This window comes from Podarcis erhardii, assembly GCF_964252035.2.
Source record: "Podarcis erhardii genome assembly, chromosome: 3".
Classification (NCBI taxonomy): domain Eukaryota; kingdom Metazoa; phylum Chordata; class Lepidosauria; order Squamata; family Lacertidae; genus Podarcis; species Podarcis erhardii.
In genome coordinates, this window is record NC_138507.1 from 38,266,762 (window position 1) to 38,843,477 (window position 576,716).

General features: G+C 41.7%; 8 protein-coding genes and 5 long non-coding RNA genes across 33 annotated transcripts; 5 read left to right on the forward strand and 8 right to left on the reverse strand.

Annotated features, from left to right (window-relative positions):
* The first annotated feature begins 45,775 nt into the window (after window positions 1-45,775).
* On the forward strand, window positions 45,776-66,370 carry LOC309339502. Its single transcript, XR_014155420.1, has 3 exons — window positions 45,776-45,846; window positions 47,521-47,612; window positions 66,256-66,370. It is a non-coding gene; the product is annotated as an uncharacterized lncRNA (long non-coding RNA).
* Window positions 66,371-68,516: 2,146 nt separating this feature from the next.
* On the reverse strand, window positions 68,517-70,194 carry LOC309339416. The gene is made up of 2 exons (XR_014155321.1): window positions 69,009-70,194; window positions 68,517-68,921 (listed from the first exon to the last, which is right to left on the reverse strand). It is a non-coding gene; the product is annotated as an uncharacterized lncRNA (long non-coding RNA).
* Window positions 70,195-70,428: 234 nt separating this feature from the next.
* KCNQ5 (potassium voltage-gated channel subfamily Q member 5) lies at window positions 70,429-326,013 on the forward strand. 4 transcript variants are annotated; one of them, XM_081857006.1, is made up of 15 exons: window positions 70,666-71,113; window positions 238,226-238,316; window positions 264,401-264,527; window positions 285,959-286,134; window positions 291,231-291,356; window positions 297,627-297,737; window positions 300,275-300,370; window positions 304,012-304,106; window positions 306,655-306,681; window positions 311,602-311,658; window positions 316,837-317,057; window positions 320,991-321,099; window positions 323,382-323,513; window positions 324,280-324,406; window positions 324,945-326,013. In XM_081857006.1, exons 1-15 carry the CDS (start codon window positions 70,731-70,733, stop codon window positions 325,893-325,895), a joined length of 2,829 nt encoding a protein of 942 aa, XP_081713132.1. In that variant the 5' UTR covers window positions 70,666-70,730; the 3' UTR covers window positions 325,896-326,013. The 4 variants fall into 4 exon arrangements, with proteins under 4 accessions (XP_081713129.1, XP_081713132.1, XP_081713130.1 ...); XM_081857003.1 differs by lacking the exon at window positions 311,602-311,658 and having other exon boundaries at window positions 70,429-71,113; XM_081857004.1 differs by lacking the exons at window positions 70,666-71,113; window positions 311,602-311,658 and adding an exon at window positions 203,080-203,165.
* Window positions 275,305-276,186, reverse strand: MPV17L2 (MPV17 mitochondrial inner membrane protein like 2). Its single transcript, XM_081857508.1, has one exon. The coding sequence runs from the start codon at window positions 275,969-275,971 to the stop codon at window positions 275,405-275,407; it is 567 nt and encodes a 188-aa protein (XP_081713634.1). The 5' UTR covers window positions 275,972-276,186; the 3' UTR covers window positions 275,305-275,404.
* Window positions 295,531-297,620, reverse strand: LOC309339433. Its single transcript, XR_014155344.1, has 2 exons — window positions 296,377-297,620; window positions 295,531-296,075 (listed from the first exon to the last, which is right to left on the reverse strand). It is a non-coding gene; the product is annotated as an uncharacterized lncRNA (long non-coding RNA).
* On the reverse strand, window positions 300,687-338,863 carry LOC309339359. Of its 8 annotated transcripts, none has more exons than XR_014155229.1 (5): window positions 338,674-338,863; window positions 326,451-329,573; window positions 324,235-324,314; window positions 310,382-310,612; window positions 300,687-300,949 (listed from the first exon to the last, which is right to left on the reverse strand). It is a non-coding gene; the product is annotated as an uncharacterized lncRNA (long non-coding RNA). The 8 variants fall into 8 exon arrangements; XR_014155233.1 differs by lacking the exon at window positions 338,674-338,863 and adding an exon at window positions 305,474-305,596 and having other exon boundaries at window positions 326,451-331,011; XR_014155234.1 differs by lacking the exon at window positions 338,674-338,863 and adding an exon at window positions 321,153-321,246 and having other exon boundaries at window positions 326,451-331,011.
* A 100-nt stretch (window positions 338,864-338,963) lies between these two features.
* On the forward strand, window positions 338,964-362,166 carry DDX43 (DEAD-box helicase 43). The gene is made up of 17 exons (XM_081857053.1): window positions 338,964-339,406; window positions 341,272-341,327; window positions 343,286-343,418; window positions 343,774-343,923; window positions 345,322-345,403; window positions 346,142-346,298; window positions 346,387-346,505; window positions 347,856-347,966; window positions 349,145-349,286; window positions 350,674-350,774; window positions 351,688-351,775; window positions 353,377-353,504; window positions 355,792-355,901; window positions 356,536-356,674; window positions 357,436-357,523; window positions 360,809-360,938; window positions 361,372-362,166. Exons 1-16 carry the CDS (start codon window positions 339,094-339,096, stop codon window positions 360,920-360,922), a joined length of 2,031 nt encoding a protein of 676 aa, XP_081713179.1. The 5' UTR covers window positions 338,964-339,093; the 3' UTR covers window positions 360,923-360,938; window positions 361,372-362,166.
* Window positions 362,167-364,614: 2,448 nt separating this feature from the next.
* CGAS (cyclic GMP-AMP synthase) lies at window positions 364,615-381,167 on the reverse strand. Its single transcript, XM_081857058.1, has 5 exons — window positions 380,018-381,167; window positions 379,150-379,381; window positions 377,912-378,166; window positions 377,192-377,294; window positions 364,615-364,986 (listed from the first exon to the last, which is right to left on the reverse strand). The coding sequence occupies exons 1-5, from the start codon at window positions 381,062-381,064 to the stop codon at window positions 364,644-364,646; spliced, it is 1,980 nt and encodes a 659-aa protein (XP_081713184.1). The 5' UTR covers window positions 381,065-381,167; the 3' UTR covers window positions 364,615-364,643.
* A 4,962-nt stretch (window positions 381,168-386,129) lies between these two features.
* MTO1 (mitochondrial tRNA translation optimization 1) lies at window positions 386,130-402,488 on the forward strand. Its single transcript, XM_081855990.1, has 12 exons — window positions 386,130-386,473; window positions 389,245-389,444; window positions 391,048-391,165; window positions 392,519-392,808; window positions 395,469-395,581; window positions 396,353-396,543; window positions 396,865-396,995; window positions 397,529-397,733; window positions 397,822-397,993; window positions 400,013-400,131; window positions 400,734-400,891; window positions 402,203-402,488. The coding sequence occupies exons 1-12, from the start codon at window positions 386,245-386,247 to the stop codon at window positions 402,377-402,379; spliced, it is 2,103 nt and encodes a 700-aa protein (XP_081712116.1). The 5' UTR covers window positions 386,130-386,244; the 3' UTR covers window positions 402,380-402,488.
* A 3,352-nt stretch (window positions 402,489-405,840) lies between these two features.
* EEF1A1 (eukaryotic translation elongation factor 1 alpha 1) lies at window positions 405,841-410,538 on the reverse strand. The gene is made up of 8 exons (XM_081856032.1): window positions 410,388-410,538; window positions 408,974-409,162; window positions 408,288-408,467; window positions 407,894-408,190; window positions 407,406-407,556; window positions 406,887-407,143; window positions 406,541-406,775; window positions 405,841-406,244 (listed from the first exon to the last, which is right to left on the reverse strand). Exons 2-8 carry the CDS (start codon window positions 409,115-409,117, stop codon window positions 406,120-406,122), a joined length of 1,389 nt encoding a protein of 462 aa, XP_081712158.1. The 5' UTR covers window positions 409,118-409,162; window positions 410,388-410,538; the 3' UTR covers window positions 405,841-406,119.
* Window positions 410,539-423,889: 13,351 nt separating this feature from the next.
* Window positions 423,890-461,075, reverse strand: SLC17A5 (solute carrier family 17 member 5). Of its 5 annotated transcripts, none has more exons than XM_081857145.1 (11): window positions 461,000-461,075; window positions 449,256-449,452; window positions 447,220-447,453; window positions 445,527-445,614; window positions 445,097-445,183; window positions 443,393-443,511; window positions 442,586-442,744; window positions 439,185-439,317; window positions 435,739-435,886; window positions 427,398-427,488; window positions 423,890-426,031 (listed from the first exon to the last, which is right to left on the reverse strand). In XM_081857145.1, exons 1-11 carry the CDS (start codon window positions 461,061-461,063, stop codon window positions 425,894-425,896), a joined length of 1,458 nt encoding a protein of 485 aa, XP_081713271.1. In that variant the 5' UTR covers window positions 461,064-461,075; the 3' UTR covers window positions 423,890-425,893. The 5 variants fall into 5 exon arrangements, with proteins under 5 accessions (XP_081713271.1, XP_081713269.1, XP_081713268.1 ...); XM_081857143.1 differs by lacking the exon at window positions 461,000-461,075 and adding an exon at window positions 456,765-457,023; XM_081857142.1 differs by lacking the exon at window positions 461,000-461,075 and adding an exon at window positions 456,714-457,023.
* A 3,612-nt stretch (window positions 461,076-464,687) lies between these two features.
* CD109 (CD109 molecule) lies at window positions 464,688-529,393 on the forward strand. 4 transcript variants are annotated; one of them, XM_081856783.1, is made up of 33 exons: window positions 464,688-464,721; window positions 466,383-466,543; window positions 480,470-480,498; window positions 482,355-482,585; window positions 482,988-483,113; window positions 484,744-484,783; window positions 485,730-485,814; window positions 486,536-486,626; window positions 487,354-487,483; window positions 487,795-487,904; window positions 488,208-488,435; window positions 489,994-490,095; window positions 490,205-490,267; window positions 491,224-491,400; window positions 492,372-492,524; window positions 494,108-494,182; window positions 494,505-494,565; window positions 494,784-494,913; window positions 495,646-495,760; window positions 499,432-499,545; window positions 500,497-500,715; window positions 502,048-502,189; window positions 503,277-503,453; window positions 506,907-506,988; window positions 508,643-508,871; window positions 509,755-509,920; window positions 510,796-510,986; window positions 512,378-512,533; window positions 512,626-512,691; window positions 520,236-520,378; window positions 523,941-524,097; window positions 525,358-525,460; window positions 526,318-529,393. In XM_081856783.1, the coding sequence occupies exons 2-33, from the start codon at window positions 466,450-466,452 to the stop codon at window positions 526,488-526,490; spliced, it is 4,158 nt and encodes a 1,385-aa protein (XP_081712909.1). In that variant the 5' UTR covers window positions 464,688-464,721; window positions 466,383-466,449; the 3' UTR covers window positions 526,491-529,393. The 4 variants fall into 4 exon arrangements, with proteins under 4 accessions (XP_081712909.1, XP_081712910.1, XP_081712908.1 ...); XM_081856782.1 differs by lacking the exon at window positions 464,688-464,721 and adding an exon at window positions 465,141-465,471 and having other exon boundaries at window positions 510,799-510,986; XM_081856781.1 differs by lacking the exon at window positions 464,688-464,721 and adding an exon at window positions 465,142-465,471.
* On the reverse strand, window positions 469,354-477,322 carry LOC309339386. 4 transcript variants are annotated; one of them, XR_014155278.1, is made up of 3 exons: window positions 477,195-477,322; window positions 474,932-475,024; window positions 469,354-469,545 (listed from the first exon to the last, which is right to left on the reverse strand). It is a non-coding gene; the product is annotated as an uncharacterized lncRNA (long non-coding RNA). The 4 variants fall into 4 exon arrangements; XR_014155279.1 differs by lacking the exon at window positions 477,195-477,322 and adding an exon at window positions 476,717-477,178; XR_014155280.1 differs by lacking the exon at window positions 477,195-477,322 and adding an exon at window positions 476,455-476,705.
* Window positions 529,394-576,716: the final 47,323 nt, after the last annotated feature.

Below are 576,716 nucleotides of genomic sequence, written 5' to 3' on the forward strand. Positions count from 1 at the left end.
TGGTATATAATTTCAATAAATAAATAAAATAAAAGAAGGTAGGGTGGTGTTGCACACCCGGCTTCCTGATGGTGAGCACCAGTGCTGCTTACAAAGAGGGAGAGGGGTGAGGAAGAAGGAGCACAGTGCAGTGGGAGTGCAACTGCAGAGCCAGTCCAGTGCTCCTGCTGCTGTGCCAGCACTGCACTGAGTTCCCAGCGCATTGCACCTCCCCTTCTCAGTAAGCAGAAACAATTAGGGAAGTCAAGTGCATGGCATTGCCCTGCCTTCACTGCCCCACGGACTCCTGCTGGTAGTGGGTGTATTTCAGGTTCGTTGTCGGCATCCATCTGTCTTGAGAGACAATGGAGTGCACCTCCAGGGGTGAAGTCAAAGTGCTGTGTTAGCAGCAGCACTGAAGTGACCTCTGCAGGACGCAAGCCTGGGCAATGTGCATGGAGGTCCTGGGCTGGCCAGACGACAGAACCACCCTACACATGACTTCGCTGGTGTGGTCCAAAGGAAAGCAGAGCAATGCATTTTGCACTACCTTGGACTCCATTCTAGATTTGTGTGGGGTTTACTCTTTAGATTTTTCTTCTCCCAAAGATATCCCACAAGGCAGTGGAGGTTTAGGATCAGAGTTTTCCTTCACCTAGATGGGGTCTACCTTCCCAGGTAGATTAGCCCCATCTGCTCCTCGCTTCCCTCTGCAGCAGACACTACCTTCTTGACAGTTGGGTCCACAACTGGTCTCATCTGCTCAATCCACCAGAGCCTGTCTTCACATGCAAGGGGAAGTCCCTAACTCACTGAGGGTTTGAGACCCAACAGCTACCCACACCTGGTTTAGCCAGGCATTTGAAGCCATTTCCTGGGGTGTGGCCACTGTCGCAGGTTGACACAGGCACACACATACACACTGCAAGCAAATGGAGATTAATGTTCACTGCCATATGCCCACCCTGTAAACAAATCAGAACAAATGTTCAGTGAAGTACAAACATAGTCTAACCACAGTGTAAGGTAATCAGGATAAATCCTGAATAAACATGTTGTCTGGAAGAGCTTTAACATTCTTCTTTCTGCCTGCTGTATCATACTGAGACTGGGAGACAGAAGTTCATCTCTTGGATTGGGACATGGTCCTTTTATACTCACTCAAGCATCTTGTGCAGTTTTGCTGTAGCTTCTTAGCTGTAAGCACTCTGCTGAGTGCTACAGGGGTTGGGGTAATGCTCATGGATGAAGCTGAGGGCAGAACTGTCTAGTGATTGGTCGCTGTAAGAGTTAAAAAGGTAAAGGGACCCCTGACCATTAGGTCCAGTCGTGATCAACTCTGGGGTTGTGGCGCTCATCTCGCTTTATTGGCCAAGGGAGCCGGTGTACAGCTTCCGGGTCATGTGGGCGGCATGACTAAGCCTCTTCTGGAGAAACCAGAACAGTGCACAGAAACGCCGTTTATCTTCCCACCGGAGTGGTACCTATGTATCTACTTGCACTTTGACGTGCTTTCGAACTGCTAGGTTGGCAGGAGCAGGGACCGAGCAATGGGAGCTCACCCCGTCACGGGGATTCGAATCGCCGACCTTCTGATCGGCAAGTCCTAGGCTCTGTGGTTTAACCCATAGCACCACCCGTGTCCCCTGTAAGAGTTAAGAGCCATCATTTCCTGTTCTGACAGTGGTGGGAGGTCTTGAAATGGCAGCACAATCCAAAAACCATTTTATCACACATGAAATGATTAAATCATAAGAAAAACCAAAGCAATTAGAACATGCCACCGGCTTCTCTTTTTTAAAAGAAGACAAAGAACAAACTTAGAGGATGATGTGGTTAGATGCCAGGGGGAAAATACTTCTGGATAAAATGGGAGGGAGAAATTGGTGGATAAATCACACCCACTCTCATTTGGAGTACACCCTTTGTGTATGCATGTTTGTAGTTAAAAATATAGCTAACATTTCCAGGCTTCAAGTGCTCAGTTTGGCTGAAAAACTGCAACAAACAGTTTAATGATATGAGGGGAAAATTTCTGTGTAAGCAATTTAAAAGAAGAGGGGGGAAAGCTTAAGTGTAGGTGGAACCTTCTGCAGTCTAGGAGGGAGGGAAGAAACTGCATTTCTGTTAGTCATTCCTAATGAAATTGAACTATTTATAGTGTGGTGGCAATGGATTGTCGCTAGTAGTTAAAGAAGCACCTTTAAACATAATTAATACAGTTAATAAAAAGATTTAAAGACAGGGGTGAAAGGCCTGGTTTGCAGAGGCAAAAGGAAAAGGTTTATTAATTTACACAGGAAACACTCATATGGTTGGTATAAAATTGATTTTACAGTGTATTAGGTTTAGCGGGTCAAAGGCTTCGATATAAATCAGAGCTATAGCAAAAGTAAGGGTGTTATGGACATGGGCAAGTATGTGGTCATGATTGTGTGCCAAAGGAGCAGAGGGGGGAAATGCTTCCAACGTCAAAACAAGAGGTCTTTTCAGTACAGATTGTTGAGTTCTGTCCCCACCCCACCCCACCCCACCCCACCCGGACCCTGTTTCTGGGTACATCTCCAACATCTGATTAATTAATTAATTAATTGTGTCTAGCTGTAGCCATTACAAAAGCTAAAATGCATAAAACAGAACAAAATGCATTACACAGTTAAAATAATTACGGAAATTAGACATTCTGTCAGACAAGAGTTCGCTCCCCTGAAGAATTTAACTTATCGTCCCCAGAAACTTTTCGCCACTCAAAGCAGACCACATTTTCAGACCAGCCTCAGATGGGATGACATCCCTCATGCCGTCATATGTTAGCCCCCAGAACCCGCTTGCTCCCGATGCTTACTTGCTGAGCACATAACTTCATCCTCTCATCCAGGGCCGGCCAGAGACATTTTGCTGCTATAGGCCCCTGCCCTAACGCTGCTGCCCCTGCAGATCTGGGTCCCCTCTGCCTCCCTGCACGGTACTGCCAGTTCCATCACCACAACTGTATCCTCACCTGTGGCAGCACCTATAGTGCTGCCACGACACAATGGCAGCGGTGAGGGCACAGTGGGCACAGAAATGAGGGCAACAGTGCTGTGTTAGCAGTGCAGGAAGCCCCAGGCAGCAGCACAGTGGCAGGGCCGGGGAGGGGACAGGAGTCAAATCTGCCACCTGAGGCAAATGGCTTCACCTTGCCTCATGTACAGGCTGTTCCTGTTTCCAGCATGAAATCCATCCACCCAGCCCAAGGCAAGTTGATATGTGTGTCAGAGCATCCAAACTGCATGTCTCTGAAATCTCAGGTGGTTAGATAGATTAACCTGGCAGTTCACTTCCCTTTTATAATGCTAAGAGAATAATATTTGTGTTAACTCAACTAGTCACCCACAACATCTGGTGTTGGCAGAGGTTTCTTTTTCTCTGTGTAATCTTCATTATTTCAGCCTTTTTCTATCTGAATATGAGAGGGGGAATTCGAAGTACATCTAATAAGCATGGGGAGGGGGAGATTGGGCAACATAGCTTGAGGACAGAGTGGGAGAAAAATTCAGAGGGACCTGGAAGAAAAACAAGTGTGGTAAAATCTTGAAAGTGAACTGGAAAGAAGATCTGGAGAGATGGGGAAGAACAACACTATAATGTAACACTGCTCATGACTTCTCAAGTGACTTCATTCACTCTCCTGTCATGTCAAATTTCCTCTCTACAGCCCTTTCATAAATTCCATTTATATTTCACAGCCAGCCATTATCACATAGAACACTCAGCACCCCAACTACATTGAAGTTTCCGAAAGTCCATGGAAGTGATAAACCAGAGGCTGCTTTGCTAAGAGATTTGAGACCCATGTATAAAAGGGTTGCTGGCATGCCGATCAGATTGGAGTCCTTTGAGACACAAGTCCCTGGAAAGTTGTCCTTTAAAGTCTCCACATCCTGTTGAGCTGTAAAATCCTAGCATTTGATTTTGTTCTCATGAAATATATCAAGTCAGAATGGAGAGATCAGAGAACCTCAGCAAAAGCAGGCATCATCCTGGACTTTTTCCAAAGCAGTTTATTCTCAGGAAGTACTCGACTAACCAATTGGGCATATATAATAAACAGACTGATTCAAGAGATCTCTGATTCAATTCGATTAAGTTGTTTGATTGGGCAAGTTGTATGATAGGTCTTATGAAAACTTTCCCGGCCAAGAATCCAAGAACATAAGAATATTAAAAGAGGGATCAGGCCACAGACCCATTTATTTCAGCATCCTTTTCCTACAGGGAAACCCATGCGCATCTGTAAGCCTGTCTTTCTCAGGGCATATATTGTGACTGCATTAAGCCACCCAGTGCACTGAGTCACACCATTTGTAAAGATTTTATTGTTATTATTAATGGCCCGCACACTAAATGGAAGAGAAAATACACACCTGATAGGAGCAAGCCAGCAGTAAATCACACCAAGCAAGCTGGAGTTAACTCTGGGGAAACCCAGCCAGATGGGTGGGGTATAAATAATAAATTATTATTATTATTATTATTATTATTATTATTATTATTATTAAAAACAGGATCTGCACAAGAGTGTCAGGCCTAATGAGCACAATGTTCATCTCCAGTAGGTCTTGGCCCCATGAAGCTGTTGCTGAGACTGAAGGTCCCTGCCTCCCCATAGCTGCCTGAGTAAGTCTCCTCTTCTCTAGGTTTCTTCCCCAAGCCTGTGAAAAGCTAACTTCCCCTCCTCCCTCTTCATACCTCTTCTGGTTCTGTGAGACCAAGGGGAGGGGAGCTTGTTGCAGTAGGAGAGGGAGACACCTGTGTCTCTTCACCAGCTATACTCATCTCTCCTCTCCTGCTTCAGCTTCTGCCACAGACTCCCCACACCCACTAAGCCCTGTTACCCTTTCAGTTTCCAACACCTTGTTCCAGTCTTCCCCCTCTGACCACTCATCATCATCCTGCCACCCAATCCTCTGGCTCTGAGCCTTCCTGTCTCAGGGGTTCCCCAGCTGGTTCCTCCCACCATTCCTCTGCATCCAACCAGCCTGTGACAGCATCAGTATTTTGTTGGTTAGACTGGGTTTTGTTTTTAACTAACTAAATTTGCTGGTCTCAACCCTACAGCCTGTGAAGTCTTTTAAAATTTCAGACTTGATGTACTTATGGTGGTGACCTGCCCGGTAATCACTTGGTGATAAACTGGGGGATTTAAGTTTTATGGGTGTGTAAGTGGAAAGAATGTGCTTGTGCTCATGTGCTTGCATGCACTGCATAGCACATCTGGCTGGCCACTGTGAGAACAAAATGCTGGACTAGAAGGGCATTTGGTCAGATTCTGCAGGGCTTTTCTCATGTTCTTAAATAAAAGGATTTTTAATGTTACTATTCCCCAGCCTCTTGCCATAATCTTCTGTTCTCTAGACTAACATTTTACATCTTCTTCAAAATTTATTTATATATGCTTTTTAGCCCAGACATACTCTTTTCCTTTGTCTTTACCTCCCTTTGAACACTCTCCAATTGTCAGCATTGTTCTTTAAGATCTTTAAAACCAGATGTGGTTGTTTGAATGAAGCACCTCCAGTGCAGAATGGATTTGCAACCAATCTTAGACACTTCCACTAATGTTACTGCTTTTGCAGAAGCATTTTACTCCTATTCAGAAGATGTTCCTCCAGCAACATCCAATTTATGTTACTAGTGTTAGGTCTACTCACTTATCCCTGCCCACCCCCTGCTTTCTCATTTGTGTATGGTATTGGTAGGCTGGGAATATATATGCAGAGTGATTTTTTTAAAAAAATCCATATGTCCTTGCAATATTTGAAGGATTGCCTTTGTATGCTCTGTGTGAAACACTTCTATAAGGAATATGTGAAGAATTATTTGTATATAAAAAACATTTGTTGGGATGTTTAATAGGGAGGGAAACACATCCACCCTTCAAAATTTGCACTTGTCCAAATTTTGCAATGTAGTTCTCCAGCCAGGTAATGCACATAAAAAATGCATACCATAGGGTAAAAGTGTGCATATATTCATGAAAATAACGAAAATGAGCTGTTTTCAGGGAAATTGATTTGCAAAAATGTGTATAGTTACACAAAATTGCATACAAAATGTGTACTAGGAGAAATTTGCATTAAATGCTGGTGACATTTCATTTACAACAACAACAACAATAAACTGGCATAGACGTACGGAGAACTGAATTTAGGGTTGGGAAAAACATGAAACTCAGAGATACCAGAATTGACATGTTTTCCCATCCCTACTTCTAGGTAAGGCCATCCTGCAAAGGGCCCGTGTGGTAGGAGGACACATTCTCCCCATCTGTTCTTCCTTCTCCTCATCTTCCACCCCACAATGGTCCATGCCACAACTGCTGCTGTTCAGTCCTGAGTATCATGTGTTAAGTGGCAGTGATGTTAGTGGATCCTTCTTCATAACACTGCAGCACCCAGCAAGTGCCATTGCTGCCATAACTGTGCAAACAGGCTGAGCTCCACGTCCTTCAGATACCTCCCATCTTTGTAATTCTCTTACTCTGGTTTTCATTTTAGTGATGTTCAGCTGGGTGCATTTGTCCTAGGTAGAAGGCCTAATGTAAGCAAGCCCAGTGAAAGTTTCCATTCTTAGCAGTCCAGGAAATGATTAACTTGGCAAGGAGAATAATGGAGAGCCAGAAGATAATGGAATTGACCAAGCTTCAGGGTCAGACTATAGAATGCTTCACTGGTTGCTCTGTGTAATGAACTCTTTGAACCTTGTAGGCTCTTTTTCAGGTTAAATCCATTCTGGGAGGGGTGAGATGGATTGATCACAACATTCTGCAGCCTCCAATTACACTGCTTACAAATGCCAAGCAAGCTATGGAAAGGTTTGAGTAGATTGATTTGCAGCAACTTTCCTGGTTTAATGGTGAAGAGGGGGAAAGAAAGGATTTTGAAAATGCAAGGGATGGGATACAGTGGTGAGCTAAATAAGCCTGAAGCACAGTAAACTTGAGGCATTAACTGCAAAGTGTTGTTAGTCACTTAGATTTACTTGCAATATGTTTCTGATCACTGCATATATGTACGCATTCAAAAGTTCTAGCAAGATGTTATATAAAACGCCATGGTAAAAACCTACACAGTAACATAGATAACAAATACTGATATCTCGCCTGTCCACTAGATGGAAGGGACACTTCTCCTAAACCATAGATTTACAGAGAGAGGGGGAAACAGGATCTTGTGAGAAGAAAAGGTGGGGATCAAAAGGCATGATTTGCAGGAAAATAAGTATGGTGGCATGTCAGCTGAAGAGAAAACAGATCCAGAAAACAGATCCCACCACCAATAACCTAGCTGTCCGGTTGCAGTGGTGCTGCAAAAGTGAGGCACTCAAAACAAGCACCAATAGAAAAGTGGTCAGCAGTGACCCTAAATTAGATGCAAGAGAAGAAGGAAGCCAGAAAGGGAGATAGATTGGCCATGAGCTTGTCACTTGAGGTGAGATTAAGTCAGAAATCTGACCCATTATGCAGCTCTGCAAAAAAAAAAGCATAGTTGTAACATTAAAATAACAGTAGCTATCTGAATGATGAAAGCAAGGAAAGGATAGTGAAAGCTCTCTAATAATGGTGTAGCAATCTGAATGTAGGTAAGATTCCACAGAGCATTAGTGCAGCTTTTTCAATGAAAAGGGATTGAATCTGTTGCCTCTTCAGTTGTTGCTGAGGGTATAATTTTGACACACACAATAAAGGGGGTGTATGGGTGTTTTACAGTAGAAGCCTTCAGCAGAGATGAGATTATAATCTGGGGTTTTCTTCCACCATGGACATGGAGGGGACTACAAAGTTAGTTGCAGAACACATGCTTTGAATACAGAAGGTCTCATCGTCTCCAGTTTAAAAATAGTCAGGTAGTGGGAGACTGAAATACATCTGCCTGAAATGCCGAAGAGCAACTACCAGACCCAGTAGATGTCCCTGGGACAGATGGACAAATTGCTTGACCAAATTGCCTGACGAAGGCAGTGGAACATTTAGTATTCCCACAAGTCAGTCTAATATGAGGAACTGGATCTTCCCGTCCGTATGTGAAAGGCACAGCAAATAAAGCCAAGCAGAGCTAAATCTATGGGTTACTTTGCTTCGAATGTCAGCCTGCTTCTTTGGGGTAGAGTGAGATGGCATGTAGTTGCAGTAATGCTATTGGCACAATTTAGAGTTCTGCCTTGATGCAGAAGTAGGAAAGCTCATCAACTGAGCAGAGTTTACAGTTAGTCTTTTTGCAGAACAGATGAACACTAGGCTAAGCGTATATCAACCACAACTGGTGCATCAGGAAAGATTCGATATTAAGATCTTAAAATATCTCTCTCTCCTGGCAACTTCCTTCTGGCAAGAGAAGCGGCTTAAACTGCCTTCTGAGATAATATGGATGCCTCTCCATGGGTTGCAGTTATGGTGTGCCATCTCAGCAGCTGGCTCCTTTCCCATATCCCAGGATCTATCAAGCATTAGAAAAATCACATAACTGCCTGTCCCCAAATTCAATTCTCACTGATCACAGCCACAACCTTCTGAGCCAGTACTAATGTAAGTTAGCTCTAGCTCTTAGAAGTGTGAGGTTTTCTTATTGCTTGATGAGGATATGCATATATTTGAAGATACATGGATTTGACTGGTTAGGCCTTTTAGCAGAGAAGCATTTGATGCAGCTGTTCCCATTGTGTATTGGCACTTTTTCTCATTGTGAGGGGCTAACCTACGAGCTTACATACAAATGCATATACTGCAACCTGAACAGCATTTATTGCACAGAGTGATGACTTCAGAAATGATGGTGTGCTTAACCTCTTTCTAATCAATCATGTCTCTACCCAGAAGCAACACCGCTTCCCTTCCTGCTTCCAGCCTACATTTGTAATCCAGGGAAAGCTGCTGGTGGGGGAGCAATTTGGGCTGGAGAAATGACAGCCAGGAAAAGATATTAGAAGTCCTCTTCCCCATCACTGTTCAGCTCAAAATCCCACCCCACTGCTTTTCTGTTCAGCTTTAAGCCAGCGAATGGCCTCTGCTACCGGTATTTGCATGCACTATGCAATTCACCTGAGTGCCAATTGCTTGACTGCACCATATTTATACCCCACTTACTCCTAATAATGCAGTATATCCTCCAGGTGTATCTTTCCTAGTTGCTAAAATATTTCCTGCTCTGGTGTAATTTTGAGAAGTATTGCTTATATATACAAGGTTACGAAATGCCTATGGCACATGCAGGGCTGCTGCCAGACTTCTTTTTTGGGGGGAAGACCGCTTGGCACATTCCCCAACTAGGTTAGAACACGGCCCTGTTTGTAGTGACCACTGCAACAAATGCCATACTCTGTTTTCTTTGCCAGTCTTCACCAAGCCCTCAGACACACTTCAGCAGATGGCAATGCTTTGGAACAGAAACTAGCCTTGCCTCTCCTTTGTGAATGCCACCCACCCACCTTCTTACCTGCTATCAATGGATTTCATAGATCTTTGGGATTGGTGGGGGGTTGACATTTTTGGTGAATTCATATGGAGGCAGCCAGCATCAATGAAAACTTAACTTAGCACCTGCTCAAAAGTAGCACTACTGCTTGAAAAAATCTGGGGGCCCAACAAGGAGGAGCATGGCTGGGTCAGGGCAGTAAAGGACCCTTCCAAATCCTTGGGACCATTGACTAGTGCCTGGCATGGCCAACAGCTGATGCCATGTCTGGGCACATAGAATATACGGACATTTGTCCCATCTAAGTGAAAGCAGGTGTTCTATTAATGGAAGGGCAAGCTATATTTCCAAAATTCTTCAGCACCATATGCCAATCTTTGGACCCCATGGGATCAGCCTGCTTATGAATCTCATTACTTTGCTAACATAATTGTTTTCATCTGACAAATTTTGGAAAGAACGTATTAGCAGGAAATGACAGCAGCTGTTGGCCAGGAAATGACAGCAGCTAAACTGTGGGTGTGGTTTTACCTGCCAAAATCTACCTCGTGATCCTGCCAGTTCAACTCCAGAGATCCTGTTTTAATTTTTAAAGAGTCTCTTCATTATGGGCCAGCAATTTTATTTATTAAAGTAGTTGTATACTGCCCATCATATAAATATATCTCAGAGTGGTTCACAATAAGAAATTGCAATACAAGACAATAACAGAATTAAAATACTACAACAAGCTCACACATTATTATTTTTTAAAGCACTCTCCAAATTCACTGCAACTTCAAAACCAGTTCAGAAAGAATGGGTGACTCATAGCTTCCTTTTTCATCTTGTCTAAAACATTCATTTTATTTAAAATGTCTGAGAGAATAAATATGTTTTAGTATGGTACCTAAAGTCACAGGCACCAGCCAAAGGCCCTTCAGAAGGGTATTCCGTAACACTGATATGGCCCCCACCTCTCAAAACTGAACATGGCAATTACTCCGTGTTTACTTTGGACTGGATTGGAGAATGATGACTAGGGAGTGAGTGGGATACGAGCCTGAAATATACTCAGAGTCGCAAAGTGATTTCATGCTCTTTATTCATATGCACTGGAAGGATGGGCAGAAATGAAAGCCAACATGGTTGTAGTGGTTGGAGTGTTGGACTAGGATCTGGAAGACCAAGGTTCAAAAATCCACTCAGCCATGAATCTCACTGGGAGACCTGAGGCCTGTCACTGTCCCTCAGCCTAACCTGCCTCAAAGAGTTGTTCTGAGGAGCAAGAGGAGAACTAGTGCTGGATTTATCAGTACGCAGAGAATTAGGGCCTCCTGCAGTTATTTGTACACACTGTAAACTGAGATGATACCTTTGGAACATGACTACAAACAATGAATTGCCATTTTTTGAATTCTAGTATTTTAGTGTGCTGTGTTTCCACTCTTCTTTTCTCATAACTCCCTGGTTAGAGTCAGTGGAGGATGGTCCATTAGCCTGTGAAGACTTCCAGTGGTGAAGATTTCCATGGAATGGCATTTTTAAAGGTGGGAACTAAAAAATCCTGTGCTCATTTGCCTCCTCTTTGCTTTGCTGCCTGTTGACTTCATAAAGCAAACAGCGGATAGGTGCCTTGGCCATGGAGGCCATGGAGTTTGGGAAAGTTTGTGTGTGGAGGAGGAAGTGCAGGATCCACCCATTTGCTGCTCTGTTTGTTGTTGTTGTTTTGCTGCCAGCCAGGCATGTGGAACAGCAGACAGGCAGTTACTAAAAAAAGAAAAGAAAAGTGTGTGTTTGCATGGGAGGGAGTACAGGAAGTGCCTATCACTTATTTTGCTGCCCACCAGCCCATGTGGCAAGGAGCTGCTTGAGGGACTTTTTGAACATGGGGGGAGAGTTGTTGGAAGATGAAATGTGGGAATTGTCCTGTTGCTGCTGTGCTTGTTTTGCTATCTGCTGGCACCAAAAAGGGCTTCCCCAAAGAGATACGCACAGGCCTCCACAGGCCAGAAATCTGTCACTGAAGAGAACCATTTGTGTCACCTTGAGCTACTTGGAAGAAATGCAGGCTAGAAACGTAATAATAAATGAAGTATTGAGGTTTACATTCACATGTAAATAAAAAAAAAGTCACAGCTAGCATCCCATAAAAACAATTTTGGAGTTTTCTGCTTCTGTAGTTACCATTATATGCATTACCTTCTATGCTCACCAGATGGATGACCCCCCCCCCCGGTTCCTTTTCATTCAGTTTCATTCAGGGCACCTCCAGATGGGCCTTTCACTGCAGGTGTATACAGCAACAACCCACTCAGACAATTAAAGTGTGTTCATAGTAACTGCCATAGTAATTGGATTTGAAGTAATTGTCTGCACCACTAACCCCTTCCTAAATTGATCTGTGATGCTCCTGCATTACTGCCTGTGCAGTAGCATTGCACCTTATAAGTCATGCCTGGAGGTGCCCTGGGTTCCTTTTCAGATCATTTGTACCCCACTTTCCCATCCAAAAACAACTCCAATAATTTCAGAGGACAGTAAGACAAATGATCTGACAATTAAAAATAGCTCAATAAATCTTCAGTTCAGTTATTTTTTTTATTGGTTTTCCGATTCATTAGTAAAAAATAAAATAAAATAAATCAATTCCGTACACAGGAAAACATCAATTCAATTAATAAACAATACATACAAAATTCATAAACAACACATTGGTAAACAACACAGATGTTATATATGCAGGTTTTTAAATGTTATCATCAAGCTTGTCAAATTACCTGCCCATTTGAAAACTGTAAATATTCATAACTGAAAAGGAAGGGTTTCTTTAAATGCTAAGGAAACAAATGGATGTCTTGCCACAGTTCTTGAAGATTTTAAAGGGGTGCTTTTGTTAGGCTGAAAAATACAAATCGGAATGTAGGATGCAAAATGTTAGTGAGATAAAATGGATGCAGCTAACAGGCTCCTTTGCATTTTTAAAGAGTAATTTCATACGCTGAAGGCAATTTAATCCGGAAACATGGCAATAGCAGGACAAATGGGGATTTACATGAAAATGACCTGCTAGGTTGTACAAGTAGTCCCCCCCACTTCCAAAATTAACTACAGTTTTTTGGACAAATTGCAATTTTTTTACTGCCTGGTAAACCAGAGTGGCAAGTCGAAATTTTATTCAGTCTCTAAAACCCAAATAGAAAAGGGAGCCTTGCTGAGATGCCAGATGTTCTTAAAAATAGATTTCTAAAGATGTATTCAGTTAGGGAATGAGATCGTTCCGTTGGCTCTATGAATTTACTTGTGTACTTCGAACCTTAGGGTTGTACTCCTAAGCAGGCAAGCAGTGATCAGTGGGACACAGAAGCATAGTCAAAAGCCAGGCGAGGGCCAAGATCCAAGGCAGCAATCCTGGGTTGGATGCGTCAGAAGCAGCTGAAAGGTCAAAGTCTGGAAGAGATCACAGCTTGTCAGGCAAAGGGAACAGGAGCCACACACAATTCTCCCACTTGAGACAACTTACTCAGACCCAGGAACAAGGTCTGAGACCCATCAGGGTTAGCTGACCTTGCCTGATCCAGCAGGCTGTTCTTATGCTCTTACTTTGGAATCAGTTGTGCAATCCTGCAGCAAATGACAACTCGATGCGTGAAGAGGGAACCACTCCATTTTTCACCTTTGTTGACAGTTTGTTGTTATGAAACTCACTGTAGCCCTAACATAGTCCTGGAATGGAGGGTGTTGTTTGGTTACACTTTTTCCTGTGTCCAGACACTGAGCAACTTGGAAATTGACTGGAAAGATCAGTCCGTAAGCTAGACAAGTATTGAGACAAGTGGAAGCCTCATTGCAGATAAGATTCATATCCTAAAATCGGTAAGACTTCTTACTAGAGATGAAATCTTCAGAGAACTCATTAAAACTAGCTTAGTGCAGGTAGCTCGGCTAATAAAAGCACCTCCTTGACACAACAAAGCGAACTGGACTCCTTGGTTGGTTTTGAATAAACATTCACAAACTTTTTATTGATAATTATTACTGAAATAGTTTGAGGATCTATACAATTGTGTAACATGCAGAAAACAGCATTTTTAGAGAAATCAAAGACTGGAACGGAGGGAAGTCGGGGGTGGGGGTGGGTGGGTTCTGTGGGGGGGAGGGGGAGGAAAAAAGGGGGAAAATAAGGATGATATGTTTCTGGATAATATGTTTTGTTTTAATTTTGAATTAAAAAATAATTTTAAAAAAGCACCTCCTTAAGCCACTTAAGCTGCTCTCTGACCATCTGAATGTGATATATCCAACCATTACTGTTTGTAGGAATAGTTCATATGCACACTCCTGCATTGTAGTATGTTTTGCTTATTTGTACTGGTAGGTGTGTAAATTACCAGTCTGGAATGAAAATGAATATACTGATGTGCTAGGAATGAAAGCAAACTAAAATAATGTATGGCTGGAATTCCATAGCTTTATTTGGGGGGGGGGATTAGAAATTCAATCTACAGATAACGCATCCTGGTTCGTTGTTCTTTTAAATGGCACTGGTGGAACAAGCAAATATAGTTCAATAGTAAGGAAGCTGAAAGGTGGAAATAAGTGAGGTTTTATAATAATGAAAACAAGCTAGTTTTAAAAATTAAAACAGAAGTGTTCATTGCAATGGCAACAGTTCAGAGAGAGAGGGAGAGATGGATGAAGGAGTCTCTGCTTTCCCAGCTATCATATGAGCAACTGGTAAGAAGAATTTCAGTCTCATCAAGGAGACGTAATTTGGTCAGAGTCACATATTATAGCATTCTTGGTTGATCCAGGCTGAAAAAAAATCCCACTCTTTACTGCTCACAAAGTTACAGCTACTGCTAACATGCATGTTTTGCATGCCCTCCCATGGATGAAATTCCAACACTGAATTTCTTATAACGCAATAATATGTTTTCTTTAGAACTTTGTGTTCATAGCTTTGATGTGTTAAATCTGGAGCTTCTCCATACTTCACTTGTCCTAGATTCCTGCCTATGTCATTCTGGGAAACACGTGTACTCCAGAAACGCACCTAGACTGATGCGAAGTCTTCTGTGATATCATCACATCTGCTCCCATGATTCATTCTTTGCTTCATCGTTTTGTTCTTCCGCTGCAAGAATTTGCATACTGCACAATGTTAAGCTTCAGTGTTGCTTTAGCTTTCATGTTTCATTTTCCTGACTGGGTCTGTCTTCTTCTTTGATGGTTGCAGTTCTGATATATAAGGCCAAACAGATTTTGCTGAGCCTGGAATTTTACAGACGCTTGGCAATTGTCGGAGAATTTCTGGAGTGCATGCTGGCAGCTGCAGAAAACCAAGTACTCCTGATAGCTAGAAGGAGGAGGGGATGCAAAATGACTCAGTGCCCACAGAGTGACCAGATGTAAAGAAGGACACGGCCCCTGAATCTTTAACAGTCTATGTAACTATTAAAGGAACAGAAGTCCTACCACCCTTTGCATCCGGTTCCCCTAAGTCAGCAGTGGGCAGCCTCCATCCCATGGGCCCCATTAAGCCCACCAGCCTTCCCATTTGGTCCACTAGGCTGTTTCGATAAAGCCCTGCCCACCATCACTCTAACTGTCATGTCATATGACAATTAGAGTGCACTCTTCGTTCTTTCTTTGATGCCATGAGTTGAAGTTTGAAACCTCTGACATCCTACAATGTCAGAAAATTGACAAATGGGGGTCTCCTGTCAAAGTGGCCCACAGCACATTGGGTACTTCTGGATCCGGCCCTCTGACCATATCCGGTTCCCCATTCCTGCCCTAAGTTGCTAGCTTTAACCCAAACTTTAGAGATGTTAAGACCTGAATGTGTGTCTAGGAACAAGAGAACAGTCATTTGCAAACAACGCTTTCTTCCTACTTTCCCCAGTGTCATTCCCTTCCCATTAGTGGTTCCTTGTTGGTTGCAATCTGATTTATACTTACTTTACTCTCTAGTTTGTGGCCTCAATGTTGAAGCTCTTTCCCATGTTTTGCATTATCATTATGACTATTCAAACTCCTGGGCTATAATTATAGTTAGGGATGGGTAACAAAATGAGACAAGGACAAAACCAAGACTTCAGGCTCCCAACCCGCTCTCCTTGTTTCATCAGGAGCAGCAATGTAACAATAGCTCCAGTTAAAGATCTATCTGTAGAGAGCTGAGGATCATGTTGGGGGGAGGGAGGGGGGGAGTCCAACCTTTGGGACCTACTTTCAAAGAGGCAGTACCAATATCCAACAGCCTTCCTTGGTGCCCTCCAGATGTTTTGTTTCACTAGCCCCTGACAACATGGTGAAGTCTGTACTACAGTAACGTGGGAATCTTGCAGTATTATATATCTGTGCTTTAATGCTGTGACTGGGCTACATGACTTTCAGATTCCTTTCAATTAGAGCTGGCCACTCAGATAATATTACGCCTATTTCGCTATTCATTTCCAGACCCAATTTAAGGTGCTGGTTTGGGTCCTTGAAGCCCTAAATGGTTTGAGACCATATTATCTGAAGGCAGAATGACCATGCATCCTGCTTAACAGAGGACAGTCCTCTATTATGAAGGGCTGTCAGAGGACAGTCCTTTGTGTGATGGGCAGATTTGCAAATCTGTCCCCGGGAAACGTGGCAGCAGCAGCCTCAGCAACCTGGAGCCAGCCAGGTAGCGCAGTTGGCTCTGGCTGGCTTCAGGAGCTGCTTTCTGCCATGGCGCCCACTATTTTTCCTCACCGAAAGTCCCCATATGATGTGTCTTGTGCGCAACACATCATATGGGGACTTCCGGTGAGGGAAAATGGCAGGCCCCACAGCAGCGAGCAGCTCCTGAAGCCATCCAGAGCCAACTGTGCTTACCAGGCTGGCTATGGGCTGCTGACTGCCGCCGGCGCTGCCACTGCCGCAGGGGAACCAGGGGAAGTCCAGTGGTACAGATCTTCTTCCCCCATTCCCCTTTGTTTTGACTGATTGGGGGAGGCTCGGGAGTTGTGGCTGGCTGGCCGTTGCCCATTTTTTTAAAAAAACTCTGCACATTTATGTTTCACAGGGTGTGAAAGAACGGCTTTGACCTTGCCTGGCAGAGAAACTGTGTGCCTTGTGCCGCTCCTGGGCAATGGTCACCCACCCGCAACCCCCAAGCCTCCCCCGATCTGTCAAAACAAAGCGGAAGGGGGCGGATCATCGGGGAAGGCTCAGGATATGCATGTGTGCTTGGGCCCAGGGTTTTTGCCTCTCCATCCCCACTACTGACTCCCTGTTGCTACTCAGCTTCCAAAAAAAAAAAAAAGGGTCCCTGGATTCATTGAAAAAATCTGGTAATCATAGTATATAGTCACACTATCTAAAGGACCATAGATATTTATGTGAGCCTGACTAGGCATTAAGATCAGGGTCAGAGACTCTGCTTTTTTGGCCCACCAACAAAAGCTATTAGAATGGAGGAAACTAGGAAAAGGGCTTTTTAGTAGTGAATTCACACCATTAGAACTCCCTTGCCAGAGAGACATAAAAAGGCTCATGACTACTAGTTGGGTTTTTTGCTTTTTGTTTTTAAGAAACTGTGAAGACTCTCAATTCAAGTCTGTGTTTGGCTGAATTGAACTATAATTTTCAACTAGTGTTAAAGCTTCCTTCCCCCCCCCCCCCAAAGCCTTATTTATAAAACAGCAAACTTAAATAATGCAAGAAAAACAACAGTGTGTAAATATGAACAGAACATCATTCATATTCTTTCATACATTGATAAATAAGAAATGCCACAGTCAGCCACAGGCCAGTATAATATAGTAAGCTTCTGGCCTCCCTGCTTCTCTCCAGATCAAGTCTCCTGGGATCAAGTAAGAAAAATCCCTCCAGCAAGTCCCCAAACAGCAGTCCCAAGGTATCTGTCAACCAGACTAGTCTTTGTATTTCTCAAGAAGCACAGTTCCATTGCAGGTGATGAAAGGACTCAATAAACCTAGGCCATGCATGTCTGTAGACAACAGCTGTTTTGTAGGATTCTATAGACTCATTTGTTGTTCTTTAGTCGTTTAGTCGTGTCCGACTCTTCGTGACCCCATGGACCAGAGCACGCCAGGCACTTCTGTCTTCCACTGCCTCCCGCAGTTTAGTCAAACTCATGCTGGTACCCTCGAGAAAACTGTCCAACCATCTCATCCTCTGTCATCCCCTTCTCCTTGTGCCCTCCATCTTTCCCAACATCAGGGTCTTTTCCAGGGAGTCTTCTCTTCTCATGAGGTGGCCAAAGTATTGGAGCCTCAGCTTCAGGATCTGTCCTTCCAGTGAGCACTCAGGGCTGATTTCCTCCAAAATGGAGAGGTTTGATCTTCTTGCAGTCCATGGGACTCTCAAGAGTCTCCTCCAGCACCATAATTAAAAAGCATCAATTCTTCAGCGATCAGCCTTCTTTATGGTCCAGCTCTCACTTCCATACATTACTACTGGGGAAACCATAGCTTTAACTATACGGACCTTTGTTGGCAAGGTGATGTCTCTACTTTTTAAGATGCTGTCTAGGTTTGTCTAGGTTTGTCTAGACTCGTAGATTTCTATAAATTGAATAGGCTATTGTCTCTTGAAACTATGTGAGGAAAAACTGGGTCTGGTTTGCCCTCCTTGGTTGTGTTTGACACAATTCAATTCTGTGCTTTCAGAACAGGCTTGCCACTAGGAAACTACAAAAGCTTGCCACTAGGAAACTGTGCCATTTGAAAAGGTGGTATTGGACTGTTCTTGGGTTATGAGGGGCTTAACCTACATTATTTTTAAAGAGATTCTGAACTCAGCAATAGGCAATGGGCTCCAGGGACTTTTTACAAGCCATGCGGGACAAGGAATTAGATATTGTAGGGTGGAGATGGAATACACATCCCAATATAACTTTATCTGTTGGTGCTAGAGAGCTAACTTAAAAACTATTGCACAAATGGTACCTCACCCTATGAAAGTTGCCCCTTATGTGTCCTAATACATCTCCTACATGTTGGAGAGGATGCCAACTTGTTGGTACATATTGTATGTACCCATGTGGTCGGAACACTCTTGTGCGCAAACATTTTGGGTGAGAGTGTTTCAAGATCTTAGCTGCCTCGCCAGGCAATGGGTTCAAGCCTCCTTGCATTTAGCACTGCTGAACTTTTACATCATAGGTTTAGATTTAGAACTGAAACACAAATAATTGCTGGATCACCTACTGGCAGCAGCAAGAACTATTATACAGTAACTTGCAAATGGGAGGAGTTTAATTTGGTGATATTAGACCTATGGTATCAGAGAATATGAAAGATTGCTGTTTTGGAAAAATTAGTACAAAAATTGAGGGTGACCTACGAGCAGCGGGGGGTGGGGGGACCACAATCAAATCAGTTTGGTTTTCCATTTATTAACTTTCCAAATGTCATAAAACAGTTGCTCACCTCCGTCAGCATATGCTCACCTTTGAGCATAGTAAATGTTTTTTGTTCCTCCTTGATATCTTTATGCACCTAAGAGGAAGAATAAGAGAAGTTGACTGCTTGTTTGTTTGTTTGTTTGTTTACTGAGCAGTACTACTGTGCTGAGCTCTGAGACAATGTATTTCCACTTCTCTAGGCAACTACTTTCTGTATACAGTACTGACAGCTCACCTTATCTGCACAGCTATGCAAAACTGTGGTGGCAGGGATGGGTGGAAGTGGTGTGGGGTTTCACCCGTACTTCCATTTGGTTCATGAATTCTAGGCACGGATGCGAGAGGGTTTTTTCCTTTTGTCCCACAGCTTTCCCCAGAAAAACCTGCTGTTTACTGCCGAATCACAGCAAACATCAATCAGGTTTTCTGCAGATTGGTGTTTGCTCTTATTCAGTAGAAAGCGGTGGGTTTTCCCTGGGAAAGCAGAGGGATAAAAGAAAAACCTCTTCAATCCGTGCCTAGGTGATATGTCACCCTTTCAGCCTCCACTATATTTCGCACATGGCAATAGCAGAATTCGCAATCCAAACCCTAAAGCATCTTCCACTTCTGTGCACTGCAGTTAACGAAACGGTTAGCAAAATTAATAATAATAATGTGTGTGAATATGAGAATTCTCATATGCAGATTCTCTCTCAATGACAGCAGAAAAACTACACCAGCTAAAATCCTATTTTCTACCCTTAATAGAATTTATTTAATTGCTATGAAATTACAAAGCATTTCACAATATACGTATTATTACAGTAACCTGTACAACTGATCTGGAAAGCGATTCAGAATAATTTTCTCTGTGTTCAAGATGGAGGTTGAAGCTGGAGAATGGAGGCTTGCCAAACACAACATAATGAATTCATGGCTGAGGTGAGATTTGTCCCAGGGACATCCTGGGGCACATAGCTATAGTGAGGGTTAGCCCTAAGGTCCCTTGGTCAAATTTCCTCTCAGGCATAAATTCATTATGTAGTCCTAGACACACTACAGTAGCTCCATTTATTAAAACACATGCTGTGACCTGAGCTATGACCCCCCTTTACATATCTATTAAAGTCGCAGAGATTCTGTTCCACACTGATTTTCAAAGACGTACATTCACCCCTACAGTTCTGTGTTTTGACCGAAAGTATCTCCACATCTCAAGTCAACAGTAAAACATTTGCTAGGTTCCATGCATGACCATCTTGATGAAGAAAAATAGACTGAGGTACTTTAAGCTCTTGCCTAATTTAGATTTTTGTCAAACTCCTTTTTGGCAGGTCTTTATCACTTGTTGTGTTTCCCCCCAGATACTTGCATGTAATGGAAACGTCGTGGGTTTCTGTCTTTGCAATATCTGTTCTGAACTTCAATAAAAGATGTTTATGCTGCATTTGCTGTTATGGCAACAGCATCCGAGTCTTAAAAATGACACTACGGAAATAATGGGCCCTTATGTGTCAAGGTTGCTATGGAAACCCTTTTTCTAAAAGCAACCTGTTCAGGACAGCCAGTTAATAGTGTCACACATGCTTTAGGAAGTATCCATAGTATGGCCTAGTCCTGAATGACTGTGAACTGGTCTCAGGAGTGTAGAAGCCGGAGGCCCTTTCAGAGACATAGAAGATTACTGTGTTGACTGAGGAACAAGAGCTGCCTTCCCATTGGCGAACAGTTGACCATTAGCACAAGCAACCTGCAACAAGGCAAGACGGTCAAATGACTAACATTTTATTATTTCTTTAACTTATTAATTTTATCTCCCTCCCTTTCTTCCACAGTAGCAAACAGCTAATAGTTTCAAGGCTGCCTAGAACAGTTATCATTGAGCCATCAAACGCCTGGGTGGAGACACAAATGTTTTAAAATTCCTCCTGAATGTTAATCAAGAGGAAGAAATGTGCTACAGAGGGCATTCCACTAATAAGGAACCATGACCCAACAGGTCCTGTCACAGGGCAGTGCTAGCTGGGCAGCTCCTAGCAGATAATACAGCTAGTGTGTGTGCCACTTCAGGTTTCAGTATAGGGGAACAAAGGGGTTTCAGTGGTGGTGGTGGTGGTAGGCAAACTTCATGACAAGGTTCAAACTCTTGTCCTTTGATATATTCGGGATGCAACTGCCAAAAAGTAGTTGTTCCAGTCCAATGGAACTGCTGCTGGTGGGGTGTGTGTGTGTGTGAGAGAGAGAGAGAGAGAGAGAGACTGTGGCAGCAATTGCAACCTATAGATTAGTAGAGATATTTCTACTAATTTCTAGTGGATAGATAATACTGGTTGAATGAGCAAACAGCAACAGATTTCAGCATAAATATGGCCTCTACAGCGGAAACGCCATATCTCAACTATCAAGAGACTTTCACATCAAATATTAGAGGGTAGTGCTTTGAGTAGGCAGCATAGAATATTTCTCACACAGGCTTTCTGTGGTGATTAGACATGGTGCTTCAGTGCACCTGAACTGTGCTAACTGCATAAGCCTTGGACTGAGTCTATGTTGTCTCTGCCGCCGCCACCAATCTGTCCTCATGGCAGAAGGGACAGCATAAGTGAAGCCATCTCTAGCTGGGCTGTCTACACAACACAAGCTGCCACGTTGGCACAAGGGTCTTCTGAACCACATTGCATACTTAACAACTTCTTCTTCTTCTTCTTCTTCTTCCTCTTCTTCTTCTTCTTCTTCAGGAAAACCTCCTGAACTTTTGGTGCGGTGCTGAAAGCTCAAACCACAAGGAGCAGATTCTTCCATTCATACTGATCATTTGTGTATGTAAACAAACAGACCTCTCCTTTTAAACTGAGTTCAATAAATCAGCAAATCTCATCCAACTTAACTTTAAAATAATCATCAAAACCCACTAACTACTACCTATGAAGCTATCTCAAGGAGAAACTGTGGGAAAGGACAGCTTTCTGTTATGACCACTTCGTGGGGCTGTGTGTGTGTGTGTTTGGCACAGTCTTAATTTAAAACAATGGGATTCTTCTTGCATGTACAGTACCCAAAGTTTATTCTCACTGCTTTTGTTTAGAATAAAGCTATCTCATCCCTTCTGTTATGTTACATACTGTTTTTAATTGTGAGAATGGCTGGTGGTTGTTGCCAATGTTCCCATTCAGATGGTTGGAGCCTAAAACCCTTTAACGATTAAAGGTACAGAAGCTCTACTATCTTATAAACCAGGAGTGAGGACTCCCTTCTCACCCCAAGGTCCACATTGCTTTATGGTCAACCTTCTGGGTACTGCCTGTCAGTGGAGACTAGGGCCAAAAAGGGTGTGGCCTGGGGTGGAGGAAGAGACTTAAGGACCAGAAAAAGAGGTCCAGAGAGCCACATCAGTGACCAGGCCTGAGGGTTGCAATCCTATGTCAGTTCCATGTGAATATATCTATTGATTCCAGTGGGAGATGAACATGCATAGGGTCATGTTGCAGAAAGTTCTTTTTCAATTTGAGTCATGACTTGGATCACCTCGTGCATGCATGACATCATGTAGCAGATGACAGCATGCAAGGGCTCTATTTTCCACACACCACCATCAAATGGGATCAGATCCTGAAAGGTGATGCCCACACATCGAAATTCTGGCTCCATACATGAATCTCCCGTACGGGCCTTAGATTAATGTGTTTAAAACCAGGACATAATTTTTTGTACTTTTAGCAATTTGCAAATAACACATGAAAACAGAAGTGCTAATGAGCATGTGAAGGTTTTGGCCACTTAGAATAGTTACTGTTACACAGTATAAATTCATTTTGTCAAATCATCAAGCGGAGAAACAGACTCCTTTCTATGGTCTAGCTCTTGCAAAGAGGAAACCTGTGAGTGGACTGGACTACTTCAGATTGCATTTTTCTATTTCCAGGAAAACCACCTCAGCAAGGACTGTGGAAGAAAAATGCACATGAGGATTCATCAAACATTTGCCTCACTCAAAATAAGTCATTGCTTATCCTTTCTACCCCAAATTCAGCATGGACCTTTCTCAAACTTACCTCTCCTACTCTGCCAAGTTTCAAAGCAGTCAGCGGAAACATTTTTGAACTTTGAGCTGCAGAGTCTTTTCACTCCCCACCTGATTTCTCATTATAATGGTGGGGTGAGATTCAGTAGACTTACCTGCAATTATTAACACAGAGCCATGTCTGTGGCCTTATAATTCAATGACTTTACTAAACGGTATGATCTCATGCCACTCTGAATCAGTCAATCTCCAGGATGCTGCAGCACCTTTTCTCTGCGCTAACGAGGCAAAAAGAGAACAAATGGTTTGCAGATGTACATGGTGAGGCTGTCAAATAAGGCTAGCAAGTGAAAAACTCGTCATCTGTGTACTGACAAGGTTTCCAATTTGCTCTTTTCTATATATATATAAACAAATGGGAAGAGAATGTAAGTGCATGGAACATAATGGTGAAAAATTAAATGGTAAGTTCTACGGCAGCCGCAGAGAAAGAGAAGCTCTGAACCATTTCAAATTTGCTCAGGTCAGAGGTTTATATCAAATCATTTTGGCACAGTGCTGCAAAATTCCTCCAGTAGGAGCAGACACGAACCCTCCAAAGTGGAGATGGGGAGTAGTGGTCAGCATGGACATTCTGGCATTGCTCAGCTGGCTCTGGAATGCCTCACATCACTGCTACTTATGGAGGCAGGGAGAAGCAAGGCAGTGAGGAATGCATTGCAGCATGGGCACAATGTCATGAGCATCAGATTGCCTCCATGCCCAAACCATGCTGAGCTCCCCGCTGCCTTGCCCTTCTCCCTCTTGGTAACTGGCAGCAACCTGCAGCATTGGGATATCAAGTGAGCAACCCTGCCCTACTGGATGCTACTGCCTCGAGATGTTAAATGGACTACAACTCCCATCATCCAGGAGCATTGACCATGGTGGCTGGGGCTGATGGGAGTTGGAGTCCGGCAACATCTGATGGGCCTTAGATTCCCCAGCCAGATTCTAAGCTGACTACTTTAGAGTATCAGGTGCACAAACAGGATACTGCAACCTATATTTTAAAAGACAGCAGCCTTCAAGTTGATGCTTAGGTGTTCATACTTCGCCATCTGGGTCAAGCTGCAAGGAGATTTATTTCAGAATTTTTCAGCCTGAGGAATCTTTCAAGTGGAAACCTGTTAAGTATTAGTGCTACTGGAAACATCATGCAGTGATATAGAGGCTTAAAAGTAAACCAAAATAAGATACAGCTTATGGTCAGTAGTGTTCCTTATTTTGACCACATTATTTTGACCACCATTGTAAAGGTAAAGGGACCCCTGACCATTAGGTCCAGTCGTGACCGACTCTGGGGTTGCAGCGCTCCTCTCGCTTTATTGGCCGAGGGAGCTGGCGCACAGCTTCCGGGTCATGTGGCCAGCATGACTAAGCCGCTTCTGGCGAACCAGAGCTGTTAAGTTGTGGGTTGACATAGCAGACGACACAGCGATTTCTCCAAGTAGCTCTTTATTTCGTAAGCTGGAATAGAACTGACTGCAAACAGCTCAGCCGGCCTGCTTTTATAGGCAGCCGGCTGTCAACATTGTAACAACAACAGCCCAGAGTTCCCGCCTAAAATAACTGACGCGGACCTGAGGGAAAACTATCTACAGACCTGATTGAAAACTATATACAGTATCCCCCTGCTGGCCCAGGGTGAAACTTCACTACATAACACCCCTCCCCACCGAGATAAGGCGTTAGTTACAATCGTAATGGTTTCCTTATATACAGCACTACGCGTAATGGTTCAATTAGGCACAAAAGCATATTGGTTACATTTCCCATACTTAGACCAACAGTGATACATGTCCAACAACATAGTCCTTTAAATAAGTTGGGCGCTTGGGAACTCTGCCAGACCGCCGGGGACTGGTAGCCAAGTCCGGAGGGCCACACAGTTCTTGCTGAGGCTGTGGTGCGACCCTAGGTGGCGTTGGAACCAAATCCCCTGGATCCGCTGCTGTGGGTGGAGCCTCCGCAAGTGGAGTGGTCTGAGTCTGTGGTAAGTCTGGCAGACCCTCTGAAGCGGCTTGGTTCGGCTCCACGCTGGCAGTTTGCGAGGGAGGTGTAGGTGGGGCCTCGCCATCTGTACGTGTCTCTTCTGGAGCCGCAAGCGCAGTTGGGGGCACCTCGGTAGTGTCCAAGTCCCCAACCCTGCGCCTAAGCTGGTCTATGTGCCGTCGCCACAAGCGTCCGTCTTCGAGTGCCACCTGGTACGAGCGAGGTCCCGTGACTCCCACTACTGTGGCTGGCACCCAAGGAATGTCCCCCACATAGTTCCGGGCAAAGACCTGGTTTCCTGGGACAAATGACCGTGGCGCGTTGGCACAGCCTGGGGGTTCAGCCACGGCAAAGTCCGGGTGTAGCCGGTCGAGTGGTGACCTGAGGCGGCGGCCCATAAGCAGTTCAGCAGGACTCCTCCCTGTGGCCGCATGAGGGGTGATGTGTTGCACGAACAAGTATTCGGCGACCCGCTCATGCCAGTCTCCCCGGTCCAGGCGCGCCAGTGCCTCTTTTGTCGAGCGCACCATTCTTTCCGCTTGCCCGTTGCTGGATGGATGAAAGGGTACCGTTAGGGCATGGCGGATGCCCAGTCCCAAAAGATACCGCTCAAACGTGCCTGACGTGAACTGTGGTCCGTTGTCAGAGACAAGGACATCAGGACACCCATGCGATGCAAACAGGCCTCGCAGCACCCGGATGACAGCTTCGGTAGTGGTGGAGGGCATCAGGGCGACCTCCAGCCATTTGGAATAGGCGTCCACCACTACCATAAAGGTCCGGCCGTGAAAGGGGCCAGCCAGATCGATGTGCACCCTCGACCAGGGTGTCTTTGGCGTCTCCCAGGTGTGTCCCTTAGCTGCCGGTGGTGCAGGCCTCGACTCTTGGCACGCTTGACAGGCGGACACCCAGGCAGTGATGGCATCGTCCATATTAGGCCACCAGACATAACACCGAGCCAACGCCTTCATTTTGACAATTCCCGGGTGGCCAACGTGCAGAGCCTCCAGGACGCGCTGACGGAGTCCCTGGGGAATCACGACGCGGTCTCCCCACAGCAGACAGCCGCGATGAGCTGAGAGTTCATGTTGTCTGGTTGCGAAGGGCTGGAACTCTGATGCAAAAGGCCCTTGTGGCCACCCCCTCCACACCCAGTTGAGCACCCGGCTGATGGTGCGATCCTGGGCAGACGCGGAGGCCACAGTGGCAGCTGATACAGGCGCTGCCGGAAGATCCTCAATCAGAAGGAGCGATGAAGCTGGAGCCGGGTCTTCCACAAATGCTGGAAGAGGGCAACGGCTGAGGGCGTCGGCATGGCCCATCGATTTCCCCGGGCGATGGATGAGCCGGTAGTGGTAGGCAGCCAGGAAAACAGTCCATCGCAGCATGCGTGGCGAGAGGACCGGTGGAGTTGGACGATCACCGGCGAGGAGGCCCAGGAGTGGCTTGTGGTCAGTGATGAGGTCAAAAGTCCTGCCATAGAGGTATTCATGGAACCTCTTCACTCCAGCCACAAGTGCCAATGCCTCCTTGTCAAGCTGGCTGTAATTCCGTTCCGTCAGAGATAGTGTCCTGGAAAAGTAGGCGAGTGGTGCTTCTCTTCCATCTGGAAAACGGTGACTAAGGACAGCACCGATGCCAAAAGGTGAGGCGTCGCAGGCAAGGACCAGCGGCCTGGATTCACTGTACTGTACCAGCACACTGTCTGATGAAAGGAGAGCCTTAACCGCGTTGAAGGCCGCCGTCTCCCGATGACCCCAGGCCCAAGGCGTCTTTGTACTAAGGAGTCGGTGAAGAGGCTCAGCCACTGTGGCTTTGTGGGGCAGGAACATGTTATAAAAGTTCAGCAGCCCCAGGAATGCCTGCAACTCCATCTTGTTCTTTGGGGTGGGGGCCTGCTGGATAGCGCGGATCTTGGATGTGGTCGGGTGAAGGCCGGAGGCATCGATAAGATAGCCCAGGAACTCTACCTGTGGAACGGCGATCTGGCACTTCTCCCTCTTTACCTTGAGCCCGGCCTCTTGGAACCTGGTCAGCACGGCACGGAGGCGCTCGAACAGCTGCTGGTGTGAGTCTGCAGACACCAAGACGTCATCAAAATATGGTACCACGCCCGGAAGCCCTTGCAGGAGACGCTCCATAAGGCTTTGGAAGATGCCAGGAGCCACACTCACCCCGAACTGCAACCGGCGGCAACGGAATGCCCCCCGGTGGGTGACGATCGTCTGGGCTTCAGCAGTGGCATCATCGACTGGCAGTTGTTGATAGGCTTGGGCAAGGTCCAGCTTAGCGAAGACCTTACCCTCACCCAGGGAATGCAGCAGGTGTTGGACAACAGGAACCGGATAAGCGTGCTGCTGAAGTGCCTTGTTGATCGTGCACTTGTAGTCAGCGCAGATTCTCACCGACCCATCTGGCTTGACAGGCGTGACGATGGGGGTTTCCCACTTGGCGTGGTCAACCGGCTCCAAAACTCCTTGGGCGATCAGTTTGTCCAGTTGTTCGTCCACCTTAGCCTTGAGAGCAAAGGGAACCCGGCGTGGCTTTAGCTTGATGGGGGCGACTTGTGGATCAAGGCTAAAGGAGATGGGCGTACCTGTATATTGCCCCAAGGTGCCGTCAAAAACCTCGGCAAAGTCTTTGACCAGACCCTCAGTCTCTGTGTTAGAGATGCAGTTGATGCCGGTGACTTCCAGGCCGAGGGCATCAAACCAGTCTAGCCCTAGGAGGCTTGGCCGCTGACCTTCGACCACCACCAACCGGAGCAGGCCCGAAAAATCCTTGAAGGCAATCCGGAACCGGCCAACGCCTACCACGGGAATGTCGTTTCCCTGGTAGTCTCTCAGGTGTACGCGGTGAGAGTCGAGTTGCCTTTTGGACACTCTGGGTACCAGTCTTTTGATGGTGCTCCACGACACGATGGACAGGGCAGACCCGGTGTCGATCTCCATGTCACATGGAGCTCCTTCAATGAGCACCGTGACGTTCAGCTTGCGTCGCGTAGGCGAGTCGGTTTGGCCAATCGTGGTTCCAGACGGGCAGCGGCAGTTGGTGAGAGCGAAACAACTTTCCTTCGCAGACTGGAGGGAAGGCTTGGACTTGCGAGTCGATGAAGGGGGGGTGTCAGACGGAGCCGATCGGCAGACCTTAGCGATGTGGCCCCTTCTGGAACACTTCCTACAGATGGCGTCTCTGAATCGACACTTGGCACGGGAATGGTTGCCTCCGCAGCCGGCACATTCCGGTTGGCCCTTGGACTTCTGTTGGAACTTCCTGTGCTCCCGCTTTGTCTGGTGCACGTCATCGCCTTCACTGGAGGATGCCTCATCACTGCTGGCCTCTTCATGATGCACCGGAACTGGCTCCCTAGCAAGACGCGGGCTGCTGCACTTGCGGATCTCCTGGGCGGAGCGTTCAGCAGCTTCTGAGGCCACAGCCTCCTCAATGGCTTTCTGCAGCGTGAGGTCTGGCTTGGCGAGGAGACGCCGTTGCAGATGGATGTCCCGGACCCCGCAGACGATTCGATCCATCAGGGCATCGTCTAAGTCTCGGAACTCACAGTGCATTGCAGCCTGTCGCAGGGCGGTGGTGTAGTTGTTGATTGACTCCCCCTCTGCCTGGTTCCGGTGGTAGAACGCATGGCGGGCAGCAATCTTGGACGGCTTTGGTGCGTAGTGGTTGCGGAGCTTCTCTTGGATCGTGTCCCATGGTGTTGCCTGGACTGCTTCGGGCGCAACCAATGCTCGGGCCGTCTCAAACACCTCAGGCCCACAGAGGCTGAGGAATAGGCCCCGCTTCCGATCCTTTGATACTGCTGTCAGCTCGTTGGCTTGGAGGTAGCAGTCGAACCGAGCGAGGTAGGAATCCCATGATTCAGAGGCTGGCGCAAACGGCGGTAGAGGCACAAGTGAAGCCATGATTCCGATGCCGGCGTGAAGGGCGATGGATGGAACACAGTGCTCTAGCCAGAACAGTCAGCTCTGAATTGGTTCTGTCCAGTGATTTCGCTCAGTGATTTCGCTCTGTGATTCAGCTCAGTGATTCAGCTCAGTTCAGAGGCTGGCCGCATCTGGCTGTGCTCTGATGTCCATCAATCCCATCCTCGTCGCCAGTGTTAAGTTGTGGGTTGACATAGCAGACGACACAGCGATTTCTCCAAGTAGCTCTTTATTTCGTAAGCTGGAATAGAACTGACTGCAAACAGCTCAGCCGGCCTGCTTTTATAGGCAGCCGGCTGTCAACATTGTAACAACAACAGCCCAGAGTTCCCGCCTAAAATAACTGACGCGGACCTGAGGGAAAACTATCTACAGACCTGATTGAAAACTATATACAGTATCCCCCTGCTGGCCCAGGGTGAAACTTCACTACATAACAAGAGCAGTGCACGGAAACGCCGTTTACCTTCCCACCGGAGTGTTACCTAGTTATCTACTTGCACTTTGACGTGCTTTCGAACTGCTAGGTTGGCAGGAGCAGGGACCAAGCAATGGGAGCTCACCCCGTCGTAGGGATTCAAACCGCCGACCTTCTGATTGGCAAGCCCTAGGCTCTGTGGTTTAACCCACAGCGCCACCCGCGTCCCTCTGACTCTATTGAGAAGGTATCAAATGAGATGCAGACAGAACTGTAGTGATAAATCAGTTGCAGAGCTAGAAAAGATCAGAGCTGGAAACAGTAAGTAGAACGTTTAACCACCTAACCAGATTTTTTTCCTCAGGGTTAGCACAAGGTACCAACCACTGATGGTATTGCTCTGTGGCTCTAGAATTAGACCTATGACAAGGTTGCTACATGCGGACACAAATATCTAGCCATCCAGCCATCCAAGCAAGCATGTGGTGTTATTACAGTTCAATAACACAAGTGATCCAGCCAAAAGTGTTCAAAGAAGATGTGGAGAAGGACTGGTGTTGGGTATGTGGTTTGTGGGGCATATGAAAACAGCCTGGAGAGCTGCATTTGTCTCCTGCCCTTGAGGTTCCCATTCCTGCCACAAGCTGTTTGAGAACATAATGAAGGCTCCAAATAAGGCATCATCCAGACTTCAAAAAAATTATTTTCTCATCTTGGAAAAAAAAAAAGGACCTGAAAACCATGTACAAACCAAGGAAAGAGCCTACACTATCCAGAACTTTTCCACCTGGAAAGCAAGTTAAAGAGGTAGATCTGAAATAGCAGCCAGGATTTGTTGCTAGTCAGTGAAGAAAAACTGGAGGAATTTTTAAAATTAAAAAACAGCTGGCGTAAATGAGACAGAAAAGAGATCAAGATGAAACATATGCAAGAGTTGCTTTAAGATGGTAAAAGGCGGCTGTCTCAAAGCCATATCTCAGTACCATGGAAATATAAAGGCTTCTAGAACAGCAAAGAAGAATTAAGAGCAGGAAAAGCCTGGTGCTCTTAGGATGAAAGACTTGCACTCTAAAACCCCTGAGTCCAGGGGGGCATGTTTTGCAAAAACCCACACAGCACATTTGGGCACAATATTATACCAAAGGACATTTGGCATAGTATAGTGACCTGACAGAAGTGTTCAGATAAAAAAATATAATGTCCACCAAAAGTCAATGACATTTTGAGACATCCTTAATATGCCGTGGGATCAAAATAACAACCTACTTGTTCACATGAGAAAAACCACCACTTACTCACTGCAGACTTCCAGCTGGTATCCAGAGATACAGCAATCAGGTACCAGGAGGCAACTTTACCAAGTCAGTTCTGGAAACAAGGCATGATACATGAGATGAATTTATGTCTAACTATGCTCCTTTGCATTTGCCAGAAAGTGAGGCTTTCTAACAGACACGTTCACAGGCCCACACTTTCCATTCAAATAGACGTGCTGAGAATTATGCACTGATGATAAAACATTATTAAAAGCAGTGCTGTTGAGATATGTACCTAAGCTTGTACAGCTACAGAAAGATGCCAGCTGCATCCCAGAAGGCAGCGCAGTCCACACGCACATTGCTCTTGCTACATCAAAGCACTATTTTTAGAGTTTATTATTATGCTTTGGGTAATTTGTATGCTTTTCCATAGAAATAATATGTTTAGAGCCTTCAGAACTGAGCAGGACAATAAGCCAAAATTACTTAAATAAATTCAATATTGCCAAGTACTGTGCTGGAACTTGCCGAGGACGAAGCCTTACAATCTGATTTAACCCCCAAATGCAAAACAGAGCTGAAAGGAAAAGGTAAAACAAGATATAGATGCCAAGGACAATACCTAGATTAATCTGTACAAAATCAGAACAAAACTACCCTGATATTCAGGAGGAAATTATTTTCAGAAGCTGCTGACCTAAATGTATAGGAAGGCCAAACAGGATTATTTTTTGAGGAAAACATTAAAAATATGTCTGTTTTTCTATATATTTTAAAGGTCAAAAGTGCATGCACAAAACAAGATTAGGAGCGTGTTTCACTTTTTCCTAAACCTAATCAGTGAAGTAAAGCAAACAGGGACCAAACTGAAAACGACATCCATTGTGAGTCCACTATGAATTGTGATCCTATGTGTGTTATCTACAGAGCTAGGTGCACTGTGTTCAGTAGGGCTCACTTCCAAAAAAATTGTGCATAGGATTGCAGCCTGAGCTTCTAATTTGGAATACATGCTATATAGTGTCAGTAAAGATAAAGTCCATCATAGGGTTGCTAGGAAATTTCTTCATCGGATCTGGGAAAGCATTCACATTGCACACAACCAGGAAAAAGATAAAAGTTTCTAGAACTGTCCTTTGATAGGAATTATTTGCATTTTCCCTTACAAATGCATTTTATTAAAAGGATGCTGTTTACCTCTCATTTAGAGCACCACTTTGATTGAACTTGTTCTTAATCAGTAAATTAATAGATCCAATCTCATGGAGCTTTCTGTTTTCTTGTTTTATGGCCAGTGCCTTTCCAGAGGGAAGAGCAATGACAGTTGCCAAGCAACAGAAAGATCCAGACTGACAAACAATCATTCTGACGTACAGGTCAGTTGTGTTTGTAAGCGCACCAAAAATATGCTGGAATTTTACATCTCATGAATTATGTATGGGCAAACATTAAGGATGATGTCCTTTTATGAGGACAGCTTCATAAAATATGAATCAGCCTTTCAAAAATTTTCCTCTTAATTTAAAGAAGAGTGAAGTGCTTAAACATGAATCTGGGAGGTGACATGAGCAAAATTAAGATCACTCTGTTTTGACCACTGACTGCCTTTTAATGGCACTCTAAAATCTACCACCTGAGGTGAGCCACCTCCCACTGCTAAAGATAGGGCTGGCCCTGGATTCCCATAGAAGCAACAATCTTCCAAAGGTTTTCTTAAGCCAGGATGCTGAAGGCTGCAAGACATGATGCTATGGATGCACAGCAACAATGACCGTCAAAGCTAAAACAGCTGAGAGGCTACTCATGGCTAACTAACTAATGGAGACACCTGGGACTTCCTGAAGCATCACCCTGTGGCAGGGCCATGCGGGCCTGTCTTGTTCTACTCCTCCACAGTTGCCACTGGCGGCTTCAGCAAGAGAGACCACCTATTTTATATATATGAGGTATTATAGCCCACCTTTCACTTATGCACATAGCAGTGTGGGGTACAGAATGTATGTCAAATAATAAAATACACAAAAATAAATTAAACATCCCATGCAAAAAAATAAAAACTAGAGGTAGATAAAATAAATCAAGCAAGCAGAGCAAGCAAGGCACCTTTCATGATATCATAATGTGAGGTGAGGTGCTTAATAGCTTACAGCATCTCATACCGTGACACTGAGGTGCTGCAAACTATTAAGGCACCTTGGCTGAGCAGAAATTTCTTCACAGCAAATTGTTATGTGCTGAAACGTGTTGAAACTAGTACAAAGTCAAAATAAACTGGATATCTCTTGGTGGACAGACATACACCACAGACTGGCTTATATGAGTAACCTCATGCTTCCCTGAATAAACCCAGTGAAACTTACATGACTGTCTAAAATTCATGCCCCCTCTCTCAAATTGCTGAACCTTTTCCACAATTATCCTTATTCTGCTTTTTCTAGGCATGGTCCACGATTTAAAACTCTGTGTCCGAGAGCTGCTATTATTATTATTAACATCCAGAACTTTCTTTACAAAAACTTGCTCTTTGAAGCTCAATTGGAGCAAGCATCAATCCGCAGAAAACCCAAATTGATGTTTTCTCTGATTCAGCTTTAAAGAGCAGGTTTTCACGGGGAAAGCTTGGGGCAAAAAAACGCCACACACACTTGGACATGGAGTGCTAAAGCACAGACCTGTGCTTGGAAAGGGTGGGACAAAAGGTAAATGTGGATTTCTTTCTTTCTTTCTTTCTTTCTTTCTTTCTTTCTAAGTCCACAATCAATTTCTATTCAGCTGTTGTCCCTCACTTGGAATATGAGAAATGAAAATATTTCCCACTTGCAACTTGTATTGAATTTTACCTGAAAGAGTTGTTAAATTTAAGGCATGGTCAATAATACATATGACACAGATGAGAAATCAAGCATATTTTGATAGGTGTCATTGATTGTACGACCTGCAGAGCTCATGTATGTCATTGAGTGGTAGTTTTTATATTGCTCATGCTGAAATAACAGATGCACAACAGTCAAAGGATAGCATGAGCTCCCAGGGAAGACTAGCTCCTGAAACAGCAAAGACTCTGCAGTTGATTGAGGGTGCAGAAGGGTGAAGAGTGTAAAGCTACAATGGAGTAATCAAACTCATTCCAGATTGCTTGTGTGATGGAGAAATCAATTCAGGGCAAACACTGCATTATTAGCAGAATCTAACCATGGGTGAAAGTGCAGAGTTAACATTGCAGGCCCAAGCACAGTATGCATGCAGGCAGTGCTGGTGCAGAGCCAGGAAATGATGAACATTGGTATTGGGTGAAAATAGGCCCCAACTTCATTGATTACTGGTGTAATCAATGTAAGCTCCTATACAGAAACACCCCCTCCTGGACTCCTTTAACTGGGTACCTAATAGGCTAAGGATCCAACTGAATGCCTAACCTGCTACCCAAGCCGGCCTCCCCAACAGCCGACTTAAATTACCTATAGGCAGACCTGACTGAGAACTGCATCTGTCAGGCCTGCCACTGTGGCTACACCTCCCCACCCAATCCCAACTGGCCACTTTAATTGTAGCCTCCACCAGGCAACAGCCGTGCCAGACCGCAAGCCGCCTCTCCCCAGCACCAGACTGGTAAGCAGCTATGCCCAGCAGTTGTGCAATAGACAACCTGAATGAAGTTTCACAGATTGAGTTTAGGCACCACCAGGATGAGTAAGGAAGACTTATTACAGTGGTACCTTGGGTTACAGACGCTTCAGGTTACAGACATTTCAGGTTACAGACTCCACTAACCCAGAAATAGTACTTCAGGTTAAGAACTTTACTTCAGGATGAAAACAGAAATAGGGCTCCGGCGGCACGGCAGCAGCAGGAGGCCCCATTAGCTAAAGTGGTGCTTCAGGTTAAGAACAGTTTCAGGTTAAGAACAGACCTCCAGAACGAATTAAGTTCTTAACCCGAGGTACCACTGTACAGAAATTCTCCTTCCTGGTCAGGTTATATACATATGAGGTGCTTTGCAGAAACAGGGACCCAAGCTCTTTCCTTAGCACCTAGTCATACCCCTTACCTGTCAGGGTGGGGAACATCTGGCCTGTGGGCCAAAGGTGGCCCTCCAGTTTCCTCTCCCTAGGTCACATTCCTCTTTAGTGCTTTTCCCTGCTTATCAGGTTGAAAAGAAGGTGGTCTACAAGGGGATGGAGCCATTGGGTTCATAAGGGTTCTCTCCACACTTCATGTCTTCTTGTGTCATTTTCCTTTTGCTAGGAACTTGTGAGCAAGAACTCTAGGTGTATGCACACTCAAGCATGCACACGCGCACACACTGCCCTACCACGCATATTAAAGTCTCCCCCCCCCCTGTTCTAAGCAACACTTTATTGCAAAGCTTTGAGGGATCAGAAAAGAAGAACTTGGTGTGAAATGTGAATGGCTGAAGAACAAGGCTCTTCTTGATAGAGGCTATCCATTTTATTAAATGTCTGGCATCTTGGAAATCTAGCACTGTAATAACTGCTTGGTAACAAGAGCGGAGACTCAAAACCAATTACTTTCTTGAAAATTGTGTGCCACCCAACTATCACTACTCAAAATTGAGTATGTCACATTGTGAGTTGAGGAAGGCTGAATGAAAAGTATGAAAATACCCTAACATCACCACACATCCAGTTATAATCTGATCCATCTTGTGGAAGAAAGATAATATTTATACCTGTCAGGGAACTGCCATCAGAGCCAAGAGTGGAGGTAAGGCTCCCCAATGACGCCGGAGAGGGAACCAGCAAGGAGAGAGGGAGAGCTTCCGCTGGGGAAGGAAATCAGCGTGACGCCAGGAAGAAAGGGGAGGCTGAGAGGGCTTCGGAGGGAGGGCTCCGAGACTCTTCCAGCGAGACCAGCGGGGAGAGCACAGGACCTCCGCTTGGCACGCCCACTCTGCGCAGAAAGCTTCCACGCAGGGAGGCTAGGCGGAGACTTGGTGTCAAAGAACTTTTATGTTGGAAGAAGTTCAGGAAACGCCCACTGACGGATTCTGCCAGTGATTGAGACAGCCACGGTGTAAGGGCTGTCCAGCCAGGGAAAGGTTTTAGCCAGACAACCCAGCCTGGAGCAGTTTGCGGCTTACGCACAAGCAACCCCAATTCCCTTTACAATACCCATAGCCATTTTCTCCATCGCTTAAGACATTTAAGCTGCCTTTCTTTGAGATCTACCATGTCCTCTTAATCAGTCTAAAAATGCCCCTAAGCAACATTCTATTGTCTCTTTATATCTAAGCAACCTACAGCCATCTCTTTATATTTATACTGTAAGCTATTTAACTCAAGAACCTTCCTTTGTTATGTTTTCCTGCGGTGGTAGCCACAAGATAATTACAATAAACATAGGTTTGGGTTTAACACTATTCTTCTGTTTTTGCTCAAACCTTTATCTGACAATAAAGATATTGTAGTATAGTGAGATATCTTTTCTACGGAGCTCAGGCTAGTTACAGCATTCTCTCAGCCCCCTGTTGATAACAGGCTTAGAGTACAATCCTATACATATCTAGTGCTTTTTTCCTTGGGGGGATGCAGGGGGACACATACCCCTAAACATTTTGTGAATCTAAGTCTGGCCTCATTGAGGGGCAGTATTTCAATATGAGTAGGAAAATGAGAATACCCCTAAACATTTTTTTGGAGAAGAAAAAAAGCACTGTACATATCCACTCATAAGAAGGTCCTATTGCGTCCAGTGGAATTTACTGCCAGGTAAGTGAGCATAACAAGGGATGCGGGTGGCGCTGTGGGTTAAACCACAGAGCCTAGGACCTGCCGATCAGAAGGTCGGCGGTTCGAATCCTTGCGACGGGGTGAGCTCCCATTACTCGGTCCCTGCTCCTGCCAATCTAGCTGTTTGAAAGCATGTCGAAGTGCAAGTAGATAGATAGGTACTGCTCCATCGGGAAGGTAAACGGTGTTTCCATGCGCTGCTCTGGTTCACCAGAAATGGCTTAGTCATGCTGGCCACATGACCCAGAAGCTGTACGCCGGCTCCCTTGGCCAATAAAGCGAGATGAGCGCCGCAACCCCAGAGTCGGCCACGACTGGACCTAATGGTCAGGAGTCCCTTTACCTTTACCTTTAAGTGAGCATAGGATTGCAGTCTTAGTAACTTAATGCTAATCAGTAATAAATAAGTAAATTGATGCAATCAGCAGACTATGTGTTGCATTCAACAAACATTTGTTTCAATAGATTCATTGAAATAAATGGTCCTGACTAAGTTATGTCCATTAATTTCATTGGGTCTACTCTGAGTAAAACATTGAACAGAATCTGGACTCCGGGGACATCCATACCGTTACATTCAAAGGACTCTTATACCCCTTTAACAGTCATGGCTTCCCCTCCCCCTCCCCAAAGAATCCTGGGAGCTGCAATTTGTGAAGGATCCTGACCTCATGGACCTATACCTAGAGACCTATTCTCAGCACCCTTAACAAAATCCCCAGGATTCTCCATAACTGTTAAAAGTGGTATAAGAGCATTTTAAACATACAGTGTGGATGAAGTTGGGGCACACAAACAAGAGAGAGCCAGGCAACGCTATTTTTTGGTAAGATGCAGCATTGGGTAGTAAAAGAAGAAAAGGAAAAGAAAACTGAACTCATCAGGGGGCATGCAACGTTTGTGCACTAAACTTGAAGGCAGTAATATGTGAGGTATAAAATGGCAAGCGGTGGTGAATATTACTATGGAAATGCATTCTCCTGTAAATTAAATGAAAGAGCTCTTTACGCTAGTTCAAATGGCTGTTTAAGTGCCCAGTTTAATTGAAAATGAGACCATTTGCACAGAAGATATATAGTCAATCAGTAGAGCACGAGACTCTTCATCTCAGGATCATAGGTTTCAGCCCCATATTGGGCAAAAGATTCCTGCATTGCAGGGGGTTGGACTAGATGACCTTTGTTGTCCCTTCCAACTTTACAATTCTAGGATTCCAAGACCATTGGGTCCATCTAGATCAGTAACATTGAAAATAACCAGCAGTAGCTCTCCAGAGTGTCCGAGAAGAGCCTTTCCTAGCTCTACCTGGAGATAAAGGTAAAGGTAAAGGGACCCCTGACCATTAGGTCCAGTCGTGACCAACTCCGGGGTTGCGGCGCTCATCTCGCTTTATTGGCCGAGGGAGCCGGTGTACAGCTTCCGGGTCATGTGGCCAGCATGACTAAGCCGCTTCTGGCGAACCAGAGCAGCGCACGGAAACACCGTTTACCTTCCCGCCGGAGCGGTACCTATTTATCTACTTGCACTTTGACGTGCTTTCAAACTGCTAGGTTGGCAGGAGCAGGGACCGAGCAATGGGAGCTCACCCCGTTGTGGGGATTCGAACCGCCGACCTTTTGATCGGCAAGTCCTAGGCTCTGTGGTTTAACCCACTGCACCACCTGCGTCCCCTACCTGGAGATACCAAATAGCAAACCTGGAACCTTTCTCATGTAAAGCATCTGCTCTACTGCTAAGCTACAACCTGACATAACCACTGATAGGGCATTCTTTAGCTAATAATCAAGAAACGCCTTACACAAAAATTAACTCTTTATTTACCTCCAGTTTGATCAGAGAACATCACATCAGTTAAGCTGTCAAAGCCCATGCTGATGTAGGCATTCGACGAACCAAAATTACTGCACATGTTCCTTCAAGGGGAAGGTTGCGGCAAAACCATTCCTTCCAAGTCACTAATCTTCGTAAAGTTCCGAAACACTTTCCCCAGAGCTAAGCACAGTCACTTGATAAGATGCCAGAGGACACTTTATCACACAGGCAGCGAAGCAAGATGAAAAATACAGGATGAAAAAGTTGATATTGATGACCAATGTGAACATATAGAGCAAGAGTCGTATCTGGCTTTACTACTAAGGGTGTTTGGCTGAGTCAGAAATTTACAGCTTGTTTGGGGGTTTTTTAAAGCTGCTTAAATAATAGTTGTATAGTTTAAATGAATTTGTTTCAGTGGGTCTGATAAATGTACAACAGGGTGCAGGGCAAACCAATCGAAAATGCTGCCAAACTCTTTAGTTTTAAATTGGGGCGCTTCATATTTTTGCAGTGTTGAATTGAGCCCATTTGGAGTGGCCATCCTGAGAGAAGCTCCAGGTTTAATTTAATGTTGGCATTCAAGGTAGTCAGAGTAGTAGTAGTAGTAAACAACTTTACTCGCTGTGGTGTTGGTGGCGTTGGATGAGGCGCACAGATGTCCCTCTTCCCAGCTCTCCTGGTTCAGCTGGCCTCCCATTGGCCACCACTGGAGTGACGCAAGCATCGCTTTGAGAGCTCAGACCTTTCCCTTCTGCCTCTTGAATTTTTAAGCGGAAATTTTCAAGAGTTTGTTTGTTTTTAAAAACAAGGAGTGATGAGCCCATGCTTATCTCTCTAGGAAGGAAGTTTCAAAAGTGTGGGGCCACCACTGAGAAAGCCCTGTCTTTAGTATTTGCAGCCTAACAGCTCTTGCTGGTAGGCCAGATGAGTTGGGCTTCTGGCCCTGGTTTTAATACTTTGTCATGTTCATACAGGTGCAGGCAGTCCACCAGATAAATGGGTCCAATGCACTCATTCACAGATAAGAGTATTCTTAGTTGAAACTAACAATAACAATAAATCCTGAAAAAGCCATCTTTTTTCCTGGCTCAGAAAATATCGTCCATTTTAGCTTACCAAGTGTCAGCATAGTAATACATGCCCCAAACTGCCCTGATATGGTTCCTCATCTGAAATAGTAACTCCACTACTCTTAGACTTTTAAAATGTTGTTGTTTTCATCATCCCCCTGGTCAATGATATTTCAGTGTTATTTTTAACTAAATGGAGACGGGCATTTACTGACTAACGATAAGTAACTGGAGGTATACTTTCTCTCATTGAGTTGCAGCACTGCATAATTATATGTAGTCTCCTTCTGCCAGCCTGCTTTTTTCTTTTCCTTCTTTTTCTTCCTTTTCTCCTGTGAAAAACTCCGTAGTTGTGAAGAGAAGTGCTGCAAACCCAAAAGGGGGAAAGTCAGGCAAGCAAAGCACTATTGCCAAGGCCAGTAGAAAGTGTCTAGTTACAAGAAGAGTTGAGAGGCAGACAAATAACAGGATATGACCGGCAGAATAAATAGAAAGAGGCTAGTCTTAAGGAGTTTCCATGACTCACTGCTGGGCCACACTCACTAAAGCGGCACACAGGAATGATTCAAAAGGATGCAAGGAAAATGGATGTGGAAGAAATAAAATAAAATTTTTAGAAAAGGGAGGAGGATAAAAGCTTTGTAGGGCTGAGGAGACAGGGAAATGGATGAGATGGAATGATGTCATGGAGAGATACCTTTCTTGGCTAGACATGTGGAAAATTGAGGCACACAGATTATAGCTCTGTTTATGATCCTCTGCCAGCAAGTACTTGTTTACAGCATAGAGGGTTAAGAAAAGATGACAGCTGATCCTTAATGTGACAGGAAACGTTATTTCACAGCGAGTCTGGATTGGCCTGGCAATGGGATCAGGTTTGATAGAAACAGAGGCATGAAAAGATTTTGTTTCGATGCAATAGGCAAGTAAAAAGAGCAGATTTATTTTCAGAGCAAGGAAACAATGGGGGAAGAAACTCTTCTCCGGTCTGAATCGTAAGGACTGGTGAGCACAAAACACCCTCCATATGGAGGCCGCTTTAAAATTGCTGCCTGAGGCATTGTCTCAGCTGGCTTGCTACACAGAATGAGGATCAGAGTGCAGTTGCTTGCTGCACAGATAAGATTTCCTTAGTATGGCCACGAACTTCCCACCACACCCTGACACAGACACACACACACACACACACACACACACACAGAGAGAGAGAGAGAGAGAGAGAGAGAGAGACACTCAACAGGAGTGTGGGGAAGACTCCAACCCAAATGGAAAGCCATTGCATGCAAATAGCTCCTATGCAGAGACGGCTGCTGAAGGAACCAGTTTAAAATAGCCTCCAGGTGGCGTCTCTTTCCTTAGCACTTCACTGAGGAGAACAGAGTGACTGCCAATACCATACAGAAATAATGTAGAGTTTTGTTTTGGTTTTTTTAATAAAAAAAAGAGAGAGAAATTAGTTTTCACTCTCCCCAGGAGCCGGTGTCAGAACAATTCTTAGCCTTCAATAGCTGCATAAGTGTTTGAAATTAAACAAGCAGATAGTTTTGATAGAACAGATGTCCCCATGGCAATACAAGGATATCTTACTCACTAAGGAGTGAAGGGAATGAACAGATGAGAAAGATTCACAGTATTCCCTGACAGTACTCAAGGTACACTGTGTATCTTTAGAAGCAAGCTGTAAAGGGTACACATGGGTGGAGGAACAGTGTCACCATCGCAGGATTCGTAAGTAACGTGAGACAAGTTTGTTTTGAGAGTCAAATGAGGACAGCAATGGAAGGCAGGGTGAGGTGGGGAAAATCCCTCCTTGTTATTTTTAGTAGCAATGCTGTTTGGTATGGTTGATGCAGACAAAAAACACCATTTCAGAAATGGTCAGTTTTTAAAATCCAAAACCATCAATTTTCATTGCCTAGATTTCCATTAAATAGAATAAATCTCAATCCAGCAAGAGAGACCCACAGTGGACTTCTGTGTACATTGTTGATGTAGGCACACATTTAGGTGCAAAGCATCAGGAGCATCACAAGGCACATCTGTGTCACACTGAGATGGATGCTTTTTTTAAAATAAAGATTTTCCAAGTATTGTCACTGGAAAGTACGGTATGCTGAGACATAGTGGCACTCCCATTGAGGCATTCTATTCAAAGTGAAGAAGGAAAACTGCAAGGTGGCTCTTCTGTTGCCTGAAGCAGCAGCCGTGTTTTTGCTATGGAAGAAATAGAGGAACCACCTGTCACCTCATCAGGATGGTAAACCCATCCTCCATGGAAAGTATATGATTCTGGCAATTTTTGTCCAGCCACAAAACTGATGAAAATGTCTCAGCCAAATATTTCAGTCCTGCTTTAATGATGACATTGCTCCTGCTGTGTTGTTGTTGTTTTTAATGGGTAGCATCACAGATTCACAGGACTTGCATGTACCAAGAATTTATTCATTCCAGTATCTTGAACAAAGGCAAAATCATCCACACACCAGTGCCACACAAATGCAAAATCTATCCAGATTAACAGTTGTTCATATTTGCCTGCAACACATAGTAATACAGTGCTGCAGTGGGGAGGGAAGTCCATACTAGTGTCATGAACTAGCTGGATGTGGAGGAATGGTGGGAGGCACCAGCTGGGGAACCTCCCCTCCAAGGGAAACCCCAAGGGAGGACGGCTCAGAGCCAGGGGATTGGTGGTGGGACAAGGATGAGTGGTCAGAAGGAGAAGAGGGAGCAGACTGGGAGGCGGAGTTGTTGGAATCTGAAGAGGTAACAGGGTCTAATAAGCAGGAAGAGTCTGTGACAGAGATCAGAACCAGAGGCTGGAGAGGAGGGGCTCAAGAGGCAGAGATGAAGCAGCCTGCTGAAGAAGCACTTCCCCTGCTGTGACCAGCTCCTCCCCACCCCATCTTCCAGAACCAGAAGAGGTATGAACAGGGCAGAGCAAAGACAGACAAGGTGTTGGAGTCTCAGATTGCTTAGGAAGGACCCAGGGGAGGAGGAGGAGACTTAGGGAGCTGTGGGAAGGTCCTCAGTCCTCACAACTGCCTCATTGGGGGAATATCTACTAGGAAGAGTTGTCGTGCTCACTAGGCCTGGCCTCCTGAGCTGTTTTGTTTCTTTGAATAAAGAGAGTTAACTTCACTGACACCGTGTGAGTGATTGCTGACCTGTACCTAACACCCGCCCTGACATCTGGTTGATTTTCACTCTTCTTCCTATGATAGTTTTTTACCCCACCATGAGAGTCTCACCATCCTCTTTATTATAAGAACAGCAAGAACAACACCTGGTGTCAATATCTGAATACTTATAAGGATGGACAAATCAGTCTATTTCCAGCTTGTGCCCCTTTTACGTCTGTTCATTCCTAAATTCATCCCATGCTGTTTCTGGAGTCATCTGCACACGTAAAAAAAAAAAAAACCACACCAAAACAATCACTTAAATCTTTATTTAAATATATTTCTAGACATATTTTACCTCAGATGGCATCTTTCTAAATATATTTCATATCCATTTCAAGACCTTAAAAAGAAAAAGAAGCTAAGAACTGCATTGCAACGTTCAGAAAAGTGTGGAATCCAACTGTTTATCCACATTCCTTTTTAAAAAAAATAATATTTATTACTTTTAAACCTTACAAAAAAGAAGCAAAAGAAAAGAAAAAAAAGAAGCAAAAGAAAGAAAAACAATACAATACAATATATAAACAGTACACAACGCAACATTAACACATTAGACTAAACAAAACAGAGCAAAAACAATTTAAAAACATACATCATACCATTTCAATGCCTTATCTTTCATTCCCTTGTTTCATCGACCTCCTCTCACCTCCCTTTTTGTATTCCACTTCTATTAATTGTTTCAGCAATTCCTTTCTTAACTTATTTTAACCTTATTTTCCATTAATACTATAATACTTATTTATGCTTAACTCCTTATAACATTTCTACTAAAGCCATATAATTTCATTCCAACATTTTTCTAACGCTCATTAATTTTACAGTATTTCTATAAATAAACTTTAAACTTTTTCCAATCTTCTTCCACCGTCTCTTCTCCCTGGTCTCGGATTCTGCCAGTCATTTCCATCAATTCCATATAGTCCATCAACCTGGTGATCTTCTGTCCGAGGCTCTTAACTATTTTCCAAGTCCCTTCTGCAGGTCTTCTTCATATTTATACATGCACTTTACTTTGTCTTCTGCTGATCTTGTTCTTAATTTCCTTCCTTTGATGCTGAAGAGTAGATCTCGGGAAAGCTCCGACCTAGCAATGTTTTTATTCCTTCTCGACAGGTCAGCCAAATTTCTGTAGTTAAAACTAAAATCCAAAAGATATTTCAGGACGTGTTTCAAAATCCCTCCAAATCTGAAAGTCCCCACAACTCCAATCTCCTCCTGACCCAGGTCCAGGTCCCAAAGGTCAGTAAATCCCTGCATGAGGTGATCTATCCAACTTTCCTTCTCCAGTCCAAGCAGGGCTCCAATCCTCAAAATCTGACTTTCTCTGAATTCAATCATAGAAGGCAACAACTTATAGTCATCAAATTGCCTCTGTAAGGCTGGGGCTCTCTCCCTCTCCACTTGTATTACTTTAGGTTCAACAACAACAACTTTCTCCCTCGCCTTCTCCACAGTTTGCCATGTCAAAGTAGATTCCTGTATCGATTACTGAATAGTTTCTGTATAGATGTTCACTTTTTGTCCCAAATTAGTCACTTTTTGTCCCAAGTTATCAATTTTGATAGTCATCAGATCCGTCTTCTTGTGGAGCTGTTCTAATGAATCACTTATCTTACATAATGCAATCACTAAGGCTTCTTCTGTCGACATTCTTAACCTATCCAAGGTCAATCCCTGGTTCTCGCGGTTTTTTATCTTGCAGCTGGAGATTCCACCAGCTCAACTCTTGTAACAGTTTCAAAGGCTCCCTCTAGAGGGAAACAATTTCTATTTGTATCAGTCCTTTTAAGCACAGTTCAAGCAATAAAATTAGTTTCAATTTTCAGTTACTGTTACTCCTTTTTAAACGCAGAAGGAGACAATGGAAACAATGTAGTTCTTTTATTTAACTAGCTGTCAAGATACGTTTTATTCAGTCAATGAACTTTCCCAAAACGTCAGTCTTACTAGCAGCCCGTTTCCAGGTTCAGAGCGGTGGTAATTTAACTTTCTTCACTCTCTCCTGCAGGCTTACGCAATCCCAAATTCCCCCCCCCTTCTCCTGCTTCCAAGGGGGGTTTAATGATTTTAGCTGATGGAAGTTTAATCCTTTACAGAGGACTTTCCAAGACTTTAGCTTGCAAGCTCTTTGCTTCAATCTATTTACAAAAGGGGAAGGCGGACTTCCTGTTTGAAACCTCCCCGTTTCGGTGCCAAATTAAGACGTTTAAAAAATCCAATTTTCCGTTCTACTCACGGGTAGTTGTTTAGAATCAAATTGTCCACAGGAAAAAGTCAGCGCTCCCTGGCAACAGCAGTGCGGCTTCACTCCGTGAAAGAAGCAGTCAATTCGAAGCACCGCGCCGCTCACCCCACGTCACTCCGGATCCCCGAAACCGGGTCTCCCCGCGAGTAGGGGAGGCGCAAAAGGTGCCAGCCGAATCCCACGTTCACAGGCTTCTCCCGCCTGTGATTTTTAGTGGGTCTCCACCTTCGCCGTGGCAGCCAGACCCTAGTTTCCATGGAGCAAATTCCTCCCGATCAGAGGAATTCCGCCATTGTCGGAGGCGCCAACCCGGAAGTCCTCTATCCACATTCCAATCTGCTCATTAGTATGGGAAGCGCAGATCAGGTCAATTTGCATTAGAATTCATGGCAGTCAAATGCCTCAAGCACCCCTAGGTGCCCACACCACAGCAGAGGATTCATCTTCCCTTCACATCCAGGGGGAGAGGGCAAGCATGTGAAAGGCTGGCAACTGCCTCTTTTCTTCTAGAGGATGGTTGCAGGTGGAAGCAACAGGGAGCAGCCTGTATTGTACTGACAGGCAATCAACAAGAAGGAATGGCTGGGTCTGGGCTGCCAGGATGAAAATGGCAGCATTGCTATAATGCAGGGGTGGGGAGCAGCATTCAGCATTGCTTCACTAAAGGATGAAGGTTCCCTCAAGGTTGTAGGGCCAGGTTAGACAGTGACTCATTATAAAACCTGGGTGGACTGGAGGCCATCAATGGTGGGCTTTAACTTTCAAATTTCAGTGGCACCCTGTGTGATGCTAAAATTCAGTGGTGTCTGTCCCCACTGCCCTGCCTCTTGCACTTCATTCTACAACATTGCTGTGGCACTCCCTCTGCAGCGCAGTGCCCAGTGCAAATCTACATTTTCTTTTAGATCTATGATTCCACCTAGTTCCTAGATGCTCTTGATTGGTCAAGCTACAGGGTGGGGCCAATTCGTATTTCCTTTTCTTCAATCTGTCTCCCATGTAGTGATGGCAGCCTTTAAGCTTTTCAGACACGCCTCTACTGTTGCACATGCATGTATTTGCATAAGGGCCCTTCTGTCATACCCTAGTCATCCGCCTGAATCTAAGAAAACGAGGAAGGTAGGGGTGCATTTATATGACCTGCACCAGAACCAGGGGCAGCCACCAAATAGAGCTAGGGAGACAGCTTGCAGTAGTTTTTAGAACAATCAATCAATCTTTATTGCAGGTGGTGAATGAGGCTGTTGTCAAACTGGCATCTGTTCAGGGCTGCCCTGAGTCACCTGGCGACTTACTGTAACAAATTCATGGTGAGTTCTGGCACCTATTTTTCTTGAAAAACAACACTATGTGGAGCACATAGTGGAACAGAAAGAATATAGTAGACTCAGTGTTTTAAAAGGACCTTATGAATGTGGAAGAATATTAAATATGTACCGTAATAGAAGATAAGCTTAGAGTTTGCTGCATGTTTATATATTATGTAAGAAGTAAAATTATGATACACAATAATTCCTCCCAAGAAAGGAATTTGATTTGTTATGGTTCAAACAAAACATTCACTGATAAATATTCCTGTGAACAAATTTATATTAAAATCATAATTTTTTAAAAAAGTGTTAGCTACTAATGGTGACAGAAAACAAGAAAGCGTTTACTGGGAATGTTTTGTAAGCATTGTCAAATGGACCATGTATCTTAGTAAGGTGCACAAAAGACAAACAACACTTTGACTGGGTAATAAATAGGTTTTCAACGTAGATAACAGGGTGCTTTTTAATTTAAAAAAATCCTTATACACAAAATATACATAGGCCCAAGATGTTTTGCTGCCTGAGCTAGAGCAGCAAATGGCACCCAAGTCAAGGTGCATAGTTTCCTCAAGGCTCAAGCTATTTTGGCATGTAAGGCAGAAAACCCCACAAGCACCTGTCCAGTAAAATTGCATAGTAATATGTGTAATAAGCTTCGGGTGCCACAGTTTGTGGATGCAAGTCACCCATAATTCTTGAATTTAGAAAAAGTTAGAATTAATTAAAGTTTGACTAAACTGTGCCAAACATGGAACCCCCTGGATTCATCTTATGGTAAAGAACCAAGCCAACTTGGCAGAGATTGCTGAGGATGGGTCATTGGAGGAACAAAGGCTGATGGTGGCCAGTCATTAATCCATCAAGGAAACAATTAAGAGCATGAAGATGTACCAGGCAAGGAGGAGGTGGGGCTCCTTCTTCAGCTGTGCGTTAGTGGGCAGAGACCAAAAGGGTTTAGGATTTCAGTCTGGATTCTATAGACTGGTGTATCACTGGGTTGGCAGTGAGAGTGGGGGGAAGGCTGGCAGAATACCATGTGAACGGACTGTGACAGGAGCATGGCTGATTTCTCTGTTTTTAGACCCAATCCTGCTGTGCCCATGGAAAGGAGGGGTAGGACCCTTTGTATGGGTGTAATGCTGAGATTCCCCTCCATTTAGGCTTTTTGTTGCATTATGTGTGTAAGTAAACGATATATTATAAAACACCACAGTCTCCACTGTGCCTCATTTTTCCAACATACACCCTGGGTTTAGCAGACATGGGACCCCTGAAATCCCACACTGCTCATGGAGATTGGGGTGGTGTGTAACAGTATATACAGAGTGGGACCCTCTTTGAGTGAGGTGGGGGAGTGAATAGGCTACCCCAAGGGAGAGGTGTTGGTAGGAAGCGTTGCTATAAGGCAATATGGGGTGTTTCAGTCAGTTGGATGTCTATTTTCTTTACCCAAGTACTTTGTTAAATAAGAAGTGCTTATTGTCGCCCTCGCTGCAATTTGTTTTGTTTGTTTTATGACACAGTTGTCAATTTGTTTCTTATTTACTGAGCAGGCAGGTAGAAAAACAGGTTTACTTAATGAGATGCTGGTGAGATGCCATAAAAACGTAAACAAGGCCTTGCAGGATTAGACCAAGGCTGATCCATTTCTGCATCTTTTCCTCCCAACAGAGGCCAGCCAGATGCTTTTTAGGAGCCCATAAGAAGGTGATGAGTGTGATGACATTCTCCCGCTCATGTTGCCCAGCGACTGGAATTCTGAGGTATGTAGGCTGCATCTGATCCGGGAGGTGGAATACAGCTGGCGTGGTTTGTAGCTATACTTTGCTAATGTTCTGCTTACTCCTTGCTGGGTCACAAGCTGTGCAGACCTGTGTCAACGTGAAGCACATGGAACTGCATGTGTTGCATGGTACCCTTGCAAAGCTTTATATCAAAGCCTTTCAACTGTATAAAGACAGAACAGAGAGTCAGGAAAGTCAGGAAGGTCTGCAGCTGAATCATAATTTCTGTTGACTGTATCAAATGAGACTTCATGAATATTTGGATTCTATAGCACATGATGTTTATTAGCTGCAACTAAACATAGAGCTTTGCAGTTAAGAATACTGATTTCTTCTGGATAAGATTTCTGTTTTATGGTAAGAGACAAAATTACAGTTAAGGTAATTAATGTAATCTGCATCATAGACGTTTACCAAAAGTGTATGCAGGCTGTGTTGAACAGACACAGATGTAGCCTTACCTTATGGCACATGACTCCCAAGTTTCAGAACTGACTAAAATCTTGGGAAAGTTCTGTGCACGCTTGTGTTGTAAGATTGGGGGTAGAACAGGCAAAGGTTAATGGTGAGGCTGGAGGTTGCCTTAAAGAGTCCTAGCATAATTGTCGCATACTTTCCTTTCCTGGACAAATTGGCTGATTACTGTCAACAGCTGGCCGCCTCAGCTGGAAATACCTGACAGGGAAATTCCACTCCTCTGCCCCTGCTGCAGATACATACCCACACACCATCAACGTGATTCAAGATTGGGCAGATATCAGGCTTGTGGGATCTACTCCCCCTCTCCACAAAAAAACCTTGAAATCTATCAGCCATAGCTAGGTGTAAAATGGTTATTCCACTTGATATAATCTAGCCAAGCATTAAGGAATAGGGTGCTTCTGAGCACTTGATCAGCCAAGGAATTTGTGTGTAATGCCAGAACCAAGCTCACAAAAAAGCATACCTCCTACAACTTCCAGTCACCCAACTCCTGAAGCACCCCCCCCCCCCCAGCAATCGAGTTTCAGAATGGAAGCTTTTTAGTTGTTGCTATTAGACACACAGGGACGCGGGTGGCGCTGTGGGTTAAACCACAGAGCCTGGGACTTGCCAATCGCAAGGTCGGCGGTTCGGATCCCCGTGACGGGGTGAGCGCCTGTTGCTCGGTCCCTGCTCCTGCCAACCTAGCAGTTCGAAAGCACATCAAAGTGCAACTAGATAAATAGGTACCGCTCCAGCGGGAAGGTAAACGGCGTTTCCGTGAGCTGCTCTGGTTCACCAGAAGCGGCTTAGTCATGCTGGCCACATGACCCAGAAGCTGCATGCCGGCTCCCTTGGCCAATAAAGCGAGATGAGCGCCGCAACCCCAGAGTCAACCACGACTGGACCTAATGGTCAGGGGTCCCTTTACCTTTACATTAGACACACAGAGATTTAGCAGTAGATCCTGATCTACCGCATCTGCATGTGAAGGAAAATGGCACTTCAAGAACCGGAGAGCAGAGTTTGGGTTCTGTAAGTGTTTGAGATATTTGTATCATTATCATTATTTATTAAATTTATTAAATTTGTACACCGAGTGTTTAGGCTGTGCTTCCGCCTATGTTCAACCTATATGCAGTGGCGTAGCGTGGGTTGTCAGCACCCGGGGCAAGGCAAGTAATTTGCGCCCCCTAACCCGTGGATTTGCGCCCCCTAACCCGTGGATTTGCCCTAACCCCAGATGTTGCGCCCGGTGCGGCCGGCCCCCCCTGCACCCCCCACGCTACGCCACTGCCTATATGTTTGTCAAGAAGTGCACCCAATGGCAAACTAACTCCTACACCTGGAATATCTCATTGCTTGGAGAAGTGGGGTAAATATAACACTAGTATTTCCAAGCAGTTGGGTAAAACAGAAATTCCTTATCTCAAGTTCAGTAAAAACATAATTAGATGATGAGTATTGTGACTGCACTTCTGTACAGCAGTTAGCAGAAGCACTGCTTCCACTGTTTCTACTTCAGCGTACAAACAAACATGTACATGGATTCTCTTGAAAGGACAAGAATACTTTCTTCCAAGTGTTCCACTCAAATGCCATCACTGGGAAGCCAGGATTGCAAATTGCACAGCCTGTGTTGACCATCATTATCTCTGCTGGTGGTGTTGATTTTGATGATTGCATATGCTGTCCTCCAATTCAATTTCCAGATCCTGCAGTTATGACCTCTCGGTCTGTGCCTCCTATTGTCTTTTACTCTCCACTGCATAAAATAGCCTGAATTCTGCATAAACATGACTGATTCAATAATAAATATTGCATCCAATAATAAATGTGCACAAATGTACACAATCTACATAATTTATTATATAAGCACACTTTATGTTTCCATGGTGCAGTTTGTATGGATTCTCTAATTTGAATAATGAATATTGCATAATACTCTTCCAAAACAGGCTGTGATTACTCCTTGCCTCCCCCCCACCCCCAATACAAACTGTTCCATTATTATTAGCTTAGTTTGGAACCCTTTAAGCTAAAAATGCTGAAGAGGGTGTTATTCTCATTTTCTTTCCTTCTTCCTGCACTGTCCAGAGTTCTTGTTGGCATGGCTAATGTTGCATTATCTTCCAGTCACTGGAGTTTAATAGTTTGCCAAAAAGTTGCTTAACCCACAAAGCAAATTTGTAGAACTCTGTTTAACTCTATAATGAATGTCAGCACTATAAAAATCATAACGTATTAACAATAGATTGATGGAAAGCAGGCTTTCAGACAAAAGCATACATTATAAATTCCATTACTGCTTTGCCCTGAAGTAAATGGTTGATCCTGAGGTAGTAACCTAAATTCCTAAACACAATAAAATGAAAAATGATTTTTTTTTTACCCCTGACAGTACTTTTATTGCTTTGTTGATTTACTGGGGGGGGGATCATAGTGGAAAATGAAAATATTTGTAGGAATTCTAAGGGCACATAATAATCCTGTCACTACTGGTGCTGGCATGGACCATCAGACTAGTGGCTGCACACGCTGAATAAAGTTTGATGTAATTAAACAGCTCCAAAATGAGCTCTCCAAAGTGGGTGAATGGGCAGTAAAATGGCAAATGCAATTCCTTCTAAGCAAGGATGCAGCCATGCACATGGGGCAAAGAAATCCTAATTTCATATATAAGTGAATAGGGTCTGAACTGGCAGTGACTGACCAGGAAGGAGACCTTGTGATCATAGGAGATAGCTTGGTGAAGATGTCAAACCAGTGTGTGGCAGCTGTGAGAAAGGCAAGTCTATGTTAGGGATAATTAGGAGCAGAATCCAAAATTAAAATGCCAGTATCATAATGTCATTATACAAATCTATGGTGGCATTGTCCTTGGAATACTATGTACAGTTAGGTGTACATACATCTCAAAATGAGGATACTGTGGAGCTGGAAAAGATTCAGAAAAAGGCAACCAAAGTGATCTAGAGGCTGCAACAACTCCTTTATGAGGAAGATTTCAACATTTGGGGCTTTTTAGTTTAGGGAAAAGATGAGGAAGTGAGGACATGAGAGAGGTGCCATGGAGGGGACATGGTGCAGAAAAATTGGATAGTGGAATGTTTTCTATAATTCTCCCTGTCATAATACGAGAACTCGGGACCATCCAATGAAGTTCAGTGTTCTTGACAAAATGTCCCTTCCTGTTCTTGACATTCCCAACATTTTTATACACTCTGAGTCGTTTCTCAGGAGTTAGGTACCTAGGATACCTTTCTATGCTGAGCACAGGCGAGGGACACAGTGTTGCATTCCTTGTCTACCAGCTCACACCTTCACCTGCATGCAATTTATTCTAGCCTATTACTACCAGGCTAGTCCTTAAATGCAAGGCTGCTCTGTTGCACTACTAGTATTTACCTGAGTGTTTGGTTACTGTTAATGTGAAAGAGAAATAATAATAATAATAATAATAATAATAATTTATTTATACCTCACCCATCTGGCTGGGTTTCCCCAGAAAGCAGAGGATCAGCACTTAAAGTGGGATCCATCTGAGCCGGGTCAGTGGAAGCCCTGTGCAAGAACTTCCACTTACCCAATGAGGCTTTCTCCCTCTCTCCTCCCCTCATGCCCAATACACTGGTTCAGTGTGTGTGTGTGTGTGTGTGTGTGTGTGTGTGTGTGTGTGTGTAGAACCTTCAGAACAGCTCTCGCAGAGAGGAAATTGTTCCGTCTGGTGAGATGAAACCCAAACAGAACATTTGTCATAGCACAACACTGCATTTCTCCCTAACAGTCCAAATTCATGCTGGACCAAGCATTGGCAAACACCTCATTTGCTTGTCCAAGATGGCCTGCAGTCAGAATCCTCATCCCTAGATGTGAGTAGGCAGAGAGGCTGTTTATGGTTCTGGATGCTGTTGTAAAGGAAACAGCTTTTTCAGACGTTTATATGGGTGCCAGCCCGTAGAACAGATAACAGAATGTGATCTTAAACCTGCAGAATGGAGCAAGTGATCCATAAAATGAATTTGTGCAACCATGTAATTTCTCAGCGTGAATACTGCAATGTGCTGCCTTTTGGGCTAGCCTTGAAGATGGTTCAGAGACTGTAGCCAGTGCATCATTTTGCAGCCCATGTGTTGATGGATGCCACCTTGAGAGCATATAACACCCATCTTGGGGCAGTTGCACTGCCTACATGTTTGTCACCAAACACAATTCAAGGAGTTAACTTGTCATAAAGGTAAAGGTAAAGGGACCCCTGACCGTTAGGTCAAGTCGTGGCTGACTCTGGGGTTGCGGCGCTCATCTTGCTTTATTGGAAGAGGGAGCCAGTGTACAGCTTCCGGGTCTTGTGGCCAGCATGACGAAGCCGCTTCTGGTGAACCAGAGCAGCACACAGAAACGCCGTTTACCTTCCCGCCGGAGCGGTACCTATTTATCTACTTGCACTTTGACGTGCTTTTGAACTGCTAGGTTGGCAGGAGCAGGGACCGAGCAATGGGAGCTCACCCCGTCGTGGGGATTCGAACCGCTCACCTTCTGACTGGCAAGTCCTAGGCTCTGTGGTTTAACCCACAGCGCCACCCGCGCCCCTCTTAACTTGTCATAGAAAGCCCTAAATTGCTTGGGGGCCCAACTACGTGGGGGGGGGACTGCTCTCCCAGTACTATCCTGCGTGTGACCTGAGGTCAGCCAGGTAAGCTTTATTAGTTATTCCATCAGCAAAGGAAAATTTGGTTATCTGGGACTCAGAATAGGGCTTTCTCAGCCTTGGCTCTGGAATGAGCTCTTCCGGGAGATCAGGCAGGCTGCTCTTGCAAAATGAGTTCTGGCTATAGTTTAAAAAAACCAACATTCTGATTTTGCTAGGCCTTTGGCAGCAGATGTAAATTATATTATTCATCAGACTGAGAAATGTTGTATGCTGGTTTTAGATTATTCGTAATTTAAATTGTGCATATGGATGGTATCTCATTTGTATTGCTTATTGCAACCTGCACTGTGACCTCTGGGTGAAGGGTGGATACGGATCTTATTAATAAAATAATAAATAAATGAAGCATGATGCTACGTGATCAGACTAACTAACAAATGCTGGTCACAGATCCTGCTGTAATGATCAGTCTGGGTTATTTATTTGTTTATAAATATCAATGGTATGCCCAGTAATGAAAAGAGTTGTGATAAATTCTGCTTCGGTCTAGTAAAACATCAGTTGAGAAAAGTGGGGATGGTTGGGGGGGGGGGACACACGGTGAAGAGAATACATAAAGCAAAAAAATTAATGCTACTTGTAGAACAGCATGCCTTCTCTTTCGACACAGGAGACCTCCATTTAAAGCTCATGCCACTGTAGAGGCATTAATACACCATATACAAAGCTGTATTGTAACTTTTGAATAATTGTGGGGTTTTTTAGAAATGAGTACACTGTGATACAAAGGCTGTTCCTATACAACTTTATTTACTTGTTTTCCAGCAGTGACTCATTCCGCACAAACTTTTTAAAGAAACAGTGCTCCCTGCCCGTACGTCTGCCCAGGCTTTCTTTTAAAGATCCCGACTGCATGCTGTGGCAATGGGTTTTGATTTGCTGTAAGCATGATAAATCCCGGATCTGGAAAACACATTGCTAATTCTAACACCCAGAACTACGGTATTTCAATGTCTCTCAGCTTGTGATCACCTATTGCAAAAGGAAGGTGATTCTATTGTCTCCCTGCTTATCTACATCCCACCCCCGTTACTTTTTCTGCTTGTAGACTTTATTTTGCATTCTTGAAACCAATAGGTTCCCTTATACCTCCTGCCTACCCCTGCACTAAACCTTTTGTAAGGCCTACCTTTCAGGATTGTTGTAGCATGGTTTGAAGGAGTGTGTGCAAGAATAAAACTACGACAGGTCAGACTCTTCAAAACATTGCACAATTTCATTTGTATGCCCCCTTTCAGTGGTTCAAACCATGCCCAAAGTAGCTTGCAACGTGAAAAGATTTACGTAATTACAAACATAACAAAAGTAGTCATAAGCAATAAATAACATATAAAATGTACACAACCACAATTGAACAATTTCCACTTAAATTACAATAAAATCTAAAAATAAAGATAGAAAAAAGAAACAATACCAGTAACAGCAACAACAAAAACCTTCACAATTTCCCAGCCCAAGAGTCTATTCAGCAGCCTCAGCTTTTGGAGTTGGAGTCAGTCAGGACTGGTGGAAAAGGCCAAGAAGCCAAGTCTTCCAGGACTCACAGCCAAGATGCTCGCAAACCCCCATTCCCCTCAAATATTTTCATATATAAACATTTAATACATTTAGAGCTACAAATATACAGATATATATCTGAGTCCCAATGAACCTTCTGGGAGTACCTTTGAGTAGCCATACATAGGATTGTGCTGGCACTCCCCACTCAAATTGCCCCAGAAGCCACCAGTCACACAAGCAATTAATTGCCATGAAACAACACATCTCTAATGAATTTGGTCCTTGTAATTTTGGCACACAGGAATAAAATGGTCTCCAACAGGCGCTGTTTACAAAAACAACGAAGGGTAATACTATCCATATTTGTGTTCTGAGGCTTGTGGAAGGCTGCTTTCCATCCACTCAAAGTCATGAACATCCACATTTAGCTAGATCAGATATGAAGACAAATATAAAATATACATATAGGTGACTCCTTATTTACGCGGGGGTTACGTTCCGGTCTCCTGCACATATGCAAAATCACGTAAATTTGGGAGCACTGTGGAGAGTCCTCCTGGGTCAGGAGGAGAGACACCCCAGAACCCAGAACCTCTTTGGGGTCCAGGGAGGTTCTCCTTGTGAGTTGGAGGGACAGCGGGGCTGTTGACCAGGTGCTCCCCATTTCTGGGTGCCACTTCCAGGCACCCTGCACCACACGTGTGTCCTGTTACGTGCAAATAGAACGCAGGTAAATGGGGAATTGCCTGCACTCTATAGTACCCATGTAAACAGAAACATTTGTCCTGAAAAGAACACTTCCTTCCGTTGAACATCAAGTACATTTATTTGTAACAGTATATGCAAATACCCAAGCACAGTATATGTGCAAATATTCTAACGTGTGAATGTGCAAGCAGCCTGTAATAGCATTTAATTTCCAAAATACTGTTCTGAGCAAGATTTTTTTTTTCTGTGTGAAATGTCCTGGCATTTTTTATTTTTGTATCTAATTTGCATAATGTTGAGAATCAGACTAGAAGAGAAGGGTTGAATGCTTCGGTGGTTTGCATTCAGTTTTCCATTATGCAGAGATTTAAAATCAGGCCAGCCTTTTCAAACCTGACTAGTGGTTTTGAATGCTTTTTTACGCAGAGAACCTGAGATCCGAAAAAGGCTAATATTTTCAGTATCGGCAGAACACTCAACTATTTTTGAAAAACGTGGGCTTTTAAGAATTGCTAACTCTTGACTGAACAGCTTTCCGATGATAGAACAAATGAAAAAATGATACAAACAAACTTGCAAAACAAAAGGAAGAGAGGTAAGGAGGGAAACTGATTGGGGTTGGGGAATAATAAGGGATTGTGAATGCTGACCAATGGGATAGCAGGGGAAAGAAACTTGAGTAGTGGACAGAACCGGTGTCATACAGATGGGCATGGCTTGGCCAAAACAGCTTTTCACCCCAAATGGGGAGGCCTGGAAAGCCTAATTAGGTGCATAGTCTAGGGATCCCCCACCCCTGATTTATCCATCTGTTGCTGGGGGCAGGGCGGGTAGTGATAGCTTTGTTAAAGGCAAAATCAGTCTGATGCCAACCACCATAAAGCTACAGTAAATCTAGTACAGTGGTACCTCGGGTTACATACGCTTCAGGTTAATACGTTTCAGGTTACAGACTCCGCTAACCCAGAAATAGTGCTTTAGGTTAAGAACTTTGCTTCAGGATGAGAACAGAAATCGTGCTCTGGCGGCACGGCAGCAGCAGGAGGCCCCATTAACTAAAGTGGTGCTTCAGGTTAAGAATGGACCTCCGGAACGAATTAAGTACTTAACCCAAGGTACCACTGTACCAAGAAGGAATCAGTAACTCTCTAAATAGGATAGGTTCCAGATTTGAGGGGGTCCTCCCAGCAAAACACCATATGGTGTCTCTGTCCTAGTTTAGTGGGATTCCATACCCTCCAAGTGTCCCTATTTTTCAGGGACAGTCCCAGAATTATAAAATCCATCCCAGCATCTTATTTGATCCAGGAATGCCCCTGTTTCCCCCATCAGTGCCTCTACTGCCATTCTGGCCATATGATACCTTTCTAAGCTATCTGCATTTACGGTATTTCAAACACATTTCTAAGCTCAGTTCACGATGCTCATCTTACTCCCCGAAGCACTAAATGACCTGAAACTAAGGGTGTTAAAGGACCATCTTCTACATTATGAACTGTCCGAAACCCCAAAGTAAAGATCCAAATCAGAGGCACTTCTCCAGCTGTAGTTACATAGGGGGAAGGCATAGAGAGGTGTTTCTTTTTCTTTCTGCTATATCCCTCCTGTTCTCCAAATAGCACCCATAGCTGTCACCACCTTTTTAATATTGTTGTTGTTGTTGTTACTATTATGCCACCCATCTGTCTGGGTTGCCCCAGCCACTCTGGATGGCTCCCAACAAATATAGTAAAAACACAATACAACATCAAACACTAAAAACTTCCCTGAACAGATTTTATCTTCACAACAACTTTTTGAGGTAGGTTAGGCTGCTGAGGGAGAGAGTGACTGGCTAAACATCACCACTGAGCTTCATGGCCAAGTGATTTGAACCCTGATCTCTCAGGCCCTTGGTCTGACACTCGCAGTTCTGACACTAACCATACCACCACACTCACTCTCAGTCAGTTATGCCACCCTACCAGTCAAGAACCCCCTCAAACCTAGACAACATCTATCACCATGGTTTTTAGTGGTTTTTCTAGATTTTACTGTTTTAATTACTGTTATAGCTTCTACTGTTTTGGTTTTATCTGGAATTTACTGATTCTCCTGTGCTTAGATTTCACATTTTTAAAGTTTTCAGATATTTATTGCCCTTGTTGCTGCTTGTTTTATAGATTGTGATGTATGTATGTATGTATGTATGGGATTGGACTAAATGACCCTCATAGTCCCTTCCAATGCCACAATTCTATTTGTTTTCCAATCTCCAATATATAAATATTTTAGACAGAGATCTACATACATGTTGAGGGGCATGATTGCTGTTCTTACAGTTATTTTCCATTCTGCAGACAGAACAGTCACTTCCAAATCAGAATTCTACCTTTTCTTATAAGACACCTTTAGATCAGGTTCAACAAATTCTATTAACTACCTGTGTGGAAATACGTACATGCTCTCTGTTACATACCCTATGGTTTCAGCTTTGTGACTTGCCTTTTCGTATAAGTTGAAATGTTTGTTATATAAAATTGTCAGTGAGTTAAAAGTTAATTTCCCCAGTCCAATGAGCTGAAGCAAAGCTAAAAACCATTTCCTGTCCACTCCTTATAAAATGGCACTAACATGCAGTGATAGGTTCCCCTATCAGCCAGAGGGTTCAGGTTTTCAGGTGTAAGGATATTCCACTATGTTCTACTCTTTTTTTTTCTTTTCTTTTTTTGCTGAAAAAGAAATATAAACAACTATATCATGTCAAAAGTGCTGTCAAGTAGCTTTTATTTTCATTATATTAAAAACAGAAACCAAGAGATACTACATGCTTGTAGTTTTTTTTAACCAATTGAGATATCATTTGTTGAAAGAAGAATTCAACCACTATGATGCAGTTAAAAACGTCTCTCAGTCTAGTAATTATATTGAAAATTAACATAAATCATAATGGCGTTAATGCACAGCATATTTGGTAGCCACGATTTCAGGGATAACAAATTAGTCCTTACCTCAGAATCATGGCATTGCATGGAAAAGGATAAAAGCTTTTATATATGGCTTCATCAAGTAATTTGCAATTAGACAGGCATCCATTATCCCCTTCTTGTAAAGTAATATGTCAGCCTTCACTTCAAAAATGACTGAATTCTCCACTCTCTCATAATATATGTATCGTTCAATAGAACTATAATAACCATAGGGCTAAATTGGAATTTCCTGTCTGGGGAATTCTTTTTCTGGGTGTGTGGGCTTTTTCTAGGAACATGTTGCCCATGTTTTCTGGGGAAAGCACATTTTAAATCAGTGGTAGAGAGCCTCTGTCCTGCAGGTCTAATTGGGCCGAGCAGGATTTGACTAGGGCAATGGTTCTGAAAAAAAATTCTCTGGGCCACGCTTTCAGAATAAAAATTTGCTCGCACCAATTTTTTATTGATCAGAAATACATTGGAAAACAAGAAGAAACATCTCATAGCAGTGCTTGATTTATAACACAGATCACAGCTACTTGATAAATGATTATGGAACATCCAGAAAGTATAAAACATGAATCATTCCCAAAATACAATTATAAATGAGCATCTTACATATGTACCTTAGGTATGTATACAAACTCAGTGAGAGGTGTGAGCTTGCAGTATCACTTGATGCTCTTGCTCTTATTTTGAAAAGATATTGATCCACATTCTTAGTGCTATTTTTTGGGGGGGGGGGAAGGTGCTGGAACTCACCATGAACACTTCTCTTGTTCTCTTAGAATGGCAATGGCACCCACTTGAGAGGTGCCGAAACTGTACTCCAGGGAGTTCCAGTTGAAAAAAGGCCCTGCATATTCTGTAAATTAAATTCTGCTAATTATTTTGATACTATACTGTAGTATACTGAATTGTTTAAATGAATCTTCCTGCCACACTTGCCATCCACTCCTGCCACACCCTTTGAGAGGCACTGGACTAGGGAGACCATTTTCACACCAACCTGCCCTACACCTCAGGTGTGGGACAGGTAAAGATGCAGGTCCCTGGCCAAACCACATTTTGCTGATCAGATGTACGCCAGTGCTTGCAAACCCCTGTGCCTTTGCTCATTGTGGTTGGATTTAAATTTTTTAGTGCAGTAGATATATTTTATGCTTCATTCCCCCTCCCCACCCCTGCCCAAAACAATTGTTATTACGTATTTGGGAGGGTGACAGTCCATGGACTCTACAGTGTCCCAGCCCAGCCTCCTTTTAATAGATATCTGGAATGGGATGTAAATAAACCCCACGTTCTGCATCTGCCATCCAAACTGTGACCTAAAGTCAGTTTGAAGGCCAGCACATATATTATTGCAAAGAGAGGATAAGGTATGACTGTTAGAGCAAACAAGCTGTATCTGTCACTGAGGAGCCATCAGATGAGTCAGGGTTGGGTTTGCAGAGTTCATCACTAGCTGATTTTTCCAGGGTTTGTCTTCTTGCCAGAGCTTTGTGAATGTGGACTTGTCTGAAATAATTAGGTGCTTCATATAGCTAAGAATCTAGGCATGGAGACTGAAGGTATCCTCTACTCAGTCAAAGCACACAAAGGGAAACGAGGAGGAAGGTTGTGTACCTTCTCCTTAGAAAAAGATTATTTTAATAATCCTGGTCTGTCTTCCTGTTCCAAGTTCTTTTTATGTATAATAATGAGACACATTCAGACATCATAATTAAGTTTTGCAAAGCATGCAAGCAAACAACTGTAGCACATTGACAAATAAATCTCACCTATGTGCCTTACTTATATATCTAAAATCTAGTGCTGATAAGAGTACGGGCAATGGATTGTAAAAAGTTATTAGCAATAGTAATAAAGATAAAAGGCTTATAATTAGTTTCCCCCCTCTTTGTATGTAATACCTACAAGAGGATTTTTCACAGGAAAATTTGCGAGAAAATATAATGCAAACCTCACCTGCAAAAAAGCAGAGATATGCACAAAAGGTTGCCCAAAGTAACCTCTTTGAAAACACTGTTGTTGTTTTTGGTTTTAAATTTTGCATCTGGCTGTCTGGTCCGTCTTGCATCAGCATTTTTTCCTGACAGTGTATTCAATAATGCAACTATAGATTAACTTTTTTTGGTGCCAACTGCGTGCTAAGTAATATAATCCCACCTTTTCCAGTTCTGTGTGCACGAAGGTGAAAAAGGTCACTGCTGAGAGAATTTATAATATGCATTAAGTGGACCGATGGGGGATGGTCTGGCCAATAAGGGAAGGTGAGACTAGAGTGTTTCAGTGCAGTTGTGGCTTATAGCTGGAAAATGCTCTCACAAACTGACATGAAACATGGCACTGCAGGAGAAGTTTGAGGATGGAAGAGTTGACCAATTATGAGAGGCATCTCAGAACAATGCAGAATCTATGCACTGGCATGGTTGTGTGCCAAGAAGAACATGATGGAATTTTGTGCTCCATATTTAAACTTTTTTTTAATTTTGTATCAAATGGTTACATTGCCCTAGCTTCTTCGTGCTCTGGGAAAGTCAAATGCTCACCAAACTGTCCTGCATATCATGCTATGAATGTCCTTATGATGAGTGAAACATTTTGTGCCTGGTCCTTCTTGCATCTTCAATGTGTAGTTGATATTATATGCACACAGCATCTATATTGCTTAGCTTTCTTTTCTGTGAATTGATGTACCACTAGAGGGCACAGAATTCTTATGGTATTCTCTAGCTCACGAAAAGAACATGTCCTCTGGAGCTAGATGTAATTGTTTTGCTTTTTCGAAACATTTTTGCCCCAACTCTTGCAAATGTAAACCCATTTGTATCTATATATAGAATTAGGAGAACAATGAGATTAGCAAAAAAAAAAAAGTTTATTGCCAATGTTTCAGTCCTGTTACACGATGTATACAAGTGGACTCTTTCTGCAGTGTCAGTCCACAATTATTTCATTAAGCTTACAATTAGGTGGCAACGATGTTGCATTTTATAAGCACACAGAACACTATGTCATCATCATCAAATCTTTATTATGGTGTGGTACAATCATTTAGAATCTGTAAAACGTTTTGGAAAGCTAAAAAGTATTAAAACAGAAGGAATATATAAAAGACTATAAGAATCTAAAATAAACTAAAAGAATCTTTAAAAAGGGTCAGGAGCATTAAATGGATGTAGAAGAGCATAAAAAATTAGTATATAAAAGACTAACTATCAATTTAGAGAGCACTTGGATGTGAGTGTTCATTAACTCTAATTTATGACACAGGTCATCAAAGAACACTATGTTCTGTACCATTCAATGCTGTGGTGTATGGAATGTGACCATTTAAGTGTCAGGGGCACCTGTTAGATAACTATTATTATTAACAGTGATAATACAGTATACAGCATGTGTTTCATGTTTTTAATCTGTCTCAGGTATTATCTTTTGTAATGGCTTCGGCTTGGAGGTGGGGGAGAAATATATATATAATGCTTTCAAGTGTTCAAAGTACTTCACATGCATTACCTAGTTGTTAATGCCTACAACCGCTATGTAAGAAAATTCAGTACAGTGGTACAGTACCTCTGGTTACGAACTTAATTCGTTCTGGAGGTCCGTTCTTAATCTGAAACCGTTCTTGACCTGAGGTACCACTTTAGCTAATGGGGCCTCTTGCTGCCGCTGTGCCGGCGGCGCACAATTTCTGTTCTCATCCTGAGGTAAAGTTCTTAACCTGCGGTACTACTTCCGGGTTAGCGGAGCCTGTAACCTGAAGAGTTTGTAACCTGAAGCATTTGTAACCTGAGGTACCACTGTATTATTATTCCCTCATACTGCTGAGGGAGAGAGGAACCGAGGCTGCAGCAGAGAGGCTCATCTAATGCCACACAGTGAGTTCCAGTTCATGGCAGAAGCTAGTTTCAAGGCAGGAACTTCCTGATTAGCCACTACACCACCTTTTGTGACAGGACTCCCACCCCCACTATTTCTACATGCCCACTATTAAAAGCTTCCCCCCCCCCTTTAACTATTAAAAGATTTCTTTGGTGCACACTTTCCCTCCACATAATTCCAGCTAAAAATATATATTCATTCAGCTGTATTTTTTTAAAAAAAACAAAACAAACCACAGCAACACAACAGGAACACTAAAGCCTGCAGCAATGCATTTCTGTTTGCAAAATCTGCTGGTATGCATTCTTAATAGTTAAACAATAGCATCGTGATATACCCAGAGCAGATCTTTCCCCCCACTAGCATTGCAATCTGGTGCATTTTTGTTTAGAAATAAACACCATTGAACCCAATGAGATTCACTTCTCAGTTAATATTTAGAATTGTGCTGTTAATGAGGAAAATTTAGGCACATATTAAGCTGTCGTATACTGAATTGGGTCACTGATCAATATTCTTCTCTGTGTTGACTGGAACCAGCTCACCAGGGTTCCAGACAGGGTTTTTTCTTAGCCCTACCTGTAGATGTTGGGGATTAAACCTATGTCCCCACCTTTTTTGAAGCTTACTAAGTCATTAAAACAATGTATCTCAGACTAAGTTGTTTCCAACATTAGTACTACTCAGAGTAAATCTGTTGAAATTGATGGACTTTATTAACCATTAAGTCCATTAAGTCCCCTTGTTTGCATCAGAGTTTCCACTTGCTAAAGGAAACTTCCTCTTCCCTTAGCACCCCAATCTTTTCTGGGACTCTGTTCTCTCCTCCACCACCCCCGAGTACATGGGGGGGCAGGATGAAGAGAGGGGAGAGGGAAAATTCCACCGAGCAAGTGGATGTCCTTGTGCAATGCAGTGGGTCTACTCTAAGTAGAATTTAGTTGGTTACAACACAATATTTATTTCTTTAACAGTTTGATATGCCACTCTTTGCCAACAGGGCCCCTGTTTTCCTGACGGGACATCTGTGCTGATAATCAATAATAAAACTGTGTGAGGATGATAATGAAAAAGTCAACATACACACAGCTTTTCCTGGCATGCACAAGTAGTGATGACTGGAAACACTTCACTTCTTGAGATTCTGTTCATTGTGCAGCTGTTAAAGGTACAGGAATCCTCTGAGAAAGGAGAAAACAGAAAACCCTAATTCTGTTACTGTTGAAATTAAGGTTTCAGATATAGCTGCAGAATCACTGGGTGATCTTCAGCTAAGTTTCTCTCAGAGTAAACCCATTGAAATGAATGAAAAGGGTGAAGTCAGGGCTTTTTTAAAGCCGGAACCTGGTTCTGGCACCTCTCAGGTGGGCGCCATTGCCATTATGAGAGAACAAGAGATGGGTTCATAGTGAGTTCTGGCACCACTCTTTCTAGAAAAATAGCACTGGGCGAAGTTAAGTCCATTCATTTCAATGGATCCACTCTGAGTAAACCTTAGTTAAGCGGCAACCTATGCCCGTGATGTCAGCAGACAATGGGCAATGTAAATGGTTAGAAAATGGAGAACAAATGGAATCCAGTTTCTAATTCCAATTATGTGTAAGCCCATCTCTGTAAATAACACTAAATGGCAACTAAAGACCCTTCCTTTCCCACCTCCACTTCTCCCATGTAACTAATGCTCTGTTGAAAATTTATTTGGAGTCCTTTTTCTTTTCTTTTTGTTGCTTTTTATTTGATTTTCTTTCATTATAGAATTACAAATTCACATCCATATTTTCACTTGTAATTAAAGTATAACAAGGGAGTCCTTTTTGTACCATTCTCCATCAAGGTTTCCTTCACCCACAGGCCAATGTTGATAACTGGGTGTAACTGCCCACCTGCCAATGACCTGATGTCCATACAATTCTGCTTGAATGTCCTTTGAAGTCTGCTTGAATAGCGTGTTGTTTTGTTAAAACAATCCACTTGCAAATGGACTTCAAATTGATAGCAGTCATGCCTTCACCTGCTTCACATCATCAGATGCCCACATATCAAGCCAGGGGTGCGGCAGAGATTTGTGGTTTGGGGAACTGTATAAAGCCTTTTCTAATATAATACAAAGCCTTTTCTACCATTTGCTTTCAAATGGTTGTTTTTACAAAGAAAAATCCAGGAAGCGTTAAATGAAGAGCAAAAGCTTGTTACAAAAACCCCGAAAGGAAACTAACTTGTTACAAGTTGATGAACATAGTAAGGAAACCATTCAAGGCTTGCATGTTAAACAAATTAACGTATCTCCGCCCAAAACAAAATTAAACAAAATGCTACTGGCCACAATCACTTGAAAAAGATGTTCAACAAACATTTGTGAGGCTTGCTGTCATGGGAATGTATCCAGGATCCTGGCGTTGGTATAATAGTACTTTAAATACAATATTCTTAAGGCTGTGATCCTGTGCACACAATCCTGAAAGCAGTTCCCCCTGAACTCAGTTACTTACTTTCTGAATAGATACAGATAAGGGACTGCCATGTTAAGGGACAACGGGATTCTTTTTCTTCTCAGATTTAACCGTCAGGAGCCATTCATAACCATCTGGATTCAATGTCTCTGGAGGCTCAGGAGGCTTTGGTAGTTAGGAGTGCCTTTTTCAGTTCTGGCTGGTTTGTTAGCTAAGACCACTTTTGGACAGAGTTGACTTGGCCACTGTACTCTACGCTCTGGTAACTTCCAGACTGGATTATTGTAATGCGCTGCCCTTCAATTCATCCAAAATGCAGCAGGCAGATCACTGTCAAGGATTCACTTCAGATCTCATAATAACCCATTTTAAAACAGCTGCACAGCTTGCCAGCTTGCTTTCTGCCCCAATTCAATGTGCTCACATTACTGTTTAAAGCCCTAAATGACTGAGGTCCCAAATACCCAAAGACCGCCTCCTTCCCTACAGTCCCTCTCGGGTGCTAAGACTGTTGGAGGGGGGCCTCATCATTGTTCCACTGCCCACAGAAGGTTGTGTGGCCTGGGAGAGGGCCTTCTCTGTGGCAGCCCCTAAGTGCCCCATAGTGGTAGACCTGGCACCTTCATTGGTCAGCTTTTGGCAAATGCCAAAGACAAACCTCTCTACCTTGGCTTTTGTGACTTGAAATGCATGGTTTCTTTTAGGACCCACCTTATTCCTGTAATTTAAAGTTTCTAAAAACTGTTTAAAATATTGTGTTTTGATCTTTGCAACCTGCCCTGGGTCCTCAGGGTAAATGGCAGGATAATAAATGATAGTAATAATACTAACTAAAGCAGTTCAGTTGCAGTGTAAACAAAAACTTTAAAGGGGTGTTTGGGGAAGTTGGTGGAAGCGGGACATCTCTAATGTGGAAGGCTGTGCAGCCCTGTTACAATTGCAGGAACCATCACAGCCTCCCATGGAGATACATAACATTTCCCAGTAAATATCAGATCTCTCCTCTGTAACTCTTTGAGGACTCCCAGCGTGTCTCAGGGAAGGGTCTGGTGGATTCCAGCAATCAGCCTTTAGGGAGGTCTATTTCACTATTTCTATGGAAGTGAGAGCTGGACCATAAGCAAGGCTGATCGCCGAAGAATTGATGCTTTTGAATTATGGTGCTGGAGGAGACTCTTGAGAGTCCCCTGGACTGCAAGAAGATCAAACCTATCCATTCTGAAGGAGATCAGCCCGGAGTGCTCACTGGAAGGACAGATCCTGAAGCTGAGACTCCAATACTTTGGCCACCGCATGAGAAGAGAAGACTCCCTGGGAAAGACCCTGATGTTGGGAAAGACGAAGGGCACAAGGAGAAGGGGACGACAGAGGACGAGATGGTTGGATAGTGTTCTTAAAGCTACCAGCATGAGTCTGACCAAACTGCAGGAGGCAGTGGAAGACAGAAGTGCCTGGCGTGCTCTGGTCATGGGGTCACGAAGAGTCGGACACGACTAAACAACAACAACATTTCACCCCTTTAAAGCCACTGAATCCTGGAATGTTCCATATTTTTTCAGACCTACGTGATTTTTATCCCTGGAAAGCTAGCACTTGACTGTGTGCTGTGCATAGCTTCTGACTATTAACCACTTCCTTGTCTTGCTTGAGTCTGTGCTTCCTGCTCTTTTAAATCACCCCTTAAAATGACCTTTTATCTCCCTGCCTCTTCAGGATTTCTTTCTCACTAGATGCTGGCTAAGATAATGCTAGTAGCATTATCAGATGATGAAAAAGAGAGAGAGAAGTTTTTCCCCCTTAGAATGACACTTGCAAGAACTCTGATCTAGTAACAACAGCCTAATATCCCATCTCTAGCTAGCAAATATGGGGTGGTAGTCTTGCTGCAGGCAAATATTCTGCAGTGACACATAGCAGTACAGGTGCTTGACTCTTTTTTTTTCTTTCTTAATGAGGCTTGTTTACAGTTCTGCTGGAGAGGAGGATGAAGACTTAACGTTCAGAAACTAAATAATGAAAAATGTGGCAGGGGGGACAACCTCCAGAATGAAATGGCAGTGTATTGCTGTAGGAGATCCTGCTGTAGGAGACTACTGATCCTGTTAGCTAGGGATGATCTGGAGGGCCAAGTTTGCCTATGTCTGCTTTAAACAAAAGGTTTCATTTAATTTCATTTTGTTTATAAAACAGCAGCATACAAAATACAAGGTAGTACAAACAAAAGCAGATTGATACTGTATATGTTACAATGAACCCAATGATGTATAAGGAGATGCATTTTCCTCAGTTTTATCACTCCACTACATAACAAACCCCTCTTTTTTAAAAAGGTTGTTTCATTGGCTATCCTCCCTATCCTTTATTAGGTTTGTTAATTTAATCATGTACACCATATCCCAAATCTAAACAGTGGGAGTCCTTATTTTCTTCCTGTTTGCAAAAATCAACATTCTGGCAGCTGTTAGAAAGATGCACCGAATCGTTTACAAATCCAAACAATATGAACAATTTATCTAATGGTAGCTTGTAACCTGTTATTATTTCAATTTCATTTATTATCTCTTACCACAATTTTCTTTAGGGCAACCCCAGAAGATGTGGGCCATGTCTGTATTTATTACTTTGCATCCCCAACACATGCTGTTAGCATAAAACAACAACAAAATGTTTTAAGGACTACATGAAAGCTCCTGGAATGCAACAGAAGGCAGCACACTCAGCCTCTGCAAAATTTTATATGCGTATGTTCAACACATTTCACAAAGTTATGATGGAAAGGGCTGAGTTGTGTCGCTTGTCACCGAAGATGTCATAGGTCACTATCTACTGTCATTTCAAAAACTTGCACAATGACATTGCATTATTTGCCCCACCTGTTACGTAAGTGTAAACTGGCAGGGAGGAATATTGCATTTTCCCAGTCAAAATATTGTTTTTTGACAGCTGAGAAAGAAGTGATTTGCCTGCAATAGAAGCAGTACTACCTTGAGGAAAGATGTCTCCATCTCTTGTGACAGCTGAGAGCTATGTAATACTGGACAGAAATAATTGTCTGGAAAGACTCTGTCTGCATTCTAATTCACTCTTTGGTACAGCTTCACTTCAAATGGACATGCTTTAGAACTCTCACTCCCTCATTAGAATGGGGAAGTGAGAGCTCTGAAAAATACTTGCTCTTAAAAGGAAATTTTGGGGGGATTTTGGGATCGAGTTTTCCACCAACTGTATATTCCCACCCCCTCACTTAATTACAGATTGTGCTGTTCCATTTGAACCATAGCCCAAATCTGAACCAGAGCTCTAGGAAGTGATCTAACATAAACAAGTGTTTCTCAAACTTTTGAAGGTTGGGACCCCTTCTAAACTTCCTGTGCCCTTTGTCTCCCTTGACCTCTCCCCACCCTGCAAACTCAGATCTGGTTCAGTGGATATTATGAGGTCATATTATGCACTCATGTGCATGCAGTGTGTAGGTGTTCATGTAAAGAATGAATGATTACTTGGCAAGAGCTTTCACCTGCCCCTCCATCAGCATCCAATGGAGGCTGGCTGGTCTGTTAGGGTGAATGGGACACTCCACACTGATCTCAGTCTACTTTTCGCCAGACATCACCCGCCTGCTTTCTTACTCCCAAACAGTCCAGTGGGTGGCATTGCTTGTCAATTGCCCCACCAACCTCAGTCTGACCTCAGCCAGCCTCTCACCTAATGATTCATCCACACGTCAGCTTGTGCCATGCCTAGAAATCATGGGTCCGAGCAGTTTCCCCCTTGCTCCACTCCTTTCCAAAGGAAAACCTGCTTTTAGCGATAGATATGAACAAATGGCAATCTGAGGAAATTTTGGATCCCCCTCCGCACAACTCCTATTAATGAAGCTGCCATTCACACATGCACAGCTGTCTCAAATGTCCATCACCATTCTGAAGTGAAAAATGAATGTAGCTTCAGTTTTCTAGTCAGTTTGAAGAAAAACACATCAAACAGCAGTATTTGTCAATAGACTTCAAAACAAGCAGCTGGAGAACACTGGATGCAGAGTAAGCAGTAATGTGAACATACCCTAAGTGCATTAAAAATATGACACTTTTCCTTCCACACAGGAATGGAACTGAACAGTACAAACCAATGCATTACAGATACAGATGAGGCAGCTAATATGGCTTAATGCATTCTTTGCAAAAGCCAACAAAACAAAACAAAGCACTCCAACAAGTTAAATTTAAAAATGGACATCAAGAGCTTTCTCAATGGGTCCCAGCCCTTTTCCAGTTTACTTTTTATGATCTTGACAAGAAAGCAAACAGTGCTCAAAGGTGAACACTGAAGAGCGAAGGATCTTACTCTGAAAGAGTGGCAGCGATGACGGAGGTTAGACGTTCAGAGAGGCTCATCATTCTTCCTCCATGCTACACTTGTTGTCACAGCATCATTTCCTGACCTGTTTTCTTTTCAAAGCAAGCTTGCCTGCGTGTAGATGGCAAGGCTGGGTGCAGTTGACATTGGAAATGAATGTCACGCTGAGCTTCAGAAGCAGTATGCAAAAAAGAACAGAGAAAAAAAGAAAAAGAAGCTCTAAGCTACAGGAAGAATTCCCATTTTTGCTCGAGAATGGCAAGTGCTGGAAAAGAAGGGGCAGAAACACGATGTAAACGTCGAGAACCTTGAATTGCAACTGGGGTTTCATGATATTTTACTTGTGCCACACCTGTACTTCTCTGGATTTAAACGACCCACGCAGTTTCCTCCCAGGCCACCTTCCCTTCCTCACGGCTCTGAGGAACTGAGGCGAGGGAGCGACCCAACTTGGCCACAGCCGCCTCGCGCCTAAGTTCCTGGGCGTCACGTGGGAGCGCGTCTCCCGCCAACCGCGCGTCGCGTCGCCTGAGAGCGCGAGAGAGGGGGCGGCCCTGGGGACGTGGTGCTTCTTCTGGCATTGGAGGGGATCTCGGGGAAGGGGCGGGATGCCTCCTCCAGCCCCGAGGAGTCGCCACCTGCTCCTTAAATGCGCGCCACAATGAGCGAGGGAAGAAGCGGCGGCGCTTCTCGCGGGCGCTGCTCCGCGAAGGGAGGCAAAGAAAGGCAGCTGCTACCTTCTTAGCAGCGGGAGCTTTCCCGCCCCCCTCCCTCCCTCCCTCCCGCTCACGTCGGGCGGCCCCGCGGCCCTCTTCCACCCGCAACTTCGCTTTACATGTCAGGCCGGGCAAACTTCCTGCAACTTGGCGCGAGTTCGTAAGCGCCGAAGGAGGGCGTCCCTTTCCCGCCTTCCCCGCCTTCCCCGCCCGGGTGGATTTATTTTGCCCTCAGGTCGACGCCGGCTCCGCTCCCTTCCCAAGACGGCGCTGCTTCGTCGTCTCGAGGGAGCTAAGCGAAGCATGCCAAGCTGAAGGGGCGCTTATTGTGCGGCGCTCTTAACAAGGGCGAGCAGCAAGGAAAACCCGCCAGAGAGTGAGGCGTTAAAACTTAACAGATGCATGTACAGAGTATGGTGCCTTTCGACGGAGCCGCCGCCGCCGCCAGGAGCTGCTGCTACTGGGCTTGACTCTTGAGGCCGCTTTATGACTTTCCGGCGGAGATTTCCTTCTGGCGTAATTGCCGTGAGCTGCGCCTCTCTCTCACACAGACACTGCTGCTCATTTGGCCCAGGAAGCCGAGGGCGCGTCTGCGTGCCTCCTCCGACTTTCTGCTCTCGTCCGTTTTATGGACGGAGAGCAACAGCTTGCTTGCCCGCCCGCCCGCCGGAGAAGCGCTCGCCCTGCAAAGTGCGCTGACGAGCCAAGGTGGCAGCAGGAGCCTTGGGCATGAGTTTGCCTCTCTCCGAGGCTGCCCGGCTCCTGGCCGCCCTTTTCCAGTTTCTATAAATCAAGACAGCAGCAGACTTCTCTCTTTCTCTGGGCTCGCCACCCCCCCCCGTCGTTCTTCTCCCTCCCTCCTTCCCTCCTCCTCCAAAGCAGCAACCCGCTATCCTCGTGTTATTTGTGGATGCGCCCCTTCTCGCTCGGAAAGGCGCTCGCTTTTAACTCCAAAGTTTCATACGGTGTTTTTTTGTTTTTGTTTTAAAGGCGGCATCTGAGGAGGCGAAGCGGTTCGCGGGGGGAAACGAGGCGAGCGAGCCGGAGCTTGAAGAGAGCGGACGCGCCTGAGAGGAGCCGTCGCTTTTTCTCTTCTCCCGCCTCAGAAGCCTCGGCGCTGCCTGCTGCGTGCTGCGTGTGGCAAGGTGGCCCCCACGGCTCTGCCTGCCCCCTTCCTGCTCGGCGGGAGCTGTGGGGAGAGCGCGAGGCTCCGGCAGCCGCCCGCGTCTCTTTTCTCCCGCCTTCTCCTCGTCGCCTCCTCAGCGCCCGGAGGAAGCTGCTCGCCTCCGCCCTCCAGCCAAGCGGGGACCCGCTGCCGCTGCCGCTGCCGCCGCCGCTTTTGCCCCCGCCGTGATGCCATGCCCCGCAGCCACAGCCGAGGAGACGACGAGGGCGGCTCCGCCGGCGGGCTCTGGCTGAAGAGCAGCGCGGCGGGGTGTCGCGGCGGCGGGGGCAGCGGCATGAAGGATGTGGAGTCTGGCCGGAGCAGGGTGCTCCTGAACTCGGCGCCCTCGCGAGGGGACGGCTTGCTCCTCTTGGGCACCGGCGGCGGGCTCGGCGGCTTGCGGGAGAGCCGGCGAGGCAAGAAACGAGGAGCCCGGATGAGCCTGCTGGGGAAGCCGCTCTCCTACAGCAGCAACCCGAGCTACCGGCGGAACGCCAAGTACAGGAGGCTGCAAAACTATCTCTACAACGTGCTCGAGAGACCCCGCGGCTGGGCGTTCATCTACCACGCCTTCGTGTGAGTAGTAGCGCCGCGGGACGCGCGCTCAGGGGGCTGCGGATAGGGCCACCTGGGAGGGAGGGGCGCCCACCTGGCCCGTGGGGGGGGGGGAGGAGTGCGGTGGGTTCTAACGCGGCGGGATGTTGCTGGACTGACTACCTTGGCGACGGTTCTCTGCAATGAGCAGCCTTTGCGTGCTGCCCAGATGTGGTGCTGTCTCAAAGTGAGGCATTATCTACTCAGAATGACTTCACTTGGGTTTTTAAATGTCTATTTAAAGCGTTTTGTTTTGTTAGCCCACTCTTTATTGCAAGAAAAAAACAAAAGCTGGTTGCACCTAAAACATTCTCCATATACATTTTGTCACTCTTTGGGTTCTTTTCACACATCGTGCCATTAAAAGCTCCCTGTCCACACTTGTAGATGCCTTTCATTTGAGGTAGAAAACTGGACTGAGAAACGTGAAAGCCAAATGCACACCCTATCCAGCTTCCAAATTACAGCACAAAAACTGCAATAAATAACCAATAAATCCAAAACAATGTAAGACTTTACACACTTACCTGGAAGCAAGTCTGTTGAATGCAGAGTGGCTTACTTCCAAGGAAGACATACATGTGACCAGGCTGTATGCGTCATGTGTGAAAGTGCCCTTAGAAAGCCTGCTTTAATCCCTTCAAATTGTGTTTATAGTAGAAGGATGGACAGCCTCACTTAAATGACTGTACTTGTGAAAACCTGAAGGTGAAAGTTAAGGTGGGGACCAGTTCTTTCAGCTTAATTGATATGTGATGATACCAGATGTTGCGTAGTTGAAAATATGGGACATATGGCAATATTTTCTGGCACTGCCAGGTTCACTGGCAGGGGGCAAATGAGGGTCTGAATTGATATGTTCTGAGGTGCACAGGCTCTTCCCTTTTGAGAAGTGCTGAAAGGTGCAATAGGCGACAAGATCCTAAATATGGTGTGTAATGCCTTAAGTTTTTCCCAAGGGCAGAACAAACAGAACTTTTTTGGAATGTAGGGGTGGAAAGGTAGGACATACTGGTTCTCTATAATGCAGAGGGAGAAACCAATAATAATGCACACATGCTGCAAATGAGTCCAAAGGGGAGAAATCTGAAGTGATTTAAGAATGATCCATACTGTAATGGGTTTGTGGAATGGCTCTAGGAAAGCAGTTTTCCATTGGAAATTGCAGAGTTATAGAATGGCTGTAAAATCCAGAACTATGACAAAAGCAACCATATAAGCTATTAAGGGAGGTTCTGAGGAAAAAGAAAGACTGTGTTTAAAAACTATGTTCTTACTGTCATTATGCAGCACTCTAATTGCGCACACTTCTTTTCATTTACAATAATAGCACTTACATAGAACATCCAAGTGTTCGAAGTACTTCAAGGTTTCAATAGCCCTGTAAAGTAGGCCACTATTACTTTCCCCATTTTGCAGACAGGGGTCTGAGGCCGAAAGAATAGTGCTGAATACTTCTATATTGCACTTGGACTTTCAAGTGTTCAAAGCACTTCACATTCATTATCTGGTTGTAATCCTTACACAATCCTTAGCAGTGAGGTGAATATTATTGTATTGCAGGTGAGGGTGGTGTGACTGAGGTTTGCCTGAGGCCATCTTGCAAGTTCATGGACCACACACTTGTAGATTAGCTGTGCAGTCTCCTAGCCACTATGCCCCATCAGTTCCCATAACAGTGCTTGCATAAAGCTACCTAGCTGGTTAATGGCCAAGATGTGATTTGAATTATGGATTTCCTAGGTCATAACAGTTCACTTTCTTATTATACATTGCATTACATGATTTCTGCATCTCCATTGAAGTCAGTTTTCCATTCTGTGGAACAGGGTTAGGGGTGAGCAGTGAGATAGCCGGATTTGCATATGATATCTACAGGATCCTTCTGAACCGAGCAGTGAAATGGCAAATGTGATTCAGTAGAAACAAGTGTAAAGTGATTTGTGTCGAGGCAAAACATGCCCCCCTCCATAAACATGTACACTCATGGGGACTGAACTGCGGGTAATTGACCAGGAATGAAACCTTGGGATTGTAGTGGATAGCTTGATAAAGATATTGACCCAGTATGTGGCAGCCATGGAGAAAGGCAAATTGTGTGCTACGGATCATTATGAAAGGAATTGGAAATAAAACTGCCAATATTATAATGTCTTTATACAAATCTGTTGTGTGGTTGCACATGCAATACTGCGATATAGTTCTGGTCACCTCATTTTGAAAAGGATATTGTGGAACTGGGATGGAGTCAGAAAAGGACAAGGAGGCAAGTTACAACATTAAGGACTTTTTCGTTTAGAGAAAAGGCAAGTAAAGAGGGAACACGATCGAGGTGTGCAATTATGTGTGGTTTGGATAAAGTGAATAGAGAAAAGCTTTTCTCCCTTGCTCATGACATTATACCTCGGGGACATCCAGTTGAGCTGAAAGTTGGAAGATTCAGGACAATCAAAATAAAATACTTCTTCACGCTGTCACACAACACATAGTTGAGCGATGGAATTTGCTCCTGCAGGAACTAGCGATCGCCACCAACTTGGGTGGCTTTAAAAGAGGATTAGGCAAATTAATGGAGGGTAAGGCTATCAATGGCTGCTAGCTATGATGTTTATGTTCTGCTTCCACTGTCTGAGACAGTATTGCTCTGAAAGCCAATTGTTTTACGGTTGCCTCAGAAAGTGGCAGAAAGCAGTTAGGCGGAATAGCTGCTTTTTGCTTTTGAAATGTGTTGGGCCTGGACTGTGAACTTGCAGGCTTTTGTAGAGCAACTGAGAAACAAAAGAATTGCACCAGCCAACAATATCAGCAGGTGTTATAAACATTATTTCTGATCTTTGAATTCACCTAAAGTATTTTCATCTACAGCTGTTTCTTAAACTCTTGTCAGGATGAACAGCTATGAGTGTGCTAGATAGCGTACAACCCTTTGGAAGAACAGACTTAGTCCTATATCCCCTGATAACAGGACATAACAGTTCTTAGGTCTTTTTAATCTCAATTTGCATATGTGTGTGCAAAGAAAGGCATCCCCTAACCACCTTATAACTAGATGCATGCACTGATTACAAGACTCAGTTTGGACCCCAATTTGGTGGTTATGAAACAGCCTCATCTAGCTCTGACCCAATTGGAGGCTGTTTATAACTTAATTTATCTGTTGTCAGAATTAGGTGAAGTTTACAAGAACGTTTGCCCCTTCTGAGGGCATGAATCCTTCCAAAATTCAGAAGGGTAGTTGTTGAGTTTTGGAATCTTCTCCATTTTTCCTTTTGACAGAAGTGAGGGCCTTTCCACACTTACTTTTCATAGTAGTGTAGTTGCTGTTTGATTTGTGTGTGTTTTTAAAAGTGAATTTGGAGCAGAGCATCTGCACCTGCAGTCAGTTGTAACTGTATATGGGAGACTAAGTGCAGTTTTTCCTGTCCACACCAATGGCTGGCTGTGCCTGCTTACTTTTTGGCTCTAGTACACTTCCATTGCTGGTTTTTGTTTTTTAAAATTTTTTTAAAAATTTCAACACAATAATTTTAACAAAAATACATCACCCATATTGTTCCCCCTCCATTTCCCCCTCCCCCTCCCCCCAAAACAGAAAACCCAACCTCCCACCCCACCCCCGGACTTCCCTCAGCTCCTTTCTCTGGTTTCTCAACACATCTTTCTGTCTGAATGTTGTAAGATTTGTAAAGATCCTCAAATTATCTATCTATATATTACAATAAAGAGTTTGTGAATGTTTATTCAAAACCTGCCAAAGAGTCCAGTTCATTCTGTTGCTTCTTCAAGTATTTCGTAAAAGGTTCCCATTCATCTTTAAAATCACAGTTATCCTTGTCACATAGTTTGTGTGTCAGTTTTGCCAATTCCGCATAGTCCATCAGTTTTTCTTGCCACAGTTCTTTCGTCGGGATTTCCTCATTCTTCCATCCATGTGCTATTAAGACTCTTGCTACTGTTGTCCATTGCTAGTTTTTGAATCCATGTGCACATGACTTTAGCCACAATCCAAAGGTACTCTGTAGTTTCTTATGAAGTACTGCTATTTGTTGTGTCTTCCTCCAAGCCATCATTGATCTGACTATTGCCTAGTTGAATTCATAGTAAAGTCCAGGTGTGTACATTTGAGATGCTGACCAGATGACAGTCCGCACAAGCAGCACCCTCCCCTCCCCCTCCCCACATGCCTTTTGCCACACACCCATGCCTCTCTGTACAAGATGGCATCAGTTGCACCCAGCACTACCACTCTCCAGAAAAAAAATGTTTGTGGCTTAAAGCAAAATGTTGCGAGTGGGGAAGGGACATAGATTTTGTCTTTGTCCTTTGGGGAGGCAGGTATTCAAACTGCTGTGAGGCACAAAAGTTGTGAGCATTTGTGACACAGCGCCATAGGATTAAAGGTGGGGGGGGGCAGCCGGGTTTGTTTTTGCAGAACTCAGGAACATCATCCCCCCCCAATAAGTTGTTTATTATTATTTTCAGCCAGAATTGGATGAAATTTGCAGACAGAGTTGCCCCCCTGAGATAATGATACCTGCTAAATTTCAGAAGGATCACTGTTTTTCAAGGTGTGTACACAAGGAATCAGTCTACCTTTGTATTTTGTGGCCAAGTGGCCTGAAAATTGCAGACATGAGGAATTAGCTTCTGGGTAAGAATTTGCCACATTGCAGAGAAATAGGTCCAGGGAGTTTTGTGCCAGGAACCTTTAATTTTGGAGTGGAAAGAACTAAAAAGGGTTCACTTTCCATGTAAAATCGCTTGCTCTGGTTGCATGGTAGGCCTTTCAATTACCAAAGAGAGATCCCTCTCCCTCTCTCTCTGTCCTGGCATCTTCCTTTAGCTTAGAGGCAGAAGTGCCTGGTGGGCTGCTGCACTACTGCTCTCCTGTCTTCCAGGTACAATCAGTGGCTGTCACTTTCCAAGAGGGGAGCTTGGTGTGGCACCTAGCAGTGTTGGATTGGCTCCACCACTACTCACCATTGCAAGCCTCTCACGCCTCCCCTCTCGGTAAGCGGCAATGACCCACTGTGTTGGGAGGCTGGGAGAGCAGTGGTTCCCTCCCTGCTCTCCTCCCTCTATTGCTTAGAGATATACCTTGGAAAGCTAATATCCCTCCACAGGTACTGGAATTGGAGAGCACCAGTAAAATAATTCCTTTCTTTTACAAGCTAGACCTGTCAATCACAGTGGAGCTCTTCCTCCACACCCTCTCTTCACTCTAGGTTTTGCTCACCCTTCCCCTATCATCCCACTACAGTGGTACCTCGGGTTACATACGCTTCAGGTTACAGACTCCGCTAACCCAGAAATAGTACCTCGGGTTAAGAACTTTGTTTCAGGATGAGAACAGAAACTGTGCTCCGGCGGCGCGGCAGCAGCAGGATGCCCCATTAGCTAAAGTGGTGCTTCAGGTTAAGAACAGTTTCAGGTTAAGAACAGACCTCCGGAACGAGTTAAGTACTTAACCCGAGGTACCACTGTATAGCATAATGGTAAGTTTGGAGATTTGCTTTAGATTTCAGCAGATACATTTTTTGTTGTTGCCTGGATCATTGAGTCCCTATTTCACTCGTACCTGGCTTGTAGGATCCTGCTTTGTTTACTTAAGGCGTTTAGCTTTAGCTAAAAAGTATCTCAGATGTACTTGGAAAAATCATTAATAGCATGCTCCCTGCCCTCAGGCTTACAATCTAAACAGAGACAATATATAAGGAAAAAGGAAGGAGAAGGGGGAAGGCTTTGCCTCTGACAAGCCCCAAACACCTCAGAGACATCCTGCATTACCTCGGGATTTGTGATATTCCTGAATTATATGCAAACCTCAATTTATAACACTTTCTCCAAAGGAACTTTTTATGTGAGAGAGCCGTAGGTTGGGAGTGTTGCAGATTTCCTTCCTTCAATTCTGTTGAAGGTTTATTGTGATTATTCTATCTGACAATTTCTAACATTAGCCATAGGTTAAAGGGACCCCTGACCATTAGGTCCAGTCGTGGCTGACTCTGGGGTTGTGGCGCTCATCTCGCTTTATTGGCCGAGGGAGCCAGCACACAACTTTCGGGGCATGTGGCCAGCATGACTAAGCCACTACTGGCGAACCAGAGCAGCACATGGAAACACCATTTACCTTCCCACCGGAGCAGTACCTATTTATCTACTTGCACTTTGGCGTGCTTTCAAACTGCTAGGTGGGCAGGAGCTGGGACCAAACAACGGGAGCTCACCCCATTGCGGGGATTCGAACCACCGACCACCTGACCCACAGCGCCACCCGCGTGCCAACATTAGCCATAGGTTATAGTTATTCCATTATCCTAGTGTTAGTATTTGGCTTCTGGGTTGGATGCATGGCTCGTTATTCTTCTATGTCCCTTCTGCCTGGAATGGTATAACATGTTCTATGAAATCCCTACCGAAAGGGATGATAGCTGGCACAGGGAAAGTATAAGTTACCTTGGGGTGCATATGCAAAATCTTCACTGATTTTAAACCCTTTAACTACGCTTAACCACCATGTAACACTTGAAATGAAATTAAGAGGAATTAAGTTGTGCTTTCCCCCACCCCACCCAACACTTACTGAATGTTTTAAGAGTCAAGTACAGCTTTTACATGTGCTAGTGACTGGTAGCCTGAAATTTTAAAAATGGTAGTTCTATCTTTTTTGTGCTTAATGTCGACTGTCGAATGTGTGATCTGTGTGATCCGTCTATATATATTTGGCTTAACTGTCAGACAGAGCACTGACAATCTGAAGTATTCTGAAGTTAGGAACTTGATTATGTATAGGGTATCAATATAGTTGTTAGCCCTTCGGAATAAAGCTCAGGAACATGTGAAAGAGGAGTTTTGCAAGGTATTTTGAAAGCTAATTCACAGCTTCATTTAGGGATCAATTTTATGGAGTCTGGCTTGGTATCATCCGTAGGGCAAAAAGGAAAAAACAGGAAGAGCAAAAAAGATCTAATTGAGAGAATGATCGGAAGCAAATGTTTTCCCCTCCCTTGGGCTTTGAATATCTCTGAATGAGTATATTGCATCTCTGGCGCATCCATTCATTCACTTAGATTCATGTTTGCTTGTTCACTCAGTCTCCTGTAACAGTTTTGTCTCCTTGGTTATTTTTAGATACTTTATTCGTGGTTTCTGAATGAATGCACATTAAAAACAGTATAAACATTTCCTTCCAGTAGCACCTTAAAGACCAACTGAGTTAGTTCTAGGTATGAGCTTTCGTGTGCATGCACACTTCTTCAGATACCTTGGTATCTGAAGAAGTGTGCATGCACACGAAAGCTCATACCTAGAACTAACTCAGTTGGTCTTTAAGGTGCTACTGGAAGGAATTTTTTTATTTTGTTTTGACCATGGCAGACCAACACGGCTACCTATCTGTAAGTATAAACATTTGTTGGGGCAGTCAGCAGATTGCATGGGTTTTCAAGGTGCGCCCCCCCCCCCCAATTCTCAATTTCAGTAGCTTTTGTTTATTGTATAAATCTTACTTGCTTAGATTTTGCTTGGAAAGTAGCTTTTTAAATTTTTGAATTGATTGAAAGGTACTTAGGGAAAAATAAATATATATAGAGAGAGACGCTAGGCTCTAAAACTCTCATTAAAGATTGAGAGCACTGTTTAAATGTCTTTAAAAGATAAGGGAAAGCCTTAGCAAATATCCAAATTTTGGATATTTGCAAACTGAAGAATTAATTTTTGCTGTCTGTTCCTCATATGTTTCCTTCACTGGACTTTCAACAAAATACTTTATTCCCCTGATGATGAATACATCACCTGTTGTGACAAATTGTTTTTGATCATTAAGAGCTTGAATAGCACCCGCCTGGATTACACTGTTGTAATTCAACATATGAGTTCCTCAATAATGGTAGTAATTACTAAACACAGTTTTACTGTAATATACTAATCAAACTTTTATTACTCAACAAATCAGTCTTAAGATACCTAAGGAGATTTGCATTATTCTGTACACTCAGTTGCAAGCCTGTGGATGTTTATTTGGGAGTAGGTTCCACTGAGCAGCCTCAGAGCACAATTTAATAGATGCTTAAGTAGGAACTTACCTACCTATTGCAGGTATCTAGAGCACCTAAAGGTCCCAGAGTGGATTATATATTCACTAAAAGTCATAATGAATAGTGTGTTTAAATCTGAAACAATGAAACATCAACCAACTGAACATCGGAATTGTCAACAGAATTGAGATGGTGGCAGGAACAAAAGTAAAACAGTCTTAAAATCAACACTGCACTCCATCGCTTGACAAAGAGGTGCACCTTTCAGTAAAATGAAAGTTATGCTGAAGTAGCACAGGACTTAAAGGGGAGGGCCCTTCAGGGTTGGAGTTTATTCTTCAGTTCCTAACCTTACAGTGAAGCCCATGATACTACCCCTGAAGTTCAATTTGTTCTGTGAGTAGTTGTGATTGAATTTTGCAGATGTATGTGTATTCCCTTTGTGGAATATTGAGTTACTACTGCAAAGATACAACTGCTTTGGATGGTTGTTTTAAAAATAGCCTTTTTAGTGAATACATGCGAAGGATGGATTTATATCAAGTTTCAGGGATGTACATGCTATACTGTAGTGACCAGTAACATCTTCTAGGGATGCTGTATTTACTGGGAATGTAGAATAAGATGCGACTTATGGAAGTTGGTATCTATATATTAATTAGTGTTTCTAGCAGTTTCTAGCAGATTTTGTTCTGTTGGACTATAACGCTCCAAAAATGAGATGGTGAGGTAGCTTGGAGGAATGCCAAGAAAGCAGGGTTTTTGCTACTGTTATTTGTGAGTGTGATTCAAATATGAGCCTAGCTGAAAATAAATCTGACAATGTTAAATCTATTAAAATATAAATTCCCAGATTAATGAAGTCATGACACAGCAGCGGCACCGTAAACAATGACGACTGCCAGCTACCTTTAGATAATTGCCTGCATGGGATGAGTGCTGCAGCTTTAATTTTTAATTGCAAATGGCAGTTTTGGCAACTGAAAATATTCTATGGTTTTTCCCCCTGGAGCAAACTTATATGGAAATTCTTGAAAAATGATTGTAATTCAGAAGCACCAATTGTTCCAATGCATATCAGCTTCTCTCAGTCTTTGAAAATAGTTGCCATTCAATGTTGTTGTCTTTTCTAACTGGTTAACTTTAATTTGAAGCTTTGTTCCATGAAAATTTTGCAGGCTGTGTTCTCCTGCATGAAGTTACTGACATAGACTCAGATAGTTTGATTTCTCTAGAATCAAAGAGTTGAATATAGAGGAAGCAGCATGATGAAAGGAGACAATTTATGTCTCTTCTTTAGCCCTAAAAAAGAGTCCACAAAATCAGACCAGATGGTACATTGGATGCCTCATCCAGACCTTTCAGAACAACTTGTTTGATTTGGTTGGATACTAGTCATAATGAATATGCTAGCTACTTGTAGTTCATCATGATTGGGATACTTCTGAATAGTTTGGGTATCAAAGTATAAAGCAGTTGGCTATATGGTGGTAGGCAGAGGGAATCAATATTTTACATGAGAAATGAAAGTATAGTTGCCAAAAAATATTTTAAGTGTTTTTTCCATGTGTACTGCATACTTTGTCCCTTCACATTATAAGAGAGATCTGAGAAGCAACAGCTAATTACAGCCTAACGAATCATCAGTGCTATTTTTCTAGAAAAAACGGTGCTGGAACTCACCACAAACACCTTCTTCATTCTCTTAGAATAGCAATGGGCCCCACCTGAGAGGTTCCAGTGAGTTCTGACTGAAAAAAAGCCCTGCAAATCATTAAAACATAAGCTCCAAGTTTAACATCATCACAAGAGGTCTTTTTCTCACAAATGCATTGCTTTAGTACTTCATTGCTCTTGTTTTGAAGCTAAATTAAGGACCATCATGAGCTGGAACAATGACTCACGTTTTTCTCAGTGTAATTTATTATGAATTTTCTCCAAAATTCACCTTAATAAACATTAGCACATAAAAAGGCAAGAGGAATTTTTTATCATTTTAAGACAAAATTTGCTATCTTCATGTATTTTTATAATATTCAAGTCGTGTGAGACAGAAATGAACACTTCTTACTTGATTGTTTTTCAACTGCGTATTACAGTAGTTTATTTTTCCCTACCACATTATCCTTTGGGGCTAATTATCTCTTTCCACCTCAGTTAATGAGAGTTTTGCCATTTTGTGTAATAGCAACAGGACCCTTCCTGTTCTGTCCATCTGAAACAGCTAAACTGCAGAGGAAATGGTTGAGTAAGGGGAAATGCATTGCTAAATCTAAGTTTTAAACATTGGCATTTAAATGTAGAGCTATTAAAATAACATGTGGTTTGTAAAAAAGAAAGAATCCCTCCCCCTTTGCTTTACCTTCCTTTTGAATCTAAGCTGGAGCCAGCTCAGAAGAAAGTCACTGTTGTCTGAGAAGTGCCTAAGTCTTGCAGAGGGGCTCAGGCTAGTCTCCTGTGGGTGGGAAAAATTGGGTTCTTTCTTTATTTGCTCAGCACTGCCACTGCTTATCTTCTTCCTTTATCCCCTCTTCACCTCTTCTCTTTTCACTCTCACTCAACCCTCTCTCATCCATTTTGTTTCCACTCCTCACTCCCAAAGCAGCTGGCCAAGTCAGGAACTCACCTGTGTCTTTTCAGGGGAGGAAGTTTTACTAGGGAGTCAGGTCCACATGTCCTCCCTGTGTTTCACCTTCCACTGGACATCCTCCTTTAAAACTTCCAACGGAGCAAGGAAATTTGTGCGTGAAAGTTCCACTACTACTGCCATTTCAAAGTCAGTTCTCCATGGTAAGACTCAGGCTGAATGGAAGAGTGATGGATTGCTAGCTTCCTCTTAGCATAACAGCAAGCTCTGACAACCAAGAGTTTGTATCTTCACATGGTGCTCAGTTTTACCATGGCTCAATAGCAGTTAAGGACAATGCATATGATGTATGCAGAGTTTGGGGGTCTTATCCAGTGCTCTGAATGCATAGATCTACTGGCACAATGGGACTTCTATCTCCTCTCCTTCCTCTGCACTCTCCAAATATGCTCCAGAGCATTCTCCCACCCTCCTGATTTGATTTTGAGGGGGTGCAGGGAGCGGAAGGGAACAGGAGAAGAAGAGGAAGTTCTGTTACCTACGCATAGATGCCTGTTAGGCCAGTAAACTAACTGTCTCTAGTGGTTTGGAAGGAGCTTGTTGGATGCGTGATGGGCTGTTGTGTGTGTTTTTAAACATATTACAAGAAATACTACTGCTTGCCCTCTTCTTGCTTGGTTTGGGTTCCCAGTGCACCCATGAAACCCTGTTTCAAAATAAGGGAGTGATTTGAAAATGTTGACCATTTATTAGGCCTGTGAGCAATTGTGGAGAAATGATAGATTTTGCTATATTTTTTGTCATATCCTGCAACTTTTCATAGCCTTAGATACATGGCAACCTTGAGATATTAGTATGAATTTATGCCTCGGGCGAAACACTACTGGAATATTATCACCTTCTTGAAGTGTCTGAAAAACAATGAAATACGAATAAAGAGTGGACACAATCCAGCATGCAGTAAAGGTCTGTAGCTATGCATTTGTTTAACAGTGTATTCCTGTGTTTACTGAGAAGTACGTCCCACCGTGTTCCTGAGTAGGCATCGTAAGCATGCATAGGATTGATTGCACGGGAATCTCCCATTGATACCAATCAGAATTTAAAATGTTTAATGCTGGCTGGCTGAATTGTGCAAATGGGCTTATAGGTTCATGTGGGATGCTATAGATAAAATATGATGTCTCAAAATAACATAGTTTGTCAAAGGCACCATATTTAGGTTTGCATACAAATACAGCATACTTAGATGTGCATTGAGTCCCATTGATTCTCCCATCCATATACTGACCAGAGCCAGATAATATGCTGAGCTTCAGCAAGCCAGCACCATTGTTTGGCACCTTGACCATGCTCTGTGTCAGCCCACATGGATCATTTGCAAATGAATATTTTTCTAATGTAAGGATCGTGCAACTGCTATCAAAAAAATAATATTAGCTATCTTTTAGTACAGTTTTGATGCCACGAGTTAAGTACTAGATCCTGGAAACAGAAACAATTAATATGTGCATAGCATTAACCATGATTTTCCTAACACTCAAGTTGTAGGATCCTGGTGTTTCACGACATCTGCAGTTTCCTTTGTAGCCGCTAACTTGTTTTGTTATTAAACAAGAAAGCAAAATCCTGGTGCTTTGCAAAGTACAATTAACAAACAGATGGCACTTATTAAAGTCATGATTCATGTATTAATTCCATTAGGAATAAAAAGACCAGCCTATACCTGTCTTTTTTTCCTTTTTTTAAAAATTCATGCAGGGCACCTTTTCACCTTGGCTTCCATCCTTTGCCTGATACAGCATGTCTTTCATTTCTGAGTTGTTTAAAATATAAATAAACCCAATGAATTTGGGAATAGAGAATGGGCTGATTGTCTCCTAGTTGGAAAAAAGAAGGTTGGGGAATGTACATTTCACATTCTTGACCTGAAGCTCCTATCCGTAGAGTCCAAACATATGCACTACACCCATTTCTAACTCTCTGGATGTCTGCATGACTCCATTCTTGAATGGACATCATTTATATTAACTGCGACTGAGAGCAGCCAGAGCAATTGCCAGAGTTCAAATGCTACTTTGATCAATAGGCAACTGTATATTCTTAATGCAAACAGTGTACCAAATCTGCCATGATGAAAGAGGGTTGAACAATAATTAAGAATCAATGCACATGTACACGACTGGATCAATTATGAAATATCTTAACTTTTTTTTAAGCAGCTTTGTCAGTGCACTAAATGGGTGCCCAGTTTCCCCAATCCTAAAGATGGTTGTTGAGCTACAAACGGGTGCCTATGCAGTATGGAACAGGGTTCAGTGATACAGGCAGCCTGGCTAATCTGGGCAATGAGGTATGGCTTTGTCTGCTAATTGCACAGCAGCTACTTGGGCCTCCCCTTTACTTTAAATGGTATTTCTTTCTTCTAGAAACTGAAGAAGGCAAGGAAATAGAGACATTTTGGATCACACTGCAAAGACAGGGTTTTTGCCTCCGTGAGAAAACTGGGAATCTTGTCTCTTTAAGAGGGGTCAGAGAGGGGAAAATGCAAATGTGTTTTTTGGGAAGGAAGCATGAAATTAATACAACTGAGCCAGGTTCAAGGTTCTTGTTTACAAAGAACCTTACAAAGCCCTGGTTACAAACTTAGCTCCAGAGTACTTAAGGTGTACCTGATCCCTACCATCACAGCTCGATGAATGATATCATGAATGATATCATCTGTAGCAGCATAGCTGGTTGATAAGGCTCGTTTGACGTCAACACGACACCAGGCTCTCAGTTTTATTGCTCCAGTCTTGTGGAATGCAGTCTTCCAATAGAGATTTGGCAGGTGTCTTCAGTATTAATTTTTTAACCTTTGTTGAAAACATTTCTATGCTGCCAGGCTTACGCAGACATTTAAAGGAAAAGCAGTAATATTGCAGTTAGCCAGTGATTTGTCCTTTTGGTTATTATGTGTGTGCAAATATTGTGAATGTATATATTGTATGCAGTGATGATATTTCTTTATGAAATTGTGGTGCATGCAAATTGTGGTGCATGCAAATAACATTTTGACAGATTAATACTTTTGTTGGGTATCAATTTTTGGAAGGGGAAATGGTTTGGAGTGGAACTGTGAAACAACTTAATGACGTGGGGATATTCGTTTAAGGGGGAATGAATAGCGGAGATAATCTAGGTGTAAAAAAGTGGGGGGGGGGTGAGGAGGGTACATTAACTGAAGGAGAAAATTTCCAGAGGGATCTGAGATGGAAATTGATTTCAGTAGAATTTAATTGATGGGGATTTGATTTCGAGGGTTTGTTGTTCGAACAACTCTTACCTAGTTCTTACTGCTACAGGCAAGTCACTTCTCTCTACAGGCAAGACTGACTTGTTTACTTCCTGTAAAATTGTTCTGGCAAAAGCAGATGTGGGGTCATTAGCCAAATGTATCAGGGTAATCGTCTGCCTGGTATTCAGAGGTATAGTGCATCTTATGCAGCCACTGGACTGATAAAATGGTCTTACATGGATAAAGCTGCCCTAGAGCAGGGAGGAACAGCTTTTGGTGAACAGACATAGGGAAAGTATCCTTGGAGATGCTTGGCAAGGTGGGTGACTTTTTGGGGGCAGCGCTGCCCCTAGGCACATTATAAAACATCAAACATTATACACATCACCCAGGGACACTTTGCTGGCACATATAGTGTGTGGTCCTTTGAAGAATATAATGTATGCAAGGAGGCCTGTTGGAGTCGGTGACCAGAAAATGGCCGTTGCTCAGTGGTATTGTATTGTATTTGTTTTGGGAGGGTTGTGGATGTTTTGCCTGTTTAAGGGTGAAGTTCTGAGCACTGCCCATTTTTCTTCTGTGAAATGGCAGCTTACCTGATACTGGAGTGGGCAGTGGTTGCAGCCCATCAATGCAGAAGAAGGGCCTTTCCATTTGTGACCAGCTTCTGGGGATTTCCCATGGCTGGTCGCAAAGGAGGACAAGATAGCCCACCAAAGTCATTGTTAACCAATTGGGAGGCTGCTAAGCTGCCTTATTTAAGCAGGCGGTCATTGGGTACAGGATTACAGTTGGCTGCAGTTGGCTAAAGGATTACAGTTGGCTACAGCGTGCACCATTGGAGGGGTCTAGAGTGATGTCTCTGTCCAGAAGCCAAGAATGGGGCAGATGGGCCACAGAACTTCCAATGGCAGCTTCAGAGGGCCACGTAAGTAGACCCTTGTCTTGAGGTGGTCCTTCTACTCCAGGTTTGACCCTGCTCAGGCATTCCCCCCACCCCAACAGGGGCCTGAGAATGGATATACACCCAATGCCTGAGCCAAAGCCTACCTACACCTGAAATCAATACAGTTGTGACCAATTTTACAATCTCAGAATGTTGCCCTGCACAGTTTTTACACCCATAAAAGACTAGGCCTTTTTTCCCTGGGGGTGAGTTACCGTTATTGGGTCCTCAATTGATGTTTTGTGGTGTCCACAACAATTCATTAGATTTCTAAATATGCCCTGGGCCCAAAAAAAGGTTGGGGACCCTTCAACACAGTGAACAGATTTCATTTATTTGATTTTTTTAAAAAAATCATACCAGATGAAAATAAATTCTGTCTTTGACACAGGTATCTTTCTGTATAAAAAGGTAAAGGTAACCCTGACCATTAGGTCCAGTCGCAGATGACTCTGGGGTTGTGTGCTCATCTCACTCTATAGGCCGAGGGAGCCGGCGTTTGTCTGCAGACAGTTTTTCCGGGTCATGTGGCCAGCATGACTAAGCTGCTTCTGGTGAACCAGAGCAGCGCACGGAAATGCTGCTTACTTTCCCGCTGGAGTGGTACCTATTTATCTACTTGCACTTTGATGAGCTTTCGAACTGCTAGATGGGCAGGAGCTGGGACCGAACAATGGGAGCTCACCCCGTTGCGGAGATTCAAACCGCCGACCTTCTGATCAGCAAGCCCTAGTCTCTGTGGTTTAGACCACAGCACCACCGGCGTCCAATCTTTCTGTATACAGTGTGTAAAATTATAGCAAGCCTGAATTCCATGTGCAGATTGCCAAGGCATATTATTGCCTCTCCAGTTAGTGATTGTATTTGTTTAATTGGAGCAAGCTCACCTTTTGTGAATCTGTTCTTTGCTCTATCTATTAAAAAGTGTATATGAGTGCTAAATCAAACGAGTGTAATCCATGGAATAGAGTGTGTGTATCAAACAGTTTGCAAGTCTTAGTACACAGAGATTTCAGAAAAACAGTAAATTTGTGGTATTTGGAGAAACTGTTTGCTTCTATGTGAAATCCATGGTGGTGGTGGGATTTATTTTATATGTAACATTATTCGTGAATTATTTGCTGCTGAATGTAATCAGCAAATAGTTCACTGGCATGGACAGAACTGTTCATGGAAGCAAATATCTGTCCAACCATTAAAGGATTCCATATGTATTTTTTCCCCAGAGAAAAATATAGCAAAACTAAAGAAATAGGATTTTCAGAGTTCTCAAGCATAGGCATTAGAAGGATCTGACAGATATCTCTAATTGAAATAAAATAAATAAAAGTAATTGGGTGTCCAGTGTGCTTGATTAATTTTGATAGTGCAGTAACTTTTAATAAAAAAAGATATGAGTCTGAACTTCTACAGCTGTCTTGTATGTAGCATTCAGGTTTTAATTGGGAGCATATCACCAAACTGACTGTTCTGTTAGGTTACTTGAGAAACTAACTGTACATTCATTATATTTAATTGTTATTTTAACTTTACAAAAAAAAAATAAGAGAGTCTTGCTTGGTTTCCTGTTTCCAACTAATTTTTAAAAACTGTATTTTAAAAAATTCTGCTGAATTATTGTCTTAGCTGATAGCATTCCTACTGTTATTATTTTTAGATTGTGCATCCCTTCTTGGCAAACATTATGAAACATGTCTAAGCGTTTCTTGTCAATCATTCATTCAATCACTTAAGACAGCGGGAATTTGCCAATTGCAGATTGAGCTCAAGATTAGCTAGATTTCCTCCCTGAGTCTTTTTTTTTCTGAAAGAACTTGTCATTTTGCAACAAGTTCTGTTTCTTGCAGTTTTACAATAAAAGCACATGACCTTACCAAATATTGCTGCAGATTCTACTGCTTGTCACTTTTAGAACTGTTTTTGACACCCAGAGTGAAGTTAGCTGCACAAACCAAGACGTGTTTGGTTCAACTGGATTTCAGCATGGGTTGCAATCCTAGTCGTACTTCTCTTGGACTCTGTGAGTTAGCTCTCAATTAATATGTCTAGGATAGGGCTGGATGTGTGTTTAGCACTGCAGCCTGAGTCAGATTGCTACCTCTCCACCTTGCACCCAGGTGAGTAGGGGTTCCTCATCATCCCTTGACGGTAAGGTGGAAGTTGATGTGATTCTTTGCAAACTTCCCTTGGAGCTTCTAGATGGTTTTCTAATCCATGATATATCCCCTATTTTATGTTAAACTTTGGCTCTCAGCAATCAGACAAGGCTTGCGGTTTTGCCAAGAACTTTAAATGACCCAGATAAAGAACTAGTAAATGAAACAAACATTTATTTAGGAAAAGATAATGTAATTTCAAACATAGATCCCCTCTTCCAAAAACCGTGTCGTTGGCAAAGAACAGGATTCCATAGTTTTGAGCTGCAAAGAAATGGTTTCCTAAAGTGGTTTGCAGTACCAAAAGCCTCATCGTTTGAGCTTGTCCTGATCTGGGCGTATCCATGGAGCTGAATGAACACAAGAGTTAGACAAGCCTGTTCTGTTATAAAGTGGAGAATGATTTGTAGGCAGAGTTCCCTTGTGTTGGAAACTATCTCCTGAATCTTTTGAAATCCCTGTGGACAATGGGCATGTTTACATATGGCTCCAAGAAAGGATGGTTACATATTAGTAAACTTGTTAACATAATTAAAACAATGTTACTATGTGATATTTCCAAAAAGGAAACTTGGTGCTTTGAAAAGGGTAGAGAAAAGTACCTTTGCAACAGATTCAGAAATAAAGACTAATGAAACAAGGAAACTTGTGTGCTATGTTTATAATTTGTTGAAAAATCAATTTAACAATTCTCTCTCTCTCCACATATATGTACCATTTGGAAAACTGCAACCTTTTCCACATGTGGTTTTACAATAAAGATAAATACACAATTATATAGAATATATGGATGGCCCCATGAATATGTCAGGTAGTTTATTTCCATATCACTATTTATCTGCATCTATTCTAGGGGCATTTGACAACAGGTTCTGTGCAGTTACAAATGTGAAATTGTTTGGAAGAAACCTGTTTCAATAAATACTTGATCAGTTATGCTAGGAAAGTCAAGAAGAGTACTTAAAGTGTAATATTTTCATTTGATTTTGTGTGTTTTTTTTCAAGAAACTTAAAGCTCAAAACAGGATATTGTGGCTATATCTTCCAACCACAGCAACGTTTTCCTTGTGAGATAGAAATGATATGATTACACAGTGAACTGCTGACAGCAAAAAGTATAACCAATATTAGAGGTAAGCAGTTTTCTGAATTATCTCAGGGAAATTTCACTAACAATTAAGTCTGTTGATTATTTCCCAGAACACTATTTAAAAGGAAAGGAAAATTTAAAAGAGTTACATCTGTGCTGTGCAAGATCTGACTGTACGGTGCTGCTAAGACTTTCCTGGCTTAACCAATCGGGATGGAATATATCAAGCTTTGCCATTTTATATACATATAAATAGGTAGAGGTTTATTTGGAAGTTATATTAGGAAGAGAAGACTCCTATTATAGCATTGTTCAGTTATGTCTCCAGAAGAGCTTTTGTAGCTCTGACAAACCTTAGTGTAATGTGTGAACTAGCACTCAATGGTTTCTCTCTCCCCAGACAAACCACAACAGTACTCAAGGTTTGTCCTTGGCTTTCCGCTTTGTTTGGGTAGAATCAAACCACAAGCACTGGTTTGCAAGTTTCCGCTTGGGAAGTTTCCATAGGGAAGAAAACAGCTGGTGCATTTAGCAGCCTGCACTAGCAATACTGCTTATTTGCTTTAGACCATGGCTTACTGAGCCGATGTATAAGAACAATGACTTAAAAGTGTATTCAGAAAAGATTAGAAAACATAATGTTTTCATTATGAAAACATAATGATTAGAAAACTAAATGTTACATTAAATATGCTCAGCTCCTTACACCAGATTGTCACAATGTCCATAGGTGCTAAATCACTTGGTCTATATCTATTCCAAAATAGTGAGAGGATAGTCAAGTTCTTCTGAAGAATCTCTGAATTATTTATTGCTTCTCATTTACAAGCAGTTATCTTATTCACTAGCACAATATTCCAAATATTATTTTTCTGTTGACCAGAAGTTGGCACTGGATGTTCCTTCTTGACTTCCTTTATTGCTCCAAAAAAACATGCTTGCAGATTCACTTGAATCCAATATCCTGCTGTACCTCTGATGTCCTGTATAATATCAAACCAATTTTTAAATATGATCTTGGGTAGTGCAAGGTTTCTTAGGACTGACTCAGACATGCATGTGTTCCACTTGATGTCTTGACACTAAATGTTTTGTGGCTTAATCTCAAAGAGACTCCAATGGAAGCTGTTATGTTTGAAGTGATACCAGATTATTTGAAAGCTCTGTCTGTGGTGTTTGATACTGATAGCTGTTTCATACATGTAAATAATCTCTTAATGGCGGTGTCTTTGAGTGATGAGCAGATGCATGTGATTTTGCCCTTAAGTGCTGCCATGATGAGTACATGTGGCCAGTCAGGACTTTGATGTTGGCCACCAAGGCACCCACTTTTTCCATCACCTGTCCATATGATTGTTGTTGGGTACAGCTGCTTGCTTTGTGACTACAGGTAAAGTTCACTTTGAGAAGTGGAGAGTGCTGTTGCACCCATTTCCTGATTTTGGGCTTCTCATAGGCATCTGGTTGGCCACTGTGAAACAGGATGATGGTTCAAATGAGCCTTTGACCTGATCCTGTTGAGGATTCTACTTATCTTGCATCCTGCTGAGTGTCTAGTTATGCCCAGTGCTTATGCCTAGTGCAGGTTGCTCCCTATGTGGCCTCAATGTACCTTAATTATAAATGTTATTGGTAACAATACTTTGATGTGGGTTTGTGAACTTTGGTTTGGAACAAAAATGCTAACAATAGTTTGTCCATTTGAACTTTACTGCCAAATGGAAGTGTACAACAACTTCCGATTGCAGATGCTTCCAATTGCCACACGACAGGGTGACACCTCCACAGTGAACGGAACGGAACTGATTTGCTGGATATTCTGTGTATTCTGTGTATAGTCACACTTACCAGAAATCTTAGCTATACTGCAGAATATTAGCTCATTGCTCCATTTTGGCCTAGATTGGAAAGGATTCTTTGCTTATAGCCAGCACTACCCTTTCCAGTACTTAGAAATATGAAAAAACGTGTTACATAAGAAATACAGACATACTATTTTGAACCCTATTTGTTTTGAAGAGGACAGAAATTAAACATGAGGCTGCTCTAAAGGTATAATGATTAGAGTGGCTGGAAAGGAATAGCATTGGCAGTTCTTATGGTTTTTATCTTGTACCTTGTTACCAGAATCTTGAGGACCGGAAATATATATAATCTAGGGCATATAACTAGGAAACAAATATTGAAGAAAATGTAGAACGTAAGATGCGAAAATGATAAACACACACATACAATGAATAAGAACACACTTAAGAAACCATTAAATTTTTCTAGTACATGATTACTTAAAGATAATAAACATTGTAGATGCAGTGTAGTGCCTAGTTAGGGAGGCAAACTTCATTCCTGTTGAAATCAAAATCTGTTGTGTACCGGTCATGCACAGAAGCTGTGGTATACTTTAAATCCATTGTGAAATTAATCGTTGGTTGATTAACGTTGGCATTAAGGCAGCAGTATAGTCAGAACCAGAGTGGTACTGTGTAATACACAGAATATTGGGCTGGGACCAGGGAAGCCCAAATTAAAAGCCCTGCATGGCCATGAAGTTCACTTCATGGTGGGTTACTTTCTCAGCCAAACCTGACTTATGAGAATAAAATGAGGGAAGCCCTTGTATGTTGCCCAGGGGGAAAGGATGGATAAAGATGTTGAAAAATAAATAAAATGTTTCAAGGTCATGTATGGTGGGACAGATATCAAACTAAGCGTAAGATTCCTTTTACTTAGACACACTAGGTGTTGTATGTGTCTACAAAAGGAGCTCTTAATAACTAAAAATTGGTCTACCCTCACCCACCCACCCTTGGCTCCATATGCCTGGTGCTTCTGGGGGGGGGGGAATTCTCCTTGTATAATAACTTTAGGTGCTTCCCTTTTATTACCCTGTATTTCGTTTGGGATATTAATGAATTTAATTGTTCCTCAGGGTCAAATTATACTAAAGGAAATTTGTCTTTAAAAGTATAGTTAACTGCTTCTAAATTACTGTTGCATGAGAAGTCTTCCTAGTGATTTGCAATCCTTTTTTTGATCTATAAATGGAACCAATTATTCCTCCTAAGGAGTGGAAACCTGGATATGTTTCTGTTCCAAAACCAGAGCTTTTAAGAACATGTTTTAATGTTTTCCACTTTGAAACATGACAGTGTATTGTGTTTATTACCACACTAACACGGGAAACACAGCAACTAGTTTTATTGACAAAAGGGAGCAAGTGGCAGCCTGTGTCATGGATTGAGAATGCTACTGTCTTATTTATATACATTCTAAAGTGTAGAGGGACACGGGTGGCACTGTGGGTTAAACAACAGAGCCTAGGACTTGCCGATCAGAAGGTTGGTGGTTTGAATCCCCGTGATGGGGTAAGCTCCCATTGCTCGGTCCCTGTTCCTGCCAACCTAGCAGTTCAAAAGCACGTCAAAGTGCAAGTAGATACAGTGGTACCTCGGGTTAAATACTTAATTCGTTCCGGAGGCCTGTTCTTAACCTGAAACTGTTCTTAACCTGAAGCACCACTTTAGCTAATGGGGCCTCCCGCTGCTGCCGCGCAGCCGGAGCACGATTTCTGTTCTCATCCTGAAGCAAAGTTCTTAACCTGACATACTATTTCTGGGTTAGCAGAGTCTGTAACCTGAAGCGTATGTAACCTGAAGCATATGTAACACAAGGTACCACTGTAAATAGGTACCGTTACGGCGGGAAGGTAAATGGCGTTTCCGTGCGCTTCTCTGGTTCGCCAGAAGCGGTTTAGTCATGCTGGCCACATGACCGGAAGCTGTATGTCGGCTTCCTTGGCCAATAAAGCAAGATGAGCGCCGCAATGGTCAGGGGTCCCTTTACCTTTTAAATTGTAATGAAGTAAGGCTTTAGGGAGTTAAAAACCAGGACCCAGGTTATTGTTGAACATAATGAAGAGCAGCACAACCTTGCAGTGTGGGTAGGTTTTCCCCGATAGGTGGTGACTTGAGAAAGCACTTCCTGTGTATACATGTATTCAGGAAGTTATGGTTATAACCATTCCTGCAGAGTGCACTTTGGGTTGACAAATAGTGTGGGGCAGGAAAGATTAAGGCCTACTGGGAAATGATCTATAATGAAATTAAGAAAATCCTTAAGTGGACATTTGTAAAGAAACCGGAGGCTTTTCTCCTGGGCATGGTCGGCCAATTGGTACCAAAGAAAGATAGGACCTTTTTTATGTACGCAACAACAGCAGCAAGAATCCTTTTGGCGAAGTATTGGAAGACTAAAGAATTACCTACTCTGGAAGAATGGCAGACCAAGGTGACTGAATTTATGGGACTGGCAGAGATGACCGGCAGAATCCGTGACCAGAGGAAAGAGACAGTGGAGGAGGACTGGAAAAAATTTAAAATCTATCTTAAAAATTGTTGTAAAATTTCGGAATGTTAAGATGTCAGGGGATTGGACACTAAGAATTACAGCTATAAATTGAAATTTATAAAGCAGAAACTCTTTTTAAAGAGAATTAAATATAAAAATGGGATGAAGAATTGCTAAAAATTTTGAAATTTGGATGCAGTGAAGGGGAGGTTTGGGGAAGTCGCATTATGTTTGTTTGTTTTTTGTTTATGTTGTAAAATCAATAAAAATTATTATAAAAAAAAAAAAAGACAAATAGTGTGGGGCAGGGATGACGCCATGTGCACAAAGGCACTTGCTTCTAGCCAAAGGCACCTGCATCTAGCACCGAATGCACATTATCACACATTGCGTACACACCCTGTGATAAGATGCTGGACTTACATGTGCCTTTGAAGCCATCCAGCATTATAGCCATCCTTCTTACAGCCAGAAAATGTAGGCAGTAGATGTGCGCTTTGTTATGGTGACTATAAGGTAAAACAAGGAATGAAAGTGTGTATCTTTGTTTTGAGTTTTGTTCTAAGTTGTCCAACTTGTATTGATACTCATTCAGATCACATTCAGCATCGAGCTGCTATTGTGAGTCTAGGATTTCTCTCTATATTGCAGCTCTTTTGTACCTCGAGGTGTGCTGATATATGTCAGAAGCTGCAGCCTGTTGTATCTTACTGCTTAATTTAACCGGAGCTGGTGTATTTCTTGTAGTCTGATAGGCTGGCTGAGGACACAGAAATTCTGAGTCATGTATACCTATTTATGGATACCCAGTATAATTAGGCACAGCCTTGTAGCATTACACTCTAAAGAGTGTTTTAAAGTCCAAGGAACATGGTTAGGAGTGGGAATAAGAGAAACACTAATATGTTTCACAGCACAACTCAATACATATCTACTCACATTGTAAGCCCAACAGTGTTCAATGGGACTTGCCCCCAGTAAAGTGTGTATACTGAGGATTGCAGCCCTTGTATAAAACAAATTTAGAATAATATAAAAAAACCTTTAAACTACCAAATTCATGTTCCTTTTTTTTTTTTTTTTTTGTAAAGATAGGCCTGCTTTATTCAATTTACAAAATATTTCTATACAACCCAAAACCAACAATAAAACCACCTCTGTGAAAAAGCACAAAATGCATTGTGATTAAGTGGAAACTTGGTTACATGAAATTGTGTTGGCATATTTAGACCCGGCTCACTCATTGCACAAATGGAACATTTGTCCCACTGCTACCAGTGTCCCTGTTCTCCTAGCTGCTTTGCTCCCAACCTTCTTGCTTAATTTTTAAACATAATTTTATGTTTTATGTTCTAGATTTTCAAGATAGCCTGCAAAAGAGAACCATAAAGCAAATATAAAACAGATCCAAAATATCTGAAACAAAAGCAATTATCATAAAACATATACTATTTTAAGTTCTGTGATGAAGTGATCTTTTTAAAAGCTGTCAACAAAAACAGTGCTAATTTCTTAACATTTGGGGGAAATGTGTGCTTCGTTTGATAGTCAGGCCTCCCTTTCATCATGGCCATATTTTTGCTATTTGTTTGGCATCTCACTAGTCATTTGGAATTACTGGAATTTCTAGTGAGATGCCCAAGAAATAGTGCAAACATGGGTATAAAAATAGGTTGTAATTTAGTGGGTTGACGAATGCCAATTCCAGCTTCCTTTCCCAGCTGGCTCTGCTATCTTTCAGGATGGACAGACCTTTCAGATTTGGAATGGGACTGGTTAAAATATATTAACATGTGCAAGAATATATGCAACAATATTAATAGTGTGTGTGTGTGTGTGTGTGTGTGCGCGCGCACGCACACACACACACACACACAAATTTCCTATTATTGTCTTGGACCCTGACACTAGGAGAGCGATAGAGGTGTTTGAATAGCTTCTTAGCAGTTCTTCTGAATACACCTAAATTATGTTTGGGTGAGTGAGTCAGTTGAATCACATTTCATTATGGTAATAAGAAATCATGGGCAGTAGGTTTTATAGCGTATAGTTAGAAAATGGTTAAATGGACTGATTTGAAGTTTGGTACTGTAGAGGGCAATAGGAGGATAGTCCATGCTTATTTTGAACAAGTTAAACGTTGGGTGAGTGACTTTGTGAATCCCACCATGATAACAAGAAGTTGGTGGGGGGCAGCGCAGTATCGTGTCATGCAGCTACACTGCTGGGAGGCTCAGTTTTGCACTGTCTCTTCAGGAAGCAACATCTCAGCTGGGTACATTCTGTGTGGATGGTATTGGTTGCAAGCTGGGTGACTTTTGCTGTGGAATGGTAGCTTCAGTTCCACGATAGCTTCCATTGCATAGAGTCCATGTGTCCATCACAGTCAAATCGGGGAGCTACATCCACCCCCCTTGTCAATCGGTCATTCAGCTCTGAGGTAGTGGTGAAGGTTGTACTGACCGCAACTTAAGATACCATACCATATCCATATTGCACCCCAAAATAACCCATATATTAAGGGCGTGACTTCATGCGTGTAATTTCCCTGCCATTTGGAGCGTGTGTGAATATGGAAAACCTTTAAAGCAACGTGTTAAGTCAAAAGCATTTTTGTTAACTGAATATACCTATTATGCACCACAGTTGATTTCAGATGGTAACAATTACCCATACACAGAGTTATCTTAAAAGTTGGCCACAATTTAGTGATAGAAAAGTTCCTTTGAGCATGCATGCATGCAATGGGAACATGAACTGTTTTTCTTTGAACAGGCAAATATTGTGATCTCTTCTTGTTTTCAGATTTGTTTCTCTTGCATCTCAAGGAGAACAACCAAAGTCAAATGACTGTTCTTATGCAAAGTTATTTGAGTTGTAACCTATAGTTATTACATATAACACCATCCAGCTCCTGCAATGTACAGTATACCACCCAAAAGGAAATTGGAGTTCTCAGCAGTAAACTCAATAGTTGTAACAGCGACAGCAATTGCACATGAATCCTACTAATAGCTGATAATACACAGTGATTGTCATGTAAATACTGCCTGTTGAATAGATCTTGCTGTCTTGCTTTTTGTGTTGGACCTTTGAAATGCCATTGTGGCAGTGTAATTCCGTGATAAAATGAAGACGGTCCTTTAAAATAGTTTATGTATGCCCAAGGGGTTCTGCTTGCCAAATAGGGTGGTCCTTTGACTTTTTCCCTTGGAGCAGCAAGACATGCACCCTTCCTCTTTCTATCTGTATTTTACACACAAACACACACACACACACACACACTCTACCTGCCATATCTCAAAGTACTTTTAGCTCTCCACCAGTTTTCAAAAGTGGTTGGATCTGTGGCAGAAGGGACTGATACCTAAGAAGAATAAGTCCAAAGATCAGCTGAGTGCACAAAACTAATTGTACAGCTGTCTGGATTGTGGCCAATGTTATTGTGTATGGTCTTCCAGTAACATTTTCAGCTAAGCAGTCACCCATGCTTTGAATCTGAAGCCTTTATAATGCGTACAAATCAGAAAAGGCTTGTTTTTGTTGTTGTTGTTACCAAGGGAAGCTTTGTGTTACTAAGGGCTTCATTCCTATCTCATTTGTTTGGAAATGTAAAATCAAGAAGTAGAACAGCATGGATTTTACAAACCTTTTACGTTCTTGGTGCAACTAACTTCTAATTCATGCTGCACCAACTCGTCGTTTCCTTATTAAAGAAACTTTTGGAATAGGCCCAAGGGGGTGGGGGGAGTTGGTTATGCTAAACACGAGGCTTTTATGCCTTGCACATTAATTGTTTGTATACTCCTACCTGGAAATTAACAGGTGTCAGGTGCATTTTTGGTGGCAAAATTGATGTTATGCGTAAGCCTCTATTTAGAATGCTTAAAATCATTTTCTTTTGAAATTAAATGGAATCAGTTTCTTTGGGAAATGGGAAATATTAATTTTTGTATGCAAATTGTGCAGCTGGGTGATGCCCTCTGGATATGCTACATGCTGAGTGAAATTTGGACTCCCAAATAATAATTCATAAATTATGTATAGTTTTGATTACCTATAACACCTCCCATCAGTGTTAAACCCTCTCATTCATAGTATAATTAGAATCAAATTACCATATAAAGATGCAGCCTTACATATGCACACTAGGTCTGGGTGATAACTGGTTTTCAATATCATGATATATCACCAGCTAAATATATTGATTTATCAATATATCACGATATCTGAAATAAGAAAGGAACTACATAGAGGTGAACAGGACAGTGTCCTGGCAACTGCTACTACCTAGGGGTTTAAAACGGATAAATGGTGATACCATCAATCACCTCATGGTCACTTTCACCAGCAGGCAAGCCAAAATGCATCCCAAGAGGACTTTTGGTTTTGGGCTTGGTTAACAAATGGTGGTATTCAGGACAATCCAAAGTCCGGTGATGAGTCAAGTCGTGATTCCCTTATTGTCAGGTGAGAAATGCCACTCCATTTTGGATCTTGTATGTTTGCATGGTTTCACACAACTAATGGTACCATCTTGAGAGCACCTATGGACACTTCTGTCGTGAGAACGGTTCAGTGTACATTCAGACTCTGCGTCAGTGTATAACATTCTGGAGACTTGCTGAATCTAAAAGTATGTTTTTGTTTGCAGTCATACCATTTTATAGTTACTAAATGTTGGAGGGGGAGGGGGGTATCCTTGGCTTTAAAGGTGAATTGTTTAGTGGGATTGTGGATGCCACCAGCTGGCGTAACTGTTAACAACAGCAAAAGCAGACAGCACTAAATAAAGTCATTTTCGCACCAGAAAATTAGAAATGAGGATCTGTCTCTCACAACTGTGTAACTGATATGATGATGATCCTCTATGGCAACGTTCCAGGTCCCATGACTCTGCATTTCTGGAAATTATTCTGACTTCATGAACTGCCTACAAATGATTTTATTCTCAGGAATGAATCTTAGCTGTATGGCTTTGTTGTAATGACAGTCATCCTAATTTTCTCTCTGCATTCCCCACCCCCACCCCAATCTAACACATGGACAAAAATGAAGAAAATATTAAGATATCCTTACCATTTACTTGGATCTATTGTTGTTTCTTCTTAATTATGCAGATGACAAAATTCCAAAATTAAATCACTATCTTCTAAGGAAGCAGTAGTGTATGCCAGTTTTTAGAAGTAACGTAATATTCCTCAAATGAGGGACTGACTAGAAAAAATTATGGGAATATTTTAAAATTGCATTGATATTATGTTATTTTCTCCCTGAAAAATCGCAGAGTGAAGTGGTTTCAGGGAGAAAAGCACAGGCAGATATGGATTTGGCTGTCCTCCCACCTTACTATACTGTTGTTGTGAGTGGCCTCATACCATGCACTGCTTCAAATTAGTTTGGTTGAAAGCCAAGTCTTACACACAGGTCTGCCATTGTAATGCCTGGTATTTCCAGAATGGTACCATTAAGATGGATCTATCACTCAATCGTAGCTACTCTAGTCAGTTCAAATCCATTTTGTATCTCTTTCTTGCTCTCTAGATATGTTTGTAAGTCCCACCCTCCACCCCCCCCCCCCGGAAATGCCTTTGCACTTTAAACAGTGGAAGGTGATTTTAGGACTGCTGCTTATGATTACCAGAAAATAGGTCTGAGCCTGTTTTACCTTGGTTATAAAATAGAATGGAAGGAAGGAAATATACTGAATATAACAAAAGGAATTTGGAAAAGGCAAGGTGGTTTTAGCTGTCATAGAAGACTGTGCAAGAGTCCCGTTCACATTGTATTGCACTGAACCGTTACATCCTAATCTATTACTGGTATATAGGTCCTCTTGGTCCAGCTAGCTCAGTGTTTTATAAACTAATGGGCAGCAGTTTTCCAGATATCAGGCAGGAGTCTTTCCCAGGCCTACATGGTGATGTGATTGGGATAGAAACTCATAACTTTATCATGCAAAGGGCTGAGCTATGACTCTTCCACTTAGCTATGATTAAAGTATAGCATTGGTTCTAGAAGGACCAAGGGGGTTGTGTTGGAGTGGGGTGAAACATAGAGACAAGGGTTGTGTGGTTTGGGAAGAGAGTGCCAAAGGTTTGTGTTTGTGTCGGGGGGGGGGGGGGAGAACACCATGGAATATTTCCAGGATAGGAAGAGAACACTGGTGAGGGGGAGAATGGAAGGATGGACAAAATTCTGTAGCCTTACAGAATTACCCAGATGCAACCTCTCCTTCAACACAAACTTTTCTGGGCTTTTTGCTAGTGAATAATAAGAACCCATTATTGGAAGATTCAGGATAGACAACAGAAAGCACTTATTCAGCACAAGAATGGAATCAGCAGATTCCACAAAAATGTAGTGATGGCCACCATACTGGGTGGCTTTGAAAGAGAATTAGGCAAATTCATGGGCTGCCAGTGACTACTAGCCTTGATGGCTGTGTTCTTCTGCCTCTACTGTCAGAGGCAGGAAGATTTGTGCATTAAAGTGGGAATAATGCTGATGCATTTAGTTCCATTTAGATCCTGCTTGCACACTTCCCAGAGACATTTGGTTGGCTACTCTACTGTGAGAATATGATGCTGGACTAGATGGGCCTTTGGTCTCATCCAACTGGGCTCTTCTTATGTTTGCCCCATTTTTTGTAGATGTATCTCGTGTGTGTTTTAAAATACGTATTTGGGGACACTAAGCATCGCATTTGAGCATGCATATGTATATAGGCACATCCTTAAACAAATACCTGATGTTCATGTGGGTCTAGCAGTGTGTTTTGTTGAGTCCTGTATATAATTTATGGGTTCCTTACACTAACAGATAAAGTTGAGGCTTTTTGTCTATGGTTTTCTTCAAGTGACTTATATGACAGAATGAATGAGAAAGAGATTGTGCATGGTGGTACAGTTGGTATGGTAAACAAAGAATAGAAGTGATGTTTGTGCACTATACCACACTATTCCTCCTTTTTTCGTTCTCTGATGCCACACAGTATCTGGAAATTTATTAAGCAAAGGAGACTGGTAGTTCCAAAAAGATGCTTCCTTTTACCTTTGAGACGTTCGTTATGGTGCAAATCTGAGACGTTCGTTATGGTGCAAATCTGAGTATAAGGAGAATATCCCAAGTGGAATGAGAAAAGAAGAAGAAGAAGAAGAAGAAGAAGAAGAAGAAGAAGAAGAAGAAGGAGAACAACAACAACAACAACAACAACAACAACAACAACACACATCTTATATTCTTTCAGGGGCTACACCTTTAAACTAAACAAAACAGAGCAACATGAGTATTTTTTAGCAGTGCTTTGGGGGTTTGAAATATGAAATAATGGGGAAAACATCAATTTTTAATTAAGTAGAAGTCAATTAAATATTTATGGTTGCTTGAAGGATGGAAACAAATCTGAAAAACCAAACAAATACCTAATTTGTATCAACTGTAATTGGGAAAAGCAGTTTACCACTGCAGGCTTTTTCATTTCTAAAATTATTTTTGAAGTTGTCAACATAGCCCTGCCACAGCATGCAAGTACATATAATATTAACGAAATTGCTGTAGAGTTCCTATTAAACCTTTCTGTCCTGTAATTTCTGCTTTGGCTAGCATTCGGTTGGATGTTAATTTCACCTGAAATTCAAAGTGGAAATGGAACAATTTCTCTACATGTTATGGAGCAGTCTAGGTGCAAACAAAAGTCCAAGCAATAATCATTTTAAAAGGCATATTAAATTTAGCACAAATCACCAGGTTCCCAAAACTTAAACTGTGTGTCAGGAGGAGTCCAAATAGTTGCAAAATTCTTCCTGAAGCCACAATTCTTGACTCATAAATTTCACTTTTCCTTGTTCTTGAAAAAACAAATGAAATACTGACTAAAAATTAACAGTCAATTAAAAACACAAATGCATATTCTAATCCCATTCATTTTGTAGCACACATTTCAGGAGGTTGGGATGCTCATTGTTTACAAAAAAACTGCTTTGCAAATGAGATATTTTAAGGAGAAACTATAAGGGGAGTACCGTATTTTTTGCTCTATAAGACTCACTTTTTCCCTCCTAAAAAGTAAGGGGAAATGTGTGTGTGTCTTATGGAGCGAATGCAGGCTGCGCAGCTATCACAGGAGCCAGAACAGCAAGAGGGATTGCTACTTTCACTGCGCAACGATCCCTCTTGCTGTTCTGGCTTCTGAGATTCAGAATATTTTTTTTCTTGTTTTCCTCCTCCAAAAACTAGGTGCGTCTTGTGGTCTGGTACGTCTTATAGAGCGAAAAATACGGTAGTTGTTGAATGTGTGGATTTGTAGTTGTTTTGCAGCATGAAACGTGCCTCATAATTGAGTATTTTTAAGAGTCTTGCTTGTGGTTTAAGAGAGTAGCACACAGTCATGGAAAAAAATCTGACATTTTCCTGCTTTCAGAATGAACATCTAAATTAGGATTGCAGTTAACTAATACAGGCAATCCAGATTCTCTCCATAGCCGACTCTGTGTCCTGGTACTTCCATACCTAGTTTTTCTATTCATCCAAGGAGGTACTTTGGGGGGGGGGGATCCAATTCTCACTGACTCTGCTGAAAATGAAAGTGCCTAAATTGCATAATAAAGGAAGGCAATTAAGTAAATATACATGCAGATTTTCCCGATAGGTTTAAGTTGTCCTAGTGACAGAAGTTGGGCTTCCTTTAATATTTATGTTGTTGAAATCCTCTGTATTTATGAATTTACAACCTGGTTTTCAGAGCCACAGGAGAACTATTTTCTTCAAAAGGACTATTAATGCACTATTTTAAAGTTCAGGCAGTGAATCCTTAAATAAACTGTTACCATACTTGCAGGGTATGATTATATTACTTACCATCTTTTTGATGTGTACATAAACAAATTGACCAGATGTTAAATGTCTTACTTCACTGTAGACTCCATAGTGAAAGTAAACATTTAACATCTGGTCGATATGATCAATATGTAGGGAATCATGATTTCCTTGTCATCTTTGTTCGAAAAATTCTAAAATAACCAAGTTCAGAAAGCCTCCAGTGACCTATTCCAAAGGAAGCAGCCGAGTGTGAACATTGTACCAAAATGTTTCACTGCATGGACGTAATAGTGCTCTTAATTTTTCCAGTGCTGTGGGATAGAAAGCAGCTTCAGCTCTTCCCATCCATCTCCTACATGGGTCTTTTACACATGTTCGTGAGGATACATCCACATTGGACAATTCCCCCCACCAAAGGATGCTGGGAACTATTGTTCATTAAGGGTGCTGTGAATTGTAGCTCTGGTAACTACAGTTCCCATGGTTCTTTGTGGGATGCCCCATTAACTAAAGTGGTGCTTCAGGTTAAGAACAGTTTCAGGTTAAGAATGGACCTCCAGAACGAATTAAGTTCTTAACCCGAGGTACCACTGTAGGTTTTTGATAGGTCGCACCAAAGCAGGAAGCGGCAGAGGAAGCTGAAGCAGGGGGAAAAGGTGTGAGGCGGGAGGGAAAGTGTGGGTGGGTGGGTGGGCAAGTGGTGGCGACAGGATGGTGGCGGGGGGGAGGTGGGGGTACGGCGTACCGGCACGTACCACCTTTTTGAAAAGTACTTGTTCTGCGGCTCTTGTGTATCATGGCCATTTAAGTAGGGCATGTGGAAACGATGTCAATCTGCTTTAGGGCTCATGAGCAGGATCAAGGTGAGTAGAGTCTTTGCTTTCCTTAATCCTCTGAGTGTCACTGCCACCAGTCTCCTGTCCCCAAAGCTCAATAGCTTGCCTTGAAGAGCAGCAAGGAGGGGAGCAATCAGTGCTCTCAAGGCTACAACAGAGAGTCTTTTCTTGACATGGATGGAACGGGAGCTAGAGTCTGTTACCATGCATGCCATTTCTACCAGGGAGAAGGCCCTTAAGCAGGTGGTAGTGAAGGGTGCTTTCCTGTCAAACCCACTCACTCACAAAAAGCTCCAAGATTTTGCCAGACTTCCATGTGAAAAGGCTGCAAAGGCTCAGCTACTTTCAGGGCTAGCATAGGAATGCCCTTGCGCATAGCAAGTGGCGTGCTTGTAAGTTCCCTTGATTTTTGGAATTTGACTTTAACAAGATTGCGTGTTTAAAAGAGAGGTTCATATTTTATTTTATTTTTTAAAAAACTTGTTTAGCAGCAGCAACTGACTTTACTGCTATCTGGATACAATTATATATGCATACTTGGTTGAAGTTACAGGAAGAGGCCCACAAGAGCAAAAGAAGTTCAGAGATAGAGAGGTTGATGAAATTATTCTTACCACTTTCATTTATCAAGTTTTTAAATTAAAAAGCTGTCTCTCTATTTTGAGACACGAGGAAACGAATTCCAAAAGTATTTACTTTTCCCAGTTGACATCTTGGGCAGCAACTCTCATAACTGGGGGAGATTTTTAACAGCCTTTGGACTGGCATTACCTTCATTTGGCACATGGGAATCATGCTTAGAGTCAGACCTGTGATCTTAAGTTGAAATCACTTGCTGTTTTTAGAGATTATTGACTTAAGGCTTTAAATCCATTCCAGTATCTGGGATTCTGTGGATGTTTCCAAAATAACTTCTTTAACATTGTTAGCCAAAAGGTTCAATTCAGGCAAGAAATATAAATATGAAACTTTCTTAGCTATCCAGTATGGATGAATTTTGCCAATCATAAAAGAGGTACACGGTCCCATTTTGTTTTAATCCTCAAATAAAAATTAATGTTGCTCTTTAAAAACCTGGGTATTGTTATACATATACTGGATTACCCAGTATTTATATTTGTATTTCATTATGTAGGCACTGCAAATGAATGAGAGCGAGAGAGAGAGGGAAAGAAGCAACTCTCTGAGGAAACTAATGGCTTTGACCCTTATTCTAATCCAGGCATAGGCAAACTCAGCCCTCCAGATGTTTTGGGACTACAGCTCCCATCATCCCTAACCACTGGCCCTGTTAGCTAGGAATGTATGCGTGTATACTTCAAGTCAGTGCTGCTCAGTTCAATAAGACTTACAGATATTGGATTGCAGTCTGATCCGGAAGGGCTTTTATGTTCTTATGAACCACAGCCTGAGAATCTTCTATTAGGAATTAGAATGTCATAAGGACCATAAAATAGCTGAACACGAATGCTAAAAAGCATGTTGAGTCAGATGTCGCTATTTGCAGACCTATGAGGTTGTGGTGATGAAAGCAATGACGTCTTTCTTTTTGGCCACATTTTTATCAGCTGAATCTCATTCAGAGCTTTCTCTGAATGTTGGAGATGGGTTTAGTAGCTCATTTGGAGATGAACAAGGGTATGCCTCTCTCTCTCTGTTGCCTCTCCTTGACATATCAGTGGTGTTTTACACTGTGGATCATGACATAGTTAGGTGTTTTGCATTGTTATTTGGTTTAGTTCATTTTAATAATAATTTACTTCGAAGTCCATTCATTTCAGTAGAGTGGATTTACATGTGCTTCGGATTGAGGAATAAAACAAGTTTTCACAAAAATGGCATGCCTAATGATCAGCAATGATTAATAGGGGCAGGATCACTGCCAAAGAGCATGCTGCTGCATATCAAAATCAGATGCTAAATTAAAGTTATCAGACAGGAAATTGTTCTGTGGACTAGATGGGGAAATCTACCATCTACCATTTTTATCTGGATTTAAGGAGTCTACCATAAGCCAATCAATTTCAGATCAGGTCTGGTCTGTGTCCAAATGCAGTCTGACATCTAGCGTATTTACTTGAGTCTAATGTGCACCCCAATTTACAGAACCTTGAAACAAAAACAAAATATAGTATTTTCTGGCGAGTGTAAATGTGTCATTGAATCTAATGTGCACCTTAATTTTCGCAACGTAATTTGGCCAAAAAAGGTGAGAATTAGAATCGAGTAAATAGAGTAGGTTGGACCTTTTGAGGCCTCTGAACTTTGGCATGAGAATGACATAATTTGCTGAGCCTGGAGGCCTCAGATCTTCTCATCACTATATGTCTGGTTTTGAGCCAAGAGCCTAATACATCACAAAGACACATTCCAGCCAGGTAGAAGCACTCAGGCATGATGTGGAACAGCACTGTCGAGGCATATAACCCGAGGAAAGTCCCAAGGGCCAAACAGAGTCCTGTGGAGCCACATTTGACCCCTGGGCCTAAAGTTCCCTACCCCTGAGGTAAACTGTCACTTAGGTCATCTTGATGTTCTCACAAACTCATTTTAAAACTATATTCAGATTTTATTGATAATTATTTCCCATGAGTGATCATGGATAAACTTAATTGTTTTATTAAAAGTGGGATTGGTTGCCTTCATTTTTGGCATATGGTAGTGAATTTATGTGTTATCATGAGGTTCTCGAGTAAAGGCCAGTTCATAAAACTAAATTTGCATACTGAGTTTGTCTTTGAATTTTCACAATCTAGTTGGGTGGGATGATTAGACTTATTGGCCCATAGAACTGACATGCCTGACTGTGACCACCCATGTGGTCTGAACTGTACATAGAGATGATCCAAAAGAAAAGTTAGGGATATTCCCACACTTCCAGCTGTGTCTCTAGCCCCGCCATCTTATGAAGAGCTTGCATTACAATTTGAAAACAGAATTTTATAAATACAGAGGAACAATAAAGAAGAGACTATAAAATACATTTCAGCTCATAATGTGCTAAATTGTATGTTTACACAAAAGTATAGTATTCTATCCCTCTGAGGTTGCGAGAACATAGAATTTTAAAACTTTCGTGGTGATTACGGGGTAAATAAGAAAATTCAACTGTTTAAATTGTTGTTATTGCAAACTAGCATTATAACCTAGGAATCTATATTGGAAAATCACATGTGAAGGGGCATTTAGCAGATTCATGAGATGCTGCTGCTGCTGAGCCTGGGAAAATTAAGATCTGCAAAATGAGCAATATTATAATAGTGAAGGACGTTGTTGATCCTATCCCATCATGTGGCTCAGGGACTGAAAGCTGTAGCCTTGCAAGTGATATTGAATTACAATGCACATCATCCATGACCTTTTGCCATGCTGACTGGAGCCGATGAAAGTTGGAGTCCACCAATGCCATGTCTACATCTGGAGAGGTAGTGTAGCCGCTGCAGAAAAAGCAGAAACATATACATTAGGTAACCAATTAATGAAAAAGAAGTAATTCTCTTGGTGTGATATTGGGGAGGGGGGGTTGTTTTCACTTTGTCAGTATGCTTTGCATATGAGAAGCAGATGCAGTGGGAGCAAACTTGGTAAATGCTTATTAAGCAGAACTTGGAAACTTGTTCTCACATTGCTGAGGGTATTATTAAAGGATAGTTTATAGTGGCATTTCTGTCACAAGTAAAAGCCAAGGAAATTTTGCTCCAGAAAGGATTTATAGCAAATGACTTCCTGTGCGAAACAAGCCATGAAGAAGGGGGGTGGGGAGAGTTTCACCCAAGTTGCAAGGGGAAATCTTCATACTGCAGAATCTAAAGAAAATAAAACTGGAGAAGTTTGCAGTATGAGGTTTAGGATAGGGTGCAAGATTCCAGTGGTGACCATCATCATCATCATTTTTTATTTGTATGTCGCCTTTCCACAGTTAAAAAAACAATGCTCAAGGCGGTTTGCAGCATAACAAGATTTACATAATTACAAAAGTCATAAACAATAAATAAACCACATCAAAAAAATACACAACCAAATGGGAAACAATTTCCACATAAATCAAAATCTAAAACTAAGAATACAGCATTAATATCACAGTTTAAAATGACATAGGTAAAAAATAACAGCAATTTAAACAAAAACGAATTAGAATGAAGCCCTCTGTGCCCAGCAGCAGCCCTTTATAGAGCCCATCAGGCCCCGCCCTGGGCCAAGTGTTGAGTGGCAGGACTGGGGCTCTCAGGCGCTGAGTAGGGGAGTCCTCTGCTACCCTGTCTATCTAATTCTTCCCCTTGAATTCCACAGAATTCCACAACACTGTTTTTCCTGCAACAGCCACATGGTGGGATAGGATCAGGCCATTCACCTGTAAAGCTGTTCTGTATGCCAGGGGTGGCTAACCTGTAGCATTCTAGATGGTGGTGGAGTTTGTCAGCCCTAGCCAGTAATTGGGGATTATGGGAGTTGAAGACTAACAACATATGGAAGGTCAAAGGTTAGCAATATCTGCTTTTTTCACTTTAGGACAGTCCACACATACAAAAATGTGTACAATCAGCGTGCATGGAGACTCACATTTGCTGACCCCACTCCTAATTCTGCACTTTGATTCATTCTCAGGAAAAGGGTGCACATGGGTACAAAATGTATGTGCACAGACTTTGACCACACAATATGTACCCTGCATTTTTGTCATTGTTGTTGAAATTATATACAGTTTCTTACAGTATATTTCCTTTTCACAGTTCTGTCCATTTCTTTCTGCTTTCTGTATTTTATAAAGAAATTGTGTAGCTCTTCATAACACAGCAGATATGCAAGTTCTGAACTGTGTATAAGCCCGCAGTGTTGACACATGTATTCTGCCTGTATCCAATCGATCATGATCACAAGATTGATAGCTATGTAAGGTTTGAAGTAACCTATTTCAGGCTATGCAAATTCAACAGTACATTTCTCAGGTCATTGTGGCTCCTTCATATTGAACAGGTTTTATTTGCTGGCATCTATCTGAGATCCATTTTTAGCAGTGGATCCATTAATCTTTATGAAACCGCTGTTTTGTAGTTTGCTCCCTGAAGAGTATCCTACTGTTAGTATCATGTAAAGTACCTCATGTTCTGTACAGAAGTGAACAAAGGGCAAAAAATTAATCTAATGAATCATTACTTCCAGATATAAACAAAATAGATATTGTTATGACAGGTAGCTTTCCTGAGGAGACACTGTATGAGGACACCTGGGGATCAGGTAGGTTGCCTTAGCAACCAGCAACCAGCCTGGCTGCTGGATTAAGCTAGAAGATCTGGATGAGGCCTATCACTGGCAGAAACAGATGCCCCAAACCAAAACGAAAGGCACCTGTTACAAGACCCACTACTAATGGGAAATTCATGCAGCTATGTTGTTTACCTATGAATTTCAGCTACGTTGGGTGTTTGAAACTTTGTTTATGTGTGAGCTCCCTGCTGCCCTCAGACTTTTCAACGTGCAGTTCCCTCAGTGAAGAAAAAACACCACAGACATTTCTCTTGCCATGTAGCAAATACTGCTCATAATCATTTTGAATGTTCAAAGTGTTTCATGTCCATTATTACAGCAGTCCTTTCAGTCATTGTGCAAAAGGTAAGCAAGTACTATTGTCATGTTGTAGATGAGGGGGGGGGAGGCTACCTCGTGGATGAGGCTTGAATAGAGGATTCCTTAGTATACCTCTGCTGCACTATACCACTTTGCAACCCATGAAGTACACTGGATGATAATAAAACAAGTTAGTAAGGTAAGAGCAGACTGTAGGAATATCACTTGCTGAAGCACTGTACCTATCAAAGCCAGAGCATGAAAACCTTCCCTCCTTTTTCCTTCCACCAAATTAGCTTTACCTCTCTGGTGAAAAAGATAAGACATACCATAGGTTTTCTCTGAAGCGTCACAGCACTTTTGGTCATCCTGTTGCTACAATCTGCTCTTTGAGGAAGTAGCATGCATAGAACAAAACAACTTCCTGTTTACTTGATCCAGGACATTACAATGACAGCCTAGGTCATGCTGGATCTCAGGAGTTGGCAGTGGTCAGCTGCAAGTACAGTAACTTCTTTACCAGTTAGTAATGTGTGCCACGGCATATTCAAAGGTATATTTGCATTTTATCTGCAGTAGAAATTAACTTGTTAAAAAGTGCCTGGGATTATCAGGGTTTTTGTAATAAGAGTAGGTAAGCTTTGCATAACAAGGCAGAATCTAGAACTGCAAATTACTTCAGCAAGTCGGCGTAATTATCCATATTGCAGATGATGGTACTGAGGCTACGACTGAGTGGTGTGCCTAAGGCGATGCAGTGATTTTGTGTTTTTACCTTGTGGCAGATGCAAAATTTGAACCAAGGACTTACTGATTCGTAGCTTAGTAACTGAGGAACAAATGAGACTGCAATGCCATTTTATATCAGATAATGCACACCTTGACATTTAAGAAGTGCCATGATATGAATTACCTTAATAATACTGAAAGTAGGTGAAAATGGATAGGGTTTTTTTGTTGTTGTTGCATGGGTAGGGGTGGGGTTTTTTGTGTATGGCATTTCTGATACTTCAAAATTAAAACGTTTAATTTTTATGCCAGGCGTACCACACTATCTGCTCCTCAAGGATTTTTGAAATGACAAATGAACAATCACAGTATTTATTTATAGTTATGCTGCACTTAGTTTTGTATTTGACCACAGCAAAGCCTTTCGTTTCTTAAAATAATATTATTAAAACTGCTTTCTTAAAATAAATTGTGCACAACTGAATTTGGTATAACAACATATGGGTGAATAATTTAGAGTGAATTTTGTTTGTAGCCGTGGGAAATAAGAAACAATGTTTCTTCATTGTGGCCTCTCTGCTGTCCTACATTTTTTTATTAAAAAAGTGTATTCTCAGAGTGGATCTTCACTGTCTAACAAGAAAGACATCTCTTCCTGCCTCCTCTCCTCAGCTGACATCTTTCCACTCTAGGCACATGTGCCAAACTCATTGTCTTTTCACTACCATGGAGAGCAGCAGCAGGAGAAACCGTTTATATTTGACAGAAATGTGCTTTTTTATCCTTCAGATTTTATCCTTGTTTATTGCATTGCAGCAATGGGTGCTGACGTATTTTTTTCAAAATAGAACCACAGTACTGTTTTAAGCTTAAGAGTACTGTGTTAATTAATTCTTAACAGAGACACTCTCGTCTAAGGATACTAAAAATGTGTTTTCTGCAGGTTCAGGCTGAAGCCCACCTTGCATTCTTGGCAAGAATTTGAGCCACCAGCAGGCACTGGTTCATCTCCAAAACATCTGGAGGGTTGGTGAAGGCTGTTGTAAGAGGTTTCGGTCCTTAGAGCACACCTAGGCTAGTTAAAAGTCTACAATCCAACTCAATCTGTGCTACTCATTTAAAAAAGTGGATCAAGTTGGTTTGTAAGATTTCAGATTAAAATTGCCGCTGCTGGAGCCGAGGGTGTGGCAGGAGAAATTCCTCCCCGCTCAACTTCCAAGAGTGTCAGGAAAAGCTGATAGGTTCCACCTCTCAACTGGCCTTACAGAAAGGCAGCGTTTTTCTCTCAGCGGCCTCAAAAAATGAGCATAAGACTTTAGCTGCAGTTCACTCATTTTCAGCTTTGTATGCTTGTTATAAAAAAGTGCGTCTAGACAGTCTGTTGTTGCGCCCGTAACCTAGGTTTAAGGTGCCATTTAGCTCCTACTTTCATATCTTGGTTTCTAACACTGCACACAACATACGATATGATTAAATCTGCAGTGCAGAGATTCTGTGGGAAAGGCCTAATGGGCAGCATAAATAAGCAAAGCAATATTTTTTTGTTTGTAGTTGGCACTTTCACAGGCAGTCTATAAACATGGGCTTGCAGATCTGTCTTTGTTCTTCTCTCTTTCTCCAACTGTGCATGTGCTCATGTGTTAAGGCAAGGCAGCAAAATGAAATGAAAACTAGTACAGCTTTCACGAGCATGTGAAATAAAATGTCAACTTGCAAACACTGGCCTAATGCATGTAATGATCACCTGTTTGTGAGTGTGGGGTGAGAATCCTGTATGCAGTTGTTCAAAAAGCAGGGATACGTGAGACTCTCTGCATATTTTCCATAAATATTTGTGACTATGGTGCAACAGAGTGGAAATGTCTCTGGAAATAAGGGGATATGTTCCAGATACTCCTACTTTCTAGGGAGGTAGGTGTGAAAGTAGGTCTGCCACTCACCTGTCCAGACATCAAAAGAAGGTTTGTTGACACTCAGCAAAATAATGGCACAAACTTTGCTGCAGCCCACAGTATCGTGGAATTTAGCTAAGGCATTGATAATTCCTTCAAGGGATTCTGTTATTCAATGTCTCTACTCTTAACTCAGAGCTGTGCTTTACGAGCACAGTCTAATTCACATAAATGGCTGCAAAATCTTGAGTTCATTCTGATGAGATTTCTAACCAATTCACTAAATGTAGGCTGGCATAAAATGCATATCTGTAAGCACAAAATAAAGACAGAGTTTGATGGTTTGATAAACCAAACTAACTTGGGACATGTTGGTAGCTTCCCAGCACATTTCATTTTCCTGCAGTGCTGAAGCCAGTTTCCGTCATTTATTTGGTTCTCCAAGGTACTTTATTTCACTCTTAGAGCTGAAGGCTTGTCAGCAGTTTTATTTTAAAAGGCCTATTTTGGGGACTTTATCCCTTGGCAGTGACATTTTAACACAGACTTGAAACATGTCATAAGAGTTTTGGGTAAAATTTAGTTTGGTTTTAAATATATCTTTTAAAAGAATGTAGTCCTGTTTAACCATTTGGAGGCTGGTAATGCATTTGTACATTTAATAATTCTGCGGTAGAGGCAAACTACTACCAGTGTATAACACACGACCTGTGGGATTTGCACTGACTGTCAATCCACCATGGTGCCAGATTCATTGTGTTGGTGCGAACATATAAGGTCCCATACCTGCTTACTTAAGAGACCACCTTATCCTTTATACCCAGTATATGTTGTTGTGGGGGCGGGGGCTTCTCCTGCAAGTCCCAAACATCTCAGAAGCCCACTCCACAGTATTTCAGAGGAGGGCTTTTAGTGTGATTGCTGCTGTTCTCTGCAATAGCACTGCTGTTCAAATCCGACAGTTGCCCATGATCTGCACTTTCCAGAAAGAACTGAAGATCTTGTTCTCCCCCAACAGGCTTTTCCAGATAAATAAATGGCTTTTTTCCCACGAGTGTTTATTTTATATGATTTTTGTTTTGTTTTAATGCAACTGCTGTTTTGTGCTTTAACTGTTGTTGTTTTGGTTTTTTATTGTATATCACATTGAGACAACTGTATGGAAGGTGATTAAATTGATGGAGATGTTGATGATCCAGAGATCTCTGTATATAAGAGGTGCTACATGCACAAGAATTGGGTGTAACTATCTCCCTTGCTCCTCAAAATGTAATGTGGGCAAGGTCTGAGCAGGGCACATTCTTGGAGCCTCTTTTGAAGCTCAGCTGAGTGTGGTTAGAGCCAGGGTGAGGGACTACCTGGGAATCTCATGTTATACCGCTGTAAGTTTCATGATGGAAGAAAAGTGGAGCATAAATGTACTGAATAGAATAATAATAAAATTATTGGCCCTCCCTGCTCTGGCAGGCATTGACTTGGAGGGCCAGGAGTTCATCAGTTTTCTCTCCCCCCCAAAAAATCTTCAAAGGACTTAACTTCATGGCAGTGCACTGTGCATGGCACAGGGACAGAAAAGTGCATCCTCTCTGGTGCTAGATGTCAGAGCTACTTTTCTGTATGCACAGAGAGGAATCCAGAAGGATAATACATGCCCAGAAACAGGTTATATGCGTGGGATGTGCATTCTTTACGAAGGCAAAAATATCTGGAGGTGTGGAGCCCTAGTAACCAAATGTGTTTTCAGTTGCTAGCACTTTAACCTGGCATACTGTAGGATGCAGAGGGTTCAGGGACCTTGCAGAGCAGATTTAGCATTGTGGGGGAGAGGAAATGGAAGTTTTGTTGTGTGAGTGGAACTCTGCTGACGCAAAATTGGATGCAACCATGTACGTATAAATAATCCTCTTGCAAATCACTTTTTGTTTGACAATGCATTTCCACTTTTCTGTTAGTGACTGAGTAACCACTCTAAGGAATGCAGGTGGTGCTGTGGGTTAAATCATAGAGCCTAGGACTTGCCGATCAGAAGGTCGGCAGTTCGAATCCCCGTGACAGGGTGAGCTCCCGTTGTTCGGTCCCTTCTCCTGCCAACCTAGCAGTTCAGAAGCACGTCAAAGTGCAAGTAGATAAATAGGTACCGCTCCAGCAGGAAGGTAAACAGCGTTTCCGTGTGCTGCTCTGGTTCGCCAGAAGTCATGCTGGCCACATGACCCGGAAGCTGTACGCGGGCTCCCTCGGCCAGTAAAGCGAGATGAGCGCCGCAACCCCAGAGTCAGTCATGACTGGACCTAATGGTCAGGGGTCCCTTTACCTTTTAACCACTCTAAAGTGGTAATATTGACATCTCTCCTCCCTCTAAACTACGATGGTCCAACACGCAGCCCAAGGGCACATGCGGCCCTCAAGGCTTTTTTTGGTGGCCCTTAGCATCATTTGACACACACCCATCAGACCTTGTGCTGGACTTTGGGAAGGAGGCATGAGAGCTCTGACAGTCCTAGAGTCCTCCCTCCTTCCCAAAGCCTAATTAGTGCTTGCCCAGCTTTGGGAAGGAGATGGAATGCCCTAGGACCCTGCCAGAGCCTCTCTTAACCGGCTTTGAGAAGGCAGCTGGGGGGGGGGGAGGCATGAAATTTGGGCCTTGCTTCTCCCCTCTTGTGTGACAAGGCAGTGTGCTGCCTGTGGGTTCCATGTCAAAGTACTTTTGCAGCTCACTTAGTATGAAAAGTTGGGCCACCCTGCTCCAAGCAATACACAATTTCTGTGCTTTCAGAGAAACAAAAGTGTTATTGACTGCAATTGTTCATGAAGTGTAATAATTCAGTCAGAAGCAGGTCTTGCTGTCCTCAATGGACCATATTCCCCATAAGTGCTCCTTCAGCAGTCTAAGCAGCCTAACTACACCTAATCACCATCTTTATCAAGAAATACCTTGAGAACATTTACTATATTGAGAAACAGGAACTTTTCTATACAGTATTGCATTACTTAATTAGTTAAAAAGAGAGCTGTGACCTGATCCTGCTTTTCTCTCTCCCATTCTCTCTCTCTCTCTCCTTCTCTCTTTCTCGGAGATGCACATAGAGAATAACAACTTTTTAGGTTGTTTGTTGTATTTCGACAAAACAAGACAAAAAACCTTTTTAAAAAATAGGTTTAAAAATTTAAAAGAACTGCTGGCACATTTAATTATAGTTACAAATGGAAAGTAAATAAAGAGGATTTGGTTTCAGTTTGAATAAAAATATACTCAATTATTGCATATTTCAAAATTATCATGGTGAAACATAATTTCACTAAGTACTTTATATTTTGAATTATGTTGGTAGAATTGTTTCCATTACACTGTTTCCGGAGGAGTTAGCTTACCAATGCCAGGATGTCTGTAGATATGAGGAGTCTCCTTTTTCTTGCCTTTCTACTGCACAAGTTAGTGATATAATGGACCAATCTAGAGTACTTCATTAAGAAAATTCTGGTTATTTTACTAAATATTAAATCAGGTGCAGCCAACATGTTCAGAACAAGGCACACCGTCAACAACATTAGCTAAACACATGGACTTATTTTGCAAATCTCATAACTTCACATGAACTTTCTAGAGTTCAGCCCAAAAATCCTTCTAATTAAAAAAAAAGTGATGCACTTAAAAATGAGTTTTTTCATAATTGTATCTTTGAACTCATTAGTGAATGGGTTTTTTTCTGAATGGAAACTGTGAGTCGTGAGAGCCCATCAAGACCACTGTGGGTGTAAAGTACAAACAACAATATGTTAGCATCCTAGCAGATAAATGCCAGGAAGCTGTCATAATGCTACACAGAGGAAGCATTAACAGTGCTTCTCTTTTAAAATACGCTGTAACAACCCTACAGCGAGATAATGTTTTGGAATAGCTTTATGTTAGCAGGCAGATTATCAAAACAGTGCCTTTCAATTGTTAAAAAAGTATTTCTTTTTTTTTTTTTACTGCAATGTAAAGTTTTTCCATTACTATCAACCTGAGTATTAAGATCTAAGCAATATGAATGATGAACTGATAATCTGATTTACCAAACAAGGTAAACTAATTTATCCCTTGAATAAAATAATATGGACAAATACTAGGAGCTCTTTAGAATCTAAATGCAGTAATTCTAGTCAATCATCTCTGCTTCCCTCTCAGAAAGGGGGGAGGAGGAGTATCCTATTAAGATTCTAGGTATAAAATGCAGAATAATAATTTGTGAATCGGAAACATGAACTTCCTTAAGAGTCTCTCTAGCTCAGAGGTTGGCAGCCTAAGGCCCATGGGCCAGTTCCAGCCCATGAGCTTCCTGGAACCGGCCCACGGCTGTTACGTGGATCGACGTGGAGATTCTGTGTTTTTTTCGCGGCAACATTTTTTTCCTCACCGCAGGGACCGACTTCTGGGTTGGAAGAGCGCCGGAAATAGCCTGTGTGCACAGGCGCTCACCTGGCCCACTGAGAGGTCTGCCAGGGAGTGGACTGGCCTGGCCTCAAAAAACATTGCCGACCCCTGCTATAGCTCTTAAACTTCACAGACTGATCAGAATTACGTACTGTGGATTAGTGCCTGGCCCCTTACCATATCACATTTGTTTATACTGGAAGAGAAAGTGGCAGCGTTTTTAACTTTTCTTTGAATCTTACTACTACTAACACTCAGCAGCGTACTATAATAATAAAATGAGTGGTTCCAAAACTGTTTTTAAACAGACCTATTTAGACCGTTCACTGTTTTTGCAGCAGCAGAGGAGGAGGAGCAAGTTGATCAGACGCCTGGGGTGGCGCACGTGCCCTGCACCCAGGAGCAAGGCCAGCCCCCTGTGGGGAGAGCCGGGGCTGGACCACAGCCACAGCCGGTTGTGGGAGCTGTTGAGATGCTTCAGCAACTCAAATTCAAATGGGCCAGTCACCTCCAACTTACTTAAACTAGCTTCACTGTCGCGCCTGGTGGGTTGGGTGATTCGCAATCGTGTTCAGCAGTGTGACTGTTTACAGGCCTGATGGTGTGCATCTTTCATCAAGGGGCAATGAGGTTTGGCTGCTTGACAACTACTGGGGCCTACGTAATTGGTTGCAGATGTGAGTGGTTTGGTGGCGAGCTAGCAGGGTGGGACTGACTTGAGTGGTGGAATAAGGCATTGGGTTGGATCCTTAGTTTAAGCAGGAGTCTGTGCTTCCTGATCTAATTATCTAATTATCAGGATACCCCAGTAAATGGGTCCAAGGGACTAGCAGGCTATTGAACCCCCCAAACGGCATCCTGGGATGATTGCCCTATTTGATGTGTGTCATGGTGAATCCTTAACCCATGATCGACCCTGATGGAGTAATCAGCCAGCATACCCGGTGACTGTGCCAAAGTCTACTGACATCTGTATTCAATAAAGTTGTCGCCATTTCAACCTCAATATGTTGTCAGGTAATTTTTTATTGCTTCCCGTGCCCTAGCCCCAGTGGCCTTGGGCTCACTGCGCCTGGGCCCGCAACTTAAGTTTTCTCTTCAAATAGTAAAGTTAAAAGTAAGTGACTGTTGACAACACAGTGAGGACTTGAAGACAAAGATGAAGGTATGGGCAGTGGAAATTGTAGTCTAGTTTATAGATCTCCTCACATAGGCCTTTTCATCTTGGAGATTGCAGGGTTGGGTTGTATCCAGTGCTGTGTAAGCAGCATTCTGCTTGGGCAGTGAGACTTCATTTTGTCTCCCAAAATCTGTGTGTTTCCCAAACCTTTGGAGCAGGTTTTTAGGGAGCATAGGGAGTGTCAGAGACTCGGGGGAAGTTCTTTTGTGCAAGAGGAAGTATGTTGCACAAGCTGAACAGCAGTGTTGGATATAAACCTTTGTGATTACTGTAACCAGAACTGTTCAGTATAACCATTTCTAAAAACAAAACAAAACTGTATTGGTTCAGGAAAAGTTGCTTTTATTTTGGGGGGTTGAAGGAGAAACAAAGTGTGCTGAGTATGAAACACTCAATAAGATTCCCGTAGAAATGTGGATAGGACATGCAAGCCTGCTGAATCATAGCTTTTTGCATACCTATGGGCTACATTTGCAAACACTTCAAAGGCTATAATCCTAACTTCACTTACTAGATAGAGAGTAAACTCTTATCGGTATGCAGTGGTACCGCGGGTTACATACGCTTCAGGTTACATACGCTTCAGGTTACAGAATCTGCTAACCCAGAAATAGTACCTCGGGTTAAGAACTTTGCTTCAGGATGAGAACAGAAATCGTGCTCCGGCGGCGCGGCAGCAGGAGGCCCCATTAGCTGAAGTGGTGCTTCAGGTTAAGAACAGTTTCAGGTTAAGAACGGACCTCCGGAACGAATTAAGTACTTAACCCGAGGTACCACTGTATGTGTAGTTTCATGGGAATCCTTTGTACCCAGTGCATACTTACACAGTGTATCCCGCATGGGAGAGATCGGGTGAACTGTGGCAGCTCACTTCTGCAAGAGCCATTTGGCTGGTGGGAGCCTTATGCACAACAGAGTGCTGCAGCCGAATCAAGTGAATATATTGTGCTTGCAAAAGTCCAGAGCTGTATAGCCCATGCTGTGCACCCTATTGTCTGAAGTATGGTCTGTGACAGATGTTTATATGCTGCTTTCTGGGTATGGTGACTGCACAGTTGGAGAATAGGACTGTTGCAGTGGTATGGGCAGAGTGGGACAATATGTTTTGACTTTCTGCTGAAATCAAAAGGAATGTTTAATTTGCACCATCTCGTCTGCTTACAGGTTGTAGGCATGAAGTCTGGGCTATGTTGAATTCAAATTTAGGCCACATCTCTGCTGCCTATCACATGCTTTATCCAACTCATTAAGGACCCTAGCCTATGTAAATTTAGACTAGGATTGCATAGTAGTATCCCAAACAGTGCATTTTGCAAAACTAGGTAAACGCTATGTTTCTTTGCTTCCTTAGACTATAGTCAACTTTTCTTCAGCTCCTTTCATGCAAAAGCCATAATGTATTGAATTGCTGGGGTGTGCGGGTTTTCCCCCCTAAGTGGGTGTTCAGCAAATAGCAACAGTCAAAAAATAGTCTTAGACCACAATTACTTATTGCAAATCACAAGTTGCTAGAAATACAGCTCATTAATTGGCTTCTTAAAGAGATGAAAAGGGGAAAGAGCAGGCACTTAAAATAAAGCTTCATGTGTCCTTGGTTACGTCTTTGTATATATAAAAAAATAGCTTTTCAGATATGCTCCTGTTCTTAACCCAAGATAAAATACCTGTTGACATTAATGAATGTGAAAGCCTGGGGTAGGGACTGGAAAAGAGGACAGGAGATTGTTTCCTCCCAAACCCAGAAATAGAAGAAATGGAAATGTTGGGAGAAATGCTTTCTCTTTTGGAACGATGAGATAAATAGTTTTTAAAGCAATATTTTAAAATAATATTTATAATCCATTCTTGCTTCTATAAATCTTCTGGATTAAAGATTCTAAGGTAGCGATGTTAGTGATGATAGCATTGCTACAGCATTTCATTGGATTACTAAACACACTGGAGAAGTACTTTAAAGTGCTGCCAGTGTAGATTCATTTAAATCAAGGCAATTAAAATAATTGATCTAAATAGCCAAGGAAAAGGCTGATTTGAATCATTGATTTGGATTAAGTTTCCAGCTTTCTAACTCATATATTTTATAAATAGGTATGTATACTAATTGGTTGCTATAGCAATTGTAACCTATACTTGAGACTGAATAAAACTTTTATTATATCCACAGGGATCCATCATCATAATGCAGAATCTCTAGTCATGTGGTACCTATGCCTTTTGTGCAACAGAATTAACATTTGTTTAGAGGAACAATTCTGAAATTAAGGATATCTGTTTGGCCATATGTATATGTGTGATAAATATATTAAATAATTTAGGTAAAGGTAAAGGGACCCCTGACCATTAGGTCCAGTCGTGGCCGACTCTGGGGTTGCGGCGCACATCTCGCTATACTGGCCGAGGGAGCCGGCGTACAGCTTCTGGGTCATGTGGCCAGCATGACTAAGCCGCTTCTGGCGAACCAGAGCAGCGCACAGAAACACCATTTACCTTCCCGCCGGAGCGTTACCTATTTATCTACTTGTACTTTGATTTGCTTTCCAACTGCAAGGACTAATACCACCTTCAGACATTCAACTTGCATAGAATTAAATATGTGGGGGACAGATCTGGTATGTTAGCTTTGGCCCCTGACTGATGCATAACCAACCATTGGAGGGGCTTATTCTGAAACATCCTATATACATCCGTTGTGCACACTCAGGATGTCTGAAAAGAGCTGAAGTGTCCAAAATGTGTCAAGGCTTGTAATTACTGAACAGTAAATTGCTTTTTATTCACTTTGTTGCAAAATACTAAACATCTTCAGGTGCTATTTGGGAATCTGTCATTTCTCCCCAAAAGCAACAAGGCCTAGGTACTCCATCCTCTTATTTCTGTTGCTTTCACCTTCTCTATCAAGTGAAACAAACTGATGAATGTTTGAAAAGACACGAACATAATCAAGGAACAAACTAGCACATGGGAGACCTGAGAAGCTGCAATTCATGCAAGCCTTTATTTTCTGAAGTCTATAAAGCTCAAGGTTTAAAATTCAGAGTCTGTCTGAGGATTGTTTCCTGTTGTGTTCCTCCATAGAGGTTTCTATCTGCAAACTGGAAGACAATTTTTGCTCGCCGCCCCTCCTGCTGTAGCCTCCCCCCCCCCCCCGCCCGGCATCCCTGCAATCTGCTCCAGAAGATTTAGTGGGGATGGGGGCTTGGAACAGTGTAGGAGGGAGAGGGGATTAGCAAAAAGCATGTTCCTTCCCCACCTGCTGATAGAAGTACAGTGGTACCTCTGGTTACATACGCTTCAGGTTACAGACTCCGCTAACCCAGAAATAGTACCTTGGGTTAAGAACTTTGCTTCAGGATGATAACAGAAATTGTGCTCTGGCGGCGCGGCAGCAGCAGGAGGCCCCATTAGCTAAAGTGGTGCTTCAGGTTAAGAACAGTTTCAGGTTAAGTACGGACCTCCGGAATGAATTAAGTACATAACCAGAGGTACCACTGTACCAGACAATTTTCCATCAGCACTAGGACACCATCGGATACAAGATTCTGATATTTAAGATAGTGTTTCTCTAATGAGAATTATGCAGCTATTTTCAAGGATTTACCCTTTATTGGAACAGAGCAGGATATAAATCAATCAAATAGATAGAGTCTTGGAATAGCTAAGTTTGCATACAGTAACTATGACACTTTGTGTTTCTCATGATGATATACTATTGAAGGGTTTGGTATTATTATAAAGCTTAACCAAACATTCAGATTTATTACCACTTCTTTACATTATGGGAATGTTTATTTTATAAGCATTTTCTCTAAAATATGAATTACTTCTGTTTTATGCATGGCAATCTTGAGGCCTGTATACTGTTTATAAACTCAGATAATAAAACCTTCATTTTTTGTGACAATTTATAATGACAATGTTTTAGTTTTTCAACTTTTCTTTTTGTTACTTGTTTTTCCAACTGGCAAAAACTATCTTAGAGTGCAACAGCTTGCATCTATGTATCTATTAGTAATGATTGCTTCAATAAAACTAAGGCATTTATATGTTTACATTTCATAAATACAGCAAACAGTACAATTTTATGTGCTAAATTATACATAATGCATTTCATTTCATGCTGACAAAATTGCAAAGCAGTATTAAGTTTGCATATATTTCGTTTTCTCCAGAAAATGTCCATTGCTGTTGCCTCACCACAAAAACAAGAAAGTTATCCCAGTTTCCAAGACTGTGAAATTTCTTTAAAATAAATAAATAATACAGCTCTGGACTTTAGGCATATAGTGTTCCATATGGAAACTTTGGAGGTTTTTATGGTGAAGAAGGCTATGAAAGTCCTGTCTTTGCAAAATGGATTACTGCATGCCCTTGATGTTCAATTAATTTTATGAAATAGCTGTTTAATTATTTTATTGGTGCATTCAGAGCTACACATGACAAGCGATAATTACAGTGCTTCTCATCCGAGAAGATTGATTCCTTAGGTCAAGCCATTTTCTTTCTCTTGTTTTGACAAACTTGTACACATTGCAGTTTGTGTAATAGATTTTGAAAAACAAAACAACTCATTCATGCTGCCGAAGGGCTGTAAGAGTCAGAACAGAATCAGAATGCTCTGCACAACACTTGACAGAGCTGTGACTTGGCTATATACCAAGCTGGAATTCACCTCCATGTTTTTTTAGGCTGAGATGCATATAATGTGTTTGGGAAATGATCTGTAACCTTTGGCCAGCAATGTCACAAGACATGGAACGTATTTTTAAAAAGAAGCAGTGGTTTTTAATTCAAATGAAAGCAGGACTTGTCTTGTACCTTTTCAAGCTGAAGACCCACCTCCTGCAATAGCCATGAAATTGACCCTTTGGATCTGCTCAGAACTGCCAAATGAAAATAAGGTTTTCCTTCAAGCATTGGTTGCTAAGGGCAACTGGAACTGACTCCAAAAGATAAATACTCTACCTACTTAGAGCATAATGCTTACTTTGTGAGCTAAATAAAGAGCTAAATTACAGAGAAGGAAGTTGCTTAAATGTGAAATATCAAGGGAGCAAAAACCTAAAATCATTAAGGGCACAGAACTCAGAAAGGGCTTGTAATGCAGTGATTGTGGTGCAGTGATTGTAACTGGCTGAAATTGTTTTTGCCATGCTATTCAAGGTCCATCCCTCATTATAATGGGTAGGATTAGAGAACTGTCAGGTCCCTATTGGCACTAAATTTGATTGCAATTGCAAATTGTCACTGGGTGTATTTCTGTAAAGCACCCTAATTGTTCCTAAAATAATTTTAAAGTATTACAAGATGACCCAGATCTATATGGTGGCCCTTGAATTAGTTCTCCTAACTGAAGGCAGGGCAGAGTCAGATGTCCACACCATAAGGATCAGCACAGTCACACAGAACAGGAATTCATAGTTCAGTTTATGGAATATATATTTTACATCTAAGATCTCCTGCTTTAGCAAGGGAATTGTTTTCCAGTGTTCACTGCAGATAAGAAAGAAAAGCAGGATTAATTATTTCTGTCGGGAAATGTAGTAGGAGGGAAACAACACATGTTTTGTGCTTACTATGTGATGAATTAAAGAGGCAGTTGGTTGCAAATACATGTTCGAAGCATTCCAGGCAGTCACAGCTGTTTCATGTTCCTTATTCCTAATTTTATATAGTCTGTGTCTGAGACTTTTGTGAGTGGTTTCCTGGTTATGTACCTGGATGGAGAAGCACTCTTGTGCTGCCTTTCGGACAGTGGCTACATTCAGACATAAGGCCAAACAATGGATTGACACTATGTTGAAACTTAGAGCAGCTTACAAACCAGAGTATCAACCCATGGTTGGAAGCTGGTTTGCAAACCCAAAGTTCTGCTCCTGCTTGTTATTCTGAATTGATAAACTAATCTTTGAGTGATTACTTCAACTAGGGTGAAGTGTAGGTGGATTCAGGCATGACCCAAGACTGAGATTCAGCTCAAGAAGGATTTATTGGAACATCAGGAACAAGAAGAACAAGAATGACAAACAGGGGCACTTGGCCTAGTACAGTCATACCTCGGGTTAAAGTTGCTTCAGGTTGAACATTTTCGGGTTAGAATCATAGAATCATAGAGTTGGAAGAGACCACAAGGGCCATCGAGTCCAACCCCCTGCCAAGCAGGAAACACCATCAGAGCACTCCTGACATATGGTTGTCAAGCCTCTGCTTAAAGACCTCCAAAGAAGGAGACTCCACCACACTCCTTGGCAGCAAATTCCACTGTCGAACAGCTCTTACTGTCAGGAAGTTCTTCCTAATGTTTAGGTGGAATCTTTTTTCTTGTAGTTTGGAAACATTGCTCCGTGTCCGCTTCTCTGGAGAAGCAGAAAACAACCTTTCTCCCTCCTCTATGTGACATCCTTTTATATATTTGAACATAGCTATCATATCACCCCTTAACCTCCTCTTCTCCAGGCTAAACATGCCCAGCTCCCTTAGCTGTTCTTCATAAGGCATCGTTTCCAGGCCTTTGACCATTTTCGTTGCCCTCCTCTGGACACGTTCCAGCTTGTCAGTGTCCTTCTTGAACTGTGGTGCCCAGAACTGGACACAGTACTCCAGGTGAGGTCTGACCAGAGCAGAATACAGTGGCACTATTACTTCCCTTGATCTAGATGCTATACTCCTATTGATGCAGCCCAGAATTGCATTGGCTTTTTTAGCTGCCGCGTCACACTGTTGTCTCATGTCAAGTTTGTGGTCAACCAAGACTCCTAGATCCTTTTCACATGTACTGCTCTCAAGCCAGGTGTCCCCCATCTTGTATTTGTGCCTCTCATTTTTTTTGCCCAAGTTCAATACTTTACATTTCTCCCTGTTAAAATTCATCTTGTTTGTTTTGGCCCAGTTCTCTAATCTGTCAAGGTCGTTTTGAAGTGTGATCCTGTTCTCTGGGGTGTTAGCTCCACGGCGACCCGGAAGTAACAGAACGCATTACTTCCGGGTTTTGCCGCTCATGCATGCGCAGACGCTCAAAATGACGCCACATACATGCGCAGAAGCGGCGAATCGCGACCCTTGCACATGCAGACGCGGGTTGCGTTCTCTTCAGGATGTGAACGGGGCTCCAGAGCAGATCCCATTCACATCCAGAGGTACCACTGTATATATACCTTAAGTCAGCCCAGGCAAAATACACATACTGCCCGTGATAGGTCGCCTTAATACTGCAGTTAGTGAATCACAACACTGGCCCTATCTCAGCAGGGCTTGGCTGCCTGCCAGCTACTAAAAATGTCACTGAAGGGTTTTAGAATCCTCTCTGTCTTTTGTTATGCAGATGAAGCTCCTGACCTCCAGGAGGCCTGAAGGCCTAGGCCTGCATTGCATGCATAGAGTCTGGCTTTGGCCTACAGTGCTTGCATACATAACATGGGGGTTCGGCAGATAGCAAACAAAAGCAGAATAAACCATGGTAAGTAATTGTTTCTCTTCTGTGTCCAGAAATTCAAGCCATGGTATGAGATTTTTTAGTAAAAGCATGTAAGGTGGGGCACAACCACTGAACTACTCAGTGGGACAGCAGTTGGGTAGAACATCATGGCTGTGAGGGCATGGGAGCACCTGGTTGGTTGTGGCAGGCATAGATACACATGTACTTGTGCCTGCCACTACCAACCCTGTGTTTCCTCTGCCCTCAATGCCACACTGCTCCATTGTTTGTCGCTTGAGAAAATGAAATAGCAAGAGGATGTTAGATCCCCAGGAAGAGGGGAAACGGTACCAGTTACTCAAAGTTGTGTTTGGGTCCCTGGGTAAAGAATAATTGTAAAGCAAACCAACCACTGTAAATAGAGTTGTTTTCCTCAGGACTGGCAAATCAACACGGCAACCCACTGATTGAAGCAGAGGAGACTGATCTTGGTCCAGACTATTTCAGGGAATGTCTTATTCCAAATGAGCACCCTGCACAGTTCTTTGAGATTTCCTAGTGACACCCTGCTAGGGATGTCATCGTTTGTGGTTGGAAGGTTAGGGTCTTCTAGGAGCAGGGCCTCCTCTGAGGTTGCTTGGATAATGTAGACTTCCCTTCCACAGAAGGTGTGTTTGACCTCGTTATTTCTTTACTTTCAGAAGTGGGCAAAGTCTTGCGTCAGGCCTTGAATCCACGGTAGTCCTGCTATTTACTGTTCGGTTGTTCTGCTTTTTATGTGTTTTTAAGTTATTATGTTTTTTGCATTGGATCATGCTTTTATATTGTAAACCATTTTATAAATGAATATGGAAAAATGGCATACAAACCTTGCAGGTAAATAGATCAGATCAACCTCCGGAATGACTTAAGTATGGAACCAGAGGTACCACTGTACTTTAATGGTCGCTATGAGGTACGCATAGAAATGGGTATGGTTCAATCAGTAGTTGGATCTAAAGATGGCACGTCAGTTATTAAATCCGTTGACTATTTAGGTATTGTATTTTTGTTTAGTGATGGTTTTAAAAGAAATCTCCATGACTGCAGTGCCGCTTCTGAAGATGAGACAACTAAGCTGGGATACAGAAAGACTTGAGCCAAAATCAATTGGAGCTTTCCACTAACCGTATAATAGGCTTAGTTCCAGATCTACAGCTGAGAAGATGTAACCCTCAGTTGAAACAGAAAGGCAGAATGTAAGCCCCACTCTGCACTGTAAAAGCAGGGAGCCTGCTGCAGTAACATTTACAGTAATTGGCTTATTACAACTACTCTTGCAGGGTTTGGTTTTTCTTTAATATTTATTAAGCTTTTGGATTTCGCAGTAATAAGGTGCTTACCTGTGAGGATGTCATTTGAGCTAATTCTGCAAACTACATTGATGGACTTGTGGGTTACTTGCCATAAATATTCGCTTTCCCCGTCCCCATTTAATAGGGAGGTCCATTTTTGTAAATCTTGGTGAGTAAGCTGGTATAATAGTTGTACATATTTTCTCTCTGTTCAGTGCTGGGCATGTTTGCAGTATGAGGCTTGTTCCTGTTATATAAAATAACGTTGTTGAAACAGCGTTCCAGATCATTTACTGATGGTTTGTAATAGAGGAAGAGAACGGGTGTAATCATATAAGCATCTAGAAACACAAACATAAAAATATCAAAATGCTAGCATGTCTGTCATTGCCATTAACAAGGTGACAATTTTTTCAGGGAGCCATCTGCTATTTGTCAATAAGCCAATGAAATAACAAGTGACAGTCAGAGGATAACAAAGAGGCTAGCATTTGCTACTGTGCAGACTCCCATCTATAGAGTAATATGGAACCACAGTGTTAGAATAAAGTTGAAATACACAAAAGGGCATGCAGACAGTTTTGATGGGTATGGGTGGAAGGGACTCATACTGATCCCTGTTAACTGGGAAAGATTTCTATAAAAAAAATTAAAACCTATTGCTGGACATATTTTGGGTTCTAAAGGAATCTCCCATCTGTGGGCTGTATCCAACACTTCTGTTGTTCAAGTGGGACAGACTTCTGCTTGTGCAGTAGGACTTTCTCTCCTTGTCAGCTCCCCTGCACACAATCAAAATCCATCCTAGAGGGTTGAGGGACAATTTGGAGCACATTATAGGGAGCATGGGAAGGGCTGCCATAGGGAGGAGAGGAAGGGCAATCGTGTTGCACATTTATAACTCTGCTCATGCAGCACTGAATACAACTCTGTGTTCCTTCAAAGCCCTCTGAGCAGGCTGGGCAGGTTTTAAAGGGAGAGATGTTTGAGAATAAGTTTGTTCAAAGGAAGACAGACCTGCCATGATAAGAGTCTAGCGTGAGCCCTATAACTGGACTTGCTTCCTAGCTGCATCACAACTTCCTGTCCTTTTCAGTTAGCTGTGTCTTGACATTGGGCCCTAAGTAGATGCTTACAGAAATTAATTAGCTGCAAGGATGCATATCAAATGCCTGTTCCAAAGGGCGACTGAGAATCAGTTAATTTACTGTTGATTTGAAATATACGTTTTCAATTTTTTTCCATAGGTCCAGCCCTCTTCAGTCCTACTAGGAACATCCACATATGTGGTCTGAAGTAAACGGCCTAAGCATCATGATCTATGCTGGTAATATCACATCAACTCTGGAAATCCACTGAAACCTGGAGCCAGAGGACAAAGGTCCAGGTGAGTACTGTTTTTAGTATATTGTGCTGTTTCACAAAGTGGTCAACATGACTTTTAACCCAAAGAAATATAGAACTTTGCAAAACGACACAATATACTAAAAAGTTCTGAAAGTAAACAACCCTCCCCTTACTCCCAATCCAACATTTCTTGAATTCTCCTGACTCTGCATAGGCTTGACTGCATGCTCCAGTGGACTTCCATAGTTGTTGTGAAATCACCAGTATGGCGTAAGTAACATTTCTGAGATGCAATTACTATGGTGCATGCACTCATCATAAACGGCAAGTTAAAATGCAGTCCCTAGTTGCAACATCTGTGGCTTATAAATCTAAGAATACCAATTCCACACCCAAAACAATTCTGCAGATACAGTCACATATTAGCCTGGTTTGGAAAATTGTATCTTGACTTAATAAGCTGATATATGAATGCATCATTTTGTCTGTGTAGACTGCCCTGCCACAACTCTTGGCAGTACAAGCAATCAAACCAAGAAATTTGTATTGTATTGTATTGTATTGTATTGTATTGTATTGTATTAATTCCACTTAGCTTTTTTAGAGAGAAAAAGTCTACGCCATTTATAATTATCCATTGTTTCCTATTTCATCCAAACAAGTTAGGATATTAAGCCAGTTTTATTTAATACACTGGCTTCTTCCAAAACAGGCAACCATAGTTTCCCAGTTTGGACAAATTAGGAAACTATTGTTAGAGGCTTCCTGGTTTGATTGCACACACTGCAGAAGGGACTGTAAGTGTTGGCAAAAGTCTTGTTCATATTTTTGCTTATTAAGCTAATACGATTGTTTGAGCATAGTCACTAATAACTATGTTACAAGTTCTTCCTTGTCCATGAAATGTGATTTAGACTATTCTTGTTCTGATCTAAATAGACCATATATCAAAGACAACACAGGCTTTCTATTTAAATGCATACAGTATTTTTAAAAATAAACCAGAGAATAACTTTGTCTGTTCAGTGTTGCCAAACAACACACTTTTCTACACTTTCTAGAGGAAGAGTAGAGGCCACAATTTATTCTAATCTTAGGTCTGAAGACAATAAGTCTTTGTAATTAATCAAATAGATAGTTTTAACACATACTATTAGGTGTCTGGTTTGCTTTCACTCTTCCTCTTTTCATGAGCAAATTTCACTTAAAACAAAAACGGAAACCTGTATGGACCATTCAAGAAGCTATAAACTTGTTAAAGTGGCTAGATTTCTTGCAAGTTACGACATATTGGTTGCCTTAAGATACTTATCCATAGAGCTGAAATTAGTACGTCTTCATTAATGTGTAGTTTTGACTTACACATAGAGAGATTGGGAAATATACTATTCACTACCTTATCTATGGTATGTTTGTGTAAACACACACACACACACGGCTGAACCCAATGGTTTAAACTGGGTATAAACTACCTAAATACTTGCATGCCTGAAGTTGCAAGGGGGGGGGGGATGGAGAGATGATGGGTCTACGTTTCTTTCAGAGCTGCGAAACCTTCTGCCTCTTCTGTTACTTACCCTCTTTGATCTAGCTGTCAGTACCCTGCGCACAAACCAGTAATCAGCAGAAGTGCCAAAGACTGGCTAAAGATCTGGATGGTTGCCTCCAGCCACTGCAGACTTCTGGGGGAGCAGGGATTCTCCCTTCTGCGCACCTAGCAGTACATAGAAATGCTCATATTCCAGCTCCATTGTGAAACACAGCTAGTATATATTGGAGATACATCATATTTGTATTGTAAATTGAACTGTGATCTTCGGATGAGGGGCAGTATTGAAATTTTATTAATGATGATGAAGGTGATGACTTGTCAGTGCACATTCACTGGCATAAGAAGCAAACATGAGACCAAAAGCAAATGTGTCTGCGAGGTTACACTCAGAAGTGTGTGTTACAGTCTCCCATGAAAATGTTTGTCTTACCTTTACTGATGAGCTTGTCCAGCAATCTATTAACACCTAATTTATAAGTAGGAAATCACCTTCCTTGCAGAATACTCGCCTGGGGCTTTTTTGGGGGGGGGAGGGGGGAGGAATCCATCAGTGTTTTGATTTTCCACCTGAGTTGCTTAATTTGGAGGGGAGAATCATGCTGCAGCATCAGAAATGCTTTTTCTGTATTTCTTACAGTACAGGCAATGGCCGTTTTGCACTGGGGTTGCATTCCTGACCCGCCCCCCCCCCGCCCCCGGGTGCACGTTGGTAATGTGTTCGTAAGCCCATTCTGCTCCCTTTTCTGGCCGCTTCCAGAATGCTCATGGCTGCAGTCGTGTGTCAATTGATTGTTGCCTGTACTTACTCTCTCTTAATAATCATTCATAAATGAAGATACTACTAACATTCAGGGTCATTATAGCTACATATCTATACAGTGGTACCTCGGGTTACAGACGCTTCAGGTTACAGAGTCCGCTAACCCGGAAATAGTGCTTCAGGTTAAGAACTTTGCTTCAGGATGAGAACAGAAATTGTGCTACGGCGGCGCGGCAGCAGCAGGAGGCCCCATTAGCTAAAGTGGTGCTTCAGGTTAAGAACAGTTTCAGGTTAAGTACGGACCTCCAGAACGAATTAAGTACTTAACCCGAGGTACCACTGTATATCCTACTGTGTATCACTGTTTCTCCAGAAAAAGGTACGGTATACAGTTTTAAACAAATTGTATCTGTTTTAAACAAATTGTATCTTCCGTGACACTGGCCGGATCTGACCTCCCTTCCGTTGTCCGACTCTCCGAGGGAGGCGTGGTAGGCTCTGCCTCGTCTCCTCTCCCTGGTGGGGAAAGCACTGGCCCCGATGCCTGGGACTCTTCCCCCCCACTCTGCTCTGGTGGGGAAGCTGGTCCTGATTTCCAACTACTGCTCTGGGAGTCCCTGCTGCCCCCTTGCTCCTGGGGCGTTCCCCTTGGGACCCCCCTGCCCCTGGCCACTGGCGCTCCCCTCTGTGAATCTTCCGATTCGCTGGAGAGGCTCATGGAATCCCTCGGACCACTGTCCCCTCCTACGCTCCCTTTGGATTCCTCCCCCTCACTCTCCATCTCCCATCTTCCCTGTGCCTCAGCGCCTGAGCCCCTGACAGTATCTAATCTGCAGAAATTCCTTATATGTTTCACTACTCCCAAAAGGTAAAGGGTATTTTAACTACTGATCTCCAAAGTTGAAAAAAAAAAAAAAATGTTTATGTAACCTCTAGGCAATCAGGGCTTTGTTTTGTTTTTGTTTTATTTGCCTTTTTATCATATAGGTTTTTTTTTTTAATCACGCTCATTGAGCATTCTGTTTATATATCATAAGATTATTTGCAACACAAATTGGCATTCATTATAACTCCAGATTATTCTTTTTTTAAAGAGGCATTTTAATTTGTATAGAACAGTTTGCATTATTAGCAGTACAATTAATGATGACAAATGCACTCAGAGCTAATGGAAAAAAATTATTGTGAAATTTCAGGTTTTCCTTTGCACCAAATAGGAATAGTATCATCGCAAGTCCTAAAAATGTATCTTGTCATGCTTAATCAGTATATAAAAATGTTCCAGGGCACTTTTTCATTGCAGTAGAACAACTGCTATGAGACTGAACTCGGTGGTGTTTGCAGCATACTTAATATATGAAACAATAAGAGAACAGTTAGGGTTGCTTCCCCCCTCTTCTTAACCCCCAAAACATTTGTGCATAATCTTAGTAAACATAACTCACAATTGCTTTGTCAATTGATACTACCCTCATGAAGTGTTAAAATGAGCAGGTAGAACTTCCATCGTCTTCTATGAAATGCTGGCAGAATTGGAGCACAAAGTTTAATCACAGCTTGAAATTGAGCCCTTTGTTAAAGTTACTAACACTGCATTGAACCTATCCAAGGACAGTGGCATTAAGAAACTTTCTATTCACTCAGTAGATTTAGGTCAAAGCCTTCAATAGTGGTTCCATGTATTTAGGAGTGAAAGTGAGATTTTCTGTGTTTGAGGAACTAAATTACATTTCTGTTATGAGGAAGCCAGAGTTGAGAGTTATTTGTAGATGAATTTCCTGTAGCTTTAATATAAATTGGGTAGGGAAGTTTGCCTGTCTTATCATTTGTTTCTAAGAAAGTTGCTGGCCTGTACATCTGCCCTCTCAAAAACAAAAGGCATAATAAAATCACAGAATATTCCAATCACAGAACACGGTGTGGGGCTGCATTGTTGGCCCCACCTCTGACATGCACAGTCATGCTAGATCAACCCCACAATGTCTGGATGTCTGAATAACTGCTAATACATAAGGACTACTATTCAGACATCCATGTTCAGTCTGTAGATGTGGGAGGGAAGGCAACACTTTAAGGCTGCAAACTCACTGGTACCTCTGGGTAGACATTGGATATTCTTCAGACAAATACAGACGATGCAGCCCTTGACCGTAAGCTTGCAATCTAAAAAGACACAACGCAAAAGGAAAACAGGTCGGGAGGGAGGAGAAAACAAGCACAACAGATACAAGTTCTTCTGGTGTCTAATTGGGGTGCGGGAAACTCAAGGAGAGGAGAAGCCAGCCATTGCTTGTCTCCTAAGATGTGCCCCTGCTTCTTTTCACTTCCCCTCTGCTACAGCCTGACATAATGGATTCTGCCAGTGAAATTGGGAGGGAACAGCCTAGCTTCTCAGAGGAACTTACCATTTGCCCCCTCTAAGGTCTGATCCAGGACCCCATTTCTGCAATTTCCATAGGGGGGAGGAAGCTACCATTGAAGGAAATGGAAGCTATTTTCCTAAGTAAATTGCACAGGGAGCAGGGGGGAGTTAAAGCTCCCCCTCCCATACCAGTGTAGAGTTTGGGCACACTATACTGAAAAAAACCCAACAACCAGGGCTGTGGGATGCTTGCCCTCAAGGGCTAACTACGAAGTCAGATGACCTGAAAAGTGAGATGCTAACTAACTAACTAAAGCTCTGTAAGAGGAAAAGCACGCTGCTGGAAAAAGTCGATCGACTTTATTCCATTTGTTAACATATTACTAGCATTATGTCAGTGACAGACTGTGTATGTTAAATGACAGACAAATTACATCTTGTCAGGTAATTTAATAAGACTTGAATGCTTACTAATGTAGGTTCTGCTTCTGCACATAAGGCAGGTTTCATATTATACAGCAGAATTTCACGCAGATGGAAGAAACAATGTTGCAGATTTTGGGAAATCCTTGGCAAGGGTTCTTATCCCCCCCAATCATCTGTCAGTTTAGAAAACGTATATATCACATTTACTGTGTGTGTTGCATCATTCAAAAATATCATAAACAGTCATAAATATGATATTAAAACCACTGAATTCTTAATATTCTTAAAAATAGGCTCCTAATTGAAGCATCCCATTTAATATTCATACTTAGATTAAGAGGTATGGACGAACATATCCTCTGCAACATGGTGCTTTTGCAAAACCAACAACAATCGCTGCACAGTAGTATCCACTTCGAACTGCGAGTCATAATACAGCCAAAATTAACTATTTAATATACAGAAGTCTATTAAGAACTGATTCATAGTGATGTTCCACTTGGAGATTAGTGGGAAACATGCACTCTTGCTCCAATCTCCTGCAATTATAGTCAGAGAAAAATTATATTCAAATATTAAAGAGACTACCAGTCATCCATAGAATTGCCATAATTAAGAAAGAACAGTCCTTGAATAGTCATTAAGTAGTCTTAGCCATTCAGATTAAGCTTAGTAAAGTGAAAGGAAGCTCTTTCCACTGTACAGTAGCCCTTTCAGTGTCTCTTCATCATAATGAAAATGTGAATAGTTCTGTCCCACTAGAATTACTCTAGCGTCTATTCTTAGGTCATTACTTTTTAAGAATATGAAGCTGACAATGATTGAAAATGCCGACATTTATAGAGATGCCTGCCTGTTAACTGTGATTTGCCCTGGTTTATAGAATATCCTTAAGGTGTATCACATCTGTGAAATCAGTTGACAAAGCAGAAAGACTGGCATTGCAGATTATTCAGTGCAATGAGTACATGACCAAAAATGCATGCTCATTGTATAGATTTCTGAGTATTTCTCCTAGTCTCTTAAAGACTTTTATCAGTAAGTATTCACATTGTACGTAAACATTTCTTCAGCATTATACCTCCTCTCTCTCTGACTTCCCCTGCCCTAAGGAGAAATTGCAATACCTTAAAAATTCCCAGTTCCTAGCTATGTCTGAAACATACACACATGCTGAATACTCTCAATTTTACACTCAGGCTATGAAATTTTAATTTCTAACTTTCTTAAAAATTGAGAAAGTTATATTTCCACTGCATCTCGCGATTATGGGGCATTTTTGTGTTTAATGTCTAAAAGACTACTGTATTTACAAATACTGAAAAAGGAAATACTATAATTTTAATAAAAGACTCAGACATTTTTGCCCAGCTATGTGCTTTCCCAGAAAGTCTTTTCAAACATCAGCATCAGATCACTTTTTAATGTTGCGCTTCAGGCTTTCTGGTAGAATTATTGTCGTGAGTCATATTTAACCTTTGTACAGTTTCGGGTTGCAGGCAGAGGTAGAGATGAAATACTTCTTCATCCTGAAGTACGCCAATGATTCTTTACAGTCATTGGAGACTGACATGCAGTTAAGAGCTTAGACAGGGAGCTACATCAGAAATGAAATCTTTGTTTTGTCTGCTTCCTATTATCACCTGGCGATTTGCTAATCAGCTGACCAGTTAAGGAAGAGCTTTTCTATGTAAGGAAGAGCTTTTCTATTGGTAAAGAGAAACCATTTTCAGACACAAACATGAGGAATGTATAGCAGCCATGATATCAGAGTGGCTATATGTTTTCTGTTTTGAGTGGCGCTGTGACGAGGTTTTTATGAATCCTTGTGTGCAGCATCTGCAGATAATAAAGAAGCACTTATTTTTGTAATTTCTTTGTGCTACTTCTGATATTGAAATGCCCCTCCCCGAATGCTATGGCAGTAAGTAATGTGATAGAAACTCATGTGTCAGAGTTGGCATATCCTGAATAGGGATGTCTGAGAATTTAGCCAGAAAGAGAAGTGCAAATTCCTGGTGTTTGCTTATTTGTCCCATGTCCAGAACAAAAAGCCATCTTGCCAATAACTATTGATATTTACTGTTGCTATTGTTTTCAGCCTCCAAATGATACATAACTGCTTATGTTCGCTCCCATCACCACCACGTTTCCATTTCCTTTCCTTTCCATTGAAATGAATGGTTTGGGGAAATATAATATATTACATAATTAATTATGTAAAATTCCGTCCCAACAGATAGCGAGATGGAAAGCGTATTTTTTTTATCAGAAACCAAATGGAGACAGCGCTGCATGCAAAATGAAAACAGTTCAGAACAGAAATCAGTTATTTTTTACGTTTCTAATCCTGAATTATTTAGCAAAAGAGGCTAGGTCTGAATTGAATGTTCAAGAGTGCCCCTTTGAAAGAAGTCAGTTCAAAATGCATAGGGATCAATAAAAATATGTGTATCCTGTGCATCTAGAGATCTCCTTCCTTAATTTTTATTTCAGTTGGTCCCTCCTCACCTATTTTTCTTGTTCATGCTTCTATTTGGTCATAATTCCTCAGCTGGATATGGTAGATGGCCACATCATGGTGAATGTGCTGAGAATCCCAGAGAATATTTGGCATACCGGTTTTATTTTTTTATTTATAAAAATACTTATAGGTCATTCATATAAAATATCAGGGCAGTATCCAACCAAATGTGCAAGTATAATCAAACATAACATACTGTAAAAACAATAGAATACAATATTTGGCTTGGATGTGCAAATAAGGAGTCCTGCACCAAAAAGCTTTTAAAAATAAATAAATAAATGAACACCTGTCATCATGCTGTGGCTACCAGGGAATTCCTATTTCGAATGATTTGAAGTCTGCCCTGGACTATACAGAGGAAGCAACAGCGGTAACGAATTGACTTCTGAGGAATCCACTGCACAATGGGCAATCCCAGTGGAGAGTCCTTAGAAGTCTCTTCCTATAGGATTAAGAGGGACATGGATGCATATGCCAGATTCCAATGAACCACCTGACAAGTTTCACGTATCCAAAGGGGACCTTGGGCTTGTCTGTATTGGATAGCACCTGTGTTGAAACTGAGTTTCAATAGTATTTTGTAATATTGCATGAGGGCCTGCAGTCTAAAGTGGGGGAATGGGCAGTAGTACGCATATCAAGCATTGTGACTCTTGGCCAAAGCTCGTCAACTAGAAGTTGTAGGTGATCATTCTTAGGTGAGGTCATTCTCATTGGCAATGCTTTTTTTCCCCTCAAAAATTTTTTTTAGGGTTACTCTCATTTTGACTCAAGAAAATCAACATTTTATAGTTCAAATTGGGGAAAATAAAATAAATAAATAAATGGACGAAAGTACAAAGATTCACAAAATGTTTAGGGGTTTGCGTACTCCTGTGTCTCCCCAGAAAAAAGCACTGCTTATGGGAGATCAATACGTTGTCTCTAGGATGTGGTAAAAGGGGTTCCCCTAACTAGCAGAGACTGCTCAAGAGTCACCACAAGGCCAGTATCTAAAGATAAGGAAATCTTTAAAATAAATAAAAAATCCAAACAAATTATTTAAAGCTGCTATGATTTTTATTTTATTTTTGCCCCTGGTTTGTAGAATAGAATTTTCATTTTTCTTTCTTAGTGGTTCCATGTTCTCAAATGGGAAGACTGGTTTGGGTGCCGGAGAAATGTAACCTCCTTTCACTGTACAGTGTAAAAGTAAAATGAAATGAAATCTGTATTTGGCTTCGAGGCCTGGATTAAATAGTGTATTAGTCACTCGCTATTGGATTTGTGTCTGCTACACATAATCAAATCTATTGCTAATTGAACAAAAAGGGATTACATTGACTGGCTATAAAAAGGCTTAAGTATAAAGATTCCAAATGGATAAACCGGCAGCCCTGGCTCGGTGTGTTATGTTGACTGAGGTGAAAGGAAAAAGGTGCCCAAGACCAGTACTCCTACTGAAGAAAATAAACAGCAGAATAAAGCCATATGTAGATACATTGCCCTATGGATAACTGTTCAGCAGATTCAAAATTATAGTTGTGAATCTGATAATTTGTATTGCATACTTACAATAAAAATAAAAGTTGCAAGGCAGAAAGGGAGGCCAAAGATTCTATTAGCTGTGGGGCAGCAGATCATGAGATCTTGTGGGTGGAGACCGATCAACACTGAAGTTAGAATATATGAATCTGTTCTGACATTCATTCATACTTTCACTTGGTATTTTCTGTTGGGTTGCAAGAGGTTCATTTTCCACAAGTCTGTCTTCTGTTATCCTGTCAGCTGATGCAACTTAGTGGGGTGACACCTCTGGAAATATGGCTGGAAAGTTAACCGAATGTGGCTGCATTCCGCTTTTGTTTTAGATTAACCATAGTTTAGCATATTGGCCTTAAACTGTGGCTTATTCTTAACAGTGGTTAATTGGAACAAGCCAGATCATGAGATTTAAATTTTTGATTATTTGAATTAAGAGCAGTCTAGGTTCGAACGGCAGTTAATCTAAAATGACAGCAAAAGCTTTCAATCTCCTCCTTGTGGCTAGGAGAATCCAGGGCTCACTGTGGTGTATTTCACATAGGAGGCCACGCTCTACAGCTGATTGTTGCTGCCCTAATTCACTCAGTCATCCTCCCCCCTTCTTGCTTGTTGTCTTGTGAGCTGTCTCCAGCTTTTTGGATATCTCAAATAATTGACTAACAACCCGATCCTAAATCCATTAATTCTGAAATAAGATTCATGGCTTTCAATGGGAGTTGCTTGCTGACAGATACGTTGCAACTTAAAAACTGGCTTTTATTTGAGCTGCCGCCTCTGTTGTTTATTAGGTTTGTGTGTTGCCTAAAGCAGAGACTCTAGGTGAATTACAACATACAAAATCATGGATAACAAAGTTTAAAATACATAATTACATCTCATAAAACAACATCAAACAAGCAACTCCTCTATTATACAGAACTATAAATAAAAGAAAATCCTGCATAACAAAAGTAACAATCACCCCACAGTTGCTAGGAGAATAGTGTTGGCTGTAAACCCTCTGAGCTACTCTTAAAACTAATAAAAGTACAGTCATACGTCGGGTTAGATGTGCTTCGGGTTGAGTGTTTTCAAGTTACGCTCCGCGGTGACCAGGAAGTAATGGAGCACGTTACTTCCGGGTTTCGCCACATGCGCAGACGCTCAAAATGACATCATGCGCATGCGCGGAAGCAGCAAAACGCAATCCGCAGACGTGCTGTCGCGTCTTACGTTTTACTCAGGATGCGAACAGCGCTCCGGAACAGATCCCGTTCGCATCCAGAGGTACCACTGTACTAAAAAGAGTACTAAAAATTAATAAAAATCTGCAAATATAAGTCTCTGGAATGAATTAAAAACATACTGTCAAATGGGTGATTCCTAGCACCATGGGAGCCAACACCTAGGGGCCGAAGTCCCTTCATTCCCCCCCCAAAAAAATTTGAGGGAGCTGCTCCCCAAGTTGAAGAGCATTCCCACATCACCAGTTATGCAGGGCAGGGCTTACCTGCCCCCCTTCCAATATTTTATTCAAGTTGGCACCCCTGCCTGGCACTACCTAATAATTGCTCTTCAACTCTAACCTACAAGTTGAATTGCAACTCAATTTCCAAACTCCTGGGAGCATTGCATTTTAAAAATGTATGCATCTTGCTGTGTTCCGGCACACTAGCAGGCATGATATTCCCAGTGTGGATGGGATTCAGAATATTTGGCTGGTTGGTTTTTTTGTTGTTGTTGTTTTTTAAAAAAATACTTAATTAGCACTAGAGTGCTTATTCATAAAAATGAAAAGTAATGTTTTAAAATGTTTGCCTTTGATTACAAATGTAAATCTGTATAAAAGAGTATGAAAGTATTTTCTGGAATTTGATTTGACCAACGTTTTGCGGTTTTACTTTCTAATTTAATGAAAACATTGAAACCCATTTAAAGCTATCACAGAACTGCAACAGATATCCCCAAAATCCAGAGAACACTGCGCTATTTTTATGGCCTGGGAAGCTGCTACTATCTGGATATACCCCAAAATAGCTCCTCTGTGATAATAGCTTTGTGCTCTCACTGCTAGGGGTGCTGAGACCCTTCTTTGATACTTACATTCTGTTTGCATCTTTTAATGACTCTCATGAGTTTTCACTGTCAAAGGTGATCAGATTCCAGGTATTAGAATGACAGACTTAAGCACCTGTAGGGAAAATGTGTTTATTGCCTGTCAAAATAAAAGTTATTTTTGCTGGTATTTTTTAAAAGGTCAGAGACTGAATAATTTTTTTCTGTGTTTTAGCATTAAATTCCTATCATAACCATTAGCACCTATTTTCAGTTTCAGTATAAAAAAACACCACTCTTCTTTTTTGCCTTCACAAAGACTCAGGGCAACTTTGAATAACAGAACAGCAGTTTCTTGCTCTGAAAGAATTCCAAACATGCTCAGCAAGTTTAACTTTTAATTTGATTTAGGGTTTATTATAGTGAACTGCTGGATGTCCCTAAATAACATCCAGTGACATCATCATATGTTTTCATGTGCAAAGTAAATATTTTACATGAAAGCCAAATCTTAATCTTGCTCAGAGAATTAGAACACCATACAAATTGCCCTTTCATCGGAAGAGCACTAGAGATGCTTGAGGATTTTTGCGTGCATCGGTGAGGAGATCTGCAGAGTGAATTCACTTTATACAGTGGTACCTCGGGTTACAAACACCTCGAGTTACAAACACTTCGGGTTACAGACTCTGCTAACCCGGAAGTAGTACCTCAGGTTAAGAACTTTACCTCAGGATGAGAGAACAGAAATCGCGCAGCAGCGATGCAGCAGCAGCTGGAGGCCCCATTAGCTAAAGTGGTACCTCAGGTTAAGAACAGTTTCATTTTAAGAACGGACCTCTGGAACAACTTAAGTTCGTAACCAGAGGTGCCACTGTACACAGCTCCTGATTGGATGTGATCTAGTCTGGTATCTGCATTCCAGTTGAATTCTCTGATATGGCCCAAAGACTTCCCTTCCTCACTTTCTCCAGGTTTTAGCCACTTGGAACAGTTAGAAACGGGGCCACAACAACCTGATGGAACGGCATATATCTTCTTACATTTTGTATGGGGGGGGGGACTGCTACCATGGGTATAAGGAGCAGCCATCTTTATTTCTGTCTGAAGAGATGGCATGGCATCATATCCTGAGCTCAACTTTTGATGTCCCGTTTGTAACATGTACAGCAGCTACATGCTTTCTAGCCATTCCAAATGTCTAGACCTACTTGAAAAAGACAAAAGAGAAGGGTAGGAGGTGGCACCCACTGGAACACCTCAGAAAAACCTTTAAAAGTTGTAGATAAAAAAAATTCACACATGGAAATGGAATGGAATGAGAAATCAGACAAATGCAAAATTGCAGTGGACCAAATTTGCCCATCCCCACAAGCTGTCACCATATTCTCCTTGTACAGTGATACCTCAGGTTACATATGCTTCAGGTTACATACGCTTCAGGTTACAGACTCCACTAACCTAGAAATAGTACCTCGGGTTAAGAACTTTGCTTCAGGATGAGAACAGAAATAGTGCTCCGGCAGCGCGGCGGCAGCAGGAGGCCCCATTAGCTAAAGTGGTGCTTCAGGTTAAGAACAGTTTCAGGTTAAGAACGGACCTCCGGAGCAAATTAAGTACTTAACCCGAGGTCCCACTGTATAGAGACTGGGCTGTTAATCAGTTCTCTCAATATTAAGCTAGGTTTCCTGAGTGAAGTTCTGCAATAGATCATTTAAAATAAAATAATAAGGAATATTGCCTAAGTAAAATAGCAACTTCTTTATTCACTCCTCTGATTAAATTAGGAGATTAATTAGTCCGTGGATAATTAGTCTACCTGTGGCTTCTAGCCATGGTAACTATTTTGAGAGACTATACGTTTGAATTATTATTATGTTCCACCAGTGTTTCTCCTCTCCTAGCTCTCAAGTGAAAAAACACCTTAAGTATCTCCTAAGAAGATGATCATGAAGCAACCGAGATTTCCATTATACTTCTATAGTGTAGCTTTCAGTTTAGGAATTTACCTGGGGACCTGTAGGTTCCCAGGTGACATCCTGCTACAACTTCAGAACTCAGAGTGTACTCATAAATAGTTTAATAATTACAGATCAGAACCCCAGAGCTACACTAAGAGCTTTAATATCAGTACTAGAATTGCAACTGTAAAGGCATATGCAAGCCATTTATAACTTAACCAAGCAAGTTGTTGTTTAGGTATAAATCATAAATTAGGATTGTTTATAGCATCTAGTTGAAATCTCACACAGGATACAGTTGAGTGCTTCACTTTATTCTCTTGGTATTTGTGCTTCAGATATGATCCTGTGGTATATTTTATTCATTGGAGCCAGAGAGCAACATACCTTGGTTACAAAACCAAGCCTCCCCTATGAAACTTTGAAACCACAGGCTAGCTGCAACTGTACTTTTCAGCTTTTGGGGCAGAGGGGGAGGGCAGAACGGCAGCTTCACAGCAACCCCCACCAGCTCCTAAGGCAGACCAAGGTTGTTGAGCTTTTTCTAGGGGAGCCACCTAGAGAAAGGGTTTAAAAATAGTGTGTGCACGTTATTTGCCTACTGAAATTCATGTTCAATATTGGTCCTAAGCAAATCTGTATCATAGTAACTTCTATTTAAATCAAACAGACTTATATCAGTCTAGGTATAGGAGCATGACAAGGACACGGGCCATAATTCAGATAAAGCTAGTTATAGTTAAGCCATATTGAAATCAAAGTTTTCAATTATTTGCTAAATTTAATTTCCTAGGATTTCATGTTACAAAGCACTTCCTATGCCTCAAGTACTGTTTGCTGGTGACAAACAGTGGGATGAAGCATTCATGCTTTCCTTCATTAGCTCCCTGAAGTCATCTGGTTGATCATTATGGGTAGCAGGATTCTTCTCCAGCAGGGGTCTTTTTATGTTCTTCATTGTGAAGGACTAAACATTTTTATTTTAATGGAATTTGGAATCTGACCTCTTACCAAGGGTCCCTGGTGTCTGAATGAGGGTATCAGTTAGCTGTTGATAAGTATTTGCTTCTTCTAGCTACTGCCTACCAGGTGAGAAGGGTGCACTTGTTTTGCACAAGAAACTGTTGCTCCACACAGTAGTGAGATAGTGTTATTCAAATGATAGATTTGATTCAGAAATGACAGATTAGAATTGCGCAAAGATCATTCTCACACTTTCTCAGCAAAAGCAGTCTAACAACACTAGAAGCAACAGTAGGTTAAGTGGTATGAATGGCACATCGGTCATCTTGTGAATGAACCATCAGGAGCTTTTCCAGAGAAAGGAGGACGATTTTGTATCACTCAGACTCTGCAGTTCATATTATTCTTTCCTCTTGCAGTCTGAGCTGAACAAGGTACTTACATTTGCCAGACACTGGTATCTGTGCCCTGTGTTCCATGGAAGCCCCCCAAATGCCTTTTCCATCCCTTGACGTTTTATATCAGGCATAGGCAACCTCGACCCTCCAGATGTTTTGGGACTACAATTCCCATCATCTTTGACCACTGGTCCTGTTAGCTAGGGATGATGGGAATTGTAGGCCAAAAACATCTGGCGGGCCAAGTTTGCCTATGCCTGTTTTATATCATCAGGCTAGATTCACCTGAACTTCAGAAAGAGAAAGATCTGCATAATTTCCTTATAGCTTTAGACCCCCAATGTACCAATCATTCAAGCATATAAAAAGTATTTCTTTTTAATTTCGGTCACAACATCAGCTTCTCTTGTTCTCACATTTAGACCCAAGATATACCAGCACGAACAACAAAAGTTGCTCAAACATTTCAAGAGAACTTTCCCTTTTTTGCTTGCAGAATGTCAGCAAATTCACCTTGTTTAATTAATTGTTTAATTCACCTATGACCCTTGAAACGTTTGTCAGATACATTTGACCCTAGTATATATTTTCAAGTGAATAATGCTTCCTATTAATCTAAGAAAGCAATACTATGGAGATAAGAAATTCCTATAATTTGGCTAACATGTCCTGAAAAAGGACCATACAGAATATTTTCCTTTTTACCTGTCCATTCTTTCCCCCATCCCAAATTCACTTTTTTCCTGGTTCCCATAGATGATTGTCAACAAAGCATATCAAAGAATGTCACATGTTGTTTATCTTCTCCTGTCACTTGAGAAAACTAATTGACAAAATGGGTCCTCTTGAGAAAATAGCTAATGAAAGAAATCTGCAAATCTGATTACATATCCACAGATTTAATTTACTCTCAACCTTTTGGCTAGTTATTTCGTAGGAAATAAATCTTCATATTGTCTGGTCTCATCTTTGAAAGCAGATGCAGGTGGCATTCCAGGTATATATTACCCAAATTCAGAAAATTGGTTTATTTGTTAAAATGAAATTTTCACAAAGGTGGAGTCATATTTTATGATCCTAGCAAAAAACAGTATAATCTCAATAAGATGTATTTGAGGACAGTGACATGTAATTATGCAGTGGTTTTACATTCAAGTGGTCTATGAATCTTAGTTAAAAACTGCTGGGGACACCTGTAATCTAAAACTAGTTTGTTTCCAGCTCAGTCTAATGTGCTGATATTAGCATTTAAAGCCTAAAAGGTTTTGTAGCCAGGTATGTGAAGGACTTCCTCCACACGCATGATCCTGGACATCTATTAAGCTTGGAAAGCCCAACACATATGTCCCCCCATACTGGCAGGCATGAGAGACAGGGTCTTCTCAGTAGTGGTCTCAAACTCATGTAACTCCCAACACAATTACGCATTATCTCAGCACTGCAGGTATTCAGATGCACTTAAAAAACTTAATTATTACAAGCTTCTGTTTCTCCAAACATTGTTTCTGTGTTGTTGTTGTTTTTTTTTTCAAATTTTTGAGCTGCATTGCAATTTCATATCTCCAATGCATATCTTAATCTGTTTTACTGTGTACATCACCTTGTGAGGGCAATGCCTTCTCGAACATAAACAAGAACATATGTTCTACAGTGACAAATTTGTGGGATCTATTTTTAGGATTTTTGTTTCTTATGTTGGTTGATAACACTTCTAGAGCTTCTGCTTCCTGTGGGAAATAGTTTTTTTTCCCCTCAAGGTGAAACACCCTTAGAATTGACAGTGGAAATGAACGGTAACACTTTAAAATAGGAGTGGAACGATATTTCATCACCAGTGCCTCCCTCACTGCTTCACAGTTTACAGGGATTCTGCTGACAATATCGGGAGATCCACATAGCTACCCCTGTTTTAAGACACTGATAGCTAAGACAACAGAATTAGGAGCCACTAGAGAGTAGCTTGTATATTTCTGTTTGTCTACAGGCAAATTCCTTCCTAGCTCCGAATACAGCAACCATTAGCAACCATAGCAAGGCCAGGAAACCTAACAAATCAAAACATGACTAAACAGAATAAAAACTAGGGAATAAAGCAAGGTTAAAGCAGCAGCCTGAAAAACAAAATAGGTTTAAAATGCATGATAAAGGATTGACCTAGAATGTAATAAAAAATGAAGGAGGAAGGGTTTGCTGCAGCCAGTGTCCAGTCAGCCAGGTTGTGGGGTGGGGGAGTTCTGATGGGCCCGTTTGAACTTAACTTTTTGGTGGGGAGTCCCGCTTTGTGACCCTGCCAGCAGGGGAAATTTTCAGAAAGCCAGGGACAGTGGCTGCAACCACTGCCCACCCCCTAGGAAAGCGGTGAGCGGCTATTCCTGCTATATCTAATGAGTGGAGATACAGAATTCCTGTGTTACCAGTAATGTGTATATCCACTCTTAGGGCCAGACAAGACCTCATGCTATTCACTTTGCATGGTATTTTTTAAAATAAATAAATAACAGGCATGCCCTTCATGAACCAGATTAGGACAATGGCAGAGGAAAGGCTTAAAGTCTCCCCCTAATGGTCATGATCTCCCTTTAGCTGCCCTAAATTTACTATTTATTAATACAAGGGCTAACAACATGGATAGCATAAACAGTTTAGCTCTTAGACTCCTTCCTTCTGGGCCGTGGCTTTCACGGGGGTGTGTGTGTGTGTGTGTTGCAGATTGCAATATTATTTTATTTTTTTTAGTATTGGAAAATCACTGCCCCTTCTGACTCTTCACACAGCCCCCTTCCCCTCCCCCATTATCATAAAAATATAATGGGCATAGAATGTTAGAGTTTGTCATACAAAGGTGTTTCAATTCCCTCACCCATATTGCTACTTTCTTTCATCTTGTCACCCATATTGCTACTTTCTTTCATCTTTTCACTGATAATTGCTTTCTCTCGGTGAAGAGTTTGAATATTCAGTGTTACAAGGAAATGGTGTGAGAAATGAATTGACATTGTGCTGGTAGTAAGCACCCGCCAATGAAAACTACCATATTACAAAGATGCTATTGCAGACATCTCTTCTGGAATTACTAAATTATGATTGCAAGAGATATGCTTTTGAAAGTTTTAATTGTGACTGTACTACATAAAGTTAAGCAAGGGAGTGCAAGGTCCACTATGGTATAGTATGAATTAATGTTATTGTTGAATGCTAGCCACTCTATAATAAAAGCTTGCTGTTTTTATATACTGTACATTAAAATGTGTAAGTCAAACCAACAATCCCTGGATCCCAATGAAACAGTAGTCCTAACAAAAAAATAGATTTTTGAAAGATTTCTTTATGGAAGCAGAAACATCAGGTTTTGCTGAGTTTCTGCCTCTGTGTCTTGGTAAATTCCTTTGCAATCTACACAAACTGCAGAATAGGAATTACTTTCTTTTTTTATACAACATTTTATTAATTTTCCAAAAATGACAGCAAAAGAAATAAAAATTACGACAACAATATTTAAAGAAAAAGAAAACATCATAAACAAATTTTTAAACCATGATTTTTGCTTGACTTTCCTCCACTCCCCCTCTTCGTTCTATTGTTTAAAACTCGTTCATGCATGTCCTTAAAGCCTTATATTCTTAATAATCCCATTTTTAAACCTTCTTCATCTAATTACAAGTGACTTTTAAAAGTTATACTAATGTAAAAATCTATACACAAAGCTTAAAAGACATGCCTTAAACACTTGCCCCTTTAAAAAAAATTCAAAGTCCTCTTTCTTTCTTGGGTTTCAAGTTAACTGATTTGTCCTGCATAGTTCAATAGTTTATTTTGCCAATCTTCTATATCTTCTTTGGCGGAGGCTTCTTTCTTCTGCAGGAGCTGGCTGGTCTTGGCCTGGCACCTTAAGTACAGGGACAAAGTCTTTCTTTCAGTAAGTCCATCAAGTCCTGTATGTCTCAATATCAAAGAATGGGAATTACTTTCAAGCAATCCCCTACTGGGACATTAACTTACACTGAGAGCCAAGGAAAGGCTCCAGTCTGCTGCCTCACATGACAACCTCCATGCCTAATTTTCCAAGGGCGTCAGCTGATAGGGAGGGCCACATCTTGCCCTCCCTGCAGACCTACTTGCAAAGAGGAGGGCTAAAACTTTCTGCTTCAATTTAGTTATTTTTTTTAAAAAAATAATGTGCTGCTGTATCATTAAAAAATCAATGTGGTTTACAGCAACAATATATACAATAAAAATCATAAAACCAGAGATCATTCTTATAGAAATAGGTTTTCCTAATTACCCGCAGAAGCCTGGCAGCATTAAAAACTTCTCAGCAGGTATTTAAATATTAAATCGGAGAGTGCCTGCTAAGTATCTATTGGCTGAGCAATTCACAGGATTTAGTTGATGACACTAAAGGCTCAGTTTCTTGTTTCTGTCAAATGAGCCTCACCAACTCAGGGGTGCTCCTTCAGATTGCCTCAGCTATTGCCCTGGCATATGAGAGTTCAGGCAGTCGCTAAAGTAGCCTAGACCTAAATTGCTGAGGATTTTGTAATTTAATGCAAATATCTTGAACCTGCTAGGTAGCGAATGGACAACCAGTGCAGATGTTTTAACAAAGGTGTCACATGTCGGCAGCTTTGTGCCCCCCCCAATACACCCTTTGGAGGTTCTGAGCCGGGCCCAATGGCACCCCACGTAAAGCATGTTGCGGTAATCCAGCCAGGTTACCACCTCATGGACTACAATGGTCAGGCTGTAGCCCTTCCTTAGGTGAATTTAGTTGTGAAGTAAAAGTGCAACTTGCTATCCATCCACTCAAGTTGGATAGATCTGCTTTCCAGGATCTGCTTTCCAGGAAAGGATTACAATGTGCTGTGTGAAAATAAAATCTTTATATGGTATATACACCCCTGCTGTGGTAGATTTGCTGAGAAAGAGAGGGGTGATGTTCTTTGAAATGGGTTCGATCGTTACCTACCCCGAAGTCCCCCCCCCGAAAAGTTCCCCCCGAAAAGCCTCTCCTGGGGGTTGGGGGGCTCTGTTAAATGGGGATAGGGCCTGGGGAATACTTAAAAGATTCCCTCCCCCCCCCAGCCCCTATGCCACTGTCTCCCCTATTTAGCAGGTTACTCCAGTTCTCAGGAGAGGCTTCAGAATGGAGATTTCCAAGAGGAGGAAGAAGCAGGTGAGTTAGCTTCCACCATCCACATTTCCCACACACCTTTGTGGCTCCAATACAACTTCTGTTCAGACATCACAAGGAATATTTCGGGGAAAGTGAGTACCCACTGTAATAAAGTACTTACCTTCTCTTCAGAAAGCCCAGAGGTGGAGCCCTAAAGAGAGACATTGCTAAATGTGTTGACAAGAATTGGTCCTGAGACTCCCTATAAAATGTTTTCCTTCTATCTCTTCTATGTTTGGCATTACAATCATTGTGTGGTTTAATTTTTCTTCCCTGTTCTGTTTTTGAAGATGTTACTTTTATTATCCATTTGCTTTAAATGGTGCACACTGTATTAATTTATTGCAAAAGTTGATGGAAAGATTGATTTCTATAATAAAAATGTACTGTTGTTTAATAGTATTAGTACAGAGAAAATTAAAAAGGAAACAAGATAGTGTCGCCCTCCCCCCCTCTCCACTTGGACTGCCCCTTCTGGCATGCATTGCAGGAAACCAAAATGAAAGTGCAACTTTTTCAGTCATTTTTAATATTACTAAATCAGTTAATGGAACTGTGATTATTGCTTTGATACCAATGTACCGTAAGTAGGAGTATAATTAATCTAAAACACTTGTAGGTATTTAAGTTCATAGCTTTCAGGCTGACTAGACTTGAAACAATCCAAGAATCTCAATTATATAATATAAGTCATCAGTTTCACTTTTCAATGGTCTACATTTCAACACGGATACTTGGCACATTTGTGTTCATCATGATGTTGTTTGCACAAGTAGACACACACACAAACAAATCTTATATATTTGGATGTGATTTTGAAGTGCACCTTTTGGTTACCCTTCCTCTGAGTATTCCTGTTTACCCCAGTATATTTTGTGTCCGAATGAAAGGAAGAAAACAAAATACTTGTGAGATACAGTACATTTGGTTTGTCTGCTTTTCCAAATACAGAAATGGAACTGTTTGTTTTAAATTCTGCTCATGCATACTGCTAGGTACATAGGCCAGTATCTGATGGATGCATGTAGCAAGGAGGCAACTTACAAATCAAGTAACAATTTAATTTCCCAATTCATTGTGAAGGCATTCTTTTCCATTTGTGTTTAACTTTCCACAGAGCATCCATTCAAGCTCTGGCTCTGGGGGACTACCAGTTGTTTCTTAGCAACTGGTGGTCACTGGGGCCTTGCTATCCTGGCTATATTTAATCAGAATTTTTATAAAGCATTTCCTAATTATTTAGAGGCAAAACACAAAACAAAACAAATTGATGGTGAAATAAGTTTTAATCTAGTGCAGACGAGGAAAGGACTTGGTTGTTATGTATAGTGTCATTTGACAATGGCACTAGGTAGAATTGGGCTGTATTGTATCTGGTTAGAGTTGTGTGTTTCCTGTTGCTTCTTGTTTAAGAGAGACAATAAAATTCATATTCCTCTTCTTAACTGCTACAGCTTCTAAGCCTTCCATGAGAGGTATGTAATAATAAAGGTGCTTTTTTAAAAAGGCCAGCCAGATTATCAGATGGACAAAACATTCATCAGCACTTTCGCACTGAAATTTAAGCTACACACAACTGGCATGTTTATTTTTAAATGCAGAATATGTGTTGATGGAAGCTGGGGCCAGTTCCAGGCTTCTGAGCACCTCTAGCAAGGTCCCTCTTCTCCCCCACCCCCACCCCAGTAGGCTTAGTTTATCTGATCTGTGTCTGCAGGTGTGCAACAGGACAGAAGAGTTCAACAGGTGAAGTTTTCAAACCCTTTATCATTATGGTAAGGAATTGGTGTCCTGATGAATTTCTATCATGCTGTTGTTACGGACAAGCATTTCCATCTTCACCAGACCTACTCTGTAAGTCAGAATGGGAAGGCTTCCCAATGCTACTCTCTTTATTAAGAAAAAAAGTTTAGTAAAAACTAGATAAACTTTTTTAGTAAAAACTTTTTTAAAAAGCAAGCCAATTCCCAAGTTTCAATTAAAGCTGGAATCATAAATATGCTTGCATGGATGTAAATCTTACTGAAACCAGTGTTGCTGACTTAGTATATATACCTAGAATTGGAACATTTATGTGAAATCCTATATGCATATAGTATATATGCATATACTAAAGCTGTGGACAAATTACCATTTACCAGTGTGGTTCCACTGCTAGTGTTTAATGGTGTTAGCAACAATCCATATCTATCCTGTAGATCCTGGAGAAATATTTCTGTTTGATGTGTTTCCCCTCAAAGCATCTTCCATCCAATTTCAAAATGTAAGCCACGGTTAAGCTGAGGTGTGTACATCTGAGACACCCATTGTGCATGTGTGGATAGCAACTACATAGCATAGGAGTTTGGCGCACTGCAGACACAGGGAAACATATCCAGAAATGTTCCTCTGGTGAAGATATCTCTACCCCCTCTCTGGTGTGTATAGCAACATAAAAATGTGATGAGAAAAGGGGTGGGTGACCTCACTGCATTTTAAGCCACTAATACATATTTAGGCTAAGTCTTCAAAATGGAGTCAGGTGCCTCCACTTGGGAGCTATAAGATATGAATCAGCCCTCAGAAATTTTGTTCAGTCACATAAAAAACTGAAGTGGAATAAGGTGGTTACATATCTTTCCTGCTTCTTTTTTGCACCAATTTGACTATTTTCTGAAAGTATGGTCGGGGGGAGAAAAACTGCAAAAGAAACTGTAAGTTTATTAACAAGATATAGTTCTGACAGCGATTAAATCAATGGACAGTGCATCTTTTAAGTAAGCATCCCACTGAATTCAGTGAAGCTAAATTCTTTTCAAATGGAAAAAACACAGGTCAGCTTAACCTGCTGTGTTATCACGGGTAACCTGATATCACATAGCCAAGGGAAAGTGATTTAAATGTCTAGATATGGAAGACAAGTCTGCCACAATCCTGTAATGGAAAAAGGTCAACACAGATCCTTGGTATACATATAAATCTGTTCATAAACTCTGATCACCATTCACATATTGAGCTACATAGCAAGGCTCATATCCCACAGGACATTGTTCAAATTAATAGGCCTGAAACAGAAGCAGTGAAAATTTAGTAAAGGGCAAAGGATATCAAGACCCAGAACAATAAATCTTCATGGATTTAGGAACATGGTGCCATTTGAGACTCAAAAGCCACAAGCAACACAGTTTTCCTCCCTAAATCACTCTATAAACTCTGGCAATCTTCTGAGCTCCCTTTTGAAACAATACTTCTTTTCCTAGTTCCCAGTGCATGCAAATGTTTTGCCATTACAAAACAAGTGCTATTAAATATAATGGATAAATAATAAGCAATGCTTCCATATGGTCTAGGGAATCGCCCACTAACAGTGCCTCAGTCTTATTTGGATTGAGTTTCTCTCAGGAGCCAGTGTCGGGAGTAGGTCAGCAATAAAAAAAACACCACCGGTGTCAGTGAAGTTAACTCTTCATTCAAAGACACCAAAACAGTGCAGGCTTAGTGATCACAGCACCTCTTCCCAGTAGAGCTTGCCCCAGTGAAGCAGTTGTGAGGACTGAAGGTCCCTGCCTTGCCACCACTCTTTAAGGCTCCTCCTTTGGTTCCATCTTGCCTCTTTGCTCCACCCTCTTCATTTCTATGCAAGTTCTGTGAAACCAGGGAGGAGGGGAGCTGGTTGCAGCAGGAGGGAGAGACTCCCTGGATTCCTCAGCACTCTGCGTCTTCTCTCCCTCGTGGCCCCGCTCCTATTTTGCCTCTGATTCTGGAACGCCCTCTGCCCTAGCTTCTTCCTGCTCAGTCAACCCTGTTGCCTCTTCAGCTCCTGACACCTCATCCTCCCAGCCTTCTCCCTCTTCTCCCTTTTACCACTTGTCACACCACCAATCCCTTGGCTCTGAGCCTTCTTACCCTGGGAGTTCCTTTGGGGGTTCCCCAGCTGGTGCCTCCCATCCAGCCAGTCCATGACATCTTCAATTTTCCTTGGCTCTTATTCAGTTTACTACTGAAGAAAGACAACAGTCCAGCACTGTCTCACCTGTAGATGTACGGGAAAGTAGTGTTGTGTGTCATCAACATATTGCTGACAACTTACTCCAAATTTCCAGACATCCCCAGTCAGTAGTTTCATGTAGATGTTAAACAGCATAGGGGACAAAATCAAACTCTGAGGAAACCTACATTGAAGGCTCCACAGGACTGAAGAATACTCCCCATGCAACACCCTCTGCAAACATCCATTCAGGTAGGACCGGAACCATCTCAAAGCGGTGCCACCCACCCCTAACTCAGACAGCTGCTCTGGAGAGATACCATGGTTGATGGTATTGAAAGCTGCTGAGGTTGAGAATTAACGGGGACACATTTCCCCTGTCCCTCTCCCAACACAGATCATCATACAAGGCAACCAAAGCAGTTTCAGTGCCAAATCTGGGCCTAAACCCCTAGTGACTGCCTGGATCTGGTCTGCGACCACCTGCTCAAGAACTTTGCCCAAGAAGGGGAGATTGGCAAGTGGCTGGTAGTTATACTTAGATTTTCTTGAGGAGTGATTTTACCACTGCCTCCTTCAAGCAGGCAGGGACCACCCCCTCTTGCAAGGAGGCATTAATCACCTCCCTGGCCCAGCCAGCTGTCCCCTTCCTACTAGTTTTTTCAGCTAAGGGAACAGGGGTCCAGAGTGCAAGTGGTCGCCCTGACCGATTCAAGCACCTTGTCCACATCCTTAAGGCTTACCTTCATGTAGATATTCAACAGTATGGGGGATAAAATGGAACTGAAGGCTCCATGAAGCTACATAATTTAGTGCGAGATGTATGCCTAGAATGAGACATTAAAGTTTGCAATATTATTTTGTATAGGTAGGCATATGAACAACATGGTTATGAAACAGTACTGAATGTACTGGTACAGAAAAAGGCTGTTTTGTAGTCCTGTGGGAAGTTGTGTGAGCATCAAACAACAGTTTCTTCCAGAGCTTTCTTTTCCTGGAGACAAAAGGTATCTGGAAACATTTGAGGATAGGGTGCTGCTCAATTATTAATGAGACACTTCAAAAATTCTGCAGTTGGAGTGGTAAAAGTCTCCATATAATGTAGGATTAAGGTAGGAGGATTTTAACACCAAAAGAGTAGGCAGTACACAATTTGATAATTCCTAACCTCAGCACGATAGTCTTCATGGCAAGCTAAAGCAGTAAAACAGCCAAACACACCAAACTGTTAATTACTTTGAAATCACATTTAAGGCTCCCAGGAAGATCAAATAAGATAACATTCTGAAATCTTTGATTGTATGGATTATAGTTTAGTTGACTTACCCTTAATGAGTTTTGCCTTTGTATTTTTCACCGTGATGGTTTTGCAAATGTCTGGGGCCAATTTTCATGTGATGTCGGAGCTTAGAGTTACAGCCACTGTGTCAGCTATTGAAGGATAACCTGAAGAAAAAACATTCCTTCTTCAAATGAGTGAGGCCCAAAACATGAAAACAACATCTGCTACTGAAAACAAAGGGAACTGGCAAATCCCACTGACCCCTGTGCTGACTGTATTATATATGTTGCAGTCTGTATTATATATGTTGCTCTGCAGCTTAGTCAGTTGGGTGCTGTGGTCTTGGTAACAACTGAAAGGCAAAACTGGCGTTCTTACACAATACTGGCTTGATCCCTGCTTTATCACACCCTTTATCAGTGTTTCCTGCCTATCCTAGATTCAGCAAAACTCTACCACATAAGGGAAGTCATGAACCTCTGGAGGGGTGAGAGGGCAAATGTATTCAGTATTTTATGGGCTTTTCTGGTTTATATCATCTGAGGAGGTTGGTACAAGAGCTAGCACAATTTTTCACAATGGATGGAGGCAGAGCTTCCACCTGCCAGGCAGGGAGGGAGTCGGGTTTCAGATGTGATATGTTTGGGCACCAATTGAATCTAGAGTCTGGTGCAAGGTTGGATCTGGCTAGTATCTTCATGATTATAGATGAGCAATAGCAGAACATGCGAAGATGTCTTATGCTGAGTTGGACCATTGACTCATCTGGTTTGGCTCATTTGGTATGCTATCTAAACTGATGGAGCGCAGTCTCCAGCCAAGCTCTTCCCTAACTTTGCTAGTTGGGATCCTTTTAAATGGAGGTGCCAAGAATTGAACCTAGCTCCTTCTACATGCAGTATGTGTGCTCTGCCACCAAACTATGGCCTCTCTTTGAGGGTGAAGACGAGTGTATGGCAAAGGCAGTGTTGAAGCAAGGTCTAAAGCAGAGACAACAAGTAGTAAAGCAAACAGACTAGATGGAAAACGGGAGACTTAAGACAACATGGGAAAACATTCACAGAAGGTTTATGGCAAAGAATTATGTGCAAGGATAGATTAAAGGACTCTTGCATGAAGCATAGTTTAGAAGTTGAATTACTTAAACTTAATTTGATTTGATTTAGAGAACTGTAGCAGAAAAAAGTATTTCTGTTCTTCAATACATTTTTATTAGTATTACACAAATAAACATATAAACATATACAAAATTCATTTACATAACTTACACATATATGAGAAAAAAAGTATTTCTGAACAAAGTCGCCTTATGCTTTATGAGGCCTTATTTTATGTCCCATTGATATAAATTCATGAGCAGAATCTGACTCTCATTTGTCTACCCTCTGAACTAAATGTGCAGCAGGGGGTGGGACAGGACATTCATACATTGTGTATATGTGTGTTTTGTACTTTTTACACTTAATATCACACAAAATGGTATTTCTAGTGACATATTAGTTGTGCCTCATTTTGCTCATCGTGAATGTTTTGAGAAAGTGCCAGGTAATGTTGCATAAAATGAAAGTAATCTGGGAAAACATTGCTCCGTTTTACAGAATATTATATGTCAGCATGATGATAACTTTAGTTTTTGTGCTAAATTGTCATGGCATTGTTTTTAATCTTTTCAAACTTATTATTGATACCAAATGCTATTCTACGAATGTAGAAATAGCAGTTCTTACTATGGTAAACTAGGGGGAACAGAAGAGGGAGGCTGAAATTCTATGCACATTTACCTGGGAACAAGAGATAGGTTGCATTGTAAATGGAGTTAATTGATGGGCAGAGCATTTTTAAGTGGGGAGGGAGAAGTGAAGTGGTGAGTGATCCACTGCTTCCACAGCTCTGCTTACTTGGGGCAGTTAGGGCAAGCAGTCCATGCCTGCCCACGCCCCCCAAAAAACCCCAAACAGGTCTAGCAAATATTTGCTTTTTGAAACCTTTCAAGGGAAAAATTAACTAGGCCAGCTCTATCCTGATGGTCCCAACCTGGGGCCGCCCAGAAGATAAAGATGCAAGGTTGCCTGTGCGTCACCTGCAGAATATGCCACCTTTCAGGAAACACAGACAATGATAGATTTATGCCCACAGATTTCTCCCTGGCAGAGGCACATGTTCACCCTGACCAAACACCCTCCAACCAGTGGTCCTGCAGGTTAGGATTTTACTGCGAGTTGCTATGCTGTGCTCCTACTTGGCTGAGGTAAAAAATTGCAGTACATATTGCAAGGTGGGCAACCATTTTCATCAGAAGGGCAACCTTCAGAGGGCCAATGCCAATGGTGGGTGGTGCCAGAGGCAAAAATGGGTGGAACCATACATGTAAAACATGCTTTTGTACAGTAGGCCACCTTACACACACACACACACACACACACACACACACACACACACACCCTCTGTTCTCCATAAAAAAAAAAAGCAAGAGGCATTGGCGGAGTCCAAGGACAAATCCAGTTGAGGCAAAACACTCAGGTTCTGTGGGGGGGGGGGTAATAGCCTAGGGAGAGTTCAAGGCCCACACAGAGAGGCCTAGAAGGCTCCATTTAGCTCCCAGTCCTGAGTTCCTCCATCTCTGCGCTATATATAGTTGAAGGTCTTCCCATTCAGTTGGAGAATTCAAGGTTTTAACTGCACAAAAGATGAATAGTTTAATCTAGTTCAGGTAGAGACACTCTCTAGTGATAGAATTACCAAATTCAGAGCACGACAGGTTCACTGGCCAGAACAGAAGATGAGGGGGCAGCTTGAGAGGAAATAATTACACCAGGTCCAGAGTTTGTATATTTCCCCTGCCTTGCCAAGTGGGTGCTGGGAGAATGGGAGGTCTTTGGACCTTGCAGATGGCTGTTGTGATTACTGCAATTGTATTGAAGACACCTTCTGGAGGGGGCCTCCTCTGCCTGGTGACAGGAAGACCCTCAATACCATATGGCCCTTCGGATACCATCCCAAAAACCATGGGATTGAATTCTAAATGGCATTTTTCGTGTTTATTATCCCTCCTCAAACCAGATGAAGAATTCCTAGTTGCCAAAACAGTAACAAAGATGGATGTTGATTGTTGGACATGGTTGTTTATTTTCAGCTGGATTCAGTCTGCACCAAACCCACTGTCTTCAGATTAAGTCCTAATTAAGGGTAGAAGTGCTTAAAAATGAATCATTAACTCCCACTGTTTCAGGTAGTCCTTCAAAGATCTCATCAAAAGCATTTATATGTCAAAGGAAGACACTGTGCTGCTATCTGTGCTATTTTTTTTAACCTAATGAGAAACTCAGAGCACACTTTAATTAAAAAAAAACTATGAAGCAATGCATTGGAAAGAAAGCTAATGAAAGAAGGACAATTGTAACTACATCCTCCTTTCTGGTCATTCATACATTTCCGAGTTTCTAGATCTAAAGTATTTAAAAAATACAGTGCATTGAGTTCTGAGTAGTCTTGCATTCTTCAGAAGTCTCAGTTCCCACCCACATGCAGTTACCCACCTACCCCGTATAGTCCCCATTCTTATCTCCCTCATCCATCATTCACTAGAGATTGAATAGGGCTATGGATCATTTTAATTCTAGCATTCCATTGCTTCCAGATTTATGTCGCTCAATTAAAAGACAAAATTCAGGCTGCAGTACTAAACATGTTTTAATGGAAAGTAAGTTAAACTGATCTTGGTGGGTCCTGTTTCTGAGTAAACATTTTTAGGATGCAATTGTATGCCTACCTTGAATTCTCTTAACTTTCTCTACAGAACTTCTGTATCAAGCAAGCTTTGCATCTATTTCAATCTTTCAGCCAAGTATGTGTCCAAATAAAGGAAAGCTCCATCTGTTTGTCATTTTTGTTGATGTGCTTGATCTCTGTGAATTGATGGAGCAAAATGTTCTTATAAATAGGGCACAGGTGTTGATCTCAGGATACAGCATGCTTAATCTAGCTCCATGTCAATCTTCTTTTTGAGAGCATTTATAAAAACAGGTGCAAGGGTATTTTTTCCCCATCTGCACTCCTTTGCATGTTTGGCCATTTCTTGTACTGTATTGAATACTGAATGCTCTTTTTCAGAATTTAAATATATTCCTTGCACTTTGTGATAATCTGCTAAATTTGCATCCAGTATAGGCTGATCTTGAAGTCTTTCATTTATTGCTGTGCCACAATATACAGAAATTTAGAAGACAGAGGATAGAAAAATCAACGTTTTTTATCGTAACCACTGAGAAATCACTTTAAAAGTTTATATCTTGTAAGATAGCATCCATAGCCCAAACTCCACCTCTCTCTGTTTTTACTTATGAACTGTGTCAATTGAAAAGACCAGATGAGCTAAATCAAACATACCATGTGTCAAGTTACAGTGGCCAGAATCTGGCTTAAGGATGCTAATGCACACTGTGAAAGCATCACAAAGAATAAAAGAGTCATTCGGGGTTCTCTTTCTATGGAACATTCAAACCACGGCGTTTTAGTGCTTATGGATGCAAAGATATGCTTGAAAGCATGTTGGCAACCCCGCTAAATATAGATTTCCAGCAGACAGAGAGTGGGGATTTTTTTACCATTACCATTGAAAAATCACTTTAAAAGGTTGCACTTTTAAATCACTTGCAAAGCCCTTACCATGGCTTGGAAAGGTGAATAGCTTTTGAATTTATACTGAATATAACAGCTCGTAGATTTTCTTTGTGTCTCTGTATATCATTACACCTCGGACCATCAATACAACATTTGTAATGACCAGAATATAAATACAGATTTGATACTATTGGGCGTTCACTGTTCTTTATCTGCAGCTGGATTCAGTATGCACCTATTCCATTATCTTCAGAGAAAATGAAATCAGGAAAGGACCTGGACCTCTGCATGGTCAGGGTTCTAGAGTGTGTGAAAATCTATATGCATGGAGATCTATGCAGATATGTGGTGCAGACATTCACACTCAATACATAGGCATCAGAGAGTGGTCTCTGAGAAGGTGTGCGGTACTTGGAGCAGAGCCAGAGATGCGCACAAGGCATAAAGAGAGCTCATACGAAGGATACTGATGAAATATGGAAGGATATAGAACTCAGAGTAAATTTCTTAAAACAATGAACATTGTTGAACAAAACATGAAAACCGGGGAGAGTGGATGCAAATTGGGAAAATCTACAAGGTGCAGAATTCAAGTAAAGTATGGGTTGTTGGGATTTTTCTGCTCACAGTGTAGACCTCTCCAACATATAAGATAATAGTAAAGGTAAAATAAATTTAAGAAACTACCTGCAAGGAATCACGTATGTAAGACAGCTCTTATTTCTGTTTTAAAGAGCAATATATTTTCCAAATGCTCTTGTCTCCCTATCTCTCTGCGAGAGATATAGTATCTCTTCATTCTTCTGCTTAAAGTCCTAGCAATTGATAAATTTTAATTATTTTAATTGTTCTAAATTGAACGATTTAATTATTTTATCACATCATGTTCTTTTCTTCAGAACTTACATATTTTACATCCACAGCTTGTGCCTCTCCTGTGAAGGATCCTGATAGGGCTGAACAGACTGATTTTCAAGCCAAGGAGAAGGAGGGCTCACATTTCCATTAACATCCTGTCACACATCTTGAGAATCCAGAAACTTGTTATTCTGTGACTTTTGATACTGATTAGTGATAGTAGGATACAGCCTAGCTCCGGTATTTTTCATAGCACCATCCCTTTCTTTGCACCCATTCAGGTATGTGATTCTAGACATTCAGAAGCAAAATACATACCTGAGGGTGTGGGGAACCTTTGGCCAGGGGCGGGCTGTGCAGTTTCATCACTTGAAGCACAATGAGAAGTTGTGCTGTTTCATCACTTGAAGCACAATGAGCTGCAGATTTCCAGTGAAATCTCATGACATGACGCTGAAATCTTGTGAAATCTTCCTGGAAATCTTTGCTGATGCCAGCACTGATTCTCCACCAGTGGTGGAGCAGGCAGGGCATCTGAGACAGCTGCTTCACCAGTCCTCACGGTCTGCCTTGGGCAGGTCTGCCTTTGCTCCCCACCCCCCACGTTACCTAACTACATCTCCCACCATCACTGGTCATAGGGCATGCTTGGAGAGATTGATAGTTCCCCGCACCTCGTCTGTGCAAACTTTCATTGTTACTTACAAGTGATCTTCCAATTAACTACCTTAATCTCCTTTTTATCTTGCTTTAACACACTTTGCTTGGTTGTCTAAGAATTTTGAACTATGTTGGGGCAAATAAAGAAGTGTTTTTTTAATGATAAAAAGTAAGGTATATTCAAGAAACAAAATCAATTCATTCATGTCAAGGAAAAAACAAAGTAGCATTCCATGGACAAACAGTAAAGAGTTATAAAGAATCTATGTGGGTGGCACTGTGGGTTAAACCACAGAGCCTAGGATCAGAAGGTTGGCGGTTCGAATCCCCGTGATGGGGTGAGCTCCCGTTGCTTGGTCCCTGCTCCTGCCAACCTAGCAGTTTGAAAGCACATCAAAGTGCAAGTAGATAAATAGGTACCGCTCCGGCGGGAAGGTAAACAGTGTTTCCGTGCACTGCTCTGGTTCGCCAGAAGCAGCTTAGTCATGCTGGCCACATGACCTGTCTGCGGACAAATGCCGGCTCCCTCGGCCCATAAAGCGAGATGAGCGCCACAACCCCAGAGTCGGTCATGACTGGACCTAATGGTCAGGGGTCCCTTTACCTTTACCTTTACCGATTTCCTACCTCTTTCCATATGAAGAGAACAAACACAAGCCTGGGAAGAGGCTGTCAGAAGAAAGTGAATGCAAAAAAAAAAAAAAAAAAAAAAGCCACACTAGGTATACCTGCGCATTTATGGTTGGCTAAACGTATTTTTGTATCAGTGGAATAAATCATCTGGATTTTATAAGTTACATAGCACCAGCCTTTTATATGGCATAACCCAAGCAAAAGCTTCCCTATCTCAAAGTGCTAACAATTTTAATGTGGAAAGAAGTTATAACCTCTAGTGAGTTTTGTAAAAAACAAAAAAACGGGGAAAAACCCATAAACCTGTCACTTTAAAGAAAGTTTTACTAACAATGGGCATCTATCAAAGGCTTAATTGCAGTGACTGACTTGTAAAAGGGAACTGCACTTTAAAAGTCCTATTAAGCACAGTTAGTCATTATGCAAACGAAGGAAGATTCGTATTTTAGTTCAAAAGAAAGCCAAAGGAAGGTGAACACTGTTTTCAGTATAACCCCTTTCAGTATAAATTTTTACAGCAAATACGGTAATAAAATTAGTAACCATTATTATAAAGCACAACCACATTTATATTTCCATATATCCTTTTTTTTTTGTAAAAACCTTACTTTACAAAGTTGTAAATTCTTCTTTAAAATTAAATATGGAAGCTGAAAGAAGGCATCATTACTGAACTTTGGTAGTGTGGAGTACATAATTTACCATTTTTAAATGACAGCAATGTTAGTACTTAGTATAAAGTACACTTGGCAAATCAGAAGATCTTTGTCCAATGAGGGCCAAGTCATGTGATAAAAGCCATTTTTTGCAAATGTTACCTATTCTGAAACAGTTTAGCAAAGGCTCCAAAACATTGCAAGTCAAACCTTATGTATTCACGCAGGTCTTCGGCATATATCAACTACTGTTGTGATTTCAACAGCTACTATTTTGGTTGTGTGAATTAACCCTGAGACAAAGGCATTATGCTAGGTGGAAAATGCGACAAACATGCATTATGTACTAACATAGTTGCCCTAATTGTAGTTTGAAGAACCTCCTACTTCAAATTAACACCCCTTTTCCCCCATGGAGATTCCAAACCTTGTAGAGTAAAACTTGCTTGCCTGACATAAAAATAGAAACAAGTTAGTTATAATAGCATAGTAATAACAAAAGACCGGCTTCATGTTGTGTTGGCCCTTGGGGAAGTGTGACTGAGTCAGCCTTAATCACAGCAAAACAGCATAAGGGATAAGATGTGACTCACGATCTGCCAAGCAAGGCTCTACATGAAAATATGTTCTTGGGAGCGAAAAATCACCACGTAATATGAATATCAGACATCTAACACTTAAAAGGTTCTTGACTAGGAGCCTGTTTCTAACAGATTTTTAAATGATTTTGGATTAACATTGTGTATTCTCTTTCTGTCAGATTAGGAGGCCTGATCTGAGCCTCTCTTTAAATTGCAGTCATGAAAGGGCACTTCTGTTGATTTTATACCAGATATATCAGTCTATTAAACAGATGTGTTGTATTCCAGCCAAGTGGATACAAGAGCTATGAATTTCCTCTGTCAATTAGATGGCGGCATCTGTAGAAGAGCTGGTTTAGAATAAGAATTGGTCCGTGGCCAGTGAACTTCTGTGTCTAGTATTTAGGCAGTGGAGAAACAGCAGCTGACTACAATTTATCTGGGCATAGCCTTGGTTGATTGATTGATTAATGTATGTTGATTGCCATAGACTTTAATTTGTAATATTTTATGGCGGTGGCGAGCACATAAAAACAAAACATTCCTCCCACAATTCAAATGGGTAGGTGTTTTTTGGGGGAAGCAACAGTCCCAAGAAGTAGTCTTGGCCACTTTTATAATTGGAAAGGTGGGATATAAATTCCCTTATAACAAAATCAAATAAAGTCAAAGCACTGTTGATGCAGGTGAAATGCTATAGAAAGTTGCCAACATAAATTGTTTTGCTTAAGTTATCCCTCTGTGCTTTCCTGTTGGGTTCAAAATCACTCCCAGCTATTTTGATTCAGTGGGGTAATAAGGTTTCACAAAGTTGCTCTTCCTGTATACCAGCAACTTTGAAAATATTCCCAGTTTGTCTCACATCATGTTCCCAAAAATAGTCCTTTCTTTCCCTTTTAAATTAAAGACAGAGAGAGTTTCTTTTGAGTATGTTTTAATTGACATAACAAATTCATGAATGTTATGGTAATTACTTTCTATAGCAGGTTGATTAAGGCTTAATAACATTTTCATAAAATAAATGCTTTGCAATTATGTAGGAACAAAATACCATCTGGGTTCCTCCTATCATCACCTCCTGTTTATTTTAAGTGTCTTCTCACTGAACATTTTTAAGGCTAGAGACAGTATTGCTCAGACTACACATCAAGCTTAGCTGATGGACCAGCACAGTGGGTCAGTTACATTTCCTGCATCTTTCTCCTGAAAATGAGAACTGCAGCTAGAGTGTTCGGTGTTTGATACCATTGTAACTTGCATCATATAATTATGTGTAGATAGATAGAAAGCAAGAGATTGTGAGCATTTTGAGGACTATAAGGCATCCTTTAGTATACTGACGATGAAAAAAGTTAGGTTGCTAAATATTGTTAAAATGTGTTGTCCTCAAAGGGACGAGGTACTATAAACACTGTTGCTCTTAGGCAGTTGAAAGAAACAGTGTGGGAGTCACAATTACAGGTTCAAGAACCGATTTTCTTCCTTCTCCCACACAAGCCCTGCCATATTCTTTCCTGATAGTGTTTCTCAGTATACCCTCTTATGTGTGTTGCTGACTCTGTCTACATATGAAGAAGAAAAATCAACTTATTTATACTGTTAGCTGCTTTCCCATCTTTCTCTAAACGCTGAAACTGTTGGGATTGCCTGGGAAACTTCACATTTTTAAAATGTTAATCTGTACCTGCATCTTCTGAATAGTTCACACAAAGGTAGTGGCAATCTTATCTATCCAACCCTAGTGATGTGAGGTGAGAATATTCTCTGGATAATATTCTAGAGAATGAGAATATTCTCGAGAATATTCTCTGCTAGAAAATTCTCCAGAGAATATTCTCCACAAACTGTAAATTCTAAAGTAAGAACCAGTTTTACAACCCACATTTTAAAAATCTAGTAAATAATAAAGTCAAGCTGTGATATTGCCAGTGTAGGTAATGAATAATGATATATATATTTTTTAATCCAGTAATGACACTGGGCATTGTGTCATTCACCATTGGCAGTTCTGAAATGTGAGCTACAGAAAACATTTTTGTTTTTTGTTTTAAAAATGCTATTCATTTAATTCAATGAACATTTGAATTCATATGTATTTCAACTATATGTAATAGCCTTTTTTCTGTTTTGGTGTGACTTTATTTTTAGCAATTCTATACCCTTGGCCATACAGTGTGATTTTTTTTACAGAAAGTAGATTTAATGCTTTATAAATTTAAAGTACCTAGACCAATACAATTATGTGTAACAGCATGTGTGGTGGCCTTGATTTAAACAGTTGACGTTTCTATATTTTTATTTAGGGCCAGTAGCTGGTTTTTGCAGTGCCATTCAATGATACAATATTCTCATTAATCAAGAATATTCTCGAGAAAAGATTATTCTCAAGAATTTAACATCACTAACCCCACCAATGCTGGGACCATGTGGACATTACATACAAGCAAACATGCACACATCATGTTCTATTCATCATGAATAGAACAAGACTTAGGGTACGTCCAGATAGACTGTTTATTTCCATAAAATTTGGTTGTTCTCCCATACTTCCTAGTACAATTGCCCTGTCCTTTTTGTAACTGCAAAAAAGTGATAAGAAAAGAGAAAGAAAATCGCACTAAAAAGTGTTCAATAACTACCACTTGCTGGTGATAACTTCAGTGCAAGCATATAAGGACGAATACTCAACACAGATGTAACATTCTTTAAGCCCCATACAAGTTTTGTGTGAACATAATCAGCATAAGTCCTCAATAGATAGCTGGGCCTGATCTCCCTTACAGGAAGGGAGGTCAATGGCAAAAGAAATTGGGACTCCTAACATAGCAAGTTCTGTTAAAATCGAAAGTCTGCTGCTTTTCTCTGTCTTGCAACACAGAGGGAATGAAAGATGTGTAACTGATCTGTGCAGTTATTCTTTATTGCAATTTATTTATTTAAGACATTTATACACTGCTTAATCATTAGAATTTCTAATTGTTTGCAACATTTGAAAGGAAAGTAAGGAACGAAGCACCCACACTTCGGGTACATTCACTGTACATTTTTGGTGCCTGCTAAAAACATTTTTGTTTAGGCAAGCCCATCCAGAAATGTAGAATGTTGACATGTGTTTTCATCTGTTCCTCACTCCACCCCGCTTATTGTAGATTTTAATTATTATCTTTTCTACTTCAAATAGTTTTAAATGAAAGGTCTGTTGTTACCAGTCCCTCAAATGACGGTGCAATGTGTTAACCATTTCCCTGTGCTGTGGAGTAAGTGTGTGTGTGAAACAATACAGTTGAGGAAGACACTATAGGCAAGTTCCTTGGGAGTTGAATGGAGGCTCCAATTGCATGTAGCCTGTGAATATTTTTTTACCTCGTTTCATCTTTTTCACAGCCAAAGAACCTACATCTCATGATTCAACCAAAGTTTTTTTAAAAAACTGTTTTGAAAAGTCAATTTGACTTTAGTGGGAAAGGGGTTCATTTGGCGAGTGAGGCATGGTTAGCTTTTTTTGGTTTATTACATGGGCAAAGCAGCCCGTACCTCTGACCTGCCATGCTGGATGAGCTTGTTGTGCCCCTCCACCTAGCCTTGCCTGATCTACTTGCTTCTAATGCTCAAATGATGGGAGGATGGAAGCTACCACCAGTAGTATCTCCACCAATGGTAGCTAGTGTAGACCCCCCAAACAGGGCAGGGAAGGACCAGCACAAGATCCAACTGGATCCTAACCTCGCTCTTCGGACATCATGTGAAGGTTGTGGGCCCAAACCAGGCCTCTTTGCTTTGCCAGCCTGGGACCTGGCTAAGTGAAGACATTATCTCCCCTCTCATTTTCCTCCCTAGCATGTGCAAGTGGCAGAGCTCTCGATGTGGTGGCAACTATGCCATTCCTTTTAGCCCAGCCGCTGCTGGCCAGGGGTTTAGGTTGCCCACCCTTTGTCCAATGAGATTACGGCAGTGTACATTATCCCCACCAACTTTGTCCTTCTAATGAGGTAGGTTAGGCTGAGAAAGGGCCAGTTTTCCAAGGTAACCCAGCAAATCTCATGCCTGTGCAGATTGGAATCCAGGTCTCCGCAGTCTTAACTAACTACTTTAAAGGGGAAAGGGCCATAGCTCTGTGGTTGATCATCTGCTCTGCGAGCAGAAGGTCTTAGGCTCAACTCTTGGCATCTACAGTGTGGGCTTGAAGAGAACACTGTCTGAAATCCTGGAGAGCTGCTGCCAGTGTAAACAATGCTGAGCTGGATGTACTACCAATAGTCTGACTCAGTATAAGGCAGCTTCCTATGTTTCTATATGCTGTAGCATACTGCCTCAAGTAGAATAGCATCACTTGCTCTTGCGATAGCATATCCAGGCACAAGAAGATACAAGTTTTAACTTCACAGCTATTTTTACATGTCAGCTTACTGTGAATAAAGAGCATGATTAAAGAAGGTCCAGTATGTCAGTTCCAAAACCTATAGTGCTGATATGCAAATACATTTAGATAATATTTGCATATTTCAGCATTCTTAATCAGGCAACCCTGGCACTGATCCAGTTCTGACCAACTATTTATTTTTTTTTAATGTGCATAAGCTGAACTAAAATATTCTGGAAAGTGTGTTTTAATAAACACTGGTTAAAAAGCTATCATGTCTTATAACATCAATTGTCTCAAGAACTAAATTTAGTCTTTGATGTGGGCCCAACCAAATATAGTCTAATTTAAATGCAAAAACATCAATTTCTGGGTAATAATATCTTTATACAGAAAAGTATTGCTACAGATATTAATATCCTAAATGAGTAAAAGAGTAGAGGAAGTCATGATTGCACTGATTAAAAGACTAGAACTGATGCCAAATATTTCTGCCAGTTAACATTTGAGTAGGTTTGGCATTCTTTTTCATCTGCTGCAAAAATCTACGCATTTGCATGGAATCTTTAAAAGGTGCATTTTATATATTCAGAGAAGATTTGCAGTTTGTAACCAGAATAAAAGTCAAATCTATCCCTGCAAAAATGGTAGTACCATATTTTATGTGCCCTTACGATCTGGGGACACTAAAATTTCTTTCTGCTTACATTTTTGTGTATAAAAATGAGATTCTGAAACTGATCAGTTGACCAAACAGATATTGTCAGTTGAGCATCTGTTATTTGACCATCGTCAAATAGTGTCAGCTATTCCATGGTATTAAGATAGCCTACTTTTTTCTTTTTCTTTTCCCCCACAATGGGATCAACTGATAGCAATAGCAGGCGTTTAAATCACTTGGTCACTTGCCTTGCAGGTGTCAGGGTGACATTAACAGAGGCACCCATACACTGTCTTAGAGCTTTTGCATCTTCCCTCCTTGTTTTGCCTACTACCCGCTGATTGACTGCTGGCATTTTAGAACAGACCTACATGCAAAAAAGCTTCCCCTCCATTAAAGTGAATGGGGAAGCTCTTGTGAGCCCATGGAGCTCTCAGTGAATCATTAGCTCATGATACCTATTTGCTGAAGGCAGTTTGTTGATGTACTTGAAAATCACAATAAAATACTTATGGTTTCCTTGTGTCCTCCACATAGTGTCACAGAGCACCTCTGACTGAATTGATGCAGTATAATTAGCTCTACAGCAGATTTTTGGGCACTTAACATTCTGTTTTTCATGAAGCAAAGCTTTGAAGTAAAATAGGAAGTGTTATTTAAGGACTTGTTGAAACAGAAAAAAAATGAGACTGATTTCATGACATTTCTGCATGAATTACAGAAAGCAATTTTCTCTGTTTTGTGTCTGTTCTCAAGCATAATTGAGGACACTTTTGGTATTAACATAACTGGAAGATTATTATATACCATTTACTTTTCCAAATCTATGAATGCAGTGACTATGTATCTAATAAATGTGTGTTGTTTTCCCATTCCCTGTTGTTTTGTTAGTTTCAGTAAATATATCTCAAGTCTTTGTTTTTAGAGGATTAGGTCTCTTACAGCACAATCCAATGTCTGTTTGCTCAGAAGTAAAGCGCTACTGTGTTCAGTGGTCTAAGACAAGTGCGCAAAGTATTGCTGTTGTTCAGAATGGATGGCATCATATGCTAAGTTGATGCCATTTCAAAATCTGTTTATATTTTTAATATGTGTTGACTATTAGTTTTATATTGGGTTGTGTTTTAGGATATTCTATACTAGCTTAATTATCTTATTACCTTATTCAAAGTGGTACAAATCTTTGTCTATACATTGCAGGCTGCAGGAAAGGCTGCTGCCCATTGGGATTGGTAGAGCAGAAGTAAGGGAGGCTGACAGGAGTTGGCTCCAGAGATAGTAATAAAGGTAAAGGGACCCCTGACCATTAGGTCCAGTTGTGACCGACTCTGGGGTTGCGGCGCTCATCTCGCTTTATTGGCCAAGGGAGCCAGCACAGTTTCCGGGTCATGTGGCCAGCATGACTAAGCCGCTTCTGGCGAACCAGAGCAGCGCACAGAAACGCCATTTACCTTCCCGCCAGAGCGGTACCTATTTATCTACTTGCACTTTGACGTGCTTTCGAACTGCTAGGTTGGCAGGAGCAGGGACCAAGCAACAGGAGCTCACCCCATTGCAGGGATTCAAACCGCCGACCTTCTGATCAGCAAGTCCTAGGCTCTGTGGTTTAACCCACAGCGCCACCCGCGTCCCTAGAGATAGTAATAGTTGGAAACAAATAATTCTGGTTTTGTCTCATTGCTGAATTCTAAAAAAACAACACTGAGCCTCACATCCACACCCAACAGGTAAAACACATGGCTTCCCTCAAAGAATCCTAGGAGTTGTAGTTTACTCCTCACAGCAGAAACAAAGGCTCCTGGCATTTTATTGGGAAAGCAACATGCTTTAAATATACGGTGTGGATTTGACAAGGGCGACAGCGAGTGCCGCCTCCTGGACTGGTTTTAAGTAAACAGGTGGGGGCTGGCTGAGGGCAGACTGAGTTTGGCCGGATAGTGCTCCATTTGACCCAATGGACCAGTATCCGCTGACTGATTCTAGTCTAGGTGATGTTAAGAAAGTTAAATCCCAATGAGTTAACCCAATATCTTACACTTCACTGCTCCATCATCTCACTTGTTTCTGTCAGTGAATGTCTGTGGAAAGAGGGAGTTAATACTATTCCAAATTGAAATATGTTATCTAGCTGTCACATGGAAAAAGAATAATAGTAATCTGGTTCATTTGCCATCTAGTTTTCAAATGATTGAAATTGCTACTAAAGTATGGTGTTCTGGTTCAAAAGATATACATGCAACCCGCTAAACATTGCTGATCTGCATCCTCCATTCATTTCAATTGCCTTTGCAAAGAATAATTGTGCAAGTCCTGCAGAAATGGATAGAAGATGCACAACACTGCTGCAAATTGGATGGATTGTGCCTCTCACTTTCTGTACTGATAGTATTGCAAACATTAATCTTCAAAAGAAGCCTTATGAGGGATGCATTACTTACACTTTACACACAAAGAAAACAGTCCTTTCTACCTCCCAGTAATATGTTCATTTTATTTTGGACTTTCAGCACCTGTTGTTTATAATATTGACTACACAGCCTTGATGTTGTGGATTCACAGAGCTCATGTGATCATGCTGAATGCTGGTACTTTAGAGGGCAGCAAAGTGAAAAATGGTATCATTGGTATCTCAAGAGGAAAAAATGGTTTTGTTTTTCTGTCTGCAAGTGTGTTTTAAAGAATATGAGGAGTGTAGTTCAAATCATTAGCCAGAGAAATAGCAGGCTGTGTTACAGAAACAAAATGAAAAAATAAATTAACACATTTGCAATGCAACTGAATCTGTTACGAAACACAAATGTGTCTATGAAAATTGCTAATAGGGCTTGGAGGCAATCAGTTTAAGAACAATTTTATTTCTGTTATAAAAGATTATATCCTCTAAATAATAACAGAACAATTTACACAGAAAGCACTACATAATGTATTTTATCTTCCTTGCAGGGGCTATTTTTACATGAATCGTGTTCATAGTGGCATACATACTGGAGGCAATGCCTGAAATCCTGGGAGATGTGTATTTTCTCCGTGGATTTACTGGCAGAAGCTCATCATTTTCTAATGACCTTGTGTTTGGGTTATTTACAAAGGGCTGCCCTTGAAAACAATCTGGAAGCTACACTTAAGTGCAGAATGCATCTGTCAGGTGATTAACTAGGACAACAAGAAGGGATCACCTTTCCTATGAGCTCTGCGATGGCTGTCCATATGCTGTGGGGGTGGATTTGGGAGTAGATACGTCAGTGGTGGCTTACAAAACCCTAAATGACTTGGAGACCATTTATCTGCAGGAGCATCTCCTCTGGTAGCAGCCAATCTGATCCTTCAGATCAGATGGGCAGGGGAGGACTCTGTTTGTGATCCCCACAAGGATTTGGAGTGAGGGAACGTTCAAAAGGACCTTCTCTGTGGTAGAGCCCCAATTTTGGAATAATCTTTCGTTAGAGATATGTCTGTCTTCCACTTTGCTAGTTTTCAGGTGTGTGTGTGTGTGTGTGTGTGTGTGTGTGTGTCTCCCTAAGCTAGGGGCTTTTGCAATTTGATAAATAAAAAAGTAAAGTTCTTATCAGGAACATATGTATTTCTGTTGTAATTTATCTACTACAGATTTATGAAATTAATGACTTTGACTAAGTTAGGTCCATTAGTTTCAATGAGTCATCTCAAACTAAAGCTTCATTGTTTGTATATGTTTTTAGTGCTATTTGTTATATTTTGGTCATAAGTTTGTACATTGCTCTGGGGTCTTTCTGAGGATGGGTGATTAATACATTAATAATAAATACAATAATAATTAACAATACTAATGTAGATCCCTTTCAGCTGTTCTCTAAAGACTGCTGTTTGAGAAAACTATGGAGAGAGCTCTTTTTCACAAACAGAACGCCTGTGCTCATAGAATTTGCAAATTGTGATTGTGGCCATTGAGTAATATATACATGGGTCCGGTCTTGTATGGAGCATTTGAATCCCCAACACAGCAGAAATCGCAGACGTTTTCACATCAGGGTAGGGCAGGGTAGAATTTCACACCTTGCCTTAGTGTAATAAAACATGATTTAGACTATATCTCTTGTCTTGTCAATTAAGTAGCTTTCTAAAAATACATTCTTTGTAGCATAGCAGTGTGGATAATGGAGATATATGTATGTATGATGAAAGAGTTTCTAAACATTACTAGTTCATATTAGTGTATGGAATATTGAACACTTGTAGAAGACTTCCACAGTTCGATTAAAATAGCTTTATTAAAACATAACTTTTTAAATGGAGAAAATCATAGTTCTTTAAAAGGTTTTTTAAGCTATTTGTCATCCAGAATAACAGCCCCTGAACTGACAACAACACAGAGAAAGAGAATAATAATAATTATTATTATTAACTAAAAAGGCTTTCAAGGGGTAATTTTGAAGTTGAAGTGAGCAATGAGTCAGCAGGGGATAACTTATACCTCTTTCACTCCACATCAGAGATGGCTATCTATAGCCTGTGTGAGCTTCACAAGCATTCATTCATAAACCTGTTCCGTTCCATTTCCACATTAAATTTCAGTTTAAAAAAAAATAAAAATGTATGAAAAGCCATATTTAAATACACACCTAAATATGTATTTTGAACGAATTTTCTCACAAAAGACACATTCTGAAACGAATGTGATTCAATACCAACATTTGTCAGGGAGATGCAGCTCAGGTCTGTTTGCATCAGATTTTGTAGATAATGTATTCTGCAAGCATTTCTATACTACATTTCATTTTCATGTAAACAGTATCGGCATCACTGTCTAATGATCTCTGTGTTATCCAAGATTCATTTATTCATAAAGACATTCATAAGGGGAATAACTGTACATAAACAGATTCTCTTATTTGTTGTTGTTTTATTTAATATATATTTTTTAATAAATATTTTATTAAAGATTTTCTTAATACAATAGAAAAAACAAACAAATATAACATATAATTTTTCAATATCCACATTTTCACTTCTTTGGACTTCCTCGCATCTCTCGTTCCTGCGTTCCAAATTTTCGAACTTTACCCAGCAATTTATCACCCTGTTTCAATTCTTATATTATAGTTTTCTAATATTGTATCCCTAATTTTAGATAATTTAACCCAAACCTTACAAGCTTAATTTTAACATAATATTTATCCAAAATTTATCTTTTCTTATATCTTCATTTATCTTCATATTCCTTTTAACTAACTTATTGGAACCATATTGTTGATAATCTTACATCTTTCTTAGCATTCATACAATTTACAATATTTTTGTAAATAATCCTTAAATTTCTTCCAGTCCTCCTCCACAGCCTCTTCTCCCAGGTCTCGGATTCGGCCAGTCATTTCTGCTAGCTCCATATAGTCTATCAGTTGCATCTGCCATTCTTCCAGTGTGGGCAAATCTTGGGTTTTCCAGTGCCTGACGACAAGTATCCTTGCTGCTGTTGTTGCATACATAAAAAATGTTCGGTCCTTCTTTAACACCCTCTGGCCGACAATGCCCAAAAGAAAAGCCTCTGGTTTCTTAGGGAAGGTATACTTAAATACCTTTTTCAACTCGTTATATATCATTTCCCAGAAAGCCTTAACTCTAGGGCAGGTCCACCAGAGGTGAAAGAACGTTCCTTCAGTTTCTTTACATTTCCAACATTTATTATCAGACAAATGGTATATTTTTGCAAGCTTGACTGGGGTCATGTACCACCTATATATCATTTTCATAACATTTTCTTTCAAGGCATTACATGCTGTGAATTTCAAACCGGTGGTCCATAACCTTTCCCAGTCAGCAAACATGATATTATACCCTATGTCCTGTGCCCATTTTATCATAGCCGATTTAACCGTTTCATCTTGTGTGTCCCATTTTAGCAGCAAATTATACATTCTTGAAAGTACCTTAGTCTTAGGTTCTAACAATTCCGTTTCTAACTTTGATTTTTCCACCTGGAATCCTATCTTTTTATCCAACTTAAAGACTTCTTTGATCTGAGCATAATGTAACCAATCTCACACTTTATCTTTTAATTTCTCCATACTCTGCAGCCTCCATGTTTTATTTAATATTTTTATTTAGTTTTCACATTCAAACAGACATATTCTCACCCACATTAGAAAAAAATCCAAAGCAAAAAAAACAACAGATGCAAACATTAACAATAATAATTACTATACCTATGTGACTTCCCTCTGCCAGTGAACATCATTTCTTGATTCCTTTATATTCTTGTTTACATTGCAGCTTATATCTCACATCCCTAATATTGTTATTTTACCAGAACTTTATATTATGAATCAACTTTACAAACTTAATCTAAACATATCAGCATGTTATCTTTAGAACAGTGTTTACTAATGTAATCATCAAACCATTTCCATTGTGCTCTTAATTTCTGGTTTGTTTGATATCTTATTGCTGTCGTTAATTTCGTGAAATCTATAAATTCTGATAATTTGTGTAGCCAATCCTCTTTTGTGGGTATGTAATCTCCTTTCCAATTCTTTGCAGATTCTCTTATTTGTGTAAATCAAACCATGTATTGAGCATCAAGCAATAACTATAAAGCTGTCCAACCTACAATCAGAGGCATTTCTAGACCATATATAAGAATGAGCTCTTTAAAAAAAGTATTATACAAATACTTAGTTACCCCCATCGTTCTGCCCGGACGCTGAGGTCCAGCGCCGAGGGCCTTCTGGCGGTTCCCTCATTACGAGAAGCAAAGCTACAGGGAACCAGGCAGAGGGCCTTCTCGGTAGTGGCACCCGCCTTGTGGAACGCCCTCCCATCAGATGTCAAAGCGATAAATAACTACCTGACATTCAGAAGACATCTTAAGGCAGCCCTGTTCAGGGAAGTTTTTAATCTGTGATATTTTAGTGTATTTCTGGTTTTTATGGAAGCCGCCCAGAGTGGCTGGGGAAACCCAGCCAGATGGGCGGGGTACAAATAATAAATTATTATTATTATTATTATTATTATTATTATTATTATTATTATTATTATTCTTGAGCAGCAGCCTGGATCTAGAAATTAAATTTTGCTCAACTCAACTAGGTTGTGATCAAACATGTCTAGATGCAACTTCTCCTGTGCCATCCTATGTTGTGATTATTGGTAATCTGAGGTTTTTTGTAAATTAATAATAATAAGAGAGGAAAAAGAGAGGAGCATGACATGATTGTGCCCAGTATAAAAATCTCTTCAGATGAATGCTGTCTAAGAAAGTCTGGCATAAAGAGATCATTGATATGTGCCTGAGTAAGCTAAAGGTTACTGAAATGACAGTATGGTACTTGTTTTAGCTGTATCTCATAGGTCAAACATTCTTTTCCTGGGAAAAAAAATCTAACATTTCTACTGGCTCTGCTCTGTTTAATACAAATTCCTAAGTCCGAGCTTGTTAGCTCAAAAGTCCTGTATTTTTAATATTCAGAAAAGCTGCATGTTCCTGGCAATCGTAGATTCCTGTGTTTTTAAAATGAAAATATGTTTCACTTCAGCAATATGGGGACCAGTCACAAGTTGTTTATCTTTATTGGAAAGTATTCAAAATATTTTCTGAAATAATACATCTTCCAATGGTATGTAGTCTCCATGTGATAGGAATACATTACACTGTCCTTAAAGAAACAACCACATATTAGGTGTAGAAACCACCCAAGAGGGAGCAGAGGTATGGCAGAGAATGACAAATCAGCATTTCAGAAAGATTTGAGATTCAGCTGGAGCTTTTTGATGTATGCACTCTTCAGTGTTTGCTCACTCTTGAGGCTGGACGCTGAAAACAGTTGGCCAGGTTCCATTAATGTACACGTGTCTGTGTGTCCCATTCATCTAAGGCAGGGATGGGGAAAACAGGTTTCCCTATTTGGCCTTGTATTCTTCTGACTCCATCCTTTCCCAAGCCATGCCCCCTAGTCCCCAGGCTACATCCCTCAACAGCCCTGATCTCAGCGTTAGCCTGCTCATTCATCATGGTATAACCCTTGCGCTATTCTGCCACTTCAGATTGCAGATGAGGAATCATATTTTTCATGCTTCCTTATGTAAAAACCCATCAGAGAGAAGAATGGTTCTTGGTTAGTTCTCTCTCAAATATGTTAATTTTCCTAGTGCCAGGGGTATTTTTGTTAATTAGTACTTTGCATGAGGTGCTTTGCCTGCAATTTGAGGTGGTAAAACAATGCCAGAAGGATTCTACAGCGTTATTTGGTTAACATGTCTTTCAGTACTAAGTAGTTGAAAGGAATCCAAAACTGAAGTATCTGCGTTATCTCCCCTGTTGAACTCCTCCTTACATCTAGATGGTGACATTACAGGAAAACCTAGATACACAAGAGAATAGGAGAAATGATGCTCTGAATAGGACATCTGTAATGAGAAAATGAGAACGGGTCAGACAATTGTTTTGAAAACCACACCAGAGATTGGAAGTATTCAACCCAATTTTGTTTGAAATCTGCATTTCTGTGGATCTATCATAAGAGGAAGAATGGCTGCACCAATTTATAGTATAATAATGAAAATTTCTTAAAATACAGTTCTTACTGCCGCTTAATGATCTTCAGATTGGATTGTTGGAGAGCCTGTGTTAAAGTGTTGGATTAGGACTGGCGAGAGAGGCAAATTGCCATTCAGTCATCAAGTCCACTTATTCCAGTAAATAATAATAATAATAATAATAATAATAATAATAATAATAATAATAAATTATTTGTACCCCACCCATCTGACTGGGTTGCTGCAGCCACTTTGGGTGGCTTCCAACATATATAAAAACATGATAAAACTTTAAACCTTAAAAAGTCCCAGTCTAACCCACTGGTAGGGTTGTTGTGGGGATACAATGCAGAGAAGGAAACCCATGTATGCCACCTGAGTTCCTTGAAGGAAACATAATAAATGTATAAACTGTATAAATGCATCTAACCAAACCTGAGCATGTTAGAGTCCCATTGATTTCGAATTAAAAAATACTGAAATCAGTGGGACTTGGAACAGCTTTAACCTGAAGATGGAGGTTGCTCTAGAAATATATGTGAGAGCATTCTTCCTGAACCACAAGCCGTCAGTTATTATTATCTGGGCCTCCACTGTGGTATTCACAGCATCAGGTGAAGACCTTTTTGTTCATCTAGGGCACGTCACTGATTTTGTACAATTTTACTTAAGCTTCTATATCCAGACCTTTCATACTCTGGGAATATATTTGTCCCCAAGTCTTCTTATATATACATGGGTTGATACGACTCATGAAGATAAGAGCCCAATGAGACTAAAAAGCAGGGCAAGAACAGAATTAACAAGGTATAAGGTGGAATTTCAACAGCTGGCAGAGAAAGAATTTATAAGGTGTAGTATAGGGATGGGGCACCCGTGGCCCAACAATTCCCATTAGTCCTAGTCAACATGGCAAATGGTTGAGGCTGATGTAATCAAGCAACATCGTGTGTGTGTGTGTGTGTGTGTGTGTGTGCGTGTGCGCAGAGATGCGTCATCCTTAGTGCACAGTTAGTGATTAAGAACATGATCCGGGCAATTGAAAAAACCCATTCAATCTCAGCCTTTTATTTCAATGGGCAGTGTTAAACTACTCTTTTTTCAGCTTCACCTCACCTGGTCTTACATCTATCACAAGATGACACACATTGTTAAAACAATATTCTCATAGAAAAATTAATCACAGCTTGAGTGGTTTGGGGGAGCATTTATCAGTATCTTTTTCACCAGAATATTATCCTCGTCATTCCCTGGTTAATACTAAATAACACAGGCCTCGCTTGCATTGATTTATTGACTCATAATGTCTTAAAGTACTGCACAAGCCTTACAGACATATTTGCCCTGGAAGCATGTCAAATGACACCTCCAAGCGCTTTTTAAAAAAATGGTACGCAGAGATGGAGGTTGTTTACAGGGAAACGGTGTTTGGTTTGGGATCGCCTGCCTGAAGCAATAGGTTTATATCCTAACACAGCTAGGAGCTAATGTAGATGTGCTTTATCAGATTAACCAACTCATATCACAGTCTCTGATCACTACATGAAAATGTGAATTATAATGGCAAGCCGCATGTGGTTATTGGGTTACTTGCTGTGCAAACCTATACATGCTTACAGGGAAGTATGGTCCATTAAAAATAGCAGGAGTCTATGGAGTTTGTATCTCCAGGGTTGTATCGCAAGTATTCTAAAATACTTGCTCTTATAAACAACAACTACTTAACTAATTCTCTTTTTTTAACTAAAACCCGTGCAAGTAGTTGTGCAAAAGAACTCAAACAAGGCAGCAGCAAATCATATAAACATCTAACTTCATACACACACACCAACTCCCTTTTTCGCTGCAGCCTTCTGATCATTTTGGGCCTTCTACTACAGTAATTACAAGTTAGTCATTAGTCATGCATATGCTTAGCGCCCTAAGGTCAGAATAATGATGAATGAACATGCTTTCCTTACGAACTCCAGTTGTCTGAGCGCAGTACTTTGATTCCCCAGCTGGAGGAAATCGTTGTCTGCCTGCCCCAGTAATAAAAAGAAAAATGCTGGTTTTTTAGAGCTGAGGTTTTTCCATAAAATGGTCTGATTAATGCTCTTGTCACTTTTGCTGCTGATAGAAGTAACTGGTGATTCAATTTCACAGTGATCCTGAAGCCAGTTTAATTATTATTAAGCAGGAAGCTTTTTGCTTATCTCAGCTGTATGGCATCGTTATACTAACAGAGGAATCCTGTACCTGTTTACTTTTTCAATAAGGGATGCAGCTTCAGGCTGTGATCTATATACAATTCCCTGGAAGCAATCCCCACTGAATTCTATGGGACTTAAATATATGTATCAAATTGCACTGTAAGTCACATAATAGGTAGGCAGCTTTTGGGTGGCGGGGTTTCAGTGCACGCCTCTCTACTCACAAGTAAGCCAAACATTGTTCAAAGGGACTTAATCCCAGGGAAATGGAATTGCAGGACATTTATTGTTACTATACTTGAATTAAATCACTTTATATAGCTTTTAAAAGTCCTTTTAAAAGATTATTCCAAAATCTTAACTTGTGGGACAAGTTAATAATAACCAGTGAAAAATAATGTTAGGGTCCAACCTAATTAAATGGAACCCATTAGGCATTTATGATTGAGACACATTTTTTGTATATATAATTTACTATGATTCCCCTCCCCCTTTGGACCTGAACAGTAACAAGAAACCTAAGGGAGGAAATAACTACACTTTATTTTAATACCTTCAGGGAAGATCTTAAAGAACAGTGAGTAAAAGCTAGGTGTTGCAACCCATGATTATAAATTAAACAGGACAGTGACGTTTACAGAAGATTACAAAAACAGATCCCTTTTCCCCTTGTTGTGACTGGGTGCATTAACTGTAATCTAACACAACTTGCAAGACATCCTAGCACAATGTAATGAATGGAGATTAATGTTGCTGAAGAGGATAGCCATATTATTTTTGGCGGCTTCGAAAAGCAGTAGAGCATTTATTTTATTTTATTTTTTGCTCTAGCACTGTTGAAAGAGAAGCCACAACTTTCAAAGAACTATGTTTATGTGTGATTTTTTTTTAAGCATTCATGAAAATTCATCAACATTCTTACAAATTTCTCCTGATATGTGCATTTTTGCAAATCAATTTCCCCTAATATGATGCATTCTTGTAAGTTATTTTCACTAATATATGCATCTATATTGCACTTTACCCTTGCATATGCCTTTTTGTACACATCTCTTGGCTGGAGAAATTCAAAGAAGTGAGAGTTTTGAAGGATGACTGTGTTTTGTTGACGTATTGTTTCAGAAGGTACAAATTCAGTAAGTTTGTCTTTATATGAAAACTGAACTGGATTTCTCCCTCCTACCTGGTGTGTGTGTGTGTGTCACATAAATGAAATATTTGCACAATGGCAGAGCATAGAAGCAGGAAAAGTGAGTTATATTGCTGATATTTCCACTTCAGAAAAGAAGGACAATCACAGCACTACTCTTTAGTCGTATCTCATTACAATGATACCTTAGATGCCCATTATCTGTCAGAGCCCCATCATATATAGTATTATCATTGCAGTACCTGTGTTATTAGAGTGTGGGTGTGATAGAGAACCGAAATAATGTGATGTTGTGGTTATCTGCTATATTAAGGTGATACTTTGAGTGGGCTCCCTTCATACACTATCTTTATAACATGTATACCACTGCAATGCACACAAAGCTATTACCAGAATTACCAGGAGAGACAAGAGGAAACTATGTGACAGCTCCTACCCAGGCCTCTATGGCCCCACTTAAGCCTGATATTGGTGTGGGAGCACTGGCCAGAGCTTCCCATTTGACCTTTGTGCACACAAAGACATTGTGAGAAGAGACCCAAAGGGGTATCTTGCAGGATTTGAGATTTACTTAGTATTGGGTAATAATTCCTTAACATATATATATAATGCATGTTTATGTAAGTTCATAAAAGAAGCATGCTCATTCAACATTCTGACACTTAGCATATGTGTGACTAATGCACCTATAATATGTCTTTAATTATGTGTAATATAGCAGATTAAATCTACTCTAGTCCACAGATATTTAATGGCATAATAAATTTGTTAGTCTTTAAGGTGTGAGAGGACTCTTTGTTATCCTAATGCCTAATCTGTACCTGTGAAATAACAGTTATGCTTCTGAAGTTCTGGGAGTCTCACAGTGCAGACTTTTGAGAAAGGAGTTCCTATCGTTCTGTGTTTTAGAACGATAGGAACTCCTTTATGCCCTCATGTGCACATGAGAAACAAGAACCAAACAAAATTTAACAACTTGCATGTTCCAGGCAATTAAAACATTTCACGTAGTAATTGCTTCACATGAACACCTGCTCAAAAGTGCTTTTTAGAGACATGCATTGCAGATGCTGCTGGCTTTAATTGCAGCTATTAATGGAATTTTGAGTGGCTGGAGAAACTGTATTCAAAGACAAGTCTTCAAGTGCAACTTCATTATGTATAATACTGCAGGCTATAAATGTTTATTAGAACTATATTTGGAATGATACCCTATAACTAGCCTGCATATGCTTATCTTAGCCTAGATAGGTAGCTTACTATTTGCCCCTTCTTTAATATTGGATGCCAGGTGAAATATCTGTTTGACTGATGAAACTTGGTTGTTACTAACCACTTACAGTTTCTTGGTGCTGGTTTCATACATGCTCAGAAAATAAGAAAAACTACCCTGTATGTTTAAGTTTCAACTAAGCCATGTCTTATGGTTAATCAGGATTGAACAGCATGCTAACTCCTACCTTAGTCCTTTTTTGGCACAAGCCATGAAGCCTTGACTTGTTATGTCCAATCCAGGGCTGTGGTTTTTCCTCTCTCTAACAGACCACCATTGCTACCCATTGTGAAGCCATGATTTGCTGTTGGCATGTTGATCATAGTTGGGGGGTTTTTTAGTGAGAAACAAACCACAGGCTCAGTTTGGCCTTCATGGCTTGCTGCTCCTGCTGGCACCAAAGGATAAAAGATCAGGGGGAATGGTCAGGCAGCTTGTACTAATATGCACCTTCACCTTAAAAAGACATTAACCATGATTTATTGATAGATGAAAACTGACACTGTACCACACCATAATGAGAAGCACCAGAAATATTGATGGCAGCATGAAAAAAAAAAAAAAACCATTCATCTGGGTAAATAAGGGGAGGGGGAGGAATAAGGACCGCTTACCTTCTGAGCGGGAAGCAGCGGTTGTGGCCCATGGCGGTGCTGGGGGCAGTCTGCCAGCTCCTGCATGATCGGGAGAGGATGCCATTTCCTCCTCTAATGACTGCACAGGCTTCTGGGGCTTGCCTGCGGATCTGGCCAATCGCAGGTGAGCTGGGGGGTGTGGCTTGGGAGCGGATGAGAGGTAAAACTTTTTCGTTTTTCCCTATACCCAGATGTATCATTGCAAGGCTTACGATGGAATGATACTAGTGAGGCCACAGGAAGTGTGTGTGTGTGTGTGTGTGTGTGTGAGAGAGAGAGAGAGAGAGAGAGAGAGAGTGTGAGAGTGAGAGAGAGAGAGAGAGAGACTGGGAAAATGGTACAGGATAAACACTCCAGTGCTGCTGCTGCAGCCCAAACCCTCCCTTCCCCCAGTGACTACTTTGAAATGAAAATAAATATATTAAGGCACCCAGCTGTGGGTCTCCTGCATAGTGTGTAGCTTTAAAACACACACCCTTTTCCTATCACATTATTTCATGTTCTAGCCTGGATCCAGATATCTTTACAAACTCAGTTGGACACATTGATTTGGGCCAACAAATACATAAAGTGCTTTAACCCTACTTATGCAAAGTTGTCTTCACCTGCAATTTCTAATCTAATGAGAACACCATTCTTTCGGTGCACCAAGGCCATGAGCAAGAGCTGCACATTAACATGCATTCAGAGTAGCCACCACAGTATCATCGTTAACTTCCCTGAGACATTGGGATAAAAATGATGAGCACAAATGTTGGGCTTTGCAAAGTAAAACAATTGCATCCTGCCTACTATGAAAGAGCTTTGGAATGTGTTAATTTCTTTCTGGGGTGGAGATCTCAATAGTGTCGTTTCATCCTAAGCCTTTTAACAAACACAGAACTGTTCTCAGAAAATGAGCAAACATACTTTCTGAATATTGCCCGAGTGTGTGTGTGTGTGTGTGTGTGTTCGTACACATTGCATGGTTTCACAGGCCAAGCCTTAGAATATCCTGCTGCTTCTGTGAAACACCTCCCTAATTTCACATCCAGCAGAGTATGCTGAAGAGAAAAGAACATATAAATCTTGTTTTGTAATTGGACCTGTGTGAGGCCTGCCTTTGTGAGTGAGTGAGAAACATTGGTAGCCCTGTTTGCTTCATGCAGGGAAAGAAGAGGAGAGAGAAGGAGAGCTAGTTTTCCCAAATTGGCTTGCAAATCACTTTTGTAAGGGGATGTAGATATTGGAGAAGAAAAGAACAAAAAGGGCAAAAAGTCAAAAACCATGGGAAGCCAAGTGAGATTCCTTTCTGCATTTGAATTTCATAACAGGGGACCTATTAAAATGGTCAGACCCCTGGAGGCTAATGGATTCTGATGTATTCTGGAGAACTCTAGAGAATTTTCCCGCTGGTGTGGCTGGTCGCTCTGTATAATGTGGAGATGACTTGGGCAGTTGACATTATTGTTCCCAACTGCATTTTCCCTCTGAGCAGAGCCTAGGCAGCTTCTTGGTATACACCTGAGTTGGTGGCAAAGAAACAGGAGGGGTGATGGCTAGAACACAGAGGAAGACTCGTGCTGAGTCTGAACAGGTTGGAATTAATCTCCAGGTCTACAGTATCCTGTGGTGATGATAGTGGCAAAGAAAATTATTTCTCTTTGTTGTTTCCCAAGTGGTTTGCGGCCTGTTGAAATATGTGCATGTGAGAGATATGATGGAAAACTCAGGGCTCACCCACACTTCCAGTCACATGTCCAAGAGGTTTTTCTTTTGCCTACCACTTTCCCTGGGAAAACCTCCAGGTTACTGCTAAATCGGAACAAATGTTTTCTCTGTGTTAATCTCTCTTCCATTCAGCAGGAAACAGTGAACAGGAGAACCCCAGACCATGGGCTTGAAATTTCAGAGAGGCTTGCCTGGTACCAGCTGAAGAACCTTTCATTTTAATAGGCTTAGAAAAATGTTTTAGTGCTTTTTAGAACTTGGCCACCATTGTTCTCTCTGTACCTGGTTTTGTTCTGCTTTTATTCTGATGCTGTTCTAACTTTTTTTCAAAATGTGTTCCTGTGACATTTTTATATGTTATAGTTATCTGTACAATGCCCTGAAAACTTATTATTAATGTGTGGTGTAAAAAATTAATCTGTACCTAGGAAAGTAAATAATACATGTTGAGTAGGAATGAAGAACCACTTCTTTTTATTAGCATCTTGTAAAATGTGTAACGGCCCCACCAGAACAAAAGGTTTGCTTTTCTCTTTAGATACCTGTTGTTGTCCTTGCTGAGAGAGGTGGTTTTTAATAAGCACTACCCGCACTGAACACCATTCCAATATGCATATTTCATTTAAAAATATGCATTGGCGTGTTTTGTTTACATCAATTGGGTTTATAATTCTCATGGAATTTGTAGAGTAGAACAGCAAGCTGTTTTTCTTTTACTAATAAAACAGTGGGAAACTTTTTGAAGGAAAGCCCCTTCTGTGGAAATGGATCGGAAGAATTGTTATGTGAACTGTGTAGCTTTATCTAGGTTACACTGATTGTCTTGTGTACCTAGGAAACCTGTCCAAACTAATGTAATTTTGAGCTTATTTTAGAAGTAAGTGATATTAGAACAAACTCTACAGCTGTGCATGCATTGCATTTTAATTGCTGGAGCTCCTGTTAGAGACCAGTGGTGGCATATAGGGTAATGCCAGCCACTTTAGGGATGATGCTCATCTGTAGACCAAACTGATTACTTGAAATGCATCTGCTGCAGTGCTTTTCATAGAAGGTGGGCCTCTTGAAAAGGAGCTGTTGGCAGGAAGAGCTGACAAACCAGCCCCCTTGTGAAGGTTCGTCCAGGTTAATTAGACCAGTTTTCAGCCCTTTCTGTCAACATTTCAGTTCCAGGATAAATGAGGGTCAGCCACGGGGCTTCAATTAAACAAGCCCTTGTCAAGGTTCCTCCCCCCGCAAAAAAATTGATATTCAGTGGTAGAGTTCAGCTTGTACCATGTGAAATGTTAAAAACTGTCTTTAAATGTTCTCACCACAAAGCACACATAAAGCAGTCTTATACTGAGTCAGACCATTAATCTGTCTAGCTCCAGGCATTTGCTCTGCAGAAACCCAGACAAATATAGGTCTTAGCCCCACTACACTATGTAGATGCTTGTAAGGAATGTGTTCTATCCAGCAACATGGGGCAGAAGATTTCACAGTGCTTTTATTTTGCTGTGGATTTCCCCTCCCCCCATTTCATAAGTTTATTAGTATCAATGAACGGATGGATGGAAGCCAACTGCAAATAAACATTACGCAGCTTCAAAGTCTGTAGCTTTGTTTACTCAGTCCAAGTAAAATAAACATGCTAAATTAGGTCACTTTCTAGGGAATCAGAACTTTTTCTCATGCAAAAATCACCTTAATTTCTTATGCAATTCAGCACTTGCCAAAAAAAACAACACATCATTGGTTCTATCACTGGGCTTTGGTCCTGCCCCCCCCCCCAAAGTAACTTCAGTCACACCCATAGAGTTGGGACTACATGGTAAGATTTTAAGATAACAAGATGGTAGTCCTTGCACTTACTGTTTAAAAATTAAAACTATCTCAACAACCATATAGGGCATTTTGAGTTCTTAATACTGTTCCCTTCCTTTTCTTTTGTTCCAAATCAAGAGTGAATATTGGAAGCTGTGCCCTTGTCTTTGAGTTATTTTTGTAAGCCATACCCTCAGCTTTCAGGGTGTTTTGTTTTGTTCTGTTTTACTTGGGGTGACTTACTGTTGCAATCTGAAACCTCATGGTCTACTTGATGTCTTAATACAATCAAAGCTCAGATCCTGAACGCCTCTGTTTTGGAACGTTTTGGCTCCCGAATGCCAAAAACCCGGAAGTTGAACATCTGACGTGGCTTCCGCTTGAGTGCAGGAAAATCCTGCAACCAATCAGAAGCCGCTCCTTGGTTGTTGATCATTTTGGAAGCCGAACAGGCTTCCGGAATGGATTACATTCAACAACCGAGGTTTGACTGTATAGAGAATGGAAACCCATGACAGTCTGAAATCTTGTGGTCTAGTACTATGCCCCTGATCTGAATCGCCAACTCTGCAACTGCTTTGAAAAAAAGAAGACGTAATGAAATGTATACATGCAATTTCTGCATCCCGTTTAGTTTGGCTATGAGATAAATGTAAGATGGAGGTGGCCTTGAGCTGGAGCGTGTACACTCTGCCTGCGCTGAAACTTGAGCATTGAGACACTGAGGAGGAGTACCACTCAGGCACTTGTATGCTGCTCCCTTTCTAGTCTTCCACTTGAGCCTGCCAGATCTGCATGTGGAGCACTACACATATGGCAAGAGACAAGTGAGGTGACTCTTAAGTGGTGAATGATTTTGCAGCTGTGATTCCTGCTCCCTACTTTTGCCACATCCAATTTCAAGGCTGCTGCTGTAGAATTAGGAGAGAGGAGGAAGAGGAAGGATGAAAACAAGGAGAATAGACCTAAACTACCTGCTCTCTCACCTGTAAGCAAATAATATGGTTTTGATAGCAGCCCGTTTTTTAAAGTATAGGGTTGCCTATATTTGGGGAGGGAGCTAGCGATGGAAAGCGCTTGTTGTAGACAGATAAAGCATTGTGCCCTTCATTCTAAAGGATTGTCCTAGAGATTTCCAGCCAGAGTCTCTGGAACTTGTCATTTTCTATGGCACTTAGTTCAATACATTCAGCTGAATGGCATAGGGAACATGTGGGGGACAGGTGGTCTTTCAGATGTTGCTGAACTACAGCTCCCATCACCCCTGGACATTGGCCATGCTTGCCATGGCTGATGGGAGTTGCAATGCATCAACATCTGGAGAGCGTCAGGTGCCACACCCAGGCATTGGAAATTGACATTCAGGAGCATCTGGACATTAAGGATGAGTCCTGTAAGTCCCCTCCTATCTCCAGCAAATCCCTCCCACCACCACTCTATTTGCAAAGGTAAGTTTACTGAGGATGGCTAACATGGAAAGCTGAAGTTGAACCCTACACTTGGTTTCCCTGAGATTTCAATGGGAAACCACAGAAAAAACTGAGATTTTAAATAATAATTTTCTGAGGAAGCTCAGAAAAACCAAATCAATTTGCCAAGTGAGCCATGGGGAACTCAACCACCCCTAATAGTATGGTTCCTGCCTGTAAAAAAAAATTAAATATAGATTTGGATTTGAACAGCAGCTAATGTGCAGCTGTCCAGCCATAGAAGAGTATCCTCAAGTGTATGTTTTATGCAAATAGGAACAGCTGTACTAATGGCCAAGTGGGCAAAACATTCATTAGCGCCTAGTTCTCAGCAGAAGATCCGAACAATACTTATGGATATGTCCTGTGTACAATAACCTTAGAGGGAGACAGATTGAACTCCAGAGGAGACATCAAATGGCTCATAACCTTTAGGAAACTAAAGTAGACTGCACAAAACCATTTCTTTTATGATGAGGTTTGTTCTTATGGCTCAAAGCTATGTTTTTGCACATGTGTTAGGTACTCTGGTTTTATATGCTGCAGTCTTGCATTTTCAAAAATTGTTTGTAGGTGCAAAAGTATAGGCTTTATTTTTTTCAATCTGGAGCGATGAATGCATGATCAGTGCCTACAACTGCTGTGTTGTGGGAACTATCTGTGCAGAAGATGCCCTCCCAGAGTATCCAAGGTGCACTTTGAACTCCACCAATTAGGTGTGAGAGTCTTTCAAAGAAGGGAATTGGTGTGTTTGTACTGACTTTTCTTTGAAAAGTTCTTGCACCTAATCACCAAACTACTTTTTGATCTCAGTTCAAAGAGCAGTTTTGTGAGGGGGGGGGGTGAGAGAGAGAGAGAAAGACTGCAGAGGTAACTCTAGAAAAATAATAATGTGTGTACATGCCCTTTTGGATGCCACCTTTTATTTCAAATGAATGGCAGCTTTCCCACTTAGGTGCATGGAGCCAGACTAACAATTTGATTAAGAAGCTTTTTAGTTTTCTGATTTTTGGCAGAGGTATTTCATGGAGTGTACTTGGTGCTATCCGAAGCTGCCAAGCATAAAATTCACAAACTTGCAGTGAACTAGTGGCCTCCAGGTTGAGTCATATAATTATCTTTCCCAGTTTGTTGAGAGAGAACCAACATTCATCTCCATGCCTAGGGAATCCCAACACTGCAGCTGCTAGTTACACAACAACATAGCATGCAATGAGGTGTAATTGCATACAGCAACGAACAGAATTTCAGGAGAATATAACATGTTCTGCCGTGCAGAGTGTGATCATGATTGCTGCCTTCACGTGAAACTGTGAAGTGCCACTCCGTTAGGAAGGATGCATATTGTGTTGTTTCTCTCTATACCAGTAGAGATTTCCAAAAATAAGAGTCAGGAATTGTTGTGAGCCAAAAACCAGTATCAAAAGAAACAGACAATTGGAAATGTGAGTGTCTTGATCTCCCCTATCCTTTCTTCTCATGCAACACCTTTTCTTTCTTATTGAGACTCTCATATGTATGCCAATGGCTGGTCTTGTATCAAAGCTAACATTAGTGGTTGTTCAGGTTGAACCTTTAACCAGGGCAGATGTGCATCAGTGGGTACTGAACAGCTAGGTGACAACAAAGTGGAAGAAGCATTGAGGAAAGGTTTTAACTCCCTCCTTTTCCCCACCCCCTCACTGCTTCCATCTATATTCACATCTAGTTTAGGCCTCCAAGCCAGTTCATTAGAGCTTCTAGGTGCCTATCTTGCTCCTAGTGCAGGGAGGAGAGGGCTTGAGAAAGAACTCAGGCAGGGGAGTGGTACCACAGACAGCTCCCAGGGAGCTGGAAAGAATAATAGCTGAATACAGACATTTCGGGAACATAAAACTATACTCCATGAAAGATCTGGAGCCAAATGGAGGTTTTAAAGGGCCGTAGTCAGGTCAAGGTTTTATAGCTCTTCTCCTCCCTGCCTACCCCGAGGAAGTGGTCCTGTTTCATCCATCAGCTGCAGGCTCTGGCAATTCTTGCTTACATTTGTTTTCATTTAGAAAAATGTATAGACTGCTTAATTAGAAAACTCTCCCAAGTGGTATGCATGGTAAAACTATCAATTAAACACAAATAAAAATCGGCAAAACTGTTTTTTAAAAACAAGTATACATATGATAATTATCAATAAAGCATGGCTAAAAACAGCAAAACTCTTTTCAAAAAAAAACATACATAATATATGTATGTATTACTGAGACCTGAGTAGGTGAGCTGGAAGGAGCTGATCTGACCCAACTGTGTCCATCCACGTGCTTTGGGTAAAACCAGTCCTGGCTCCTAGCATATGGGTCAAATTGTAACTGAGGAGACAATACATACCACCTCTCTGTTGATGGCAGTGGAAGGTGGTGCAGGGCATTTCCATTTTACATACCTAGGCCACAACACCTTCCATCCAAAAAGGAGTGTTAAGTAAGCCATTTGTAAAACTGCCCCGTGGACGTATTCATAGGAAAAGAGACTTGCCAATCATTTGTATGTGCTAAAAGATATGTGTTGTAGACGAATGTCTGGGAAATGAAATCTTTATTCCAGTATAGGTAACTGCATTCTTTTAAGGGATTGTTGAAGTGGATAATTGCCCCCCAAACAAGACAGCACATTGATGTTTGCAAAATATGCTTGGGGAGTATATAAAGAAATACCATGCAGCACATATATTATCGATGGCAAGATTTTCATCTTAGGTGTATTAACTTTACCCCCAATACAAAACCTGAGTAATGCCCATCTTTCTAAATCAATGGAGAATTCTGTTATCAAACTATTAAATAATTCGAAAAATTTCTGTAGGAACCAAAGTACCTCTGAAATCACGAATTAGCATACAAAACAGCTTCACACAGTTAAGCCAGGTTGAAATTAAGGTAAAGGATATGTGCAGTGGTAGATAAAAATATATTTCTAGTCCTGCAGAATGAAAGCTGTGTTTATTATTGTCATTGTATTTATAATAAAAAATACATAATATTAATTAATCCATTAGTATACTAGCTTGTTAGAAAAGTCTGCTCTTCCTCTGCTTCAGAAAGGGGAAGAAAATAGTTCAAACAGCCAAACAATTGCGTACCCATTTTAGAACAGCTGGCATTCTAGACTGACCTTCTGCAACCTTGTGCACACCACATGTGTTGATGGGGACGGGTGGGAACTGTAGTCTAAAACACCTGAAGGGCACCAGGTTGAGGAAGTCTGTTCTAGACAGTGTGGCAAACCAGAGAGCACATAAGCATTAGAAGAAACAGATATGTGTAATTAAAGTAGCAGCTTCAGAGTGAACTCAGACTCGAGATGGACTCCATGGCAGTAACATGTGCTATGCGGCAGACTTTAGAGTGGCTACTGTGTGACTTCTGCCACCTGGACCTACCATCAGAATGATATTACAGGAAGTGATAACAATACACAATCTAACCAGCTGTATTCATTGTGCACAGAAGAAATGCTGAAGTGGAATATGGGAGGCAACCACAGGCCACCCATTTCCCATAATGGCCTGGCACAATGCCTGCATGCACACTAATGGTGGTGATGGAGTGGGGGAAGAGGGGCAAGGCTCTGTTGAACTCCATGGAGTTCTGTGCTTGGCTAATTGGCCCGTAGAAGGACTGGCTTTTTACATGTCCTCCAATTTACAAGATTGCTATTATCCGTAAGATGGAATTTAGAATGCTGTTGCTCACTTAACACCCATTTCCCTGATTTTTTTGTGGTATGTGCACCCTAATTAATTATCTCTCTGAGCAGATTATGAATCATAACGTTTGATTGCAGGCTTTCTGGCTGCTGAGGGTGGAATGTGCAATAGAATGTGACCTTTTCATTCAACAGCTAGTGGTCGCTTAGGAACCAGCCCTCTTGCTGGTACAGAAAGTTAGGAGGGGTATATAAAGGGGGGGAGGGAATTTCTTCAATTTATAATGCTTAAAACATTGGAGAAAGCTTTTGGCGTATCTTGTTTAACTCTTAAAGTGTGTTGACTCTCCACTTATTGCACATAAATGAAAGACTTGAAAAGGGAAACCAGAGTATCCTATTCAGTTTAGTCCTTGTCTTATTGCTGCAGGCAGCTTATTGATTAAAAAAAACCCTGTTTCCAGCATAGTTATTAGACCTCCTGAGATTACTAGCCTTTTAAAACACCATTGGAGTGGCGGGGGGGGGGGTGCTTGTAATTAGGGAATTCTAAATTTAGCTACCAGTGCTTTTTTGTTTTGTTTTTCAACCAAATTAGAAGTGGCTGGTGTTTCGTCCTTTTCTCCTGATAGGCTAGAAACTGATGGAATAAATTATCTGGCCATTTGCTCTTCAGTACCACTGGAGGTATTGACCACCTATGCTGCAGTCCCATAAGGACATAAGGGTTTCCCAGTGTGCTGGGGAAAATGCATTTGTTCCTCAAAGGGCCTAGGAGGAGAAATCCAAAGAAATCATGTTGTTGTTGGGTTAAAAAAAAAACCAAACACTTAATTCAAAAAGGAATTAAACCCCTCTTGAGTTGCCATGAAACCATCCTCCTTAACTATGGAGAATTTTGCAGTCAGCCTGTGGTGATATTCTTTTGCTTGTTAGGCTTAAGAAGCGGGGCAATAGTAGTTTGACACCCACCCAACATAGACCCAGTACAGGCCATGCCTTGCCATTTAGGAACCAGCCTTGAGAATGCATCCTCCCTCCCTTTCTCCCATCCTTCTCTCTCTATTGAAAACCAACATGGTTTTGCATTTATTTATTTATCTATTGATATTATTATTATTTCATTTCTATACCACTTTATTTTTAAGAAAAAAATGTCATAGCAGTTTATAAACACATTGAAACATCAAATAAAACAATCTAGAATAAAGATATCCAGAATCCAGAAAGTCAAATATATAGTACACGTTCAAAGCAACATAATTAATAGGCAATTAAAATATTATCTTAAGCATTTCAAAAGTAAACATTAGAAATGCAAAGAAGGCAAAATTCACATTTAAAACAGCATAATTAGCAAGAGAATAAAATAGTATCTTAAGCACAGGACAGACCTGCTGCTGTCACTGCCAATCCTGCCAATGGTGTTTCATGGTGGACAACGGCTGTGGAAGCTCAAGTTTGATGACCTGGGATGGCACTAAAAAAACAATCAAGATGGTCTCTGGCCTCTTCAGCAGCCTCAGCTTCTGCAGTTGGAGTCAATCAGGGCCCTGCCTGATTGACTTTTCCATGCCACTATTCAGAGGCCCAGTTTGGACATAATGCTGAACCTGGGCTGCCTTTCATGTGGTGGCCATACATTTGATGGGTTCATCTGCTTCACAAGAATAGGTACATAGCTGTCAACGTTTCCATTTTTTAAAGGGAAATTCCCTTATTCCGAATAGGATTCCTCGCAAGAAAGGGAAAAGTTGACAGCTATGAATAGGTATTCAATGGATGGGTTGTTGGTAATATTAGCATAGTGCTGACCCTATGGAATTACATAGATGGCATGTTTCTTCTGGAACTAACAAATAGTAGACACTCATGCTTGATTAGAGCGATTCTTTCAAATAAGTTAGGAAAAGGAAGGGTGGGTGAAGAAAAGTGGTTATTTCTTTTGGACTGACTGGAAGTACAGTTAAAAAAGGTCTTTGGCAGTAATGCTGTGAATCTACATAAGGGGGATGTTATTACTATTCCAAAAAACGGTCTATCATATAACCTCAGTATCCCAAGTCCCACCCACCCCTCATTTGCAAGAATGTCATATTATCTAGCCGAAACAGAATAAAAAAAATCCTTCCAGTAGCACCTTAGAGATCAACTAAATTTGTTATATTATCTAGCATCATTCATACAAATGTGTATGCTAGAAAAACATAAAGATATATTGACTTTAATTTAAACCATTCTTTAAACTGTCTGTATTTCAACCAATACGAAATGCATTACCTTTTACAGCAGATGTAGAAATTCCATGCTACATCTAATGTGAGCAATTATCATTAGTGAGAACAAATGCTTTTGATGAGGCCAGGGGACCAGCTGATTCTATAGCGGTAGCAGCTTCTTTTTCAGTTACACTGGACATGTATATGAAAGATAATAGTAACATGTTATTATCATTTCCAGTTATTATCATTTCCAGTATTAATGATTTCATAATCCAACCCTTATGTAGCACCCACAGCTTTAACTGAATGATATGGATTGCATTCCCCATTCTTAAGAACCATTTGTGGTTTTTAAAAGTCCACCTGAACTAATATCAATGCTCACTGCCCATGCCCTTCCTGAATCAGCTGGACTTGTATCCTGCCTAATACCCTTCTTCCTGCTTCTTTTAGTCACTCGAGTTGTAGGGTTTGGTTCATGGTACAGAGTGCTTCCTCACCAGTCCTAGACAATGGTGAGAAAGTTGGACTACAGTTCCCATCATACCTGGTATCGGCCAAGCTGTCTGTGACCGATGAGAGATAGTGTCCAACAATATCTTCAGCGGGATTGACAAATGTGGTGCTCTCCCATCAGCCCGTCAACATGGCTGATGATCAGGGATGGGTCCAACAGTATCTGGAGAGGACACCAGATTAGCTACACCTGATGCAGATGTTTGAAGGGTTTCAAATCCTTATTAGTGAATTTTCTTGGTCATTTGTTCTTATGGCTAGTATGTATGCAAGCATCCTCTGGACGCTGCTTTAAATTGCTACATGTGACAACTCTTCCTCTTAATGCAAAACAGCTACTTATATGGGTGGGGACTTAAATCTCCTCATAAATCTTTGCATAACTCCATGAAACTGCAGGGATATCCAGTTTACATAGTGAGCCAGTTATGCCTGAGAAATACATGACAACCCAATCCAAACAGGGTTTTCATTGGTCTGCATCAATGAGCTATTTTGGTATCATTCAAACTTGGATTTTTGAGCAAATTCTTTCTTTATAGCATTTTTTGGATAAGAACAATAGAGAGGGGAAACATCTGAAAAACATCATTTGAAATCTCCATCGCCCTATGTTCTTCTGTAATGCAGACAAATTAGTTTATGGTTCAATAATACTGCCTTAAGAAGGAACTTTGAAAAATACACTGAGTTGTTCATCCTCTCTGTATACAGATTATGTATAAAAGATGCTGTGGGAAGGTTAATACCATTGAAGTGATATCTCCCTGGGGAGAGGGAGACGGTGAAAGTGATGAAGTTATTATAAGTCATATACAAAATGAACAAACCGAAGAGAAGTAAAGAGTCCCAAAGGAGAAACTGTGCTAAATATCTGCAGTTTTTCATTCATGTGAGAGTATATGTTGCTATAAAGGAGACTGTAAACCTATTCTAAAAGATGGCTTGCATATTGGTGAATTCTTTATCTGAAGTAGAGGAGCAAGCAAACAAATGTCACACAGAACGTGCTGTCTTCTCTGAGTCACACTGGATGCATGTATATTCAAGTGATATTCCTCAAAACTGGATGGAATAATTCCAGGAACTGGGGACGTTGCATAATCAACGTATACCTACACTGCCCAATTCCACTTTACTTCCATATCCAGGAAACTGTTTGATTCACCAATATGTGAATCAGCTCATAAATAAATCAAGGGAGCACAATTCAACCAGTTTAAAGGATCGCATATCTTCTGAGCTTCCTAAAATAAAAATGGAAAGATATGTTGCATAGCATAATTGCTACAAGTTTTGTGAGTGATATCTAAGAAGCCCCTCTGGGTAAAAGATCAGTCTAATACAGATATATTTTAAAAATATTTTGACAGCCATTATTATGTTGCAGTTTTGTACTATAGCTTCTGGCTTAGTCTGACTTCAATGAGAATTAAGAAACAGCAACACTCTGATATTTTACATCTACTCATTTCCCTGCCAACTATATAAACTTAATATGGAAATAAAAGCTGGAAAGTGGAAGTATATCACACAGTCACTTTGAGGATAGTGTTAAATTATGCCGATTCAGAGGCGACACGGTCTCAGTGGCTGTTTATATGTTGGAAGTTGGAAATTGATTTAGCATCCATTTCTGGAACATGGATAGGCCATCTAAAAGGATCCCTTTAAGATATGACCATGAGTAGTGGTGTGTGGGGAAATGGGGTGGGGGTTTTTTTGGGGGGGGGGGGAGTATCACACAAAGTTTGGTGCCAGTAATTTAGGTTCCATAGTGAAATTTAAGTTCTACGATACACATATGACCGCTACCCCACTACATGTGGCATTTATGAGGAGAATATGGGATTGTAATAATGATGCTTTAAAATCCTGATATCATTGTATGAATGTGGGGCTTGAATCTTAAATCTTGGTGCCACCGTACAGCACCAGCTGTGAGGAAAACTTTGGAAGTGTTTGTTTCCATTTTCACTTGGTTTGACTTTATGTGCAAACCATGAACAATAGTTAATCCGAACAAGCAAGGATTGTAAACTACGTTATGAAGTTTGTTTGGACAAAGCATAATTAAACCTAGTAGCAGTTCCTCCCAATTCAAACGTTATTGACAAGCTGCATTCATTGAAAATGGAAGGAAATGCTTCCAAAGTCCTCCTGATGGCTGCACTGGAGGAAGGGGGGGGAGCATACTAAATCCAAGGCTTCTTCACATAGCACTAAACCATAGTTCAATGCAGCATCCAAACTTAGTCCCAGTCTAATAGCTGTTTACTACACTAGACTCATTAAGCAATGTAAGTAAGTTCCCTCTTGATGGTTTTTAACAGATGACAAGAGTGACATTCAGCAACATTTATTCTTTGCTCACTTATAAGAGGGCTGAAAGGAAAGCTCAGCTGTTTGCCAAAACAGATTGCAAAAGGTTGTTCTTTTCATAAATGCTTCAGAAACAATACGTCCTATTCTTCCAGAAAACATATTTGATTTGATTTGTTTTTCTGCAAAAGACGATACCACCATGACACCTACACTATAGTTCTTTGAAGGATTACACACATACAACATAACATAACTAATGCAGTATTCACAGGAGAGGGGGGAAATTGGGAGCTATCATTATGACAGCAAACTTAGTGTCCCAAAATAGCTACAACAGATCAGGATATACCAGGGTTTTAGATCTTTTCTGATTTTCAAATTTAAAACAAATCACCGTCTCCCGAGTTCAGATATTACATGGAGCTGTGGTTTATTTAAAACTGAAAGTAGAAGTGCAAAAGAGGAGGAGCATGTGACCCTGCGGTTTGCACAGTGGGAAAACAGGTGCAATGCATTTTCCTACCTGACTTAGGACATTTGTTTTTATCAGCTGTAGTCCTGTGCAGTAGGAGCAGCTTGTCCATTGGAGTTGAGCTGCAGCTGTAGCAGCAGTAAGCATCACTGCCCCTTACCGGGGGCGGGAAAAGCAAGGTAATGGCTGCACAGGGACACTAGCAAAGCCAATCCAGCCCTCAAACCAGTGTACCTGTATGGTCCCAGCTTCACTGCTACCTCACCCTTCTCCCTCCTCTTAAGTGGCAGCATCGCTGCTGCCAGGAGGCTATTGCTGTGGCTCCACTCTACCAGGAAAGCCACTCCTGGTGCTCTGAGGTAGAATGTTTTGTATAAGATATATCTAATATATAAACCAAATAAAAACGGCAATGATTTGACTGTATAATACATTTATTTACAAAATACCACTTCAAAACCTCGAGAGTTGGAAGTTTGTTCCACAGTTTAGGTGTTATTTGAAAACACCGCAGGTCATGAGCAGTATTGTAACTCGTGTTCTATAAATGCATTATTAAATACAATGGGTGATATTCAGTGCTAGTCACGCTCAGAGTAGAGCCGCTGAAATCAATGGAATTAAGTAACCGTTTATTTCAACGGATTAGCTCCGAGTGTGACTTAGTTCATTATCACTCAGTGTAAGTAAAATTATATACAGGCCTAATTAGACAAGTAAACAAAGAGCTGTGATTACATCTGCGATATCATTAAATTTTAGTAAATAGCTGTTGGAGGGGGGCAGATTGGGACTGTTTTGCTCTGGAGGGGGGGTTGTTTCCTCAGTGGTGGTTTTTTTTAAAATAATCTTTCTCTCTCTCACTTTCTCACGCATACCAGAATGGTTGTATGCACCATTAGGGGAAACTTTATTTGTATACTTTACACACACACATACACACACACACACACACACCCCTACAAACCTACACAGGACAAATAGCAGCTTTAGAGGGGGTGGTTTTCATTTGGAAGACGGCCTAGAGGGAAAGCTTAAAAGCTTAAAACACACAGACAGACAGACAGAGTTTCAGTTGCTGCTATTTGATAAAATAGAAAGAGATGAGAGTTCTGATCACAAATCTCCACCACCTCCTTGAGTTACGCCCAATGTATCCTTCACTTTGCTCAGATAGACATTTACCATTGTCTCTGTGCTTCCAGAGCACAGATCTGCTTTCCATTTGTATCTTCTGCTTTATGACCTCTCCTGCACCTTTGCAACACTCATAGCCCCATCGTTTATTTTGCTTCCTCTTTTTTCTGTTTGGCCTCTTACTGTCCTTATCATACCCCCTAATAATTTATTATATTCCTGTAATCCTTCTAGTGCCTCCTCTCAAAAGTTCTTGATTGAACCAGTTATAAGATCTGCAGCCCAGTCTAGAAGAAGACTGGAGATATATAGATATAGATATAGATATAGATATAGATATAGATATAGATATAGATATAGATATAGATATAGATATAGATATAGGTTTAGCTCAGAAGTAACGACCAACATTTCCAGTAGGGTTTACTCATGAGTGTATTCAGTGGCTACCACGATGGCAGGGATGGCATTAGCTAGCATGTCCTTCTTCTCCCCTTACATAATTCTAACCATGTGAGTCTCCTGAGTGCCTGAAAAGGGCTATTTTTTCCCAAAGAAGTGTCTTATTTAAAATTCATTTAATTTATTTCAATAGCTGCCTTGAATACTTGATCAGTAAGGCACTATAGAGAAATGTTTAAAATAAATAAATAAACCCCTAATATGAAGTTGGATTGGCTTTCTGCACTCAGTGGCAACTTTTCTAAAAAGCTGCAGTCGTGTGCCAAGAAAACCAGCAGATAATGGACAACATCAGAAGGCGTCGGTTGACCAAAAATGAAAGAATACACAGCAGCAAATGGCAGCACGAGTGAGCTATGCAAGCCAATTCATACATTACTTTAACAGCATGACTTTCAGAAGCTTTGAGTGCCTCGCAACTCAATTTGCACTCCTCACAATTTAATTGCCTGCAATTAAAGTAATATTTGAAGTGAGACTCCAGGTGACCTTCTGATTGGTGAGATCCATGAGTCGCTCTTCGAACATTAATTGTGGGAATCAGAAAGAAGCGTGAGGCACCTGAGCTTCTGCAGGGTGTGTAATTAAAATAAGGCATTAGCCGGCTGTCAGCACTGACGTCTGAGCATTTATGTTGCCCACAACACTTCAGAATTTAGATAACTGTTTTTTTGATCCCTTGGTAAATTCATGTTCCACAGACATAACACACACTTGTGCACATTCTGTAGTTATGGCAGAGACTGGTGATAAAGAGAATACTAAACTATATATTGTTATCATTCCTCTTTCCAAATTTTTCTTGTTTAACTCATAACCATTGTGTAAAGAAAAGATTGGGTAATGGGAGGAGAATATAGCCTTAGGCTGCAATCCTATACATGCTTTCCTTAAGATAAGCCCCACTGAATGGTTTTGAGGGGGGAAGTCTCCTCCACCCATGGAGGCTCTGTGTGTGATTTAAGACCCTGCACAATGGGGGAGCCTCATTGAGCAAAGGAGGGCCCTGCCTCGGCCTTCGCCCTCAAACTTGATAGAAATGACATGCTATGATACGTGGAGCTCGGCAATGTGTCCCCGCTTCTCCTTGCATGTGTGTTTGAATGGGGCTCATGTCATTCTGACCTCCCACATCCTGCCCCCACAGACATTTTCTTAATTGTTTATTATTAAGAGGGGAAGGGTTTTTTTTTTTTTAATAAATAGTGGGAGTAAGGTAAAGGTAAAGGGACCTCTGACCATTAGGTCCAGTCGTGACCAACTCTGGGGTTGCGGAGCTCATCTCGCTTTATTGGCCGAGGGAGCCGGCGTACAGCTTCCGGGTCATGTGGCCAGCATGACTAAGCCACTTCCGGTGAACCAGAGCAGCGCATGGAAATGCCGTTTATCTTCCCACCAGAACGGTACCTATTTATCTACTTGCACTTTGAGCTGCTTTCAAACTGCTAGGTTGGCAGGAGCTGGGACCGAGAAACGGGAGCTCACCCCATCACAGGGATTTGAACCGCTGACCTTCTGATCGGCAAGTCCTAGGCTCTGCGGTTTAACCCACACCCGTGTCCCTAATAGTGGGAGTACTCAAACATTATTTGAATTGTGGAAATTAGAATCGTGGGGCCCTTGAGCTTCCGCAAAGTTTGTAATTAAAAGTAAGGTAAATCCATTGCAGAGTGAGTCTGAACAGGTCCATCATACCAACACAGAGATTGCCATGATAAGTTTGGCAGGTATTTATGTCTGGTATTTCACAATAGCTGATTCTGCATTACAAAAACAAGCCTAGAATCTCTCCAGGCTAGTGCACTGCTCACCTGGAGCAGCCACAATGAGGAAGAGTTGAAATTTTTTACTTCCCAGTATAATAAATGTGGGACGCAGGTGGCACTGTGGGTTAAACCACAGAGCCTAGGGCTTGCCGATCAGAAGGTCGGCAGTTCAAATCCCCTTTACTATAATAAATGCAGTTTGTTGTATCGTCCAAACCTCAGACAAACTGGATAACCTTAACTATGGTTAGTGAAACTAAGCCAGCTACATCAATTATGGTTCAAAATGGAAGCAAATGCTTCTGAACATCTTGCGGCTACACTGGACAAGGTGGAAGTGCACTAGCTGGCAAGAGGAGCAAGGCCAGGCTCATTCACATAATGCTATGTTGTGATTTAGCAAGTGGTGCATCTGAATCAGCCATGTGACTCTACTGTACAGTATTACACCAATTAGCAACTTCAAGCAGCACAAAGCTGTTAATTTTCACCAGTATCAAAACTGTTGCATGAATTATCCAAATGCCAGGATACAACAGCTCATTAGCAGCTCTCTTAATGATGTGTACACAATAATCTGCCACTTTTACTGGTGTTATCACCGCTGGTGGGAATTCCAGACTGAGTGTAAAATACACATCTAGAAAACAGTTTGAGTATGGTAATCAGCTCAGATGTCCATTTGGACACTGAAATTTTCCCCAAGGGCTTTTCATCAATTGATCTAATGCATACATGGAAATAAGCAGTTTCATTTATTTAAAAAACCCAGGGTCCAAGTTATTTAGATTCTGGATCAAGTGATTATATTTTATTTCTTTATTTTGGCAATCAAAGTATGAGTTTGCATGTGTGAATGAATTTTAAACAAACACAGTAATTATTTGATAATGTGCTGCAGATATACTGCCCTATAATTCTTTTTCACTGTTATTATTTGAATAAATTCTACCAGTAGAAGTTGCATCTGAGTATTTTTATCAGCTTCCTTATACCCTGTTTTCTGATTGTTGCTTGACATGCAAGATTTATTTTGACACAACGTTGTTAAATTTTGACACTATAGTTTATCCAACGAGATTGAAATGTCACAGAATGGTACAAAACTGAAGTAAGGAATTAGCTTTTGACATTTTGCAAAGAATAAGAATAATAGGGATCCTGATTTTAAAAGATGGTTCAATATGAAGGTATCCTTTAAGCAAACAATGGCTTTTTAAACATATTTCAGTAGTGTAGCTGTCTTAGTCTGCTGTACCAAAAATAACAGAGTATTGTGGCACTTTAAAGGCTAACAGCTTTATTATGGCATTAGCTTTCATGCATCTGATGAAGTCCACAAAAACTTATCTGATAATAAATTACTTAGCTTTTAAGATGTGACAAGACTCTCAGTTGTTTTTTACCATTTGTTCACTTGCATACACAAAATGTGGGAGACCTTTTCTAACTGTAACCACTGAAATAATTTTACAGAAAATGTCAAGAGATTCAGGCTAGACTAGTATGCCTTAAGTGGACTGATGTGTACAATACTCTGCCTTTGATCATGGAGTTTAATCTGCCTTTCTAGCTCTTTCTAGCTGGTTCATGATCATTGAGCTGAATATTGCAATTATCATGTGACAACCAGGTTACCCATCTTTTGCCCTGCATGTCAGCTATACCAGATAAATCCAGTAATTGGATTAAAAAAAACAACAACAACACAAATGGGGGGGGGAATCCATTAGCATTCTTCTACAAACACAAGCTCTTACACAAGCTCAATAACATCTTTGGATTTTACTTTTCTCACACAGCACTCTAACATGAAATCTACTGTGAATAAAAGAAGACTTCCATACACAGAATGCACCTTGGGATTCAACCCATGATATAAATTTGTAGTATGTTCACATTTGGAATATTGTGTGAAGTTCCAACTAACTCCTTTTTTTAAAAAAAGGAAAAAGGATGCTATAGAGTTGGAAGATACAGAAAAGGACAATTAATATGATCAAGAATATGAACAACAGAGAAATTTTCCATATATATATATATATATATATATATATATAATCACAAAACCAGTTGTGAAGTTCACCCTTGAAGGAGTTTAAGGAGTTGTGTTAAGTCAAAATTTTACTGACTATGCACATTATTATCTTATTTGATATGCTTTTCTCTTGCATCTTCTAAATTAAATTTGAGATGTGAATGAAATTATATTTTTGGATGTTTTTACATTGTGTTGTAGAAATAGTCTGAGGTGCTAGGTTAATCCAAGGTGTCTAGAGTCTGGAGTGTCAGTTGATCCAAGAGAGAGAGAGAAAAGTTCTTCCCACACCACATGCTTCATCAGTGCAGGGTATTATTATAGTCAACTAGCATAATGACCTTTAAAGATGATGCTGATTGGCATGTATCCAGTGGTGGCAATGACCTAGCTCAGGCTTTCTCACCCTGTGATCTGCAGTATGTCTGTAAAAATGCGGTTAATAATTACACTGTATCTAGCACAGCCCACAACACTTGCTACAACAAACAGAAAAAATATTAAATGGTTTGCAAAGACCTTGAGAAATTTTCAAGTGCTTCATGGCAAGCGGGGTTTGGGAGCCAACTGCACTAGCGGAAAGTGCTTCTGCTCTCATAAGGCGGGACACTAAACTTTTGCTCCTGCCTGCTGCAGCCATCTGTGCCATTGCTCATTCTATTCTGGAACCCCCTAACCCTCAGGAGTAACTTTTCAGGGGCGTGGGGAACCGTAATAGGTGGGAGGGGGGATAAGGAAAAATTGAGTGCCCTGCCTTGTGTGATCAGAAATGTTGTCCAATAGTGCAAAGTCACCATGTAGCTTATTTTTTTTAAGGGAGTCATTTAATCTTAAGAGAAATGTTCAAAGATGGCAGTGTTCAGTCTCCAGCAGTGGCAGACTGGGATAAAGCCAGGCTGTTACAGCTTATCCAATACATTCTTAGCTATTATGTTTGACCAATCCTCTCTGCATTGTTGGAAACATAATGCTAGTCTAGTTGAAACTTCGTTCTGATCCAGCGAAACAACACACGTTCATTACTTATGGGACTTCATCTTTTATTTCTCTCATTTCCATTCTTTGATAAGCAGTTGTGTATGCCCCTGAATGCAAACTTAATACAGAGATCCTGGGGAGAGCCATTTGTGACAATGCAGTTTAGCTGTGATGAATGCTTGAGCACAAAGGTTGTGATCATTGGTAATTGTGGCATTAGACTTAATTAGGCAGACCTGAAGATTTCCCACAAGGACTTGGAGGCAATTGCCCTTTGTGGTTGTCAGAGAATAAAAGATGGCAGAACGGTAAGTGGCCCAACTATTTTTTTTATTTAGGTCTTACACTACTATTCTAAGCATTCAGATTAAGCATGGGCACTTCTCCAAAAGAGTTCATTTAATATGTAAAGTGGTATGATTCAGATTTATTCCTCATTTTCTCAACAATATTAAGTGAATAACTAAAGATACAGTAGTAGCCCAAGAAAATCGACACATAAAATAATACGCTTTGCTAGAACATTTGCATTTACAATTCTGTTTTAGCACAAAATCATCACTTGTACATACAACTAACCTGAATTTTTATAGCATATACCATACAGAATTTTTTTAAAGCCCAGCCTTAATGTTAGTCATTAAGTTAGCTGGACAATTTTGTCTGCCTATGTTTGGAGTTCACTTTAGTGCTATGGCATACAACTTTCTGGACAGAAAGAAATAAGCAATGTGATTCAGGTTTGAACCTATCTGAAGAAGTGTGCATGCACACGAAAGCTCATACCTAGAACTAACTCAGTTGGTCTTTAAGGTGCTACTGGAAGGAATTTTTTTATTTTGTTTTGACCATGGCAGACCAACACGGCTACCTATCTGTAACAGGTTTTGTGTGATATGGATGCTTTTAAATTAAAGTGCATCTTCAGATTAAAGTAAGGTTTTGTGAACAAGCCGCACTTACTAGCGGTACAGCTGGTTGTGAATAAACTTTGAATTATTTTGCTAATTGTTTTAAGCATCTTTTAGTTGACAGAACTGAAATAGAAGGGAACGAATCTTCAGAGCACTTTGAGGAGAGATAGGAAGATAAGATTTAAAAGTACAGTAAGCCTAAAATTTGTGCACTTTTAACTTGTGCACATTCTGCTTTGTGCACTTGGCAAAAAATAATAATTAAAAAATAAGAAAGGGGGAGGGCGTCTGGGGAAAAGACTTTGGTAATCCCACCCATCATTGCACCCAATGCATTTTGACTATACAGGCACCTCCCCACTCACACACAACCAGCATGCGCACAACTGCTGACATGCACCCTGTTTTCTGCGCTGAAAGCAGGCAGAGATGGAACCGACTTGCATGCATTCCAGTGACATGAATAGTGGCTGGGAACAAAAACCCCATGTAAGTTGCAGGCTTACTGTACCTTAGGGGGGTGTGTGTGTGTGTGTGTGTGTGTGTGTAGATAGGCTATTTTTTACTACTTCAGAAAAAAATAAAATAGATATTTTATTGTGTGGATACAGCTTATTTCAGAACGTGGGTAATGTGTGGGAATGAGGGCTTCCCAACTCATTATCTTATTTTGAGGTGTTTCGTATGCATTCGGTATGTGTGATGGAAACTTATTCTAACCACACTGAGGTCCCACTTATTTATGGTCTAGTGTCAGTGGCGACATTACAAAAAAAAAATATGATAACCCCTTCACCATATGTTTGTTGGCAATTTGGGGAAAATGGCAGAAAAATATATCCCTGTCTACTCTCCAATTACTCTGCTATTGACTCATCAATACAGAGAGCCCTCCTTAAGTTACGTCCCAAGGGTTATTATCGCATACTGGACTTCTATCCTAATGACAGACCAATCATGTGTTAACAGTTACAACTGGCAATCCAAGATCTGAATATAGAGTGGTTTCAGGTATAACATACTGTATTTGGAAAGTTTTGCATGATCCTGTGATTAAGACCCAAGCAACGTGTGAATTTACACAAATGGAAAACGTTGTTGTTGTTTTTTAACCTGGGCCCAACAGCAAAAGATTTGTGTCAGGAGCTTAGTAAACATGGGATTTGAAAATCTAAATAGCTTGAAGTGTCTATGGGAAACAGACTTGCAGGAGAAAATTGTGGAGGATAAATGGGAAAGGGTCTGGAGGGGAAATAGTTAAACATATCAATATCAGCCAAAACAAGGGAGCTTGCATTACAATTACAGATGGCATTATACACTGGTTCAACTTCCCTGCATCACCTCCAATCAATCTTCCAGTTGTGAAAGAGGATATGAAAATAGAGGAACGTATTTTCATATGTGGTGGGAGTACCCTTAGGCACAGGCATTATGGTTCCATTTTTTTTATTGAAATGAGGAATATTCTTGGAGAAGCTGTTCAAGCTACACCTCAACTGGTGCTATTATCAATATTTGATAGTAGAAATGAGGAAATGAAATTGAAGACATCATTAATTCTTTTATTAGTGGCAGCATGTACTACCATGGTTCAGAAGTGGAAAACATTAGAGGAAACTGGCACTGGAAAATGGTGGCATAACATCTGGAGTATAGCTATACGGGAAAAGCTTGGATGGCATGTAAAACTCTTGTCTGGTAGGACTAAGCCAGAAGCCTTTTGAGCAAATATGTGCACTGGCTTCGAGTTTCAAGAGAGGTAACCATGTTGGTCATTAAGGGGCCACTAGACTCCTGTTCATATTGAGAACGATGAACAAATTTATTATGGAATAAGTTGCATGGACAGAGTCCACTTCGTTAGATATATCTGATAAAGTGTAGTCTGATCTACAAAAAAAATTATGCCATCATAAATTTGTTTGCCTTTAAGACTCTTCGTTGTGGCTTTGAGTTGAACCTGAAGATGGCCATCAAATCAGCATTTTTAAAAAATAACTAGAAGGGACAGACTACTTCCCATTTTATATGCTTTAGTAGAGTTTCATTTTCTATTTTTTATGGTGATGGTTCATTGCTGAAAATAGATTCAATCGGGATACTGGGAAATTGGTTTCTTTGTTTAATAGTTAAAGAGAAAAGACCAGAATGAAAGTGTATGTGTGAATAATACATGACAGTAATTTGGGACATTATTACAGATTGTTTCTGCTAGATCTAGAGGAAGAGATAATTTTGGTTTTGCCTTTTTTGGTTTTTAGCATTGGATCACCTGTTTCTCTATTAGTCATGCTATCAATTATCTTTTCAACCTAGCAACAATGTAATTGCTTTTGGTAACACTCTAATAATGACGCTCCAGGGTTGTCAGCACAAGAATCATTTGTACTTGCCTCGTCTCTATGTTTTGAAACAAGTTGGATTCTGTACCATACCTACTACTTTGCAAAATTTGGGAAATGCACCCCAAAAGTCAAGGAAGTAAATACATGTATTTGGAATGCTGAAATATAGTTTTCCAATTTAAAACAGGTGAGACAAGTTCCCCAGGGCAATATTCCTATATAGTAGATGTGGAATTTATTTGCAGTTCAAGCAAGAAAGAACCTAATAATAGGGCAGGAGTACAATTTTGAAAATAAAAGGCAAAGTTTATTATTATGAAGGACTGAAAGCTGCTCCTACTCTGGAAAAAGTTTCCTTACAATGGAATGTAAACACAGAATTCCCTTTCTCTTGTGATTGTCATGGCAACTGTGGAATGGAGAAATATTAGAGTGAGGAAGAAAAACTTTTCATCTACAGTATTCACTTCTTGTCTTTAACAATTCCCTTATGAACTCAGATGGCATTAGGTAAGAGGCTTCTGTTGACATTATTTAAAATCACCCTGTAGGGAAGCGCTTTAGAGACAAGATTAATACTGATTCAAGAGGCATTTTTATTCTCGCTGTGAATGAAATGCTCTGCTTGCTTGCTTTGCGAATTATTCCTTTGCTAAGAGCCAGTGAAGGAGGAGATTTTTCTAAGTTTAATTTGGGCAGATTTGCATGAGTAATTTAATGAATTGTCCAAAAATGAACCAATCGGGCCTCTATCACCTAATATGCAAACATATTACCATGTGCAATTATAATACCGTGTGAAATCAGTCCTTAGTTCAGGTATGTAAACAATGGAGTTGATTGTATAATCAAGATTCAGAGCTTGTTGTCTCATGATGTTAGTTCTTAAATGAGTGCTGATTATATATGTAACTGTCTTATACTGAGTTGGATCATTGGCTCAAGTAGCCCAGTCTACTATGACTGATGACCGTAGCTGTCAAGGGTATTATAGGAGCCTTTCCTAACTGTCGTACCTTAGATTCTTTTTCAACTGGACATCTGAAGAACTGAATTCAAACATGCCTCATGGTTCAGTGGAACTTAAAAGTAAGTGTTTATATGATTGGAGACTGAATATTTAAAATGTTTTTGTATTATCATATACATACTATTTACAGTGCTTCCTATTGATTTGTTCACCCACTGTAGTTTTCACATTTGGTAGGGGGAAATGTCTCCTAGGTTTGGATAAAACTAAAAGGGGAAAAAAATATGTATTCTGTTTGACCGAGTTTGATGTACAGGCAACAGAGCTCAAACATGATGTGGGAGTAGCAATTTTGAGCTAAAATTAAAGCTTGTAGTTGATTAATTACACTGATTAATGCATTAAAGTTTGCAACCCCACTTCTTATCTGTATTTTCAGAAAGTTGAGTTGATAGAAATTTAAGTGATGGATTTGGCTTGAATTGTGCTGTAATCGTCCAAATCTCTGTCCATAATGAGGTCAAATTCTAGCCCTAAGAAATGTTATTTCAACTCCCACTGAAATTAGTGGGAGTTTTGGACATCCAACTGTAGGCAATCTGGCAAATTTTAAATTACTTATAATAGAAGACAAAAAGAACAGTGTGTCACATACACACACAGAGAGAGAGAATGAATATGGATTGTGGATGCAAGATACTCCTGCATTTTCACCACAAAGGAAATCCTTAGAAAAGACATAAATACGTTTGGTGTGCTCTGCTTAACATCACATTATTAGAAAACCGCTACATAAATTACATTAATAGAATCAGCCAAAGATTAACATCTCTTCCTGTATTAAACTACTAATAGTAAAAGGCATGGCCTTCATTTAGACAATGAAATGAAAAAGATTTTGTAGGGGCTCAGAAAGATGCTGGGGGGGGGGAGGAAAACTTAATAGAAGAGCTATTCTCTCCCTTCACGGAAGGGCTATTTTCAATTTCTCAGTATCCCACTGCTAATACTCAGTTTTCAGGATTATTAATTACATATTGTGTTAGCTCAATTGCACTTAGACAGCTCATGTTTACATTTGCTTGCATATGGTTTCTTGATTTTATAGGTTTCATTTCTGCTTCTTTGGTCATGGCTACTGTCAGCACTGGCCCACCTGCGAAGCAAAGTAAAGCAGTTGCCTCAGGCAGAAGCCCCTGAGGTGCCACCCCAATGGGTGCCCCGCCACCTCCACTTCTGGTGGAGAAGCGGTGCCAGCATAGGCACCAACTGCTAGTGAAAATCTCATGCATTTTCTTTTCTATAGATAATTAGAAGACCCTCTGTGGCAATTTAACCCTTACCATTTCCCCTGTACTGCTTCCCCAGCGTAAATCATTCCTGTGCTGCTTTTATCTTCATGTGGGAAACTTGCAGATACTATACCTGCGTTTACTCCCACCCCCACCACAGAGGTGCCAACACCTCCCCTGACACCATTTCCTCAATCTTCAAAGCAGTACTTACTAAAATGAAATGAAATTTAACAAGATATCCTTATCATAGATCCCTTGCACCATGCCTAGTTTGAACCTGTGACTCTCTCCACATGTTGTTTACTCCAGTCCCCATCAGTCCCTGCCAGCAATAGGCAATAGTTGGGATGATGGGAGTTGTAGTCCGCCCTGAGATCTATGGGTATAGGGTGGTATACAAATTTAATAAAGAAATAGTAGTAGTACAACAATATCTGGAGGGCCAATGTTTTTCCATCCCTGATGTAGTTAGGTGGAATCTACACACATATAAAAAGACACTGTGAAAATGCTTTTTTTAAAAAAAAATGTTTTGAAAAATACATTGAATTTTGCATAGCCATCTAGTGTCATATTTGTACAGTGGTACCTCTGGTTACTAACGCTTCTGGTTACGAGCTACGCTAACCTGGAAGTAGCTGCTCCTGGTTGTGAACTTTGCCCCAGGATACGAACAGGAGGCCCCATTAGTGAAAGTGCGCCTCAGGATAAGAATGGTTTCAGCTTAAGAATGGACCTCCGGAACAAATTAAGTTCATAACCAGACAGTGGCGTAGCGTGGGTTGTCAGCACCCGGGGCAAGGCAAGTAATTTGTGCCCCCTAACCCTGGATTTGCGCCCCCTAACCCTATCCCTATCCCTAATCCCCAGATGTTGCGCCCGGTGCGGCCGGCACCCCCTGCACCCCCCACGCTACGCCACTGTAACCAGAGGTGCCACTTTACAACACATTTAAAACGTTTTATTTTTAGCTGTGTAGCTGAGTCCTTAGGCAGCATTCTGTCAGTTGCACAGGAAGGAGGGATTGGATATACCTTCTGTGTCAGTTGGTACATGTGTATTTTATTTAAAACATTTGTATGCTGTCCTTCATTCAGTTCATATTCTAGTAATAATCACCAGCCCTTTAGTCACAGTTAGTCGTCAGATTTAAGGAGGAAGCAAACAAATACGGAATATTACGGTTATGTAATAGAACGAATTAGAAGTTGCCAAATATATTGAAATCAGTGGCAAACTATCCATGAATGGATATAGGTTGCATATAGGATTATTAGCCCTTTTCTGTTGGTAATTTGATTTGGGCATGAATTGTACTGCATACAAATTATGCTCTATAGTATACAACTTAAATGCAAAATGTTTTTCTGCTGCTGATTCCAATGCAACCTTCAAAATAATTATTTTACCTTATATTGGGGTGGGGGTAGAGAAACCATCCAAGCTCTTCACGGTCTGGTATTTTTAAAGAGAGGGGGCTGATAGAATCAGTCTTTGTAGTCCTCTGTCAGGATGTGCAAGATAAGATCATCTTACAACTGAGGATTTAACTGATAATCTTCAGTGGGTCTAAAGGACTGTAGGGAAAAGAACATATAGGAGGAATTTCTAAGTACATCAGATAATAAATGATATGTCTGTAGAGTAAAACACCATTCAGTGTTGTAAGTATAATTCTGCTGGCTTTGTTCCCACTCTCTAAACAAACAAAACACAAAACAAATAGTGTTTATCGAGTCTGCCTTGTGTGTCAGATTTCAGTTTCAAATAAACTATTTTCATTTATTTAAGACATTTATTCCTTAAATAAGGCATTCATACCTTTAGCCAAAAGGGCTCTCAAAGCAGATTTAGATATTTCAACAATAGGCATTATCGGACTAGCGGAGAAGGAGTAATGATAATGATTTATAGGGGAAAATAAACACCTTATATTTATAAATAACTGAAGAAAAGACATTTAATGTTCCTGCACTCATACTAACAGCATGTAGTAATTACCATTTCCAGTAATGAAATTAGCTGGCACACCACAGAGGCCAAGACTTAGCTGTCTTAGAAAAATCAGGAGATCATTAAAGCAGGCTCTAAACATGTTCTGCCCCATTTATTTTTTTAAAAAAGAAGAATAACTCCTCTAACTTTGCATTCTCTCCCCAGCCCGGAATACGTTGTATTTGCATTTAATTTTAGAACCTATAATGCTACTTACTGTGAAACTGCTTTTGCATAACTCTGAGATTCATTCTGTTTACAGAACCTACCAAATAGTATTTTCTCCTAATTCAAAATGTTTTAATAACTTTGCACAAACATCTCTTTCACCCCATCTCTTGATTATACTGGGGAGTGACCAAGAGACACAGCACTGTCAAATGTGGGCTGGCCTTGACTCCTTAACTGTTTCAGTTATTTGGAAAGATTCAGGCTATGGATGCTGCCAAAAACCAAGGCCCCATTTTACGGCAGTCATACAATACAAGCTGCAGCTATGTGGCTCTTTCAGGTGATATGATAACTTCCGCCATACCACAAGTGCAGAATACTATCCGAATGAGCACGCTTGTAGCTGCCTTATGCCAGCTCATACTGTTTGGAGCATCTAGCCCTAGCACCTTGACTAGCAATGCCAGAAGTGCCAGGAAGAAGACTTTCACACCACCCTTCTGTCTGATATCCTTTAACTGGAAATGCCAATCACTGAGCCTGAGCTCTTATAGGCTGAAATGATGTTTTACAACTACGACTAAGCTATGGCCCTTCCCACCTGAGGCCTCTGGTGCTAGCATTCACATTGATGTTTACTACAGTGCCAGTGTGCTCCCACCACTGGCTTTTTTAAAGCCAGGTTCACATGACATTAGCCACAATCCATATGTGTACCTGTAGCTTTTAGAGAAATACTCCTCTTTGAGGTGCCTTTCCTCAAACCAGCTTCCATCTGATTCAGAAATGGAAGCCACGGTTCCATTGTGGTGTGATACGACTGTGGCTTTTGTGTGATGTCGCATGTGCCGATGAAACCTTCACTTGGTGTGCGGAAAGAAGTCACCAGCCCGCATCCCCCTCTTTTGTGAACTGTGGCAGAAGAAAGTGGCTTGGAAATGCAGTGGGGGGAAATGACCTCACTGCGTTTCAAGGTGCAAATGTGAACATAGTTTTAATTTAAGCATACAGTATGGGAAACTAATATTCCTGAGGCTTGCACATGTTGGTGTCGGAATATGGAGCCCAAATTATGTATTATGTAAATCCAGCTGCACACGTTCTCAAAGAGTGAGGTTTGCTGCAACAAGTTGTGTGTCGAGGTCCCCAAGCCACCCCTCACACAGAATTTTTGTTTAAGGTTTTTGGCATAATTTTGGCCACAACTTTATTTAAATACACAAATGTGAGTGGTTGCTTAGGCATTGGTTACGACTATCTGTCCTTGCCCCAGGGACAGAACTGACTTCTGGATTCCGGCGGAAGCCAGCTAGGGAAAACAACATTGGGGAGAAATGAAGCTGGGCACCAGACCCTCACCTCTCCCCGCATGTTCCCAGGGGCTCCATGCCAGGGATTGGGCCGAAAGCATGACAAGCCCCTGGATTCCTTTAACGGAATTCCCTTGCAGCAGCAGCATTGGAGGGGTAGGCACTTACCCCTCCACCAACCAATTTTTTAACCAATGCCTAACTGCAAACCTTACAAGTTGTGATGATTTGCTACGCAGTAGGCAAAAGCCAAATGGACAAAATTCCTACCAGACCCCTGCCCCAAAAGCAGACAACCCCATGACAGGCATAGCAAGGTCAAAGCAAGAACCCCCAGCTCAGGGAGGGTGAGCGAGTGATCTGGTGCACACAGCAAAAGCGGACGCCCAAAGCTGTGTGTGTGGTATTTAAAACCTTGGGCCCCACCCCCAAATTGGCAACATCAAATTCTCCCCATAAACTCAATGTGGCCATCCAAATGGATCTGCCCAGCAATAGTGGGGGGCCCTGCTAGACCCCACCGCAACACGTGTTCTCTATTAGGGAGAACACGCTTTCCCAGCATATATGGTATATGAAAAGCTAAAGGTGATACTGTGGTTTGTAATTCCACTAGGTACTGAAAACGATTTGGGGTCATTTCCACTATACTCAAAAACAAATTGCACCTGTTAGGTTCAGTGGGCAAAGAGTGCAGTTCTCCTGTTACCTGCAATAGAATCTCAAGACATTTGCTCAAGAGTTACCCTTCTGAAGATGTAAGGATAATTTTATAAGAAGCAGTTTGAAAATTGTACATCAGGTCTTCACACATAAAATAAAGGTTGATTATGGATTTAAGTTTTGATTGGGGCATTTCAGTAAGAAATATAGCTTAATTAAGACACAAAATTATAGTGGAAATTGTGTGTGTGAAGTTTCAACAGGGGAAATGTAACAAAAAGATCATTGGGTTGTTGTTTTTAAAAAATGCAGTTTTAAAAACTAAATAAGTACATTGTTTTGAATCTCTGAAATTATGTTTTTAAACTATAGTAGCTGCTGCTTTTGACAAGAAATGTATCCTCTGTCATTCTCATTGCCATTTTTAAAAAGCGCACCATGGGTGGGATTCAACCTATGAGTCCCATCAGCTGAAGCGCTGTGCAAGGACTTCTGCTTGTGCAACTGGGCTTTTCCCCCTTTCTTTCCCCATGCCCCCCACAATTGGCTGTGCAGGGAAGACCCCCTGGAACACATAGCAGGGAGACTCTTCCATCTGGCAAGCCAAAATGCTTGGTTTGATGGAACAAATGCCTTTGTGTAATGTTGAATTCCTTCCCATTACTTTGCAACATCAAACTTAATATACTGTTTTTCTTACTAGAGATGTCCAGCTTTGTGGGTTTGCTCTTGAAGACAGTCTGGAAACTTTAATAGGTCCATAATGTTCCGGCAGGGAAGTGGGAGAATGGGACATAATACTCCAGTATTTTACCAACTCCACTGCAAAAAAATTATTCTGGGCTCACTTCAAGGTGCCCGCTTAGAATTATAAGGCCCTGAACAGCCTGGGGCCAGAGTACCATTGGAATCACCTTGTCCCATGTGGTTCAGTTGGTTAGAGTGTAGTGCTAAGAACACCAAGGTTGCAGGTTCAATCCCTGATGGCTCCATATGGAAGTTGGACTAGATGATCCTCAAGGTTGCTTCCAACTCTGCAATTCTGTGATCTATGGACTTGTCCAATAACTCAGCTCTGTTCCAGAGGCCCTCTTCCATATCACCTGGGGTACAGTCGGTGCTCACAATTCTGGTGCTCAGATTTTTGAAGTGTTTGCCTAGAAAGGTGTGCTTGGCCTTCTTCATGGGTAATGAAAATGACTGTGTCCCACTGAGTGTTCTCTCTTTTTGGCTTCTATTGTGTTGTTTTTTTATCTGCTGCTTTTTACTGCTTTTTTTTTTAAAAAAGATATTTATTGATATTTACCAACAGAAAAAAGAAAGTAATTACAGAATAAAAAAGAAAAAGTTACAAATACAAAAATACAAAAGAAAAAGACAAAGTACCTGAAAAGTGAAAAAGAAAAAACAATTAGAGAAAAAGAAAAAAAATCAATCTTTTCATATCTTATATTTTGTTTACATGTTTCCTGACCTCCTCACACCTCCCTTTTTCGTATTCCAGTTGACATGATTGGTTCAGCAAATCCTTTCCCTCTTTGTTTTTATCTTAATTCTATATCTTAACATTTACTGCTTTATTTTTAATGCTGTGCTTTTATGTATAACAGTGTGCTTATAATTGGTCACCACAATCTTGGCGGACTGGGACTTTCATCCATTCACTTGGTCCTTTGCAGCAGTCATTACTGAGATGGTCTCCATAACTATATATATATATATTTCTTTTCGGTGAGAAGCCAGCTGCTTACACAGTACTTCTCCCTCCCAAAATCAGATGTGATTTATTACTGAGCACGGCTGTGTGTGCAGCAACTCTAATAGGTTTAGTAATAGCCTAACTGCATTTTCTGCTTAATCGCGTTAGTAGCCATTTTAGTGTTTAATTACCTTTCCAATGTCCATAATAGGAGTAGCATTGTTAACATATTACATTTTAAATGAACCTGAAAAATTCAGGTCATCCTCCTTAGTAATGATAAGACTTAACCGTTCCAACAGAGGGGATTGGCTTGAACAATTATACCTCTACTAATTAAAGCTATTTTTGTATCACTGAGCATGTAAGTGAATGGCCTAACGAGCGTACATCCTGAGACTTAAACCATAATAGTGATTCCTCCTCCTTTAGAATACTAAAACCAGACATGATGCAGGAAATCCATTTTATTTTATTTACTTTAAAACAGGCACAGGTTGGAACAGTTTTGATCACCTCATTGGTACTGGGCAAGGGAGTCCTTTCCCTAATCTAAATCTCACCTCCTAACTCTGCTGGTGAAAAATACAGGAATAGATGCTGTGCTTTAGTAATTATGGAAAACATTTACCCACAATCCAGTAGCCATTCATGTATCTGCCATCACTCTTAAAAGTAGCTTCTGTGATTCTATGAACCTCATTAAAATTGTGCCTTGACTGTACAGTGCGGATGAACTGCTGGGTGGGGAGGGAGTTTATATATCTTTAAGTTAACCCTCCCAGTAAACTCCTGCTGCCACCATATACCTTAAAAATAAACAATTCCTTAATTACTCCTCTTTCTGTAGTAGCGTGGTTACTATAGTGTCGGTGTGAGAGACCCATAACTGAGACCTAAGACTCAGCTACATTTGTTAAGATAAAGCGCTTTATGTGCGTTATAATGCTGTGACACCAGATGGCGCTGTGTAGTCCCGTTTTTCGCCAATGGGATTTCCCTGTATGAACTTTACAGCGCGTTTAACTGAATCGCTTCTTTCATGTGTCTAGATCTAGTCAGAGCTTAAACAAAATATCAAAACAATAAAGATTAATAAATATGTGATTACTTTAAAGATCACATGAAAATATATCATTGTTAGACGTTGCTACAGACTTAAATTTTAAAACTTCAGATGTTATATCTTAAAGGTAAAGGGATCCCTGACCATTAGGTCCAATCATGGCCGACTCTGGGGTTGCGGCGCTCATCTCGCTTTATTGGCCGAGGGAGCCGGCGTACAGCATCCGGGTCATGTGGCCAGCATGACTAAGCTGCTTCTGGCAAACCAGAGCAGCGCACGGAAACGCCGTTTACCTTCCCGCTAGGTTGGCAGGAGCAGGGACCGAGCAACGGGAGCTCACCCCGTTGCGGGGATTCAAACCACCAACCTCCAACACGCCTCACAGACGTGGGGATACAGGGCATAGCCCGTAACTGGTTGCGCTCTTTTATCTCTGGTCGGGGACAGAGGGTGGCACTAGGGAGGGAAATGTCGTCGCGCCACTCCTTGGTGTGTGGAGTGCCGCAGGGTGCAATTCTCTCCCCGATGCTTTTTAACATCTTTATGTGCCCCCTTGCCCAGATTATCCGGAGCTTTGGGTTGGGCTGTCACCAATATGCTGATGACACTCAGCTCTATCTGCTGATGGATGGCCACACCGACTCGGCCCCGAACACACTGACCAGATGCTTGGAAGCTGTGGCTGGATGGTTTCGTGGGAGCCGATTGAAACTAAATCCTTCGAAGACAGAGGTCCTATTGCTAGGTCGGGATGGCATGGGGATGAGGGACCAACTCCCTTCTCTTGCGGGGGCCCAATTAGTGCCATTGCCTTCCGTTAAGAGTTTGGGTGTAATCCTTGACGCCTCCCTTTCCATGGAGGCGCAGGTTACAGCAACAGCCAAGGCGACATTTTTCCACCTTCGCCACATCCAGCAGTTGGTCCCTTACCTTTCCCGCCCTGACTTGGCCACAGTGATCCATGCGACGGTCATCTCCAGGCTTGACTACTGTAATTCGCTCTACGCGGGGCTGCCCTTGAAGCTGTCCCAGAAACTCCAGCGGGTACAGAATGCTGCAGCGAGGCTCCTCACGGGGTCTCTGCCATGGGAGCATATTCACCCAGTGCTTTTCAAGCTGCACTGGCTCCCGGTGGAGTACAGGGTCAGATTTAAGGTGCTGCTTTTGACCTTTAAAGCCCTTCACGGCCTAGGACCCTCGTACCTACGGGACCGCCTCTCCTGGTATGCCTCAAGGTCCATAAATAACAACACCCTAGTGGTCCCAGGCCCTAAGGAAGTTAGATTGGCTTCAACCAGAGCCAGGGCCTTTTCAACTCTGGCTCCAGCCTGGTGGAACGCTCTGCCTCATGAGACCAGGGCCCTGCAGGATCTGATTTCTTTCCGCAGGGCCTGTAAGACAGAGTTGTTCCGCCTGGCCTTTGGCTTGGAGCCAATTTTATTCCCTCCCTCCCTCTCTTTCTTTTTTCTTTTCCTTCTCCTCCTGCGATGAGGCTGCATTTTAATATTTTAATGTTCTGTTATTTCATTTATTTATTTATTTATTTAAATAATATTTATTAGAAGTTTCCAATTACAAAAGAAATAAAAAGAACAAAACATCCCAATTTAAAATCTTATTTTCAGTAACATCTTTCCAGGACTTCCCCTCCCCTCCCCCTCTTGTATTCCAATTTTTACAAATAAATTCAGCAAATTCTTATCCCAGATTTTGAACTTATTATCATTAGCCCAGTTTTAAAAATATTTTCCCATCCCCTAAAATCGACCTGTTCCCTTCCGCGCGTTCCCTCCTTTAATATACAATACAGATTAAAATAATCAAATATAATTAATTAAAATAAAATTGTAAAATATAATTAAGATAATCAAATATAATTTTACGCCCTTTGGATTCCAAATTTCCCTCCCCCCTTTCCCGGTTGCGTTCCCAATGTTCATCAACGTCTGATGTCTTCCTGGAGCTCCCACATCTATCTAGGCCATAGTCCTTTACCAGTCATCTTTAATTTCAAATGTCCAATCTTGGAAGGAGTCTATCTCAAAAAGGCCCATTTCTTCCATCCAGATTTTTATATTTAGGAGTAAAAACTCCAATTTTATTTCTTAGACTTTTCAAATCTGGATGTCCCAAATGTTCCCACTTCCAACTTTATCCAATTCTGGTTGTTCTTGTTGTTCTTGTTAATCCCTCTCCTCCTTTTTTTTTTTTTTTCCTGCTCTCCTGCACAAATGTTCTAATTCCAAAAGCTTCTAATTCCTCTGCAGAGGCTCTGTTATTCAGGAACAAAACATTATGCCAAGTCCCTTCCATTCTTCAATAGATAAATCTATTGTCTCCTTTAATGTGTAGACCTCTGAAGACAAAATAGTGTTCCATTCCTGCAGTTTCCCAGGAGATAAAAAGTTCTATTCAAGTTCCAAGCCAACAATACTTGTAATATCCCTCAGCTCCTCTAGGTGGATTGCAATAACTCAGTTCCCTTCCAGATCACGCCCACCAGTCAAAATAACTTGTTATTCCTTGTTTTAAGCAATTTGTATCCAATTTATAACAAATGTAACCGGCAAAGTCCTCGTAACAAAGTTCTCATTTTTGTTCTTCCGCTTTGACAGCTCTTTGACAGCTGTCAAAACCTCTCTTTCTCTTCTCCCGGCGCTCTCACAAATCGCTCCCAGGATTCCGGGGGGGGGGGGTTGCTTTTTAATTCAATTCCACTTTTCTCCTCCAGCTCAGTCTTATAATTTTCCATCGCGAAGTTAGTAACTTTGTCAAAATAGGGTTGCGCTCGATCTTAGTTGTCAAATCCTTTACTTTAACTCCTCTACGACGGGGGGGGGGGCTGACTTCCTTTTTGCGCCTCCCCCGCTAGCTCCGAATTTTTTTAAAAAATTTATCCCCCTTTTTAGTCCAGGTTCCAATTACTCACGGGTTATTCTTTTAAGTCCAAATTTTCAATAGAAGAAGTCAGCGCTCTCCGTCGAATGGCATGCGGCTTCGCTCGGCAGGGGAAGCGGAGGACTCAAAGCACCCCCCCCCTGTCACCCATTCCGCAGCCTTTAAAAAGGCTCCTTCGCGGGTCGGGGGGGCGCAAAAGGTGCCAGCCGAGTCACCATGTCCATGGGTTTCAGCGCCCATGGTTTTTGAGGGTCCCCGTGTCGCCGGCGCGGTAGGACCCAGCCCCTGCCGAGCAGGCTCCCTCCGGAGCTCGGAGGGAGTCCGCCATTCGGCGATGGCGCCAACCCGGAAGTAATGTTCCATTATTTTAATGTTGTATTTTATTTTTGTTTTTAAGTTGTAATCATTCATCTTGTTTTTATTATTGCTTGTAAGCCACTCTGAGCCCGGCCTTGGCTGGGGAGGGCGGGGTATAAAAAAATTATTATTATTATTATTATTATTATTATTATTATTATTATTATTCTGATCGGCAAGTCCTAGGCTCTGTGGTTTAACCCACAGTGCCACCCGCCATCCGTTGTTATATCTTACTTACTTTTAAATTGATTAAATGTATCAAATAAACAAAGTACCTTATTGCCATGAGTCCCAAGGTGCCAACAGTCTCAGGGATGGCATGGGAGGCTGAGACAGATGTGGGGGAACAGGATGATGACATTGGGAAGTTAGACTGGGAAACAGGGGCTGGAGGAAACAGATACACCCCTTTCTCATGATATGGCTGCTCCAGATGGGGAAGCAGGACTCCCACTTCCCCTCTTCCTTCCTGGGGAGAGGGGGGAAGCCAGAGGGGAAGCCAGAGTGGGTGTCAGTTTAATATTTTATTTCATAAATGTTGTAAAAGGGGAACAAGATTTTTCAAAGTGTTCTTTGTTCTGTCTCCCTTCCCTATCATTTATGTTAATTTAGACTTCATTGTAATATACAATGTTTTATTGTAGGAATAGTGGGTATATGTCATTTTGCAGCTAGTAACATTCTTGCAGCTATTAATAAATTCCCTACTAAAATGCATTGTTCTAATATTTCATACTACCCAGAAGTATTACTATAGATTTCAAAGGCAATGAATAACCAATCACAGTTTCAGTATTTTTAATAAGCTTTGCACAGTATTACTTTACCTTTTCACAGCTCCACGGTGTATGGAAGAAATCGTTTCCAACATCAGTTGCAAATTATGCCTTATTTAAACTTTGCATAGCTACTAAGGAATATGTAAGTCATCATCATCTAGTTAACCCTCTGTTTAAAAGAACGGCATTAATTCCTCTTCTATCTATGCAAGCCGGCACTCACAGAGCAGGGTTGGTTTCTCTAGTGAAGTCTTTTCTCAGGTTCAGCACTTAGTGACGAATGCTCAGCCACAATAAGGTATTCTTTCTGAAAAGACACTTTCATTTGTATCAGGACCACTATGCTGGTTTTAGAGTTCCAGCTCCCTGCTTGCTGAAGCCTCTCTGCTTCCTTAAGCACAACTCTTCTGAAACCGTCTATCACTCTATATCATTGAGGATGAATGCTCAATAAAGAGGTTGTTTGGAAGCAATGCCAATAGGGATGCAGGATAAATTACGTTCACATTTAAAGGCAGTTCTACCTAATTTGCAGTTTCCAAAATAATACACAAACCAAAACACAACCATTCTTTGAAATTCACACTTCTTTGAATTTTGCAATGCAATTCTCCAGGGTACAAAAATGCGTATACTAGGGTAAAACATCATACAAATATGCATTATATTAGGGAAGATTGCTTTGCAAATATGTAGATAATAGGCAATATTGCAGACAAGCATGTATTTATTATGAGAAATACAATAAAATGCTGGTGGTTTGTTATTAAAAAAAACAAGTAGAAAACTGATATGAAATGTGGAGATCTGAACTTAAGATAGGAAAATAGAGAAACTGAAAGTGACAGATTCATTGATAATAATAATAATAATAATAATAAATTTTATTTATATCCCGCCCTCCCCAGCCGAAGCCGGGCTCAGGGCGGCTAACAACAATCAACAATCAAACAATCAAATATTCACACATTCTAAAAATATTACATTATAAAATCAATTAAAATCAAATTAATGGCAACTAATTAAGCAAGATTCTAAGCAGGTTGCCAGAGGAGGGAGTCAGGCTGCGCCCTGACCAAAGGCCTGGTGGAACAACTCTGTCTTGCAGGCCCTGCGGAAGGATGTCAGGTCCCGCAGGGCCCTAGTCTCTTGTGACAGAGCGTTCCACCAGATTGGAGCCGCAGCCGAGAAGGCCCTGGCTCTAGTTGAGGCCAGCCTAACCTCTCAGAGGCCTGGGACCTTGAGGATGTTATTATTTGCAGACCGTAGGTTTCTCTGTGGGGCATACCAGGAGAGGCGGTCCCGTAGGTACGAGGGTCCTAGGCCGTATAGGGCTTTAAAGGTTAAAACCAGCACCTTAAACCTGATCCTGTACTCCACCGGGAGCCAGTGCAGCTGGTATAGTACCGGTTGAATGTGATCTCGCAGCGAAGACCCCATAAGGAGTCTCGCCGCGGCATTCTGCACCCGCTGGAGTTTCTGGGTCAGTCTTAAGGGCAGCCCCACGTAGAGCGAGTTACAATAATCCAGTCTGGAGGTGACCGTCGCATGGATCACAGTGGCTAGGTCAGGGCGAGAGAGATAAGGGGCCAACTGCTTAGCTTGGCGGAGATGAAAAAATGCCGCCTTTGTTATAGCTGTAATCTGCGCCTCCATAGAGAGGGAGGTATCGAAGATTACACCCAAACTCTTAACGGACGGTGCTGGCACTAGTTGCACCCCCGCAAGAGATGGGAGTTGCCCCCTCAATCCCATATCATCCCGCCCCAGCCAGAGGACCTCTGTCTTCGAAGGATTTAACTTCAACCGGCTCCCACGTAACCATCCAGCCACAGCTTCCAGACATCTCGCCAGTGTATCGGGGGCCGAGTCAGGATGGCCATCCATCAACAGATAGAGTTGGGTGTCATCGGCATACTGATGGCAACCCAGCCCAAAACTCCGGACAAGCTGGGCGAGGGGGCGCATAAAGATGTTAAAAAGCATCGGGGAGAGAATCGCACCCTGAGGCACTCCACACACCAAGTAGTGGCGCGATGACAATTCCCCCCCGAGCGCCACCCTCTGTCCCCGACCAGAGAGAAACGAGCGCAGCCATTGAAGGACTGTGCCCTGGATCCCCACGTCGGCAAGGCGGTGGTCCAGGAGTTCGTGATCGACCATGTCGAAGGCTGCTGACAGATCTAGAAGAATCAGCAGCCCCGACCCGCCTCGATCCAGCTGCCTACGGAGGTCATCTGTTAGGGCGACCAGAGCCGTCTCGGTCCCATGACCAGCACGGAAGCCGGACTGGAATGGATCCAGAGCAGATGTTTCATCCAGAAACCTACCAAGCTGTTCAGCAACCGCTCTCTCAATCACCTTACCCAGGAATGGAAGATTCGAAACCGGGCGGTAATTGGATAGATCTAAGGGATCTAATGATGTTTTCTTTAAGAGCGGACGCACCACTGCCTCCTTCAGTTCCCCTGGGAATATCCCGGTGCCAAGGGACAAATTGATGATATCCCCCAGGGGGGCCCGCACCTCGTCCGGACACGCTCTAATCAGCCATGACGGGCACGGGTCAAGAGGACAGGTGGTGGGCTTTCCAGCTTGGAGGAGTCTGTCCACATCGGCTGGAGATATCCGGTCAAAATGGTCCAATACTGAACCCGAGGACAGTCGAGGGGCCTCCAGTTCCTTTATTGTATCCAAATTGGCAGGGAGGTCATGGCGGAGCAACAGGACCTTCTCCGCAAAAAAGCTCGCAAATGCCTCACAGCTGTGTGTCAGATTGTTATTTAAATTTGGCTGCAGACTGAATTGGTCTCTGCTAGCTGTTTAAGGTATCAGGCTGCACCTAGGATACTGGGATAAATAATCAATGACTGATCCCAATTTTTATTTTATTCTTGACAACATTAATGCCCAACTGTTACAAATCTGTCCTTTTTTTCGTTTGTGTGCTTGTTAAATTGGATATTGCCTTTGTTTCTTTTCAAGCCGTTTACAGGGTGGGTATTATGCATAGATAAATAAATAGTGGTTCTTAGTATCAAGGTCTCCATGAGCCTGCTATAGTATTATTTTTGGATTGGTATTCTTAACAGCTTCCATTTTGATCTATTTAAAGCAACACATCATGACAGTTTTTGGCCTCAAGAGTTTCATTTTTATAGCAATTTTGAAGCCGGTGGAACGCTGGCACTGACTCAGCAATTTTATGCCACGATTTTACTTGCAGCATTGCCTTACAGTTTTCAGACTGTCATCAGTTTGGACACTGATGTGAGCCTTTATCTGTATTAGAAATTAAGTTGACCAGTCAGGAACACAGAGCCAACTTCTTCATAAAAATGATATAAATCTCAGATCCTCAGAACAAGCTCACAGGGTTGTATAAAGTTACTGAAAGCAAAAGAATGATAACAGCCCATGTTTGTCAATTATCTGCTAGATTTCGCAGCCAGATTAACCTTAAATGACCATTCATTTAAAATTTGCTTAATCATTATTAAAGTTATTTACCTAGTGCAGGCATAGGCAAACTCAGCCCTCCAGATGTTATAATAATAATAATAATAATAATAATAATAATAATAATAATAATAATAATTTATTTATACCCCGCCCTCCCCAGCCAAGGACGGGCTCAGGGCGGCTAACAAGCAATAATAAAAACAAGTTGAATGAATACAACTTAAAAACAAAAATAAAATACAACATTAAAATATTGAAACATTAAAATATTAAAATGCAGCCTCATCACAGGAGGAGAAAGGAAAAAGGAAAAAGAAAGAGAGGGAGGGGAGGGAATAAAATTGGCTCCAAGCCAAAGGCCAGGCGGAACAACTCTGTCTTACAGGCCCTGCGGAAAGAAATCAGATCCTGCAGGGCCCTGGTCTCATGAGGCAGAGCGTTCCACCAGGCTGGAGCCAGAGTTGAAAAGGCCCTGGCTCTGGTTGAAGCTAATCTAACTTCCTTAGGGCCTGGGACCACTAGGGTGTTGCTATTTATGGACCTTGAGGCTCTCCGTGGGGCATACCAAGAGAGGTGGTCCCATAGATACGAGGGTCCTAGGCCATGGTCTAACCACTGGTCCTGTTAGCTAGGGATGATGGGAATTGTAGTCCCAAAACATCTGGAGGGCCGAGTTTGCCTATGCCTGGCCTAGTGGGACCTCAAATACTGTGACATTACAAAATAACTCAAGGGAATTCATACAAGTGAAGGTGTCCAATTCCCTTTTCTCCACCCTAGCAGACAAATGCACCCCTCCATGGATGACATACAGGGATCTACTCAGGGAGGGGAAGACTGCCCAAAATTAAGTGGTGCAGCCCCTGCACCCCAGCTCACATCATTCAAGAGCAGGCATGGCATCAGCATCCACCATGATGCGGCAAATTGCCGGGGGTTTACTTGAAGAGCAGTGGAGTTGTTGATGTCACACACTTTGAAAGAATTGCCTTGTCATGCTGAAGAGAAGCACTGGCTGAGGCACCTGTAATCACCATCAGCATTGCTACACTACCTGTAGGCCCCTTGCTGGGGATCAGAGGCATTCCCATTTATTGAAAGATGGTGTCAGCTGCTTTAGTTGTTTTATTCAATACTTCTCTGCTGAGTGCTGGGAGTGACTATCTCCACGTGGTCTGGTAAGTTGGTTTTTTTGGGAGGGGGGCAATTGAAGGTGGACACAAGGGGGCAAGCTACAAGAGGGGCAAGCAAAGTGGCTGCAGACACAGCCATAATCTAAATTTCCCTGACCCCCTACCAGGATGGTATTTTTTTGAAGCTGCACAAAGCCAATTTCCCAGGGCCTCCTCAAACCTGGTGCCTTCTCTTTTCAGGATGGCTCCAAATTCTTCAAATAGTATTTTCAGGGAGGAAAGATGACTACAGAGGAGAAGAGCAGAAGTTTATTAAATTAACTTAGGATCCAAACCAAAGCACTGATTGTGGGTGGGAAAAGACATTTTTTCATTTTTGTTCATCCTAATCCTCCAGCTGACAGGACAAAACATTCTTACCTTTTATTTAGATAAGTTAGACTTTCCAGAAGGGTGGCAAAGTTAGCCTGTTGTTGCAGCAACAATAACAAAGAATCTTACGGCACCTTAAAGACCTTACTATGGCATGAGCTTTCATAGACAAGAGTCTATGATATATGTTAAGGACAGGCATGGTTAAAATTCTCTCGTGTTCATGTATCTACCATGAACTTTAAATTAAATCTGTTGGTGTTCATTGGAGCCATATGTCTTACAGCCCAGTGGAAAAAAGTTTGAAGAAAACCTAACCCAGGAATATATTTCATGTGTCACAGTGTGTGTGTGTGTGTGTGTGTGTTGGTGCTGGTGCTGGGGAATCTGATCCAAACAAACTAGATATAAGGAAGCAATTTGTGTCTTTTATCGCTGTTTTTGATGTAAGTTATAATACAAGTTGACTATGAAACTCAAGGATTGCAGTGACTGCAAACAGCAAAGAGCATTTAACTGTAAATCAGCCTAACCAGTAGAGAAGACATAAATTAAAAGATTATGGGGCTTAAGAGTAACTATTGGAGGAAAATTGATAGGGGGATAAGGGAAAACAGCATTTGGGGAGCAGCCATCACAGGAGTAAGATGAGATATGATCTTCTCAAGTAAAACAGAAAGGAAGGAAAGAATTAAAGTTGTATGTAAGGAGCAAGGGAACAGGAGGGGAAAAGAGGGCTTCCTAACATTCTTGGCTGGAACAATGGAAAATGGATAGTAAAGAATATATTTTGCTTAAGTGCAGAACATGATCTTCTGCCAACTTTGGTTCACTCTCAGGGATGGAGTTGCAGTTTATGTGGAGAGATATATACCAAGCGGCACATTTTTTCAAACTGCAGCATGGCAGAAATCCAGGATTTGGCATCACAGGAAGTATGTGGAGGGTGGCATTGTCATACACATAGTTAGATTATCACTGTAGTTCCTATTATATTGTCACTGAAAGGTAGTACTGGAAAACCCTCAAATTCAGCCTATAAGATAACACAGAATAAAAGCTTGGTCTCACACAAACCATTTAGCTCGCAATTTCTATTCCTCATTTACTCACTTTTTACAGGGAATCCAGACTATTATTTATTTCATTTATGAATCACTTCCCATGAGGCATCTCAAGCAATTTACAATATAGTGACATATAAACAGTTGCAAATATAAAAAACAGTTAAAAACATTTGTATATAAAACAGTTTTAAATATGGGAACAGCTTAAAGCTAGAGCACATATGTAAAATCAATTCAAATCCAGGACAGATACCAATTGGGACAGAGATTTTAGAAGGCTTGTTGCCAACTCACTGCATCCTAATGTTTGGTTTTTAAGTTGTCCTACTATCTATTTTCCAACCTGGTTGCAGTGAAACTTTTCACTTAAAAATGCATTGTGGGCCAGCAAAATGTTTTTGAGGCTTTTCAGGTCTATTGTACCTTTAATTAGAAACTTTGTTTGCTTTCTGTTCAGACTGACTGGGATAATAGTGATGAACTGCTCCTTAATTAGTCATCTTATTTTCCCTACCAATTGTGAAAAGGGTTTAATTAGTGGCTTCACTCCAAATCACATTCCCAATGCAACTGTGTGCAAGTTACATGTAGTTTTTGGGTAAAGCGCCCGATGGTTGGTTTTGGGAACTTCATGTGGCCTACTTTGCTTGCACAGGAGCGTAAGAAGCTGTCTTAGAGTAGATCAGACCAATTGGCTGTCTAGTTTAATATTATCTACTCTGACTGGCAGTAGATTTCCTGCATCTGGGTCTTTCCCTTGTTACAAGATCCTTTTAATTTAACTGGAGATGACAGCGATAGAACCTGGGTCTCCATTCAGCCTCTCCTCAACCTCCTGTGAGGCTGCTAAATGTAGTGTAACTTGTTTTACTCAGAGTAGACTAATTGAAATTTGTGTACCTAACTTAGTCATAGTCATTTTAGTGGATCTACTCTGAATAAGACTTGGTTGAATACTACCCAATGCCTAGTTTTGTGCATGCGGTAAACAAAGGAAGCTGCAAAGTGAACTGGATTTTCTGAAAGGAAAAGTCAGAAGGTTTGTGGAGGGGTACTTCATGGATTTGGGGAGGGGGGTTGGGAAACATCTGGCTACCCAACTATAATTCCCCAAAGAACATCTGTTCAAAGGAATGGAATGTGAGAATACTATATATATCATGTATATCTAGCCACAAAGCTTTAGTACATTAGGTTGATACAGAGCTCATAGTTATGTAATCCCTATTTGATGTGGTTAAGTCTATCCCTTCATCTGTACAAATAGCTCTGTCTCTCAGATAAACTGAAGTCAAATGATCCCAAAAGAAAAGTCCTAGTATGTGATATTTTGTAGTATTGTCATGCTGTTTCTTTGATCACTTCTTTGATCACAGCTCAGCTGCCTTCTCTTTATTATCGTCTGATTGGGTGGTGCATATCAGTATTACTAGCCCGATCAAAGTTTCTTAACTCATAAAGGTACCTAAATCTTTTAATAATAATAATAATAATAATAATAATAATAATAATAATAATCCCTGTCAGTTGTTCGACACAGTTCAACTTTTTGGGGAATTGTGAACACCAAAGAATTAAGAGCACTGCTGCTACTGTTGATATAATAACTGTGTTTCCTGAACATAAAGGTAAAGGTAAAGGTACCCCTGCCCGTACGGGCCAGTCTTGCTAGACTCTAGGGTTGTGCGTTCATCTCACTCTATAGGCCGGGAGCCAGCGCTGTCCGCAGACACTTCTGGGTCACGTGGCCAGCGTGACAAGCTGCACCTGGCGAGCCAGCGCAGCACACGAAATGCCGTTTACCTTCCCACTGGTAAGCGGTCCCTATTTATCTACTTGCACCCGGGGGTGCTTTCGAACTGCTAGGTGGGCAGGAGCTGGGACCGAACGATGGGAGCGCACCCCGCTGCGGGGATTCGAACCGCCGACCATGCGATCGGCAAGTCCTAGGCGCTGAGGTTTTACCCACAGCGCCACCCGTGTCCTGAACATGCAGAAGGTTAAATGGGGTGGAACTCATACACATACAATCTCTGCTGTCAATGTCCCTAGGCTGCTGTTCACACCTTCATGCAATTGGTGTGAAGGTCTAAAGAGGGTTTTAAATGTGTTCCATTGAACATATTTAGAACCCTTCCTGCAAGCTGGAACCCTGGGTTCTCAGGGTTTGAATCGTGGGAAGTGTTTCTACAAACTTTCAGTTGAATGTGCTTGAAAACTATTTTCAGACCTTCACACTAATTATACAAAGATCTGAAGAGATGTCTGAGGGCCACAGGTCATTAGAGGTGGTACTTGATGCACCTAGGACCTAAACCAATGGATTCAAGATACAAGAAAAGAGATTCTAACTAAACATCAGGAAGAACTTTTTGACAGTAAGAGCTGTTCAGCAGTGGAACAGACTCCCACAAGAAGTGGTAAGCTCTTCTTCCATGAAGGTTTTTCAGCAGAGGTTGGATACTTAGATACATGACAACCTGCTATGTAATAATAATAATAATAATAATAATAATAATAATAATAATAATTTGTACACCGCCCATCTGACTGGGTTGCTGCAGTAAAACGAAGTAAAAAGAAGAGGAGGATCAGCTACCAGTTGCATTTTAATTTCTTTCAGCTTTTAATTTCTGCTTGTTTTCCTTGATGGTTTTTCACTCTTTCAGCATTAAGATTACATTACTTCTCTGGCAGTTTTACTGCTGGCTTCTGTGTTTTAATTGCTGAAGCAATTTTTCCTACAGATTTTTTTTTTTTTGGCTGTATCTAGTCAATTTTACTTTTATTCTTCATTGCAGCAAACAAAATATGTAAGCACTCTAATCACCTAATTGGGGGAAAACCCAAACATATGGTAAGTTATATAAAATTAATGATATAACAAGGCTGACATTTATAGAAGCATTTAAATTATCTCCAATAGCTTTTATTATTAGAAAGTGAGAGTTTTGCCCAACATTTTAATTATATTATTGCCTGAATTGGTTCAAAAATAAGTAGACTCAAGGTGGAAGAATCTACTAGCTGCAGAACCATAAGTCAGTCTTGCATATAGCTTTTTATAAAATAAAGTGACTATGTCTTGGGTAAGGTTTAGTTCAATCAAGGCATATCACCAACATTTTAGAGTCCATTTCCCTTCTCTTTATACATGGTGACATTTCAAATATTCAGCTACTCTCCTGTAATTTTTAATGGAAATTCAGACGTTTAGGAAGACCCTTTTTCTTAAGAAGGTAACTTTATAGTGTCCTTGTGTTTTGCTTCTAGGGTGCTTCCAGACTGTAGCTGTTTTCAGGCAGGATTCAGCCACATAATGGCAAATTCAGATTATGCAATTAAAACTAATATAACCTCCCCACGGAAATATTGCAGTGCATGTTCAATAAACAACCAGCGTCATCTAACCTCCAAGCAAACAAATCAGTGAATATGTCATCTGGAAGAAACCCTAGAATCATAACGTTAAGAAATTCCCTGTAGAACCTGTGAGGTGGTGGGAGGGTAAAATTCCCAAATGCTTAGGTAAGGAGAATGTTTTGGCAGGGGACAGGAGCAAAACAGAGTTTCTCCTCATGAGCCAAAGGGTTTCTGAAAAGATTCAGAGCCATAGCCTTGCTAATCTGATGCGGAAAACAACTACAAAGAGTCATGTAGCACCTTAAAGACGAAAAAGTTTATTATAGCATAAGCTGTCATAGGCTGTGGGGTAGCTGTGAACTGTCACTCTGAGTTGCAGGTCTATATAACCACTGTTTACAGTTCCCTCTCCCACAAACCCAGTAGTGGCTGCTGCAGTTGCACAAGTAGGGCTGAACCACTGCACCAGGCAAAGTATTTAAATTATGTTTTTATGACCCTCAGATTCCATTGTACTATTTGTAAGATGAGATAAGATCTTTTTTTCCTTTGGGTACATAATTCCACTATTTTGGAGTGTAAGTTTATTTTATTACACCAAGAGAGGAGAAAATCAGTTTATGAAAACCTGAAAAGCACCAGACATGCAATGTATGTTTTAAAATGTTTCTGAGAAAGCATTGTTCACACCCTGTGTGCATGCTAAGATAATGCCTTGTGCTCTCTCTTTTTGCATCAGATCTTGGGGAAATCTTTTTATGGGAGTGACACTATAAAGCTAGCATATTTAAAATTACATTAAAATGGGTCAATCATGTGTCAAGCAAGTGTCACTGATTAATGTTGATAACCTCAGATACTATGGGGAAGTGCTTTCTCCAATGGTGAGAGAATGTGTAAACATATTACATTGAAACCCTTTCGCATGTTCGAATATTTTTGAAAGGCTCTGTGGAGAAAATGTTTGGCAGTTAGATAAGCTATGTGAGCACTTTGCAATCTAGAAGTTTCCAAATCTATTTTACTGATTTATCATCGGGGAGGAGATTTATTCACATTTTTCCACTGATAAAATGTTTTTGTTTCAAAGGATGTAGAGTTTATGGGGTTTTTTTAAAAAAAAGAAAAAGTCACTAGCATAGAAATTGAAAACTCTGGAAGCTGCTGCTGCTGCTGCGCCCTGGGACACTAGCCTTGTGGGAGAGAGTTTTACAGCTGCCTCAGTATGCAGCAGAGCTCCTAGTCTCTACTTTGGGAAAATGCTCAACAACTTTAGAATCAAAGTTCCTTGCTGCTGTAATGTTTCAGAAATATCTGGCTGGAATCCCGCTGAGATTTTCATGGTGTTTTTTTCTTTCTTTCTTGGACAAATGAGTTTGGGAAAGTTTGTAGCAAATGGCTCATTCACATAACTTTGGCTATAGCTGAACTCTGAAACAGGCATCCTTGTTGTTTGTCCACCCTTGTTTTGGAGTAAATGACCCTTGGGTTTCCTTCCAACTCTACAATTCTACGATTCTATGAAATATTTCCGAATTCAATGTTAAGCTGCTGGTTTTAAGTAAGCTATTGTTGTTTGTTTATTTGGAATCAATTGTTTTAAATCTGCCAATATTTTTATTTACAAGTTGCCATATACCACACAGCTCTCAAGGTGGCAGAGAAGTAAAAAATTTTTTTAATTACATATGATAAACATAATAAAAAGTGGTCATACATGCTAAGGGTGTAACCCTAATGCTACCCCCCCCCCTTGCAGGACTTTGCTACATCTGTATTCTTGCTGCTTATGGCAGTTGTGATGGAAGGTGGAGTTCAGTGCAAAAAAAAATTAATGTAAAGGAAATATGTATTAGCGGCAGCTAGGAACCTAGTTACTATCACTGATGCTCACTGCAGTGCCTCTCGGTTTAAACAACTGTTATTCACTTTAATTTGGGCTACCTTGAACACTGCTTGGAAACTTCAACTCATGTAGAATGCAGCCACCCATCTAGTGGCAGGTGTGAGTGGACCAGAATGCATGACAGCTATCTGGAAACATTCTGTTACCAGTATATTCTGAAGTCCAGGGTGGCAATTTTGACCTTCTCAAATAGTCTGGGCCTCTCAAGCAACACCTCCCTTATGATCTTACCAGCATTTTGAGCAGAAGTGACTCGACAGATTTTGCGAAGTTGCCACTCTAGCTTCCCAACAGTTGGGGCACTGTTGCTTACCAGAAGGTGCAAGGAGTGAACAGCACAGTGGAAACAAACAAGGTGGAGCACCAGGAGTATTTGCATCACACTAGCTTTTTGGCCACCTTCCCCTTCTCTGCCACCGCCCACTGCTTTCATCCTTGCATTTTTTTTGGCGTTCTGATGAATTCACCTAGATCAGGTGTGGAACCTACCCCTGTGAGGCTGTTCCAGACTCCAAGTATGCTCAGTCTTTCCAGATCAGATAACTGTTAGAGACTCGTTGAAACTCTGCCCTCTTGCAGTTAAGCAAATGTCCAGTAAGGGAGGCTAGCCTTTGTGATTTAACAGGGAAATGAGGAATGCCGATGATCTCTGAAGTGACTTGCATGACCGGAAGCATCTGCTCCTACATTGAGTGTGAGAGAGACAGACCAAAACATATACTTCTACATGGAGTTCTAGGTCATGTACTCTGATGTGGAGCAATCACGGTATACCCAGAGAACCCCTGCTGATCTAAGTATAGAACTTCTGTATCAACTATGACCTGGCATGATCTACAGCTTTGTGGATGGCAGATATGCAGGGGGCCTTTGGGAGATGAAAATGGTTTCCAAGAAGCTAGAAAGTTTGAAAACCATGGACTTGTGTACCATGGAGTTTTTTAGGGCATGCATCTACCTCTTCGGCATTGAATTAAAGTTGACTGTGACATTCAGGGCAGTTGAACCCAGGGTAAAGGTAAAGAGACCCCTGACCATTAGGTCCAGTCGTGACCGACTCTGGGGTTGCGGCGCTCATCTCACTTTATTGGCTGAGGGAGCCGGCATACAGCTTCCGGATCATGTGGCCAGCATGACTCTGGCAAACCAGAGCAGCGCACGGAAATGCCGTTTACCTTCCCACCAGAGCGGTATCTATTTATCTAGTTGCACTTTGACATGCTTTTGAACTGCTAGGTTGGCAGGAGCAGGGGGAGCTCACCCCGCTGCGGGGATTCGAACCGCCGACCTTCTGATCGGCAAGTCCTAGGCTCTGTGGTTTAACCCACAGTGCCACCCGCGTCCCCCAGGGTAGTTCCTATTAAAAACATTGGTAAAATAGGTAAAATAATGATGCATGGATGTATCAGAATCTGTTTTCCCAGACATCTGCACTGGCATTAAAGTTGTATGTAGCACTCTTGTGTGATCCTTGCACATCATGTGACCCCCGTGGGTATTAAACATCAATGTAACACAGGTATTCCCACTGTGTGTTATATTCTTACTGAAATCAGAACCTCAAAGATGTTCCTGGGGATAATCTATTAAGCTGCAGTCACATACCCATAAATATATTTTTCAAATAAAAGTGTTTACTTGGCTGCTTTCTTCTACAGTCTTCAGCAGTTTTAATTTTAAAATACAGAAGTTGTTGTTTCTGTTCCTTTAAAAGCAGCTAAAATTAACACTGCCCAGCCATATAAACACATTCAAAGTGACACAATAGTTTTGCTCTTGATAAATGCTTTTAAACCACCGATGAGAGCATTTATCTTGGTTTATCATACACATTTACAGTTGTCCATTTATCTAAAAGTCCGTATCTTTGCATTAAAGATAGCCAGAGTACATTCAAGGGGCACTGTAACAAGAACAGCTTATCTCTAGAGAGAAATTAGCCAAGATAACCTTGACATAAATATTTCCTTTTCCTTTTAAAAATTTATAGGAGGATGAATTACATGCAGGATTCAATAAACAAACAGAACTGCCTCTGTGTATTCAATGCAGTGAACATGACAGAGGCCACTAGCTTAAGCAATTTCATACGCTAGTGGATCTTACTTCTTGACATGACATTATAAAACGTTTGGTGATCAAATTTAACACATTTTTTTTTGTCTTTCCCCCCTTACTTCACTATTTCAATACAATTTCTATTTGAGATTATGCTCCAGTTAACTGATGTGACAAAAACGTCTGGATTTTGGCGTTTAAATGTTTCAGTTTATCTTTAGAGACAAATGGGGGCTGAAATTCAGGAATATTTTTAAAATAGGGTACAACTTCTCCATACGCTCTTGAATAGGAAGATGAGAAGCCCATATTCAAGGTAGGATTGTAGTACCGGTATATGCTTCCCCTAAGAAATTAACTAGAATTTTGCAAGAAGACAATTTAGAGAAAACAGTGAAACCTCTTTTAAGTCAGATTGCAGGATCCCCTTCTCAAGATCTGCATCAAAGCTTGTCAGCATGCTAAGTATGAATTGAATAATGTATTTTCTGCTAGAGCTGAATTTTCATTGGCGTGTGTGTACCAAAGATATTGGGAAAGTGGTAAGAGACTGAGTAAGATTTTGGCTTTTCATTAAAAAAAAAAAAAAGAATTCCATTCCACTGTTTAAAGGAGAACAGAACACAGGCTTGGTTAAAGGCTTGGTTGCAAGCTCCGTTCAATGGGAACGGAGGGAAGATGGGGGTAAGTAGAGCAGTTAATGCACATAATAACCAGCCATTGTTTGCATTCACTAGGATGTGAATGTGCACATTTTCCTTCCACGAACAGTGACTTGTACACATTTCACAGCTATTATGCATAATTCCCAACAGACCCTCAGCAATTTTCAAGCAGTTCATTGCGGGGGGTAGTTTGGCAACCACTGGCCTAAACAATGGAAAATTGCCTTAAAATTGTGTTTGTTTGTTTGTTTGTTTGTTGAATTTATATACCCTCTTATACCCGGAGACCTCAGGATTTTTCACAGAATAAAATCAAAATATAAAACCACAAAAACAACAACCCAAGACACCCCCCCCCAAAAAAAACCCACCACCCCATATTTTAAAAGGGCATGGGATATCCTTGGGTACATTGGATTCCACAATGTTGGTATAGGAAAGCACTGTCTGTTATATACTGAAGTTCTCACCCTGGGCCAGCAGGGGGATACTGTAGATAGTTCTGCAAATAAGGGATCAAAAGTTGACGTTCAGTGATTGGATAGTTTTAGAAAATTGTTACATTGTACTGGAGCTCTATATAAGCAGGCTGACTGAACCCTTCAGTTCAGTTCTGTCCTGGCCTGTAAATAAACAAGAGCTGTTTGAAGAATCACTGTGTCGTCTGATATGTTCACCCACAACTTAACACTGTCCCTGTTGGGCCTAATTTGACCTGCAGGCCAAAGGTATCCCATGCCTGGTATAAACAATATTGTGTTAGATGGATCAGTTCAGTATAAGGCAGCTTCCTGTGTCCCACAGCATTGAACGGAGCTTGCAACCAAGTCTTGGTTGCAGTCTTAGATAATGATATGAGTTTGCTGCATTTTATTTTATTCTTCATGTGAGCCACCTTGAATTTTATAAGGGAAGATGGGGTATAAATATTTTAAATGAAAAAATGATGCAATTCTTCATCAAAGACAGCAGTCATTTCATGTCTCCTTTGTGATATATTTTCTCGACAGAGATATATGCTTATTACATTTCTTGCTTGCTTCCCCTAAATCTGTTGTTTATATGGCAAATTGCAGTAGTAGTTGTTGGGGTTTTTTTTTTTTAGATGAAAATGGCTAAGTCACCACCCTGACCAAAAAAAGCAGTGGGCAGAATCTTGTAAGCATGCCTCTGGAGCACAATTTCTGTTCTCATCCTGAAGCAAAGTTCTTAACCCGAGGTACTGTTTCTGGGTTAGCGGAGTCTGTAACCTGAAGCGTCTGTAAGCTGAAGCATATGTAACCCGAGGTACCACTGTACTGTAGAGTGATTAATACAGAAGGTACAAAGAAGGCTATTCTAAGTTTTCTTATTTTTCTAGAGAAAGGCTGGAGACCAAGTACAAAAAGTAATGAGTGAAGTTGTAATACTTAATAGCTTTTTGGGGCTGTAAAGTAAGCTTTGTGTCAAGGTTGTAAACATTACTTTGTAAGGAAGTGACAAAGGAAGAATATATTTATTATTATGTATATTATATAAATGCTGTAAATAAAATTGATAATGCTGCAGTTTTATTGCATGTGCAGCAGTTATGAGAGCCACCAACTCCAAGATTTCCTTCAGGTCTTGCTTTGGATAAGAGCAAGATTTAGTCCAAATTGCTTCAGAGGCTGTCTGTTTCCATTTGGGAACTGAATAGGAATCCTGATTAGGAAAAACAAATCTTCATACTTCACTCATTCACTACTATGGGAAATCAAAACATGTTTATAACCCCCCACCCCCCCAATTCAGCAGAATTGGATGAGATTTTCAGGCATATTTGCCCCTCCTGAGTGGAGAAAACCTGCCAAATTATGGATCAAATTTAGTCTGGGTTGGTTAAAGAAAGCAAAAGCAATCCATAACAATTAAGCCACTTGATAACTGTGTGTTTATGGCTAAAGATCCTGATGTGGATTCCCCCCCCCCCCCCCCCCGTGGTGCTCCTAGGAAAGTAGCCTGTAAAAATTCAGAAAGGCAGATCCCGGTACCAAGGAGATATGATGAATGAAAAAACAGATTCAGACTTGTGAAACAAATTGCAAAGCTAATTTGACAGGAGTGTACGTGTGGGCATGTGGCAGAAAGCTTGAAAGGATATGAATGTCAAGCATTTCCCAAGCAACCATCACTAGCAGAACTAGCAACAAAGCAATACAGTGGTACCTCAGGTTACATACGCTTCAGGTTACATACGCTTCAGGTTACAGACTCCGCTAACCCACAAATAGTGCTTCAGGATGAGAACAGAAATCGTGCTCTGGTGGTGTGGCAGCAGCGGGAGGCCCCATTAGCTAAAGTGGTGCTTCAGGTTAAGAACAGTTTCAGGTTAAGAACAGACCTCCAGAATGAATTAAGTACTTAACCCGAGGTACCACTTTACATAACTACAGTATTCTTTCCTCAAAGCACTGGGATTGGAAAGCCCTGGTAAAATGTTTGCCTATGGTTAGAAGGAGGATCTATCAAAAGATCGGTCTCTCTCTCCCACCCTATACGGTACAGTGGTACCTCTGGTTACGTACTTAATTCGTTCCTGAGGTCTGTTCTTAACCTGAAACTGTTCTTAACCTGAAGCACCACTTTAGCTAATGGGGCCTCCCGCTGCTACCGCGCCACCGGAGCACGATTTCTGTTCTCATCCTGAAGCAAAGTTCTTAACCTGAAGTACTATTTCTGGGTTAGCGGAGTCTGTAACCTGAAGCGTATGTAACCTGAACCGTATATAACCCGAGGTACCACTGTATTTCCTTTATGTGGCAAGCTTGGGAAGAAGTGTTTTAAGTTTTGCAGACATTCTGCTTCCAGCATTTTTTAAAGAGAAGAGAGTTAGATGTCCCCACTTCAGGACACTTAGGAGAGACCTTGCTTCAACTCGGAGGAGCCCCCCATCCTGCTTAGCATTATCTTGCAATCAACAGCCACTTCCAGTGTGACTTAAGATCCTACCGCTTTTTAGTTTGCCTCTCAGCGACATTTAACATGGAATAGCATTATAAACGAAGAGATACAGTATTGTATTCCATTCAGCATGCCTCATTGGCAGCAGGTACATTTTTGTAAAATAAGCAGAACCACAATGCTTCACATTCAGTCTGGATTCCACCCATTTTTCCATAATGGACACATTCCAGAGAAAATTAAGTACATTTTAATCCTCCTATTGAGATGGGTGTTGTTTGTTTATTGTTTAGAAAGATTTACAGACTACTTAATCAGAAGACTTTTGTAAGCATAATAAAACACAGCTAAAATCCACCAGACTTAAAAAACAACAAGTATACATAAGGTAAAATCAGCAAAACATTTAAAAACAAAAAGTGAATTTGTGGGCTGGGTGGCTCACTAAACTAAATAAATAAAAGAGTAAGTTCAAGTTTCTACCACAAGGGACCCCAAACATGGACAGCCTTGTGTATAGCTAAGGTTCAGTACTGCAAACGCCATTAATTCACCCAATGCTTTATGTCTTGGGTTTTTGATGTTCTGAATGGTCTTCGAAAACCCTTCCTTGTCTGGGCAGCTTGCTTTGGTAGTTGCATTTCTTTCCTTTTATAGAGTTTAAACCTGCTTATCTATTGTTTTCCTAGAACTTTAAAATGAGGAAGAATAGGACAAGGGCAAACATCTCCACCCTGTTTCTAAATCCAAACATTAATCTCCACTATAATTGTCAAACACAGTGTCAAAACATGAATATTAATGCTTCAGCTTGTAATATACTTATTTTTCCAGTATTCATTCCTAAAAAGCTATACTTACAAAACACTAGCTTACATGCCGGATACTTTCAAAACAGTTGTCTGTGTTGACCTGCTCTGTGCTGTACCATTGTACATACTTTTAATAGACCCTGTAACTCTACTATCATATTGTAATTCGCTTTTTGTTTAGAATCTTTATCATTAAAAAAGAAAACACTGATACTGCTTCCCTTCATAAGCATGCTGCATTATAAAAGAAATGAATTTGGCAGGGATAATTGCAATATCTATTTTTAAAAATATATTAATATTATTTAATATGTTAATCCAGTATTTATTATATCTCGGCATAAATCACTGGAATACATAATAGGTAACAAAACACCAAAAATATATTTGGGACATAATGTAACAGTATGGTGGGTGATATCCAATGGTGCCTGACTTTTTCTCCCTCCTATAGCTTTCCATGTGCTCCCCAAATCTGATCTGGAGGGACCCTTCTGAAGCAGATTTTGGGGGTGAATGGACTGTGCGCACACAGTGTGAGCTGTGCACACACTGCAGGGTGGGTGTGGGTGTGGGTGTGTGCTGACGTTGCACAGCTCTAGTCCCCTCAATGGCAGGGGAAAGGTGGTGCGCTTGACACATAACTATCTAAAGGAGGGGTCATAAAAGCCCATTGCAGTGGTACCTCAGGTTACAGACGCTTCAGGTTACAGACTCCGCTAACCCAGAAATAGTACCTCGGGTTAAGAACTTTGCTTTAGGATGAGAACAGAAACCGCGCAGCAGCAGCTGGAGGCCCCATTAGCTAAAGTGCTACCTCAGATTAAGAAGAGTTTCATGTTAAGAATGGACCTCCAGAATGAATTAAGTTCTTAACCCGAGGTTACCACTGTATGTCCAGGGTCTGGACAAAGCACTTACAGCATCAATATTCAATTCCATATTATGATGAATTAACTGAAATGCAGGATAGTATGGTTTGACCCAAACCATATCCTCATAGAACTAAAGAGTTGGAAGAGTAGTCTAGGCTTGCCCCTGGCGTGCAGTCCCTACAATGCAATAATCTAATACATTACATTATATTTCAGAAATGAAAGTTCATAAAATGAGGCCATAGTTCAGAATCTGTTTATAAAGGAATGTTGCAGGATCATTGGGCCCTAGAGAAGAGTTTGGGTTAGGAAGGACTCTCCAACTTTCTTCATGTCCAATAAAAGCATCTTGTAGAATCCATCCCTGGGATATTAGGAGAAACACATCCCCTTTTGTTCTGCACAAGACTTAAAAATGATTGACTGGAAAATAGCTTTAACTATGGGCAGCAATAATTTGTAATTTCTGAGAACACCATTTTATCCACAGTGGAAAGTGCTTTTTTTTCCACCCTGTTTCCTGTGTCCTTTTCAGATTTTCTCTTTCACAGTGCATGCTCTCAAAAAGGTTCTGCTGAACAGGAAACAGCAGCCAAAGCTAACGTCAAACAGCGATTTTAGTGAAATAAAAAGAATTCATATTATTGTTAGCAGCACATGAGATGTCACCATGCTCCTTTCAGTAATATGACAAGAACTTTCATGATTTACGGATGTTCATCCCTTTGTCTTCATATCCAGTCATTTATTTTAAAATTACACTAGCTTTTCCAACCAACTGTTATTGTGATTGCATTTGGCTGTAATGGATTACTGAGAGGTTTGTTTTTGTTTTTTATGGTTCCAGTCCAAAATTATACCTGGCATGATAAAATGTGACATTATTACAAATTACTGCTTTAAACTGTCTACCAAAAGGAAATACCAAAATTAAGAAGGTTTGGTGGCTGCTGGCTCTACTAGTGAAATAAAACTGTTTCAGAAAAGGAGCTTGAAAGTGCTGGACATGTCTGCAAATTAACATGGGTGGGGGACAAATAGTAAATAATAATAATAATTATTATTATTAATGATAATAATGATAATGTTTTATTAAATTTTTATCCCATTCCTCTCACATGAGCCCCAGGTCAGCAAATGAAAGTCTTGAGCCCGGTCAGTGCAGTGTGGGTTCTTGATTCTTTTTATTCAATCTTATTAGCAGTCAACTTTTTTAAAAAAATAACAATAATCTGGATCTTGTTAACATAGGATTTGTGTTCAATTCATGAAAAAGAACTGGTTTTGTTTTCAGTATCCAGATATGCAAAGACTCTTGGCTCATGTATCCAAAGGCAGTTAAGTCACTAGCATCATGGAAATTTGGCCAGGATTTGGGTCTAGAGTCAGCTATTTAAAACACACCAGCACACACACGGTTTAGGTTGCCTTAATAGGCTATTGTCCTCCAATCTTTTGTTTGTTCTTTCGCTTTTTCTTTTTTACCCTTTAGTGAAAGTATCTAGTTATTCAAAGAAATATTTTAACTCCAGTTTTAAATCCAATCAAGGCCTTCATTGGTTCAAAGTATGTCATAACTTTAGCAGGCTGTCCAGAAAGTAGATGCCTAAAATAACAGCATGGATGATAATCCAAACAGCAGCTGCCCACCCCTAAATCAAGTAAATAAATAGAAATACTTAACTAACTGACCATTTGCATCACAGCTAACTCGGTTCTGCCCCTCCCATCATAATGCTTGCCTCACCCCCATCCTGACTAGGAGGGCCTTTCATCTCCTTGAGGGCCCTTATTCCCTAAGGATCCACAAACCTTGAGAAATGGCTTCCTTGGAGGTTAAACAGTGTTCTGCAATGGCATTCTAGGAACTGCAAACCCCATTTATTCCTCTATTTGCCCTATGTAAAAATGCAGTGTGCCATTGCTGGAAGATGGTGGCATGCTTCACAGCAGAAGATAAGCTGGTAAATGACCCCTTGATGTTTTTATTGATGTTAGTTGGCCCTGTAATACTGTTACCTGAGTAGATAATAAAGACAGATGTTTGTTGTAGAGTTTGGGTCCTTGTGCCTATATCTCTGTTGGTAGCTGTTTATGCTATTTCCCATTTCAATTCTGATACTCACCCTTCATGGCTGAGAGCCAAAGAGGATTTAGACATACAAAGTAGGGTTTTATACTTTCCCCCTTTAACAGCAGACCCCGCTGTTCAAAACTGCAGTTGCCACATAGAAATATGTCTGGGAGTTGCCTCTGCTGTTTGAAAATATAAATTGAAAGCTCCCTTGGGTGTACCAAACTAGTAGTACAGTTTTTTGGATCAAGGACAATATTAATGAGCTGTAAAATGCAAAGCACATGAAACCATACAATAAAGGCTAACAAAGTGAAAGCAAAATACTCATAAATGTTGAATTGTAGCAGTAGCAAAGTACCTGATTTGCAAACAGTTTAATGTTCTCGGGAGTTCAGCCCTTCCTGTAAAGCTCAGTTAAAGGGAGAAGACACAGTTGCCACAATTGTGTTGTTGTTGTGTGTGTTATTATAAAAAAATACATTTAATCTGTTCTTAAGATGTTTAGAAACACCCATCTTACTGACCCTTATTTACGTGAATGCTCCTTGCTTTCATGAGATCTCAGCTCCTAAGGTCATGTTGTTATATTCATAGAAAAGACTAGCTATGGGGCTGTAGGAAGCACATATTTTTGTGGGGCTCCAGGGCCAAAGTCCCTGGAGCCATGAAAGGGGGTGTGGCTCCTGTTGCACAATGTGTAGGCGTAGGACCCTAGGCACCACTTACACTCAAGCGAGAACTCACCTGTGGCATGCACCCTGATTGAATTCCCAGCACACCCTATGGAAATAATGGCTTCCAGGGATGGGTTTTCCCGGTTTTGCTGGCTCAGGCCTGTTTCTGATGTAGGGCCCCACCAATTCCAGCCACATACCCTTGTTCTTTGGATCCCACCTAGTGTGAGGGTTATTAGAGAACCTAACACCATATTCCATGGCAGCTGTATCCGCAGCCATGATTTGCATTCTCGGAATTACCCTCAAATAATTGAAGAGGTACCAGCCCCTATCTGGGTATTTTTGTGGCAACTATGCCTGCATAAATAGAGGAAACGGCCCATCAGGTTGAAAAGGGGCATTCAATCTGTGTCTTTTTGCCCCTTTTTGTATTGTCAGTTTTCCAAGTGTCCATTTTTCCTTTCTTGGACTCGGGGGGACAGCAGAGAGAACAGGTCTGGCAAATGGTCCTTACTGACACTCGAGAGCTGGGTGCTGGGGGTATCCCCGGCTAGAGTGCAAGCTTCTGTTCACATTTCCAGCTTGACATTCACCTGTGCACCAGCCTGTGAGATTGGCCAATGACAGTCTGGTGTGGAGGGCTGGGAACAGGTCCACTCCTGGGGGATTTAAAGCTGCACATGCTGGCGCCAGCACCCTGCTCTAATGGAGATGTAATTACAGTATTTTTCCATGTATAAGACACCCCTGTGTATAAGACACCCACTATTTTGGGGGACTCAAAATTAAGAAAATGCACTATGCACTATCCGTGTATAAGACAACCCCTTATTTTAAACTTCAAAAATTTAGGAAAAAATATAGTCTTATACACAGAAAAATACAGTAATTCTGATAACTTGACTGTTTCATATATTTAAAGTTTATTTTCACTCCAATGGTCCTTGCTAATTTTTACATTCTTTTGTTTTTCAGTTTTCTCCTTGTCTTCGGTTGCTTGATTTTATCAGTGTTTTCTACTATCCCTGAACATACCTGGCTTGCCACTAGTTGCCTCTTCATTCTGGTAAGTGAACTTTATGAACCAAATAATAATAATAATAATTCAGAGATTGGAAAGTGCATTATATATATTTTTATACATATCCATAGTAAATTAGGGTGTATTTTATCAGTACTTTGGGAAATAAAAAAATAATAGCAGCAGGGAAAGAAATAAAAAAATGATAGCAGCACACTATTATGCAAGTTTTCTCTGAAGTAAGGCCCATCCTGTTAAGTGGAACTCTTACTTCCTAGGAGGGTGTTTGGTGAGTCATATTTCATTTGAGATTTATTCAGAGGTGGCAAACCTACAACCTGGTTGGCTGGTGTGCCTCCCCACAAGCAAATTTACCTTGACCCCCCAAGACTCTACCAATTTTGGTGGCAGGAAAAAATAAAATAATAGACATAGTGTTCTGGTGGTCAGAGAGGTTTAAACCTCTCTGTTCAGCCCTGATGAGGATGCACATCACCCCTTCCGAATCACAGATCAGTGGGAGAAGGCTATGTGTCTGTGTGGCTACATGCACATGAAGTGGTCAAACCCATCTCTGGTATGTGGGCCCTGGAAGGTTGACCGAGGGTGAGCGTGGTCCTTGCACAAAAAAAGGATACCCAACCCTGATGTAAGATATAACGTGGTACCTTGGGTTAATTCGTTCCGGAGGTCCGTTCTTAACCTGAAACTGTTCTTAACTTGAAGCACCACTTTAGCTAATGGGGCCTGCTGCTGCTGCTGCCGCGCCACCGGAGCAAAATTTCTGTTCTCGTCCTGAAGCAAAGTTCTTAACTTGAAGCACTGTTTCTGGGTTAGCGGAGTCTGTAACCTGAAGCGTATGTAACCCGAGGTACCACTGTATATGGTTTTTGAAACTCTGAAGTCTTTGTGCTAGGAGAGGAACTTGTCTATGAATCCCTCTCTGCTCCTACCCTCGAGAAACAGACACATTATTATTGGGGTCTCTTTGGAGGTGACCATGTTCCAAGATTAGGATTCTGCCCGTTTAGAAGTTACAAAGAAGGGCAGCATTCCCCAACTGTAGACTTTCCCATAACTACAACAAACTGCTGGGGAAAGGTAAATCTGTAGAAACTGTTGTCGATAGAAGCTTTAATCCTATTGAAACATGGTCACCATAGTCCTCTTCTCCATAGCACCCAGAAGGTATATTAATGACAGATTATAAGCCTCTGATATCATCCTGCTAATAAAAAGTTAGCATCTGGTATATCTAGATGTATACTGGGGGTGCACCGGGGTGGGAGGGGGAGGAATTCTAAATATCTCTAGAGAAATACAATTGTACCTCGGCTCCCATACTCCTTGGGAGTCGAACGTTTCAGCTCCCAAACAATTGGAAACCGGAAGTGAGTGTTCCGGTTTTCGAATGTTCTTTTGGAAACCAAACGTCCGACGGAGCTTCCACAGCTTCCAATGGGCTGCAGGAGCTTCCTGCAGCCAATCAGAAGCCACACTTTGGTTTTCGAACGTTTCAGAAGTCGAACGGACTTCTGGAACAGATTCTGTTCAACTTCCGAGGTACTATTAAATATACTATTTAGGCAGAAGTGGCTCACCAAGATAAGGTGGAGCTGCTATGCTAGCTTCTCAATAGGCAGGTTGTTGTTGCATAGTGAGAGGGGCAAGGCAGCAGGGAGGTCAGCATGGTGCAAACACACCAGCCAGAGCTACGTTGGTTCTCCTTCCAGAGCATCTGCAGCATACCAACCTCCCTGCTTCCCCTTTCTCCTCCTGATAAGCAGCAATGACCCTCCTGCCAGTAAGCTAGCATAGCAGGTCTCTGCCAGCAAGCAAAATTATTATTTACAGAGGTTTGTACAATTATGACAAAATGGCACAGTATTACAAGCAATATATTCTCTCTTTTTGGGGGGGGGGAGGCTTTCATGATATGCTGCCCTTTTCTTTCTACCACCATGGAAAGATGTTTATTCTAATGAAATTTAAAAGTATCCAGAAAACCCAATTGGACATGAGATAATTGACTCCCTAGAAGAGGCAATGCGGGTTGTGATTCTTGTGTGCAATTTTTGCTGTCCTGCTGGATCACTGCTTACTGAAGTACAGAGGAAGAAAATATGAGAAATACGCAAATCTGTATTATTGTTATTGATCTTGCAGTGGTTGTTAGCTACAAATTATGAAGGTCTGGCCATATTTACTATTGTTAGCTCCACTTTTGTTCTTCGCTCTTGTCTTTGGGGGAGTTTTAAGTTTCTCTCGAAAGGTTCTCCCCTTATGGGAAGCCCAATGATGCTGTCTCCATATAGCAGAGCTGCTTTATTTGGAATTAGCGTACAAAAATATAAAGAAGATTGCGATACATGGGGCAAGTGGAAAGAAGTTTTCATTTGGAGATCAAATGGATGATGTTGGCAATAGAGACAAAATCACAGAAGGGTAGCCTCTTTAGTCTTTCGGAGCAAAACAACAAACACTTTACAGATGAACAGATTTATTTTGGCATAAACATCTATGTTTACTTGTACAGGCAGAGGAGGACCACCTCTGCAGCAAATGCTTGTGTACTGGGGGGCGGGGTGGGGAGAGAAACATTGCAGTCAGTGACGGTATCAACAAATGGAACAAACAACTAAATGGGAGAGGAAAGTGATTGTGTAAAGAATGAGTAATTCTAGATTTTATGCAATCCAAAATATTAAACCTTTATTGCTTTCCCCACTTAAGTGGAGTGCCTAATGACTGTGTTGTTCTGTATTCTTCCATCCTTTTGTAACTTGGACTGAGTTCTGCCATTCAAAAAGTAACATTGCTAATTACTGGAAGGGGGTAGTGGTCAAAATAACAGGTCCTAATTATTAAATTAGAACAAGCAAGCAAGCAAGCGCACACACACACACTTATTTGGATCCTGCCCTTTTGTGTTGATTTTTAAAAAAATATTTCAATGTTTATATAAAGTGTCCATGAGCCTTATAATTTATCTCCTATCTATGCTTTACCTCATAACTGTGCTTTTTAAAAAGAAAAAGATTTGCTTTGACTCCCTCAGGAGTTTATGGACTCTCCTCCTTTGGAGGTTTTTAAGCAAAGGTGGGATGTTCACCTCTCATGTATGCTTTAGCTGAGTTTCCTGCATTGCAGGTGGTTGGACTAGATGACCCCCATGGTCTCTTCCAACTCTATATGATTATTTTATTCTAAGCCTGCTTTTGTATAATGATCACTCTTACTGGATTGGGGCATCAATATGTTAATTTCTCTTAGCTTTGCTTGGATCACCGTAATACCATATTTTAAGTTCTATTGTCAAGAGCACTGAAATTTGTCCAGAGTTTTGCATGAAGAGCTTTAAAAATGCTGATGTTATTTTTTAGCCTTTTACCTTACCCATTGGTGATTTATCACAATCTGTGCATTGTACAATATCTTAGCATATTTTTAAATTTGTAATATAATGCCCGTTATCTAGCAGCCCAAAAGTGCAGTAGCAGAGTATTACATCATACCATATGCAAAGCAAGCAAATAATAATAATAATAATAATAATAATAATAATAATAGGAAGAAGTGGTAACACCAATATAAACCAATTTCCTGAGCTGGCATGGATAGTGAATGTCAGGCATCTAAGTCTGAAGCATAAGAAATAAGATCCTACCAGATGACGCAAAAGTATTCTGGGTCCTCTGCCCTCTTGTGACATGCAATTTGTGTGTGTGTTTTTCCCAAATGGCCAAAGTCCATAAGTTCTTATACCATAAAGACAAATGTTGATTTTTCAAGGTTTTCCATTGCTGAGATATTGAAATCCTAGCTACAGCTAGCATCCATGTCAACAGTTCTTTTTGAGCAACTAGCCTTCATGTTATCAGTCAATACGTTCAGTAATGACAGTTGTGGGGAGACCTGAACAGGTGATTTAATTGTTTTAGGTATTTCATGATCCATTTGAGACAAGAATAATGAGACCTGAGGGCATTCCCACCAAAGATGGAAGAATGTCCCTTGAAGCTCACCAACAATCCTGTGTTGACTGTGACGTGATAGGCGACATCTGCACAGGTAGACAATGCCATCTGTGCACAACTTTGAGGGAACATTCCCTCACATATGATGAAACAGACTTATGAGGCCTAGCTGACCACCATGATTTCCATTCAGAGTCCTCTATTTCAATGTTTAGATACTTTTCCCAAGAAAATATAAGGCCCACCAAGGGACCAGCAGTAAGCTCTGAAAGCTCTGTGTTTAAATAAAACAACTAAACAAAATAATAGATTAAACGACTAAACAACAACAACAAATAATAGAGACCAGTCCTTTGCTTCTGTGTCCCTGGAGCCTTCATTACATATCTTAAAGTGCCAGGAAAAACATTCCTCTTTTCCCAGGCCTTTGGCTAATTAAACATTCTATGGCCTTTTAAACGGGCTGTTGTTTTTGTTTCTTGTTGTGGTATGTATTTTTATATTGTAAACCACCACCCTGTCATCCTTGGATGAAGGGCAGTAGAGAAATTTATGAATAATAATAATGGTTTCATAATTAGTCAGAGATCAGGGCTGGATCTACACTGGTTCTAAAAACACTGTTTAAAAAAGTAATATAGCTCTCAATGCAATTTTGCATTGACAACAGGTTGCTGCTCTTCAGCGACCTTCTGGTGTCACATTTTTATAACACATTTTTAACATTATAACTAACCAGTGTAGATTTGCCCCTAGGAGCTTGGGCTTTAAGTGACTGATCTGCCAGTATATGGTGAAGTTGATACTTCTATGTAATCAGTTTAGACCTAAATCCCTCATTTTTTAATTTAAAATATTTTTGAGGTCTCTATTTTGAAATCTTCAAATATCTAAAAAAAATCCTTTAGGTAATTTTAAAGCAGCGAGCTAAATAGAAGGAAAGCATCTGACTTTTCCTTATGCCATTAGCCTTTAGTCTTATTATGTGCATAGATAAATGAAACAATGTCTTTCATGCTGATATCACAGAGGCAGATAACAAAATAGAGCTGGCCACTGCTCTGCCCCCCAACATAAAGATATAAAGTAATACAAGACTCCAGCTTTACATAAAAAATAATGTTTCTTGGTATGTTTCAAATGAAATAAAATCCTTTCCTTCCCCTCCCACATAAGCTTGGATTTTTGATATGTCACCATGGAAAGAAGTTGATAAAACTCATCTTTTCAAATGTACAAACTGCAGTGATGTTTCCTTTATTTATATTTAGACAACTGAACAAAGGGTCATGTTTACTAGGGGAAAGAAAAGGGGACTGGAAAAGTTCAGAGACAGAATAAAACCGTTTCCTGGAAATGATTACACAGTGGATGTGTGTAGGAATAGAAAGATATAGAGAAAAATGATGTATTTTGGAAAATATACATCACTAAACTGCATTTTTAAAATAGAGTTGGTACTAAAAGCTCTCTTACTTTGCTTCTCATGTTATACCTCTTAAGTGCTTATTGATATATATCTATAAGCCCTTCAGTCACTTTCATAACACACACACACACACACACACACACACACACACACATTCATTCTGAAAGCACAATCATTTCCAGAGCATTCTACACTGTCTAGACCACTAACAGTTAAATCAGCAATCCAGTGCAAAGGGTATTCTTAATCCCATGGCTTTTAGGGGACTAAAGTAAGCCCCTGCTTCTGACATTATTATAATAGCATGGGAGCCACTCTTGAACGTGCTTTTCTTCTTAACACTTTGGTAGCATCAGATGCTCATGTTCACATGGCAGAAGCCAGCTTGACAACCCTGTAAACAGCAGGGAGGTAGCGGCTTATGGGTCTCTGAGAGCAGCAGGCACAGCTGATTTCGTTAAACTAGGAGTAGCCAATGAGATGTTGTGGACTACAGCTCCCATCAGCCCTGGGTTGGTGGGAGTTGAAGTCCACAACTTTTGTAGGGCACCACGTCCCAGCATTAGACAACTATAGTGCCTAGACTCTGCTATGCAAGACTATTGTAATAAATGAGCCGTCCGGATTCCAGCAAGTTGCCCTACTTTGGTTCCCAGTGGACCGAGTAAAATCTAGCTAGACGCCTGATAATTCTGTACCAGTTGAGCCCTCTGAACACTTTGCCTTTCTAATCATGGAGCATGAGTTCCCCCAAGAACTGGGGGCATACCAAAGGTCACCCCTTTTCATCGTCCAGATGACAGAATCCTGAAAAAACTTCAGAAATCAATGGTGTCTTTAACAACCTGTAAAACTATCATCTTACAAACCACTTTTGGGATTCACCAAATTCCCAAGTGCCTCCTGTCCTACATTGTTCAGGATGCCCCACCAACCTCCAGAATGGTTTTTCAGGAGGTGGACAGTAGAAGGAGAAGCTTTTCTTTCATGAATTTACCTTGGGCTCCAGTCCAGTTTTTGTAGCTTTTTTTCTTGACATCACAAGCAGGAGCACATGCTTGCAATATGCCAGACTTGCTACCTACTATTTATTTACTTCTGTGAGCTACAGATTGTTTATAAGGCAAGGTTTATTTTGTATTAAACTGTAAATAAATTTTAAATGTTCCTAAACGAACTGCTTCTCACATTTTGATCTTATAAATAAATAAATCCAAGAGACACTTGTACAATTGTAGCACTGTGTTTGTAAGTGCAAACACAGAAGTGTAAACTTCTGACAAATTCAAAAGATTATAAAAACATTTGGCATTCTATCTAGATGGCTAGTCAGATACTTGGCAAGTCAAATAGATAGGAACAAAAGCAGCTGCAGAAGCATAGTTGAAATAAATTATAATGTTCAAAAATATGGTAGGTAATTTAAAGCCCTGTGGTCAAAAATAAAATCCAGTAATGGGAAGTTACAGATAATTTTCAAGTGGAAACGCAGTACAGCAAATAATAAAACTGCTGCTAATACACTGTGCAAACCAAGCAGGTCTCTCTCTACACATACAGTACTGGTTCACAAGACCCATTAAGGCAAGTTATGGCTTAGCAAGACCACACAAATATGGGAGCTCTTTGAAAGGAGCTCACAGTTACTTTGCTCCCCAGCCACTTCATTCCTTTTACTACTGTATCACACTAAACGAAGGTAAATAAAGGTTAGCACAGCTTGTCATCGGAACTGGGCCTCATGGCTAACTTGCTCCTACTTAAGCATGAGCTGTAGGGAGTCCCAGTTCAGATGACATGCTAAACCGAACCCCAGTTTAGCAGGACACCCCCCCCAAAAAAAAAGACTACAGAGGAGCAAAGCATTTGCAAGCTACTCTCCAAGAGCATGCTTAATAAGTTTAATAAGCAGTAATTTGTTACGTGAACCATCTCAAAGTCTTGAGCAAAGTACACTGTTGTAACCAGGTTGAATCAATTTTAAACATCAAGAGTGAATCAGTAAGTGGAATACTCTGCATGCAGATAATTTTCATGGGACAGCACTGTGTCAATTAACTTTGGAAGAAAGTGTTTTCTGCAAAGGCTTAAAACTTGGAAGAAGATACCAGAGGGATAACTGCAAAGCATTGCGGCAGATGGCATCATTCGCAGAACAGAAGTGTCAACAGATTGGGTATACTCTCAAGTTGTGGTAGAAAGGAAAGGGAGAGAATCACATTTTCCACTGACCCCCAAGGAACCGAGCAAAAAATATTAAAAGTATACACTTCCACTCATCTCTGAGATGCGAGATGTTAGCCGAGATGGCAGGAGTGAAAAATCTTTCCTCAGACCATATGCATCAGCAGGATTTTGGCAGATGAGAGGTTCGTTCTTTAAATATATTGCAGTTGGCTTCTTCGTGCCGTCTTTCAGTTACACACTTGGAAGAAACAGCTCCCAGAAGTTCTCCAAACCTCCTTTTCTCCAGCATGAGGAAGGGGTATATTTGGAAGCAAAGGCAAGAAGGAAAAACCTCCTGGCTGGTAGAATTAGAATCTCCCCAGTGTGCTTCAGGTGTAGTGGGCCCAGACTGTAAAGGGCTTTAAAAGTAAGCACCAACACCTTGAATTTTGCCTGGAAACAAATTGGAGCTAATGTCGGTGGCTAAACAAACTGCTGCTCAGTGAAATAGCTCCACTTCCTTGGCTGCCTTCAAAGACACCCCACATAGAGAGGTGGCCAACACTGTTGCTGATATTAATATTGTGCAGTTTGAAGTGACTGAAAGCATAGGAATTGACTCCTTTGGAAGAAAACAGTGTCCTGGCCCAAGAAAATATTATTCATAGTTTTACTGGCAGAACCCTTCAAAAACATCATAAGCATCAAAGATACAACCAAAATATCTATGCAGTGTCTTGTGCTGTCCAGCACAGGCTCAACATCTTCTTAGAAATAAGAGATTCCAAAAATCCAAACTGTGTCTCTCCCCCATTACAGTCTGCATTCCAGCCTTCATTGGCCTTAGGCTATGCATGTCTTGCAGAGCCATTTACATGCATTGTTCTCCCTGTAGAGTTCAGAAATACTAACAGCCACCAACCTCTCAAGATGGTGAATTTGCTACTCAATACCTTCATCACATGATCAAAGGTTCACTCTCAGCACAGAGTAGAAAAACAGTCAACAGGTCATTAACAAGTTACAGCTCAGAGAGAGCTCTTCTTGCTTTCAATATAACCTCATGGAAAATCCCCATGTTAAACCTTTTCACAAACACACATTCAGGCATTCTCATTTCAGTGTCAATTAAACCATTATACTTAACAAGTACATGCATCTCACTGTTTAGGTCCTTCCTTTGTAGCAAGTGGTACACAACCTCCCTCTCTAGCTTCAACTCCTACAGCTTCATGACAAGCAGTCTCTCACTCATGCTTGCTGTGTTCTAGAGCAGGGCCTGGGTGAGGAGCAATGTTGTTTCTTCTCCTCTGCATTAACTTTTGACTGGTTCCAGCAAATTTCACCAGATCTGAACATCCCAGGGAATAATCCTCAAATGTGATCCACAGCGGGATGGAGAAACGTCTTTCTCCAGTAGGCCAGATATTTATATCTCCACCTCAGACTATGGACAAGGCTGCTCGTCATTATCAGCTGATGAGCGGAGACAAGGGACTGAGCAGGATTAAACTGATAAGCAGGGGATTGAATACTGATGCTTTGGCTGTGCGTGCTAGTTCTCGGTGGGAAACTAGAGTGGGTTTCCCACCAGTGCAGAATTGAGCTACATAACCCCACCAATCAGCTGGCAACATCTGCCCATCAGAATGGTATCAGATGATTGACATGGTTATGGAGAAACAGCATTGTAGGTCTGATTGGACCCCCCCTGGAAGGACAAGATTGGCCTGTGGGCTAGGCTAGGCGGTTCCTCACTCTGATTTACAGGTTAGCTTCAATGCCCTTTTAGAACTTATGATGCTAGGCTTACAGCATGAGCTTCCCCCTTCCACCCACGTTGGTCTCAAACCTCAAGCATTGATAAAAGTATATGAATCCTCATCCCCACTGCTTGTGGGTAAGCCTGCAGTCATGAATCGCTTCCTGATTTTGTGAGGCAAAGGTAAAATAGTTTAGGGGAAAACATGTCTCCTTGATTGCAACAAACTACATAATTGAAGAAACAGAGCCAGCATGCTGTAAATCAGCAGGCTGATTAAAAATGAATAAGATTGGCATGAGCAACCAGCCCTTTGAGTATTTCATCTTATACCCAGTGTCACTGCTGGATCTTCCAACAGCTGCTAGGCATAAGAACTTCAAAATTGGCGAAAGTTGAGCTCTTGAGGAGCTCCTTTCCCATCACTGACTGACTGAACCTTTGAGCAGATATCGTGCTCATGACAAGCAAATAATATGCAACTAACTTACACTCAGGGTAGACCATTGAAATCAATGGATTTAAGTGCCTTGCCCATTGATTTCAGTGGGTCCATTTTGAGTAGGCTGACTTTGATACACCCAGATATGTATAAAAAAAAATATTTTTAAAAAACTATTGGCAAATAAATGCTACTTTATCTTTAGTAAAATTATTTGTACTTAATTTTGATATGGAATAACTAGCACTTGTGGTAAGACCTGTTTTCTAGTGCAAATGGTGCAAAATCATTTATATCTAATCCATGTATTAAGACTATTTATTAACATCATCAAATTGTTGTGAAGGTTGATTGTGTGGCTGATAAATACTAGAAAATCCTTAAGGCACAATTAACTAACTTGTGATACACCTTGCTGCAACTCCCCCACCTATATGGCTCAGCAGAGCAGCTGTGCAGTAATATCTATAAAGGATCTGGAGGCTGCATCTTGCTGGAACAGCATAGCAGCTCCTTACCAGGCTTGCAGTTGCATTTAGAGGCAGCAGGATACAGAGGTTTATAGCTCCAGTCTGAAAACACTTGTGACTACACTGACCAGTTGCAGACCCTTTGGAGGTGGCTGCATGGCTACCATGCAATAATCCCAGATACCAGGTACCCCTGGTGTTTGGTGAAGTTTGGCTGCCTATGCTGCTATTGAGAATGGGAGGTAGGGCTGGCCCACCCATGGGGCAAGGTGAGGTGACCATCTTCAGGTGGCAGAATCCATAGGGGCAGTAGATCTGGTGGCAGCAACAGCTGCAGCATGCTCCTTGGAGGCCAGATCTCCTTTGCCACCACTGCAGAAGTCCTCTTGGCAAATAGGAAGCACTGCTGGTGTCTTCTCAGCCTTGTTCCTAATGTAGATCTTTATCTCTCTCTCTCTCCCACCCCTTATTCTTGATGTAGATCTTCACTCATCCGTTCTTCCCTGGTCTGGTTTGCCTCATAGGAGGATAGCTCTAGTGCAGGGGATTTGAGAATTACCCCCTCACTTTCCAAGACTGGAATCTAAGCATGTTTATCTGGAATTAAGTAGCCCTGAAAGCCTCGGATAGTCTTACTTCTGAGTAAACATAGGAATGGATTGCTTGGATGTTTATGAGATATTCTACTAGGAACTCTTGGGAATTTATTGGTAGTGATTTATGTTCCATTTATAAATCTCTTCCAAATTTTTGTGTTTTTAAAATTTATGACCCCACTTTTCCTACTGTTAGAAATCCAGCTGGATAGAATTCAACATTAACTCTGTGTTCCCTCTGTTTTAAAATCATTGTCTCTGAGTTCTTTCCTCTTATAGTTGAAATGTGAGTCATCCTTATTTATCCAAGGCATTGTTCTCTTGAAGTATATATAATACAACATATTAATCACCTACTTAATATGAATTAGAAGCAGGTAAAACTTAGCAGTTAAATTTTAACATTTTAAAACTTTAAAAATCAAGTGACAAGCTTTTTTCAGGGGGAGGACAATGTCAGAGCAGCCTTCGGTAAACAGCATGCCATGTAAAATCAGTGAGAAGGTAAAGAAAAATTACTGATGTAGGGGTTAGTATGTGGTATGAGGAGAGTGAAACACTTTCCAGTTTTTTATATCTTTCCTACAGATAATTCATAAAACAGATTCAAGCTTTTCCACACTGTTGAGTAGGTAAGAGTTATCAAGATCCATGTTTCCCAATTAGCTAAGTACTACAGACCCCTTGTTTTTCAAAAGCCAAGGCATGGACCCTCTACTTTTGAAATCTTTGTGCGAAGCAAATTTTTGGAGCAAGTGTGGGGTAGCCCCTAAAAAGCAATGGATTTTAGTTATCACAAATTTTATGGGCAGTGTTTTTTAGTATATTACTCACACAAATGACAATGATTTAGTGCGGGGGGGAGACAAATTTAATTTTACTAACATGCATTACGAGTTAACAAATTAGGATATATCTAGCAGCTACTAAACCTATATGTGTTGGGAGAAATCATGCCTTTTTTAGTCCCAAACAATCCCTTCTACTTCCAGTTCAGTATTTCCTACTTTTAATCTCAAATCTAGATTAACATTGAGCCAATTTCTTTGTTTATTCTTTGTATAACAAAATGTCCAAAATGTTTGTTCACAAAGATATGTGGAACAGAATGAAACTAGATGTTTCAAAGTTTTTTCACCTACTTATAATCAGGAAAAACCTTCACCTAGGATGAGCTAGTCTACATTCTTAGAAAAATTATTTCGATGAACCGTCACAAGTCACATCAACAAGTGTATCTTCCGCAGATAGAGTTGTTAGTTATACGTCACCACATTAAAAAGGATTCCTTATCCATGAGTATTCAGGATTTGGTGCAGGAAAGTAATATCTGAAGCTAGTCATACTAAATCACGCAGGTGCTCATTGATGTTATTTTTTACTTCTAGTATCAATTCTTTCTCAGTGGACTCCAGAAATGTCTCCAATGTTTGGATGTTAGTAAGGCTTCCACCTTCTACCTGGCTTTCCCTTAACCATATTTTTTAAATCACTGCCTCAATCTTATCTTCAGTGTAAAAAATATACACATCACTACCTTGAAGGCTTGTGTTGAGAGTGTTCAAGTAGGTGAAAACATTGCTAGGTAGGCTACCAAACACAACTACTCAAAGTTGTTCAACTGACCACATGAAAAGTTTGAATCTGTCAGGAAAAGTCATACTTCACCACGGATGAACAAGTCCACTGATTTTCCCTGACATAGCACAAGCACCATCTGTTGTCAGACACACACATTTCTCCCATGAAATGTGGTTCTTTGCAACAACAACAACAACAACAACAACAAAACCCACTTAGGGATTTAAACATGCACTCTGCTGTAGTGTGTGCAAGTTCACATGAAAGTAAAAAAATCCTCCATATATTTTTCTTCCCATACATAGTGTACAAAGGCATGATAGCTTTGTTTGCAATACCAGTGGTTTCATCAGTTTGCAATGGAAAGAAGTTGCAAGTCTGGACCCTTAAAGTGAGAGTCTGTTTTATATCATTAGACATTAGACATCATTAGACATATTCTTCATTTCACAATGTTGCTCGAAGGAGGTGATGTGTTGATTTCCCTAGCCTCCCGACTCACCAAGTACTCATTTGCATTTAGCTACACAAGTAGGGAGAATCACTTCCTCGCCTAGAATATGATCCTTTCCTGCTTTGCCAATGATTTGTGCCACATAAGAAGCTAAGGTTGCATTCTCCTGAGAACTCAAACTTGAAGGTTTTTTTCTATGGTTTTTTTGCCCCTTCTTCAACTCCACAAAAAACCATTGATTTATTTTTGGAGCGTGCATGTTTTGTCTCCAAATGACGTTGAAGATTAGCAGGCTTCATAGATTCATTAGCTAGAATTTCACAACATGAAACACACAGGGACTTTGGTTATAAGTCAGATCCTTCAGTAAATCCATACTGAAGATAGTCATCACTGTACTTACGGATCAAATGCACCCAGCATCTAGATACAGTGATTCTTCAGCCATTGTAAAACATTAACATATTTATTGGTGCTGCCGTCACTGACAGAACTGAATACCTGCTTAAGGCAGGAGAAACTAATCCAGGCACTTCCATCCCTTCCATCATAGATGTGTTATTCTAAAGCAGCAATGCAGCAGCAAGCAAAGGCTCTAACAGCTCAGACAGCTGCTAGTGGCTGGAAAGCCAAACAGGATGTGTGTGACTGCTGCCATGGAAACAAAGGGGCAGTCCATCCTTATTGAGCACAGGATATGAGCTCAGTGTGTGTCATATGACCTGTACAGGATGTACATAGGTGGAGTTTGGAGTTTCTCTCTGTTTGTTGAAGAGAGCAGACATCTTTGACTGTTTGACTGCTCAAGACAGGAATAAAGCATGTAGTTACATTTCTGTCTGAGTCTCATTCCCCTCCCTGGGGATATGCAGGGAGGAGGAGAAGGAGGAGAAGCAGTTGGTGTGTTTTTCTCACAACGGCCTGAGGAAAATCGCCGGAATGGACCTCGTGTGTTTTTTCCTGCCGGGAGTCGCCGGAGGGAGGTCAAAGGAATTCAGCCGGTGCCTGCAGATAGGCACATACCTCTGACCGAGCCTGAATTCTAACAAGATGATCAGCAGAATAAGAGATGTTAGTGCTGATTATGACCCAGTGCAGAAGTGGGCTATTTGCGCACTTGTACGTCATTTAGGAAGCTAACAGATGGTCAACGACAGAGGCTCAATCCAAGAGCAGCAAGAGATGGTGGTTGGTGAGCACAAGTCCCTGTTCCTTCCAAAGATGCATCAGTGGTGTCAAAATAGTTACCACCAACTATCTGCATTGCACATCCATCCTGCCTTGGGATCATGTGGGCACCACCCATTTCAACACTTTGAATTTCACCTTCTGCCACTCTAAGAAATACTCAGAATCCCAGATAAATGTAATAGAACTAAACTTTGTGACTAATAGTCCCTTTTGGTTTCACTAATTTTATAATTAGGTTATTTCACATTCAGCATCTAAGTAAAATGCAAATTCTATTATAATAATTAATACATTTAAACCTAAATGGTTAGTCAGCTAAAAATATTTAAACTGGTTGGAAGCCTCAAAAACTGTGCATATTAAAAGTGAGAGTGTGGATAACATAACAGAAAATGGATTGTTTTAATCTTTTTTTACATTCCACTGCTATGCCATTTTTGCATAGCTAATCAACCATGATTCTTCTGAGATTAGGGAATTTATGTCAATGGCTTCCCCCCTCCCCTTACTTTTTATCCATATGCCTTCTGATTCTCTAGCAGACTGGAACTATGGGAATTTGATGGTCACAGCATGTACTCTGCAAATTAACCATAGGTTATTTAGAGTTTTAATGATTAGTGGTGTTAATTAATGAGGAAACTACAATAACAACAGTTTTAGCAGTTTTAATGTCTTTCCAAAGGAAAGCACTTATTGTTTCAGCCAACAGAGAAGCAAGGGAATTTAAGCCATTTCAATAGCTTATGTGAAATATAACAGTAATCACAAAGGACACAATCCAGCCAGAGTTAGTACTTTAGAAGTCCCATTGATTTCAGTGGCAGAGTTGAGTACATTCTTAAATGCATCTGATCTTGGACCACCTCTTTGATTTCTATTAGCATATTACTTAGCACCACAATTAAATAGAACTTCCCCTCCCATGATGTTACTTTGTGAAATCCCACAGCTTTCTTTAGCAAAGGAGCAATGACATATTCATATGTAAAAGAGCTCTGGGAGCTTTAGAAATGCCCTTATTGTTTCCTGAAATCAGTAGGTGTCAATTCTTTCATATGCATACAGTTTGATTATTAACGTCTGTAAGCACTATTTCGGCTCAGATCAACAGAAGTGCTGAATAGAAAGACACAAATGAGTTGATGAATATGATCATACAGTGAAGTTCATAAATTTCCTTTCCAGAATCTGTGGTAGCTGGGTGTCAGGAGAATATGTTTAATTGATCTCTAAAGCCATCATGCAGTCCCACTGAAAATAGTCTGACTTCAGTTCTTCCCTAAGTAGAGCTTAGCTGTATGCAGCCCATCAACTCATGCCATGCATGATGGCACAAATAAATATACAGGTACTGTATCATCCATTGCCCATAACAAATGAGAATATAATCTGTACATTTTGTCGCAAACATCAGGAAATTGGACTCAACTACCACTTCCCACCAATGAAAGTCCCTTTTCAAGAGATGTGTGTGTGGCAGCCACTTTTATGTCCATCAGCTTTTCCAGATATTCTTCAGTGCCAGGGACTGGAAGGGGGGCTGGAGTCTGATTCAGGAGAGGGGGGTCAGTGATTTGTGGGGAACTGTTCCGCCCAGGGGACAAGAGTTGGAAGCAGGGGAAACTTAAGTGCTGAAGGGTAGAGCACAAGATGGGTCGGAAGAAGAGATAGATCAGGCAAGTGAAGGGCCAGATGATTCCCCAACCATTCCTGCATCATTCTTCTAGAACCAGGAGGGGATTGAAATGGGATTAGCAAAAGAAGTTGCCATGTAAGTGTAGTCTCCGTTGAGCGATGGCACAAAAACTAATGGAAGGGGAGTGGTCCCCGGTTGTTACAACTGCTCCATAGAGCATAGACCTGGCAACAGCTGCCTAGATACTAGATCAGGGCTTTCCAAACTTTTCATGTTAGTGACTTTTTAGACATGCATCATTTTGCAACACAGTAATTCAGTTTTACTAGCAAATTGGAGGTTGAACCAATTTCCATCCCCGGGAGGAGCGCGGGGAGTGTTTGCGCAACACACACACACTGCAGCCAACACACTAACATGTCGCGACACACAATTTGGAAAGCCCTGCACTAGATTGTTGTGTGTAGATATCCAGAGCCAACTCAAAACAATATAAAGAGATGTAGGAGTGTGGAAAGCGTTTTAGGGCTGTCACCCAAATAAATCTCTCAAGTTTATGAAGCTTAAAAGATAAAGTAATATATTTGCAAATGAGCCACGGTTCTAACAAAACCCTCATTTTACATGTTGCACACAGGTTTCAAAGCAAGCACCATCTCACTTGTTTGTGAGAAAAGGAGGAATGTGTCCTTCTGTGGTATATGGTGTGTAAAGGGTTAAAAGAAACTGTGACCATTTCTTCTCCTGTGGCTCAGTGGGTAGGATTTGTGTTTTGTTCGTGTTTCAGCCCCCCAGCATTTCAGTTCTGGGTAAACTGGCCTCAGAGCTGGTCCTGTTCATTCTCTGTTTAACGAAGCCACTGTTCAGTTGTTCCTTTGGCATCTGTTGTTGTGCACAGTGAACAGGAAGCTGTGTAACCCTTTGGGTAGATGCACAAGGGACCCACGTAAGAATATTACATCTTCCAAGATGGAGCCTGCCATATGGGCTGCTTTGAAAAATTAAAATATTGAACTTTAAAAACAAATCAAATCTGTTGTCAAGTTAATCAGTAACACCCTCTAAATTAATTGGGAGGTTATTATCTGAGTAAATGTTGTGGCCTTAATACAAGATGTTAATTCCATTAATTAATTGGAGGGTGATGTTACATTCGCAGTTGACCTTAGCTTGAAACACACTTAGTACAGTATTGCCTGCCTGACCTGTTGTCGTGACCTGCAAGTAGGTTGTGAAGCCTGGGCATGTGAGTCATGGGTTTTATAAGCAAATCCAAAACAATTACCATATTGCTTCTAATCCTTAACTGGTATAATAATACTTCTTCCAACTTTCTGTTTGGTTGGCATATTAGAATGCTGTGCTGACACTTGGTAGAACAAAGTCTTACATTTTAAAACTTGGGGGACACTCTCTGGTGGATCATGGCAGGTCCAATGACACTTTACCACAAGGTACTCATACAGGGAGTATCTTGTGGCGAACCATCACCAGATCTGCTGCCAGGGTTAGTTAATAGTTTAGCCAAGGCTGATGTGAAGTTTGCTTAGTCGTGGTTTGTCTACTACTTTTGTGCTGAAGAAACAGAGCAGTTTGGGCGTGAAACCCATTTACAACTGATGTCACAAAGCTGCATTTGTGCAAAAAGAACAACAATGTGTTGAACTGCAATGTGTTAGGACCTTCAGAGCTTGCTGATAAAGCAATACCTATGCTGCTGCTGTTTAGTAGTACATGTCTACAAGAGACAGGTTTTTCAGCAATGACAGGCATGAGTCTAAAATTAAGTGGCACACTATTACTAAGGATCTATGTCTAACAGCCATCAAACTACACACTGACCTACATTGACAAAAGGCAAGCTTAGTCATCCCACTGATACTTTCCAACATAGACTTTATGATGAATAAACTATTGACATTATTCATAATTTTTGTATTTAACACTGCTTTAAGTTTTAAGAATATTTTTTATAGTTTATGAAGCAATACCCTGCAATAAGGTTATTAGTGTTCTTGCATTCCCATAAAAAGAAACCTGTGAATAACTTGGTGAGTACTATAAAGATTTCAACTACTTAATATTATTCTGTTAAATAGGTTTTAGCTTGGATGCCTCACATAATGGTTATGAAATAGGCAAAACAAAAACAAAAAAACCCCCAGATCTAAAAATTCATGTGACAAAAAATCAATGACTCACTCTACCAAGTGTTGGTTACCATACCAAAAACGTTGGGAACCACGGTTCTAGTATTCCAGACATAATATGGTACCTGGACTGCACTTAACCCTACCAATTAAATTTTCCCCATACTGATTAAAATTACCATTCACAGTTTTAAACCTCCTGCGTGCAAATCCTCCAATTAAAGCAATTAGAGTTTGCAGCCCTCATATTACCTAGCTGCAGTTACTGAAATGCATAAGTATAATAAAATGAGAATAAGCTCAATTAGCAAATAAAACACCTAATTATATAATAATCGAGAACTAGCTGGTCTGACGTTTCTTATTCTTACTCAAGCACTGATTAAAATAAGTTAATTAAATAAGTTAATGTCAGTTCTACAGTTCCATGATTACTTTAATTAGGATGGTCTGATTAGAAACAATAGTGCTAGATTTGCCCCACAAGTTTAAGATAACACAATCACTTAGAACCAAGGTTCCATTTATGCTTGATGCTTACATGGGAGTCCCATCCATTTCCATGAAGGGATCCTTGTTTCGGCGATGTGTGGTTGAAAATCTTCCATAGGGGAAAAAAAATCCAAAATGGGAGATTTTGCAGTGCTTTACTTTTGGTGGGGAAAATATCAATTTCGTATGTTCGTCAGTAACAATGAGTGGGTGCCAAACACAACTATAATGATGGCAAGCTTGGTGATTTCAAAGTTTTTTGCTTTGTTTACTAAATACAAAAGGAAATAAACTTGCTAAATTAGATCACTCTCAAGGGCATCAGAAAATATTCCAGTAGAAACAGAACTTTTCCCGATACAAATTATCTTACACAAATTAGCTTAGTTCAAAACCTAGGTCCAATATCTGTTGAAACTCACACTCTGCCAGGAATGTAAGGTCCAACAAATTCTTCAATTGCGTTGCTGACAAACTTCATTTCCCAGAAGGCAGAAGAAACAACAAATGGATCATCTACAGAGTTACCTCAGGTTACATACGCTTCAGGTTACGGACTCCGCTAACCCAGAAATAGTGTTTCAGGTTAAGAACTTTGGCGCGCGGCAGCAGCAGGAGGCCCCATTAGCTAAAGTGGTGCTTCAGGTTAAGAACAGTTTCAGGTTAAGTACGGACCTGCGGAACGAATTAAGTACTTAACCCGAGGTACCACTGTATTTTGGATCTCGTCCTCACCAAGAGGAAGGAACTGATCGACAAGGAGGAAGTAATCGGGGACCTTGGGAAGAAGTTATTCAGATGCAAGAGTAAGGTGAATGTGGTCAGACATGCACTCTGCACTTGATTTCAAAAAGCTTAAAGGACTACTGTTTGAGATCCCATGGTCAGAAATACTCAAAGAGAAGTAAGTCCAAGATGGATGGGAGATTCTTAAAGGTGAAATATTGAAGGCACAAATACTAGACAACACAGACAATTCCAAAAAGAAATAAAAAATGAAAGGCATTTAAAAAAAATTGGTGTATATAACAAATGAAAGAAAGGAGAGATCACAGTGGAAGAGTATACCTGAGTTGCTAACCATTTCAGGGAGAAGATCAGGCGAGCTATACCACAGAATGAGTTCAGGCTTGCAAGAGAGGTTAGTCGACTGCAAATTTAACATGAATCAACAGTGTGATTCAGCTGCAGAAAAGCTAATGCTATTGTAGGCTGCATCAACAGAAATATAGTATCCAAGGGAAGTAATAGTCCCTCCCTATTCTGTCTTGGTCAGACCACACCTGGAGTATTGTGTCCAGTTCTGAGTGCCACAATTTTATACCAATATTGACAAGCTGGAACATGTGCAGAGGAGGGCAACCAAGATTATCAAGGATCTGGAAACCAAGCCTTATGAGGAATAGTCATAATATCCAACTTTGGAGCAAGAACTTTTTGCTGAGATTTGAAGTCACAAAATATGCAGTAAAGTGTGAAAATATAGGCTGTTCAACCTTTAAAATATTCCCTCTGCAAGTGAGTTCCAAAATGCCCCCTTACAAGGTTTATTTCCAGTGTTCCCCCATTCCCCCAGCATAGGAAAAGACCAGACATTTGGTAATTTAAAAAGACCAGACATTTGGTAAATTAAAAAATTGATTACGTACAAACTCCAAAAGTCAGATACTGTGCATGTGCTTCAGAAAGTTGCACAAGCAGTAAAATTTAGCTTAGTTGCAAAGTTGTAAAAGTTCCTAGATTACTTGTATAGGAACTCAAGATTCAAGTAGGTAGCCATGTTGGTCTGCCGTAGTCAAAATAAATTAAAACAATTCTTTAAAAAGATAGTTAAAAAGACTCTTCTCAAAAACCTTAAAACTCCCTTAAAAGAATCAAGTCTTCAAAAAAGTTGTATGATCTAAGAAATTCTTTAAAAGAATCCTTCCAAAATAATTTTAAAATTATAATGTAGCACCATAGAGACCAACTGAGTAGTTTTAGGTATAAGCTTTCATGTGCATGCATACTTCTTCAGATACACTGAAACAGAAGTCATCAGACCCTTATATATAATGAGGGGGAGGGGGGAGGGAATGGGTGATTGGCTAATGGGTTTGGTAAGTCTGTTAGTGACCGTTAATGACAATTGGTTGAAAAAGAAAAAGCAAGAGATTTTTAAAGGGACAGTATGTAGATGACCAAGAATAGTTTTAGCCTTTGTAATGGGATAAGAATCCAATATCGCTGTTCAGACCAGGTCTCTCCGTAGTTTTCAGTTTAGTGATAAGTTGTAATTGTAATTCAGCAAATTCTCTTTCAAGTCTATTTCTGAAATTCTTTTGTTATAAGACAGCCACTTTGAGATCTTGTATTGAATGTCCTGGGAGACTGAAGTGTCCTACTGGTTTCTCTGTCTTGTGATTCCTGATGTCAGATTTATGTCTGTTTATCCTTTGGCATAAGGTTTGGCCTGTTTGTCCAATATAGACAGCTGAAGGGCACTGCTGGCATTTGATGGCATACACAGTGTTAGAAGATGAGCAATTAAATAGGCCTGAGATGGTATGCTTGATGTTGTTGGGTCCAGTGATGGTGTTGTCTGGGTGTATGTGGCAGCAAAGTTGGCATCTGGGTTTATTGCAGGCTCTGGTACCGGTTTCCATGTTAAATTTGGTTGTTGTATTATTGTGGGTGAGGAGTTGTTTAAGATTGGGTGGCTGTCTGTAGGCAATGAAAGGTCTTCCTCCCAGAACTTGAGAAAGAGAACTGTCATTGTTTAGGAGATGTTGTAAATCTCTGATGATGTGTTGAACTTTTTTAACTTGAGGGCTGTATGTAATTACTAGTGGTGTTCTGCTGTTTTCTTTTTTGGATCTGTCTTGCATCAAGTTCTCTCTGGCTTTGTTGATCCATTGTTTAACTTCATCAGGTGGATATTTTAGTTCCAAAAAGGTTTGCTGTAGGTCTCAAGAGTTGCTGATGAGAGCCATGCAGTTGAGCTGGAGCAACCAGCTCTAACCTCTTCATATGCTGAGTTTATCAGGTAGACTGGAAGAGAACAAAGGTTGATCAACTAGTTCCTCCCAAGGTGAGGGAAGTATATAGCTAAGCCTGGCAGGACAGCTTACTCTGTTGTATTAACCTCTTCATGTATTAATTATACCTAAGCGTGTTTGTTATATGAGGTGGGTTATCCCACAATGTCTACATACATTTCTGTCTCCTCTAGCTTTTTTTGGGCAACTACCTTAGCCACATGGAAATGGAATTGTCTCTAAGACCTAGGAACTCACTGTGCTAAAAAAACCCCAACCACAATTTCTGGCCATGTCACACTGTGCAAAACATTAGATAACTCCCATGCACCTGCCAATTTTCTGCCTTCATTTCTTTTAGTTATTTGATAAAATCTTTCTTTTAAGTTGGATTTAAAAGGTAAAGGTAAATACTTTGATGCAATTAAGTAAGGGGCTTTGGTGTTTGCTATTTTTCTAGGTTGGTGTAAAGCTAAAGGAGTGTGGGTTTCACTTTTAAAAAATAACATGTATGTTTATGCAAAATAAGAATCTTGCCTCTAGTAATGTAGTAGAGAATCTGAAATGGGAACTCTAGTTCCAGGCTGCCTTAAAACAAACCAGTATCAGACTTGAGTGAGAATTTCCTCAATACTTTTGCTCAGTACACATTTGCTTAGTGGCAAGCTCTGCAAATGATATGTCCTAATATTAGTACAGATTATACATCCTAAACTGAAAGGCTGGATGTTAACAGTATACTAAAGAAATATGAGTACACTGTTTCTTACTCTTTACAAATATCTTGGGTATTAGTCTAAGAAAAAACAAACAGTAGGGAGCATTAAGGGATTAATTTCACTTTTAGCTTTCCTGGTTGAGATGTCCTAGTAGTTTATGATGTGGATTCTAAAATATATGCTGTGTTATTAGTAGAATTTAAAACTGACTCATACTTTTCTATGGAAAAGGATTCTCCCCCATGTGGCTGTTTGCACAGTCTCCTTAATCTACCTCTGTCTTGCATGCACAGGAGCTCCAAAGCATTTTCCTTTTCTGCAAGGGGGTCCGTGTTCATTTTGACAGAGCAAAAATTCTACCTTTTCAAAAGGTGCCTCTTCCACTTATATGAATGGTGAAATTTGCTCACATGAGATCTTCATACACACACACACACACACACACACACACACAAAATCTCAGAGAACCTATGAAACTCCAAATCAGAGAGTACACATTGAGCATGTAAACTTGCTTTATAGGATTAATTCTAGGATTCTGTGCTTCTGTGAAGTGATTCTTTCAGCAAAGGGTATTTTACTGGGATTCCAGTGTGCTGGAATATATTCCATTTGCTTCAATGTAGGCACTGTGAATGTGTCACTTACCCATTTAAGTCATATTTGTTTCATTCCGATCCTACAATTGAAGATGACAAGATCATTTGACATGTCAGGTATTGTTGAGAATATTTACTGCTAGATAGATTCCATTTCTAGTGCTTTTCCATATATTTGCTTAATCTAATAAATCATCTAGATGTGATGTTACTGCTGCCATATAAATAGCTTAGGCTGGCCTAATGGGCGCAAGTTTTAAAAAGAAACTTCTCAGCGATCATGTGCATTGTTCACTTTGGCTTCTTAAAAAGCATTTCTGGGAACTTGATCATGACTTTTCCTTATTTTGTATCTATCGTGAGTGGGAACCTATAGAGTTTCTAAAAACAGTTTAGTAAAGTATATGAACCTCATCACTAAAATGACAGCAATTGCAAGGTACAGTGGTACCTCAGGTTACAGATGCTTCGGGTTACAGACTACGCTAACCAGGAAGTGGTTGCTCCAGGTTAAGAACTTTGCCCCAGAATAAGAATGGAAATCGCATACCAGTGGCAGTGGGAGGCCCCATTAGCGAAAGCACGCCTCAGGTTAAGAACCATTTCAGGTTAAGAACGGACCTCTGGAACAAATTAAGTTCTTAACTCGAGGTATCACTGTAGTAAAGTCCAATGAACTTGGTAGCCTGCCTAAATTGTGGCCCCCAGAGCACAACATCAAAGACAAAACTTCTATTCTAACTGATCAGGCAAAGGCAGTACCTCGTCTCTGAGAACACACTCAGCTTCAGAGTTGCTTAAAGGCAACAGAAAGCCTCAGTGATTTTTGAGTCCCTCTGAAGCTCATGGACTCCCTAATCCCAATTTCCCAATCCTCCCTTGCTTGCCCACTTCCTTCCCTGCCAGTAGTGCACATCCCAGTCTGTTCCTGGGCCCCATGAGAGGTTCTGCTTTGGTTCTGCTTTCTCCTTGACATCTCCTTTCTTCAGTTCTATCTCACCACGAGCCATAGTTTCCTTAGGCCCCTATTTTTAGCCAGTTGCCTGCCTTGCCCAACTTCCTCCAGCAATCTTTTTTCTCCCTTTCCAATAACATCCAGTCCCTCCTGTGCAGTTAGGAGATTTCTTTGCACCTGTCCTTGCTCCAGTTTCCTGTCTCCAATGCAGTGTAATGTCGTCAATTCTGGAGAGTTTTTAATGTGAGTTTGACTCTTATTTGCTCCAGCTTAGCCAACAAGGGGGGGGGGGAGCCTTTTTCAACCTGCAGACTGCATTCCCTTGTGGGGGTGCCAAATGTAGGTGGGACCAGACAGACGAAATGGGTGGGACAGCATATGTGAGTCTTAACTCTGTAGAGTAGGCTACATTCCAGCCGGACAAATGTGAGACATTTATGCAAACAAGAGGCATTGTCACTGCTCAATGAAACTTTCCAACCAGGCAAAAGTACTGGAAGAGCCAGAAAGGAGTGCGGTTTGGGGAGAGGAGATGTGGCCTGGGGAGATTTATGAGAGTCAGATAGAGAGGCCTATTGAGCAGCATTCAGTCCCCCTCCCCAGCTTGATTTTTATTTTATTTCGTAAAATTTATGTAGTGCTTGATTGTACAGAGAAACCTCAAGGTAGTTTACAGAAAGGGATGGTCTCCATCCCTGAGCTTAGCCAACCAATGTCAGAAGCAGGCATAGGCAAACTCCGGCCCTCCAGCCATTTGGGACTACAATTCCCATCATCCCTAGCTAACAGAACCAGTGGTCAGGGATGATGGGAATTGTAGTCCCAAACGTCTGGAGGGCCGGAGTTTGCCTATGCCTGGTCAGAAGCTTCAGAAGGTAGAAGCACTAAACAAAGTAGGCTTTAAAGCAAATGGGAAAATGCTATGCAGCTAATAGCTATGTTTTAATAAATTAGCTGGCCATCATTATTCTCTAATCAACAAATAAGCGGTGCTTGCAAAAGGTAGCCTGTTTAGCAGTAGATGGCTGCCTTCAGTTGACTGATTAAGGAAGTGTGGTTTCTTACAGAGTAAAAACATGAGTGATGTATTGAGCGGGGGGTGTGTGTTAAAAGGTGGGTCACCACTTTCTTTGCCGATAATTCCTGTGCTCAATATATTTTTCATGCTTGCTTACTAATGTGGTCCTACAGCAGTCCCCATCCTGTAAGGATAACAAATTAGCCATCTGATACAGAACAGCTTTATCCTGGACATGGAAATGTTTTCATCTGCCAAATAAAACATAAATCTTATCCTCTGTTTCTTTGACAAACTGCTTAATAAGCTTTTTCAAATACTTTTGTCCGCTGAAGCTAGCTCACGAACCCTCAATCATTTCAAACCAACACAAGTGTAATGCTGATAACCTGGAAGCTGATTTCTGTTGGAAGTTGTGTCACTGTACATCTGTTTTGAATATACTTGTTCTGACCCTGACTATTGTGAGGCCTTGGGGCAAGTAACTCTGTGTGTGTGTGTGTGTGTGTGTGTGTGTGTGTGTGCGCACACGCGCACAAACACACACACGTATTAGAATCCTACCTACACGGATCATCAAAAGCATGGTCAAATGAAAATGGTTTTAGAATGCTTCAGAAACATGCTTGATTGGAGTAAGTCTTCATCAAATGGCAGCTGCATTGGTGCTGAGCCCGGAGTCAACAATTTTAAAGTGATTTAAAGGTTGCACCAGAGCGTAACTGTTTCCCATGGAGGGGAGGACTAGGAATGTGGCATGTGCACTCCGTCCTCCCTTCACACGCACTACAGCAGGCTTCCTCAAACTCTGCCCTCCAGATGTTTTTTTGGCCTACAACTCCCATGATCCCTAGCTAGCAGGACCTATGGCCAGGGATGATGGGAATTGTAGTCTCAAAAACATTTGGAGGGCCGAGTTTGAGGAAGCCTGCACTACAGTTTGTCGTGACATCTGAAAAGGCAAACTAGTGGTTTGAGCAAGCCCTCCCAACCAAGACAGCGAGATTCAAGCACAAACAGCAAATTGTGGTTTCACAAACCAAGAAGTACATGCAAGGGGGAGAGGAAGTGCAAGCACCACTTTCCCAGACCTCCAGCTGCTGTTAGTTGTAGAGGTGAAAAAGATGGTCCAACACAGTACAATCTGCACAATCCCATGCAAGTGCTACCTGTCCGTAGAAAACAAAAGCATGTAAGAGAGAAATGTTCCAGGTTTGCCATCTCCCAGAGAAGCTACTTTTCTACGTGTAGGGAGTTGGAGGTTGGTTTTTTTCAATCTTCTCCCTATAGTCTTGTGTTATCTTTTTCAAAGCTTTTGATGTCACATGCAATGCAATCCTTTAGCTTTTACAAAAACCCAATTATATTTCAGCTGCTTGAAATTGAATTAAGCCAGTACCAACAAGTATTTGCTTCTGTTTTCTGTGCTGCTGACTTCACTGGCTGTATTTCTTATTCCCCCCCCCCTTTAGGAGTCTGTCATGATTGTTGTCTTCGGTTTGGAGTTTATCATGCGCATCTGGTCTGCTGGCTGCTGTTGTCGGTACCGTGGATGGCAGGGAAGGCTGAGATTCGCAAGGAAACCATTCTGTGTAATAGGTAAGTTTTTTAACCATAGCTAACCTCGTTATGAATTACAGCACTGTCACAGAAGGATAGGACTCCACTGGCTATTATTTTAATTTAGATCCTAGATTATATTTGGCTGTGCCTTTGATGGGTACATGGATTGTCCATAATCACCAATAGAAAAGAAAAAATATTGCTCTGGAATATGCATCTGGTCAGATAGATTATGGTGGCCTGCAGGCACCCCTGCAGGTATACCTGGAAGAAGCAGGTTATCTGGTCACATTTCAGCCTGGTTTCAGGCACAATTTTAGCACCAAAACAGCCTTGGTCACCCTGATCAATGACTTTGATCAGAGACAGGGGAATGCAACTCTATTGGTTCTCCATGATCTCTTAATGATGGTATGGGGAACCTTCATCCTGCAGGCCTAACTTAACCCAGCATTTGTTTTATTCAACAAAATTTATATACCACTTGATTGGAATAGAGTGTCTAAGCTGTTTACAATAAATATTTGGCCTATGAGGTCGTTCCTCCCCAAACCACACCCACCTGCGCTGCATCTGACATCACGTTGGTCTTCAGCTTATGGGTTGGGACCCACAGCCTGATCCAAGGTGGGTCACAGCAGGAACAGTACCACCATACCAATATATGATAAAAGAAATGGGCTCCCAAATGTAAAAGTAGGTCCTTCTTTAGTGTGCTCCTGGTTGTGCATTGGCAAGAGAGGCTTGCTGAACTGGCACTAAGAACAAACCACCTGGGATCAGTGTTTCCATGGGGATCTCCATTGTGCAGCCAATTCCAGCAGAAAGTGGAGCTTGAAGTCAGCACCTTTTAGCTGATAGGCACGGACTTCAACACTCTGGGATTGGCCGTGCTAAGAGGTTCCCCATAGGCAACTCTGAAGCCAGCTGACCCTTGAAGGAGCTTGCAAAGAGCCAAGTAGAGCTCTTGTAAAGCCCTTTGTCCCTTGCAAAGCGCCCTCCCTACTCAGTGCTTTGAAGCAGTGCACCAAAGCAATGCACACAACTTTTTTTTTTTTTGCCTTGCCTAGCCATAGAGCAAATATTTCAGAATCAAATGTCCCAGGAAACATGAATGTCATGCAAGAGGGATTCATTCAAGGAGATTAATTCATGTTTGTTCAGTTTACGCAGATCAGTTTCCTCCTCTGGCTTGGGGACTTTTCAGGGGCAAAATACTCCCCTTCAGACTATATATGTCACACCAGCATTAGGTCTGGGAGGAACAAAATGAGAAAGTGGCATCTAAGGAATTAATAGTATCTATGCTGATGCCTGCTCTCAGGGTAGTAACCAACATTTGGACAATTTCAGAACTTTTAACATTGAAATTTTGTCAAAATAAAAAGCTAAAGCAAAAACATTTGCTTTTTTTATATAGTGTGATATGATTTTTTTTATCATATACACATCAGGGACATATACATCAACATTTATTAAAGCCTTTCCTCAGATTATGGAAAAGAGACTAAGTACTGTAATATTATGATGAACTATACAGAAAATCCCCAAGTTGCAGTGGATCTTCCATAAATGCTTACCTACACATAAAGAAGAAAGGTATGTTAAATGCATTAGCTTCTGCCAGTAATTACAAGATGTAACTATTTTGTTGTTGTTTCTACATTTTTGAAATAAAACATTATTATTTTTTTAATAAACCCTGTTCACCCAGGCATTTTGTGATTGAAGGATATTGTTTCTGGCAATTTTTAGGTTATAAGTTGTGAGGATACTTAGTTTGCCTTTAACTGGGCTTTTTTCTCGCATTGTTTGCTGCCCCAGGGCTTCATTGGGAGGAATGTTATTTTTTATCAAATAAATAAATAAATAAGTTGTCATTACTGATGTCATAGATAGCACGTAAGATTGTATATAATTTCATTTCCACAAGCAGCCTATGAATAGCCCAAGTATTTGTGACTTCTAGGTTCATTGGCTTTAAATTCCAGATTTTAACCAGGACAATGGAATCTCTCTCTCTATCAGCACTTTTAGTTGCATTGGTTATCACTTGGCTTTAATCTTCATAGAACATAGGGAGCTGCCTTATACCGATTCAAGCTACCCAGTGCGGTATTCATTATCCATATGCCTCAGTCTTCATTATCTATCTAGCTCAGTACTGTTGGCAGTGATTGGCAGTAGCTCTCCAGGGTTTCAGACAAGAGGTCTTCCCAGCCCTACCTAGAGGCATCAGGTATTGAACCTGGGATCTTTTGCATCTGAAGCATGTGTTCTATCGTGGAGCCGAGGACCTTGCCCCATGAATCGCTCTGTTAGTGGAATGGGAAGGGAAGCAATTTTCCATGGTCCCCTCCCACAGTAAATCTACCAAAGAACAAAATAATAAAAAAGGGATTAAGAGGTTTTCTCAGTATGGTGAAGGGTGTGTATACCATATCTCATTTGTGTAGTCGTGGTGGAAATGCTTTGTGGGATGTGTGTGCAAAAATGGGGGGATCAAGGATGGTCAGTTGTTGGGGGGTAGTGAGAAATGGGGTGTGTTATCATCTCTGATTGAACAGGTATTCGAAACATTTCCTGTAAAAGTCTCTGTAAAACCTGTGAACAGAGAGAACAGTAGGGTGAGCAGGCACACTATGGGCAATGATGCCTCCATTATATCACTTTGGAAAATAAAATGATGATCTGCCTTTACAATCAACCTCAGAGTGTTTCTTTCCTTTGCCATATTTTCTGATGCAAAACGCTGCTATCAACATGTTTTCTGGATTTGAGAACAGGGAGAGAGATTGGCAGTTCTGATGAAAGAGATAGTTAAGACTGCACCTTTGATTGTACCCCATATTATAATTTATAGGTAAGGAACCATGCTTTTGAAAGACCATGTGTACTTGTGAGCCTTTTTTTATTCCACGTTTTGCTCAAGTCTGAATTTTTTGGCTAGTGTTCTGAACTGTTATTAGTTACTGTAAGAAGGCAGAGCCATAACCATTCCATTTCTGGGTAGTCCCACTAAATTTAGCAAAATTATTCTGAAGTAAATGTTTTGTTGATTTGCACACTTAGGCCACAATCCAGCTAAGAGCAACATATGCACAAGTGCATCACTTTCACTCGTTCTGAATTGCTGCCTAAGTTCCTTCCTTGGCGATTTATAGTTTTCCACGTTATCTCTCTCTCTCTTAGTAGCTGGTGTGCAATCGTTTAGATGGTTCAGTCCAGAAATTCCTGAGCAGAATTATCCACTAGATCAGTGTTTCCCAACCTTTTTTGGGCAAAGGCACACTTGTTTCATGAAAAAAATCTCGAGGCACACCACCATTAGAAAATGTTTAAAAAATTAACTCTGTGCCTATATTGACTATATATAAAGTAACTCTCTTTAATAGGAATCAAATAAACACAAAGAAAGTATTTTATAATTACTTTATTATGAAATAGTAAGTAAACAGAAATATGAAAAATTATAAAATACTTTATTCAGTGCGCCTTTTGTCCCTCTCCTCGAAATGCTCCAACTCAATGTTCCTCCGCGGGCTGGCCATTGGAGAGCCGTGTCGCCCACACCGCAGCCCAATACAATATGAACCCTCCCCTCGCAAGCGGCAACCCCTCCACACTCCCCACCTTAAGCCTCCACACGCGACCTGCCCAAAGAGATGCCTGCCCGCGCGCGAGGGGATCCTTTACCTCAGCATCCCGCCAAAAAAAAAAAAAAAGAGGGCGGGAGACTGCGGTCCCTCAGAGGCTGGGCGTTAGGAAGAAGCAGCCGCCTTCATCCAAGCAGGAGCAGCAGCAGCTGTAGCTGTAGTAGCGCCAAGCTGTGCCGGGGACTCCGTGCCCATGAGGGGAGGGAGGGGAGAGAGAGGAGAGGCAGCAGGTCGCCCTCTTAAGTCACGCGCGCGCAGGCACCACCACGCATCCCTCGCGCCCTCTCGCAGAGCCCCTGCTCAGCACCTCCCGCCTCGGGGACGCCCGTCATGAGCCGCTGAGAGGCCGCCAAGCCTCCAGGCTGCTCCCATTCAGCCTTAGGCGCGCGCCCGCCTCGGGAAAAGCAGTGCTGGGAGGCGGAGAGAGAGAGAGAGAGGACGCCGCTGGCCGCGTCCCACCCTCAGTCAGTCGGCTCGGAGCTACTGAGGAGAGGGAGGTGGGGACGACGGCGCGTCTGTTCCGCTCGGGGCCAGCGTGCCCCCGCCCCCCTCTCCAGAATCCCCAACTAAATACGATGCGCTAAGGGAGGGGGGAGAACCCACCCACAAAGAGGACGCCTTTCTGCAGGGCGCCTAAGGCCTCTCGCCGCCCGACTCGCCCGCCTCCCTCCCACGGCACACCAGGCAACGTCTCGCGGCACACTAGTGTGCCGCGGAACACCGGTTGGGAAACACTGCACTAGATCACAGATAGCCCCTTTCATAAGGCTGCCTTCCATGAACAGAAGGACTTCTTATATCTGTGCAAGGGCTGATCCAAAGTGGAATGCTAAGATTGGGGAGTCATGGGCTTAATTCATATTGCTAGAGATTTGGGGTATATCCTAGAAATGAATAAATGCCAGGATTTGGGGTTCTTTGTGATATGCAGGGAGAATATAAGCTGCAAGGGGATTCCTGGGCAGGCTGAGGGAAGAGCAGAGCTGTTAGCATTACAATAGCCATTGAAGGTCTTCAACAACTCCTTGCCCCAGGTGTGACCAGAGACTGGATATTTGGAAGGTTGCCAGGGTAACTTCTCTGGGGGAGGGCTCTGGCTTCTGAGAAGAAGAAAGGGAAGATCCATCTTGGTGAGGGTGAAGGAAAGACTGCCTGCAAAGCTTTGGGCCATGCTGTAAGATCTGAATCCCCTCCAAGCAGACAGAGGGTGTAAGTAGGTGAATAAACCCTATTTCTTAAAGCACAACAGTCTCCACCGTGTCTTCTACTCTCAAAAGGGACACAAGACCCCGTGTGTGTGCCTGAGATCCCATGCACCTTTGCCACGGCTTGGCAGAGAGAGGGACAAGCGCCGGGCTTTTGTAACACTGGCGTTAGAAGTGGGATCTGTGTTTCCTGGAGAGAAGGCCTAGAAGTCAAAAATGGAGGAAGGAATAACAGCGTCTTTGCAGTTGAAGCTGATGCATGAGCACCAAAGGCAACAATGGGAGCAGATGCGAGATGACCATGAGCAGCAGTTGCAGCAGCAGCTGAAAGTGTGGGGGAGAAGTCTCCAGGGAGAATAAAGTGTGACTCCATGCCAAGAGCCAGCGGCCGAAGAAAAAGATACCAAGCTGGCTGAAGCTGAGGAGGGGCTGCTAATTGATATCTCTCTTACTCTTGGGGTGCAAGTGGTGGAAGAAGAAAGCGCCCCAAGAAGCTACACCTGATTAACCCTTGGAAACCAGCTGTGGAGGATGGCGAAGAGGACAAGAAAATAGAGGTGCCTAAGAACTTGCAAGGGGTACTGCTATTCAATCTTTCTACTTCCTGGGTGCCTGCTGTGGAAAAAGAGGTGCAGGACAAGAAGGGCTGGCTGAGTTGCTACTGATATTGCCTGGCAAGCTCTTGGGGTCAGTATCTCTCAGCCTAACCTTCCTCAACAAAATGAGGGACAACCATTCCTAGCTGTTCTTGGAGGCAGCTGCGGGAATGCAGATGTAATAAACAAAATAGATTAAATATGAATATGCCTGACACAGACAAGGCTACAAATGAGCCTCTCTCTTACCTTGCGCATGCTGATGCTAAATTAATTGAAATATTAATTTCTAATTAAAAGCATGATACATTCAGTTTTGAGTGTCAGGCTTTGTTTAAGCAAGTGTATCATTCCCCCCCCTTTTAAATAATTGTGTGAATTTAAAGTCCTCTCTACTGACAGAACTGTTGTAGCTAATTAGAAAATTCCTTTAGAGGTTATGTGTATATGGGAAAGGTGGTTCTCCGCTCCCTGCCCCCTGCCCCCCGCCCTTTCTGCTTTATACCTCACTAGATAATTGTTACCTTTTCAGATCACAATAGATGAACTTATAAGTTTGAGCAGCAGCATTCATGCATTTATAATAGCAGAATGGCACGAGAGTCTTCTTAAAAGCTTATGATTATGATGCTGGGTGCTTTATTTTAACGGGCGTTTTAACCACATTCCCAACTTCTTGCTATCATCCCCTACGTGCACCACCTGATATTAAAACAGCTGGCACGTCGGCTGCTAATATTATTATGCCTTTCAATTGGTTGCATTTGTGTTCAAGCGCAAATTTCCTAGGTCAGCTGCTATAGTAAACAGGTGGGGAGGTCAATGTGGACATGGGTGGCTTATATGATAGTGCGACAGACAACAAAGCACCACTGAAGCGGGGGGGGGGGACTGGATGCCCTTGGGAGGTTGAGGCACAGCGGGTTTGTTCCTGGGGCTGAGTTTACAACTGTTAAGTGGTAGCAGCACCAGCCATGATGCTAGTGCCCCACACTGAGTGATGCTATCTTCGCAGCTAGTGCACATCAACACACACACACACCATACCTTTAGTCTGCTATGTAGTAAAGCTCTTTAGTAAGAGTCTCAGGTTCCAGGTCCCCCCAACCCTATGTACCAGTGCCTTATAGTGGACTCAAGCAGCCCACCAGCAAACTACTACAGAAGCTGTTGCTGTCTGCAGATTTCTTGCAGAGGGTACATTCAGAGGGTCTTTTTTTCCACACTCTCTCTTCTGCATTCCTTATCAGTCCACCAGAGTATAGTAATTTCAACCCAAGCCAGTACTTCTGTTTAGCAAATTAGTCTGCATGGCAGTTCTGCTTGCTCCTATGCTAAAGGCATGCATCACTGCACATTAATCTGTTTTGTAAGCTATTAGCAAGCTATTCTTTAATCCTTCAGGTGTGTGTTTTACCTCTGATCTGTGGAGACCTGCAAGCCCTCACCAGAACTAATTCAGTTCTGGGCCATACCTTCAGGACAAGAGGGCATTTGAGAACCAGCCAGCGTACCAATCATGTCAGTATGAAGCTGGGGAAATCATCCTGCTGTAGGAGGATCCAGCTGTGAGGTTCTTGAGGCTGTTCATTCCCTGCCTTCTGTTCCTTCCTTCTTACTGATTGTTGAGTCATGTTGTGGGTTTCGTGTTTTTGAAAGAAATGCATTATCTTTCCTGAATTGTGACAAGCGATTATTCTTTATTCCATTCCTTTAATGCTCCCCAAATTTAATTAAAGCAACAACAGCAACTTTAGCTTGTGAGAACAATCCACCAGGACTATCTCCTGTGCAGTTGCACAATTGAAACAGATTGGAAGTGGGCAAGAGAAGAATGTAAGCAGCTCTGATGCTCTCACCAACACAGGGCTGTTCATGAAGAAATAAGCAGCTGGAGGCAGAGATGATCCAAGATGTTTTGGTGCTTGAGTCAGAAACTCAAAATTCTGTTCCCCAGTGGCAAGCACATAACAATAAACTACATTATTGGCCATTTTAATTACCCCATTTATACCTCAAAATCTGCTTCCTCACACTGCCTAGGGGTACGGACCAGCCCTGCCCCTGTGCTTATGGGTGAAAGGGGTGCAAATGTTTCAGATGCTATTGTTATTTTTCCAGCCAAGAATTCCTAAATCAAGAGTAAGGGTGCAATCCAGGCTCTGGCCAGACATAATGGGACTGCCATGCTGCTCCCACCAGGGCTGAATGTAGTGGGCAGCCAAATTGCTGTGGATTTGCTTTGGCAATTGGGCTCAATGCCGTCATGTGATGGCAGCAGGGCCAGCTCAGCATTCAGTGGATACTGGCCTGGCTCAGCCCCTCTCTGACCCTTGAATACCCATTTCAGTGATTTCCATAGGCTGTTGATAGTGGGGACCTTGCCAATGGTACTCTCACCCGCACATGCGGCAGGCAAAATGGGGAGCTCCACACTAGCTGAGTGATGCTGGCATCTCTCTCTGGGTGGGAGTCAGCATGGGTGATCAGAGAGACATTTCTGCCCAACCCAACCCTGTGCAGTCCAGCAAAAAGTGGGTTTGGACTGCAGTGTTAGTAGTTCAAATCTGGAAAGAATAATTTGTAGTATGTCCCCAAGCCAGAGGAGGAGACTGAGCTACATAAACTGAGCAAACATTAATTAGGGCAGGGGTCAGTAACCTAAGGCCCATGGGCCAGAAGCAGCCCATGGAGGTCGTTTGACCGGCCCACGAGCCGCCCCAAACCGAGCTGCCCACTCACATGCTGCACGGCGTGGGGACTCGCTTCTGCGGCGCCAAAAACCGGGTCTGCACAGATGCTGAAAATCGCGAGCAGGTGTGCTCACACACGCATGTGGTCCGGCCCATGGAAGGATCTCCGTGGGACCGATCCGGCCCAGGCAAGATAAACCTTGCTGACCCCTGAATTAGGGCTTACCCACATTTACTTTTCCTCCTGTCTTTCCACGCAAGGACTGCACTTTAAAGCTATATGTCCTGGCGCCTTTTTCTTTTTGGAACTTTCCCTGCAAAAACCTGCTCTTTGGCACCCAATCAGAGCAGAGCAAATGTCAATCCATGGGAAACCCAAATTGACGATTGCTGCAATTGAGCAATAAAGCATGAGTTTTTGTGGGGAAATCTGGGGATGGGGGGGACGACAAAAAGCTCAAACCCAGAGCTTTAAAGCAGGACCTGTGCCTGGAAAGTGTGGTGCAAAAGGTAAATGTGGATAAGCCCTCTGTTTCCTCGAACAAAGCTCTATTGCACTTTGTTTCGGTTTCCTGGGACATTTACATCTGAAATGTTTGCCTTATGACTCAGTCTAGGCTGAAAAAATTCTGAATTGTATACATTTCCTGGGGCAAATCCCCCCCCCCAATTATTTAAGTCCTTTACACTGTATGTTTACTCAGAAATAATAACTGGGTGGTGTTCCAACCAAATTGTTGCACTAGCACAAGGATTAGCACCAGCTCAAGGGGACTTCCCTCTCTCGCATGCACCACAAGCAATCTCCAAATCTGCTCTGGAAGGTTGGGAGAACCTCCAGAAGAGATTTAGGGGGTGATGGGAGAGGAGATGGGAAGAACATTCCCTCACAAGGAGAAATCCTTGGGCTGATGGAACGTTCTCCTGAGGGCTACTTTCAATACAACCACTTGCATTCTCGGTTTTTAACCTCTCCTGTGCTTGTACATTTTAAAAATGATCAATTAAGGTAAATGTCTTTGAGTAGTTGCTAATAGCTGGAAAAAGGCATATACCGTATTTTTCGCTCTATTGGACGCAGTTTTTCCCCTCCAAAAATTGAGGGGAAATGTGTGTGCGTCCTATGGAGCGAATGCAGGCTTCTGCCATATCCGCGCGCAACCCCTCCGGCAGGGAGAAGCTGCACGGGGCTATGGCGTCTTTAGCCCTGCGCAGCATCTCCCGGCAAGGAGAGGCTGCAGGGGGCTAAAGGGGAAGCCAAAACAGCGAGCGGGATCCATCCTGCTCGCTGCCTTGCTTTCTGCCATAGCTGCGCGCAACCCCTCCGCAAGGAGAGGCTGCATGGGGCTATGGATTCTTTAGCCCCACGCAGCCTCTCCTGGGAGGGAGAGGCTGCAGGGGGCTAAAGGGGAAGGCAAAGCAGCGAGCAGGATCCATCCCGCTCGCTGCCTTGCCTTCTTCCATAGCTGCGCGCAACCCCTCCGCAAGGAGAGGCTGCACGGGGCTATGGATTCTTTATCCGCACGCAGCCTCTCCCTCCCTGGAGAGGCTGCAGGGGGCTAAAGGGGAAGGCAAAGCAGCGAGTGGCATCCATCCCGCTCACTGCCTTGCCTTCTTCCACAGCTGCGCGCAACCTCTCCGCAAGGAGAGGCTGCATGGGGCTATGGATTCTTTAGGGAGAGGCTGCACAGGGCTAAAGGGGAAGGCAAGGATCCATCCCGCTCGCTGCCTTGCCTTCTTCCATAGCTGCGCACAACCTCTCCGGCAGGGAGAGGTTGCGTGCAGTCTGTACGCTGCTCTTTGGTGCTGGGGGGGGGAATATTTTTTTCCTTGATTTCCCCCCTAAAAACTGGGTGCGCCCTATGGTCCGGTGCGCCCTATGGTGCGAAAAATACGGTAATTTTTTGAGATGAATGAATACAAGGGAGTCCTTTGTTCGGTTTAGAACTGGATTCTTAACCTAGTCTTGTGTACAGTATTTTGAATAGTTGTTTCTAATGGGTTTTACTGATGATTTTATCATTTTATTCTGTTTGTAAACCATCTTTAAGGGTTTTCTTTTTACAATCAATCAGTATATAATTTTTATGAAATAAATGAATTATGTTTAATTTTTTAAAAATATACATGGGGAAACTAGGATAGGGAAACATTATTCTACCTTGCTTTTGTGAAAAGGACTGCAACCAGTGCTTTTTTTTCTGGGGGTACTCCAGGGAACGCAGTGCCTTTCCCCCCACATGTTAAAAGTGTGGCATTTACAGTGGTGCCTCGCAAGACAAAAAGAATCTGTTCCGCGAGTCTCTTCGTCTAGCGGTTTTTCCGTCTTGCGAAGCAAGCCCATTGATGGCTTAGCAGATTAGCGCTATTAGCGGCTTTTAGCGGCTTATCGTCTTAGCAGATAAGCGGCTTAGAAAAAAGGGGGGGAAGGGAAAAAAACCCGCAGGAACTCGCAAGACATTTTCATTTTGCGAAGCAAGCCCATAGGAAATTTCGTTTTGCGAAGCACCTCCAAAACGGAAAACCCTTTCGTCTAGCGGGTTTTCCGTCTTGCGAGGCATTCGTCTTGCGGGGCACCACTGTACTGTAACAATTTCATAGTGAGTACCGACACCTTTTTATCTAAAAAAAGAAAAAAGCACAGACTAACAATAAAATTCCAAGGGGGGGGGGGCAGCATCAAATCTGTTTGTATTTTGAGCCAACACAGTCCAGAGAAGTATACTTGTGCTTCACTTTTCTGCTTCCAGTTCCTTGCAGTCCTCAACTTCTGTGTTTGAGATATGAAAGATATATGTTCCACCCCAAGGTCACTACATTCACAAATAGCACTCGATAGCGAGGGGCAAGAAATAGGAAATTGACCATCTGAGCTGCTGGCCACACAGTGAGCTCTGCTAAGAAATACTCCGGGAATTTCTCCTTAAATTCCTTCCAGCTGGCTGCCACAGTGTGACCTTGAAGTAGTCCCATTGTCATGAAATACCAGCACCCGAAAAATGGAGCAAAAAGCTGATCTATTGTTACCTTGATGATGACAACTTTGATGTGTCCAAGTCCTTTTCTCGGGGTTAGTTTGTCTACCAAGGTGTACCAGTAATGTAGGGGCGGTCCCATGGTGCATCCCGTTATAAACATGTGAGATGCACGTTCAACATCCCACTTGTGTTTGGGATTTTGCCTTCGTTCCAAAGACTGCTGGACTAGATCTGCAATTCCCAGCAATAAACCGCTACTCACTGTATTGGTAATGATAAGGTTCCGCCCTCCAAACAATGGTGCGTAGAAGCGGGCCATTGCGGCTAGCTGTTGTATAATACGGGCCCGCATCTTCCTCTCTTTCTCCTCTGAAACAAATGCATGCAGATCCGGTAACTATGTTGAGAGCATTTTTCTGAACTTTCAGCCTTGCTTTCCCAGACTGAAGGTATTATTTTTCAGGGGTGGTTGCATTGTGCTTTTAGGATTATTTCATTGCGAGGACCTGAGGAAGAATGATGTTACAGCAGGCATGTATGATGAGTCACAGGAAATACATCATAGTATTCTAGTGAAGAATTTTACTTTTGTGCTTTATTATGATGTCATGGCTGATCTTCAGCATCTTGCACAGCACACACGTAGCAGAAAAATAAATTGCATCAACTGAACAGGTACATGTAAATATAGCTGTTTCTTACATCACTTAAGATGAGCAGTCCAAAGAAAAGAAACTTTTACTTTGCTTACATCCTTTTTATTTCAACAGAACATAAATGCACTTTATCTTAATTGGGCCCTTGATTGATGACCCTGAACAGGATACCTATAAAGTAGTTGCTTTTCCACTAAAGAAAGCATACAAAACAACTTACAATCACAAACAAACAAAATAACCTTCAGCTTTCATTATGAAGACCTATACAAAGCAAATTATAGCAAAGTTTTTAGAGATTCAAATTCGATATAATAGCATCCCATTAAAAACAACTACAATAAGTTGGAAAATAGCTAGGAAAGGTTTTCAGAACTTCCTGGCTATTTCAGGTGAAAAAATGTTTTCACTCTTTTCCCTGACCACTGGGCTGCTGCTGCTGCTGCTTTGTACAATCATTTGTGGTTGTGTAACCCCTCTCTACCCACCTCCACACCCCAAAAAGAAGAGAAGTAGCCCAGTGGGCCTTAGGTGATCTTACCCTCATAAAGGAGTGGCTCTCACTTTCAGTTCTGGAGGAGGATTTGGACGTACATACAGTAAAATGCAAAATAAGCAGAGCCATTTACACTTTTAAAGAAAATAACATTTGGCATCCGGGGGGGGGGGGCAATGGAAGAGTGCACCTTCGGGGGTGAGGTCAAGCTGTTGGAAGCGTCTGCTGTGGCTGCAGAGACCGATGCGGAAGAGACAAGTTTTGTTGCAGCTGGGGCAGATGAAGGCGTACAATTGTGCTTCTGCAGAGGCACCATGGCGTTTCCTCTCTCTGTACTCCTCCCAGCAGTCATTTTGCCTCCGGTCCATGCTATGGATAGGCAACCTGTCTGTCTCCAGGCACCGCAGTTGTCCGCAAGGGATTCCTACGTGGCAAGGTTGGTGTTGCCAGCCTTCATGTCACATTTGCAGACCTCTTTATAGCACAGAGTTGGTCTGCCAGCAGGCCTTGTACCTGACGCCAGCTCACTGTAGAGCATGTTCTTGGGAACCCGGCCATCTTCCATTCTGTGGGCATGACCAAGCCAGCATAGACGTAGCTGAGACAGGAGTGTGAACATGCTGGGAATGTGGGCTTGGGAGAGCATGTATTTGTTTGAAATTCTGTCCTGCCACGTGCAGCAAAGTGAACTGGGCTTGGAAGGCATTTGGAAAATAGAAGAGCCAACGTTGATAGATGGGCTACAGAATTCCTTTGCTAGCTAGAGCTTTCAAGAATTAAAAAGCAAGGGTGGGGCCTGGCAGACAAATCTGGGATTTAGTCTATTATACACAGGTAAGAATAACATCCATTATTCTAACTACTTTTTGTCTCCTGCCACACCTATGTTTGCTTCTGGCTATGCCCTGCATTGGGATGTGGCCACAAAGGCATGCATCCTTCAGGCAGAAAATGGTTTCCCACCCAGTTCTATGTAACATGCTGCAGCAATGCAGGTGGGAAATGACCTATTTGTGGATGTTTCATATTCCACATAACTTAAAATACCTTAGAGTAGGTCCATTGATACTCATGAATCTGAGTATGGCTTTGTTGGACATCATCCTGTGTGTATTTCTGTAAATATGTACCTGAAAATGCATGTAGTGTTTAGTTGGTATAAGCATATATTTCACTATTTTAATATCAGAATAAGAGATACAACTGAGGCAGTTAAGTATTTTGTTGGGCCAGCTTGCTACAGCATAGGAATATGCAATCCTTTGAGTCACTAACATCCGCATATGCACCTGGAGGTAGGCTGTATGAACTCTGTATTGATTTGTAATGTTTTGTTGGGTCTCTGGACCGTAATAAAGATTGTTGTTGTTGTTGTATATGCACACTCGGAGGTGTTTAAGACAGTGCTTAAGCTGGGGAGAATATTATCTCCTGTCCTTTTTTCTCTCTGTCAGGACAGGTGAGGGAAAAGCCTGAGGGAGTGGGGCAAGGAAGATTTGCCTTACTTTGTCAGGCTGCCTCCTTGCAACTGCAGGACTGAGGTTGACTTTAGGGGAACTTGCTTTAAGGGGATATTTTAAGTGGTAGGGCAGCCCCAATAACTCACCCATCTTCTCCTGAACACCCAGTAGATCCATCTACCTGGGGGAAAGTTTTGTTTTGTTGTTGTTGTTGTTTTGCACTCGGTGGGATTTACTTCTGAGCAGAAGTGTCTAAGCTTGTTGTCAGTAAGCACCACAGGCTGGATTTTCCTGGATTTGCCTGTGTGCATGAGCCAAAGGGGTAGCAGTTGAACTCAGCAACGGAAAGTGAAAGAGGGAGCTGGCTGGAACTCAGCTTCCAAAATGTTCCCAGTCTTCACAGTGTCTGGGCATGTTCATTGCTACTGCCTCAGATTTGCTGAGCTACTCCAGTTTGCCTTCCCATAAATATGTCTCTTTGCAAGCCTTTGAATTCCATCTGGCAGGATGGGGACTTGTTATCTTTTAAAGCAGAGGTGTGGAACCTCAGGCCTGGGTGCTGAATGTGGCCCCCAGACCTCTCTATTTGGCCCCAGGCCACATCCCTCATTAGCCCTGCTTCACACCTCAAGTGTTTTTGTCCGGCTGGAATATGTCCTTGAACTCTGAACATGCCTCTTGCTTGTCTAGATAGTGGACAGGGCAGTCCGTGTGTGTGGAATTGTATTACACAAAACTATATTATACTTTTGCCTCTGGACCTGCCCACCACTGGCACATGGTCTCGAGAAGGTTGCCCAGAGGGAAATGAGGCCCTTGGGTGAAAAATGTTCTCCACCCCTATTTTGAAGCAAGTTTGGTTATAAAAATTTGAGGGCTCTGTAATAGCATCCCATGAGTTGTGTGAGGCTGCTGTCGGGAGGGAAAAGACCATCCGCTTACCAGCATACATGGCAATTTTGTGGACTCCTACAGGCTTCTTTCTATCCTGGATTATTTATTTCAGCCAATTCAGTTTAACAAGTGGTCTGCGTTTTCCTTTTAACACAAAGGGTTGTGAATCATACTCAGGGGTAGAGGCATTGGAATTAATGGGCATGGATTTACTCTGAGTAGAACTATGATGACTTACAAACCAAGGTGAATAGCTGTCCCCATTTGGGGGGGACAGACCAAAAAGCAATAATATTTGGGGTAATGGCCTCTTGAAATTGCTTTCTTCCACGATATTAAAGGTAGTTTGAAGTGCATTGAGTGCTAAGAGATGCATTCCAAAAATTCCCATTGAGTAGGTAATTCAAATATAGCACCCTTCCCCCCCCCCCGAATTTTTGCTACCAGAGAACACTATTATTGTATTGCACAGCAATAGCTCAAATCAATTTTCACATCCCAGTCCAAGTTGTTACTCAGGATTATTATGAAATCTAAGCCACTTTAGTTTCTTATATCATAAAACACTAAGTTGTCTTGCAACTTGAAACAAAATTGTAAAACTGAAGAGGCTGGGTAATTAATATTTCCATGTTGATAATTAACAGGATTTCCATCCAGAGAGTATTCTATATGTTCCTGAGAACTCAAGAGACTTTTTGGCTAAAATGACAACATCTGCAAAAATCAAGACAGAGCCATTTATTCAGAGAATTTCCTGAAGATACCTTGCCAATTACTTTTTACTAGTAGGTGATGATTAATCATAACTCGTCTGGCTTTAAGCAGATAAATCCAGTTTGTTTAACAGAGAAAAATGGCTCCCCTTTATTACATACACAGCCCAACAAGACAGCAACAAGAATCCACCAACAGCATACAAATCAATATGGCTAACCTGATCCAAAAACACCCACCCACCCCACTCACACACAAAGTTCACCACAGCCAATCACAAACAAACAACCACACCCTAGGCCAACTCCAACCTGCCTCACCACCAAAGGAAAACAAGCGAACAGCAAAGAGAACCTGCACAAACGATGCTGACACAAAATCCCAAACATACATTAAGTAAAATAGAAACATCGCCATCCAACTCCACCCCACTCACCATGGCTCCCTCCACCTCTTCCCCCCTATTCTTCCTAATGTAACACTAATGTCTCAACAAATGAAACTGATCTGTAGAAAGAAGAGACATTGCACATACTTTTGTAAACCAAGAAATCTTTAATAAAAAAATGTTTTTTAAAAACAGAAAAGTGCTACATGTAAAACATCTAAAAGTAAATGTTGGGCAGGATATAGGAATCTGAACACTGTTTTGACATACTTTGTTTGTGCAAATGGAAGGGCAGTAGTTTGCATGAATTGTTTGTGGTTACTTTGTTTTGCTTGATGACAAGACTATCATCCAGGAAAGGGCTATATTAATTTTCAGTGGTGTTGTTGCATGTAACTTTGATGGCGGGACAGAGTTAATCTTTTTCTTTGGTTCTGTGCAGTAGATTTAGAGGAGGCTCATTAGAATTCATGGACATGACTAACAAGTGCATTGTTTTCATTGGGCCTACTCTGAGTGTAACTTAGTTGAAAATAACTCCTTAAGTAAGTTCTAGCATTCGTTTGCTACCGATTCTGTTCACCAATACAAAGATGTCACCAATGTATCACCACCATATTAGCAGCTTGTTGGTGGGCTCTTTAAGGATGACTTAGTTAAGTTTGCTCCTGGGCATCTGCATGGCTCCATTTTATGTCAATTTATTTTTGAGAAGCCTGAACAAGTCATAGTTAAGGAGCCCACCAACAAGCTGCTCATTTGTTGGCGATGCATTTATGACATCCTTTGTCATCTGGACCACGAGCAACAAAAGTTTGGAACAATTTAAGAATGATACCAACCAGCCATCCCACCATCAAATGTGCACTTAATAGAGTCATTACAAATCATATGGGATGTTCTTCTTGTCACATAAAAAACAAGATAGTCACAGATCTTTACAATCAACCCACTGATGCTCACATTCATTTAAAATGGAATTCCTCCAGAACACACACAAAAACATCATCTGCAGATTGAAATGTTTTTGCAACTTCAATGAAAACTACCTCGGGTCTAAAGTGGGTGGTTTAAGCAAATGAAGGAACACCCACTTCATACCCCATAAGCATATATATGAAGTTAGGGTGTCTCACTCCAGTGTGCATAACTTTACACTTGCTTACATTGAATCACATTTGCCATTCACCTATTTTGGAAAGCTCCTTTTGGAGCCCCTCACAATCTTCTTTTGTTTTCACCATCCTGAACAATAAGCAAACTCATTATCACCTCATTACTGCTCCCCTCTGCCAATCAGGTCATTTAACTGCAATTAAGGAAGCAGAGATCCCAATACTGAGCTCTTGTGGCAAATCCTTCCATTGTGATAAATGTACTTTTTGGTTTTTAACCTGTTACCAATCAATAAGAGGACCTGCTCCTTCATCTCACGACTGCTTTTAGCTTTTGAAAGCTTTTTGAAAATTTAAGAACACAACATATACTCCTGTCCATATCCTTGTTGACACTCTCATAGAACTCCAAAAGGTTAGGCAGGTTATCTTTTTGGAAAGCCTAGAATTTTCTCTCTCTTTGCTACTATTTGCCTTAGTTCCTCAGACTCCCTTCCTGAGAAAATTAGTTAAGACACAGAGGCTTGTAGGTGTTGTTGGATTACAATTCCCATCATCCTTGACCATGCTGGCTTGGGCATATGGGAGTTATGGTTCAAAACACCTGGACAACACCAGGTTGGGGAAGGCGGCTCCAGACCTACACAAACTAAGAACTGAAGTAATACTAGGGCAACCAGCTCCTTAAGAAACAGAATGACTAACCAGCCTCAGTACATTAAACAGAATATCACCTGCAAAGCCAGCAGTGTAGTGTTTGTAGAATGCAAATTCCCTGGATGCCACATGAAGTATGTTAGGAAAGCAACTACAGGCCTTAGTACACATTTGAGAAATCATGTCAAAAGCAAATAAGGAGCGGGCAGCCACAATAAAAATAGCCACTTCTAAGTCAGAAACCACAAAGAACTGATGGCTAAAATTCCCAACACATTTCAACACATGTCTATTATCAGGCAAGCAAATATCCGTAGACAATAAATAAAATCAGTATGAAAGCAGAAATCTATAAAAGCCCGGAATAACATAAGCATACCATCTGTGCACAAAATACACAACTAGTGTGAAAATTAGTAACGTGCAATCCATAAATACTTAAGAATAACATGAAGGTGGCATATGGAATCCTTTTGGAAGGACTACTAACAGCAGTTTTATAAAATGATGAACCTTCTTCTCTTACACATATGTATAGAGAGACGATGCATTCTGTGACCCATGAGAGCAGTGTAATAACTGAAACAGGGCAGCAGTGATGGGGGAAATCAGGTTGAAACTTTAATGACTACAGCAGGTAAGCAGGGTTGGCATGGCAGTAAGGCAAGGATTATTGCCTCATTCCAGTCAGCCCATGCTGGTGGAATGGCAGAGCATGGCACCCACCCTTATCCCATCCGTGATGATCACCCAGCGTTGAACCCAGGTGTGATGCAAGCCAGCAATCCAGGTTCTCACTGGGTGGTCAGGGTGAAAAATTCCAGCCAGGTAGCATGCCTTAGTCAACCCTTTCCTCAGGCCCCTTATGGGAGCCCCTTTACTATGCCATTTTTGCCCCACAAAAGTACAGAATTATCTCAGCACCTAATGTAAGGAAAGCTTTATGTCACTGAGGGAAAGGCTGTAAAAACTCCAACTGAGGGCCAACTCAATTTGGGAAGGAACAAACTTCTTTCTGGCCTTGTAAAGCAATGACCTGGGTAGTTAGTTCAGTGAGGCTCTAGCAGCAAGAGCAGGTGGGTGGGAAGCTTGTAGGGCAAAATGGCCACAAATCCTCATGGGTGAGGCCTTTTAAGACCTTGGCTCCTTTGCATCTCCCAAAATCGTGCAGGGTGGCCAGCATTCTGTGAGATCTCACAAGAGTTGCAAAGAGATGCAGCATTACACATACACCCACTGCTTTCTGGGCCCCATGCTGCTGGGCAAAGTCACCCCACACACAAGTTGCCCTCAGAACAAGGCTTAAAAGTCTAATGGTTTTGAATTACAATCCCTAAGTCTGCTCAGAGTAGCCAAGCCCACTACACAATGAGATAGCTCTATAATCCAAGCTATGAAAAGGCCAACACACAACATTCAAACTAGCTCTGACTTTTCCAGTCGTTTATGTGAAAAATAATAGTTGAAATTGTGGGGTAAATTCAGACTCCAGAAGGATGAAAAGGCCTGTTTAATGCTGGTTTAAAATCTTGTTTAACTTTTTTTATGTTGAAAAAAAATTGTAAATACAACTATGCAATTGACAAAGAAACTGAAACGTAAACAATTCAAAGTCTATCTGTATTTTGCTTGTCAATTTTTTATATACACCCACAAATCAAGGGTTGTGTATAACAAAGTCATTGGAGGTTATAGATAGGTAGCCGTGTTGGTCTGCCATAGTCAAAACAAAATAAAAAAAATTCCTTCCAGTAGCACCTTAAAGACCATCTAAGTTAGTTCTAGGTATGAGCTTTCGTGTGCATGCACACTTCTTCAGATGGTATCTGAAGAAGTGTGCATGCACACGAAAGCTCATACCTAGAACTAACTTAGTTGGTCTTTAAGGTGCTACTGGAAAGAAAGTCATTGGACTCGTGGAATGACTTCCAACTGCACAATGGAATTTTGTCTCCTGTTCCTTCCCTTTCCATATCTGCTCTAATGGTTTTCCCAGGCATTCAGAGCTTTTAGGGGGGGTTGCTGGGGGAGGAGAGGGAGGGAAGGTTCAATTCCACATGTGGAATTTGTCCCGTGAGCACAATAACCTAATCTACAAGCACATCAGTGTACGACTATCTGCAATGAAAGGTTATTTGGAACAAATTTTACCACCTCTGCTCCCATTGAATTTGATCTTTATCTAGAAATAGCATAGAATTTTGCCCACCCCCACAAAAAAACCCAGTCACTTTTAGTTTTTCAGGACATGCGAAAGCTCTAAATTTAATCTAAACGCCAGTTTCTGAAAGGTGCAAAATGCTTTCAACACTCATCCATCTCAGACCTTTGGTGTACTGAGGGTTGTATTTCAAGAGTTGGCAGCCATCTCCCAAGACAGTGAGATGGTTATTAGAGCAATGTGACTCTCCTGCTTTGGTAACCTCTGAATTATGGAATCACTTGGGATAAGTGGATCTTGTGGGAAATTCCAGAATCAGCACAGGGAAAGGTAGCTTACCTCAGAAAACATTCCCATTTCAGGGCTTCATTAAGAACATGATTAAATAGTCCCATAGATATTTTTTTTTGGGGGGGGGGGAGCAGCTACAATAGGGCAAGCAGCTACAATAAGGGAGCTACAACAAAGCATCTGAAACTCAGGACATGGCAATAACAGGTCCATTGCCCTGCCTATAAGATAACAAACCAGGTAGCTTTTTCATTATCAACACTTTGCTTGGGGAAAGGTGCAAATGATTTGAAATGTGGCTAGAACAGGGAAGTAAGCTCCATGGAAGTAAGCTCCATGGACGTATATTAAATCAGATAGCTCCACTGGTCCATTATAACAAATTCATAACGTCAGTAAAATATTAAATTTATTAGTATCAACAAATAGTCATGTGGCAGTTCATCTAGTCTGAAATAGAATACTGTGAACTCAAAAGCTCACATGCTGCATTGTAAACATTAGTTTGTCCCAATAAATACAGTATTTTGCTTCCCAATATGACACTGGCAAATCTTAAAACACTTAGTAGGAAGTAAACCCTATTGTGCATTGTGGGACTTATTTCTGAGTAGATAAACATAAGATTAAGCTGTCACTCCCATGTCAGTGGGTTTAGATTGAGACTGGAATAGATGCTAATCTAATGGAAAGTAAAATGATTCAAATATATAAGCAAAGCATGCTATACACCCTTTCCTGGACTTTCAAATTTCAGATGAAGGAATTGTACCTTCCTACATAAAAGCTTTGCCAATGAAAAGCTAGTATGTCAGCAGAATGCTAATCTAATACAAGAATTGCTGCTATAAATTTATTGCATCAGCATGATGATTCCATCCCTGTGGTGCATTTTCAGTTATTATCACTGCTCCTGATTATTCTCAGTGAAGGGGTAGCCAAAGGGAGCAAATGTGTTGCTAACAATTCCATCTATTAACAGGAGCAGAAAAGGGTGGGCTCTTCCAATTAAATAGCTACTCTTCAAATTATTACAATTTGACTGGTTCCCAATACTAGGTATGTGAGCTACATAGAACTTTTGGTGAGAGATACTTATATTAGATCCATTTCAGTTAAAAGTTTGGTCCCATGAAATTGGCACACACAAATTAGATGAGGACTGTAGAGCACATGCCTGAAATAACTGGAGGCTGTCTAAGAACTTGGGTTAGATGATTGTGTATTATGTATTCTTGTAAAGTGTGTATTTTTGTAAATTGAGTAAAGGGCCATTTCTTTTGATAGAACTTAGCACTGGTCAATGCAACATTTTATAGTATTGTATTTTTTGCATTTATAGGGATGTTGTTGTTACAATTCACTTTCTTTCAGCATAAAGACTGTTAAAGAATATTCTTAACATACAAAGCCATCCAATTCACCCAGCATATGACAATATGCTATCAAGCTATTACTGGTCCATATGCATAAATTAATGTATTTTGTAATGTATTTCTTTCAGACATCATTGTTCTCATCGCTTCAATAGCAGTTGTTTCTGCAAAAACTCAGGGTAACATTTTTGCAACATCAGCACTGAGAAGTCTTCGTTTCCTACAGATCCTTCGCATGGTGCGCATGGACCGAAGAGGAGGAACCTGGAAATTGTTAGGTTCAGTGGTTTATGCACATAGCAAGGTAAGGGTCTGCTCATATCCTTCACTTCTCTGAATTTTGTCAGTCATTCATGCATGTATTTCATGCTAAAAAAATTTAAAAAAAGGAAATACAGAATCCTGTAGCAGTGGTTTTTGTTCTGCATCGACCATTCACATTTGTGTGTATATCTCGGGTAGGGACCCTTCACCTCGCCATGGGGTCAGATATAACCTGTGAGGCCATTTCTCAAAAACCACCTGCTAATGAACTGGTGCCACTGATAGAGGCTGATGTCAGCTGATGGGTGGGGGTTCCATTCTACAATGGCTGCGCCAAGTTGCCCTGCTAGGAATTGGCCCACACAGCCAAAGTAGCCCTGGTCAGTTTGGCTCTGTGCTTCCATTCCCATGCAGGAACATGTTGCTCACCAGGGCAAGGAGGACTGAGCATATTACACCAATCCTGGCCCGACTGCACTGGCTGCCAACTAATTTCTGGGCCCAATACAAAGTGCTGGTTCTGACCCTGCAATCATAATCTGAGGCCCTTCTTCATGTGCCTCCTCCACAAGAGGTCCAGAGGGTAACAACATGAGAGCGAGCCTTTTCTGTGGTAGCCACTCTCTTGTGGAATGCTATCCCCAAGGATGCACACCTGGTGCCTTCATTACATATCTTTAGGCACCAGGCAAAAGCATTCCTCTTCCTTTTTTTTTAATATAATATTTATTAGATTTTTGTTTAACAATAAAAGCACATAATAACATAACATTTTCCAGTATCCACATTTTGTACACTTCCTTGGACTTCCTCACACCTCTTGTTCCTGCTTTCTAAACTCATAAATTTTGCCAGCAAATTATTAACTTAGTTTAGTTTATATAATAAAATTTTCCACTATTAATATCTCAAATTTTGAAATTTAACAACTCTCTTATTGAAACTTAATTATAAAATACTGTTTATCCAAAATTTGTCTTTTCTTTCAATTACGTTCAAATTTATATTCCTTGTTACTAATTTGTTGGAGCCGTGTTATTACAGATCTTACATCTTTCTTAACATTCATACAATTTACAATGTTTTTGTAGATAATCCTTAAATTTCTTCCAGTCCTCCTCCACCAGTTCTTCTCCCAGGTCTCGGATTCTGCCAGTCATCTCAGCCAGCTCCATATAGTCCATCAGTTGCATCTGCCAATTTTCCAGTGTGGGTAAATCTTGAGTTTTCCAGCATTTAGCAATGAGTATCCTTGCTGCTGTTGTAGCATACATAAAAAAGGTCCGATCCTTCTTTTGCACACTCTGGCCGACAATGCCTAGGAGAAAGGCTTCTGGTTTCTTAGGGAAGGTATACTTAAATACCTTTTTCATCTCATTATATATCATTTCCCAGAAAGCCTTCACTCTAGGGCAAGTCCACCAGAGGTGAAAGAATGTTCCTTCAGCTTCTTTACACTTCCAACATTTATTGTCAGACAAATGGTATATCTTTGCAAGCTTGACTGGAGTCATGTACCACCTATATATCATTTTCATAATATTTTCTTTTAAGGCATTACATGCCGTAAATCTCAAGCCTGTGGTCCATAACTTTTCCCAGTCAGCAAACATGATGTTGTACCCTATGTCCTGTGCCCATTTTATCATAGCTGATTTGACCGTTTCATCCTGTGTATTCCATTTTAGCAGCAAGTTATACGTTCTTGAAAGTATCTTAGAGCTGGGTTCTAACAGTTCTGTTTCTAACTTTGATTTTTCCACCTGGAATCCTAATTTTTTATCTGACTTAAAAGCTTCTTTGATCTGAGCATAATGTAACCAATCTCGCACTTTCCCCTTTAGTTTCTCCAAACTCTGCAACCTCCAATTGTCTCCATCTTTTTCTATTATTTCCCAATATTTCGGCCATTTGGCCTCCATATTGAGTCTTTTCGGGGCCTTAGCCTCCATTGGTGATAACCACCTTGGGGTCTTGTTTTCCAATAAGTCCTTATATTTTGACCAGACATTAAACACTGCTTTTCTGACAACATGATTCTTGAAAGCCTTGTGTATTTTAACCTTGTCATACCACAGATATGCATGCCAACCAAACGCATTATTGAATCCTTCCAAATCTAAAACATCAGTGTTTTCAAGAAGTAGCCAATCTTTCAACCAGCAGAAAGCTGCTGATTCATAGTACAACTTTAAGTCTGGCAGGGCAAAGCCCCCTCTTTCTTTAGCATCAGTTAATATCTTAAACTTGATTCTGGGCTTTTTGCCCTGCCAGACAAATTTGGAAATATCTCGCTGCCACCTCCCAAAACACTCCATTTTATCCACTATCTGCAAAGTTTGAAACAAAAACAACATTTTTGGCAATACATTCATCTTGATAACAGCAATACGTCCTGACAAGGAGAATTTCAATCTTGACCATACATCTAGATCCCTTTTAATTTCAGACCAACATTTTTCATAATTGTCTTTAAACAGATTCCTGTTCTTCGCTGTTATGTTTATCCCTAGGTATCTTACTTTTTTGACCACATTTAATTCTATCTCTTTCTGAAACCTTTCTGACTCTAAAGGAGTCAATTTTTTTTCCAAAACCTTAGTTTTTTGCTTGTTAAGTTTAAATCCCGCCACTCGACCAAACTCATGAATCAATTGCAATACCCTTTTAGTACTAGGCTCTGGCTCCTGTAGGGTCAAAACTAGGTCATCTGCAAATGCTTTCAGTTTGTATTGTTTCGCTCCGACCTGAATACCTTCCACCAACCGGTCTCCTCTGATCATATTCAAGAGCACTTCCAGGACCGATATAAATAACAAAGGGGATATAGGGCAACCTTGTCGTGTTCCTTTCTCAATTCTAAACTCTTCTGTCACCACATTGTTAACTATCAATTTTGCTTTTTGCTCTGAATAAATTGCCTCTATCCCATTCTGAAACCCCCGCCCCACTCCCATTCCTTCCAAATTTTCCTTCATAAACTTCCAAGAGATGTTGTCAAAGGCCTTCTCCGCATCTATGAAAATTAACACAGCTTTTGTATTAATATTTGTTTGCAGAAGTTCCAAAATGTCAATAATATTCCTTGTGTTAGCAAACAAATGTCTACCTGGGAGAAAGCCTGCTTGGTCCTTATGAATTACTTCATTAAGGACTTTTTAAAATCTTCTTGCTAGAATGTCTGCAAATATTTTGTAATCCACGTTTAAAAGGGAGATGGGGCGGTAATTCCTAAGTTGCGTCTTTTCAGATTCTAGTTTAGGTATCAATGTAATGAAAGCTTCTTTCCACGACTTCGGTGCCTTCTTCCCCTCCATAATTTCATTGCAAACCTCCATTAATGGATGCATCAAATAATCTTTCAATGTCTTATAATATTCGGAGGTAAGCCCATCTGGCCCTGGAGACTTGCCCAATTGCATGTTCTGAATGGCCTCCTCAATTTCTAATTGTGTTATTTTATAATTCAGGATAGTTCTGTTCTTAAGAGACAACTTTGGTAGACCATTCTTCTTTAAGAACTGTTCTATCTCAGATTCATTTTGCGGCCCCTGTGTATATAGTTGTTTGAAATATCTCTGGAAGCACTTTCTGATTTCCACCGGGTTCTGAATATTTCTTCCCTCAATTTCCAAGTTTGTTACTGTGTTCAACTTTTGTCTCTTTTTCAGCTGCCATGCTAGCAGCTTTCCACATTTATTTGCTGATTCAAAGGATCTTTGTTTCATTAACTTAGTTTTCCAAAAAGCATTCCTCTTCCCACAGGCCTCTGGCTAACTAAACAATCCATGGCTCTTTAAACTATACTGCGGGGTGGGGTTTAAAGAACAGCACAGAAATACTTGCAAGAGGTCTTTCAAACAGCCCAGCACTGCTCTCTAAACCTCTGAAAACCCCAACCCTGGGGTTCTCTTTGACTTTCAGTTTTTGACAGGCTTAAGAGCAACAAGGGGCTGCTTGCAAAAGGGCTTTCTAACAGTCCATGTTACACTTTGAGGTCCCAGTATTCATATTGACAACAGATAACTGACAGGTGAGAAGGCCTGCCTACCTTTCAAATTTGGCCTGGCAACATTTTGATTGTGATTGCAAATATAAAACTGTGATACATCAGTATGGCTAACAAAATGGATGCACAACTAACACTCAAAGATACAAGTCAAATATAAGTAAGCAATAAGGGTTGGAGAGATATTAATCTGACTTCCTTGCCAGAAAACATTCACCACCCTGGTATGTGTGAATAGCTGACCTATGCAAAGTGTTCCCAATCAGTGAGAAAAAAGGAACAGTTCAGCTTATCACAGCCTCTCTGATTTATCAATTTCCACAGTAATAGTGGTGTCAGTATGTTGCAGCAAAAACTACACAGTGTTTTATGGCACCTAACAAACATGTGACATAAGCTTTTCTCATTTATTATTATTATTATCATTTTCTTAATTTATGAATCGCCTTCCACATGAATCTCCAGGTAATTAAAAACTACTGGAAAAAACATGGCAGCATTGACTTGTCCGCTGTTGCAATTAGAGATACCATCTGATCCAAAAACATTAGAGAAAACATACGGATATATAAACAACACCCCATGCCCTCGTCCTAGAAGATAATACTTCTAATCACTTACCTACAGCAAATGCCACACCTCTGAACGTTGCCATCTTGGCTACAGCCCCCTTTGACACTGGAGCAGAGGAAGCTGAAACATTTTACTTTTAAGACTTCAGTATCTCTGCTCTGTTAATCACTGTTACGTAGTCATAATCCAAAGAACCATGCAACTCATTCTGCTTCTCCAAAGGGGCTTTGGTCCCTTGTTTCTTGAACAGCAAAGCCAAGTTACAGAGCAAACCTCTTGAAACTTAGGAGAATTTTTTAAGAGTTTGTGATGGCATGGAGGTCTGCCAAGCACATTCAACCTCTTCGGCTTAACTCAAGAAGCAAATTGCATCTTGGCCCTAAAACAGTATTATACATTGTAATGTAAAAGGAAAATTTGCGTACAAAGAATTTTTTTGTATATAACTAATAAAGTAACTACAGAATATGGAGGTACAAATATTTCAATAAATTGCATTGGTACAGATAGGTTGTCAAAATACTTGTTTTTAATACTCTTTTTTTATCCTGTAGGAATTAATCACCGCCTGGTACATAGGATTTTTAGTATTGATTTTTTCATCTTTCCTCGTCTACCTGGTTGAAAAAGATACAAATGCTCAATTTTCTACATATGCAGATGCTCTGTGGTGGGGCACAGTAAGTACAGAATCAACTGAACTACATGATTTAGACTATGCAATATTTAAAAACCATGACCTAGCATGAAAGTGCTCCCATGCAGGCTCATTGAGAGGAGATTGTGGCCACTATGCTCTTGCCCAGTCATTCTGCGGCTATGCAGTCATGGTTTGGCTTGGTGTATCATCCAGTCCAGGGCTTGTGATTTAACTCCTCCATACAAATATGAGCTGTAAACCACAGGACAAACCTTGATTACCGCTCAGTATTACTTTGTAAGTCAGGTTCAGATAGCATGCTTTGGCCAGCTATGACTTACTTAGCTCAGTGCAGCACAGAAGCAGAATGACCAGCAAGGAGCAAAGGGGCAGGGAGTTCTTTTCCTGGAGCCTATGATTTCTCTCTAAGCCAAGCATAGGCAAACTCTGGCCCTCCAGATGTTTGGGACTACAGTTCCCATCATCCCTGACCACTGGTCCTGTTAGCTAGGGATGGTGGGAATTGTAGTCCCAAAGATCTGGAGGGCTGGAGTTTGCCTATGCCTGCAGTCTAAGCCATGGTTTGGCTTAGCGTGATATGCAAACCAGTTCATAATCAGAGAAGAAGGCCTTAAGTCATACTGGCAGCAGCTGAATTGTGTTGGTATTTGAAGCTTTGAAGCATATTAGTCCCACATGACAGAATGATCTGTGGATAGAAATGATAAGTGTCCCTTTGGTATGGTTAATTAAGATTTCAGATTTCACTAATTAGAGTAGCTGTATTATAATAAAAAGACACTCATCACTTAACCACATTTGATTAATTTTTGGATTGTTTGCTTAATTAACAGTTAACCGTAATGTACTGAAATAAATTTTGCTGCATTAAATAACATACCTAGGGAATTAAGAGCCTTTTGATATTATCCTAATTTGGATATACCAGTTCCAGACCTTTTCAAAGATGTGTCTGTTACTGAAGATCATAACAAAAGGAATTTTAAATTCTCTAGAATAGAAACTTAGGGCTAGAGAGACAGAGAGGTGTTTTTTTTTGCTTATTCCAGATCATAGCTCTTTAATTGTTTTGTCATAGCTGCCAAAAGCATTTATGCAAAATTAAGGTACATTTTGTTTACTGCTTTGCAGGTTGGTTGGGTTTTTTTACAATCAAGCAGCATATAAATTTTATGAAATAAGGAAAGAAAGATAAGCATCTCTTGTTCACACAGCAAGGTAAATGACAAAGTTCTCAATAACATAAGGCTGTGTACACACTAACCTACACACAAGTCAACCTGGAATCGTACATACTTCACTTCAAAATGTTGCTTTCAGTCTTGATTGATTCTAGTTTCTGTCATCCACAGGGGTAGGGTGACTATGTGCATTTGAAAATCCTCCCTTTGATTAGATTATCCTAGCCTCCTTCCTGTGCATGCCCCAGGTGAATGCAGAAGGAAGACCTGATCTTGATATATGCCATCTTACAAGATCATTGAGCAGGTGTGGATACACACCCCACTCACACCTCCTTGCTGTGACTGCATACATCTGTTTTCAAATAGATACACTGAGAGGTTATACGCAATCAATCTGTAATGATTTTTTTCCCCAGAATGAAACCAGTTCTTCAAGAAGTGCTTTTCATGGGCAAAGAATATGCAATAGGTATAGAATGTGGGCTACAGAGGGGGTGGGAATAATAACTCAGTCTACACTGATTCTAGGATAAAATGTAGTAGTAGTAGTAGTATTTTAATTTGTTACCCACCCTTCACCCTAAGGTCCCAGGGCAGGTTCCAGCAACTAAAACAAAATGTTTAAAACAGCTTAAAACAGCTTACAATCACAAACATAAGTGTCCTGGCAATGTTGCATGTATGCAGCCTTAACCACAGTTACTTAGATTCTAGCCATATGTTACTCAAATTGTCTGTGACATATACTGCAATGTTTTCCTGGGAACCATAATAATAATAATAATAATTCATTATTTATAACCATTTCATTCACGGATGCCTATACATTAGCAACCAGGAGTAATACAGGCTATGCATGAGAGATCATTCATTCAGTCTTTAGGCATTTGATTAAGAAACGTGAAAAGAAATGAAGGTGTGAAACATGGGCAGCCAGATCAGATTCCTCCTGCAGTTGCTGCAGCAGTTCCAGCACAAGTGTCTGCTTTCACAGCAAGAGCTCCAGTGGCATCCTCTTTGAAGCAAGTGAGACCATCTGCCCAGCTTTGCTCAATTGACTTTTATAAAGACCACCTACCATTCTCAGCCGGCAGTGGCGATTGCAGCCAATCAGGGCTCTCGCTCGGGCAGCGGACCTGTCAGAGCCAGGTTTCTGTCAGGTCTGCTGCCGGGTTTAAAAGCTGAATGCACTGCAAATGGGCAGTGCAGTCAAAACCAGATGTCCCACCCACCCATTCATTGGCCCTGCCTGGAGGTACGCAAGCAGTGCATGCATATAGCTTTCCTGTGGAATTAATCCGTCACCGTATTCGGGGCCAGGGAGAACTTTGCCTGCAAACAAATTGCGCCTGTCTGAGGGTTTGCCTTCCTCATAGCAACTGGCACAACTTTTGACAGGGAAAACGCATTGGGTATGGATCCTTAGCCTAAGCTAGTGTGAGGGATGGGTGCCCCTTCCGCTGCTCCAGGATCAAATTCTGGGTAGCCTGGTAAAAGGGTCCAGGGGTTGGGTTCTGCCTGAAAGCCCAGATTGGGAGGCCAATGGGCCATAGAGCACCCCAGATTTCATCCTGGCGGGATCTCCCCATAGATCTGCATGATGGTGGGATCCTGAACCCCAGGATCAATCCTGATGAAATATCAGCCATCAGCCAAGCAGATTGGGTCAGGATACATACCAAATGCCTATGCCAAAGCCTACTTACACCTGTAATCAATGATGCTGTGGCCATTTCCATCTCAAGTCATGTCATTCTTTGCTGTTTTGTCTCTTCCTACGGCAGCCTCCAGCCTGCTGTACATGGGCCTGCAAATTCACTCCTTCCCAATTAGCTAGGGCAAGTTGGTGCTGCTGCTCAGTGTAGGTGAGACCCTGGGGCCAGGCCTTCTGTCCTGCTGCACCCTTCTCCATAGCTCCTAAGGATACAATTGTTTTATCACTCTCCCATTTCCCCCCTCCCAATTTGTCATCGGTCCCAGGTTTATATGCACTGCCAACAAACACACCTGCTTAAAATATAAAGTTAAGATTGCTGTTGTGGAAAACCAGTTAGTTAGACTGTTTCAAAGTTGAGGGAAATATATATATATATATTTTCATCGTTACTATTGTTTTTTATTTATATTGCACCATCGGCGTACATTGTGCTTCACAGAAAAATATAAGCAAAGGCTCTGCCCTAAGGATGTTAGAACCTACATTAGTTCACAATCTGAATGTCTTCTGAATCACACTATTGCAGTGTGGAGGCAAAAACAAGTCCGCTGTTGAGAAGCAGACTTGTGAAGATGTGACATCTCTTTATCACTCAAGAACCACCCTGCAGCAGGGCTCAAAGGCAGCAAGGAGTCTCTGATACACTTAAAAGGTGTAATGTACTTGTCAGGGGGCTTCAGAACCTGTTGAGCGTGTGAAAGAACAGGCTGGATTCTGTTCAGAGAGAGAGAGAGAGAAGTGCTGCTGTTCTTTCTTTCTAAGGGCTTGCAATTATATAAAGATCTACAGGACCCATGGTATATCTCTCTGCTGCGGAGACTGTGAGCCAGCAGTGTCATTAAAGATAAATGACAGCTGGCTCTATCCTTTTCATAAGCTCCTCTTCTTTTCTTCAAATGTAGCTTGGAAACATCTCTCTATTCTCCAGTGTCTGGCAGTGATAGCAACCTGGATGAAGGCCAGATTATTCAGGTCCATTCCTGATAAAACAGGTTGATGCTGATTTGCTGAGGAAATAACTTTGTGGAACTGGCAAGGCCATCAAGGAATGGAAAGATATTTGTTAGTCCTTTGTTAGCATTTCAGGTCTTTGCTATGACTACATTTATTTTGGAAATATAATTTATTTTTATTAAGCCAATCAAGAGATAAATTCATGGGACTTGGTTGTAAATTTTTTGGGGAGCGGGAGAGGGTTAATTCAAAGCTATGGATTAACCCCTTTTTACCTATGCAAAGCAGCAGTCAATGAAAGATTCTGCATGCAGAAGCAAAATAAGAGGTCTCAGATGGGACTGAAAGATAAAACTTTATTCATAGTAATTATAGTTTACAAAACAGTAAAATGACAGCCCTTCCTCAGGGACACAGCTATGGATGATATCCAACTAAGTTGTTCTGCAAGTGCAAGGATTTGTGCTTTCAAAATAGAAGTCCCCTCTTCCTGCCCTTTGCACCCCCTAAGACTGTTCAGGGGGTTCCCCTAACCCTCCAGACCAGATTTTATCCTGTGAAATTGGGGAGGGGCACTGGATGCACAATGACAGAGGAGGGGGAAGTTCTATTGCACAAGCATAAGTCCTTGCACTGATGAAACAAGATAGAATCCAACCTCTGGCTTAGACCTTTTTTACCAAACAAAGCAGCATTGTTTTGCAAATTTGCATGTGGAACAGCATGCAATCTGGTTGCCTAGGTGTGGCCATTCAAGCTCTGTGCAGATGTAGTAAATGGTAAATGAAATCAGGGCACTGTATCCATATCAGAGGCATAGAGGAAGGGGTGTGTAAGATACCGTTCTGTCTTGTCATCAGTGATGGTGGCACAGGGTTATGTACTGAGTTGAATAGGATCCATATTTCAGCAATCTGATTGGTCCTAGAACAATAGGATTCAGAATGCAGCAGTCTGGTTGGTCCGCAGGAGCCACCCAATCTAACTCCAGGTGGAAGTGGATCCGCAACCAGATTGTCCTACAAGTGAATCCCGGAATTAGCCAATCACGTGGGGCCCATTGTGTAAATAATGTATATAAAGCAGACATTTCAGGAGAACTCCCACTCCTCACTACTATGAGCTGAATAAAGAGCATTGAAATCCACACTTGATTCTGAGTATCTTTCACACAGGATCTGCACAATATGTGCCCATGATAGTTATACAGTTGAGTTTCACACAGCAGTATTGACAGCAGGGAAAGCTCTACTGTTATTTAAAGAGTAAAAACAAATTGCAGCTTAAGAGATGAGTTCCCTCCCCAAGGGGTTCTGCAAATAAAGGGGTTGATGACGTAAGTTCCCCGCAATGAAAAAGTCAAGTCATTGTTTCTCCTCTAAAAGAAGATTCTTAAAAAAAATTATGCTAGATTGCCTCTAAAATAGGGTCTCCAGTAGCATGTATTTCTGAATTTGTTGTCATTCTTAAAAGCTACAGTGATGAGCATGGTTTAATGGTTAAAATACCTTCCAAATGAACTTCATTGAATGGTCTTGTATACACATTTTATGTTATTTTCTTAAAACATAATTGAGGGTTTTCCTGGTCTTTTTAACTTCTCTGGTGTCTCTCATTTGAGAATATATTTCAACTAATCTACTTGTTTAGACATCCAGATTAATTCTAAACTAAATCTCTCTGTTATCTCAGGGTTCATGTGCAGTTGCTTCAGGGGAGTCTGATTCTGCTACTTTATTTAACAAATTGGCATGCTGCATGTGCAAGTGTAGATTCTTAGATCTAGTTGCTGAAGTGTGTGAGGCATTTGCAAGCAAAAATCAGCCACCAGGAGGGGAGTTAACCCTTTCTATGCCCACTCATTCACCCCAACAATACCCCCAGGCCACTTCCCACCTGCAGGCAGGCTTACATCCAGTTTCTGAGAAGGGGGGAAATATCAAAAACAGCTTGAAGCATTTGAAGCTGGTCTATGATTAAAGCAATGGAGGCAGCTCCAGCAGTCTCATTCTGCCCTTAGCCTGCCTGCCTTCTTATTTACAAGCAGTCCATGGGATGGTACTGCCTGTCAGCTTCCTCCTCAGGTTCAGTGTTGCCTTTGTAGAACTCAACAGGGATGAGGAGGAAGACAAAATGGGAATTGGTTGGCTCTGGCCTCCCTTGCTATTAGTCTCCCTGCCTTCCCAATCCTACCAGTCCCAGTGGACACCAATTTGTTCCAGAGGTCCGTACTTAACTACTAATTTGAGGAATGAGGTGGTTTTTTGTGAGCAAGCCCCATTCAAATCACTACGTATGGACCAGGAAAATTTCATATTTTGGTTACTCTTTTATCATTTTGCCATTGTGAATATTGCCCAGTTAATGTTAAAATTATCGACATCTGTGCCATCCACTTTTTTTCTCACAGTGAATTATATTTGTTTCTTTTCAGATCACATTGACAACAATTGGCTATGGAGATAAAACCCCCCTCACCTGGCTAGGAAGGCTACTTTCTGCAGGGTTTGCACTGCTTGGCATTTCTTTCTTTGCATTGCCTGCTGTGAGTATCTTTACAACTGTTTGCAAAACTTCAAACTCTTTAAGCTGGCATACATGGGAAACAACACTGGGACAGTTATTTGTATGGCACTGCAACTTCTGCAATCTACAATGCGGAAAATTGAAGCTGCTTTAAAAGCTCATTTATTGTCCTGTGATAACAGTAAAATCTATCTGATAAGTCCCAGAATTTATTTTGGTAATATTGTACCCATATATCGTTCCATAAGCAGTAGGCAGCTTTTTATGTGAGGCATGTTAGTAAGGCTTATTGGGAATGGGACATTCAGCCCCCACTATCCATAAATGACAAGATTTAGTCCACCCTAGTTCCCCATCTATCCACATGGTTGATGTGGGCAGGATCTGAAGTGGCTAAAGAAACTGCTTCCTGCCATCAATACAGATATCCCCAGTGGAAAATATATCTGCCTCGTCCAAAAACACACGTCATTGTGTGGTTATGTGATCTGCAGTGAAGATCTAGTTATTAATATATCACTGTGATTTTCATGCAGATCCAGTCAGGGCTTTTTTTTGGCAAATGTAATGATATTATCCTTGTAATGTTTTTTGGATTATCAAAAAGCATCCAGAAGAAATTTTACTCGTCTTGCAGGAGGCTAGGGAACACACTGTTCTATCCTCTTGAGCTTCTTAGTATAATTATGAATATTCTCAACCTATTTCAGCTGAGATGCAAAAAAATAATAATGGTGATATAATTAACCAAATTGTTTCCATGCCTTGCAGGCATGCTGTGTTATATTAATAATTAAAGTGAAGCATTTACCTTAGAGTTTATAAGTCAGAAATGTTATTTCTGATCCAGCTGCTAACTACTGGTCTTGAAGGAAGAAAACTGTATAATCTGTGCTGAAATTCTTGTGAACCTAGATAAGCTCGCCTGCCTGCTGACACTGATACCTAGCTGTGAGTTTTAGTAACATGTATTGGAATATTTTCCATGTTCCCTTTAAATGATCATTGTATACAGTACTTCTAAAAAGTTTGCTTCTATAAATAAATAACCCGAACACCCCTGGGGCCACAATACAAGTCTTTTATTCAGAGGTATAGGGTGATATGTACTGAATAAGGTGATATAGCACAGTGGTTAAAAAAATGTGCTATGACCTAGAGGTCCCTGGTTTAACTATTAAATCACCCTACGCTCACTTAGGTTAACTTTAGGCAAGCCACTATTTTTCAGTCTCAACCTTTCAAATGGAATGTGAGGGAAATACTACTACATTATATGGCATAATTGTGATGCTTCTTTAAGACATATGTTTGGTGGAAGTAAACAAAAGTGCTGCTGAATTTGCAGGTTTCCTGTCTTCACACTTAAGTCCAGTTTAAAGGAATCCCAGTTGAACTCTTTCAGTAATTTCACTGATATTTAGGGCTAAATCATACGTTGTGTTTAAGCTCCCAATATGGTTTTCATTTGTAAAAACACAGCATTCCATGCATTTGTATTGGGGCTGCAGCATGGGGCAGAGGTTTTCTCCTCCCTTCCTCCTGCACTACGACCCCAGTACAGATTGCCCACTCAAGCTGCTATTAAGTGCACTGGGGGGGGGGGGGTAGACTACATGTTTACTCAGCTATTTCACATTTTTAAACTAACCCCTGGTTTTCTACAAAGGGGCACTGGAGCTGAGTGATTTACAGGTAAAAGCTCACAGATGAGAGGAGGGTGCTTAACCCTTCCCCCTGTCATTTGCACCTTGCAATTTCCATTTGCCATTACCCTTTCTACATTGTTCGATACACATGTTGGAAAATGTCTGGAATACGTATGGGGGTGGGGGGTGTACATATTGGGGCGGGGGGTGTAGGAGAAAAGGAGTAGGCAAAAAAAGGTTAATCACTCTCCTCTCACCTGTCATTTTTTCCTGGCAAATCATCCCTTCTTTACAATGGAAAACTTGTGACAAGTTGGCAACATAGCATGCACTTCTGGGCATAGAGCCAAACTGAACAGTGAGGTGTAAATGGTAAACATGGTGATGGTAGATTCTTTCTGAATTGCTTTAAAACTGGACTGGGACAATTCAAAACACAGGCTGCGGATAGGAGAGGGTCAGTAAAACCTCTTCTGCCTGCACTTTCCCCAAAAAACTGCCTGTCCTCATTTTGCTCCTGACTGGGCACCAAGACTTTTGACTGAAGTCCCTTTTGAGATAGAAAAACCTGAAGAAACGTTGTTCAGGGGAAATGTATGAGCAAGGGAAAGCTTCAACAGCTTTCCTTCCACCAACCACTACTGTGCTTTAAATTGCTCTGCTCCCTATATTGTAGAGAATGGGCACAACCCTGTATTGTCTGGCCACTAAACACACTTGATTTGCTCCAGATTGTGTCCAATGTGTTATTTCAAGTATCCAAAGAGTGGAGGAGCCATGCTTACTATGGCAGGTGCTACTTGTATGTGTAACACTTCTAGATGATTTTAAAGATTGTATGCTCTTAACCCCTTACCAAAACGACTATCCTGACCATGAATATTTGTCATACTGTACTGTACTCCAGGGCATTCTTGGGTCAGGATTTGCATTAAAAGTACAGGAACAGCATCGTCAGAAACATTTTGAAAAAAGAAGGAATCCCGCTGCCAGTTTAATTCAAGTAAGTGCCAAATGAATCAGATTTTTTGAAAAGTTTTTGTTCAGGGATATTACAATCCGTATCATGCAAAGTTGTAAAAGAAATGCAAACATTATCCAGATTATTTGCCATGGTGCAGCATGTTGCAGTAAATATCTTCCTCCCATCTAGCTAGGGACCATGCACATATGGAACTGGACTTCTGCACACACAATCCAAACTGGATGGGAAATCATGCACAAAAACTGTGATTCATCAAGTTGCTGGGATGCTTCACATGTATTTCTTTTTAAAACCTGAAATCAAGCCAATCTGCTGCTCAGGGGTAGGGGCTAGATTCTGTCCCTCATGTTCCTGCCTTCCTACTAAATGGCTGATTGGCACTATTTCAGATTTTTTTTAAAGAGGGCTACATGCACACAACTAGTATGTTCTCTGTTAAACTGAATTCTTGGCTACAATCCACCACTTACTGCTGAATTCATAACAACCATTCCTGTTGATGTCAATAGATGCTGTTTGTGCTTGACATGTCTCATGTTCAGTGCTTGGATAACACACTGTATGTAGTGTTTTCAAGAAGTAATCACTCCGGAAGACCTAGAAAGATACAAACTGTGTGATATTTTGCATGACACAGTTTACAATATAGTTTTCTATAAAAACCCAGAACTGATAAATAAATGTCAGATTAAATTATGGCACAGCACCATCGCCAACATTCAATTAATTATTAGTAGTGGGTCTCTGACACTGTGCCAGGGGGTAAATACATTCAGTTTGAAGGAAGAGACCTCTGTCCAAACAATTCACTACAACAGTTTGAATGATTGATCACAATAGCTGTTGGCCTAAAATTATGGGCACCTTCCCAGTGGTGGCATTGATGTGTAGAAGGAATCAAACAAAGTAAATCGAAATGTTAGCATATTTGATGTTTTAAACAGCTGCTTCATTTAATTACATTTCCTTTTAGTGCAATAGATTTCACTTCGTTGCTGTTTTGAATACTGCACGTTGTGTTGCTTGGCTTTTTTCACACCCAGTTAAATCGAGGTTTATATCCAAAGTGATTGTTTAGTATGCTGCCTGAGCTATTATTTATTTATTTAAGAGTCCAGAATCAATTCTCCATTATTATTTGTGTGTGTGTGCGTGCACACACATTATTCCTTTGAAAACCAAATTTAATCTCCTCTGAAAGACTTTGGCAGAACTGATTCCTGAATTATGCTGGATCATGCCCACAGAGTACAACTGCCAAATGTCTCTTTGGGGATCAGTCAGTCATTTCCTCAGCCTGTCATTTATGCTTGCCTTGGAAGTTGAGGTCTGAGCAATCACAGAGCATTCCCACTCCCAAAACAGAATGATAGCTGGGAGGAAAGGGAACCTATCAAAACTGTCATGCTGACATGACCACTGGACAAGTTCCAGGCTGTGCAAGCATGGGAGCCTTCTTTATACATGGTTTGTAACAACATGGGAGGGATGCATATTGCTGTCATAACTTCAACAGGGTTAATTTTAAAATATGTGTGTGTTTTCATATTGGAAGAAGGGAAGAGATAGGAATTCACTTTCTATATTTGCTGAATTGCAGCTATATACTGTTATGAGCCAGCAACTGTCAATTAAGAGCCTGCATGAATATGGACTTTACAAACTGCAGATTCATCCCCACACTTGAGAATGGCAGCCCAAGCAGTGACGGTGAGCCGCCATCTCACTTTATGCCAGGGTTAACTAGTAGTATCAGTTTAGCCCAGGATTCACACCTGATGAACTCAAGACAGAGTAGTTGCAGACAGCCTCCTCTGCCTGAAGTCTCTACTCCCCAAGGACCAGTGCAGAAATACCACAAAGGGCTTTTAATGGTATCAGACACGGCCTAAAGATAAGAAGACACCACCACCCCCATCCCACATACAGAAATTTACCAGACTGGCAGCTGAATCTTAAACCAACACTGTCAATGGGACAGCGTCTAACTCCACCACACCTGAGGGGAACAGGCAACGTATGGGGAGCAGGGCATATAGAGTTCTGCCCTTCAACACTTCACCACCATATCACTCACTACTCTTGCCTGGGGCCTTGGTGCTACCCAGTCAAACAAATGCTGCAATGCAGTAGCACTGTCTTGCATCCCATGAGCAGAGCAACACATGGCATATATGTGATGCCTGCTGGAGTGCGTAGCCTGGGCTGCCGGCTCGTACATTGGGAGAGGGCAACTAAATGAAAGAGCCAGGCCAACCAAAAAGCAAGGATTGCTCTGCCAATGCACCAGGTCCTAAAGATAGGAGCAGCAGAGGGGTGAAGAGGGACTGCCAGACATAGCCTCATTCTGCCTCATGGTACTGGAAGACCTGGCCATATTGATTGGGGCTCAACTTTGTCTTAGAATTGCATAAGGCATCCAATGATGAAGGACGTTATTTTTTGCACAGGATCTAAATCTCTTGATTTGTACTAAAATGAAAAGTAGTAAGAATGTGAAATTTGAAAAATTGGGACTAGAAACCACTATCCTAGAAATATAGCCTGTTCATACGATTTACTATTAGCTTTATGATATGCTTAGTAGTGTACAGACATAGTGTCATGGTTGAAAGTGTGAGCAGGAAGCTTCCTAGTTCAAAATCTTACCTCAGCCATGAATTTACAACATGGCCTCAGTACTACTGAGAATAATGTATGCAAAATACCATATAAAGTTTATCATCACATTAAAAGCTGTGTTCTCCAATATAATTGTATTTGATATTAATCTTATTTATTGTAATATTTTCAAATGCTGATTACCAGGATAAACAACTAACAGTTGTTACTAAATACTTCCATGCTTATGAGAATACAACTTGATATTGACTATAATGCACTGTTAAAATCATTTGAGATAAATGTCAAATGCACACACACACATAGTGCAGCAAAATAGTTTCTTAAAGTTGTGGTAGATAAGTCCTTTTATTTTATTGAGCAACCCAAGCTACTGTAGGATTGGATACAGAACTCTGCTTGGCAGCCCCTAGCACGACCTTCCAAAAGGTTGGGAGACCCTCTGTAACATCATGGGAGGTGGGTTGGGGGCTGCAAGGGAATGGAGGGAAATCAAGTGAAAACTGCACCCACCCCTTCCCTTCCTTCAGCAGGAAACCTTTGCTGGATTCCAGTTTCTCCGCAAATGAAGGGAGCCCTTCCATTGAAATTGTGACTTTCTTGTGTATAGTTTTCTTGTGAATTTTAATACCTAACCAAATCTTCACTGCACTCTGCAAGCATAACCATACGGAACTAATTATTTAAGCCAAAGTAACAGGTATTGGTTCCAGCTTGAACAAAATGCAGATTTTCCATAGTGATAACAATGCTTTCATTTCATATATTGTTGGCTCCTTTGTGCTTTCTGTTGTTTCCTTTTCACTAGGCTGCTTGGCGGTTTTATGCTACTGATTGTAGACGAACAAACCTGACAGCCACTTGGCGATATTATGAAAGTATTCTTCCACCCCTTAGGCATGTATCAGTGCTACAAATGACACAAAAAAGCCATGACTTGTATTGGTATACTAATATGCTTTTCTTTTCTTTTTTGTTTCATCCCCTGCTCCCTCTTGCCTTTATTTCCCTTTCTTCATCATATATCCTGCATGTAGTGTGTATGGCGTAGTTATGCAGCTGATGAGAAATCCGTTTCCATTGCTACCTGGAAGCCTCATTTGAAGGCCTTGCATACCTGCAGCCCAACAAAGTAGGTAAAAATTTGGCAGTTGGTTCTGTACTTGATGTCTGTTTTGAGCTTATAAAAATCAGTGTGTGATTTTGTCTTGTTGTTTTTCTCTCCCCCCCCCCTTTAATACCATTCATTAAGGAACTTCGGTAGCAAACTGGGACAATTACACATCCTCCAAACATAATGACAAATCGGATTCCCATTTTCTTTTGTTTCTGAGCCATTATTACAACAAAGCAATAGAAGATTTTTTCTGCCACCAGGTCCTCAAAACCCTGCTGGAAGTTAATCTTCTAATAGCATCTAGGCAAAATATTACCTGTATTGGACTCAGTTAATGCTAATTTATCCTACTTCACATGGTTGGTGATATATTATTCCAATCTCTAGGGCACCACACTGGCTACCCCTGCATTATTTATTGTCGATTTCTAGCAGCTTAGACCTGCTGATTTCCATTGGTTTCTCTCAATCTAATTGTGCTTAGAGTTAGAAGAAAAAGCAGGCGTAAAAACAGCATATAGGTCAAAGGGCCACACTAATTTATACCAGCAGAGGTTTTGTCTTGTTACCATTCAGATTAGGAGAAGACTGAATGAAGTCCAACTGGTTAATTCACCACAAACAATTTGCTGCTGCTTTCAGTTTGCAGTACTGTGCTTTTTGCATAAAGCTGCTGTGTTTTTCTTTTTCTTTGTAATAAACAGAAGCTTAAATGTCACCATGTTATCCTTACTGTCAATTACATTCCACATGTTTCCTCTTCCTGTGAGAAACCTGTGTAGGAGGGTGTTAGTAATAAAACTGATACGGCTGTTCTTCATTCCCATTAGATGGGTCATACTGATATGAATCCTGGGAAACATCTATTTTCAGTGGGAGAGAAATGCGTAGCTTTCTACTTCTATGTGTAATGGAAATGCAGATAACAATATCATTTCGTCATATATGTTCCTTGTTAGATAATCATAGTTAACAAAGAAATAGTCCCTATTCATTTGAGGGTAGAATTTGGTTGAGAGAAACATGCCTATTGCAGAAATTCCATATTAAAGAATAATCAAAATACAGTGGTACCTCTGGTTGCGAACGGGATCCGTTCCGGAGGCCTGTTTGCAACCTGAAAAGAACGCAGCCCGTGTCTGCGCGGGTCGCGATTCGCCACTTCTGCGCATGCACATGACATCATTTTGCGCATCTGCGCGAGCGGCAAAACCCAGAAGTAACCCGTTCCTGTACTTCCGGGTCGCCGCAGTACGCAACCTGAAGCAAACATAACATGAGGTATGACTGTACTGCTTTTTAATTACAAACACACACACAACAATATCAATTGGGCATCCTTCTAAGAATTATGGCAACAAAATCATGCTTGTATTATCTACATTAGAATGTGTTTTCCAGAAGAAAGTTCTAGAAGTTTGGAATGGATTTTAGCATGTTTTCATATGGCACAGCAATTCTTGTTATTTCTTTTGCTTTAAAAACTGTCACCAAACCATTTTGAGCTGTAAGAATAAGTGAAGATGGAAAACAAATAGATTCTGAACAAGAATCCTATACACTCCTAAATTCCTTACTCTCTCCTCTAGAGCTGAGACTTTGGTGTGTACTACCTTTCTTACAGAAGGGAACTGAAAGTTATGTGGAGTTTTCAAGACCCATTTGTTGTGGCTAAACTATAATTGTTACTGCTATTTTGCCTAACAACAATAAAATATGCGGCAGACATATAACTGTTTAAAAAGACAAAGGGTGGCAGAGAGAGATTATGTTTCCGTCTAGTTTGTCTTCTCTTCCATTTTCCCCACTTGGATGGGCACAGAAAGCTGATTTGTAAATTTCATCTAATTGGCAGGCACAAAGCTCATGATTGCTCCACTGGAACTCCTAAAAGCTTCAAAATAAAAATATTTTGTTCTCAGAGGCCAGAAATGTTGGTTTTAATTGTGTTTTAGACAATCACTGTTTAGACTTAAAAGTTATCTAAGTTATGTAAACAGTTAAGTCATAGTTACAGATAGTTACAGATAGTTACAGATAGGTAGCCGTTAAGTTAAGTCATAGTTAAGTTAAGTTAAGTCATAGTCTGACTAAATATATTACAGTACACTTCTGGCCAAGGAAAAATATTATCTGACATCAGTCCTCTGTGTGAAATCTCAGGTCCCAATTATTAAGTCAAATGTGCTCCATTAAAACAGATATCTGCATCTAATAATAAGCCTACAGCTTTCTGTTATCTGTATATCAGCACCTGCATTTTGCCTAAATAAGTGCTTTGCCAACTCATTCAATAATGGTATGTACTAAGTGCATTTAGCATGCCATGAGGTGCCGTTCAAATATTTTTTCTGATGTCACGGTAGTTATATTAGTCCCTGCTTGAATGTTTTGTGTTTGCTTTATAAAATGTTATTATTAAATGTATTAATTTGATTAACACAGCCAGCTGTGATATAGCGTTTATCTAATAATGTTTGTAACCACATCATAATCGGTACTGCCAGCATAACAAATTTCTTTCTTCCCCAAACTTTCTCTCTTCCATTATTGACACCTGAAGGAAAGAACAAGGGGAAGCATCTAGCAGGTTTGTGGTGTTTCTATGCATATAGTTTTAAAAATAAAAAACGTTGTTTGAGAATGGGTGCAGATCTCTGTGAATGCGGGGTCCAAATATATTGGCACAATATTGACTAAAAAAGCTCATGCTCAGATCAGTAATGGGAAGGATTTAAGTACAGAATTCTAATTTTTCTAGACAAAATAATATTGTGAGAACGGAATACTGCTCAGTATTATCCACAGATGCCTAGCAACATTTGCATATTTAATAATGGATTCTGCAGGAGTATGAACCTAGCACTATACTTCAATGGATAACAGAATGATTGATCAAGACTTGAAAGACATTTGTCTCTTACTATCCAGAATAATGAATTAGGGCTAGATGAATCATCCCTTGTGACAAATGAAAACACCTCTTAGAAACTTCAGTAATTAAGTGGTTTATAAATAACTGAAATACCTAAACAAACAAGCAAACAGTCTGAAGAAGGAGGGTGATGTCTTGTATATGATGGTTTTCCCCAGTACAACTTTTTAAATTGATACTTCTGTATATAAATTTAGTTACTTAATTTAATTTAGTTACTTAATTTAAATCACCAACTGACATAACTTTTAACTAAATAGTGTAGTTGTGATCGATTGAAAATACTACGTAAATGACTAAAACCTGAATGGTGGATGAACATTTTCACACACTTTGAATTATGTCATTGTCATAACCCCCAGATCCATACCTTCTGCATATTCACTCCTATTGCTGTCTAAACTCACAGAAGCAAACATCATTTGACAATCCTAACAACCACACAATCTGACTGCCTAGAGAGAGGGGGACCATGCTGGGTAGGCTGCTGTCATTTCAAATTTCCCTGCAGGTGGTTTTGAGGATGAAAAGGGAATTTTGAAGGATCCCATTATATGAAGCAGGATAAACACTGTCAGGCATTTATGCACTGGCAGGATTTCTGATGTAAGTAGGGTCCACATAATAAAAATCGAAGGCCAAGGTCCATCTAGTCCAGTATCCTATTTTCAACAGTGACTGGACAAGTATCTCTGGAAGATCACAATCACAGCATGAAGGTATTCCTTTTGCTCCTTACATGTGGTAATCAAAAGTATGTTGCCTCTGAACATGGTTCCATTTAACTATCATGCTTAATTGCCAGAGATGTACCTATTTTTATACATAAATTTATATGATTTTTTAAAAGCATCTAAGGCAATTCATAAAGCACAATGGAATCTCTTTCACTGTGATTCAATTCCACACTGGTCTAGTAACGTTTGTATGTCAGAAATACATAAGCAAGGTGAATGGCCCTTCTCACATGGACCTCATCCACCTTGAGATCCCAAGATCTCTATTCCAAGACATAAAAGACAAGTTAGAACCTCTTTGTTTTACTTTTGGGCTTGCACTTTTCCTCTTTTTTCAACATGGCCAATGATTGGGATAATGGGAATTGTAGTCACAACAACATCTTGAGGGCCATAGGCTCTCCACCCCTCCTCTATTTCTTAAAGCAATTTTAGTCATCTACGGCTCTTAATGTACTGGTAAGGTATACTGCAAATACAAGATCAAAGTTGCCTTGGATACATTACTCCAAATGTGAAATGCATTACTTAAAAAGGAGGCTATGGACCATCAAAGGGAAACTGCATATGCAGTCAGAGCTTTCCCACTGCTGATTAGAGAAAGCAAATGTTCTCCTTTTGTGTAGGAGTTGGTTGTTCCATCACCAGCAACAGAAATCCTGTTATACTCTGAATCCCAGTCAGAAATTTCAAGATTGGGTGAGAGCCACTTCTCCTAACAGCTGCCAGAACCAATTTCATATTGTTCTCTTTCACATATTGTTCTCCTCCTAGTGGTGCAGCAATAAAACTGCTAGCACATTTGCAAAGTTTAGCAGGGTTCAGTATGGTTTCAAGTTGGATAAGGGAACACTGCAAGCAGATGGATTTAGTTGATCCTTGGGGTCACTTCCAAATGTACAATTCCATGATTCTATGTATATAATTAGCCTGACTGCTAATGCACATTTAATCCATTGTCTAGAAGTAAGTAAAACTGATATATAAACAAAACTTGGTCAGCACTGTTGCCACACTCAAGTTACTACCATAACTATTAAAAACTAAAACAGTGTTTTAAGATATTCCAAAAGGCCTGTGGAATTTACTCACAAACCTCTCACTAACTTTCATGGAGTTAATATTTAAGATATTTCAAGATCTTGAAGCATCTTTGCTAGGCTTCCTCAACCTCGTCCCTCCAGACTTTTTTGGCCTACAACTCCCATGATCCCTAGCTAGCAGGACCAGTGGTCAGGGATGATGGGAATTGTAGTCTGAAAACACCTGGAAGGCTGGGGTTGAGGAAGCCTGATCTTTATATGATTTGTTGAGCTGGGTCTAGTCATAGCAAACTTAATTTTCTTCATTCACATTCATATAAACATATACACTTGAAAAATAAGAAATACAAGACTATTGTAGAGATAAGAGACATTCATAAGAAAATAAGGTTTAATAAAAGGCATCACTGTTCTTAGTTTGTATTAGCTATCATACTTTAGGTACAGGGGTAGATAACCTTTTTGCTGTTGAAGACTGCAGTCCCTCAGGGGTAAGGAACTGCATACCACAAGCCATGGGTAAGGCCAGAGTTGGTTAAGTGAGGCTCCCACCCTTTCCTTTCCTGTCACCCATTTTACCCCCATTTCCTCCCTTCTTGCCACCTGCATGAAATTAGGCCAAGAGACACAGAGGTGGCCCACGTCTGCTTTAAGACCAATGTAACAACCATATATCTACTGTAAATATGACTTCAGCATTTTAAAAACAACACACTCTTCAGTTGGCATCCTAGGCTGAGTATTATTTATTTTCTGTATTGCATATTTCAATATACAATATACAATTTCTCATTTAACTGACAACATACCCATGTTAAAGGCTCAGGAATTGTTGCTCACCCAAAGCCACAAAGTAAGCATAATGGGACTTAAGCTCCCAAGCCAGTGATCCACAGAGGGTGGGGGTTAGCTATGCCTTCTTGTGATGAATCAGTAGCCCATAGTTCCTAGTAGCTCTTAAAGTGTGGCCTACATGTATCAGCCTACATCACTTATAATCTGATACTTTGCATTAACTGATAGTATAATTGCAACATAGTAAAGGTAAAGGTACCCCTGCCCGTACGGGCCAGTCTTGCCAGACTCTAGGGTTGTGTGCTCATCTCACTCTATAGGCCAGGGGCCAGCGCTGTCTGAATACACTTCCAGGTCATGTGGCCAGCCAGCGTGACAAGCTGCATCTGGCAATTGCAACATACTGTGGTGCATTTTCAGCTACTGAAAGTTAAATTCCCATTTCAAATTTTCTTCATGGCAGCTGCTCTGTTTAGCAATTCTTATATGGGTTGAGCAGCTGCTGAATATTCCTGATTTAGAGTGTAGAAGCAGATCATGTAGTGGGGATATTCTTATGGTAAGCATAAGTGACTTGCTCTGTGGTACTTAATGGTGCCAGTGTCACTTGAGTAGCCATGTCTTAAGATGCTTTTCTCAGCCACTGTGCAGGAATATCTAGGCCCAAGGATAAGGTACCATTTTTAACAGAAGGGCCATGTTTGCTCATGGACAACCTTCTGCCAGTGGTGTTTGGGACGAGAAAAAAGTAAGTGGAGTAATGTATGTGTCTCTTCTTACCTTTGTAGGATACATTCCAGCCACACAAAATTCAGAGGCATTACCTCAGTTCAAGGACACATTCCAGGCAGGCAAAAACACTCAAAGGGAGACATGAAGCAGGGCAGATGAGGTGTGGCTTGGGGAGAGCAGGTATGGTCTAGCTATGGGATGTGTCCTGAGAAGAGTCCTGAGAGCCAGACGGGGGGACCTGCAGGGCCACATTCAGCTTCTATGCCTCTGGTTCCTTACCTATGATGTACAGAGTTTAGTCTTTTAATAAACAAATCAGCATTAAGATTAACAGGCAAAAAAAATAATATTAAATAAGTAACAAGGCAGTAATATTGATATTATGGGCTGTATCCAATGGTTTCCCGTGCAGCCCCCCTAAATCTGCTTTAGGGGACTGAGGGCCTCTCCAGAGCAGATTTGGGAGTGGTGCAGCGGGGAGGGGAAACAGCTGAAAATGGCTTCCTTCCTGTTCTGCTGACAGAAGCTTTATCGTCAAGCAACACCAATGGATACAACCTTAGTAATGTTAACCCTTAACTGATGTGTTTTAAATTCTATTTTTAAATAAACAATATTTTAGATTTTCTCTGTTTTGCTAGGTGTTGCATATTTATGACTGTGACTATCAAATAGGTTTCCCTTTTAATGGAAAAACCGCACAAACTATTGAGCATAACATACATTGTCAGTTGCACTTCAGTTTACTTTTTTGGGAAATTGAGGTGAAGGACAATATATTTTGTACTGACCATGAGTAAACCACAATTTCTACACATTCCAGTTAAAATTTGTTGTTCACAAGAAGCTTTGCTTAAAGGATAGCTTGACATATAACCTACATAAGATTGCTGAAAGCTTAAATAGGTTATCAATTACTGAGGGCTGTCAACAGAGAAATGAATTTTACTCCATTAGGAAGATGGGCTTTTACTATTCTGTTATATTGTAGTAATATATTCTGATCCTGAACCTGTCTTTGGATATACATTGCAGGAGTTTTGTCTTAGATGAATGTTCAGGACTTTTGACTGTCATTTCCGGATACATTTCGTTATAATCACAATTCTGACTTCTGTTTGACACAGCAATCTTACATTTTACAATTGGCTTGTAAATTTTAAGAAACAAAAATGGTAGTGGTCTGACTTGCCTTACACGGAAAACCTAACCCCTTTCCTCACATGGAATGCTTAGTAATATGATCCTCTATTTCCCCTCACTCCTAGTAAGCTTTATAGTAATAAACAGAAGCTCTTCAGGATGTACACCTCTCGGAAACATAGGTATCCAGCATCCTGTCTATTCACATGATATTTGGGAATGCCAACTAACATCAGGTGCATGAAGAGTTTATTTCCCCTTCTTAATGCTTTACAGTTTTTACTCTTCAAAGGGTTCTTCATTATTTGGCTGGGTCACCCACTACAATTGCTTGTAATTTTCCTTGTTGCTTGCTGCCTGCAATTATATACCAAAATAGTCACGCACAAAGAAATTGCCTCTTATGATTTATGTAGCAATAATCTAAATACTCCACACAATGGGACAAGTGTGATGTTGCAGTGCCTTAGTTTAAGAATATTTGTGCTCTTCCATCTGATATGCTTGAGCTAAGAAATAGCTATGAATGATTCTAATAACTAAGTTTTCCTGAGTCCAATATGATTTTTGCAATAGTGGTGTTTGATGTTTCCACATTGTTTGGTTGTAAAGTTTGGCAGCTATAATCACAGACCACTTGCAAAGCAATTACAGTAGTAGATGTTTTGCACTTCTGAAGAGTCATTGTGGCCTAGCTTGTGGGGACTGTGCTAGGTGAAGTGCAGTGTACAGTGTGCAGAACTGCATGTTCAAACAGTTGTTTACTCCAACTGGAATCGCTTGACCTCTTTGCCATTTAACCAAAAATAGTAATTACTATTTTTGGATCTCGAGGGGGAAATCCCGTTCCCTGCCAAAGGGGGGGGGGGAGTACATCAGGTTTCCAAGATGTAATATCAAATCAAAATGATCCTTGATTTTTTAAAAAATCAATAAAGTAAGAATTCATTGTTGGCATGTGTCTGTCTCGGGAGATAATGGAAGAGTGCCTTCGGGGGTAAAGTCAAACTGTTGGAGAGTTCTAGCGCCTGCTGTGGCTGTAGAGAATGATAACAGGAGAGACATGTTTTATTGCCAGTGGGGCAGAAGAAGGCACCTGGTTTTGCACATGCAAATTGCTTATAGCAGTTATAAATCTATGAGAAGGCAATGACTGGGAACAAAATTTGATCAATGCCATTCTTCTGTAGAACTTGGAAATGCACTTTGTGCATGATAACTGCTTTATGGATTTGGTCCTAAGGCCTAATTCATACACTGAATGAGTGGCAGAGCAGGTGCTTTAAAACGTATCATTGTGGATACTGCTCCACATGCACAGCGAACCGTTTATGTAAATAAAACCCTATGTAGTTCTAAGAGGTTTTCATCACACCATTGCAGCCCCTCGTTTTTGTGGTTTCCGATTATGTGTTTAAAAGTTGGAGGAACAACAGAGCAACTTCTACATAGCTGCATTTTCAGTGTGTGAATCAGGTCTAAGCCTACTTACATCTTCTATCCCACAAATGTTGACGATAATTCAGCAAAATTATTGTTATTAGTAGTAGTACTAGTAGTTTTTTAATTTATTACCCACCCTTCACCCTAAGGTCCCAGGGTGGATTACAGCAACTAAAATATGTTTAAAACAGTTAAAAACAGTTTACAATCACATACACACACAAAATAAATCTTGGCAGTTTTCCTGTGTAGCTCTGCTATGATACCACAGTGTCCTCTAGTGTTGCCAACAGATATAGGAAAAAGCAGAAAAATACAGAACTCACAAAAACATGGCAGTGTGTAGATACAGGAGTAAAATATAACAAAAGAAAAAAGCAATCAAGGCATTTGGAAGGGAAAAATGAGGCTGCATTTTAATGTTTTAATATTTTAATGTTGTATTTTAATCTTGTTTTTAAGTTGTATTCATTCAACTTGTTTTTATTATTGCTTGTTAGCCGCCCTGAGCCTGGCCTTGGCTGGGGAGGGCAGGGTATGAATAAAAATTATTATTATTATTATTATTATTATTATTATTATTATTATTAGAGCTAGATCTAGTGACTTGAAACAATATTCAGAGTAATATCCAGAACTATCAACTGTCCTACTTTTTTTGTAGGTGATACCCAGTTATGTTGATCTGCCTTCATTGGTTTGTAGTTATAGCTTAGACCTGAGCTCATAAAATCAGCTATGAACCTTAATGAACTTCAAATAATGTTATTTGCAAGCTAGCTATAAGCAGATTCCCTAGATTATGATTATTTTACTCAGTGAGAACAAAACAGAATAATTCTTCAGTTTACTCTTCAACCTTAAGAAATACAAGGGTAACTTTTGCTTTTAGCAGCCATTTAGGAATGTAATCCAAATGAAGGCAAGTATTAAATTATCTACAGAAGTTTTCTCATCTTTATTTCTATTAGGCAGAGGACCATACTAGGTGCTAAGTAATACTTCTGTATGAGAGACAATTGCTTACATGATGGAACTTTTCTTTCTTGCACACTGCTCTTTTTTTATATTTACCATCTGAATTTCCTGGAAGATAGCTTGTAGATAGCCTAGAGGGTTGTTCCACATCTGGAGCTGTATGTAGTTTTACCATCTCTCATTTCGAGGGTGAAAATATTGCTTTATCCTGGCTGTTTCTATTGGCATTCCTATAATGAGTATAAGTTGTGCTCTGGCCTTGCATTCAATGCAGTGGGGCAGGGGGATTTGGAGGTGGGCCTTCATAGCACGTCTCCACAATTCCATACGCTAAATCATATGAAGTCTTATATTTATGTGTTTCTGATTGCCATTTCTGTTTGCATAACTCTCTACCACAGTCATAGTTCAGTCTCCAGCTTTCAAGCAATATTTATTATAATTATACCTATCAAGTATATCCTTGGGGCAGTGGGGAGGGGAGAATAAAACAAAGTATATAACCTGAGCTATATGTAGGCAGCAGTGTTGGAAAAAAAGAAACAGAGTATAAATACAAAAAATACAATAGGCTAATGACCCGCAGGATCCCTTCCAACTGTACATTTCTATTATTGTTCCATCAAGACAAACATTTTGGTTTCCCTCACTGAGCATTCCTCCACCCATGTCCAATTCTGGGGGTTCTCCTAACACCCTCAGAGCCAACATGGGGGGGGGGGAGGAAAGCTTCATTGAACAAATGGATATCCTTGTGTAGAGTTTCTGCTGATGGAATTCTTTAGTTGAATCTTGCCCAATAGTTAAGGGGAATGACATGTTATAAGAACCAAAGGGAATTAAAAATGCACACTTTTACGGTTAAGCAGGGAGATTAAGACAGTTCTGGAAACAGGTACTCTCTCAGCAACTAATAATTTTTTTATACAATGTTCTAATATTAAATTCTGGTAATATGATTTTAGTACTCCCTCCATTTGTCCAGCATGTGCTTGATTTGTTGCATACGATCTCCTGCCTGATCTCTGCTTGCACTGCGGATAAGATGTACTAAGTTGCATGTGCAATTTTTATTATTATCTATAAACATCATAACAATGGTGCCTCATAATTTCATTTTATATTGTCATACAGAACATTTCCTTTTTAGATTGGAGCTAGGCATAGGGAACAGTACGTTGTAAAGTTTCTCGGTAATTCTAGAACACACTTCCATTTACAATGTTTTGTATTGTCATGCTGCAGTAAGATGCAAGGACCATGACATAAGTGGAACAGACAGGACCTCAACTTGATTAGCAGCTATAGCAACAGGCAGATAATCTCTGCCACATGTATCTTGATGGCCCCTAAGGATTTGCTTCTACAAGAACTCTGTGTTCTTACTACAGAAACCAGTAAAATCTGGTCGAGTTCTAGAGATTTTTCCACTTGCAATACAAACATCATATTTCTGTCTAACTCCCTGCCCATTCAAGAAGCAAAGAGCAATGGCAGAGCTAAATCTATGAACCCCAGCACCATTCCACATCTCTTCCAACGTGGAACCTCCATTTGTGTCTTACTGATGTACAGTGACTGGTTACAACCCTAGACACACATACTAGAGAGTGTCCTATTCAATTTAGACATACCTCTGAGTAAATTTTTTTAAGGATTGCACTATGCAAACATTACTAGTGTTCAGCTGAGTGTAATGTATATATTTCACATGAAAATGTGAACTAAGATTACTCTGCAACTTCTAATTTCTAAATGCCCTCTTTTTGCAAGTAAACAAGAGAATCATTCAATAATAAGCAGCCTGCATCTTTGATGTTTTTGTTTAGATGTGAAATCTGAAGCTATAGAGCACCTTTGATCCGCTAACAGTTGACTGATTTTCCAACCCCAGTTCATTAGTGTGCTTTGGGGCTATCAGCTGCAAGAAATTCACCAGTGTATGTCACACTCTTGTGAAATACTCATTTCATTGACAATACTTATTAGATATTTTGTTAATTTTCTTAATGTTTGTTTTTGTCTTGTCCAAATGAGTGTTGTAATACGGAATTTGAAATGTAATGTTTGCTAATAATGTTTGTTGAGTATTAAAGTCTTGTTTTGGGGGGGAAATGCATGTATAACAAAAATAATCTTGCTTGCTGTAAGTCTTAACAAATGGCATGCAAAAAAGCACTTGACAATATTATTCCTAGATTATTAGAAATGCACTGACTTATGCTATGCTACTTTAAGACATAGTTACAACTGTCTAAAGGTTTAAAACTGAAGCTTTGCTATGACATTTGATAAGCTTTTATATTTATTTTACTTTATTTCATTTTTTATAATATAGGACGTAAACAATATATTTTTTACTCATTAGATAACACAAAATGATTATAATCCCTAGTATATTGAAAATGAAATTAAAATAAAATTATGCAGAAAATAGGAATTGTACATGCACCCATTGTCCCTTATTTGAGGGGAATATATATATATATATATATATACAGTTCCCTAGCAGAAACATTTTAGAGTGAAGGGCTAGCCACGCCAAAACCTATGAGAGCCACTGCAAAGGGGAGGAAGGCCACAATTCTTCCTCCTCCTGAGATCCCTCCACAAGACTGGAGTATGCACCTGAGGATCTTTGCCTTATTACCCCAATCCAGCAATATGATCCAGGTGGGAGGGTTCATGCACTGGCATGAAATTATCTCTCTTTCCAGAACAGCTTTCCCATTCATTTCAGTGAAGGGAGCTGTTTTACACAGCCATTCCTTTGAAATGAAAGGTGACTCCCCCTCCACACATATAATAGATTCATATAACCATCTGAGTGCACCCTGTTCAGTAGACTGGGACATATATGTACATCTATTCAGCACTATACAACAATTACAGTGAGTTGGAATGAAGTATGAAGTAAAATAAATTTTCTGCTTTCACAGTCAAAAACTGAGCTTTAAGGAACGGGTACGGATGGCTAGCCCACGTGGACAGAGTATCAAGAACAGGCAAGCTTCAGTTGGTGACAGGAGGTCACCAAGTACTGATATTACGGCAGAGGGCAGCCCAACAAAAGTCCAAAAGAGCTGGAGCTTCAATGACCGAACACGCTTCCGACCTTCCCTGCGTTTGAAGAGTTCACAGCCTAAGCCAGTGCCAGATAGTAAGGTTTATTTGTTTTTTTAAAGTACCAAGTGTGTTACTCATTGTAGTTATCATCCATCTTACAACCACAAATTTGATTTTCATCATAGTAAAGCCGCACAGACATTTAGGAGGTTCTGTGCTTTGATCCTAATCTTGCTGAAGCCATGCTTCTCCTACTGCTGCTTAATTTAAAGGTACTTTATGTGTCTGTACCTTCACATATACAGAACAGTCCAGAGATTATATGGGCTCTCTCCTATCCAACTGTATCTGGTCATTAACAGGCAGGCTCCAAACCCTATTGTACCCATGTACAACGGAGGGATGAAATCCTTCTGGTGACAGTCTCTCATACTACCTGGGATATAGTACGCTCTGGCACTCATCACAGTGTCTCATTATGACAGAAGAGGTTTAGTCGTGCTGGCCACATGACCCGAACAACTGTCTGTGGACAAATGCCAGCTCCTTTGGCTTGAAAAGCAAGATGAGCACCACACTCCATAGTCAACTTTGGTTGGACTTAACTGTTCAGGAGTCCTTTACCTTTTACAAACTGGAAAGGGTGCCACCAAGTCCAAGAGGACACCAAAGTAGTTTACAAGCAGAGTCAAGGAAGTTTCTTTCAGAAAATGGAAGTCTTACCCAAATGGGACACATACATACACATGCAGAGAGAGAACTTCGACAAAAGAAATGAAAGTAGACAATAAGGAATGTGGGAAAAAATGTAAAGAGCATATTGCTTTAAAAAAGACCCATTCTGCCTAATTATTATTATTATTATTAATAATAATAATAATAATAATACAATCAGAACCAGGAAGCCAACTACAGAGCTGGTTGGATAACAAAAGAGTTAAGGTATTTCTTAAGAGAGATTGCAGAAAAGCTGGATGAATTCTGTGTGGCTTTTTGCACTACAGAAGATTCCTAATATTTTAGGAGGGAGATCTGACAAACTGAGCCAAATAGAACGTTCTAGGCCTTTTGGATTAATTCAAAATAAACAAACCTCCTTGGTCTGCTTGACCAACTCATCTGGAAATCGAAAGGTGTCACCCCCCCAAAAAAAAGTTTTGCCTACTTTTAGTTCTCTTTATTACTGTGAACAGTACCTACATTTAAAGCTACTTTTGTTACGTGCTGGTAGTAGGCCATGTACTAAAACTATTCAGTTTGAATTTGTGGTTTTTCCTAAAGGAATCTATTTAATCTGTATCCAAACCATTTAATCTTTCCAGCCCGTTATATGAGATAATTAGTATTCAATATATCTTGAAGAGATGGTGCAAGTTACTAACCCATCAAAGTGTTCCATCATGAGAAAGTGCACAGACATTTCACGTTATTAATTAAAAAGAACTCTACAAGGATGCATTTGATTTCCATTCCTATTTTTGTAAGCTCACATGAATTCTGCCCTTTCATTGCCTTCAGTGTGATTTTGCAGTCGTCAGGGTTAGAAACTTATTTTTAAAAATGGAAACACTGTTATGGCATCCTCAATTTACTTCTTCCCTTGTCCTTTTATATTATTTATGTCTTTTTAATGACTATTTTCCTTTGTACACAAACACTTTCTTCTCATTTGAACTGTCTTGCTCTCTGGTCAGCCTCTATTCAGTTCCTTGGTGTTTTACAATGAATAATTTTCATATATAATACACTTTCCTGATAGATTTGCATGGTTTACAAGACATATAGTAAGAATGACAGGTGTCTGTTTAATGAGTGTTGCCTACCTAGGCTTGCCAGCTTTTTTGCAGCTGATGCATCATTGCATCTCCATAGCACAAAGTGTTTCAGCAGCTGAAGTTTTTGCTTTTCTGAGTTAAAAAGCAAAAAGGGGGTGACAATCCTGTGGCCATCCCAATCACCATCCCTTCCCCATCATAGTCAGATCTGTGAAGTACACAGGACATTGGAATAAGTATGATTGGTACCCTCCAGTGAATCAACCGCAGTGCCTGAGTTCAAAGCATTGTATGAGAAACTACCCAGAGTTAAGGAAGATAAAGCAAAGAAAGCCACAGTATGGTGACTATAGCCTACTGTTTCATGATGGAATCATTAAGTTACAGTTAAAATGTGGTTATCATTTTAACCATGGAACTATTGCTCTTAGTGCTTTTAAAACATCTTGCAATTCTGCATAATTATTTGAAACAGAAGGATTTTGTTTTAATTAAATAAAAAAGCTTTATGTGCCAAAGGCTTTCAGAAATTAGTATTTAATTCTCAGATAAATATTAGTAAGAAATCCAATGTGGAATGCTGAGTATGTGGCTAAAATTTGGCAGCCCTAGTTTACCCTGCTGCAGTTGAGTTATATTCAGAAACATAGTGCCTCTGACCTAAGAGGTAGTATTTAGCCATCATGACTAGTGGTCATTAATAGACAGCTTTAAAAGACAAATTCATGAAGGATAAGGCTAACAGTGTGATCCCAAACTCCAATCTGCTGTTCTGGAATAAGCAGGATTTTGATGGAGTGGAAGTGCCACTGCCCAATAATCTGTCAATAGGCAAATGTATCTGCCTGTAATAATTCTGAGCCCCCAAATTAATAAAATTGCCTCTGAAAACAGGACTCCCAAAAAACCTATTTGGAATATGCTTCTGTTTTTGGCCTCAAAGAGTTAAGCTGTTGAAATGGGACTTGACTTTGGTCATTCTTTCAGCACATCAGCAGAACTTAGAAGAGAGGATTTTAGACCTTGATCAATGCTTGATTACTGCCAGCATTTGACAGTTCTCACAAAACAAGCAAATAGGATGATAAAAGTGTTTCTATTTTGTTGAGTAGGCAGATATACCTTGGCTGTTGCTCACTCTAAGAACAGCACTCTAAGGAAAAAATGAAAGCTGCATTTATAGTTCCACTCTTGCCAAGGTAAACCACAAAAAATATTGCTGAAACTTACACTATCTTACAGAACTAAAGCCCTAATCAGCCCTGGTGAGAGGTCAGATGGAGTGGAGTTGTCCCTCTGCCCAGCCCTGTCCAGCTACCCCATCCTTTGCCATTTGAGGGGCTCTGCTGTTTTCTCTTGCTCTGGAAGCTAGGACCCAAACCAATGGATTCAAATTACAAAAAAGGAGATTCCAGCTAAACATCAGGAATAATTTTCTGACAATAAAAGCTGTTTGACAGTGGGACAGTCTTCCTCAGGAGGTGGTGTACTCTCCACTGGAAGTTTTTCAGCAGAAGTTGGATGGTCATCTGTAATGGATGCTTTCATTGAAATTCCTGCATTGTAGGGGGTTGGAAAATATGACCTTCAGGGTCCCTTCCAACTCTACAATTCTATGATTCAAGTAGGCATATGCTATCCAAATGTCCTGGCAGATAATCCAAATAAAACTGACATTTATAAGCAATGCATTCAGGTGTAGCAAGTGCAGTAAGGCCATTGGACCACTGCTATTTGTCCTTCCAGTTTTGAAGGATACATCTGGCAAACATAAAGGCTCACAAAATACACTTTTTTTGTCCTGCTGTTAGCCTTTATATCACAGGAGTGGAATTTAAATGGACATCTGCAACTATCAGGGATTTCTCCAATTCCACTTCCAGCATCCATCTGTATGAGTGACTTCCTATAAAGACACTGGGAAGCCCAATATACCGAAAACATCATTTTTTGCTGAATAAATTAAGTCTAATGAAATGTTCCATATAGAGTCTAACAGAATTTTAAGTTATTTGAGCTGTATAGCACACTCTATTCTATTCTTTTCTAAGCTTCTGCATGCCTACTTTACAGAATTCCAGTAAGCATTTGTAAACAGTTACAGGTTTGATTTTCTGTAAAGACCAATTATTCCCTCCAGTAAGATTATTTTGAGTTCGACAGCTTTTAGAATATTTGACCTTTTAATACTTTAATTGACCCTTGCATTCTCTATAGGTATGCATATCATTTATGCGGAATTTCTCTTGCAGCTGAAGCCAGTATTGCTACAGATGATGTATATGATGAAAGAGGATGCCAGTGTGATGTCTCAGTAGAAGATCTCACCCCTGCACTTAAAACAGTAATCAGAGCTATCAGGTAGGTGGCAAATACATTAACAAGAGAAAACACATCAAACTTCACAGATGTACCTAGAAGAAATACTATCACAACAAATTGTAGGGACACTGTACTTGGATTGAATCGAAGTCCAGCTGCACTTCAGATTACACAGTCATCTGTTAACTGAGATGGAAGAGGGAAATTTAGGCCACTTCTTTCTACCTTGCCTATTGGGTTTTCAGGGCAGCAGGTGCCTGTAACATAACTATACTTAATGTACAGTATATATGAAAAAGAACTTGCATCATACTCAGATTAAATGCTGAAAATTAGAACACATGTAGTCCAAGACAAGTAGGTTACTAGAATAGTGCTTTGAAAAACTGAGTGGTTTGTTTGCTTTGCCTCTTGCAAATAAAATAGTTCTGGCAACAGTATGTCAGTGCTCTCTATCTGATGTACCATTCTAATTCAACTAAGAATCTTGAGGCACTTTAATTACTAACGTATTTATTGTGTCATAAGATTATGTGGACTAGAGTCTGCTTTGTCACAGGCATCTCGAGCAAATTTTTTTCCACTCTCAGTTCTATGATCCAAATAGTATGTTATGAAGTGTATAGAGGAAATTTCAGTTTATCTAAATCTAACATTACTTGGAAGTATAGGCTCTGCTGAACATATCCATCAACATGTTGTATTGAAAATGATGCAAATTGCCATCTGTAAGGAATAGTTCAGTTGACCAATACTTATGTCAGAAAAGTGCTTTTTAATCTTTTGAACTGATGACAAATTATGTAGCGTTTTCATAAATTGTATTGGAAAATATGTCAGAATAAAATAGCATTAGAAATAAGCCAGCAGCAAAGTACTTCTTCCCTGATTACTAAGAGAAAAACATATATTTTATAATTGATTTCTACTTCTTGCCTCATTTCATCACAATCAAAACTATCTAGCCTCCCAAAGTTGCTGAAGCTTGACAACTTTTATTGGAATGATGAATTGGAGTTATGAAAGAAAGGTTCTAGTGGAGGAGGTAGACCCTCAGTGAATGTGTTTTAGGATTGGGTTTCAAAACAGAAACAACCAAAAGCAATTAAATGAGTAAGCTGCTGGTCTAACTCAAATAAACAGTAACAATTTAATAATTAATGAGAAGCAAAATGAATACACAAAGTTTCCTTTTGCAAAATGAAAATTTAAGCACCTTTTATAACACACAAGAAAATCTTTGGAACAATTTCCATGTGGTAGTGAAATATAGTAAATGTACAGTACAGCTGGGGCCATAACTGTGACGGAGGTACACTGAAAACACAGGTCCATTTGAGGAATATAATGAAGTGATTTGGGATGGAGTTATTTCTTGGCATTAGTGAAAACAATCTCGCTTTTACATTCACATAAAGCTGCACAAGTTTCTCTCAGTCTATGGAAAGTGCTTATCCTTCAGTATAGGCATGATATTGGGACATTTGATATCAAGAGTGGAACATCTTCTCCAACCCAAGAACCACATTTTCTTGGGGCCAACCTTCCGGCAACTGCATGCCTGTAGTTTGTGGGCTCATGGCCAAAACAGGGTGAGACAGTGGCTATAACTCTTACAGTAGTTTGCAATAGTTGACCACATTACAGTCGTGCAGAAGCCAGGGGTTTCTGCACACACCCACATACCATGCAGCATCCTCTATCTTGGCAAGCAAGAGGCACTGTCCCAGTTCCAGGCAAAGGCATTTAAAGGTGGGAAGTAGGCCAGTGAGGAGTGTAGCAAGAAAGGGGTTATGGCATTGGGAAGGGTGGAAGTTAGGAGAGCCAGATAGAAGGCCATGTTTGACCCACTGCCTGGAGGTTCCCCACTTCTTGTTTATATTTTCATTTATCATAGTACAGTAGAAATAATGGGTTGTAGTGCTAAGGGAAGTGTTACATCAGCACAAGAATTTTTCTCCATCTCCTTCCTCCTTGTGTCCCTTAAATGTGTTCTGAGGTTTTCCCCAACACTTCAGAATATATCTAGAAATAGTGCAGGTCATGTACAAAGCAAAGGGGCAGGGATGAGTTCCATTGCACTAGCACTAATATTTAGTTGAATACTAGCACAAATATTTAGTTGAATACTACCCCATGGAATGGAGCTTCTTAAGCACATTTAATTTCCTAAATAGTTCTCAGTAAAAATATTATCATCCTTAGCCTATCTAGAATTGCTGGTTATTTTGTGTGAGCTTATTGATTGGCCACTTTCATGGCCTTGTTTTGATGTATAAAGTGCATATGGATAATTAATCTAGATCGTATTTCTTGTGCAGAATCATGAAATTTCATGTTGCCAAAAGGAAATTTAAAGAAACACTGCGTCCCTATGATGTTAAAGATGTCATAGAACAGTATTCAGCAGGCCACCTGGATATGTTGTGCAGAATTAAAAGTCTTCAATCAAGGTAAGGGATGGAAATCCTTTTACAAATAAGTTCCTTCATATAAACTGCCTTTTATCTTTAGCTTGGCAAAAACCAAGCTTTGTGTTTTAACACTACTGTGTCTCCTTGATACTAATTTTCCTTGAGATTTTGCAGATTGTGCCCACAAGTTCATTTGTGTCTGAAATAAAAAATCAGATTTAAAAACAACAGCGGACAACTGTCTACAGATATTTGTGCATTAACCACTAAACAGATAGTTGTCACTCTCGACAACTCTGATCAGTGTTCTGACGGGTAGCAAACTAATTCTAGGCAACTACAGTAGTACTTTGGGTTAAGTACTTAATTCGTTCCGGAGATCTGTTCTTAACCTGAAACTGTTTTTAACCTGAAGCACCACTTTAGCTAATGGGGCCTCCTGCTGCCGCCGGAGCACGATTTCTGTTCTCATCCTGAAGCAAAGTTCTTAACCCGAGGTACTATTTCTGGGTTAGCGGAGTCTGTAACCTGAAGCGTCTGTAACCCGAGGTACCACTGTACTTCCCTTTTTCCCCCATAGTTAACTGGCCAACTCAAAAGATAAAATTGACAGTCATTTGATTGAAAGGAGAAATCACTGTGTGCAGTAGAAACAAAAAAGCCCTTCATCATAGCCAGAATCTATACCCATTTTTTTAGAATGCACCTTCATTCCAAAATGAAAATTCTGCTTGTGGGGTCAAAATGAAAGTACTCTTACCTGTTGAAGTGATCTTGCACACTTGTATATTTAACTACCTTGCAGGGTTGACCAGATTCTTGGAAGGGGACAAATTGCCTCTGATAAAAGAAGTCGAGAGAAAAATACTGCAGAGAATGAGACAGCTGATGACCTTAGCATGCTAGGACGCGTAGTCAAGGTGGAAAAACAGGTAACATGACTCTCAAAGATCACAAGTCCCATTTTATTTCATTGATCACTATTTCAGTAATTTAAAACATGTTTGATATATGGAAGGTAAAATAATTTCCTCTGGTATCTACACCAAAGTCATTTCGTGTGCAAAATTATTCTTCTAAGGTGTCAGTGGCTTTTTGTACTTTTATTCTTCTTTGTTGTGTCAGTGGGACTGTGCCAGTTTTAAGTGAATAGAACTGGCCTAGAAAAGTGTAGTCATAGCATAAGTGCTGTACAGAAATATTTCCACAAGATCCATACATTTGGGTAAAATTTCACTGGAGCTACTTGAATGGATTCATTTTTCACCAAAATTTAACTTGCCTTTCTTTGCAGATATTATGGTTGGCCATCTGTCATGGATGTTTTTAGCTGAGCTTTCTGCATTGCAGGGGGCTGGAGTAGATGACCCTTGGGTCTCTTCCAACTCTAATATTCTATGATTATTTATATATGTATGCTTGGTTTATAATATTTGGTATTCATAGACAATTTTCTTCTTCCACCGCCAGGTTCAATCCATAGAGTCAAAATTAGACTCACTGCTAGATATCTACCAACAGGTCTTGAAGAAAGGATCTGTGTCTGCACTGACTTTGGCTTCATTTCAAATGCCAACTTTTGAATGTGATCAAACTTCTGATTATCAAAGCCCTGTAGATAGTAAAGATTTGTCTAGCTCTGCCCAGACCAGTGGATGTGTTACCAGATCAGCCAGTGTCAACATGCCATGTGGCCTACAGCTTATACTGACACCAAATGAATTTAACCCTCAAGCTTACTATGCGTTTAGTCCAACTATGCATAGTCAAGCCACACAGGTGCCAAATGATGGACCTGCAACTCTATCAGCTAATAATGCACTAAACCAAATACACCAGACATCTAAGCCAACAACACCTACAACGTTACAGATACCACCTTTTTCATCAGTAAAGCATAACAATAGGCTGGAGCCTATACATGTTATTCCCGTGAGCACACAGGAAAATACTTCTGATGTCACCGCTTGCCTTGTTGCTTCAAATGATAATGGACAAATTGCACAGTCCAGTGTGACAAAGGATCTCTCATGGAGAAAAAGCCTTGATACAGAAGGGGAACCCTTGGTCTCAGTGAAACCAATAGTACAAATGGATATAGGGAAATCGCTATCTGTTCAAAACCTTATACAGTCAACAGCCGAAGAACTGAATGTACAGATTTCTGGCAGCGACACCAGTAGCTCAAGAGGTAGTCAAGAATTATACAGCCGATGGAGGGAATCAAAATTATTTATAACTGATGAAGAATTGGAAGCAGAGAGAGAAAATGAGACTTTCGAAGGCATTTCCCACCCATTAGTGGAAACAACTCTCTCTACAGACTCTCTAAGGACTGGAATGTCAAGATCATCTCAAAGCATTTGCAAGCCAGGGGATGGTGCAGATGCTCTCAGCCTGCCTCATGTCAAACTTAAATAGCATTTTGTGGATTTTGTTCACATGCTGAGTAATCCTTTCAGTCATACATATCAGAGCATGGACTATTTTGAAAGCCCTTTTAATGATTTTTTAAAAAATTAAATTAATCAGAAAGAAAGGCAGTTGTATGAGTCCATATCTTTTAGTTGCATGAAAATGCATGTTTAGGAGATGGAAAAATTCAATTTATATCTGCAGTACATTGGTTCTTTCATTTAGTACAGTAGGTATAAATGAGTAATCTACAAAACTAATGCTAGAGGTTTATTAAACAACAGATCTGAACATGTAGAAACCATGTTTCTAAAGTACGCAAGTAAAATTCTCAAGATAATAAAAGCACTTTGCTTTTGGTTAAAATAAATATTTGCCCTGAATTAGACCACTTATGTTTGCAACAAAAACTACTATATGCAGCTGCTAACGAAGGAACACCCATAATAAAATATTAGAAATGGCTGCTAGTTGCAAGCTTCCTTAGTGTCTGTATCTCTTTGGAGATATAAGACTGAGACAAAGTATTTTGCACAGCACTTTTTTTAGGTTAGGACTGACCTTTTTTCCCTTTTTGCTATGAAATGTACACAATTCCAAGTTATCAGGGATGACCTTCAATGTGAATTTTTCTCTTGTCTCAAACTTTCTGAACATATTGATGGTCCTCTTGTGAATCTGAAGAATTTTGGCAGAAATCTCTACAAGGGAGAAACAGAAGCTTGCTTCAGATGTAATATCTTCTCCTTTTATGATGTAGTCAGTCCTCAAGTTCTGAGGCTGAGTGATAGCACAAGCAAAGATTAGGGAGAATAGAAGAAGTACTGTATGAGGTTGGAGAGATAAAAGAAAAACAGTGGAAAGTAGAACAGGGAGAAAATAGAATAATTATTTTTCAAGAGTTAAGAAAAAAAATAAAAAGAGTATGCACAAGCACAGGTAAAAAAAAATGTAGATAAAAAGAAGGAATGAAGGGTTAATCATTTGTCCTCCCCACAAAACTAAGGAAATACAAATCATCTGACAGTGAAGACTACCTGTCAGATCCTCCAAGTATTTGTTCTTGGAAGGTGTGCTGGGAAAAAAGAAAGGTTTACAGAACTGCCTGTAGAGGTTTTAACAATGGGAACCTAGAAACGGGTGTGACTTTCGAATAGATGTTTCAGAACAGTCTTTGTCCTCAAACTCTATCCACAGAGGTTTGTGATTCACAGCTTCCAGGAAATTGAAGTTTCTTCCCCCCCCCCCAAAAAAATGTATTTTACTTCCCAAATTTTATTAAGACTAATATGAAGCAACAATACTAGTAAATATTTACAATGTCATACCTAAGCTTTGCCACAGAAATCTTTTAAAAGCCTATAAGCACATTCCAATCTCACTTCCCATTGGTAACAAATATTTCTATTTATTATATCCCCCCCCTCCGAAATATACATTCTGTGTATGCTCATGAGCAGGATGTCCTGTGCTCAACCTTCTCTAGCGATTCCAAAGGCATTCCGCAAACTGAAGGATGCCACTACTAGCTCACTCAGAGCATGTGATCGTTTACAAGCCAGCCCTGCTGAGAATGATGTTATACATAAAAATGTCACAAGAGTCTTAATCATGGTTAAATGCTGCAGATTGTACTGCAAACAATTTGAACTGTTTACTCTACATCTGTTGTAGTTTCTGCCTCCATTGTTCTTTATACAAAATAAATTTCTTGATGTTTCCTCTTAATCTTATGTGAAAGTACAAACAAATTGTAAATTGTTTATACTGTGTCATTCATATGATACCTGCAGATGATTAATGCTGTTCTGCAGCTTTTGCTTGGTCAAAGCTCATGGTAAATACAAAGAGAAGGCACACTGAAGCACATGGCTGTCTTTCACTTCCCACATAATTTTCTACAGTTTACCATTACAATTTGCTGTATAATTTTTGCTGAAAGTTGATGGCTGTAAAATGTTTATGTGAACAAAAACAGATTTTCCAGAATATTTACAAGGAGGCACCTAAGCAAAATATATTTACAAGGAGGCAACTGGAGGTGCCTAAACAAAATTTGTCCTCCCAACAGATCATTTCTGCCCATCTACTTGTCAAAAGCAGAGCAAAAAGAGGTGTGTTGATGAGTTGCATCTGTTGCAAACTATGGGGGGAAGGGAGAAGAGCATATAGTTTATGCCTGTCACTCCTTCCTCTATTATATAAAATATACTTCTGTCAAAACAAGTTCCGAGACAAGAGTTTAAATACTTCCTTATTTAGATATCTGCAGTTTATCCAGCCAAAGCTATTTTTCCCTATTAAAAAAAAATAGAATACAGACAATAGACCTTTATTTTATGTATTGAATGTTTAATAGTGCCTTTTTGTGCTTTATGTGAAGTCTAGCTTAACAAAGGAGCTAGAGCAAAAGGCACAAGGCAAGAAACACGTGTACAAATAATTAGACCTGCTTCCCATTTTAAATAGATGAACATGCAATATCATTCCATCACGTCTATGGAGACAACAGCATCTAAATGGAGCTCCATTTCAGCTATGGGTTAGAGAGGGTTGCTACTACAAGACAACTATGGTTGTCTTGGCTTAGATGATTCACCTACCAGAAATTGCTATTTTTGCCTTAATCAGAGGGCATGCTTGAGTCCTCCTTGTTTTAATTATGCACATAATTTGAAAGTTGGCTACTTTCAAAATACATACAAATCAGGAATACCTTTGCAAAGTTACAGCTAACAATTCGTATTCTCACTCCATCCCCAGCGCACACACACACCCCTTTGCACTGGCAGGATTTACAAATGCTATTCTAAATGTACATGGTCTTTTTTCTACTGTTACACTGATTACACTGGTACATTTTAAAAAACAATTATGTGAAGGTTTTGATTTTTAATATGAATGTTCAAGTGTGGATTTCATATATCATCAATGGGAGTTCCTACATGCACAACATAGCATGTGGGTCATCTTTCCTCCTGCTGAAATAATTACCAAATTTTCATGTTGAATACTACTGAACTCATCACAATGATAATGAAGTGTAGGAGCAGGGACAGAATGAACTTCTCCATTGTTATTCATTGAAGAGCTGTCAATCTCCCTGTGTATTAGAGCATATGAAAGCTGTAAAAACAACAAAACAGGAGGGAATAATTTGATCCTTCCGAACGATTTGAGGATTACAATGTAAACGATTAATTTTATTTTCATAGGCATGTCACATGTTCCAAGTTGAAGAAAGAACTGAACATAATAATAATTCTGATGATAGTATCTAAAATATATATTTTCTTCTTGCTCATATGATATAGTTTTATTTAAATAAAGATAAGTGTTCAAACTTAGAAATCAGTATATCACACTAACCACAGTAAATGTGTATGAGATATTCATACCTAAACAGACTGCTGTCATTAAATACAATGGCACTTGCTTCTGTCCATCTGAACAGACAAAACAATCCAAAACACTTTATAAAACTGTACTGCCCATGAGTTTATATATGTAGTTCTGAACTATTCAAAAATTCTGTTAGCTTACCTCAACAAGTCAAGGTTAAGAAAATGCAGGTTTGAGCTCCAAGTTTACCTAAGCATCTGTTTAAAGTGTGAATGACATTGTTCCAATTATTTCCTGAGGAAAATAATACTTCCCTAAATTAATCCAGATGTCACGTTGACTCTAAAAATTAATGCACAAGTAGTAACAGAAAGCAGATAAAGAAAAGCATTATGCTAAAGCACAGTAAAATTTAGCAAAAAGAAAAATGAAATATATAAGCAAAAGCAAGCTGAAGCATGGTGTATAAGTGCTGTATTCAATGGGAATTATTTCTATTAAGGGCCAAATTACATCACACAAAGGTGTATATGATAGCCTGCTGCCCTTGTTCTCTACAAGATGTACTGGAATGTATAATTGAGCAGAAAAATGAATGTGATGTGGGGAGGCAGTGCTTAACTCTTTCTGCCTGGTATTTCGACTTTCTCAATAATTCCCTCATGAGGTAGCTTATTAAAGAGGGAAACGAAAAAAGAGATACTGGGCTAATGTGTATGTAATGTGTAGTTTGGCCCTAAAGTTACAAGCTTTTATACACTTACATTGGAATAAGCCCTGTTGAACTCATTCGCCAAAGCATGCCTAAACATGAATGTGTGGACATCTTGATACAGTAAAGACAGTAACAATTTTGCTTCCCCCATCCCACAATTGTCCTGCTGTTGTGCTACCCAGAGCAAAGCCATGTTGACTTGGCATTATGCCAAAACCCAGGCTCATGGTTTGTATCATCCTATGCAGACCGTGAGCTGTAGCTAAGGTTTGTTCTTGGCTTATCTTCTGAGGTTTGTAAGAGACAAACCAACATGCTGTATTGCTAAGCCAAACTATGGCTTAGTTCTGAACAGCAGCAGGACCGAGGAGTGAAGTAACTGATTTTTATTGTGAATACCTACACACTCACTCTTTCATGCTTGGCCATGGTTTGGCTTAGTTTTATGTGTGAACTGGGCCAGTGGGGACTTACTTGCTTCTGAATGCATAAGATTGCAATGCATAAGATTTTGTTGTGAATGTACTTAGAATTACAGCCTTAGTCCATCCTAAATATATGAACATTTCACACACAAGAATGTTTTTTTTTTTGTTTTTAGAATTGGGGCCTTAATAAATAACCATAAGAAGACCAATTTTGACCTGGTGTGATTCTGTTAACTTCATTGGCTTTATTTGCAGAATAATTAGATTTGCCTTTCTGAGCTTCAGCTCCCTTCTTTACCACAAAATTGTTTTAATATTGTTCAAATTGACTGCAACGTCAAAAATTGCTATGTCTATTTAAATTGTTTCCTAGGTTTTCATAAAATTTCCAGTAATTCAAACAGATATGGAATACTTCCACAAACAAAACCTTTGGCCATTGGGTGTGTTATGAGAAACTAAAACTGGCTAAAATATGAGGGGAAAGTGCTTAAAGGTTGGTTGTATGACAGTAATGGAAAAATATAAGGGACATTTCCACTGATGCTAAAATGGCTTAAGCCATTATATTAGAATACAATGTTAATTGTAATTTCATGATAAACTGAATCCATATTGTTGTTAATAAAACAGGTTAAAATAACTATAATGTATATGCTTTTTTCTTTAACTTAAATAAATGCTAGTGGAACACGTCACATAAGTTCGTTATGTCTGAGTCTTCAACCTCTGGTTAGCCACGATGCAGTCAAAGCTAAGGAATCAGCATAGCAGGTATTGTATGCCATTTGATTCTCCGTTAATCAGTACTAGGGTGTTCTCCTTGGCCTTAGAAGCCTCCTATTACATTGCTTCCTTTTATATTCCTCCTATTCCATGTTCTATCCCCTCTCTCCTGACATCGTCTCATTATTGCCTCCTAATTCCCTGAGGTCCTGTGAACTCAATAGACTCCCAAGTCATTCTGTGCTGCTCAGCAACCTCATTGCACTATGCACATTGAATGTGAATATTTTAGTCATCAGATGCGCCTAAAGATCTCCACAGGTGCTAGGGTTAAACCACCAGATGTATACTCCCACACAGTAACAGATTACCTACCCATATTAGAAATGCTAACATATTACTGTCTTTATGCACCTGTTTCAACTAAACAATATTGCTTACAAATGCACTTTCAACTAAACTCTGTCATAGTGTTTGTCATCCACAGTAGCAGGCGGTGCTTGATGGGATACATCTGAACTCTGTGTTGCTTTTCTCACCCCACAATTAGTACTTTCTGAACCCAAGGTCCATTGCAGGCATGAGTGCAAGCATTTGTTTACCTGCCTGTGGCCTTTTTTTCCATTTTTGAGTTACAAGTTTTACAATCTGCCAGACTTAAACAAAACTGGGATAAAGTGCATGTGTACACGTGCCCCACCTGCTGTAGCCCATCCTCTCCAAGTTCTGGAAACTTGAGGTCTATTATGGGCATGCATGCAGATATTGGTTTACATTTGTGCCTGACCAATTTTTAAAAATTATTTCTGAGATACAAGTTTTCCAACATACCAGACTTGCACAAAACAGGTTAATTTAAAAACAAAAATTATTTTTCGCCATCCTCAGCCTCAGCACTGAGAAGTGCCTCACTAACAACAGTATGTCGGGATATCAGGCCTTATCAGGAGAAACTGGCAACTCTCCCAGGCACCCGGCTTGATTCCCTGTTGACCTCCCTGGCTGCATTCCCCAGCAGGCGCAGGCAAGGTCTCGATCGGCGATTCTTCTCAAACGTGAGAAGAACACACCCCTCTTTCCTGCCCCCCCCCGGGCAGGGGAAAGAGATAGACAGAAACGTATTTACATGCCTTTATTTCTGTCTTTGCAGCATTACAAAAAACATGACTGCTCTCTTCAAGCTCCAGCAGTGAAGAGACAAACACTTCCTGGATAGGAATAAACGGAAGAGCTCATATTACACTCTGAGCTAATTCCGGTGCTTTGCACTGTGAATAGACTCTCCCTCTGATTCCCATGGCAGTCCCATCATGTTTACTTTTCAAGCTAGCACTTTGCAGCTGCATTGCATCCATATCGTAACACAGTAGACGGTGATAGACAGCGCACCCAGCAAAATATTGTCACACATTTTTTTAAAAAGGCCACCAGTGCACTAAGGCACTTATGTCCACAGTTATGTGACTTCCTCACCTTCTAATTCCTCATAATAAATTAAATGGGGAGAATTATGGGCTGCCACTTGGGTACCATCAGTGAAGAGACTAGGGGCCTCCAAACAACTCTCAGCACCTTTAAACTATAGGTCCCAAGATTCTTTGGGGGAAGCCATGTTTCAAGTGGTATGATACAACTTTTAATTGTAGGAGTGCAAATATCCAGAGATGTAGTGATCAGGTGGGATTGCTATGAGGAATTATAGCAAGTATAGACTAAGCCATCTGTGTCGGCAATGAAAGCATTGCGTTGACTGGGTTTAAACTATTTTTATATGATTCTTGATCAATCTACACCCCTGCACCCCTGTTCCATTCCTCTCTTCCCCACATGTCACGTACGCAGCAGTTGCTTTGCCAGGCAGGCATCCTGTGCCATAAAGATAGTGGGCAGGTTCTTTGATGTAGTTTCTTATATATAATCTTAGATGTTAATCTTGGAGCCAGGAAACAGATTTCACATTAAGGTGATAATGGTCACTGTCCTCCTGGCCATCCTTCTTTTCATGTGTACTGATTTTTTTATGACCTCCGGGGTTGCTGTATTCGCTCCTTTGTAGTATTCATTCATTTACCCCAAAAGTATGCATGGATAACTAGTGTTTATAGTTTAACTTTGTCCCCACACTTGAGGTCTGTTTGAATGCTCAGAAGAAATCTGATTGGTTCTTATGAACACTCTGTAAAAAGCTTTTTGTGAATAAAAACGGCTTGGGCCAGGGGCTGCGGAGATCTGACGGACAAGTACAGAGAGACACAATTATACGCACCCCTCCCAGAGTCTTGCTGGTTCAAGCCTCTGTGTGTACTCTTATTAATCAGAGTTCAATCCTTCCTTTACTTTGCGAACACAACATAGTGGTGCCCTATGTGAGGCAAACTTAAAAAAGAAACGTTTGAGGCTAGTAAAAGAAAACCTCAGTGTTTGAGGCACAGCAAAAGGAAACCTCGGCAAAAGGAAACCTCCAGGATTGGACTCCCTTCGGAGCTAGCAACCTGCTATCCCTCGGTCGCGGTGGATCATCTCCTGCAAAACGATTCCCGGACTTAGGATCTCATTCGCTCAGAACAAGCCCCAAAGACGCACTTCTATTACCCTTCAGGTGAGATCATGGGAAGCACACTTTCACAAGTGCAGGAAAAGCATAGGAATAATTTGTTATTTTTGCTAGCTCAAGCAGGGCATGATAAGCATTTAGCACCCCTAGTAGAAAAATTGTTGTTAGAGATTGCTAGACTGTGCCCCTGGTTTCCAGAGGGAGGTACTTATGACATTAAGAAATGGAATGAGCTGGGAGATGCACTCCATACACATCCTGAGGCATCTCTACAAGTCTTGCACACCTGGCGTTTGTGTAGAGACGCAGCTGGAAAGCTCTCTAACCCTTTGCTCCAACCACCAGTTGTCTCTATGAATGTTCCCATATTGTTGCAACCCCTAGCTGATTTTAAAAATACCGTAATATTGTTTCCTCCATCTCAGCCTCTAGATTTCCAGCCTCTCTCTGAGGACTCTGAGGTCATGCCAAAGGTAATTCCATTGCACCTTCCTTTGCCAAAGATTTGCCTGGGTCAAATGTAAATTCCATGACACCTTCAGTGGACCAATGCCCGCAAGGGGCTCAGACCACAGTGCAAAAATTGGTTATTCCAAATATGGCAGAAGGAAGCAGTGAAGAAAAAACAGCTGACACCTTACCATTATTGTCAGTCTGTCCTGTTGTTCAGAATGCACAGAAACAGAGAGCCCGTGAATCATTGCCCTTCACAGTTTTTAACAAATTGAAGCGAAGTGTGACAGAAAATGGCTTGCATGGCATTCTTGATAGGCTAAGAGAAGCCAGTACTTTAATTCCAAACCTTGAGGCCTCTGAACCTTCAATGAAACAATTGGCTTATGAAAATGAAAATGCTGATTGCAAGACTGCTCTTAAAGCAATGTATCAGAACCTAGAAACAGAGACTGCTCAAATGAGTAAGCCTTGCCAGAATATTGACACCGAGACTCACAAATCTGCCCACCTAGCAGCAGCTTTGTCTCCTTCAGTGCATCCTGCTAAAGACAGGCAATGCCACGACGGATGGCCTTCCAGCCTGAGTTTAAATGGGAGAACAAAGACTGTTGTGCCAGCTGATTGTCAGTCTTTTACTGAAGCTAAATTAGAAGCAACAGCTATCTCTTCTAACACAGTTGCTTTTATCACACTGTCTCCTGTGACAAATCTGCGCCATGCCGCTAAGGGCAGTGCTGGTTTGAATCTACTGACAGCAGAACTTGCTACTTTTCAGTTCCAGTTCCCTATGGTGGTTTATAAAATTAAGACATAGCATACAGGTCTGATTCTACCTCAGACAGTGAGACTCATTCTTCATCACCTGTTGCAGACTGTTTTTTCTCCTTTCCTCCCTGAACTTAAAATTCCTAATGAATTTACTTTGCAGGAGTTGCAGTGTTTTGGAGTCACTTCATATGCATGATTCTCCTTAATACAATGTTTTCACCCACAGGACTACTTTTTTCTCCAGACACTGCTGACAGAATAGTGATTTTTTAGAGTGGTTACACACTGATTTGCCTAACACTGGATTTGATATTGCTGTTTGTTATTTGCTTTTTTCTAAACAGGAACACGAGTCCTTAATGAGTTCTTCTCTTTCCTATCTGTTTGCATTTACTGACTAACTTGAGATAGTTTATTTTAACCCTCCTAAAGATTCATGCCTAGTTTTAATTCAACAGGTACCCTGAAAATTGGTTTCTGTCCAAAAACAGGTTCCTATTCAACACCTCTAGAATGTTTTAATGTATAAGGATTCTGAAGATAACTGGCATAATTTTTTTTTGCAGCTAATCAGAAAACTGACAGAGACCAGCCTACACACTTCCATTGCATTTAGTGATTTTTGTGTGAAGTGGGATATCTTTTTATCACATTTGGTTAATTCCTATCTTTCTCCTATGCTACATTTTAATCTACTCTGTTCTTGATACTGAAATATCTCTTAACACATAGAATTGCGCCTTTTTATGCTGCTCGTGTTTGCTCTCACATTCTCTCCCATACAGGATTTCAAAGATATAATTTCAGAAGGAAATCAACATGCTGATTCTGCTCTGAAATCATTCTGTCCATTATTTTCTAATGCAATTGATACCCATGCAATTTTTCATCAGGGAATTATGCAGCTGATAACATATTTTTTTCATTCCTTTGACGCAAGCTAAGGATATTGTTGATGGATGTCCTTCCTGCGCCTTAACTCCTGTTCTCTTTACCTTAAATCAATTAACTGTTTCCTTTCTTAATAAATTTTCTCCTATGAAATGCTATTGTAGGGAAGAGGTATCTCTGGAACGCCCTCTAGTGACGTAACAGCAGCTCCCCAACCCGCAGTGAGAGGGACCTGTTCCTTTGATTACCTGTTCCTTTAATTACCTAGGGGCAGGATGCCCTTCCTCAGGTCTTGTGTGGATTCCAGGTCGCTGTATCTATCCCTATAGGCCAAGACTTGCGCTGACACCAAGGCCTGCAGAATCTCATTCTGGACTTTGCAAGGACCATGACCCTGACTCCGCATCTACAGGCTCAGCAGCCCCGTGCGAAAGTCCATTGTGTCCATCCTCATCCTCGAAAGGCTGAGGGATGCCCGAAGGCGACATGGGGAATGCTGAAGACCTTGACCTCTGATGCCAGGACACGATTTTAGCGTCATGATGTTCCAGAAGCACCAGAGATTTTTTTAGTAGCTCTAATTACTCAACTACATATGAACTCTATGCTGATTTTTACATGTATATTATTTGTTTTCTTGATATCTAGTACTTAATGTATGTATCTTCTCCTGACGTTTATTCTAGTCATAGCTATAATATGTGGATGTGTTTAGCTAAAGTTCCTACTGTCTCTCTTTTTTTGTTTGAGTGAAACATATGATATGCACACTACCTTAGGAAATTGTATGATTCCTGTTTATACACAGTTTTCATATGGCACATGCCACACACATGGGAAAGTGGTTTTCTAAATGGATTCCTGAAGGTATCATAAGTTATACCAATCTCCATGATTGGGGAACAGTGACACAAAAGTTACCCCTGGATACAATAACATTATACACACCTAGAGTTGCAGCACCGCCAGACACCTCTTGTGCTCAGTTTGTGAATTGCAGTGAGAAAGCAACTCACTGTCTGGACACAGGAAGGCTAACTTGGAATTGTTCACGTGTTCAGCAGATTGCTTTTAATTATGCTCATGTGCGCTTACCAGATAACTGGTTTTTCATGTGTAATCAAAAGAAGTTATAACTACATTCCCGCCAATTTATCTGATGCTCAATGTTGCCTTAGCCGATTGACGGTAGTTATGCCTAGTAGCTCACTTTTAGAAAAAAACAGGCAGCAGCACTCAAAGCGCCCTCAACATCATGCTGAAAGTTTAACTGACATGCGTAACTCCAATCTACAGCTTTTTTCCAAAGCAGAGTATACTTCCTTGGCTGCTTCCTTAGTGGGAGTCCCTGCTTTGGCTATATACAATGCTCACCTGACCTGTTCTTTGACAAAATCTATAAAACATACCTCACGTGCTTTAGCTCTTTTAAATCAAGAACAGAAGATTTTAAGAGAAGCTGTTATTACACTGAAAGCTTCTGTCGACTATCTCTTGCTACGCCAACATCTAGGATGTCAAGTTGTGTCTAATCTTTGCTGTTTTAATTTGACTGATAATAGTTACCATGTGCAAAATCAAACTGATCAGTTGCAAGCACTAGCACACATCATCACATGGGATGTTCTTCCCTCCTGGTGGGACGCTCTGTGGTCTTGGTTACCACAGATTGGGTGGTTTCGAACCTGGGTCATGTACAATGTATCCCTTCCTTGTTCTCTCTCTGCACTACATTTTTTCCACGCCCTCCTCCAGGAATGTCTGCTAGAGATCTTTATGTGATACAGAAACACATGCAGGAAGACTATGAGGACGCAATGCCTCTCCTCTCTTAAGCGTCTCTGTACACAATAAATAAAAAATAAAAAATAAAAAACGGTGAGATGTAGGAGTGCAAATATCCAGAGATGTAGTGATCAGGTGGGATTGCTATGAGGAATTATAGCAAGTATAGACTAAGCCATCTGTGTCAGCAATGAAAGCATTGCGTTGACTGGGTTTAAACTATTTTTATATGATTCTTGATCAATCTACACCCCTGCACCCCTGTTCCATTCCTCTCTTCCCCACATGTCACGTACGCAGCAGTTGCTTTGCCAGGCAGGCATCCTGTGCCATAAAGATAGTGGGCAGGTTCTTTGATGTAGTTTCTTATATATAATCTTAGATGTTAATCTTGGAGCCAGGAAACAGATTTCACATTAAGGTGATAATGGTCACTGTCCTCCTGGCCATCCTTCTTATCATGTGTACTGATTTTTTTATGACCTCCGGGGTTGCTGTATTCGCTCCTTTGTAGTATTCATTCATTTACCCCAAAAGTATGCATGGATAACTAGTGTTTATAGTTTAACTTTGTCCCCACACTTGAGGTCTGTTTGAATGCTCAGAAGAAATCTGATTGGTTCTTATGAACACTCTGTAAAAAGCTTTTTGTGAATAAAAACGGCTTGGGCCAGGGGCTGCGGAGATCTGACGGACAAGTACAGAGAGACACAATTATACGCACCCCTCCCAGAGTCTTGCTGGTTCAAGCCTCTGTGTGTACTCTTATTAATCAGAGTTCAATCCTTCCTTTACTTTGCGAACGCGACATTAATGTACAGGGCAGATGGAGCCTTGGATGAGGACGCCCCACGGACAACGCAAAAGCACATGGAATGCATGAAATAAACTGTCCCGTGTATGCAGCACAATTCCCAGCTAAATAGTGATACAATCATAAACCCCCCAAGAGGAGAGACACCAGGATTAGGTTATACTTAAGACTTTTGAAACACACTTACTCGAGATTTACTTTCCACTCAACATGATCCCGTTGGCGGGATTTTTGCCCAGCACCCACGCAGCACCACAGTATTCACCCTGTAGAGAAATAAATTACCTCAGCAGTGCGCGCAAAACTCGCGCGCGACGAAAAAGCCGGACCACTCCCTCTTCGAGGCACGTAAGAAGAGGTTTCTCCAACAACTCCCCTCCTCCTGGGCCATTTGGCAAGCTGAGGGGAACTGTCCTCTCAGCGACATTTTGGAGGGAACCGGGCTCCGCTACCCATTAGAAGCCTCCGCCTTAAGCGACACCCCTCCCTCTCGCACGCGAGCCACGAGGGCGCCTGCCCGCGCCGGCCAATCACACGCGAGGAACTTAGAAGCGCTCCAGCCAATCCGAGCGGCCGCCTGAATCCGGCGGTTTATTGGGGCACGCGGAGAGGCGGGGCGAGGCGACGGTTTGGTGGCGCGAGGGCGGCGTTGACAACCGCTGCTCGGGTGGCTCCTTCCCTTCCTCTCACGGCAGTACCGTCCCTGTTGGCTCCCCTCTCCCGCCATGTCCGACTGGGAGGCGGAAAGTGAGGACGACGAGGCCCGCCAAGCTCCCGCCAAATCCTCTCCGGCCGAGTGGCGCCCGGTGACGGCGAGGGCTAGTGGGAAACGTGGCTCCGCGGGCAAAGACGACGAGGAGGAAAGAGGCGGTGGCGGGAGGAAATGGGGTTCGCGGCCGGCGCCTTCCCGCGAGCCGTGGCAGTCGGGGCCCTTGGAGTACCGGGCCCGAGGCCCCTTCCGAGGGGCGGGCAGGGAGCGTGCCGGGTCGCCGCCGCTGTGCTTCCACCTGGATAACTCCCTCGTGGGCACCCTCATAGGTAGCGGTGGCTGTCCGTGAGGGGGAACTTGGAGTGATCTCTTTTTGGGGGGCGGGTGGAGAGAAGTCCCCTCTTCCCCTAAACTATATATATATATATATATATATATATATATATATATATATATATATATATTTGCTTTATATATATATATATATATATATATATATATACACACACACACACACACACACACACATATACATACACACACACACTCTTATATATATGTGTGTGTGTGTGTATATATATATATATATATATACACACACACACACACACACACACACACAAACACACATACACGAAAGCGCAAACGGGGGGGGGGCGCTCTTGCTTCCCTGGCTTCCCTTGCTGTGAACAATCCTAAGAGGCTTCTGACTCCCGTGTCGTTCAGTGTTGGACTTGACTCCCTTGCTGATTGCGGTAGACAGCGTGTTGAATTTGGACTGCCTCCTGGATAGTAAATTGTATAATACCACATTGTTTATGAGACTGGGTTATATGCCACTTAACAGTGCACACTCTATGTAGAAAAAGTGGCTGGGTAAACAAATAGGCTCCTCTCCCAGAAAATAAATAGCACCCTCTAACGTCGCAGGGCTGTTTTTAAGGTCAACTCAATAGAGCACCCTGTGAATTCACGAGTGTATGCCTTTTGCTTGCTACATTTGTACAGTGTTTTTCTGCTAGTGCAGAGGTGGAGTTATATGTTCGTGCACTATGACAACAGGGGAAAGGGCCAGGGAGGGAAGATAGATTTATTAGCTAAAAAGTTATCAAGACTACAGTCCTAACCCCACTTACCTGGGAGAAAGGCCCCATAAATTCAGTAGGACTTAATTCTGAGTAGAGCCACTGTTGGATTTGCACTGTAAGGCTGCAAATGTATACTTACTTACCTGAGAATAAGTATTGGACTCAGTGGATCTTGAGTCTGAGTAGACATGAACAGGATTGCACTGTTAAGGATGTCCAGAAATAAGAACTTTATGGTGTTGAAAAGAACTGTCAGGGGTCTTTTACCTTTACTATGGTGTACTTAGTTTCTCTTTAAAAGAGAAAGAGCACTGACTTTATAGTAATTAGCACTTTTGCAACATAAGTGATGTCAAATCTGAATGAACTGTCACTGGAGATAGAGAAATGGAAAGGAAACTCATGCCTGCAATTCCCTGTGCAAAATGGTGCAGCCCTAATATTTTCCTTTTCGTGAATTGGGTGGCCAATAAAAAGAAAAAGCAGCAGCATTGTTCATTGTGGGCATGGAACAGTAAGCCTAGGAAATGCATATGTATCAAGGCCCAAAAGAGGATTGACAGAGGGAGGCGGTCAAAGGTACAGAAAGAGTCTAAGGGACCTCCAGATTCTTAAGACTATCTGTTTTAGCCCCATGCAAAAATCCCTTTCTGTAATTGAGTTGCACCCAAATCTCTAATACTGTATGATCATGTTTACAAACTTTGGTGTTCTTTAAATGGTTTAGTTTATCTTTTAGCTTTGTACATAGGGAAAAGCGTGTTCACTGAAATATGTGAAAGTTGCATAAATACTATCACTATTATACTGGTGTTCTTATGTCGTAAGTTGTGTCATTTTGCAACAAAATATTAGTTAACATAGGGATAGGAATTGTTCATCTAGGGAAAACCTAAGAATTGCTCAGCTTTACTTCTGAGTGTTTTTATGTAAAAATTTGCACCCTCTTTAGATGCCTTCAGACTCTTGCCCTTGTTTCCTTTACTTGTGCTAGAAATAATGTTTGCATTTTGCCAGTAGCAGTATGCATTGTTCTATTTTTAAAAACATTTAGCTAAAATAGGAATGTGGCCAAATTTTGCATATGTATTTTAATTTTGCAACAGGTCGAAGTGGAAGTAAAATAAAAGAGCTTCAGGAATCATCAGGTTGTAAAATACAGGTGAGGCACTATTTTTTTTTAAGTGTTTGTTTAAAAAAACCCAGTCTTTACTCAAAAGACTGGTTGTTGCATTGCAAAATAACTGCTTTTCTTTGCGAAGAGTGGGGTCGTGTATATTTGTGATCACGAAGCAATTAACAAAGGAATTGGGGAGAAAATGTCTAGTGTGTAGTACTTTATGTACTTGAATCAGTTTAGTAGTGCTTAACTGAACTTAAATTGGGGGGGGGGATGCTGCTATACTGTTTTTAAACTCCAAGCATTTCCCCCAAACAAGTAAAACCTCAGTACTATTTATGATTGTACATTATGTTACTGTAACATTTGGTAAGCATCATCAAAAACACATGGATTGTGCCAGCAGATGGGTAAGGAGTGACTTCCAATGAAGAACAAAGGTTCTGCTGAAAACCACTGGGATTATTGGCCAACGATGCAGATTTTCTGGAAAATTTACCAGAGTCCTAAATCTATTTTGTTTTTATTTAGGCCACAGTTCTATACCAGCTTCCCTGGGAGCAAGCCCCACTAAACTTAATGAGACTTGCTTTTGAATCAAATTACACAGACAGCTTGTTAGACATATATTAATAAACATTATTAAAATTGTTAATTTAACATACTCTATAAATAGCTTAGAAGTTTTACCTACAGCTAAAGATTTTTCAACTGAAATTATTTAGTAAGGAAAAAATTAATAAAGCAAACATAATGTAGATGGATACATTATTCATATCAATTCAAAAATTATATCCAATATTATTCATGTTTGGAGTAGACCCACTGAAATTAATGGGCATAGCTAACTTAGATAAATTTCAGTGGGTCTAGTTTGAGTAGAACTTGGATGCAACTCACAGCTTTTTTACTAGAGTATTTGAAAATATTTTAGGAGATGACAAATCGTTAGCACACTCTCACCTTATATTGTTTGGATTTTAAAGAAAGGGCTGAATACGAGTTATAAAATATTCCCTGGGTATATACCCTTTTTAATATTTTATGCACACTCTAGTTAATCTAGTTAATACATTGAATGAGAGCATGGTCATATCTTCTGGCCCTGTCTTCTGTGGAAGAAGTGAGTGGATTCTTCATGGATCCAGGTGTGTGTGGGTGTGTGCACATGTTTGTAATTACAAATCTGGTTGTGCCAGGGTTCCTAATCACATACTACCTATCCACATATAGATTGCTCACACATAACACTAAACTGTGGTTTAGTGCTATATGCACAAGCTGGAGTGAGCCCCAACTTGCTTCCTTTCCTGTGTGGCCAGAACTGGACTTCGGCATCATTTAGTTTTGCTTTCTCCTAATCTTGGATTGTTATTGCAGCTTCAGATTAAGTGATAGTTTCTGTAGGTTGGTTGTTAAACTAAACCAGACTTGGTTATAAACTGCAATCTTTGGTTCACAAGTAAAGATGATCTGAGAAGAAACTGAAACTTAATGCCATCAAAGTCATCCCAGTCATGTGGTAGGGTGTGTGTATTCATTCATATGACACTATAATTTAGTACTATATGTAAACTGGCCGCAGAGTGTTCTCACTTTTTGCTGACTGCACAGAGGTTAGTGCCAGCTGGTGCACAAAGGGTGGGGGAAGTAATGACAATCCTGCTGTCCCCACACCTTGTTAGAATGTATGGACGAAATATGAGAAGACTGCTTTAATTTTCTGATAAAAGTTATTGTAACTTTGAAACTGCCTAAGGTACTAAACTCCTATCTATTATGTTACTTTTTCTCATTGTAATGAAGCAAGGCATATTTAGAAATGGAAAACTTTCAGCCTAATATATTGCTTCTGACTGCAAGATAGCCAAGTGGTTTAGGAAATCTTACTTGTACTTCTCAAATAACTTTTTAGTACCCAGAAAGACAATTTTAGAGCGGTATATTGCAGGAATCTAATATCTGATTCTTCTACTAAGTAAAAAAAATCTTACATTTAGGTTGTAAAGGGCAATTATGAAGCTGAAATAAAGATATTTGGTGGTAATGATAAGCAAACAAAAGCCAAAATGATGATTGATGATCTTATTGAGAGGTGCAGCCAAAGCAACGCAGGAGAAAGGTATGTTAAAGGTAAGAATTTAAAACTTGATATGTGTTTTATATTTAAGCTTTCTCTGCAGACTGCTCTGCTTGTATAAAACCCAGATTAGAATTATCCACTCTGTTGAAGAGACATTTATAAACTGAAAGCTAGTAGTGTAGGGAGTGTAGGAATATCCAGAGGAGTTCATAAAGCTGCCCTTGTGATGCATCCAAAAATAAAACATGGTATTGGTTCACATAGTTTGTCTTTAGATTGCAGGGAAATGAAACTGTTCTGTGGTTCATAATTAAACTTTTTATCTGAATTCCCAAGAACTAATTTAAGCTGCATAATCTGATAGAAAATGTTTAACCAAATCAGAACCTAATTTTGTTTTAACAGATGGCTTTAAACACCAAGATTTTGGAACCACTCGTTATGAAGAAAGTCATTCCGGTGCTTTGAAGTCAGGATACAGTAATCCAAAGCAATCCATTAACTGGGCCTCCCTTCGAGAAAATAAAGCTAAATATGAAGCTATGAAGTGGGCTGGTTAGTGTAACATATTTTTTTAAAGGAATTGTAGGTGGTCATCCTTCAATATAAATGCTTTATTAGCTGTGAAAATCATCTACTTTGATATGTAAAAAATTCTAAGAAATTCTGAGAACATTTGATCATCTATTGATTTTGTTATATTTATTAAAAACTGCCTGGTATGTGGTCACGGTTGAACGCAAAAATCAGATAAGATTTGGTGTAAAGGCCATAGTGTTAGTGCAGTATTTTAAGTGTCATATCACACTGAGGTAGCACCTTGGTACAAAAAAAGGCTTTCAATTAGATACAAAAGGTTGTGCTAACACAATATACTATATTGACCACACTTCATGCACTAATTTAATGCCACTACAAAACATGGGTGCCAGGGTCCATAGGCATACTTACCCACAGAGTTAGGCATATAATATATGGACAAGTCTACAGCACTATAGGGCATACCAGTCGTTCACACTAATGTGATTGGTCACTCAGGCAGACCCTGGACGGATGTACTGTTCTCATGTTACTCAGAAGTAACAGTGAAACCAGGGTACTGAATTCAAAATGTCTTGCTGTGCCTGTAGAGATTTAAAAATTAATCCTTGAATACAAAGCTGGGAAGAAGTAGTATCTTGATATACAAGACTGCCCATCATCCACATCTCAGATTACATATCAGTACTGACTGTGGTACAAACTTTTAAAAAAGAAAGCTCAAAAATTGTTTTTGTGGTTGGGTGTTCTTATTTTTTAATCTAGTGAAACTTTATGAATATGGAAAAATGAATTTCCATACTCATGCTATGGTTTCTAGTAAACGAAAAGTGTTCAAGGGCTTATTGATAGTCCTTCTTTGGGTGATAAATATACAGTGGTGCCTCGCAAGACGAAATTAATCCGTTCCGTGAGGCTCTTTGTATAGCGGTTTTTTCGTCTTGCGAAGCAAGCCCATTGACAGCTTAGCGGATTAGCGCTATTAGCGGATTAGCGGCTTTTAGCAGATCAGCTGATAAGCGGCTTAGCGGCTTAGGAAAAGGGGGGGAAAGGGGAAAAAACCCGCAGGAACTCGCAAGACATTTCGTCTTGCGAAGCAAGCCCATAGGGAAATTCGTTTTGCGAAGCGCCTCCAAAACGGAAAACCCTTTCGTCTAGTGGGTTTTCCGTCTTGCGAGGCATTCGTCTTGCGGGGCACCACTGTATTTGGTGTAGTTTGTTATCGGCATTTCTTTGCAAGCCATGTTGAATTGTGTGTCTGCTCAATAGAACTACCTGTAAAAATGAGGAATAGGCTGGCATGGGAATAGAGTTCAGGGTTGTTGTTTTTAATGAAGATGGTGTTCTTTTCTATTCTTAGTAGTTTGAGAAGTTACTTTTTAAAATAACCCATTTTCCCTTTAATTTTATTAGATTTGCCTCCAATTGAAAAATGTTTTTACAAAGAATCTCTAAAGGTTGCTTCAATGTCACAAGAAGAAGCTGATAGGTGGAGGTAATAATTTAAATTGAAAGGTTGTATGGCCTATTGGAAAGTTGGGTTGATTTTTAAATGGATTATAGTTTTAAGAAGGTGAAGGCAATGTCTGCAAAGTAGTAGGTAATACTGAGTTTAGATGCACACACATACTGAGTTTAGATGCATATTTCACACAGGATAGGTCTTACGTGCCATTTTTGGGGGGGTTAGGATTGAAACGCATAAGCTCATTGAATAGCTTGTAAGGTTTGAAAGCTGATGCCATCAGCCATAGAACATTTCCAGAGGTATGCACTTTAAAATGTCTTACATGAATGAAACATGCATCTATAATCAGAGAGCCTGGTTTGATTGCAGCTCTTGGACAAGTGTACATTCACTACAAACCCTGGCTTTCTATTATGTAATAGTTTGAAGGAACCTTAATTATTCTTTAATCATGTTTATGATTTGCACTAAATCATAAAACTCCTTGCATGCAGTGGGACTTAGTTGTCATCATAGCTTCTGTTGGCAAAGGTCATGTTTTGTTTTTAATAACAGCCTCTACCACTGGCTTTGATTATGTTTAGTGCATAATAATGTTAAGCAACTTTTATCTAGTTGTTCACATAAGCTAATTATGGAAATGATAACAAAGTCAAAACTACATAATTTTTTGCTCTAGATATTTAGTACTTTGTCTGGAATTGATAAATAAACCATTTTGTCTGCTATCAGTATAATATTATCTCTTTATGTTGTCTTTTATAGAAAAGAAAATAATAATATCACATGTGATGACCTGAAAGATAATGAAAAGCGTCACATTCCCAATCCTATTTGTATATTTGAAGATGCTTTTATGCATTATCCTGACATTATGGCAAATATAAAGAAAGTTGGCTTTCAAAAGCCTACCCCAATTCAGGTATTTTAGTTTTCTTTATTTCTGAATAGTGTAGAAACTGTGCTGTTTAAATAGTAGGCCCTATGTAATAATATACTGTTTATTTTAGTCACAGGCTTGGCCAATAATACTTCAAGGATTTGATCTCATTGGAATAGCGCAGACTGGTACTGGAAAGACGTTGGCTTATCTAATGCCTGGGTTCATTCACTTGGATTTGCAGCCAATGTAAGAAGTAACTGGAATAAGATTTGATTTATTCTGTGCCTGGTGGGTTGTTTTTGTTAATCAAGTTAATAAGATTTAACACAATCTTGGTCACAAGAGCTGTGTGTGGAACTACTGTCATGCTTTTTGCCATCCAGCCCTGTTGCACTGTCAGTTGCCATTCTTTTCTCTTGCATACATACAGTAGTCCATAAACTGGAAAGAGATTCAGCAATGTATTCTTTTTAATGCTTATAGAGTTTGCAACAGTTAAGGTTGCTGTTATTTTTTTAAATCAATGCTATCATAAACAAGTCAATATAAACATTGTTGTGCTCTACACAGGAAGACATCCCACCCCTGCTTTACCCCTTAATTCTCAAAGCAGGCTTCTGTCAACATTGGGAGGCGGACTGCAGCTCTGTGATTTCCTTAAGAGATGGAACATTTCAGATGGGATATAAAAAGCAAACTCTCCAACCTCATAATCCCAGCTATGAATTACTATCTATATTTACATGATAGCCACCATGATGCTATGGCTATGGAGTCCCAGTGATGTGTACATTTCTCTCAGGGATGCCAAGTTAGCAGGTGCTAACCAGTCTAGGTTATTTTACACCTCCCTAAGTTACAGCTTAAGGGACGCTGGTGGCGCTGTGGGTTAAACCACAGAGCCTAGGACTTGCCAATCAGAAGGTCGAGGGTTCGAATCGCCACGACAGGGTGAGCTCCCGTTGCTCGGTCCCTGCTCCTGCCAACCTAGCAGTTCGAAAGCACGTCAAAGTGCAAGTAGATAAATAGGTACTACTCTGGCAGGAAGGTAAACGGCGTTTCCGTGTGCTGCTCTGGTTCTCCAGAAGCGGCTTAGTCATGCTGGCCACATGACCCAGAAGCTGTACGCCGGCTCTCTCGGCCAATAAAGTGAGATGAGCGCTGCAACCCCAGAGTCGGCCATGACTGGACCTAATGGTCAGGGGTCCCTTTAGCTTTAAAGTTACAGCTTAACCCAGCAGCCCTGCCTTTTATCTTTATTCTTTCCCAAGCACCTGGGCATCGTGATGCACAAATATCCATTCTTCCTACTCCCATGAAACCAAGTTACTTGGTTTGCATTGCCATAGTATTTAGGCAGCTAATGTCATAAAAGTGTTTTTGTAAGTGATGTGTGCTTTTGAACTTACTTCCAGGTAATTATGCTTTGAAATGTGGGCTTAATTAATTTTAACCAAAGTTAAATGATACTTGTATGGAAGCCAAACAGCATAGTTAGCCTGTCTGCTAGGTTTTCCTCTGTTCTCTTCTTAAAATATTGCCTTTTGTATTTTTTATGTATAACTGCTATCTAAGCAAGGTTGGATTTTCTTACAGACCTAGAGAAAAACGTGGTGGACCAGGTATGTTGGTTCTCACTCCCACTCGAGAACTGGCTCTTCAAGTTGAGGCAGAGTGCTCAAAATATTCCTATAAAGGAATTAAAAGGTAATATTTACATCATCTTCATTACTTTGGCAGTGGTACTGCAATGTGTCACAATATCTCTGAAAGACGCCACTGTGAAACACTTCAAGTAGTATTTTTATGTTTACAGTCTTTTGATGGATTTATTAGTATTTAACATCTACAAATTCCCGATAGTATGCCAAATACTGTATGGACTGCAGTAGAGATTATAATTTCTATCTAGAAATTTTACAGTCTTCAACTGCCACCTTCTAGCTTTCTTATGATCATGTTTAAAACTTTTCATTCCTACATCTGATTAAAATAAGCATTCTTAAGTCCCTCCAGATGTTTAGGAGAAACATCAACATTCTAGTTCAATAACGACGTATATTTAAACAACTTTATCAGCATTTCTAAAGAGTTGTTCAAATATTATTCCTGTTACTAAAACAGGGCAATCCCACAGTAATCAAGAGGACAGCTGCCACTTACCAAGAGGATCAAAAGGCCTGGTGCATGTGCAGCAGTGGAGCCAATCCAGTACTCCTGCTGCTTCACCCATCTGCACTGGGTTCCCTGACCTTTCCCTCTCAGTAAGCAGAAGTGAAACTCAGCATCAGAAAGACAGACAGGCAACTCTGCCCTGCCTCCCCTACCCCACAATCTGCTTGTGAGACAGTCAAAACCCTGGCCAGGCCATGGCAAGAAATAATACTGCAGTGGAACCACTGCTGCATCTCCAATCCTGTTCCTCTCCGTGGTTGGGGTGGAAAGTGGGAGGGCAGGCAAATCACTGTGCCAGCCTGGACCTGGTGCAGTAGTGAGGCTCAGTGTTGTGAAATGAGAGCACAGGGATCCAGGTTGGGATCCAGAAGACCAGCCCCTCCCCCGGAACACTCTTTTTCTGTTGTACAAACTTGGCAGATGAGAATCCCCCTGGCAGTACTTTGTTCAGCCTCGCATTCAGCAGGCACATCAGGGAACTCTGCACCAGCGGAATGATGGCATCAGACTGCACAGGGTGTTCCTCTGCCTAAGCCAACTCTGCAGTCCAGCACAAAGAGGATTTGGACTGCAGCCAAATTTACATGAAAAAATAAATCATGCAGGGTATTTAATGTAACCTGTGTTCAGTGTAAAAATTTAAAATGCACAGTAGCATGACCATATAGTTTTAATTTAAAACAGCTAAATATTGGATAAACTCTCTCTAGCATTTGCATATATGGTGGCGGAGACCGGAAGGGGCAGATCAGCGTGGTTACCAAAGGTGTGGACATTGTTATAGCTACGCCAGGTAGATTGAATGACCTCCAAATGAACAACTTCATAAATCTGAGGAGCATTACATACCTGGCAAGTAGTCAAAATGTTGTATTAAATTGGGAGTAATGTGCAAGTATAACCTGCAAGAAAATATTGCAATAGGGAACTTTCATGTTTTCTTCCAGAATACTCCATTCTGTTCCTGCTAATCACTGTCATACCTCCAACAGTTAACATTGCGTGGCAAGTGGCCAAGATAATAGAATTGTAGAGTTGAAAGAGGGACTCCAATGGTCATCTAGTCCAACCCCCTGCAATGCAGGAGTTTCAACTAAAGCACCCATGGGAGATGGCCACGCAACTTTTGCTTATAAACCTGTGGTCTAAACCCTGAGCCTCTTGGGCTTCCCGATCGGAAGGTCAGTGATTCAAAGCCGCGTGACAGGGTGAGCTCCCGTTGCTCTATCCCAGCTTCTGCCAACCTAGCAGTTTGAAAGCATAGCAGTGCAAGTAGATAAATAGGTACAGCTGCAGCGGGAAGGTAAGCAGTATTTCCATGCACTCTGGCACTCATCATGGTGTTCCGTTCCACCAGAAGTAGTTAAGTCATGTTGGCCACTTGACCCAGAAAGCTGTCTGCAGAGAAATGCCAGCTCCATCAGCGTGAAAAGCAAGATGAGGCCATGAACCCATAGTCGCATTTGACTGGACTTAACTGTTCAGGGGTCCTTTCCCCTTTCCCTTTTACTATGGATATAATGAAGAGGGGTGTTAAAAAAATAGAAGGACAGGGCTAGTAGTAATGCTAAAGAAGAATTCAGAATGTCTGGTAATATTTTAGTCACAATATGAACAGATGGTATAAAGGTCCTTTTATTTAATACAAATGAATGTTTTTCAGATCAGGTGATTTTCAATTGGAAGGTGTCTTTGAACATCAACTTTTGTTAAGTAATCACATAATTGTTCCTTTAGGTGTCCTTCAACAGGATCTACCATAACCATCCATTGGTGCATGAGCAGAAAGTTATTGCATATATGGGGAGGTGAGAAGGGAGGGGAATTTGGAAAACGGTTGTGTAAATGGGTACCCAAGGGCACAGTTTTGGCTCACAGCCTTGGTTACATGGTAAGCATGCAACATTATCTTTTAAAATAAGTATGTCTCCCAAGCACTTCTTTTAGTTCATCTATAGCGTTACTATGTCTAATTCTGCATTATTCACAGTGCAACCGGAAACTTCCTTAGGGATACCTATTTAATCTATGTTATCTCTTGTACAACAGTCCCAGAAAGGAGTTAGGTAGATTTTGAGTCAAAATAGAGGTATTGTGTTGGGAAAGCCAAAGGACATAGTGATGAGAGTATACATGTAAAATGAACTTGTACATGCTCTGCAGATAATAGTTTAGAAATTTAGTGGTTTTGGCATGGAGTTTCAGAAAGCCAACAGTTTATAACTATTGTGTTTCACAGGTGTTGGATGAAGCTGATAGAATGCTAGATATGGGTTTTGAGCCTCAAATAATGAAGATTTTATTAGACATCCGCCCTGATAGGCAAACGGTTATGACCAGGTATGTGTGGTTCATGGCTTCATCTGAAGATGTGTTTTAATGGAAAATATGGTATCTGGATGCTACATCCCAAAGTTGTTTTATGCAATTTATTATAATGACCTTGGGGAGAAAGGTAAGTGTGAAATATTGTTTTATTACATTTGCATACTACCTTTTCCTCCATGTAGCTCAAGGTGGTGTACGTGTTTCTCCACATTTAATCCTCGCAGCAAGCCTGTGAAGTAGGATAGGTGGAGAGTGTGTGACTGCAAGGTCACCCAGTAAGCTTCATGACTGAGTGGGGATACAAACCCATGTCATCTTCCAGCACTCTAACTATTACACCACATGGAAACTTTCATGAATCCAGCGGACTGGTAGAATTCAGGCACCCACAACTAAGGGGAGCCTATAAAACACAGGGTTCTTTCTCCATGTGGCCACTCTCCTCTGCCCTAGGAGGAAAGAAGCACTTTGCCAGCCCTGTCTGTGCTCAGCACTTTCCAAAGTGCCAAGTGTAGGGCTAGCAACTCCACTTGTACTATATAGCAGTTGTCAAGCACCCATCAGTCTCGTGTGAAAGGGATTTTGACAGGTGGACAGGATAATTCACCTGTCAGTTGTGTGGAATCATAAAGGTATAATGTGATTGACAGTTAAGTGGCCCAACCCACCTGTCAAATTTGCCCCACAAGGTCAGTCCTGATAAGGATCTGGCCCATGGAAGCAAAAAGGTTCCCCATTCTGGAATTAAATCAACACCTTTCTATAGAGAAACTTTATTCTTGGGTAACTGAATTCTTTATTTTGTTGTTGTTCATAGTAGCAAACTATTTGCAACTGCCTTGTTTGTATTTAGGATGGAAACCTGAGAATGCAGGACAGTAATAGAGTTGAAATACAAAATGACTTTCCTTTTCATTCCTACCAGTGCTACATGGCCAGATGGTGTCCGCCGTCTTGCAAAATCATATTTGAAAGATCCTATGATTGTGTATGTTGGTACTCTTGATCTAGCGGTGAGTTGTTTTCTGTTTTGGGCTTATTACTCCTGTGTTGTTTTTAATGAGACTGTATAAACTGGACAATGTCTAGTCTTGATTTGTGTGTGAACTAGGCTATATTTAAAAAAGATATAGCAACTCAAAATCTAATAATATCCCAGGCTAAAATGAAAATTATAAAATGGAAATCTTAATAATGCGAGAAGTTACAGATTGCAACATTTTTTTCTTTAAAACAATGTTATCACATTCTTCAGCCTAAAAGACTGCCAGAATGGCTTGCAAATGTCCCAGCCCTTATTCTTTGCAGTCTAAAAACATGATGGAAAAGGGAATGGGAGGAAAGAGGAAAAACACTGTTTTAGTTCATAATTCTTTTAATAAGCAGCTGGAATGGAAAGATTTCAAGGAGAGGAGGAGCCAAACGTTCCGGTGAGCTGAAAGGCTCTGTGGCCCCATCTCTGTTCTCCCCTGAAGAGAAATTATTTAAGCTTCCTCTTTCTCATGCACAGAATAAGAGCAGTATTGCCCATTCCTGCCCACAGGGTAGACCTGGGTAAGACTTTGAGACCTTCAGACATCTATGTATGGATACAACATTTCAACAAAGTGTGTATGTCTAAAATCCAATGCTTGTGAGCTGAAACTGGTCAATTTCTCAGTTTTGAGGCAGAAGTCACGGTAAAATCATCCATGTTATTTGGGATTGTGCATGTTGGGTTTTAGGCATATCCATTTATACCCAAAATGCAATGTGCATAATCCCAAATAAGATGGCTAATTTACCATGACCCCTGCAAAATTAACTGATCTGCCTTCCACAAAACACTGGAATTGGAGAGCTCTCGTAGAATCATTGCTCCTGATTACAAGCCAGACCTGTTAGTCACATTGAAGTGCTTCCTCCACCCTCATAGTGTTTTTTCTATATCTGGATCACCAAGGTTACACAAAATGCTTCAGGGTTCCCTGCTCTGTGTGACTCATGCAGCTTTGTAGAGATGCTAATTTACCTTGGGAAGTCCAACATCTCTCCAAGGCTTCACCATGGAATTCAGGATTCTTCCTAGGGGAAAACAGCCTTAGCAAGAGGGTTGTGTGCCTAACTCTTGCCCAGTCATTTAAAGGGGAGAGTATTTGAATCGGAGACTAATAAGACCCACAGAAGGCATTGGATCTGGATTCTCTGGTTTGTGGTTTGCAATCTAAAGTAGTGCTCTGGTTTTTTTAAAAGTGAGTTACTTGATTCTTAGTTGTGGGTGTTAAGAACTGTACTGAGTTGTGGGTGTTAAGAACAGCACCCAATGATTTAGGTGGGATTTATTTTCAAATAATCATGCCACAACAGCCAGTTCTAGTCAAAGCTCACATTCAAAGTCTCCATGCATAGTACCTGAATAGTCTTCCAACATGAAAATTCTTTGATTCTGTGTTGAGATTCCTGCATTGCAAGGGGTTGGACTACATGACCTACAGGGTCCCTTCCAACTGTACATGTCCATCTCGAACTCTTTCTGTATCCCTAGCTATAACAAAGTATGTACAATTCTTAATTGATACTTTGACAAGGTTCAAATTCACATTCAGGTTTCCTTTGATTAAATTTGGTTTTCTAGGCAGTAAATACAGTGGAACAGAAAATTGTTATTATTCCAGAAGAAGAAAAAAGAGCTTTTACACGTTACTTCATTGACACTATGAAGTCTGAAGATAAAGTCATCATTTTTGTGGGAAAGAAGCTTACGTATGTAGAAGAAATCTAACAGGAATATTTGGCTTACTGCCTACATTTGTCATTCACTATTAACCATTAAATATGATTTACAGGTGCCTCATTATTGAGTCAGGCCATTGGTCCATCTAGCGGCTAGCCCAATATTACCTTACTGTATTATGTTAGTTGAGCTCTAGGGCCTACAGCAAAGGTCTTCTCCCATCACCTTTTGTCCGTCTGTTGAAACGGAAATACTAGGGATTAAAGTTTGGGCATTTGCATAAAAAGCATGTGCTCTTCCAGTCAGTTATGGCCTTTCTTCAGCCAAATGTGGTTTTAAATTTAGATTCTTTAGAATTTTAGATAGAAAATGTAAGCTACATTTATTTTCAGCTCTTAATATTTGGTGATGTGCTCTGATTAATTCCCTTTTCAAGAAGTAGCAGCAGGGCATTGTTTGACCTCTTGGAGGCTGGTTCCATCTTAAGCCGTGCCTGGGGGAGGAACAACCCAAAGACTGACTCAGTTTATTGAATCAATAGGCAGGGTTATCCCAAGCTCCTCACTCCCCCCCCCCCTTATACTTATATGATCAAGATACGGTGCTGCACATAGCAGCATTTAATCAAAGTATATGTTACTTTTGTTTACCAGGATGTGTAAGAGTTACCCATAAGAGAAGTTATGTAAAATGTCATATTGTTTATATGACTCTGCTATATGCCACTTAACAGTGCGCTCTATGTCAAAAAAGTGGTTGGGTAAACAAATAGTCTCCTCTCCCAGACCAGAAAATCAGAAGTAGAGCCAGATGTTTTCAAAGCTAAATGCAGCATGTCAAAACAGCTAAAAAGTATGGGTTTCTTGCAAAAGGTCTTGGCCCCAAAGATGTGCTTGAGGTGACATGAATTTGTCCAGTCACTTCTGGTAGCAAATTCCAGATGCAATGTGAGAAGAAGTACTACTTTTTGTCCCCCTAATCTCCCACTGTTCAGTTTCATTGGATGGCCTGGGATCTTATAATATATGAAAAGGGAGAAGAAACTATAGCCATTTCTTCTACACCATACATCATTTTATACACCTCAATCATGTCCTCCTTTAATCGCCTTTATTCCAAACCAAAAAGCTCCAAATTTAGTCTTCCCTAATATACAAGTTGCCCCACCTCCTCAATAATTTACTTCTCTTATATTGCTTCACGCTTCTTGGTTGGATCCAGATTTCAAGTATGACTAAGTTATGACTAACCTTAGGTAAAGGTAAAGGTACTACTGGCCAAGGGACCCAGCGTTTGTCCACAGACAGTTTCCGGGTCATGTGGCCAGCATGACTAAGCCGCTTCTGCCGAACCAGAGCAGCACACGGAAACGCCGTTTACCTTCCTGCCGGAGCGGTACCTATTTATCTACTTGCACTTTTTGACATGCTTTCGAAAGTTCCATTAATTTCAAGGGTTCTACTCTTAACATGCGTTAGTGTGGATCCAACCCATGACTTTTCTTTGTACTGTACTGTAATTCCTTACCTAGTCTAAATAGAGCAGCTTAACTTCTGAGAATTCAAATTCTCCCGATAGCAAAGAAATGTCAGGAAATGCTGGTTCTCATCTATTTTCAAATATAAAAAAGAATAGTTTCAGCATATAATCTCAATAGGACACTTTTTCTTCAAACTCTTTTTGATTGACTCAAGTTCCATAATGGGGCTAGCAGTACAATTCTTGGAAATAAGCACACATAGGGTGGTGCTACTAGTCAAAGAAAACTGTTTACAACTTGATAACTAGTGATATAAGATGTAAAGGGTGTGTTAGGTATTCTATTTCATATGCTATTGCTGAAATTTAACATTTGCAACAGAAAGAATTCCATAATTTTTGCATATATTCTATTACAGTGGATTTAATCTAGACACAACATTTTCTTTAGTTGCTGAAATCAGAATTCTACTCCACTTCATCCATAGAGTTCTTAAGTGACTTTTCAACCCTTCATCTCTGCATTAGTTCCCTGTCTGTGAAGTGAGAATATTTGCATCTACCTCATAAGTGCATTTTTGGGAAACCACATCTCTACGCTGGTGATTTCTTTCTCTTTTTTCTATAAGGAAGTCTGGTAAATGCATACAATGTTTACTCGCTGATCATGAATCCTTTAGCAATAGGACATTAAATGAGTTTCCTTGAACATGTGGAAGGAACAGAGTACCTGACATAGGGTTTAGACTACTTATTTTAAGTACATGCAATTGTATCTCCAAATGTATGAACCAAGCAATCCTATGTGTTTTTTTAGTTTTTAACTTTTCTGTTTAGTGCCGATGACCTATCAAGTGATTTTGGTCTTCAGGGAATTCCTGTCCAGTCCTTACATGGCAATAGAGAACAATGTGATCGTGAACAGGCTTTAGACGACTTCAAGAAAGGTAAACTTGTAATTGATTAGAATCAGTTGTAGCATAACACTAAGCAACCAGTCATAACATATTTGCGGAAGAAGATGCAGTACCACTCAGCAATGATTTTTTTAAAAAAACCTAAAGCCTTTCCGGCTGTGTTTGCACATTAAGTCTCAGGGCAGGTTACAACAAATACATCACAAAAGCAGCATAAAACTATGGCAAGTTGTTGTGTGACTTATTGCTACATGCAAATGTGGCCATTGAAAAGGTTTACCATTGCTGCAATCCAACCATCCATCTATAAGGATAACAGAGAAACAGCCAGTGAAATGTTTTCTGACTACCTTAAAATATTTTTTTGAAAAACAAGGCTATCTTTATTATTAAGGTGCATTTACTATAAGGTTGTGAATATTGCCCTAACCTTGGGGAAATTTGGGATGTTTACATATTGTGTTTTTGTTTTGTATAATATTGTAAACTAATACAAAGAGGAAAAAATGGCATTTCCAAAATAAATGTCCAGCCTTATGTACGTGCAGTGTGAGTTCAAATATAAAATAAAAAGTTGTTGATTTCTCTACCTAGTTAAAAACTCTTGTCAGATCCCAATTTATGCCTTTTGTGAGGTATATATGTCTCACTGTGCTTGTTCTAGGCAGAGTTCGCATACTGATAGCAACTGACTTGGCCTCCCGTGGACTTGATGTGCATGATATCACTCATGTCTTTAATTTTGACTTCCCTCGCAACATTGAAGAGTATGTTCATAGAGTAGGCCGTACTGGACGTGCAGGGTAAGTGGAATACTCTATATACAGTGGTGCCTCGCAAGACGAAATTAATTCGTTCCGCGAGTCTCTTCGTCTTGCGGTTTTTTCGTCTTGCGAAGCACGGTTATTAGCGGCTTAGCGCTATTAGCGGCTTAGAAAAAGGGGGGGAGGGAAAAAACTCGCAAGAACTCGCAAGACGTTTCATCTTGCGAAGCAAGCCCATAGGGAAATTCGTCTTGCCAAGCACCTCAAAAAACGGAAAACTCTTTCATCTAGCGAGTTTTTTGTCTTGCGAGGCATTCGTCTTGCGAGGCACCACTGTATAGTGAATTGGATATCTGGAATGTGCCACTGTTACTTCTTAGAGGAACACCAGTGTTTTCTCCAGCACATTTTACATAGACAGGCAGCCCTGTTTAGGGGAGCTTTTAATGTTTAACAAACTATTGTATTTTAATATTTTGTTGGAAGCCACCCAGAGTGGCTGGGGAAACCCAGCCAGATGGGTGGGGTATAAATAATAAATTGTTGTTGTTGTTATTCCTCATTTGGGGACATCCAAAAACAATTAGAAACCAGCTTTCTTGCTGAGAATCAAGTTGACATTCTACTTCAAAGAAGAAGAAATGAGGTTTAAGCTGCTCACTAGTACTTCAGCCTAAGAGTTGCAACAGGGTATTTCGACTATTACTCCTCAGCACAACTCAATAAAAGAAAACACTGAACTGATTTTATTTGAGCTGGCTATCTTGACAGTTTTGTGCTTGCTTTTTTTTTTTTTTTAGCCGCACAGGGGAAGCTGTAACCCTTGTGACTAGGAATGACTGGCGGAATGCATCTGAATTGATTGACATTTTGGAAAGAGGAAACCAGGTAGTGTTTATCATACCCACACTAGCAATTAGCCCTCTCCCTGACTTTCCCCCCAGACTCGAGGTATGTCTCAAAAGCTCTTTAATAAGAACATGTTTTTAAGGTATTGAAACTTTATTCTTAATATTTACTTGCTGTTTAAGATTTGTACCAAGTCTTCATGCATATAGCCTCAAGTGGTTTACAATGCAAAAAAAACAACAACAAACAAACTAGAAAAGTCACTGTTAACAAGCTGGTTTATGGAAACAATTCAAACATAAAAAACAGGTATGAATCATAGAATCATAGAGTTGGAAGAGCCATCGAGGGCCATCGAGTCCAACCCCCTGCCAAGCAGGAAACACCATCAGAGCACTCCTGACATATGGTTGTCAAGCCTCTGCTTAAAGACCTCCAAAGGAGGAGACTCCACCACACTCCTTGGCGGCAAATTCCACTGTCGAACAGCTCTTACTGTCAGGAAGTTTTTCCTAATGTTTAGGTGTAATCTTCTTTCTTGTAGTTTGGATCCATTGCTCCGTGTCCGCTTCTCTGGAGCAGCAGAAAACAACCTTTCTCCCTCCTCTATATGACATCCTTTTATATATTTGAACATGGCTATCATATCACCCCTTAACCTCCTCTTCTCCAGGCTAAACATGCCCAGCTCCCTTAGCCGTTCCTCATAAGGCATCGTTTCCAGGCCTTTGACCATTTTGGTTGCCCTCCTCTGGACACGTTCCAGTTTGTCAGTGTCCTTCTTGAACTGTGGTGCCCAGAACTGGACACAGTACTCCAGGTGAGGTCTGACCAGTGGCACTATTACTTCCCTTGATCTAGATACTATACTCCTATTGATGCAGCCCAGAATTGCATTGGCTTTTTTAGCTGCTGCGTCACACTGTTGGCTCATGTCAAGTTTGTGGTCAACCAAAACTCCTAGATCCTTTTCACATGTACTGCTCTCAAGCCAGGTGTCACCCATCTTGTATTTGTGCCTCTCATTTTTTTTGCCCAAGTGCAATACTTTACATTTCTCCCTGTTAAAGTTCATCTTGTTTGTTTTGGCCCAGTTCTTTAATCTGTCACGGTCGTTTTGAAGTGTGATCCTGTCCTCTGGGGTGTTAGCCACCCCTCCCAGTTTGGTGTCATCTGCAAATTTGATCAGGATGCCCTTGAGTCCATCATCCAAGTTGTTGATAAAGATGTTGAATAAGACCAGGCCCAAGACAGAACCCTGTGGCACACCACTAGTCACTCTTCTCCAGGATGAAGAGGAACCATTGATGAGCGCCCTTTGGGTTCGGTCAGTCAGCCAGTTACAAATCCACTGAGTGGTAGCATAGTCAAGACCGCATTTTACTAGCTTCTTTACAAGAATATCATGGGGCACCTTGTCGAATGCCTTGCTGAAATCAAGGTAGGCTACATCCACTGCGTTCCCTTCATCTACCAGGCTTGTAATTCTGTCAAAAAACGAGATCAGGTTAGTCTGACATGACTTATTTTTCAGAAATCCATGCTGACTATTGGTGATCACAGCATTCCTTTCTAGGTGCTCACAGACTGTTTGCTTAATGATCTGCTCCAGAATCTTCCCTGGTATTGATGTCAGACTGACTGGGCGGTAATTATTTGGGTCCTCTCTTTTCCCCTTTTTGAAAATAGGGACAACATTTGCCCTCCTCCAGTCTGCCGGGACTTCGCCTGTTTACCAGGAATTCTCAAAGATGACTGCCAGTGGTTCTGAGATCGCATCTGCCAGTTCTTTTAATACTCTTGGATGCAGTTCATCTGGCCCTGGAGACTTGAATACATCTAAACTAGCCAAGTATTCTTGTACTATCTCCTTAGTTATTCTGGGCTGTGTTTCCTCTGCTGAATCATTTGCTCCAAATTCTTCAGGTCAGGCATTGTTTTCTTTATCGGAGAAGACTGAGGAAAGAAGGCATTGAGGATTTCAGCCCTTTCTGTGTCCCCTGTTTGCATTTCACCATCTCCTCCTCTGAGTGACCCCACTGTTTCTTTGTTCTTCCTTTTGCTAGAATGGTATGGAAAAACAACTGACTTCAGCTGGAATCAAGAGATAATAAATAAGGGTAGTTTAAGTTCTAATAATACAGATTGTGAATTTGAATATATTTATTTCTGGATGTAATGGTAGTATCTTGTAAAAAAAAATTAATGCATACTTAATGTCTGGGTGCATGTCTTTGTATTGTGAATGTGAAAGGAATGGCTCTTATAAGATGACATCCACCACTTTGGTCTCTGGTAATTTAAACTAACTTTCTAAAGTACTTTGCATAGCAAAAGTTTGTGCTTTGTACCTTTCTCATCAGTAAGAGCTTGAATGGGGGAAATGTGATGCATTCCAAGCAATTTGCAGTGATGGGTAGACTTTATGCAAAACAGATATTACCTGCCAACATACCAGAGTTTAATGAAGTGCAAACTAAACGGGAAACTACTCTAAAAGACCTATTAAGCATTACACTTGCTGTAATAATATCCCAGTACAGTGGGATCTTGGTTTACGAATTTAATCTGTTCTGGAAGTCCACTTTTAAACCAAAACCATTCTTAAACCGAGGTGCGCTTTCCCTAATGAGGCCTCCCGCCCACAGTGCCCTTTCACCATTCAGATTCCATTTTTAGACCGAGGTAAAGTCGGTCGGGTGGCACTGTGGTCTAAACCACTGAGCCTAGAGCTTGCCGATCGGAAGGTAGGCAGTTCGAATCCCCGCGACGGGGTGAGCTCCCGTTGTTCGGTCCCAACTCCTGCCAACCTTGCAATTCAAAAGCACGCCAATAAAGTGCAAGTAGATAAATAGGTACCGCTCCGGTGGGAAGGTAAACGGCGTTTCTGTGTGCTGCTCTGGTTTTGCTAAAAGCGGCTCAGTTATGCTGGCCACATGACCCAGAAAAACTGTCTGTGGACCAATGCTGGCTCCCTCAGCCAGTAAAGCTAGATGAGCGCCACAACCCCAGAGTCGTTCGCGACTGGACTTAACTGTCAGGGGTCCTTTACCTTTTTAAAAAAGTTCTCAAATCAGGACACTACTTCCAATTTTGTGGAGTTTGTAAACCGAATCATTCTTAATCCAGACTGTTCTTAAACCAATACTGTGTATTTAACAGTTATCAAAAAACTTACAGAAGGGGGAAATCTAATTTGATATGATACAAAGAAGGAATATTAGCCTTTTTCAGTGTACTTAGATAAAATATTTAATTCATGGAACAATAAATATTGATGTCAGCAGTATGAAAGTATTGTTGCCATGATTTTCTAATTATCAGGTAATTCCCGAAGAACTTATTTCAATGGCTGAAAGATACAAGCAGTTTCAGTTGAAAAAAGAAATGGAGAAAGATACGGGGAGGTCTCGTGGGAGATCTCGAAGAGGTTTTTAATCCATACTTGAACACAGTGAGTGCCTACTGAAATGTTAGCAATAATTTTAAGTAGAATGTAGTATTGCTCAAGCTTTATGCACGCTTAAAACATAACTTTTAAAAATCTGGTTGTCTTGAAATTGCACCATTTACAGGAATGTGCATTTCCAGATTTGAAAAATATGCTTATTAGAAAATTGAAACAATACTTTTTTATATAGCTGTCATGAGATATATAGCAGTCTTCTGAGCAAAGCCTGCTCTAAATATACATAATAGTAATCATACTGAAGTTGGTTGGTCTAGTCTGGGTCTGGCTAGTGCCTAGGGATTTTAAATCATGCAGCTCTATGGATACTAATAATAATAGGACTTCTTTGAAGTAGTTTGAGAATAATGGCCTTAATCTAACATCTAATGGGGTTTTATTGGCTTATGGTACATTGATTACATCTTCTCATCTTCAGGGAGGAAACCTTGTACATAAAGCAGTAATTGTCAACACTGAAGTTTTTGTCTGCTTATGAGTACCAACATCTTGATCAATGGAGTTCAGAAATACTGGAAATTATGCTGACTTGTAATTATTTTCAAATTCTATCTATTCACTGTAATGTATTCTAATGCAGTGCTGTAGTAAAGCTGGTGGATTATTTTGTTAAGTTTCAGTTTTGATACATTTTGGTTGAGAGTAATAACAATACTTAAGTTCATTCTTGTTTTGTAGCTTATAGTAGTTTTGTTAGATGGAAGAACTGCACTTCATAGAATAATGTTGATAAAAGTTCTTATTTACAAGGAAAAGTAACAATGAGGCAAACAGATCTTCCCCTCTCCATCTTAAATTTAAAATTAGCCTGATTCTGTGGGTTCTGTGTACTGCATCTTTTTTATTGGTAAGATGTAGTGTATTGACATATTTGCATGCCTAGCGAGTCCCACCTGTAGATTAATAGTGGGTCTATAAATGGCAATGGTAGAATACTGTAATTTTATGAGAACTTTATGCATTAACATTTGGCTTCCAGAATCTTCCCTTTACTTGCACAAAAAGACTAGTTTTAAGAGAATAAAGGATTAGTGTTTTCATGGATCTATAGTTGTTATGTTTATTCTTGCTAAATAAAAGCTTTTTAAACATGTATCATTTTCATATAGCATGTTTCAGAACCTGCGAAACGGTATTAATCTGCCTTGCTATAAGATTGTGAGTCAAACATTGTATCATAATTTGTTTCAATGACTAAAGCACTTCACCTTCATGTGCTGTGTGAGGATTATTCAGTTTCTAGTTTCTAGTTTTGTTGCACTTGAATATAATTTTCTAATATGAACAAGAAATAGAAGAGAGATTAGGATTAGCCATTTCCTATTTATATATCAAATGGATCCTGGGGAAGTCTGTGCAACAAAATATGGTCTACATTTAGCAATACTGTTGTATACCTATGCGCACAAAAAAGCTGGTCATTTGCAGGAGGGCAAACACACACTCCAAAAGTGCCCCTAATTAAACATTCTCTTTCTCCCCCATAATTGCATGTAACTTGTTCCCACAGGAAGATATGCACCCAGCCGGGGAAATGTCCCAATCTCCTTGCCAAATCAGTTCTCTATGCATGTGCACTTTCTCAAATGTTACTACAATATAAAGGAAACATGCAAATAAAATATGAAGCTTTCCTTTCCAAATGTTTAACAGTGGCAGGGAAGTGATTTGCCGCCTCCCTGGAAATGTTTTGAAAGAGCAAGCCATAACTGGCATTGTAAATTGTTGATTTGTACTTGCATCAAAGTACTAAGTGCAAAACACATGATGAAAAGCTGTCTTTATATTGTAGTGTTATAAACTATACACACTATCTCTACTTGCTCAAAGAAATTCCAGACAAGTTGAAAATGAGGTACTAGATCACAGAACTTTCTTTTTTCTCAGCCCACTTCCTAACTATGCAAGAGCCTATGTATTGCTGCTACCAGCAATTAACTTTATCATGAGACTGGCCCTTAAAAGCAGTGAGAGAGCATAGCAGTTTTCTTAGAAACCAAGTCCACCACTGGAGCCAGGAATTTATGGCATATGACAATATCTCACTGCCAGTGGCTATTGCACCCCATGAGGTAACGTCATAGCTGCTGGCCACTGTAACTTTAAAGCCCACACAAGTCTCAAGTTTCCTACTCTTCATGGGGTTATGTTCACAGTACCCACTGGGCCTTCTCAAAAGGGTATGTGCATGTGAGCTTGCTTGTGAGGACAGCAGAGACTGTCCATCCTTTTTCTTGCCTGCCAGCTACCAGCGATAGCCTAAGCTATGCATGGGGTGCAGTAAGTTGTCCCGTGCCTATCTCCACTTGGCTCCAGAAAGTAACACTGAGAGAATGGGCTTTAGCACCATTGTAGTTATGCTGAGAATTCCTCAGGGCAGTTTTTCCCCCCATACCATTCAACAGCTATATGAAGCCATTGGGGGGAGCAGCCATAAGGGGAATTGGAGCATTATGTCATCAGTATGCTGTCACCCAACCCTCTTTCTCCTTATCAGTCAGATGTGGCCCTGCAGGAACTGGACTGGTGTGTGTGCACAATGGTGGGCTGGATGAGGGCCAATACAGAACTTGAATCCTGGTGAGACTGAGGCTGTGGGTGAGTGGTTTTCCAGATCAGGGAAATAGGTCAGTTGCCCTCTTCTGAACATGATTGCACTCCCTCTAAAAGAGCAGGTACATTGCTTCAGAGTACATCTAACTTTGTCACCAGAGGCCAAAGTGACTTCACTAGCTAGGACACCTGTCAATTAAGGATGGTGTGAAAGCTACAATATTTCAGGCAATGTCAACTTCCAGATTGCGGTAACCCAGTACGCTGTATCTGCTGCAACTAGTGCAGAATACTTTAGCAAGGCTGCTGCAGGTGGTGCGCAACTGACAGTGTGAAACACCTGTGCTGAATTGCAGTGGCTGCTTAAATACTACCAAGACAGGTTTAAGGTTTTGCTATTGGTATACAAGGCCTTGAACAACCCAGGACCATGATAGCCTTGGAAAAGTCTTTGCCCTGACTGGTCAATTCTTGGAGAAATTCTTTACCTTGCATACTTGTTGTCACTTGGTCTTACGTCCACTAAAACCAGGAGTTTTGGTGTGGCGGCAATGGTTCTCTGGATTGTACTTCCAATGTTTATCAGGCAGATACCTATAGTGCAGGCACGTCCAACAGGTAGATCACTGAACGTCTGTGGTAGATCACTGGTAGATCACATTTTTGCCCTGCACCCCCCCAAAAATGGGCTTTCCTCCTCCCTAAAGAAAGCTCAACAACTGACCTGAACCCCAAAAAAGGTAAGGGGGTAGATCACTGCCAGTTTTTAACTGAGTAGATCACAGTCTCTTGGGAGTTGGCCACGCCTGCTATAGTACTAAGGCACAAGTGTAAAACTCACATCTTCAACAAATAATTACAGGAAGGGTGATCAAACTGTTGATGTATTAATCTGATTTGGTTTTGGTGTATTTGAGTTACTAAGTCTAATTTATGCTTTGGCAAGAAGGTGGTCACTTTGCAGGAGGGGCAACTCACAATTATCAAGTGTTTTCTGCCTTTCAAGCAAGTAGAAGCATAATGATATCCCACTTTGTGATGTCCTTGTAATCCTTTCAGGTGAGTACCCATAGTGTCTTTCAATTTCATTCATAATTCTTTGCATGAATTCAAATACCATAGCTCTTTATTTCAAAGTTACCGGAAAAATATAGGAAACATATTGTTTTGCTCACTTTCAATTACTTTTGCAAGTGCATTACATTTTGCCTTTTCAACTGTCTGAAGCAAGTTTAACTCAGGTATAAAAAAGTGTTTTAACTCGGCCGCTCTGAGACAACCCACGAAATAATCCAGTAGTCTGTTGAAACATTCGTGAAGATTTGCTGCAAGCCATTCATCATCACGGGGCCACTTGGTACATGCATGAAGAAAGGCAGTTTTGGCAAAGTAAGAATGGAATTTTTCAAACTGATTTCTGTTTTCATGTTTTGTTTTAAGCTGCTCCAGTAAATACTTCAGAAGCTTAAGACAATCTTTCCTGTTGGGAAATAATAAAAAACACTGTGAAATATGTTATTCTGAAACACACATCCTACTAGGAACAATTGATTTAACAGGGATATTTGCTGGGATCGGGGGGAACTTCCGGAGGCAGCATGGCTCCTGAGAAAAGAGCTCCTGAAGCCAGCCAGAGTGAAAGGCTCTGTCTGGCCGATTCCCGGGCTCCCAGATCTGCTGCTGCCAGCACTGCCAACGGAGAGGAATCGGGGGTGCCCGGGGCGTCTTTCAAGGGAGCCAAAACACCCCCCCACGACCTTGATTGAGCCGGAAAGGCACCCGACCCCCCCCCCCAACAGCCGAGAGGAGCTCCAAATCCAGGAAGACAGTGGAGCTAACGCAGAGAGGGAGAAAAAGAGAAGGAGGAAGGAAGAAGGGAAAAAGAAAGAAAGAAAGAAAGAAAGAAAGAAAGAAAGAAAGAAAGAAAGAAAGAGGAGCCCTAGCTTTGCCGGCAAGGAAGAGGGGAGGTAGGTGAACACGGGAAGGCAAAGGACGCTGCGAAAAAAAAACACGTGGCTGAGCCGACCGGAGCCTACCCCTCCATGCAAAGCCGCATGACAAAGGAGATCACAGAAAGGAAGAAACTACCCCCTTCTTTTCTCCTTTTTTCTATAAAAAACAACAGCCAACAAACAAAATCCTTTTTTTAACTCCTTCCTACCCCTCTCCCCCCCTTCTTAAAAAAGAAATTCTTTTTTATTCTCCCCCCCCCCATATACCTACTTTTATCATTTTTCTTTTTAAGAGAGGGGCCACTGCTGCTGCAGCCACCCTTTATTTGAATCTCTATTTTTATTTCTATCTTTTCTACACACTATTTAAAGACACACTTTTCCACACACACACCCCCTCAATTTAAACCTCATTTTATTTTCACCTCAAACCCCCCTCTTAAGAATTAAAATGGCAGTACCCAGAAAACAGCCCTGAACCATCACAGGCCATTTCCTGGGACTGCCACTTCGCCCCAGACTTTCCACTCTCTTTTACCTATCCTCTTTTACCTATACTTTACTCATTTTTATTTTCATTTTTAAATAAAAAGCTCTATCTATCTATCTAAAGACAACCCCCCCCTTTTTTTTTTTACCTTTAATTCTCATTTTTATCTTTTACCTGTACATTTTTAATTACTTTTTTACAAATAAAAAATAACAACAATAATTAGGGGGAAAATATTATTATTATTATTATTATTTTATTTTATTTTTTTTTAAAAAAAACACCACACATTTTTTCCCCTCTCTCTTTTTAAAGCCCGTTCTTGTCTATTTGTTGGCTTGTTCTTGAGGGGGGAATCTTTCACCCCCAGCTACGACCACCACTCTCTTTTAAAACAAAAATTTCCTCTATATCACTGCTATTGTTACTGATACTCTCTCCCTCAACTCCCCCCTTTTATTTTTCTCTCCCTTTTTGCTCTCCCCTCTCTCTCTTCACCCCTCCTCATTTTTTCCCCTTATCCCACCTTTCATTTTCCATCCCCAACTTTTTTTTTCTATCCCTTTTATTTTTTAAAATCAACCCCCCCTTTTTTAGCCTGTCCGTCAGTTTGTTTTTGAGAGGGGAGCCCTTTCCCCCCCACCCCCTCTTTTGAAATAAGACTTTCCCCCATACCATTGCAGCAGCTCACCCTCCCTCCCTCCTCCCCTCTCCCCCTCTCTTTTCTTCTCCTTCCCTCCCCCACCCTTCCCCCTCCTCCCCTCATTCTCTCTCCCTCCTCCCTCTCCATCCCCCCCCTTCCCCTAAAGGAAACACATACACACATTCATATCACCCTATCATAATTTGCCCCCTCATACTATAGCTAAAACTACTGCTGCAATCTAATACCTCTGATATTACTGTACTATCTCTCCTCTCAACTCTTTTTGTCTCTCTCTCTCTCTTCTCTCTTACTCCAATCTCCCCTCTCCCCCCCGCCTCCCCCTTCTTCTCTCTTTCTTCTTCTTCTTCTTCCCTTTTCTCCCTCCACCCTTTACATATAGCCTATTTGTCTGTCTCTGTTTCTAAGCGCACTCCCAACCCCAATTTCCACCTTAACTGGACCCCAGTACCCCTTTGGGTATATACAACCCCCTCCTAAAGACATATTTCCCCTGGCCCCACCCCTCTAATCTCTTGCATCTCTACCTGCTAACCCCCCTCCCTTTATATGAACTGTCTGTCCGTTAGTCTACCCACCTCTGCTTACCTGCCCTCCCCCCCAGCCTCAGCGGCACCGCTGAGGCAACTACAGAAAACCCAAGAGAAGTTCTTAAAACACAGGCTAGAAGTGACACAAATGACCGCCTAATCCAAACGCTCTGTAAAAGCCACCAGCCAACAAAGCCTGATCAGCTCAACAACCCAACAATACCCAGGAATCACCACAAGCACAACTCCTAACCACCACACGCCCTACCCCAAGTGGACGCCAAGCCAACCTCAAACCAAAACTATCAGGGAGACTGAGATTACACCAACCAGGGAGATGGCAAACAATGCTAAGATGGTAACTCCCCTTCAAGATGATGACCACCCAATAACGAAACGAGATCTGAGGGAAATGGAAGCAAGATTAGAAGAAACACTGAAGGCCACAATGGCTCCCATGCAGGTACTAATCAACAATCTAACCTCCAAAGTGGAAGCTCTAGAGAACAAAAACCAAATGCAAGAAAAAATATTAGAGCAATACCGGGAGGAGAACGCACGTGTGAACAAGAAACTGGACGAACTGGTAAACCAAATGGAAACAGAACACAGAGAGATGAAAATTAAGCAAGCCGACCTTGAAGATCGCAATAGACGCTGTAACATCCGCTTCCGCAACTTTCCTGAAAAAGCAGAGGAGAAAAGCCCAACAGACCTAATTATACGCTGGCTGAAAAACACAATCCCAGGCCTGAAACTTGAGGCAGATGACTTGGAGAGGGCTCACAGAGCCCTAAAACCTATGCCAAAACCCAGCGCCCCCCCAAGAGACATCATTGTATGCTTCACGCGCTACAAAAAGAAGGAAGAGGTATGGAACAACCTCAGAAACTCAACCAACCTTCGATATGGAGAAACCCCCATTCTGGCCCTACAGGACCTATCTCAGGATACTCTAAACCGGAGGAAAAGCCTGCGCCCATGCACCCAGCGTCTCCAACAAGCAGGGATCAAATACCGATGGGGCTTCCCCTTCCGTCTCATTGTAACAACCAATACAACACAACACATGGTTACCAGCATACCTGAGGCCCTGCAACTACTAAAGAACCTTGAACTCGACCTCCCACCGGAATGGCAACCGACAAATCCACCAAGTGACAGCCCCAACCACGAGGAAACAACAGCAAGCAACTGGACGACGGTACAGAGCAAAAAGAAACAACAGAAGCGGCAGAACAACGCAAACCAATACAGACAAGCACAACGCTCAGAACCGTCCCGCCGGCCATACGACACAAGAAACCAGACCAAGACTAACCAAACCAATTCATCGCAGATGGACAACCCTACAACAACAACAACAACAACTGCAGCTCAATGAAGCAACCAGGAAAAAACCCCACAAACCGAAGGACTGGTGATTTCTCCCCCCCCCTTTTCCCCCTCTCCCCCCCCCAAAACATAGATTTAGTTAACACCATCAACATTCCCCCCAGCCCCGCACCCCCACAGAAACCCCCACCCCAACACCAGTCCAGACGACCTCAACCACATTCCCCATCACCCACACCTTCAACATCCTCATACTCCATACTAAGGAAAAACAACTCCAACCTTAATAACACAACCCACAATCAGGCTAAAATCTGATACCCAACCAGCAATATGGTGGCACCAGAGCGTACCAGCACCCACATCCCCACCCCAACACACCAACAATGTTGCTTATAACATTGGCAACATTGCTTACGAACCTTATACCTGACAGCGACGTTACAAAGTCACTTCACACTGTCTCGCTGATCACCCCCTATCGCAGACAACAGGGGAGATGGCCTGTCCTTGAACATGGCCTTCCACACCAGCTGAGACCTAGGACCAACCGGCTAAATGCCAGATGGCCCAAAATACCCCAAACAAACACCTATATGACTATATATAGGAAACTCCCTACAACTTACCCCCTACTCTTTAACCCAAATCTCACTCTACTCCCACTAGCCCCCCACCCACCACACCCTAGGTCAGCGCAACCCCACTGGTTCTTTAAACAACACGAAGAGAGAGACACAAGACAACCCGAACGGGTTGGCAGGGAATCGCCCCACATAAAAGATAAGCAAGATGGCTAACCTAAAAGCAATTACATTAAATGTGAGGGGGCTGGGAAACCCCATCAAAAGAAAACGCATCACCTCATACATAAACACCATGAAACCACACATCACCTTCCTACAAGAAATACACAACCCACCCAAAGGCAGCAAACTCCTGAGCGACCCCCGCTTCAGTCAACAGTGGGTCGCACAAGGCTCAGGGAAAGCTCGTGGTGTAGCCATAATACTCAGTAGAGACCTGAACTTCACTGCCACAACAGTCCTCAAGGACAAAAAAGGCAGATTCATTTTCGCTAAAGGGACACTAGATGGCAAAATCAAACTGACAATCGGCTCCATATATGCCCCAAACACCAAACAATTAGAATTCTTCCAGAAGACACTAAACAAATTCCTCTCCTTCTCTGAAGGGGAAGCAATCCTAGGAGGGGACCTCAATCTAAATATGAAAGGTTTATCCCTGAAAGATATCCACCCCACAACCCCATGGGCAACCTTCCTCCGAAGGAAACCCCCAACAACTAGGAACTCTTACAAGTTACTAAAAATGCTAAAAAACAGGGGTCTCTACGACATTTGGGGTGAGCAAAACCCGGGAGACATCAGCCATACATTCCAATCAGGACGCCATGATACAGTGTCCAGACTGGACAGCATTTTACTCACACAGGGTCTGATCCCCTCAGTGGAATCAACAAACATAGGTAACATTAAAATCACAGATCACGCCCCAGTAGAAGTCATCGTTAAAATAGGAGAAGGAACACAAACCACCGCATCATGGTCCTTCAGTCCCATCCTAACTACAAACAAACAAATTAGAGAGAGTCTCACAAAAACCCTCCAAAACTACTTCAAGGAAAATGATGTAAACAATATAACAACCCCCCTCCTATGGGACGCAATGAAAGCGGTCACCAGAGGAGCTTGCATAAAAGAGAAAACATTCCTTAAAAAACAAACCTCCTCAAAAATTAGCAAAATAGAACAAGACATCACAGCCCTCTCATCACGCTACAAACAAACAGGATCTAAAAAACTCCTCAAATTTATAGAACAAAAAAGGAGAGAACTAGACTCCCTAGAAATTAACAAAACAATGATCAACATTCTATACTCTAAACAACGTTTCTACGAATATGGAGGGAAAAACTCCAGATTACTAGCAAATAGATGTAGGAAAAAAGCACTCAAAACAAGAATACACTGCATCACCAAAAAAGACGGCAACATAACATTCTCCCCCGAAGAAATAACCTCAGAATTTGCAGAATTCTACGCCAACCTATACACCTCCCATAACCCACCAGAGAAGGAAATCAGAACATTTCTAGCAGGACTGACCATGCCTACCCTAACTGATGAGGAACAGGAATTCATGGACAGCCCTATCACCCCAGAGGAAATAGATGCGGTCCTCAAAAACCTGAAACCACACAAAGCCCCAGGCCCAGATGGCTTCACAGCAGAATTCTATAGGAAATTCAAAGAACCCTTGATGCCCTACATGACCCGCCTATTCAACGACATCATAAAAGGGGCCCCCATCCCCGAAACCTGGACCCACTCCAAAATAGTCTCCATCCCAAAACCACTAAAAGACAGCCTCAAAGTAGAATCATACCGCCCAATCTCATTAATAAACCAAGACTACAAGATATTCACATCAATCTTGGCCAACCGCCTAAAAATCTTCCTACACAAGTTAATAGCCCCAGACCAGACTGGCTTTGTCCCTGGCCGCAATATAACAGACCCCATCAGGAAACTACTGAACCTGATCGAACACAGCAAGGCAACGAAACTCCCATTGACAATCATGTCCCTAGACATCCTCAAAGCCTTTGATTGCTTGGAGTGGAAATACATATTAGCAGTACTAACTAACATGAAATTTGGCCCCAACTTCCTACAAATCCTCAAACAAATATACTCCCAAGCCTCAGCAAAATGCAGAACTAACAATATGGATTCTAATACTATAGCTATCCAAAGAGGCACAAAACAAGGATGCCCACTGTCTCCCTTCTTATTTATCCTGGCTCTGGAACCCTTAGCAATCCGCATCCGAGCAGCCACAGACATCAAGGGAGTGGAAATAAAAGGCAGAACCTATAAATTAGGGCTCTTTGCAGATGACCTAATGGTCACAACACCAGACCCCATAAGCACAGCAACCTCCCTAATCAGAGAACTCAACACATTTGCAATGGTGTCGGGCCTACAGGTAAATTTTACAAAGTCAGAAGCTATGTGCTTCAACACCCCTCCTCACACCCAAAAAGAACTCACGAAGGTCACCAAAATAAAACTTTGCCACACCAAGTTCAGATACCTAGGGGTACAAATAACCAGAAACCTCAATAAACTGTACCTCCACAACTACAAGCCCCTGTGGCGACAAATTAACAAAGACCTAAAGAGATGGAATAACACGAATTTCACTCTCTCAGACAAAATAGCCATGATCAAAATGATCACACTCCCAAAACTAACTTACCTATTCCAAACCCTCCCAATCTGGATCCCCTCAACACAACTTCGCAGTTGGCAGAGAAAACTACACTCCTTCATCTTCTCACATAAAAAACCAAGAATAAGCCCCAAATACCTGCACCTCCCCACCTCAGAAGGAGGATGGGGAATCCCCAACATAGAAGCATATTACAATGCCAACCAAATACGCCATATAATCCCATATATACTAGAAGATGAGACAAAACAATGGGTACACCTAGAGAGGGACACAATTGAAAACACCTGCACCACAACATACCCACTCCTCCCAAACAAACTAAAGAAAATTCCCACAACACTTAACAGGTACACACAGACCATGCTCAAAGCATGGAAAACACAAATAGGCAAACTCTCCCCAACCCCATCCCCACTAATCCCCCTGGCGTACCACCCATTATTCCACCATGCAGCACAAAACCTCCAGATAAAAACCTGGCGAACCAAAGGCTTATATCGCCTAATAGACTTTTATAAAAATAACAAACCCTTGTCAACACAAGAAATACAAGACAAACTAGAAGACACCCAAATGACCTGGTTAACACAACACCAACTACATGCCTTCTTAAACAACCCAACAGTAAAATCAGCAGCAACTAGGCCCCTGACAGCCTTCGAAAACCTCCTCCTAACAACAAAGGGAAACGGTAAAGGGACGGTATCCGCAATATACAAAATACTACTCCAAAATCCCGCAAATCCCCTAGACACAATCAAAAAACAATGGGAGAATGACATAGGCTATGAGATTAACCCCACTCAATGGACCAGAATGTGGTCTAAACCCCCCTTTAAATCCATATCAACAAAAAGAAAAGAACTCACACTGAAACTCACCTACAGGTGGTACCTAACACCAAGGAAACTAGCGCTAATACACCCAGGAACCTCACCAAAATGCTGGAGAGGGTGCACCTCCTCAGGCACATACCTCCACATGTGGTGGGAGTGTCCCAAAATTCAACTATTCTGGACAACAGCCATACGAGAAATATGTAAAATAACTAAGCAAGTAATAGACATCACCCCAGAATTGGCCCTACTAAACATCTTCCAAGACAACAATGCCCATTTACACCACAAAGAACTCATAACCCACCTGCTCTCAGCAGCCAGAAGCATCATAACCAGACACTGGAGAGACCTGTCAGGAGTAAGCATGGACCAATGGTACCAAATAGTATGGGAAACAGCCCTACTAGAAAAATTAACTAATAAACTGAAACTGACACGGGGACAAACAGAAGAAGACGCCTTCACCCCGGTATGGCTCCCCTTTATCACATACACAGCCCAACAGGACAATGACAATAATCCACCAACAGCATACAAATCAATATGGCTAACCTGATCCAAAACACCCACCCACCTCACTCACACACGAAAACAAAGATCACCACAGCCAATCACAAGCAAACAATCACACCCTAAGCCAACCCCAAACTCTCTCACCACCAAAGGAACACAAGTGAACAACACAAGCAACGCTGACACCAAACTCTACATACATTAAACATAATAGAAACACCGCCACCCGACCCCACCCCCATCCATCCCCCCCTCTCCCCACCCCCCCTTTCTTTTTTATTTCTGTTTTCTTCTCCCCCTAATGCCTCAACAAATGAAACGGATTTGTAAAAACGTTACATGGAAGAAGAAGAAGAAAAAAAAAATACGAGGCACTACCCTTCTGTAAAACAAGAAAATCCTTAATAAAAAAATAAATAAAAAAAAAAAAACAGGGATATTTGCTATACACAGACCTGCTTGGGACAGGTTGTGCTATTGGATGGAGTGTGTTGGACTTTTAGATAGCATAGCTTAACCTTTGCCACAAGTAACTTGGATGTGTTTACTTCAGTTCCATAAATTGCCTTCCTCACATCATCAAGTTTTAAATATATACATTTCATTTCTCACCACTGCCATCCCCTCTAGTTCAGTGCTGGCTCTGAGCTAGAGGGGATGGCAGCGGTGAGAGATGAAAAAGAAGAAAAGGAGATAATTATTTTGGCTATGTAAGGCAGTGTTTCCCAACCTTTTTTGGGCAAAGGCACACTTGTTTCATGAAAAAAATCTCGAGGCACACCACCATTAGAAAATGTTTAAAAAATTAACTCTGTGCCTATATTGACTATATATAAAGTAACTCTCTTTAATAGGAATCAAATAAACACAAAGAAAGTATTTTATAATTACTTTATTATGAAATAGTAAGTACCGTATTTTTCGTCCCATAGGACGCTCCGTCCCATAGGACGCACCTACTCTTTTGAGGGGGGAAATAAAGGAAAAAAATTTTTCCTTTATTTCCCCCCCAAAAAACCAGGTCGGGGAACAGTGGGATGGCGGTGCTGCGCCTCCCCGCTGTCCCCCGAGCTTGTGGGGCTGGCCCATGTCTGCCTGGCGCGAGGGGCGCTCTGCTTCAGGGCGCCCCGCACGTCCGGCGGCAGGCTACAGTCCGCAGCATGGGGAACCCTCTGTTTCAGGGCGCCCCATGCGCCCCCCGGGTGCGCAAGGCTTGCCAACACGAGCGCGGAGCACGGGGCGTCCTCCGAAGGGCGCCCCGTGCTCCGCGCTGCCAGCTGCCGCCCGCAAGCCTTGCGCTCCCGGGGGGAGATCCCCCGGGTGCGCAAGGCTTGCGGACACCTGCGTGGAGCACGGGGCGTCCTCTGGAGGGCGCCCCGTGCTCCGCGCTGCAGGCTGCTGCCCGCAAGCCTTGCGCTCCCGGGGGGAGATCCCCCGGGTGCGCAAGGCTGGCCGACACCAGCGTGGAGCACGGGGCGTCCTCCGAAGGGCGCCCCGTGCTCCGCGCTGCCAGCTGACGCCCGCAAGCCTTGCGCTCCCGGGGGGAGATCCCCCGGGTGCGCAAGGCTTGCGGACACCTGCGTGGAGCACGGGGCGTCCTCTGGAGGGCGCCCCGTGCTCCGCGCTGCAGGCTGCTGCCCGCAAGCCTTGCGTTCCCGGGGGGAGATCCCCCGGGTGCACAAGGCTGGCCGACACCAGCGCGGAGCACGGGGCGTCCTCCGAAGGGCGCCCCGTGCTCCGCGCTGCCAGCTGACGCCCGCAAGCCTTGCGCTCCCGGGGGGAGATCCCCCGGGTGCGCAAGGCTTGCGGACACCTGCGTGGAGCACGGGGCGTCCTCCGAAGGGCGCCCCATGCTCCGCGCTGCCAGCTGACGCCCGCAAGCCTTGCGCTCTCGGGGGGAGGTCCCCCGGGTGCGCAGGGCTGGCCTACAACAGCGCGGAGCACGGGGCGATGGGATGTGGGAGGGAGCTCGCTCCCCGCCCCTCGTGTGCTCGCCGCCGCCGCCCCGCCTCTCGCCGCCCGACTCGCCCGCCTCCCTCCCACGGCACACCAGGCAACGTCTCGCGGCACACTAGTGTGCCGCGGAACACCGGTTGGGAAACACTGATGTAAGGATCAGCATTCAGAAAATAATTTCCTATTACTATATAGCACTGGACCCTTGAAAGGTAGCATAGGACCCAATAGTAGACTGCAACATGAGCACTACCATCATGGAAATACATGACAGAAGATGAAGGAATGGGTTAAAAGTGGGTCCTGATTGCGAAGAAATCGAAGAATTTTTAAAATATACCGTAACAATCTTCCAGCAATTCCAATGCACCAATTACAGCCATGGAAATTCAACAAGCAATCAAGAATGTGAAACCAGGGACAGATGGACTGTCAGCCTACTATTGTAAGAAGCTGAAAGAAGCCCTATCACGACCTTTACAAGAGGTAATGAACTATATACTAGCCAAAGGAGTAACACCAGAGAAATGGACGGAAGCATTCATTACATTAATTTCCAAACAGGGGACAGACCTAACACTTATTTCAAGCTACAGACCAATCTCATTACTCAACAATGACTATAAATTTTTTGCATACATCCTAGCAAAGAGATGAAAAAAGACACTGGGAGAAATAATCCACGAAGACCAGGCGGGCTTTCTCCCTGGACAACAAATGAACAGTAATATAAAAAATGTTATTAATATACTGGGGTACCTAAAAATCAGAAATGACAAACCAGCAGCTCTCATGCTAGTAGACACAAAGAAGGCGTTTGATAATACAGTGGTGCCTCGCAAGACGAAAAGAATCCGCGATTCTCTTCGTCTAGCAGTTTTTTCGTATTACGAAGCAAGCCCATTGACGGCTTAGCGGATTAGCGCTATTAGTGGCTTTTAGCGGCTTATCAGCTTAGTGGATAATCGGCTTAGCGGCTTAGAAAAAGGGGGGGAAAGGGGGAAAAAGTCGGAAAAACTCGCAAGACATTTCGTCTTGCGAAGCAAGCCCATAGGGAAATTCGTTTTGCGAAGCACCTCCAAAACGGAAAACCCTTTCGTCTAGCGAGTTTTTCATCTTGCGAGGCATTCGTCTTGCGGGGCACCACTGTATCCCGTGGAGCTTTATGAAAACACAAATTAACCTAATGGGATTTCTCTACTTTCTGCAGAGGAATAGAGGCAATCTATATGGAGAAAAGAGCAAAACTCATTATAAATAACAACATCACAGACAGCTGTAACCTAAGGAAGGGGACAAGGCAAGGATGCCCCCCTGCTCCCACTGCTATTTTAGTACTGGATATCCTGAACAAGAAGTTAAGAGGAGATGAGAAGATAAGAGGCACCACTTTAGCTAATGTGGCCGCCGCTGCACAATTTCTGTTCTCATCCTGAAGCAAAGTTCTTAAGCCGAGGTACTATTTCTGGGTTAGCGGAGTCTGTAACCTGAAGCGTATGTAACCTGAAATACCACTGTAATCCAGAGATCCATTTTAAATAAAAGGACACATTCTACTCAGGTGCTTACCTGCTTACCTGTGTCTTGTGAGCGGCAGGGGCTAACGGCAGTGCAGAGGGAAGATGAGCGGCACACAAAAGGGCTCTGGAGAGGGGCTGCTTTAAATGACGGCCACTCGAGTGCTCACGCAGCTGCTGCAGGCACCAACAAAGCCCCGCCCCCTTCCTCTCAGCTCTAAGCAAGGCAGGGAGAAGCCAGGAGGAGGGAGGGAGGGAGGGGGGAGGCACCACCACCGTGGTATGGGGGAATGGTGCAGGCTGAACAATCAGCGACGATTCCCGGGCTGTCTGCGGGCCAGATCCAGCCCAATTGCCTTCTGGGACCGTAGTTTGCCAACTCATGCATTAGACAGTTGTCACAGGGAGTTTTACCATATTCAATCATTCTTGATTTGAGCCTATGGAGATTCAGAATTTTGGTACTACATCCATTTTATACATCTAAACTATAGTTTGGCACTACATTTAGTTGATAATTGTAGCCAGTAAATCCTTACAATTTCCCAGTTTCTTAAGCATTTTCTGGACTTATATAGTGGCTAAAACTGACAAAACAAATAGGAAAACGGTAGTTAAAGATACTAACCTGCAGCATTTTTGTCCATTTTTTTCACAACAGGTCTTTGAGTTGCCATGATTAGTCATTATAGCCTTCTCAATATGTGAAAAAGAGAGTCGCCAAGTGTTTTCTAAGGTTTTTTTTTTTAAAAAAAAAGAAACAATGTAAAATATTGGAAATCTCTCTTTAAAGAACATGTTGATTGAGCTATTTTTTAACTGTTTATTATTGACAGATTATGTGACCCTTTAAGCTACTATGTGAACACTGAAACTCATAAGCAAAAACTTTCAGCTGTGGAAATGCACTACTTTTGCCCTTGTGCTGGCTCTGGCCTAAATCCTGCCACTGTGCATAGATATGCTGAGCAAAATCCAAGTCAAGTGGTATCTTAGCCTTGGAAAAAAGAATACAACCCAATTCTTCATTTTTCTGCTTGTATAGGAAGTTTAGTTACCATGAAGCAGAGAGCTTATCCCACTGTTGTTCAATTGTGCCTTTAGGATTGGTCTGCTGACTGTTGCCCAGCTTTAATATTCTTTTAAAGAAGGAGTCTCTTTTCTTAAGAAATAACAGAACAGGGACCCTGATACTTCAAAACATTTCTTGTTATTTACAGCACATAGAAAGAATAACCAATTACTGTAGTCTCTTGAAAATAGTCTACCACCACACAAGAGCTAGAATACCTGATACAGTGACATGACTTTGTGCATTATGTATTTAGCCAAAGATAAGCTTTAGTACCTATTAAGCACTTTCCATCTTTGGCAATCTTGGGCACGAGGTAGAGTGGTTCATTTAAAAAGGCATTCTTTACTTTTCTTCCTAGCCATCCTGTAATATCCAGGCCATTCCTTGTACTTTCACACCAGGTCCGGTGCCGAAATTCCAAAGCAAGAATGATATCTACTGATATAACGGAGGGAGGCTTTCCAATGAGAAGGGTTACTGCTGGGCATCCAGGCTTCTTTCTCTCTACATGCACTTCCACATCCAGATCTGTTGATAGCAACAGCAACAATCTAATCCAAACCAATTTTACTGTGTTTCATTAAGATTTCCCCACCTCACAATGATTTGAACAGGAAGTTAAGAATATGTACTTAAAACAATATAGCCAAGTAAGCAGCATCAACTTCAGTTATGGCACTTAATGCCAGCAGCTAACACAGACCTTGGAAAAAACAATGTGGTAGTGGCACTACAGTTCTGCTATTCTTACTCTGCAACAAAAAACTAAATTCCAATTTAAACACTATGTGGTGAACAAGAATATAACACAGTTATTAAGGAAGCTGTAGGCTGGATTCAACAAACAGGCTAGTGGAAGCCTGCACAAAGATTTCTGCCAGTGCAACAGGTCTTGTCTGCTTTCTGCTCCCCAAGTACCCCCCTCCAAATAGGCTCAGAGGTGGGTGGAAGAACTTCCAGAACAGGGAGGAGAGGGGAGATAGCTCCATTGGGCGAGCTGATAGGCTTCTGCTCCTAGAACATTTGGAAAAGGGTGATGTTGAATTCTTTGCAGTATATTTTGGGTTACCTCTTAAAATATACAATATTTAATGTTTCCTAATAAAAATAATATCCAATTTGTATAGTAAATGTTTACAATACAAAGTCAATTTTATATTGACATTCTTCTAACCAAATATTTCAGTTCAACTTTTTGTTATGGCAAAAATGGCAGGTGTTCAGCATTTAAAATTAACATGACTAGTTACTTTCGGCTTATCAAAATAATGTTTCTAATGTTTCTTTTAACTAGATGTTTAACTAACTTTCTGCTTATCAAAAGAATCTTATCTTCCATTTCAAGCAACTGAGTTTTCAAATTCCATTGCAGAAATCCTACATTACTATTTCTAATTGGACCTATAAATTTCAGTGGGACTAGAGAGCATTCATCTGTTTGCACACAGTATTTGAGCAGGGTTGCTTATCTCTGAAGAGGAAGGAAAAAAATTAATGTAATGAATACTTACCCTTATTTTTTTTTACTACTTCTACAATAATGTTCCTCAGTGCTGACAGCATATCAGAAGATGAAAGGTGCATTTTGTCATCTAAAAATTTAGCTAGATGTGCCTTTTCTCCAGGGTTCCTTTTCAATTTTACATAGCAGAAAGCACCAGAAGCAGCAACATTGCAGGATTCTAGTTCAACTCTCATATCTGGTACTTTGAGCATAATATCAAATTCATTTGGGTTAGAAATCTGCAAGACAGACAAAAACATTTCTCACAATTTACTATGTCCCAGAATGTGTTAATAACTTGTGTTCTCATGACTCCAGACTAAAGGTCATCCTTACAGCCCTCTGGAGACAACCACTGAAAAGTGCTTCTGTGCAGTCATGTCATTTGAAAGACCCTTGCTAGGTGCATAATAGTGATCAAAACCCACACACATTTGCTTACACCCACACAGGCTGGCAGCCTCAATGGCACCCCTCTGGAGGCTTCATCTGGGGCAAAAATGCTTCCCTCCACCCCATAGCTACAATGAGAGGTCTTTCTTTTGCCCCATGCTTTCCCTGGGAAAACCCACTGTTTACTGCTGAATGGGAACAAACGTCAATCTTCAGAAAACTGACATTTGTTCTGATTCAGTGGTAAACGGGTTTTCCCGAGAAAAGCGATGGGATAAAGTGCTTTCAAACTCCTCAGCTACATGGAGGACCGCCACATAGACGTACTTTCCAGAAGCCTCAACAGGAGGGCAATAATGCTGACATCATCCCCAAATCTCAGCATCCACGACTAGTGTTTTTAAGGTTTGGGATCTGGCAGCTTTTGGACCGGTGCAAGGAAAGATGCCCCGAGCAGTCTCCAGCACTGCATCGTCCATTACCTTCAGGTGCTCGTAGTAACTGCCGGTGCCCAGCACTTCGACGCAGGAGAAGCACGCTTCACTCTTTATTGCTTTTACCAGGATGTCCCTGACCTTGTTAACCAGCTGCGCGGCCTTGGAGCGCTCCTCTTTAGCTAGCCTGAGCTTCTCCAGCACCTGCCTCAAGCTGCGGTTGCCCCTCGGGCCAGGCTCCTTGAGAAGCAGCTTCCCTCGGGCGCCGGCCTCCTTCCCCGCCTTCTCCTGCTCTCTCTTTCGGGAATCTCTCCTCCCTGCGGAGGCGCTTTCTTTGCCTGGCTGGCCGACTTCTTCCTCCTCTTTGGGGAGAGGCTTCGCCTTCTGGGAAGCGCCCCGCTGGTTGGGGGCAACTACTGCGCTTCCTCGCGGGGCGGGCTCTAGTTTTACCAGAGGACACACAGCCTGCTCGGCTTCCCGCGCCTTTTGCGCGCCTTTTTCCTTCCGGGAAGCTTTCTTCCCACTCGGGGCAGCAGCGCCGTTTGATGCTTCGGCTTCGGGCCGTTCCTCTGCCAGCGCCTGCGTCGGGCTTGGGATGCCGCTCGCGCCCGGCTCCTCGGGAGCAAAGGTGCTCTTCACTTTCCTCCGGGCCCCCCCTACGGCTTTCCCCTGATCCGGCGGCTCCTTCTGGGAGCCTTTCTTCCCACTTTGGGCAGCAGCGCCGTTCGCTGCCTGCAGGGGTTCCTCGGCGTGAGCGCGCTCCCCGGCACCGAGCGCGAGCTTTCCCAGCGCCTGCCGCAAGCCAGGCTCCTCCGGAGGAAGTTTGCGCTTAGCTTGGTCCGGCTCCTTCTTCTTCTGGGACGTTTTCCTCCCACTTGGGGCAGCAGCGCCTTTCCCCGCCTGCTGCGATGCCCGGTCTCCCTCGACTCGCCCCTTGGATCCCGCGGTGCCTCCGTCCCCTTTCGCTGCCGGGGCCGCCTCGCCCTTCCTCGCGCCTCTCCCGGCTCCACCGCGCCCCATGGCGCCAGAAAAAGATGTCCTCGCTTCGGAGCTCGGCGTCTCCTGTGTCGGCGCCCCGCGCCCGCCCCGCCACATATGAACCCGCTAGCCACGTGAACGGCCGCATCCTGAAGGAGAAACGAAACTTATCTGCTCCGGGCTGCGGGGAGCGTGTCTGAACCCGCTTGCTCCCTCCCTCCCCGTCTTCCTTATTTTGGGTTGCCCAGTCTAGTCAAGGGATGGAGCAAGTCCCCTTTGAGGAAGTACGAGGGCAGTTTAGAGAAAAGGCGAGCGAGACGCGGCATGAGAGAAGTTTATACAGTAGAAATATGCGAGGCATGGAGACAGTGGCTAAAGCAGTGTTTCCCAACCTTTTTTGGGCAAAGGCACACTTGTTTCATGAAAAAAATCTCGAGGCACACCACAATTAGAAAATGTTTAAAAAATTAACTCTGTGCCTATATTGACTATATATACAGTGGTGCCCCGCAAGACGAATGCCTCGCAAGACTGAAAACCCGCAAGACGAAAGGGTTTTCCGTTTTTTGAGGCACTTCGCAAGATGAATTTCCCTATGGGCTTGCTTCGCAAGAAGAAAGCCTATAGGGAAATCTCCGGGGACCTCTTTTAAATGCTGGCGGTGGGGAGCAAAGCCTTCCCCCCCCTCCGGCCTTCAGAAGAGGTCCAGGAAGGCCGGCGGGGGCCGAAAGGCTTTGCTCCCCACCGCCAGCATTTTAAAAGCAGTCTGGGATAGCAGGGAAGCGCTTCCCGCTATCCTGGACGGCTTTTGAAGGCAGGCGGGGGGAGCAAAGACTTTTGTTCCCCCGCCCGCCTTCAGAAGAGGTCCAGGACCTCTTCTGAAGGCCGGCGGGGGGCAAAAGTCTTTGCTCCCCCCTGCCTGCCTTCCCGGGAGAGCGGAGAAACGCAGCACGTTTCTCCTCTGTCCCGGACAGCTTTTGAAGGGGGGGAGCAAAGACTTTCCGCTCTCCCGGGAAGGCAGGCACGGGGGAGCAAAGACCTTTGCCCCCCGCCCGCCTTCAGAAGAGGCCCTGGACCTGTTCTGAAGGCGGGCGGGGGGCGAAAGTCTTTGCTCCCCTCTGCCTGCCTTCAAAAGCTGTCCGGGACAGCGGAGAAACAGGCTGCGTTTCTCCGCTCTCCCGGGAAGGCAGGCGGGGGGAGCAAAGACTTTCACCCCCCGCCAGCCTTCAGAAGAGGTCCTGGACCTCTTCTGAAGGCGGGCGGGGGGCAAAAGTCTTTGTCCCCCCTGCCTGCCTTCCCGGGGGCTTTTAAATCGCCCCGGGACAGCGGAGAAGTCCGCTGTCCCGGGGCGATTTTTAAATGCTGGCGGTGCACTTCTTGCAGCCGGGTCCCAGGCCCAAGCTGGGCGGGCGAAACTCCGACGGATGCCGGCCTGAGGCGCGCCTAACCCTGCCCCGCCGCAGGGTCGAGGCCTAGCCCTCCTCCAACTGCCCTGCTCCCCATGCCCGTTTCCTCCGAGGTAAGTGGCTCCAGTGGAGCTGCCTCCCGCCGCGCGCGGACTGGGCGCCCCGGGAAGGCGCAGCGGCGCCCCGACCGCCCCTCTCCGCCTGCGCTCGCTCCTCAGCCGGGCCAGCGGAGCACCGCCTGCCCAGCGCCCGCCACCCAATCGCGCGTCCTGGCGGCGGGAGGAGGGGGCGGGGGCGGCGCCCGGAGCCTGTGAGCCGAGGCGATGTGGGCCGGGCCTAAGCGCTGCCTCTGCCGTCGTTGCTGCGGCTGCTGCCGCCGCCGCCGCCGCCATAATGCTTGTTTGCTTTCAATGAGTGTGCCCTCCCACGGCACACCAGGCAACGTCTCGCGGCACACTAGTGTGCCGCGGAACACCGGTTGGGAGACACTGGGCTAAAGGAAAGTCCCCGCCGCAGCCTCCCTCATAGCATTAGAGCTGGCAGGCATTCAATGAAGTTGAAGGTGGGGATATTCAAAGCAGGCAAAACAAAGTACATCTCCACGCAAGGCACAGCTAAACTATGGAATCCCTTCCCCCAGGAAGCAGTGAAGGCCACCAACCTAAGTATGTAGCTTTAAAAGAGGAATAGGCAAAGGGCCCATCCACATTTTCATTTGCAGTAAATAGCAGGTTTTCTTGGTGAAAGCTGTGGGACAAAAAATAAGCCCCTTGATCCTGTGGCCAGAAATCATGGCACAAAGGAAAGTGTGGATGGGCACAGCCATGATTTTTGTTAGGGGAGGCAGGCTTTTGTTGGAGGGGGCAGAACCTCAGGTTTGTATTGATCTAGGGGGGATAGCTGCCCCCCCCCGGGGCTATGCCCATGGATGGGCAGAAATTCATGGAATAGCAGGCTACTGATGGCTATTAGCCATTATCAGACTTGATGCTTCTGAATACCAGAGGCTGGGAACAAAAGGATGGGAGAGAGCACAGGAACTATATATATCCCAAGATAGTATTAGCTTAGGTCTACCCATATCTCCCTGTTTGGGGAACTGTTCCCCTCAGGATCCAAAATAATCTCTGATCAAAACTGTTTTGCACAATTACAGATAGTGAACTTTGACCTGCAGCCCACAACAAGCTTTGAGATGAGATAATTGAACTGATCTGGCCTAACGCTTGTTGCAGAATATTTAACCAAGATGCTAATAGCCAAAATATGTAGGAAGTAGTGGCAGCTGCTCCCCATTGGAACTGGTGGGGCAGAAAGCCAAGTGTCTTGTGTCCAAAGCAAGCTAAGGCCAGATCCTCTTTTTCTCTATGCATTTTGGCCAGTCTTACTTTTCTAGAAAAAGGTGCTGGAATCCAACATGAACACCTCCCTTGTTCTCTTAGATTGGCAATGGTATCCACCACAGGCATGCCGGAACTGAGTTCCAACAAGTTCTGGCTGGGGGGGGGACCCTGAATTTTTGGCTGCTATTGACATAGGTACATACGCTTAATGGTGTCTTGCATTCAGAGAGCTGGGCCAAATGCAATTCAGGCCCCTCTCATAGAGGGCACTTTCCCAGAGGTGTGGGTATTATCATTTGTGGTGACCCAAACTGTACTGTGGGTTGCATACACCCAGTTCCTTTTTCTGTAATTGTCCTCTGGAGTTAATGTACATTCATGAATGGCCTACACAAACAAAAGGTTTTGATTGTTTAAACTGCTGCTCTTGAAGGGAAGAATCTCCACCCAGATCATGGAGACATATAAGATGAGGCCATTTCGGGTTTAGGGGCATATGGAGTTCTTTTTAAGATTTATGACTTAGGTGTGTTTCTAGCTTTTGTGCAAATAAGGATCTGGGAACTAGTAATCAACTTTAGCTTGCTCTGCTAGCAACATTGAGGTAATCTAGACTCGCAGCAATAGTATTACCACTCTTATTTGTCTAGTCATGGCATGCAGCTGGCACTTTTCTCATAAATGAATCTGCTTGCTGGGAAACGCTCTGATTATTGAATGTTGAACCAGGTGCGTAAAAGCATTTCTGTACTTTTTAATTTGCTTTGAACAGGAACAAAGAACAACTTCAACAAGAAGCTTCCCATTTTTATTTTGCTGCATAGAGAAAAATCTGCACATGGGGAATTCCTGCCTATCACACAGGTACTGGATAGGAAAAAAGATGGCAGCACATTTTCTTCCTGTTTCTGGTGTATGTGTGCAGGAAAGAGAGGACAATTGCATTGTTTTTTCTAGTACAGAAAATAAGAGCACATCACTATTGCATGGGGGTATGTCTATACATACTTGGTCCTTCACTCATAACTTATCCCTACAAGTTGGAAAGCGGGTAGAGGCAGATTTTAGTGGATAGGCAGATGGCAGAGAAAGAGCTAAGTAACCCTTTCTCCCTTCCTCTGCACCTAGATTTTAGCCTATCAGGAACTTTTCCTATGAGGAAACAGAATCACTTAGTGAGACCTAAAGTAGTTTGTTCCATAGTGGGGAAGGAGCATGTGCAGCAGTTTCCCTTGCAGAGATGACCATGGCCACATCCACACCATAGATTTAAATTGCGTAAAGGTAAAGGGACCCCTGACCATTAGGTCTAGTCATGACTGACTCTGGGGTTGCGGTGCTCATCTCACTTTATTGGCCGAGGGAGCTGGCGTACAGCTTCCAGGTCATGTGGCCAGCATGAGTAAGCCGCTTCTGGTGAACCAGAGCAGCGCACGGAAACACCGTTTACCTTCCCGCCAGAGCGGTACCTATTTATCTACTTGCACTTTTGACGTGCTTTCGAACTGCTAGGTTGGCAGAAGCAGGGACCGAGCAACGGGAGCTCACCCCGTTGTGGGGATTTGAACCGCCGACCTTCTGATCGGCAAGTCCTAGGCTCTGTGGTTTAACCCACAGCGCCACCTGCGTCCTGAAAATTGCATGGCTTCCTGCAAAAAAATCCCAGGAATTATTAACAGTGCTGGGAATTGTGGCTCTGTGGAAGGCAAACTACACTTCCCATAATTCTTTGGAGGAAGCCATGTGCTTTAGATGAGAATGTGACCCACGCTGACAGTTTCTGCTGGCTACTTGTAGCAGCTCACCCGTTGGATAAAGCTTTCCTACAATTCAGTGTTTTGGAGTCTGATTTTACAGGGATGGAATATGCATGCGATTAAATACGGTTGCCACTTCTGGCAGAGTTCCTATGACTCATAACTGCATGTTGGACTCAGAGTCCCCAATACAGTAATAGCTTTTGCATCAAGGTGTCACGGTGACAGGAGAAAAAATGCAGCCCACAGCTGCATGTACCTGCCTTCACTGTGGCACACCATCAAGGAGCATCCAAAGATGCCGACAGCTGCATCAGTTCAATACACACATCAAACTGCAACAGGAAGCGCTGCAATCCTGAAAAGAAAATTAAAGTTGCTGTGTTCTTGCCCCCCGGGAAACCCTGCTTTAAAAAACAAAACCATGAACAGATGCATGCCGCCCTCTCCGCCAGCAACAGCCTGCTGCTCGGTGAGCGAAGAAGACCTCTTCACGAGCGCACTTTCAGCGTCGTATTTTGAATAAAAGGCCGGCAGCGAACGGCGCGCTCCCTTCGAGGGAGCCTCCCACCGCTAATCCTGCTGGTCGGTCCTTCCCCTCCAGTTACAGGCGCGCATGCGGGAAGCGTCCCCGACCCTTGGGCAGCGGGTGGAGCCGGCCGCCTCGACGTCACGGGGCAAGATGGCGGCGCCCTTGCGCGGCGCGGAGTAGCCGGTGCGCGACGCGCGTTCCTTCCCGCCGCCGCGCCGACCTGAAGGGGCTTCGGCAGGTCTTTCTGTCCGGCCTCGGGATGTTGCCTCTCAGGCGCGTCTGGCGCCGCCTCGCCGCTCCCCCGGACCCCGGGTCGTGGCTGCGGAGCGGGAGGGGCGAGGTGACCTCGGCGGCCGCCTGCCCCTCCAGCGCTTCCAGGTACGACGTCGTCGTGATCGGCGGTGGCCACGCCGGCACTGAAGCGGCTGCGGCGGCGGCGAGGGTGGGAGCCCGCACCCTGCTCGTCACGCACAAGGTGGACACCATAGGTAAGCAGGGAGCTGGTTTGCTTGCTCAGTGGGAGCCGGCAGGTGTGGGTAGACAGGGCGCCCGCCGAGGGATGCAGGTTGCTAAAGTTTCTGCCAGGGCAGGTAGCACAGTGGACCTCAACAGGGTTCCTTCCCCTAACACTTGGAAAGCATGATGGTGGAGCTCGCAGGAGATGCAACAGCAGCAGGGCAGGGCTAGCAAGTACGTCCTCATTATCTCTCCCTAATAGGTTACTTACATGGGGAGGAAAACCCTAGAGCAACGACAAATCTAGACAGCATCTTCAAAAACAGAGACATCACCTTGCTGACAAAGGTCCATATAGTTAAAGCTATGGTTTTTCCAGTAGCGATGTACGGAAGTGAGAGCTGGACCATCAAGAAGGCTGATTGCCGAAGAATTGATGCTTTTGAATTATGGTGCTGGAGGAGACTCTTGAGAGTCCCATGGACTGCAAGAAGATCAAACCTATCCATTCTTAAGGAAATCAGCCCTGAGTGCTCACTGGAAGGACAGATCGTGAAGCTGAGGCTCCAATACTTTGGCCACCTCATGAAAAGAGAAGACTCCCTGGAAAAGACCCTAATGTTAGGAAAGATTGAGGGCACAAGGAGGAGGGGACAACAGAGGACGAGATGGTTGGATAGTGTTTGTGAAGCTACCAGCATGAGTCTGACCAAACTGCAGGAGGCAGTGGAAGACAGGAGTAGTGCCTGGCGTGCTCTGGTCCATGGGGTCACGAAGAGTCGGACATGACTAAACGACTAAGCAACAACAAAGGGTTTGTTCATCAGGAGACATGAACTTTTTCTAACACCTGACATGGCAACATCACATTTAATCCATTTGCTAAATCTTTATTTTATGAATGAAGCTACCAGAGAAACATAACAGCAGCAGTGTTGTTGGTTGATAAGTATACTCAAAACAAAACAAATTCCTTCCAGTAGCACCTTAAAGACCAACTAAGTCAGTTCTTGGTATGAGCTTTCGTGTGCATGCACACTTCTTCAGATACACACTGAAGAATACTGTGTGTATCTGAAGAAGTGTGCATGCACACGAAAGCTCATACCAAGAACTGACTTAGTTGGTCTTTAAGGTGCTACTGGAAGGAATTTGTTTTGTTTTGACTATGGCAAACCAACACGGCTACCTATCTGTAACTGATAAGTATACTGTCATTTATTATTATCTTATTTCATTTATTACAAAAATGGATTAAAACAAAAGTCCAGTTGCCTCCCATTTTTGGACATCTATATGTGATTGGATCTGCAGAACAGATTAATAAAAACAAATGCATTTTTAAAACAAAACCCTGACATTTTGATGTATATTGCATCTAGGATTGCTAGAACTAGAGAATTAGAAATAAGCAGAAGTATGTCATCTTGGTTTTCTCTTACAATTTGGGCATGGGTCAGCAAACTAAGGCCCGGGGGCCGGATCCGGCCCAATTGCCTTCTGGATCCGGCCCGAGGATGGTCTGGGAATCACCATGTGGATCGGCGTGGGGATCCTGATCGTTCGGGCTGCGCCATTTCCCCCCTCCACACACACATCGTGGTGCCGCCTCCCCCCTCCCTCCTCCTGGCTTTTCCCCGCCCTGCCTAGAGGAGGAAGGGGGCTGGGCTTTGTTGAGCTGTGGTTGGCTGAGCGCCATTTTAAGCAGTCTCTCTCTGGAGCCAGTCCTTTCGTGCTGCTCATCGTTCCGCCGCTGCCAGCCCCTGCCGCTTGCAGGGCACAGGTAAGCAGTCACTGGGGCTCGTCCAGTGCTGTGGAGAAGGGAGGGGAGAGTCATGGGGGGAGATTCCCACCCCCAAAAAAATATAGTCCGGCCCCCCCACAAGGTCTGAGGGACAGTGGACTGGCCCCCTGCGGAAAAAGTTTGCTGACCCCTGATTTTGGGTCTAGAGGGGTACAGTACTGCCATGAATTCTACTCATATTGATCCAGAGCAGATTCCAATGTTAGCAGAGTAGTTAGCAGAGTAAAAACTTAAACATATTGCAGGATTCCCAAAAAATAGACCAGAGGCAATTAATATTTTATCTAGCAGAGTTTTACTGCTACTGAAGGCAAATGAGCATAATGGTCACAAATCCAATACATTCAGGAGTGGCACTGTCCATAGAAAATCCAGTTGCGACACTTAACTTAACCTCCAATAATACCTCAGGTTGAAGTAGCTTTGGGTTGAGCATTTTCGGGTTGCGCTCCACGGTGACCCGGAAGTAACTCGCTCTGTTACTTCCAGGTTTTGCCGCATGCACAGACGCTCAAAATGACGTCGCGCGCATGCGCGGAAGTCCTGAGACATGGGTTGCGTTCGCTTCAGGATGCAAACGGGGCTCGGGAACGGATCCCGTTCACATCCAGAGGTACCACTGTATACAGAACACCACACCAGAAAGAAAGAGAGATAGAAAGTGAAACTTGGGCTCCTTCTGGCCTATTGTTCTAGTCAGCATGACCTTAAGTGAAAGAGGAACCTTCTACCTCTTGCTAGGCAGAATAGAAACTTGCATGTCAGCTAGAAACTTCCAGCTTGCATCAGCTTGTATTACACAGAGAAGCTTCCAGAAACCTCATGAATCAATTATAATGGGAAAGATCTCTACACATCAGATCAGTACTTTCTTCACCAAAAAATGCACCCTGACAAGTAGCTTGCCATTCATGTCAATTTGGAGCATAGGAAATGGGGTTGGGCTAAAAGCTGTTGCTTGCTTGTAGTTAGATGCCTTTCATTTGTTATGCTGTCCAGGGCAAATGTCATGTAACCCTTCCTTTGGTGGAATTGGAAAAGGACATCTGGTCAGGGAAGTGGACGCACTGGACGGGCTCTGCGCACGAATCTGCGATCAGTCGGGAGTGCATTACAAAGTGCTAAATAAATGCAAGGGACCGGCCGTCTGGGGTCTCCGAGCCCAGATTGACAGAGAGCTCTATAAAGAGAACATGCAGGTGAGAATGGATAGGAAGAGAGGAGAGGAAGGCTTCTGAGGCAACCCCTATGCATGCTTACCTAGGGAACTCAGAGGGGTTTATTCAAGTATACATGTTTATGAGTGCACTGTCAGTTTGATGAAGGTAAACATGTGAATGGATGTGTGTGTGTCAGATATAATAAAATAAAATGTACATTTCATTTACCGTTAATATGGGGGAAATGACCAAAATGTTTCCTAATCAGAGCATGGAATCTTGATTGACATTTGGGGGGAGTTATCCAGTAATTTGGTTTGTTTTTAAAATGCACGAGTTACCTCTCACTCAACAAATTCCCAAAATGATTTACAAAACATTCAAATCCAAAAGTCTGATTGGAAAAGGCAACTTATTTCTGTTATGCTTAAATAACCTGGAATGTAAACTTTATAGGGCAGGGGGAATGGCTCCTTATTCCAACAAACAAGTGTCATTGGATATACAGCAATGGAGACTCAAACGCAATATTGGGAAATTTAGAAGAAAATCCCTGCAAAACATAATATACAATTGCATTTTACACCAGAGTTGTATTTAAAAAAACATGACTGTGAAATTATGGAGTGGATCCAGAAAAACATTGACAGGTGAATTTCCTGCCCCACCTTCTTCCAGAAACTGCACCAACCCCCCTGAAGTGGGGTGAATGATTTGGGTGGGAAGGGGAGGTACAGATTCCCAACAGGTGCCTCCTAATAAGGGTCTCCTGACTCTTAGGAAAGGCTTTTCAGAGGGCTACTGTGGGAGGAGAGGAAAGGGAGGAAGCTTCCTTCTGCCTTCCCCTTTCTGCTGGATTTTCTCTACAACCAAGCCAGTGTCTGTTTTTAAAATGTAAAACACTGTGTTGATTCAGCATTCTCTGAATAAGCCATTCTGTACTCACATAACAAGCCCTTGGGTGGGACAACTTTGAAAAGTGCTGTATGAGAATATAAATGCTTATGCAATTTCGTTCTTCTCTTTTTGGTAAAATCTCATGAGGGAGGAAAAGGAGGTGCCCAGATCAAACTTCCATCCTTGATTTGGCAATGGTGGACTATATATGGCTTTTAGCCTTTTTAGTCTTCATTATCTGTGTTATTAGATATAATTCTTAAGCTGACTGTGGCTATTTAATGCATTTATTGTTTTCAAAAGCTTAATAAACTTAATACAGTAATGCTAAAAACTAATTTAATAAACCAAAATATTTACTGCAACTATGGAAGACATTGACTATGCCTTCTTTTAGTTCAGGCAGGAAAGGGCCTCACTCTTGAATAGGGTTGACCTATCAAAGCTGTGGGCCTGGGGTCTTTATTTGGCCCACAACCCTATTTTCCCTCCAAACCGTTCCCACCTGCCCCACAGCTGATATCATAGGTGGGGCAGGGAATGACAGAGCTGTGAAGGAACAATTGGAAACCTTGAAGTGCACTCCCGGCTGTTCCTTAGCAAGCAAGGCTTGCAGTAAGCTAGGGGAAGCTAGGAACTCAGTAGTGCAGCCGTGTTACCTGGAGGTTCTCTCCTTTGCTTATGAGTCCTTAAAAGATCATGTGTGTGCGTAAATTCCTTTAACAGGGTTTTTTTCCCCTAGTAGAAAGAAATTCTCCAAACCCCACTTCTGACAGTTTGTGAAGCTTCTGTGGAAGATCTTCTACTGACAGACCCAGAATCGGATCATCCGGGCAAATGTTGCGTCAGTGGAGTCGTGTTGGGTCAGTATTCCGGCAAGCTGCGTCCTCAAGCAGCAGTCTTCATCCATTTTTGTAGGATCTGCTTTCCATGGCAGCAGCTCGCAAAAACTATTTCCAGGTAAAAGGAGGAAGGAGAGCTCACCTCTGCAGAGAACTCAAATGGCACAAGAACCCAGTAGTTTTTTCTAGATGCTGCCTTGAAAAGCAGATTGGTTGGGAAATTAGCTAAGTTATTTACCTCATTTTTTAAGCCCATGCAATGTGGGCCAGGGAATCTAACCCATCATTATTTCCAAAGAGTAAATTTATAACTGATCTTAATCTAATCCTTAATGAACTAATAGCTACGTTTGCAACTGTCACTTGCAATGCATATTGAATGTCCATTTTTGAACTTGTAAAAACATCAGGGCTTGGTGTTAAAAGCTGGCTGGATACTTAGGGTGTGTGACTGTAGCTTCACCATCTCAGAATAGCTGTATGAAACTACCCTGACACAAAAAATAGGATTTCCTAGTTCTAGTTACAGTAAATAAAGAACCGTGTTGGTCTGCCGTTGTCAAAACAAAATAAAAAAATCCTTCTAGTAGCACCTTAGAGACCAACTAAGTTTGTTATTGGTATGAGCTTTTGTGTGCATGCACACTTCTTCAGATACATTTCAGAAACAGATACACATCTCTCTCATTCACTGTAATAACATTTGTGAAACTGAAGGATAAGAAGCTGTCTTTAAGTGGCAGCTACATAAACTAAGGGTTTTATGTAATATCAAACTGCAAAAAATAAATGTTTTCTGTCATTGAATAAGACTGTGCTGAACTTCAGACTTCCTTGTGTCCTGGTGGAAAAAGATACTCACTCTTTCCAAAATAGATTTTATCTTAAACAATTGCATGTTTCCATCGGGAGGAGTATAGAAAGAGGATGACGTCCTTCAGTTTGTTTAACGAAAGGAGCTTTAACAACCTTTCTATGCTCCTCCCGATGGAAATATGCAGAAAGGGACATATATACCCCTGCTTTAAGTCGTTTACGAACTGTCTTCTCTTGTATATTATTTACTATAAAGCTTGATGACTAAACTCTTTAGCAATGAAACGTCAGATTACCAGAACGACATCCAAGCACTGAGCCTCTAGTATATCACAAGTGGACTGTTTATTACTGCATTTGCAATTGTTCAAGATAATATCTATTTTGGAAAGAGAAGAAATGATCACTGAACTACTGATACATTACAGGCGAGCTCTTTTATTTACTGAATTTACTATTGTTTAAGATAAAACCTATTTGGGAAAGAAGCTACTTCTAATTAGGGCAGCAGCAGGTATTCTAAACTCCGCTCTGTTTCACTCCATGTTTTCCCCTCAGAAGACGGAAGGAGAGTGCATGCTGGGAGTGTTGTTCTGACCACGGGAACATTTCTGAGGGGCATGATCCTAATTGGACTGGAAATGCATCCTGCCGGGCGGATGGGAGACCAGCCCTCCGTCAGCCTTGCTCAGACTCTGGAGAAACTTGGATTTACCATAGGAAGGTTAAAGACTGGAACTCCACCCCGACTGGTGAAAGACTCCATTGACTTCAGTGTCCTCAAGAGGCATCCCGCGGACAGCTCTCCTGTGCCGTTCAGCTTCCTTAGTGAATCTGTGTGGATTAAGGTGCGAAGGAGTCCTGAGGAAGTAATCAGCCATTGAAGTTTATGACCGGGAGTCTCTTTCACTTCCTTAAAGTGATATGTATTACTCTGGCAGTGCTGTGGTTTTCAGCATGCAGGAGGATTTCTTTGAAATGGCTGTGTCAGAAATTATCCCCGGCTACACAGATGGGGGTGCGCTCCTAAATCATCAACATATTTATCTATTCCTGTTAAAAGCTGCTGAGAGTAATGCAAGAAGTTGATGGAAATCCTCCCCTAAATACTGGCACATTCCGGTGACAATGTATACCGTCAGAGTTGACAAGTTTTATTCCTGAAATATCAGCCCTCATACATACGTAGAAGAACTGAGGGTAATTTTTAACCATCACACACTGCTTCACCAGCGATCTTTGTCCCTGAAATATCTGCCCTGTCATTTTTGCAGGTCACTATTTTCTTCTTCAGTGGACTTCTTATATTGGTCAAAAAGTTTCAAAATAATTTTTTTTAGTTATATACTGCTTTTCATTTTTAGATTTATAAATCTCAATGCAGTTTGCAATATGCAGAAAACGATCAGAAACAGTTAGCACATCCTCATGGACTTACAGTTTGAAGCTACTACAGCTGCTGGAGCCAAAAAAAGTGTCAGCAGTCAGGAAATTACAGTGGTACCTCGAGTTAAGAACTTAATTCATTCTGGAGGTCCGTTCATAACCTGAAACTGTTCTTAACCTGAGGTACCACTTTAGCTAATGGGGCCGCCGCACAATTTCTGTTCTCACCCTGAAGCAAAGTTCTGGGTTAGCAGAGTCTGTAACCTGAAGCGTCTGTAACCCGAGGTACCACTGTATTACTGAAATACAGTGTGAACCATTTTAGAATCATTACTGTCCTTCTAAAGGAGTCCATTCATAAATTCAGAGCAGGGGTGCTGCTTACTTGAGGGCTCAAAGGTTCAAAGGATAGGTCGCTATCTAATGGGATAGCTCTAGGTTGGTGTGGAGACTTCACAAAAGGCTTTCTGTGTGACCTTTGATAAATCATTAAGCCTTCTTATCTCAAGCTTGCTTGCTTAGAGGTTAATTCTAGTGAAATTGCTTTGATTTCTTCCCAGGAGAAACATTCTAGATTGGGGCCTACTCATGCTTCCATTTCTCCAATAGCATTATGGAGAAATTAGGGGCTATATTCAACTAACTCGTTGCACTAGCAGAAGCCAGCACAAGGATACCTGCTAGTACAACAAGATTCCCCCCCCCCACTACACCCTCACTAAATCTGCTCCGGAGAGTCGGGAAAAGCCCCAAAACACCATGGAGGGCAGGAAATTGTTCCATCACCACAGGAATATCTGCTTGCCTAATGGAATGATCTTCTTAGTACAGTGGTGCCCCACAAGACGAACGCCTCGCAAGACGAAAAACCCGCTAGACGAAAGGGTTTTCCGTTTTTCGAGGCGCTTCGCAAAATGAATTTCCCTATGGGCTTCCTTCGCAAGACGAAAACCCATAGGGAAATCTCCGGGACAGCGGGGAAGCGCAGCGCGTCTTCCCCACTGTCCTCGGACCTCCTCCGAAGGCTGGCGGTGGGGCGGAGAGACCTCCTCCCCACCGCCAGCCTTCGGAAGGCTGCTCCGAAGGCTGGCGGCGGGAGGAGGACTCTCCGCCCCACCGCCAGCCTTCGGAAGGCTGCTCGCGCCAGCCTTCGGATGGCTGTCCTGAAGACTTGCGGTGGGAGGAGGGTTTTCCTTCCCACCGCCAACATTCAGAATGCTGTTCTGAATGTTGGCAGTGGGGAGGAAAAACCCTCCTCCCACCGCAAGCCCCGGGAACAGAAGAGAAGCGCTGCGCGCCTTCCCCTCTGTTCCCGTACCTGTCTGAAGGCTGGCGGTGGGGCGGAGAGACCTCCTCCCGCCGCCAGCCTTCGGAAGGCTGCTCCGAAGGCTGGCGGCGGGAGGAGGACCCTCCGCCCCACCGCCAGCCTTCGGAAGGCTGCTCCGAAGGCTGGCGGCGGGAGGAGAGCTCTCCGCCCCACCGCCAGCCTTCGGAAGGCTGCTCCGAAGGCTGGCGGCGGGAGGAGAACTCTCCGCCCCACCGCCAGCCTTCGGAAGGCTGTCCTGAAGACTTGCGGTGGGAGGAGGGTTTTCCTTCCCACCGCCAACATTCGGAAGGCTGTTCTGAATGTTGGCGGTGTGGAGGAAAAACCCTCCTCCCACCGCAAGCCCCGGGAACAGAAGAGAAGCGCTGCGCACCTTCCCCTCTGTTCCCGTACCTGTCCTGAAGGCTTGTGGTGGGGAGAAAAGCCCTTCTCCGCACCGCCAGCCTGGCAAGCGGTCTCCATAGGAACGCATTAATTGATTTTCAATGCATTCCTATGGGAAACCGTGCTTCGCAAGACGAAAAACTTGTTAGACGAAAAAACTTGCGGAACAAATTAATTTCGTCTTGCGAGGCACCACTGTACTTTGTTGAATGTATTCCAATGATTGATATAGTTTCCTGGGAAAGGTTAAGGCTGCAGTGCTTGGGTACTAGCGCTTGTAATATGCTCAGGTGGTGTGATGGTAATGGGTGAGTGTGGGCTGAAGTGATCTCTCTCAAGATGACTGTGGAAACAGTTCGGCATGCTTCAAAACTACCCTGATTTGCTCACTGAATGCAGGTGGTTCTGTTTCAGCCAGAAGATCAGCTGTCATGTTACCTGACACACACAAACCCCAAAGTGGAGAAAATCATCCATGAGAACCTTCACCTGAACAACCACGTCAGAGAGACAACAAGAGGACCCCGGTACATCCCTGTTTATATTATTTTATGTACAGTGCTGTCGGTGTACATGGCGTGAAAAGAAAGAAGGGGAAAAAGTCCCCTGATGGGAAGAAAGGGGGAGGGGATGATAGCTGCAAGGCCGATAGGCAAGAATATTGCAAATGCAGTTTAGGCTTAGAGTTTGTTTAATTCAGGGGTGGGAGACATTTTGCCTTCCAGATGTTGCTCAACTACATCAGCATCAGCTCCAGGAAGGGCACGGATGATGTGAGTTGTAGTTCAGCAACATCTAGAAGGCCAAAGGTTCCCTATACAGTGGTGCCCCGCAAGACGAACGCCTCGCAAGACGGAAAACCCGCTAGATGAAAGGGTTTTCCGTTTTGGAGGCACTTCGCAAAACAAATTTCCCTATGGGCTTGCTTCGCAAGACGAAATGTCTTGCGAGTTCCTGCGGGTTTTTTCCCCTTTCCCCCCCCTTTTCCTAAGCCGCTAAGCCGCTTATCAGCTGATCCGCTGATAAGCCGCTTATCAGCTGATCCGCTAAAAGCCGCTAAACCGCTAATAGCGCTAATCCGCTAAGCTGTCAATGGGCTTGCTTCGCAAGACGAAAAAACCGCTATACGAAGAGCCTCACGGAACGGATTAATTTCGTCTTGCGAGGCACCACTGTACCTGCTTTTGTGGGTGAGGAGTACAGCAATAAGGAAACCTATCCAGTCTCTTGAAATTTCATGATTGGACTCTTCTCCATGTCAGCATCCTAACCTGGCCGGCTGTTCCTCCTGTTTCTAGGTACTGTCCCTCACTAGAGTCGAAAGTTCTGCGTTTTCCAAATCGCGCACATCAGGTCTGGCTTGAGCCTGAGGGTCTGGATTCCAACGTCATCTACCCACAGGGAATATCTCTGACGTTGCCATCTGAGATCCAGGAGGAGCTCATCACCCATATTAAGGGCTTGGAAAAAGCAAAAATGGTTCAGCCAGGTGAGAGAGAGGTGGGAAGGAAGTCAAACTTCTCCAGTTGGATGGAGCTATATAGGCAGCATATCGTGTGGGAGTTTGTGTGGATGCAGAGGTTTGTCTGCCTCATCTCAAGTGGGATATTATTTGATTGCCCACCAGCACATGGCTGTGCATGTCTTCTGATCACCAGACATGTGGTTTTGTAAGCCTTTATCTTACAGAAAGGTTTGAAACAATGCAGCATGCATCCTTTCCCCCTGCTACCTGTAACCACGTTGCTCTGTTGTAGGGTGTGGATGCTGGAATCAATAAACCTTTTATCACCTATATCTGTCCTAATAGGCTATGGAGTGCAATATGATTTTCTAGACCCACGTCAGCTGACCGCCTCCCTTGAGTCTCGCCACGTCCAGCGGCTCTTCTTTGCAGGGCAGATAAATGGCACAACAGGCTACGAAGAGGCTGCAGCTCAGGTGGGGAGAACCTGCAAGGAAGTGGGTCGTGGCTGTGAAATGCTTTCTGCAGTATCAAACATGGTCATTTAACTAGCAACTTGCAGTCACTGGTCTTTTGACTCTTCCTTCTTCCAACCCAGACGTTCTGGACTACAACTCACATCAGCTTCAGCCTGCATGACCCTACAGGCAGGAACTGGTGGGAATTCTGATCCAAAACATTGGAAGGCACCAGGTTGGGGGATGCCGATTTCAAGAGCATTTGTTCAGAACATGTGTCTGTACACATGTCTGAAACTTACTTTTTTATGTCCAGGGAATGAGCCCTTGTCATAATTGGCTTCTGCCGATTTTATTCTGCTAAGACACCTTTTAGCATGCCATTGGATAACTGGGATACATGGTGGGAAAGTCACATGTGGTATCTAGGCTTAAGCAGTCTCCTTATCGTAGACACAGAGCTACTGAACAGATCAAGCAGACCAAGCTTCTGGTGTCTAGTATATATTGTGGTTCCCTCTGTGTTCTATAATCTCTTTGCTCTCTGGCAGGGTGTGGTTGCTGGAATCAATGCCAGTCTGCGGGTCACTAGGAAACCTCCATTTATTGTCAGCCGCACAGAGGGATACATTGGGGTTCTGATTGACGATCTCACTACTCTGGGCACCAGTGAGCCGTACCGCATGTTCACCAGCCGAGTGGAGTTTCGGATGTCTCTGAGGCCAGATAACGCTGACAGCAGACTCACCTTCCGAGGTAGTCAATTCCTCCAGAGGCAATTTTTTTTTTAACACACGCGCACACAATTTTCCTAATTCCTGAGCACTTTTTTGGTCTCTTTAAGGCTATCATGAAGCTGGCTGTGTGTCTCAAAAGCGGTATGAGCAAGCATCTCAGATGAAAGCAGTGTTAGATGAAGGACTTGAAATGCTGAAATCTATTCAGTTCAGCAATGCAAAATGGGCCCGGCTCATACCAGAGATTACAATAAGTGCTGGTCGTAGCTCTCCCTGCAGGTATGAGTCTCTCTCTTATCCCCCCCTCCCCCGCCGCCGCCGCCGCCGCCGCCAACGCCACCATGGTCTTGTTTTAGAGAAGCACAGATTCATACAGAAACTTCATATACCTCACATTTACCCACTCTCTCTATCCTTTTTAATTGTCTCTATTCATAGAGTGTTTCTTGTGGTGGTGTTTGTGTGGGGGAGAATGTACAAAGCTGTCAAGAGTGTTTCTGTGGAAAGGTGAAGCGATTTCATTGCTTTCTTTTGTCTTGCCTCACCGGTGACTCGGTGAAATTTGTGGGATTTTATAATGAGAAAGGCTGGACTGGATGAATCCCAAGCCGAAATTAAGATCGCCGGAAGAAATATGAACAACCTCAGATATGCAGATGACATAACCTTGATTTCAGAAAGTGAGGAGGAATTAAAGAACCTCTTAATGAGGATGAAAGAGGAGAGTGCAAAATATAGGCTGAAGCTCAACATCAAAAAAACTAAGACCATGGCCATTGGTCTCATCACTTCCTGGCAAATAGAAGGGGAAGAAATGGAGGCAATGAGAGATTTTACTTCCTTCGGCTCCATGATCACTGCAGATGGTGACAGCAGTCACGAAATGAAAAGACGCCTGCTTCTTGGGAGAAAAGCAATGACAAACCTAGACAGCATCTTAAAAAGCAGAGACATCACCTTGCTGACAAATGTCCATATAGTTAAAGCTATGGTTTCCCCAGTAGTGATGTATGGAAGTGAGAGCTGGACCATAAAGAAGGCTGATCGCCAAAGAATTGATGCTTTTGAATTATGGTGCTGGAGGAGACTCTTGAGAGTCCCATGGACTGCAAGAAGATCAGACTTATCCATTCTTAAGGAAATCAGCCCTGAGTGCTCACTGGAAGGACAGATCGGGAAACAGGCTCCAATACTTTGGCCACCTCATGAGAAGAGAAGACTCCCTGGAAAAGACCCTGATGTTGGGAAAGATGGAGGGCTCAAGGAGAAGGGGACGACAGAGGATGAGATGGAACTGCGAGAGGCAGTGGAAGACAGGAGTGCCTGGCATGCTCTGGTCTATGGGGTCATGAAGAGTCAGACACGATTAAACAACAACAACAACAGCATCATAATGGCCTATAGAAACAAACTCCTAGAGCTAGGGCGTATTTTCAGTTTCAAATCCTAATGTAAAACTGTTAACCTGGTACCCCACCACTATTACCACATAAAATCAAGGGGGAATTCAAAATTTATTCCTGTGGAAAGGAGGAAAGCAGTCCTAGAAAATCTGAGGTTTTTATCTTTGAACTAAGTAACCCTCTTAACAATATTATAATTGGTACCTCACATAAGCAGAGTTCAGGTTTCACAGCATGATTTGTGATAGGGAGCAAGGCTCTGCCTAAAATGGCCTGGGATTTGTTGTCCACATAAAACAAACACACTGGCAAACCTGTGGATTCAGAAAAGTTTGTTTTAGCAGCTTCAGAAAACAATATTGCACGAGTAAATAGGTATATGACTGCAGTCTTTCTTAAGCCCTGAACCAGCTTCCTTAAGCCTAATTTTGTTGCAGTTGCAAAAGCATTGTGCCTTAAAAAAAACTGAGAAGAAATTCTAGGTGCCCTTGAGCTAAAATGCTGTGTTTCTTCCATTACATAACCTACCTTATCACTTATTTCAATGTATTATACAGTGTCATTTTTTAAAATGCTGTCCCCATGTTATTGTGTATAGTTTCTTTCCAAGTTCTTATCTGTGATCTTCATTGTTGGCTTGTAAGCTCCTTGAGTTGAATCAGCCATTTTTGTGTGTGTGCATTAAATGATCCCTAATACGTGGTTAAGGCTTCCTGGATAGTGATACCATATTTTGAGCAAGCCTGAGGTCTTGTAAACATCCTTGAAATTCCATGGGAATGGGTACTAGCTTAGACTTGTTTTAGATCCCACCTTTGTATGACGAGAGCACTCAACGCATCTTGCACATAATTTCACAGGAATTGTTTTTGCTTTGTTTTGGTTTTTTGCTTAGTGCCCTGGACATCCTTCAGTACCAGGGAGCCAATATGGAGATTTTGTCACAAGCTGTCCCAGGGCCTCTGAAAAAGTTTGCTGAATGGAGACAACTGGCAGAAAGGCTGAAAATAGAAGGTATGGAAGACTAGCAGGCCCTTAATAAAACTCCCATTAGTACCAGCCAGCATGGACAGTGATGGGAGTTGTAGTCCAGAAACATCTGGAGGGCCCCCATTCCTGTCCTAACTTGACACATCTGTGTCCAGTAGATCTTGCTTCTTTGGGAACTAACTCAGAACATAAATTCCCTCGAGTCCAAGAACACAATTAGGCTTTATGTTCTTATTCAGAAAGCTTGTGGCCCTGTTTTCCTTCTCTCCAATGGTGCAGGAGTACATCTGATAGAATCTGCTCTGCTTAGGTTGCAAACCTAAGCATATTTACTAGGGAGTAAGTCCCATTCAACACAGTGGAACCAGCATTCAAAATTTGCCAGGTGCATTTTGCTCATGGCTATCGGCCACTTGTGACCAAGTAAATATGCCCGGGTGCCAGGATAGCACCTGATGTCTCTACCATCTGGAGGTGCATGCCTGGGGACCCTTGGATCTTGACTTTTTACACACACTAGGAACACATTCTGTACAATTCTATCCGTTATATTTTATCAGAATGAATTTCAGGAACCAAAATATATAATATATTGTTCTGTTCATTCTCTTTGTTCTTCTCACAAGCTGTTTATGAATGGCATGTGTCTGTTCAGAGGTTGGAAATAGAGGAAGTGCGTCAGGATGAGGCTCTTCAGCTGCCAGAAGATCTGGATTACTTTGCCATCGATGCATCACTATCTCAGGAAGTGCGAGAGAAGCTGGACTCCCACCGTCCCCAGACGGTAAGGTGCTAGTAGAGTGAGTTTGCTGGATGCAGTAGGGATCCTGTGGCTTTCCAGATGTTGCCAGACTCCCAACTCCTACCAGCACTAGCCATTGCGGCCCAGAATTGTAGTCAAGCAACCCAGCATTAATATGTAGGGGGTTAGTTATTAAAATGTACCTTGAAACCATTATAGTCATTTCCAAAGGCAGAAAACTGAGTAAGCAGGGGCTTCGCTAGGTTAACAGCTCTGCCTTTAGAGTAAATCTTCCAACTTTGTTTGCTATTAGAGACCACATGGAAAGTGCCAAGAGAATTCCAGTTCTAAGTTGAGAAATAAAATGGGGGGGGGAGCATTTCACAAGATTTCACCGCTATGTTCCTGGCCTTATTAAAAATTTGGAAATTAAAAGCATCAAGGGAGATTTAGAAAAAACACTTAACTTGGTGGGGCTTTTTATTCTTTATTTTTAAAGCCCATTTCTGTGCAAAAATATATATTATGTATAATAATTTATAATCTATAAATATTATATATAATTAGCATAGACATGCTGTTATAATATGGTAAAGTTTGCCTGCCATTTTGATTTCTACTGTTTTGTTGTTATCAGAATGCTTCAGACTAGCTTATGTGTCTTTTTCCAGTTTGAACATGTAAGGCAGTCTCCGCCCCCCCCAAAAGTCATAAAATGTATTCCTTTTTGCACACCAACAAAAAATGGCTACCATTGTATGCATAGGAGGGGGTGTGGCATAATGGGTAAGACACATTCTTGAGTCAAATGTGGCCAGAACCTCTACAAACTTTTCTGCACCAACACTATGAGGATAGTAATACTGACAGGCTTTGTAATCATTTAAGTAATTTAAGCAGTCAAATAAATGCAAAATGATGTTCTTTTAGACATGTGCACAAATGCTGAACCATAGCTGTGAACTTATGTTGTTATAATGCTGATGACAATGGAATATAATCTATCACTGCCATTAAAGAACAAACTAGCAGTGCTCATTTTTAATGATGGCTAGAAAGTTATAACCCCCACATCCAGAACGGGAAGGGTATAAGAGAGGGAGTTATGTTGCACAAATGGAAATAATTGCATTGGCAGTAGGACTTAAGAGTTTGCTCATTGACATGACTGTTTATAGAATGATCAACAGTCTTCAGTGATGTCCTGTTGATCCCGAGTGGTAAGGTATGCAAGGAAGAGTTTACTTTGTGTCTATTTTAGTCACTTCAATGAAACACACATGAAGGGGAGGCGGGGAGACTGTGGCATTACAATTCTTACAGTAGGCAATCTCACCTTCCTGTTGTTTCTAGATTGGCGCTGTCAGCCGCATTCCTGGAGTTACACCTGCTGCTGTTCTAAATCTACTGAGGTTTGTGAAGAACCATCACAAAAGAGTAGAGCAAACAAGTGAGAGATGTAAGATTGCTACCCCCATCCCTGATGTCAACCTGCTGGGACAAAGAAAGCTCCAAGCTACTGATATGTGAACAGTGCTTACTGAGCAAAACCCATTGAACTGTTTGTGTTCCTGCAGCCTGTGGTTATCCGGTCATTCACATACCATGTAATTGCTATCCAATAAATAGACAAGAGCTATCAGAGTGATGTTATCTTACACACAAAGGATGGTGATTCAGTGAATAATGAGTTAGTCCAAAAAGCTGAAAAGAACACCGCAAAGGCACCACTAGCCAGAAAAAGTGGCAATGTCAGATCAGGTGTTGAAGGAAACTTTTAACAAAGGCTAGAGAAATCTGTTTCCTGCTTGCAATTTCTTGAGTCACTTCCTTCTCTACTCCTTTGCTGCCACCTATAGATTTATGCATCTTAGTGCATAAATATTCCTCTTAAGCAAGGGAAAGATGTTAACAGACTTCCTTTACAGTAGTTGAAACACTGGCAGGTAGGTTTTTATTTAAGCTTATGCCCAAACCCAAATTTGTTTTCAGACATAAAATGTTTGTAGATTAGAATCAGGACCTTGTTCTCAGTAAGGCTTTGTAGGTTTTGCTATGGTGGGAATATAGAGGCTTTACCTGCTGTTTCTGGAGTGGAAAAACACAATTACACCCAGAATAGTTGGAGCACTGAACTGAGGTCTATGGTTTATAAATCTAGTCTATATAGCTGGGAATTATTTCTAGGTCAACCCAACTAAAGGCTTGCGCTCTCAATATTTAGGCAGTGCACAGTACAAGTAGAGGGATTTGATGCTTGGGAGTCCACAAGTTCAAAAGGCACATGATGCCTGGAACTAGGCTCCTGACAAGGTCGAGGGCTGTTTACCCAGCCTTGGGAAGGTGGTGAGGGCTCTGGGGCACCCAAGAGTTTTGAAAGACAGCTACTAGAAATTAGTAGGGTTAAACTGTGGGTTAAACTACAGAGCCTAGGGCTTGCCGGTCAGCAGGTAGGTACCAGCTGCTGCCAACCTTGCAGTTCAAAAGCACGCCAAAAAAGGGCAAGTAGATAAATAGGTAGGAAGGTAAACGGTGTTTCCGTGCGCTGCTCTGGTTCGCCAGAAGCGGCTTAGTCATGCTGGCCACATGACCCGGAAGCTGTACGCTGGGGTCCCTCCGCCAGTAAAGCAAGATGAGCGCTGCAACCCGAGTCGTCCACAACTGGACCCAATTGTCCACAACTGGACCCCTTTACCTTAGACCATGTTAACTACGCTATATATACTTCAGTACAACTAACACAAACACGTCTGTACTACACAGAAAAACTATCCTACCTAGAAAAAAGAGCCGTAGAGGTAAAGTAATTCTAGACTCAAATTTATTGAAGATAAAAACTAAAAGTCCAAGTGTTTGCTTACAAAATTTAGTTTTTTCATTAACCCAACATAAGTAAACTATCACATATGCATTGGAAAGCAAAACTAACCTATTGGAAGTGAATTGTCAGACATGTATCAAAATGTCCACATTGCTATACGTTGGGTTTAATAATAAAGGCAGTGTTTAGCTCCAAGACACAGAATACACAGAACACCAATGGCAAAACTAGCCCTCTACATCAAAGTGTAATGATGGCCAGTTTGAGCACTTTAGAATCAAATTTACTCTCAGCCTTGAGTCTCTTGAACCTCTGTCCGAATGCCTTTACTCTCTTTATCCAGTTGTCCTATAGGAGCATATTGCTTTAACACACATAGTAGCTGCCTGACTACAATGTGCAATTTAGGATCCTTATTTCTCAAGAGTTCCTATTTCATGTAAGAGCCATTTTACCCAAAACTATAAATTGCAGAGAAAGGTAACTGGAGAGATAACACCCATTAACTCTCATCTGCTTATTTAAGGCAAAATTCATGTGCATCAGTCCTTAAAAATGCCAACTCCAATGCCCATAAACAAGGTACCACCCTTTTTCAAGCTTAAATTTTCAGCTGCTAGGGCAAGGGGGTTTTGAGGCTGGAAAGGGAAAAACCCCATAGACCACTTTGCATGAACACCAAGGGAATTTTCCTGCAGGCCAGAGTTTGTGCCTTCAAGAGCCAAAAGGCTTAATGACATTTTGCCATTATTATTTTCAATACCCACAACTCATTAAAATCTTTTACACTCGGTAAAATATCATTTGGTCAGACTCTAGATGAAATGAATAAGGGCAATGATCCAGTTAGTTGAACTTAAAGGTCCAGTTGATTTCAATAGGCGTAAAGCACATGGCACAACTTCCACACCTTGAATTGAGTTTTATAAATGTCTTAACTTTTGCTAGAATGCACCCTAAAATTGCTGGTAGAATTTTAAATCTGGAATATTTGTGATAACTACCAAAAGCAGGACCCAAATATCCATTACTCCAATCCATCAGAGCTGAAGCTAAGAGAATATGAAGTTTAACTACAGAAAAAAGCAAGGCCATTTAATTTGGATGCCACATCCCATGCCTAAAATTTACTGGAGGTGGAAAAAATAACAAGTAATTTGTATAACAAGGACTACTTTTAATAATAGAATTCGATCACCTTCAATGCTGTCAAGTCAACCAACATAAGCTATAGTATAGTGTAATACTTACTAGTGTCCAGTGTTCCTCAGGAAACAGGACAACTCACTAAAGCTATCTGAAGCTAGAACTGCTAGTTGAACACTTTTTTTAATGTCCAATTTTGGCCCCTTTGTAGCAAGGCTCTCAATCATACTCGTTTGGCACAGCACCTAGAACCTGGTTGTTGGTGTTGATCTATGCTGTGTACTGGAAGCTGGTTCTACACAAGGAATCACAAAGGGGTGGAGAGCATGCCGTTTTCACACGAATTATTAATTCATGATCTATTTTTGGAAAAAGTTTACCAATTTCATGATCTTAAATGACTAGCCTGGGGATCAAGTAAAAGTCTAGCCTCTCATTTCATAGCCTACTACAATTCTTAAGTTAGCAGCAAAATACTATTGAGAAAACCTTAGTGACTTCAGTCATGTTAATCCATAACATTCCAATTTACATTACAAATATTCTACCAGAAGCAAAGCTTCCAACTTGTGTGGTAAACTGTAAGGTAAGAACGCAAAGCTTTAATCAAACCAGCAACAGTTAAAAGTAGTCACTGAAACTTCAAAGCTTAACACATCTACACTATCATCTTGGAACAGAAGAAACCAGCTACCAACTATGTGTGCTTTGCTTAAATAAGAAAATGACAGATTTTAAACCTGTAATCCTAAAAATTTAGTAGGCTTAAGCATGCCTAAACACTGCAGAAAATTTAGCTACTCAACTCCTTGATCCTAGCTCAATTCTGGGTGAATATTGGCAAAGGTAAGAAGTTCAGAAGGCTTTTTCCACCCTAGCCTTTTGTGTGTTGCAATGTTTTAAAATATTAACATACCAGTATCAAGGATAAAGTATTTCCTTTTTACCTTTGAACTTTGCAATAGGCCCAAGTCTATTACCAAGTATCCAAAGTGTAACTATTAGCCCCAAAGAACACAGAGACTTTGCATTAAACTTTGTTTTAATGGTCTCAAAATTTGTGACAGATTTTGGTCAAGTTGTTTCCATTTAAAAAAGGTTACTGATTTTAAAAACTAATAACTTAAGAACTGCCACGAAACAAATGGTCCACAAACATTCCTTTCCTTCTGAAGCTTTTACGATGCATTGTAATCATTAACCAGTCTTTTACTATTAAACTTAAATGGCCAATTGAGACAAACAGTTCTGAGACCATGCTTCCACCACTGATTAAGACTGGGGTGGCAGATGTACAGAATTTTCATTTAGCCTTCTGAGCTTTCTGGGCAGACTTTGTGACCTTGCCAGCACCAGCTGCTTTCTTGTCGACAGCCTTGATGACACCAACAGCAACGGTCTGTCTCATATCACGCACAGCAAAGCGACCTAGGTGTGAAGAAGAGAGTTAACAACCAAGAAACCTTCAAAGAAAGACACTACATCCTAAGGGCAATTATAATATGAAAACACACTTTTCCATTTAAGATGAGCAAAGTGCAAAAAATAATTACTCAGACGCTAACATGAGTTTTCTATTAATATTCTCAAGGAAAAAAGCTAGCTGTATCAAATTGCTATCTGGAACTGATCCAAGAGTATAGAACGGTATACAAATTTACTAACAGCTACTCCAAAACTAACCCTGCCCTGATAAACAAGTTAGGACTAAAATGGCTACTTACCCAGAGGAGGATAGTCAGAGAAGCTCTCCACACACATGGGCTTCCCTGGAATCATGTCAACGATGGCAGCATCTCCAGATTTCAGGAATTTGGGACCATCTTCCAGCTTCTTACCAGAACGACGATCAATCTTCTCCTTCAGCTCAGCAAACTTGCAGGCAATATGAGCAGTGTGGCAATCCAGCACAGGGGCATAGCCAGCACTAATTTGGCCAGGATGATTCAAAATGATAACCTATGGAATAGTTCAAAGAAGAGAAATCTACATCTAGCTGCATACAGTAACTTTAATTCCCATCTAGCTGTATATAAGCTGATATTGACCAAATTAAGAATTGCTAATTACCTGTGCTGTGAACCCAGCAGCTTCCATTGGTGGATCATTTTTGCTGTCACCAGCAACATTACCACGACGGACATCTTTAACAGACACGTTCTTTACGTTGAAGCCAACATTGTCACCAGGCAGAGCTTCACTCAGAGCTTCATGGTGCATCTCCACAGATTTTACTTCAGTTGTAACATTAACTGGGGCAAATGTTACAACCATGCCTGGTTTCAGGATACCAGTTTCCACACGACCAACTGGAACAGTACCAATCCCTTAAGGAAAGAAATATAAAGTTTACATTCATGGCATTACACTAATACTTCACCTACAGAGAAAGAAACAGGAATGGAACAGTGTCACGTGTGGGGAAGTTCAAGTGGATGGGATGGCACAGCTACACACAGAAATGAACTTCCAGTGCCATCTACATTTTTGGAAATGCAAGTTCGATTAAATTATTACCCAATATGAAATTTTTACTTTGTAGGCTCTAGTCCCTCCGATAAAACAATATAAAATTCTTATAGTACATACCACCAATTTTGTAGACATCCTGAAGTGGCAGACGCAGTGGCTTGTCAGTTGGACGAGTTGGTGGCAAGATAGAATCCAGAGCTTCCAGCAGTGTAGTTCCGCTAGCATTGCCATCCTTACGGGTCACTTTCCATCCCTTAAACCAGGGCATCTGCAAAAAGGGGGGGAAATGCAACATGTTACTTTTCTACGAAAGCTCTATAAGCAGTTTTTAGTTACTTTCTGGTGATAACTGAACATAGTTTTCTGGCAAGAATATTGCACAAGTTTTGAACTTTAGCATATAGATTTTGTTAAACATGTGTTGCCAGCCAGATGGGCCGGGTATAAATAATAATTTATTATTATATTATTGTTATTATTATCATTTCCTCATTGCTGCAGAAATCAGATGAGCAACTATTAAAACCTTACATTTATTGTTCTTTTCAAATTCCAAAATTATTTGAGTTGCAGTTTCACAATTCTTGACGAGCATTATTACTTACATTAGAGCTGGGCTCCAACATGTTGTCTCCATTCCAGCCAGAAATTGGCACAAAAGCCACTGTATCGGGATTGTAACCAATTTTCTTGATGTATGTGCTGACTTCTTTGACAATTTCCTCGTATCTCTTCTGGCTGTAAGGTGGCTCGGTGGAATCCATTTTGTTAACACCAACGATGAGCTGTTTTACACCCAGTGTATATGCCAGAAGGGCATGCTCACGGGTCTGCCCGTTCTTGGAGATACCTGCTTCAAATTCACCAACACCAGCCGCAACAATCAGGACAGCACAGTCGGCCTTTAAGAAAAATATGTAATAATTTATTTATACTGTTTTAATCATCATACAGTATTTAGTTTTTATTATAGCCAAAATGGTAAAACTGTTTGCTCACCTGGGAGGTACCAGTAATCATGTTTTTGATGAAGTCTCTGTGTCCAGGGGCATCAATGATAGTGACGTAGTATTTGCTTGTTTCAAACTTCCAAAGAGAAATATCAATGGTGATACCACGTTCACGTTCTGCCTTCAGCTTGTCCAACACCCAGGCATACTTGAAGGAGCCCTTACCCATCTATTTAAAGGGGGAGAAAAATGGCATTAATGTCTCTTGCACTAAACATACAGTAATGAACACATTAACTGAATCTGTTTCTAAAGATAGCACACTTCCATGCTCTGAAATATAATATACAAGCTATGTTTAGCAAATTGCACTTGGCAGAAGCAGTGAAACATTTCACACCTACTTTGCTTACTTAACCCACTGACACGCTAATCCACCATTACCTAATATATGCAATATGAACTGTTCAAACTTTTAGCACCTAGTTTCTTCTGCAAGAATTTTATAGAATTTAGTTCTATGCAAACAGTTGTTTCAACACAAACTAGGAATAAGACGCAAGCTGCCCACACCTCAAAGGAATCAATTTCACAGGATCCTTCCAATGTGGCAAACGTTACATAAATTCAAAAGTTAATGTCAGCTTTCCAGCGGAAGAAATGTGTCTTGTAAAGCTGTCTTTCTGCACCCATTTAAAATTGAAAACCGACAATTGTTTCCAAAGACAAACGCACCTCAGCAGCTTCCTTCTCAAACTTCTCAATGGTCCTCTTATCAATTCCACCACATTTGTAAATCAGGTGACCGGTGGTGGTGGACTTGCCAGAGTCGACGTGTCCGATGACAACGATGTTGATGTGGGTCTTTTCCTTTCCCATTTTGGAATGTTAGTAGATGGTTCTCTTGCTCTTCAGATAAAGCACCTTGGAGGTGTGGGGGGAAAGAGGAATGTAAGAAACAACCACCAGTTTTTATAAAAAGAAAATGCAGTTAAAGCAGAACCCCCTAGTGGAGAGGAGCGTTAACAACACGAGTAGAAGACGCCATGCGGGCTGGCCGTCCAAGGCCGGTTATCTGCTCCCTTTGATTGAAGGGATCGAGGCCGAAACTAGGCCCAAGCCAGCTCCACCCACCGCGGGAGGGCGCGTGAGAGGGGGACGGCGACCACGACGAGGCTAACTTGGGCTAGAATTCCCCTCATAAACTGTTCTCAAGACCCCACCGCGTCGTGGCCATTACAAGATATAGGGAAAGAGGGAGGTTTTTTTAGGCGGGGGAGAGAAGGGCGGCTCCCGCTCCTTTGTGTCGTAAGCCAAGCGAGCACGAGCCCGGGTTGGGCCGGGGAGGGGGATGAGCAAGGAAGAGCGAAGCGTGCCGAAGGTTCGCGTATTGGGGGAGGGGGGGCGGCGGGAGGGGGGAGTCCGGTGAGGAGCGGTAGTTGAGCCACTCGTTGGCTGGCACGCGCGCCCCGCCCGCCCTCCATTTTGTGACGGCAGCAGCGGCGGCGGCCATTTTTCCCCCTCTTCCTTCTAAGCGGAAAGCGGGGGAAAGGGCCGAGAAATGGGGCCTCTTGTAGGTAACAAGAGGATGGGCCGTCGTGTGTCACGGGGCCAGAACTAAAGCAAGGGTACAGTCGAAGAGGCCGCTATGGGAAAGCGGGGCTGTTTTTTAAAGACAATCATGGGGGCACACCTGCCACGACCGCAGCCGGCGCCCCCATCCCGCCCCACCGAGGCTGCCGCGTTTCTCCCCGAAGGGAACACGACACGTGTCTTCGGAACCCTCCCTCCTTCCTTCACTGGCACACTGAGAACGGATCCTCCTCTCGGACTCCCCTCCCCCACCCCACACGAGACACACAATCCCCCCCCTTCCGCACACACCGGGGCATTGTTATTTTTTGAGGGGGGGGCGGACTCAGGGGTGGAGGAACCCATTTGGGTCGCGGCCAAGGCAACTGGGCATGCGCACTTTCCCACCATCGCCCGCCCCCGGCTTCAAACCGCCGCTGTCCCTCTCTCCCTCGGCCCCCCTACCCGTCGCCAGGAACGGCTCTCGGCCGTGCGAGGACCACGTGGGCTTCCCTCAGTCCCCGCCTCCCTCCCAGGCCTGGGCCTATGAACGCGGCCCGCCCGAAAGCCAGCTTACCTCTGAAGCAGCGGCAAACCCGTAGCGAAAAAGGCAGAAGCCGAGAGCGGCGCCCTTTATATAGTTTGAGCCGGGAGGGCGGCGGCCTGAGGGACACGTCACGGCTCCCAGCGTTCCATTCGCTGCTTCTCGGCTCCCCCGCCTTTCGCCCTCCCGCCCCGCACGCCTCCCCTCGAGAGCTGCGTCTAGGGAGAGGGGCAAAACACCTTCTCTTTCACGGAAACGTAACTTTCCATTGAATCGTCCCTCTCCCCTCTCGAAGTCGCATTTCGTGTGCGGAGGGCGTTGAGAGTTTGGAGACACGCCCTCTTCCCTCCTGCAATGCCAGAGTTGGGTTGAGCGGGTCAGTCCAGCTTTCAGCAGTCCCAGCCCATCCCCCCCCATAGTGCCTGGCTGGAGGGAGCGCCCATCCCCCGGCCGTATCCTCCTTTCACACATGCACGCCGCCGAGTCCTCCCTAGTTTCTGTCCCCACACTTCACACCCGTCTTCCCACCTCGGCGCTTCCCTTTAATTCACTCTTGGGAGCATGTCTCACCGAAAAGCACATTTTTGTTTCACTTCAGTCCTTCCCTTCCTGTTCCTCACACCGTAAGTCCGTAGCTATGCACCCGAACCATGCATGCATCCTTCGCCCGCTCTTTACGTTATGCTCATTCATACATCTCTCAGTACCACGCCATGCAAAAAAACCCCACGCTCTCTTATCTAGACGCAGTAGATTTTGCCCCTTCCCCTCCGCAGTGCCTTACCTGCGAAATAAGCAATATTTCTTCTCGATTTCTTCTGAAGTTTCATTTGCGTTTAAAGCTACTGTTAACCACAACACCTAAGAGCTTCAATTTATTTTTAGGAATGTTATTCATGCACATTGTAAAATTTGAATACAAAGAGCATCAGCGAGGCTTGGAAACACAAGAGCATTCCCTGCCTTTTCATTGTTTATAACCGGCTTTTACATTTATTTCATAAACGACAGAAACATATTGCAATATTTCAAACAATGAAAATCCGGACAGTTTTGTATGCCAACCCTAAATTTGAAGAAATGATACAGCCCTGCCATAAACACCGATTGTCACCAATCCAGCTAAAGTTAGTTATGCTTAAATCTCAAATGTTTAAGAGCATAATAAGAGGCTGTGGAATCAAGCCAGAGGCCCATCTAGTGCAGCATCCTGTCATCACAGTGGCCAACCACATGCCTGTAGGAAACCCACAAGCAGGATTCGAGCCCAAGAGCACTTCCCATGGTTTCCAGCAACTGTATAGAAGCATTACTGCCTCCAACCGCGCAAGCAGAGCACAACCTTTATGACTAGTAGCTGTAGGCTGAAGTTACATGTGATTTATGTGCCCCGTTAAGTTTAGTTGCACTTCAGTGTACAATGGTTATAATCCTATCTGCTCTTACTTGGGAACAAGCCCTGGTGAATTCAGTGGAATTTACTTCCCAGTAAAATACGCACAGGACTTCTCTAGACTGAGCATAACTTGGAAGTAAGCTAACCATGGACTTGTGCAAACTGCAAAGAAGAATTCAGCAGCGTCTTTTGCTGTCTTAGTTTTAATTCTATGCCATTGGCAGCATGTGCAACAGAGGTAGTCGCTATTCCTTTCTTAAATATACTTCTGAGAACCTATTAAATGGCAAAAAGTATAAACTGAAAAAACTTTTGTCCTTTCACTAGCCACTTGTTTTTGACATGTGACAAATAAATCACAAACAAACTACTTTTCAGATAGTGATTTGAAATAGCTCCAGGCACACTGGGGTGGTGGTGGGAGAAATCCAAAAGATTTGCATTCACAGACAGAATCATCCTGGTATCGGGGCTCATTCACTGTGAGCTGTTTCACTGATGTAAGTATAAACAAAGTGGTCAGTCAGTTTGCTAATTCCTCCTTAAGGAAACCATAATCCATAAATTGTTTAATGTTCTCCAAAGCATTAAAATGCTCCTTCAATCCTGAGCATGTTTACTCAGAAGTAAGTTCCACTCTATGGAATGTGTGTTGAACTTTATTTTCCTCCCACTGATCTCAGGCTGCAATCCTACCTAAACACACCTACTTTAGCCCCATTTAAAACAGTCCTATTAAAAACAATGAGCTTCCAATGCACGCATTACAGATTATGCTATGTATGGAATTTATTTACTGGTGAACCTATTGAGAATAAGGCTGCAAGTCACATTGGGCTCAAGTACCTGGAGACTTCACTATTTTGTTTACTTTAGAGGTGACCTTCTTTAGGTTTCTCAGAGGACAACTAATCATTACTGAGTAAAAGAGGCACGCACTAATTACAGACCCACAGTAGATAAAATTCACAGTTCCCCAGATTCTCATGAAATCTGTCCCACAATGCATACCTGGAATGGGGGTGCTGAAGATTCCTTTTGGACTTGTAGGCCTTCTGATTGCAGCAGGAAAGTTAACTAGGCTAGAGAGGGATCTGCAATGACATGAAGGAAAGCAGCTGCTTAAACAAATACAAGGAACTTGCTCACAAGGATTTTTGTATTTGGCAATAACAGCTCATTGTTTTCTAACAGGTAAAATCCAGGCATAACGTATGTACCATCTCAGTGAATACTGAAGGCTGAAATCCTAACCCCATTTACCTGGGAATAGATTCTGTTCAACATTTTTTTAGTCAGCCTGCGCTGGCCCCGCAATTTTGAAAGGCAACGTTTGCCACATTCCTCAAACTAATCAATTTGAGGAAATGATCGAAATTAAAGTGGTGAGCTATTGCAGAGCTATTGTACCCCATGCAGTCAACAGCCAGCCTTGCCCCATTGTCTGGTCCTCTTCCCAATTAGGCAGACATCCACCTTTATTCAAAAGCACAGCAAAGGTTGGTGGCAGATGGGTGGGAGAAGAGCAGCCTAATAAAGGGGGGGGGGATAAACTAGGCTAGCAGCAGCAGCAGCAGCAGCAGCATGACCACCGCCAAGGGATCCCCCTCCCCTAAAGTACCCCCTCAAGCCTAGCAACACCTCAGGTGAACACAGTACATTCACTAGCCAAAGGCAGTTAAAAGAAAAGAACATAAAATTACACAAACTGCATATGCACAAACTTGGTATTCAGACCAGCAAATAATCCCTTTTCTATAACCTGCCAGTCAGGTAGGAAGCAAAACCACTAGAGCGTGATGTCCCCAATTTCTATTCTAGGATGGTCACCCAGAAGCATACCATTGTCAATTACATTGAAAACCACTATAAGATCCAGGAGAGTCAACAGGATTACACCTCCCTGTCTTCTTCCCCGTGTAGATGATCCACCAGTGCAGTCAAACCAGTTTAAACTTCAAAAAGGTGGTCTGGAAGCTAAGTGATTTTATGGATAGTGATAATAAGGAGGTGTGTTAATGTCTGACATTAGTATTGGTTGCTTTTGCCAAGCCAGTTCCTTTAGCCTTGGGAAAATGAATCCATAGGTTCCATATGCCCATAAAAATTAATGTGATAATTCCAGATCCTCATTCCCCCTGCCCCAGTTGTCAAATAGCAGCATGGTTTAAAAGTAGCAAGTGGTTTACTTTTGATCCCATCTAAGAAGTACACCTAAGTCGTGCAGAAAGGCACCCTAACTTGATGAATGAGAATTTGGAAAACTGCAGGGCTTAGAATATCTGCTCTTCCTTATAAAGGCAATGTGCATTAATTACCTATATAAAGTTCCCACAAAAGACTGCAGAAATACTGATTAGAACTGAAAGGACTAGTTTGGACTGTCAGAACTACTAGTTTCTCTCAAGTACAAATTGTGGGAGGTATATGAATCCCAAATAGACAGATTTGCTTTGGGACGGGTCGGGAGGAATGGTTACCAACCGCAGGTTACTCTTCATTAATTACAGAGGAACCCCTTTATAGTAGGAAGGCCAGACGGAAAAGAGGTCAGTGCTCCTGGATATTTAACAGTGGTACAGAAGAGAGGGTTTCAGCAAGTGTAACTTGTCATCCTAGCCTTGTCCTCTTCTCTACCTGGTCACACTAAGATGCTTCTTCCTTCACTCACCTCAACAGTTCCCTTTCAAATATACCTCACTGTGGCTTGGGGAGAGGGTTTTTTTTAATGGAGATCACCATCAACTGCCAAGACATGTTAATGAAAATCGGTCTGTTATGGTGATGGTAGAGACTTGACAAGCAAAGTTCAGTAAAATGCCCCTCTTATCAAAGTATGGATTATTCAAGTCCTCTCCCAGATCACTTGATCTTACAGAGAATAGAACTATCTCCGGGGGGGTGGGAATTGAAATTGCAGTCTAACTATCCAATTGATATGCAGCTCAAACACTGAGGAGAGCTAGAAACTGAAGTGACCAGTTAAGAATCTCATTAAGAAAATGTAATAAAGGTCACTATGGAGATTGATTCAGATGGGGCAATATGAAAGTTCAGACTTAGCTCACAGACAAAAGGTGGGAGTAATCTCCACACATATCTAAGAATAGAGGACATCAGGATATGGAGGGCACAATCTTTGACTCTGTGCAAGTGTGAATCTCAAGATGGCAACAGCATTGACATGGAGTACTTGTAATGTTGCCATGTTTTGTTTTGAACTTCCTTCTGCCTCTCTGTGCTTTTAACATAGCAGAAATAGAAACATTTGCAGGTGATACTGCTTATAAATTACCTCCACGCTGCGACTAAACTGCGCCTAACAGTTTCTGCAATGAACCTATAAAAGCCACAGGAGCAAGGTCGGAACCTTTATCTGAACAGTTGGTAACTGTATTTACAAGCTGGAAGACCGTTATGATTGTATCCTTGGTACTGTTGTGAATTGGGAAAGGGGATTAGGTAGTATGATGCCTAAATCAGTGGAATTTGGGTGGCAAATCCCAAAAGAGGACAGAGCTCTTGCGGCTTTAATAGTCATGCAGTCATTCCAGCAGGTGTTGTTTGCATGACCATTGCTAAAGGTATAGGAGCCTTGCCATCTCTTTCTTCTGGCCATCCTATATGAAATCAGCACCACCATATTCCTATGCTGTACATAGCAAATTAGTACGTTAGGGAGACAGCTGAACGAAAATATCTTCATCGGCATCAGTTTTTTCTTCTGTGGAAAGGGAATAGTTTTGTGTTGATGAATGCTGAATCCTGTGACATTTCCCATCACTGCAATTTGATATGATCCATTCTAGACACAAGTTTATTATCTCACCTGCTCCTTGTAAGAACAAAGGCTGCAATCCAATACACACTGGACTGGCATTGAATGCAATAGGACTTGCTTCTGGCTGGGCATGCATAGGATTGTGCTGCAAAAAAGCCTTTGAAAAGATCATAGTGCCTTTGTGAACCAATATCATTCATTGTAGAGGAAGGTGATTTTGTCAGCTCTGTCAAAGGTTAAAAACTTTCCTCTCAAAGGTTTCTATGTAGACTTTAGCCTTGTTGGCTCATTTTCTCTTGTGAGTCATCGTTCAGGGCATTGGCACTCAGTCTGGCATGCAGAACTGTCATACTCTGCCGAGTTGTCACGTCAGCTGTGAACATTCCAGAATATCATATAATGTAATAGTCCCTCCCTTGCTGCCTGTAGGGGTATTGCGTCTTTAACAGCTACTTGACATGCAGAAAGTTAACATGTGTAGCTTTCCACATCTCCATGCTGAGAAAAGCTGCACCAGCTGGATTTCTGCTTCTTGTGCAACTGTTAAAGAGGCACAGAATCTCTGTTGGAAGAACAAAAAGCAGAAAGTCCAGATAGTGAGAAAGGAGGAAAGAAAGAAATATTATAAGAATTTAAACCTTCAGTAAAACATATTTGCGGTATATGCTAGGGAATAACTATGTTGTTTCTTTAAATAGTTTCTGTGTGCTCAAGGTGGTAGATGATCCAAATTTTAAGGCAAAACAAAAGCTAAAGCCAACACATAGCAGTGACATAAAACATTGTTGCTCATCATGAAAATTGAAAGCAAACCTCCCAGTGCCTGGGAGCTTTCCTAAGCTGTGCACAGTTGCCACCCATCCCATCAAGTTCTCTGGGCAGTTTAAATAGACAGTAAAATGCAAAATTCAATCTATAATAAAATCCTTTAAAACAAAACCAACAATTTACAAAAGCAGAAAGTGCAGCAACCCCCCCCCTCCAATTTGTAACCAACTGATATCTTGACTTCAGTTGTGCAGTACAGTAATGTTATTGCTTTATTGTGATTCTTTTAGTGTAAGCCATTTTGGGTAGAGTTATGATCCTGAGAAGGGGAATAAAAATCATTTAAATAAATAAAATAAATAAATGATGGTAGTGAGAAAAGTTCTTTGCCACCATATGTGCCACCTCTTAGGCCTACACACGGGCTCTGTGAAGTGTTCAGTAAGATTTGGCAATAATTTTTCATCACAACACTAAGTAAAACATGTCCAAAGGCTAGTAGAACCTCTGTCCTATGACAGCCTGCTAACGTAATAAGAATTTCCCTTTTTATCTGCTACTATCACTAAAAAGTTAAGAGTTGCACACATGACAAAGGGTTCTTGCTTTGCATCTGTCTGAGGTTAACCAAGACTGAATCTGCCAGAGCAGTTTGACATTTTACGAAGCCTTGTTTTGTTTGTTTTATGTAACCCTTATGAACAATTAAATATCTGAATTTGCCATGATTTCTTTTGCTTGTTTTCAAGTAAGTGCTCAGAAATACATCCTTTTATTTTATACTATCAGTTTATATATTGGCAATAATGCTACCTGCTCGATCTGTGCATAAACTTCTGGTGAATTTAAATCCTTCCACGTTTCCACCACAGTCTCCCCCCCCCCCCCTGCAATCAGCGAGGCTTACACAATCAAGACTTGTTGGCAGCTCATCTGAGAGCCTACGTTGGAGAAATCTCATAGGATTAACTCCTCATTGTGCAGTGCCAGCTAAAAATGTAATATAAATAGGAAATGCTGCTCAGATTAAGTTGTAGAATGTGGATCCATGATGGAAAGGTACATGGGGCTGCGCTAGTAACTTTAGTATGGTGGCTTAATTCAGCGTTCCCCAACTTGGTGCCCTCCAGTTGAAGCAGATGAGAGTAGTCCAAGATATCTGGAGGGCACCAGGTAGGGAAAGCTGGCCTAATTACATAGAAGTCTGCAATGAGTTTGTAATCTATCTTTGTGATACTGTATTAGGATTTTCCTCGTTAATCTGAAGCTCTGTATGGAAGCAAAACCAGAGCTCCTGGATCGATCTGCCAGTATTTACTTCAATTGATTTTGTAAAGCAAGCGAGGACAGAAGGCAAATCAGGATATACTCATCTCTGTCTGGTTTACAGTAGAATGGCAAGGGTTTCTGACTCCCAGTTGTTCAAAAATCACAACACAAAATGACTTATCCTGCCTAATTAGGCTGCTGAGGTGAAGAAAGCTAAGCAGGAGAGGATTTTTGTGTGAAAAGATGGTGATCTCAATCCATTTCTGGTATGAAATCAAATCCTTCAATTCAGAATGTGCTCAGAGGCACCTTGTCCTTTAATACTACCTGTATGTCTTTCAAAGAAGAAGAGTTTGGATTTGATACCCCGCTTTATCACTACCCGAAGGAGTCTCAAAGCGGCTAACATTCTCCTTTCCCTTCCTCCCCCACAACAAACACTCTGTGAGGTGAGTGAGGCTGAGAGACTTCAAAGAAGTGTGACTAGCCCAAGGTCACCCAGCAGCTGCATGTGGAGGAGCGGGGAAGCAAACCCGGTTCACCAGATTACAAGTCCACTGCTCTTAACCACTACACCACGTTGGCTCTTTTGTACCTGCTTCTGCGTAGGAGGTCTTGGGATCCGGCTAAAAAAACAAACTAGATCCAACACACTTGAAATCTGTCTACCTCTGTTGTAAGGACCATAAATAACATCTAAAGTGTGTATCGTCAAGAGAGATAGTAAAATTCCCATTATCTGAACTTCCATTATCCAACTGCCCTTTATGCTTTGGCTTCCCCCTAATTTCTCTCTTCATAATTTCATGTTGATCCAGCCATATTCAGTGATCACTTCAGAGTCACAGAGGATGAGCAATACATCACATGTGTTGTTAAAGGAAACAGCCTACAGGTCCTAAAAATACACAATTTTTTTTTGCAAATAATTTTTTATGGTGCTGTCGGGGATGTACTTGTGAATGCTTGACTTCAAATAGCAACTACAGGCTCAGTTGCAGATTTGATAGGTAAAACACCGCTGCATCTAAAATTGGCATTCAGATTATAATGAGGACATCCAAATTTGTTTTTGAAAACAGTGTGAGGAGAGGGGGTGCAGTTCTTGTGGTGAGGAAGAGATATTTTCTTATTTGCACCTCATTATTTGCATCTCAGTTCCAGGGCAGGGGTAACTAACCTGTGGTCCTATCATACCTGACGGTTTGCCCTGTTGTTGGCTGTGATTAATAAGAGTTGGAGTCCAACAACATCTGGAAGGCTGCAGGTTCCTCATCTGTTCCATGGTTTAGTCAGAGCTTTGAAAAGGAAGAACCAAGCTCTGGTGGGTTTCCTTATCTCAAACAAAGCCGAGGAGAAACCTCTGGAACAACATCTGAAGCAAAAGTTTTCAACATGCCAGTGACTTCTGAGATTTGGCTTGCTGTTGTAGGCCTAGTAACGGTGAATGTTGTACAGTGGTACCTCAGGTTACATACGCATCAGGTTATATACACTTCAGGTTACAGACTCCGCTAACCCAGAAATAGTGCTTCAGGTTAAGAACTTTGCTTCAGGATGAGAACAGAAATCGTGCAGCGGTGGCGCGGCAGCAGCAGGAGGCCCCATTAGCTAAAGTGGTGCTTCAGGTTAAGAACAGTTTCAGGTTAAGAACGGACCTCCAGAACGAATTAAGTACTTAACCCGAGGTACCACTGTAATGGTGAATGTTGTGTATGAGGACGGGGTCCTTACCATCCCCCGCCCCTGAAGGGGACATAAAAATAGTTCAAGTTAAGGAAAGGAAAGCTCTTTGTCACCAACAAGCCTCAGTCTGTGCCCTTTAGCAAGTCACTGCTCTAGGTCCTGAAACAAACAAACAAACAAAAATGCCCTCTTTGGGCATCTTCCTCCGAAACAGAGCTAGGCAGATGGGCTAGCTTGCAACAAACATGATATAGAGCAGGGGTAGGCAACCTAAGGTCCGTGGGCCAGACGCAGCGCAATTGCCTTCTCAATCTGGCCTGCGGACCGTTTGGGAATCAGTGTGTTTTTATATGAATATAATGTGTCCTTTTATTTAAAATGCATCTCTAGGTTATTTGTGGTGCCTGCCTGGTGTTTTTACATGAGTACAATGCGTGCTTTTATTTAAAATGCATCTCTGGGTTATTTGTGGGGCATAGGAATTCCTTCATTCCCGCCCCCCAAATATAGTCCAGCCCACTACATGGTCTGAGATATGGTGGACTGGCCCACAGCTGAAAAAGGTTGCTGACCCCTGATATAGAGAATATCTGTTCCCTCTGATTGTGAAGAAGAGGAGAGAATTGTCAGTGCACACAGAGAGCTTTTTCTTGCTCCTGCGTCACAAAATGTGTTCGACAATGTTCCCCTGTCTACCCAGCTGCTAAAGGCACCGGGACTCAATTCTAATTTGCCCATGGCTGCACTAATATGTATTTTATGGTGGTTTTATTATGTTACATTGTGTACTACATTGGGAGCTTTTCTGAGTCAGTGTTAGAAAGAAAGTTATGGACTCTGCTTACTAATAGAGATGAATTAGATTTTTTTTGGGCACGAGCATGAAAAGAGCAAGAATCCTCTAGACTGGAAATTTGGTGATTAGAATTTGAGGTGTTGAAGAAATTTAACTCAGCAAGGCAGACTAGACAGAGGGACAACAGTTTTTTTGAAAATTGAAGCTGTTTATGGCATATTGGAAGGGACACGGGTGGCACTGTGGGTTAAACCACAGAGCCTAGGACTTGCCGATCAGAAGGTCGGCAGTTCGAATCCCCGTGATGGGGTGAGCTCCCATTGCTCGGTCCCTGCTCCTGCCAACCTAGCAGTTTGAAAGCATGTCAAAGTGCAGGTAGATAAATACCGGTAGGTACTGCTCCGGTGGGAAGGTAAACGGTGTCTCCGTGCGCTGCTCTGGTTCGCCAGAAGCGGCTTAGCCATGCTGGCCACATGACCCGGAAGCTGTACGCCGGCTCCCTCGGCCAATAAAGCGAGATGAGCGCCGCAACCCCAGAGTCGGTCACGACTGGACCTAATAGTCAGGGGTCCCTTTACCTTTACCTATAATGGCATATTGGAATGAAAAGGCAGATGACACAGTAAATCCCTACATACTTTTTGGGTAAAATATAATATTACAAATAATTAAAGTCTAATTGTTCTTGGCTGAAAAAGGATATTTAATGTATAGGCAAAAAATTATTATGTGGCTTTATATTAAAACGTCCGTATGTGTGTGTGTGTGTATGATTATACGACTTTGGAAAGGGAAATATATCAACAGTGATCATAGTTAAGGATACTGCAGGGGATAATAATAATTGCTAGAAATTGCTTTAATAATTGCTTTATAAAGAAAATGTTATGCTTGATTTTTAGTCAGATTATCAGTAGTTCTGTTGGTATGTTTCACCTTGGTTGTTTTACATGTCCTGAATGCTTTGAAATTGTTTAGAATTCCATTTATAACCCGTAAGAGAGAAAACCCATTCTGCATTGAGGGAAGGGCAGTGGCGATATACTAAAAAGTTTCCTTTAGTCTGCAGCCCGGATATTGCTCTCTCTCTCGATTGTTCCAGAGGCATGAACGAGAGCTCAGCAGAGTGCGCTTAGTCATTTTAAATCCCCCTCTTTTGTCTCCTCTGCCAGGAACAGAACCGCTTAGAAGAGTAACTTTCTTGCTTGGTACATATTGAGACAAAGCAATTGACAGCCACATAGCTGTGTTTCATGCCTCAGCAAAAAGATCGTCAGTCACTCACTCATTTGAGGGCTTGCACATTAAAACTCTCTCTCTCTCTCTTTTTCTTTATGGAAAGCTCATGCGCACAGCGCAATCCAGTGCTTGACTGTTTATTAGTAAGTCCCATTTGAATTCAGTGGGGCTTATCCCCAGGAAACTGGGTACAGGAATGTAGCTTAGTCATCGAAGTCTGTGCTGAATCTCCTGAAGGAATACAGCTCCAATATGATTCACGAAAGGGTGGGGAATCTGAAGTTTTAAATGCCAGTACACCCAGCTGCTACCATCTGTCTCTCAGAATCAGATATTTACTTGCATTTGACAGATTCCCCAGCACAGTGCAAAGCATCACAAAGCTTCTTAGCTTGTTTAAGAATGGTCTGGACTTAGGACCAATAGTAGAAGAGAAATTGGTTGGCAGGTGCCACGGAAAGATCCTAAGCTGCTGGGTGCAGTAGGTAACACCCTTAATTTTAAAGAAAGGGTAGAGGTGGGGAGAATATGCCAGCAGGGAAAGGAAAGCAAGGAATTTCCTGTACTTTTACGACCATTGCTATTCATATCACAGAAGTTACGATAGCAAAATTCAAAAGTTGGAAAAAGCAAGTTAGCAGCTGTCATTCAACCCTATACAGGGGTACCTCTGGTTACGTACTTAATTCGTTCTGGAGGTCTGTTCTTAACCTGAAACTGTTCTTAACCTGAAGACCACTTTAGCTAATGGGGCCTCCTGCTGCCGCTGCGCCGCCAAAGCACGATTTCTGTTCTCATCCTGAAGCAAAGTTCTTAACCTGAAGCACTATTTCTGGGTTAACAGTGTCTGTAACCTGAAGCGTATGTAACCTGAAGTGGATGTAACCTGAGGTACCACTGTAAAAGCTTTGGGGGGGGGAAGCATCTGCTCATATATATTGGGGGTGCAAAACTAACCTGGGCTTGAATGTGTTGTTTCAAAGGGGCTGCACATACACACACAGCAATGACCAGGGACTTTACCCTGATCATCCAAGCTGCAGATGGGCACCGTAATTAACCAACCTTGCACCACAGACTAGAGTTTGTACCAGACCCATATAATCAAACTTCCATTAAAACGTCTGCTGAAATAAAAGTATTCAGCAGCCACTGAAAGTTCAGTAGGGAGTTGACCTGTCTGAGCTCAATTGAGAATTCCATGCATTTGTTACTTATGTTACACATTTTTCTGTTTTTATATTGTAAACCACCCTGTCATCCTTGGATGAAGGGCGGTATAAAAATTTAGCAAGTTTAACAAAATGGTCATCCCAACTCCTCCATTTCCAACCTTAGCTTGCAACTTGAAAGCATAGAAACCTAGGGTTGTAGCCAAGTCACAAGTCATTGGGATGAATTTAAGTTAATGATATCCACTGATTTCAAAGGGACTCTCTCAGTATGACTTAGTGGGATACAGCCTAGAATCTGGATTCATCCTTACATTCTAAAGCCTAGTCACTTTTAGGTGGAGGTAAGGTTTATTCATTCCATAGTACAGGTACTTTCAAGCAAGCACGGTTAAGATTATAACCTGATCTTGAAATCACTGGGACTGGGTTGCAAGAATCGCCTTGGGCCAATGTGTAAATGCTGTCAGAATTGAGTAGGGAAGTGTTTACTGGATAACAGCACTTCAGATTGCAGATAGCATTTAGGTTGGGGGGATGACAAACTGTATATTTGAATGGTCTCCCATAGAAAAGTACTATTAAAAACGCATGTCAGAGTAAAGGCTGTATATGAAATCCCTTATTTTTCTATGCATGGCAAGTATCTTTTTCCTACTGAGCAGCTATTTAAAAGGTGGTATTAAAAGCCCCCTTCCAGCATCATTTTCACTCCTAGTCTAGAGGCTGGCACCTATCCATTTTTTAAAAAAATCTAAAAAAATAAATGGAAATTTTACATTAATTTTCAAATATAGTTAGAAAGAACCTGTTCCCCCGTACAATGAAGCAAGCAACAATGTCAGCACAATACTCAATACACAGGTTCACCTGTGGTGTAATGTTAAGTGTCAGATATATTTGCTGTCATTATAAAAGGTTCTGAGTGGATACCACATTTCTATACAGAAAAATGAATTGTGAACACCATTTAATGCTTAACATGCTAAGTTTCTCCATTAGTGCTACTGCCCACATCTTCTCTGTCCACAGAGAGTTGAAGATGATCCAGATATTTCAAATTCTGCACAATGAGCTGTTGATCTGCCACAAACAAGAATGCAGCAAGTTCTTTGTGTTGGTCTTTCGGTTCATTGTGAAAGATGCTCAATAAAGCCAATTGTGGCGTGCAATGCCCAGTCTGTTGTGTCAGCCACACATTCACTTTAGATATCCATTCCAGCACCCAAAGAATCACCATCGGCCATCTTGAATACAGAAGCTGAACGAGGCTGAGCATATAGCGATTATAGACAAGAAGAGTCACCAGTCATGTGTGTGCTACAACACAGGTGTCCCTTCCAAAAAAGCAAAACCTACTGTTATTACTAATGGCAGCCTTCATATTAGGATCTGTAGTTGCATGGTAAGCACACAAAACACACCAACCAAAATGCCCGCACTGTTTATTACACTGAAAGTTGCAAAATACAACACAGCTGACAAGACGTCATTATCACATTTCAATGCAAATTAAAATGTATGTAAAGCTGGCTAACAAAAGTAACCTGTCATTTCTCAGAAATGAAGTCAGCTGGGCTCCACTGGAGCAGCGTGTGGGAGGTGTACCAGGTTTCCCTTTGGGTTGGTGGAAGGAACACCAAAGTGTGTCCCCCCTTTGGATTGCTTTACACCTGGAATGATCCAAAAGAGGACCATTTAGCCTGTTGTGTCCTAGTACTTTATACCGAGGCCAAAGCCTCAGCTGCCTAGCCCACCATGTCATTCCCATGCACAACTGCACATTCAGTGCTACGGAAGTTCACATTTCCATCGTACAAGGCAGAGCTCTTCAGAATTATGTCCCAGTGTGGATTCAATGGCACTTACGCTTATTGTGTAGACATGAAACCTCAGCTCTACTTCTGGAGGCTGTCCTCTGACCAGGGTGTGGTGTGGCTTTCCAAACCACAGCAGTAGTGGAGAAACCCCAATGCTGCTCTTCAATAATTTTCGGGTTTTTGAAAAATAAAAATATCAGCACGGGTACGGGAAGAATCCCAAAACCTATTCTAAAAAGTTTTTTCTTCTTCTTCTTCCTTGTATCTCTTAGGTGGTTCTGTGCATGGATATTCCCTCCATTTCCAGTTTGGTATGCTAGCTTCAAATATGAAGTTAGGGAGATATCTTCTGAAAAAGAAGGTGCAATGCAACGTGGGCCAACCCCTTACTAGTATCCTGGATCTTATTGTGACAAAATAAGCTGACACAGGCCTTATCTGCAATGTGAACTGACAGACGTCAACGACTGGCCGAGGGCTGTAGGATTCTGAATCAGTTACATGGGCACACCCAATCCCTGAAGAGAGCCTATGCAGACACACTCTTAGTTTAACCTTCAGGTTTATTCATTCAGAAACCTAATAGTCAATTCGGCTGCAATCTTGTACTCACTTACCTGGGAATAAGTCCCACTGAAGCCCCAGGGGGACTTCCAAGTATATATGCACAGGATTGCATTGGTACATATTTTGCAACCATCTTTTAGTATGATCCTGCTGCCACTTGGTCTTATTCTGCCTGGATAATTGTGGTTTGTTGCTCAAAATGAGTATTAGGACAGTGAGAGGAAAAAAGGAGGGGAAAGAGAAACCATTCCTTCAAATCGACATCATTGCTGAATTTCTCCATATAGTAAAAGACTTTGGGCTTATTTTCCTCCATGATGTAGCAGTGTTTGTGCTTCACAGGTCTGGCGAAACCACACAGCACAGGGAACATGGGAAGAGCCTGCTGGATTTGGCCTCCTTCCCATCTAGGCCCAGCATCCTGTTCTCATAGTGGCCAACCTGATGACTATGGGAAGTTCAAAAGCAAGGCCTGAACAGAGAGGTAGGCCCTCCAAATGTTGTTGCACTCCAGCTCCCATCAGCCCTGGACAATGGTGGAGGAGGATGGGAGTTGTAGTCCAGCTACATCTGGAAAGCTAGAGGTTCTCCATTCCTGTCACAGTGGACACATGCTCACAAATACATACTTTAAGAGGGCACAAGGATTAATTCCCTGTTTTTAATTTCCATTACTTTTTGGATTAATCATACAAGATAAATAAATACAGCTAAAACCAGCAATAATTCTAACAACCCTTACCTAAAATTACCTTAACCAACAAAATCTCATCTTTTTCTGTGTTACACCCCCTCCAACTAATATTTAATTCAGGCACGTTTTTAAAAAGTTGATACACTGATTAGAATGTATCACAGGTATCTGACACCAATCAATTGTGTAAGACTGGATCCCACATTCTTCTTACAGAATAAGCATATTGAAATGTGAAATATTTTCCAGCTGCAACAAGAAAGGGTCACAATAGACTTTGCAGACGTCATGTGAAAGGCGTTCCAGGTCACATGATTGCAATGTGTGGCGGTGATTAACCCCAGGGTTCCTTCAGTTCCTATGCACGTGGTAGCCATTGAGTGCCCAGTCTTGAACTTCTCCGCTGCTGAATAATGCAAAGAAGATGGCTCCAAATAAGTTAATGGCAGCGGCGATATAGAAGACAGTCTGCCATTCTCCCACAGTATTCTGGCAAAGGGGCAGAAATAAGGAGATAAATCAGTGCATTACTGTAACAGAACCATGATCAGGAATAAACTGAATGGCAGGAAAAGGAGAATGTGTGGAGCAGATAATTTGTATTAAAAAGATGGCTGCATTCAGATGTTGCATTCCTGATCCTTTAAACCCATTGTTTGCCTAAGGTTGTGGAACCCATGGACTTGCAGATATTGCTGGACCTCAACTAGCATGGCCAAAAGTCAGCGGTGATGGAAGCTGTAGCCCAACAACATATGGAGAACTTCAGGTTTCCCATCCCTGGTTTGGAGGATTGGGTTTGCAAGGACTGCTCAAGCCACAGTTTATTGGTATAGATGTCATGGCCAACTATGGGTTGAGGAAACCAGAAGACTTCTGTTAAGGCTTGAAATAAAGAGAACACTTGAACTCTCTGCTCTTTCCTGGTCCACCTGAGCACTGTTTAGAGACTGGATCTATGTAGCCAATACAATTATTTATTCAAAACATGGCATATTTTGTTCAGCTCAGTATGACTTGTGCTAAACGGGATTCAATTAGGGGTGTAACTCTTAATCTGTATAAACTACACTCAAGAGTTTAGTGAGAGTTCTAAACTGAAGTTTCCACCAGCAGTGGAATAAAGTGTATAAAGAACTTTGAGAAGTTGCTCAAAGTTTGCAACTCTTGCTATTAAATAACATTTCAGTATAACAACCTGTCTTGTGAATACATGAAAACTTGAGAACCTCAACTTATAGGAGGTCCATTGCCAGAGGAGATTTGAGCTGCACTCTAACACACACCCCAGTTTTAAAATCCTGAGGAATCAGTGTCAACCCAACACCAGTTTATCGGGCTCAAGGGTGCCTATCACTTAATAAAACTGATGGGGCTAAAAATGCAGCTGTTCTGTGCTAGGATGTTTTTCTTCAAGGGTGCCAGTTAAATTCACACAGTGGAACCATGAAGCTTTACTCCCCCCCCCCCCCGCTTTTCCTTCTTTCCAGGTTGTCCTCATTTTGTTTTATATATGCTTGAAGAGGCTTAAAGAACTTGTTTTGCTGAATGGGAGGGTTACTATGGCACAGCTCACAAAGCAACGGACGAGAACATATGGGTTATTAAAATAAAAATTGATATTAGTACAGAGAGTCTCAGAAAAGAGATTAATTTTCTCTGCCACATGACATATGGCTGCAGTTTTATATCAATAAACATGGTATGAGAGAGAAAGTATAAAACAAGCTTCTTTGGTCTTGTTTAAAAATAACAAGAAAAAACCCATCACCAATAATGACACATGAGACAATCAAATCTTTAACCTTTAAAAGAAAAAAATGGGGGGGTGGGGGAAAGACCAAGAATGACTTACACTATGAGTTAGGCTTTTAGCAACAAGTGGTCCCACCATTCCTGGGATAGTGCCAAATGAATTTGTAATTCCAAGGAGGATGCCAGCATATCTAAGAAAATAAGAAGAAGAAAATCAGCTGGTTCCCAATGCCCTAGTGCCTTGAACTTCTTTCTGGTACTCAGGAACAATGGTAGGATTTTCATTCCCTTGCAACACACACATATATTATATAAAACTAGACATGTATGGGGTGGGGAGATATTCTCAGCACAAGCTCAAATGTTTTGGCACTCCTAACATACTGAAACAAGACACCCCAGAAGGAATTTCACACATGATTCATCCACTTGTCCAGAGTGGATTAGGAGACATGCACAAACTTCTCAATGAAGTATTTATGAGGGAAATAAAACCCAAGTGCTAAGTCACCCGCATACTTGGCTTTAGCACAGGGATTCACAGTGGGCAGGCAAGTGGCCGCTCTCTAAGCCCTTGGGTGGATACACTTTGCATAAGGGCAGTGCAATCTGGGAGGAACTGTAACTTTGCGACTTGCTTTCCTCTAATTTTATTTAAACACATACTGTATCTATTTTGGCTTTTGCATCTTAAATTTCAAAAACCAATTCACAAACTAGAAGCATTAAAAAAAATAAATCTGTAAAACAACACAATTCTTAACAAACCACCAACCAGGCTAGAAAAGGTGTAAAGTTCAAAAAACTGGAAGGCAGAAAACAGGAGCTCATTCTAACTGGCATGTTAGAAATGCCATGACAAAATGTGCCTCGTGAGCTTCCCTGTCTGGTAATGTGAGGGAAAGGCAAAATGATACTCCAAGAAAGGATGCCTGGGGCAAGGCCAAAGCTCCCTGGTGGAACACACACTTTGCAAGTTCAGTTCAGGACATCCCCAGGTAGCGTTGGGGAAGACTGAAACCCCAACTGAAACCGCAAAGAACCATTGCACAGCTTCAGTAGATTAATTACATACTCGTTGAATAAAGAAGCTGGCATTTATATGACCTTTGCTAACTTGGAACTGCTTAAACATTAATGACTTTATGAAGATGAATGCCATAGAGGAAAAGCCTTGCAGGATAGATGAGTATATTATAAAGATCCATAAATCCCTTAGTGGTATAGCTCCCCTCCCAAAAAATATATCTAAGCATTGCAATGGCATTGATATCCACTTTGAAAATGATGTCTATAGTACATCTGTGTCCCACAGGAGCTATTCCCCATTACCTAAGTGTCAACCTATGCAAGTACCTCTAACTATATCTTCAACAAGCAAATATCATGTGCTACAGAAACGCTGGTGGGTGGATGAGGGGAAGCAGGCAGAAAATATCAACAGCAGATTACACGCTGCAACCCTTTGCATTTCTACGCAGAGGTCAGCCCAACTGAAGCCCTGTTCAGGCATTCTCTAGTCATTTTAGTTAAACACACAAGTGGGAGGTGGGTACAGGGAGGTGAGCATTTTAGTTCTGCTCTCCCTTTCCACCACCCGCACTGCTGTTCCAATTGCCCTCCACAAGAGACAGGCAATCTTCTGAAGCAGGGAACATGTTGTATACCTGGAGGCTCCCTGTACATTTTAGAAGCCTGGAAGATCAGGATTCTATAGGATTTACTCCCAGAGTTAAGCGTGCATTGGTAGGATTTCAACTTAAGGCTGCCACACAAAGGAGTTGAATTAACCCAGATCAGTGACTGAAGAAAAACGCAGACAAGTACTGTAGTTATTTAATTCACTGTTTCAGGGAATCTTGTTTGAAAAAATGCACACTTGTCAGGGTTTCTGGGAGAAGTGAGGAGATGGCAGAGGAGACGGAAAGCGAGTGGGAGGAGGGAGAGAGAGACGAGGAAGAAGATGACGGAATTCGAAGGGAATCTATGAGCCTAAGCAGTGAGTCAGAGGATTCCCAAAAGGGAGCTAGCATGATCAGGCGAAAAGCAGGAGAAGAGAGAAGCTGTGAAAAGTCAGGAAAGGAGGGGAGAAAGCCCAGTGAAGCACAGACGCTGTCAGAGGGGTCTCAGCCGGAACGGAGTAAAGGGGGTGGAGTTGTCAGCCTCTCGGAGGGAGGAGGAACAGGAGAAAACAGAGAGAGGGGGTTGGAGCAAGGTGTTCAGCCGGAAAGGGTAGAGAGTGGAACAGGGGGCAGTATAGAGGACGAAGGAAAGGTCAAAAGCAACGTACGCGCGCCAAGTTCAAACATAGAGGCGCGCGGAAATGGGGAAAGCTCAGAGGAGGAGCCCGGCCCCAAAGCCAGAAGGAGGGGGCAGGAGGCGGCAGAGGATTCAGCCTCAGGCGAATCCCGGAAAGAGAGAACCCAGGGGGGCAGAAAGACCCTGCGGAAAAGAAAGGAGAGGAAGAGGTGGTCTAGAGCCAGGCTATTAAGTTGGTGTGGAGGAGGGGAGGAGTCAGAGGGGGACTTCGGCGGTCTAACGTGACAGACGTACAGCCACAATGCTGAACTGTGAAAGAAACAATTACCTTCAATAAACTTTTCCTGTAAGTAAACTATAACGGAGTAAGGTCTCTCGTGAGCTGGGACCCACCTGGGTGGCTGTGACAGAAAGTCCCCCTCACTCTGAAAGCAAAAATTTTTTTTTTGCGAAGCTCACGAACGGGGCAGCCATGAGTGCTGAGGAACAGCTGGCTGCACTCCGGGATCAGATTACCACTCTCACAACGGCAGTCATTGCTTCGCAGAAGAAGAATGCTGACTTGGAGAAAGCGTGCCAGGATTTGCAAGCAAGGTGGGAAAATGCGGACAAGGCGGGGACCCCGGGCTCCAGAGCGGAGGGCATTGCGCTTGGAAGGAGGGGGGGTGCCCTAGTTTCGCATTTTAATGGCAACTTGCAAGACTATCCCAACTTCAGGGCAGATGTCGTGTATGCACTGCATTTACTCCGTCATGATTTTAGAGATGAGGAGGAGAGAGTGGGATTTATTGTTTCGCACCTGCATGGGGAGGCCAGGGCTTGGCTACGCAATCTGTGGCGCGAAGATGGACCAGCCCGTCGCAATGCAGATGCGTTTATCAAGGCAATGGATGCTTGTTTTCAATCCTCTGTGGATAAGGACATTGCGCGCCGGCAGATGCACGGGCTGAGGCAGGGGAGAGCCACTGTACGCCAATATCATTCTAAATTTTTTGCATTGCTCACCGCCTTAGATTGGCCGAAGGACAGTCTACCGGTCAGGGATCTTTTTTGGGAGGGATTGAGCCCCTCCGTCAAGGATGAGATCGCAAGGGGGGACAGACCCCAGACCCTGGAAGACGTGGTGCAACGGGCTTTGGCTATAGGAATTCGACATGAGGGACGTCCGTGGCACGAGGAGGGGGGGCCCCAAGCGCGCGCGCAAGCAAAAGCTCTCCCTTTTGTGCACAGGGATTTCAGCCGTGCGCACCCCTCACCAATGGGGAAGGAAGGCGAAGAGCCAATGGAGATTGGTGGTGCTAGGGCTCAAATGCCATCCCAGAGCCCCATCCCTGCTGCAGCCAAAGCGAAGCCTCCTAGAGGGACCAGGAAGTGTTACATCTGCGACAGTGCACACCATATGGCGAAAGAGTGCCCCCAGAGGCTCCAGAAGCACACTGCAGCACTAGCAACTGTGACAGCAGAGGTGCAATCAGAGGAGCAGCTTCAGGGAAACTGCAGTGCCTGGCTGGAAGCAGAGCTACTGGGGCTCAGCCAGGCGGATCTGTAGAGAAGTCCCCAGCATCCTTGCAGCGCATGGACCCTTTACCTCCCAAACCAGCAGTTTTACTCACAGCAACACTCCAGCTGCCTGATGGGCGACTTCTCGAGGTTCCAACAACCATCGATTCGGGAAGCAACGCCGATTTCGTGGGATTACAGTTCGTCAAGCAGCATAACATAGCGCTCCTGCCTGCAACGACGCCTCTGAACGTGGTCACGGTAGACGGCAGGAAGTTGCTGGGGGGGCAAGTGGTGCAGCAAACCCCTCCCATGATGATGCAAATTGGAGACCATCGAGAGCTTATTAGTTTCAATGTCACCCACTTATCGGACACGCCCATCGTGTTGGGCATGAGTTGGCTGGACAGGCACAGTCCCGCGGTTGCTTGGTACCAGAGGCAGATCACCTTTTGTTCATCGTATTGCGCCCAGAATTGCATCCAAACCGATCAAGGAGGAGAAGCCGAACAGCAGCTGCATCTGAGTATGGTGCAAGCGGTTCCTCACAAGTACGCGGAGTTCTTGGAGGTTTTCTGCGAAAAAGAAGCTGACAAATTGCCGCCTCACAGACCTTACGACTGCGCGATTGACTTAGTGCCAGGCGCGCAGTTGCCAACTGCCAAGCTGTACTCCATGTCGGAAGACGAGCTGCAAGAGCTTCGGGAGTTCATAGAACACAACCTCAAGCGCGGATTCATCCAGGAATCTAAAGCAGCGGGAGGCAGTCCTGTTTTCTTTGTGAAAAAGAAAGACACGCCCCAGAAGAGGCTCATTGTGGACTACCGGTTCATAAACAGACTAACTAAGCCCAAGGCCTTCCCCATGCCCAAAATTGACGACCTTTTGGCTACAGTCAGGAGGGGGAAGATTTTTACCAAGCTGGATTTACGTGGAGCTTACAACCTCATCCGCATCAGGAAGGGCGACGAGTGGAAGACGGCCATGTTCACTCCTTTGGGCACGTACGAATACAGAGTTATGCCCTTCGGTCTACAAAATGGCAGCCATGTTTTCCAAGCATTCATGCATCACGTCCTGGCAGGTCTCCTCTACAAGAAGTGTGTCTGTTTTCTCGACGATATCCTGATTTTCTCGGAATCGCCAGAGGATCACGATAAGGACGTGAAGGAAGTTCTGCAGAGGCTGAAGGAACACAGGCTGTACGCCAAGTTGGAGAAGTGCCAGTTTGATGTGAGAGAGGTAGATTTCCTTGGCTACAAGCTGTCCGACGAGGGACTGGCCATGGACAAGACTAAAGTCCAAGCGCTGTTGGACTGGAAGAGCCCTCGAAATCGGAAGGAGGTCCAGAGGTTCATCGGCTTTGCCAATTTTTATCGCAAGTTTATTAAAGGTTTTGCAAACGCGACGGCGGCAATCACTGACACCCTCAGTTCCAAGAAGAAGAAGTTCGTCTGGACCGAACAAGCAGAGCGATCCTTTCGGAAGCTTAAAAGCCTTTTCGCCTCCGAGGAGCAGCTGCTGCACGTGAATCCTGGCAGGCCCATGCGGGTAGAGACAGATGCATCAGACAGAGCAGTTGGGGCCGTCCTCTTGCAAGAGGATTCGCAAGGCAACTGGAGACCGGGTGCATTCTACTCCCGGAAGCTCAGCAAGACGGAGCGCAACTACACCATATGGGACAGGGAGTTGTTGGCCATTCATGCAGCTTTCAAAGCGTGGCGACACTTCTTGATAGGAGCCAAGCACACGGTGCAGGTCCGCACGGATCACAAGAACTTGGAGTATTGGCGGACGGCTAAATTGCAAACCCAACGACACATGCGCTGGGCGGAATTCTTTGCGGATTTCGATTTCAAAATAGAATACATCCCTGGAGACTCCAATGTTATAGCAGACGCGCTGTCCCGAAAGCCTCAATACCTGGAGGAAGTAGCTCCAATCGCAGCAAAGTACATTTTCGCACCGCAGGCGTGGACGTGCGCTACCATCGCAGTCGACCTGGACGCGGTGCGACGCGCGCTGCAAGAGGATCAGTTTGCACAATCCAAGATGGAGGAGCTCCGCAGAGGGTCGCCTGACAACAATGAGTTTCAGTTGCAGGATGGACTTTTGACTCGCAAGGGCGCCCTTTACGTGCCCACCGACGAGCTTCGCGCCACGGTTTTGCAACAATTGCACGATGCCCCGAGTGCGGGCCATTTCGGCAAAGAGAAGACGATGGAGTTGGTGGCAAGGGACTTTTGGTGGCCCCAGATGAGAGGAGAGGTGGCGGACTACGTAGCCAGGTGCGATATCTGCCAGAGGTCCAAACCAGTGCGTCAGAAGCAGGCGGGATTGTTAGAACCGCTGGAGACACCGCAGCAACCGTGGGAGAGGGTAGCGTTGGACTTTGTTACAGACCTGCCCAGCTCCAGAGGTAAGACGGCGGTGTTAGTGGTTGTGGACTTGTTCACCAAGATGGCGCACTTCATTCCTTGTGCCAAGGTGGCGACGGCAGAACAGACCGCAAAGCTCTTCATCGATCACGTCTTCAGAGTGCATGGACTACCACAGTCCGTCTTGTCCGACAGGGGGCGCCAATTTGTTTCCACTTTCTGGCGGAAGCTTCTGGGTATCTTGCACGTCAAGATCAACCTGACGTCGGCGAGGCATCCACAGACCAACGGTCAAGCGGAGAGGGTCAACGCGATCATGCAGCAGTACCTACGGTGTTACGCCAACCAGCGACCCGCGGCGTGGGTGGACTACCTGCCGATGGCTGAGTTCGCCTACAACAACACGAAGCACGCATCCACCGGGGTGACGCCTTTCTTCGCGAACTATGGACGTCATCCCAGAACCTTCCCGAGCTTTACAGCACCTGAAGGGGGGGGACCTCAAAATGCCGACCAGTTTGCAGCAGAGTTGCAAGAGGTGCACGAGGAGCTGCGGAGACATTTGGAGCTGGCAAAGCAGGCGTATAAGGTGCAAGCCGATAAACACAGAAGGGCGGGGGAAGACATTCAGGTTGGGGACTGGGTATGGTTAGCAGCCCACGCGATGCCGGCCAGGTCGTTGGCCAAAAAGAAGTTAGAACACAGGCAGCTAGGACCATATCAAGTTGAGGCTAAGATCAATCCGGTGGCTTTTCGCCTAGCCCTTCCGGAGGGCTCCAGGGTGCACCCGGTCTTTCATAGGTCGGTGCTCACTCCCTACAAAGCCCCACACAGGTTTCAAGAGTCAGGAGCACCTCCAGAGCCACGTAGAAGGGCGCCTGAGAGAGGGGAGTCGCCAAGACCAGAACCTCTTAATGAGGTCACAGAGATACTGGATTCACGATGGGGGGAGGAGGGAGTTGAATATTTTCTCGCCAGGGAAGGCACTCCAGTCTCTGCAAATAGCTGGGTGCCGGGTTACGCTTTGGACGAACCCCTGTTGAAGGAGGAGTTTCATGCAATTTTTCCGCACAAACCCATGCCCGAGGAGTATTTTGATGATTGGCTTTTCACGCCCACTTTGTCGGGCAGCACGTTCGGGGGTTTCTCCTCGCCCGAGGGCTCTACGCCCAAAACAAGCCCGACCAGGGATCCCCGCCTGGGGGGGGGAGAGACAAACCCTTATTGGTGGGTGGATCAGCCAAGGGAGGTATGGAGTCAGAGGTGGATGATAGGTCCTTGGCAGGCAGCGCCAGGAGAAGCAGTGAGGGAGGAAGAGACTGTGATGCCTTCAGGGGGGGAACCCGAGTTCGAACACACGTATACGGAGCTGCCAGAGGAGAAGATTGACGTGGACACCCGGTATCCTGAACCGACCCAGGAAGAACCACATTTCCCTCAACCTGCACCCAGCGACCGGGAGGGGGGAAGGGGGGGCTTCGAGGGGGGGATGGATGTCAGGGTTTCTGGGAGAAGTGAGGAGATGGCAGAGGAGACGGAAAGCGAGTGGGAGGAGGGAGAGAGAGACGAGGAAGAAGATGACGGAATTCGAAGGGAATCTATGAGCCTAAGCAGTGAGTCAGAGGATTCCCAAAAGGGAGCTAGCATGATCAGGCGAAAAGCAGGAGAAGAGAGAAGCTGTGAAAAGTCAGGAAAGGAGGGGAGAAAGCCCAGTGAAGCACAGACGCTGTCAGAGGGGTCTCAGCCGGAACGGAGTAAAGGGGGTGGAGTTGTCAGCCTCTCGGAGGGAGGAGGAACAGGAGAAAACAGAGAGAGGGGGTTGGAGCAAGGTGTTCAGCCGGAAAGGGTAGAGAGTGGAACAGGGGGCAGTATAGAGGACGAAGGAAAGGTCAAAAGCAACGTACGCGCGCCAAGTTCAAACATAGAGGCGCGCGGAAATGGGGAAAGCTCAGAGGAGGAGCCCGGCCCCAAAGCCAGAAGGAGGGGGCAGGAGGCGGCAGAGGATTCAGCCTCAGGCGAATCCCGGAAAGAGAGAACCCAGGGGGGCAGAAAGACCCTGCGGAAAAGAAAGGAGAGGAAGAGGTGGTCTAGAGCCAGGCTATTAAGTTGGTGTGGAGGAGGGGAGGAGTCAGAGGGGGACTTCGGCGGTCTAACGTGACAGACGTACAGCCACAATGCTGAACTGTGAAAGAAACAATTACCTTCAATAAACTTTTCCTGTAAGTAAACTATAACGGAGTAAGGTCTCTCGTGAGCTGGGACCCACCTGGGTGGCTGTGACAACACTCAATCATGAATACTTACGATGGTGCAATATCGAGGTGGTTGATGCTGTATCCAGATGTAGAAAACCCCCCTAGTGTTGTGGATATGGTTACAAATGCAACAGCCATTTCATAATCGCAGCCTATGAATCCAGCTGCTACAAGGAAAACCGCAGGTCCAATCATTCCTTAATAAAAACAAATCAGAAACCTTACCTTCATGGGAACTCAAATTTTGTTTATTCTTTGTGCAATATTGCAGTGACTTTTTATTAAAAATATATATTGGTGGTTCTCAGCTCTTGATCTATAAACAAAACAACAGTCCTTTGCTGATCCCTGGGCAAGACTGCCTAAGGCAACCAGTGGGTGGGGTCCCTGCCATAATATGATGGCAAGGGAATGAGAAGGTGAGCACATGCTCCTTGGAATTCACAAGATGGAGCAGAAATTTGCCCTGTATCCCAGGGGTCAGCAAACTTTTTTAGCAGGGGGCCAGTCCACTGTCCCTCAGACCTTGTGGGGGGCCGGACTATAATTTTTTGGAGGAAATGGATGAATTCCTATGCCCCACAAATAACCCAGAGATGCATTTTAAATAAAAGGGCACAATCTACTCATGTAAAAACACGCTGATACCCGGACCATCTGCGGGCTGGATTTAGAAGGCGATTGGGCCGGATCCGGCCCCCGGGCCTTAGTTTGTCTACCGATGCTGTATCCTAGGTAAAGGGGCCCCTGACCATTAGGTCCAGTCGTGACTGACTCTGGGGTTGCGGCGCTCATCTCGCTTTATTGGTCAAGGGAGCCGGCGTACAGCCTCCGGGTCATGTGGCCAGCATGACTAAGCTGCTTCTGGCGAACCAGAGCAGCGCACAGAAATGCCGTTTACCTTCCCGCCAGATCGGTACCTATTTATCTACTTGCACTTTGACATGCTTTCAAACTGCTAGGTTGGCTGGAGCATGGACCGAGTAATGGGAGCTCACCCCGTTGCGGGGATTCGAACCGCCGACCTTCTGATCGGCAAGTCCTAGGCTCTGTGGTTTAACCCACGTCCCATGCTGTATCCTAACCACGTCTAAAGAGCCTGTTGCACCAAGGCACAGGAAAGCAAACAGTTTAGAGATGCAGGAGCACCTGAAAACTCTGAAGCTGTAAGGGATAGATGAAAAAAGAGGTAGTGGGCCTGGGGGAGTGCAATGTTGAAGGCACACAATGGTGGAAGAAGACACTTGTTAAGGGTGTAGGAGTTCCTACTGACACAAGAAGTGCAATTGATCAGTGACAAGAGCAAATGCTCTGCATGTGAATGTTTAGAGCCTGACATCTCCCAGTTAGAAGGAATTCTGGAAGCAGAACTAGGATAACTCTTCTGGAGCAGACAAAGCTGGGCTCGATGGACTAACATACAAGGCAGCTTCATGCATTCATAGGGATTAATACAGGATCGGTTCAAGACATGTAGCATTGCTCTCAAGCATATTGCACATGCTGAATGAATGCATTCAATCCCAAGGAAAGAGATTATCGCAGTGGCACTCAGAGCCTAGAATCTGTCCCGAGATCCACATTACTGCAAAATGTCCCAGAGTAACATTATGAAATTATTTTGTCTGGCCTACTGTAATGCTACAAGATGGGTGGAAGGTAAGCAGCCTAAGTGAGAAATAAGCAACTACTTTTGCATGGAACTTTTAAAGCAGAATCTAGTTTCAAGCTAGCTAAGAAATGTTTTAATCTCTGTGTCTTTTGTGCTGCTGTCTTATGGACTGACCATCATTACTTTTTGATAAAAAACTGAAAATAAAGAGAGGAAAGGCCCAGCAATTATTCTACATTGTGCTGCCACCTAGTGAACAAACTATATCACTACATTGGTACCTCTGGATGCGAACGGGATCCGTTCCGGAGCCCCGTTCACATCATGAGCAGAACGCAACCTGCGTCTGCGCGGGTCGCGATTTGCTGCGTCTGCGCATGCAAGTGACGCCATTCTGAGCATCTGAACATGCATGAGCGGCGAAACCCGGAAGTAACCTGTTTCGTTACTTCTGGGTCACTGCAGGACGCAACCTGAAAAGATTTAACCCGAAGCGACTTTAACCTGAGAGATGACTGTATTCAATTTGGAGATGCATGCTTTTGCCTGAGCTATTTTATCCATGACAAAATCGAAGCTATTGCTACTTTAGATGTTCATTAAAACCAACAAACCTGTTGTTGTTGCTTATTTAATAACCCAACTGGGTAATAAAAAAGTCACTAGAATATGGGAAATATCAAACACATCCTGTTCTGATCAAGACTTATCGTTTTATATTACGATGAAATTGTGAAGGGCATTTTTGCACAGGACAGGATGGGGAAAGAACAGAGCAGAAGAACAGTTGATTAAAATATCTGCATTTTAAATCATCATTTTTTGTGACCTTATCTTAGCTTCAGTTTATATAATTGCCATTTCAGGTTGCTTCAAGAGCTTATTCAGAAGTCACTGGCACATGGAAAGGGCAAGCAAGAACATGGAGGATGGATTGAGATGGCACAGCTCAGTAGTGGAACGCCTACTTCAAAAGCAAATCTCCCAAGTTCAGATCCCTGCCATCTCCGGTGTGTGTGTGGGGGGGGGGGGGCAGTGCTGAGAAGCACATGGTAAGACACTGCCAATCAGTGTAGACAATACTGAGCTAGATGATGTAACAAGGGGCTGACTCAGTGTTGGTTTATTTCAGAGAAGAGACCAAGCCAGAATGGATGCTTAGCAGCTTCATTGCAAACAAGAAAAGCAGCATGACTCACTGCCTCATTTGGACACAGGGCCACCTATAGCGGGAACAGAAGTATAACAGTTAACTCTCCATTACGCTCAGTTAAGGCTCCTTCCTATGAACCTACAACCAACCAGTAAGGGATAAGGAACAAGGGCCCTGTCCAAAGCTATTAACATCTGGTCCAATGCTGGTTTCATCTCTCAGCTGTTAGAAGCATTGCCCAAGTGTGTCCAGGCACCTGTTTTCTCCAAAAGCCCAAGGGCACATGAAGAGCATCTCATCAAAGTTATTCTTTGGCTTTCCTTGCCACAAAACCCTGGGAGCACCAGCTAGGAAGTGCCTGACCCTTTCATAGCCACTATGCATACCCAGCCAGGGATGCTTACCATATATTGAGAGCAAAAGCAGCAAAAGTGAAGTGTTTATAAAGTCCTTGGTGGGCCACCATACAAGGCTGAGTTGAGGAGCTGCATTTGGTATTATGGAACACAAGTTCCGCAGGAATGCTCTTGTTACTACTGGGAATATAAGCGTATCTAAAATGCACCTGCCAGAAAGAATCCGGCAGAAGAATTGCAGCTTTCTTTACAGCAGAAAAGAATTTAAAACTGAGGGAGGGGGCTTATTGAAGCACGTAAAAACATTGTACAAGCTCGACAAAACCCCATTTAAACTACAAGCCAAATTGAAAACAAGCACATTCTTTCCTTACCTATCAGAGTAAATGTTTTGCGAACACATACGGTGGGCATGTTTTGCTTTTCCCGCAAATAATCAGCGAATTGACCAGATAGAATGATACAAACCCAGCAGCCAAAATAAGGCAGTGCAGATAAAAATCCATTCTGTACGGAAAAAGAAAACCAGATTTAGGATGGGATAGGGACACCCTTTTGTGCATATATTTATTCATTTTCAAGATGAATATCTAAGTAAAGAATAATAAAAATAAATGTCTTCAGCAGTACAAATGGGGTTGGGGACAGCTATTTAAAAGCTGTTTTGTACTGTCTGAAACAGCTGTTTTGTTGTAGTGTTTAATGGATACTGTACTATAAGATAACCAGTGAACATAATTGACAAGTCACACATTTTATGATAAAGGAAACTGACTTCCTTTCTAAGGATATGGCAAAGTGATAAATTCTTGCAAGCTACAGTGGAAACACATCCTGAGTTATGAGACACGAGTATCTGGTTTAACAATAGCAGCTTTCCACCTATTTTCAGAGAAACACCAGAGGTTAACAGCCAAGTTAAAGGAGAAGACATCTGCCTGGTTTGAGGCTGGAGTGGCAGCTAGAACTGCTTGTCAGTCATCTTGGCTTAGATTCTTTTTACAGTGGGCGGGAACTGCAACAGCCATGTTCAGGCAAGGTGGCTCATTGTGGAAAAAAGAGTCTGAGAAACCCTTCAAGTAAGCAAAAGGACAGAGCCAATGTTATGCCTCCAGATGTTTGCAGACTCCAACTCCCATCAGCTCCAGCTAGTGTGGCCAATGGTCCAGGATGATGGGAGCTGTCATCCAATATTTGGAGGGGAACCAAGTTGGCTCTCTTTGTTATATATATCAAGACCAATTCCATTTCCACTGAGGTAAACTGCAAAGCACTGGTATCAGATCAATCTGATTTTAAAGGAGATGCTTAAAGGGCTGGTTCACACTACAGGGATTTCTCCATTTAATTATGCACCTTGCAGACAAAAGCTAGCGTGCTTTAGGCAGTCAACAGTCAACTCTGTAACTGATATTTCTGGAAAAATTTACCCAAAGGGTGTGATTACTGTTGAAGATCCACTGTAGGAAAGCCTATGGCAATCAGAAGAACTGATGTTCTGCATAGCATCTGTGTCTGTCACTCACTCACTCACTCACTCACTCACTCACTCACTCACTCACTCAGGGGGCATGTTTATAAATCAGCAGACCCACCAAAGGGGATTCAGACTCTGACTTGGAGGGAAGCCATCCCAGTCAGCAACTCTGCTCAAGGTTAAGGAACCCAGCTTGATGCTGCACCCAGCAGACTGGGCGACTTATCCGAAGGTTCTCCCAAGAACAGCAGCAGAATGTTCCAGGAGGAAAAGGAACAAGGAGCCAGAGAAACAGCTTTAATTCCTTCCTCCTGGGAAAAAGAACCCTCTGGTGCACATTCGTTTGTCACAGGTGTTCATTCTCAGAGAGCCTGTTAAATGTGCAGCCAGCAGAACAAAAAATTGCAATTGCTCTGAAGGAATTTACATAGCAACCTTTAGAACTGAACCACAAGGTAAAGGAGTTGGCTAGGCTGCTCTTCACAGCTGCTTCAACCTAATTTTAGCAAATGCTCTTGAATGAGCAGCACATTTTTAATTAAGCCATTAACCTTAAAATGCAAAACAGGGAACTGTGATGGCACCGTAATGTGAGAGATAGAGGGAGAGAGAGAGACAGAAAAAAGGACAATTCTCTCTCCTCTCATAGTAAATTGATTTTTAAGTTGCACGTTCAAATTTCATTATGCTCACTAAAAAGTGGCTGGAGTTTTAAGAGCTGCACTTCCAGAAGTAATATTGCTGGTTAAATTATTTATGGACTGCAGGGGGTGGGGAAGTGTTGGATACCCAAAGCCTCCCCTTCTCTCACTAGAATGGATTTCCCAGGAAAAACACAAACACGTGGCCTTGTGTTCCTGTGACAGGTGACAAAGATGCCATTTGATATTCTTGTTCCTAAAATCTCTCAGCACTGCCAGATACTCCACATACAGAGCTGACTTCAAGGCCACATACTGAATACCAGTGTGTGGTATAAGCCATGAACCAGCGATTTGGGATCGCATTCCCACTCAGCCAAGAGGCTAACAGAGAAAACCTATGCATGTCTACTCAGAAGCAAGTCACATTAGACTCAATGGGACTATTGTACCATATTTTTCGCCCTATAGGACGCACTTTTTCCCCTCCAAAAATGAAGGGGAAATGTGTGTGTGTCCTATGGGGCGAATGCAGGCTCCTTGGCTTCAGTGATAGCAACGCGAAGCCTGTGCTCCGGAGGCTTCGCGTTGCTTTCGCTGAAGCCAGTAGAGTCTGCTCTTTGAGGCTGGTGGTGGGGAAAAGCAGCGCTTCCCCCCACCGCCAGCCCCACAAGCTGGGGGGGCAGTGGGAAGGCATGCGATGCCTTAGCGCTGCTCCCCGACCCGGCTTTGAGGCTGGCGGTGGGGGAAAGCAGTGCTTCCCCCCAGTGGATTGGGGGGCAGCGGGAAGGTGTGCGATGCCTTCCCGCTACTCCGACCTGGTTTGGAGGCTGGCGGTGGGGGAAAGCAGCGCTTCCCCCCATCGCCAGCCCCAGAGAATCGGGGGGCAGCGGGAAGGTATGCGACGCCTTCCTGCTACTCTCCGACCCGGCTTTGAGGCTGGTGGTGTGGGAAAGCAGTGCCAGCCCCAGCGCCAGCCCCACAAGCTGGGTCGAAAAGCCTGCAGGAGCCGTGCACCCTTTAAAGAGCGCGCTGCTCTTGGGGGCTTTTCCCCGAGGAGGGACAAGGGACTGACTGGCTGTTTCAGTCCCTTCTCCCTCCTGGTTAAAAAGCCCGCAGGAGTCGCGCACGGCTCCTGCGGGCTTTTGCGGGAGGTGGGGGAATTCCGCCACCTCCCGCAAAAGCAGGAAGGAGGTCTTGGAGTAGCACACAGGCTGCATGCAGCCTGTACGCTGCTCCCAGAGCTGTGGGGGGGTGTCATATTTTTTCCCTTGATTTCCCCCCCTGAAAACTAGGTGCGCCCTATGGGCTGGTGCACCCTATGGGGCGAAAAATACGGTATTTTAATATTCTGTTGGAACTTCCCTGAGTGGCTGGGGAAACCTAGCCAGATGGGCGGGGTATAAATAATAAATTATAATTATTATAATTATTATAATTATTACTTGCATGCAAGTAGACCTATGTAGGGTTGTGCTGTAATTGAATGACCCTGTGCAGTCCGTACCTCACGGTCAGGAGGCTATTTCTGTAGCTTCGCCCCACTGGGTGCTCAGGTTCTGACTATCTTTGTAATTCCTACTGAAAGCCAAGTTTATGATCTAGCCTAGGTCACTTCAGGGTAAGTTTTGTAACTGGAGAACACAGGGCATCTTACCTCCTGTACATCAAACCTCAGAATTTCCTTCATGTAAGTAGGCAATAGGGTAAGGAGTGTGTAGAAAGTCCAGTTATAAGAAAAGTGTGCTACCACGATAGCCCAGAGTGGAAGCGACGTCAGTATGGCTCCCCAAGGGATGGATTTCTGAGTAGAAAGCTAAAGAGAAGGCATTCAATTCACATAGATGCTCTTTAAAAAAAAAAAGAATCACACTTCTTAAAACTTCAAAGAAGATTTTTTTCTAAAGAGCTTGTTCCTGCCAGTCTGCACTCTTAAGCATAATGGTAGATCCCTTAATCCCGATGCTTAAGGTTATAAGGAACAAACTATGATGTTCCTCCTTGAGTCCCTTACCTGCTGCATGCAGGTACACCCACACTTAACCACAGTTGGTGCACAGCATGGGTGAACTTCTGTTTAACATTAGGAGGACAAAACATTTGTCTGAGTGGTGACTTTTCAGGGATTCTGCTGCTGGGCACTCTTGTTCCCTTTCTCACCCAAATGTTCTTTTTAGCTGGCTTTTTCATCTGCTGGAACCACCTCTTTTATACGGTTCTGTTCCATCTGTTTTATGCGTTTACAGTTGCAACTGTTCTAATTATAATTGCATGTTTTATTGATGTATCCCGCCTCGGGACCTTACGGCGAAGGACGGATAATAAATCTTATAAAACAACAAAATGTTACTGAGCTTTAAAAGCATTTTTCAAGGACCTCTTTGTCCTTTAAATACAATAGTGGGTGCATATTACCCCAGTACGTCAATAGAAATGAGGAAAAGCTTGACCAAAAAGTACACACCTGATCTGTAAGGGAGGAGAGAATGTATTCCTTTTCTGCATGAGAAATTCTCTTGTGTGTTTCTGGTGTGTCGCTAACTATCAACATCCAGAAGATGAACCACAGCACACCTAGGGCACCTTAAAGTGAAAACAACAACACTTATGGTCAAGGAAATGGCAGCCATGAGACTTTAAATTTGCAAGCACTGCTGCAATCCACCAGGGTGGTGCTGTGTTGCTCTCGCTTGGCTTCCCAATACCTCACATTACTGCCCCTTACCAGGAGGGAGAGGGGCAGGGGGCAAGACAGTGGGCAGCTCAGCACACTGTGGGCATGGCAGCAAAGCCAATCTGACACTCCTTTACCCCCCTCTCTCCTCTCGGCAAGTTATAGTGATGTTTGGTGCTGGGAAACTTGGGAGAACAGGACTGCCCCACCCACAGTGCCTCGCCAGCTGCTATTGCAGATCACCTGCAGATCACCGTGAAATGTCCCTCAAGCCAGAGCTACTTGTGGATTCCACAGGCATAACCAGCCACTCCCACCTCCAAAGGTAAATGAAAGAGATTGTTCCAACATAACAAATGTGTGTGTGCGTATCCAGAGGATCACTTAAATGTGAAGCCATGTGTACCAATTGCCATTGTCTGCTAGGTAAAGGTAAAGGGACCCCTGACCATTACGTCCAGTCATAGCCAACTCTGGGGTTGCGGCGCTCATCTCACTTTACTGTCTGAAGGAGCTGGCCTACAGCTTCTGGGTTATGTGGCCAGCATGACTAAGCCGCTTCTGGCGAACCAGAGCAGTGCACGGAAACGGCGTTTACCTTCCCACTGGAGTGGTACCTATTTATCTACTTGCACTTTGACGTGCTTTCAAACTGCTAGGTTGGCAGGAGATGGGACTGAGCAACGGGAGCTCACCCCGTCGCAGGGATTCGAACTGCTGATCTTCTGATCAGCAAGTCCTAGGCTCTGTGGTTTAACCCACAGCGTCACCTGCGCTAAGGATACATCATATGCATAAAAACTTTTAGATTTGTCAGCTTCCTGTAGCTAAAGAAGGCATAGATGAGGTGACCATGGGTGTGATATGAAACAAAATTAATCAGAGATGTTTTGCACAGTGGGACTATTTAAGCGAGAGAATTGGGTTGCTGAAAACGAACGAACTCTCCCATAGACAGAAATTCTCTTAGTGGGCAGTCTGTAGATCACATTTCTTGACACACATGCTTATATAAGCTTAACAGAAAAATGTCATCATATCATGACATTCCCCAGGGTGTGACAGGCAAAATAGCTGGGGAAGTATTTTAGGCATTTATTTACAATGATCAGGCACAAAGTGTTCTAGAAATACACATGAAAATCTTTACAATGACACAGGAGGACTGAAAAACAATCTTCCAGCTGTATTTTTTTTTTTAATTGTCCTTAGGATTTGGGGTATCTTAATTGTATCTATGACAAATTGGAGTACCACTTTATTCTCCTGAACCATATTTAAAAGTTATATATAATTATTAAAAAGATGGAGGGGAGGCGGAAGAGAGAGTTAACAGAGTAACCTAATTCACACCTTAATACTGGTGATTAGTTGTATGGGGGGGGTTGAGAAAGTTTGCTCATTGCTATTTTCTTTTGTATATTTTAAAATGAATAATAATAAAAAAATACAATCTTTACTCAACTGAATGGCATTTACAGTGAAAACACTTACCAAATATGTAGAACACATAAATCCAATTCATATAAAAACAGATCAAGCCAGACAATGGAAGAGACACAACAGTTCCTAGCTGCGCACCTAGAAATTAAAGTTTTATTTTAAAAAAATAATCACTTTATTTTTTTTACCCCGCCCATCTGGCTGGGTTGTCCCAGCCACCCTGTCTGTCCAAGTACATAGACTTCTCAAGGATTGAAAATGCTAGGCTTTGAATACACCTAGGTTAGGGATAAACATGGTTTAGTGGCAAGGCATGCACAGCAATGAACCATGCTTAATGGGTAGCTGCAGGAGTATGGGGGTGGGAGCAGAAATGGAATGCATAATCCTGTGGCCTGTTCCCAACCGTTATACCACAGTTAAAAGAGATTAGTGCTGCATCTTCATTGGCTAGACTTGAGCATTTTATAAAGCATCTCACCTGCATATGAAATACTAAGAAGTTTACTGCGTTCCAGTGGAGGAGCCCAACAGGACCACATGGCATGCATGGCAGGAAAGGTGACACCCTGGAAAACACATTTGTTTATAGTACAGCATATCTTTCAAGAGTAAAATGATTTGGCCAAGATTCACTTCAATAAAACATCTCCAACGTAGCCTGGAGAAAGTACCAGTTGCATTAGTACGAAGCTATTTTCTGAACAAAACGCACATAGCTCCTGGGCAATTAAGCAGAACTAATTCCTTGCCTGCTTCAATTCTTCAGCTGAATATGCTTTGTGGACATAACAATTATGCTGAACTTTTGGTTTCTGCATAGAAACAGCAGCACAAATATTTTGAAGTGGTGGTTTTCCCTCAGTTTGGATTATTAAATGCCAACATGCATAGGAGGCCGGACAGCATGGCAGGGAAGAGACCTCATTCTGTAGACAGACCAGGTTAAAAAACAAGAACCAGACTCCCCTAAATTAAACCAGAAATCTAATAAAAACTATGTGAACTTTGAATTAAAATGTTCATGAACAATTAAGTTTCAAAGAGGTCACAAGCATATTAAAGCATCATATTAAACCCAGGGAGCTAAGGGAAGGACTGGATTTATGTTGCAATTCTGCAAGAACACAGAATGTGGCAAGGGGTGGAGAATTCAGCTTCCTGAAAATATTCTTTTCCGCATTTCCTCCCTTTTTAACGAAGCTGTCCTATGAAGTTCTTTGCCTCTCACAAAGAAATAAAATCAGAAATAAAAACAACAAAAATTGCAGAGTAAATTATGTATAGTCAGAGAAATTAGGGAAAACTGCTCAATTTGCATAATTTATACAGTTGCAGGATTCAGGCTTTTGGTGCAAAATTTGGAATGCCCACACAAAGTTTTTATTTTTTAACCCAGCCTATACACAACTGTTTAAGGGAGCATACAGCAGACATTTTACATAACAAAATTTCAGTTAAGTGCCAGGTCCACCCATCCTAGCACAACTTCCTACTTCCTTCCCCTCTATTCAAGCTCTGCAGATGCCATTTGATCAGTTCCACAGCCACAGAGGAACGGCATATCTTTCATATCAGCTCCTCACGTAGCCCTTAATATACCATTTCTCATTAACGTGGTGCTCTATGATCTTAACAATATGCTCGTCCTCACAATGAAGTCATAGAAGACATGCTCATTTTAAGGTGGGTGTAAGGAAAACTGGGAATGAGGAAGGAACCCTCAATTCTCAGATTCATGCCCATCTGTCTATCTGCTGGAAAAAAATATAAGAGCACACAAGAGGCCAGTGGAACTATAACTGAAGCGGCAGCAATGGAAAACTCAAGTAAGAAAAGTGCTATTAAGAACACGAGCAGAGCCCAGCTAGATCAGACGAAGGTCCCATCTAGTCCAGCACCCTATTTGCAAAGTGCCCAACCAGATCCCTATGGAGTGGTTGATCCCAACTTGGTGACTTCCAGGTGTTTTGGACTCCATTCACATCTGGGCACTGCCTGGCTAGAGCTGGGATTGACTGGAGTTGGAGACATGCAGCATTTGCCAAGCTGGAAAAGGCTGACCTAATGTAATTTATCAACATTACAGGGGATTGTTAATGTACTTACAAAGTAATTGTTTGGAAACTCTTAACAACAACAACAATTAAAGGGGGCGGAGAAGGAGAGATTACCTCACCCAGGCCTTCCAAAGCTCTGACAGCTATGAGGTACCCGACTCCCAAATCTGCTGCCAAAGGTGTGAACAAGGTGAAAATGGCAGTGCCCAGGATGCCAAACCCCAACAGCTTCTTTCCGCCAAACTGGCGGGCAAGATATCCACCAGGAACCTGCGTAATGATGTAGCCATAGAAGAAGGAACCAAGGATCCAGCCTTGAGTATTTGCATCCCATGGATACTTTTTCCCCTGAAAGGGAGGGAGAGAAAAAGACATGAAGGTCTGGTTTCCACCCCGCCACTTACATCACAGGAAGATACAGCAAAGGACTGCATGCTCCCCATCCAGCAACACTGCACACCTATCAGTGACATACATTGCTAACTGCAGAGTGGCTTACAAACTATATTTTCCACATGCCCGTCATGGACATAGGGAACTACGTGCTCATTTTTCATGGGACGCATGGAAAGAACTCCCTATGTACATCCAAAGAGTGACCACATTGTTGGGTTTTTTTCAGATCGATGACATTAAAATATACATAGCTGGTTAATATCCTGCTAATTGTTTTCATTCTGTCAACCAGGCTCCTAAAGCAAGCAAAGCCCAGTCACAGTGTCATAAAAAATAATCACATATCAACTGATTTCAAAGCCTTCTCCTCTTCTTTTCCTTATTTAATGTATGAACCACCACACTTGACAGACTTACAAACTTTAAACAACTATAGTGTTGTTAGCCGCCCTGAGCCCGGCTTCGGCTGGGGAGGGCGGGATATAAATAAAATTTATTATTATTATTATTATTATAGGCTGTACAATAAGTTTTTTTTTTAAAAAAAAAAACACCACCCAAATTTACCTCATTTACATTATTGTGGTAGAGTCCAAGTTGGCCTGTACTATGTACAACATTGGAAGCTGCCCTATGACAAGTCAAACCATTGGTCTATCTAGGTCATTATCGTCTATACTGGCTGACAGCAGTTCTCTAGGGTTGTCAGGGCATTATCCTAGGTTCCAGGGTGTTATCTTTTTATTTTCAGAACAGTAGCATCCATCACATCACACAGGAAGGGAGTGATTCTGCTGTGTATGTGTGATTCTGGAGGCAGAATGGAGGCAGCAAAAATCTATAAAGGGATTTGATGAGGACTGAATGTTACTTGCCTTAAACAAACACACTCCTACAAGAATTACTGTAAGGTAGGGTAGCCGTATTTTGAAAAGTGAAATTCTGGACACAAAAGCCTTTGGGGGGGGGGCAAAGATGTTTTTAAGCTATTTTCAAGAAAATTCACCAAAACCTACACTTCTGACAAGGGTTGCCACATGTCTGGATTTTCCTGGACATTATAGCAATTTCCACCCAGATGCACACCGATTCCAGTGGCCAAATCCCAGCAATTTCCGGGAAATTCCAGATGTATAGCAACCCTGTGTAAGGAGTCGGAGTTCAGATTGATTGATGCAGATAAAATAGTGGCATCATCTGAGCAGAATCTCTGTGATAGGAAGAACTTCAAAGGCTATTTGAAGGCACAGATCATGCAAAAGAATGCTGAGAGATAAGATATAGTCCTCTGAGCATAACTACTTTTAAAGATCCCTTGGATAATTTCACAAGGGGGTGCTGATTTAAAGTTCTGCATAATCCTTTGCATGTTTATTCAGAACGTAGGAGTATGATTTCAATGGGTCTTACCAAATGAGGCTTAGTCCAAGGTAAGGCTGAAATCCTATACCTACCTAACTGGGAGTAAGACCTATTAAAAATACCTGGATTTACTTCTGAGTAAATGCCTCAGATTACACTGCAAGAGTATTTAGGTTGTGCCCACTGTTACGTCATACTCTTTGAAATTAGTAGAGTGGGCTCATTGTGGACACCATCCATTTGGTTTACTCTAAGTAGAACTTAGTTGGATACAACCCTTTATTCACCCCCATCAATACTGGCATTCTGCCAGCTCTTGAAGAGATCATAATTTAATACACATACCCTTTAAGACAGTTCACATTCTCAAAAGTAGATCTGGTAAAACTTACCGTAGTGTTACGAGGAACAACTGGGGTAGAAGAATGTTCTTTGCACACATTTGAAGAAGTATTTTTGGTCAAGCTTGCATTTGATTCTACCATGTCCACCAGGGCAACACTTAAATTGACACGAAGTGCATATAAGAGAAAGAATCCCAAGAAGGCCCAGACCGCTAAGCTGAGGCGAGCAGAGCAGCATATTGGCGCTAAAAGAAAAAGAGATGCACATTAAAAAGTGTTAATGTAAAAAAAAAAAAAAAAATCCCCACAACTCTGGCTAGCAACTATCTTTAACTGAAACAAAGGCAGAAGGGCCAGAAGTCTTGGCTTTGCCCCCAGACTCATTCTCACATAAGCCAAAATGCAGACAATGGACTAACTGGGGGACACACCACCAAAACCATCCAGCGTGGACTGAGAATATTCAGTAGCCACAAAATGTTGAGTTGTCAGGTCACATCCACACTATACATTTACACTATGTTGTTTTATGCCACTGTAACAATTATGGTTTGGCTCAAAGAATCCTGGGAACTCTAATTTGTTAAAGGTGCTGGGAATTGTTACGAGACTCCTATCCCCTCTCACAGAACTACAATTCTCAAGAGTTCACTGAGAAGCAGGATTGATCCACTGACTCCATGGTGTGGATGTGCTCTCCTGAAACTGTAGCCCAGGGATGGGAAAACATTTTGGCCTGGGTGGACGGCAGCTTGGTCAGCGCATTTCCCCCAGGTAAGTGTTGGTGAAGCAGCACCAAGCAAGATCAAACACTCTGCTCACCAGCTGATGGGCCAATCTGCTCTATGCAGGGGTCTGCTTCACCAGTGTGTTCTCTGCAGGGGATGTGCTGATGAAGCAGCCCCCAGCAAATTTGAACACCACCCATCAGGAGACCCACTGACAGGGAAATGGCCTTGTGGACCTAGGCTGGCCTGCACGTCACGAGGGTCTCCACCCATTTTAGACTTTAACTCCCATCAACCCCCCAAAACTGGAGGGCACAAATTTGGTAAAGGCTGATTTACAATAATCATTGCTTATCTATTAATTCACAAGCAGGAGAGTATATGTTTATGTATTGTTCAATTATTTCAGTTAGAATAAACATGAACTTTAACCGTTTGCTAAAGGGATGTAATCTTTCATAAGATCACATGGTTGATTTACCGGTATTTATGTAGCCTTATTAGGCACTTCAAGCCTTTACCAAGAAACTCTAAGCTATTGGACACATCTGGTATGACAAAATGTGCCTGAGAAACAGATGACGATATCCCTCTAAGTCATACTCAGAGTAGACCCACTGAAATCAATGACCATAAATTACTAAAGTTATGGCTCTACTGAGTATGACTTAGTGGTGCATTACCCACAATAGTTTCTTAGCTCTGCTAAGGAATCTCAAATGACCGACCCCCAAAAGCTTGCAGCTATGGCCTGAAGGCGTGTCATAAGTAATTATGCCATATTTTTTGATAAATTGTGGTGAGCAAACCATACATGGAGGAGGATTGACTACCAGTGCCCCATTCTCAGCTGTTGTTAGATTCCAACTCCCATTAGTCCCAGCCAACATGGCCAGCAACATCTAAAGGGCCACAGTTTCCATATCCCTAGTATAGTACAAAGGAATAAAAATAGTGGGGTAAGACGCTCAAGCAAATGACAAGAGAAGTGCGCTCAATACATGCTCACTCATGGATACAACATACATACAAACATGTAAAGCAAAGTGTGCATTCTGGCAGCTACTCAAGAGTGCCCACTCCCCCAAGTCAACCCTAAAAGGGAAACAAAACTCACACCCCAGTATTATGTCCACATGTCTTAGCATATACTTTTCAGCCATGAAATGCAAATAAACCACAACATGTTCACCAAAATCTCACTTTAAATATACAAAAAATATTACTCATATTTGCTTCGCTGCATGATTATTATACTATGGAAAAGATTGTGTGATTCTCTCCCCCCCCCAACATCTTTTTAAAAAAATATAACACGCCACAACACAACTTCAGGTCCACAAGGCACAATATTAAATTCTTACCATTAACATCCCCGGGAGCTACTTCTTTCACAACCAACCTTGTTTTCGAAGACATTTCCCTCTAATTTCCTAGTTACTGTTGTGCTGGATCATCGAAATGCTCCCATGATCTGAACGGAAAGCTCCTGCAACATTTTTAGTTTTGAGGAAGTTGCCCTGAATATTTATTACTGCAAATGAGGCACAGTAGACGTGGCATGGCAAGTTTATTTTCTTGCTGTTCTAGTACCCAACGTTAAACAGCAAAGGAGCCTTCACTGGTGTTAATAACATCCTTAGTCTTCTGCCTTTCTGCAAGACCACCTTAAGCTATTGTTGCTTTCACAAACCACTTCTGGCTTTCTTCCAGATCAACCTCTGCCTGGTAGATGTGGAATATCCTGTTCTGCAGCTCTGCTTCCCTCAGCAACCCGCCTTTTGCCATTCACGTCACATCACACTGCTCTCAGTCAATAGCCTCTCTCTAACCCCACTGCCATGTAAACACTAAATGCCAAATTCTGTATTTCAGCCATTGCCATTCGATTTCTTACTTAACTATACACACAGTATTTTTGAATTGAATGTTTAGCATCAAATTCATTTATTTACCTTTCTCAGCTGTTAGTGCAAGTTTACTACTTAGGAAACACCACTTTCAACCAACTTTTACTTGTTCCCTGTCCCCCAAGCAAATGAAAACAGGGCTGTACAGATGCAGAGTAGGGGAGAAGAATAGGAAATCCCTTGCTGCTGAGAAAACCACCTTGGTTTTTGGAGGGAGTGGGAATAGGTGTCCTGCTTTAATCTCTCACCATTAAAAAAAACAAACAGGTCTGGATGTACACTGTGACAAGTATTTGGGTCTTCAACATGATCTCTGACAACTTCCTATCAAACATGGGGAAGTAAAACTGACAATGCTGTGCTGGGCAGGGAGCAACACACAACCTTAAATTTCAACATCATCAGCCATTGCCAGAAAGGACAGGACTGTAATCTTGCTTTTAATTGCCTTTTTAAACCCATGTTTTATGGAAGGATAAACGAACGCCACTGTGATGGAGCTACATATGGTGGGATCACAGACCCTTACAATAATAGTTTTTAATTATTTATTTATACGGATAGCTTCCTTATCACTTTGCTACATTTTTTCTTCTGTGCTGTTTCCTTGTCTAATAACAGACTGTCCTGTTTAGGTGTTGTTGTTTCTTTAAAGGATATTTTATGCAACTGTATAACACTTATGCCACAAGTGCACACAATTGCAAAGGGAAACCAATTTTAAGATTTCCAATGTGAACATCTAGTGGCAAGTAGAAATGGACAAAGGCAGCTGACTGAAAGGGATTAAGAGCTATCTTGTTTGATTGGATCAAAGTCCAGCATTCTGTTTCCTTCCAGATGTTTCTGGAAGCGCAGAAATAAGGCAGGAAGCCAGGTTGCAACCTGATCAATAAATCATACGAGTTTTAGTTAAATTTTCAATCAACTCAATTTTGCAGAATTTCTGAAGCAACATTGTTTGCTTGGCTTTTTTGTAAAAAAAGAATGCACATGTGTTTCCTAGTAGGCATCAACTTCTAAGAAGCATCCAGCCCTCTTGTGTGAGAAAAGGAAGAATACCTCTTTTAACAAGATTTTATATGCATTTGTATTGAAAAGAATATATATTTAAATTTTGCTGCCCAATTAATTTTCAGTTTATTAAACATTTTAAACAGATAAATAAATTAAACAAAGCAGCCCTAGATATGGCCATTCTCTTGCATCTAGTAACTGGATGTATACTGTCTCTCAAGATGCTAGTTCACGTACCTGCATGTACTGTTTTCTAAGTTTTATCTACAGATAGGTAGCATAAAAAAATTCCTTCCAGTAGCACCTTAAAGACCAACTGAGTTAGTTCTAGGTATGAGCTTTCGTGTGCATGCACACTTCTTCAGATACCTAAGTTTTATCGTTAGGAACATGTCCTTCTCTTCAAATCACTGTAAATAGATCTATACAAACAGCACTTGCGCTAAGGTTCCAGGTGATTTTTCAGGATAAATACTGCTGGTCAGAAATGAATAAACACCAAGAGGAAGTTTAATCTATGGGACAGAGCTTTCGGCTTGGTTCCAGGGCCAATCCTGGCTCCTCAAAGAATGGACTGGGTGAGTTTGGATAAGTCATGAGCTCAGTTGGGCCAGCAGGAGAGACACAACGGCAGTATTTGCATGTTTTTGTAGTTTGTTCCTGGCTTAGTGGTTTGAGCAAAACAAACCAAGGTCCCCAGTTTGTATGCAACGCTAAACCAAGGTTTGTGCTTTGTTCCTGCCATGGGCTGGTAGGAAGGAACCAAGCAGACACAGTTTGCTAAATACACCACTGGAGGAGGTGGGAATGAGCTCCACTAATTATATTTTTCAAGCAAAATGCAAAAGAGATTATGGAAGACAGAACATTTATTACAATCTGATGTTTTATTATTTAATTATTTTTGCAAACTATTTTGCTGCTTTACTACTGTGCAGATGTTATTTTCAGTGCCGCGAAAGCAAGTCCCCATGCCGTGTCGTGCCGGTTTAGCGCAGCGTGTGGGGACTCGCCAAGTGGGCGGCTCGGGGGCCGGTTAAACGACTCCCGTGGGCCACTTGTGGCCCAAGGCCCTTAAGTTGCCGACCCCTGCTCTGATATAACACACTGGCCCTGTAGTGAAATGCAACCAAGTAGATAAGGACTTGCCCAATACTTTGCATCTGCATAGCTTATGGTCTCTCTTCCTCACCCCCCCTTGGAAGTGCCTGTTAAAATGTTTATACAACTTTTTTGCAAAGCGTTTACCTCCCCCTTTTCTTTGGATCAGAAACCAGTCCTAGCTTTTCAGGGGTTGCTTACATCATTGAAAAAGTCCTCCCCCACAATTCATTAAGAGAGCTTAGTATGTACTTTTAGTGCCCAGGGTAACTACACAATCTGATACATGTCTACTCAGAAGTAAGTTCTATTGAGTTCACTGGGGCTTACTTCTGAGGAGATATGTATAGGACTATGCTCAGTCTAAAACAACTTGCAGCATTCTTCCTCTTCACTTACCAAATATTTGCTCATATTCATTGAGACACCACTTTGTCACCTCAGCTATTGCACTGTCTTGTAATTGGGTCACAGTATTCAACCTAGTATGGTAGCATTTTAGTTTCTTCTGCTGATAATGAATAACTTGCATCAATTAAATAAAATATGATAGATCAGACCAAGTATTTGCATGGTTTACATGGCCGCATTTCCCCCCTACTCACAGTAAATTGTATATTTTGGCTTTCCAATTTGCAGTAAATTAAGTGCTCTGCAAATAGTCAAACCCTTCTCTTTTCCTTATTTACTATGGTTAAACCTGGAAATGATGCACACAGCGATATAAACATACACACTGGAGTTTAAAGTGTATCTTAGGCTCATGCAAGGTGCTTGTGTTAGCCTTGATTTTTTAAAAATTTTTCCTTTTAATTCCTTATTACAATTGACAGTTGAAACTCCCCTCAGTTTTGTCATACAGCATAAGACAATCCTCCATAGCAACTAGTCCATAAGGTAAAGGGACCCCTGACCGCGCCACCCACGTCCCAAACTAGTCCCTACACAACACTTAACTGATATGCCAAGACATTTTGTTTTCTGGCCAAACCATTCTATTTCTGGCGACCTCTAGGATGCTCTGATAAGAGCAACAACTTAGTAAAACAAAACAAGACTTACTGCCTTTTGTCTTGCAAGCTCCACTGTCAATCAGCACAAAATTCCTGCATTGATAGCATGCACACTATCTAATCAGGGACCACACCATTATTTACAAACCAACAATGCTGAAAGACATCACACGCAACAATCGCACATGTGTGGATGGTGCTTAATCCATTTATTTATTAAAAATATTTTTTCACTACCATTCAGTGGAGCTTTGCTGCACGGTTTAAGCATAAGGAAGCAACAACCAAACACATGTGTAGGATCATGACATGCTTGTGTGTGACCATCCTGTTCATCAACACCTAAAGAAAAGTTTCTCACGTGTGCAGGCACATGTCTTCTATAAGGGAAATCTATAACATGCAAGCGCTTGTATTTAAAACACGTTTCTTAAGAATGAAGACCCACTGACTTCAACTGCACTACTTCCTAGGCAGTGTACTTTACATACATGCCCCAGGCAGCAGTTATGTGCTTAACCGAGAGAAATTATTACAGCATCGTAACAGATTTAATGGAGCATAAATTTTGTAGATTAGATCCCATTTAGGGGAGGGTCAATAGCTATGCTTGCAGAAGGACTTGAGTTCAATCTCTGGCATCTCCAGCTTAAAAACTCAAGTAGCAGATAAGAGAAGACCTACAACCTTGGATACAATACTGGGCAAAATGATATAATGCAGCTTCTTATGTTCGCATCAGATGCATTAAGCATTATCCTTATTTGGTATGCACACAAAGGAATAAGGGGGCAAATTGTAAACAGTGGACTCAAAAGGTCATGACAACTACAGTGGTACCTCGGGTTACATACGCTTCAAGTTACAGACTCCGCTAATCCAGAAATAGTACCTCGGGTTAAGAACTTTGCTTCAGGATGGGAACAGAAATTGTGCTCCGGAGGCGTGGCAGCAGCAGGAGGCCCCATTAGCTAAAGTGGTGCTTCAGGTTAAGAACAGTTTCATGTTAAGAATGGACCTCCGGAACGAATTAAGTTCTTAACCCGAGGTACCACCGTACATGATAAGCCTGCCCAATCATTCACAACAATCAGTCTGCAATTTCAAGATCTCTGCTCTGGGCTACTACCTGTAGTTAAAAAAAAAAAAAAAGTTGTTAAATAACTTTATGTTTCATTATGTTTTTATATTTTGTGGAAGCTGCCCACAGTGCCTAGGGCAACTCAGTCAGATGTATGCATTATTACTACTACTGTACTGTGTGGTTGTAAATTGCCTTAACACTTCATAAACTCTTTGAACCCCCACTTTGAGGTTTCTCCCTCGACATCTGCGTGTGCATGTGTGTAGCTGGCAAGTGAAGGCAAGTGTTCACACAAATGCAACGTAGCCCAGGAAAGTATAATAAACCCGTTAGCTTTCACGGTGCCACAAGACCTCTCCCCGCGTTTGCTGTCGCCGACCACCCCTCTGAAGCTGGTCGCCGTGATACTCATGGCGACAGACGGCTGTCCTGGGAAGTCAGCACCGAAATGGAACTTCCTTCCGAATAAAGGGGGATAATGCTGCGTTTGCTAGCTACTGGCAAACCTGCACAGGACCGGGACTGTTAAGACACCTCTCCACAGGATACTGGAGACGGTGGAGGCGCCCCCACAGAAATGTCCCTCTCCCGCCAACCCGCCTACACCCCACAGCTCCTGGCTGCTGGAGACCAAAAGAGGGCGGGAGGCTCACGACTGAGGTGTGCGCTGGGGGGCAAGCGGTCCCTCCTGCCGCTGCTCTCACCCGCCTTGCCGATGGGCTGGGCTTCTCGCAGCAGGAGCGGGGTACGGTCCTCTTCTTCCTCCGCCTCTTCGGGTTCCGGAGTCTGCATGCTCCCCTTCAGGGCAAAAGCAAACGCGAAACCAGGGCTCCCTAAACGAACCCAGCCCGGCTGTCGGCGGCTTCCCACCAAAGTCAGCTGCCAGAAAAGCCTAGGCAAGCAGCAGGCACGTGACTTGGAGCCGGGCGGAAGTGCCGCCGCTATCATGATTCGGCGGCTCGGCGCCTATGGAACTGGTTTGTTTTCCTTCCCCCGCCCTCCTCCTCGGCCATTTTTGCTGCGGGCAGAAGCCTTTCTGCTGATTGGTTGCTGGGGGTAAAAGGCGGCGGCTGAGGATGCCGCTGCCTAAGGCAGCCAATGGAAGGAAGCCCCTCCGGCGTCGGCCAAATCGGCGCTGGATTCCTCCCGGCGTTGACTCGTGATGCGCAGGCGGAAGATCAGGGCTTTATCTCTGCGTAGCTTGCCGCAGATAAGCGAGGTTTTATGACTCCCCAATCATTTAATAATGGCAGCAGTAAAATACCTTTCCCCTAATTTTTCCTACTGAAATGAAGAAAGCGGGCGGGCGGTAAAGGTGACTGGGAGTGTGGAAGGACGGTGAGCTCAGATGCAAATTCCTGCGTTAAGAATTTGAGTGTACAGTATGTATATCGTTAGTAGCTGGGTCTGATTGGTGGATCTCCGGGTCCTACCAAAAAGCAATGTAGACCCCTCAAGCCTAAGTTCTGCTCCCCTCCTTGCCGCTATACCTTGGTTTGTCGAAAGAAAAGGACTGAGGTCAGAGGGAAGTAAAATGCAACTTATGCTAAATGTGATAAGTACGCAAAAACGTAATTCCATATTTTTTTATCATGCTACACGTTAAGGCTGTTAAGCTGCTGATTTCCAGATCTGAGGATTCCTGAACTAACAACTGTCAGTTCTGAGGGAAGGCAGGCAAGGACCCACAGCTCAGCCTGCTCACTGGCCAGGCCTGCACTTTCATTTGAACAACTCTAAATCTTTGCCTAGGTTGGAGTGAGACATCACTTGTTTTAATTTTTGGACTGCTCTTTTGTTTAAGTGTGGTAGATCACAGAAGTTGTATGTGCACATGTAAACAAATACCCATGAATCTCTGCTTTCCTGGCTTGGAGCAGCACACACAGACACAGCTGATGTTTTGTGCAAATCTGGTAGACTGATAAACTTATTAAATAATAATAATTGTGTGTGCTTACAATTAAACAGATACCAGTGTGCTTGCCCATAATGGCCTCAGTCAAGGCCAGCCCACCCATGAAGTGGTGTGAAGTAGCTACCTCAGGCAGCAGAAGCTCCCGAGGCAGCACCTTCATGGGCACCTCCTGGCACATCTCAGTTTGCCATACGTTAGGAAATTCCTGACATGTCCTGGATTTTGGGTGTAAAAATCGGCAAAATGTCATGGAAAATCTGGATGTATGATGGAAAAAGTAGCACAAAACCTTTAAAATCACTATTTTGGGGGGAGGTTTCCCCCCAAAAGCTGAACAATTTTATATGGTTTCCTAAAAAAAGTTCATCAACTTTGCAGGTGTTAGGAATTTTGAAATATGGCAACCTGAAGTGTATCCCTCACATAGAGTTACAATTCCCAGCACCCTTAGCCCACTACAGAATTCTTTGAGGGGGAAAATGTATAGTATAGTGTGCACACAGAGATAATTAACTTACCAATTTTAAGGTGTTTGTGTTGTCACCCACACTGCCTTGTCAATTGCCACTGCAACCATTTTGCTATTATCCAGGGGCAAAACTAGGCTTTATTTCACCCTGGTCAAAGACCCAGTTTGGTATGCACACACACACAGCCTCAACGGCACCCCTCTGGAGGCTTCAACCAGGGTAAAAAACCCAGCTGGCTGCCCCCCCCCCACAGCTCTGTATTATGTAATTCTCCCTGTCCTTTTTGCATGTTGATTATCTGACCTCTCCATTCCCCACTTCAACCATGTGTGTTGATCCCTTTCAATCTAGAATTACACTTCATGCATCTGATGCAGTGGACTGTACAGTAGTCCCTGAAGGCTTAGTCCTTACATGTGTTAGTCCTTAAGATGCCACAAAACTCTTTGTCATAATAGCACTGGTGGAGCCAATACAGTTTTCAGGAAGATCAGATAGGGTATTTCCCACAAAGGATGGAAAGCATCACAAACCCTCACTACCTTCCCCTCTATAAAGGAACGCCCACAGCACCAGCAACCATGGCTTGAGAGGAAGCTTTGGATTGGAAAAGAAAGAGAGAGAGAGAGACTCTTCATATCTTTCTCCATTGTTCTCTGCAGAACTGGAGTGTAGCCCAGTCCAGTTAATGGCTGTGTTGGTAATTCGTTTAGAATGTCCCGTTCTGCTGGAATGCACAAAGGCCTTATTATCATCACAGAAAGAACAATGCATGCAACATTTGAAATTGTTAGTAAAAGCTAGCATAGTGTAGTAGCTGGTGTGTTGGATATAGCTGTGTTTCTATAATTGGTTTAATTCTTTTAATTTTGCCGTTGGCTTTTATTTGTTTGTGAACCACCTTGATATTTCTTCTTTAAATGACAGACAGTATAAAAATAAAAACGGTATTTTTTTAAAAAAATCTTTTAATAATACTAGTATTTACTGTGTGGCCTTGGGCCGGTCACTGTTGCTCAGACTAACTAACTCACAGTGTTGGTGTGAGAATCATATGGAATAATAAGGAATAAGGAATAAAACCATGTATGCCACCTTGAGCTCCTTGGAGGAAAGGTGGGATATAAATGTTATAAATAAATATTACTACTACTACTAGCCCTGCTCAGCCATGAAGCTGATGGAGCTGACCTTAGGACACTCCCTGTCTCTCAAATTAACCTACCTCACAGGTTTGGTTTATTATGAGGACAAAATCAGGAACTCCATAGTACTGATGATCCCAGTCCAAGGAGAACTTTCTGTAAGTGCTGATAGGATCAACACTTCCAGCAAGTCCCACTTACAGCAAGTCTTGCTGTAAATGCAGTTATCTTTTACATGACTTACTTGAATTCAAGCTGATAATGCAAATGGTTTATTTTTTTACTTTAAGTCACCTGATGTCACTGTGATATCAGGTGACTGACCTAGGTCTTGCATAGCCCCTAACTCTTGCCACTATGTCACCCCTTCCAGTAACCTATTGCTACGGCTTTACCTCACCAGGCAAGCTGCTCCTGAACAAATATACTTATCATAAAATACAAAACATATTTTAGGTATTATACAGTGGTAATCAGAACAACCCACTAAAATCATTGCATGTGCTGATTGACTCACCAGTGACAGAATATCTGTACTCTATTATCAACCCAACTGTACTTTTGTGAGTGGCCACTGCTAAATACGTAATTATCACCAATTCTGCTTTTCAGTTCCTTCTGAACTCACTTTTTACAATACTGCCCCTGCCCACAATAATCACATATATACATACTTGCAACTTCATACATCTGATGAAGTAGATTGTAGTTCACGAAAGCTTATGCCATAATAAATTTGTTAGTCTTTAAGGTGCCACAAGACTTTGTTGTTTTTGCTACAGAGACAAACATACCTCCTTCCCTGGAAAGTGTTTTGTACAGCATTCTGGGCTGACAGCATCAAAGATTGGTATAAATTGCTACAGACAACTATACACAACAGCAGGATAGAGGATTAGGAAAATATCTAAGGGATGTGGAATTTAAAAGAAGGGGATCACACAGAGGATAGTGATTTCCTTGCTATGGTTAGTAAATATATGTCCAGAAATCACAATCTTGTTTGGTGGTTTGGCCATGAAGGATTTACAGTGGTCCCTTGGTTCTCGAACTTAATCCTTTCTGGGAGTCTGTTCGACTCCTGAAACTGAAAACCAAGACATGGCTTTGATTGGCTGCAGGAACTTCCTGCAATCAAGCAGAAGCCATGTCGGATGTTCAGCTTCCAAAAAACTTTAACAAACCAGAACACTTGCTGCCAGGTTTGCGATGTTCAGGAGTTGATTTGTTTGGGAGCCAAGCTGTTCAAAAACCAAGGTACATCTGTAATCTGATTAGCCAATCAAGGAAGAGACAAAAGTCATAAAAGTCATTGAGAGTGAATCCACCAGAACAGCACACAAAATGAATAAATAAATGAATAAATGAAGCATATGATAAATCTGACTAAGTCAAAATGTGCTTACAATGTTGTTTCCAGTTGTCTGGAGTTATTATATCCATGCCAGATGCCTCAGGGTTTGTCATCATCACAATTTTTGTTCTGCTAGCCCCTAGATCTCAAATGAAAAAGGAGACATAACATAACATAACCTCATCCATTTCCACATCTCTTTTGCATTTCTTTAGGACATTGTATTCAGATAGAGGTTGCCAAATCAAAACTTCGCATAGAATGGATGCCTTGAAGTTATAGTACCTGTTCTAGATCAAGGGAGGGCTACCTTTAGTCTTATTTGATCTACACTTTCTTTTATTTTTTTAGTGGCATCTCCATGGTCCACCAACCACCCTTCCCTGGTAGTACAAATACAATTGTTGTTGTTACTCAATTTGTTGCCCTTTCATAACACCCCAAACCAGCTGCCTCAGGCAGCTGCTTCACCCTGCCTTATGTATTTCTGACTGGTGGTGGTATAAATTTCATTTATTACATGTTGCATGTTTTGATTTAAATATGGGGTAATAATGGCTTCTTGTCTCAACTAGATGTGACATTGGAAAATCTGTGATCACATCTTTCACAGATTCCCTTGCTGGGATCAAATCAAGGCTATGATTCTGTGGGAGATTCCTCCAACTCTCTCTCTTGTGCTGGTTTCCTGATCTGAATTGCCACCATATGAGCACCTGAAGTAGTTTTGTATCTGTAGGAGAATTGAGTCTGAGAAAATTTACCAGGAGGAAATTGTTGACCTGTAAAGCCATGGTGCTATTCTAATTCAGGCCCCATCCCCAGCCACTTTTACCATGGGTGCGGGGACTGTGGAAGACCTGATTTCAGATCTCTCTCCACTGTTCTGTTTGTGGCTCTGAGTGGCAAACTTTCATTTATGCATCACCACAGCTAGATACTTGAACCTAGTGCACGTCTGATTCTTTCCAGCAGAGGGCTGTAGTTTCTCGGAAGAGAACAAAAGGAGCTAAGTAAGTAAAGGAGTTAAAATTAAATTACAGTACTTAGTCTGTACTTAGTACTTAGTACTTAGTCTGCACTATTTGATAAACAATAATAATAATCTCCTGCGCCAAAAGAAAATATTTAAAATACAAACTTCTGAACTATTAGCAATCCAACATTCAAGTCCTAAAGACTTCACCTGAATATAAGTCCTAATTTCAACAACCTTTCCTTCCAGACAAATCTGCTTAAAAGACTGAGGTTAATTCCTTCAATGGCTCAGAACTGCAATAATTCAGAGACCCTGAGATCATCCTCTGAGGTACCGGTAGTTCTTTGTGTGCCTCTTCCACAAGAGGTCCGAAACACAAAAACAGGCCTTTTCTGCAGTGGCTTCCCGTTTGTGGAATGCTCGCCCGAGGGAGGTTCAGCTGACGCCTTCATTATATACCTCTGGGCATCAGCCAAAAACTTTCCTCTTCCAGTCCTTCGGCTGATTAACATTAGCTGCCCTTTTAAATGTGTTGTGCGAGGGTGGATTATTGGTTTGTGTTTGTTTTTATTATGTACTTTGTGGTTTTTATATTGTAATATTTTGTTGTGAACTACCCTGAGATCTACAAATGAGGGCACTATACAAATTTAACAAATACAGTAATAGTAATAATACCTCATACCTCAATTTTGAAATGTTTCTGAAATTTACAGGAAATGTGTTTATGATTTGAGCTCCAGGCTCTCAACTTACACAGATTTACATGGAACAAAGTTCCACTGAAATCCATAAAACTCATTGCCTAGTAAATGTATTTAGAATTGTGGGGCAAGTCAGTGGGAATACAGTGGAGTATATGGTTTACACATGGAGTATATCCACATTCCTACATCCTGACTCAGAAAGCATACCTTGAGCATCGGAGGAGACTCTTGCATGCAGTGTCTTTGTGCTTTTGGAAATTATATGCATAAATTGGGTTGGGTGTAGATGCACATCGAGACATAAGGTTTCCAATGAAGTGCTTACTCATACTGAGCATGTGGTGTGGGATGCACATTTTCAACTATTTTGTAATGCATATAGGAAGCTGCTTTGCGATCTGCTCCCTCATTGAAGAACAGAAGTTGAAAACACATTTGCAAAATGCAATTAACATTGATGCACTAATCAAGAGCCCTGTTTTCATGCTAGCTTCACCCATAACTTGCATGTCTTTAGCAGAAGCTGATAACAGGTTCTGCATGAGTACATTTGCATGTGCCCAGGGACCTTGAGTAAATCAGAGACAGAAAGATATTGAGTGGAAAAAAGTGACCATTTTAAACAGCAGCAGTGGTTTGAATAAAGCAGGGATGGAATAACAATGTGAGGGGGAAAGTGCTGGTTTAAAACAATGATGGAAGTTTGAGTAGAGCGTAGGGATTGACCTGAGTGGAGAAAACTGGAAGTTTAAAACAAGGTTTCAATAACGTGAGAAGGGAGTTTGGAAAGGCTATGTTGTGCAATTGGATGCTGTGAGCAAAGGGAACAGACTGAGATAACTTTGTAATGCATCATCCTCTGCTTTATCTTAGTGTGCCCAATTTGAACTGTTTGTCTTTCTTCTTTTCTGAGTCTGCCAGCAATCAGAATCTGTGTATGAGGGAAGCAGAGAGCCCGAGGGCATCGTGATTGGGCTGAGCTGCTATTCATGCTGCCTGCAATAACAATCAGTTACTCATGCTGTTATAGCCCTAGGACAGTATGCCACCCCACTGTGGAGTTTGTTTTGTGACACCCTTCCCTCCAGATTCAGTTTATGGAGTTCATGTTACCAGTATTCTGAAAAATTGAAGTAAAAATGGCAAGAATACACCGGTGCTGATTTTCACGCGGCCCCTCTACATGTGTGAGCCCTGGGTCAGTTGCCCCAGCTACTCCCTCTTTAAAAAGTGTCTGATCTATGTATTTAAAAGCCCGAAGAAGAGGTTGTTGCAAGGCTCACACTATAGATATATGCCTCATACAAGATTGCGGAAGGAACTGTGGCATCCATTATCCATCTGGTAGGAGCTGGAAGTAGCAGGTAAGCTGCTAGAAGTTGTTCCCAGTCTGCAGAATAATTTTAAGTGATACGCATTAAAAACCCCAAAACATTTGTTACTCACAAAATATACCCGGAGAGGTGAAACATGTTTCAGTTTTGGTATACAAGTTCTACTGAAATCATGCAACTAGAAAAGTAATCCAGACATTATTTTGAAAATATTCTCTCTCTTCAGTCACAGTGGGTAAGCCTCCACATTATTTATTAACAGTATTTATAGGGCACCTTATAACATAATTCCCAAAGGTAACTAGAAATAAAGCAAACCAGAATGAAAACAAATTAATGTACAATACAGCATTAAAAAACACAAGCCTTGAAGGGTACAACCTAAAGTTAAAAGATGTGGGAATATATATGAATAAAGGTATTCATCTGACAGTTAAACAACACCAAAGTCAGTGGCCAGGCAAGCCCCTGTGGAGAGGGCATTAATAACTTATTAAAAGCGATGATCTGGCACTTTTATGATGCGTAAAGTAAGCAGATGATTTGGGCAACCCACCTGTGACTGATGCATGTGCATATTGTGTGCCCAATACAACATGGGCTATGGAACTTAACTCTTGTTTGTTTTGATGGCTAGGCTGCCATGATGGTGCATTGCAAAAAAAAGGGGGGGGGTACTGTGTAAATTTGGCCGGGGGGTTTTTTGGCAAAATGGAGGGGATCCGTTAACAGGGCATGTAATCCAGAGCCTGAGGTAAGATTTAGAACAGCGCATCTCTCTTTCTGCCTTCCCTGGCACATTCTGTACCACAGACATCACCCTCTGCGAGGGAAACACCCTACTCTCGCCTATCCAACCTGTGACTCAGCTGAGGCCGTCCTCGGATTTCTTTCCACTGAGCAACCCACCCGCAGCTTCGCCCAACTCCTTCCCTCTAGTGCCTGCTTCACAAGGGTGTGGGCCTGTCTGAAACGGTCGCCCTCATAGCCCCCCACAAACGTTGCCCGAGGGAGCTCGCGGACAAAAAGACCCTACCCACCCACCGACCCACGCCTCACAAGCTGCCGCGGGGGTGGCGGCGGCTGCGGCGCGGCGATGCCCGCACGCGGCCTTGCTCCTGCCCCGCGGCGGCCGAGGGTGGGGATGCCCTGTGGGCGTGAAGGGCGGGCGGGGTGGAGCCAGACGCTCGGGGGAGAGAAGCTGCCGCCTCCGCTTTTCCACAAGGAGCGCCTTTCACTGCCCGAGCAAGGCGCCCTCCTCCCTGCCGCCGCCGCCGCCGCCGCTGAAAGGATAGGCAAACGCTGCGCGGGGAAGGAGGAGAAGACGAGGGAGAAGGCGAAAGAGGCGCGAAGCGGCGTCTTCAGGCAAAGCGGCCCATTCCCGCCGCAGGATGCTGCGGTTGCCGGACGCCGCTCCCGCGGCTCGCAGGGGCGCTCGGCTGCCCGCCGCCGTTGGGCTCACTTTGTGCCTCCTCTGGGCAACTTCGTGGGCCGAAGCTGCTGGGTAGGAACTGGAAGTGGGTGGGGAGAAGATGGACGGGGTGGGTGGGAAAGGCTTGCAGAAATAAGGGAAACGGTTAGTGCCCGCTCGCCTCCTCCTGCCCTGTCCTGCACAGAAGGCCAGATTTTGCACTCATGGGGATTTCAGAATCGGGAGCCGAGGCAAATCTTGCAAGAGTGCCGAGTGTCAGACTGCAGATCACCCACAGCCCAGTTGCACACTCAGTAGTTGTGGTTTTTTTTTTTTTTGGGGGGGGGGGTCAAACCACCTACTTTGCCCGCAGCTCCTCAGTTCATAATTGCGGGGGCAATTCTTATGGGGTCCATTGGGGCTTACTCCCAGGTAAGCTAGTATAGGATTCTAGCCTGTCATTACAAGAGCAGAAGATCACTTTGCCTGAATGCACTTTCTATGAAAACTGAAAGGATGCATGTGGAGTCAGAGGTCTGAGAAAGATGATGATTAGGGGGTTATTTACACTATTTTACCGGTGGGCGGGCAAAGTTTCTTATATTACCATACTTTTTGAGCACAGTATTTTTTTCTCCTCCTATACTTGTGAGGCTTCCGGAGCTTTATTTAGCAGTAATTTTCCACCAGTTAGGACTTGTATTCTCCCCCCGCCCCACCTTGCAACTTGGCTGAATCCACATATGAATCAGGCCAGAGATTATTTAGGAAGCTGGCACATACGGAGTCAGACCATTGGCCCACCTAGTGCAGTATAGTCCATACTGACTGGCAGAGGATCTACAGAGTTTCAGATGGGACACACTACCTGGAGAAGTCAAAGATTGAATCAGGAACCATCTACATGCAAAAGAGAAGCTTTGCCACTGAGTTGCAGCCTTGATGTTGGAGTAGTGAAAGGAGTATCAGGCCATGAGTCTAATCTGTTTTGTCCCTTCTTTTAGGCCCACATACCTGTTGGCAGCTCTTAAGAGCATCAGGCCTGGAGCAAATTTGACTATTGGAGTAGCTATGCTGAAAAAGAGCCCACAAAAGGTTACAGTAAAAGCCGAAGTGGTCTATGCAAATAACACTGTACTACGTGGGGAAGCTGTCTTTAAAAGAGGTGAGATAACTTTATTGGCCTAAAAATAATGATGCATATTCTGTCTGTTGTACTTTTTGATTGCAAGAAAGCCCTGAGGGTGGCTATGCAGAAGTAAACACTCTGTTAAATGGGGTTTGCTTCCCAGCAAGTGGGTTTAGAATTTTAGCCTTAATAAGGGAATTTAAGACTATCATTGGTGAGCTGAATTCGGAACAGATATATTATCTGCTTTATGCAGAAGTTCCGCAGGGGGGAAATAAGTATGATGAGCTACATAGATTTAAATGTGAGATTATTTTCTGAACTGTGGTTTAAATGTACTGTATAACTATTCATGTGCTATGTTTACTTCACCTTTGACTGTGGTTGCCATTTCTCCCCTGAATCTGCCACCTCATTTTTAAAATGTAATTCTGAGTGAGATCATTTTTACACTGTTTCTGCTTTGGAGAGACCTATGTACTCATGAAAAGAGTTTTGTTTTAGTTTTACTGTTTTACTGTTAAGAGAAAGAGCAGGTAGGAGCTCTTCCAATTCTGTCAAGGAAGCGGAAAATAGAGTTGAGGAGCTTGGTCATAAATGATTCAGAATTCACCTTTCTGATGTGGTAGGGAGACTTCACTTTTGTTGGATCTACTTTGGTCCCCCCCCCCCCCTAGAATCTCAGGATTATATAGACTATCAGTCAGAGCCAGCTGCAAAATACACATGATTATAATGGAAGAACAAGGTGCCTCTGAGCATATTCTGAGCCTCAGAAATAGTTTTTAGTACCAGAACTGAACTGAGTTCGCAGTCTGCACACACATGCTCTATGTTTATTCTGAAGTAGGAGCCCAGGAATGGTTGCTGTGTTTTTCAGGAGCATTTTTAAGGGCCCTGCTGGGTCCTTATCACTGGGTTAACATCACAAAACATCTGAAATGCTGCCATAGCATGCCTATTGCACTGTTCTTTTCCAAGTTTCTTTCAGTAGCATGATGTATATTTATCACATTTTGTTTTGTCATTGCTTCAGAAAGCTCAGGTTATCCCATTTTTATATTCACAATCTTTAAAGGACACCTTTAAGGTTTAAAAAAAACCCTCTCTCAAAACAACTTACAAAAAAGTGCAGCATGATACAGCTATGTAAATAAAATCAGTAAGAATAAAAAGTAATAATGCAATAACATAGCAGCCCCTAAAATGCTAAAATAAAGTACCTGACTACAACTAAATCAGTTAATAGAATAAAGGAGCTCTGGAAAACTCATTTGAAAGCTAGTGAACCTTTAGGGCTTTCATGAGCATCTGAAGTGATGGAACTTGTTACGAGTGAATGTAGCAATGTGCCCCAGAGATGTTGGGCCATTGTAGAAAAGGCTCTCTCCCTGAAAAAAGCCAGTTCTGAAAGAAAATTACTATCCTTATAACAATCTTGAGGGATAGTGACTGCCCAAAGGGAACTAGTGAACTAAGCAAGGATTTCAATCCCATAGGCAGGATTCAGTTATTGAGCATTACCAGTGGAAGCTCATGCAAAGACTTTCATTAGTGTAGCAGGACTTTCTCCCCTCTCCCACCACATGTGTCCTCTGCTCCTCCAATTGGCTCATGGAGGTAGTGTTGGGAGAACCTTTTCCCCAGGTCTCTCAAGTCAAAGTCTGGCGCTGTGTCAACAACACTTCAGTGTCTGTCTTCCACATACTTTTATTTATTTCATTTCATTTCCAAACCACCTTTCATCTGAAGATCACACAGTGGTTTACAAAATAAAAACACATGAAATATATAAAAACACATACAATGGTACCTTAGTTTAAGAACAGCTTAGTTTATGAACAATTTGGATTAAGAATGCTGCAAACCCAGACGTACCATAGGTGTTTTGGTTTGTGAATTTTGCCTTGGAATAAGAACATGTTTCGCTTCCTATTGAGTGTGTTCCATTTTTAAATTGAGTCCCCCGCTGCTATGGGAAAGCAAGCCTTGGTTTAAGAACGGACTTCCAGAATGGATTAAGTTCGTAAACCAAGGTACCACAGTATATAGACTGAAGTGGGATAGCTGTGCTGCTGTTTCCCTTAAAAAGTGCACATTAGTGTGTTGTAGAGCATGAAAGGATGTCTTGTAAGCAAGAAAGGGTGAGTCTTACAGGCTGTTTTTTCCTCAATAAATCCTGAACAAAATTGCACTTACAGTGCAATTCTATGCATGCTTACTGAGAAGGACACTAGGTTATGTCCAGTGGGCATTACTACCCATGGTTAGAGACATAAGCCGATGCTGGAGAGTGTAAATGCAAGAAGCAGCATAAAGCTAACAAAGTGGTGGGCATTTCTGAAAGGGAAAGTGGATGTCCACTTTTGTGTTGTTTAAGACTAGATAATGGCATAGCAGAAGAGCACTAAGCCTCAAAAGCACTGAAAAATGTGTGTGTGTGTGTGTGTGTGTGTGTGTGTGAATGTGTGAATGTATTGCTAGTTGCAATGTAAAATCAATGTCTGTGCCACTCATACTGTCACTTAGCATTCTGCAATTATGTGTTTTGCTGGGGAAGGTATCACATTTTGCAGATACACAGTGTTGTCATCTTGGTGTGGTGAAATGTGATGAAAGAACAACTCTTGAGGAAAGGCATGGGGGCTGTGGACAACAAATGAATAACTATTTTGTGCATTCCTAATAAACCAATACCAACCATGCAGAAAGGCCCTTATTAGTATTAGTAGCAGCATTCTCTACACAGCCACATTTGGCCACAGGAGGCAACTGCATACCATTTGGGACTTTCTCCTGGGAAATATCCTATATATTTGGATATCAAGTTGGCTTTATAGCAGATCTTGTGCATACTAATTTCCTAGCTTTATTGGGCAGGGAAGAGCTGTAGCTCAGTGATCTGTTTTGCAGGCAGAAGTTCTTACATTCAATCCCCAGTACCTCCAAGGAGAGCCACTGCCAGTCAGTTTAGAAAAAACTGACCTACCGGTAGATGGACCAGTGGCCTGACTCTGTATAAGTCAGCTTCCTCTGTACTGTAAAAAAAATAAGGATTAATTCACATGTTTACTTGTGACCCTCTTTGCCTAGTAGACACCTGCATTTAACATGTGAGACAGATGTTTCAGAGGCCATGTATAAATCCTATTGTGCAATATTCTCTCTTCCCACCCTTTCTTGAGTGGGTAGAGTCATGTCATTGGGTCTTGGTGGAGCACCATGCTCACACATTCCCCTAGGTGAATGTGGAAATGTGGCACTGAGTCACTTGCTCTTCTATGAAAAAAAGATAATTAAACAGGTCAGTGGATGAATCCGCCCATATATTCAATATGATCTCAGAACTAGTAAAGACATACTGACTAGATTTCAGCTGTTTTTATTAGCTTCTTTGTTTTCAGCAACAAGGGAGCTATATTGTTTCATTGCTGTTATCCCTCATTTGGAAAGCTGAAGCAATATTGCTCAAATACAGATTGCCAAGAGAAGACACCCTAAGACACTGAAAATAACTTGTAGATAGCACCTGGGAGACCAGGGTTCAAGTCCCCGCTTGACCATGACTCTCACTGGGTGACTTTGGGCCAGACACTGTCTCTCAACCTAACCTACCTCACAGGGTTGTTGTGGGGATTAAATGAGGGAGAGAACCATGCATACCACATTGAACTCCTTAGAGAAGTAGGTGGGATATAAGTGCAATAAACAAGTAAATAAATTATGACATGTTCACTTTAGAAGTGAACTATTTAATTTTGAACTGAGGCCTTCTCATCCTGAATGGCAAGTCAAGTTTTTATTTTTTTGTAAACCTCTGAGAGGTTTTCTTACAATGATTTTTTTCTTTAGTGTTCCTGGTCACCTCCCTCAAACAGCTTCAATTTCCCTGGTTCTTTTAAAATCACCTTCTGGTAGAATATGGTTTGGCTTGTAGGTGTAGGGTGAGAAAACCACAAGGACAGAAACCATTACTACTAAGCCTTTCTTCTCTAGAAAAGAGACTGAATTGTGTTCTTCCTCCATATCAGACTCTGTGGTATCTCTCCAACAAGCGTTCGGATCTTCAGCTAAACCTTTGATTTTAGCTCATCTAAAAAGCAACTAACCTTATCATAGACAAACCAAAAGTATGCACGATACTTACCAGTCAGCTTTGTTGTTCAACATTGGCACAGAGCCTTATTCCCTTCTTAGCAGAACTCCTTTAGTAATATGCCCCCATGCTATCAGCTCCTAGGCTAGATCTTCAGCTCCCCTTAAGATGCAACCTCTGCTGCGATTCCTAGCACTCTTCAGACTTATGAAGCCTCTTCCTAAGTCCTTAATCATTCTACTGACAACAGGTTCTCTCCTTGACCAGTATCAAACCAGGATTTTTATTTACACCAGGCTTTTTATTAATAATCATTTGGGTGATTTTTGATCCCCTTATTGGTCTATAATTATGAGCCAATAAGATGAGGTAGAATGCCCATTAACTGACCAATTACAACTGACCGCCCTTTTGATGCATTCGATTCTGAATATAAAGTCAGCAGCCTCCTCAAACATAGCCATCTTCTTGTTGATAATAGACTACAATGACAGTCTGCTGCCTGCTAGTCTGTCTTTGGTAGTCGCTTTGTTTACGGTTAACCCTTACCTTGTTTGAAATGATATAGCATTCTTATCATAAACTTTACCACATAAACATCATGATTACAGGCCCAAAGTTACCTACTGAGTTTCATGACATAGTGGATATTTGGACTCAGGTGTCTCTGGCTCACATGGAACACTTTTGCTAGCATGTACCAGTCTGGTTCTGTTTTAGCAATCTTCTCAGCAGCACGTATCTAAGATTTTTGACTCTTTGATGACATCTCTTTTTTCTTGGTAGCTAATTCTGACATTAGTGTGTTAATCTGAAAAACCACCACCATCATCTTTTAAATGCATTGCAAACACAATGCTATGTGCATGCCTCATCCTTAAATAAATCACATTAATATGTATACCTGATTTTAAATATATGCAGAAGTCAAGAGCTATTACCAGTAATGAACACCTTAAGACTTAATTTTGAACATTCAGACTTTACATTGGTAATGAAAGTTTTTGCAGATACATGAATTGCTCATCATGCTTTCAAATCTAATATTACATCTGAAATGCTGACATAAAAGATCTTACCTTTACAGAATACATACTACGGTATGTGAAATGATAAGCGCTTCCTGTGTGTGCATCAGATGTTGTTTTACCAGAATCTGTAGTTTATACTAATAATGTAAAGTCTAAATTGACATGTAACAGTAACAGCTGCTGGGCATTTGGAGCTACCTTGCTTCTTTATTTTCAGTGTTTTTCTTTTATTTTTATAAAAAGGTTGACATATTTTGCTTTGAAATTCAAGACAGTGTTTGGTTTATGCTTTGTAAAAGCTCCAGGCTCTGGACAATTTATTATTAATGATAAGGAATACATGTTTGGGGCTTCTATTTAACTGAATCAATTACTATGTCTCAAGGATCATAAAGGAAAGACTTTGGTAGTGTTACTCTCATAGTGAGGCCAACAGAATGCAAGCCTATGCTGGTGTGGCCTGCTTGTGCAGTTTATGAGAACAGTTCTCATGACAGAAGTTGGCAGCCTTACATTATTGGTGGCTGCTTTGTAATAGAGATTCAAAATGAAAAAGCCAAGGATGCTACAGGTTGGCAAAATTATACTTGGCAGAAGTTTAAAAAACCTTGCAACGGTTCATATCTTTTTCATCTGATGAATAAGAAAGTAGGATTTAACAAAAATCTCATTCATATAAGATGCATTTTAGGTGTGCACCAAGAAATGTAAAGTATTACAGTGGTACCTTGGGTTACATATGCTTCAGGTTACATACGCTTCAGGTTACAGACTCTGCTAACCCAGAAATAGTGCTTCAGGTTAAGAACTTTGCTTCAGGATGAGAACAGAAATCGTTCTCCGGCGGTGCAGCAGCAGCAGGAGGCCCCATTAGCTAAAGTGGTGCTTCAGGTTAAGAACAGTTTCAGGTTAAGAATGGACCTCTAGAACGAATGAAGTTCTTAACTCAAGGTACCACTGTATTGCAACAAAGAAGCACTTAGAAATCCTGCAAGTATGCTTGGAGCCAAAGACAATCCCAGCTATGTGTTGAGTACTGTACACTCACTGGCAACCCTGGGGCTGTTGCTGTGTAATGTATGAAATAGTCTAGATGTATCCTCTTTAATTCAGTCCTAAGGGGTGAAACTGGCACTTGGCTATATATATTGTTGATGGCTCAATTCGTTTTTATTTTGGAACATTTTCACCTCTTGCCTCTTAAATCTCAATGTTGTACATTCATTGCCAAATAACAAGAATATAATTATACAATAGTACCCAGAGGTAGGAGAAACTTATAATTTGTGATCTTAAAAAGGGCAAGGCAGTTTTGTTTAGCAGCCATGAAGAGTTGCTGTTGCAAATATATTGGCATAAAAAAGTTATGCAAGAGATTCTCTAAATTTTAAAAGTTTTTCTAAAGTGATAGTAAAGTGTTAAGGTGCTGACTTGCATCCGTCTTCAAAGACTCAGAAGTGATATAACTGCTGCTTAATTGAGTGTAGGGAGAAATCTTGATTCTGAGAGTAAGGGAGTTGGGGGAAAAAGAAATCCCAGCCAAAAGTTACTAAACAGATAGAGACTATGCAAATAGCTTTCAAGCTCAGACAAGCTGTGATCATATATAAACACTAGAAAAATGTCCATGCCAGCAACTGAGTCCTGCTTGCTTAACAATATAAAGGAGCCAATTTTATATGCCAAGCTAGAAAACACTGATGAATGCTAAGTTGTTAAATAGCAGCACAGCAAGGACAGGGTTTGATAGTCTATGAATCTTATATTATAACATAAACATGCCATTAAGTTTCACTTAAAGCTCTGTTTTGCCAAGTGACTCATCAGATATTGCTAGTTTCCAGGGTTAGTCCTGGAAAAGTTGAAGCATAATTCTGAGCTAACACATCTCCAGAAATACTTTCATGCAGTGGATGAATGTAAACCTTTGCATTCCGTTTTCCTTGTTGATCAAAAGAAAAACCAATAGTACAAAACAATAGTAGAGGATTAATCTTCCCAACACTTAAGATAGAATAGGATAAAATCTAATAGTGTTACTGAATATGCTTAGTTTCCTGATAATGTAAGCACCATTTCTCCTGAAGAAATATAGGAGTGATATTTTTGTGTGGCAGCCCAAATACTGCTTACGAATTCAGTAACACCCTACCTTGACCCACTGTCATGACTCTCTGTACTTTGTTTGCACAATGTACCATTTTGGTAACAGTCTGGAATGGGGGAACAATTTTATTCCACTTTTCCCAGAGCAGTGAAAAGGCTTTGATTGTAAAAAATTCTAGTTTTAATAAACTCAGAATAAAATACATTTTAAAAGTCTGTTATTATTCATGTGGATCTGGGTTTTTGTTTTGTTTTATATACTTGTAGTTTTAATGGTTGCAAGCTGCTTTGGATGGGCTTTGCTTGAAAAAGCAGCATATAAATATTTTTTAAACAAATAAATAACAAAAAAGGGTTGTGCTAATGCCTCCAGATGCATTATTACTATTATTATTCCTGCCCTTCACCAGTAGTTCATAGGGCAGGTTTCAATTTAAAATTCAGTTTTAAAACAGTTTTAAAAAATTGCAATCACATGAATAGGGTGGGTCCTGAAATACACAATTCTGGTGTCAAAGGCCAGACATGGAAGTTGAAAAAGATTGTTTAAATAAAGTGTGTGTGTGTGTGTGTATGTGTGTATGTGTGTGTATTTCAGCAGCCAACTATTAGCAAAGTTTCTGGGGAAAATAAACATTTTCTTAATTAAGCATGTCTTCGGGTCATTTTGGATGAAATTTTGATTATGTTCGGTAAGATTTCATTGTTATTAAGTAGAAAAATGAGGACATGGGAAAACTCACTTGGGAACAATATTATTTTTCACTTGATGATCAAGATTACCCATTAAAGCTTAAAAAACAAAGCCTCAAAATTGGCCTGCTTGACAAGTTCTTAAGCTCTTAACTTCTTACGATGTTGCTTTAAAAAAAATCTAAGACCTACCGGTAACTGCTTATCTTTTTGCATGATGATGTTAGGATTTTTTACTTGAATTTTAATTTTGATAGATTATGATGCAGTTTGTTCTACAGTGTTTAAAGAATCAAGTTGAGGACAGATTTATGTGAAGGCCTGGGACTAAACAAAACTGGAGTCTCTTATTCCAGACTTGTGTTTAACTATGTGTGAAGATTAAGAACATTTTGGCATGGATATTGATACTGATCTGGGGATCATTTTTTTGTTTAGCAGGAGTCTGTATCCCTGTTCTTGCACGTAGAACAGCAAATTGTTCTTATTGCCACTCACCTGTTTGGGTCTGAGATACTGTTTTGCTCCTATGCAGCAGCCTTTTGCATGTGTGAGACAGATAGAGAAGGCTTATTTTCCCCCTTGTAGAACCTGAATGATAGAAAATAACTAGAGATAAGCACAACATTGGACAGAATAAATATAACAAACCACTTTTGAAATATAAAAAGTTGACATTAAAATGCATTGATGGTGTATGTGGGAGTTGCCATTCAACTTTAAGAACACAGGTTTTTGTTGGCAGGTCCAACATGTTTTATGGCTTTCCTAGTGAGCGTGGTCAATACAGAATTGGCTTTTCTTTAGTTAGGTTTTGTCCCCTTTAGGGAGAGGGGCTAGTGCACTGATAGTTTCCCATATTTTTGCTTCTCTTTTCTTTCTGTTATTGCATTATTTCTATATGGTAGGGGAAGAAAAAAGCAATTGCCTACCATCACTGAGAACAAAAGCTGACTAATAAGGAAATTTAAGGGAAGCACTAAAATGGGCTGAACAGGAAGCTTTTAGTTAGCATTGGAAATGACTTTTAACAGATCTTAGAAAGAATCTCCTGGTGGAACCACTTCAGGCACTAGCCCAGGGGTCAGCAACCTAAGGCCCATGGGCCACAAGTGGCCCACGAGGGTCGTTTAACTGGCTCACGAGCCACCCCCGAACTGAGCCACCCACTCGGCAAGTCCCCACGCGCTGTGCTAAACCAGCGTGGCGCGGCGACTCGCTTCCGCGGTGCCGGAAATCGCATCTGTGCATGCACAGACACCGAAAATCGTGTGTGTATGCGTTTGTGTGATCTAGCCTATGGAGGGATCTCTGCTGGAGTGAACTGGCCCAGGCAAGGTAAACCTTGCCCACCCCTGCACTATCCCTTGAATGCTTTGCTCTCTTGGCCATGGGGGAAGACCCCATCACCAGGTAGTCAGAGGAAGGGGGGGCATTGATGAGGAGAGGTGGATGGTATCAAAGACCATTGAGAGATCCAGTAGAACTAGGAAACAGCTTTCAGCTTTGTCCCTAGCCTGCTGGAGATCATCAACCAGCGTGACCATCTGGACTGTCTAGAGGTAAAAGCTGGGGCCCCTGTTATACAGTGGTTGCTCCTGTGCCGTGTCCAGAAAGAGGTCTGGGGGATGTGTGTTCAGACCCCATGGCTCTCACTTGTAGGGTGCATCAGGGTTTGGGCTGGTATGCGGATGATACCCAGCTTTACCTCTCCTTTAAATTGGAACCAGTGAAGGTGGTGAAGATCCTGTGTGAGTGTCTGGATGCAGTTGGAGGATGGATGGCGGCTAACGGATTGAGGTTGAATCCTGACAAGACAGAAGTACTGTTTTGGGGGGACAGGGGGTGGGCAGGAGTGGGGGACTCCCTAGTCCCGAATGGGGCAATTGTGCCCCTGAAGGACCAGGTGTACAGCCTGGGAGTCATTTTGAACTCACAGCTGTCCATGGAGTTGCAGGTCAATTCTGTGTCCAGGGCAGCTGTCTGCCAACTCCCATCTGGTACGTAGGCTGAGACCCTACCTGCCCACAGACTGTCTCGCCAAAGTGGTGCACGCTCTGGTTATTTACCACTTGGACTACTGCAATATGCTACCTTTGAAGGTGACTCAGAAACTACAACTAATCCGGAATGCGGCAGCTAAACTGGTGACTGGGAGTGGCCACCGAGACCATATGACAACAGTCCTGAAATACCTACATTGACTCCCAGTGCGTTTTCAAGCACAATTCAAAGTGTTGGTGCTGACCTTTACCAGCCCTAAACGGCCTCGGCCCAGTATACCTGAAGGAGCGTCTCCACTTGCACCATTCAGCCCAGACACTGAGGGCCAGTTCTGAGGGCTTTCTGGTGGTTCCCTCACTGAGAGAAATGAGGTCACAGGGAAGCAGGCAGAGGGCCTTCTCAGTAGTGGCATCCACCCTGTGGAACACCCTCCCATCAGATGTCAAGGAAATAAACAACTATCTGACTTTTAGAAGACATCTGTATCGGGAAATTTTTAGTGTCTAATGTTTTACAATTTTTATGTGATGTAAGCTGCCCAGAGTGGCTGGGGAAACCCAGCCAGATGGACGGGGTAGAAATAATAAAAAGATGAGGATGAGGATGAGACTTTTCACTGAAATACTGATGATTTTTCATTAGGATTTTTTAAAATAAAAAATGGCAGGTTGTGGAAATTTGGAGAACTGAGTTTAAGACTGGAAAAATGAGAACAGAAATTGATAGATTTGCAGAGGACAGGTGTACATTCATGTACCTTTGTAACGAGATGTTTGTTTAGTGTTTCTGTTTTGGTTTTAATATATTTTAAAAGTAAAATCGTAACTCTGGGCAGTTTTGGCAACTGTCACCACAGGAATTAGAACATCGGGAAAGTGTCAGTTGGGGCAGTTAGTTGAGAGAAAGGAGGAGATGGGCTAGTAAGGAAGAAGAGTGTCTTTGCAAAATTCGCCTGATGAGGGGAGACTGTAATCACGTTCTGTGGTGGATAGAGGCGAAAAGAAACAGTGATGTGGGAGCAGAATGGTGCAAGGGGATTCAGCAGCCCACAGAGCCAAGGAGCAGCTTGAGATTGTCTACTCGCAGGGACACCCAGGCAACCCAGTGGCACCATAAGAGACTCAACGGTGGTTAAGGACTGTAGTGTTTGTTCATTTTGCCAGAAAGGATACCGCCTTGTATTCTGTGCTGGAAAAAAGGCATTCCTTTCCTCATTTGTAATAAATGTTTTAACAAAGGTGGATTTTCCAGGTTTCCCAACTCACTTCTCAGAATGTGTACCTGAGGGGAAAGGCTTTCCGTCACTGGTGGGAGCTTAAAGGCAAACTGCTGTTGCAGGCAGGTCCCAAAACAGCAACAAGAGCCCTCAGTATTGCCTCCAGATATGAAGAACTCTTTGTGGAGCCCTATGTTTTAATTTAGGGGCTGAACCAAACATTTTGATTCCCTTGGCAACAGTAAGCCGCAATTCAGTAGAACAAAACCAACATAAACGACATTTAGAACAGTTTGTGGGTCATAATTTAACTGTGCAATATTCCAGCCCTTCTGATTTATTTGAAATTACAGGCAGATGTAATAATTAAAGATTGATACTTCCAAAGATATGATCTAATCTTACCTGACACAGGAAAGGAAAATCTCACCCAGCTTTTAATCACTGATTAGTTTAATTATGTGCACTCCACTGATAATCCACAAACCTTTTTGATGTTTGCAATCTTTTTTGCATTAATTGCAAATATCAAATGGAGGCTTCAAATACAAATACAGTGATGGTGGGTGCTTCCAGACATGGGCAGTTTAGCAGCAGCCAATCATTGATGTTCTACTTTAAACTGGAAATGGAAGGCAACACTGCTTCCAGAAGTCTAACATGCAATAAGAAAGTTGGCATTCCCTGTTTCTCCATCCACATGTTGTAAAGAAGCAATTTTCATTGGGATTGTTGGAATAAAAGGTTTCCTTCCTCACTGCCAAATCAAGATTACCACTCCCTTCTGCAATTTAGGGCGGGAGCCGGAGGAGGAAATGGATATAAAAGTAACGTTACTTGAAAAGGGTAGGGTTAAAGTAATAGAATTGATTCCTAGAGAGAAGAGAACAGCCAACAGAGAAGGAAATGGCTGAATGGTCTCTCCAAATGACTGTGATAGGCCATTGACAACCGAGGAAATTGTGCAGCAAATATAAAAGTTCAGTTCTGCTGATGTGGCTCACTATCCACATATAAACATTTTTCAGTTTTCAGACTTTTTTTTTTGCATTTTCTTTTATATTGCTAAGGATAGAAAAGGGATAAGTAGGGCGTTCATTTTAAAATGTGTGTTTTTCAGACAGGGCTTTGGAATGTGATTTTTTTTTTACCAGCCTGTTTTCACTGATACGTTATTGATGTTTTTCCTGCTATTATTGAAGTAATGTGTGTTTATATTGTACACCACCTTGTTACATATACTTTTAATGAAAGTGCACTTTATAAATATATAAACAAAACAATTAAAATAAATAGATAAAGAATGTCAGTCCATGAGTGGTTTGTGGGTGATGGCCTCATGGTAAATATGGGGTAGGTTTATTGATAGGGCAGAAAGAATGGAACTATATCAATCATGATGATGTAAATCATGATAACAATCAGGCCTCCCATTCCATTAAATAATTGATATCTCTAATGAGAGCACTCTGGTTTTGACCTTACTTCTTCTTGCCGACACTGACAGATTTGCTGAAGATACTTTGCACAATACACAGAAGGCAATTTAAGAGTAGCATTTCAAAGTCAATACAAGTTAAGCATTAAAAGCCTGTTGTTACAGGTCTGTAGGAATTAGAATTCAATTAGTGCATGGGAATGAGGCCACTGGGAATTAGGAATAAATTCTTTCTAAATCCTTGCACCCCAGCCTCTACATTTATATTAGAAGTCTAGAAGAATATTTATTCATTCTGCCACCTCTCCCCTGAGTAGTAGGGCCTTGAGTTGCCATAAGTAGAAATAAGAAATGGGTACAGCTTTTCTGTATATCCTGGTCTCAGAAATGAAGTATATCACTTTTTGACTTTATATTTGAATCATACTTCATGACTAAAGTGTACAAAAGTAACAATGCTTCTGCCCTGAGAAAGACATCTTTGAATTCTGATACACTGATGGTCAGTATAAATATTTATGCCGCGTCTTTCAATAAAATGATCCCTGAGGCAGCTCTTGGAATATTGTAACAATGCAATACAAACTATTTACTCACCTTTTGGTGGTGGGGACAGACAAGAGAGATGCTGTGGGGTCAGCATGAATTAAAAACACCTCCCCAGCTTCCTGGTGTTCCTGTTGCTGTCCTTACTGAGGTCTGCAGCAAACCACTCCAGGAAGTGTGCTTCCAGGTGTCAATTACTATAATGATCACTAGAGCCCACATCACATGTTACACTCTTGATGGGGTTCCATCCGATGATCGGGAAGTAGACCCCTGAAGTTTGCCTTGCTCCCGTGTTGCACAGATGGGCTAGTCCCACCCTGTGCATTGAGCACAGCTATCTGAAAACAAGCCCGCAGTGTCATGTGTAGTTGTTCTTTTTCAGATATCTGTACTCATTGTGTACTCTTGTGGTAGTCGGCATGGGGTAGCATGGCCAGGACACATTCCCTGGTCATTGCATGGACCCCGCTCACACATGTCATGCCTAAAGAAAGCTTTAGGAGGTGGGGCTCCTCATGCAGGTAGAATGTGGCTCCCACCTCATTGCTTTGTGATAGTTGACTTAGAGAGATCCTGGGAGAACATGGAGTTGACGCCTCTTCCTAGGTCTCCAGAAATAACCTCCATCCTCAGGAAGTGTGTTTGCAGGTACCACTGGAGTCCCACTGCTGAAATACAAGAAGAAGGTTCACATTATGTAAGAGACTGGTGCTGCAATGCTGCATTCCGACAAAAGCATTGTAAGGATGGATTTGCTGTACATGGTACAGTACATGGCATGTAGGAAGCAAGAGGTGGATTAATCCCCCCTTTTCTTTTTTAAATGCAGATTCGGTTGGTACACTTGTCCTTCCAGCTGTAAGTATTATTTTCCCCAAGTACTAGAGTTCCATGTGAAATATTTCCTGAATGGATGCTGCCTCTTTAATTTACTTACCTTTATTTCATTTTAATCTTGTATATAGTGTAAGTTCACTATTAGTGAGCAAAGAGCTTCCTTTTGACAAGTGAATCATATACACTGAAATGCAGGCGTTTCATATCTTGTTGTAGGACACAACATCTGACAGTGATGTTAAAACAGACATTCAAACTAGTGTTCTTGGCATGTCTAGATGTAATTGAAACAAACCAGAATGCGGGATAGCATTCCTTCTACGTTTTGTTTGCTAACAAAGAGGGTGTAAAAGTATTAAAATTCATAAATATTAGATAAGAGTTTAAAACAGATTTATATCAACATGCATTTTTAGGTGCAAACCACATTGTCATGAAGCACTTGCCTCAAAATAATTAAGAGCCAATGAACAGGAGCAGATGAATCATGATTCTTCTTCTGCACAATCCCTTTTCTTGTAAATTGTAAGCATGGCTGCTGCTTCTGCCTTAGAAGCATGTCTGTGCTTGCTTGTGCCATGTATCTCTGAAACGTGCTTGCAGACTAATTCAGAGGATAAGACTTTCCAGAACACAAATCATGGTTGGGAATTTAGATCAAATGTCCTAGGGGAACCATTTTCTTCTGCAGCCTGATTCTGTTCTGCCAGAGGACAGATTGTGGTTTGCCTGGTAGTGCAGCCTCAGAAACCAGGATAATGATCCAGGATCTCATATTGACAAGCAGTGTTAGATGCTGAGATATGAAAACTGGGATCTAAATGGCACCTTAAACCTAGGTTATAGGCACAACAACTGAATGTCTAGGCACACTTTTTAAATAACTAGAATAGAAAGCTGAAAATGAATGGACTGCAGCTAAAATATTATGTTCATTTTTCACATGGTCTAGTCCTTCCCTTGCCCACCCCCCAATATTCTTAAGAGGGTCTATTCTCCAGTCTTCAGAGAGGAGCTGGAAGTAGGGAGGCAGAAAAAGGTCGTCCTTTCCTTCCACTCTGCAGTTTTAATCTGAAATCTTTGGTGCAGTACTGCACCCAGAGCTCAGAAACTGCGCACGCTAATGAAATTCCCTGTTGCAAAAGGCTCCAAGAACAATGGGAGTTTCGAACACTGATTGACAGTAAACCTGGTCCCATTTAGCCAGCACAATACATTCACTGCTTGAAGCAAAGAACAAGATGGCACCTTCCCATTCCACATAGAGAAGCCAGCCGAATCTATGGCAGCTGAATCTTCTTTCAGCACTGGTGAGGGGATAGTTGCTACAGTAGGCTAACTTAGGGGGTACAGGATGCATAGCTCTGTCCTCCCACATGTCACAGCCTCCAACATCTGCTGCCTGAGTCAGCTGCCACAATCTGCTTAATGGTAGAGCTGGTCTTGTTAAGCTGTAGTGGGGAACTTTGGCTTAATGCAAGTCACAATCTTTACACTGAAGCTGGCATGCAACAAGCAAACAAGGGGATGAGGCAGGAGTGAACTTCCACAGTATTCATTCATAGCTTCATAAACCATGGTTTTTGGAGCTGTGGGTGAATATATAAACGGGATCATAGTATGAAAGAATAAATGAAAATTCAGGTGACAGAACACTTTTAGGGAGTGTCATTGTAACTTATTTGTAGATTTTATGTCATAATCTTACTCGTATTTACTTGGATATCTTTAGTAGGGTTTTCTCTTAGGTAAGTGTACATAGGATTGCAGCTTCATTTTTTTAGTTTTGTGAGTTCTAATTATTCATTGTTTTACTGTTCTGTGTGTCCAGTATTTGTTTTAGAAATAAATAAAGCAATCATGTTTTTTACCCCCAGCTCCCCTTGGGCAGTACTCCTGGTGATTATGATTTACTAGTCAAAGGATATTCAGAAGGTCGTCTGCTATTTTCTAACCACACTGTCCTTGAATTTGAGCACAAGAGCTTATCGGTATTCATCCAAACTGACAAGACTATGTATAAACCAGGCCAAGATGTGAAAATACGGGTTGTTACTCTCTATCCTGACCTCAAGCCGTACAATACTCCTATGAATATATATATTCATGTAAGTATAAACTTGACATTATTTGGTGAAGCATGGTTTTCTTTCAAAGTATGGTTATGCAATTTGCAGTGTATTTTCACTAAGACTATTCTTATACATAATGGCAAGTGATTTAATTTTGAATAAATCAGTGGTTCCCAAACTTCTCCCCCATGGGTCACCTGGAAATTGCTAACAGTCTTGGCAAACAAGTTAATGATTTTTCTGCCTGTAGTAGCAATTGTAATGTGCTGTGCTAGAAGCTGTATGATTTTTAATTTTTATTGGGTGGAATTCAACACTGCGCTATCGGGGCAAGTACTTTAGCTTGTCAGAATTAACGATGGTATTTCCCCTCTCCTTCCCCACTGTTCTGTTCTGAGTGTTACTAAACACATGCTTTTGACATTTTTTAAAAAATAGGATCCTCGACACAATTTGATTCAACAGTGGTTGTCGCAGAATGGAAAACTAGGCAAAATTGCCAAGCAGTTTAAAATATCCAAATATCCTGTCCTGGGTGACTGGTCCATAAAAGTTCAAGTAAAAGTGAGTATTAACATAATGAATTGTTTTAACAGGGATGTAATGTATCTCTGAGTGAAATCAATAATTAAATTCCCATTGATTTTCATGGGGCTAGGTTGCATACTGGAGTTAGTTCATCGTTGCTAGAGATTAAATCTGTCTACAGTTGTGCAGTTTAATTGAAATGTATACTGTCTAAATTGGATGAGCTCAGCAACTGAGAAAGATCTGAGTCTTCAGATACTGATTACTGTGCAAAAAGTATGATGTGGCGAAGGCATTCTGTGGTGCTTCATTACTTCAGCATTCAGTTCAAAAGATATATAGAAATCATGTGATACAACTTTTAATAACTCATTACCAAAACATTTGTACAGTATATTTTCTTAAAAGCTGAAATTCTAGAAAAGAAGTTCAAAGACAGTTTTTAGTAGTTCTTGAGTTGGTTTAGATACTTGAGCAACATAAAAGGCGAAAGTGCAATTACATGCAGTCATAGAGAGCAAATTGGGACACCATTAATTGTGACTGGGAACGAGCCAAGAAGCAAATGAGAATGAAGCATTCAATATTAACTGCTTTGGAGGGCTATGCAGATTGAGGAAGTGGAAATCAGAAGAAAAGGGAAGCACAGAAATGTTGTACATTAGAAGTTGGCCTTGAAAGAATTTGTGTAGACATTGGGACAAATTGACAAGCACAGGGATGTTGTGTTATCCGCTGTAAACAGTGTTATGGTTCAGGTCCTACTTGCAGGCTTCCCACAGGCATCTGGTTGGCCTCTTTGAGATCAGGATTCTGGACTAGATGGACCATTGGGCTCTCTTATGAGAGTTGTTGTATGAGGAAGTTGTATCTTTGAGTTGTGTGAGAGAGTTCAGTTTGTGAGAGAGCAAGTTTTCACTTTGAGATGGTGTGCTGGCTAGTGTTGGCTAGTTGCTCCCTTTTCACCTGAGCTCTTGGTCCCAAAGAACAATGAGTCTACTTAAAAATTTCTTTATTATTTAATTATTCATTTTCTGACTTGGCCTTGGTGGTGGTGGTGTAAGTTGGAAGGAGAAATGAAGTTGTTTGAGAGCATCTTGACTCTCTGCTGTGATCCCCACTCACCCCTCGGAACGCATTAGGGTATTAAAATGTGTTGATTTGATACTATTATTTGCAACTCTTGAGTTCGTGCTTGCTAGAAGAATGAATTTAAAACTGTTCTGCCTGGCTCCCTGTTACTGTTCAGCCTTGTTAGTTTCTATGGAAACAACTCAGCTTTTCCACAGACACTCTCAGGGAAGCCGAGCTGAGAAACTATATAGAACAACCCTTTTGATCACTGCCCTACTTCCTGATGTGTTTGTGGAAATGTGTGATTATGCAGTGTGCATTATTGTGTGTGATGCTCTTTAAACAATGATTAAATAGCTGTGAAAATATAGGGAACTACTGTGGAGATTGGGGTGGTGTGTAACAGTATTTAAGGTGCCACAGTACACTTAAGTATTGTAAAGTCGTCTTTGGAAAAACGGCAGTTCAGCTTGTACCTTATTTATTCATTTGCTTACTTGCTAGAATTAGTTTGGGAAAAGTCCTATCTTAGATATAATACACCATACAAGTTAAGCATACCTTTCATAGAATTTATTTTGTTTTTCTATAGGATCAGACACATTATCAGACATTTACAGTGATGGAATATGGTAAGTGATTCCTGCTTGCATGTAAACTTGGATGCAGATTTTCTTTTTTTTTGGAAGACAGAAGGGGTTGAAAAAGTTAAAGGTCCTCCTGCAACAGTAGAATCATGAATGTTATATAAAAAAAGCTATAATAATGAAAAGCCTTCAAATCACCGAAGACCATGAGACTCTGATTATGAGAGCCTTTTACCTCCTATATTTGCCCACACAGCAACTTCATTTGTTGTTCTAAAGATTTTTTGTTATTAACAAATGACGGCAACTTCATTTGTTATTCTAAAGATGATTTTTATTTTTTAGATGTCATGGGGATGTATTTCACATGTCTGCCCCATTCACATATGTAGCCGAGGATGTGTGTGTCTAACAGTAAAAGCAGTGTGCAGGAAAGAAGTGCTGAACACTTTCCTATCCTGTACCTTAAGATCCTGCAGTCTTTTGCTCCGAGCAGTTTCTCCCTTACTCCTCTATTAATAGAAGTGAGCTGAGAATAAAGAGCACGGAGCAATGGATTGAGATGAAGTAATATGCAGGAGAGGAAGAGGTTTCGTCCACTTGTTTTAAAGACCTCTCCCATCTGCTTCTATCCAATGACTCATGTGTGAACCAATAACTTCAGCTGATTTAAGACCAGACTTTTTTGTGGGGGTGGGCATATTTTGTGGCTCAGTATTTTCCATGTTTCTTAGATTTCCCATCCCTGGTTTGGAGGATTGTACATTTTGAGGGAATCTTCAGCACCCTCACCAAATTAAAAGCCCTGGGTACTTTGAGGGAAGCCATAACAATTAACATGGTATAGAATTGAAGTGATATGTGATTTCAGTGTAGATGAGATACATAAATACATTGTTTGCATTATACTGAGAAAACCACGTTAATGAAACATGTATTGAAAAACATAGCGATAGCCATCAAATTAATTATAGCTTCTTCTTTTTTTTAGTGCTACCAAAGTTTGAAGTCTTTCTAGCAACACCTCTGTTTTATTCTCAGAAAGACATGAATTTCACTGGGACTGTCACAGCAAAGTAGGTAAAAAGTGAATCTTACATCATTTGAGACCTATATGCATTGTATACCTGTGTTAGTCCTTAGCTAGTTCCTAACCATGCAAAGGTGGGATTTAATTCAATTATTGATTCCTTCTTTGCAGACATAATAGTTGATCATTATTTATTAAAAGTATATTTTTCTGAGTACAATTTTAAAATACAAAACTAATAATAATAATTTTAAAATGAGAAATTACTGTGGCTATAAAGAGAAAACTGGTAATTTAAGCCCTGCTCCCAGAACAGGACAATTAAAGAATGTCATTGACCCCACAAGTGAACTTGAAGAAAGTTATTAGGGCAGAAGCTGCAAGAAAGAAGGTGATAACTGTAGGAACACTTGTGTGGCACCGTTATGGCTGGTGAATTTCATATGAGTTAAAATTCCAATAAATTTCCAGATAACCTGAGGTGCTGCTTATATCCACTCTGTTTCTGTATGTATAGTAGGGATACTTGTAGTTATTGTTGTTAATAAAGTAAAAGATACATTTTATTAGTGATGGGCAATAATTTCACTGATTTGCTGTGATTGCCAGTATGCCCAGATCCAGAAAGGGTATGATCCCCAGATTTAAAGTTACATGCATGGTATGTATGATCAGATTCAAGTGGATACTTGTAGGATTATGAGATTGATTCAACCTGTCTTCAGAAACTTGTTTTGAAATGATGGTTTTTTTGTTGACTGTTTCAGGTACACATATGGAAAGCCGGTGCAAGGAAAAGTAACTGTTGATTGTTCCCAGTTCTATGGAAGGAAGAAAAATATCACTAAGACATTTGAGGTGAGCTGCAGTTAGCACCTGACATGTGCTTATGTTGGGTGGAGGGATAACACTTCTTCAGCCACCTCAAGGATTTATTTGTGGAAATAATAAATCTTTTAAATTGCAATGCAGTGCCTTAGATTTTTTTTACTCAGCTGCCTACCTATGCTGTGGCTTATGCTTATCAGTCTGTCATCCAAATGATTAAGCAATTCTCTAATGATCTGTGTGGTGGCCATTACATAGTAGTCCCCCACTGAAGAAAGCAGTGTGTAACGGAGAGATGTCCCAGTTCCAGCTCCCCTAGAGTTGTGAGCTAAAGACAAAGTTAGAGTAATGTGCAGGTAATGTGTAAGCAGTAATAGCAGATCTCCTGAGCCAGAAACATTCATGGAGTCAGGACATGTCACATGACCTACTCTTGCTTGTTGGAGTAAGAAGGCAGTAGCGACTGGTATGGTTGATCTGCCTGCAGTTCCCTCCTTTGGCAGGTGGTTGGTGCTGCTTAGGCTCACTATCACTCCAACTTCTAATGTTTCCAAGATGCACCGCAGGTTCATGTTTTGACAATATTTCGTTTTATTTATTATTTCCATTTCCAAATTGTGCTCTGCTAATGCTACCTTAACCCTTAAGGGAAATGCAGTGATACAAATATGGTCTGGTTCTCTCTCCCCCATGCCTGCTTATTCCTTTCAGAAGATAAAACAAATTGATTAGTTTTTCTTCTTGTTGTTGTTTTCAGATTAATGGATCTGTGAACTTTACATTCGACATTCTAGAGGTGGAAAATATAACTTACAACAATTGGGGTTATTCTGCGCACCACCAGATGCCAGTGGAAATTACAGCTGTGGTTACAGAAGCACTTACAGGTATGCAGCTTTGTATGGGGTTTTCTTTAAGGCAGGTATGGGGTACCTTTGGCCTTTGAGGCTCTTAATCAAGCCCTCGTCACTCCCTAGGGCATGCCCCCTTCCCCTTTTTTGCCTTGTGGGAGGAGACTTTCCCCTGCATATCTAGCTTCCTGCAAATCCTTGCTACATGCTGAGAAAGCAGCTGCCTTTCACAACAGTATATACTGTTGGTAGTTGGAATCATGAGAAATACGTACTCTGCAAGTGTTATTAGGAATGAATGATTATGCATGTGACTTTTTTTTTAAACCCTCCAAATATTCTAACAGGAATCTCCCAAAATGCAAGTGCTACTGTATTTCCAAAGCATCATGACTACATATTAGAATTTTCTGAGTATCCAGCAGTTCTCAAGCCTAGTCTGAACTTCATAGCTACGGTGAGTTATTCTACTACTCTTTATATTATCAGTATCATTCTAGAAAAAAGGCAAAAGCAGTATTATGGAGACAAGAGTTGGGTTTTTAAAAATACTGTATATATTGATATTGTCTTTTAAAGAAATTAATTACAATTTCTTTTGAGTCTCTTGGTATATTAGCTATTGGTGGTTGCAAGCTGTCAGCACTAAATGAACTGTTGGCATTCCATATTTAGGATTTGAGTATAAATCTTAGTTGTTGTAAATCATGGTTTTGAAAGTTTTGGTTTGATTTATGGACATGCCTTTTACTATTTTCAGCTGAAAGTAACAAAAATTGACAACAGTCTGCTGTCGTCTGATGAGCGAAGGAATGACATTGTGATCACTGCCACATCCATAGGGAATCCTGCTTACTACCCATATGGTGATGGAGGTGAATCACAGGCAAATGAGGCATCTCAGAACCTAATCTACCATGTGCCAGAAAATGGGATTATTGAGATTGAGTTTCCGGTTCAAGTTAATACAACAACGCTGCATGTTAAGGTATGCTTTTTCTGTGTTTCCCCCGTCAAAATATGTAAATACTTAATCAGAAGATGAAAAGAATCTTAGTATGGAAACTTGTTCTTATGCCTACCTGAGTATTCAAAGTGCTTCAGATGCATCTCAATATCCCTTACAACAGCCCTGCCTAGTAGGCCTATGTTATTATTCTCCTATTAAAGGTGGCGAGTCTGACAGATAGATGTGATATCAGTACTATGAAACTCCATACCAGGGAAGTTCTTCCAGGCTTAGGCTTACCCTGTTGAGATTTTTAGGGAGTCAGTTAAAACATACCTATTCTGCTAGGCTTTTGGTGAAAACTGAGCATATTTATTACTATTCTCTATTTTAGCTAGTTATTTTGATATGCCAGGACCTATCCCTGATGCATCTCTTACCCTGCCTTTATCATCTGTTGGGATGAGCAGTGCTGCATCCTCAGTGTGCTCTCCCCGCAATGTCACTTCTGGTCCAAAGGCTTCACCTTTTGGTTGGACTGCCAAACCCTGCAGGATGCAGGAGGACATTCATTTCAAGTGTATTAATTTATCCTTTTAGAATTCATAGTAGGTTCAGGCAACTATTATGAACCATAGGTAAGCTTCCTCTCCACTCATATGTGAACAAGAGGAAGAGAGTGAAATTTTTCATTTTCATTTTTTGCTAAACTATTATTTCTCATCACAAAATTCTGCGAATTATTCTGCCTCTAGTTAGTTAAAGCAAACCAGGATGAAACCATGGCTTGATATCCTGGGTTGTTAACTACCTAGAGTTAAGATAAACAACAGTACCTCAAATTCATATGGGATGAGAAACGGTGGTTTAGTGAAAACCACAACTTGTTAGCAATCATCTAACCTAGGGAGGGGCCTAATTTGGCCTGTCAGGCCTCTGAATTCTCTCCTAGTACTTTTCCTAGCTATGTCCCTTCATCTTTTTGTTCCTCCTCAAATAGCCTGACCCATTTTGCAAAACATTGAGCTGACAAAGTAGATGCTCTGTTCTTCTTTGCCAGCCTGATTGGCTTCCTTACTGGATATAGATAGAAGATTCTTCCTTTGACAATATGGAGCCACTCTTCGGTCTATCCATGGCTAGGACAGTAGATAGACTGACTAAGCAGATGCAGGATGTTCTACTGCATCAGTCCAATTTAGCTGGCAATGGAGAAAGAGAGAGCTTGTCTATTCCATCATGGGTGTTTGCTATGTTTCATCTCTGGGCACAGAAACGTCTTCTGAGTGGAAAAAGAAAATCAAAAGTTCTATGATGCTATCTTGAGACTAATTTTAGATGATAATTTAAGAAAATTGCTTCAGGAACTATTGGATTGTCCATCTCTACCTTCTTTTTGCATTCTGATGGAGTGCAGCTTTTTCTTTTTTTACATTCTAACCATTAAAGGCAGATTGATATCTTCATTTATTTACGTATGTTTCTTCAATTAGGAGAGGCACTAATTATACAATTTGTGAAACATTAATTGAACTTTATCATTTTCCTCACAATGTGTTGAATGTCCCCCCACCCGTTCCTTTTTTTTTTTTTACAGGCCAAATTTCTGGAGAGCGAAACTTCTATAATCATATATGGTACATTCTACTCTACCACCATGACTTTTCTCCAAATTAAAAAAGCAAGTCAGGATGTAAAGGTAACTTCTGCTTTCCAATAATTGATGAGCTTCAAAATTCACTAATAATACACTACATCATGATAGGGAATTAGCATGTTCATTCAAGTTGTGTTATTTCCCCCCCTAGGTTGGGACTCCATTTGAGCTGAATCTTCAAAGCAACAAGCCGATGAAAGAGATCAGTTATATGGTATTTTAAAAATTATTTTATATGTATTGTGTTGAATTTTACCACAAACACGGGAAAGACAGCATAGGCAATAAGGAGGATTTTGCTACTCAAAAATAACTATAATTTCCAGATAGGACTATGAGCAAGCATTTAAAAATACCAATAGTACGTCCATGTATCATTTGGGTATGCTAATTGGAGAGGTGAGACTGGTTGTAGCTTTCCTACGGAATGTGAATGTACTGGTACACCTGTGTTTGCTGCAATGTGTGGCATACAAAAATTGATTTTTTTATCCACAGGCATAAATGCCTGTGGGCCCAGACCTATTCACGTGACACCTGTATAGTTGTTATTATACTGTTATGAGTTTGTGGGTGCTAGACCTCTATTATCCCTGGATCCAGTGGGTGTTAGAATTTAATTAAGGCTTGGAGGTGTTAAAACTGGGTGCCAGACCTGTGTGTTTTAAGTTGTATGCCAAACGCTTCTAATCCCCTTGAATCAACAAGTGTTGAAAGCTTGTTAAACTAAGCTAAGCTTCATGCATTAAGAGCTAGGAGTTCTGTGACCTGGAAGTAAAGCAGGAAGCAGGAGGGGCAGAGCAATGTTTTGAGAGCACCATGTTTGATGTCTGTCTGGATCCAAGACTGCGGCTATGGAAGAAGGCTCTTGGGGTGACTATGCTGCGAACTCCTCTATCATAGACTCAGGTTGTATATATGTGTAAATAAACTATATGCCATAAAGAAACAACAGTCTCCACTGTGCCTCATTTCCAAAAGGAAACACAGACTTTGGATAAGCGCTCCTGGAACCCTTGGAATCTCGCACCGCTTGGAGATTAGGCTGGCATGCAACAATACTTTAGGTGCTTTTATAAATAACAGATGTTGAATTGTGAGATGTGTGACAATTTCAGCTGGAACTCAGATGACAGGAAAATCAGTTAACTTTCCCCCCTCCTCATATAGGTGGTATCTAAAGAACAAATTGTGGCTGCGGGTAAAGTAAACGTTGCAGAATTCTTTTTAACACCAGAGCATTCTTGGGCTCCTACAGCATGCATAATTGCCTACTATGTGAGTGATGATGGTGAAGTAATTAGTGATGATCTCTGCATTCCTGTTCAACTCGTCTTTAAAAATCAGGTAAGTTTGTGTGCATAGACTTCCTCTCACACAAATGGTGTTCTGTTTTGTTTTGAGACTATACACAAAAAGGGAAGCATAAATAAAAACAAGTCAAATAAACATAGTATGTAACTGAAGCCCACACACTGATAGGCATTAGCATAGAGTTATGGTTTACAAACTATTTCACTAGTTGGTCTGTTTAATTGCTCATTATCATCTTTCAGATTTTAAACTGGGTTTCCTGCATTAGAGCCCATTTATAGACCTTGCTGTACCTACCAGCAAAGGATGCTTAGGATTAAATGTATTGACTGCTTCACTGTCCATGGCCTTATGTCCATGTTGTGCAAAAAAGTATGCATTCTACACACTGCATACGTTTATTTACATATCTGCATTTAATTTAAAAGCCATCCTATAAGCATAGTCTCTGGGTGGCATATATGGTTAAACGGTAGCATTAAAAATCACAATTACATTAAAATAATTAAAATAAATAAAGATTATTTTTACTTTGCTACAGTTGTTTGATATAAAAATGGAAGATGTTTGGCCCAATTTGCTTACCTGCCCCCCTCCCCAGCTTTCTACCTCCAGTCCCTTTTAGGTCATGTGCTGTTCATCTCTTCAATCCTGCATTGTGTTTCCTCTGCCTGCTACTTTGACTTATTTTTTCTTCTGACCTTTTCCCACCTTTAACCTTGCTTCATTCTTCTTTCTCTGTCTTCTAAGGATGGCTCCTGCATCTTTGGGCCAAAATAGATAGGTTATCAAGACATCCATGACTGGAGATAACACCATGTTTTGTTTTTTGTTTTTTAATGAGGGGATTCACACTCTCCCCAGCACTGTGGCTGTAACCTGAACTTCCCTCCCATGGGTACATTTCACATATATATAGGAGTCAGCACCTGAAGTCAAATAATTGTTCATTCTCCTTTATCTACTGCATAATGTAAAGTAATATGCTTCCCCCCACCCCTTAGATCAATATGTATTGGAATAAAAATAGAGCTGGGCCTTCTGAGGCAGTCACTCTCAAGATTAATGTGACGGAACCAAAAGCAACCATTGGTCTTCTGGTTGTGGACAAAAGCACAAAGCTCCTGGGGAAAAGAAGTGATATCACAGAGGATGCTGTAAGTTTCTGAAAGAAAAGAAATGTTTGAAGTGTATTTTAGAACTGTGTAGGAGCAGCTATTAGATTTGATTGTGAGCTTTGCCATTATACTGTTAAAGTAAAACAGTCGAGCCACACTGAGTTGACACCAGTAGATTTCATTCCTTTGAAGTGTATGATAATTCTCAAAATGTTTTTCTCCAATGCTTTATACATAATTTAACAGAACAAAGCTTCATTTTCTACAACCACTGTCTTTCCCCTTTCACCCATGGCTACTGCCTAGAATGCAAACTGCATGGGTTGCTTTCTTGATTGGGAAGGCATTTTATGTAAAGTGGTTCCGACATGGTTCAGGCTGACTTCTAAACTAATCAGCAAAACACACACACCATATTGTGTGCGAGGAATGGTTTGTTGGCGTGCCTAAAGTCTTTTCTGAAGCAAATGTGAACCCCGTCACACAAATGTCTCCCAGATAGGGAAGCCATTTATATTATTTGTTTCAACCATGCCTCCATGAAGTGGGCCTAAGAAGCAAAGAATGGGAAGAATCCGTTTTCACAGCTTGAGAGCAAGAATTGGGGAGAATTATATACAGTGGTACTTCGGGTTACATACGGTTCAGGTTACAGACTCGGTTAACCCAGAAATAGCGCTTCAGGTTAAAAACTTTGCTTCAGGATGAGAACAGAAATCGTGCAGCGGCGTCACAGCGGCAGCAGGAGGCCCCATTAGCTAAAGTGGTGCTTCAGGTTAAGAACAGTTTCAGGTTAAGTACAGACCTCCGGAACGAATTAAGTACTTAACCCAAGGTACCACTTTAATCCTTTTGTGGGAAGTAGAATGAGAGACACACAACAATGCTGGTGCTTTCTGCTTCCTCCTGACCCTATCTACGGTTCTTGCCAACTTGCCAACTTTATCCTTTAGTATGTAGGGGAGGTTTTCAGGGAAGCTGAGCATATAAGTAACATTATTACAAGAGTGGTACTTCCCAAGTTTCCTGAAGCCGTCGGAAGTTCCAGGAGTGGCCTTTTTATAGTATGGGATGGCAAAAAGCATTAGAGAATAAAAGTTTGTACCGTTCTGGTTCCTGCACCTCAAAAAGTGGGAAAGGTACAGGAAGGGGCACCTGAAATGATCAAGGGGCTAGAGCAACTTCCCCATGAAGAAAGGTTGCAACATTTTAGGCTTTATAGTTTGGAAATATAGTGAATAAAGTGGGATATGATAGAGATGTATAAAATTATGCATGGTGTAGAAAAAGTGAGAAACTATGGACAAACCTGTGGTAAGTGGTAGAGATACAGGGGAAGTGAGAAAACATTTTTATTTATTCCCATTGTATTTTTGCAAGGATTTTGTTAACAATTCTGTGTATACTCAATTTTAAAGTAGCATAACAACTAAGTGGCAGATAACTGTTTTTGTTGACTTTTATTATTATTGTGTCTTACAATTTTTGCTTTGTTATTCTTACAGATAAGGCTCTTGCTAAGTAGAATATTCTTTGTTAAAACAAGATCTATATGATCATGATTAATTGAATTTATTTTGGTTTCTCCTATGAAAAGCTAAGTACTATTACTATTATTTTAGGTTCATCATGAGCTAAGTTTATATAATAGAGGACTTGATTATGGTGCAGCCAGAAGTTCATATGGTGTCTTTCAGGTACAGTTTTAAAATGCATATGTACTTTTCCATTGTTTTGATGTATTAAAGAAAATAAAAGTTTAGTAAGGGTTACTCAGTAGGCAATTCCATTCATTAGTATTCTTGTGTTTTCAGATGCAATTGGAGCAAAGAAAACTCAGTCCTCTGTAGATACTGACTTTCTTCCACACAAAGCTAGCTTTTATTTTCTAAACCAGAAATGTTGTTTATTTATGCATGCTTTAAAATATGCTAAAAAGAAATAAAATATAGGTTGACAAAAATGGTTCATATGTTGCATATTTTTAAATTTAAAATTATTTTTATATATTGTGTTTAGAATTGCAAACTCTGGGTATTGACTGATGCCAGCCTTCCAGAAGATGAAAACTATGAAGGCTGTAAGTAAAAGTAACATCAAGTATAATTCTTTGTTTTTGGCTCATGCGATGTATGTAGAACATAAAACAAGTGTTCCTTTCTTTTGTTTATTTCAATTAAGCAAATAAAATTATGTGTGTGTGTATTGAAAAAGAGTGACACAATTTAGGATGCAGTGTAGATTCTAAACACTGAAATTATATGAAGAGAATGTTACAGTATTCTCTCTTGCCCCCAGTTATGGATTATAGCTCAGCTTTAGACTTTCAGCATCATCTGGAGCCCCCAAGAGAGTCTGTTGGTTTTGAAAATCCCCATATAAGGACAAATTTTCCAGAGACATGGATTTGGCGTGAAATCACAACAAGGTAAACAGAAAGGGTTTTCTTTACATATCCATTCTTATTTGAGAACAATTAATGTAATGTATTACCAGCGGAAGGAACTTCTCTGTAGCTTTTAATACTTCTGTTGAAGAGTTTCTCATCAAATGGGCATCTTTGCCGAGCACCAATATGCAGGACAGCCCATTCTTGAAGAATGTTATAAACAATGTTTTCTAGAGTTACAAATAAGGAAAAGGGCAAAATACTCTTAGAAGCTGGTTCATTCTTGAATGACAAACACCATAAAGTTTAACAGCAACAAGCATTTATTTATATGCCACTCATCTGACTGGGTTTCCCCAACCACTTTGGGCAGCTTCCAACAAATTAAAACATCAAGCACAGTGTAAAGCAGAGGTGCATATTTGCAGCAGGTAGTGGGCATATGTTAGGGGTATACTGCCAATCTTAGATCCTTTAGCATGTGTCCGTTCTGCTCCATGCTTATAAACACATATTTTTGCTTACCACTTCAAAGTGTCTTCCACTTTATGTGGAAAGCACCCTTGTCTCATAAATATGAATAGAACCATGGCCCTTATGTAGAAACTGAATGTATAGCCTTCATTTGTACCTTTGCAAATTTTTCCTCAAACCATTAACTTGATTTAGCAAATCATTCATTACTCCACCAGGAAAATCTGCCTAGATTTACTGACCATTGTTGATGTTTATCCTTCTGAAATTATATTTCTGCTTTCTTTTCATTTTTAGATCAACTGAAACAACGCTGAATGTCACTGTTCCTGATACCATTACTACCTGGGTAGCTAGTGCGTTTATAATATCTGAAAACCTTGGACTGGGTGTGATGAAAACACCTATTGAGGTAACAGAAATTCAAATGCAAATACACCTCACCCCTCTGTAGAACCCTGAGCATAGAGGTGTGATTTCATCTGCCAACAATACTATGTCCATGTGGTGGCGAGAAGATGCAGCTCAGAAACTGAGGGCATTCCAAAGGCGAAGGGCATCTTTTTCAGATATTTGGTGCCTTAAACTTTAACATTGCCTCAGCTGCCATTTAAACCACAGGGATGAGGAAAGCTGTGGAGGAGAACAGAGCAAGAGAAGAGAATTAGCACCAGGAAAAAGGCTAAAAGAGCCTTATTGTTCTAGAGAGAATAAGCCCAGTGGCAAGTTGGGTTTGTAGCCTATCCTTGCCTCCCAAGAAAAGCTTTCTCAAGAAATAGGAAAGATCCGGCGAAGGAAAAGACTGCAGGAAATAGTTAGGCACTAGAGGGCACTCTAATCTAAGGAAAAGAATAATAGGGTTAGGGTGAGTTGAAAGCATCACTATAAAAACAGACTTCAAAATAAATACAACCTTTTGCTACTTTAGTGATGTGTCCTATTCCCTAAATAATATGGGATATCTCAGAACCCTAACTCCGTAATAGTGACAGATATCTCAGAACCCTAACTCCGTAATAGCTGTTGGCTCATGCTCTCAGGGCAGCAGAAGCAGTGGAATGGCACTCAAACATTGGCATGTAGTTTGGCCCAAAAGCAGTTCTGCTTAATGTATTTACTAGATAAGGAGTTGGGAAGCATTATTAGGACTGCGCTCCTATATCTACTCTGAGAAAAAGTCCCATTGAACTTGCTTTTGTGTAAGGCTTTGTAGGATTGCACCATAAAGATGAATGAGCAGAAATGGCCAGTTTCTTCAACCTGGGTGTATTGATCTTCCTTAATCAGGCTACAGGCTGAACCTTTTGCAAACCCTCACATTACTACTGCCCCCCCCTCTAAAAGAGCTAGTGAGGTTTCAGGTCCCTGGCAAAAGAATCCACCAGGCACACTAGGGCAAAATTAGGGGAAATCCAGGAAGCTTCAGTGATAAGGGATATGCCAGCCAACTTGGAGGGAAATCAGAGAACAGTGCTGCCATTTTTCTTGCTAGTGTTGCTCTTCGCCTTCCTACCAGCTTGATGACCCCCCCCCCCAAAAAAAGAGACTCAATACGAAAGCATTGCAGAGGCATCCCAGGTCTACTGTTATCTTTTTGAAGATCTTCCCTGTGCAGAAGTGGTGATTATGCTTCTGACTTGGCAAGTGCTGCTTTGGGAGAGAGAGAGCCCACAAATGTATTGCATGCCCAGGTGCAGGGAGCCTGTGCCTGGCCAGGGTCCAGTGAATGATGACAAGTAAAGATACAGGACAAAGTATTGGGTTCAAACAGACCACAACTTTATTGATTACAGATGTATGTAGGCTTTGGTGTAGGTAGTGGGTATGTACCCTAAATCAGTCAGCTCGACTGCAGGTAGAATAATGGTTCAGTTGGCCCTGGGTTAAGGGTTGCCCTATGATATACATCAGTTGCAGGCAGTCATACCAGGACTGCTATCTCGGCGTCTGGACAGAAGCAACCCCTCTTGGATCCCTTTAACAGGGTACCCTGTTTTTTTATAGGAGGGGACTGACTCCCAAGCCCTGCCTCCCACCAAGACTAAGGATCCAACCCAATGCCATATCTGCCAACAAGTTCTGTCAGTTTTCCAGCTGTTGTTGGACTCTAATCCCTCTCAGCCCCAGACAGCATGGCCAGTGGTCAGGGAGGATGGGAGGTGTAGTCTCATCGACATCTGGAGGATCAAAGGTTCCCTCGCCCTGTTTTAGGATAAGGTAGTACAGTGGCACCTCGGTTTTTGAATGTAATCCATTCTGGAAGACCAAGTTCCGAAACATTCGAAAACTGAAAACTCAAAACGGAAGCCTCAAAACAGAAATCTCAATATGGAAAACTCAATACGGAAGCCACGTTTCCGGTTCGACTTCAGAGGCACGTTCGAGCTTACAGCGTTTGCGTTCCAAAACGTTCATCAATGGAGACGTTTGAAAACCGAGGTACCACTGTATATAAGTTTATTTTTTCTTCTAAAATAAATTACATAAAAATGTACTTACTAGTGAAGCTCTTGAACAATATTCAGTATCAAATCTGATATTATAATCAAACAAGAAGAGTGGTTGAGGTTTGGGGTCCAGGCTTTCCATCTGGCAGTTATATATGAAAACAAAACATTTGATTATGAGAATACCTCATTCATGGATTTGGATCTGGATATTAACTTTTATTTCAAGCTCATTTGAGATTAAGGTCAATATTCATTTTTTCCCTGAATGTTGTTTGGCAGAGACTGATCAATCCTGGTGATTTCTATGAAAGTGCATGCTTGGCTGAACGTGCCAACAGTTGAGTAGTCTTTAATGAATCCATAGCCAAGATTCCACTTCACTTCTCACAATGACTTAATTTCCCTCCTGTACATTGTTGGATTGCTCGGTTTCTGTTTAAAGTTCCATATGGTGAAAACATGTTATACATTGACACATGCAAACAATATTTTTACAAAAACATATAACTGAGCACAGGCTTTATAGATACAGTGTTAATAAGCTTACAGGGCTTAGGAATGAGCCTTATCTGGTATTAATTAAAAATCTGTGATGGGTATAATTTCCTAGTGGGTGCTCCTTGCAAGCACAACATAATTCACAAGTGTGAATTGAGAACTTTGTATACAGTGAGTTTTTCTTCTTTTTTGAGCATCGGTTTCACCCACCCTCTGTCTCACTCTACTGACCATATCACAGTCTATTTTGGAATATATTGACCCGTGGGACTGCTGCCTGAAAATATGGGAGAAAGCCATTCTTTATTCATGCTATCCCTTACACATGTGCAAAGAGCCCCAGTGGATTACAGGGTGGCCAACTTTTATTTTCAAAATATTAATGATATGGGGGTAGAGATGGATTGACGTTGGGCAGAAATGGTATATCAGCTTTGGAGCCTGGAATAATCTGGGTGGGGTGGACTTTGGCAGGATTTGGAGCTCAGTGCCTTTTGGATGCTAGTACTTATTGCCTGATATAACATAGCTCTTCTGGTCAGGCCAATCAAATAATATCTGGTTGGCAACCCTACTTGTATCACAACAGCTACAGTCTTTAACTTACTTTAATCAGAATATGCTCAGTAAATTAGATTTTGCTCTTGAACCAGTGCCTAAAGTTATTCTAATGCAGGCAACAGTAAATTCCTTTTTAAGTGTAGGAGACACACCCCAAGAACTATCTCATACCGTAGCTATGCAAGGTTCAGGGGCTAAATGCTGTCCTGGGCATATAAGAGTGCCATAGTTGTGAAAGAGACACATCTTTGTATGTGTGCGAGTTGAGAGATGGGGCAGCTGTGTTTTGGAGCCCCATATTCAATCTGTGCAGCTATATGTCAGCTTCTAGCATGCCGGTTGAGGTACTTCAAGAAGTGCATGACCTACAAAATTTGCTATGTGAAAGTTGTACCCCCCATTTCTTAGCATACTGATGTTTGTTTTTAGTCAATTAAATTCTAACTGGCCAATGGTCAAGGTCTGTTCTGAAAAGTTCTAATCAAAAACCATCTGCATTTAAATTGTATTCTGCTGAACAACTAACCTATACACCACAAGGGTTCACTGTTGTATAACTTTTTATATTTTTCAGTTAGAAGTCTTCCAGCCCTTTTTTGTTTCCTTAAACCTTCCTCCTAGTGTTACAAGAGGAGAAGAGATTGTTTTGGAAGTAAACCTCTTTAATTATTTGAAAGAAGGCACTGAGGTAAACATTCATTCATTTGTTCATTTTCTAATATTAGGTGGAATCCAATGGTGTCTGTACGTGAGCAGAATGGCCTTCTCACACAACAATTCACATTTGTTCTCTGCACCCTTGCCTGCATGCACCCAACCCTCTGGAGCAAATTTGTATGTGTGTAGGGAGTGTAAGGTGAGGAGAGCAAGAGGAAGTCCTGTTGTGTGAGAGGAAGTCCATGCACACAATTTTGGATTTTGCCCATGATGTCTTGTAGTTGCCTTATCTTTGCTGTTGCCAGCTCTTAGTTAACCTTTGCTGGGGTAGTTCATGGTCTTGCTGGAGCATGGATTCAGAGATAGACTGTTTAAGTCTATCGGTTACTGACCCCAGGGTGTGGGGTGGGGAGTCATTTTGCAATCGGATTTTGTCGGGTTTTTTGATTTGGCTTAGGCTGTGATCCTACGCAGATGTTCTAAGGAGTAAGCTACCTTGAACACAGTAAGAATTGCAGCTGAGTAAACATGCATAGAATCATGCTGTATGGATAGGCTTGGACAGAAGTGCAGATTGAATTTTGATGCCAATTGGACTGTTTTTGGTACAATACAGAACGTTATAGCTACGTGTGGCTTTGCCTTAGCAGAAAATGCCTCCATTTGCACAAGTTTCACATGTTATTTTGCTTTTGACATTTACTCTGCACTTTCTTCTTTTCTCTGTCCTATCTCCTGGTGTCATATTTGTCTCACTTTCCATTCTCCTAGTTCCCAGTTGCCCACCCCCTTCTTTCTGGTTTGTGTTTTCTTGAGTGTTGCTGGGTACTCTCAGGTTGATGTATCCTGGCGGGCCCACCCACGTTATAATTGGTAGTAGTCACATCTATGTGAAATCCTTTCTGTGCCTCCTGGTAAATGTCACATTAAATGTCTTTGCTAGTAGCACAAAATATATGTTAATTAACCACTTTTTTAATAGGTTACGGTGACCCTTGATACAAGTGACACCTTTGAAATCCTTATTGTTTCTAATGATATAAATGCCATGGGAAACCAGCGATCAGCATGGGTACCAAGTGAAGCTGCAAAGACTGTTATTTTTCCGATCAAGCCAAAGCAAATTGGAGAGATTCCCATCAGAGTGACGGCAATATCTCCCATTGCTTCTGATGCTCTTTTACAGAAAGTATTAGTGAAGGTAATTTAAATCATTTACACAATCTGTTTGTCGGATGGATGAACCACTTTTAAAAGTTGCACGCAGTTGATAATTAGTTTTAAGTATTTACGGGAAGTTTCTAAAGGGAGTGATGATCTGAGTGTTGTAAGAACCCAATTTGTGCTTAACTCTGGAGTTGTGTCCAGGTTCTGCATAGAACACGGAAGAAACATGGTCTTTATGTGGACAGGACAAAACTGAAGTGGGAAGACAGAATCTGATGAAAGGATTAGCAATATTGAGAAGGATAAACTTATTACTACAGGAAAATAATGATTCTAACAAATCTCATGTTGAAGGTTACATAATTAATATCTCAGCCATAACACATTTGCTGTGAAATAAGTTTCCTTGGTTTCTGAGGAAATTACCTTAATGGAGCACTGCTTAGTACTGATATATCTAAAACCGGTGATAGTCAGTGTTTGCATTTGAGCATAGCTTGAGATGGAAGAATCTGTCAATTTTAGATTCTCTCTGTTCCTCATTTTTCCAATATTAAGTTCCCTTCTCAGCATGGTTAAGCAATATGTCTGAACCAGGCCACTCACACCACAGCTTCAGGTCTGCTGTTCACTTCCAGACCATGAGACATAAAGCACTTATTTCTGCACATAAAGGTATAATACACAAATACTAGAACTGTTTTGTAAGGTACGTGGCGCATTAATTTAGTAGATCATTGTTTATGAAGTCAGGCATGTTTATACAGTATCTGAACTGGCCCTTAAGGTATATTTGGGTTCCACATGAACCAAGACTAACATGGAAGTTGTGCACCACTTACAAACTACAGTGTTAAGCAGTATGTAATTGCAAATTGTTGAAATAAAATGTGAAGAAGCTTTATGGTTGTTTTCCGCACAAAAATAGGCTTAAATTGTGCTCCTTGAAAACCTTCGCATTAAGCTATTAATTATTAGGAAGACCCAACTCTGTTGCAGAAAACTTCTTGGCAGAAATTTATTAGTCTTGAAAAGTGTTTATATATTGTCATAAGATGCAATTTTGATAACTTGTTATTCAAAATTAATACTGCACATCAGCTCTTGTGAAGCAAAAATCCATGGGGATATGCATTGTTACATTTTTGCTTCATTTCTCAATATCAGCACTGCCAATGCAATCCTATACAAATGTCTACTCAGACATTATTTCCATTGAGTTCAGCGGTGCTTAATCCCAGCTAAGTCGATACAGGATTTCACTCTGAGATCTGTAGAGGTCCCTGATATTGGGAGAAGTGCACAAAGAACTACCATACCTAATAACTTTTGGACATGCATCTAGTCTTTGTTTATTTTTTCACAGGCTGAGGGATTAGAACAGTCTCACTCAGAGACAATTCTTTTGGACCTGTCCAAAAGAATAGGATTTGAAACAAAAAGACTGAACTTCACTTTTCCCTCTGATGTAGTACCTGGCAGCGAAAGAGTGCAAGTCACAGTTATTGGTAAGCATTTCACTCCTCTTACATTGTTTCATTTTGATGCCTGCTGGCAAATAAAAAGTAAATATGAAACTGAAATATCAGTAAGAGTGTGCTCTAATTGATTGCTGAATTATTCAGCATGCAAGTTATTTTGTTACTGGTATGGTATCATGACTGGTTTTGAATAGATAAATTATCCCTTGCCTGTGAGAATAGGTGGAAGTGTTCCACGTCAGTGAAAAGGAAATGCTGTGCAGGCTATTTCTCATATAACCCATTAATTTCATCCTCCTTTTTTATTGCTAACATACAGTGTTGAAAACTGAGATATGAAAGCTAGGAGCTAAATGGCACCTTAAAGCTAGGTTATGGGCGCAACAACGGAATGTCTAGGCACGCTTTTTTATAACAATAATACAAAGCTGAAAATGAATGAACTGCAGCTAAAATATTATTTTCATTTTTCACATGGTCTAATCCTTTCCCTGCCCATCACTCTAATATTCTTAACAGGGTCTCTTGTCCAGTCTTCAGAGAGTATCTGGAAGTGGGGAGCCAGAAAAAAGTCCTCCTTTCCTTCCATACTGCAGCTCAGAAATTGCTTGGGCTAATGAAATTCCCTGTCGCAAAATGTGCCTAGAACAATGGAAGTTTCAAACACTGCTAACATACTAGCATAGCTCTGTAGAGTATTGTATACCTGCTGGACATTTCTGGGTTTTTTGTTGTTGTTGGTCTTCAGTTTTATATGTTATTACCATCAAATTTTAAAAAGACATTGATTTATTATATTTTGTTTTATGTTGAGCTCCTAGTGGTCTCATATCCAGGAGATTAATCAGGTCTGCACTTAGTGAATTTCAGCAACGCTGCAGCCTCAAATACTCTTGGCCCATTCCCTAGACTCACATTATCAGCAGAAGTGATAAAGTGTACTGCGTATGTATGATAATTTCAGTTATTGTGTGTCTGCTTCATTGAAGTGCATGAGTATATTAGGGTATCCTTTAGAAGTGATGCAAAGAAAACTCGCAAAGTGATTAACTCAGCCTTCCACATTTTTCTACTGGCGTTTCCGTTACGTTGTCTTGTGAACTATATCTTTCAGGAGACATCCTCGGCCCCTCTATCAGCGGTTTGGAGTCACTGATCAAGATGCCTTATGGCTGTGGGGAACAGAATATGATCAATTTTGCACCCAATATTTATGTTCTGGACTATCTGGCCAAAGCAGGAGACCTGAAGCCCAGACTTAAATCAAAAGCCATGTCATATATGAGAGAAGGTAAGAATCTGTTTTTGGAGAAGAGCCTCCCATTTATTGTGGGTTTCTATTAAGGTTTGATGGGAGAAATCATTCCTCCTGCATGGATTGCTTTCCCTTTTCCCTATACACGCCTCAGATGTGTGATGGATAGATAGAGGGGCAGAATGGGCAGAAAATTGCAAACACTGAGACAATTTTGTGAGCCCTGAAAGCTTGCCAGTGGCAGCTGTCACAATAAGAAATGACCAGGACTGTAACACCTCCTGTAATGTGTGTAACAAGGTAATTCAAATTCTACATTGCCCAAACACATGGTTTAAGCATAGTTTTGCAATAAACTCAGTTTAACTGTACCTTTGGAATCCTAATACAACTGGAAACATAAAAAGATAAAAAATCTGAAGAAGCTAGTTTTCTCACCCAAAACCATATTATCTGTTTCTTCTTTACTTAAGTAGAGTTGCGACATACACAGTCCTGACTTCCAAACTGCTCTTGCACCACACAGGTTGCATCCTTTTTGAACACAATTGGGCAGATTTAATCTCCAGCGTAGGACTGTTGACTTTGGTACTGTCATGTTACAACTAAATTTGGACTGGCATCCCAGATCAGTCTCCCACAAAGACGGAACAAAGGCCACCGACAACAGAAACGGTTTTGTTTGCTTTGCTGAACTCCATGGGTTGTATTTGGCCTGACAACTGGACTTTGGCCACCCTAAAGTTACACAGTTAGTTTCAAAAATAATGAACATCTGTTTTTTAAGCAACTTCTTTGAAGTTTGCAAGCAATCTGTCACTCCCTGTAGATTGATTTATACTATCATAATGTTTTTAACTTCTCCAAACATTAGTTTCATTAAAGCTATTTTTAAATGAGTCATAACTGTATTGTTAAATTTGTCATTCAGTGATACACTGTTTAACTTAAATCATGCTTGGCTTTGGGATTTACAATGTTTCTTTGCAGTCTTTTGCAGCCAGAATAAAAGCTAACATGGAATAGCTTTGATTTTAAAATAGAAAAATACTTCTCTCCATCTCGTTTTCTTTTGTTTTGTACAGTTGCTTCTTATGGTCCTTTTGGAAAGGCTTCTATTTATACATATTCTTTTATACATCGTGATCATAGTCTACCCAGTGTAGCATAAAATAAACTTTATATCATATGTCTGAATTCCTAAAAAGTACAGGTTCCAAAACAACCTTTACAAATGTTTTTCTATACTTTGCTTGATGATTATGAATAGCTTTTTGTTATGCTACACTGTCAATAAAAATCATCCAGTACACCACCTCTTTAACATTTCTAAGTTGGAACGTCTTTGAAAACAGTATACAATGTTCCTTTTTAAAGCTCGCCTAAAAGTTCAATCCTACACACTTTTGCACTGAAGTAACTCCCACTGTATTGGAAGGTGTTTGCATCCTAATGAGTGTGTTTGGGATTGCAGTTCATACTACAGTTTCTCACCCATACTTGTAAATGACTCAGTGGCCATTTCATGCATTACATTTGTAAGGTGTGCTTTTTATTTATGGAAATAACTGCTCTAAAAAGGTGAAATGTCAATGCAACAGAGACAGGTATTGTATAGGGACACTCATCAGGAAATAGTGATTGGCGGTAGATTATAATTTTTTTTGGTGTATGTTCGTTGACTAACCCAGGTTTGCTTCTTTCTGTCTAAACTGTGAAATGTCTCTGGTGTGTCCTCTGTAGTTTATAATAATTGCTTCTTGACTGTCCAGTGGATCCATTGGTTCTCACTTTTCTTTTGGTAAGGTCATAGCATGTAACATGTGCTCATGACACAAAAGTAGTCCCATTAAGGTAAACTTGTGTTTTTCCTACATAGGAGATTATCTCTAGCCAAGTTGATTGTACAATATGAAGTGACTCTAAATTACTGATTTACACACATTGAGACTATGCATTGTATTCAACTAAGTTTTACTCTAGAGCAGACCCACCACTTAAAATTAATGAACACAACTAAGTTGGGTCCATTAATTTCAGTGGGTCTGCTTTGAATAAAACACAGTTGAATACCACCTTGTGGTTTTATTCTAACAGCCGAGTTATTCCTAAAGGCTAATTCATTTCGTCATTTGATCACTTCATACAAGTATTTTTTTTAACACATTTTGAGATATGAGTTCCTGCCAGGTGGTGTTTATATGGGTTGGTGGTTTCAGTCTGTAAACTGTAGGGATTGACTCTAATCAAAAGGCATTACAAACATCTTAGCTTTAGTGCACAAACATGGTTCTCTTTTGGCCAGTTTGTTTTACATCTGTGTGTGTGTTTGGGGAAGTATAATGGTGGTAATATGTAGTATGGATGATGTAGTTTAAAGTGCAAACTAGGAGAGATTATGCTTCCAAGCCCAGCCCTCTGATTTCATTATTTTCCTGCTGTTTGTTAAAGGGGTGCTAAGTGAATTGACCCTTTATCTGGGTTGATTGATTTTAGTTTTCCTAAATGTTTCCACCTCTGTCTCACTTCCAGAAATGCACTGGGTTGGCTCAGCAGGTGTGTTTTATGCCAGACCAATCTCCCTGCCCCCTCACCCCTCTCTCTCCTGGTACACGACAGTGATCCCCACCCGCCAATTAGATAGTGCAGCTGCTCTGTTCTACTTGGCAAGCTTCTGCCCACTTCTTTCTTCTGCTGATTTTTCACTTTCATATTGGGAGCAGAGCTAGCATAATATATATGGGATTAAAAAACAAAACAAAATCCAAGACTTAAAGAATACTCAGGAGAGATAGATATATGGGACTATCATGGTTCAGATAACGTGGGTTCTGTTAGTAAGATTACACAAGTCATTCACTTTATCTGCTCCCATGGACGCTGAAGAGTAAAATGTGAGTGTGATTCCCTGAATACAGTTTTAAACTAGAAAAGTATATTTCACATTTCACTTTATCACATAAGGTCCCTGGGTAAGCGCTTCTCAGAATCAGTTTGTTAGCAGTGGAAATAATAAATTGGGCTTCATGATGAAGGAGTTAAGTACTTTGCCCCTGAAGCCTGCTAGCTGACCTTTGGCCAGTTGCCTTCTCTCAGCCTGACCTACCTCACAGGAGTGTTGTGCGGATAAAATGGCAGGTGGAGTGGGATATAAATGTAATAAAAAACATAAATCAGTATTTGAATTCTTTCTGTATAATATTCCAATTCAGCCTCCCATTACATTACGTACATCAATTAGTGCATCAGCTTTTTGATTATCTGAGACTGTAAACCCGCTGTAATAAGGAATTTCTCATAGATCTTGCTTTTTATAAGACACTACTTTGTAGTTGAGATGCATTATTCAACCAAGCATGAGTAGCAGTTTGGTTCCTATAAGGTTTAGCAATTAGTCTGCAGTGGATGCCAAGCTGGGAGGTGATAAACCTATTGAATAAACTTAGCCCAACTGTCATACGATGCTGTTCTCATCTTTCATTTCTCCAGGATACCAAAGAGAGCTTCTGTATCAAAGAGATGATGGTTCTTTCAGTGCTTTTGGAAACAAAGACAACGCTGGCAGCACGTGGTAAGTGTTCAGTAAACAACGTGCATCTTTAATAGTCTTGAAGTTAGCAAGATGCATCAATTATGTTTTGGTACAGCAACCATCTGCCAAAACCAGAGTCATGTACTAGTCTTAAGTTATTATAATTCTTAGAGCTGGATGTGTACACCCGTGACTCACATCCTAGGTCCTCATATGCAGTTCTTGCATATTACCCAGAAAATGTATAAAATGTAGTTGATGTCTGCAGATTCCCCAAGGATGAAGATTACAAGTTTTAATAGCTGCACAGCAAGTACTAGGCATAAAATGCACATACAAAGTCACTAAGGCAAATGGGAATGGCTGCACCTACAGGCTAGTATAGCTTTTCTTCTCCCAACACCAGGCCATGTTGATGCTAAGTTTGCTGCTGCTGTATTTGCAGCTAGATCATTCATCTGCCTTCCCATCTTTCACCTAGGGGCATTTGCAGGTGTTTGCATGCAATACCGCTGCTCCTTTGACAATCTGATTGTTGTTGGTGGCAAGGGGAAAAAATAGAGAATTTCTGGATGCCAAGTTCTTGTTTTGGGTCAAGTAATCTTTGGTGAGAGAACCCCACCAGAGATTTAAAATTATGCAGCAAAGTAAAGCATAGGAATATAGGCTGTTAGACCTTTAAAATATGCTCTGTTGAGTTCCTTCCAAAGTCCCCCTGTTCCCCTAGCATAGAAAAAGACCACATGTTTGGTAAGATAGAAATACTTTACTTACAAACTCTCCAAAAGTCAGATTCATGTGCTTTTCCTTAGTTAGAAAACACAAGCAGTAATTGCCTTAGCTACAGTGGTGAAAGTTCCTAAATTATAGAGATAGGAACACAAGAAAGGCTTGTTAGAGCCATGCAATGTTAGCTGCAGCAGCCAGTTCAGACATCACACGTTGAGCTTCCAAGGTAGACAGTGGGACAAAAATAGGCTTGATTACCTTCCTCCTGAGGTGAAGGGAAGTGACCTAGCTAAGCCTGGCAGGACAGCTTACTCTGTGGCATCAACTCCTTCATGCATTAATTAGAGTTATATGAGGCTGGTTATCCCCCAAATGTGTGGGTCTGGGTGAGTGTCGTGGGTCACTAAATAATTTCAGGAGAGGGGTGGAAAGTGAATGATCTGGCTTTTAAGGTTGGAATGCTTGGTTGCCATCTGCTACGAACTCTTGGAGGATGAAGCATTTGTTCTGACTTCACACTGTAGTTCTTGCATTGTAATTTGGCATATCCGTGCTCTATCAATAGAAAAAGCTGCTGGCTATTTCCAAGTATTTCTTTTTAAGAGCTGCTTTGCATGTTTCACACTTGAGAATTTTTTCATAATGTTGTAGAATATGCCCTAAATACTTTTATTTATTTATCTGCACTCAGAGTTTGCATTTCCACTGAAGAGCACAGAGGAGCTTACATATGGTTCCCATATGGTCTCCTATTCAGACAGTTTACAAGGCCAGACATGTTCATGAAAATATGTAATAAACAAATTGTACCAATTGTATGCAATTAGCACATGCAAGGCTTGTTTTAAGCCTTCCAGTGCATATATTTGTGATATTTTCTTAAACACATTGTGCAAGTTAAATTAAAGAATAGGATCTGTGGAAGTGTTTAATTCCTACATATTTAATCTTCACTTCTCCCTAGGCTATCGGCTTTTGTGTTAAGGAGCTTTATTCAAGCTCAGCCATTCATAGATATTGATTCATCTATCCTGGAGACAACAGCTGCTTGGATTGTTAGACATCAGAAGCACAATGGGGAATTCCAGGAGCCTGGGAGAGTGCTGCATACTGAACTGCAAGGAGGAACTAACAGCTCTGTCTCTCTTACTGCTTATATTATGACTGCACTATTAGAGTACCAAACAGATAAGGTAGTTATAACCATAGAAGCCACCTCCTAGGAGCTGAGGTTCCTTTGGCGCCCCTAATAAAATATTTGAAGGGGCCAAGCCTCGCCAAAGTTGACGGGTGTTGGTGAATGTGTCCATCAGACCAAAAAAGGTTGGTCAGTCCTGATTAAAGGAACAGCTAGACAAAGGGCTTATCCACACTTACTTTTCCTTTGCTCTTTCCAGGCAATGGTTCGCAATAACTCTGAGATTGAGCATCTCCTTTTTTTGTTCTGGAGCTTTCCCTGAGAAACCTGCTCTTTGAAGCTGAATTGGAGCAAGTGTTAATCTGCGGAAAACCTGAATTGATGTTGCTCTAATTAAACTTTAAAGAGGAGGCTTTTGTTGAGAAACCCCACCTGGAGGCAAAAGGTAAGTGTGGATAAGCCCAAACTCTGTCCAACTTGGGCTTGCATGTTAAGAAGGATCTGTTATATTTCTGTTAGACCAGGAATGGGTTATCTTCATTTTTATTTTCATTTATCTTCAAAATGCAATTTGCATTTCCCCTTTCATTGCATATTTTCTGTTGTGTGGTTTGCATGATCTGTGCTGGAGGTGGGCAAGGAGCTATACAAGGCACTGAAATCTCCCCATCTCCACTAAGCATCACCTGAGATTTCAGCAGGTCTTGCCCACACCCTTTCAAGCATTTTTTCAGCCATAAAGGCTGGAAACTTGCTGTTTTAAAAAAGAAAGCTAAGATTCTCAGACCGCTGGATTTATGTGATCAAGCCAACATTCTCTGGTTTTTTGTGGAATTACAGCATATACACAACCCTGACATTAATGTATGAAGATTGCAATTTAACATTTGCTTGGTTAAAGGGAGTTCATAGCTTATTTCATATCTTTCTTTCTGCAGTATGATTATGCTATAAGAAAAGCACTGGACTTTCTGGAATTTAAATTAAGTGAAGGCATATCAGATAATCATACGCTTGCCCTTGTGACTTATGCTTTATCGCTGGCAAAGAGTGCGGAAGCAAAGCGAGCTCTGGACCTGCTGAATGAGAGATCAGAACATCAAGGTAGTGTAAGACAACTGAATTTACAATTGCAGATGGTACAACCACTATGGTAGTACAGGGTTCTCATACTTTCTAGCCCCAGGATCCATATGACATAACTGAGGTCCACCAGTCATAAAATGGTGCAGGGGCCAAACCAGTCACAAAATGGTGGCAGATGGAAGCAGAATTTGGCATGGGTTTTTTCCTCTCACTTTTTAATTTCCTTCAACACATTCTCTCCCTCTTTCCCATCAGAGGAGGGAGATCTCCCTTCCCTTCCCTTACCCCAAACGTGTCTATCTTCCAGCCATGGCACTTATTGTGGGGTGAGGCAGGCAAGTGAGGAGGCACTGGCCAGGCTGAGGCCCACCTGAAAGTGGCTTGTGGTCCACTGGTGGATCCCAACCCACTGTCTGAGAAACGCTGTGTTAGTATAAAGAAAGTGTCAATCAAACCTATAGAACCTGAGATACAGCATTATTTATAACCCTCCCCAACAAAACACTAGTTATAAAGGTGGTCACTGTTTTTAATTTTGAGAATATTAGGAATGCTTCTGGAACTTAATTTGAGCTTTGTAGGCTTCTCCTTGAATAAACAAAAAGTGGATTACCGCCTTTCTTTTATTTGATGAGTCAATAAGTTTTTATTAATTTGCCCATGCATGCATCATACTCATTTTCAAGTGGCACCTGCAACAAAATGTTGCCGTGTGGAGTGTTCCTCCACAGGATTCTAGCTAGGCAGCCATGCTCTTTTCAAAATAATTGATATTTGAAATGGTTGACTGTATGTGGACTTCAGACTATTATAGTTTCTTAGTTGTGAAAGGCTTATTATTATTATTATTATTTTGTTGCTGCTATGTGAAAAGTTTATTCTTCTTTTTCCAGAAGAACTCAGATTCTGGATATCACAAGCTTCTCAACTGTCTGATTCCTGGCAGCCTCAGTCTGTAGATATTGAGGTTGCAGGCTATGCTGTTTTGTCTCATGCTAAACAACAGAGATTATTAGAGGGGATCCCTATTATGAAGTGGTTAAGCCAGCAAAGAAACCACCTGGGAGGCTATTCTTCTACACAGGTTAGAGAGTCATCTTTACAAAATTTACTGTTGTTGTCTTTTCATAATTAATATTAGTCTTTTTTGTGGCTCCAGCCATTGAGTTTCTCTTTTAAACCTTAGACAGGAAACTTCGAAAAGCACTGTTTTGAACTTGTGATAAATTAACTGCTTGGTAATTGGTTTCTAAATTGCAAGGAGTTCATTTGTTTTTGAGGATGAAAGGAAGAAATGCTTGATTCTTCAAGGGAGCCTGTCAGTACCTCCTACAAAATGCATGCCAAAGCCACAGCCTGATTGCTAACAGGCCCAGAGCATTGTCTGTGGACAAATGTTGCAGCAAAGTAGGGTTTGATGTGACCAACACATGAATGGAGAATCCCACCTTGAGTTCTGTGACGAAAGAAAGGTGGGATAGAAGTGAAGTGAAATGAATTCATTACTGATGGGTATTTGCTACTTGGAAAAACCATTCATCAAATCATTAAAACCTAAGAAAACACTAAACAGATTGCTCTTTGATAATTAGAAGGCTTTCCAATTGGTCTCTTCCAGATCTCTTGGGAGTCTTCCATAAAAATGAGTGTGAGCAAGTGTGGCATAGTAGATAGAAAACTGAATTTGGATTGAATTCAAAACTGAGGTTAGGTCTGAGTGTACTCCATAATGATGTTTGACCAATTACTTTATCTAGGATCATAGAATTGTAGAGTTGGAAGAGACCATAAGGGTCATCTAGTCCAGTCCTCTTTTACTCAACTGGGGCTTGAACCTACAACCCTGAGATTAAGAGTCTCATGTTCTACCAACTGAACCATCAATATTAGCAACAAACTGGCACAGCCCATTCCATGTTCCATGATTGTTCAGTGTTAGCATTCCAATTCCTGCAATTATTTTTATGCAGCAGTTTCGTTTCTCATGCTGGGCGTTGCCCTCCCTGTCCCTTTTCCTTATTAGAACTTTAAACTTTTGTATAAAGGTGACTTGTCAAGCATTTGTCATGCAACCATTATAGTTTTTAAAGATCAGGGCAAATACTGTTTGGTGCTCTTCCTAGCTTCTTTGGGCAGCAAGCAGAAGGAACAAGGAAGTCCACCACCATGTTCAAGTATTCAGTCTGGGTGCCAATGCATATGTGAAGAAGGGAGAAGGAAGATTGCATCTGCCAGCCTCATCTCCCATTTCTTGTGTCCATGGGTCCTATGTACTTACATTCAGCTATGAATAGGCTAGAACAGAACTCTGACTGGCTATAGCATTGGTCCAAACTACATGTTTGGAGCAGCGGTTCAGAGACTCCTGTGTGTCTCAGCTCAAAGAGCAAAACAATCCAACTGTTAAGGCAGGCTGGAACCTACTTACTTTAGAGGCATCCGTATTAAACAATTTGTTCTTGCTTCTCTATACAGGACACTATAGTGGCCCTGCAGGCTTTGAGTGCCTGTGCAATGCTTACTACTGGCATTGAAACAGAAATGGATGTAACTGTCAGTCCATCTAGTGAAAACGATCCAGTTGTGTTCAGAATTAATAATGAAAACCGCTTACTTCTCAAGACCAAAGAGGTACTGTAGTAAAGAAGCCCTTCTGTTTTCAGTGCAGTGCATTCAGTTCATTGTGCTTTTTTGAACATGCTAATACTCACCATTGTTTTTAGGTTGCAGCTACACAGCCAGTGGGAGTTACAGTTTTTGCAAGCGGCCGTGGCTTGGGACTCTTCCAGGTATGTGATGTTGCTTTTGTGGAACTTTCTTTTCAGAAGGCTATTTGAACTAGAAACTACGTTCAGAGGTGGATTTAGGGGTGTGCGATTGGCTCACCCGCACTGGTCGCTGAGCTAACAGGGCGCCACAACAGTGATTTAGAACAGAAGGCGGGTGGGGGGTGCCAGATTTTGGCATTGCTCAGGATGCCACTGAAATTTGAAAGCCCTAAGTCCACCATGGCTACTTTTAAGTTGGATTACATTTTCATTTTCAAAAGTGGACTCAATATTATGTGAACTAGGCCACTTACTAGAGTCCCTGTGACTTAATTAACTTGGATTTTTCCAGTGTGTTTTATCTGCCCCTTGTACTGGACTCTCTTAAAGCGCTCTATCATTCAATTATAACAATCATATGATAACTAGTAAGGCTGTCCATAACATAAAGAATCTATGGCTTGGTTTTTAATTCCTGTGGGCAGATGACCTTCACCCAATGGAATTTTTCCATCCCTTCCCTCTTATGAGAGTATTTGTGTTTGGGTACATTTATGTTTGGTATCTGCCACCATTTGTAGATGCTGCCAGAAGAGATAATGTTGTTTGTAGTTTGAAGGTGGCAAGAGTGCAGAATATAGGTTAGCGTAGAAATCCTTTATCACATACTTTTGTCTTTAATTCCCATAGAAGGTGTTAAACTCAGTGCATAAATTACATGAATCACTTTCCATGATGACTTGAATTCTGTGCAACAAACAAACTAATCTGCAGCAGATAAACAGTAATCAGCCATTCATCAGCTGTAATTCAACACTGGCGGAAGTCGAAGAGTAAACTATATGTTATTCTTGTAAAATCTCAGTAAGAGACCAGAGCATTGTAAATTGGAATTATTCTGGTGTGTGCATTTTCATAAATGCTGTTTCTGATTACCATCAAGTTCAAATGTGTTTGAGAATAATTTCAGTTCCAGCAGTGGAGGCCAAGAATTCTGTCGGTATCACAGAAGGCAATTGCTTGCTCATCCATCATATTTGAAGGTAGTGGAGTTAGCAGGAATTGTTTCCAACAACAGTCAGACTGCTGAAAGTTAACAACAAATGCAAAATATCACAAGCTTCTTTTTAAATAATGAACCTATCAGACTAATTTTAAATCTAGAATTAATCAAACATAAGCATTCTGTTATGGGTTTAAATTTATTGCAACAATAAATTGACTTCAAGCACTAAGTACATAAGGGACGCGGGTGGCGCTGTGGGTTAAACCACAGAGCCTAGGGCTTGCCGATCAGAAGGTCGGTGGTTCGAATCCCCGCAGCGGGATGAGCTCCCGTTGCTCGGTCTCTGCTCCTGCCAACCTAGCAGTTCGAAAGCACTAGCTGTTCGAAAGTGCAAGTAGATAAATAGGTACTGCTCTGGTGGGAAGGTAAACGGTGTTTCCGTGCACTGCTCTGGTTCACCAGAAGCGGCTTAGTCATGCTGGCCACACGACCTGGAAGCTGTACGCCGGCTCCCTCGGCCAATAAAGCAAGATGAGCGCCGCAACCCCAGAGTCGGCCACGACTGGACCTAATGGTCAGGGGTCCCTTTACCCTTTACTAAGTGCATATGTACTTGTTTCCTAACAGTAACATTGATCCTATGCATATTTCCCCTTAAGATTTTTCCACTTGAACGAATGGAGTTTACACATAATTAACTGTGGATAGGATTGTCTTGTTACTTTTTAAGTGGCATTGGCTACCATCACAAGTGGTAGCCTTATGCTATTAGTGGGGCTTGACCCTTCCAGGCTTACATGGCTTATCCTTACCACTAGGTCATTAGAGACTCAGGAAATCTGGTACAGCTTGGCACTAACTTTTCTTTGACGAAGTAGGAGATTCCTGTAGCTGGGGGGCAGAGCAAGGCAGATGGCTGGAAAGCCATTATTTCCATGACTATAGCAAAAACAGATTTAAAGCACGGGTCTTCCGTGATACAGTTCCAAGACCCTGCACTTTCTCGTCTGTAGTTTGGCAGAGCAAAAGAAATAAAGACTTCTGGAATAATTTCATCCAATACAGTTTGGGTTTGCTGGAACCACCTCCTGTCTTTCCTTTTACTTGGCAGGAATCCTGCCGAACGAAAAAGAACTGTGATACCCTTCAAAGGGTTATTTCCCCCCGCCACTTCAGCCCACAAGCTAGATCTGCTTTTCATCTGCGATATGAAATCGCATGTGATTATTACCATCTTTCTTTCTTTTTGCTATATTAATTCCCTTATCCTGTGAGCCATTGCTGCAAAGCAGCAGCTCATATGTTCTGGCATACGCATCCCAACCCTGGTGTGGAAGAACAATTTGTCCCCTCCTGTTGAAGCTCAGGCCAAGGGCTACCACAGCTGTTCCCAATGCCCTTGCATGGCACAGCTATTCTGCACAAGGAGCTTGTGGAAGGTTGGGTGGGGCTTGGCAGAGGGCTTGACGATACTCCTCCAGAGGCATCCTGCAGATTGCTCCTCACTTCCAGAGCCCTTAAACGTGACACAGCCTAGTTTTCTTCTTTAAATAACAGCAAAATGAGTAATAGGAGGACATCTTCGTCCTACTCACCACATGCAGGAAACATTTCTATCTTGTTAAAAGGCTCTGGGTTGTAAAAACTCCTTTTTGTACTTAAGGCTGCGCAGCTGTGCAGCAGCTAACCAAAGGAGTCGTCTGATAGCAAATAAGAGTTTGATGAGGAAGCACAATAGTGGCCAGCCACATTTGGTAACTGGTGCAGGTCCTCTGTTGGCAGGTCTTCACAAGATGCTGCTCACCAACAAAATGCAGATTGCCAACCATGTGTAGCCAACTTGTTAAAGGGATCAGTAATTTTTTTTCCTGATGTTGTGCCTGTTTGGAACTGCAGAAACAGTGGGACTGGGTTGGGAGGTACCTGGGAGGCTCCATTACAAGTTTCCCCCCTCCATTCAGTTCTGTGGAGATCTTCTGGTGATTGATTATTGCCTCTCTCTTTGCAATTCTAATAACACAGGCCTTATTTTTAGGAGATCTGTCTATTCCTAAGTATCTTATATCCATCTGAGTATTATTATTTTTTTCCTTACCAAGTGTCCCAGCATCTTTATTGCCTTCTGGTCAGCCTGTTTGAAACTTTATTTATCTTGGATTTTTTTTTAAAAAAAATCAGAATCAAAGGCATAGTTGTTATGCTCTTTGTGTCTACTGTTGATAAACTTACGCAGCAAGCTTTCCTGTTGGCTGGAAGAAAGCATCCTTAATTAAACTCTTCACTGTGAAATGGGCTGATCTAGCTGAAACCCCTGGCAATGTCATGCCTGACTTCCAGAAGCCCTTTCTTTTGTTTTGGATACTAACATCTGTTCCATGCATATACCTGCAGCAAAGTGAGGAATCCAAATTGGTTTTAATTAATGGGCCTTGTTGTTTTAGTCAAGATGGACATGCTTATTTGGGGTTGTATCCAACAAAGCTGTCCAGTTCACGCAAGAACATCTGCTTGTGCAGCAAAACTTCTCCCTTTTCTCTCCTTTCCTCCATGTGCCCCCCAAATCGGTTCTGGGGATTCCCCCGACCTTCTGCAGCTGACTTGTGCTTTCACAAGCAGAAGTCCTTGTGTTAACAGAACAGCCTTGTTGGATGCAACTCCCTGAAATTAGGGTTTTAACTCTGCTTAACCAAATTAAATATATTTTGGACTTCTTAACACACTGGACATTGACAGGGCTCCCTTGAGATAATACCCATCTGGTTTTATGAGGTTGTTTATGACCCATTTTTACAGGTGCTTGCATTTGTTGTTTTTATATGCAATTTAGGCTGCATGCACAGTTACCTGAGACTTAGCCCCATTAGTCTTACTTTTGAGTAGACACGTGCTGGATTGTGCTGTTAGTTAACATTCCATTTCCTTCCTCAACACTCAATTTAACAGCCAAATAAAATACTTTGGAGAAGAAACTCCTGCTGAAGATAACCCTTTAGCATATACCTCCATCCAGACATCTGTTTGCTATGATCAGAGGCTTAAGAATAAACATAGGAAAGCAAAGGATTCCTGGACTGGTAGGAGATTTTTCCAAATACTTGACACATTTCAGATGGAATATTGCAAGGACTGCCGCCAGATTTTTTTTAAAAAAAACTTAATAAGACTGCCAGTGACTGGCGTTGAAGATTGCTGTGTTGCTGTCAGTAGTTGCTGGAGTGCAGTTTGTCCTGCTATTTCATTGGTGTGCTAGGAGCTGCTGTGCTTCGTGGAAGGAACAGGAGCCTCTTTGGGGTCAGAAGCTGGTAAGCTTAGTTACACTAAATGTTACAAACACTGAATTCCAGCTATCCGTCAGTGTTCCTGGATAGTCCCTTTCAGTGTGCTGTTTTGCCACAGCAGCTTCCTATTTATTTTGGCAATTTTTATTTTATTTTAGCTAAACCAGTAGTGTGGATCTAGAGATGATCCAGGAGTCTAGAATGTATTTTGCCCCACAGCCAGAACATGACTTTTGCCAAGCAAGACTGCTGGCCTTTCCACACAATTAAACAAATCCTGATCCAGCTACAGTTTGCAATGTCCCCATCTGTATATAAAGATATGAGGAACTTTGCTTCAGACTATGCTGCACCTTAAAGATTTAAAAAACCCCAAAACCTAAAGTTTACATAATGGGGGAGGAGGGCCAATTTGGGTTTTGCCACTTAAAGCAAAGTGTAAGGATGAGCACGCCAGTGTTCAGGTTAGGCAGCTGGAAACACTCAACAGTCCAATAATTTCAAACAAATAAAAACCTTAACTAGGAAGATCACAAAATAGTACAGACATGAATTCAGTTATTGAGACGTGAGCGTTATCCAGTAAATGCCCAGACACTCACACTTACATCCAGTTACAAAAAACAATGCCTGCACAATCTGGAGAAACTATCACATTTTCCCAGATACAAAACATTGTATATTTAAGTGCTTGTAAAATACATTTGCCCTAGAACAGAAGTGCAATCTTAAGGGAAGATGGTTTGTTCCCAGAAAATGTGTAGCAAATGTCCGCATATTGTAGAAAAGGTCTGCAAGACCTTAATTAGTTTTGCGGTCCTCACAAACCCCAGTGTTGGCAGCTGTGGGTACTTGTGTGTGTGAATTGTGAAGGGCTGGCTGTACACTGGATGCATCTCTGTCTTCTAAACCACTATACAGATGTGCCCTACAAAATGAGTCAGTAAATGCTCTTTGCGTGTGGTATGAAATCTTGCTTTGCACCGTATGCAGCGGAGAAGGAAGGAGTTTTTTCATTCCTGAGTGGATACTGTAGTCAGGTAAATCATATTCAGTCACTCCTCTGTGAGCCTTTCTTTCTCTGTGCGCTTTTCTTTGTCCAGTACCAAGAAGGAATGGAAGATTAAACATGAAGCTTCTTTCAATTAAATGTGTCCTTAAGGGGTCATTCAGTATATTGTTTCAGATGTTCCTGTGCTGCTGGTAAATTCTTACTCGTTTGCTTCTCTTGGCAAATACTAAAACAACAGCTTTTGGGTGTTGACAAATTGCTGATTTGCTTCCAGCTTGATTTGACCAAATTCACAACGTGCCTCCAATAAGGAGAAAGCATGTTCAACATTTTTTATTATTTTGAGATCCTGATGGGCTTCTTTTGAGGCCTTAGGAGTGGATGTTTTCAGTCAGAAACAGTGATGTGTTTTACCTTCCTTGCTTTTTTTAAGGGGGCGGGTCTTTTTATATTACAGCAGTTCTGTATTTAGTTTCCTTAACTCTGAGAGGACATAAACTAAGGGACTACCTACATATTATATGCTAATGTGTGCAGCATTGCCACAAGTAACAATTTTGTTTTTTGAAGAGGGAACTATGCATTGTTCCATAGCACCCTTCCCCTCCAATTTTATCTCTGTAGGTTTCTAAATGCTTTTACAAACCTGCATTTTGAACCTCATGAGTAGAGGACACTGATAGACATAGATTAATCAGGGGCTGTTCCACACTTTGGCTTGTGCCATGCTTAGAAAGCATGGGTTCGAGGGGTTTTCACCTTGCCCATCTCCTTTCCAAGGGAAATCCAGCTGTTTAGCAATAGATCCGAACAAATGTCAATCTGCGGAAAACCCAAATTGCTGTTTGCTCTGATTGAATGTTAAAGAGTGATTTTGCCTGGGGGGAAAGCAGTGGGACAAGAGGAAGTGTGGCTAAGCCCTTGGTCAAGCACCCCACATTCTCTGGTTGCTTCTCTTGCTTGCCTCCTACCCACATGATCTCTCTACATTGGGTGAAACAAAGGAAGACCGAGTTGCTTTTATATAAAGCAGGGAGTAGAGAAAATGATCTTGGAAAAGAAACTAATGGAGAGTAAATATTTATCTGTTGTAGTCTCTTGCTATGGATGTAATTGATATTTTCCCTTGAAGAGGGTTAATGGAATGGAATACTTTTATTTGCAGCATATGTACTGTGCATATGTATAGTAACATATAGTAAGCCTTCAATAACACTTGATTCCTAAGGTGACTAGTATTTACATTAGTAAATAACACTTAAGATTTTACTGTGGAAGGGTTCGTGTTTTGGAAGCAACCTTTATTTCTGGATGGTTTCATGTTTACTCTGTTTTGCAATATAAGAGAGAGATAAGGAGGGTTTTTTGGGGGGGGGCGGGTAGTCATATGACCTATGCTATATTATAAACTTATTATTTTAATGAATTTCTTCTGAGTTTCATTCCTGGAAAATCAGTTCCAACTTTTCTTTAATACAGTGGTGGAAAGCCAGCCTGTGGGCCTAATTAGGCCCAACAAACTCTCTAAATTTGGCATGTGAAGCCATTTTGGGCAAACCACACATACCTGTCAGTTACCGGAAGCTGTATGTCATGAGGTGTAGAGATTTGCTATCTATGATCTAAGTGTTATGATTAGCAATAAAGGATCTCTGATATGGCGTCAAGCACCACAGTTGTAAGATGGGAGATAAGCCTCTGCCTGCCCTAACTGTCACCCTTGCTCAATGTCTGGGTGAGCTGATAGGAAATTTAGTAATAAAATTAAAATAAAGAGTCAAGATCCTATGTTTTTGCATGCAGAAGTGTTTTTCTGAGAAAGTATTCTGTCTAATTATTAAATAAAATGATATTTGCATCACTAGCATATTTCCAAGTACAGAAGTACCTTTTCTTTGTTAATCCACTTTCAATGGTTGAAACGGCATCTTGCAATGCCTTCAGATTCATACAAGTTACATCCCTATCTGTCCTTAATGGCAGCATAATGTTAATGGCAGCATGCTCATGGGATTTCATAATTTGCTTGCATTAGCCTGGCAGTTTTGCTTCTATTACGTTCTGGATTGACTCAAATTATTCTATGGTGAATGTGGATGCTGAAACTGTATCACAACTATAAAGTTTTCATGATCTAGAATCTAGACTGCTCTATTCTTACCTCTCTTTAAGAGCTCTTTCATAGTCCTGCAGTTTGATCTCAGATGTTTGCATTATATCACTTATATACACACCAGTAATTTCATGTTTGATGTTTCCACTCTTGTAGCTCAATATTATGTACAACGTGAAAAATTCACATACCAGTAGGCGGCGGAGATCTGCACAAAGTCAGGAAGCCTTTGACTTGGATGTTGTCGTAAAGGATGACAAAAAAGATATAAATCACTTAACGCTGAACGTTTGCACCAGGTAAGTATATATGTGAAACTATCACTCCTCCCCTTTTATTTACAGAATTCTAATAATATTTGGACAGGGCAATTATTATTATTTTTTTACACATACATGAATAGCTCAAGGGAGCAAAGATTGCATGTATATAAAGCAAAAATATCAGGAATAGCAGATTTGAACAGATTATCATTTTTACAGAACAGTTCTGAGTAAACATGCTTTGTATCAGGTCTCAAGTCTTCACAATGCCAGTAAAATTTGTTTCCTTTTTTACATAGCAATTCATTAGCTTGCATTCCTTCCAATGAGGTCTGTGCATTGAGACTAGCTGATTTTAAATGGTTGCTCACCCGTTTTGCTTTGGTTCCACAAGGGCATCCCCAGCGATCTTCATGGAGTCTCCCTACTTAGGTTGCTAGCCAGCATCCCAAGTCATTTTTCGGGATACTCCATTCCACCCTCCACTCCCCCAAGTTTTCTGCTTTTCTTTTTCAACTGATCTTCAGCATCCTGTGGTTACTGATCCTATTCAGATTTCATCGAGCTCTTTGTGGTTTTATGCCCCCCTTTAGTTTTTTTTTTTAATTAAAAAAAATTATTGTACTTATTTAAACCTTGGGGTTCCTGCTAGCATTCTGATGCATTCCTCTTGGACTTTATTTTTCTACAATAGTTCTGTAGAAAACAATTATACCTTGATGGCAATGACCAGAGCTCTCTTCCTATTTGCAGTTACAACACAGACATAATTACATCCAGTTCCAATTCAGTTATTTGTTTTCAATAGCAGCTACTTTGGCCTGGCGACTCATCCCACAGATGGTTTTGTTTCCTTTTAATCTCACGAGCCAGCCTCAGCCAACAGTTGTACTGAATTTCTTTCAAAGCCATATCTGTATTTAATCATCCCTGCTGCCAGGCCTGAGAGCATTGCTTTGAAAAGTGAGTCTTCCTCTCTTGCAAATTGTCCCCATATAAAAAGAAATACAGTTTTATTAAATTACTTTTAACTACTGTCAGGCATGCAAAATACAGATTGGAGACACACTCTTTTTCCAAGAGAACAGTGGTGGTTTACTGTCTCTGCCAAGCAAAATCCTTCTGCCACCTATTTGAAGAACTCCCCTCATGAAAAGGTACTTAAGTGTTACCTCATATAAAATAAAAAGCCACAAACATGTTTTCATAGCCTAGCTGAGAGTTAGCATTATTATGTGACTTGCAGGCATCTACTATATTGTGTGATTATCTGGATGAAGGTACTTTCATGAGCACTTCTGGGAGGCAAAAAGAGAAAGGGGGGTATTATCCCAGAGGCTCCATTACATAAATTAGTTATATAGGCTGCAATCCTATATCTACATACCTGGGAATAAGCTCCATTGAACTCAGTCAGATTACTTATGACATGTAGTGAATTGTGCTGTTATTTATAATTCCATGCATTATTTTAGGTGCTACAGACCATCAACTAGTTAAGTGTTCTGCAGATTTACCTATGCTTGAATAACAGGTTAATCAACTAGAAACTTAATACTACAAAATGTTGGAAAGCATCCAGACAATCAGCAAGCTCTTTATTTTCCCATCACATTTGTGGTGAATAAAGTGGAACTCAGGTGACAGAAGGGGTCCATCGGTCAGTAGACTCTGCAGCTACTGCTTGCTTAGACAAGCTAGATTAGTTTGGTTTTGCAGCAGTCAGTTTTCCAATAACTTTATTCTGCTTGATTCTAACTGCCAAGTGGACACAATCCATCAAAAGGTTGTGACTAGGCCCATTGAATGCAAAGGAATGGGACTTACTAACTTTGCCATGTTTTATTTTAGTGGGAGTTTGTTGTATTTTGCTGCACTGCTGTCAGTTCTTGCTGGAAAAAACTGATTCCCTTCTTGTTCACTCCCAGGGTGTTCTTGTCTCCACATCATATCTTTTACTGGCCTATGTGCTTCTTAAAACCATCTTCTTGCCATTTCCACCTCTCCTCAGTTACATCCCCGCTTCTTAGGGTGATTCCAAGAAGCAGCAGACAGCAAAGGAAATAGTTATTTCCAAGTTGTGGCTGGGGAGCTATCTGGATCAAATTAATTAACTGACGAATGCATGTCCTTAATAATATTTTCCAAATTGAGAAAGATGAATTTTACATACAAGTGCTTAGCAATTTTCTTTGTAAATTATTGCCATGCTGTGTTTCCTAATCGGCACCCCTGGATTTTAATTAAGGGTTAGGATAATTAGAACAACCAAAAGTGAAATGCATTTTTAAAACTTTCTAGTTAGATTACATTGGGGATTTAATGCCCAATTCTTGGTCATAATTTTGTTGGTTCACATACCAGATAATTGGGGGCTAGTTCACACACTTGTATGAACTGAATTCCTCGATTTAGATGGTGGAGATGTGCAAATATTTGCTATACACTGTTGCTACATTTATTTTGTGAGTGTGTATTCATCCATTCATTCTATGTAATGGTCGCTATTCAAACACAAAATAATGTCCCAAAGCCACTTAGAGCATAAAAGAAATTAAAACCCCATATAAAATAACAATAAAACACAATACCTATACATATCCATCTAAGAATGTTTATAAAAGAACAAATCCTACCCACCTCCTTAAAAGAAGAAGGCAGGCTAAAAGTAGAACTCACTGCCCTCCCAATTAAGAGTCACAGGCATGGATAAACAGGAGTGTTTTAGCTTGGTGCCTAAAAGCCAACAATGATGGTACCAGGGAGACTTTCCTGGGGAAAGCATTCCATAAGTAGGGAGCCACCACTGAGAAGGCTCGTCGCCACCTTCTGCATCTTCCTTTGAGGAAGCACACAGAAGGGCCTCTTCTGACAAGCAGTGTCTGAGTAGGTTGGGGAGAGGTGGTGCTTGAGGTATTGGTGTCCTGAAGTCAAAATAAGCACTTTGACTCAAGCCTGAAAACTAATTGATAGCTAATGCAATTGTGCCAGAATTGGTTTCATAGGCTCAGATCAGCAATCTTGCTGCTGAATTTTGCATTAGCTGCAGTTTAAAGGCAGCCTCATATATAACACATTGTAATAATTTGATCCAGAGCTTTGTCAACAGAGGTTAGGCTATCCTGGTGCCCCAAGGCCACTTGTGCCCCAAGCCACAGTAATGGTTCCAGAAATATCCCCACGTTGCTTCTTCAGAGAGAGTATAACCCCATTCAGAATAATGTGTGTGTACATGTCATCAGAAGACAGGAGTGCCTGGTGTGCTCGGGTCCATGGGGTCACGAAGAGTCGGACACGACTAAACGACTAAACAAACAACACATGTCATCAACATAATCCTTCCCTTTAAAAGGGTGGAAAGACATTCAAATCACATGCAGGTTCTGTCCCATTGTAGATAGATTATACTTGTAGACATTGTTGGGGTGGATGAAAAGTAACATTCCTCCATGGGTTCATACACCATCCATGCAAATGGAGCTGCCTATTCAGTTAAGCATATGAAGTGACCCATACTTTTACATGGAGTATTTACAATAGAATGTTTGAGTAAGTTTATATCTATGTAAACTATTCTGTTCCCTTTTTTGTTTGTTAGGTATTTGGGTGTTGGCTCATCTTCAAGGAGTGGCATGGCCCTCATAGAGGTTGGATTACTGAGCGGCTTCTCTCTGTCACCCAGTTTCGTGTCATTAGATGATCCAGTTAAGAAAGTGGAGAAGGCGGAAGGCAAAGTCCATTTATATTTGGACTCCGTAAGTCAAAATACTGGATGAGGGTTTAATTAATTAAAAAACATTTTTTTTTACTACCCCCTGCCCTTTAAATTCAGATATCACATTTTTACGAAGTTTAAACAAAAAAATAAATTTATCTTTCTGGAACTGATAAAACAGGGCAATATTCTCATAGGGCATGCACTACTTTCTCCAAAGTAGGGTTTTGGTTAAAGCTGTATACATGGAATGCTATTTTGTTTTAAAGACATGTTTGCTGTATATGACCTTTTAGTGTTCAGTGAAACACCAGTATTAAGCGCATGAAATATGGATTCATATGGTGTTCCTAGTGTGCACTCTTTGCACAAGGTGTGGAAGGAGCAGCAATTAATGGGGTTGTGTGTCTCTGCCTCCAAATATGGAACATTTTTTTCCTGGACTAGCACTAATGTTTGTATATGAGTTCATATATGAGTCTGCTCCAGCAGTCTAATCTGCCCACTCCTGCTGGCGGATGAAAGATCCACACTGCCAGGATGTGTTCAGCTATATGTGTTGGTTAATGCAAAGTGTTCTGTGTACAAAGAGGAATGCATTGCACATTGGGGCAAAAGAACCCATACTTTCACATTTACGTTTATGTGGTTTGATCTGGAGGTGACTGGTCAGGAAAGAGGTGTAGGCATCATGGTGGATAGTTTGATACAAATGTTGACCTAGTGTGTGGATGCTTTGAAAAAAAGTGAATTTCATGTTAGACGGATCATTAGGAAAGGGGCTGAAAATAAAACTATATATTTTTACTCTTGGAATTCTGAGTTCAGTTCTGGTTGCTACATCTTAAAAAGAGTATTGTAGGGTTGGGGGGGGGGTCATAAAAGTGTAACCAAAATGATAATGAAGCGGGAACAATTCTGCTATGAGGAAAGGCTTTTGAGTTCAGATATGTAAGATGGGACATGATAGTTGTATATACAATTATGTGTGTTTTGGATAAAGCGAATAGAGAGAAATCCTTCCCCCACTTCTCATAATACTGGGCTCTTCCAATGAAGCTGAATGTTAGAAGGTTTAGGACAGGCAAGCAGGAAGTGCTTCTATGCATACCACATCTGTAGCCACTGAGAGAACAGGATGGTGCACTAGAGGAGTCTTCATTCTGATCCAGCAGAACCAGTTAATGTTGCTATATTTTAGTAACAAGGTTAGGACATTAATTCATCTGGTCGGCTACATGCCTTTACCCTAGGAGTATATAAAAAGTCTTTGAAATTTTTCTTTCTTTTTACTTTTTAGTTAAATGAAACACAGGTTTGTGTAGACATTCCAGCTGTGAGAGACTTCAAAGTGGCAAATACCCAGGATGCCTCTGTGACTGTGGTGGATTATTATGAACCCAGTAAGTGCCAATTGTTTTTGACATATCTCATATTCAGTGCTGAAATAAGCAGTTGTAGTTAGTTAAAGCGAAGAATTGACTCCTTTAAGCTTGAAAAGAACCATATTAAATGGAAAATACCCTAGTATCAAATACCACAGGGGGGAAAAAAATGAACAAACAAATTCTTCCAGAATGTAGTTTGGTGAATTTCTTACAGGATAAACACCGTGAGGTGAGGTGGGCAGGAACAATTGCTCTTGGATCGTTAGTTAAATTATCTTTTAGGGATTTAAGGGAAGAAAGTTTCCCGTCCCCTCCTCCCCCGGCACCTGCTGAAAATCTTATTGGGAGGGCCCTCCAAAACAGTGGGGCATGGGGAGCTGCTGAGAAAAGGATGATAAACTTCATTTCCACGAACCTCCTTAAGTTAACTTACATTTGGATCAAGGCCTAATTTTGAGCAATTCCCCCAGGACTGCTGTTGTTTGGAAAGTCCTAACCCCACAGAGAAACACTTTGGACATTTGGAGAGACACACATAGTTGGGATGGGATAGGAAACCCTCCTTCTATGAAATTCTTTAAGTTAAAGTATCTTAGGATGCACGCCAGTGTTTTGCTTCTGCTTAGTTCTGTAGCCTGAATTAGTACCATAGCAAAATATTTTGAACTTCATTGCAGAACACACATCATTTAGCGCCCCTTGGCTTTCTCAAGACAAAGTCAAATGGATTCACTTCACATTGTGGATTTTAGTGGTCTGATTTCCATGTGTAGCTTTTCAGACATTCTCTTCAGCTTTATGCAAATATATCTCACCAAAATGTCTTAAGTATGATTTGTAGTGAATGGTACTCCTCCAATCTCGCACAACAGGGAGAAGAGCAGTGAGAAGCTACAACTCCGAAGTGATGCAGAGTTTGTCACCATGCACCTTCTGTGAAAAGGATGAATGTGATCTTTGTTCAGCGGATGGCTCTTCATTAATTTACCTCTCTTGTGAACTGTTAATAGTACATGTAAGCCTGTTGTATAGTTGGTTGTTCTAATGTGGGCATCCTACCCATGTTGCACTTCTAAGAGTATTATTGATCTCACCATCCTACACAAGGGAAATCAGGATGGGGAAGTTCCTCACTTCCACTCACTGGAGGCAGAGACCTGATAGGAAAAGGGGATGAGTTCTAATTTGGAGAACTGAGATTGGGCCCTGTGACAGCTATCAGTTTATTTTATTTTATTTTTAAAAACACACTGATAGGTCTAGAACTCTTGCAGGAACTTGCCATCTCCAAATGATTATCAGGAAGAGCCAGACTTCTCCCCAGAGAGTCTGTCTGAAATGATTATTCCAGGTCAGAGCCAAATGTTCTCCTGCACCCATTAAAGTTCAGGGATTAACTGCACATTCCTATCAATGTAAACTTAGAAATAATTCCCATTGAGTTCAATGGGGGTTACTTCTAGGTAAGTTTGTATAGTATTGCAGTCCAGACTTCTGTATCCAGAGACAGAAGGATCAAATATAAGTGCTAAATTTCTGGATGTGGTTCAGTAACATTAAGAACTTAAAACATGTAAACGTTAATGTTCATTTTCTAAATAAATATTTAAATGAGATCAGATTTATTTGGAGGAAAAAAATTAGGAGTATATAGTTCTTTATTTGTACATTAAAAATAAGATGTGTTTTTTTAAAAAAAAGTTTTAGAAAATATATCATTATCTAAAGCCTTACATTCCTTTTAGTTCAGCTTTTGCCAACCTGGTGCCCTCCAGATGTTGTAGATTACAATTCCCATCAGATCCAGACGGCACAGGCATGCTGGCTAGGACTAGTAGGAGTTGTGGTCCAAAACATCTGGAAAGCACTGGATTGACAAAAACCAGTTTAGATTATGACACATTTTATTCTAACATTTAATTTGCAAGTATTGCTGACTTTAATGGCACAGGGTCAAGTCCTAGCTACAGATGCAAGAGCCCTATTCTCTTTAGCACCTTTTAAACAGTTGCATAGAAGGGAGAATTTCCAGCAGATAGGGGGCACAACAAGCTAGGCTTGCCGAAATCCCCTCTTCTACACAATACTGAATAATGGCACAAACAAAGCAAACTGAGGTGGTTTCTAAACAGCTACACTCACACAGTCACAAAATGAAAAATGCTAAATTTTATTCAAGACAACTTGTACCAGAAAAAAGGTATCTGGTTATTGCTATTATTATTATTATTAAATGCAAGTGTGTGAAAAGCAGGCATCTTAAAGTTGAAGGCATCTGTTTTTCTCATGCACCTCGGTCTGAAATGTGATGTTGAGTTTACAGTAGAAAATACATTACTTGCCCTATTTCTTGCTGGGCACTAAAACAGGAGCTGAATTGGCTGCCTCCCAACTTAAGACAGCATGAAGCATCAGCTTACCCACACAGTGCCATGGGGAAGAGGCATTAGGAACTGTTGAATTGCATGGTGGGCTCTTCTGGCCCATAGGAATTTGAATACCTCAGTGGTAAGAATGCTACCATAGTTTTTAAAGCAACAGTAACAGAACCCCTCTGCAGTGGCTGGTCAGAGAAAAACGCCTTGCAAAGCAAGAGAAGATCCTCAGAAAGGAAGGAAACATGGTATAGGCTAAGATGGAGCCTAGAGTAGGCCTTTTTTCACTCAAGGTCAGGGTGGATAAGAAAAGACAGATGAGAGGTTAAAAGTAGCCATGTTCTTCATAATCTGGCTCTTATCTAAATTGCAATCATTGCAATTTGCAAAAAGGTATAAGACAAACTACAACTAGTACATAGTCCTAGATGAATATCACCAATATTCACAATTTTGCAAAAATTCAAATTTTTGCCCAGTTTCCAGAGTGAAATTGAGTTTGAAATTTGAATTTACATTTACATTTTGAATGTTAAATCTTACCTCAACACTTAAGTGCTCTAGTCTTGTTGGCATATACTGGTTGTTTTGACTTTGGCAGCCATCAACTATGAAATCTGATAAGTTGTAAACTATATAATACTCAATACGATTGCATGTCATTTATAAAATGTCAAATATGTTGTACACCAACTATCAAAAATTGTTAGATAGCATTTGCCAACAAAATAACTAGCATTCAAATTATATTTTGTGACAAATAATCCTATTCATATTTACATGGAAGCAAGTGTCATTGAGTTCATTGGGGCATGTTTCCAGGTAAATGCATAGGATTGCAGCCTTAAAAACCTTTCTATTTGAGCAAGACAGGTAAGCGCATGTTTTATGAAGTGTTTAAGTCTTTGTTCATTTGAAAGGGAGAGCTTTAAACAGATGCATAACTTTGGCTGATTGCTAATTGTTAATGCTGCCGTTTCTCTTTCATTTAGATAACTAATTCTTATTCCTTACGCATGTATGTTTTGTCCAAACTTTGCAATGTCTTGATTATATATTTTTCTACTATGCAATGATGTATACATTTTAAGATTCTTAGTTTGCGGTATCGCTGCAGTTTTCTTTTCTGGGATTTTAAAAATATTTTACTGACTTTTCAAGTGAAAATGCAAAACAACCATATGGTGTTAAATTTCTGGCTGGGCCATCTTATATAGCCTACCTGTCCTTTCCACTGAATCTAGAAGTCATTGCAATTACTTTATTAAATGGCAACATTTTCTGTTTTGGATTAGATGGTTCTCGATTTACTAATGGACAGTAGTGGGTGAGGTTTCAATAATCCAGCAAAAGCAATGTTTGTATTGAAGCAAGGTCACAGATTTGTCAATCTGGCAAAGGCAATGTATGCATGGGAACAAGCTTCTGTGTTTCATCTTTTGCTACTGTGAACCCAGCATTCAGAACTGTATGTGCGGATTTTGGATTCAGAATTTGGTTTTGCCAAATATCCAGGCAGTACTATCACTGTGTTGAAAAGAAAAATTATATAAAGTTTTCAAATACAAGGCTACTATATTTGTTGATCACGGGAAAATCTTTGTCTGTAGTAAAAATCACGGAATAGCATACTGTACATGGAAGCTAGATTTTAAGTACCTGAAGAACTGAGAATCACTCTCCTTGGTCGCAGAAGCTTTAGCGAACTGCCCATAGCTTTAGGTCACTCTTAAAGTTATAAGCCCACTTTGTCATAAAAGCCTAATGCAAACATTCATGGAAAACCAACTATTGTTTGAAGCAAACCACTTAAGAAAAAAATTATGCTCTTGAGGAACAGTCCAGCATCACCTTTCCAATGCAGTTTTCAAGATAGTTTATAACACAGATTAAAATAAGAAATACTCAGAATAAAATGCAAGATAAAATACTGGCAAGAGAGTAGAAGACAGTAGATGGAAAGCAAGAAGTTTAAAATGACAACAGTTTGGCAGGCCAGTTCTTGCAAAATGGCAAACATTTTTGGTGGCTCAAAGCCATTGTGCAGGTCTCCTTCAGAACCAAGTTCCATAGCCCTCCGTGTGGCTACAGGGCAACTCACTTCTGCATCCCAGCTAAGCACTCTTCAGATGGAAAGAAAGCAGGGTCTCTGTAGATCTTAATGACTTAGCAGGTTCACATGAGAGAAGACAATCCTTTAGCTATCCCAATCCTAGGTGGATTAGGGTCTTAAATCCTATTTGCTGCTTCACCTGCTACTCATATTAGTTGCTCAAAACAGAGTAGGTAATGTGAGATATATGCAAGTGAATTCTTTGAACTGAACAAGAGACTACAGGCCCAATTTGCATCTAAGCACAGAATATAATGAGCATCCATCTGGGCTATTGCAGAAAAGCTGTATCGTGTGGATGTATAAAATAATATGTTTAAAATAATATGGATGCATATTATTGATGGGGGAATGCACACCATTGCTGCAAACACAAAATATTTTGGTTATCATTGATTTGTTTCAAGTGAAAATTGCGGACAGTTTACATCAAATTAAAATACCCCATTAATATTTTGCTAAGTTGTATGCTCAGGTTTTTTTAAATTTTTTTAAAAAACCTGTTTGTATACAAACACACACTCACACTCTCACACACACTCTATACTGAAGAAGAGTGAGTATTTCTATTGAGAGCAATGGCTACATTGTACTATAGCAGAAGGACTCAGCTTTTTTGGAATATTAGCCAAAGTTGAATGGATGCAATAAGTTTCTGTCTTCTATGAGAGGAAGTGCTTCTCTGAAACGAGCACTACCCATTGTTTTCATGAAACACACTTTCAGAAAGCTTCTGCATGGGCAAAATTCTGCATCCACATGAGATCTGCTCAATTTTGGCACCTGTGTTTTATTTATTCTTTTTCATGTCCTGAATAGGCTCTGCTATCTTCCAAGTCACTTCTAAATGTCACATCTACAAACTTGGAAGCATTAACTGGGATGGTTTTCACCAAGGGATTCGGAGAACTAGCTTGGTGAGATGCTATGTTTTCTGTTAGACACCCTTCTCCAAAGAACTATGCACCCCAGAGTCTCCCAAGAATAGGTTATGACTGTTTACCCAATCACCCATTCCCACCACCCTCCTGAGTAATACCCCTCCCCACCTTCTCACTATATAGAAGGGTCTGGTGACTTCTGTTTCAGTGTATCTGAAGAAGTGTGCATACACACAAAAGCTCATACCAAGAACTAACTTAGTTGGTCTTTAAGGTGCTACTGGAAGGAATTTTTTTATTTTGTTTCGACTGTTTACCCAGTTTTATGTATGTAGGTTTAGTGTGCCCTCAACTAAACCTCTATCTGACCTTGCAGACACCATGATTGCTGGATTTTATATCTGCTGACAGAATTCAGATTTAAGAATAAAACACCAGAACATCGATTCATGTCAGCTATTGTGCTCACTGAACATTTCGAAAATGCAAACAAGTCCTTTACGGGCAAATGTGTGCGTAGGCCGGGGTTTACTCACAACAGCTCCACTCTACTAAAAGCAAAATGCAGTGTGATAATGGTGTTGGAGGCAGGCATTTTGGACTGCCAATTATTTTATTTATTCTCTTTTTGGAAACTCTGGATTTGACAGATGCACATCTAAGATGTGTGCTTTAAGAGGCAGTTAGAAATGCCATGTACGACTGGTTGGGTGTGAGTTTAGTTCATTGCCAAGACACGTGTGCTCCTGTGATTTATTCTTTTTAAACTCATGTTTCAGTCAGCAGTAAAGTAAATAATGGGACTGATGGAATAATGGGCTGGATGACATTTAGCAAGGGATCCCGAATGAAGTCTGTTGAGTATATTTCAAAGAAATTATAGCCAACAACTCATTCAAAAGTGGCGTGCTTCACAGAAGGCCAGTTATGAGCTAATACCTTTATTGATTTATAAAAAAGAGGAGTCCTGATTTATGAATCAGTTTAACTCCTCTATCAAAGAAGTAATTAAACCAAGTCATGAACCATTTTATTTTGTACACGTTGCCTAACTCAAATGTTTCAGTATGAGTACAAGGAACAAATCACGCTAACCCAGTCTCCTCATTTGATTAAATGAGTGTTTGGGAACAGTACCCTGGAAAGTTTAATGAAATCCCCACTGAAATTAATTGGAACAGTAGAAGAACATCATTCACCAAAACGCAAATCAGGCTGTCTTCTAGAAACACTGCCAAGGCCCTTTCAGGTTATCTTTATCTTAGCTAGGTTACTCCATAGTAAAAGAAAAGTGGCAGTGTGGGTTTTGGAATGCCCTCTCTAAAGACACTTGCCTGGCACATTCTTTTTCAGTACTCTTCTTTACTCAGAAATTTCAACTTGAGATTCTAAGTTGTTTTAAGGGTTGTACCTATTTTTTTATTAATGTATTTGTACTGTGATGAAAAGGTCACACCATCCTGAAATCCTACTGTCACCATTAATAATATAGTAATATATATCTTTCCTCCTGCAGTAGCCCAGGGCACCGCACAACTTAATGAAAATGTGACGTTTTCCACAAATGGGAATTCACAGCACTGTATCAACAGATGTTTTTTGGGCTGGTAAATCCTACAAGTTCCCAACAGTCACTCTTGGGAAAGTCATAGAGCAGGAGAAACCTGTACAATGCCATCTTTGGACTGGCAGTCGCACAACCTTGGTTAAAGTCACAAACTAGTGCAAGATGTCTCTTAAAAATAAAAATAAAAACACCTTTGTTTGCTAGCTGCAGTCTTCACCTGTTGCTTGTATGCCGTATGTCATGCCAATGGTATTGCTGAAATCCCCTCAAGATTAGTATGGAAAAGCTTTTCCCAACCTGAGGTTCTCCAGCACATGCCAGCTGGGGCTGATGGGAGTTCTGGTCCAACACAGCTGGAGGGCACCTCGTCCCCTTAATCCTGCTTGCACAGACATAGCTTGGCAAAGTTCTCTTCCATCGCCTCTATTGCAACTCAATAAGCCCTCGGGGGATTCTGTGATCCCGTATTAACATCAAATAATGTGGAGACCTAGCTTACAAGCAAGCTGATCACCAGCCCCAGCCCAGCCAGATGTGGGATATATTGGTTAAGGGCTCGGCACGTGCAGATTTCAAGAAGGGTAATCTATCTGTGTGGGCTGCAGAAGTATTGACCACAAATATTTTTCCTAGTACCAGATATGTTTTTCCTGGCACCAAATGTGTAATAGAGTGTGACAGAACATACAACAGAATTCATGGAGGTAAATGGTTATATAGCATGAAATTAGCTCTTCCTGTGGTTGTCTCTCCACGAGCAAATAAATGCTATATCAGTATTACATTGTGTAAATATTATATGGAAGCCAAGAGTTGAAAGGGGTCAGAAGGTAGGGGAAGATCAGCTGGGGAAGAGGGTTAGTGTTAGGGGGGAAGCAGCAAACAGAGAAAGGTTAATCATCCCCTTGACCCCATCACTTCCCCCCACTTCAAATTGCCTTCTGCTTATAATGCTTTGCAGAGAATGAGCAAGCCGCTGAGGCACTTGCATGTTGGTCCTAAGTATACCAGATGATACCAGAAAGAGACGATTCAAGTGGCCGGCTGCTTGAGCCCAGCACACACTTTTAGTAGTAGAATGAGCTATGCATAAATGCTTAAGTAAATAATCCCCAAATTTTCAATTAAGTGCAGGTGTGAAGTTTGTTCCTTCCTTGGACCTAATAAGTGTTATGCAGCTGTACAAGGAGTAAATATTCTGCAGTTGCAGAAATCCAGAATCTAATAGTTTTAAGATTGTTTCTCATTTCCTCTTAAGTTCATGCAACATAGTGGGATAAGCCATGTCAAACTGAGTTACTAAAGCTTGTGTAAGATGATCCAGAAGTTAGAAATAATTCTAATTAAATGCACTAAATAAATTTATCCCAGATGTTTCTAAGACAGCCATTGTAGAGATGCTACATAACTTCATGGCAGGGGAAAGTGCATATAAAGTTTCAGACCTCCTTTATTCCAAAGTTCCAGACGTGTATCTGGGCAGTTATTTATTTTGTTTAACAACAAGTATAAATAATAAAGTAAACAAATAGCCTAGATATGCTTCCCTTGGCCAGAAAAGCGAGATGAGCACCGCAACCCCAGAGTCGGCCATGACTGGACCTAATGGTCAGGGGTCCCTTTACCTTTACAGGGATTGAAGGAGCAATTCATGCAATTCAGGACACAAAGAGCAAAATATAAACAGTGCTAAATCTTTGCCCTCAAATCTGCCTTTGTCCTTCTAACTACCTCAAGTTGAGGGGCGGGTCCCCACCCATTTGGTATCTTGTACAGAGCGCCTTCCTTTGTTCCCTTAATGACCCTTTATCTCACCGGGAAGCTAGCTAGGCTATTCCAAGAATTAGAAGGGCCTCTAGGCTTTCAGCTTAACCTCCACAACTCATAATACTATTTTAGTCTGTTATGATAGGTCTGGGTTGCGTATCACTTTAAACCATAGTTAAAATAAATCATGGTTAAATGTGAATGAGCATCTTGGTGATACAAGGAGCTGAAATCACAGGTGCTGCATTCCTACCTTACTCCTGCCGCAGAAGGCAGGGTGCAAATAATCAAATTAGTAGGAGGCGTATGGTATGGTTTAGTGCTATGCCAGATGTCAGTTCATGGTTTGTCTTCTTCAGCACACCATTGCAGGACATTTGTGAAGATAATATGCACATATAAACTGATACAATGGCAGTCGTATTGGCACATGGGCGCAATATCCAAGACAGGCCATTAAGTGGTATGGAGGAGTGTAGAGCAGGTAGCTTAGAAATAAGATGTAAGGGGAACAACCCCCAAAATCTGGCTCGTACACAGCTGGTTTCATACTTTAGTGTTCAAAGGAGGCCCTTGTGACTTGCCAGATGTGAGAGGGACCATCAGTCACCATGCAAGAAAATGGGCATTTATTTCTTAGAAGAATGCTTTTAAAAATTCTGATCCAAGTGGGAAGGAAATAGTATTATGTACACATGTGGAATTAATGTTCTGCAATTTTCACATACAGCAAAAGTGGCCAGCTTTGTAGGATGTCAATTAAATTCATAGGTTTGATTGTACAATGTGTTCTTAGCTACAGTTTCGGAATGTGCATTAAAAAAAAAAGAAATACCACATTACTTTCATTTATAATGGAGTTCTTCAACACAGGTATGTGTCCGGCATCATTAAAACATCTTGTTGCTTGACCAAGTCACCAGTGCATCAGTGATGCCAGTTTTTGGCTACGCTATTTCAGGTTGTGATTATACAAGGGGTTTTCAGTTGTGTGTGAAAGCAAGCAGTGGATGCCGACATGCCTCAACGTCTCCCTCTGTCTCAAACATGGTCCTGAGCTTTGCCCTTGTTGGATTTTTCAACCAAGAAGATTCAGCTAAATCTATTTTTTAAAATATGTTGAGTTCAATGGGAGAGGTAAGCATATGCTCAGCTTTCACCTTTTGAAACGACAGGCTTAAACGTGTTTAAACTGGCTGCCCTAAAGCAGTGATAGTCTTCTGTATGAGGGATGGGGAATGCATGACCCCCACCCCAAATGTACTCAAACATCACCTCCCATCATCTCTGATCATTGGCTGTGCTGACTGGAGCTGATGGGAACTGGACTCCCAACAACATCTAGAGAGCCACAGGTTCCCGGTCTCTGCCCTAAGCAGTTTCTACAGAGAAGAGGCATTTTGGGGGCCTTTCTTGCAAGTGAAAAGTTGCAAATTCTCCAAACAAAGCCAATTGCCTTCATTCCCTCTTGGCTTTCCAGTGGCATCTCTCCTGCCCCGTCCAGAGCAAACTTCCAGGTACTTGGAGCATTATTATAGAAAACTCATGTTCTTGCAAAACAATATTGTTGTCACTCTTTGGTCAATTTATACTCATTCAACATAAAATAAATGTCTGCTTCTTGTTGAAGTATGGGAGCATTGCTCTAGTTTACTTGTATCGGTTTGAATCAAATTATTCCCCAATGTAAAATGGGTGTTTCGACATGTGTGTAACCAAACAGGAAGGACATGGAAACAGCTGTGAGGACAGGCTTGGAAGGCAGAATGCTTTTACTGAGTTATGAGGACTGTGTCTAAGCACCATGAATAAAACCCAGCAGTCACAAATATGATGCATTAAAAAGAGGATAGGGTAGGGGGAAGCCTTACTGACTCATGATCAGTCTGTGATTCACTAGACTTCACATATTTATGCTGCTAGACACTTCAGTTCTGTACACCTTCTTGTTAGGTTAGGCTAGACTAATGTTTCCTCTGCTGCTGCCCAAACCCTTTCCTCTGCCTGAAATTTATAGATGACATCTTAGTAACATGGAACATAGGATTAGGAAATATTTGAGAAATTCCAGAAGGACGTCAACAACTACCACTTCACCACCAACTTCAGCCTGGACCAGTCCATGCAACAATTCACTTTTTGGACATCAATGTGCATCTGCACATTGGACTGATAAGCAGCACCTTATGCACAATGAATATAGAATCAGCACCTTATACACACTGAGATGCCTCTAGCATTCTAGAAAATATAACAAGAGTCGTTGCCTGTAGCCAAACCCTAAGATACAACTGTGTTTATTCTAGTTTCTTGGCAGGGCCTCACATGCAAGATTTTCATCAGGCATTCCTTAAATGTCAATACCACTCAATGAAGTAAAAAGGCAACAATCAACAAGGTCTGACTGGTATGTAGGAATAATCTCCTATGGATGTGACAGAATATACCCCTTGTGTCACCTATAACTTTCAGTGAATACAATTCCAATGTATTATCAACGATCCATAGCTGATCCTGAACCATTATATTTCCTTTCTGGTCTTGAGTGGTAGTTCTGTCCCTGCTTACAGGCCGCCCCTAATGTAAAACAGCAGTGCACTAGCAGCAACAACTGGCCATACAACAGAGACATAACAACACAACACAGGGACCAGGCTCTGCAACAAACCCAGATGTCTGTAGCTACATCTGCCCAGGCAAAGCTGTTGCAGGATTTGTTTACTCATATTTAACAAAATGTATTTATCTCTTGATCGTAAGAAAACTTCCCAAGTGGTTTGCGAAAACATACAACAAAACATTAAAATTCTCAATTAAAAAACACACATAAAAGTAGGTATTTAAAAACATTCCAAAGATCATCAAAATCAACAGCAGCTAAAAAGAAAGAAAATACATGAAACTTCCAGATGTCTGGATAGGCCCTCCTATTTTTAAAAAGCTGGTCCTGAAAAGAATTAACACCACCTTTAACTTCAGAGACTCATTCCCCTGCTCATCTACAAATGGGAACTATAACACCTGCAAGTGATTCCCTTCTGCTTCCTTCATAGGACAAGCAGGTGAATTCTATGGAAAATAATGAATGGATACAAAGCTGACCACAGAAATGGCAATACTGAGAAACCAGGAGGGAGAACATTGCAGTATCCCAGGACATTCCACTGCTGAGCTACTGCTCTAAAGGTACTGCTAAAATTATACTATGACCCATTATAATTTTTCAAGTTTGTTGCTAGGCTAAAGCTGAGGATATTTAGGAAAGGGAAAACAACAACAACAGCAGCATAGGACAGTTGCAAGTGGCAGATTAAAAAAAAAAAATCCTGCTTGTGAATGCCTATATTTTGATGTGTATACCATTCCATAAACTATGTGTGCAATTAACAATGCAAAGTAGACTCCCTCATGCAGAAGAGATTAGTCTTCCTTATGCATGAACTACTTGTAGAAGAGAGGCTGTTGCACCAGCTATCTGGGAGAACTAGTCCTAAGAGATGGAGCAAATCATAAAAACACATTGATGTGGAGTGCATCACCTCTGGGATTTTACAGAATAGGTTGGATAAACATCTGCCATTGAGCAGTTATTTAATCTTGAGCTTTACTACATCTTTCCTGACTCCGGGGGTTGTGATGACCCTTGAAAGCCTATCACAATTTTAGTATCCTATGACATAACCTAAATTGCCTAATGTCAGTTGACCTTCTTAAGAACCTGGCATTCTTCTGAGTTCCAAAGTCTTTATCAACACTCCCTTGAGCCTAGTCCAGCAGATGAAGCAGCTCTAGCTTTGAGCTGTAAAAGCTGTATGCCTGGTTCTATCTAGCATGGATATCAGGGTTAAATTCTTACATAAGCTGGGACATATGGAAACATTAGCACTGACGAGAAACGAGGCAAGTCAGCTCATGGGCTCTGTTTCTCCGTTATGGCTTACAGCTGAGTAAATGAAGCTGGAATGCTGGAATGTTTAGTGGACAACATAGCAAAAGCAAATGTCTCATCCATGTCTTGCAGTAGCTTTCCCATGAGCTTGCTACACACATATCCATAGAGGCTCAATTTTCACCTACAATCATGGCTTATTTTGAGGCAGGACCTATTTCAATGTCATGCTAGAGATGGGGCCAAATCAGAGGTGACACGGGAGAGCATGATTGGATTGCCTGGAATTGGGCCACAGTACAGAAGGAGAGGAGGTTATCCCTATCCTTGCCATTTCTTTAACTTACATAAGTTGCCTGTGCCACATAAGGTTAGCTGTGAAAGAGGAAAAAACAGGAACAATAGGTGTACCTATCTCCCTCCAGCCCATGGATTAATAGCAACTATGAGTTAGCCTGGAAAAGAGGAGACTGCGAGGAGATATGGTAGCCATTTTCAAATATCTCAAGGGCTGTCAAATGAAAGCGGAAACAAGCTTGTTTTCTCCTGCTCTGGAGGGTAGGACTTGAACCAGTGGCTACACATTACAAGAAAGGAGATTCCAGCTAAACACTTTCTGACACTGAGAGCTGTCAGAAAGTAGAACAGTCTCCCCTGGGAAGTTGTGGACTCTCCTTTGGAGAGGCTGGATGGCCATCTGTCATGGATGCTTTAGCTGAGATTCCTGCACTGCAGGGGGTTGGATTAGATGACCCTTGGGTCCCTTCCAGCTCTATGATTCTGAGAGTTTGATTTTAAGTCAGGCAAATGGCATAAGGATCAAACCCCTATTCCTCCAGTATTGCAGCCCCAATCCAATCCCCAGTGGGCTGTTTAAACAGAGGAAAGAAGGTCAGGATATCTGATCATGGACCTTTGATTTTGCATCTAGTCTGGCTCTTAGCGGCTTCGGAGCTACTGCAGTCCTTCCTATGCTGCTCTGAAAACATTTTTAAAAAATATTCCATTTATAACTAACAAGGAATCAAGCTGCTATTAAATATGAGTCACCATAGTCACATCCTCAGGTAAAATTTTGCCCTACATAAACCCCAATAAGACCACCAGCAGACCTAGGTAGAATCTACACACATAAAAAACGCTGTGAAAATGCTTTTTTAAGAAACGTTTTGAAAAGTACATTGAATTTCGCTATCTAGGGTCACATTTGTATATTGCGCTTTACAACACATTTAGAATGTTTTATGTGCAGCTGAGACCCAAAATTGCTTAATTTCTTTTTTTTATATAATATTTTATTTGGGTTTTTCAAACTTAAATGCAAAAATAAAAAACAGTATAACATATATCATAACATCTTTTCATAACATCTTTGGACTTCCTCGCGCCTCCCACTCCCATTTGCATCATTGCCAATTCTTGCCAGCAATTTATCATCTTGTTTACACTCTTATGTCAAATTCATTTAAGTATAATCTATAAATTCTCCAAAAGGTTTATAATTTTTCCTCAAATTTACTTATCATCTTAATTCTCACTAATTTAGTGGTGCACAATTATTTATGATCTAGCATCCTTTCTTAGCATTCAACCAAATTACAGTATTTTTTAAAATAAATCTTGAATTTCTTCCAGTCTTCTTCGACTCTCTCCTCTCCCAGGTCTCGGATTCTGCCAGTCATCTCGGCTAGTTCCATATAGTCCATCAGTTGCATCTGCCACTCTTCCAGTGTGGGTAGTTCTTGAGTCTTCCAATTTTTAGCGATGAGTATCCTTGCTGCCGTTGTTGCATACATGAAAAATGTTCGGTCCTTCTTTAACACCTTCTGGCCGACAATGCCCAGAAGGAAGGCCTCTGGTTTCTTGGTGAAGGTATACTTAAATACCTTTTTCAGCTCATTATATATCATTTCCCAGAAGGCCTTCACCCTAGGGCAAGTCCACCAGAGGTGAAAGAATGTTCCCTCATTTTCTTTACATTTCCAACATTTATTATCAGACAAATGGTATATCTTAGCAAGTTTAACTGGGGTCATGTACCATCTATATATCATTTTCATTACATTTTCCTTCAAAGCATTACATGCAGTGAAGTTCATCCCAGTGGTCCACAACCTTTCCCAGTCCTCAAACATAATATTATACCCAATGTCCTGTGCCCACTTTATCATAGCTGATTTAACCATTTCGTCTTGTGTATTCCATTTTAACAGCAAGTTATACATTCTTGAAAGTACCTTAATCTTTGGTTCTAACAGTTCTGTTTCCAATTTCGATTTCTCCACCTGGAACCCTAACTTTTTATCATTTTTAAAGACTTCTTTAATCTGAGCGTAGTGTAACCAGTCTCGCACTTTATCCTTTAATTTATCCAAACTCTGCAATTTCCAATTGTCTCCATCCAAAATTGCTTAATTTCAGAGCATGATCAATAGGTGTTATATGTTATCTCTAATGGAGGTATACCTCCAGCATTTCTTTACCAGGTGAGAATTATTTGACTCAGCCTTTGCAGTCAAAATACCATCAAAAGATCAGTCTTCTTTATAATAAAGAGTTGATTGCAAGATATACCCCCACAATCCAGCCCATGGATTATGCGAGATTACTTTTCTAAAATCAGTTTCCCATTTGATCTAAATTATTGGAGGATTCCAGATATGCCAATATTCTTTAGATCTTAACTATGGTTGACTGGATTTTTAGACATCAACTTTCAAATCTGGTACATTCTCTTAACAAGATGTATCTAACTATAAACGTTAGAATTATAACTTGCAGGTGCTGAGGAACTGCAACACTCTAGTTGCCCATCTTCCTCATAATTTCATTATAGGTGGTTTTTTAGGTCACTGCCCATTAATCTTACACATTCTATTACACCACAAACTTCTCATATTCACAGTATTTGCCAGCCAGCTTTTTTCTTTCAATTCTTCATTATAACAAATTATAGGAACTGGTAAGAGACTTGAGCTCAGTTTACGTCTGCATCTATGCCAGACTTCAAAAGGACTTTTGCTTTGAATAGCTCTCAGGTCCCTTTGGTCCAATGCCACAATGCATTTTTAAAAACTCCATTCTCAATTCCATCTGTTCTGTCTTTATCTGATATGGAACCATGATTTTAAATGAGATAACATGGTTGTGTGGTAGTACCAATTAAAGCATGGGAAAGCAATGTCTCTTTCAAGTCGTTTGTATAATATTTTAGCAGCAATCCTGCCTTTCTTCCCATAGGAAAACTAACGCTAACCCTTGCCACTTAGTTATAATTTCATGTTTAATTCGTAACGGTATATTTTGAAATAAAAATAGTACTTGGGGAAACATAGTAATATTAATAGCTGACATCTTTCCCATCTCAAAAAGCCTATCAATGTTTTTTCTTAATTTCATGATATAGCTTATTGTCTGATTTTGTAGATTTATGATGTTCTAATGATTTTATTTTACACTACCATGAAATTTTTAATGAGTTGGCAGTTTAGAAACACTCGTATAAACAAAAGCTTAAAATATAAATGCATGCCTTCAGAAAAGTTTACAATATGCAGCTCAAAGCACCGGCAGCAACATTCCTGCCAGTAATTCATATAGCAGTTTTAGGATGGCACATATGACAACTGACATTATGGTAGTTTACCATAGGGTACATGTGGCAGTAAATGGTTGCCTGTGACATTATGCTAAGTGGGGAGAATTTGATGTTTAGTTGGTACAGCGGACATAATCTATTACCCTGGCCTAAAAATCCAGGGTTCCTTGGAAGCTTATCATGGACTCTTCGGTAATAGCAGACAAGATTTTCAGTTATGGGAGCAGTGACTCTGCGCTGTTGAACATGCCCCACTGTCTTCTGCAATCCCCAAGAGCTCCAAAGGAAATCCTAAGGGTTTGCTTATCAGACACAAGTTTGAAAATTTTTGAGGCACAGTTGATCAGGCCCTTAAAAAAATGTCTGTACTAGTTGGCCTACACTAGCCTATCTTGCAAGAAGCTAACAAAACAAACTCCAAAACCCCTGAAAAAACGTTATGAAAGGAAAAATGTACAGTGGTACCTCGGGTTAAGTACTTAATTTGTTCCGGAAGTCCGTTCGTAACCTGAAATTGTTCTTAACCTGAAGCACCACTTTAGCTAATGGGGCCTCCTGCTGCTGCCGCGCCGCCAGAGCACGATTTCTGTTCTCATCCTGAAGCAAAGTTCTTAACCTATTTCTGGGTTAGCACTATTTCTGGGTTAGCAGAGTCTGTAACCTGAAGCGTATGTAACCCGAGGTACCACTGTATAGGTTCAGAAAACTCACAGTATGCCACAGAGGGAGCATCAAGGAAAAAGAAGCTGAAAGAGACAACAGCTTCTGATTCACTCATGATGCCTCATTATCACAGTTACTCATGTCTTGTTGGTTTGTGGCCAAATGTGCAATCTGACTCCACAGAAACCCAGGAAGGTGCTTCAGAAAACACAAGTCTTAATGTGATGGTGCAGTCACTGGGTACTGAGCATAGGCATGTGTGAACCCAGCCTTCATCTGCTCTGCCTATAAAAGAACCTTGCAAGCTGAGACTCTTTAAGGATGCTAGAATCTGCCTTAAACATTATGTTTTAATCAGTTATTAATCTGTTTTTGATTAGCTGTTTTTAAGCTGTTTGCGGGATGGCGAATGTTTGGTGTTGTCTTGCAGCTTCAATATTTCAAAATTATAGTTTTCCTCCGTTTTATTGCTTGTCAATGTAACTGAACTGTGATTATGGAAATAAGTTTGCAAAGGAATGTGGCACAGAGGTTGTTTCATTGTCCTATTCGGTCTTTATTACAAAAAATAACGAGCTTTAATCAAATCAGCTGGTAACGAGTTGCCTCTGCATCTGCAGTGTCTTTAAATATTATGATTTAAAAAAAAAAAAAAATACAAGCCATTTCTTTCCACTCCGCTCCTTGTCTGGCTACTCCATCTTCTACTGGGAGAGCAGCAAGTGGAAGAGACACAGATTAAACTAAACTAAAAACAACCTAACACAATTGTTGGCTTGCTTTTCATTTTTCAACAAATGCTGTGTGTGCTGTTCAGAAATATAATGGGCTCACTTTTAGATTTGGCCCTGGCCTGCCATTCAGAAACAGACAGGAGCCAGAAGAGAGCTATTTGGGGCAAAGAGGAGAGGAATCCTGGCTTAATTACACTGCAGCATTTGAAGCAAAGCTGGACTTAATTAGAGCGTCTATTTTTCCACCCTTAAACCTGGGAATACAGGAATTACAGAAGCCCACTAGGGACCATTAGTTTGCTTTGCAGCTTGCAGATGGATGGTGGTCAGTTCTCAGGGTTTTGCTGCTGCTGCTTCTTAGCACCTGTGTGGCAGCAGTAATGCTCTCCCGCCAGCTGTGTTATACCTCCAAAAAGGCCCAGTTCTGATGTAATTTTTAGCCACTAAATACATTTTTCCATGTGGGAGAAAGCATCAGACGTTGTATCTACACTTCTTCCCAAGCACATAAATTTTAAAAGTATGTTCTAGGGGTTCAGACCATTAGATGAATTCATAATATTTTATCGCTACACATTTTTGGAGAAAACAGGCTTGTGAACATTGAATGGCCATGTTCAGCGGTGGGTTGGGTGAAGATGTGGCAGGGATAAAGTCACTCTCTTTTATTCTGTGAGAACATATGTAGAGCAAAAAGTTCTGAAAACTGGTGGTCACAGCTACCATTGTGCTACTGAGGCATCTAATCATAAGCCTGCATTTTTATCAAAGCTTCTATATATTTCAATCAAGGCTTGTATTTAAAAATGAGCTTAAAAAAAAGGATTTTCAAATGTTTCATGCCAGGCAAAAGACCAGCTGCCTAAAAGAACCTTGGCAAGATGTTTTTCCTCCTAAGACAAGAAGGGCCCCATTGATTTATAGTAGAAAAACAATTCTCAAAGTCATAAAAAGGGAGAATTACATATGCTGCCCCAAGGCTGAGAAAACACCATTAGGAATGGGGAAGATAATACTAATGTGCCTCCCAGTAAAATGAGCCAGATCTTCTTTCTAAGGTTAAAAGGCCAGGAGCAATGGGGAGAAACATTTAGCTGGAAAGAGAACATTTTTGGGGGAAGTCTTTTTCTAAAGCTGTTTCTTAAACTAAGAGAGTTAAAAAAAGGTTAAAATGTGTTAAATGTTGGAAAGGCAACTGGCTTGGCAGAAGAAGCAGCTTCTTCCTATTTTATTTTGAGGCTGGAGAGGAGGGGGAAAGGGGGAGGTGCAAACTGAAGAGGCTTCTTTTAAAAGCTGTGTTTTATTGAGTTCCTTCCTTTTCACTTTGAGAAGCTTTATTCTTTTAAGAGGCTACCTATGATAAATGTATGAAATATATTAGCTTAAATATATTGGCTTAAATGTAATTATGCAAAGGATTTAAGGAATGCTAGATTCTTATTTCATATGGTTGTAAGAGTTGTATTTATCCTGAAATTAAGTCAGCCACCAGCCCCCCCCCCCTGCCAGACAGAAGACGCCATCCAAGCAGTCTTGATATATAGTTGTCAGGCATTTTGTTTAGAAACATTAAATGAAGGAAATCTTTCAATGTTGATGTGAAACTCAAGATCCTTGACATCTGTTGAACATAAAAATGTAAGATTAAACATCTGTTTTAGAAGGCAATAGGGCAAGAAGGGCAAGAGGTGAGCTGGTAATTAAGATTCCATGTAAGATATATTATTACTTATATGTCATTTATATATAGCTCTTTGTCTCCCATATAAGGGCAAGGAAATGGGTGTATCTTTTGTGGGTGTATCTTTTGTGATTGGTTCTAGCAAACAGCCAATAGGAATTTCAACCAGGCTGATTGGACAGAGGCAGCCACAGGAGGAGCAAAGGGGGCTGGATTAAGGGAATATAAGTGCTGGCCAGAATGGCAGGAGGCCAGGCCAGAGCTTGGTAACCACGTACCACTGAGCCTCTTATTTATTTGTCTGACAAATAAATTACTATTTTAATTTCTCTATTGCTGCGTTGAATATTTCATTCCAGTTAAGCGTTAACCACAAGCAGGGTGCTACACTACCAAGTATCATTTACCTTATTAAAATCAACTTTTTAACTGCATTTTCCCATTTATTAATGTAATTCATTGGTTTTTCAGTGGTTTAACATTGGTGTTGATTATTTCGTACCAATGAGCTTGTTTTTAACTGTTTTAATTTTGCACTTTTTGACCAGTTGTATATTACTGTGGACCTGCTTGTTTTATTGTTGGGATTTTTGAAGGAGGGCAACAGGGAAAACACAACAGCATGACTTGTAGAAGTGCTAGATCTGGACCCTGATGCCACTGAGCCTGAGACTAGCAACTTGAGATCTACTGAACCCAAGACCCCTGATTGCAGGGCTTCACTGATTGCAGATCTGGTCACTGATTTCCTGCATTACCTGCTTTGACAGTCATACAATGTATAATTTTATTAAGTATTACAGAGTTTGTTCCATACATAGAAGTGGAATGCTTCATTGTGAACATGTGACATTGCTTTGTTGGGTCACCATAGAATGTTTTTAATGAGAATGATTTCATTCTGAAAATATTGCTAAATGTTAAATTAGGGGAAATAGTCATTTCCATGAAAGAGGGGCGTCTTGAAACCTCGATATTTCTCGCTTATGAGGCAGACATTTGGAAACCATAATGGAATTTGATTCAGATGTTCCACACTTGCTTACTTGGGAATGCTTTCGTAAATGAATTTCCTGGACTCTTTCAACCAATCATGTTTTCAGTTTGAAGGCATCTGATGGAAGTTGCAATGGCTTTTTTGGTCCCCCTACTTTCTAGAAGAGCTTTTTATCAATCATTCTTTCTTTTGTAGCACGCGGGTGAATGCACTTCTTGAACTTTTTGCAATCAGGCATACTCACAGCTTGAATACGAGGAACTGCACATTCATGGTTGTTATGCTGAATGGTGAATCAGCACTCCACATCAGACATAGAGAGCACAGTTATGGTTGAGCAATAATCTTGCAGATTCTTGGAATGATATAATTGGTATTGTGGTCTGTTTGCAGAGATTTGAACTCTGTCCTAGTCTGACACTCTAACCACTACACTGTACTGGTCAGTACAAAAAGCTGGTACAGTCTTATTGTACCAGCTGTGATCATATAGAGAGCATAAAAAGGTAAAGGACCCTTGATGATTAAGTCCAGTCACAGACAACTCTGGGGTTGTGGCACTCATCTCACTTTACAGGCCAAAGGAGCAGGCGTTTGTCCGCAGACAGTTTTTCTGGGTCATGTGGCCAGCATGACTAAGCCGTTTCTGGTAGAACGGAACACCAAAACCAGAGTAGCGCACAGAAATGCTGTTTACCTTCCCACTGGAGCGGTATCTATTTATATACTTGCACTTTTGGTGTGCTTTCGAATTGCTAGGTTGGCAGGAGCTGGGACAGAGCAACAGGACCTCACCCCGTCGCGGGGATTCGAACCGGCAACCTTCTGATTGGCAAGCCCAAGAGGCTCAGTGGTTTAGACCACAGTGCCACCCGCGTCCCTATAGCTCAATCTCGGGGTCGTGGGTTCAAGTCCCACATTGGGCAAAAGATTCCTGTATTGCAGGGGGTTGGACTTGATGACCCTTGTGGTGCCTTTCAACTGTACAGTTCTATGATTCTATGTGCGTGCAACATTATGCAGAATTGTTACAAGTGCTGCATAGTAAAACTTTGAAGGAGGCATCCTGTGACCACTGCCTGAATTGACCTACATGCAGGGAACATATCAAGGCTTCCTTTTGAAACATGAGTAATGTAAACAACTTGATGCATTAGAGTATATTGGGCTCAGGGGTCTCTATAAATGCACTTTCTCTTTTCCAAAACAAGAATATTTGCAAACAATGGGAATTCACAACAAGCAACTGGGGGTGCCTGCAGATGAATTGCTTTATTTGTCATTGTTCTTTGTGGTCACCAGTCCATTGGGTTTTCTCAGTCAACGCAAGAGCCCTTTTGCAACGTGAGGCTAAAAATAAACCAAGTGAACTCTTTTCCCAGTTAAAACAGTGCTTTGTATTTTAAAAATATGTTTTACATAAACATGATTATTAAGAAATATAAGCCACAAATTGAGACCATAAGACATTTATTGAGAGTGGCTACAGCCCACCCAACTCACTGTTTTTATATTTAAGTTCTCTGGAATGGGCTCAGGTTGCAGTCAATAATTTTCACCAAACTCACTTCTAGGATGACAAGATGTAACGGAGAACAGAACCCTCTGCATGTGCTACTTGTGTGAAGTGTGCCCATGTGCAGAACCACAATCAAGACCACACCACTGGCCTTGCCTCCAACATCATGTGGAGGAGCTAGCCTCCCCCAAATATACACCAGAAGGCCTCTGGATCACAACTGCATGGGTGTCCTCCTGTTCCTTTGGAGCAGCTACAGATTAGCAACCGCTCCATGAACTCACTTGCAGAAGTTCCTCTTCGGATGTTTGCACTCAACATGAGGACATCAGCAGGGGCTGCCAGCTTGAATAAAATATTGGGGGGCCCACGTAAGCCCCACCCTGCATAATCAATCGCATGATGCTGTGCACTCACACCATTTGAGTGGCCATGCCTGTTATGTACTGAAGTTCTCACCCTGGGCCAGCAGGGGGATACTGTAGATAGTTATGCAAATAAGGGATAGAAAGTGGCGTTCAGTGATTGGATAGTTTTAGAAAGTTGTTACAGTAACGTTGTACTGGAGCTCTATATAAACAGGCTGACTGAACCCTTCAGTTCAGTTCTGTCCTGGCCTGTGAATAAACAAGAGCTGTTTGAAGAATCGCTGTGTCACCTGATATGTTCACCCACAACTTAACAATGCCCATCAACATTTAGGGCCCCTGGCCGCCTCAAATATTTTACTGGGGGGAACAACAAAGACCCCATGGCTCCTAGGAGTTGGCTCCTATGGACTTATGTGGTGTGGTTAGCTTGGTTGCTTGATGTCAGGAGAAGGGCCAGCAGTGTGGTCCCCACTCTTCCTTCTACATGTGAGCACCTGCCACACGAATTATGCATGGCAGTGTCCAGGAATCTATTTCTGTAGAAAATGGGGTTCTGGTAAGTACCATTTCCTGATCTATGCATTGCAAATTGCACCACACAATAATTAAAACCTGAATCCCCCTTCTTTAAACATACTTAGACTCAAGGTGTCACTTGTGGGTAGTGTTGCCATGTTTTTCTTTTTGTCAGGGCTCCTGTGCCTTCTGACAAGACTACTTCCAGTATGTGAGGAGAACATTTGGCTCTGCCTTAACGTAGGTGCAGTGATGGAGAAAGTTTTCATTTGCAGAACTTCATTGACCAGGCAGGTTTTAAATACAGGGAGACTGTGCAAGTCAAAGAGCAGTTTAAAAACGTCAGTTCTGAAAATTTGGAAGAATTTATCCAGGAGGAGGTTTTTCCAAAGCCTTCTGCATAGGAACCTGTCCTCTTATGCTCTCTAAAGTGCCCTGAACACTAATAGCATTATATTAAAAATACATCATAAAAATAATTTATATTGCGGTACAAGATTTCATAATATACAGAAAGATGCCCAACAGTTGTATAAAACAGAAAAACCACACTGTGATGATTTGCCCTGAGCAAAATAAAGAACAAATAGTTTTTTAAAGACATTTTTGGGTCTCAAAATTCATCCACAAATAAGATCCTGTTTGTGCTGTTTTGGCTATGCAGCTGTGTTTAATTCTGTGGAAAATAATAAAAAAAGCATTTCTTCTTTGTTTTGGATTTTCAGTGCACAATTTCTGCTTATTTCCCCCTTTCCTTTGGTTGACACTCATCCAGTACCTCAAGTTCCACATTGATCCAGCTGCCATGTTTGCAAATCGACCTCACCATATTAATTTACTGTTTCTGGCCTATAATAACGGGCATAGCCTCCAACATTCCTCAGCTGAAAATAGGGAAAGGTTCAGCCATGGCAGCGGCCTTGCAGGCAGGACCCACCCCCTTCGCTCCTCTATTCACCTCTTACTTTATGAGAGACCAACCATGAGGTGTTTTCCTGAGGTGCAGGAAAACAGCAAAAAACTTTCCTAGGGGCATTCAAGTGACTTGGACCTTGTTTTCATAAAAACAGGAAGGGGTGTCCTATTGAGTGGTGGGAAGCGAGCGGGAGGCATAGATCTAAGCAGAGCTGTCAACTTTTCCCTTTTCTTGCGAGGAATCCTATTCGGAATAAGGGAATTTCCCTTTAAAAAAGGGAAATGTTGACAGCTATGGATCTAAGACATATTTTAGAGGGACGCACGGATCTGAACTTCCATGTTGAAATGCTGTACTGAAGTGAAGGCCCCCTTGGGAATTCGGGATTCTGCCTGAAAATGTGAGAAGCCGCAATAGCTTAAGGGTTTTCGTGACGGCTCCAGTTAATGTGCACCAACGTTTTTGTTTACACTCCCTGATTGGGATATAGTAGATAAAATGCATTTTTATAAAATGCTTTCATTTATGTGAGGAATATAGGCAGCTGCTTTATATCAAGTCAGGCCATTGGTTCATTTAGCACAGTATAGTCAACACTGATTGGTGGTGTCTCTCCAGGGTTTCAAGCACATTTTCCGCCCTGCTTGGAGATGCTGGAATTTTCTGCATGCAAGGTAGAAGCTGCACTACTAAGCTACAGCCTTCCCCAAAGGAACATTGTTGTGTACTTGTTGCGTGTCATGGGCTGGATCCCTAACAATGGCATCCCAAGAGATAATTTAATAGTTGACGTTCCCCCAGCTCTAGGATCACAGAGTGTTAAGTTAGAGAATGGCTCTGTGACCTCTCTGAGTGGTTGTGCTGCCCTGACTTGGTAAGAATCTAGAAATAGAAGACGGACAATTACTCTCAAGTGAGTGAGCTGTTCCAACTGCCTTATTGCAGTCGAGATTCGTTCCCCCTGCCCCTGAAAAATCCAGAGACTGAAATGTATTGAGAAGAAAGACAATTACTGCTGGTAATTTCAGATTTTCCCCTGTAATATTTCCAGCATCACTAATGTGGACGAAAGCCATGAAATTTACTTTGGGATGACTCTGTGGGATAACATATTTTGCCTTCTCTATTTAATAAGTTCATGAATATGAAGATATTAAAATGATTGCACTCAGAGTGAAATAACACGGCTGTATGTTCTCAAGCACACATTAAGAATGAACCAAAACTTATTCTTCATTATTCTTATGTGTGTATATATATATATATATATATTATTTTATTAGATACATTTGTTACCCACCCTTCAACAAAAGTCCCAGGGTGCATTACATCATAATAAAACAGTAAAGGACAACAGATGAATAATGAATCACTAAAAAAATAAGTCAAATAATTATCAAAAGGTGAAGAGTAATTAAATGTTTCCAAAAGGGCAAAAATGGCCACCTTTGCATGTCTTCTGAATAACCCAAAGTTGAAGCTGGGTGCACATCCAGTGGCAGGAAATTCCATAGTCTCAGAGCCACCGCTGAGAAGGCACTTCTCATCACATGCTGCTGAGGGTAGCAGAATCACCAACAAAATCAAATCTAATTCCCAGGCTGGTTTACAAATGTGGGGTGGTGGTGCAATTTTTCAGGTACACGGGACTCAAGTCACTAATGGCTTTATATGTCCAAGACAAGACCTTGAACTGAGCGCAGAATCAAAAAGTGCAATTCTCTCAGAAATGCTGTAATATGAGTTCTTCCTATCATATGTCATATGTCAATCTGCTACATTATGCACTGGTTGCTGCTTCTAAGTCCTTTTAAAGTATTTTTAGTCACAAAACAGCCTATGCTGGATCACATCAAGGGATTATTTAATCCAATGCTCTTCCTCCAAGATGCCCCCTACCTTGTGAAGGTCACAACTAGAGCAAAATCTAGCCACTCACTGCTGCTACCCTCCAGTAATATATTACCTTTGAAATTGAATATTAGCAGTTATAGCCAAGAGGTACAGTTGGAGCCTTATTTCTAAATAAGGATGCATAGGCTTGTACTATCAGAACTTGTTATATAAATCTTATACCTACTCATCATTTATATGTTTTGTTTCCTGACATTTTCATCCCACTCTTCTTTCAAGTAACTAAAGGTTTCCTGTGTGGAAAGATTTAAGGGGAGTGATATTGCTGGTCCAAGGTTTCCTGGTGAGCTTCATAGTTGAGCAGGGATTTAGAGACTCATTGCCTTAGCTTAGTCTAACATTCTAACCACTAGCTCTTAAATCCTGCCCATCTACAATGTATGCCAAGTACATGATATCTGTGTGTGCACCCAAGTTTGACATTCTGGCACCCGGATACTTGCCTGGTGCACATATAAATCCAGACTAGCTCTTTGTTGTCTGTCGTGACAGTGGTAGCAGCTAGGCATGCATTTGAAGCAGCCAATAGATTATCGCCAATCAGTTCCCAAAAAGTTAAGATGTCGCAAAAAACAAAAGTTGTATTATTTTAAGTATGCTTCCTTGCTACTGATCCTTACTGCTCATTGACATTCTGGTTGAGTTCAGTGGGATATATTTCCTAGCAAGCATGTTTAGGATCGCAGCATCTTTAGAGGAGTAACAGGAAGCACCTGTTCTTTCTTTTTTATTTTACCTCAAACCACTTTAATCATGTGTGTTAAAAGGCTAATTGAAAGCTGTTTTGACAAGTAGCTAATCTGTTTTACATGGTCTGTTGTGACAACCATCTTAGGCTCCTGATCTGTAAATCTTTTAAGACAACACTATAACACAGTTCGCTCTTGGAGCAAAAACACCTTTGGACAGCAGACCTAAAACGAAACAAAACAAAAAGAATGCCAAGCTTCCACTGCAACAGAAAATAAAATGGAGCCAAGAGAGCATCTTAACCCAACCTGCGCAACCGCCCGTCTTCTCCGTCGGTTTCTAATCAGGCTGTTGGCTGCAGAAAAAGTATCTGCAGGAATAATTAGGAAGTTCTGCTTTTGTAGGTGCTTCAGCCAAGCATTGCAGACAAAATGTCTTTCAATGCATCAGTCTCCCCGCTCTGTAGGCCTCAGTGACATTCCTTAGCTGACAAAGTGCTAATCCAATGCCTAAGGCCGCGGGTGGCCTGGAGGCCCAGAGGACTTTTCCAGTTTGGAATGATCAGTTTCAGGCACACAATATGTTTATGCAAGAGAAAAGGTGGGAGGTATAGCAAGGAAAGGACATCCTTCACAACACTGGATTTGTCAGTTGGCAAATGCAGGCAGCTTTAAGCAGCAATAACAACTGGTATTTTGGGGACTTTTTGAAGAAAAATGTTAGGGGAAAAAAATCTCTTGTGCATAAACACATGCCACACAAACACTGTCCGACTGCAAACTTTTAGTTAATTAATCAGTTAAAATAACGTGCCAGGCCCATGTGAACTGACTTGGGACTGACTTCCACTATACAGAGGGTCAGGCTACAAGTTACACTAATAACCTATGGGCCTTGTTTTTCAGTAATAGCCTGACAGAGAGTATTTTGTGTCTGCTTTGTAATGTAGTTCTCATGATCATCTGGGCTAGCGAGAAGCCCTTTTTTGGCCCAAGAGTGGCATTACCTCTGTGGTAATGCCACTCTTACAGATCAGCAGAGAAGAAGGAGGGCATTTTCCTCCTCAACATGATTCCAGGTTGGGCATATAAGTTTAAACTTCTTCAGTCAGCCCAATGCTGTGATGAGGAGGCAAATTATGTCCTCTCCTGTCTTCAGATGATGGATCTGAAGAGTGGATAGAGTGCAAGATTCCTCCCTACAGTGACACTGGGCTCCAGGGAGAAGTTCAAACCTCTTTGCTCAGCTCTGTGATCATTAGAACTAAACCATACCTACCCTTGTGCTAGGGAACCTGAGACACTTGAATTTCAAATATATGGAGTCACCTACATGCGGCCATTAGCTGTATGCTGGAGTAGCAAGACCTTGCTGACATCATTCTTGGGAGTTTGGTTGTGGTCTGGCATTAAAGCGATGGAGTGAATCGCTGGATTTTGTTTCCAATTGCCTGAATAGGGAAGTTGCAGCTGGGACCAGTGTTTTGTTGAGCAGATGTGTTAAATCACACCCAGTGATGGGAATCTGTAGCCTTCATAGGGCAGAGCAAAGAGAAAAAGATGCCTTTAATTATGAATGGATATATTAAATCATTGCTCAAAGGGGAAAGAAAATGCTTGGGAAGGAACTGTGCAGCTGTGTAGGAAGAAGGAAGAGGAGACGGGAATGTTTGGTTCACTTTTTTTTAAGGGGGATTAAAAGAATGACTGAAGTGGCATGGGGGCAGTAAATGGATATGAGAGGTCTTATGGCTGCCAGACTGGACATCTTGAACGCTTTTTGAATTGGATGTTGCAATGAGTAGAAAGGAATAGTTTGGAGTGTCCTTTTCAAAAGCAGCATCTTGAGTGGGAAGGGAATATGGGAGAGCCAGGCCTTCTGATCATAGGAGAAAAGTGAAGAAGAGCCGGCATTTAATCCCCAGTGAAGCTGAATTGTGAGTTTTCCCATCAGCATTTGCAGTTATTCCTTCAACAGTAATTCCACATGGACAAATTAGGAGGTGAAGCTTTTCACCATAGGGAGGTGCTATCACTTGCTACCTGCTTCTGTCAAATTATTCTTAAAGGGGCAAACTGCATGTTATGTTAGTCACACTTGTAAAGAAAGCATGCTTAAAACTGGATCAAGGTCCCTCACCAGTTTCCTGCTGAAAATATCCTTCTGGGTATTATTTGTTCTCAAAGATGTTATTTTCTGCAAGTAGCAGCCTGGGGAGAAGGGCTTTTTCAGCAGGGAACTAGTGTGGGCCTCTGGTCTGCACTGGGGTCCCACAGCTGCCTTTAAAAAAAACAAAAAACTAGAAGCAGCCACTTTAAAATAAAATTTGAAATATGTAACCTGTAGTTTGGCCCAAATTGACAGTACAGACAAGCCCAGGGTCAACATCCATCATACCCGGGCAACTGCTGGGACTCCCCAGGGTTGATGCCTACCCAGCTTGGGTTCTTTGGGCATTGTTGCCATCATGATTTGTACCCTGCCTGATCCTGGCACTGATGCTAATGCTTCTTCAGCCATCAGTCATTCCCCTACTCCTTGACAGGCTTGCCAAGTGGCAGCCCAGTGACTGCCTGACTGCAGCTGACACTAGTTGCCTGCCATATTCTATTTCCTATGGCACAGTGTCTGATGCCTGATATCTATACATCTGGGCACTGCATTCTGGGAGATATAACATGCCTGCTGCCTAGTGACACTTGACTCCCATCAACTAGCAATGGCCCTATCTAGGTGAAGGGGTATTTCATGTTTGCGATCTCAAAATTGCTGCTGGTTCTGGTGAGAATGCTTGGTTATAGTGATGGCAGCCCAGACAGGGTATGTGGTGAAGGGAGCCCCCGTCAGTCAGTGCCACTATGCCTGGCACTTCTTAATGCTGGCCTGGAGAGAAGAGCCATAGCTCAGTAGCAGAGCATCTAATCTGCATGTAGGGACTCCCAGGTTCTTTCCTTGGCAAGTCCAGGTAGGGCTGGGAATGCCACTTGCCTGCAATGCTGGAGAGCAGCTGCAGTTCAGTATAGACACTATTAAGCAAGGCAAACCAATGGTCTCATTCATTATAAGGCCGCTTCCTGTGTTCCTAGCAGCAGAGCTAGCTGAAATACCGGCAATCTGAATTTCAAATAGCACCATGAATTATATGGAATAATAAAAATAATTGAAAAGTTTTGTGTTTATAATCCCATCTATGAACTGCCAAGGGGAAATATTTCCCTGAACTGCTGAGTAATGAATGACCTGATGAAACCGAGATATTTTTCCTTTGAACCACCAAGGGAATAAATACAAATAATTCCGCAAGAGCCCCAAAACTGAGATGGATAGTCACTGAGGAATGTTACAGGGTTCCATTTGCTGTAACCAACAAGTTTCTATATTGACTGTAATGTCAGCTTTGTAGAAATTTGACCTCGGAAACCGAAATTTTATTTGTCTAAAGGCATTGTGACAACCTTTGACTGACCAATAAAGATATGGAAGAATGCAAGTGCGGAAGACAACGGGAGAAGTAAACAACTGCAATTTTAAAAGCCCAGCGCCAAAGGCAGCCAAAGAATTACTAATGGGTGCATCCAGACATTGCAATGTTTTTCTGACCCAGAACTGAATTTCTGGTACAAAAGATAAAACTATTAGTCAGTTATCCTGTTAAACGGATGTTTTCCAATGTGTTTTTGCTTTCTCCTCCAGCACTGAGGTGTAGTGACTCTAGTGCAAGTTCAAGAGTGCAGTCAACCAGGCTGATGGTAATAATGGAACAGTCCTAAAGGCAATTGCTGCTGAGCAGGGATGGGGAATCTGTAGCCATCCAGATATTGCTGGACTCCACCTCCACCTCCCTTAGCCCCAGCCTCATCCTCAGTAGTCAAGGGAGGATGGGAGTTGTAGTTCAGCAACATCTGGAGTGCCATATGTCTCTCATTTTTGCTACAGAGCTCTCTAGTATCCATAATGAAACCATGGGCCACATAGGATAATCTGCTGTGGCCCCATAGTACTGAGTACTATAGATTGCTTGTGTCTATGCTGAACCTTAACTGAGAAGACCATATATTTCTGTGTCAACCTTTTTTGCTTTGCCTGAAGAACAAGCCACAACCAAATTGTCCCTCCACAGATACCTCACACAGCACCTCTCATCACCTGCTGTATGTTTCTGATCCCCATCCCAGACTTGTTTCCATTTATCCCCACGCTTTGGAACGGATCCCACAAAGACCACTCTCATCACAGTGGTTCCCTCCATTAGCCAAAATGACATTAGTCGAAGCAACTTCTAGGAGTTTCTGTTCTGGGATCATTGTTTATTTATTATGTTTCTATACCACTTTTTCTTCCAAGGAGTTCATGTGCCCCTCCTTCCCATGGTATCTTCACAGCAACACTCTGAGGTACAGGTCGGTTAGGCTGAGAGCGACTGGCCCAAGGTCACCCAGTGAGCTTCATGGCTGAGTGGAGATTTGAACCTTGATCTCCTGGGTCATAGTGCAACACTCTAACCACCACACCACACTAGTTCTCCAATCCAATTTGCCTGATCCAATTTGCTTCCTTCCTTCGAGAGCCAGTGTGGTGTAGTGGTTAAGAGCGGTAGTCTCGTAATCTGGGGAACCGGGTTCGAGTCTCCACTCCTCCACATGCAGCTGCTGGGTGACCTTGGGCCAGTCACACTTCTTTGAAGTCTCTCAGCCCCACTCACCTCACAGAGTGTTTGTTGTGGGGGAGGAAGGGAAAGGAGAATGTTAGCTGCTTTGAGACTCCTTAAAGGGAATGAAAGGCGGGATATCAAATCCAAACTCTTCTTCTTCTTCCATGGTTGCTTGAAAAAAGATGTGAGGAGAACTGATGCTGAATCTTCCCCATTACATTTAGTTTGGCTCTAAAAGGATGAGCCAAGGACAACACAGAAGGGCTTCATTTTGGAGAAGGAAAGAAGGAAAGAAGGAAAGAAAGAAAGAAAGAGAGAGAGAGAGTTGTCAGCACTACATTTGTATCTTGACAGATTCAATGAAGGGAGCAAGAGGTGGTTGGGCCTAAGGAGTAAAGGACACTATATGAGCTGTTTCAAGCAATGTTGAGAAGCTCTGAAAGCTCTAGGTCTATTTTCAGACTCTACTAAATGCATGAAATGCTCATTCTTGCAAATATCTTTCCACTTATGGGTAGGGATGGGCAAGGACCCTTTATCGGCATAATTTATAGCACAGCCACAGGAGGAAATGATTTGGAAGAGATCTGCACGAAGCATTAAACAAGTCAAATACAAGCTAGCACTAGCAAAATGAAATAAACATTGCAGCTTGGAACCCTGCTACACTTTTTAATGTTCATCTGGGAATGCCTATAAAAGGGAGCTATTGCACCAGGAACAACCTTGTTTTTGTTGTTGTTGTTGTTGTTGTTGTTGTTGTTGTTGTTGTTGTTACAATTTATTATTTGCCTTTCACCCTAAGGTCCCATGGTGGGTTACAACAATTAAAGCACAACACCAATACTAAAACACAGTATCACAAAATATTAAAGCTAGGTAGGTCCTAAAAATATACATCTCAAGCTCAAGGGTTGCATAATAGGATGTTAGTGTCCTGTTGCTTGTGATGGGCTGACATTTTCTAGGTGAGCCTTTGGTTCAGCTTTCTTCCTGCTCAACTCACCTTTCCTTGTCCCTTTGTAGATCTGTGGGGCATCACACCAGCTGACATGTCCCAGACAGGGATGCTCTTCTAATGCAGAAGAGGACTGGGCTCCCACACCTCTAATAGTTGTGCAGAAGAAGAGATATCCATGGGTGTAACTTGCATGATAAGCCACAGCTGCTAAAATCCTCCCTTCTGCTCTCCAGGGCCATTAGTGTGCTTCTTTATCTTGGATGGGCTTACCAGTTACTTCTGGCACGGAACAGAGAAGATGAGGTTTGTTGATATAAAGTCATAAGAACAGCTCTGCTGGGTGAGATCAAAGGCCCATCTAGTCCAGCATTGTGTTCTCGCCAGCCAGATGCCTGTGGGAAGCTGGCAAGTGGGACCTGAGTACAACAGTGCTCTCCCAACTTAGGGAATTCAGAGACAGCACCTAGCCACCATGACTAGAAGCCATTGAAAGGCTGAGCCTCCATGAACTTGTCTAAACCCCCTTTAGAGCCATTCAAGTTAATGGTCATCCAAGGTAACAAATTTCATATTTTAACAATGTATAAAAGTACTATCTTGTTTTTTCCCACCTGGAACTCACTGGAATTCAGTGATACCACCTCTCTGCTGGGCGTTCTAAGAGAGAACAAGGGAGGTGTTCATGGTGAGTTCCAGCACCTATTTTTCTAGAAAAATAGCACTGCTTCTAACTTTCATCTTCACTGGATGATCTCAGGTTCTAGCACTTTGATAGAGGGAGGAAAACCTCCGTTTATCTACTTTCTCTATGCCATGCCCAATTTTATATGCCTCTGTTATGTCCCCACTTACTGTTTTTCTAAACTAAAAGGTCCCAAATGTTGCAACCGTACCTAAACAGGGGGAGTTGTTCCACCCCCTTGGTCATTTTGGCAGATCATTGCATCCATTTGCTTGGTTTCGTCATATCTACCTGAAGTGAGAAGCTAGAATGTTGATTTGCTCTTGCTCTCTCTCTCACTCTGTACAAAGCATAAATTTGCAGGAAGCACTTTGGCAGGTAGCTAGAATGAACTGCTAAGAGATTTCCTGAGAGAAGCTGGGAGGTTTTGCGGAGTCTGATGTTGTGAATTTGATATTGCCTTTTGCTGACTCTGCATCATTAGAATGTCTGCCTTTTCTGTATAAATGTGAATATACATGTTAGCTTTAAGGCACCCACAGTTTCCAGTGCTCAATCTCTTCCAAAAGGAAAATAAATGCATACAAGTTCTGGATACATTTCATATTTCTTGGAAGGGAGAGCACAAAACACCAAGACTTAATTGCTTTCTTCTTTCCTTTTCCTTGTCCACTAGATGTCAGTATATTGCCACAGAATCCAAATCAACAACAAAACTTTCACAAGTTTTTGAGAATGGAGATATTTCCACTGAGCTGTCTTCAGTTCCAGATGCTGGCAGTAGCTCCTTAATTTCTATAAAATCCTTAGGCTTTAAGTTTCAAGAAATTCTCAAAGACATTGCAAATACATTCCATGGAATGTGCCAGCCAGATATTTTTCCACTACTACACATAACCTTTGACTGACCTTCATTCTCACGAAAAATTGAACAATGCATAAGTGATCTACTGGGGTCTTTCTTTCTTTCTTTCTTTCTTTCTTTCTTTCTTTCTTTCTTTCTTTTGCAAATCAGTTAAAAGTGCCCTGATGTACAGAAAAGGGTTGAAGGACTGCAAATTCTAATTTATGGAACAAAACATTAAGAAAGAAAACACAAAGGTGTGTTAAACCTCATTTGGGCCTACGTTTGGCTTCTTTGATGGGATGCAGGTGGCGCTGTGGGTTAAACCACAGAGCCTAGGACTTGCCAATCAGAAGGTCGGCAGTTCGAATCCCCATGACGGGGTGAGCTCCCGTCGCTCAGTCCCTGCTCCTGCCGACCTAGCATTTTGAAAACATGAAGTGCAAGTAGATAAATAGGTACCACTCCAGTGGGAAGGTAAACGGTGTTTCCGTGTGCTGCTCTGGTTCGCCAGAAGCGGCTTAGTCATGCTGGCCACATGACCCGGAAGCTGTACGCCGGCTCCCTCGGCCAGTAAAGCGAGATGAGCACCGTAACCCCAGAGTCGGACTCGACTGGACCTAATGGTCAAGGGTCCCTTTACCTTTACCTTTGGCTTCTTTGAATAGGCAGGGAAAGGCATATTTCCCTGCTTTTTAACCATACTGGTTGTGTGCAGGGCTTTTTTTCAGCCGGAACTTTCCGGAACCTCTCAGGTGGGCGCCATTGCCATTCTCAGAGAACGAGGGAGGCGTTCATGGTGAGTTCCGGCACCTCTTTTTCTAGAAAAATAGCTCTGGTTTTGTGGGGCCTTCTGTATATGAGAAGATGTGCTTAAAGAGGAAGTGTGAGGGAGTCATGGCGAGGCAAGGAACCTGCTGTTCTCTAGCACTGCCACCCGTGACCCCCTCCTAGACAGGGATTGTCCATAGACCAATGTTATCCACATCCTAATAACTTCCTGCCTTGGGCTACAGAAGTGTGTCACATGTGTGGCTGCCTTGTAAATAGTTTGAAATCTTCAGTTAGCGCAGAATAACAGTACCAGAATTTGAACTAGTACTGCTCATTTGAAACTAGTTTTTTAAAAGAACTTTGGTGGCTGCATGTTAATTTCAGATTTTTATTCTCCCCCTATTATTCTGAAGTCATGGAATCCCTTTTTTAAAATAATAATAATAAGGGTGTTATATAAATATTTCAAATAAATAAATGGAACTCTGCTGCATCTGAAGGAATAGAGTGCTATCTGGAATCGTTGCAGCACTGGAGAACTGGGCTGAATGGTTTTAACCAGCACAAAGGCTTGTGAAATCCCCAAGGCATGGCCTAATGCTTAAAACATCTATCCAGGTCTGGAAGGGGAGCGAGTGTCTGGTCCTTCAATTACCAGGCATTGAGACGCTATTCACTGTAGCAATGATTCTGGGAAAAGGAGTGTGCAGGCTACAGGGAGCACTTTTTGTCCAGTCACCCAGGAATATAGGTGGGTTAGAATTATCAAAAGGCCACATGGACCAACAAACAAACAAACAAACAAACAAACAAACAAACAAACAAACAAACGGCATTGAGTTCTTGATGCAGTCTTTAAGCTGCTCCATTGGCACAGGAGAAAGGGTGTTAAAGAGGCAGGCCCTACGATTCCCCGCCACCAAGCCAGTCCCTAAAAGAGGAACTTTCCTGTGAAAAGCTGCAAGTGATTGCCAAGAAGCTTTTTTCGCAATGAAAACTCAGGATGTTTTTGAAAAGGAATCGCAAAAGAAGCAGCAGAAATGGCTTGGTGGAAAAAGCTGAGCCAAGCATATGTCTTGTAGGCATGAACGCCAATTCCAGACGCATTTCATCTTTGCTTTTTTGTGTTTCTGCCTCATAGGTATGTGGAGAACAAAAGCAACTAGAGAAATTTGCTCTTTGAGGCCAAACACTTGAGAAGCCGGTGGAAGATATTGCTTTGAGTCTGTGGGCACCAGACCCCTATCATCCTAGCAAGTAATAAAAGCTAATCAAGCCAGGCTAGCTTCCTGAGGAGGTAATCACCTGGGTGAAGGGCCATTAAGATCACAAAGGAAAGGGGGTTCTGTGCCAGATGATGAACAGGTGGGGGCTCCTCTTCCAATTCTTAGATCGTTAGAAGGACAAAGCCTGAGTTTGAGGAAAGAGTTTGCTGTGATTTTACCTAAAGCTGCAGGCTAGAAAAGCAGAGAGAAAGAGCCATGACTGTAAATTAACTTTCTTTCAATTTATTCTAATAATACAATTAATGTTTAAACCAAAACAGACAAAACAGAAATATCCATCTCCAGTCATCCCTCCTCCCCTCTGCTCATTCCCTTCCCCAAATGCCTCTCAACACATGGATTGTAAGAAAGCCACATGCAGGGACTCAGTGTTGTTAGTTAATAGTCCCAGGAATGTTCATCTGTCTGCTGCACCCCCAGTGGAATGATCAGGAAGCTTGCAGTGTGTTCTTCTGAGCGCAGGGAACGCAACCTGAAGGTATATTTGGAGCTATCTGCTGTTGCCTGATCACTTGCCCAAAGGAGAAACAGTATGCTTTTGCAGCTTTTACCTAGGGGATCGGTCTTCAATAAAGTGAAGACTTTTTTTGGCCTAGGAAATTTGGCCTGAGAAGTTTCTATGACATCTGGAAGGCAAGTTTCCTTTTAGCCAGCCAGGTTAGGCCTTGAAAGCGCAGTCCGCTGGGATACGACTTCCCTGACATAAGTGCAGGGGCTGTCTCCTCCAGCCAAAAATACATTGCTACCATCTAAATCATTTTTAACGGGCTTGGCTCTTCGGTGGAGAATGGGGTGGGGGTGGGGAGAGTCACAGCCTAGTCTAAAAAAGCTTTTACAATTGTGCTTGAATGTGTTTGTCAAAATGGTGCGCGGAAAGAATGTATTTCCTGTGTAGAATTGCTTAGCAGGCATGATTTAAAAGAGTAACCTCATTAAGCTTTTACTCTCCCACTATTGAAGCTTGCAGACAGAGGAGGACTTTCAAGGCTCATGTTACTTGAGGTCCCATTCACATACTGCATTTCAAAGTGACCAATCATGTCAAAAGTAGATTGTTACTCCCTTATGTGGACTTGCCACTAGCTGGGAATTTCTCTTCGGCCTCCATGTGTGTGCTGTGTGGGCAATTAGCTTGTAATTCCAGCTGGAAGTCACAACTTTACTTGGGGGAAAAAATCCTATATTTTCCCCATCACACAAAAAAGGAAATGTTAATAAAACCGTAAGGGAGAAACAGGACTTTCCACAGCAGGCACATATAACAATATATTGAAATCTCCTCACCCCCCTTTTCTTTAAAGATGTGCTGGGTGCTTCCAAACTCTCAGTATGTTCAGCTGGGATTCAATCAGCAAATTCAGGCAGAGCAGCAAAAGCTGATTTATTGCTGCTGCTTTTGCTTTCCCAAAAGATCAGCCGTCTTGCAATAACAAAAGAGGTTGGGGAAAATCCACTGGACAGTGTGGAATAGTGATAATCATCTAATCTCCCCACAAACAAATCAGGATGAATGCTCACTAAATAGCTGACATCCTCTCATCTCATCAAAAAGGTCATCTGGGGGGAGAGATTGCTCAACCATTTCCCCCACAGAATCTCCCTCATACTGCTTTTGTATACATGGCAGGGAGAGATTCCTGGATCTGAAGGAACAAGCAGCTGAGGGTGTGATTTTGAGCAGAACAATAGATGGCAGGGAAAGAGTTAAGCAGCCACCTGCTGTTATTCCCCTTCTCCCCTGTGTCTCACAGTGGCCAGACTGAGGAGTTCCCAGCAAGCTATGCCCTTGCTGATGCCTTCCTAGTATGGATGCTGTTGGCAGATTGTTTGCAACAGGCAAGAGACACCTTTGGCTGCAGCATTAGTCTTTGTGCAGTAGCACCCACTGGCTGCCTTTTGTCATCCATCTTTTCCTGCTGTTTTACAGAAGAAGGTAAGCCAAATAAAGCCCATTAGCCACGTAAGGTACATTGGCAGCTTCCTGGTTTTGCAGATGGAAGCAGGCACCAAAACCCGTAACTTAACTCAGCTCATTAAAAGACCCAAGCACCTGGATGGTGGCTTTTGTTTAGCTTGGTGGATTACAACTGGAGAAGTCTGGAGATAATTCCAATTCTAGGGCAGGCAAAAAGACACGCAGAGAAGGGGAAAATATAGATGCATTGTCAACGGGCTACCTTTTTGCTGGACGTCATTTGCACAATGAAGCTGTTTTGTGCCAAGGGTGCCTTGGCTTAGGTCTGATTCACACAAACAAGCAACACATACCTTCTCCATGCAGTCATGTGTGTCCTGTGGTGCTGGGAATTTAACATGTGAACACTACATGAGGAATCAATCATGTTATTGTTGGCTTTGGCTTTCCAACATCACAGGGAATTTTAGCCATTCTGTTACTCATAATAATGACCCCAGGCCTCTCCAGTCTGTTGGAAAGCACTGCAATGCTAGCTATGATGTGTAATGTTTCTTTAGCTGTACATAACATTAATTTTTATGGCACTGTTCAACAAGTGTAATTTATAAAACCTATCTACAAAGTTGGATGCATAACATAAGAATTAAGGCACTCTGTGAAATAATGTATGTGCACTACTTGCTATATTGCAAAGAACCAAAATAAAATGAAAAATGTTCCTAACATCAGAAGTAAAAAAGTACTAGCACATTTTTTTCTGTGCTGCTTTTCTCTGAGAAGAGGGATCCCAGCTGTGAATACCCTTCCCCAAGCATTGTCTGGGCCGAGAGTTTTAAGTTCCCATCACCATGTGATACAAATATAACTATTTTCTCAATGGATAGGATTGCATGTGTACACATTGGAACTCCCACAAGGAATCACTGGATCAGTGTATGGAACGTTCTTTTTTCTTTAGTTTCACATTTACAGGTTAAAAAGCCACGTTTGTTGAAGTTTGCAAAATAGATCATAATATCAAGAGCAAAGTTCTTCCATGGACTAGGAAACGCTTCTGGTTTCTTGGGTGTGTGTGGTACAACAACTGTGGAAGGTCACCTTTGAAAAAGAAATGGTTCCTTGTGGCAAATCACAGCAAGGGCATGGACTGTGGAGGGAGCAAATACATCTTTTAATGAAAAAATGGCCCAGATCTCCTCTACAAAACTCTCCATTACACAGCCAGTAGGTGCCACTGTTGACTCAATTTTCAACAGCCAAAGCAGATGTTCTCTGGCAGCAGAGAATATATTTCTCCTTCAAGGTTCATTTTTGTCTGACTTAGACATATGTACATACTATCAGTCTTTCCATATGAAGTTTGGCAGAATGCTGGGTTTACAAAATTACTCCAGTTTTAGTCAAATGAACGGAGCCTGCTCTTTCCCAAGAGCACTAAGTTAAACAATAGCAAAACTATAGCACTCCAAGTTCTACTGTGCCAAAACATATGGAGAAGTGTCTTCTGATGTTAACTAACCAACACACACACACACACACACAGAGAGAGAGAGAGAGAGAGAGAGAGAGAGAGAGAGACAGACAGACAGACAGACAGACAGACAGACAGACTGACTGCTGTAAATATGGTATTCCTGGGTTTAGTCCCAAATTGAATGCTGCAGTGATAAACATTCCATCTTTTGTTACCCACCTTGTAAGCTACCTAAGAATTGCTGTCAAATATAGTAAACTTCCAGGCAAGACCCTGACCATTTATGTGGCATATCAGGTGGCCAGCCACAACTGGTGATGGTCCAAGAGGCTGCAGGTATGGATTCTTAAGGGAATCCTTCTGAGGTCGTTGCCCCCAACAAAGTTGGCTTTCTTGCACTGCATAACAAGGACATCCAGAATTGGAAATACAGCAATCAAAGTCACAAGCAACATCCCCTCCCTGATTTTCCTCCTTTTTTTTTACTTGGTTGCTGTCCTGGTGATTAAAAACCAACACTTGTTCCAAATGTAAAGGAGAAGATGGGCATTGGGTCACAGTGTGAGTGTGCTGGCAGAAACACTAGAACTCTGTAGGCTCTTCTGTTCTACTAAGCACATACAGTACTCTCTTGCCCACATGTCTCAATCCATGATGAGGGATGCGTAAGTAAGATTATGCTGTAGCATTGCATTTGCCCCCTGCTGCAACCCACCCTGGGACCTTATGGTAAGAAATCATTGTCACCATCTTTGCAGAATGGGAATGAGTAGACTAGATGAATGAAGTTGTGGAGGAAAGTGTTCTTTGACATCCAGGAGTTAATGTATATGGATCTAGGGCACTGGGGACATATTGGGGGGGAGGAAGACTGACTGGGAAGCTTGCTTATCATGCCTTAAGAAGGACACAGAATTTTTTTTTTTTTTTTTTGCTCAATCAGACCAAAGGTCCATTCATTCCAGTTTCCTGTTTGCAACAGTTGCTAGCCAGATGCCTCCAGGAAGGCCTTTGGTATATAAGCATCTTTTGTACAGATGCTGCTCAGCAAGTGCCATCCATTAGCATCCTGTCTCTTACATGTAACCTTGTCCCCACTCATTCAAAAATGACTAAGTAAATAGCCAGTAACCATTACAGGAATGCTAACATCATCTGTGCGAATCGGTATGAATCTATCAGGCATAAAAACCAAACCGTAGTATGTCATTAGAAGAAAGAGAAGGTGAAAGTCTTGGGTTCACACGGCCATCCCCTTCCTTGCTCCTTCACGCAGGAGGGAAGGAGACAAGAAGCTGCCATTCCCTTTAATTGGAATGCAGTGGTTTTCAGAAACCATATTTTGTTCACAAACCATGATACCAAAACGGAATCTGAGCACTTTCTCCTGCTCATTCCCACAACTACAAGCCATGGTTTGTTGAAATATGGTATAAAGTGCTATACATGTTAAATAAATAATGGTTTGTCATTATGTCTGAATTGGACCATTGTTAGTGTGGTCTACATATGCTCCAACTGAAATTTGAATCTCCTGAAACAACTTATGTCTACAAACTGCCCCATGATATAGAAAGCTTTCATATGTCTCAGAGCTACTTCCAGGAATGACTGCCATTCCTGGGAACGAACACAAAGAGCAAGCATGATACAGTGGCTGAAGTGTTGACTAGGGACCAAAAACAAAACAAAACAACCCCCCCCCAAACAACCCCCCCCCCAGGTTGAAATCCCCACCTAGCTTTGACACATCCTAAGTGAGTTTGGGCCCTCAACCAAATCCTACCTCACAAGGTTATTGTGAGGCTGAAATAGAGGAGAGGGAGAATCATATATGCCAATCTGAATATAAATGAAATTAGAAATTCATGAGGAAAGTTGCTCTAAATTAGGAATATATCATATACCAGGCATAGGCAAACTCGTCCCTCCAGATGTTTTGGGACTACAACTCCCATCCTCCCTAGCTAATGGGACCAGTGGTCAGGGATGATGGGAATTGTAGTCCCAAAACATCTGGAGGGCCGAGTTTGCCTATGCCTGTTGTATACCATATGTTGTTGGACTTCAACTCTCAGGACCCTTGGCCACATTGGCTGATGCTGATGGGATCTGAGTCCACAACATCTGGAGGGCACCTCATGGACCGCCCCTGCTCTAAAACGTTTAGCGATCATGATTAGCACTAGTCATGCAAGAGTTGTTTTCTTAATGGGCCATATATGGTAGCTGTAACATTTAGTCTAGCCCCAAATTGTGGCCATAGGTTTCTCCATGGGTAACTGAGCAACAGTTAAGCTCATTGTGCTACACTTCTGAACCGTCAGCAGTTAAAGGTCCTTGCCATTTAGCTGTAATTAGCTGTATATTCATTTCAAGTCATGCTCTCGCTTATATTATGTAAGGACTGTGACAAATTATGTAACACACGGAGGAAAAGGGGGATGTGGTGAAACATAAGAGGTCTGTGGTCCATAAAAAGCCAAATGAGTACAATACCCTGTCTCTATATATGTTCTCATTCCTGCTATGGAAAAAGGAGTAAAACTGCTGATTCAGTGACTTTCCCCTCACTCGCTGGGCAAAATACACCACAAAGAGTCTGATATATATAGTGTGAGACATCTGGACTGAAGAGTCTGACAGATGTGGAGGGCTTTTAAAACTGCATGTGGTGTTTCTTTTTATCATTTGTTCTTACATTAAAAGAAATACAGCTGTCTCCTGTGGTATCTGCTCAAATATTTAATTGTTGTCTAGAATTAACGTAGCCCGTGACAGAAATGTTTTTGAATTGCCTTTTAACTGAATTCTTTGTTGAGCTGTTTCAGTCTGACAGGAAAGAATATGCTTGAAGAATAGTTTTGTGTAAAAGGAGATGCAAAGCATGATTAATGGGTTTAAGGTTTTGTGTTTTTTTTATAAAAATGATTTCTTACAGACTGAACTGTTTATCAGGCCTGAGGAACCTTTGGCCTTCCATACATTGCTGAACTACAATTCCCATCAGCCTTAGGAAACATGTCCAATGGACATGGAAGATGGGACTCTTAGTTCAGCAACTGGAGCGCCACAGGTTCTCCCAACATGTTTTATATTAACAATCTCAGTTCTCACTCTTTAATAACGTTATGGTTTGCTAACTGTCCTATTAGCTGAAGCAATGTTGACTTGACCAACTTGATGGAGCAGGCAGCTACCTAGGTGGCACAGTTCAAGGTGTGCTCCTCATACCACATAGAGGAAATGGACAGTGCTTGTAACTGAAGAGAGTAGGCAATAGTGTCTCTAGTTGTAGCTTGGCACCTGTGAACTTTAACCAAATGATGTGCACAGTCAATAGAGTATTCTTCAGCAGAGTTGTGGCATCGCTATCTCTGGATTCTCTGTCATTCCTGAGTGCACAGATGTGCTTTCTTTTACAATTCCAGAATCCTCTTTTGTTTCATGACTTTTTAAAAGCACTACTCAATTTCAAGATTTTGAAAATGACTCTTAAGGTAAAGGTAAAGGTAAAGGTAAAGGTAAAGGACCCCTGGATGGTTAAGTCCAGTCAAAGGTGACTATGGGGTGCGGTGCTCATCTCGCTTTTCAGGCCGAGGGAGTCAGTGTTTGGCCACAGACAGCTTTCTGGGTCATGTGGCCAGCACGACTAAAATGCTTCTGGTGCAACAGAACACTGTGATGGAATGCCATTTACCTTCCCACCACAGCTGTACCTTTTTATTTATTTCCACTGGTATGCTTTCATACTGCTAGGTTGGCAGGAGCTGGGACAGAGCAATGGGAGCTCATCCCCGTCACGGGGTTTCAAACCACCAACGTTCCATTTAGCAAGCCCAAGAGGCTCAGTGATTTAGACCACAGGGTCACTCGGATCCCTACCTTTACCTTAAAATGACTCTTACAGGAAACCTATGTATGAGGAACTCAATAGCACCATTTGGGCATCAATGCTCTCATGTCTACCAACTCAGGAGCAAGGAGCAGGGACATGCCATGCAGTCCTGCCTCCTAGTCTTCACATGAAGTGAAAGTGCTGGGGTGCTCAGGCTTTCTCACAACTAAGGACACAAATTCTGGGCTGCATGCATGCGTACCTACGTGTATACAGTTAAAAGTGGGAAGGCTCCAGGCGGTTATGCTCTTTGGACAAAGACGAGGGATGTGGCTTCATGGCACAGTTCCACTGTGATCTGGATGAATGTGGAAGCATTAACACACAAACAGGGCTGGTAGTTTCTAAATATGATGGCCATTGTGGCATGGCACTATTGTCACCCTACTGCTGCCATTAGGTTTTCATTAGAACATTGATATGTCTGTGGAACTTGAGACGTTTGGGGAATGTGACAGAAGAAGAAGAAAAAATGACTCTATCGACGACGGTGTATTTGTGTGGACCTGATGTGGTTGTGTCTTTGAATTCATGAATCATGGAGTGGCTTTGGACAAGGCAAAATGTAGTCTCCTTATTTCCAGGTTTGGAAATACTGGTGATACACAAGACAGTTATTCTGAAGGTAAGTAAGAGAAAAATAATAAACTGCTTTCTGGCTAAAAAGAATGCTGGATGTAAAACCAACAAATATATTCAGGTTGTAAAAAAATTGTCCTGATGCTGTATTCCTCTTCTCTTTCTCTCTGGCAAGTACTGTAGAAATTTCCACCGATATCTTCAGACACATGAAAGCTATCTGGAGCTGTGGATTCAAGCAAGTGTGCGGGCCTCGTGTGCTGAACAGATTAGTTGTACTACCTTGTCTTGGAATTGCTTACTGTCTAGAAATAGGTTTATGGATGATGTCATAAAATGTGGTTTGACTGGAGCAAGTTAAATGATTTTCCAAAGTGGTATGGGTAGCTTTTCTAAGCTAGGCAAAGTTTTAAGATTATCAAGATATGAAATTATGTGCAATGGACATTATAGTTATTGCAGTGTCGACACTGGAGTGTCCAGAAAATATAACATAGGAAAAGACTGATATATTTCTGAACCCCCTCCTGAAAGAGAAAGCTGTGATGCAAAAGAGCCCCCTCCTGAAAGAGAAAGCTGTGATGCAAAAGAAAGAGAAAGCTGTGATGCAACAGGGCTGTTTTGCAGCCCTGTGGTGTGTTTATGTTGGGGCTGGGCTGTGTGTGCAGCAATTTGAGTTAACCTGAGAAGCCAATATTGAGGACCAAAGAGCAAATGGGAATGGAAGGACAAAGCTGGAGGCACAAGTCAAGACTAAAGAGCAAGATGTAGCAATGGCCACCAACCTGGCCACCAACCTGCTTGTGCAATGCTTAGCTGGGACAGGCAAGTCCTCTTTTTATTTATTTAAATGTACAGCTCATTCGGCTGTTCCTTTTCTTTTTTTTTTTAAAAATAATTTTTATTAATTTTCATAAAACAAGAAAAAACACAAAATTAAACAAACAAACAAATAATACATGACTTCCCCATGCCTCCCCTTCACTGCACCCCTGTGTCCAAAATTTTTAGCAATCCTTCATTCCTTTTCAAAATTTAATTTCCTTCATGATTTTCTAAACTTAAATATTTCCAACTATACTTCTCTATTTCTTAACCCTTAACATTTTATCAGTCCAAAATTTTGCAACAGTTCTTAAGATATAATTTAAATTTTTTCCAGTCCTCTTCCACCGTCTCCTTCCTCTGATCACGGATTCTGCCGGTCATCTCTGCCAGTCCCATAAATTCAGTCACCTTCATCTGCCATTCTTCCAGAGTAGGTAATTCTTGCATCTTCCAATACTTTGCCAGGAGAATTCTTGCTGCTGTAGTTGCGTACATAAAAAAGGTCTTATCTTTCTTTGGTACCAATTGGCCGACCATGCCCAAGAGAAAAGCCTCCGGTTTCTTTGCAAATGTCCACTTAAGGACTTTCTTAATTTCATTATAGATCATTTCCCAGTAGGCTTTAACCTTTGGGCAGGTCCACCAAAGATGATAGAAAGTTCCTTCGCATTCGTTACATTTCCAGCATTTATTATTGGGCAAATGATATATCTTTGCAAGCTTGACTGGGGTCATGTACCACCTATAGATCATTTTCATTATGTTTTCTTTCAGGGCACTACATGCCGTAAATTTAAGGCCTGTGGTCCATAACTGTTCCCAGTCGGCAAACATAATATCATGACCTAAGTCTTGTGCCCATTTGATCATAGCTGATTTAACTGTTTCATCCTGTGTATTCCATTTCAGCAACAAGTTATACATTTTAGACAAATTCTTAGTATTGGTCTCTAACAGTTCTGTTTCCAATTTTGACCTCTCTTTCTGAAATCCTAATTTCTTGTCCTGCTTAAAGGTCTCATTTATCTGATAATAATGTAACCAGTCTCGAACTTTAGATTTTAGTTTCTCAAAGCTCTGTAATTTAACTTTTTCACCATCATATTCTATAATTTCACTATATTTTGGCCAATTTGAATCCATATTAAGTTTTTTTACCGCTCTAGCTTCCATTGGTGACAACCATCTGGGTGTTTTATTTTCCAACAAATCCTTATATCGATTCCAAACATTATATAATGCTTTCCTGACAATATGATTTTTAAAGCCTTTATAGATCTTTGCCTTGTCATACCATAAATATGCATGCCAGCCAAAATTGTTATCATACCCTTCCAGATCTAAGATATCTGTGTCCTCAAGAAGTAGCCATTGCTTCAGCCAGCAAAAAGCTGCTGCTTCATAATAGAGTCTTAAGTCCGGCAGCGCAAAACCCCCCCTATCTTTTGCATCAGTTAAAATCTTAAATTTTATTCTGGGTTTTTTGCCCTGCCAGACAAATTTAGATATATCTTTCTGCCACTTCTTGAAACAATCCATCTTGTCTATAATTTGCAATGTCTGAAACAAAAACAACAATCTCGGCAATACATTCATCTTAATAACAGCAATTCGGCCTAACAAGGATAATCTCAATCTAGACCATGTGTCAAGATCCTTCTTCACTTCTAACCAACATTTCTCATAATTGTCTTTAAACAGATTCATATTTTTGGATGTTAGATTCACCCCCAGATATTTCACCTTTTTTGTTATCTCCAAACCAGTTTCCCTTTGAAAGCTTTCTTTTTCCCCCATCGTTAGATTTTTTTCCAGTACCTTTGTCTTTTGCTTATTTAGTTTAAAACCAGCCACTCGACCAAATATTTCAATTAATTCTAAAACTCTTTTTGTACTGACTTCTGGCTGTTGTAATGTCAAAACTAGGTCGTCTGCAAATGCTCTTAACTTATATTGTTTGGCTCCGAGGTGTATTCCTTCAACCAGCTGATCCCTTCTAATCATATTCAACAACACCTCCAGGACCGATATAAATAATAGAGGGGATATTGGGCAACCCTGTCGTGTCCCTTTTTCTATTGGGATTTCATCCATAACTACACCATTCACAATTAATTTAGCTTTTTGCTCTGAGTATATTGCACCTATACCGTTTTCAAAGCTTTGGCCTACCCCCATCCCATGGAGATTCTTCCTCATAAAACTCCAAGAAATATTGTCAAAGGCTTTCTCCGCGTCCACAAAAATCAATACTGCTTTTCTATTTATATCATTCTCCAATAGTTCCAAAATATCTATAATATTCCTTACATTGTCTGACAAATGTCTCCCTGGGAGAAAGCCTGTTTGGTCTTTCTGAATCTCCTCTACCAACACTTTTTTAAATCTTTTTGCTAAAATGTCTCATATTGCCAGAATACATAGAAAACTTTTGATAAATAAAAGATTAGGACTGGAATTTATTTCCTCAGATAAAGTTAAGAAAAGAGGAGTCGTGATCTATGTTAAGGAAAAATGGGAACCAAAAATGATCTTTAAAGATGAACAAGGAAGGTTTCTGGCAGTGGAAATTCAAATACAAGGAGAAAAAATCTTGATTGTAGGAATTTATGCACCTAATGAGGGGAAGGCTGAATTCTTCAAGAAGTTGCATGAGACATTAACGGACTTTATGGACTATAAAATAATAATGATGGGCGACATGAATGGAGTCGTCTCCACAAATATGGACAAAGCTCAAAGACAAGTAATCTCTAAGGATGGGAGACTACCAAAGACCTTTTTTGAACTGACTGACACAATGGACTTGATAGACATTTGGAGAACAAGGAACCCTCTGGAAAGGGAGGGGACCTTCTTCTCTGAAGCAAAAATGACATGGACCAGGATTGACCAAATATGGATTTCTAGCAATCTGGCACCAAGGGTTAAAAATACAGAAATCTGCCCAAAAACCTGCTCTGATCACAACGCAGTAAAGATGGAAATGAAATTGACAACAGCTGGAACTTTCAGATGGAGAATGAATGACACCCTTTTTAGAGATGAAGAAATTTTTAAAAAGGCCCAAAAAACTCTGAAAGATTACTTTGAAATAAACCTTAGAACAGATCTGGAAAGAAGAATAATATGGGACGCAAGTAAGGCTGTCATGCGTGGTTTTCTAATTCAACAAAATTCGATAAAAAGGAAACAACAAAATGAGAAGAAAGAAAAAATCTGGAACCAGATGAAAGAAGGAGAGAAGAAACTGAGGTCAAAACCAAAATCTCAGGAGATTTTAAGAGAAATAAAATACTACCAGACCCAATACATGGAACTGATGAACCAAGAAATAGAATGGAAAATAAAACAAATGAGGCAAAAAACTTTTGAATCAGCAGACAAATGTGGGAAATTGCTGTCATGGCAATTGAAAAAGAGGCAAAAGTTGAATACTGTGACGTCCCTTGAAGTAGAGGGGAAGTTTGTAAACAAACCAAATGAAATCAGTAATTGTTTCCAAAGTTTCTTCAAGAAATTATACGCACAAGGGCCGAAAGATGAACAAGAGATAGAAGAATTTATTAAAAAATATGGACTATCAAAGATCTCGGAAAAGAATAAAAGGACTTTAAATGAAAAAATTACGAACCAGGAAATTGAGGGTGCCATCCAGAATATGCAATTGGGAAAATCACCAGGGCCAGATGGACTGACGGCGAGATACTACAAAGCAATGAAGGAATGGTTAATACAACCATTGAAAGAAGTGTGTAACCAAATCTTGGAGGGGAAAAAGGCTCCCGAATCGTGGAAAGAAGCATTCATCTCACTTATACCGAAGACAGAAACTGAGAAACATCAAGTTAAGAACTACCGCCCTATATCACTCTTAAATGCAGACATTTCGGCTGTTCCTTTTCTGGCAAGGAGGACCCTAGTTTGGCCAGGTCAGTCCAGAATCTGAGGACACTAAGCTGCCTAGGTAGATGATGTAATGTGAAGCTCAATGGCTCACTATGTATCGTAGCTGCACAGACAGAAGGTTTCTGAGTTTGAGATCTGGCAGCTCTTGACAGTCTCCCAGAGAGACTTAGCAAGTGCTGAGGTTGTCATTTTTCTGGCACCATGCAAAGCCTTTTTTATTCCCTTGGGCATTTGGACAGCATTGATAGCTAGACTTCTGGTGAATGTTGGTATTCATCCTGTGAGGAGGGAGTGGATATTTTGTGCTGTTTTAGGCGACTTTCCCCCTTCTTTGAAAGAACTATTTTAATATTATATGTTATACTGCAGGGAACACACACACACCCAGCAGCATCTGCAATGTGTGATGCTGATAATTAGAACTTGTCTCTCAAGAAACATGCACATGTTCTGTACTGTGGGTGGCAGGTGTGCTTGAACTGCAACGAGTAGGTTCGGTTTCTGGAGTGTTGCCAAACACAATTCTTTACTGCGAGAGGAAGGCACATTTCCTCCCATGCTCGTTACAGCACAAAATTTGTCCCCATGACGCCTACCAATGTTTCCTTTGCACTATGTGACATGATACAGGCTGAACTGTGTAATATAGTAGCTCTTCTGGCCTATTGTAAACAATTTCCCCTGTCTTAGCACAGAGCAGTTTTGGAATGTTTAGCTGTTCCTCTAAGTAATTGGCATTATGTCAACTGTCCTGGTCAGCTCTCAAAAATGAAAGGGAGCAAACCTAACTTATATCCAGTCCAAGGAGGAACACAGACAGCACCCTCTTTTCTCAGCAATTGTTCATATATGATACAGTCTGGCTTCAAATCCTTACAACTAGAGTTGTTTGGACAAACAAACAGAATGTTGTCATTTGTGTAGGAACAGCACAAAGGTTGGTAGGTGGGTTGCGAGATTTTGAAGGACTATTTCTTCTATACAAGAGACTGTTGGGACATCTTGGACAATGAAGGAAACTGAAACAGGGATGAAGATGCCAGGAGCCGAATGTGGCCCTCAATCTGTGAATTATGGTTCATTCTGGGGTGTCAAAGAAGGCCTTCATCGGCACCACAGCACCTGCAGATACCAGGCTGGCAACCGCTGGACACTGGCGGAGGAAGAGGAGTGTGTGTGGGGGGGATGCACCGCCCCCGGCAGCGTGATCCCAGCAGGGTGCCATTATGGCTGCCCCCCGCCTGCGCTGGGTGCCACGCCCCTGCAGGTGGCGCGCCCCACCCCACCCCTGCCTGCTCTCTGCCCCCTCGGTACTGGAGCATGAAGCTCTGCCACTGCCCCTGGACTAGGCCCTGAGAGACCAGGGTTCAAAACCCCACTTAGTTGTTGAGGCTCACTGAGTGATCTTGGGCCAGTCACTGTCTCTCAGCCTAACTTACTTCACAGGGTTGTTGTGAGGATAAATGGGGAGGGAGAGAACCATGTTTATCACCTTTAACAACCTGGAGGAAAGGTCCAGCAATCATGTTGTACATCAACCCTCTCTCTGTATGTACAGCAGGCTTCCTTTATAGATGCTCCTTCCAACAAATGGGCAGTGGGGGAGGAAATGCAGGTGTGGGGTAAGTGGGTGCAGCCCCACTCCTCCCCATAACTATAATCATGTGGAAGAGAATAGTGAAAGTAGATAAATAGGTACTGCTCCAGCGGGAAGGTAAACGGCGTTTCCATGCGCTGCTCTGGTTTGCCAGAAGTGGCTTAGTCATGCTGGCCACATGACCCAGAAGCTGTACGCCGGCTCCCTCAGCCAATAAAGCAAGATGAGCGCCGCAACCCCAGAGTCGTCCGCGACTGGACCTAACGGTCAGGGGTCCCTTTACCTTTACCTTTTAACATGGAATGCGGGGTCTGTTTGGCCTTCCTATGTCTTAAGATGTGGGATGTTCAAGTGATAGAAGGTTTTCATTTGACATGCTGTAACAAGAACTAGGAATTTTGGAGAAATAGTATTCATGAAGTATGAATGTGTTATAACATGAAAGTGTTGAAGAGCGTTGTTGAATCTCCTAAAAACTGAGTAACGTATATAGTTAAAAGATGCTGGATTAGATCAGTTTATGTATACTGTTTTAGATGGTTACTTTATAGCATGATATTGTGATCGTGTACTGTATTAACTTTTTGACATTATTTTACTTGCACCTTAAGTGACAGTAATACCTTCAGAAGGAACCTCAAGCTACATACCTGCTCTTTCAGAATGAGTGTAAGCCCATCCAAAACAGACCATGGCTGGATCTAGACACGTAAAAAAGCGTTTCAGGAAAATGCGTTGTAAACCTCACAGTGGGAAATCACGTTGGTGAAAGACGGGACTCCACAGTGCCATCTGGTGTCACAGTGTTATAACGCATAGAAAACGCTTTTTCTTTACTAATGTAGCCAAGTCCCATGTCCCACTTATGCAATCTAGGGAACTACCCACTATCGGTACCTCAGTCTTTTCTGAAGTCAGCTTCAGTTCATTGGCTCTCATCCAGTCCACAACTGAGGCCAGACATTAGTCAAGTATATCCAGTGCCATTACTGCAAATGCAAAGGAGAAATAGAGCTATACATCATCAGCATATTGCTGACAGTGCATCCCAAAACTCCTGATGACCACACTCAGCAGTTTCATGTAGTTGCGTGGCAAGACCCTCAAGACGACCCCTCATTAGGATAAATTCATTCTCACAGACACGGATGTTTTGTTTAAGGTTTTTGGGAAGAAAATTGGCCACAACTTTATTGATTACAGGAATGAGAGCAGTATTGGCTTAGGCATTGGCAAGATTATATCCGACTCCTGTCCCCTTTGCGGGATGTCTGTAAGGGTAAACCATCCAAAGGGAAATTGCTTTGGGGGAACCCGCCTGCATCTCCCCTGGTGTTCCCAGAGGCCTGGCATGGCCCTCACCCTTCAAGCAGACGTCAGACAGGAACTAGGCCCCGGCTTCCTTTAACGGAATACCCTTGAACCTGGAGGGGCAGGCGATGTTCAGCAGCGCGAAGCAGGAGCCTGGCACACGTTGCGCTGTTGCTTTTATACTTTGCCCCACTATCACCCTTTGACATGATTGGGCAATAGCCCTGGGTAATTGTGGTGCCACCCTGGCATGAGTGTGATAGCTCCACCCACTCCAGGGTGGGGGGGACCAGGTTGAGAGCCTGCCTGCAACCAGGACCATCTATTAAGATGATCCCATATGTTAAACAGCATGGAGGTAAGCAGGA

What these genes read in the sequence shown, in the direction of transcription:
- DDX43 (XM_081857053.1), top strand. Translation starts at nt 339,094, where the DNA reads ATGTCCGACTGGGAGGCGGAAAGTGAGGACGACGAGGCCCGCCAAGCT. An exon ending in CATCAGGTTGTAAAATACAG is followed by an intron (nt 341,328 to 343,285) that starts GTGAGGCACTAT and finishes TCTTACATTTAG; the next exon opens with GTTGTAAAGGGCAATTATGA. An exon ending in AAAAGCCTACCCCAATTCAG is followed by an intron (nt 346,299 to 346,386) that starts GTATTTTAGTTT and finishes TGTTTATTTTAG; the next exon opens with TCACAGGCTTGGCCAATAAT.
- CGAS (XM_081857058.1), bottom strand. Translation starts at nt 381,064, where the DNA reads ATGTGGCGGGGCGGGCGCGGGGCGCCGACACAGGAGACGCCGAGCTCC. An exon ending in AGTAGTAAAAAAAAATAAGG is followed by an intron (nt 378,167 to 379,149) that starts GTAAGTATTCAT and finishes TGCTATCAACAG; the next exon opens with ATCTGGATGTGGAAGTGCAT. An exon ending in AGATGGAAAGTGCTTAATAG is followed by an intron (nt 377,295 to 377,911) that starts GTACTAAAGCTT and finishes AAAAAACCTTAG; the next exon opens with AAAACACTTGGCGACTCTCT.
- SLC17A5 (XM_081857142.1), bottom strand. Translation starts at nt 457,008, where the DNA reads ATGATAGCGGCGGCACTTCCGCCCGGCTCCAAGTCACGTGCCTGCTGC. An exon ending in TTGTTCCTCGTAACACTACG is followed by an intron (nt 447,454 to 449,255) that starts GTAAGTTTTACC and finishes CCTCCCTTTCAG; the next exon opens with GGGAAAAAGTATCCATGGGA. An exon ending in TCTCCTCCCTTACAGATCAG is followed by an intron (nt 442,745 to 443,392) that starts GTGTGTACTTTT and finishes CCTTCTCTTTAG; the next exon opens with CTTTCTACTCAGAAATCCAT.
- CD109 (XM_081856781.1), top strand. Translation starts at nt 465,359, where the DNA reads ATGCTGCGGTTGCCGGACGCCGCTCCCGCGGCTCGCAGGGGCGCTCGG. An exon ending in TCGTGGGCCGAAGCTGCTGG is followed by an intron (nt 465,472 to 466,382) that starts GTAGGAACTGGA and finishes CCCTTCTTTTAG; the next exon opens with GCCCACATACCTGTTGGCAG. An exon ending in CTATGAATATATATATTCAT is followed by an intron (nt 482,586 to 482,987) that starts GTAAGTATAAAC and finishes TTTAAAAAATAG; the next exon opens with GATCCTCGACACAATTTGAT.
- MPV17L2 (XM_081857508.1), bottom strand. Translation starts at nt 275,971, where the DNA reads ATGCGGGCCCGTATTATACAACAGCTAGCCGCAATGGCCCGCTTCTAC.
- MTO1 (XM_081855990.1), top strand. Translation starts at nt 386,245, where the DNA reads ATGTTGCCTCTCAGGCGCGTCTGGCGCCGCCTCGCCGCTCCCCCGGAC. An exon ending in GCACAAGGTGGACACCATAG is followed by an intron (nt 386,474 to 389,244) that starts GTAAGCAGGGAG and finishes TATGCTGTCCAG; the next exon opens with GGCAAATGTCATGTAACCCT. An exon ending in ACTCCCACCGTCCCCAGACG is followed by an intron (nt 400,892 to 402,202) that starts GTAAGGTGCTAG and finishes TGTTGTTTCTAG; the next exon opens with ATTGGCGCTGTCAGCCGCAT.
- EEF1A1 (XM_081856032.1), bottom strand. Translation starts at nt 409,117, where the DNA reads ATGGGAAAGGAAAAGACCCACATCAACATCGTTGTCATCGGACACGTC. An exon ending in TTGAGAAGGAAGCTGCTGAG is followed by an intron (nt 408,468 to 408,973) that starts GTGCGTTTGTCT and finishes CCCTTTAAATAG; the next exon opens with ATGGGTAAGGGCTCCTTCAA. An exon ending in TGATTACTGGTACCTCCCAG is followed by an intron (nt 408,191 to 408,287) that starts GTGAGCAAACAG and finishes TTTTTCTTAAAG; the next exon opens with GCCGACTGTGCTGTCCTGAT.
- KCNQ5 (XM_081857006.1), top strand. Translation starts at nt 70,731, where the DNA reads ATGCCCCGCAGCCACAGCCGAGGAGACGACGAGGGCGGCTCCGCCGGC. An exon ending in TACACCTCTCGGAAACATAG is followed by an intron (nt 311,659 to 316,836) that starts GTATCCAGCATC and finishes CTGCTTTCACAG; the next exon opens with TCAAAAACTGAGCTTTAAGG. An exon ending in TAGTCAAGGTGGAAAAACAG is followed by an intron (nt 324,407 to 324,944) that starts GTAACATGACTC and finishes TTCCACCGCCAG; the next exon opens with GTTCAATCCATAGAGTCAAA.